Below are 518,776 nucleotides of genomic sequence, written 5' to 3'. Positions count from 1 at the left end.
GAGATCTGTAGATTGACAGAGTGGCTGTGGAATGTGCTGGGTGGACGAGAGGAGATCTCAGGATTGCTATCGGGTAGCGGATGAACATCTGTGGATTAGGCGAAGGAGGGGTTGAGGTCAGGAGGTCAGGTCAGATCCCCTGAAGAGAGTAATAAGGGTTTAGTACCCTCTTCCTGTCGAACCTTAATATGTACGGATTGGAGAGAAGGAGGAGTGTCCAAAGTGGGGTATATATAATTGTGATGGTGAGAACATGTTTTTGTCTGAATACAGCTGTGTTGACCCTTTGGGAAGAATTAAACTTGGTTAACTTCTTATGGCTGCAGGGGCAGTATTGAGTAGCGTGGATGAAAGGTGTCCAGAGTAAGCGGCCTGCTCCTCAGTCCCAGTTACGAATATATGCATATTATTATTAGTATTGGATAGAAAACACTCTAACGTTTCTAAAACTGTTTGAATTATGTCTGTGAGATTAACAGAACTCATATGGCAGGCAAAAACCTGAGAAGTTCCACTTCCTGTTTGGATTTTTTCTGGGGGTGCCATATTTTCAACCAAGCTCTCATTGAAAATACAGAGAGATATGGATGGGTTTTCACTTCCTACGGCTTCCACTAGATGTCAACAGTCAATAGAACTAAGTCTGATGACTCTAATGTGAAGGGGGGTCGAAGGAGACAGAAATTAGTAATCACTGCCATGAGGTGACCATGCATTCAACACGCGCGTTCACGTGAGAGGCAGCTCCGTTCCATCTCTCAATTGAAGTCGATTTAATTCTCCGGTTGGAACGTTATTCAAGATGTATGTTAACAACATTCTAAAGATTGATTCAGTACATCGTTTGACATGTTTCTACTGACTGTAACGGAACGTTTGGACATCTCGTCACGTTATAGTGGTCGCGCTTTGAGACTTTGGTTAGGGTATTTGGTAAGCAATTCGAAAGTAGCTAATTTGACATAAATAACGGACATTAAAGGAACAAATCAAGCATTTATTGTGGACCTGGGATTCCTAGGACTGCATTCTGATGAATTCATCAAAGGTAAGGAAACATTTATCATGTATTTTCTGGTTTCTGTTGAGTCCAACATGGCGGCTAATTTGGCTATTCATCTGAGCTCCGTCTCAGATTATTACATGGTTTATTTTTCTGTAAAGTTTTTTTGAAATCTGACACAGCGGTTGCATTAAGGAGAGGTATATCTATAATTCCATGTGTATAACTTGTATTATCATCTATATTTATGATGAGTATTTCTGTTGAAACGATGTGGCTATGCAAAGTCACTTGATGTTTTTGCACTTAGTGAATCTAACGCCTCAATGTAAACTCAGATTTTTTGATATAAATATGAACTTAATCAAACAAAACATGCATGTATTGTGTAACATGAAGTCCTATGAGTGTCATCTGATGAAAATAATCGAAGGTTAGTGATTAATTTTATCTCTATTCTGGTTTTTGTGAAAGCTATCTTTAGCTGGAAAAAATGGCTGTGGTTATTGTGGTTTTGTGGTGACCTAACATAATCGTTTGTAGTGCTTTCGCCGAAAAGCCTATTTGAAATCAGACACTTTGGTGGGATTAACTTCTTCTGGCTGCAAGCCCGACGTCGGTACACTTATGACAACAGCCAGCTCAAGTGCAGGGCGCGAAATTCAAAATATATATTTTTTAAATATTTAACTTTCACACATTAACAAGTCCAATACAGCATATGAAAGGTACACATCTTGTGAATCCAGCCAACATGTCCGATTTTTAAAATGTCTTACAGCGAAAACACCACGTATATTTATGTTAGCTCACCACCAAATACAAAAAAGGACAGACATTTTTCACAGCACAGGTAGCATGTACAAAGCCAACCTAACTAACCAAGAACCAACCAAACTAACCAACAAACAACTTCATCAGATGACAGTCTTATAACATGTTATTCAATAAATCTATGTTTTGTTCGAAAAATTTGCATATTTCAGGTATAAATCATAGTTTACATTGCAGCTACAATCAGAAATTGCACCGAAAGCAGACAGAATAATTACAGACACCAACGCCAAATATCTAAATACTCATCATAAAACATTTCTGAAAAATACATAGTGTACAGCAAATGAAAGTGTCACACCCTGGCCTTAGTTATCTTTGTTTTCATTATTATTTTAGTTAGGTCAGGGTGTGACATGGGGAAGTTTGTGTGTTTTTGTATTGTCTAGGGTGTTGTATGGTTTAGGGGGTTAAATAGAGTAGATGGGTTAGTGTTCAGTGTAGGTGTCTAGGAAAGTCTATGGTTGCCTGAATTGGTTCTCAATCAGACAGCTGGTTATTGTTGTCTCTGATTGGGAGCCATATTTAAGGCAGCCATAGGCTTTAGCTGTTTGTGGGTAATTGTCTATGTGTAGTGTTTGTGTCAGCACTATCTGTCTTTATAGCTTCACGGTCGTCAGTTTTGTTATTTTGTTAGTTCGTGATTAGTTGTTCGTTTCTTGTTTGTTTTTTCTCTCTTCTTAAAATAAAGAAGATGTATTTTGCACACGCTGCGCCTTGGTCCAATCTCTCACAGCAAGACGATCGTGACAGAATTACCCACCAATCTAGGACCAAGCGGCGTGTCAAGCGGCAACAGGACCCACCTACACAGGATTCATGGACATGGGAGGAGATACTGGATGGTAAGGGACCTTGGGCACAACCGGGAGAATATCGCCTCCCTCGTGAAGAGCTGGAGGCAGCTAAAGCCGAGAGGAGGCGATATGAGGAGGCAGCACGGAAGCAAGGCTGGAAGCCCGTGAGTACAACCCAAAAATTTCTTGGGGGGGGCCTTAAAGGGAGTGTGGCGAAGTCAGGTAGGAGACCTGCGCCTACTCCCTGTACTTACCGTGGAGAGCGAGAGTACGGGCAGACACCGTGTTACGCAGTAGAGCGCATGGTGTCTCCTGTACGCGTGCATAGCCCGGTTCGGTACATTCCAGCTCCACGTATCGGCCGGGCTAGATTGAGCGTTGAGCCGGATGTCATGAAGCCGGCCCAACGCATCTGGCCACCAGTGCGTCTCCTCGGGCCGGCTTACATGGCACCAGCCTTACGCATGGTGTCCCCGGTTCGCCTACATAGCCCGGTGCGGGTTATTCCACCTCCCCGCACTGGTCGGGCGACGGGGAGCATACAACCAGGTAAGGTTGGACAGGCTCAGTGCTCAAGGGAGCCAGTACGCCTGCACGGTCCGGTATTTCCGGCACCACCTCCCCGCTCCAGCCCAGTACCACCAGTGCCTACACCACGCACCAGGCTTCCTGTGCGTCTTCAGCGCCCTGTGCCTCCTCCACGCACTAGCTCTATGGTGCGTGTCTCCAGCCCTTTACCACCAGTGCCTACACCACGCACCAAGCCTCCTGTGTGTCCCCAGAGTCCTGTGCGTCCTGTTGCTGCTCCCCGCACTAGCCCTGAGATGCGTGTCCTCAGCCCGGTACCACCAGTTCCGGCACCACGCACTAGGCCTAATGTGCGTCCCCAGGGTCCAGCATGCCCTGTTCCTTCTCCCCGCACTAGCCCTGAGATGTGTGTCCTCAGCCCGGTACCTCCAGTTCCGGCACCACGCACCAGGCCTACAGTGCGTCTCAGCCGGCCAGAGTCTGCCGTCTGCCCAACGGCGCCTGAACTGCCCGTCTGCCCAACGGCGCCTGAACTGCCCGTCTGCCCAACGGCGCCTGAACTGCCCGTCTGCCCAACGGCGCCTGAACTGCCCGTCTGCCCAACGGTGCCTGAACTGCCCGTCTGCCCAACGCCGTCTGAACTGTCCGTCTGCCAAGCGCCGCATGAACTGCCCGTCTGTACTGAGTATTCAAAGCCGCCCGTCTGTACTGAGCCTGCAAAGCCGCCCGTCTGCCATGAGCCTTCAGAGCCGTCCGCTAGACAGGAGCCGCCAGAGCCTTCCGCCAGACAGGAGCCGCTAGAGCCTTCCGCCAGACAGGAGCAGCCAAAGCCTTCCGCCAGACAGGAGCAGCCAGAGCCTTCCGCCAGACAGGATCAGCCAGAGCCTTCCGCCAGACAGGATCAGCCAGAGCCTTCCGCCAGACAGGATCAGCCAGAGCCTTCCGCCAGACAGGATCAGCCAGAGCCTTCCGCCAGACAGGATCAGCCAGAGCCTTCCGCCAGCCATGAGCAGCCAGATCCGTCAGCCAGCCATGAGCAGCCAGATCCGTCAGCCAGCCATGAGCAGCCAGATCCGTCAGCCAGCCATGAGCAACCAGATCCGTCAGCCAGCCATGAGCAGCCAGATCCGTCAGCCAGCCATGAGCAGCCAGATCCGTCAGCCAGCCATGAGCAGCCAGATCCGTCAGCCAGCCATGAGCAGCCAGATCCATCAGCCAGCCATGAGCAGCCAGATCCGTCAGCCAGCCATGAGCAGCCAGATCCGTCAGCCAGCCATGAGCAGCCAGATCCGTCAGCCAGCCATGAGCAGCCAGATCCGTCAGCCAGCCATGAGCCGTCCAGCCAGGATCCGCCAGAGCCGTCATCCAGCCAGGATCCGCCAGAGCCAGCCAGCCAGGATCCGCCAGCCAGCCAGGATCCGCCAGAGCCAGCCAGCCAGGATCCGCCATCCAGCCAGGATCCGTCCCTCAGTCCGGAGCTGCCGTCCCTCAGTCCGGAGCTGCCCCTTATCCTGGTGCTGCCCCTTATCCTGGTGCTGCCCCTTATCCTGGTGCTGCCCCTTATCCTGGTGCTGCCCCTTAGTCCGGTGCTGCCCCTTAGTCCGGTGCTGCCCCTTAGTCCGGTGCTGCCCCTTAGTCCGGTGCTGCCCCTTAGTCCGGTGCTGCCCCTTAGTCCGGTGCTGCCCCTTAGTCCGGTGCTGCCCCTTAATCCAGTGGGGTTAATGTGGAGGGTGGCCATTTGGAGGAAGCTACGAAAGCGGGTAGTGACTATGGTGGGGTGGGGACCACGACCAGTGCCAGAGCCGCCACCGTGGACAGACGCCCACCCAGACCCTCCCCTAGACTTTATGCTGGTGCGCCCGGAGTTCGCACCTTAAGGGGGGGGTTATGTCACACCCTGGCCTTAGTTATCTTTGTTTTCATTATTATTTTAGTTAGGTCAGGGTGTGACATGGGGAAGTTTGTGTGTTTTTGTATTGTCTAGGGTGTTGTATGATTTAGGGGGTTAAATAGAGTAGATGGGTTAGTGTTCAGTGTAGGTGTCTAGGAAAGTCTATGGTTGCCTGAATTGGTTCTCAATCAGACAGCTGGTTATTGTTGTCTCTGATTGGGAGCCATATTTAAGGCAGCCATAGGCTTTAGCTGTTTGTGGGTAATTGTCTATGTGTAGTGTTTGTGTCAGCACTATCTGTCTTTATAGCTTCACGGTCGTCAGTTTTGTTATTTTGTTAGTTCGTGATTAGTTGTTCGTTTCTTGTTTGTTTTTTCTCTCTTCTTAAAATAAAGAAGATGTATTTTGCACACGCTGCGCCTTGGTCCAATCTCTCACAGCAAGACGATCGTGACAGAAAGACAGGCATCTTGTGATTCCAGACAATATTTCCGATTTATCAAGTGTTTTACAGCGAAAACACAATATAGCGTTATATTAGCTTACCACAATAGCCAAAAACACAAGCCCTTCCCCAGCAGTAAAAGTTAGCGATCGTAACAAACCAGTAAAAGATATATAATTTTTGACTAACCTTGATTTTCTTCATCAGATGACAGTCCTATAACATCAGGTTATACATACACTTATGTTTTGTTCGAAAATGTGCATATTTAGAGCTGAAATCAATGGTTATACATTGTGCTAACTTAGCTACTTTTTCCCACAACGCCCAGATTTTTTTCGGACACTTTTTCTGACACACATATTCTGACCAAATAGCTATTCATAAACATAACTAAAACATACATGTTGTATAGGAAATGATAGATCCATTAGTTCTTAATGAAATCGCAGTGTTAGAATTCTAAAAAATAACTTCATTACGACATCCAGCTTCGGTATAGCTAGAGTACCCAAAAGTTGGGCGCCCACGACTAGTTCACATGTACGACAGATATATGAAATAGCATCATAAAATGTTTCTTACTTTTGCTGATCTTTCATCAGAATGTTGGACAAGGGGTCCTTTGTCAAGAACAATCGTTGTTTGGATTTAGAACGGCCACTTTCCCTCTCGATTTAGCAAGCACACTAGCCAAGTGGCACGAATCTCTCCATCGTCAACAAAGTCAGAGAACGGAACACGGCAAAACTCCCGAAAAAATTTCAATAATCTGATTAAACTATATTGAAAAAACATACTTTACGATGATATGGTCAAATGTATCAAATAAAATCAAAGCCGGAGATAGTAGTCGCCTATAACGGCAGCTAAACAGAAGGCAAATCCAAGTCCCTCTTCGCGCTCTCCAGAAAACCGGAAATGGGGGACACGTCATACAAAGAGCTTGTATTCCACTTCAGACCAAGATAAACACTAAATTTCTTCTCTCACCGCCTCTTGACATCCAGGGGAAGGTCTATGAAGTGCATGTATACTAATACGTATCATGCCCATTTATAGGCAGGACCTAGAAGAGAGCCTCGATTTCAGACTTTCCACTTCCTGGTCAGGATGTTTGTGCCAAATGAGTTCTGTTTGACTCACAGATATAATTCAAACGGTTTTAGAAACTAGAGAGTGTTTTCTATCCAATAGTAATAATAATATGCATATTGTACGAGCAAAAATTGAGTACGAGGCCGTTTGAAATGGGCACCTTTATCCAAGATACTCAATACTGCCCCTGCAGCCAGAAGAAGTTAACAACACGATTACCTTTAAACTGATATAAGACACATGAATGTCTGAGGAATTTTAATTATGAGATTTCTGTTTTTTTAATTTGGCGCCCTGTTTTTTGAATTTGGCGCCCTTCGACTGGCTGTTGTCATATCGATCCCGTTAACGGGACTGCAGCCATAAGAAGTTATTAAGCTTCTCTAGTGTCCGTGAGTTATTTACTCTGAAATTAGAACCTAACAATATTATACTTAAATCTCACCCAATGTCTCTAGCCTTTCTGGCGAGGGTGATCAGGCCTCACCAAAAAGTCAGAACAGAGGTCATTCAACACAAATTGATTAATTAAATATTACCACTACCTTTTTAAAACCATATCTATCTTTATTTCCAAAACACAATTCAATACAATCACAATTGCCTTTTTTATCTTTTGATAATTTTAAGCAGATTTTAAGATGGACATAACACCTAACAAACCCTTTGTAATTTTTTTAACACTTTTAACATAGGCCAGGCCCTGTTTTTAGCTCACATCCCAACGATAATGCCTTGCATTACGCTTGGGAAGAAAACACTTCAATTTTCTCAACTTGCCATTGACTCAACCATTGGCTCAACTTACCCCAAAGCAAACATTTTGACTATATCAACTTCAAGGATGCGCATTCACGCTAGGTTTAGGACCTCACAATGAAGCCTATAGAGACCCCAACTGATGTATAGAACAATCTTGAAATGATCTACTTTGGTTTAGATACAAGCATCATAAAACCTCAAACACGTTGTGGCAGTGTGTAGGAGGGAGATTCCTAGATGTGACAAGTGTGAAGGAAGGCATGAGACAAAGGAATGTGTAGTATCGGTGTGTTAAGTTCTGACAAACAGAGTGAAAATCTAACGGACAACTAGTAAAATCTCAAACCAAGTTTATTTACCCACTGGGTCAAACAGCTGCAAAGACAGAGACATGTTTACACCAGCACAAAACTCCACAAATATTTACTTATAATATTAACTCCACTCTAATTACTCGTGACCCTTCCTCCCTTTCGTCAATTCTATAAAGTTTTTATGAGCTTGCAAGGAATTTTAACTTTTTACCTTTTAGAATCCATTTTAGAATCCATTCCTTTCGCATAGATTATCCAACACCAACATTGGTTCCACACCTGTCGCCATGTAAAATTATCCAGATATTGTTACTGGTCCTATGGTCAGAGACATGGGTATTAGTCGTATCGCTTTTGATTCTGCCTGTTACCCGCTAAATGTAAGACTTTTTCCTGTCACAAATTTAGCCAATTTTGAGCTCCCTTGCTCCGCTGCCCTCAAGAGTGTCTGCTGTTCTTCTTTTGCTAATACGCCAAACAACTACATCACAGCGTTCCCTCCAGAGGGAGCGGTTGCAGTAGGCTTCCCTGCATCCCTACACTCACTTTTCCAATGACCATCGGCCCCACACCTAAAACAGGGCTCTGACGCTCTGCGCCTTGAGACAGATTCACCGCACTTTCCTTCCTGTTCTTTGTCTTACCTTGGCCGTTAAAGCCACTGTTAATAGCTTTCACTGTGGCTGTATTAACCTCTCTTGGGCACGTGAGACGGTAGCGTCCCACCTCTTCAACAGCCAGTGAAACTGCTGGGCGCCAAATTCAAATACAGAAATACTCATTATAAAAATTCAGAAAACAAAACATATTTTACATAGGTTTAAAGATTAACTGCTTGTGAATCCAACCACGGTGTCAGATTTAAAAAATGCTTTACGGCGAAAGCATACCTTACGATTATTTGAGAACATAGCCCACTAGACAAAGCATTACAAACAGTAGCCAGCCAGGTAGAACAGTTACACAATTTAGAAATATAGATAAAATTAATCCCTTACCTTTGATGAACTTCATATGGTTGCACTCAGCAGACTTTCATTTACTCAATAAATGTTCATTTTGTTCGATAGTCTCTTTATACCCAAAAACCTCAGTTTTGTTTGCGCGTTTTCTTCAGTAATCCAGAGACTCAAACGCAGTCAAAACAGGAAGACCAAAAAATCCAAATTGTATCCGTAAAGTTCATAGAAACATGTCAAACTATGTTTATATTCAAACCTCGGGTTGTTTTTAGCCTAAATAATTGATACTATTTCAACCAGACAATAACGTCGTCAATTTAAAAGGTAAACAAGAAACGCACTCTCTCGGTCCACTCATTCAGATTGCTCTTCCTTCTTCATTTTTCAGAATACAAGCCTGAAACAATTTCTGAAGACTGTTGACATCTAGTGGAAGGCATAGAAACTGCAAGTTGAGTCCTAAGTCATGGGATACTGTATTGGCATTGAATAGAAAACTACAAAACCCCAAAAAAACTACTTCCTGAAAGGATTTTTCTCAGGTTTTCGCCTGCCAAATCAGTTCTGTTATACTCACAGACACTATTTTAACAGTTTTGGAAACTTTAGAGTGTTTTCTATCCAAATATACCATTTTTATGCATATCATATATTCTGGGCCCGAGATGCAGGCAGTTTAATTTGGGCATGCATTTCATCCAAAATTCCGAATGCTGCCCCCTACCCTAGAGAAGTTAACCACACACACTGTCATGTCTGCTCCCCCTCTCCCTCCTTGGCGCTTGAGGGCACCACGTTGCCCATCACTACGCACGCCTGTCACCATCATTACGCACATCAGCGCAATATTGGACTCACCTGGACTCCTTCACTTTGTTGCCCCCTCTATATCTGTCTGTCCCTCAGCTTGTTCCCCGTGTCAGCATTGATGTCATTATGTTTTCCCCTGTCCAGACAGAATTAGATTCCACTCTCAAGCTTCCTGCACTATTTCATCCCATTGAAAATATTGGTCACTACCCCCGCAATAGCCGTTTTGATAACAGATTTCAAACCTGCCATCAAAGCAGACGTACATATTCTATCAATGTACTCACGTACCCAGTCTTTTTAATGCTGAGTACAACTACTAATTTTGTTTTTATCAGTTTTGGTTTTCTTTTGATAGAACATTGACATCAAAACGCTGGTGTATTGAGCTTTTGGTTTTTCTTTTATGTCATTGTGCCAACTCACAATAGCATATCTGAATTCTTTATTAGATTGGAATTTTCCATCAGCGGGGAAATGCTGACCAATTTTATCTAGTTTGTTCAATTTTCCCCAATTGGTAGAATGCTCTTGCGCTTCTTTTAGTGCACCCATGTTTTGCTATAGTTTTCCTATTCTATTCCCCCTTTTTCGGGAGTGTCAGAAACCACGGATGCCATTTCAATGGTGGTTATTTATGCGCCTCTCTCGACTGTGTCTAGGGTGTTTAGATTTCCTCACTCACGACTCTAATACACGCCCTGTATTTACAATTTTCCAAGGTAGGGATACCCACTTCCCCTGAGAATATTTATGGTATTTGTGCCTATTAATTGGTCACGTCACCTGATACCTTGTATTAGAACCAATACTGAAGCGTCTGCCAATTTACTACTGGAGAATACGGGAGACCTAATGTCTTATACCAGTGTCACGCTTCAAATATCACTGTTGTTGACAACACACATAACCTAAATTATTTACAGTAATCTTCTTATTTCCACATAATCTGTCAACCTCTCTCCTTATTGCTACTGCAAATACACTTGAATCATGTTCAAACAAGGCTCTCTTCCAGAACTTGTAGGCAACCTTGTAGGCAACCTTTTATCACCATCCACATTACCACTCACTGACAATGTTTCATCGTAAAGCGCAGATATTTTCAGATATCTCCTATTCTCCTTAGTATGCACTTCCTTCCTTTGTCCTTCTATATGGACTACCTCTCTACAACCTTTTGTACTAGTACACAAGCATGACAATTTATCCATACACACACGCTCTACGGCCTCACAGTCACGGCGGCTGGAACTTTCGTCCCACTTACAGAGCTCGCAGGGAAATAACCCCACTAGAGACCTATCCTACACGGAATTTACCCTACACTGTAGTGTCACTCACAGATCTCGCAGAAACTATCGCCACTTGGGACCTAGCCTAACGGAACCCACCCTATACCATGTATTTCTATGGATCTCGCTGAGGAATAATCCCACTCGGGACCCCTCCTTACGGAACCTACTCATAACCATATATTTCCAACCAGTAGTTACACAATGGGCCTGCTAAATAAATCAAATCACATTGTATTTGTCACATGCGCCGAATACAACAAGTGTAGACCTTACAGTGAAATGCTTACTTTCAAGCTCTTAACCAACAATGCACTTTGAAGAAAAATACCAACAACAAAAAAGAAAAAATTTAACAAATAATTAAAGAACAGAAGTAAAATAACAATAGCGAGGCTATATACACGGGGTACCGGTACAGAGTCAATGTACATGGGCACCGATTAGTCGAGTTAATTTAGATAATATATACATGTGGGCAGAATTATTAAAGTGACTTATGCATAGATAATAACAGAGAGTAGCAGCAGCGTAAAAGATGGGGCGGGGGTAATGCAAGTAGTCCCAGTAGCCATTTGATTAGATGTTCAGTAGTCTAATGGCTTGGAGGTAGTAGCTGTTTAGAAGCCTCTTGGACCTAGACTTGGCACCCTGGCTTTCTATGTCCATATCCTATAATTGGTTCAGCCTATGACTCTCATCTCCCCAAGATGTCAGTATGAATGGTAACAGGTGTAGGAACTGTGCCGACCTTGTTTTTGGTGTCGGCTCCTGTTTCACTGATTCTGACTCTCTAGTTCGACTGTAAATCGGGGTGAATCCTGCAGACAGCACCAACTGTTAGGTTCTGACAAACAGAGTGAAAAACTAACGGACAACTAGTAAAAGCTCAAACCAAGTTTATTCACTAACTGGGTCAAACAGCTGCAAAGACAAAGCAATGTTTACACCAGTATTTATACCCTCCTACTAGGCGGAGTCAACTCCTTCCACATCTAGACAGCCAATACATTTCTGTTGCTAGGCAGAAATATAAGGTGTGTTTGTGTAATAGGACTGCTCCTTCTCACTTCATCTAACTTCACCTCGGCCTGAATTCCTCACCCCTCCATAATCCAAGGCTGTCCAACCTTATTAGTGACGCCGAATACAACCTTACCTCGGCCTGAATTCCTCACTCCTCCATAATCCACGGCTATCCAACCTTATTAGTGAGCACAACCAGGTTTTTTTTTTTCATCTTTATTTAACCAGGTAGGCAAGTTGAGAACAAGTTCTCATTTACAATTGCGACCTGGCCAAGATAAAGCAAAGCAGTTCGACACATACAACAACACAGAGTTACACATGGAGTAAAACAAACATACAGTCAATAATACAGTAGAAAATAAGTCTATATACAATGTGAGCAAATGAGGTGAGATAAGAGAGGTAAAGGCAAAAAAAGACCATGGTGGCGAGGTAAATACAATATAGCAAGTAAAACACTGGAATGGTAGATTTGCAGTGGAAGAATGTGCAAAGTAGAAATAGAAATAATGGGGTGCAAAGGAGCAAAATAAATAAATACATAAATACAGCAGGGGAAGAGGTAGTTGTTTGGGCTAAATTATAGATGGGCTATGTACAGGTGCAGTAATCTGTGAGCTGCTCTGACAGCTGGTGCTTAAAGCTAGTGAGGGAGATAAGTGTTTCCAGTTTCAGAGATTTTTGTTGTTCATTCCAGTCATTTGCAGCAGAAAACTGGAAGGAGAGGCGGCCAAAGGAGGAATTGGCTTTGGGGGTGACCAGAGAGATATACCTGCTGGAGCGCGTGCTACAGGTGTGTGCTGCTATGGTGACCAGCGAGCTGAGATAAGGGGGGACTTTACCTAGCAGGGTCTTGTAGATGATCTGGAGCCAGTGGGTTTGGCGACGAGTATGAAGCGAGGGCCAGCCAACGAGAGCGTACAGGTCGCAGTGGTGGGTATTATATGGGGCTTTGGTGACAAAATAGATGGCACTGTGATAGACTGCATCCAATTTATTGAGTAGGTATTGGAGGCTATTTTGTAAATGACATCGCCGAAGTCGAGGATCGTTAGGATGGTCAGTTTTACGAGGGTATCTTTGGCAGCATGAGTGAAGGATGCTTTATTGCGAAATAGGTAGCCAATTCTAGATTTAACTTTGGATTGGAGATGTTTGATGTGAGTCTGGAAAGAGAGTTTACAGTCTAACCAGACACCTAGGTATTTGTAGTTGTCCACATATTCTAAGTCAGAACCGTTCAGAGTAGTGATGCTGGACGGGCGGGCAGGTGCAGGCAGCGATCGGTTGAAGAGCATGCATTTAGTTTTACTAGCATGTAAGAGCAGTTGGAGGCCACGGAAGGAGAGTTGTATGGCATTGAAGCTCGTCTGGAGGGTTGTTAACACAGTGTCCAAAGAAGGGCCAGAAGTATACAGAATGGTGTCGTCTGCGTAGAGGTGGATCACCAGCAGCAAGAGCGACATCATTGATGTATACAGAGAAGAGAGTCGGCCCAAGAATTGAACCCTGTGGCACCCCCATAGAGACTGCCAGAGGCCCGGACAACAGGCCCTCCGATTTGACACAATGTACTCTATCAGAGAAGTAGTTGGTGAACCAGTCGAGGCAATCATTTGAGAAACCAAGGCTATTGAGTCTGCCGATGAGGATATGGTGATTGACAGAGTCGAAAGCCTTGGACAGGTCAATGAATACGGCTGCACAGTATTGTTTCTTATCGATGGCGGTTAAGATATCGTTTAGGACCTTGAGCGTGGCTGAGGTGCACCCATGACCAGCTCTGAAACCAGATTGCATAGCGGAGAAGGTGCGGTGGGATTCGAAATGGTCGTTAATCTGTTTGTTGACTTGGCTTTCGAAGACCTTAGATAGGCAGGGTAGGATAGATATAGGTCTGTAGCAGTTTGGGTCAAGAGTGTCCCCCCCTTTGAAGAGGGGGATGACCGCAGCTGCTTTCCAATCTTTGGGAATCTCAGACGACACGAAAGAGAGGTTGAACAGGCTAGTAATAGGGGTTGCAACAATTTCGGCAGATAATTTTAGAAAGAAAGGGTCCAGATTGGTGATTGACTTTTTCCTCACTCTAACTTTCCGTACCCCTAGTTCTTATCCACCCTCCATTGACCTCACCATATACATTTCTTATACATGTAATCATTAACTTCTAGTATAGTAAGTATATTTCAAGATAGAATCCAACAGTAGGAAAAAGCTGTGTGTGTTAACTGCAGGGGTACCCATGGTGCTGGAGATCAGAAGTGTCCGGTGAGAGAAAGGCAGGTCGAGGTTGCCAGGATCAGTGTAGTACAGAAGGTGTCGTATGATGATGCAGTGAAAAGAGTAGTAGAGGAAGATGGGTCCAGGGCGAGGGATCCTAAGAGGCTCCCTGTAAGTAGGCCATGGCCAATAGAGAGTGATAGGAATAACATGTGTTTCAGGAAGGTTGGCTTAGCTTTCATAGAAGTGGTTATCAACTGTACCGCAGAAATGTAATCACAGAAAATAGAGGTTGTGGTGGCAGCTGCAGAGAAGTACTTGGGTGTACACGATTGTACTGCAGAGGATTTACAAGGTGTGTTGAATGATAGTGTCCCATCCTCCCAGGCTGCTGGCCTGGTCTAAGATCAGATGGGGCCAAGTAGTGGAATAATGGTGAGGTTAAAATAGGTGTAGAGCTTTGTTGATTTTGATTGTTGATCTTCCCTTTTCCCAGTCCTTTTTCCCTTCCCTTTTGTGTCACAAATTGTAATGAATTCACAGCCCAGAACAGTAGGCAGAAACACAGAGCTAAATAAGCTAAATAGATTAATAGGGAGGCCTCACACTCCAGTACAGTAGGTGGCAGTGTATGCACCTTTCAGTTGGTTGCGATCCGCCAAAACAAATTTAAAAATCCCATATAACGCTGCGGTCTATATCATCCAATCACAGAGCAGATACAAGTCACGTGACCACCGGACTCGTAAGAAACATAGCGGTTGTTGGTTGGGTGAGGTGTTAGTTTAACATTTCTTTATTAAAGGGTAAAAAAAAACATAGTATTTAGCAAAATAGTGTTTTTTAGACACAACTGCAAACTTCAAGGAGTAGGGCATTCAAGGACTGGGTTTGATGGGAATCTGTGATGTCATGCCTTGATCAGAGTGAACCAACCAATCATGGGGCTACCAGCCTGTCTGCCTGACGGAATGTCTTCAGCCACTATAGCTCTCATTAGCCTGATGCTTGAGGGTTAGTGTCACAGGCTAGGCTTTGTCTAATTGTCGGCCCACTTCCCTCCGATCGCTCAGCTGTTTGCCATGCTGGCTCAAGTCCAACAGTGTGATCTGACGAAATACACATACTCGCAAAGACTCACACAGCCGGCACATTCACAGTTCACACCCAGCTCCAATCGTATCTCAACGATCACTCTCCGTTCTCATGTGACTTTAGTAAGGAAATGGTATGACCTGAATCAATTGTTTAATTGGTTTTATTACATTTTTATGTGCACTGAGTAAGCAAAATTACCTTGAAAAGATGCGTCTGGAGAGTGATGTCAGGTGCATTTTAGGTGCTGAATGAAATGTGAAAAGACACCTTCTCCAGACATTGAAAGCCTCTTAATATAGGAAAGAGAAACCAGCTGAAGACTGCAACAGAATAGTTATCAGTGCGCCCATGGCACATGCTCCTATGTTAGCTTTTTCAAAAGCTGTAGACCTTTCCTGCTGTAAAATGCACAAATCTACCTATAGCGGCCTCATGAGTGGAATGTTATTTAAAAAAAATTGATTTCAATTAAAAAACATATTTTTTTTTTTAAATAACTCCGAAAATCCAGTGTTTCTATGCCAAATGGTTTTGTTATATTTCATTCTTCTGTGATGTAAACTCAGCAAAAAAACAAATGTCCTCTCACTGTCAACTGCGTTTCTTTTCAGCAAACGTAACATGTGTAGTATTTGTATGACCATAACAAGATTCAACAAATGAGACATAAACTGAACAAGTTCCACAGACATGTGACTAACAGAAATGGAATAATGTGTCCCTGAACAAAGGGGGGGTCAAAATCAAAAGTAACAGTCAGTATCTGGTGTGGTCACCAGCTGCATTAAGTACTGCAGTGCAGCTCCTCCTCATGGACTGCACCAGATTTGCCAATTCTTGCTGTGAGATGTTACCCCACTCTTCCACCAAGGCACCTGCCAGTTCCTGGACATTTCTAGTGGGAATGACTCTAGCCCTCACCCTCCGATCCAACAGGTCCCAGACGTGCTCAATGAGATTGAGATCCGGGCTCTTCGCTGGCCATGGCAGAAAACGGACATTCCTGTCTTGTAGGAAATCACGCACAGAACGAGCAGTATGGCTGGTGGCATTGTTATGCTGGAGGGTCATGTCAGGATGAGCCTGCAGGAAGGGTACCACATGAGGGAGGAGGATGTCTTTCCTGTAACGCACAGCATTGAGATTGCCTGCAATGACGAGAAGCTCAGTCCGATGATGCAGTGACACACCGCCCCAGACCATGACGAACCCTCCACCTCCAAATCGATCCCGCTCCAGAGTACAGGCCTCGGTGTAACGCTCATTCCTTCGACGATAAACACGAATCTGACTATCACCCCTGGTGAGACAAAACCGCGATTCGTCAGTGACGATCAGCACTTTTTGCCAGTCATGTCTGGTCCAGCGACAGTGAGTTTGTGCCCATAGGCGATGTTGTTGCCGGTGATGTCTGGTGAGGACCTGCCTTACAACAGGCCTACAAGCCCTCAGTCGAGCCTCTCTCAGCCTATTGCGGACAGTCTGAGCACTGATGGAGGGATTGTGCGTTCCTGGTGTAACTCGGACAGTTGTTGTTGCCATCCTGTACCTGTCCCGCAGGTGTGATGTTCGGATGTACTGATCCTGTGCAGGTGTTGTTACACGTGGTCTGCCACTGCGAGAACGATCAGCTGTCTGTCCTGTCTCCCTGTAGCGCTGTCTTAAGCGTCTCACATTACGGACATTGCAAATTATTGCCCTGGCCACATCTGCAGTCCTCACGCCTCCTTGCAGCATGCCTAAGGCACGTTCACGCAGATGAGCAGAGACCCTGGGCATTTTTCTTTTGGTGTTTTTCAGAGTCAGTAGAAAGGCCTCTTTAGTATCCTAAGTTTTCATAACTGTGACCTTAATTGCCTACTGTCTGTAAGCTGTTAGTGTCGACCGTTCCACAGGTGCATGTTCATTCATTGTTTATGGTTCATTGAACTAGCATGGGAAACAGTGTTTAAACCCTTTACATTGAAGATCTGGGAAGTTATTTGGATTTTTACGAATTATCTTCATACAAAATTCAAAAGGCACTCGCACATCTGAGCAATCTTATTTGCAGGTGCATGGCAACAATTCAACAGGATGAAGGAAAAAGGAAACCGCACACTGCTCTTGATAGTATCATCGATATTTAATAAGCTTACGTATCGGCCACACGGCCTTCGTTAGAGCTTTTGTGATTTTTTTAAATTTGCACGCCCCACCCACATCCGTTCTACACATCGACGGGGGTTGGAGGCAAAGGAAAAACAAATAAGTGCTACCAAATATAACAATATGCATTTCATAAATATTACAAAAGTGTATAAATAAGGCGTATTGAACACGTCTGTAAAATCTCAATGAGGACATAGTAAGTTTTCATTAGTCACTGGGTACATCGTACGAAAAACGTCAGAATAATCTACAAGAGACACATATTTCATGTTCAAATTCACAACATAACATACATAGGGATTTCATCATTAAGTCCTACGAATTATCTTTGAAAGACAGGGTCCTGAAAAAGGGACGTTTCTCTTTTTGCTGAGTTTAAGACATAATAATGTAATATTGGGATACAAACAAACATTTTATACAGTTCAACTCTATATCTGACATGGCACAGTTGTATTCTTTTTTTAAGCCCATAACCATGTGTGTGAGATGTATACTTTTGTTTCAAAGTAGATTTGTTTCAGACTGTGTAAGAGGTTAAGACTGGCTGTGAAGATGATCACATTAGTCCAACCTCCCAAAAAATAAACCAACAGACCAATTCAACTACGAAAGCTTTCTCAGTAACAGTTATGGAAAAGCAGTCATGCTATGACTGTGATATGTTGTATGTACCTTAATTGATTGCACTGACTGTAAGTCGCTCTGAATAAGAATGTCTGCTGAATGACCAAAATGTTAATGTAAAAATAAACACTTGCAAAGCATGCTGGGTAATAATTCTAATGAGCTCCGTCCCCAAACAAGTACACATTTGGTCGGTGCAGACCAGATCTAAATCTGATCGATTTGGTTGAAAGTAATGAACATGTGGACCAGGGAGCAGTGTGTGGTTTGTCTCTATAACATTCAGAAGCTGAGCTATGACCTTCTAAAGTTGAGGCGTCAAAGAAATGAATCTTATAGTAATCTTACACGATGTGTGACTGTCACCATCAATTGATCTATTGACTTTCTGTAAAAGAGAATTTGTGTAATTAAATTGAGGGTTTTTATAAATGATCATAATAATATATATTTGGTAGCGGAATAACATTTGGGGAAACTATTTTCCTTTATTATTAAATGGCCTATCTAAAACATGTCATGAGTCTTGTTAAACTACGTAGAATTGCAGGAAATTAGCTTCAACACAATTTTCCTAGGTCCCTCAAATTAAACAAAATCAAGCTGCTGGTGTATCTATGAAATCTATGATCCCTTATTAATGTCACTTGTTAAATCCACTTCAATCAGTGTAGATTAAGAGGAGGAGACAGGTTAAAGAAGGATTTCTAAGCCTTGAGACAATTAAGGTACGGATTGTGTATGTGTGTCATTCAGAGGGTGAATGGGCAAGACAAAAGATTTAAGTGCCTTTGAACAGGGTATGGTGGTAGATGCCAGGCGCACCGGTTTGAGTGTGTCAAGAACTGCAACGCTGCTGGGTTTTTCAAGAAGGGTCCACGACCTAAAGGACATCCAGCCAACTTGACACAACTGTGGGAAGCATTGGAGTCAACATGGGCCAGCATTCCTGTGGAACTCTTTCTACACCTTGTAGAGTCCATGCACTGACAAATTGAGGCTAATCTGAGGGCAAAAGGGGGTGCAACTCAATATTAGGAAGGTGTTCCTAATGTTTAGTACACTCAAGGAAGGCTATCTCAAATGTGGAAAAGGGGGCCATGGGGAAAAAAGATTTGGAACTCCTGGAGTAGAGTACAGTAGAGTTCAGTAGAGTACAGTAGAGTACTGTATAGATAAATTCAGTAGAATACAATACAGTATAGTTTAATTCAGTAGAGTACAGTACAGTACAGTAGAGTTTAATTCAGTACAGTACAGTTTAGTTCAGTAGAGTAGAGTACATTAGAATAAAGTACAATACAGTACACTCCACATAACTTTTCTTTACTGTACTCTACTGTGCTCTACTGTAATGTACCGTACTCTGCTGTGCTCTACTGTACTGTGCTGCACTGTGCTGTCCAAACGTGTGGAACATAGATTGATTCAGATTTGATTGGTTCAGATTTTGTCCGGACTGTACCAAAGAAATACGACAAGTCTGGACAGGACCAAAAAAAGACATCGCCGTCGGTAAATGCTTGGTGGGTATTAGATATTGGGGATGTTACAAGAAGAAACCCTCCCCTTACATAATTGTCTCACAGAAAGAAATTGCTTGGTTTCTTTCCTCAGCTGTATCGAAAGTGACTGATTGTTGAGCAAAAAAACGACAAGGTTGTTGTTGTAAAATGTAATGGAGTTTCGAGAGCGTTGCATCTCCTCTTTCTTGTGACGACAAGGGCTACGGCGTCAAACATTGAGTGGGCTGTCATTATGTTGAAGTCAAACATGACACTTTTAGACACATACAGGTTGACAAAATATAAATGAGGTCAGCCTCGTCTGTGAGAAGGATAACGCTGTCATGCAATATTGTGTCATGTAGCCAGAAAAGTTCACTTTGTAATTTCTCACTTTGACTATGAGGAAGTCTTTGTTTCCCATTTTCTCCCTGCAGATAAAGTGTGACATTTGTTCCCTTACAAAAAAAGATTGCAGTTTTGAAACTGCAGTGGACTGGGGTATTTTGGATGCAGTAATTGCAGTTATACTGCACTCTGACTGCATTTTTTTTCTGTAAAGAGAAAGAGAAAGAGAAAGAGAGAGAGAGAGAGAGAGAGAGAGAGAGAGAGAGAGAGAGAGAGAGAGAGAGAGAGAGAGAGAGAGAGAGAGAGAGAGAGAGAGAGAGAGAGAGAGAGAGAGAGAGAGAGAGAGAGAGAGAGAGAGAGAGAGAGAGAGAGAGAGAGAGAGAGAGAGAGAGAGAGAGAGAGAGAGAGAGAGAGAGAGAGAGAGAGAGAGAGAGAGAGAGAGAGAGAGAGAGAGTGACCTGCCCCAGTGAGAGATGATCTCCACTCGTCCCCTGGTCTTCTTCCTGATGTGGGCTGTAGTGGAGTAGCGGAGTGTGAGAGAGGTAAGTCCATCACTTCCAATTAGAGGCTGGACTTCAGAGCTCCATTTGGTGGTGACAGTAATGAACCTGCCAACCAGCGAGCAGTGTGTGGACTGGAGTTCAGCTCAGGTGGCCAGCTTCCTTTGCCAGGTGAGTGGAAGGAGAAGTGTGCGTGTGTCAAATAGACCAACAGTTGTAGACCAACAGGTGTAGACTAACAGTGAAATGCTTTCTTACAGGCCCTTCCCAACAAGACAAAGAGAAAAAATTGAAATAATAGAAAAATAATAACACGATTAATAAATATACAATGAGTAATGATAATTTGGCTATATTCATGGGGTACCAGTACCGAGTCGATGTGCAGAAGTAGGAAGTAATTGAGGTGTGTGTGTGTGTGTGTGTGTGTGTGTGTTATGTGGAAGGTGGTAAAAGTATTGCTAGTTTCACCAATAAGAAAATAACAACTACATTATTGTTTGCAACTGAATGAATTGACCAAGACCACAGCAAATTATAAGTTAATCATTAGGATGTATGTCATACTGCTTTCAGAATCAAATGTGAGAATGTGCTGCAGCTGCTAAAAGAATGAGGATTGATGGACACAGGTTTATGGTAAGTCATTTTTTAATTCACTCTCTCCCTTTGCCATTGTAATACTACCTAAATACTACTACCAATGCTTCCACAAAATACCACCACCAAACACAACAAACCAGCATTGATATAAACAGGTACATTTTCAACTTTTGGCTTTTAGCCATTTTCAGTTTGGTGTTCTAATGATGTCAGAGTGAACAATGGACATACTCTAAATTCCCATGCAATTCCTACAGCAATTATGGCCTTGAAAGAAGTACAATAATTACAATTCCCTAATGCTACTTTTGGCAATTGTTGCTGAAAATAGTTTACATTATGTTCCATTCTCACTAAATCCTTGTTAATTAACTGGTATTGGACAAACAATCCAATCCTTTCCATGCTGCCTGAGTGTGTATAAGATACGAGCAAAGCAAATGTTAACAAAGTCTGGAAAGTTTATAGGAAGTAGCCCATTATTAGTCAAGAAATCCCCACTCTGACTTCCCAGAATTATTTAAATACAGTACATTTGGAAAGTATTCAGACCCCTTGACTTTTTCCACATTTTGTTACCTTACAGCCTTATTCTAAAATGATTCCATTCTTTTTTTCACCTCATCAATCTACACACAATACTCCATAACGACAACGTGAAAACAGGTTTTTAGAAATTGTTGCAAATGTATTAAAAATAAAAAACAGATATACATTATTTACATAATTATTCAGACCCTTTGCTATGAGACTCGAAATTGAGCTCAGGTGCATCCTGTTTCCATTGATCATCCTTGAGATGTTTCTACATCTTGATTGGAGTCCACCTGTGGTAAATTCAATTGATTGGACATGATTTGGAAAGGCACACACCTGTCTATATAAGGTCCCAGAGTTGACAGTGCATGTCAGAGGAAAAAAAACAAGCCATGAGGTCGAAAGAATTGTCCTTAGCGCTCAGAGACAGGATTGTGTCGAGGTACAGATCTGGGGAATGGTACCAAAAAATGTCTGCAGCATTGAAGGTCCCCAAGAACACAGTGGCTTTCATTATTCTTAAATGGAAGAAGTTTGGAACCACCAAGACTCTTCCTAGAGCTGGCCGCCTTGCCAAACTGAGCAATCGGGGGAGAAGGGCCTTTGTCAGGAAGGTGACCAAGAACGTGATGGTCACTCTGACAGAGCACCAGAGTTCCTCTGTGGAGATGGGAGAACCTTCCCGAAGGACAACCATCGCTGCAGCACTCCACCAATCAGGCCTTTATGGTAGCGTGGCCAGACTGAAGCAACTCCTCAGTAAAAGGCACATGACAGCCCGCTTGCAGTTTGCCAAAACACAAATAAAGGACTCTCAGACCATGAGAAACAAGATTCTCTGGTCTGATGAAACCAAGATTGAACTCTTTGGCCTGAATGCCAAGCGTCACGTCCAGTGCTTCATTTGTAAATCGGGAGGTGCCGAAAAGTGAGCGCGAGAGGGGAGTAACCTGGGGTGTTCTGAGGTTTTGAGGTACTTGAACACATGAGAACAAAGTGACACAGAGCAGTGGAGTAGAGGCACTTACAGAAGTTACACACATGGGGAACATTTTTTGTATCCTAGGGTCCCAGACAAATGTGGCCTTTTGTGAACACATTTCATGCAATTATACATCATTTTACATGACACATGACATTGGCATAATCTTTTTTAATGCTGCACAAATAAATGATGAAATTGGCAGGCTACTTTGACACTGACAAACTGAGAATCTGAAATCAATAAAAACAACTTTATCTTGAACCATCGATAGCCTTGGCCTAGGTGTGTGGAGACATATTGTTGGCTACAATATGAGGAGAAAATTATAGTCCTAAAAATGATTTCCAGTTTCACTGACTCACCCAATGACACACAGCTCACTCGCTGGTGATGGCTGATGGGCTCGTGCCAAAAGCCTAACTCTCTTTTGTTTTACTTTGTAAATATTCTGGTAGCCCGGGCATTGTTATTGGGCTACAATCCACAGCTAGGCTATTTAAAAGAGAAGCTATTGATGGTGTAGTAGGCCATTCTGAATTATTTTGTTTTTTTTCTGAACAGACAGCAGTAATTATATAACTTTGCCAAATGTATTTACATTTATCAGAGGTGCTGCAGTTCCTTTTTAACCCTTCACGTGATTTTATAAGAAAATAAATTATGAAGTGCAACGCTGGCGAGATGAGAGTTGCAGGCTCATGTTAATCAGAGCAGAGAGGGAGAGAGATCATATAAAGTGAATCTTATTTTAGTTATGTGAGAGATGCTGGCACGCTTCTCACACAGATACGGCCACACGTTGGTCTCAAACATAGGTTACAATGTTGCGCAAATCAGAAACCCGGGCCGGCCCAACCCAAATCAACTCTTAGAATATTAAGCCCTGGCTGAAAATCGACTTTTTCACATTAAGTTTTTTTGTGAGGGGCAGAATAATTAACAAAGAGGCAACTCAAATGAACTTTGATCGCTTTTGTCAGAGTTTTTACATACCAAAAGTGAAACATATTTTTCATGCCACGAGAGGTACCGGATCCGGCCAAATAGGTTCCGGAACAAAACAGCCCAAAACGGAGGATCCGGCTCAAATTAAGAACTGGTCACATCTCCAGGAAACCTGGCACCATCCCTATGGTGAAGCATGGTGGTGGCAGCATCATGCTGTGGGGATGTTTTTCAGCGGCAGGATCTGGGAGACTAGTCAGGATCGAGGGAAAGATGAACGGAGCAAAATACAGAGAGATCCTTGATGAAAACCTGCTCCAGAGCGTGCACAACCTCAGACTGGGGCAAAGGTTCACCTTCCAAGAGGACAACGACCGTAAGCACACACCCAAGACAACGCAGGAGTGGCTTCGGGACAAATCTCTGAATGTCCTTGAGTGGCCAAGCCAGAGGCCAGACTTGAACCAGATCGAACATCTCTGGAGTCACCTGAAAATAGCTGTGGAGCGACGCTCCCTATCCAACCTGACAGAGCTTGAGAGGATCAGCAGAGAAGAATGGGAGAGACTCCCCAAATACAGGTGTGCCAAGCTTGTAGCGTCATACCCAAGAAGACTCTAGGCTGTAATTGCTGCCAAAGGTGCTTCAACAAAGTACAGTCTGAATACATAAAGTGGGGAGAACAAGTATTTGATACACTGCCGATTTTGCAGGTTTCCTACTTACAAAGCATGTAGAGGTTTGTAATTTTTATCATAGGTACACTTCAACTGTGAGAGACGGAATCTAAAGCAAAAATCCAGATAATCACATTGTATGATTTTTAAGTAATTCATTTGCATTTTATTGCATGACATATGTATTTGATACATCAGAAAAGCAGAACTTAATATTTGGTACAGAAACATTTGTTTGCAATTACAGAGATCATACGTTTCCTGTAGTTCTTGACCAGGTTTGCACACACTGCAGCAGGGATTTTGGCCCACTCCTCCATACAGACGTTCTCCAGATCCTTCAGGTTTCGGGGCTGTCGCTGGGCAATACGGACTTTCAGCTCCCTCCAAAGATTTTCTATTGGGTTCAGGTCTGGTGACTGGCTAGGCCACTCCAGGACCTTGAGATGCTTCTTACGGAGCCACTCCTTAGTTGCCCTGGCTGTGTGTTTCGGGTCGTTGTCATGCTGGAAGACCCAGCCACAACCCATCTTCAATGCTCTTACTGAGGGAAGGAGGTTGTTGGCCAAGATCTCGCGATATATGGCCCCATCCATCCTCCCCTCAATACGGTGCAGTCATCCTGTCCCCTTTGCAGAAAAGCATCCCCAAAGAATGATGTTTCCACCTCCATGCTTCACGGTTGGGATGGTGTTCTTGGGGTTGTACTCATCCTTCTTCTTCCTCCAAACACGGCGAGTGGAGTTTAGACCAAAAAGCTATATTTTTGTCTCATCAGACCTCATCAGACCACAGACCAACCTTCTCCCATTCCTCCTCTGGATCATCCAGATGGTCATTGGCAAACTCCAGACGGGCCTGGACATGCGCTGGCTTGAGCAGGGGGACCTTGTGTGCGCTGCAGGATTTTAATCCATGACGGCGTAGTGTGTTACTAATGGTTTTCTTTGAGACTGTGGTCCCACTACACAGCACAACACAACACTAAACAATACATTAATTGCACTATAAGGGTGACAGACGGGGCTCACAAACTGTTAGGTCCTACATACATTTGTTCCAACAGCAGAGTCCCAACAGCAGTCCCAACACCTTACCACTGCTACACCTGGCTATCAGCGGAGCCTTCTCTGGCAGCGAAACAGTTCATTCAGACTTATTTACTGCCTTTAAAAAAACTATAGCTGATATGGCTGACTTGCTTTAACAAATGCGGTTTCTATTGACAATTGAGATGTACAAACTATGGGATAAGGGGACGACGAGTGGATAAGAGGCAATCCGTAATTTCGATTAAGACATTAATGAGCTAGCTAGGACGGACATAGTAAATATAACTATTTGTTCAGCACTTTTGAAATGTACAGCGACAGAATTCAGAACATGGGCCGTTCTTACAGTATTCTCCCTGTACACCAAGTCAGAACCGTAGGATAAATAAATGGGGCATAAGCAGACAATGAAAACTCTTACAATATTCGATGATTACATTTCTCTAAAACAGGCTTTAGATTACATGTGCAACACCAATGCAGAACAGTAGGCTAAATGATGATGGGAAAATGGACCAAATTATTAGGATGAGGCACATGGGCTACTATCAGCTACTACTTTCTTAGCTACAGTATACATATCTCCCTGGCATATTACATAATTTATGCAGCAGGATACAATACATTTTTGGATTCCCCTTGTTGTGCTGTGCTCACTTGAACACGAAGGTGGCGCGGTGGTCCTTTATGGGCAAATTTTGTCATCAAACTTTGTCATCAAAGTCTGGCATCTCTGGATTTATGGTGCTTTCAAGACAACTGGGAACTCGAATCACGATGACGTCAGTGATCTCAGGACGGATCTCTAGAAAGAGGCCCAAGTTCCCGGGGGGGGGGGGGGGGGGGGGGGGGGGGGGGGGCAGAAGTCATGCTGGATGTTTATCCTTTTAAGCTTGGAAAAGAAACCTTTAGACCCAGACTTGGACCACACACCCACTTCACTGAATAGCAGGCTAGTGATTGCTTTGCAATGTTTGCGGTTAGCCACTGATTCCTTCCAAACCACTCATTGTTGAATTTACGATTTCCAACTTGTTGTGTAATGTTTATGTCCAATCGTCGATGAGCAACGATACATTTTATTTATAATTTCTCTTCATTATTTTTCTTCATATGACAAGGATTGAAAAGGATTTGCCAGTAGATTGTTGACTTTGTTCATGTAGATGACTGCTAGCTTGCTAGCTAAGATTTTGAAAGTATGATGTTGACATAATCAGTCAACATCAAAGCTACTGGAGATATAACTTGATTTGACATCATCTTATTTGTGGACAATGACCTTGAGCCTTCTTGGATACGTACTTCTAATGAAACTCTATGGCAGCACCCAAGGGGCTTGAATTTTTGAGCTCTACCTTTAGATTTTGCGGTGACATTTTGTCCCCATGAGTGACAGAACACTGGGCTAATCACAGCACAACTAGAGAACATTACCAACCCCTACGCTCCGTATTTTTTGCTGGCTGCCCCACCACCACAGAAATCATTGAGATGATCATTGACCTGCATTTTGGAGCTGCCTTACTCAAGAAAGCAAAAAAGAGTTTGTATGCTGCTTTATTAACTCAATGATTTACCCCACCTGCCCTGAATGACGGGTCGCCACTGTATACAGGAGTTATGCTACACACCGAGTTGCTCTGCTAGGTGGGGGGATAGAGAGGGCAGAGAGGACCTGTGCTTGCCGTGCTGCATGGCCTTTGTATTTCAAATAAAATAAAATAAAATGTTATCAGTCACATGCGCCGAATACAACAGGCGAAACTAATTATGGTTTTTTCATGATTTCTCATGGTTTTTTCATGATTTCTCCATGTTCTCTCATGGTTTCTCATGGTTTCTCATGTCTTATTCAGTTTCTTGTTTTTCTTTGTGCCTTTTGTAAATGAGCAACGAGGTGTCACCATTAGATTGAGGTTATTTTTCTAGTCATGTTTTTTACAGTGAAATGCTTACTTACGAGCCCCTAGCAAACAATGCAGGTAAAAATATATATAATTATAAATCAATATGAATAAGAAATAAAAATAACAAGTAATTAAAGAGCAGCAGTAAAAAAAACAATAGCGAGACTATATACAGGGAGGTAGCGGTACAGAGTCAATGTGTGGGGGCACCGGTTAATTGAGGCAATATGTACATGTAGGTAGAGTTATTAAAGTGACTATGCATAGATGATAACAACAAAGAGTAGCAGCGGTGTAAAAGAGGGGGGGCAATGCAAATAGTCTGGGTAGCCATTTGATTAGATGTGCAGAAGTCTTATGGCTTAGGGTAGAAGCTGTTTAGAAGCTTCTTGGACCTAGACTTGGCGCTCTGGTACCACTTGTCGTGCGGTAACAGAGAGAACAGTCTATGACTAGGGTGGCTGGAGTCTTCGACAATTTTTAGTGCCTTCCTCTGACACCGCCTGGTATAGAGGTCCTGGATGGCAGGAAGTTTGGCCCCAGTGATGCACTGGGCCGTTTGCACAACCCTCTGTAGTGCCTTGCGGTCGGAGGATGCTCTTGATGGTGCATTTGGACCCATGCCAAATCTTTTCAGTCTCCTGAGGGGAAATAGGTTTTGTCATGCCCTCTTCACGACTGTCTTAGTGTGCTTGGACCATGTTAGTTTGTTGGTGATGTGGACACCAAGGATCTTGAAGCTCTCAACCTGCTCCACTGCAACCCCGTCTATGAGAATGGGGGAGTGCTCGGTCCTCTTTTTCCTGTAGTCCACAATCATCTCCTTTGTCTTGATCACGTTGAGGGAGAGGTTGTTGCCCTGGCACCATCCGGCCAGGTCTCTGACCTCCTCCCTATAGGCTGTCTCGTCGTTGTCTGTGATCAGGCCTACCACCGTTGTGTCATCTGTAAACTTAATGATGGTGTTGGAGTCGTGCCTGGCCGTGCAGTCATGAGTGAACAGGGAGTACAGGAGGGGACGGGGCACGCACCACTTTCAAAGCAAAGGCTACAGACGTGAATGCTACGGGTCGGTAGTCGTTTATGAAGGTTACCTTAGTGTTCTTGGGCACAGGCAGTATGGTGTTCTGCTTAAAAAAATTGGTATTACAGACTCAGACAGGGAGAGGTTGAAAATGTCAATGAAGACACTTGCAAGTTGATCAGGGCATGCTCGCAGTACACACCCTGGTAATCCATCTGGCCCTGCGGCCTTGTGAATGTTGACCTGTTTAAAGGTCTTACTCACATCGGCTGCGGAAAGCGTGACACACAGTCTTCCGGAACAGCTGGTACATGCATGTTTCAATGTTATTTAGCTCAAAGCGAGCATAGAAGTAGTTTGTTGTCTGGTAGGCTCGTGTCACTGGGCAGCTCTCGGCTGTGCTTCCCTTTGTAGTCTATAATGGTTTGCAAGCCCTGCCACATCTGACGAGCGTCAGAGCCGGTGTAGTACAATTCGATCTTAGTCCTGTGTTGACCCTTTGCCTTTTTGATGGTTCGTCGGAGGGCATAGCGGGATTTTTTATAAGCTTCCGGGTTAGAGTCCCGCTCCTTGAAAGCGGCAGCTTTAGCCTTTAGCTCAGTGCAGGTGTTGCCTGTAATCCATGGCTTCTGGTTGGGGTATGTATATACGGTCACTGTGGGGACGACGTCATCGATGCACTTATTGATGAAGCCAATGACTAATGAGGTGTACTCCTCAATGCCATCGGAGGAATCCCGGAACATATTCCAGTCTGTGCTAGCAAAACAGTCCTGTAGCTTAGCATCTCCTTCATCTGACCACTTTTTTTATTGATCTAGTCACTGGTGCTTCCTGCTTTAATTTTTGCTTGTAAGCAGCAATCAGGAGGATAGAATTATGGTCAGATCTGCCAAATGGAGGGTGAGGGAGAGCTTTGTATGCGTCTCTGTATGTGGAGTAAAGGTGGTCCAGAGTTTTTTCCCTCTGGTTGCACATTTAACATGCTGATAGAAATTTGGTCAAACGGATTTAAGTTTCCTTTCATTAAAGTACCCGGCTACTAGGAGCACCGCCTCTGGGTGAGCGTTTTCTTGTTTGTTTATGGCGGAATACAGCTCATTCAATGCTGTCTCAGCGCCAGCCTCAGTCTGTGGTGGTATGTAAACAGCTACAAAAAATACAGATGACAACGCTCTAGGTAGATAGTGTGGTCTACAGCTTATCATGAGATACTTTACCTCAGGTGAGAAATAGCTCGAGACTTTCAGTGTATAACCAGCCAGCTATATGTTGATAGTGTCGTCGTTCAGCCACGACTCCGTGAAGCATATGATATTACATTTTTGAATGTCTCCGGCGCCATTTTGAATGTCTCCGGCGCCTTTTTACCTCATTTCAGCATGTGTGGGTGCTGAGGGTGCCTTGCATATTTATGTGGTACTTTAACCATATGGTTGGCTGTGCATGCAGCTCTCAGAAAGTGAGCAGATCTTTTCTCTCGTGTTTCCTATATGACATATCATAATTTCTCCAAAGGCACAACAGAGGGCAGTTCAGCGGAGGGGCAGTCTTTCCACACCATCTTTGGCTAGAAGCAAATCCTGGATGTTGTTTGAAAATGTAGCAGTTCAATATTTCTCCCTATACTTTATATGGTGGAGTGCCTTACGTTACTCAGCAGAGGAGTACTATAGTATGTAAGTCATGGAAGATGTGGTTGGACAGAGGGCAAGTGTCTTGTCACAGAGGGAGATAATAACACCATCAAGTCTGAGATCCTCCCTTTTTTTCCTTTTTCCTTGCTTAATGACAATAGTTTAGTTTCTTATGTTGATTTTAGGAGAGAGCATGCCGTGTCAGATTGTGGCTCTACCTCTCTCTCTTTCCTCGAGCTGATTTAGAATTCAAACCAGTCTCTTCAAAGCCAAGTTGGAATATGATTTGTGAGGTACTGCAGAGTGAAGAAGCTCTAGTATCTTCTCCAGTGGGCACCGCTGGTATTCAATATGTAGGAGTGGTTGTAGGGCATAGGCCTGTTCTGTTTCATTCAAACACTGTGAGAAACTTGACATAAATAATTACATCTGAGGCCAGCAGATGAAAAGGTACTCAGGTGATTTAGTGTCAAAAGGATAAGCCTGGTTTTAGGCAGCTACCTTTTTTTCCAGCTGCAAGGGAGTGAATGCTTGCATCGTGTGCGTGGGGGTCTGTTTCTACTGTGACCCCTTTCATATTAAGTCATATTAAGTAATAATAGAAGCAGGTTCATGATTTAATCATCTGTGAATCAGTTTGATAGAGAGAATGCTGGTGGGAGGAGCTATAGGAGGACGGGCTCATTGTAATGGTGGGAATGGAATAAATGGAACAGAGTCAAACATGCGGTTTCCATATGTTTGATTTGTTTGATACCGTTCCATTTATTCCATTCCCGCCATTACAATGAGCCCGTCCTCCTATAGCTCCTCCCACCAGCATTCTCTCTATCAAACTGATTTACAGAAGATTAAATCATGAACCTGCTTACGAAAGTTAATTACGCGAGGAACCTTCTTCAAATAGAATGTTCCCCTCTTGGCACCTCTCCTTATGGTGCATGCTGTGTTACTCATCTAAGAAAATGTAGAAGTACAATATTGTACCTCACAGTTACACCATCACTCTCTAACTGCTTTGGTAACAATGATGTCCTTCATTTGCATTACACAGTAAACACAGATACAGTACATTATTAGTAACTACACTTGACATGTTCACATATGTTATTATAAGTATTAGAAAACTGTGTAGATAAAACGACCTTGTTCCAAATACATGACTGTACAGGTCACTGAATAGCCTACGCGTAGACCAAGATCAAGAAGTCGACAAAAACAATTAGTATTCTATTCATCATCATTTTACAATTGGTATTAAATTTGTTTTTATAATCACTGAAATCCAATTCAACATAACACATGCAAGAGCTAACAAAACACAATATAGCATGAGACCAAATGAGGACCTGAAGCAATCAATTATGAATGAAGAGAGAAATACATAATTTAGCAGGATTTAGAGCATATTTTATGTTAATCATTTTTGGTGTAGTTTTTCTCTGGAATTCAAGGCAACTTCCTTGCTTCAAAGATAACCATGAAAACATATCCAGGGGAAGTGCAGTCAAAAACATGATTCTGTTATTTTGATGATATTTCTGCACTATGATGTCGAAATCAACACTGAAATTGTGAAAATGATGATGATGTCCTTTTTGTGTAAGAGCTGTTTGAAAAAATGCCTGGAATTTTTGCCTGTTCAGGTGGGATGAAATGTTGGTATTTTATTAGGATCCCCATTAGCTGTTGAGAAAGCAGCAGCTACTTTTCCCAGGGTCAACACAAAACATGAAACATGACATATTACAGAACGTTAATTGACAGGAACATCTCAAGGACAGAACTAAATAAATAAAACAAAATATCTAGGTCAAATATGGGAAAGGCGTTGTGCCGTGATGTGTTGCCTTACCTGTTTGTTTTTTTACCAGGTTTGCTATTAATTTGAGCAATATGAGATGGGAGGGAGTTCCATGCAATAATGGCTCTATATAATACTGTACGGGTTTTAAAATTTGTTCCGGATTTGGAGACTGTGAAAAGACCCCTGGTGGCATGTCTGGTGGGGTAAGTGTGTGTGTCAGAGTTGTGTGTAAGATGACTATGCAACACATTAATGTTTCTTATCAAAAGAAGAAGTAATGCAGTCAGTCTCTCCTCAACTCTTAGTCAAGAGAGACTGGCATGCATAGTAGTTATATTAGCCATCTGATTATAATGAAGAGCAAGACGTGCAGCTCTGTTCTGGGCCAGCTGCAGCTTAACTAGGTCTTTCTTTGGAGCACATTACCACATGACTGGACAATAATCAAGATAATGCAAAACTAGAACCTGCATGACTTGCTTTTTGGAGTATGGTGTCAAAAAAGCAGAGAACAGACCTCTCCCCATCTTTACAACCATTTAATCTATATGTTTTGACCATAACAGTTCACAATGTAAGGTAACACCAAGTAATTTAGTCTCCTCAACTTGTTAAACAGCCACGCCATTCATTACCAGATTCAGGTGAGGTCTAGAGCTCAGGGAATGCTCTTAGTTTTAGAGATGTTCAGGACCAGTTTATTACTGGCCACCCATTCCAAAACTGACTGCAACTCCTTTATAAGGGTTTCAGTGACATAATTAGTTGTGGTTGCTGACACGTATATGGTTGAATCATCAGCATAAATAGAAACACAGTTTTTGTTTAATGCCAGTGGCAGGTCATTGGTAAAAATAGAAAAGAGTCGAGGGTGTAGAGAGCTGCGGTGGAAGCTTCTCAAACCACACCCTACATGTTTCATTTGAGAAGCTTCCATTGAAGAAAACCCTCTGAGTTCTATTAGTTAAATAGCTCTGAATCCACGATATGGCAGAGGTTGAAAAGCCATAAAACATTGGGTTCTTGGTCACCTCCCTGACAATGGTCCTTCTCCCCCGATTGCTCAGTCTGGCCAGCTCTAGGAAGAGCATTGGTGGTTCCAAACTTCTTCCATTTAAGAATGATGGCCACTGTGTTCTTGGGGACCTTCAATGCTGCATACATGTTTTGGTACCCTTCCCCAGATCTGTGCCTCGACACAATCCTGTCTCGGAGCTCTACGGACAATTCATTCGACCTCATGGCTTGGTTTTTGCTCTGAAATGCACTGTCAACTGTGGGACCTTATATAGACAGGTCTGTGCCTTTCCAAATCATGTCTAATCAATTGAATTTAACACCGGTGGACTCCAATCAAGTTGTAGAAACATCTCAAGGATGATCAATGAAAACAGGATTGAGCTCAATTTCCATATTATTATTATTATTATTTTCACCTTTATTTAACCAGGTAGGCCAGTTGAGAATAAGTTCTCATTTACATTTGAGACCTGGCCAAGATAAAGCAAAGCAGTGCGACAAAAATAACAACACAGAGTTACACATGGGATAAATAAACGTACAGTCAATAACACAATAGAAAAATCTATATACAGTGTGTGCAAATGCAATAAATAGGCCATAGTGGCGAAATAATTACAATTTAGCATTAACACTGGAGTGATAGATGTGCAGATGATGATGTGCAAGTAGAGATACTGGGGTGCAAAAAGAGCAAAAATAAATAACAATATGGGGATGAGGTAGTTGGGTGTGCTATTTACAGATGGGCTGTGTATAGGTGCTGTGATCGGTAAGCTGCTCTGACAGCTGATGCTTAAAGTTAGTGAGGGAGATATAAGTCTTAAGCTTCAGTGATTTTTGCACTTTGTTCCAGTCATTGGCAGCAGAGAACTGGAAGGAAAGGCGGCCAAAAGAGGAGTTGGCTTTGAGGATGACCAGTGAAATATACCTGCTGGAGCGCGTGCTACGGGTGGGTGTTGCTATGGTGACCAGTGAGCTGAGATAAGGCGGTGCTTTACCTGGCAAAGACTTATAGATGACCTGGAGCCATCTATACGTTTGGCGATGAATATGAAGCGAGGGCCAGCCAATGAGAGCATACAGGTCTCAGTGGTGGGTATTATATGGGGCTTTGGTGACAAAACGGAGAGACTACATCCAGTTTGCTGAGTAGAGTGTTGCAGGCTATTTTGTAAATGACATCGTCGAAGTCAAGGATTGGTAGGATGGTCAGTTTTACGAGGGTATGTTTAGCAGCATGAGTGAAGGAGGCTTTGTTGCGAAATAGGAAGCTGATTCTAGATTTAACTTTGGATTGGAGGTGCTTAATGTGAGTCTGGAAGGAGAGTTTACAGTCTAACCAGACACCTAGGTATTTGTAGTTGTCCACATATTCTAAGTCAGAACCGTCCAGAGTAGTGATGCTAGTCGGGCGGGTGGGTGCTGGCAGCAATCAGTTGAAGAGCATGCGTTTAGTTTTACTAGCATTTAAAAGCAGCTGGAGGCCACGGAAGGAGTGTTGTATGGCATTGAAGCTCGTCTGGAGGTTTGTTAACACAGTGTCCAAAGAAGGGCTAGAAGTATACAGAATGGTGTCATCTGCGTAGAGGTGGATCAGAGAATCACCAGAAGCAAGAGCAACATCATTGATATATACAGAGAAAAGAGTAGGACCGAGAATTGAACCCTGTGGCACCCCCATAGAGACTGCCAGAGGTCCGGACAACAGGCCCTCCGATAGTCATTTGAGAAACCAAGGCTGTTGAGTCTGCCGATAAGAATTCGGTGATTGACAGAGTCGAAAGCCTTGGCCAGGTCAATGAAGAAGGTTGCACAGTACTGTCTTTTATCGATGGTGGTTATGATATCGTTTAGAACCTTGAGCATGGCTGAGGTGCACCCATGACCAGCTCGGAAACCAGATTGCATAGCGGAGAAGGTACGGTGGGATTCGAAATGGTCGGTGATCTGTTTATTAACTTGGCTTTCGAAGATTTTAGAAAGGCAGGGCAGGATGGATATAGGTCTATAACAGTTTGGGTCTAGAGTGTCTCCCCCTTTGAAGAAAGGGATGCTGCTGCGGAGCAGCTTTCCAATCTATACGGATCTCAGACGATACGAAAGAGAGGTTGAACAGGCTAGTAACAGGGGTTGCAACAATTGCGGTGGATAACTTTAGAAAGAGAGGGTCCAGATTGTCTAGCCCAGCTGATTTGTAGGGGTCCAGATTTTGCAGCTCTTTCAGAACATCAGCTATCTGGATTTGGGTGAAGGAGAAGCAGGGGGGGGCTTGGGCAAGTTGCTGCGAGGGGTGCAAAGCTGTTGGCCGGGGTAGGGGTAGCCAGGTGGAAAGCAAGGCCAGCCGTAGAAAAATGCTTATTGAAATTCTCGATTTATCGGTGGTGACAGTGTTTCCTAGCCTCAGTGCAGTGGGCAGCTGGGAGAAGGTGCTCTTACTCTCCATGGACTTACTCTCCATTGGTTCCTAACTTCCCTGAAAAGTTGCATATCGCGGAGGCTATTCGATGCTAATGCAATACGCCACAGGATGTTTTTGTGCTGGTCAAGGGCAGTCAAGTCTGAAGTGAACCAAGGGCTATATCTGTTCTTAGTTCTACATGTTTTGAATGGGGCATGCTTATTTAAGATTGTGAGGAAAGTACATTTAAAGAATAACCAGGCATTCTCTACTGACGGGATGTAGTCACTGTCCTTCAAAGATACCCGGGCCAGGTCGATTAGAAAGGCCTGCTCGCTGAATTGTTTTAGGAAGCATTTGACAGTGATGAGGGTGGTCGTTTGACCGCGGACCCATTACGGATGCAGGCAATGAGGCAGTGATCGCTGAGATCCTGGTTGAAGACAGCAGAGGTGTATTTAGAGTGCAGGTTGGTCAGGAGGATATCTATGAGGGTGCCCGTGTTGACGGATTTGGGGTTGTACCTAGTAGGTTCCTTGATAATTTGTGCGAGATTGAGGGCATCTATCTTAGATTGTAGGACGGCCGGGGTGTTAAGCATATTCCAGTTTAGGTCACCTAACAGTACGAACTCTGAAGATAAATGAGGGGCAATCAATTCAAATATGGAGTCCAGGGCACAACTGGGGGCTGAGGGGGTCTTTAGCAAGCGGCAACAGTGAGAGACTTGTTTCTGGGAAGGTGGATTTTTAGAAGTAGAAGCTCGAACTGTTTGGGCAGAGACCTGCATAGCATGACAGAATTCTGCAGGCTATCTCTGCAGTATATTGTGACCCCGCCCCCCGCCCACTTTGGCAGTTTTATCTTGCCGGAAAATGTTGTAGTTGGGGATGGAAATTTCTGAATTTTTGGTGGCCTTCCTAAGCCAGGATTCAGACACGGCTAGGACATCAGGGTTGGTGGAGTGTGCTAAAGCAGTGAATAAAACAAACTTAGGGAGGAGGCTTCTGATGTTAACATGCATGAAACCAAGGCTTTTACAGTTACAGAAGTCAACAAATGATAGCACCTGGGAAATAGGTGTGGCACTGGGGTCTACAGGGCCTGGGTTAACCTCTACATCACCAGAGGAACAGAGGAGGAGTAGGATAAGGGTACGGCTGAAGGCTATAAGAACTGGTTGTCTAGTGCGTTGGGAACAGAGAATAAAAGGAGCAGATTTCTGGGCATGGTAGAATAGATTCAGGGAATAATGTACAGACAAGGGTATGGTAGGATGTGAGTACAGTGGAGGTAAACCTAGGCATTGAGTGACGATGAGAGAGGTTTTGTCTCTGGTGGGACCAGTTAAGGCAGGTGAGGTCTCCGCATGTGTGGGGGGTGGGACAAAAGAGCTATCTAAGGCCAGGTGACCGGGACTGAAGGCTCTACAGTGAAATAAAACAATAAGGACTAGCCAAGACAGCAGTAGACAAGGCATATTGACATTAGAGAGAGGCATAAAGCAGTCACAGGTGTTGATCGGGAGAGCTAAGACAACAACGGGTAAATGGAGATGAATGGGCAGAGCAGGTCAGTTAGGTACATACAGGACCTAAGTTCGAGGCTGGGGCCAACAGATTAACAAAATGAGGTACCGTGTTATTGAAACAGTCCAGGGGGCATCAGCTGTGTAGCCGAGTGATCATAGGGTCCAAAGAACAACAATAGGTGAGTCAGGGAGCCGTTCAGTAGTCAGTACTGCGCTAGGCGAGTGGGAGACATGGCGCTTAGAAAGCTAGTGGGCCAGGGCAAGAAGATGGGTCTTCTGCGACATTGCAACAGAAAATCCCGTTGAGACCACATTGGGCGACCACGTCGGCAAACCAGTCGTGATGGATCGGCGGGGCTCCGCGTTGACAACAAAGGGTCCAGGCCAATTGGCAAAAGAGGTATTGTAGCCCTAGAATTAGCTGGTATATTGGCCCAGCTCGTGGCTAGCTCAAGACTAACTGATGCTTGCTTCGGGATAGAGGTGTTAGCTAGCGTCAGCTAACAGTAGCCATTCGGTAGCAGTGACAGGAATCCGGTGATGTGGTAGGGGGAAGCAGTCCGATATGCTGTGCAGACTGGCATGTATTGTCCGAGCTAAAGCTGGCGGTGTCCGAGCTGAAAGGTGAAGACCGCTAGCCGTGGCTAACAAAGATTAGTAGCAAGTTAGCTGGCTAGCTCCTGACGGAGGTTCCAGTTATAAGGAATAAAAATAGCAGATCCGTACCACATTAGGTGAGGCGGGTTGCAGGAAAGTATATTTAGTTCGTAGATAGAATGTGAGATTAAAATGTATACAAAAAATGTAAACGTCTATTTACACGGGATAAGACAAAGACAAACAAAGACAAACACAACACACGACCGACTGCTACGCCATCTTGGATTTATCCAAGAGTCTCATAGCAAAGGGTCTGAATACTTATGTACATAAGGTATTTGTTTTTTATGTTTAAAAAAAATGAAAAAAAATCGAATACCTGTTTCCACTTTGTGTTTATGGGGTACTGTGTGTAGATTGCTGAGGATTTTTATTTATTTAATCCATTTTAGAATACGGCTGTAATGTAACAAAATTTGGAAAAAGTCAAGGAGTCTGAATACTTTCCGAAGGCACTCTAGCTACTATATTGTGATCACTGTTCCAATGGGTACGGATACAGCTTTAGAACAAAGTTCTACAGCATTATTTAAAATGGGATCAATACATGTGGATGATCTTGTCCTTGTAGTGCTTGTAAACACCCTGGTAGGTCGAATAATAACCTGAACCAGATTGCAGGTACTGGTTACAGTGAGAAGCTTCCTCTTGAGCAGACAGCTTGATGAAAACCAGTCAATATTCAGGTCCCCAAGAATGTAGACTTCTCTGTTTACATCACATACACTATCAAGCATTTCACACACATTAGTTAGTTACTGACTGTTAGCACTTGGTGGCCTATAGCAACACGCCAAAATAATAAGCTTCAGATGAGGCAGGTTTAACCTGCTACCACAGAACTTCAATAACACTTAACATGAGATCTTCTCTAAGCAATACAGGGAAATGGCTCTGAAAATATACTGTACACTATATGTACAAAAGTATGTGGACACCCCTTCAAATTAGTGGATTCGGCTATTTCAGCCACTCAGCTCATCAGTACGGGCCATTCTACTAACTTTGCAGCACAATAATTGTTCGTCGGGAGGTTCATTAAATGGGTTTCCATGGCCAAGCAGCCGCACACAAGCCTAAGATCACCATGTGCAATGCCAAGCTTCAGCTGGAGTTGTGTAGTCTCGCCGCCATTGGACCCTGGAGCAGTGGGAACGCATTCTCTGGAGTGATTAATCACACTTCACCATCTGGCAGTCCGATGAATCTGGGTTTGGCAGATGCCAGGAGAATGCTACCTGCCCCAATGCATAGTGCCAACTGTACAGTTTGGTGGACGAGGAATAATGGTTTGGGGCTGTTTTCATGGTTCGGGCTAGGCCCCTTAGTTCCAGTGAAGGGAAATCTTAATGCTACAGCATACACTGACATTCTAGACAATTCTGTGTTTCCAACTTTGTGGCAACCGTCTGGGGAAGGCCCTTTCCTGTTTCAGCATGACAATGCCCCCATGCACAAAGCAAGGTCCATAAAGAAATGGTTTGTCGAGATCTGTGTGGAAGAACGTGACTGGCCTGTACACAGCCCTGACCTCAACCCCTTCGAATACCTTTGGGATGAATTGGAGCGCCAACTGCGAGCCTAGCCTAATTGCCCAACATCAGTGCCCGACCTCACTAATGCTCTTGTGGCTGAATGGAAGCAAGTCCCCGCAGCAATGTTCCAACATTTTGTGGAAAGCCTCCCCAGAAGAGTGGAGGCTGTTATAGCAACAAAGGGGGACCAACTCCAAATTAATGCCAATGATTTTGGAATGAGATGTTCGATGAGCAGGTGTCCACATATTTTTGGTCATGTAGTGTATATAGCAATACCTCCCCGTAAGCATTCCTGTCTCTTATATAGATGTTATATCTTTTGTATTGCTACTTCTGTCTCATCAAATGAATTATCTAAGTGAGTCTCAGAAATGGCTAATATCTGAATGTTATCTGATGTTAGCCAGTTATTGATTTTAGGAACCATATTTCTAAGGCTACATAAATATGGGCTATTTTCATCCCTTTCCTGGGTAGCGTCTCATAATATGTAAAAGAACAAACAGAGCAAGATATAAATAAACATTCAGCAGCCCATTAATCAGTTGGTGTGTGTAAGTGTGTGAGCTGCGGGGTTGAAGCTACAAACCCATGGGCTTGGCTCTCTCATCCCTTCCAGGCTTTTAGGAGGGAGGGTGGACAGTGAGCCTGTCATAGAGGATGTAAGCAATGTCCCCACGTGCTCCGGCAGCTTTCATGGCCGGGAATAGTTATTTCATCTTCTGGCGCACAGCTTCAGGATAGTAATTGTTGAGGAAGACAAGTTCTTGGCTCTTTCCAGAACAGCAACCTTGTCATCGAACCTCCGAATCTGATCGGATTATTCTGACCAATGACCAGTCATCTTTTATTTGCGTATGTATCCTCCTACTGTGAAGGAGTAAGCGGGGTAGGCTCTAGACTCTAGACGATCCTATCTGCCGTTGTAAATAAACATTTGTTCAAGAGATTTAAATTAAAGAGACTGCACTGCACAGAGGCTTTAACATTTATTGAGGGATGTGCGTGAGTAGACATTCAGATATGTCATCGGAATTATTTCAAAGGGTAACATGTCACGGGACTGGAATGAAACATTTAGTAAACAAATGATGGACAAAATAAGATTGAATGTAAATCTGCTCCGGATCAACGTGCACAAGTAGGGCCATACAATAACAATCCTTTTCACATTAAAAGCAAGCATATAGCGAAGGCTTTTAGCTGTTTTAGCGCCATGCTGCCATCTAGTGTAAGGTAAGAAGTGATACATTCCATAAGTGGTCTCTACTATTGTATCAGCTACTCCAGTGGTTTTCAACCTTTTTTCGGTTACTGTACCATCAAGTACATTCAGGTCTGCCCAGAATACCCTTGAAGTACCCCTCCATGTGCATTTTACCAGTAAGCCTATGGTCTCATGAGTCTTCTCAAGTACACCCTGTGGATAGGCAAAGTACCAAGTCCTTGTACCCCTAACGGAAAACACTCTGCTATTGCAGTTATATACTACTCAACTTGTATCCACCTTCAATCAGCATATTACTGAATGTTTTGTAAAACAGAATGACAGACTGTTATGTTATTTTACAAAACCCAACATAACAACACATTCAATTACAGTAAAGAACACAGAGATTTGAATTTAAAAAATATAGAATTTGTATCATCTATCTTTCTGCTTCTCTTACAGAATCTGTCTGACAGTGATATGACCAGGTTCAGTCTCATCCATCAACTGTGAGTAACCCTCTCTTCATACTACTCTCTCTGTGTGTCTTTCTCACGCTGTGTGTCTTCCTCTCTTGTGGTTTTCCCTCATGTGAACATAGCAGAGGCCTTTTTTTAACCAGGCAAGTTAGTTAAAAACAAATTCTTATTTACAATGACAGCCTACCAGGGAACTGTGGTTTAACTGCCTTGTTCAGGGGAAGAAAAACAGTTTTTTACACTGTCAGCTCAGGGATTCGATCCAGCAACCTTTCGGTTACTGGCCCAACGTTCTAACCACTAGGCTACCTGCCCCCCCTACCTGCTGCCCCTTTCAAGTACCAAGAGAGCACTACAAAGAGAAAGAGTGTGTGTGTGTGTGTGTGTGTGTGTGTGTGTGTGTGTGTGTGTGTGTGTGTGTGTGTGTGTGTGTGTGTGTGTGTGTGTGTGTGTGTGTGTGTGTGTGTGTGTGTGTGTGTGCGCGTGCGCGTGTGTTTTCTCGTGCGCGTGCCTCTCTCACTTTCCTCCCCGAGGTAAAAATGATCAATCTATATTACTAGGCTGATGCATTTACTGTGAACTCTTTCCTTAAGAGTTCCCGTTTTCGGGTGGTTAATCATAAACTTGTGCAATAAGGAAGTTGAATAAGCAATTGAGGCTCACACCAACGTGTTCATGATTTTCCTGCTTTGTTTCAGTGTTTCTACTGTTGTTCTATTGTTTGGTTTGTTTGATATCTGATGGAGAATCCAAACAGATGGATTATTAGGGAGCCAGAGTTCTAGAGGGAAATGTAAAATGGCCTATCCTCCTGATCAAGATTTGCTAGTGGTGTAATAGTTACTATTCTTATGTTACGCTTCGTGGCTAACTAAACATAGCTCCAGAGAAATCTATACTAAATAAGCAACATGAGTCAACTGTCAATGTATGTGAAACAGAAACCGTACGTGCTTATGAGCTAAAATAATGTACTATTACACTCTTAGAAAAAAGGGTTCCAAAAGGGTTCTGCGGCTCTCTCCATAGCGGAACCCTTTTTGGTTCCAGATAGAACCCTTTTTGGTTACAAGTAGAACTCTTTTGGGTTCCATGTAGAACACTCTGAGGAAAGGTTCTACATGGAACCCAAAAGGGTTCTTCCTGGAACCAAAAGGGGTCCTTCAAATGGTTCTCCTATGGGGACAGCCGAAGAACCCTTTTTGGTTCTAGATAGCACCTTTTTTTCTAAGTGTGTAGTAGTCTATGTCTAATTTCTGCTCATATTGGTAGGCTTGTGGCTAATGGGTAGACGTTCAAAGAGGTCATGACCAGCTTCAAAGTCATGTTGTTAAACATTTCTGTTGTCTTGCCTGTTGGAACACATGACCCCGTAAAAAGAAACAGAATATTGTAACAATTCAGACCCCTAAAAATAGGAATGTGAGCTTTTTGTTGTTGTATCATTGATAAACTAGAGTGCACAGTCAACCCATGTCATTTGCTAATTATACTGTATGTTCCAATGCAAATTGAGCCTAATAGCACTTAAAAACACAGCGTGAATCCTGACTAGAACCCTTATTGAAGAATATTCCTGAATGCCCAACAGATTGAGCCTGTATATTGCACAGCAAAAGCATCAGGGAGTCGTTTCAACAGTGGCTTTGAATGATGTTTTCTTTTGTATTTTAGCAACCTGTGTGTGTTTCCATCTCTTGGACAATTGACAAATGTCATTAAAGGCTCCCCTCTCTGTTTACTGTGCTGGCTGGTCAGAGGATTGTCACAGCAGGGGCAATATGTATCTTTTTAATCTGCCATGTTGTTGTGTGGTGGGAATGTTATTGTGTAAATCCAAATTACACTGCAAACAGAATTGTCTTCATGACTAAACTCAAGAAGTGGAAAGGAGAAGTGATTGCTCTTGCAGAGGTATTATTATTTTCCCCCCACCATGACGACATTTTAGGCAGGCAGCCAGTGCCAGTGAATTTATTCTCAACGCAAGCATTGAGCTGGATAGTAGCTAGACGCAGCAGGTGGCCTCTCGGGTCAATTTACTCATTAAGATATGGATACATTTAACAAGCTCACAGCTCCTGCAAGTGTAAAACTTCGGTAAGAGATACCCATATTGGTATGCAATATTATGTTGGGCAATGTATTTGTAACACTGGGAAATATGTTATATTGTTAACCTTTGTAATCAAAACCAAACTTTTTTACAATTTAAATTCTGGCTATTATTCAATGATGACCTATTTCTATAGAAGACGGAGTGGCAACTGGCAAGTAAAGAAATGCCTACCGTAAATATATAATTGTATACACTAAGTTCCAACAGGTTATAATACTGTACATCTGTTCCATTGTTTTCCGCAATGCTCACAATAATACATTCACCAGACAATTTTTCTCTGTACCTTACCGTAGGCCACAGAAACTATTCCATCCAATGTTGCATCCAGATTAAGTTAAACAGTAAAAAATGTGTTTAAGCAAAAACAGTTTATTTATGACGGCTCTAGCTGGCTGTTACATAAATCAAAATCTAAAGTGAGAGGGAATGCGGTAAGAGAAGACTGACTAGTGTGGATGTTACTGTAATTCCACGTCTCGCACCTGTCTCCCTTATGCTCTCAATCTGTAATTGCATGTAGGCTTCAGTGATTGAGTGCGTTTGAGTGTGTATGGGTGTGAACTTTATACACACCTACGGTTCATCTTCACCTCCAAGTGCTAGCCAACGCGGAATGTTGACTCTGAAAGACTGCAACTATGGTTTTTGCCAGAGCCATATATTTAGACCTTGCCATATATACACACACATATAAGACCCCTTGACATTTTCCACATTTTGTTACATTACAGCCTTATACTAAAATGCATTAAATTGTTCAATCTTCACACAATACCCCATAACGACAAAGCAAAAACAGGATTTTTAAGTTAGAAATAGCGTCATGCTGCCATCTAGTGTAAGGTAAGAAGTGATACATTCCATAAGTGGTCTACTATTGTATCAGCTACTCCAGTGGTTCTCAACCTTTTTTTCGGTTACTGTACCATCAAGTACATTCAGGTCTGCCCAGAATACCCTTGAAGTACCCCTTCATGTGCATTTTACCAGTAAGCCTATGGTCTCATGAGTCTTCTCAAGTACACCCTGTGGACAGGCCAAGTACCCCCGATGGGGGTGTAATAAAAAACGGAAATATGTAATTTACATAATTATTTAGACCCTTTGTTGAAGCAACTTTGGCAGCAATTACAGCCTCAAGTCTTCTTGGGTATGACGCGACAAGCTTGGCACACCTGTATTTGGGGAGTTTCTCCCATTTTTCTCTGCAGATCCTCTCAAATTCTGTCAGGTTGGATGGGGTGCGTTGCTGCACAGCTATTTTCAGGTCTCTCCAGATATGTTCGTGGCTGGGCCACTCAAGGACATTCAGAGACTTATCCCGAAGCCACTCTTGTGTTTTCTTGGCTGTGTGCTTAGGGTCGTTGTCCAGTTGGAAGGTGAACCTTCGCCCCAGTCTGAGGTCCTGAGGTACTTTGCTCCGTCCATCTTTCCCTCGATCCTGACTAGTCTCCCAGTCCCTGCCGCTGAAAAACATCATCACAGGATGATGTTGCCACCACCAAGATTCACCGTAGGGATGGTGCCAGGTTTACTCCAGACGTGAAGCTTGGCATTCAGGCCAAAGAGTTCAATCTTGGTTTCATCAGACCAGAGAATCTTATTTATCATGGTCTGAGACTCCTTTAGGTGCCTTTTGGCAAAATCCAAGTGAGCTGTCACATGCCTTTTACTGAGGAGTGGCTTCCGTCTAGCCACTCTACCATAAAGGCATGATTGGTGGAGTGCTGCAGAGATGGTTGTCCTTCTGGAGCTCTGTCAGAATGACCATCAGGTTCTTGCTAACCTCCCTGACAAAGGCCTTTCTCCTCCGATTGTTCAGTTTGGCCAGGTGGCCAGCACTAGGAAGACTCTTGGTGGTTCCAAACTTATTCAATTTAAGAATTTTATTGTTATTTATTTAACCTTTATTTAACTAGGCAAGTCAGTTAAGAACAAATTCTTATTTACAATGGTGGCCTACCCGTCATTGTATGGAGGGTAGGCCACTTGAGGTTAGGCCACAAGAATGATGGAGGCCACTGTGTTCTTGGGGACCTCCAATGCTGCAGACATTTTTTGGTACCATTCCCCAGGTCTGTGCCTCGACACAATTCTGTCTCGGAGCTCTACGGACAATTCCTTCGACCTCATGGCTTAGTTTTTGCTCTGACATGCACTGCCAACTGTGGGACCTTATATAGACAGGTGTGTACCTTTCCAAACCATGTCCAATAGATTTAATTTACCACAGGTGGACTCCAATCAAGTTGTAGAAACATCTCAAGGATGATCAATGAAAACAGGATGCACCAGAGCTCAATTTCAAGTCTCATAGCAAAGGGTCTGAATAATTGTGTAAATAAGGTATTTCTGTTTTTTAAGCTTAATACATTTGCAAACATATCTAAAAACCTGTTTTCGCTTTGTCATTATGGGGTATTATGTGTAGATTAATGAGGGAAAAAATGTATTTAATCCAATTAAGAAAAAGGCTGTAACGTAACAAAATGTGGAAAAAGGGAAGGGGTCTGAATACTTTCCGAATGCACCGTATGTGTGTGCTGTAACATTTTGTCTAGCACGTGTTATTGTCTCTAAATGGTATTAACAGTTATGTACTGTATTACGTTTATGAACACTGCATGATTTTTGTTGAATATGATACCTTTAATGAGAAACTTTAAACGTGTCTTCCAGCCAGCTTCAGAAGATGGTCCAGGATATCAAGAAGAATGATGGCAGTATCCTAAACAGGCTGAGAAGGTCAGTTGATCAAAATAAATGTTTGACACTCCATAAACAGAGAGCATTGCTTAACACTACTCTCTGTTACCCACAAGTTCGCAAGGACACTAGTTTTCCCCTAGTTCATTATATTGAGTTATACACTACACTAACAAGGTAGAGGTTGGCATGTATCTGAAATGCAGTGTATGAGGGGAATGAGATTCCAGCATCTCTATATGTGGGAACCAGAACAGAGGTATGTATGGCATTGGAAATACAGCTCAGTTCAGCTCAGTTCAGCTGAGAGTGCAGTGCACTCACATGGTATAATTTCTTCAATGTTTTTTTGTGGTGATAAACAAGGTTATTAAAGTTTTTTAACTCGTTTTTATTTCGTTTAGTTTTGGAATTCAGTTTAGTTTCAGTTAGTTTTGAGAGCTGATTTGCTAGTTTTAATTTATTTTTAGTTGTATAAAAACATATGTCATATTTTGGTTTGATATTATTTAGTTTCAGTTTTAGGTTTAGTGTTAGGGACAGAAAGCATGTGGGGGGGGGGGGGGGTAATAGGTTAGGTTAGGTTGAAATTCTAAAGTAAATTTCAATGTGACTTGGATTTAAAGGGAATAGCCCCGAGACAAGAATTTGGTGGAAATGTATCTCGCCCATGTTTAACCCAATCCAATGCTTTTTAACTTTGTAAGAAGAATCAAATTAGCTACAAATAAGATTTTTTTGCAGGTTAACTAGTGATAGCTAGTGATAGTAAATGCACAAGCTATGCCTGTTTGAAACATCGCATTCGCCTGGCCGCATTAACCCGCAAGATAATAGTTTCAGTAAAAAAAAATGTTTATAGGTTTGTTCATTATTTTATTTCAGTTTACAAAATAGTGTTTTCATGATTAGTTTTAGTTTCAGTTTTAGTTTACTACAGTAACCTTGGTGATAAGTGGCTATTCCTCTTTCTTCGATCTGAAAATAGACAAACAGAGAAACATGTACAGACAGGTGGCTTTACTCTCTCTCTTTCCCTCCTTGAAAAGGAGCCGCTGACACACAACTGTATATGTAAACATGCTGTAGAATTAAAGTATTCAGTAATAGATCATGAAGAAATGACATAGGTTTCAGAATGAGCAGGTGATACTACACAGAACTGGGAGGGGTAACATGAATGTCTACAATCACTCTTCAGGCCCAAAGTTGAATGTCTAAAAATAGTTAAGTCCATTCTTGTTTCTAAAACTTTGGCTTTTACTCCTAACTGGTCTGTCTGTACTGTAGATTTCAAAACAAGTCATCTCCAAAACTACCTGTAAGAGACTATCGAGGTAAGACCTATCAAGGTAAGACCTCACAATGTGGCCCTTGAACTAGTGTATATAATAGTGACAAAAGTTTGTTTTTGGGGAGAATGGTCAGCAATATTTTTGCAGCAATATGTTCAGAATATGATTTCAGAAGCTATGATGCATGTCTTCCCAATGCTGTAATTTCCAATTACTTTGCATCTCATACTGTGGGGCCCTTATTTAATATTTATCTTTACAGGTAATGACGTGGAGGAAGAACAGTGGTCTGAAAAAGAGTTTGTGAGTTCAATCCACATGCTATATTGATTCTAAAACACTAAACTATTAGAGAAATGCTTCTAATATAAACTTGCATCTGACAGTGCTCCCACAGACGTTTGACTAATGTCAGCAGCTGTACAGTGTTTACACTTCACATCAACCAAAGCTGTGGGACTGAGCATCTTAACGATATCATGATGTTGCAGGACAGTGACACTTATGAGGTCCCTCAAGAGGAGAAGGATGACAGCTATGAGCCTCCTCCCTGTCAGAGAGTCTTCCCCTCCACTTCGTCTGCCTCCTTTCCCAGGGGGGAATACATAGGTGAGATCGCGTCCACTCTGCCACACACACACACACACACACATGTACGCATCCATGCAGGCATGCACACACGCAGGCACTCACGCACAACCACACAAAACTACTACTTTAAATGCGGAAGACACATTTCAGTTGAATGCATTCAGTTGTACAACTGACTAGATATTCCCCTTTCCCTTTCCTTACTCTCTCTCTAACACTAGAGGCTATTCAAGACTACTCTATCCTCTATCTACATGTATCTATTTAATATAGAAGCTGTGTTTAGCTCATGGTAGGAGGACTACTGTATATAAATCACATATTTGATATGCTTGCATGCATGAAGGAAATGGCTGATAATATTTCTGAGTGACCGCTTGAAATGACGTGGAAACAATGTTGATTCGACCAGTATGTGCCCAGTGGGTTGTCAGTGGACCGGACAGACACAGAGCACCGCAATGACCACGTGTTGTAGCGTTATGGAAATACTGATGTTCTGTTTCTGCTTTTGCTTCTCTTTTCCAGACAGCTGCCGCAGCAGGCCGGACCACTCGCCCAGGAAGCCCATCTGGCCTCCAAAGACCACCAAACCACCCCCGTCACCATCACTGCCCCCTAAACCCAACCAGCAGGACTATGATGAAGTAATGTGAAGTTGTTAGGCAAAACAAGAATGATTCTTGTTGCTTTCTGTTTTCATGACAGTGCGTTATCTGTCATACCTTTATGACAGCATATTGACACCTTATTTGCCCCGTACTTTTTCATGACACATTGTATGATCGCTGTCTTTAGGAAGACTACGTCAACCCAGAAAGTGACGATGAAGACAACTATATAAGCCCCACAGAGGAATCACCTGCTAGTAAGCTATCCCAATAAATTAATCAGACACTGGAAATATGATCCATATTTACAGTATACTATGTTCCTCAATTATATTATCTTCAACATACAGGTGTCATGAAACCATTGTACATTTTTATCTGTTGCCAATCACCGTCAGATAAACGTTACCAAGACACCTTAATGTCAACATACAATCCACATGTAAACTTCCCTTCAGACCGTCCAGTGCATGGAAGAGGCAAACCGATAACGAGCAGTCCTTCAATGTCCAAGACTGTGCCAGGGTGCTCAAATAGCTCAGGTATGTAACTGCATCTCAGCAGCGGCACTGAATATATGGAATTGTTTGGGGGGGATTGATTGAATTTCAACAGATTTCCACACGTTTCATTTATTGTGCTTAATGTGCCCGACTGAGTTAGAATTTTGAGGCTTAGTCTTTTTGTTTTGTTTTTCAGATGTGTATGAAGTCCCTGACATGGAGGTAGGTTTGATAACCAACGGCTAATACATTACAATTAATAGTATAGTTAATGACTGTAGGACTATGCTTGATGTGTCCCATGTTCTCTTTCATCTAAAGGAAAACTCTCCTCCCCCAGTGAGCAGGTCAGTTCTGGTTCAGGGACGGTAGCACTTTTCAGACCGGGTCAAATGGGATCAACATTTCCCATGACAGAAATACAGTATCTAAATATCTATTTATTGGAAAAGACACAAAACTGACAGCTTTTTTAAATTAATTTTTTACAGACCTTCCACACTCCTCAGAGTCCCTATACAGAGTTTGCCCCCTAGAGCCAGCCCAAGGTGCTAACAATGACTACAACCTCTTCTGGAGACCAGGAAACATGGATTTTATGCATGATTGCCATTGAAGGATAAACTATTTAATAAACATGACGTCGTTTTCTTCTGTTTCATTGCCACACTGACATGAATAATTCATATGTTCTCTTCTCTCTCCAGAATGCACATAAAGAATTGTCATCCCATCCCAGTAAGTGCTACTGTACCAAAGAGACTCTGGATTTTGTACCTGACCCCAAATACTTCCTTTGATGAGATAGTAATAGAACAGTAAAGATTGGATATTATCAGCACTGGAATCATTAACCGTTTTTTTGTTATTGTCATCCAGATCCAGGAGCCCATAGATGATGATGAATATGAAGTCTGCAATCCAGACACAAGTATGTATTCATCCATATTACCACCATCAGCCAAATGACTAAACCTTTGAACATTAATGTGGCAATAATACATTCTAAAAGAAAACAGACAACTATTAACAAAGAACATTGTTCCATATCCTCCAAAATATTTGATGTACTATGTTGGTAGTTACTTCAATTGGCTAATTATGCCATCTAGTGGATTGCCCGATGCAAAACAAAAATGGAACATTAGTAAGTTGCATGGACTCACTCTGTGTGCATAATAGTGTTTAACATGGTTTTTGAATGACTACCTCATCTCTGTACCTCACACATACAATTATATGTAAGGTCTCTCAGCCGAGCAGTGAATTTTAAACAAATCGGCTTGAAAATCTATGGCAAGACTTGAAAATGGCTGTCTATCAATGATCAACAACCAACTTGACAACGCTTGAAAAGAATAATGTGCAAATACTGTACAATCCAGGTGTGCAAAGCTCTTATAGAATCACCCATAAAGACTGATGTAATCGCTGCCAAAGGTGATTCTAGCATGTATTGACTCAGGGGGTTGAAAACTTATGTAATCAAGTTATATTTGTGTTTATTTTTCATATTATGTTTTACACATTTTTTTATTTTTCTTCCATTTTGACATTACAGAGTATTTTGTGTAGATCTTTGACAAAAAAATGACAATTTAATCAATTTTAATCCCACCTTGTAACACAACTAAATGTGGAAAAAGTCAAGGTGTGTGAATACTTTCTGAAGGCACTGTACGTGAGACACAACACAATACAACTGTCACGATCATCGTAACTTTGAAGAGAGGACCAAGGCGCAGCGTGATATGAATACATCTTCTTTAATGAAGACAAACAAACAATTACAAACGAACAAAAACAACAAACGATCGTGAAGCTAAACAAACTACGTGCACACATGCAACATAGACATAGACAATTACCCACAAATCCCCAACACAAAACAAGCCACCTATATATGATTCTCAATCAGGGACAAGGATAGACAGCTGCCTCTGATTGAGAACCATATTAGGCTGAACATAGAAACAGACAAACTAGACACACAACATAGAATTCCCACCCAGCTCACGTCCTGACCAACACTAAACAAGCAAAACACACAAGAACTATGGTCAGGACGTGACAGTACACCCCTCCTGAGGTGCGGACTCCGGACGCACCCCTAAAACTCCAGGGGAGGGTCTGGGTGGGCATCTGTCCGGGGTGGCGGCTCCGGCGCAGGACGAGGACACCACTCCACCATTGTCTTTGTCCCCCTCCTTAGCGTCCTTTGAGTGGTGACCCTCGCCCCCGACCCTGGTCTAGGAACCTTCACAAAGGTCCCCCTTAAATAGAGGAGATAGCTCAGGACAGAGAGGTAGCTCAGGACAGAGAGGTAGCTCAGGACAGAGAGGTAGCTCAGGACAGAGGGGCAGCTCAGGACAGAGGGGCAACTCCGGACTGAAGGGCAGCTCCGGACAGAGAGGCAGCTCTGGACTGAATGGCCGCTCCGGACTGAGTGGCGGCTCCGGACTGAGTGGCGGCTCCGGACTGAGTGGCGGCTCCGGACTGAGTGGCGGCTCATGACTGAGTGGCGGCTCATGACTGAGTGGCGGCTCATGACTGAGTGGCGGCTCATGACTGGAGGGCGGCTCATGACTGGAGGGCGGCTCATGACTGGAGGGCGGCTCATGACTGGAGGGCGGCTCATGACTGGAGGGCGGCTCATGACTGGAGGGCGGCTCATGACTGGAGGGCGGCTCATGACTAGCGGGCGGCTCTGGCTGCTCCTGTCTGGCGGGCGGCTCTGGCTGCTCCTGTCTGGCGGGCGGCTCTGGCTGCTCCTGTCTGGCGGGCGGCTCTGGCTGCTCCTGTCTGGCGGGCGGCTCTGGCTGCTCCTGTCTGGCGGACGGCTCTGGCTGCTCCTGTCTGGCGGACGGCTCTGGCTGCTCCTGTCTGGCGGGCGGCTCTGGCTGCTCCTGTCTGGCGGGCGGCTCTGGCTGCTCCTGTCTGGCGGGCGGCTCTGGTTGCTCCTGACTGACGGACGGCTCTGACGGCTCGGGACAGACGGGCGGCTCTGACGGCTCGGGACAGACGGGCGGCTCTGACGGCTCGGGACAGACAGCCGGCTCTGACGGCTCGGGACAGACGGGCGGCTCTGACGGCTCGGGACAGACGGGCGGCTCTGACGGCTCGGGATAGACGGGCGGCTCTGGCGGCTCGGGACAGACGGGCGGCTCTGACGGCTCGGGACAGACGGGCGGCTCTGACGGCTCGGGACAGACGGGCGGCTCTGACGGCTCGGGACAGACGGGCGGCTCTGACGGCTCGGGACAGACGGGCGGCTCTGACGGCTCGGGACAGACGGGCCGTGCAGGCGGCTCGGGACAGACGGGCCGTGCAGGCGGCTCTGGGCAGACGGGCCGTGCAGGCGGCACTGGGCAGACAGCAGACTCTGGCCGGCTGAGGCGCACAGTAGGCCTGGTGCGTGGTACCGGAACTGGAGGTACCGGGCTAAGGACACGCACCTTAAGGCTAGTGCGGGGAGCAGCAACAGGGCGCACAGGACTCTGGAGACGCACAGGAGGCTTTGTGCGTGGTGCCGGAACTGGTGGTACTGGGCTGGAGACACGCACCACAGGGCTAGTGCGTGGAGAAGGAACAGGGCTCTGGAGACGCACAGGAAGCCTGGTGCGTGGTGTTGGCACTGGTGGAACTGGGCTGGGAGGTGGCGCCGGATATATCGGACCGTGCAGGCGTACTGGCTCCCTTGAGCACTGAGCCTGCCCAACCTTACCTGGTTGAATGCTCCCCGTAGCCCGACCAGTGCGGGGAGATGGAATAACCCGCACTGGGCTGTGTTGGCGAACCGGGGACACCATGCGTAAGGCTGGTGCCATGTATGCCGGCCCGAGGAGACGCACTGGAGACCAGACGCGTTGAGCCGGCTTCATGGCACCTGGCTCAATGCCCAATCTAGCCCGGCCGATACGAGGAGCTGGTATGTACCGCACCGGGCTATGCACACGTACAGGAGACACCGTGCACTCTATCGCATAACACGGTGTCTGCCCGTACTCTCGCTCTCCACGGTAAGCACAGGGAGTTGGCGCAGGTCTCCTACCTGACTTCGCCACACTCCGTTGTAGCCCCCCCCAATAATTTTTTGGGGCTGACTCACAGGCTTCCTACCGCGTCGTCGTGCTGCCTCCATTCGCCGGTATCCCTCCTCACACTTCTCCAGAGAATCCCAGGCGGGCTCCGGCATTCTCCCTGGGTCGATCGCCCACCTGTCGATCTCCTCCCACGTAGTATAGTCCAGACTCTGCTCCCATTGCCATAAATCCTGTGTAGGTTGCTCCTGCTGCTGCTTAACACGCTGCTTGGTCCTGGTATGGTGGGTATTTCTGTCACGATCGTCGTAACTTTGAAGAGAGGACCAAGGCGCAGCGTGATATGAATACATCTTCTTTAATGAAGACAAACAAACAATTACAAACGAACAAAAACAACAAACGATCGTGAAGCTAAACAAACTACGTGCACACATGCAACATAGACATAGACAATTACCCACAAATCCCCAACACAAAACAAGCCACCTATATATGATTCTCAATCAGGGACAAGGATAGACAGCTGCCTCTGAGAACCATATTAGGCTGAACATAGAAACAGACAAACTAGACACACAACATAGAATTCCCACCCAGGTCACGTCCTGACCAACACTAAACAAGCAAAACACACAAGAACTATGGTCAGGATGTGACAACAACATACATTACAATGAATGGAAGTTAAAAGATTGTAAAAGAGCATAAAATAACTTAACATTGTGTTACTTAACAGAACTTACTTTATATGTGTGAATTTACTGTATGTCATCTCTGTTCTCCTAGCTGGCAGTACAACGTCTGGGGAAAAGCCCCTGCCTGCACTTCCCAAACCAATGCCCAGAGAGATGTACGTGTCACTCACTAAAATTATATATCATATTTTCTATTCATTGCAGGCTGCTTGTTCACTTAGAAGAGCACCGGAAAAGTCTGGTTTCAGGGATTACCTAACTCACATAATCCTCTCTATTTTAGGAAGCCATTGAAGCCATATTTTAAACCGGTAGGGGAAACTCAAAAATATATTTTGGGGAAAAAACATGTGAAATTCAAAATTCTATGGGAAATGGTGCAGGGTGATCATGTTTGTCTTTTTTCAGAGGCCAGATATTGCATCCGGGGGAAATGAAGGTAGTTACCTATTCCTAAACTGATTTGATTTCATAACCTTTTATGCCTATGAAATGCATTACAGTACATAAAACACACAATTCAATGAATGACATGTCTGTATTGCTGTAAGTTGTTAAATCCAGAAAGTGTTTATGCGGTCATCCACTTGCATAATAGTAGACCACTGTAACACACTCTCTTGCTATATCTGCTTTTCCACAGGCACAGCACTGGCCATGAGGCCCATTAACCAGAAACTCACGGCCACACCCCAGCCCTCTGAATACAAGCGTGCCAAGTAAGAAACATCATGACTTCATAAGAAATCTCTCTATTTTGCGCCATGCAGATCTCTCTTTATAGCCTGGCCCCAGATCTGGGGCAGGGGAAGAGTTAGCAAGACAGCACAAACCGACATGCGTCAAGGCCAATATAAATTATCCCGGAATGTTCTTCTTTTCTCTACTGCAGGATTCCTCTGCCACAGATGTTGACCTCTCACAGTAAGTACAGGTCTGAGAGAGTCATGTTGATTACAAATGATATGCAAACGGCCACAGGCAGATAACCATAACCTCGACCCTGACAGTGACACAACACAGCAAATATTTATTCTGTGAATGGATTCTGCTGTGTCTATACAACACTAAATGAGTACTTTTTAAAATGTATTTTTTTACTGTTTTCTAATTCCCAGAAACTGATAGAGGAACTGTAGCCACAGATGAAAATGGGTTAACAGATGCTGAAGAGGTGATAAAAACTTGACCTAAATGTCACTATTTTATTTATAACATACTACGATGTAGCTCAAAATACTGGTGATGGCATGCACAATGCATGGATGAATACACTATTGAAGTTTGTGAAAACTGCAAAGCATATTAGAGCCACATGGACTTGACTTTAAACACACTTTCTTGTTTCTGTATTTTTGTGGTTGTTGTAGGGGACAGATGTCTTGAAGAAACCCTGGTATGCCAGCATCTGTGACCGTAAGACAGCTGAGGATGCCTTGGTTCGCTCAAATAAGGCGAGTCTCACTCACATGAATACGGACAATTAAACATACTCTTATTATAATCACGGTCTTAAGATCAACTTGCATTTTTTAATAAACTAAATCATGGGTGTTAGGATAAAAATGAGACTGATTGCTCCAGCTGACTGTACTGTGCATCTCCTTTGTTTCAGGATGGGTCCTTCCTAATAAGGAAGAGCTCTGGTCAGGACACACAACAGCCATACACTTTAGTGGTGTTTTACAACAGTAGAGTCTACAACATCCCAGTGCGCTACATCCAAGCATCGCAGCAGTACGCACTTGGAAGGGAGAAGAAAGGAGAGGAGGTAGACAACATCTCATCTTGATGGGCAACAAAACAATGTTCTGATATCCATGAAATATAGATGGCCTAATTCCTAACCTATAGGTCTGACACCTCTTATTGTATTCCCTCAGCGTTTCACCAGTGTTTCCCACATCATTGAGAACCATCAGAGGAACCCCCTGGTACTGATTGACGGCCAGAGTAACACCAAGGACTCTACCAAACTGTGCTATGCTGTGAATCCTTAGGCCTCACTAGACCCTATCTAGTCCTATGGACCATCAGGGATTTAAGGTTCGGACTTGGAGTCACATTCCAAATCAGTGCGTCTAGTGTAAGACCTGTGTGCAAGTCATCAGGCAATTTGATGCTGCTCTCAGTCTGAAATTACTGACCATCTGTTCAGGGTTTGTGACAAACAGTTGGATTAGTCTAGTCACATTCACCAGCCATGGATATCCAAGCAAGACCAGAATAAAATTGACTTACTGTAATGTGTTAGTCTCTCTACACAGACGGGTTGCTTTTGGCAATGTACCAATGCTCCAGCTTAACACGTCTGTACGTAATATAACGTTGGTTGGACATAGAGGAACTACATCACTGCCTTCTCCGCCTGTTGCACACATCCCCAGGCCACAAAATAGAAGCTATCAAGATGAAGATCACAGGTTATTTTTAATGAGTGCATTTGGTAATTGGCTAGTTTACATCAACTACCTTCACTAAAACCACTGCAAAGGTTTTACCTGCAAACTTTGTATCGTTATTTGATGGGCGAGGTGCCTGTCTGAAGAGGACCCTCCTGGAACAATTTTTTCCTCTTTTCGGAATGTACTAAGTCAGTCCGTCATGATTACCAGACCCTAGTCACTGTTGTGGCCTAGGGTCGTGTTTCCGAGATTGGTACTGTGCCAATTCAGTAAAATAGTTCATGTGTGTACATTTTCAAACTTGTGTTGAACATTTTGCATTCTATGGGGTCTTTTCCACCAACTAAACATGGCCCCTCAAATAGTGCCATTATGTATTCTTAAAGAATAAAATATTGTAGAAGTATTATAAATAGAAAGTAACTACAGTAAGCATGAATGGTGTATGATGCTGGTAAGCAACACCAATAGAACAAAGAAATGTCTGCAGCATTGCGTTTTATACCATATTCTTTAGTTGTGTTCATTAACTCAAAATGATTGATATACCTTTCCTTTCTTAATTGTGTTACCTGACTTACATACATATTCAATAATCACACAGATATTGTCAAACTATTTGTATTTATTGATCTGTACAACACATAATGCTACCAGGTGTGTATCAAGATAAATACATATTCGTTGTGTAAAGGTCAGGCACTTGGAGAAAAACAAATATTTCTTAAGTCAAAATTGTACCTCTTTCCTTGACTTCTCAATACTATTCCAAACCAGGTACGTCCTATAATTAATCCATGCCAGAGAAAGAGAGAGAGAGAAAGAGGTGCCTAGAGGGGTTGCTGAACATACGCGCCATAAACGATGATGCACTATGATTGTGATGTGGAGAGACACTTTGAAAATGTTCTGTTTAAATGCAGAAATACATGGTGGGTGACTAATGCTGACGTGTGCAAGCAGAAAGGGTATGGTCCGAAAGATGTGCTATGTGTATTTATGATTTGGGTCCATTTGACCAATGGTCCTGGGCTGACTAACTAAAAGTATCCCTTGCCATGGATACTGTCAGAACATAAGGAAACATACAGTAACATGCATATCAATATTGTCATACGCTTCATAAAGTGAGATAATGGGAAGAAGTATTCACTGTCTGTTCATAATCCTATTAAAAAACATAATTTCAAGTCACAATAGGAATTTCTTTCAGAAAAACAATATTTTGCATGTAAAACCAGCATTGTTAGGCTATATGCAGACATGCCATCAGTCATCCTATAACATACTATGGATTTTGTTAAATTATAAAAAGGTGGATACTTTGGACTACTCCTGCTACTAGTGCAGGACTAACTTAACAAAATGTACTATATTTGAAACATTCATATTTTTGGTACGTACTGTATGCATTCAAACAAAAACAAACACATTCACTATTTTCTATGGCCAATAACAGGGGGGGGGGGAATAAAACACAGTGTACACCTGAAAATCAGAAATAAAACGTCAAATAATATAGCTTTTCAAAAGAAAATTGATAAAGCCTAGTAACATAGGAAACCTGCCATCCCCTCCAAAATCTATAATCATACCACACACACACTATACATACCCGTATAATGTTAAATGTTCATGTTTAGAGCTTTAGGAGTATGGCTCATTCGTGTCCTTATTACAGTGTTCTGTGAAAGAGTCCCTATGACAATGTACTTACATCAACTTATATAGCATTTCATATTGGCTAGACATAACTGAAACAACAAATAGATTGCATCCTATCTAAAACGATGATAGCACTGAAACATAAGTGAGTTTCAAATTAAATACTTAGATATGAGCAAATGAAAAAATAAACATTAAAAAAAGAAATGCAAATTTTACCTGAGTGTTAGAGCCCTGTATTTTCAAAGAACTCATGTTGTTACATAGATTTTGTACACTATTATTTTGTCATCATTATCAACATTATTCTCTAATAAGACAGTGAAATTTATTTCATATTTTCTGTCCATTGCTTTTGTGCAGAAGCACCTTTCTCAACTTTGAATCCAGTGTAGATTACATTATGACTTTTCACATTCCAGCTTATCCCACTCTTTACTAGATTCCATCAGATGGCGCTGGCCATGTCCAATCCAAACCTCCTGATCACTGAAGACTCGGCCACAAAACCAGCAGCTAAATCGTAATGGAGGCTCAGTGCTGTGTGAGATTACTTTCACCACTTTGTACTTCTTTCTGCTCATCTTTTTCAGCTTCAATTTCAAGATGAATCTCTCTTTCACTCTGCTCTCAGGCCACATACATTGATGAGAGATGGAGGTATTTGTTGGGGCATTTGCCCTTAACATATTACAACCCATGCCTGCAAGGGCCTTCAATGTTTTTCGAGACAGCAGAACTTTTTGGACCTCCCCTTTGTACCTGTGGACAGTTTCCATGATATTTGTAACCTCGGGAATGTCTGTGTCTGGGTGATTTAGCACTACAACAGGCTGGTCTCCCCTTGGACGTGTAATGAGTTGAGTGGGACTTAATGGCAATAGCTTCAGGGTCCTCTCCACATCTCTAGGGCCTGGCTCCCAGTGATGCGCCGCTGCTGGTGAAGCCTCTTCTTCTTCCACAACTTTGTTGGAGGGTTTATTGGCTTTTGAGAGGGGCTCAGGAGAGTCCTCTGTGGACAGTTCGCTCTGCCTCTTTCCTCTGACTGTCTGTTTATTTTGCTGTGGTGAGAGGCAAATCCTGTCAAAGACCTCCTGTTTTCCTCCATCTCTTAGTGTGGTATTGGGAGGGAAGTCCTGAGAATAAACATCTGGAGTGTGGACTGGAATCTCTGACCAGTTTGTTATACCTGTTGAAATATTCAAAAAGAGAACAAATCACAATTAGTTCAGTAAAAAGGGAAGTAAACTGCTACAATAATGTCTATCCATACAACATAGAGTGGCATGGACAGAATCATACATGACAGGTAATCAGAAGTAAATAAGGGAAATACATTTAACAAATCAGATTTAATTAATTTCAGCAAGATAGTGTTGATTACCTTGTGGGGAAGTAAGGTAATTGAGTATAGGGGAGGGAGACACCATGATGACCTGAGCTTCTGTAGTTCCAACCCCTTCCAGGTCAGGCTTCTCTTCCGTTATCTTATCATTTCCATCTGATTTGGCTCCATTTGATACATGAGGTAGGCCTACCCTTGGACAATCTTGGCCATCTAGGACATGAGAATCCACGCCATTGTTCATTCCTTCTGTGTTTTCAGAACTGACATTAGTGTTTGGAAGCTCCACATTTTCAAAATGATATTCTAGGTTACTCGTTGTTATGGTGCTTGGAGGGATTTTAGAACTTGGCTGACTTTTCTCGACAACGACTAAACTGTTCTGGCTCATAGTGCAACTTTCAGATGCAGTGTTGTCTTCCTTTGTCTCAACGGAATGCAAGGATGCCTCTGTTTTGTCTGATGGTGTAACCTTAACAACCAAATGCTTTTTGCCGTCCACCATTTTGAAACCCATGGCCTCTGTAGTGCAATTGGGAGGAACTAAAATCGTATTTTTTACCATGAGGGCACTAAGGTTGTTAACTCTGGAGCTGAAATGTCCAAGGTTTGGAATAAAGCCTCCCTCTGACTTTGACGACCTAGTGACCACTTTGGAGTTGGTATGTTTCTTTTTGCCATTTTCCGCTGACAGTGCTCTTTTAAGAAATTGCCTCGTCTCCTCCAAAGTTTTCTGTGGGTGCTCTAGTCTGTGGTAATTGTTCAGCAAACCTCCTCCTAACAGGGGAAGAGGACCTTGTGACATCCACTGCATTTCCTTAACTGGGTTCTTCTTCAGGAGGAGCTTTAATGCTGGTGATGATTTTTTCTCTACAGTTTTAGGGCTGACCACTTTCTTTCTCCCCCTTTTTTTGTCCCCCATATTCTTGGAAGAGCACAGAGCTTCAGGAAAGGATTTTAGCTTTTTCTCACTTTTCTCCATTGTCAACTTCGGCACTTTCATGTCCTCTGCCGTATCTTCACAGTGATTCACATCTTTGGGTTCTGCGTCATGTCTTTGGTGTTCCTGGCCAACCCTTGTTTCCTGGTTCTCTCTATTTTCTTGAGTTTGATCATATTCTACTAACTTTAGGGTTGAAATCGTGCCAACATCATTTTGTGTCAAGAATGATTCTGGACAACTGGGTGGCCTGGTCTTTGGGGGGATAGTTGAATTCGATTGGCATCCGTTTGCATTGGAGTCCCCAGCACTAGTTTGACAAGCAATCTTCTCTGATTCCTGCTCAGTGACACACAATGATGTCTTTGTTGTGTCAGAGGTCTCTTGCTTTGCTGCTGGTGTAACCTTGAGAACCAAATGTTTTTTGCCTTCCACCATTTTGAAACCAATGGCTTCAGTAGTGACATCCGGAGGAACTGAAATCTTGTTTTTGAGCATGAGGACAGTGATGTCTTTGTCTGTGTTTGTGAATCCAGGATTGGATATCATGCAGTTTTCTGAGTTTGAAAAGGAAGTGATGGCTTGGGGCACATTTGAAAGTACAGTCTTAAGAGCTTCGTTCCATGTCTGCCCACCTGTTTCAGCAGCCACAGACTTCTCTAAAAATTGCTTCGTCTCCTCCAAAGCCCTCTCTGGATTTGACAATCTGCAATATTTATCCAGAAATCCTTCCCCCGGCAGAGAAAGACAGCCTTGTGACATCCAGTTATTTTCCCTCACTGTACTCGTCACTGTGTGCTTCAGTCTTGGAGATGAGTTATCTACTGTTTTAGGACCAACATCTTTCATTTTCGGCTTGTTTTTCTGGCTCTTCTCTTCACCATGAATGGTGGCCATGTGCTTTGTGATGATATATTTTCGATGAGATTTATAGTCACAGAACTGGCAACTGAAGCGGAATTGTGCTGTTTTGGCCATGAGATGTCTCATCAAATCCTGGTCAGCAGGACCTGCTTGCGGCGCAATGTTATGTAGATACAGGTGCTCCAAAAATGCTCCTATATCTCTTGTGGAGAACTTGCACTTCTCACAACAGTAGTGGCCATTCAAGCTGTGGTGCATGTTTAAATGTGTGGTGAGCTGCAAGAGGGTGTGCTGGACATTGTCATTGCATATGTTGCAGCTGACAAAAGTGTCTCTGTGGCCTAATTGGTGGACTTCAAGGCGGGAGAATTCATGTGTAATAAAACTGCACATGTCACAAGGAAAAATTGGTTGGCTTCCTGGGTGAGTCTCCTGAAAGTGCCTCAGTAAGTCATTAGGGCTGAATTCTGTGCTTTCCTTGCATTCAGAGCATGTAAACCCAAGTATATTTCTAGAAACCTTTGTCACATGTTGACCCTCTTGTGCTTTAAGGGCTGTCTTCTTCAAATACGTCTGCTCTGTGCTTTTCTCCATGTCCTCTGTTATCTTCTTTGGCCCATGCTTATCTTTACTTTGCATGACTGGGGGCTGAACGGCAGCTTTCCTGAGACGGAGTCGTTTGTTCCAGTTTCTGTCATCATCGACAACTTTTATATTACCTACAGCAGGGACATCTAATTCAGCGCGTGCTGGATCCATATCAATTCAGGCCTCTGTAACAGAGTTAAAAGAAACAATCAACAATTGATTTGCAAGCCAGACATTCATTATAGACATTGAACTTCTGACCTCATTGTAAAAAACATAAACAGTCAACCATATTGATTTAACTTGGTTTGATATTTTTGAGAAAAGATGCGTAAATAGCCCAGCACAAAACATTTTCACCAATTATCCTGATCTGGAATCATTTATACAAGAATGATGCTGTGTTTTATTACCACAGTCAATAAGTGCACATTAGTGCAAACTCTTGTAGTGCAGTAGTCTTCACTATAAGGCTAGTACTCTGCAGCCTACCTGCGTGGTGTATTGCCTGACTAGTGCATGTTCTCACAACATAACCAACAGCATGGGTCAACCTTATCCACCTGTTGCAGATTCAATGTAATTACAATTCAGACTATTTACTATAGTGGAAATGTCTTACTCCATAATCTTTTACTCAAATGATGTGCCATGTAAATTTCTCAATGTGACTGACCAAAGGACTTGCAATAATCCACCAAATCTGACAAAAAATGCATTTGTAATGGATCTCAGTCGAAGAAAAGATTCTATGCTAAAGCACACCTGTTCAGATTATATCCCAATAGGTCTCAGTAGAAGATAATGTTAACGTTATATGCTAAATTGGTTGCTGGCCGCAAAAAAATATTACAGAATGTCAACTTTGCATAAGGTCAAAACTGTCAGCCATTTTTATTGTGCTATTTGACTTGACCAAAACAAAACACACTGAGAAGGTTCATTAACATGTAACAAACAAACGCGTTAATTTATTGTTTTAAAGCAATTCATATTTTTGCTTCGACCATCACTCATCATCACCTTTACCTCACTGCGTTGTAAAACATTTACTCTGAAGTGTGAGCTTTCGAACGGCTGGCTGATTTGCCAATTGATTGATTTGAATTAAATACACATGAAGAGCTTATGTTGTGACAAAGTGCACAGAAAAATTGCTCGACAAAAAGTTAATATCATCAATGTATCTCAACCAAAATGTATTTACCGCTGAGTAAAACTCCGATATAATTGACAACGACGACATAATTCGAGACTTCGGTTGGCTTTTACCTTTGTTTTGTAGGCTTGACAGCTCAGCGAATGGCAGCCATGACAGCTTCATCCGGGGATTACGCGGAGTTGAGCGAGAGCTGTACAACAGAGCGGATGAATAATGGCTCATGCACCGTTTAGCCTACATGACAGACACACGGCTTGAATATACTATCCAAAAGTGTTTTATTATATCGCTAGTCGGTATAATCCTTTTTATTTACTGTTACTTTCAGTACGTGCAGCTCCATAGTTTATAACAGTGTTATAACTGTTCGAGGGACTCATAACAAGATTGCACTTCCTTTGCCCCTCCAAATAGCCTACTGTTCACTGAACCATCTCTTCTTGGTATTTTGTTGTCAGCCTGTCAGTGAGAAGATTATTATGAAAAATAAATACAAAAATGTAGATTGCACCCTTAAAAATAATAATAATACGATGTAAGGTAATTAACTGCTGGGTAAATGTTCACTTGTATGTGATAGGCTATTTGGGTAATATATTTGTTAGCAAAGGAAGGGAATAATCCCCTTTTGACCACTTTGCTAGGGGTGGGATTGTGCCTCAATCAGACCAAAGAAGCCTGCTGATTAAATCACATGAGACTAAAGATTCCGGAGGGAGGAAGCAGGAGGCTACGTGCCCATGTCCTTTGCTGCTTGCGCAATGGAAAAGGTGTTGGACTAACAGATCAAGGATTTGGGTTGAAGACATGCTTGGGATACAGCGCTAATCAGTGGCTTGTATGCATGGATGCCAAGGGCAACCATGCTTCCCCAAAAAATGAAGAAAAAAAACCCTACAAAAATATATATTTCGTCCCTGTGTTTCATAATTTTCCTTCAATTCGCAAGAGGCTGAATGTATCTCACAGGAGAAAGCATCCGAGCAAGCGAAACAGCGCCCCTCTGTCTCTACGTGTAGGCCATCTGTCTGATGCTGTCTGGTCCAAACGAGTATGACATTGTTGCTGTCCGTAGCATTGAAGGCAAGAGAAGCCAGAGAGCATCTGGCCTACCTTGACAAAAAAAGTATAACACATGTGCCAATCAGGTTGAGCTAAAATGAGCCAATCAGGTTGAGCTAAAATGAGCGAGCTCAACTCCGAATGGTCATGGCGCACAAACAAAAAAGTGTGAAGGGAGGATTCTTTGGATTTTGGCGTAACTCCCATCAAATCCAAATGAGAGCATATGTCATTGACAGAAAAACTTAGAATTGTTACATATCGTTGTGTTGTTGTCTTCCGGTGGCCAGCTAGCCAGCAAGCTAAAATGGGCCCTTTCCTAAATTAGCCATGGTGGAGATAGGGATTTGGACTCTTTTTACTTAATTCTCCAATAATTATAACAGCGATTCTGATTCTAACATTAATTAATATATTGTTGTGCCCCTGCCCCGAGGGGTTGGAAGTTCAATATGTAGCTAGATGTAGGCCTAGAAGACAAATTGTAACTAGCTAACGTTGCCCATGAATAGAAGTTAGGCTAGCGACGAAGGATTTTAGCTAGGTAGCCAAGGACATCAAAAAATAAAAGCGTGTACTGTATGACAGAGTGACAGACCGTTTCGTCAAAATGAAAGAGAGGATAGCATTGGCGTTTCTCTACAAGTAGGGTGAGTTGACATGTTTTTCTAATTGGAGCTAATTGTTTTTTATATCTTTTAGTTGTCACTATTAGACTAAGCAGAGGTGATTTGATTATGTTGAAGTTGAGGAAAAAGAAGAAACCCGCACACTGCTCTTTAATAAGCTTTACGTATCGGCCTCACGGCTTTCGTGAGTTTTTTAAATTAGCACCATTATGTAGACATAGCCCCACCCACATCCGTTCCACGCATCGAATGTGGTTGGATGTGAGGGAAAACAGACTGCGCCGGATATGCCACTCCACAGAGGACTATCTACAAAAAGCAGCGAATGTGCGTAATTGGTTTCTAAGAAGAGGCTACTCTTCACAATGTGTGGATGAAGCTCTTAGTTTGGTATTGGGGGAAAACACTAGATGAACTGCTACATAAAATACCCACTGGAGCTAAAGAACACTCTGTAATGTTCACCACCACATATACGTTGTACTCTCGAAAAGTAGGAGATGTTGTCAAGAAACACTGGCATGTTTTATCATCGGACCCAGCTTTGCCAGCTGAATTTAAGAATCCACCACTAATTGTATATTGGAGAGGTCGCAATTTACGCGATAAATGGCTCCATGCCAACTGCCAGCCGCAAAAGCAAATCGACCAGGCTCTTTTACGCCCTCTTCGGAATGGTAGCTATAAATGCAGAGGTTGCGCACAGTGCAACAATATGATGAAGTGTGAATATTTCTGCCACCCACATACAGGAAAACGGTTCCAAATAAATTACATTATTACCTGCTACACCCCCCCCCCCCATGTTATCTACATGATTACATGTCCATGTGGGCTGAGTTATGTAGGTAAAACCTCTCTTTCTCTCAAACATACTTTGTGAAGATAAAAATTCAATCAGGAGAAACGACAGGGATGATCCAGTCGTAAACATTTTAATGACCTGAAACATGACATTTCTAACTTTAGATTTTGTGGCATAGAGAAGGTTAATATATCAGACAGAGGGTGTGATATAAATAATACTCTGAGCAAAATGTGTTTCTGGATTTTCACCCTCCAGACAGAAATGCCTATACGTTATGTTGTAAATGTGAGTATTAATTATGCCCCCATTTCAGATTACTCTGATGTTTTTCTTGCGCTGTACCCAATGATGTATGACAACTTGGTTGGTAGGTCTATGTCCTCATTGTGGTTTTACAGACGTGTTTAATACGTTTTATGTACACACTTTATTTGAATATTTATGAAAAGCACATTGTTATATTTGGTAGCACTTATTTGTTTTCCCTCGACTCCAACCACATCCGATGCGCGCAACGGATGTGGGCGGGGCTATATCGACATAAGGGCGCTAATTAAAAATACTCACAAAAGCTCTGACGAAGGCCATGAGGCCGATACGTAAAGCTTAATAAAGAGCAGTGTTACTATGAAGAGCAGTGTGCGTTTTTTTTTTTTTTTTCTCATTTTATTCAACTGTTACCATGCACCTGCAAAAAAGATAGCTCAGATGTGCGAGTGCCTTTTGAATTTTGAAAGGTGAAATGGTGCTGGAATAATGGAGGCAGCTCCTGTTTTCTTTGTGACTTGCTGTAACTCTCTGGGGTTCAATAGTTGTTTAGTGGTCTGAAAATGTTGGAAACATTAACTTGCTTGACCATGCTGCCGGTCATGTAACTACTGTCTGTTACTGTACATGCAATATGTTTTGTGGACTTCACTGGACAGAGGTTGCTATCCGGTTTTGTGATAAAACAAAGATATGGTTGAATTTATTCTGTCACTGTGTCCTCTTATTGTCTCGGCCTTCAGGCTTATATATCACGGTCGCAAGGCATATGAGTTAACAGGTTATAGAGCAAACAATGGAATTATCACAACACATAGGTTGTAATATGTCTTTTTTGGGGGGGTGGGGGGGTCTTGGCTTCCCCAGTGATTTTAACCGCTACTGGCGCTAATTGGAATCTTTTCAACAGAGCATTTAGTCGTCTTTTGTAATCCGTGATGATATTCATTTAGCTGCTTGAAATTATGGCAATACTTTACCTAAAGCATATGGTAATGATTTATTCTTTGTTACAAGCATGTATGAGTTATAATAGACTTATAATAAGTTGTCTCTATGTATGACATTTTCAACTGACTCAAAATAGTTATTTAGTGAAGATCATTATGAAATCATAATAAGACATAAGGGGTAATACATGCTTAAGACAAGTCTTATAATGCATAATAACAGCATCATAATGCATTACTGGCAAGTGTTACACAAATTACTCCTAATTTTGCAGCAATTTTTCAAGAAGTCTCATAGACTGTGCTGGGTTTTTGGCTGTAACATTGTTGTCCATCTCTTTTTAATTCAGATGACCACCTTGGAGCGAAAAAACTCAATACAGAGGGCCATCAAGACTAGTAAACCCCTATAAACACAGGAAGCTGTGGAGAGCTGTAGAATAGAGTGGATTGAGACATATTTGTGTGAGACTTACTCAATTGGCACAGCAATTGGCACAGCACAGGCTCCAATACATAATAGAACAAATCTTTTTTCAAAAAATATATTGAGTATCAAATTAAAAAAATTATTAACATTTTAAATGTGAATGTATTTGTCTTTTCACCCTTACAATCATTTCCAGATAATGTTTTAAACAGAGGTTGCATGAAAGTACATTAAGGATTACTTGTCCTATACTGTTCAAACGTATTATTAAGTTATGAGTAATGGTTACGAAATCACCAAATTGAACAATTTCTGTGGTACTAACAGTACTTCCATTCATTTCACTTGCAGCGTTGGCCCCCTCTGTCAGACACTGACAAAAAATAGGCCTACACCAAACAATGCATATTGAGCAGCCTATTCGCATTTTTCTTGTTTGTAGTCTTCAGGAGGTCTGGGGGGGCTGATGTATAGTTCTATAACGATGAAAGTTAGTTATTTGCAATCCCTTGTTCGAAAAGAAAACATTGGTACCAAATATGCGGCTGTAAGTGGTGCGGTAGTCCGTGTACATTTCCGTGTGCAGGCATGCATGTGTTTTCTCATGTCTTGCATGACCATAATGGGAACGAGAAAGCATGCGCATGCTAGCACACGGAAGAGTATCGCTCGAGTCCAACAAAATGGAATTGTAACGGTTCTGTAACCACAGACGCTGGGAGACGGGAAGCAAGTACAGGGTGGGGTAAGTTTCTCAAAACCAAGTGAAATCTAATAAAAAACGTGTCTGGACACTTCTATAACATTCAATTTACATTAAAAAAAAGATAGATTTGCTTAAAAAAGTGAACTTTCCTTTAAATTTCACGAGCCAAATTCAATATGGAAGGTTTGTCATTTTTGTGTGTAATACCACTACTATCCACTGGAGGGGAGCAAAGCTGTACTCATTCGAAGCACAGGTTCCAGGTGCTTCCAATGGTACCTGGTTGAAACGGACAGATATAGTTTGATAAAATCGAACAAAAACTGAAATAAAAACAGCTTAGTCCTCGAAATCAGACACCAGTCAGCTCATGGGTTTATTAAAGGCATTTTGTTATCACACTGGATGTTATGAATTCCCTGCCAGTGACTCTAACACAATCTCACAGCCCTCTCTCAGAGACACAAACTTTCAGACTTTCTGACTCTTCAGTAGGCACCCCTCCGCCGGCAGGAGCCTAGCATGCTAGGGGGTCATACACTGGCCCTTCACATCTATGACACTGGCCACTGGTTGGTCGCTAGGGGCTATTCCCAGGGGTCCAGTCATCGGCCCATCGGCCTGGCTCTGCAGGTCACACTCTTCTTGCAGTCTCCTCCAAGCAGAGAGAGAGACCAGCAAGCTCACCTCTGTCCTGGACAGCAACATCTCAATTTTCTCTCTGGACCAATGGTAGGCATGTTTCAAAACCACTACCATTCCCATCATTTCCATACAATGTCTGTTGTATGTCAATAAAGTATCCTTGTGTGTGTAACTCTGTGAGGTTGCCTCATTCCCCTCTTACCGGGGGAGGTGCTAGCGGGTCACAGATCATCCCAAACGGAGTCGTTCTTCAACACTGCACAATGCACACTCAGAGGTGTCTGATACTGACCTAAGCCTAAACTGATTCCTCTTACACTGCTGTGTAAATCCACCAGATCATGACGTAGGACGCTACATAGGCCTATCTACCACCAACCAGCTGAAACAACTCCAGCTTTTTTTGTATTTGAATGGGAGACATGAATTTACAATGACTATGCTAGTATCCATCAAATTAGAAACAGGTCAACCTGATACTGTGTTTTAGGATGGGGTAAATATCATGGTATAGGCTACACAGTACAGTACTTTCCCAGCCATTCATTTCAGACATGACGTTTATTAATTCTGAAATGGACATTTCCTGTTTTGATGTAATAGCTGATATTACTCATGGGGCACCTTTCTTCATTAGAGGCTGTACACCAGCATTCCCCACACACTGCCCTAGTTCACTACCTGAGAGACCAAGATACCAACGAATACCCATCAAACTTTATTCTAGATCAGGCTGAATATGTTTTGACGTTTAACTATTTGTGACCCGTTACAGAAAGCTGGGCATGTGACGCACGTTACTACTTCACAGGAGAGGCATTTGAACGTCTTTTCATCAATATGCGTTTTTTTTGCAGAAATGCCTTCTTGAACATGTGAACTTTCATGTGCCTTAATAAAAACTCTTATGTAATCTATAAATAAAATGTGAAATTACAAAGTTGTTTAGACATGGAGAAAATACAGAATCTTGCCTAGCTATGATTGGTTGAGATAATAAGGGGGCTGGGATATTCACGAGAAAAAGAGTCCATTCCGTCACTCAAGGCTTCTCTGTAAAAGGGCACATCCTGCTCTCTGCTACCGCGGATATTTGAAAGATCCATTAACTAAAATTTTCATCATCGACTACATGTAAAGTGTAGCTACAGCTTTCAATACCAGTGTTGGCCTGAATACAGCTGCTGGTATGTTATCGACACAACTCTGTCTTCCGTGACTAAGTCAGTCGGGACTGGTTGAAGCTGAGTGGGAGGGATTATTTAGAAAGTGTTTCAGTCTGCCGTGAATCATCGTAATCCATACACCGATAAGAGTCTACAGTTAAAATGCCAAGATGGCTACATGTACTGTACATCAGATGATCAGGTGCATCCTGTTTCTACAACTTGATATGTTAACTTAAATTGATTGGACATGATTTGGAAAGGCACACACCTGTCTATATAAGGTCCCACAGTTGACAGTGCATGACAGAGCAAAAACCAAGCCATGAGGTCGAAGGAATTTTCCGTAGAGCTCCGAGACAGGATTGTGTCGAGGCACAGATCTGGGGAAGGGTACCAAAACATTTCTGCAGCATTGAAGGTCCCCAAGAACACAATGGCCTCCATCATTCTTAAATGGAAGAAGTTTGGAACCGCCAAGACTCTTCCTAGAACTGGCCGCCCGGCCAAACTGAGCAATTGGGGGAGAAGGGCCTTGGTCAGGGAAGTGACCAAGAATCCGGTCACTCTGACAGAGCTCCAGAGTTCCTCTGTGGAGATGGGAGAACCTTACAGAAGGACAACCATCTCCGTAGCACTCAACCAATCAGGCCTTAATAGTAGAGTGGCCAGACAGAAGCCACTCCTCAGTAAAAGACACATGACTGCCCACTTGGAGTTTGCCTAAAGGACTCTGAGACCATGAGAGACAAGAAACCAAGATTGAACTCTTTGGCCTGAATGCCAAGTGTCATGTCTGGAGGAAACCTGGCACCATCTCTACGGTGAATCATGGTGGTGGCAGCATCATGCTTGGGGATCTTTTTCAGCGGCAGGGACTGGGAGACTAGTCATAATCGAGGGAAAGATAAATGGAGCAAAGTACTGTACAGAGAGATCCTTGATGAAAACCTGCTCCAGAGCGCTCAGGACCTCAGACTGGGGCGAAGGTTCTCCTTCCAACATTGAAGGTCCCCTAGAACACAGTGGCCTCCCTCATTCTTAAATGGAAGAAGTTTGGAACCACCAAGACTTCCAAGAGCTGGCCGCCCAGCCAAACTGAGCAATGAGGGGAGAAGGGCCTTGATCAGGGAGTTGACCAAGAACCCGATGGTCACTCTGACAGAGCTCCAGAGTTCCTCTGTGGAGATGGGAGAACCTTCCAGAAGGACAACCGTCGCTGCAGCACTCCACACATCAATCAATCAAATGTATTTATAAAGCCCTTTTTACATCAGCCAATGTCACAAAGTGCTATACAGAAACCCAGCCTAAAACTCCAAACAGCAAGCAATGCAAATGTAGAAGCACGGTGGCTAGGAAAAACTCCCTAGAAAGGCAGGAACCTAGGAAGAAACCTAGAGTGGAACCAGGCTCTGAGGGGTGGCCAGTCTTCTTCTGGCTGTGCCGGGTGGAGATTATAATAGTACATGGCCAAGATGTTCAAACGTTCATAGATGACCAGCAGGGTCAAATAATAATAATCACAGTGGTTGTAGAGGGTGCAACAGGTCAGCACCTCAGGAGTAAATGTCAGTTGTTTTTTCATAGCCAATCATTCAGAGTTAGAGACAGCAGGTGCGGTAGAGAGTCAAAAACAGCAGGTCCGGGACAAGGTAGCACGTCCGGTGAATAGGTCAGGGTTCCATAGCCACAGGCAGACCAGTTGAAACTAGAGCAGCAGCACGACCAGGTGAACTGGGGACAGCAAGGAGTCATCAGGCCAGGTAGTCCTGAGGCATTGTCCTAGGGCTCAGGTCCTCTGAGAGAAGAGAGAAAGAGAGAGAGTTAGAGGGAGCATACTTTAATTCACACAGGACACCGAATAAGACAGGATAAATACTCCAGATATAGACTGACTCCAGACTGATCCTAGCCCCCCGACACAAACTATAGCAGCATAAATACTGCAGGATATAACCTGCAGGATATAACCCCATCCACTTTGCCAAAGCACAGCCCCCACACCACTAGAGGGATATATTCAAACCACCAACTTACTATCCTGAGACAAGGCCGAGTATTGCCCACGAAGATCTCCCCCACGGCATGAACCCGAGGCCTTCATAGTAGTGGCCAGACGGAAGCCACTCCTCAGTAAAAGGCATATGACAGCCCGCTTGGAGTTTGCCAAAAGGCACATAAAGCACTCTCAGACCATGAGAAACAAGATTCTCTGGCCTGATTAAACAAAGATTGAACTCTTTGGCCTGAATGCCAAGCATCACATCTGTAAGAAACCTGGCACCAGCCCTACGGTGAAGTATGGTGGTGTCAGCATCATGCTGTGGGGATGTTTTTCAGCAGCAGGGACTGGGAGACTAGTCAGGATCAAGGGAAAGGTGAACAAAGCAAAGTACAGAGAGATCCTTGAGGAAAACCTGCTCCAGGGTGTTCAGGACCTCAGGTTCACCTTCCAACTGGACAACAAACCTAAGCACACAGCCAAGACAACGCAGAAGTGGCTTCGGGACAAGTTTCTGAATGTCCTTGAGTGGCCCAGCCAGAGCCCGGACTTGAACCCGATCGAACATCTCTGGAGAGACCTGAAAATAGCTGTCCAGCGACGCTTCCCATCCAACCTGACAGAGCTTGAGAGGATCTGCAGAAAACAATGGGAGAAACTCCCCAAATACAGGTGTGCTAAGCTTGTAGCGTCATACACAAGAAGACTCAAGGCTGTAATCGATGCCAAAGGTGCTCAACAAAATACTGAGTAAAGGGTTTGATTACCTATGTTAATGGGATATTTCAGTAATTTTTTTTGAAAAAACTGTTTTTGCTTTGTCATTATGAGGTATTCTGTGTACTGTATATTGGTGAGGGGGGAAAACAATTGAATCAATTTTAGAATAAGGCTGTAACGTAACACAAGTTTGGTATGTCAAGGCAATGCTTTCTCAGTCTGCCTTGCAATATGGTCTAGAGTATTAATACACACACATAATTGTGTTATTCAAAAGGCTGTCACATTTCTAGGAAATCAGGGCAGTGACATTATACAAACAATAGCATTACTTGTTGATTCAGACAAGCATCATTTTATTTTTAACTTTATTCTTTAAAAAGTTATCGGTTGATCAGATTAGAGCCAAAGCAAAGTAGCAGTCACTGGAATTACTCAACAGAAATTAAGCATGGGAAACATACAAGACATGAAATGATACATTTTATTTTCATTCACAATAACTGACATAACTGGGCCTCTTGCGATTGCCATATCATAGGAATTTCTTTCAGTGCACCTCATACAAACAAGACAGTAAAAACATTATCACAAAATAAAAAACATCCATAAAAGCATTTGTATTTTATCAATACTCTAGATCTTGAGGGCCTCTGTACATACTGGTGACAAGTGCTAACCAGAATAGTATTGTCCTCTAAAGTGCCAGTCAAAGAAAGCTACTAGACTATTGAGACACAGACGCAGCCACAATGTGTGCCCTCAGGGTGAGGAGGTGTTGAGGGTGCCACCCGGGGTTTGGCAGGAAGCAAAGAAGTCCTTGCGGGCGAACATGATGACCTCGCTCAGTTTTCGTAGTAGCAGGAACTGCAAGAAGTCGACCCATCATGGCTTGGAGCTCTGGATGCTGCCGCTGGTACAAGGCATGCTCCACCTTCAACTCCTGTAACACACATGTCAGGTCATGTTGGAAACTTAGGGGGTTAGTGGTTTGTGTGTGTGTACCTGTGTATGTGTGTACCTGTGTGTACTTGGGGTAGGACCAGTAAGAGCCTCATGTTGACAGAGACCCCACCTGCACTCGGGTGGCCAGGTGCCTAAACAGGAACAGGATATGACGACAAAGAGAGAAATGGAGCACTGGTGTCTTGTATGTAAATTACATTTGCTTGATTTATTGATTGTTTAAGGAGAGTGACCTCTTACCCGTCAGGTAGGAAGTAGCAGTGCCAACACTGCCAAGTGGCTGGGATGTCCTCCAACTGAATCCACTGTCCTCTCCACCCCAAACACCTCCACCACCATCTGCTGTCTGCTGCAGTACTATGCATGCTCCGCCTTCAACTCCTCCTATAACATACACATACACACAAGTCAGGTCATGTTGGAAACTTAGGGGTTAGTGGTTTAAGAGTAAGGGGCTAGGGTGAGAGTAGGGGGTAACGGATGGCTTGGAGGGAAAGACTAATATGTCACCTTCAGGAACTTTGAGGGAATCTGCATGTCCTCCCACACCAGACGCCTCTTCTCAAACACTGGCTTATCATCCCTCACCTGATACCCAACACACAAACATGTAAATAGGGGAACACTCTTAATAGTGTGTGTGTGTGTGTGTATATTTGGGGCGAGAGCAGCAGGAGCTTCATGTTGAGGGGAGAGTCCACCTGCACTCGCTGGCAACGTACCTTAACAGGATATGACATCACAAGTAGAAGTGATGTCCACTTACCCGTCAGGTAGGAAGTAACAATGCCAACACTGTCAAGTGGCTGGCATGTCCTCCACTGAATTCACTGTCCTCTCCAACACCATCTGCACCCCATATCCCTCTGATCATATATAGACCATACATTAACCACACATGGTCAATAATAGACGGTCAAATCAAACACAACTAAGAACACAAACTTCATAGAACAGTGAATGTGTAGCTAGGCAATAACGTTAGCTAGCTAGCTTGTCTAGCCACAAACAGTTGTGGTGATTTGGCCACAAACACAAATTACACTCACTTGAGACTGTGTGGTTAGCTAGCTGCCCTAACGGTAACGTTAGCTTATGTTAACTACACTAGGAACAAAATCAAAACGCACCCTCTCCTTTCCCGCCTACCTTGACAGTGCTTGTTTTCCGATATCTGAAGCGAAAAACGGAAAACAAAAAAGGTAGCTTTCTGTCAATTTCGATCAACTTGAAATAAAAGAAAACGGATAACGAGTGGTGAATCACTATTAGTCATCCTGGTTAATGTAGGATAGCCATTGTCTAGAAGGTACACGGACCCTGCCGGCCTAGTCTAGGATCAGATGGGGCCATTAGTGGAATATTGGTGATATTTTAATGGGTGTAGAGTTAGTTGGTAAGGCAACTCCAGTACCGTAGGTGGTGGTGTATGCACCTTTCAGTGTATGCACCTTTCAATTTAAAGAAGAAGCAGACAAAGATTTTTAGAACTAGACCAACATAGACCACAGCCTGTCGTTTCAAAGGGAAACAAATGAGCCATAGTGGGCAGAACAAGCAAGGAGGTGGGCAGAGCCAAGCACGAGCTAACAAGAGGTTAGCATGCATTTGCATAGTAAAGTGCGCGTGTGCAATTACTCAATTCGCCTTTGCACTCCTTTTTTTTTTAATTGGCAAAGGGTAAAGTCTACAAAACTTTGTCCACTCTGTTCGTAACAGATTGTAGTTTTGGGAACAGAAAACTATTTTGAAATAAAATGTTTCATCGATGAGTAAATTAGCAGAATGTCGGCCAAAATCAACCTCTTCCATCTTCTCCCACTGCCGGTGTTGTGCCAAAAATCTCTCCCCTGCCAGAATTCTCCACCCCTTCTAATTTCCATAATTTCTGGCTAGAGTCAAAGACTTTATGTGGCAAACATCAGAGCCAAATACTTTCTATAGAACAAACTTCACGTCAGGATAGGCAACCGAAATTAATAATACATGTGTGTGTGTTATATTAAACATAAACGTAAAATGTTGGCAAGCAATAAACATTTCAAAACAACTATGGCAAAATTATTATTCTTACACTTTTTTTAAAAAACTAGTCGAATAAGACATAGGAGAGATGACGAATTTTGTCAGAGAGATTTATTTATAGACGAATACAAAATCATCAGCGGATTTAAGTACGGGCGACATGGGCAGACGCTCAGGGCGGCATCTTGCCGGGGGCGTCCCCGGGTGCAGGCGGGGCGGGCGCCATACAAGCTAGAACAGCCACATACACTTGAAACAAAAAGCCAAACCGAAAACTTTCTTTCTGCTACTAAGATCAGTGAAAAGTAGGCTAAACTGACAACAGAGTGAAGAGCTGGGGGGGAATTCTGGCAGGGGGGAGATTTTCGGCACAACACCGGCCACTGGGCTTCCTCTCGCTACCATATACATCTGGTGAAATATCTGTCTCATTGTTCTATCTGTGAAGCAGCTCTTTGGCTGTGCTTTTGCATTAGCACCCATTGCAGCAGCACCGTTAGAAAATTGCAATTTTAAAAGTGCAGTAACTGCAGTCAACTGTTGTATTTTGGACGCAGTAATTGCAGAATAACTGCAGTTGAATTTGGGGATGCACTGTAATCCTGAGTAACAACAAAGAAACAAAAGTCCACTTTTGTTCAAAATTTATCTCACAAGATTATTGCAGGAAGAGAGTAAAGTATGTACCTGTATGCAACTATCTATGAAACTATTTCTGAAACCAAGCCAAAACATTGCAGAATATAGGGATGTACATGTACATTACTATATAGGGATAACTACATGTACATATTACCTCAATTATCTCAACTAACCAGTGCCCCCGCACATTGACTCTATACCAGTATCCCTGTATATAGCCTCGCAACTGTTATTTTATTGTTATTGTTATTTTTTTTCTTATTTTTTTTCTTCAGTTTATTTTAGTAAATACTTCAACACTTTTTTTTCTCCTAAAACTGCATCGTTGGTTAAGGGCGTGTAAGTAAGCATTTCACGGTAAGGTCTACACCTGTTGCATTCGGCGCATGTGACAAAAAACATTTCATTTGATGAAGCCGTCTGGTCCCAGATCTGTTTGTGCTGTATAGCCAAACATTTGCATGACAATGACCATGCTGTAGGAATTGGCAAGACAGCACAAACTAATCTGGAACAAGACTAATAATGAGAAGGGCATTACAGCAAACATGGGTTCAGTGATGTCTCGGTTGTGGAGAGGGATGGGGTTTGAGGGGCTGACATCCACAGCATGAGTGCTCCACAAGTGCAGAAGACCAAAGTGTCTGGACTTCTACAGCTGCTCCTCTGTGGTGAAGTCAAACTCCTCCTCCAGGGCATGCAGGTGGAAGTGACCCGTGGCTCTGTCTCTCTGCTCACAGGCCTGCTATTGGTCAAACAATATGAAATGCTCACTTCAAACGTCCACTTCAAACCAAGTGTTCTGGGCAAGCTTTCATGTTTCAACAATCTAGCTGTTTCCTGATTCGAATCCATAGCAACTACTGAGTGTTTTGTATCAACAACACAGCGTTGGGTTTATTTTGATAGAATACAAGTGTATGTTCTGAGTACAGTGTTACCACTCACCCTAATGAGTTCTGTGAGTTTCGTGTTAGCAGGGTAGTTGGGGTCAAACTGAAGGTCCCTGATCCATTCAAGCCTACTCGCATTGGGACCGCTGGCCATGGGTCTACAGGTAATGTAACATGGTTAGGGTTTCTATTGCAAGTCAGCTTAAAGAAAAGCCTTCAATTCATAAGGTAACAGACCCCCCCCCCCCCCCCCCCCAAGCAAACTGGTTCTAACCAGAGTAGAAAGAGGAGTGGGAGGCTCTTATACACAACAGAGCAAGAGGACAAGTACATTAGAGTGTCTAGTTTGAGAAACAGACGCCTCACAAGTCCTCAACTGGCAGCTTCATTAAAGTACCTGCAAAACACCAGTCTCAACGTCAACAGTGAAGAGACGACTCCGGGATGCTGGCCTTCTAGGAGGCAGAGTTGCAAAGAAAAAGCCATATCTGAGGCTGGCCAATAAAAAGAAAAGTTTAAGATGGGCAAAAGAACACAGACATTGGACAGAGGAAGTTTGGAAAAAAGTCTTATGGACAGATTAATCTAAGTTTGAGTTGTTCGGATCACAAAGAAGAACATTCGTGAGACGCAGAAAAAATGAAAAGACGCTGGAGGAGTGCCTGACTCCATCTGTCAAGCATGTTGGAGGCAATGTGATGGTCTGGGGGTGCTTTGGTGGTGGTAAAGTGGGAGATTTTTACAGGGTATAAGGGATCTTGAAGAAGGAAGGCTATCACTCCATTTTGCAACACCATGCCCTGTGGACGGCGCTTAATTAGAACCAATTTCCTCCTACAACAGGACAATGACCCAAAGCACAGCTCCAAACTATGCATTAACTATTTAGGGAGGAAGCAGTCAGCTGGTATTCTGTCTATAATGAAGTGGCCAGCACAGTCACCGGATCTCAACCCTATTGAGCTGTTGTGGGAGCAGCTTGACCGTATGGTACGTAAGAAGTGCCCATCAAGCCAATCCAACTTGTGGCAGGTGCTTCAGGAAGCATGGGGTGAAATCTCTTTAGATTACCTCAACAAATTGACAACTAGAATGCCAAAGGTCTGCAAGGCTGTAATTGCTGCAAATGGAGGATTCTTTGACGAAAGCAAAGTTTGAATGACAAAATTATTATTTCAATAAAAATCATTATTTATAACCTTGTCCACATCTTGACTATATTTCCTATCCATTTTGCAACTCATTTCATGTATGTTTTCATGGAAAACAAGGACATTTATAAGTGACCCTAAACTTTTGAACGGTAGTGAACATACAGTTGAACTCAGAAGTTTACATACACTTAGGTTGGAGTCATTAAAACCTGTTTTTCAACCACTCCACAAATTTCTTGCTAACAAAATATAATTTTGGCAAGTCGGTTGGGACATCTACTTTCTGCATGACAGAAGTCATTTTTCCAACAATTGTTTACAGACAGATTATTTCACTTATAATTCACTGTATACCAATTCCAGTGGGTCAGAAGTTTACATACACTAATTGACTGTGCCTTTAAACAGCTTGGAAAATTCCAGAAAATTATGTCATGGCTTTAGAAGCTTCTGATAGGCTAATTGACATCATTGGAGTCAATTGGAGGTGTACCTGTGGATGTATTTCATGGCCTACCTTCAAACTCAGTGCCTCTTTGCTTGACATCATGGGAAAATCCAAAGAAATCAGACAAGACCTCAGAAAAAAATTGTAGACCTCCACAAGTCTGGTTCATCCTTGGGAGTAATTTCCAAACGCCTGAAGGTACCACGTTCATCTGTACAAACAGTAGTATGCAAGTATAAACACCATGGGACCACGCAGCCATCATACCGCTCAGGTATCCTCTGTATCCTAGAGATGAATGAACTTTGGTGCGAAAAGTGCAAATCAATCCCAGAACAACAGCAAAGGACCTTGTGAAGATGCAAAAGGAAATAGGTACAAAAGTATCTATATCCACAGGTAAAAAGAGTTCTATATCGACATAACCTGAAAGGCCACTCAGCAAGGAAAAAGGCACTGCTCCAAAACCGCCATAAAAAAGCCAGACTACGGTTTGCAACTGCACATGGGGACAAAGATCGTACTTTTTGGAGAAATTTCCTCTGGTCTGATGAAACAAAAATAAAACTGTTTGGCCATAATGACCATCGTTATGTTTGGAAGAAAAAGGGAGAGGCTTGCAAGCCCGAAGAACTCCATCCCAACCGTGAAGCACAGGGGTGGCAGCATCATGTTGTGGGGGTGCTTTGCTGCAGGAGGGACTGGTGCACTTCACAAAATAGATGGCATCATGAGGGAAGAAAATTATGTGGATATATTGAAGCAACATCTCAAGCCATCAGTCAGGAAGTTAAAGCTTGGTTGCAAATGGGTCTTCCAAATGGACAATGACCCCAAGCATACTTCCAAAGTTGTGGTAAAATGGCTTAAGGACAACACAGTCAAGGTATTGGAGTGGCCATCACAAAGCCCTGACCTCAATCCTATAGAAAATGTGTGGGCAGAACTGAAAAAGCATGTGCGAGCAAGGAGGCCTACAAACCTGACTCAGTTACACCAGCTCTGTCAAGAGGAATGGGCCAAAATTCACCCAACTTATTGTGGGAAGCTTGTGGAAGGCTACCCGAAACGTTTGACCCAAGTTAAACAATATAAAGGCAATGCTACCAAATACTAATTGAGTGTATGTAAACGTCTGACCCACTAGGAATGTGATGAAAGAAATAACATCTGAAATAAATCATTCTCTACTATTATTCTGACATTTCACATTCTTAAAATAAACTGGTGATCCTAACTGACCTAAGACAGGGCATTTTTACTAGGATTAAATGTCAGAAATTGTGAAAAACTGAGTTTAAATGTATTTGGCTAAGGTGAATTTAAACTTCCGACTTCAACTTTAGGTAAAATATAATTTTTAATACATATATGGATGTATAATATCACAGCCATCTTTGTACAATTTCCACCAAATGCATATTCTTCATTATTGTTGGGTTACTTGTTGTGAGAGTGTATCAGTGGTAGGTTCATTCTTCTCCAACTCATCAAATTTATGGCAGAAGAAGAGATAGGCTTCTTCCTTTGAGCATGACTTCAAAGAGAAAAGCAACAAAGGCAGTCCAGATAAGAGAAATGCACTCTCATTTAAGTTAGTCTGTAGCAAATCAATAGTACAACCAAACAATGAAAGCCAGACACAATACGGTGGTCAGTAATGTCTGTAATTTTTTATTGTTTTTATTTAACAAATTCTTATTTACAATGACGGCCTACCCCGGCCAAACCCGGACGACGCTGTGCCAATTGTGCGCCGCCCTATGGGACTCCCAATCATGGCCGGTTGTGATACAGCCTAGATTCGAAGCACTGAAATGCGCTGCCTTAGACCGCTGCGCCACTTGGGAGCCATAATGCAAAAATGACAAGACCTGTATTTTCCCTACCTGCTCATCAGCAATTTGAGGTTCTTTTATTCTCACTTCTTTTGATTTTACATTGAAGAGTTTTTCACTAGATGAGGAAACATAAGAAGAATGACAAGACCAGCCTGTTCACATATCATGATTATAGCGTCTATTGAGGATTGATAGACTGACTCTAACCACAACTAGATATCTCGCCTTGTATTCCTGGAGCATGAGTCTACCTCTTTCTTGACTTCAGATGAGCCTGATATGAGGGTGCTGTGGTATCACTCTCAAATTTGGTCAACAAGTAAACAGACACACAACAACAACAACAACAACAACAATCAAATGCACAATTCGCTACTGAAAATGATTTTTTAAAAGCAGTATGCCAAATGCCAATACCCCATTCTTGGATGTGTACTCCATCTTGAAGTTGAAGCTTTTCCTTATTCTCTTTAGCGATCCTCGAAACAAATGCCAGATGGATGTGTCATCCAGAAGTGTTTCACTAGTGCCAAGCGATAGCCTATTTCTTCAAGAGTCACCTTGAATTTGAGCAAAAATGAGATAGGCATTTCTTAAATTCAGTTAAATACCCACTAACCTCTTCTAGTGAGACCTGGCCGCCAAGTCACCATGGTGGCCAAACTAAAACAAACTAGAACGAACACTTAAACAAACTCTGACAAAATACCAGTAATACAATCATGGTTACATTGTAGGAAAATAAGTAGCTAGCTAGACTCTCAACACAGATGAAAGGGGTTAGTTAGCTAGCTAGTTATCATATTTGTCTCAGTATAGCTAGCTAGTTTGCTAGTTAGGTTCCTGCCAAATGCATAATGCTAGCTAGCTAGAATTTGATAGGCTTTTCTTCAGACAGCTCCCTCACTGTTGCTAGATAGCAGCTGATTCTATACTATACCCAACAAAAGTCTGAGATTTCTTCCCCATAATTCCACTTCGCCATAATTTCACTGCTCCACTGTGTTAGCTAGCTATGGCCATCTATTGCCAGACCAGACAGTGTGCGCTAAATAAACAGTATCCTCTTTGCATGAGCCTGGCACTGAAAGTTTCAGCACTGGTCAGCTCCTGATGCTGAAACTCAGCTATGACAGCTGGTGGCTGCTTGCTGAAATAATAATTTTTGTGAAATGTACAAATTTAGCAGCTGGACACTTCAAAAATGAATACATTTGAGCTAGACCATTTTTTTGAAAGATGCGACTTTGTGACTCACAAGAAAAGTTTTAAAGACTTTATTGGTGATGAAGCTTTGATGGACAGTTACATTAACTGTATTATTTATTTTATCACCATGAGGTTTGAGTTGCAACAGGTTGGTTTCATAGAGTGAGTAACATACTGTACCTTTCCAAATCAAATCAAATGTTATTGGTCACATACACATATTTAGCAGATGTGAGTGCGGGTGTAGCGAATTGCTTGTGTTCCTAGCTCCACCAGTGCAGTAGTATCTAAAAACGATTAACAACAAAACACACAAATCTAAAAGTAAAAGAATGGAATATATAAATATTAGATTGAGCAATGTCGGAGTGGCATTGACAAAAATATAGTAGAATAGAATACAGTATATACATATGAGATGAGTAAAGCAGTATGTAAACATTATTAAAGTGACTAGTGTTCCATTATTAAAGTGGCCAGTGATTCCAAGTCTATGTATATAGGGCGGCAGCCTCTGAGGTACAGGGTTGCCTAACTGGGTGGAAGCCGGCTAGTGATGGCTATTAAACAGTCTGATGGCCTTGAGATAGAAGCTGTTTTTCAGTCTCTCGGTCCCAACTTTGATGCACCTGTACTTACCTCGCCTTCTGGATAACAGTGAACAGGCCGTGGTTCGGGTGGTTGATGTGCTTGAAGATCTTTTTGGCATTCCTGTGACATCGGGTGCTGTAGGTGTCCTGGAAGGCAGGTAGTTTGCCACCGGTGATTTGTTGGGCAGACCACACCACCCTCTGGAGAGCACTGCGGTTGCGGGCATTGCAGTTGCCATACCAGGCGATGATACAGCCCGAAAGGATGCTCTCAACTGTGCATCTAAAAGTTTGTCATGATTTTAGGGGCCAAGACTAATTTCTTCAGCCTCCTGAGGTTGAACAGGCACTGTTGGTAAAGGTTCTCTGTTGAATGACAGGCGCGTGGGAGGGCTTTTGTCAATTAGAAAGGGGAAACAAGTAATTCTTGCGAGGATTTCTTTTCTTTTTTTTGCCGCTTTGTGCACTTCCTCTTTAATGTGCTTTTCGATTGGTCGCTGAAATTACTTGTAACCAATCAGCTGGCGCCTGCTATGGAGGAAGGAATAAATGCAAGATGGCTCCTCATATAAAATCAGCCTCCTGGGTTCCCTTTAGCGAACACAAAAATTACTCTTTAAATCTTATTAGATTAAAGTACTTATCTGGGAGTAGTTCAGAAGGTTAATACCAGGTTTAGGGTGATATAAGTTTAATAAATTACATTTTTCGGAGGAAGAAATTATTGAAGAGACAAGAGGGACCTACTTTGAAGACCTGATTTGATGAACTCATTTCGACAGGTTTCGGGTGGTGAGCTGTGAGAGGAGACGCACTAGCGGCCTCCCTTGCTAGGCTAGCTAGCGCTTTGGATTAGCGTCAAGTAAAGCGGATAACTTTAAATAAATGATCGCTCCTGTTCAATACGGATCACAAAAGAGCACATTTACACATTAAATTAATCGTCATGGCCGTTTCAAGGTGAGATTCCCTAACTATGTATTTACTATATATCCAATATTAACTTAGCCACTACTTATCTAGCTTGTTAGCATGAACAAGCAATGGCATGGTGTTGATGGCTAGCTAGCCTAACACACAACGGCCGGTGGTGGTTCACGATATCGGCCCAACCGCGCTTGGGTTCATGGCATGCGTTTTTCAACTAGGTAACGTTAGTTCTAGCCAAACAAGTTTTAACTACCTAAGTTTTATATAGCAAGTTTAGCCAGCCAGTTTACTACTGAGTTACTAGCTACAAAAACGACAGCAATTCCTAATTAGCTAACGTTAAGTAGATACATTTAGTTAGTTGCCAGCAGACCTGTCACATGCAATTGATCATGATAATATGGTCTTAAAGACATGTTACCTTTTAGCTGTTACTTGATGTGCCATCTGCTTGCGAACGTGCCAATATGTCATCTTGTGAATTTAGATTATCGCTCATTTTTCATCCAGAGATTTATTTTGGTGAGATTACTTTCCCAAACGTATGATTATTGTAGGGTGGTTTGTTTCACGCGTGTCATATCCAGCATGTGTAAATGAGTTTGCTCTAAAACAATGGTTTCTGATCTTAATCTCATGTGGCAGGTAGCCTAGTGGTTAGAGCGTTGGGCCAGTAACCCGAAAGGTTGCTGGATCGAATCCCCGAGCTGAAACGGTAGAAATCTGTCGTTCTGCCCCTGAGCAAGGCAGTTAACCCATTGTTCCCCGGGATGGATGTCGATTAAGGCAGGCCCAACACCTTCAGAGGGGTTGGGTTAAATGCAGAAGACACATTTTAGTTGATGGCATTCAGTTCGGGTTTGCAAGAGGATGCATATTTGAAACCTTCAGCTAATGCATTAGTGGGGGATTTGGCTCTGGTTAGCCCCTGCAGCCTTAATACATGCACGCTATATAGGCCGTACACTCAATTGGCAGTGTCGTCGTCCCCCCCTACAAAACAGCCTGAATTCTTCAGAGACGTTCCAGCCAGAAGAGGACTGGACACTGCTCAGAGCCTGGTTCCTCTCTTGGTTTCTTCCTTGGTTTCGGCCTTTCTAGGGAGTTTTTCCTAGCCATCGTGCTTCTACACATGCATTGCTTGCTATTTGGTGTTTTAGGCTGGGTTTCTGTACAGCACTTTGTGAAATCGGCTGATTTAAAAAGGCCTTTATAAATAAAGTTTGATTGGTCCATGCTGACGCGATGGCATCACGCAGTTGCTGCAGATTGGACACGGTACATTCATGCTGCGCACAGCCAGCTCCATCTCATCCCAAAGATGCTCTATTGGGTTTGAGGTCTCTGGACTGCGATGGCAACTCAAGAAAACAGAACTTGCTGTCATGTTCCAGGCAATATTTTTCCACTCAATTGTCCAGTGTTGGTGATTGCCTGCCCACTGGAGCCCCTTATTGTTTTTAGCTGATAGGAGTGGAACCTGGTGTGGTTGTCTGCTGCAATAGCCCATTTGTGACAAGGATCAACAAGTTGTGTGCTCTGAGATACCGATCTGCACACCACTGTTGTACTACACCGTTATTTATCGGTTTGTGGCCTGCCTGTTAGCTTGCACGATTCTTGCCATTCGCCTTTGACCTCTCTCAACGAGCTGTTTTTGCCCACAGGACTGCCACTGACTGGATGTTTTTTGTTTGTCGCACCATTCTCTGTAAATCATTGACACTGTCCAGGAGGCCAACCATTTCTGAGACACTGGATCTGGCACGCCTGGCACCGACGATCATACCATGCTCAGTTTCTTCGGTCACTCGTTTTGCCCATTCTAACATTCACATGACTCACTGTCTGTAGGATTGATCAATTTTTGTGAACTGGGTGGTGTACCTAATAAACTGTCCGGTGACTGTATCCATAAACGTGACTTGAAGGCTACCTGGATGCAATTATCCATTGACTGTTAGCCAGGCTCCAGACAACTTCTGGATCTTGAATTTCAATGATATGCGCTTTGTATCTGAACATCCGATTTATATTTTGATATCAAATTACCTAGTTGGTAGTACAATAACAAATCAAAACATTTCCACCTGGATCATTTGAATGCTCAAAGGGTAAAATATATATTTTTTTCTAAACTATTCCTAATCCAAACAAGATGTACCTCAATTAGTATTAGTAGTAACTGTATTAATGGGTAGCCAAGAGATGTTGGATTTGTTTTACTGAGTGGCTGGGCATGTTGCCACAGCACAGAATCTTTTTTTTTTATTTATTTTTTTAATGGCCCTCTGTTATATTTTTAGCAGAGTTGTGTTCAATACTCTTATCTCGCGCACGGTATTCTCTAGGATGTTCAAGTTCCCACTTAGGATACTGTCGACAAGACCGGAGTTCTACAATGCTCCATGGAGTTCGTTGTTCTGTTACATTTGGAAGTATAATGTTAAACTAATGCAGCTTCTCAAGTCTCTTCTCTCATATGCAATGGAGCTCAATGCATGCATAGTATATTTTCGTATCTACTTTTTTCTCCCACTCTCGTCTTCCAGGCTTGATCGTCTTTTTATCCTGCTTGACACTGGAACTACTCCGGTGACGAGGAAGGCTGCTGCTCAACAGCTGGGAGATGTAGTCAAACTCCACCCACATGAGCTCAACAACCTGTTGTCGAAGGTAAGTCTCCTCTTCCTCATGAGTGCCACAGTTGGGTCCCTATCTACACCACGGTCGTATTCATTGGGCACCAAAAGGAAGAAAAGACTGAAATAGGGAGGGACTACTTGAACTTGTCAGATTTTTTTTCTTTCATTTTGCTACATTATGTGCTAATGAATATGATCCAGGGAGTCCACACTTGTCAGCTCCCTACCTCATTGCTTGTAGTGTAGCCACAAGGGCATCCATACTTTAACCACCCATACAGATTGTCAAACCCTTCTTTACCTAGTCTGGAAAAAATCTAAATGGAGGCCCATAAAGGTCATAGACTGCTGAATAGCCCGCTGTCTTCGTTTCCTCGGCATGTTGAGGTGATTTATTAAACAAGTGGACTGTTTGATCTGGTGTAGTGCATAAGTTCCCACCATCTGATCTGAGATGTGTTACATCCTACGACTCCTGTGTTTTCTTGCTCACCCATAACCTACAGGTTTTGACATACCTGAGAAGTCCAAACTGGGACACGCGTATCGCTGCGGGTCAAGCAGTGGAGGCCATTGTGAAGAATATCCCAGAGTGGAACCCATCACCCAAGCCCAAAGAAGGTGAACCAACCTTAACCTGCCACGTTATTCACAGCCAAGTGCCTCTGTTTTGTTACACTCCTGACGGTAGGAAACAAACAAAGCCTTAACGTTCCCTTACTCACAGGATTAGCATTTTAAATGGCCTTTGTGGAACCTGTGACATTGCCTCCAGCTTTGTTTTCGCCACCAGGAATCAGTTTGAGTAGGTATGTGTGAACACACTGGCAAATGTTTGCTCTAGGTGTTATACAACTGATGTCAGAGCTGCTCTTAAGTAACCATTGACAATAGGTGATGAGTTGTGTGTATGTGTGAAGGCTTATGTTCTAACATTGAAAAGAAACACTTAAATAAACGGGTGATACCGGCAAGTGCAGTGTGCGGGTTTATCTTTTTCCTGATCTAATATTTCCCACTCAACAGCAAAGTATGGTTCCCATTCTGAATGTAAGATAACTTTCACTTTTGATTGTTGTAACTTACGGTGCTGTGGGGATGCTTGTCTCTTCCAGAGTCATGTGCGGAGGACCCGGAGGACTCCTACTCTGACCGTTTGAGTTTCTACCGTTTTGACATCTCCCGCCTCCTCAAACATGGTGCTTCTCTACTGGGTTCTGCCGGCGCTGAGTTTGAGGTCGAGGATGACAAGTCTGGTATACATCTGTTTTTTTACTTTTAACTCGTCCTACGAACATTTGTGCTCAGTAATAAGAGGCTCCTAATAGGTTGGTTTGTCTGTTATCAAGTTAAAGGAATGTTATGGAAGAATCTAGTATGTGACCACATTGCTAGGCTGTTTTCGTGCTCTTTTGTGAAAAAACCTCACTGGGCATGCCACCATAGCCTCGGAGGACAGGGTTTGGGGGGGTCATAAAATCAAATGAATTCATACATGATATCAAATTGATTAATATAAATGCCATTTTAAATACTATTAACATGGACCGTCAAGCTCTTTCATTCTCGATTTAAGGACACTTGGGGTATCAGACAAATTGTTCTAATCTTTTTATATGGCTTTATAATAGCACAGATGTCAAATCAGGTAATGCCAAATTTTAGTCTGAAGGAAGTATGTTTTGGTGTGACGAAATGTCTTTGGCATTCAACGAGAACTCATTTTCATACTAATTTCTTTCATTGCAAAATACTGCACCAAACCACTTAATGTAAAATTGCACGACTAAGATCTCTTTGGCAAAAACGTCAACTCAAATCTGTCATTCAATTATCTTAGATTAATTCTGACTATTTTGAGGAAGTGTATACTGGCTACGGTGTCTCAAAATAGACAAACGGAACTATTGCTGCTTCTTTTCTAGTTTTTCCAAGTGAAGGTCTTAAGGGAGAATGCGAGGACACTCGTTCGGCTAGCCGAACTTAAGCATGCTGACACCTTATTGTCTTTCACCAGCCATGTAGGCGGGTGGTCAGTTTGCAGGGTTCTGCAGTGCAAGCTTTGCATTTGCAAATAAAAATCAAGGTAAGTCAAGTATGCGCACATGTACGAGTTGTGATTTTATAGCAGAAATGCAGCATTAGCTGTTCAAACTATTTTTGCCATTTGTTTCATAGCTGCTAATCGCACAAGGAAATACATCTATATCCCATCTCGGGGAGCAACACTGCCTGGCCTGGGGCGCTTTGTGCACTGTGCTTATATTCATTTTTCAAAGTGAGACTTTGTCCTTGTGTTTCTTGGCTAGTTATATTTTGTTGAAGGTCTTGTTTTTCAATGTTAGTTTGAGTCTGCTTCAACTGATACCGAATAAATATTGTCTACTACTAGTCAGATCTAAAATCTCAGACTCCACACTTAACATGACTTGAGTGGCCCGTTACCATTAACCTCCCGCCCTTAAAGTGGCAGCTGAACATTTTTGGCTCATCTGATTTTTTTTTGGGGGGGGGGGGGGGTTAAGACTGGTCACAAAAATGAAATGAAATTCACCAATATATTATATAACATTTCTTCTTACAAAATCTAAGTGGCTGGTAGATTTTTCCATTTACCCGCCACAGTGGCTAGTGGACCAAGAAGTTTGTTTGCTCGGGACACCAACTATCTTTGTATGATCTTTTGTAGAGAATACATTTATTATATCATTCTGTTCAGATCTGTCACTCTGCCTTCTAAAGTGTCCTGCACAGCTTGTTATAGATGGAAACATGTCATGTGTTCCAGATTCTTTGCTTTCAGGCATGGGGTCATAGTCGCTGATAGCTCCAACCGTTCAAAAGCTAGAGCCAAATATGTAGGAAAACCATTTCGATACGAGCTAGAAACCACTGTTACCGGTCTGTTTGCTCCAGCCGCTATAGCGGATATCCAATGTTACTTCATAGGACAGTGGTTACATGAGTAAGTGGCGCGTTCAGCTGAGAAACTCATTAATTCAGATTGCCGAGAGCCGCCAATGACGTTACAGAGAGACTCGTCTCTCGAGATGCGCAATGACTATGCCTGCTGTAGGGTGTCAGGATTTATTTGTTGCATCTGCATTCTGAATCTCACTCGCAGTGCCTGGCCCTTGGTGTCAGTGACCACAGTTCAGACCATGGCTGGGTCCCAAATGGCACCATGCACTGTAGTCCCTATAAAGTCACTATTTTTGAACCAGGGCCCATATTATTTTCCTTTAGTCTATTGGATCTGTATTCTCTCGTTTGCTTTTCCATGACAATGTTATGATCCATGTGACAAGTTTGAATACAATTTTAATTCAAATGTCTCCAACCTTTTTTTTGTCCTCTCTCTCAACTTTATAGTGGTGATGTATCTTGGCTGTGTTCCCCCAGCATCCTGTAGTCATCACTCTGACTGTATTTCATCTGGTCAAGATGTTTTGGGACGGCTCATGTTTTAGTGCTCTGCTGTGAATCAACAGCCTGATCTGTAGTTCACTTCCCTACCTGCCAGTATACCTCCCTACTTATTTCCCGTAACCATAGAAATATACAGAATGACGCCTATATTTATACCCTAAGGCAGAGATGGGCAACTGGAGGCAAGCTGCCCCCCTTTTTGAAGGCCCTTTGATCAGTCGTGGTCTCAACTTTCTGTTGAGTTAGAATAGTAGAACACACGAGGTGCAATTTCGAAATGTGGTTGTGCATCAGCAGTTTCTCTAAAGCCAGTCACTGATAGTCAATTAACCCATGTCAGCTAAAAACTATTTGAAATCGCTTAGTTTGTTTAGTGGTCAGCTATCATATTAGAAACTACAAATGTATTTCTGCCCCATGGCAAAATGTGTAGAATTTCAGATTTTGTGGCCCCCATCAAAGTTGGATTGTTTCAGTGATGTGCACATTAGTCCTGTACTAAAAGGCACATTCAATGGAGATTCTGCATTGAGGGAAAAAAACTCCAGGACTAGAGGCTTAGTCTGTGTTCAGGAAACCAGCCATATGTGTCCATGTATTCTCTACATACTTTTTGTTTCTCTGTAGTTGGTGTTTTCTACAAGCTTCATACCCCATCTCTTTGCTCTCTCATGCCAGGTGAAGTGGACCCTAAGGAGCGTCTCACCCGCCAGAGGAAGCTGCTGCAGAGGAAGCTGGGACTGGACATAGGTGCCGCAATCGGCATGGACACGATGGAGCTGTTCAATGATGAGGACCTGGACACCCAGTACATCTCCACGCCCATTGGCCCTAAGGGACAGGGAGGGAAGGGCTCTGGACCCTGCTCCAGCTCCCACAACCACGTGGTGAGTCAGTCACGCTACCTCCATTTCCAACTCTCCTTTACGCTGTTATTGAGTCGGTAATTCCGTTAAATTTTGAACAGCATCCTACGAAGCTTAATACTGAGGGTTGTGTTCATTAGGCCATGCTACGAAAAATCTATAACATTTTACAACAAAAACAAAAGTGTATTTATTATTGGATAAGTCCAGGTAATCCCTCCATTTCAAAGCCTACTGAACTCCACCCAGGTAGCATCAAGTGCAGGCTACTATCCTTTCTAAGTCTGGGTTAATCTGGTCACAACAGTGGCAGACAGGGTGTGAGGCTGGGCTTAGAAGCTTGGCGTTTCTTTCAGTACCTCAAAACTTTGCCAGGTATATTTTGGACCCTTCAGTCAACGTGGCTATGCGTACCTGGACCGAGGAGGCATGCTGTAACTTGTCCAACCATGATTGGGATGTCTGGTAAGAAGACCTTGGAGTAGGTCCTGACATGCTTTGGCTCAGACTGTTTGAAAATGTTACTAGCTGTCAAATCATTGCTTCCGCCGTCCTTGTTTCCTCAATGCCTCTCAAAGCTCATTGGGGGAGAGGCTAAAGGTCCCTCAGAAAATTGAGGAAGGCATTGCGGAAACAAGGACGGAGGAAGCAAGGACGTGACCGCTAGTAACGTTTTCAGACGCGGCTATAGTCTGGGGGGAAAAACATCAGATAAATTGCAGAAAGCAAGCTTTCCATCTGAGTTGGCGTGCAGGAAACCTAGGGGTGGTGTGATGTGTCCATAACTATTTCTGGGTCTATCCTAATGATCAACTAGACCTGATGCAAAGCCAAGATGGCAGAGTTCCTGGTCAACCCCACTTATCTGACCTGCCCCTTTCAGGGTGCATGTGCTGTCTTCACTTTAGGATGTGAAGAAAACACCACATTATGCTCCCTGTCTGAGGAACAGTCTCTGTGGTCAGAGAAATGAATGACTCCCATCTTAAGATGTCTGTAGCTTATTACTTTGTCTGAAAAATATGTTTGCAATTGTTTTGTTCAATCACTAGAGACTAATGTTCAATGGTTATTGTTCCATTTTCAGCCCATGCAGGCGGCAGAGATAATAGACTCAGAGTTTCGACCAGGCATGAGCAACCGACAGAAGAACAAGGCTAAGAGGATGGCCAAGCTAGTGGCCAAGCAGCGATCCAAAGACATGGATCCCAACGAGAGAAGGTATGTCCTATTTCTTCCAAAGCTTTTTAGACAGGGTTGTGTTCATTGGGCACCAAACTGAACAAATATTTTTGAAACTGAGTGGAAGGTGTAAATGAGCATTTCTTATTGGACAAGTACAGATGGCTGTTTGCTCTAATGAACATAACCCAGGTCTTTCTGTCTTTGGTTTCCATCGGCATTGTATAATGTAGGAGATGGGTCTTTCTGAATTGGTTGACCTGAGATTATTTCCATTCTTATTTCTGTAGTAATGACAGTTTTGATGGGGAGCCCGAGGAGAAGCGCAGGAAAACTACCAACGTAGTCATCGATCAACCGGCAATGGAGCATAAAGTCTTAATCGATACTGTTCCAGACAACTCCAGCCTCTTAGACGAGGTAAGAAATGGGTCACCAACGATAAAGCTCTTATAAAGAATACAATCAATGTAAACCGTTTTACGCAGAACTTGAGAATCAATTGACTAGGCGTCTGGAGATAGAGACGGTATAGTTGAACTCCTATGAAATCAGTGTCTTTGTCCAAACGTTGAACAGTTCTGATTCGTCTTGGGCTTTATTTCCAGACCCAGGAGTGGCCCCTGGAGAGCTTCTGTGAAGAGCTCTGTAACGACCTCTTCAACCCCTCATGGGAGGTAATGACCTTCCGAGTCCTAGCAGACCTGTTCACGTCACCTGTAATCCTACAACTCCTTATGTAGTTGTCATTGTATCCATTGTATAACACATAACAGGCAGCATGTAGACTGATCTGTGAAGCTACGAGTGCTCTGATTGTGTGTCCAGATTCGTCACGGTGCAGGCACAGGCCTCAGGGAGATCCTCAAGTCTCAAGGTGCTGGAGGTGGGAAGCTGGTGGAATGCACTGCAGAACAGGTACTGTATCTGACTCCTCTGTGCTAGCCCCCCCCCCGTGCACTTTTTCGAGTTTTACCCTAGCACTACACAGTGGATTGAAATAATCAACTCATTATCAAGCTTTGATTATCTTAATCGGCTGTGTCCGGCGGTGGGGGCAGGACCTAGTTTGGGGAAACCCTGCTCTATGCAACCTCCGAACATGAATAGTTCAGTTTATCTCTAATTGATATGACCACAATAGATGGCTGACCTTTGACCTTTCCCAGATGGCGCGGCAGCACCAGGAGTGGCTGGAGGACGTGGTTATCAGGCTGCTCTGTGTCTTTGCTCTGGACCGTTTTGGAGACTTTGTCTCTGATGAGGTGTGTCTTGTAGCATACCATGCTATTGAGTGGGATGGCTGAATTACATTTAATGTTATTTATGCTCTCTGGGGTAATGTTGAAAAATTCTGACAACTTTCTAAAATGCCAGTTTACAGAATTTTGTAACCCTACTTACAGCAACGCCTGACTCATAAGCACCCGTATGTCTAACATGCAGTCTTTCTCTCCTTTCTGGTCAGGTGGTGGCTCCGGTCAGAGAGACTTGTGCCCAGACACTGGGCGTGGCCTTGCGCCACATGAATGACAGCGGCGTTGCCATGACTGTAGACATCTTGCTGAAGCTGCTGACGGAGGACCAGTGGGAGGTCCGGCACGGAGGTCTTCTGGGCATCAAGTATGCCCTGGCTGTCCGAAAGGTACCAACAACCGCCTGCTCCTGTCCTGTTTGCTTGCATCTGATGCCCACTATGCATGATGTGTGTGATCCACTATAAGTCAGTAAAACAAGTGTTTTCTACATGTGTAGACGGGACTCAATGTCTTTCTATAACTTTTTCTCTCGCTCTTTTCTTTTGCCCCCTCTTTCTCCCACTCAGGACCTGATCTCCGCTATGCTTCCGCGGGTGCTCCCTGCCATCACAGAGGGGCTGCAGGACCTGGATGATGACGTCAGAGCGGTGGCAGCCGCGGCCCTCATCCCTGTGGTGGACGGCTTTGTACAGCTACTCCCCAACAAGGTCAGACGGGAGCATCTCACCTCGGTCCCTCTCCACGTCTGGTCACCTTATCTGCCCTTTAGCCTTTCTCCAACCTCACCCCTCACCTAGTCCTATCCATCTCATGGCTTACCTTCTTGGTGTTGTGTATGTTAGCAGTTGATGTTATTCTTCAATATAACAGACCTCAAAGCAAATCAGGGGGAGGAAAATGGGTTTATTCAAAGAGAACAAATCATACAGAGATGTAGATGTTCATGCTCCCCTGTCCTCAGTGATTCTCTCCACAGAACAAAGATACAGGATGTAGTTTTATAACCATGCCCTAGCCTGTGGTTGACCAATTAAACTGGGCCAATGGCAAGTATCCTATTTCAGAAGACAAATTGCTCATTAATTCCCTAAGACAGAAAAAACACTTTACATTGATCGTTATTACTCTGGACTTTTTGTCCTCTGCGTTGTGTATTTATCTTCAAAATATTTCTACATATACTACTTCATAGTAGGGTTGTGTTCAGTAAGCACCATATGGCTACCTGGGCTTGTCCAGTAAATGCTGATTAGAGAATGCAAAGGAAAACATGAACACAGCCCAGGTAGTTCATTTGCAGAATTATTTTCTATTTTTTTCATTACCACGCTAACTGTAGCATTTTTCTCCGTTTAACTTCTGCCCGCTGTGTCTTTGTTGCTCAGGTCCCGTTCATAGTGAACACCCTGTGGGATGCTCTCCTGGAGCTGGATGACCTGACGGCCTCCACCAACAGCATCATGACCCTACTGTCCTCGCTGCTCACCTACCCCCAGGTCCGACAGTGCAGGTGAGTGTCTCCTCTCCCTTTCTGTACGGATATAACCTCTTCTCCCACTTCATCTCGAAGGGGAATTCCAATGAAGCTCTATAGTTCAAAATGTTACTCTAACAGTAGTTGTTTTAAAGAACAATTGTCTTGGAAAGTCTATGGCGTTTGATATGGCTGTGCAAAGTTCTCACCAGTGATTTTTTTTTAAACATTTTATATTTCTGGGTTCTTTTGTTTAAGAACATGGCAGTGTAGAAAGTTGTACATGTTTTTTGGGGTCATAGTACATGCAAGTCACACTAGATGTTTCAGAGGACAACTTGTGCAAGGGTTATTAACAGGCCCAACAATTTTATATTTTGTCCCTCCAGCATGCAGCAGTCCCTAACGGTCCTTGTCCCTCGGGTCTGGCCATTCCTTAGACACACCATATCATCAGTCAGACGAGCCGCATTAGAGACCCTCTTTACCTTACTATCCAAAGCTGACCAGGTGGGTTTGTAAGGGAAAGATGCCAATAGAGCCTTATGCACTAGTCTAGATCTGAGAGGATTGGATAGGTGTAAGCAATAAGGTAATAGCTCCGCCTTGCCCCCCCCCCCCCCTGATGGACTAGGGGAAAGTTTCACCATATTGCTTATACCAATCAAATCCTCTCAGATTTCAACAAGTAGGAGTCCATTTGAGATTGGGCCAGTGATTTGAAATGCTAAACTATGACTACAACTGTTTATACAATTTGGCTGATTTCATCACTGAAGTCTGTTTTGTGGCGTTGCAGAGCTGCGCGCTATGGCTCAACCAGGTCCTGCAAGACATGCTCCGACACATCTTCCAGTCTTGCATCCTGGAGAGCAATCAGGAGATCCTAGACCTCATCCAAAAGGTTTGTCACACACGCTCTATCCAGGAGGTCATATATCCTGGCTAATGTTTTTAATAAGCGCATGTCTTGTAGGTGTGGACAGAGCTGCTGCGCCAGGCCCCTCAGCAGTACGTGGTGGCAGCCAGCTGTCCCTGGATGGGCGCCTGGCTCTGCCTGATGATGCAAGCCTCTCACATCCCCATAGACATCAACATGCTGCTGGAAGTCAAGGCTCGCTGCAAGGTGAGAGGGTGGTTACTCAGTTAGGACTGACCGTTACATCAGTTACAGGTTGTTGTATTCTCAAGTGTCCTTGTACTAATGTTACACAGGGCTTCTTTATGGGATAGGTTAATGTATTTTCTCTGGTATGATGCAGTGATCCAGTTGTCTAAGGTCAGGTTCATTAGGCCACTTACATTTTTGTTAAATATTTTGCAACGGAAAACAAATGTGTTTCTTATTGGACAACCTCAGATGGTACTAGTCTCTTCCGGACAGTTATTTTCCGTTTCGTGCCTACTGACCACTTCCCAGGCTTTGACGCATGTGTTCTCTGATTTGACAGGAGAAGGCCGGAGGTAAGCCTCGCCAGGGAGCCTTGGTTCAGGTGAAGGAGACTGTTCAGGAGTATATCGCTGGGGCGGAAACTGTGACCGAGGACCCAATTACGCGGGACTATGTGGTGACACGGGCTCGCCTCATGGCTGCAAAGTTAGTCCCTCTCTTTCTATTATTCTGCATCTAATTTTGATCCCTTGCGATATTGACAAAAAACTGAGTTGACGCTATTGTTGGATCCTGAGAGACAAAGATTTAAAAACCCAACGCAGCACTGTATGGTTTCTGCAGCCAGCTGCTACTCTGGTTGGACTGTTCGTTAGTCAAGGCAAGAGCAACTCTGCATCTGGCATCGTTGGTCTCCAGGCTTCTTAAGCCTTGTTCACACTGCAGGCCTTAATGCTCAAATAATTAAAAATAATATATATATTTGAATCGGATATGCAAAAAAATTGGATTTCAGTTACTGCCAATGTGAACAAGGCTTTAGTGCCTGGAGTCCTAGTATGGTGAAAAACATTTAACACATTCCAGCATTGTTCTCATTTAACAAACCAGTATGCAAACTGAAACTTGTGTTCTCTTGACAAAAGACAAGAAAAAAAGAAATGATGGTGGAATTGCGACAAATCCAGTTACAACATTTGCACTAAGTTACTATGAATGCCTAACAATTTATTTTTCTATTCAGACTGTTGGGGGCCTTGTGTCGGTGTATGTGCGACCCGCAGGTCAACTCATCCTCACAGGACATCCGACCGGCTGAGTCGCTGGGCCAGCTGCTCCTCTTCCACCTCAACTCCAAGTCTGCCCTGCAGCGCATCGCTGTGGCCCTGGTCCTCTGTGAGTGGGCTGCTGTGCAGAAGGTAGAACCTGAGTCTGTTTTTGTAATTGTTCTGTTTGGATAGGAGTTCTCCATAATGCTGTCAGGATTTATTTCAGAAAGGTCTTTATGACCGGGATTCAAACAAACTCGTGTTAACTTCCCGTGTAGGCCGATTTAGTCACTTCTGCTTGAGCCGACATCTGAAGGTGTGTATAAAGTTGAAGTCGGAAGTTTACATATGCCTAGGTTGGAGTCAGTAAAACTTGTTTTTCAACCACTCCACACATTTCTTGTTAACAAACTATAGTTTTGGCAAGTTGTTTAGGACATCTACTTTGTGCATGACACAAGTAATTTTTCCAACAATTGTTTGCAGACTATTATTTCACTTATAATTCACTGTATCACAATTCCAGTGGGTCAGAAGTTTACATACTAAGTTGTGATGGCTTTAGAAGCTTCTGATAAGCTAATTGACATCATTTGAGTCAATTGGAGGTGTACCTGAGGATGTATTTCAACGCCTATCTTCAAACTCAGTGCCTCTTAGCTTGACATCATGGGTAAATCAGCCAAGACCTCAGAAAAAAATTGTAGACCTCCACAAGTCTGGTTCATCCTTGGGAGAAATTTCCAAATGCCTGAAGGTACCACGTTCATCTGTACAAACAATAGTACGGAAGTATGAACACCATGGGACCACGCAGCTGTCATACCACTCAGCAAGGAGACGCGTTCTGTCTCCTCAAGATGAACGTACTTTGGTGCGAAAAGTGCAAATCAATCCCAGAACAGCAAAGGACCTTTAAGATGCCGGAGGAAACGGGTACAAAAGTATCTATATCCACAGTAAAAAGAGTCCTATATCGACATAACCTGAAAGGCTGCTCAGCAAGGAAGAAGGCACTGCTCCAAAACCGCCATTAAAAAAGCCAGACTACGGTTTGCAACTGCGTATGGGGACAAAGATTGTACTTTTTGGAGAAATGTCCTCTGGTCTGATGAAACAAAAATAGAACTGTTTGGCTATAATGACCATTGTTATGTTTGGAGGAAAAAGGGGGATGCTTGCAAGCTGAGGAACACCATCCCAACTGAAGCACGGGGGTGGCAGCATCATGTTGTGGGGGTACTTTGCTGCAGGAGAGACTGGTGCACTTCACAAAATAGATGGCATCATGAGGGAAGAAAATGTGGATATATATATTGAAGCAACATCTCAAGACATCCGTCAGGAAGTTAAGGCTTTGTCGCAAATGGGTCTTCCAAATGGACAATGACCCCAAGCATACTTCCAAAGTTGTGGTAAAATGGCTTAAGGACAACAATGTCAAGGTATTGGAGTGGCCATCACAAAGCCCTGACCTCAATCCTATAGAACATTTGTGGGCAGAACTGAAAAAGCGTGTGCGAGCAAGGAGGCGTAAACCTGACTCAGTTACACCAGCAGCATCTGTCAGGAGGAATGGGCCAAAATTCACCCAACTTATTGTGGGTAGCTTGTAGAAGGCTACCTGAAACGTTTGACCCAAGTTAAACAATTTAATGGCAATGCTGCCAAATACTAATTGAGTGTATGTAAACTTTTGACCCACTAGGAATGTGATGAAAGAAATTAAAGCTGAAATAAATCACTCATTTTTCTGACACATCACGTTCTTAAGTGGTTATCCTAACTGACCTAAGACTGGGCATTTTTACTATGATTAAATGTCAGGAATTGTGAAACTGAGTTGAAATGTATTTGGCTAAGGTGTATGTTAACTTCTGACTTCAACTGCATATATCCAGCCGTATATTCGCAAACTGTTTCATTGACTCCTGCCCCCCCCCCCCCACTTCTCGCCTCAGGAGTGTCAGGTGGTGTCAGCCTTGGTCCAGCCTCGCCTCTTAGGCATCCTGTCAGAGCAGCTGTACTACGACGAGATCGCCATTCCCTTCACACGCATGCAGAACGAGTGTAAGCAGCTCATCTCCCTGCTGGCCGACGCTCAGATCGACGTGCGCGACCGCCTCAACTGCAGTGTTTTCACCATCGACCAGGCCAGTGAACTGGTGAGAACACTCTATAAAATAATGGTCCTCTAAAGTGGTCTCTCAGTTGGTAGAGCATGGTGCGGTTGTGAGGCCGGTTGGACGTACTGCCACATTCTCTAAAACAACATTTGAGGCAGGTTATGGTAGAGAAATATTTAATTCTCTGGCAACCGCTCTGGTGGACATTCCTGCAGTCAGCATGCCAGTTGTGCGCTCCCTCAACTGCACACTTTAGTGGCCTTTCATTGTCTCCAGCGCAAGGTGCACCTGTGTGATCATGCTGTTTAATCAGCTTCTTGATAATCCATCCAACTGACAGGTGTGGCATATCTTGGAAAAGTAGAAATGCTGGAATTTGACTGCCTTAATGACTCGTGACTGCCAGTGTGGCAGTAATACGGTCACCGCAACAGCCCTAACCAACACTTTACATTTTGCGTTCATATTTTTATTCTGTGTGGCTAAAAAAACTGACCCCGTGGAGTTTGAAGGTGGCCAGTGGATGGCCCAGAGGTTAGAGGCAGACCTGTAGCCGGAGGGTTGGCGGTTAGAATCCCGCATCGGGCACTATAGAGGTCTGAGCTGGCAGGAGCAGAACTATTGTTGTTCTGAATCAACAATGTCAGTCGAACACTGGATTTGGCTGCCACGTGATCTACTGAACAAAAATATGAAACAAAATGTAAAGTGTTGGTTTCATGATCTGAAATTTAAAGACCCTAGAAATGTTCTATATGCACAAAAAGCTTATTTCTCTCAAACTCTGGGCACATTTGTTTCTGTTAGTTAGCACTTTTACTTTCTTCTCCAACACTTTGTTTTTGCATTACTTAAACCAAATTGAACATGTTTCATTATTTATTTAAGGCTAAATTGATTTTATTGATGTATTAAGTTAAAATAAGTGTTCATTCAGTATTGTTGTAATTGTCATTATTACAAATACATTTTAAAAAATCGACCGATTTTTAATCGGTATCGGCTTTTTTGGCCCTCCAATAATCGGTATCGGCGTTGAAAAATCATAAACAGTCGACCTCTACTGTGTACAGCTCGCTAATCACTGAAATGAAAGGTATGGATGTCCTTTGGGTGGTTGACTATTCTTGAAACACACGGGAAACGTGTGTGTGGGGGGGAACCAAGCAGCAGCGTTGCAGTTCTTGACGCGCCTGGCACTTACTATCATACCTCGTCATACCCCTTCTTTTTTTTTTTTAAGAAGAAGAAGAAGAAAAAAAAGGTATTGCCCATTCACCCTCTGAATGGCACACACATACACAATCCATGTCTCGATGCTTATAAATCCTTTAACTTGTCTCCCCTTCATCTACGCTGATTGAAGGGGATTTAACATGTGACATCAATAAGGGATCATAGCATTCATCTGGTCAGTCTCATGGAAAGAGCAGGTGTTCCTAGTGTGTTGTACACTCAATGTATTGTGTGGCAGGTGCAAACATAAGCTCTGCACATGGACAAATTAGGAATGTCTCAGCACCACAACAGACCGTTCCCTGCTGCATATGTGGCTGGTAGCCTAGGCCATGTCTTCCTCACCGCTCGCCTAATTGAATTCTCAACACCAGGTCCTGGGTTTGTAAAAATGTTTTATCTTGATTTTAAAACGCTTTCCGACCTGCTGTATAGTTGTTCTGAACTGCTGGACGACCCACGGGTGAAAATGTTTTCATATCATCCGCCAGCTGGTTTTTGTGCAAGGGAACCGTGGGTAACCGACCCAATGCAGGACTCTATGGTTCAGTTTAAGCTCGGGGGGGATAACGTATTATATTGGACAGAACTGCGGCACCTTGTGCTCTCTTTTAGCGAAGTTGACGATGACACTATTTAGATTGAGAGGAGCACTCTGTTACTTTTGTGCTTTGTGGGGCGTGTTTGCCAGTCTGGGTAGAAGGCTATGGCCCTGTGCCTGTCTGCCACGGAGTCATAAGGGTGTGACGACATCATGTTAGAGAGACAGATGGCAGTGTGATAATATTGACTCTTGTCTGGTCCTTTCTCACTATCACTGTTCCTGTTCCACTGGTTGGGAGCAAAAACAAACCTAGCCTAGGAGAAGGTTGCTGCTAATACTAAAGCTATGGACAGACCAGTAGGATTGTCGAGTGTCTGGCGTAATTTGCAATCCAAGTACAAACAGATTCTACATGTTGTAACGACTCGCTAGGCGTGGCTGGTAGGATAGCAACAATGACAAGTCCAACATGCGCGAGTATAACCTTTTAGGTATACTTTTATACTAGTTGGTCTGCTTACCAGCTTCACTTGTTGTCCAGTCACTACTTCCTGTGGAACACAATGTCCAGGGCTTCAAACAAATATCTGTAGAGATCAGCCTCTGGCGTCCAGCTAGGAGCTCTCCCGTGCTTAACTCAAGCAGCACCTTAAATTTCCCAGGTGCGTTGCAGCCTAACAAGGCTGAGTGGCCTCCGGTGTGGGCGTAGCCTTGCAGCCTAGCTTGCTGCAGCCTGCAATGCTGGTTGTGGGGTGTGGCTGACGCTCCAAACAGTGGCTTTCCCCACCCACCGGCGGGCGGGTGGTCTCTAACACACCACGTGAACAAATGGCGAACGAATGGCCCCCTACTGTACAGACCGATAATCGATCTGGTGCTTTTTATTAAATTTAGTGAAGCGTACTCCCATGTTTCTACCACATTGGTTACAGTGCATTCGGAAAGTATTCAGACCCCTTCACTCTTTCCACATTTGTTACATTACAGCCTTCTAAAATGTATGTTAAATAAATATTATTTCTCATCAATCTACACACTACCCATAATGACAAAGCAAAAACAGTGCTTTAGAAATGTTTGCAAATATGTAGGCCTGGGCAATTATTTTCCATGGAGGGCGACATTGGAATATATTTTTGCCATCGCGGGCCAGAATCATATTACAGGATTATACATGTGTATGACTGAGTGATTATCTACTGTAAATCACATCCAGATATGCTACTTTTATAACATGCACAGAAATAAACCACATCCATGTTCTCCTTTTGGTAGGTATTTTCATTATTAAAAATGCAATGAACTACACGGAGGGAAAAGTACACTGCATTCAGCACCTCGGATAGAACTCTTAACGGGTATACACACAAACACGAGAGCTCAACATTACATTTATACTACTCAATCAGTGTGAGGAGTGAAGTCTTTGATGGGCATTGACTAGAGCAGTGAAGTCGGGTATAATTTCTGATGTCACTATGCGCAGGATTGCTGAGAGGTGAGTACGTAGAAGATGATCTGTGCCTTGTTGTTTCATCACTGAAAATGTATGTCCATATACATAGGATGACCCAAACAGTACAAACATCTTCTGAGCATGACTCTTTGGAAAGTTTTGTTCATCGAGATGCATAGAACCTCGTCAGTGACATTGTTTTGAATAGTTCTCCAATCACTGAGTCAGACTGAAGATTGATAAACTCAAGTTGCAGGTCAGTGGGAGCGTTATCCACATTGAAGGTGAAGGGAGAGGAAATCAACTGCATGTTATTTTCTAACACTTTGAAATCCTCAATGACGAGAATTCACCGTTCGCTCAAAGCACGCAGCAGCGATTGAATACTTCTCCCGCTGGTCATCTGATAGGGAACAGACTAGTGTCGGAAGGTGGGTGAGATTGTTGGCTTCTACTTGGCGGGTCAGGAGTAATTTTCTCTTGAAGGCTGTACATCCGATGTGCAAAAAGGCCCTTCCCTTGTTTGGAATTCAGTTAATTCATGAGGGCCATGATGTCCACGGTGAAGGCAATCAGCCAACCATTCTTCATCTTGCAGTTGAGTGAAATCCACATTTTCCTTTCATTTGCAAAAACTCACCAATCTCCGACTGCAGGTCCCACACCCTTTTTAAGCACCTTTCCCAAACTCCGCCATCTCACATTTGTGTGGTAGGGGAGATCTGCATAACCCAACTGTCTCGTCCAACTTTAGACTGTATCCACAACATGGCTCATTTTCAGAACACATTTACAGAGCACCTGATGAATAATGCAATGCAGGAAAATACTTTTCTGATCTGGGTTCAGCTCAGCTACTTAATCTTGTATCCTTTTCAAAAGGCCAACGTTTTTTCCTATCAAATTTGGACACCTATCAGTGGTCACACTGGATAACATTTCAAAACTCAGTCCCAGCTTTGCCACACACTTATTAACCACCTCAAATATTTCCCTGTGCAAGCTCATCTATAATTAAGATATCTGGGGTTATGCCTCGCAAGAATATCAACTGCGCAGTGTCACGTGCATCACTGCTTTCATCCAGGGTCAAGGATAAATAGGTGAAATCTGTTAGTCTTTCAACTCTTCCATATTCTTTGCAATGTCCTCAACCCACTGTGTCACTGTTCATCTTGACAGGGGAAACATTTTCAAACAGCTGTTTTCTTGTCGGGGCAGAGTCAAACATTCTTTAATGAATTTGCCCTCAGCGACTGGCTTGCTATGTTTAGCAATTTTGTGGGACAGTACATAGCTAGCTCTCGCAATTCTGTTTGCTGAATGCAGTTTTGTTAAGTCCTTGCTGCTTTTGCAACTCTTTCGATGCACTTGCCCTCTGCTCTGAAGACATTATTGCTATTTTTCTGTATGCTTTGTCTGGAAGTGTCGGGACAAGTTGTAGTCCAAGACATGGATGCTCTCTGCACAGCTTTCACTGATACCTCAAATACATATTTCGATGTCCACTTGGTGGAACACCCTATGTTCATTGGCTATCCTTTTTCTTTGAACTAATTTTTGCTCAATTTCTAGCTAGCTACTATTTGGAACTGTGATGTCTGTCCTCGTGCAGTTATTTATACGTGCCTTCAACCGCATGTGGGACATTTATTTTGGAGTTATCATTACACAAAGGCAAGTATTCATTGGGCTTTTAATTTGAATAACATACGTTTTTCCAAACTTGACTCGCAAATTCTTCATGTGATCTGAGCATGATTCTGCGGGCTGTGTAACTAGCACATTTACATGAGTATTCAGACCCTTTACTCAGTACTTTGACGCAGCGATTCCAGCCTTGAGTCTTCTTGGGTATGACACTACAAGCTTGGCACACCTGTATTTGGGGAGCTTCTCCCATTTCTCTGCAGATCTTCTTAAGCTCTATCCGGTTGGATGGGCAGTGTCGCTGCACAGCTATTTTCAGGTCTCTCCAGAGATGTTCGATCAGGTTCAAGTCCGGGCTCTGGCTGGGCCACTCAAGAACATTCAGAGACTTGTCCCGAAACCACTTCTACGTTGTCTTGGCCTAGTGCTTAGGGACGTTGTCCTGTTGAAAGGTGAACCTTTGCCCCAGTCTGAGGTCCCTGAACCTGCTCCAGACCGCTTTCATCAAGTATCTCTCTGTACTTTGCTCTGTTCATCTTTCCCTCAATCCTGACTAGTCTCCCAGTCCCTGCTGCTGAAAAACCATCCCCACAGCATGATTCTGCCACCACCATGATTCACCATAGGGATGGTGCCAGGTTTCCTCAAGACGTGACACTTGGAATTCAGGCCAAAGAGTTCAATCTTGGTTTAATCAGACCAGAGAATCTTGTTTCTCATGATCTGATTAGTCTTTGGGTGCCTTTTGGCAAACTTCAAGCGGGCTGTCATGTGCCTTTTTTACTGAGGAGTGGCTTCCGTCTGGCCGCTCCACCATAAAGGCCTGATTGGTGGACGGCTGCAGAGATGTCCTTCTGGAAGGTTCTCCCATCTCCAGAGGAACTCTGGTGCTCTGTCAGAGTGACCATTGGGTTCTTGGTCACCTCCCTGACCAAGGCCTTCTCCCCTGATTGCTAAGTTTGACCGTGTGGCCAGCTCTTGGACGGGTCTTGGTGGTTCCTAACTTCTTCCATTTAAGATTGATGGAGGCATATGTGTTCTTGGGGACCTCCAATGCTGTAGAAATGTTTTGGTACCCTTCCCCAGATCTGTCTTGACACAATTCTGTCTCGGAGCTCTACGGACAATTCCTTTGACCGCATGGCTTGGTTTTTGCTCTGACATGCACTGTCAACTGTGGGACCTTTATATAGACAGGTGTACTTTTCCAAATCATGTCCAATCAATTGAATTTACCACAGGTGGACACCCAAGTTGTAGAAACATCTCAAGGATGATCGATGGAAACAGGATGCACCTGAGCTCAATTTTGAGTCTTATAGCAAATGGTCTGAATACTTATGTAAAGGTATTTGTTTTATTTTTAATAGATTTGCACACACAAATAAACCTGTTTTCGCTTTGTTATTGTGTAGATTGAGGGAAAGTAATTTAATCCATTTTGGAAAATGGCTGTAATGTAAGTGGAAAAAGAAAGGTGTTTAAATACTTTCTGAATGCAGTCTATTGATTCACTGGCCACATTCTCAATACAGATTAAATGTAGCATCAAAGTTGGACAATGTAGTCATTACATTCATGTTGTATAAAATTACATTTTCCCATCTATTTTGGTTCTTAAATTGTTTTGTAAGGAGATTCATTTGATTTGCCTCAGTCCGTCCATTCTCTATCAGACTTCGTCAGTTCCATTTCCCTAAACCCCAGGATTCGAAATGGAATAGGACTATAGACCCTATTGAGGTTAAGAGGCTAAACTCCATTTTATAGAACTATGACAAACCCATGAATGTTACTACTCTTCTCCATCCTTTGCTCTTCCCTCGATCTCTATAGGTGACCACCATCTTCACCGAGTCCACCGTGGGTCTGAACATGAAGTCCAAACAGTTTCAGCCACTGGATGGCAAGCGTCAGCAGACCCAGTCCACGGTGGACGAGACCAGTGTGGAGTGGCAGCAGCTGCACCTGCGAGTCCACATGTTCACCGCCTGCGCCGTGGTCAACTTGCAGGTAGGGATGGGTGTGTCGACAATACTGCTGATACCGGCAACATGAGCGATACCGTATGCATTAAACAGATATCAGGGTTTCCGGACATTTGACATTTTTTTAAACATTTTCCGGATCCATATGTAATGGTTGTACAACCTGATTAGGGCTTCCACCCACAGTGCTCAGAATGCCAGAAATCACATTTAGTTTATGGTAATTCATCTTAACAGAACATGCAATGGTGTCATTTTTACCCAATTCTGATGAGAAATTTGAAGATGTTAGAATACGTAGGCATTGAGTCCATAAGACTAGGGGATAAATAAACTCATTCATTCCCAATAGGACACTACAGCAGAAATCATGATTTGGCCACAGGATCGTTAGCTTTTTGTTTTTTAAATCGCATAGTCTACAGTCAGAAGGGCGCACAACGAAAAATACATTAAATTACAGCTCTAAAATCGACTGTCCAGTTGCGACTGTCCTTGCAAAGCAGAGACCCAGCCAAGTGTATATAGCAAGATTTAAAATACAAACACGGCGGAAGTCTGGAAAGCGGAATGGTTTCCACTTTATTTTTTATTTTTTTCACTCAACTTGAGTTAAAAGTACCCTGTCTTATTGAGCCCAGTGAAGAGCATAGGCCATAGACAGCGACTATGCATACTCAACGGGGATACCATTGGGTCTGGCCAATAATTCTCTCCAGGTTAGATGGATATCACTGTATTGATTTGTCTCCTCATTTCGTAGGCTACCCTGTGTTTTTATTTTATTATAATTTTTTGGTATTAAAAGATTCTGGTACTGTCTCCAGTCATATAAAATGTAGTAGAATTGCATGAAATGTGTTAATGAAAGGCCAACATTTTCCTTTGCTATAGACTGCCTACTCTATGCCACTACACAATGCATTGAACAGTTTATTTTATGGCAAACGTTTGTTTTATATTAGCCTAAATTGACTGTCTTACATAAGTCTGCAAATGCGAGGATGCATGGAATGCTTTATTATAATGGTGAAAATAATGGTGAAAATTTGCTGCCCTAAACTTGAAATTCACGTGCTGTTATTATAACAGTCCACATTTACTTTTCCACAGCCAACAAGATGAGTAACACGTAGTAAACTCACTAGCCTAACCCCCATACACAGTTGGCGCCGACTGACATGGAAGCTCTGCTTCTAGCTCCTAAGCAACTTTGCAGTATTTTGTTTTTATTACTTTTTACATTATCCCAGAACATTTTTTTGTTACATACAGCCGGAAAAAAACTTTGTATATCAGAGCGGCGGTAACTCACCCGCATTACAACCAGGAATACAACTTTCCTAAATTTGAATTCTTTGTTCGTACCCCCCAGGGCAATTGAACATATCCCAGAGTCTGCTCTAAGTCGCCATTGGCGGCGAAGAGGTATTCGGAGTGGACTTCAAGTCTGACTCAAGAGGCGGGCACCCCATTCACCACTTCTGAGTATATTACTCGCTAATGTTCAGTCTCTGAACAATAAAGTAGACGAGGTCAGGGCTGGATCTCCTTCCAGAGAGACATCAGGGACTTTAACATACTCTTGTTTCACAGATATACTGTCCCCGTCCATACAGCGAGCTGGGTTCTCAGTTCATCGCGCAGACAGGAATAAAGAACTCTCCGGGAAGAAGGCGGGAGTGTATGATTCATAATTAACTACTCATGGTGTGATTGTGGTAACATACAGAAACTTACGTCCTTTTGTTCACCTGACCTAGAATACCTCACAATCAAATGGCCACCGTATTACCTCTTTCTTCGGTTATAGTCACAGCCGCGTATATTCCCCCTCAAGCCGATACCACGACGGCCCTCAAGGAACTACACTGAACTTTATGCAAACTGTAAACCACATCCTGAGGCCGCATTTATTGTAGCTGGGGATTTTAACAAAGCACATTTGGGGAAAATGCTACCAGAGTTCTATCAACACATTGACTTTAGTACTCGCTGAGGAAAAACACCAGATCCCTGTTACTCACCTTTTCGAGATGCCTACAAGGCCCTCCCTTTGGCAAATCAGATCAACTCTATTTTGCTCCTCCCTTCCTATAGGCAGAAACTCACAGGAGTACCCGTGCTAAGGTCTATTCAACGCTGGTCTGACCTATTGGAATCCATGCTTCAAGATCATTTTGATCACACGGACTGGGATAAGTTTCCCGGGTAACCTCTAAGAATAACATTGACGCTTACACGATGACTGAGTTCATCAGGCAGTGTATAGGGGTTGTTGTTCCCACAGAGATTAAGACCTACACAAACCAGAAACCGTGGATAGAAGGCAGCATTCGCACAAAACAAAACGCGAACCATCGCATTTAACCATGGCAAGGTGACTGGATATATGGTTGAATACGAACAGTGTAGTTATTCCCTCCGTAAGGCAATCATGCAGGCAAAACCTAGTCGCAATTCAACGGCTCAGACACGAGACGTATGTGACAAAGGGAAAACCAGCCACGCCGTGGACACCGTCTTGATCCCAGACAAGCTCTAATCCGACGCGGCCTGCTCCCAAGGACTGTGGGCTCTCGTTCTCCATGGCCGACATGAGTAAGACATTTAAGCGCGTTAACCCTCGCAAGGCTGCCGGCCCAGATGGCATCGCTAGCCGCATCCTCAGAGAATGTGCAGAACAGTTGGCTGGATTGTGTACGGACATATTCAATCTCTCCCTATCCCAGTCGGCTGTCCCCACTTGCTTCAAGATGTCCACCATTGTTCCTGTACCCAAGAAAGCAAAGGTTACTGAATTAAATGACTTGCCCCGTAGCACTCACTTCTGTCATCATGAAGTGCTTTGAGGCTAGTTAAGGATCATATCACCTCTACCTGACACCCTAGACCCACTTACATTTTCTTACAGCCCCAATAAATCCACAGATGCAATCGCCATCGCACTGCACACTGCCCTGTCCCATCTGAGGAATACCTACGTTAGAATGTTGTTCATTGATTATAACTCAGCCTTCAACACCATAGTACCCTCCAAGCTCCTCATTAAGCTCTGGGCCCTGAGTCTAAACCCCGCCCTGTGCAACTGGGCCCTGTACTCCCTATTCACCCATGACTGCATGGCCACGGACGCCTCCAACTCAATCAAGTTGGCAGACGACACAACAGTAGTAGGCCAGATTACCATTAATGACGTCAGCCTACAGGGAGGAGGTAAGGGGCCTGGCAGATTGGAGCAAGGAAAATAACCTCTGTCAACAAAACGAAGGAGCTGATCGAGGAGTTCAGGAAACAGCTGAGGGAGCACGGCCCTATCCACATCGACAGGACCGCAGTGGAGAAGGTGGAAAGCTTCAAGTTCCTCGGTGAACACATCACGGACGATCTGAAATGGTCCACCCATACAGACAGTGTGGTGAAGGCGCAACAGCTGAAGAAATTTGGCTTGGCCCCTAAAACCCTCATACTTTTACACATGCACAATTGAGAGCATCCTGTCGTGCTGTATCATCGCCTGGTAGGGCCTGCAACCACAAGGCTCTTCTGAGTGGTGTCGTCTGCCCAATGCATCACCGGGGGCACTGCCTGCCCTCCAGGACACCTACAGCACCCGATGTCACAGGAAGGCCAAAAAGCTCATCAAGGATTTCAACCACATGAGCCATGGCCTGTTTTTACCCCGCTATCATCTGGAAGGTGAGGTCAGTACAGGTGCATCAATGCTTGGACTGAGAGACTGGAAAAACAGCGTCTATCTCAAGGCCATCCGACTGAAGAGCCGGCTACTCAACCCTGCACCTTAAAAGCTGCTGCCCTACAGTATATACATGGAATCACTGACTACTTTACATACTGCTTTTACATATTACTCATATGTATATACTGTATTCTAGTGTATTTAGTCAATGCCACTCCGACAGTGCTTGGCCCAATATTTGTTTTTCTTAATTTGTGAATAGTTAGATACTACTGCTCTGTTGGAGCTTGGAACAAGCATTTCTCCTTAATTAACATCTGCTAAATATGTGTGACCAATAAAATTTGATTTGATAGTAGGAAAGTTTACAGTCTATTGGTCAGCTTGTCCTTTCTGTGTGAGAAAGAAATGGCATATTCCAAACAGACTCAGGGACATTTGGGATGATAGATCCCAAATTCATACAACCAGTAGGCCTAGGCTACATCCCAAAAACGTGGGGGGGAAAAGCTATGCGGCTCATGCAACAAATCAGAACGGTTTAGCTTAATGTTGCTAAACAGTTTCTTCACATAAGCGCACAAGGCATTAGGCTACGTGCAAATCTTCGTTACGTAATGCAATTAGCGGGGAAAACACAATTTGTGAGGGGTTTCATGTGACAGATGACCATATCAAGATCTAAAGGATCTCTAAATATGCAACAAGTAGCATGGGTTGCTAATATGGCTAGGATTGTGCCTTTGTCTACTGGACAATGAAGGTTGATTTTGAAAACCAATAGAATGAGGGGGGAAAAAAGGCTACTTGTTTCAATGGTATATGGGAGTCTTTATAAAACAATTGCCTGCATTTTTGGTTAGATTTTGGCTAGGCTACTTAGAAGCAAGATAAGACATGCCTCGTGGTAAAACGTTCAGGTTTCAAACAAGTGTAGGTTTCAAAATTCATACTGTCTCCAGCTCATTGCTTGTTTATTTGCCTATGCACCTGAATTGCGAAGGGAAGCGCGCTTAAATTTACCAGTTGAGATTTTTTTTTTAATCTAGCTCTTAATCATAGCCATGTTTCTTTTTTACACACGATTGCCTTTAGACTTGTTGTGCAATGATTGGCCTTAAGGTACGTTTCACTCCAGTAGCAACAAACTGTTTGGGCTGTAGCAGCATCTCCTGTGCAAAATTGACTGGTATTTCAATAAATGAATGGGATGAAATGCATTATTTCACTATGGGATAGTTAGTTATTTAAAAAATTTACCAATTGACCGTCTGGGAATTGTTTAAAAAAAATTCTGACAAAAGCCGACTTACCGGCTAACGGAAACACCGCCGGAAATGTTCTTGGTATCATATGGAAACAGGAATGTACTGCGTTATAAATCTGTCTTATGTTAATTAGGCACCAAATGGACAAACAGACAGGGCTAGTCCAATAACACACTTTTTCTCACATCCCAACTTGCAGGCGCTGCCAGACAAGCTGAACCCGGTGGTGCGTCCTCTGATGGAGGCGGCTAAGCGGGAGGAGAATACCCTGGTGCAGGGCTATGCCGCCTCCTTCATTGCGAAGCTGCTGCAGCAGTGTGCTGGTAGGCAGCCATGTCCCAATTCCAAGATCGTCAAGAACCTGTGTTCATCGGTCTGCGTGGACCCCCTGCTCACGCCCTCCTCGGCCTGTCCGGTGTCCACGACTCAGGAGACTGCTAAAGGTATGGGATGGTAGATCTGGGTGATATAGACAGTCATATTGCGATAAATGTATTAATTTTGCTCGATAACAATACAAATGTGTGGACAGTTGGGCATACTTTCCAGTAGCGGCAGGCAGGGCTCTGAAGTGCGACCAGTTTTTGGTCACGTATGCAAAGAATAATTTTGCTGTGCGACCTGGCGTTTTTAATTTGGAAGCATTGTGCAACATGTTTGTCCTTTCTTTCAAGCCCTGAAATTAAAGATCCCAGAAATGTTGCATACGCACAAAGCTTATTTCTCTTAAATTTTGTGCACAAATTTGTTTACATCCCTGTTAGTGAGCATTTCTCCTTTGCCAAGATAATCCATCCACCTGACAGGTGTGGCATGTCAGGAATCTGATTAAACGGCATGATCATTACACAGGTGCACCTTGTGCTGGGGACAATAAAAGGCTACTCTAAAATGTGCAGTTTTGTCACAACACAATGCCACAGATGTCTGAAGTTGAGGGCGTGCAATTGGCATGTTGACTGCAGGAATGTCCACCAGAGCTGTTGCCAGGGAATTGTATGGTCATTTCTCTACCATATGCTGCCTCCAACATCATTTGATAGAATTTGGCAGTACATAAATTTGCTAAAAATGTCTCATCCAGTTTTTTTGTCATTATGGGGGTATTGTGTGTAGATTGGGGAAACAAAACAATTTAATCCACTTTAGAAATAAGGCTGTAACGAGATGTGGATAAAGTCAAGGTCTGAGTACTTTTCCAAATGCACTATAAATGTACAGTACCAGCCAAAAGTTTGGCCATCTACGCATTCCAGGGTTTTTCTTTATTTTGACTATTTTCTACATTATAGAATAATAGTGAAGACATATGGAATCTTGTAGTAAGAAAGTGTTAAACAAATTTAAATATATTTGAGATTCTTCGAAGTAGCCACCCTTTGCCTTGATGACATATTGTTCTTCTTTGAACAATATCAAATAGATTTTGATTTAACACTGGTTACTACATGATTCCAGGTGTTTCATAGTTTCGACTTCACCATTCTACAATGTGGAACATAATAAAAAATAAAGAAACCCTTGAATGAGTAGGTGTCAACTTTTGACTGATGCTGTATTTGTAATTGTAGTAATGATCAGGTTTCGCTATTTACTCACTCAAATTGTAAAACATTTTTTAGAAGGCTAAAACCATGATTTGTTCAAACGGTAAAGTACATTATCCTTGTGATTCATGTAATGAAAGCGTCTACCTGTAGCTGTTTTCTCTGGGGTCTGCTGTGTCACGCGAGCCTCTCCTTTCCCGGGGGGAAAAAATGCTCCAGGGGAGGAAGAAAAGTGTTCTGATTTTGTATGTTTTTTAAAATCAAATTGACTTAGTTGAAGAGGCGGTTTTCTGTAGGTATAATTTATTTCTGAGCTCTACATTTTGAGCTCAATAGCTACTATTTTACAACCAAGATATTTGATACGGTTTTAAGATGCAGCACATGCGAAATGCGCATTGGTGATTTGCGTGGGCCTCATTGGGCGGGAGGCTACAACTGCAACGTTTTTTGGGACTTTACAGTTACTGTTAGATTAATACATGGCTGCTAGCAGTGGGTATTATGTTTAGAGTTTGCGATTTAGCTGATGTGTTTTGAGTTTACACTTACTCGGGTGATAAATTGGCCTATGATATTTGTACACAAAGATGCAGGCGATCTATATTGGAAAAAAATATGAATAAATCAGACCATTCTGGAGCTCTATTTTAACATTAAAATAAAACACACAGCCCAAATGCCTGATGTTATTCAATAATTTAGTTATTTCATCTCACTAGTATATTACATATTTGAATAAAGCACTTTGACTGCCACACTAGACAATTTGTATTATCTTATACAATGTAAAAAAAAAAACTAAATATAATTGGTGCAAACAAATCATGGGCAGGTGCCACCAAATGGGGAAACGTTAGTCTGGAGTCCTGTAATATTATTCATCACCTGAGGAAGTGTGAACTCTTAACACTTAGCTAGATTGTGAACTCTAAGATCTTGTTGCTCGATAGCCATGTTGGCTAATTGATTAATCAATCAGTAATTGTCATGTGCTAGGCCTAGGCTACTTGATGCTGGCCTAATCAGCGACAATGGCGTGCTCTGCCCGGCGCTGCTCAGTGGGCGCATCAAAACCATACTACATAGCTTACGCCGGTTGTAAAGTGGTACCATGAACTCAATATTGAGAGGTGAGAAATAAAAGCTGCGACTCTCCTCTCAGTAAGTAGAACGAGTAGTTTGAAAATAATTTCCCTTCAATTGCATTTTGAGCAACGGTCATATGCTTGTGCTTATCTGAATGCATCTCCCTCCATTCGCACAGTGGGAGGAGTGAGTGGCTCGCTCACACAGCAGTCTAAACGGAGAAGGGCAGATACTTTCATAGCAGGAATCAACATGATGCATAGGCTATTACTGTTGACCAAATAATGGTTTTAGAACAAACTCTTCTTGTAGTCCCATCCTGTTTCAGTAAATGATGAACACAACCCAGATTTAAACCCTAACGATGTAGAAGCAGCCTGAAAAGGGTTCTCTCTTACATAAAAACCTATTACTCACTTTGCTGTTTTCTCTACCATTCCTAGCTGGAATGTCGGAAAAAGAATGCATGCACCACGTGGTCAATAAGACCAAGGGCATCATCACCCTGTACCGCCACCAGAGGGCAGCATTTGCCATCACCAGCAAAAGGGGCCCCACCCCCAAAACCCCCAAGACACCCACCACTGAACTGCCCCCCGGCAGCACCATCACCACAGACACCGATGAGGTGGGTGACAGAGGGCGTGAACAGTTACCTGAACATTTACCTGTGACTGTTTTTAATTCTTTTTTACTGTTTCAGAATAAAAGAAACAGTCTCGTCCAGAGAAGAGGTGCCGAGTTCTCTCTGATGACGGTTGCCAGGCACTTTGGCCAGGAGCTGACAGGGTCACTGCCCTACCTGTGGGAGTCCATGGTGGGACCTCTGAGGGCTGTGGTGGACAATGAAGGCATAGGTATGCTAATGTTCATATGTTATCCAGAGCGACCTTACAGTTAGATCATATGGGTTATGTTCATTGGGATCACTGTAGGAAAACCTTTCAAAACGCACACTGAAAACGAGCATTTCTTATTGACAAGTACAGGTAGCCCTTCCTGTTTCAGTCCATTTGGTGCATAATGACCCAGATGTATTGCTGTTTGCTACCCGCTGTCCACTTCTAGATTGGCGTCTTCATATAACTCTTGTGTGCATCATCAATGAAGAGATATTGATGTATATTTATCTCTTTGGTGTTGTAGATTGGAAGCTCCAGATGGAGAGGGGGGATGCTGCGGCCCAGGATCTGGTCAACTCACTGCAGGTCCTAGAGGTCACTGCTGGGGCCATGGCCCCCGAGCTCAAACCTCTGGTAATAGAACATGCAGGAGTCTCCCCAGTAGAAACGCCACTTAGCCACCACTATTTACCAAACCACAGTGGAAGATGGACTTATCAAAGTTCTTGTCTTCATTAAAAGGGAAATTACAAAACTTGTTTTCAGACCTCAAAATTAGTCTTTCAAGATGAGTGTACATCCCTTTCCATCTGCTGTGTAGTTCTAACTATATCAAGGCCAAATGAATGGTGAAGAGCACCAGTATCTGGAAATAACGTGGTGGTGTTTTGGATTGTGCCATAGAGATTGATCTACAAAACAGGTGGCCAGCCACTTGGCTTTGTCTCGCAGAAGACTTTGACATGGAAACATCAGAAACTGATATTTTGAATGCATTTACTGTATTGTTTGCGTTTCGCTACACTCGCAATAGCATCTGCTAACCATGTGTATGTGACCCCAAAAAATGTGATTTTAATGGTCATTTCTCCCCCTCTGTGTATTTCAGTTGTTGGAGCACCTGCCCCACCTGTTCACCTGTCTGCAGCATCCGTACACGGCCGTTCGTCACATGGCGGCGCGCTGCGTGGGCGTGCTCAGTAAGATCGCTACCATGGAGACCATGCACCTGTTCCTGGAGCGTGTGCTTCCATGGCTAGGGTGCATCGAGGACAGCACTAAGCAGGAGGGGGCCATTGAGGCCATGGCCTGTATCTTTCATACGCTGTCACGCAATTAGACATGATCCCATACTATATGTATGGGCAACCTACCAATGTGATTTTTTTTATAAACAAGGTTGGAATATTATATGCCATTTAGTAGACGCTTATCTAGGGCCGGGACGATACCAGTATCGCGATTCTGGTTAGTATCGTGGCAAGGAAACAAAACACGAAGCGGAGTTAACTTCTTTAGGAAAAGAGCTCTGTTGGAAACAAACATTGTTATTGAGTCACCCTTATTTTTTAACGGACCAAAGAGTTGGGTTTTGCTTTGTGTATTCATTTTTGCCATGGGAAAAAGTATTGCGACACTGGTATACTTGGCCCTACTTTCATCGAAAGTGACTAACAGTACATTGAGTGCATACACTTTAAGTAAATGTGACCCCAGCGGCAATCGAACCCATGACCACCCAAGACCTGATGTAACTGAAAGTGTTCTGGGTTCACTATGGGTGTAATGACACCAGGGAAGTGGGTGTCATTGTCGTGTGGTTTGTTGTCCTTGACCCCTTGGCCCCCGCAGGTGTGATGGAGCAGTTGGATGTGGACATCGTGCCATACATTGTGCTGCTGGTGGTGCCGGTGCTGGGCCGCATGAGTGACCCCAGTGACAGCGTCCGTTTCATGGCCACGCAGTGCTTTGCCACCCTCATCCGCTTGCTACCCCTGGAGGTAAACACACACAAACCAATGCACAACAGTCGGTATGTTTAAGGAGATTTGTTTGAGCAAGTATTTATTTAGGAGTAGTTATTTGCTTTTTTGGGGATGCTAGGTGATTTGTGATTCTGCACAGTCCGACGCAATGTAGTTAATTTCAAACATTCACTTGATCTGCTGTATACAGTGCATTCGGAAAGTATTCATACCCCTTGACTTTTTCCACATTTTATTACATTAGTCTTATTCTAAAATGGACTACATGTTTTATTTATTTTTGTCATCAATCTATACACAATACCCCATAATGACAATGCATTAAGAACTTTAGAAATGTATGCAAATAAAAAACAGATCACATTTACATACAGTACCAGTCGAAGGTTTGGACACCTAATCAAGGGTTTTTATTTTTTACTATTTTCTAAATGACAGAATAATAGTGAAGATGTATGGAATCATGTCGTAACCAAAATAGTGTTAAACAAATCAAAATATATTTGAGAGTCTTTGAAGTAGCCACCCTTTGCCTTGACAGTTTTGCACACTCTTGACATTCAACCAGCTTCGAGGTAGTCACCTGGAATGCTTTTCCAACTGTCTTTAAGAAGTTCCCACATGCTGAGCACTTGTTGGCTGCTTTTCCTCCACTCTGGGGTCCAACTCATCCCAAACTCAATCGGGTTGAGGTCGGGTGATTGTGGAAGCCAGGTCATCTGATGCAGCACTCATCACTCTACTTATTGGTAAAATATACCTTACAGACTGGAGGTGTATTGGTAAATTTTCCTGTTGAAAAACAAATGATAGTCCCACTAAGTGCAAACCAGATGGGATGGTGTATCGCTGCAGAATGCTATGATATCCATGCTGTTTAAGTGTGCCTTGAATTCTAAATAAATCACTGGCAGTGTGACCAGGAAAGCACCACCTCCATGCGTCACGGTGGGAACCACACATGTGGAGAACATCCATTCACCTACTCTGCGTCATATAAAGACACGGCGGTTGGAACCAAACATTTCTAATTTGCACTCAGACCAAAGGACAGATTTCCACCGGTCTAATGTCCATTGCTTGTGCTTCTTGGCCCAATCAAGTCTCTTCTTATTGGTGTCCTATAGTAGTGGTTTCTTTACAGCAATTCAACCATGAAGGCCTGATTCACACAGTCTCCTCTGAACAGTTGATGTTGAGATCTGTTACTTGAACTCTGAAGCATTTATTTGGGCTACAATCTGAGGTGCAGTTAATTGCTGGTAACTAATGAACTTATCCTCTGCAGCAGAGGTAACGCTGGGTCTTCCTTTCCTGTGGCGGTCCTCATGAACGCCAGTTTCATCATAGTGCTTGATGGTTTTTGCGACTACTTGAAGAAACTTTCAAAGTTCTTGTAATTTTCCAGATTGACTGACCTTAAGTCCATCCTTTAAGACATTATTTGAGCTGTGCTTGGCATAATATGGACTTGGTCTTTTACCAAATAGGGCTATCTTCTTTACCACCCCTACCTTGTCATAAAACAACTAATTGGCTCAAACGCATTAAGGAAAGAAATTCCACAAATGTTTTTTGTTAAAAACAAGGCACACCTGTTTAATTTTAATTATTTCCAGGTGACAATCATGAAGCTGGTTGAGAGAATGCCAAGAGGGTGCAAAGCTGTCAAGGCAAAGGGTGGCTACTTTAAAGAATCTCAAATATATTTAACACCTTTTTTTTTTTTTTTGTGGTTACTACTTGATTGTGTTATTTCATCGTTTTAATGTCTTAACTGTTATTCTACAATGTAGAAAATAGTAAAAATAAAGAAACCCTTTGAGTAGGTGTGTCAACTTTTGACTGGTACTGTAAGTCGGTTGTCATTGTAAATAAGAACAAATTCTTAAACGGGCTTGCCTAGTTAAATAAAAAAACAATTCAGAACCTTTACTCTGTACTTTGTTGAAGCACCTTTTGGCAGCGACTACAGCCTCGAGTCTTCTTGGGTATGACACTACAAGCTTGGCACACCTGTATTTGGGGACTTTTCCCAAAGCCACTCCCGCGTTGTGTCCTTTGGGACGTTGTCCTGTTGGAAGGAACCTTCGCCCCAGTCTGAGTCCTGAGCACTGAGGTCCTGAGCACTGTGGAACAGGTTTTCATAAAAAAAATTCCCTTGATCCTGACCAGTCTCCCAGTCCCTGCTGCTGAAAAACATCCCCACAGCATGATGCTGCCACCACCGTGCTTCATTGTGTGGATGGTGCCAGGTTTCTTCCAGACCAAACACTTGGCATTTAGGTCAAAGAGTTCAATCTTGGTTTCATCAGACCAGAGAATCTTTATTTTCATGGTCTGACAGTCCATGGGTGCCTTTTGGCAAACTCCAAGCGGGCTGTCGTAGCTTTTACTGAGGAGTGGCTTCCGTCTGGCCACTCCACAAATCAGGCCTTTATGCTAGAGTGCTGCAGAGATGGTTGTCCTTCTGGAAGGTTCTCCCATCTCCACAGAGGAACTCCAGAGCTCTGTCAGTGACCATCAGGTTCTTAGTGACTTCCCTGACCAAGGCCCTTCTCCCCTGATTGCTCAGTTTGGCCAGCTCTAGGAGTCTTGGTGGTTCCAAACTTCTTCCATTTTAAGAATGATGGAGGCCACTGTTCTTGGACCTTCGATGCTGCAGAAATCCTGTCTCGGAGCTCTACGGACAATTCCTTCCACCTGATGGCTTGTTTTTTGCTCTGGGATGCACTGTCAACTGTGGGACTTTAAAAAAACAAAAAAACATTATATATATATGACAGTTGTGTGCCTCCTCAAATCATGTCCAGTTGAATTTACCACAGTTGGACTCCCAAGTTGTAGAAACATCTCAAGGATGATCAATGGAAGCAGGATGCACCTGAGCTCAATTTCAAGTATCCTAGCAAAGGGTCTGAATACTTAAGTAAATAAGGTATCTGTTTTATTTTTAATACATTTGCTAAACATTCTAAACCTGTTTGCTTTGTCATTATGGGGTATTGATTGTAGATTTGTGAACTTTTTTTTTTCTTCAGGTTAGAATATGGCTTTAACAAAATTTGGAGAAAGTCGGTCTGAATACTTTCCGAATGCACTGTATAATTTCTTAACCATGGGCAACATCGGCATGGGAGGTTTACAGGGATATTGGTATCCACAGTACTCAACCATTTTTTTTTGCAGTGTTCTCTGCCCTGTGGGAAAATGTGTAATATTACAGGATATTAGTTTTAAAGTTTGCTTGAACACTACAAAATTGTCACTACAATGCCGGTCCCTGACAGTTTGTGAACCCCTGATCTACAGTTGTTTCCTACTGCACCATATCGTCAATTCTATTTTGCCCTGTAGAAGGCAGTATAGCTCATTGTCGTCCTATGCTGAATAGTGGGGCTATATTTTATGTGACTGTCATTTGTGTGGGGTAGAGAGACACATTTGTGTGTTCTCCTTCCGTTTTGATTGCAACTTGGACCTCTGTCAGTTCATTTGTTCAATCAGAGATTAAGTGGGAGTAATGAATCAGGCACACTGCAGAACCGGACAACTCAATGTCATTACTTACATACCAAGATGTACATTGTTGACTCTCATATGTAATATTTAGGAGGCTTGTCTTTTGCACCTGATTTTATTTGTTGAGATCTTACAGCCTTTTCGCACTATCTTGCTGAGCCAATTCGTATTGCGCTCAGATATTTTCTTTTCTCACTGTCCTTTCCAGCAAGGTTCCAGCAGCTATGGTGGATGCTAAACCAGGCCAGCGAAGTACAGTTGGGCTTGGTTTGGCTTAGGGGTGTGAAAGGGGTTTGAGTTTTGAGTCCGATAAATTATTATTATATATATTTTTTTAGGCTGGTATCCCGGACCCTCCCACCATGTCGGATGATCTGATTCGCCAGAAGGCCAGAGAGCGTCACTTTCTGGAGCAGCTGCTTGACGGCAGGAAGCTGGAGAACTACAAGATCCCTGTGCCCATCCAGGCCGAGCTCCGCAAGTATCAGCAGGTGTGTTTGCAAATCTGTTTACACGTCTGTCTTTTTACTTGTCCGTTTATTGATCCATCTCTAACACTCATACACAAACAATCGGTAGAACCGCTGTTAGCCCGTGACTACATGTGCAGAGTGTCAAACTACTGCAAGCTACAACCGGCGCTACTCACACATTGCCTGTCCTTGAGGAACCTGTAGGCTGCATCTTGATTCCTACCCACTCATGCTGCACAAATTTAACACACTTGACTAATGCAGAACTCTTAATTTACTGTTCAGCAAAGTGATGTCCAGACAGGACACAGCGCTTTACAAAGAAAGATACCCGTAGCTTGCTAGTTAGTTTTCTGTGAATGCTGAATGTAATTTTAGCTAGCTAACTTTGCTAGCAAGCGTACAGCCGAAGCTAACGTCAGTACTCTACCCCAGACTTTTATTTGTGATATTGCAAACCATAAGGCAAACAATACACTGATTTCACTGGTGTAAATAACTTATCATTCCCTTGCCGAACTGCCAACATGTCAATCGCCTACAATTGGTGACAGATTTTAATGCTAATATAAAAAATCTGCATAAAAACAATATCAAATCAAACTTTATTTGTCACATGCGCCGAATACAACAAGTGTAGACTTTACCGTGAAATGCTTACTTACAAGCCCTTAACAAACAGTGCAGTTCAAGAAGAGTTAAGAAAATATTTACCAAGTAGACGAAAATAAAAAGTAACACAATAAGAATAACAATATCGAGGCTATATACAGGGGGCACCGGTACGGAATCAGTGTGTGTGGGTACAGGTTAGTTGAGGTAATTTGTACATGTAGGTGGGGGTGAAGTGACTGCATAGTTATTAATAAACAGCGAGTAGCAGCAGTGTACAAAAGGGAGGGGTGAATGTGGCTTTTGGGTAGAAGCTGTTGCGGAGCCTTTTGGTCCTAGACTTGGCGCTTCGGTACCGCTTCCTGTACGGTAGCAGAGTAAAGTTTGACTTGGGTGACTGGAGTATCTGACAATTTTATGGGCTTTCCTCATTCCTCTGCATATTACATAGGTCCTGGATGGCAGGAAGCTTGGCCCCAGTGACTTACTGGGCCGTTCGCACTACCCTCTGTAGCGCCTTACGTTCAGATGCCGAGCAGTTGCCATACCAGGCAGTGATGCTCTCGATGGTGCAGCTGTAGAACCTTTTGAGGATCTGGGGACCCATGCCAAATCTTTTCAGTCTCCTGAGGGGGGGAGTAAGCTTTGTCGTGCCCTCTATATGACTGTCTTGGTATGTTTGGACCGTTCGGTGATGTTGACACCAAGGAACTTAACTCTCGACCCGCTCCACTACAACCCCATCGATGTTAATGGGGGCCTGTTTGGTCCGCCTTATCCTGTAGTCCACGACCAGCTCCTTTGTCTTGCTCACATTGAGGGAGAGGTTGTTGTCCTGGCACCACACTGCCAGTTCTCTGACCACCTCCCTATAGGCAGTCTCATCGCTGTCGGTGATCAGGCCTACCACTGTCATCAGCAAACTTAATGAGATGTTGGAATCGTATTTGGCCACGCAGTCGTGGGTAAACAGGGAATACAGGAGGGGATTAAGTACACACCCCTGAGGGGCCCCAGTGTTGAGGATCAGCGTGGCAGACGTGTTGTTGCCTACTCTTACCACCTGGAAACGCTGTGCGTTACAGGGAAGACATCCTCCTCCCTCATGTGGTACCCTTCCTGCAGGCTCATCCTGACATGACCCTCCAGCATGACAATGCCACCAGCCATACTGCTCGTTCTGTGCGTGATTTCCTGCAAGACAGGAATGTCAGTGTTCTGCCGTGGCCAGCGAAGAGCCCGGATCTCAATCCCATTGAGCACGTCTGGGACCTGTTGGATCGGAGGGTGAGGGCTAGGGCTAGCCCCCCCCCCCCCCCCCCCCCCCCCCAGAAATGTTCGGGAAATTGCAGGTGCCTTGGTGGAAGAGAGGGGCAAGAACTGGCAAATCTGGTGCAGTCCATGAGAAGGAGCTGCACTGCAGTACTTAATGCAGTTGGTGGCCTCACCAGATACAGACTTACTTTTGATTTTGACCCCCTTTGTTCAGAGACACATTATTAAATTTCTGTTAGTCACATGTCTGTGGTCCTTGTTCAGTTTAAGTCTCAGTTGTTGAATCTTGTTGTGTTCATACAAATATTTTCACATGTTAAGTTTGCTGAAAATAAACGCAGTTGACAGTAATAGGATTCATTTTTTTGCTGTTAATATATAGATATGATTTTTTAAATATGTATTCAGACCCTTTACTCAGTACTTTTGTTGATGCACCTTTGGCAGCAATGCCAGCCTTGAGTCTTGTGTATGACGCTACAAGCTTGGCACACCTGTATTTGGGGAGTTTCTCCCATTGTTTTCTGCTGATCCTCTCAAGCTCTGTCAGGTTGGATGGGAAGAGTCACTGGACAGGAGCGGTAGAGATACTCTTAATGATCGGCTATGAAAAGCCAACTGACATTTACTCCTGATTTATTATTTGACCATGCTGGTCATTTATGAACATTTGAACATCTTGGCCATGTTCTGTTATAATCTCCACCCGGCACAGCCAGAAGAGGACTGGCCACCCCTCATAGCCTGGTTCCTCTCTAGGTTTCTTCCTAGGTTTTGGCCTTTCTAGGGAGTTTTTCCTAGCCGCCGTGCTTCTACACCTGCATTGCTTGCTGTTTGGGATTTTAGGCTGGGTTTCTGTACAGCACTTCGAGATATTAGCTGATGTACGAAGGGCTATATAAACTTGATTTTGATTTGACAGCTATTTTCAGGTCTCTCCAGAGATGTTTGATCGGGTTCAAGTCCGGGCTCTGGCTAGGCCACTCAAGGACATTCAGAAACTTGTCCCGAAGCCACTTCTGCGTTGTCTTGGCTGTGTGCTCAGGGTTGTTGTCCAGTTGGAAGGTGAACCTTCGCCCCAGTCTGAGGTCCTGAGAACTCTGGAGCAGGTTTACTTTAAGGATCTCTCTGTACTTCGATTCGTTCACCTTTCCCTTGATCCGTTCACCTTTCCCTTGATCCTGACTAGTCTCCCAGTCCCTGCTGCTGAAAAACATCCCCACAGCATGATACTGCCACCACCATGCTTCACCGTAGGGGTGGTATTGGGCAGGTGATGAGCGGTACCTGGTTTCCTCCAGATGTGACGCTTGCCTTTCAGGCTCGAGTTCAATCTTGGTTTCATCAGACCAGAGAATCCTGTTTATGTTCCGAGAGTCCTAGGTACCTTTTGGCAAACTCCAAGCAGGCTGTCAAGTGCCTTTTATTTTACTGAGAAGTGTCTTCTGTCTCGCCACTTGGAGTGCTGCAGAGGTCATTGTCCTTCTGGAAGGTTCTCCCATCTCCACAGAGGAACTCTGTCAGAGTGACCATCGGGTTCTTGGTCACCTCCCTGACCAAGGCCCTTCTCCCCCCGATTGGTCAGTTTGGCCGGGCAGCCAGCTCTAGGAATAGTCTTGGTGGCTCCAAACTTCTTCCATTTAAGAATGATAAAGGCCACTGTCCTTGGACCTTCAATGCTGCAGAAATGTTTTGGTAACCTTCCCCAGATCTGTGCCTCGACACAATCCTGTCTCGGAGCTCTACAGGCAATTCCTTCGACCTCCTGGGTTTGTTTTTGCTCCGACATGCACTGTCAACTGTGGGACGTTTTTATATAGATGGGTGTGCGCCTTTCCAAATCATGTCCAATCAATTTAATTTACCACAGGTGGACTCCAAGTTGTAGAAACATCTCAAGGATGATCAATGAAAACAGCATGCACCTGAGCTCAGTTTCGAGTCTCATAGCGAAGGGTCTGAATACTTATGATAATCAGGTATTTGTTTTTTTATTTAATATATCTGCTAAACTTTTTCTCGCTATGTCATTATGGAGTATTGTGCGTAGATTACTAAGTATATAAAAAAATCAATTTTAGAATAAGGCTAACATAACAATTTGGAAAAGTCAAGTGGTCTGAATACTTCCCGAAGGCACTAATTATTTTGGATGAACGTGTGAAGGTAACATGGATGTATTTGCAATTCGTTTTGGATTATTTTGTGCACAGTAAAAAATCATGGTAAATGTTATCTATTCAGCACTTTCCACTTCATTTTTAGTGTTATTGTTTTTTTGCAAAGCTCTACAAAAAGGGATTGCTTTTAAATGCTGCAGGGAGGTCGGCTGCTGACAAATTACTTTTGGACAGAACAAATAAAAAATGGTAGAATTGATGGGCTTGTGCACTCTGCTGGTATCCTGCTGAGCCCAACATCCATCTCTCTAGTGTAATGGAACCCTGCAGAGTTTTGGAATAAAACCTGGATAGGACTACGCTCTGCTTTTATACCCCAGCATAAACTCATCTAGACTGGTGTAGAATAAGCATGCCACTGACATTCAGAGTGTTTGATTAGTTGTTTGGGATACAAAGTGATTTGTAGAGCAGTGATTTGTGCAGTCCGACTTCTATGCAGTCCATCTCATACACTCAATATAAGCACGGTAAAGATGTTTGCGTGAATCCTTTGACTCACAAACGCAATGCAACAGCTCATTGCATACCATGGTTGTCTGCTCTGTCATAGCTAGTATGTAAAATGTGATTGACAAGGTTATTACAATGAGTTGTTGATGGACAGTTTCAATAACTTTGATCTCTCCAGGACGGAGTGAACTGGCTGTCCTTCCTGAACAAGTACAAGCTCCACGGTATTCTCTGTGATGACATGGGCCTGGGCAAGACCCTGCAGTCCATCTGCATCCTGGCTGGGGACCACTACCTCAGGTACTGAACTGCATGACCACACACTAGTTACGTTCTAGGCCGACTATATTGCAGTTGTGCTGCATTTATCAACAAATGGTTGCATGTCATCAACTGCGCAGTTCGGCATCAGATTTCTATGTCAATGTGGTACGGTGATATGCTAAATACTAGGGATGTGCATCTTTCCTTTTCAAGACCATGCTTATCTAGATGCATGTGCTCCAATACGATACAGTTTTAGTTTGAAGCGATTCGGTTTGATTTAGAGAACGATACGATTCAATACACAAACATTTGTTGAATAACCACAATTTTCCATTATAAATGAATCTGCTGCTGATATGGCGCTCATGAGTTGGGCCTTGGTGTTTTCGTGTGGGAATTATGCATGTGTATGGACTGTAGGGAGCTGACTCAGATGCCTAGTCTCCCTTATATCAGCCCTCTACCAGATTAGGGGGTCAATGTTGCCTATAGTTTTACTCCCCCACTAAGTAACTTGTAATTTTAGCAAATTAAGTAACACATACAATTTTTTATACTTTTTATTTTATTTAACTAGGCAAGTCGGTTAAGAACAAATTCTTACTTACAATGACGGCCTACCCCGGCCAAACCTTCCTCTGACCCGGACGACGCTGGGCCAATTGTGAGCTGCCCTATGGGACTCCCAATCACTGCTGATTGTGATACTACAGACCCAGGTTCGATCCCGGACTGTGATGCCTCTAGCACTGTGATGCAGTGCCTTACACTGCTGCTCCACTCATCTCTGAATTAAGTGTTTGAGCTAGTAATGTATCAATATTTATCGTTTACAAATTACCTATGAGAGCCAATTGAATATACAGCACAACTTTGGATGACACCCCATCTCAAAATCGAATGGTTTTGACCATTTGAAAGTCTTTGCAGAGTGATCTCTTCTTCTCTGGCTTCGGCCATGCAGTGCGCCTCAAACGTGATTGCTGTCTTCGTTATACAGGGAAAGTTTCTTAATTTCATAGCACAAAATTACCATATACACATGGCAAAAATACCAAAACTATTGCTCATGGTGAATCTGAACAATCAAAATAAAATCTCTTGTAAGACCCGTTCAGCAGGTATAGCCAGATGAAGCCCCATTTTCAACAGCACATGCCTTAAGAAAGAATTCACACCCCTTGACTTTTTCCACATTTTGTTACAGCCTGAATTTAAAATTGATAAAGTTTAGATTGTCACTGGCCTATACACAATACCGCAGTCTTATTGCTTGGTGGTAGAAGCTGTAAAGGAGCCTTTTGGTCCTAGACTTTGCACTCCGGTACCTCCTTGCTGTGCGGTAGCAGAGAGAACAGTCTATGACTTGGGTGACTGGAGCCTCTGACAATTTTATGGGCTTTCCTCATTCCTCTGCCTATTATATGGATGGCAGGAAGCTTGGCCATACGCACTACCCTCTAGCGCCGTACGGTCAGATACTGAGCAGTCTACATACCAGGCGGTGATGCAACCGGTCAGGATGCTCTCGACGGTGCAGCTGTAGAACTTCTTGAGGATCCAGGGACCCACGCCAAATCTTTTCAGTCTCCTGAGGGGGGAAAGTTTTTGTAGTGCCCTCTTCACGACTGTTTTGGTGTGTTTGGACCATGATAGATCGTTGGTGATGTGGACACCAAGGAACTTGACACTCGACCCGCTCCACTACAGCACCGTCAATGTTACGGTGCTGTAACATGTTCGGCCCTTGTCCTTAGTCTTGCTCACATTGAGGGAGAGGTTGTTGGCCTGGCACCACACTGCCAGTTCTCTGACCTCCTCCCTATAGGCCGTCTCATCGCTGTCGGTGATCAGGCCCACCACTGTCGTCAGCAAACTTAATGATGGTGTTTGCATCGTGTTTGGCCACGCAGTCGTGGGTGAACAGGGAGTACAGGAGGGGACTCGCTACACACCCCTGAGGGGCCCCAGTGTTGAGGATCAGCGTGGCAGACATGTTGTTGCCTACCCTTACCACCTGGGGGTAGCCCGTCAGGAAGTCCAGGATCCAGTTGCAGAGGGGAGGTGTTTTAGTCCCAGGGTCCTTAGCTTAGTGATGAACTTCGTGGGCACCATGGTGTTGAATGCTGAGCTGTAGTCCAATGAACAGTATTCTCACATAGGTATTCCTTTTTGTCCAGGTGGAGAAGGGGAGTGTGATTGCGTCATCTGTAGAGCTGTTGGAGCGGTATGCAAATTGGAGTAGGTCTAGGGTATCCGGAAGGATGCTGTTGTGAGCCATTACCAACCTTTCAAAGCACTTCGTGAGTGCTAAGGGGCGGTGATCATTTTGGCAGGTTACCTTTGCTTCATTGGGCACAGGGACTATGGTGGTCTGCTTGAAACATGTAGATATTACAGACTCGGTCAGGGAGAGGTTGGAAATGTCAGTGTAGACACTTGCCAGTTGGTCAGCGCATGCTTTGAGTACGCGTTCTGGTAATCCGTCTGGCCCTGCGCCTTTGAATGTTGACCGGTTTAAAGGTCTTGCTCACGTCGGCTACCAACTTATCACAGTCATCCAGAACAGCTAGTGCTTCAGTGTTGCTTGCCTCGAAGTGAGCATGTAAGGCATTTGGCTCATCTGGTAGGCACACGTCACTGGGCAGCTCGCGGCTGGGTTTCCCTTTGTAGCTCTTAATAGTTTTCAACCTCTGCCAAATCCAATGAGTGGCAGTGTAGTAGGATTCAGTCTTAATCCTGTATTGACGCTTTGCCTGTTTGATGGTTCGTCACATAGCGGGACTTCTTATAAGCGTCCGGTTTAGTGTCTTGCTCCTTGAACGCGGCAGCTCTAGCATTTCGCTCGATGCGGATGTTGCCTGTAATCCATGGCTTCTGGTTGGGAGATGTGCTTACTGTCACTGTTGGGACGATGTCGTCAATGCACTTATTGATGAAACTTATAACTGAGGTGGTATACTCCTCAATGCCATTGGATGAATCGCGGAACATATTCCAGTCTGTACTAGCAAAACAGTCCTGTAGCATCCGCGTCATCTGACCACTTCCGTATTGAAGCTCGGTTGGTTAGGAGCATGTAAAATGTCAGCCATCCTCTTCGGTGCCATCAACCCCTTTAAGGCAAGCCTAAATATTTTCCTAGCAAGTCACAAGTTGCATGAACTCGCTCTGTGTGCAATAATGGTGATAATTGAATGACTACATCTCTGTACCCCACACACACAATTATCTGTTAGGTCAGTCGACCAGTGAATTTCATACCGTTTCAACCACACAGACAGGGAGATTTTCCAACATCTTGCAAAGGGTACCTGTTGGTAGATGGGTAAATAAAAAAGCTGACATTGAATATCCCTTTGAGCATTGCGCAATTATTAATTACTCTTTGGATGGTGTATCAATACACCCAGTCACTACAAAGATACAGGCATCTTTTTGAACTTGGTTGCCGGAGAGGAAGGAAACCGCTCATCGATTTCTCCATTAGGCCAATGGTGACTAATGGCTGGGATAGGAGAACTGATGGATCAACAACATTGTAGTTACGCTACAATACTAACCTCATTGACAAAGTGGAAGCAAGCCTGTACAGAAATTGTCTTCCTGCATCCTGTTTGCAACAGGGCACTAAAGTAAAACAAATGTGGCAAAGCATTAACTTTTTGTCCTGAATAGAAATTATGTTTGGGTTAAATCCAATACAACAGTACCACTCTCCATATTTTCAAGCATAGTGCTGGCTGCATCATGTTATGGGTATCCTTGTAATTGTTAAAGGCTGGGGAGTTAGCACAGGTAAAATCCTAGAGGGAAACCCTGGTTGTCTGCTTTCAACCAGACACTGAGATTAATTCTTCTTTCAGCAGGACAATTACCTAAAACACGAGGCCAACTCTACACTGGAGTTGCTCACCAAGAAGATGGTGAATGTTCTTAAGTGTCAGAATTGACTTAAATCTGCTTGAAAATCTATGGCAAGACCTGAAAATGGTTGTCTAACAGTGATCAACCAATTTGACAGAGCTTGAAGAATTTTCAAAAGAATAATGGGTTAATGTTGCACAATCTAGGTGTGGAAAGCTCTTGTAGACTTACCCAGAAAGACTCACAGCTGTAATCACTTCAAACATGTATTGACTTGGGGTTGAATACTTACCGACTCAAGATATTGTTTTTATTCTTCATACATTTTTTTTTTTTTTTTTTACAAATGTTAGCATTTTTCTTCCACTGACGGAGTATTTTGTGTAGATTGTAACAACGAAATGTCAAGTATAGGGTTGTGAATACTTTCTGAAAGCATTGTAAACAACCTAGTAAATTATGTAGGTTGACCGTTATACCGCCACACCGTTTAGTCATGGTAACTAAGCGCTGATTGTTCTGACGGTCAGTAGCCTACTGCCTGGTACTCAGCACGCTAATGTCCCTCTACATTTGCATTGATGTCAGAGTGATTAATCAGACACTTCATGAGAGCCCATGAGCTCATGTTGCGCAACATTTCTAAAGGCTATGCAATTTTGTGAGAACAGAGTTTTGATCGCCTCTATTAAAAGCAGGATCCCATCAGCTTTCTATAGGCTAGGCCTACTATATTTATCAACTTTCCTAATATTAAGCACATGTTACAAAGCAAAGCAATGAGTATAGCTTACCTGGCATGAAAATGAACCAAAGAAAAAGCATCCTCCCTCCGCTATTTAAGTGCATAGATTATTTTTTTTTTCTCTGTTCCGAGACAGGTGCATGTTACTGGTCCATTCTAAATCAAAACTAATTTCACACACATTTAGTATATATCAAGAATAGCCTGATGGGTGACTATTAGCATATCACTTGTGACTATATCACTTGTGACTATATCACTTGTGAATGATGCCCAGCTTGTGTGTAGTAAGGCAAACACCGCATGCCATTTTGCGACCTTTCAAATCCTATTCACACACCTCATGTAGCCTAGCCCATAGGCCTATAGTTATGATACAAGCCTTATCAAAACATAAAGTGGCCAAATAACTTAATTTAAGCACATTACACCGGTTGTAAAGTGGATTAGACTGGCATACATAGGTGGCGCGTGAGTCAAGTTTGGGGAAGAATTATCACCATAAAAATGCACCTTTTTTATAATAAAGCATTACATGCATAGTCGATTTTGCTGTCACTTTTGAGAATGGTGTTTTGCCTACTGCTGTGTGAGCATGGCTGCGCTTATCAACAAATGTTCTGCGCTGTTGCATCAGCCTCATTGCTTTTAAAGGTCTTTGACGCTAGTGGTTGGTAACTTGGCATCTATCGCATCCCACAACGGTCCCAGACTGTTTTGGAATATTTATTTCTCGCACGGTAGGACAAGTTGCCCAATAGAATGGGTTAACTTTTGTACTATGGGGATAGTAGATTGACAGGCTAGTGCTGTCACTGTTCGTTAGGCCTCCTCATCTTGTTGGCTGACAAAGTAAATCTGGACAGTTCTTCCAACATCTTCAATATGCGCCTCATAATTCGATAATGACGCGCGCAGTTGCATCCCCGACATGTCTGTCTTAATTTGTAGCATGTGAGAAGGACCCGACTACATGCCGGGCATTAGCTAATAAGACTTGAGATATGTGCGAGGAGCACGCAGCCAGGAGAAGGGAATTATAATTAATTATTCAGCACAGCGGCCACTGGCCGCAAAAGGGATTTAAAAAAAATAATTTTAAGGGGGCATTACAGCCATACAAAGGGGATTCCGCCTGAAAATTCGAGGCATTATAAAGTGCTTGTCATATTGTGAATGAGAGGCTGAAGTTTGTGCAAAAAACAAAAACAAAGGCTCATGCCTTTTCATGTGACACAGGATTTGGAAAAAAGTTGCATCATGCAGACTTAATGTAATCAAATCATACAGCCCAACGTTTGTATCACAAAAGTTGCATAAACTCCCAAATTAAGCATATGGGAGAACCTGTTTCTTTGTTAACCGCTCAACACAGAATAGCCGCATGTGTGCGCTCCTTCAAATCGTTTGCAGAAAATATCCTGTATTTTATTCAGCTGTGTTCAATTGTATGCTTCACATTGTAAAGTAATGCCACGGAATTGTGAGCAAATCTTATCTGCTAAATGAACTAGTGTAGCCCACAGCCATATGGCATAGCCAGATCAGGGCCTAACAAAGGTCTACTTAGATATGCTAGTCTGTTCTTCTGAAATAGACAACATTTTCTAAATGTCATGTTTCTTTAGACCGGTGTAAAATTGATTTATTGTGATGGTGTAGGCTGTTAAGTGTTCCAGTGGCTTGTAGGCTATGCGTGGAAGCCTGTAGATGCTAAATGTGTTTTAATGGTCAATTAGCGTGAGACCGGTAGTTATTTGCTGGACAAGCACCGGCTGACAATTTCATGACCACCACAGCCCTAGTTTTCACTCAACTAATGAGGCTGAATATCACAAGCCATATTTGCATTTGAATGCTGTAGGTGCCGCGCACATGTGCAAGATCAGGATCAGGCTGCCTACCTTGCTTTGGTCAGCATGTAAAGCTGGGCCCAGCGAGCAGTTTGACTAGGCTACTGATATTGCCTTGGGTTGTTCGGCATGCAAAATGACTGGTATATTTAATGATTGTCAACACAATTATATGCAGGGCTCTAAAGTGCGACGAATTTGGTTGCATATGCAATAAAATACTTAGCAGTTTCATTTTTGGCGCACTGTTACTATGAGAAATCTCCTAGATAATGATGTTAAGGGGTTTATAATCGAGGCTTACCCTGTACCATTTGTTTCCGAGTACCCTAGAGAAACATGTGAGTGCAGATCTGTTAGCGTCATAGTTGCACCATTGCTACAGCGTAAACGGCATGAGTCTAGCCCAACCAGATCAAAAGATCTGCTCCATATTACCTGCACAACATTTTTCTTCCTATAGCGGATCACCGGGACTGCCTTTTACATTCATAAACCATGTCGTGGGCCGTTGTAAAACTACTCGCTCGTCAACGTCGTTAACCTCTCTAGGGTATGTGGGACGGTAGCGTCCCACCTCGTCAACAACCAGTGAAACTGCAGGGCGCCAAATTCAAAACAACAGAAATCCCATAATTTTAAATTCCTCAAGTATTTTACACCATTTTAAAGCTATACTTGTTGTAAATCCAGCCAGTGTCCGATTTTCAAAAAGGTTTTACGACGAAAGCACACCAAACGATTATGTTAGGTATGAGCCAAGTCGCAGAAAAAGACAGCCATTTTTCCAGTTAAAGAGAGCAGTAACAAATAGCAGAAATAGAGATATAATTAATCACTAACCTTTGATAATCTTCATCAGATGACACTCATAGGACTTCATGTTACACAATGCATGTATTTTTTTGTTCGGTAAAGTTCATATTTATATCCCAAAATCTGAGTTTAGGCAAGACGCTACTGTATCACTTGGCAAAAAGCCTGAGAAAATGCAGAGCGCCAAATTAATATTAATTACTATAAAATCAAACTTATATTAAATCACACATGAAAGATACCAAATTAAAGCTACACTGGTTGTGAATCCAGCCAACATGTCAGAATTCAAATAGGCTTTTCGTCGAAAGCATACGATGCTATTATTTGAGTATAGCACAATAGTAAACAAAGAAGCATATTTCAAGCCTGCATATATATGTATATGTGTGTGTGTGTGTGTTTAAGATATGCATCGGTCCCCGACGCCATTGTATCACTAAATTGTTACATCCCTACTAAATACATATCCAGGCATTGTGAAATCTGGCAGGCAACTGCAATGTAGTTGTCCTGGACCGCGCCCACAGTTTGAATTTCAAATGTACACCGTCAGCACATTGGAGAGGCTCCTCTGTTGTAAAAGGAGTTGTCATATTAATTTACATTGTGTACAGGGCACAGGAGTATGCCAAAACCAAGGCGGCAGACCGCACCCCCCTGCCCTCTCTGGTGGTGTGTCCCCCCACCCTGACAGGTCACTGGGTGGACGAGGTGGGCAAGTTCTGCACCAAAGAGTACCTGAACCCACTGCACTACACGGGACCCCCTACAGAGCGAGCACGGTAAGACCCCTGTACCGACCCTGACACACCCAAACATACACACGATTCCGCCACAGAGATTGAGTAGAACACAGCGTCATTTGTTTCAATTATTCACGTTAAAATAATCAATCAATTATTGTTTTTTGTATTGCAGTTTACAGCATCAAGTGAAAAAGCACAACCTGGTAGTAGCCTCTTACGATGTTGTACGGAACGACATTGACTTTTTTAGGTGATTTATTTATATATAATTCTCTTATTTGGAAGGCTGGATAAGTGATTTTAGAAATAACTTATGTTTAATTTGTTTTAGGAATGTAAAATTCAATTATTGTATCCTCGACGAGGGCCATGTGATCAAGAACGGGAAGACCAAGCTCTCAAAAGCCATAAAGCAGTTGGCCGCCAACTTCCGAGTTATCCTATCAGGAACGCCCATCCAGGTGGGGGCATGAAACGTTTTACATTTTAGTCAGTGAAGAATGAGCAAAGGCTTCTGCAGTGGAAATGCATCTGATTTTAAGTTGCTAACACACTTGCAGTGTGTTTGTTTTGGTACTAATCTTTAAACCATGATCCTCACTGCATTAGATTAATGTTGCCTAATAATTTCTCTATTCTGGCCTAATGATTCCAGTTCCTCCACTCTGTGGGGTGGTTGGATGTATTAGTTTTACATTGACAGGTGTATTAGTGGATGAAATGAAGTAAGGACTTTATGCCAAGCCTGTGACATTAATGGTAATGTAGGCTAGAGTGTGCTTATTGTCTACTCTGCTGCAGACTTATTTTAGATTAGTTAAACCCAAGCATTGAGTACTTGTAAATCTTAGTGTTTATTTCAGTTTAATAGAACTCGCTCTCTTTCTCCTTCTCCCACCTCTCCTCAGAATAATGTTCTGGAGCTGTGGTCACTCTTTGACTTCCTCATGCCCGGCTTCCTGGGCACAGAACGACAGTTTGCTGCCCGCTACGGCAAACCCATCCTGGCCAGCCGTGATGCCAAGAGCTCATCGCGTGAGCAGGAGGCCGGTAAGATCTGATTTTGGTGTGGTCATCAGCCCGGAGTGCCTAACAATGAGTGCACGGAAGCTGGATCTTGTTCATTTGGCACTTGAAATAGTTTGTCAGAAAATTGCAATACTCTATTTTCCATGGCAAAAATTAAACTGACGCGGATGAATCTTTGCTCCTTTGACCTGTTAAACTCTTAATTTGAAAGGTACAGCCCTGGGCCTAGATTCACAAAACCTTAAGAAGAAATTTCTTAACTGCCATTTAAAAAAATTAACAATAGACTTAAAGGTAAGCAAGTTGCTATTCCTCAATGGTTCTTGAAAAATGTCTTGCGCTATTTCTTATGTTTCTCCTTAAGCAAAAAGTCGAGAACAAATTTTGTTTCTTAAAATTCTACCGACCCCCCCCCCCCCCCCCCCCCCCCCCCCAATCCGGGATCATCCTCATCAAACGCTGACTAGCATAGCCTAGCCTAGCGCCACAGGGATATCATATAATATAATTTCATGAAATCACAAGTCCAATACAGCAAATGAAAGATAAATATCTTGTGAATCCAGCCAACATGTCCGATTTTTAAAATGTTTTACAGCGAAAACACAACATATATATTTATGTTAGCTCACCACAATAGCCCAAAACACAACGCCATTTTCTCACCACAAAGATAGCTTTCACAAAACCCACAAATAGAGATAAAATTAATCACTAACCTTTGAACAACTTCATCAGATGAGTCTAATGACATCATGTTATACAATACATATGTTTTGTTCGAAAATGTGCATATTTATAGCTATAAATCATGGTTCTACATTGCAGCCATGGTCACAAATGGCACCAAAATGTCCGGAGAAATTTTAGACAGCCACGTAATCTAACAAACTCATAAACTTTGCTGAAAAATACATGTTGCATATATAATTAAAGATACACTGGTTCTTAATGCAAAGGCTGTGTTAGATTAAAAAAAATAACTTTAGTACAAAGCACAGCATGCAATAATCTGAGACAGCTCTCCGCCATGTTGGAGTCCAAAGAGTCCACAAAAATACGAAATAACATCATAAATATTCCCTTACCTTTGATGATCTTTCATCAGAATGCAGTGCCAGGAATCCTAGTTCCACAATAAATCGTTGTTTTGTTTTAGAATTTCTTCTGTCGAATTAGCAACTTTGGCTAGCATGGTGTTGCTCACGTGTCCCTGAAGATTTTACGCATTAACGAAAAATTCAAAAAGTCATAGTTGAATAAACTGGTCAAACTCAGTTGATAATCCATCTTTAGGATGTTTTTCACAAATATATCCAATAACGTCCCAGACAGAGCATTTCTTCGCGTCTACCTACCGCATTGCAGACAATGATATGACAAACCGAAGTGCGTAGCCAAGTTCTACCAATATGGCTGACCTCTCACTCAACGAGTCCCATCCGGTCCCAGAAAAGGCTAGAGACTTCATTCCATGTTCTACTGCCTGTTGACATCTAGTGGAAGGCGTATGAAGTGCATACAGATCCATAAATAAATAAAAGACAATTGAATAGGCAATGCCTTTCACAGAAACCCATTTCAGAATTTTCACTTCCTGTTTGGAAGTTTGCCTGCCAAGTGAGTTCTGTTTTACTCACAGATATAATTCAAACAGTTTTAGAAACTTCAGAGTGTTTTCTATCCAATAGTACTCAAATCTTGTTGGCAATGTCATAAGAATCCCCCCACTGCCATAGATCATGCACTATGGTCGTATTTTAAAGTACGCAATGTAGGTCAAGTTGCCAAAAGTGCAAACATATTTAGTGTGCATGGAAAGGGTACGTCCTGATGGTCATTGTAACGCAATTCATTTCCTTCTCCATCCACATTACCTTGTATGCCTCCTCCACATGTGCTGTTGCTCTAGTAGTGTTTAGAACGACACCATTAGGTAAAGTATCTTACTTCCCCCCCCCCTTCATTAAAATATTTTTCTAACAGTAATTGGTGTCATGTCAAACAAACCTAGACTTTCAATCTGCTTAGTTTTTGTTTCCTTGCCACAATATTTCAGTGTATTGCGATACTGGTATTGTCACAGCCCTATTTAGTACCTCGCCGTTTCTTCAGTTTAGTGCTATCTGTACTAAAGAAACCCTTGTTGGTTTCCGTAGCATACGTTGTGCCCTAATAAACATGACCCTGAAGAAACTGTCTTGACACTCTCACACTGACAGTGGTGTTAGTAGCTTTTAATGACTGTTCCCCTTCAGGGGTGCTGGCCATGGAGGCGCTGCATCGCCAAGTTCTGCCCTTCCTCTTGAGGAGGATGAAAAAGGACGTGCTGCAGGACCTGCCCCCCAAGATCATCCAGGACTACTACTGCAACCTCAGCCCTCTACAGGTACACCACATGGAGGGGCCCACCTTGAAACACTAACAACGCCACGTACAGTACCTGTCAAAAGTTTGGACAGACCTACTCATTCAAGGGTTTTTCTTTGACTATTTTCTGCATTATAGAATAATAGTGAAGATGACATAACTATGAAATAACACATATGGAATCATGTAGTAACCAAAAAAGTGTTAAACAAATCAAAATATATTTGAGATTCTTCAAAGTAGCTACCCTTTGCCTTGACTGCTTTGCACACTTGGCATTCTCTCAACCAGCTTCACCTGGAATGCTTTTCCGACAGTCTTGAAGGAGTTCCCACATATGTGAAGTACTTGTTGGCTGCTTTTCCTTCAATCTGTGGTCCAACTCATCAACCCAATTGCGATGGTTTGGGATGTCGAGTGATTGTGGAGGCCAGGTCATCTGATGCAGCACTCCATCACTCTCCATCTTGGTCAAATAGCCCTTACACAGCCTGGAGTTGTGTTTTGGGTCATTGGCCTGTTGAAAAACAAATGATAGTCCCACTAAGCGCAAACCAGATGTGATGGCGTATCGCTGCAGAATGCTGTGGTAGCCATTCTGGTTAAGTGTGCCTTGAATTCTAAATAAATCACTGACAGTGTCACCAGCAAAGCACCATCACACCACCTCCATGCTTCACGGTGGGAAATACACATGCGGAGATCATCCGTTCACCCACACTGCGTCTCATAAAGACACGGCGGTTGGAACCAAAAATATTCAATTTGGATTCATCAGACCAAAGGACAGATTTTCACCGGTCTAATGTCCATTGCTCGTGTTTCTTGGCCCAAGAAAGTCTCTTCTTATTGGTGTCCTTTAGTAGTGGTTTCTTTGCAGCAATTTGACCATGAAGGCCTGACTCATACTGTCTCCTCTGAACAGTTGATGTTGAGATGTCTGTTACTGGAACTCTGAAGCATTTATTTGGGCTGCAATCTGAGGTGCAATCAACTGCCGATTTTTCTGAGACTGGCATCTCTGATGAACTTATCCTCTGCAACAGAGGTAACGGGCTTAATTTCCTGTGGTGGTCCTCATGAGAGCCAGTTTCATCATAGTGCTTGATGGTTTTTGCGACTGCACTTGAAGAAACTTTCAAAGTACTGGACATTTTCTAGATTGACTGACCTTCATGTCTTAAATTAATGATGGGCTGTTGTTTCTCTTTGCTTATTTGAGCTGTTCTTGCCATAATATGGATTTAGCCATATTTGGTGAAAGACCATCTTCTGTATACCAACCCTACCTTGTCACAACACAACTGATTGGCTCAAACGCATTAAGAAGGAAAGAAATTGCACAAATTAACAAGGCACACCTGTTAATTAAAAGGCATTCCAGGTGACTACCTCATGAAACTGGTTGAGAGAATGCCAAGAGTGCAAAGCTGTCAAGGCGAAGGGTGGCAACTTTGAAGAATCTGAAATATAAAATATATTTTGATTTGTTTTAACACTTTTTTGGGGGGGGTTACTCCATATGTTATTTCATAGTTTTGATGTCTTCACTATTCTACAATGTAGAAAAGTCAAAATAAAGAAACCCTTGAATGAGTGTCAACTTTTGACTGGTACTATAGATACTGTCTTCATTTGGAGAGAACATTCACTTGTGTATTTTCCACTTTCTAGTCACCATAGAAGCTGAGGCTGCTACAAATCTTAATGTTTCAATCCAATAAATGAAAGCCTCGTATGTAGCTTGTTGTATACATACAATCTGTGTGCGTGTTTGATATTGACTACATTGCAGACGGACTGTGTAGAATCACTGATCTACAAATCACAGTTAATCCCAAATAACTACTCATGTGATTTTTAGATTAGCAATTCTGTGCCTGCCATTGCTCAAACTGATACCCTCAAACATTCTGTCCCTGTGTCTGTCTCTGTCTGCAGGTTCAGCTGTATGAGGACTTTGCCAAGTCCCGGGCCAAGGTCGGTGTGGAGGACACCATCTCTACAGCCTCCACCCAGGAGGAGGAGAAACCCAAGCTGAAGGCCACGGGCCATGTGTTCCAGGTACACACATTGTGACTGCCTTTGTAGTTTTTGGATTGTCCCTGACCATGAAAGTGTCCTTTTTCTCCACTGTGCTTCTCACACATGTGAATATGACCTGCATTGAAATGTTAAGTCTGTGTATACCATACTTGCTATTTGTTATTAATGTCCTCTTCCCTCCAGGCTCTGCAGTACTTGAGGAAGCTGTGTAACCACCCAGGCCTGGTACTGCTGCCACAGCACCCTGAGTACAAGCGCATCACAGACCAGCTGGCAGCACAACACTCTAGCCTTCGAGACATCCAGCATTCGCCTAAACTCTCAGCCCTCAAACAGGTACCACTAATTCCGCATTCCTTACCCCAGTGTTTCTTAATCCTGGTCCTGGCATCCAAAGGGGTGCACAGTTCAGTTTTTTCCTCAGCACTACGCACCTGATTCAAAGCTTGAGTTGATCAATTTGAATCAGCTGTGTAGTACTAGGGAAAAAATCAAAACCTTGGGGTTCCAAGGACCAGGATTAAGAAACACTAAAGGCGTCTGCATGCGTCCCAGCTGGAACAGTTTGTGTGTATATTATGACGTTTTGGTCTTCAAGGTTTTTTGGGGGTTTGTGCCAAAAATATTTTCTCTGCAACCTGAAGTCTACGCCCCTTTGTGATTGGTCAACATTAGAGATTTTTCAATGGCGAATAAGATTTGAGTTTGCTTAATTCTGACTCTTCTGAGGAATAGTGTACTGTCTACGGTGTCTCAAAATGAACAAACGGTACTATTGCTGCTTTTTTTTCTCGTTTTTAAGCGACTGGAGTATGTGAGCACACTTGTTTTTTTGCCTAGCCGTGTTCTGCTTGCTAAGGCGCGAGTCGAACTGAAGCATGCTGCCACAATTAACCCAAGCTAACCCCGCACCATCCCTACCCCCCTCAGCCTTCAGGTACCATTCTATCCCCCCCATCTCCTCTGCTTCAGAAGTGGCAGTGATGGGGATAGTGTGGTGAGGTGCAGATATCGGTCGATCGCCTACACTCTGAACTCCATACTAAACACCTACAGATCAAAACACTAAATTGTAATCCTGCGCTTCCCCCCCCCCCCCTCTTCCCTCCTCCAGTTGTTGTTGGACTGTGGTCTGGGCAGCAGCGGCTCAGCGGAGGGCACAGAGGCGGTGGTTGCCCAACACAGAGTGTTGATCTTCTGTCAGCTGAAAAGCATGCTGGACATCGTGGAGCACGACCTGCTCAAACCCCAGCTGCCCACCGTCACCTACCTGCGACTTGACGGCAGCGTGCAGGCGAGCCTGCGCCACGCCATCGTCTCCAGGTAATAAAGGAGGAGCATGTTCTTTGGGCGGGGCAAATAAATGGTGTTGGTGTCACAGGGAATAATGGAATACTCTGATTAGTTGTCGCCAGCATATAAAAATATTTATTTTCAACTCCCATCTCCTCCTTCCATGTGATTGTTTTTATGACCGGACACCTTAGAAGTAGTTTGAGACCGGTATTGGGCACAGATAGTAGGCAGAGCCGAGGCTCGAACACACGTCGCCAGGGGTGTCCGTAGTCAGGAGCTTAGATTGCTACACCAGACTCCGGCACAGTCCGTGCTTTTGCTGTAACATCACCCATTGTCTAACTCGACAAATTTGATCTGAATTTAAAGGCACTCTCCTTCTCTCAGCCTCCATCTCACGTGCTCTTGCCCTCGTCCCCTCATTCTCCCTCTCGACATCTGCTGTGCTCTGTCACGCTCGCTTTCAGGTTCAACAATGACCCCTCCATTGACGTGCTGCTGCTCACCACGCACGTGGGTGGTCTGGGTCTGAACCTGACTGGTGCTGACACGGTGGTGTTTGTGGAACACGACTGGAACCCCATGAGAGACCTACAGGCCATGGACCGCGCCCACAGGATAGGACAGGTACACTACAGCCTCCATGGACACACACACCCCTTTTCACACTACTGAGCCAAGGCAAGCTGTACTTGGCTGGCCTAGTTAATCACCCACCGTAGTTGCTGGAACCGTGCTAGAAAGGACGAAGACGAGGTCCAGGCCCAACACAGTGCGGTTTGGGTCAGCCCTATAGTGTGAATTAGGCAATGGTGTGTTTGAGCAAGCCGAGGCGCAGAATCACTCATCTTGGTTCTGTGCATGCCGACTGCAATGCAGTTGATCTCAAACATGCGCACCGGCTTGGCAGTCGATGTAGTGAAAAGTGACATTTGTAATGGTGTCTTTTTTTTGTTGCAGAAACGCGTGGTGAATGTGTATCGTCTGATCACTCGGGGCACTCTGGAAGAGAAGATCATGGGCCTGCAGAAGTTCAAGATGAACATCGCCAACGCGGTCATCAGCCAGGAGAACGCCAGCCTGCAGAGTATGGGCACCGACCAGCTCCTCAACCTCTTCACCCTGGACAAGGTCAGTAGCTCTCCCTTGGGTACACGCACTTCGGCATGTGCACTCTTTTCGTCTCTCTCGCCTCGTCTTCTTGGTCATGCTGCTCTTTCACGCACACATCCATTTAACCAGTATTGCCCGTCTGACGTGTGTGTTTCCGTCTCTCTAACTTGTCTCTCTGTCTAGGATGGGAAGGATGATAAGGGCGAGTCGTCTTCCGGAGGGAAAGCCTCCATTAAGAACGTGCTGGACGGTCTGGGGGACCTGTGGGATCAGCAGCAGTATGACACAGAGTACAACCTGGACAGCTTCATGCACACGCTCCACTAGCCTCTTGCCCAGCCAGACTAAACGATGCTCATCCACCTCCAGCCTAGCAGGGTCATTCTACACAGCCCTCAGGATGCTAATCTCAGAATGGGATCCCCCCCCTCACACGCACAAGTTTAGCCACATTGACATTCGCCCAAGCCCCAAGGATTCGGTTTTCAACCCCCACAACATCCAGGGTTCAGCGCTATTTGCCAGTCTGAACCTGGTTATCCCTATGGCTCCCTCGGTAGTCTCCCACCGGAGGCCTACTGACTTGACCACCTAAAGGCCTTCCCACCTTCAGTCCTGTCTGCCATGTGCCCTCTTTTCCCAGGGGGACAGAGGGCCCTCTAGTCTGTCCTTGGGACTGCCTGTGGTGATTCTCCTTATAATTGGCAGGCTTAAAGCACTCTGTCACCCTCTTGGAGGACTACCACTGCTCTATTGACATATGGTCAAAAACCAGGTGTGATCGCTAGAAAGAGGAGGAAGGGGTTGTTGTGAGCTGACCTATAGGAACACACCCATGTGCTGGCTCTTTATAGCGGGCTACTGGATTGTGCTGCAGCTGCTGGGGGGGTAGTTTTGGGTTGTAGACCTGTGACCTATAGATGACTCCCATCCCAAGGTGGCGCTAGTCTCCCCACGGATGTCCTGTGTAAGCACATTCATTTCACCTTTCTCACCGCAGAACTCTTATCAGTCGACTGACCTGGCAGATGATTGGAAAAGCTATGGTCATGGCCAGTGCTGCTCCTCCCCAACCTTGTAAAATGTTACTCTGAATGGCACTACAGGGACAAACTGAAATGCCCCCCCCCCCCCGCCCCGCCCAAGAGGACTTGTCAGAATTTTAAGAAGAGAATGCAGACCTGTAAATATTTCTGTAATTTCTGCTTTTTGTTTAAACTAATAGAATTATAATAAATTCTACAGACCTTTCAGTGTGTGTCTTGTGCGTGCTCTGTCTTGTCCCCATAGTCTGCATTCCCATGTTGATTTGAAGAACACTGTATATAACTTTGAACATGGCCAGTAGAGGGTGTGTTCTTGCATTTAGGAATGATGGCACAGATTAAAATTGTTCATTCAGAGCTAGAGGTGCATGATGTTGAAAAGCAAGAGAAAGTAAATGTTGCTTTAAAGTGAAGATGACTACACCTATTCAGTGATACTAGAGCTTTAGTTTGATCAGGTGACGGGTTAACTAGTCGTTTTACTGCTGCACATGTAAGCCCTATACTACGAGTCAGGTTTGAAGCGTTACCAAGCTAACCTGGGTCAACTGTATACAATTTTTTAAATACTGATCACATTACACTACTATGCATTTGAAACGTCATTCACAAACTTTCGTTTGAGCATTTTTATCGATTAGGAGTGGGTTAAAAGTTGCTTGTGCACACCAGACTGCATTAACGATACGTAATTAAAGTGTGGCACTGACTCGCCCATGTAATGTTGATTCCGCATGGTTTCAATGAGTTTGGCGTTGGACTAGCCACGTGGGACATGCACGTGCAGTTCCAAGCAGGCAGACGCGCAAGAGCCACGGTAATAAAACAGATGAAGCCTGAGCTGGAATCTGAAGCTGCCTAGCTTTCGAAAACCCTGAGTAGATCTCTCTTCTTTCATAGTCTACCCAGGGCCGGCTCTCAATTTACTTTTAAGAGTTAGAATAGACTATACAATGTGCGCCAGCAGTTTTGTCAGTCAATTAGTCTAGCCAGTTATCTAAATTTGTAGTAATCCTGGTCGAATACCAACCGGGCTTACAGGGCACGTGCCTGACCGCCACGGTGCACCCGTTGGTTTTGGTAGTCACACTGATGTCTTTCTTCCACTAAAGAAAATTGCTTAGGACCCACAAAAGGCTAGCCAGCCCAGAGTATACCCCTCTGGTAGGAAGAACACAAACATATAAATGCAACATGTCAAGTGTTGGTCCCATGTTTCATGAGCTGAAATTAAAGGTTTGCCCAAAAAATCCATAAACATCTTTTCATGTTTTTTATGCACACATTTTGTTTACATCCCTGTAAATGAGCGTTTCTCCTTTGCCAAAATAATCCATCCACCTGACTAGTGGCATATCAAGAAGCTGATTAAACCGCATAATCATTACAGGTACACCTTGTGCTGGTTCTAACATGCCTCCTTTGTCCTGGTCTTGTACACATTCAAATTGTGCCCACTTTTTTTTGACAGGTGTAGACGATTAAGACTAATTGTAATCAGATTTTTCTGCCCACCTCCAGAGGCAGTCAAGCACACATTGTCTGGATATCTTACAAGTGTTGACAGACCTGGACAGTGAAGCCATAATTATCCTGCCGTTAAAATCATTGACAGGTGGCACCTTTGACTTATGTCATCAATATGAGTCTTTAAATATATTGAAAGAAGAGGTCAAATTTGCATACAGGAAAGATGTTCACAATCGACGCAGTGGACAGGTTAGAGATGCATTTCTGAAAATGTTGGCACAATCAAATTCCAAACTTTCCCTTAGTGCCAGGTATAAACAAGACTAGAGAGATAGATTGACTATGTATAGCGAAGATGTTGGTGTATAAAGTGACGCGGATAAACCTACATTGCTTCAGTAACCTGTAATGTAACACAGGTCTTAAATGGATTTCAGTTCTTTTGAGATTTATTTTCACACTTCACATTTTTCCATTCCAGTCACACACCAGTCAAGCACCTTACTCCAGGCAGAACATCAAGGGATAAGAAAGAGGTGGAAAAGGAGGCCATGCAAAAGATGACAATATTTCACAGCGTCATACAACTATATTTAATAAGACTTGCTTGTTATTAGTACAGAAAAGGGAAAAGGTGGGAACTACAAACTTGAAGCAGTAGTAGTAAGCATTAGCAGCATAGAGCTCCATGTTTTTTTACAGTTATACTGCAAATTCAGACAAGCATAGGTCCAAGTCAACAATTTCAAAGCCTCAAGATAGAACCAGTAATCAAACAAGTGTTACTTTGAAAAATTAATGAACAAACACTTTTAAAAAGTTGTGATTTTGTCAGAAAAAAAACTTGAGCAAGTTTATCTTTTTTTTTTAGATCACAAAATGAAGGGCCTACTGAGAGAACATTCATGATGCATAAGTGAATATACTATCCAAATCTAGTGTTATATGAAAGTTATATTTCGATAGGATTATATGAAATTTCCTCCACAGCCAAACTGTTCCTTTCAGTTGCACATAGTAGTTTAATATTGTCAGGGTATAGTGTTTGCTTAACAAATAAATCAAATGTAATAAATACTAGACAAATACTTGGTGGTATGACTAATACTGACCCTTGGGAGAAAGCACTGGGTTAGTACGAGATGAAGTTAATTAGTAGAACACCACCTGTACAAACTGGTAGAAAAGGCAAGCTAGAAATAACATTCTCAGACCAGCATTTGCATTGGTGTTTTTTTCCGCTTATTGATGACAATACTATAGTACAGGAAGTGGTGATGTCACAACACTTCATATGGAGCAATAGTCTATGGATATGAGGGCAAAAATCCAGTTAATGCCATCCCCGAAGAACACACCACATAATATTATCTTGGCTCAAATTGTATCTTGGCTCAAATTTCAATCTAAAGGCCAGTTTGTACACACTAAACTGTGACTAAAGAAATCTAGGTTTGGGGATAAAGAAAACAAGTCACACCCTCCACTTAATTATACAGTTCATCTTAACATTTACATTCATTCTTAAATACAATCTCACTGGAGCGCATAGCCACTTTTCAGGTTCCTACAGGGGTTTGTTTACCCACCATCTGAAACTAAAGGGAGGGTCATGTAACATGATTAACATTTTATAGGTATTAATGTGATGTTTCACATCAGTGGAAGTGTTGTGACATCTTGGCCATACAATGTTATTGACAGTAATGTTATTGACTAGGTGGGGTTATACCGTAGTAGCAGAAGCAGTAGGAGTGGTAAGTAGCATTGTCCAGCTTCCACAACATCACAACATTCTGCCTTTTTATTTTATTGCCTGTTCATTTGTTTTACATTGCCAATCACTTAACAATACCAAACGTCATAGTTTTTTTTGTTTTTTCCCCCTCTCCTTAAATCATCGTCACACTAATGTAAGCAACATCAGCGAGTTAACACATTAAGCTTTGCATTTAAAAAATCTACACACTTAAGTAACAATATTACAAAGGTTTTTCAGCTTCCAAAAATAAAATAAAGTGAACAAATGAAAAAAGTAACTTTTTTTTAAAGAATTAGCATCATAAAATGAATTTATTCCAAGTAAAAATATAAAATAATATTAATGACATTGACCAGATATGAAAGTCTCCCCCAGAAATAACTATTAATGGTTGAGAAATAAGTCTGTAAAGAAAATAAGAAATAAAAATACGTAAATGTTTAAATAATTTTCTTTTTTAGCAAAAATCTCTAAAAATAATGAAAAATTTCTCAGTACAAAGGCTACATTACTACTGGAAGGTACTAGCATGTAGAGTAGGTAAATACACAGTAGAAAATGATTTTAGTGAATCACAATGCTTGCAATGAAAATAAATCTGCAATAAAGATTTGACTCTTTTTCTTTTTTCTTATTTTTTTTTTTTACAAACAGTACAAACAGTATTGCACATTACAACAAAGAATCGAGGTTCTTAGCCTTAAAAAAATGGGACTAATTCAAGTCTTGCGTGAATAGAAGGCTACCAGTCAATTGATACACCTTGGGGGCTTTCGAACAAGTTACAGTTGAAACACTTGTATCTCTTAATAATAATTTTAAAAAACATTCCTATCTCTCCACCTCATCTGCTTAAAGTCTATTTTTTTTTTAAACAATCTCAGGCTAACAAAATTAGGGTGTTGCTTTTACAAAACAAAATGAAACACATACTTTTAGGAAACATAAAAAAGTTCTTAAAAAATAACATGAACAGAAGATCTCTTTCACAATTCTGGTCAGCATAGTAAATGACTGATTATAAATATACAAAATAAGGGAAGTATCTTCAGTTCACCTGATAGACTTTTATTTATATAGAACAACAATTTTTTTTAGGACTAATGTTTTCCTTGGAACACTACCACTCATGTTACGTTTGTCTTGGTGACACCGTGCTTCCACGGGTATAAGACCAGTGGGAAACTCACTCTAACCTCCTCTGTAATAAGGTAGACTCTGTACTTCAGCTAACTACGACATTATATTAAAGTTATAAAGCTCTAGCTCCTTCAGTTGTTTTTTTTCAAAAAATAAAATTTAAAATAAAAGCAAATAAGCATGACAAAAAATAAAATCAACCACCTGTTAAATCATCTCTGGCAGAATTAAATTAATATATATTTTTTAATTTGAATAAACTTACTTAGAAAATATCAATTTCTCTCCTAATATATTTCAAAATTGAGGTATTGCAAAAGATCATGTCAGTCAGAAAGCACACTTTTTGTTTTTCTCCCAACAAAAACAATTGCTGACTGTTAAACTGTCCAGATACAAAGAGTAGTGCATAACACGTCTATTATAGAGAAGGAACAAACATAGAAAACCCTTCTGGGCGGGGAAAGACATCTCACAAAAACACCCAGAATTCACTTAAATAGGGAGACTTATTATTACTCATGGTTAGCCTCTTTTTTTTTTGTAGACTTTTCTATCAATAAAAAAGTATCTTCGGTTTAGATTAGTTTACTTTTACAAGAAACAAACAAAATGGTTTGTCCTAAAGCAAACCGTTTTGCGACTAAAACCGAGAGAGGACGGCGGGGTGCCAGCACGGGACAAATCGCAACACACAGAAAAGGAGACGACACATCAACTCGCAATGTTGTAGGATCCAGACTGGATTGTCCACAAAACTGCTAAAAACCAGTGTAACTTAGCCCCAAACTCCACCGCTCAAACCCAAACCAACCCCAGCAGCCAATACTTTGTTTATTTGTCCTGCATTTATAACTACCCAATACCTCCCACCCCACCCCCTCCCACCCCATTCAACTGCACCCCATACCATAGCCTTTTGATTTAAAACAAAATGTCCACCATTTTAGCAGGTCATTATTCTACTTCAAGCTTTGCAGGAAAATCTGGATAAATATGGTAAATCCCAGCAAGCACACAATGTTCTGGCAATGTTATTACAACCCCGTAGCCAGAGAACTTTATGTGCAGGCTGAGAAGGAGCTCAGTTTACTAAACCACAAGTCTCCAGTAGCTTCAATGTTCTGTCTATCTTCTCATCACTGTCTCGTATGCCTTGTCACCACAACAGTAGAAATGTTTCTAACTTGCACCTTTAAACCCACAGGCATAGCGCTTGATGCTTCGCACAGTATCATCTGTGGTCTCCGTATGTGTTGGTGGTTTAAGTTGAACATATGTGAGCTCTTTGGTTTTTTTGGGGACACGACCCTGTCAACAGTACAGACAGCAGTTCTGTGTTTCTCAGATTCAAGCTCACTTTAGTCTGCGTGTCATATGCTCTGTGTATTTGGGTCAAACTTTGTGTGCGTCCTAGGTCTGTATATGTACATGTTTGTATGTATGTTTAAGAGAACGAGAACCATCTGTCTAATGTGTGTGTGTGTGTATGAGAGAACGTATATACGTGTGCATACATTAGTTCATGAAGTTTCACAGGACTTCTATGTCGGACGTTAACAACACTTAAAGCGAAATCACAGTTCTATAGGCATACTCAGACCCAACTACGTACGGTATAAAAAAAAAAATGTGCACAATTATATTAACAATCACGGCAAAAAAAAAAAAAAGTACTTCACCTATCGTAGACAGTTTTAAATGATATATCCTACATCTACTTGGATTCAGGATTAATATGAAGGTTTCGTCATCTGGTTATGTTAGCCACCTTGTGCAGAAGCAGTCTGCTCATACTGCCCCTGTGGCTGTTAACTTCTCACTGGAGGTGTTGGATTCTTTTACCAGTCTGTCTTCCCTGTTGAGTCCAGTTTCATGCTAGTTGTACGTACATCTATATTGGTGTTGTGCAAACATGGGCAGAATTGAATAGTAGACATGAGACTGAAATTCTACTGCATGCAGCAACCTGATTGAAAAGAACATGCAGTTAGGGGCGACCCCCCTCCCCCACCCCACATCATACTAGGCATCATAAGGTACGCCCCTCTCCCTATGATAGCCTGTCATCATCCTTAACACCAGGTGACATCATAGTTGTTATAACACCCTAGCCTGAATAAAGTACTATTCAGCAGCAAAAGCTATTGCAGCATTACATCAACATAACACTAGAAAATAAAGTCCTAAAAAAAATATTTAAAAAATAAAGACCTACAAATCAAAAGCAAAACAAAATCTGATTGCGTCTTATGAGGTATTAATTTTACTATTTTCAGAGTCAAAATGGAGAGCAAATATAGCCATGTTTTCAAAAAAATTTTTTTTATCTGGGCTTCTATTGCCCAGACTACTGGATAATTGTTTAGTCTTGCTACATCTTATGCCACCTATTTAGTTTTTCTGAACGCATGGATTTCACTTTTGCCTTTGGTAATATAAGGGGCGATATCCTAAAACATTTTTTAAATAAGTGCATGCTCCTTTCCCATAGAATTTAATTATCTTTATATGTTAGATAGATATATTTAAAACAAAAATATATATATATACTTTTTAAATATATATGTACTGTAACTGTATAATCAGGAGACCCTGACCCACCAAGTCATGGAACAGGGGACTTGACCACAATATGTTTTTTGCTAACATCCCATGTGTGTTTAGTGAGTTTTGAGCCAAAGTGCAAATTCTAAGCAGATAGACTTTTGCGATTCATTTTTTTCTCTTCACCCTATTGTCATCATAAGGGTACACTGGACAATGAGTTCGTAATCAAGCGGTGTAATTTGAAAAAGAAAGACCCATGTATTTGTAGTTATCCTCTTCACTGATGTTGAGGTGCTGGGGAGGGGGTGCAGAGCAGGGGGGGGTGTAGCGCTGTCCCGGTTAAGGGGGTTGAGGGGGTGTTGGGGGTGGGGCCGCGGGGCAGGGCTTATCTCGACCCCCTCAGCTCCAGCGGAAGGACACATGTCGAGGGCGGTCGCCCCCCTCCTTCACCAGTGGCTTGTGGAACTCTCGGCCCGCCCGGGAGTGGATACTGGCCCAGCAGTACTCACAGTAGTACTGCAGGCAGGTGACGTTGGCACAGAAGAAGGGGGCAAACTTCCCCCCACAGCGCGCCCCCTGGCACTCGTCACACATCTGATCGTCCAAGACGTACGGCTTCACCTCCACCTGAAGGAAGGTCAGAGAAAGGAGACACTGGCTTATTATCTTCTTGGCATGAGGTGTAGATTGAACTCAAACTTGAATCTCTATTGTCGGGATGTAAACAGAGTCTATATGCTTTATGCTAAATGTTTGACCAAGTGCAAGACATTGCTGTTAGCTCCCGAGTTCTGAAATGTATATTTCTGTTCATGTTTTATTTGCCCGTTTAATGTCAACTGTGACATCCTAAAGGCTAAAAATATCAACTTCTCAAATACGTTTCTGTCTCTAGTTGTTCCAATTTTCCTCTCTATGGGTAAGGAAGGCACTGCAAAAGCAGATGTGGTGAATATTTTAAGAGCCAAAGTGACTCATGTGTCCAAGTGTTGCACAACATTCTCAGGCCACTGCCTGGTACTCTTTATGCACGGAAGCAGGTATACGTCTACACACACACACGAGAATTTGGAGTTTGTTGACCGTTGCTGAGGGACAGACTATCCAATCTGTGTCTCCATGGAGATGACACAGTGTGTGAGCAGGCCCTGGTTACATACAGCGATCCCTCCACTACAGCCTGACAGTGTAATGAAGGGTTCTCTTTAAACCCCCAGCCCTGGTAAGACGACGACTAGCAATGGCCAAAGCCAGAAACAGACTGGCAACCAGGCTCATTTTCATTTGGCACCAAACGGTAGGAAACGGACAGAAAAAGGGTACCCGAGCGTGTCCAACAGCGCTTGTTTTTGGTTTCCGTTGCAAAATGTTTTGCTATGGTGTGCCCTAATGAATATGGCCAATAAATACCCGTATCACCTCAGTGAGTACAACAATGAAGCTGTTCTGAGGCACAGTAATTGAACCATTCTGACATACCATTAAGACAATACCAAGAGGCCATTGACAGTTAACGGAATGATTGTGTTGCCAGACGGAACAGAAATAAAATGTGCAAACAAACGTGTTGTGGATGGACACCAGTGAACTAGGCTTTAGGCCTCAACCACAAGAACGAACGTTAACTAACCCTGAGAGAACTTGGGTGTGACGAGGTGGTGGTTGACCAAACCTTCTTGGAAGGGAAGGCAGAGAGGCTTCTCTGGGTAGAGCCTCCAACGATGTACCCCCCCCCCCCCCCCCAGCCATGTACCCCCCCCCCAGCCCTTTCCCTGGCCTCAGCCAAATATAGGGATCTGTAGAAGAGATTTCTCTCATACCAAATCTCTATGGCTGATAATGAGGGTTTGCAGTGCAGCGATGTCATCTATAGGCCATTACGTGCCTCGTTAGTGGCAGCTAGGCCTAGTGGTCTAGTGATCTGGGCCCATATTCAAAAAGCGCCTCCGAGTTAGGGGTGCTAAGTAATAATGGCTATGGAGAGAGGGGGGGGACCTGATCCTAGATCAGCACTCCTACTGTTGGACACTGTGAATACGGCCCTGGGTCAGACAGTAGAGCCAACCCAGGGCAGTAGTCTGAATGAAGACACTGCCTGCTCAACCAGCTACTGGGGTTGGATATTGGATTATGGCAGCATAGAGGGAGTGTGGAACAAGCAGCCCCCACTGAGACTAGCCTCTCTGGGCTGGCAGACGACCAGTCTTGGTTGGTCACGATAGGCCATGCTCTATAGGGCTAGCTCGCTCAAAATAACCTGGCCACGGCTAAAGTGAATATTCATGTATAAGGAAGTCCTATAATTAAACCTTCCCCACGTCTGGGACTTCAAATATCGGTCAGCCCTCCAGCAGCCAAAGGCCAGGGTGATTACACAGCCAACTCTATTCCACAGAACTAACCGGGGCTCCCTGTATTGTAGGCTGCGCCGAACTGTCGGTTGGACACCAGCATATAATGACAGCTCTTATGTATAGGGTCTTAAGGAGAGTTAAAGAGTTCAGATCCACAGCAGCACACCATTGGGCTCCCGAATGGCGCAGCGGTCTAAGGCACCGCATCTCAGTGCAAGAGGCGTCACTGCAGTCCCTGGTTTGAATCCAGGCTGTGTCACATCCGGCCGTGATTGGGAGTCCCATAGGACGGCACACAATTGGCCCAGCGTCGTCCGGGTTTGGCCGGGGTAGGCCGTCATTGTAAATAAGAATTGGTTCCTAACTGACTTGCCTATTTAAATAAAAGGTTAAATAAAAAAATAAGAACGCCTACACTAGGCCATACTGGGAGGTTACACTAGGGTCGTGTTCATTCGGCACCAAACGGAAGAAAACTGACAAACAGGGAGGGACTACCTGGACTTGTCCAATGAGAAACACTCCTTTTTGTTCCCTGTTGCAAAACCTTTTCTGCTGTGTGCCCTAATGGACACAACCCAGTCATTCTTCATCTGCTAAAGATATCTCCCTGTTATCCAACTTCTAGGGCAACTCCTGAAGCACTATTGCTATGGAGACAGACATCCTGAACACAGTGTTTGGTCTCACTCACCCGTTTGTCAATGTCGTTGTGCTGCAACTGAACAAATCGGGCGCTGATGGCGGCGATGTAGCTCTGCTGATTGGAGAAGGCCACACGGCCCGCCCCCTTGGGGTACTTGAGCTCCGGGTCAGTGTCAATGCCGGCGTAGCACACACCCCCATACAGCCTGTCCATGATCATAGCTAGTTCCACTAGAGGACGAGAGGACGAGAGAGATAGAGAATGTTTTGACTGCATGCCTCTAGTTTGTCTCATGAAAATTGAGGAAAAAAGTGGAGATTCATATTTTTTACCAGACAAGCAGAATGATGCGACTTGAATAACATTGTCCTGAGAGTGTGCATTACAGTAGTCGTCTTTGACTGTTGATATAACTAGCATAGGTCACATAGCAGACAGCCAGTCAGTGATGTTGGTCCCAAGCACAGAAATACTGAACCACCTAAAGGGCCTTGCATGAACACTTTACATGACCAGCAGTTAGCGAACCGCCTGGAAACAACGTGGATCGCTTTCTCACTGGCAAAACTGTATTTTTGATTACAGCCTGTAGAGACTACGGTCTACGCCAGTCGATCTTACACAGAGAATCCACCAACCTATCCCACTGATCTACATCCGTTTTGACCAATCCCCTACCTGCGCGTAGAGGCCGGGGCACACCCCCCACAAATATAGTCTTGCGGGGGTCCAGCGGTTGGGAGCCATCCATCACAAAGTCACTGTCACTCAGGTTCCAGGGGCGGATTTGGACCTGGAAAAAAGAAATGCATCATTAATGAAGTAATGTGTCTGACGAGAAATCCACACTTACACCCTTATACCCAACCGGAACCGAACTGCCTTGGTCATTTCCCTTCCAAGCCCAGTTAGAGCAACTATGGTGAATGTAGAACCAGACTGGCACAGTACAGGTCGGCTTGTCTCGGTTTAGCTCAGCTTAGTAGTGTGAAAACGGTATTACAGTACAATACTGTAGCGTTCACTGACTGGTTTGTCCTTGATAGTGGGGCTGGAGACACAAAGGTAAAGCTTCCCGTCCTCCTCGATGCAGGCGTCAATCAGGGCCTGGACAGAGGTCTCCTCTTGGAACAGCAAGAAGGCATAGCCTGGAAGAAGAGAGAGAAGAGTTTTTAAGACTAGAGAAAAAATATATTATATCCTGTTCACAGTAAGTACACTGTGTACTGTCTAAACCTGAACGACAGAAGACAGTACCTTTCAGCCCAAAAGCTCAAATCAAGTCTGCTCAGTTTCAGTAAGGAAAAAAAGTCCCTGTGCAAAATGTATCAACCTAATACTCTCCAAATCATTTTGGAAAGTTACGTGCTCAAAGATTTGCTCCTGTGGGATGAGGAGGTCTGGCTTTGCAGCAGAGAGAGATACAGAGAGAAAGGGAGGAGAGGGCTCGTCAGTGTGCATTGTTAAATCATCTATTACTGAAAGGGAGGAGAGGCGAGAGTTGGTCTAGGGTCAAGGCCATTCTGTCAGTTAGGGAGAGTTGGGAAGTTTATCTAGGGTCATGCTTATTCCGTAACAGAGTATGGGAGTCAGCTAGCTTCACTCGAGTAGCAGTCGCATAGCTGTGTCCAATGGCCCTAATATCACACTACTCTTCTGGTATTAGCATTTGATATGGAAACAATACAGTATCAATTGTGTGAACAGAGTGGACAAAAGATCATGAGAAAACACAACGGAACAAGAAAATGATGACACATATATAGTAGGCAAGGCAAAGTATCACAGGGGTATTCCATTCAGTGGAATAGAGTACATTTGCAGCAAGTAATAGGCCAGCACCGACCAGAGCCATACAAGTAGCATACATCTCCACCTCTGATGCACATGATTTGACATATCCTTAACTAGAGGGCCGTGATCATGTGAGCAAAACTGTGGAGCCACCAGGGACGTGAAGTGGGAACCTGAGCCGCAAAGCAGAGCAGGCAGCAGAGTGGTGGGATGGAGGGAGGAAGGGATGGAGGGAGGGAGGCCGGGCCCACACGCAGACAGGACGTACATTTATGGTGCAGAAGGCTGTCAGAGGCGCCGCCTGCCACCGCGTGCGATTTCTGGTGTCAGCTGACTGTGAAGGGGCTACTGCTTTTTAGGCGTATATGCGGGACACAGAGAGCGCCTGGCCGAGGAACGGAGTGGCAATTAGGGGAACAGAGAAATGTGCAACTGTCACGTTTTACTCTCAGACATTCCTCAAAGGGACTGCTGCAGCGGGTGAAGAGGGGGAAAGATGAAAGAAAAATACACTGACTCAGTACATCGTGAAAGTGTGTGTGTGTGTGTATGTATGTGTGAGAGAAAGTCTGTGCAAATGAAGGTGTGTGTGTGTGTCTATCAAAGAACGTATACACGAACGACAGTATATATATGTCACCACGAGGGCTACATCAAGCATTTCCACTCCCCAGTCCTCTAGCCTTTCTCACTGAGCCCCGGCAGTGCTTAGTCATCATCATCACACACACACACCTGAGTGGAGCGTGTGTGTCTAGGGTCCTTCAGTGAGGTCACAACCAGCACTCGCTGTCCACCTCTCCAGCACAACCAGGCCCTTCAAAAGGGGACTTAGTGCCTCTGAGGTCTCACACACGTCAGTGACAACATGTTCCTCCCAGGGTAGTACCCCCTTCTCTGTCCCTGGCCCCGTCTGCCTGCGTCACAACAGATGAGTCCGTGTGCATCACACTCGCCACGAGCAAAACAGGAGGCCCCAGAATTCAATGCTGCTATATGTCAGCACAAGGCCGTTTTCAGTACATCAGGAGGACTAAAAACAAGTCAACAGTAAACATGTCGTCCCCCACGAGTGATGCAGCGCCCCCGCTTGGGCCAATTGAGATATCCCGTGTAACTAATAAGTTTCCGTTATCGTGTGTGACCCATTAAATTGACCAGATACTCAAGTGGCCACTAAATATTCAAATAAATGTCTTCCAAAATGGAAGGCAGTTAGCCTGGGTACCAATCTCTAACTAATCCACTTCCTGTACTCCCTGTCATGGGCCAAAAGACTCTTTGGAAGTGGCAAGGAGTGGAATGTTAGCTAAAGAGACTGATTCTCAGACTGGAAGGCAGTCGGAAGGAGGCAAGATCAGGTGAGACCATTCTAGCCAATGAGAAGGCAGATACGAGTGTGAACAACAGGCACAACTCTGATATAAAGTGTTTTTTTCTCAGAGTTGCCGGGATGTCACGTCTTACTTATCAGTACACTAGTAACAAAATAAGCACTACGAAACTTATATTCTATGAAATAAGCCACACGTAGCAAATAAGCCATTTCATTATTTGTTAACCAAACTCGACACTCTCTCATTGACATCTGTACAAAAAAAATCCCGAAAAACGCCACCTACAGATTTTGTGCCCAGTTATCACTCTCGCTTTGCCTCTTCCTCCCTAGTGTGACTCACACATTTCAGTTAATTACTACAGCTCCCGCCTTGGGCCAATCAGTGTCATTTTGTAAATGCCGGATCTTTATGACACCATTCACCCAAGTTTTGTCAAAATCGGGCCGGTGCTGTCTTGAGATATCGTGTGACTAACGTATGAACGGACGGAAACCGATCCACAGTCCCCTAACCGATTTCATCGCAGGGGACAGAAACACAGGAGGTGGAACTTCAGGCATCACAAGACGTGTCAATACATTGTGAAACATTATTTGAAGACAGACATCTAAGGAAAAGGATTGCAAACAAGACACAAGGCCTATGATTCTCCGTTAAGTGGGCATTTCAAAGTACACACACCACCAGGTGGAATGGTTCATTTGCAGACTGGCAGTAGTCCAGCCTGGTTGCACACTTAACACTCACTTAGTAAATCATCCTGACTAATGAACCACATTTCCCAGGCCACAACCATAACACAACCACTGAATGACTAGTCCATCTGTGTGTCTCTGCTATTGGTTAACTAAGACCCGACTCCTCCTGGGCCCAACATGGGGAAAACCTAAGACAATCAGGATAATGGAAACAGGCTGGTGTGCCCAATGTGCCTCGTCATAACCTCAGAATAGAAAAAAAAACCACATTAAATAAAGAGGGTGTCATCGGGTCAGGGAATCATGTGGTTAAGCACAGAGAGAGAGAGAGAGAGACTGCGTGCTGCAGTCGTCAGAAACGGCAGCGACAGCCAGAGGCCACAGTCAGGGAAAGGAACAGCGTGTTCTGTCCCGGAGCAAGAGTGTGCAAAAGAGAGTGAGAGAGAGAGAGCGACAGACAAAGAGCGACACAGAGAGAGACAGAGAGAGATAGAGATAGCGAGAATGGTGTGTGTATGGAGGAGAAAAATAGGGGAAGAGACGTTGGGGAAGGAAAATAGTGGGTTGGACGGTCGACTGGCAGAGTTCGGGGTTACACAGTTGAGGGAAGGGGCTAGCCTAGCCGAGCCGCTAAATGAAGGAGGCAGTTCTTGGCTTTCACAGTGAGTACACAGTGTTCACTTCCTTGTTAGAGTCAAAGCACCGTATAGGATTAACTTCTGTCACCTTTCAGCAAAACTGTTAGGATCACATTCAACAGGCGGAATAGGCACACACACACACACTTCGCTATTAGGATGGGTGCCGTCATGTGCACTCGTACTGTCACACACACCCCGTGGTGGATTTAAAAGCACAGGATTGGTGTAAACATTAGGTGGGAGGGAAGTACCACCATTCTTAATAAATCCATGAGAGAGAGTATGCAAGTGCACAGTTGAGAAGGGGGAATCGGGCCAGACAGGCAGGCGAGCCTTCCGCAGTGCAGGGGCTTAGTAAACCAGAGGAGGAGGAGAGGAGAGCACAGATCTGCAGTGGCTCGTGCCTGAGATTTATAAAGCTTTACTGCAGAGCTCCCGACTGCGCCAAGGGAGTAAAGGAAAACATACGGCCAGGCAGAGTTTTGGACTGTAAATAATTCTGTTTACAGATAAACGACAGGTCTGGTTACCTCATGGTCCTACGGCCAACAAAATGACCTCAGACGCGAACAACTCTTTCCCTCACCGACGGCCAACACTGTGTCAAACAGCTACACACGACCTCACAAACAAGCCACTCCAATTTCACACCTTGACTCAAAATTCCAAAACTCCGCTGTACAAATGACGACCAATTTACCTAACAAACAGTGAGGTGCACAGCGCATCCACTATGGCACTCCAACTAAACTTCAGCCTAAAACTTCCCTCACAAATCAATAGCCACCAACATTTCAGTTTCCGACAATCAAAGTTTAAATGATGACAAAGTTTCAAGCGGTGAGACTCATTTCAAAGTATGGTTGAAGTTTATGCGTCTGTTGATTTAATAGGCTAACAATTTATCAAGGCTAATGTTTCCCGATTCAGGAACTTGTTTCTTTCCAGATTTACAGCGCCAAGAGAGGGGTGCGGACCTCGACCCTGCAGACTGGTCTGGCCCGTATTCATAAAGCATCTCAGAGTAAGAGTTCTGATCTAGGAGCAGGTCCCCACGGTCTTATTTAGTACGCTCTGAAAGGCAAAACAGATCCTAGAGCAGGACCTACTCTGAGAACCTTGATGGATATGGGCCCAGGACTAGTAGAGAATAAAATCAGTGAAGGGTGGCGAGCAGACTCTGGCAAAGCTCCCTCACAGCTCGTCATCAAAATCCTCACATAGAAAGCAGTCCCTTCCCAGTCTGGAAGCGGTCTCAATTGTCTCAACTGACCATGTCTGAAACATACAGCCAAGCTGCGCTGCTGTACAGTATATCCTAAAAACAGAAAGGAGGAAAGAAGGGGGAAGGACATGGAGAAGAGAAGCCAAGCTGCCCTAACGCTGCCTAGTGAAAGTCTACACAACCCTTGCGATCTTCACAGTTGCCTTAAAAATTCTACCTAAAAAAGGGACTAAATTAGATTTTTCCCTACCAATCTACACAACCTATTCCACGTTTTGAAAGTGAAAGAAAAGTTGAACTGTTTCTTCTTGAAAAACATGTTGAATAACATCAAAAAAAGTGCACCTTCTCAGTTGGGGAGGCAGGTAGCCTAGTGGTTAGAGCGTTGGACTAGTAACCGAAAGGTTGCAAGATCGAATCCCCGAGCTGACAAGGTAAAAAAACGTCAGTCTGCCCCTGAACAAGGCAGTGAACCCACTGTTCCTAGGCCGTCATTGAAAATAAGAATTTGTTCTGAACTGACTTGCCTAGTTAAATAAAGGGTAAAAAAATATAAGTGATCATATTTTATGTAAAATTAAGATATTAATGTGCTGATACAGTGCCTTCAGAAAGTATTCACACCCCTTTTCCCCCCAAATTTTTGTTGTGTTACAGCCTGAATTTAAAATTGATTAAAATGCCCAAAAAATTGTCACTCGCCTACACACAATATCCCATAATGTCAAAGTGGAGTTATGTTTTTAGAAAAATTACAAATGAATTAAAAATGAAAAGCTGAAATGTCTTAAGTCAATATGTATTCATCCCTTCGTTATGGCAATCCTAAATAAGTTCATGAGTAAACATTTGCTTAACAAGTCACATAATAAGTTGTTTAACATTTTTTAATGACCCCACTCATCTCTGTACCCCACACATACAATTAACTGTAAGGTCCCTCAGTCGAGCAGTAAACATAGATTCAACCAGGGAGGTTTTCCAATACCTTGCAAAGAAGGGCATCTATTGGTCAATGGGTAAAAATAAAAAAAGCAGACATTGAACATCTCTTTGAGCATGGTGAAGTTATTAATTACGCTTTGGATGGTGTATGGTATATCAACACACCCAGTCACTACAAAGATACAGGCGTCCTTCCTAACTCAGTTGCCGGTGAAGGGATTTCACCGCAAGGCCAATGGTGACTTTAAAACAGTTATGGAGTTTAATGGCTGTGACAGGAGAAAACAGAGGATGGATCAACAACATTGTAGCTACTCCCCTATACAAACCTAATTGACAGAGTGAAAAGGAAGCCCGTACAGAATAAAAAATATTCAAAAACATGCATCCTGTTTGCAAACAAGGGACTAAAGTAATATTGCAAAAAATATGGCAAAGTAAATAACTTTTTGTCCTGACTACAAAGTGTTAAGTTTGGGGCAAATCCAACACCACACATTACTGAGTACCACTCTCCATATTTTCAAGCACAGTGGTGGCTGCATCATGTTATGGGTATGCTTGTAATTGTTAAGGTCTGGGGAGTTTTTCCAGGATAAAAAAAATAACAGAATGGAGCTAAGCACAGGCAAAATTCTAGAGGAAAACCTGGTTTAGTCTGCTTTCCACCAGATACTTGGAGATGAATTCACCTTTCAGCAGGACAATAACCTAAAACACAAGGCCAAATCTACACTGGAGCTGCTTACCAAGAAGACTGTGAATGTTTTGACTTAAATCTACTTGAAAATCTATGGCAAGACCTGAAAATAGTTGTCTAGCAATGATCAACAACCAATTTGACTGAGCTTAAAGAATTTTGAAAATAATCAAAAATGGGCAAATGTTGCACAATCCAGTTGTGGAAAGCTCTAAAAGAATTACCCAGAAAGACTTACAGCTGTAATCGCTGACAAAGGTGATTCTAACATGTATTTCAGGGGTGTGAATACTTCTGTAAATCAAATATTTATGCATTTCATTTTCAATAATAACATTTTATTTAAATCTACACACGTTTTCATTTTGTCATTATGGGGTATTGTGTGTAGATGGAGGGGGAAAATCTATTTAATCCATATTGAATTCAGGCTGGAACACAACAACATGTGGAATAAAGTCAAAGAGTATGAATACTTTCTGAAGGCACTGTATAAGCACACGCTAGCAGTCATGCCTGCATGTCAAAGTCACACAGTGGCAACATAACTTGGTGAACTAGAACAAGAGATTTCAGGGATTCACAGCATACATTTTTTAAATGCATACTGTTAAATGAACCTTGCATTTGTATACATAGATGCCATTTTAGAAAAATTCAATTTTTCCTCAGCTGGGCTTAACCCTTTACACTTAGGTGGGAACTGGCCTATATGGAGAGAGCTAAAGTTAAATGTTTATTTTGTGAAAATAATAGGCATAATCATGGTAGAAATTGAAAGGGTACAGTTTTGAGGTTATGAGAAAATTATTAGACCAAAAGGTGAGGTCATAACAGTTCACCTGACAAGACTGAATCCAAACATTACACTGTTGATTTTATGTGAATTTTACATTTTGTGTACTTTTAGCCACATTTGTTGATAATTAAATCTGAAAATACTCTGGACACATCCAGTAACACAATAAGAATATTCCTGGAAAAAGTGGGACAGGTGCAACAAGACAAAAAAATTACAAGGTTTTGAGTGAGAGGACTAACAGGTCTCTCCAAGTGGCCACACACCTCTCCAAAATGTGCACAATCCTAAGTAATTTCAATGCACTTTAATGACTCAAAGAGTCATCAACTATAAGGTGCTTTGTTGAGCTCTCCTCGCGATGCCGTTGAGGAACTAGAGCAAGCACACTTGTAGTTATGTTTGGAACACAACCCTGCATCCTCACCCTCACACAATGACTTGTTTACGCAATCCAAAAACGGCCCAGTATAAACCACAATCCGAGTCAGGTGGGCATCATTTGAAAGCCCGTTCAGTCGACATGACCAGCTAAGTTATAAAAGATGATATTACAGTGTTAAGCTTCCATAATATGCAATATAGGGAAACGGATCATAACTTTGGCGACACATAGAAAGGAGTCCTGAGTGCATTCGGGTGCGTGTCCCGGGGTACATTTTCTTCACAATAGACAAACAGGCTCATCTTGTTCAGAAAAACCCCAACGCCGTGTCATCTTGTAACTGTACATCAAAACAAAGCGATCATAAACGTTGACACGGTACATTACATACGTTTTATGCACAATTGGACTCACAGGTGTTTGGCTTGCTTGTATGACATCAAAGCGGCATTGATTATTAATTCTCAACGACTCAGCATTCAAACTACATAGAAGTCCTCTTCATTTGCAGCATTTCCCTCACTCAGACAAAACATTTCCAAAAGATGCCCAAATTAGTGGGAAGGATGGGGGCAACTTCTTGTTGTGTGCGGTGCTCAAGAACGGCTGTCAGCCGAAACCCATACGGCGCTGTGAAGCGAGGAGCCAGAGCTCTGACGTCATGTATAGCATGTTACTGTACAGCCACTGTGTTCCAATTTAGATGTTTAGCAGTGCCCAAATCGGCCATTTTCAACCTGTATACAGGTACGAGGGTTAAAGGGTATAGTAGCACAAAAACCACAATCTATACAGAATATGGCAATAAATAAATATTATTACATTTGATCAAAACTAACTTTGCATAATATCGTAGTCTACACAGTGTACAAAACATTAAGAACACTTTCCTAATATTGAGTTGCACTCCCCCCTTTTCCGTCAGAACAGCCTCATTTCATCAGGGCATGGACTCTACAAAGTGTTGAAAGCGTTCCACAGGGATGCTGGCCCATGTTCCAATGCTTCCCACAGTTGTGTCAAGTTGGCTGGATGTCCTTTGGTTGGCGGACCATTCTTGATACACACAGGAAACTGTTGAGCGTGAAAAACCCAGCAGCATTGCAGACACAAACTGGTGCGCCTGGCACCTTCTACCATACCCTGTTCAAAGGCACTTAAATCTTTTGTCTCGCCCATTCACCCTCTGAATGGCACACAAACACAATCCATGTCTCAATTGTCTCAAGGCTTAAAAATCCTTCTTTAAACCTGTCTCCTCCCCTTCATCTACACTGATAGAAGTGGATTTAACAAGTAAAATCAATAGCTTTCACCTGAAATCACCTGGTCAGTCTCATCTCATGGAATGAGAAGGTGCTCATAATGTTTTGTACACTCAAGTGTATATTTACACCCCAAACCATTGGTTTCCAAATATTTTATGGAGTAGGCTTTCCTATTCTGTCTTTTTTTTAAACTATAAAATCACTGTTGTTCCAATTAAGCCCAGTTTGCAATGAAACACATGGGGATGGTGTGTTGATATCCCAATATTCAATGAACATGAGCATAAGTATGTCTTTTGTTCAGATTTAAGTTGATTAAAAAAATTAAAACAACGTATACATCTAGCCATCTAGCCATTGTGCCCATACCAAGACTGGAAACTATTAATAACATTTAGAAACCTCAAGTCCTTTGGAGTGGACAGGTAGTCGTTGATGCAGAGACGGAAGAATAATATCAGGGGTGATGGATGTCAGGGTGATGATTGTACGGACCACAGCTGGCTCCCTGTGAACTCCAATCCCAATGTTCTTGTTTATCCCTGACGCTCTGTCGAAACGCAAATGCGCCACACTTGCGATACGGTTTTGGATATCTTTCAAACTTTACTTTTATATAGGCGAGAAATAATATTTCTCATACAATTGGGTAAACAAATATGCCAACAAATGAGGGGCAAGAGGATGACTATTGGGCTACTTCTCATGCACTTTTTTTTGGGGGGGGGGGGGTTGTCATATTGTTGTCATTCATTCATCAAGGTGATTCAGTTTTTTTGTCCACCACTTGTACCTTCGTAATACAGTAGAGAGGGAGATTTGAAATGGTCTTCAGATAGGCTTTAGGAAGACGAGTTTAAATAATTAACAAGAATAGCAGTACAGCAAATGTGAATCACCTTTCAGATAATCAATTGAAAGTTGTGTGTGTTACAGTCTGTGTGCATAGCTTCTTATCCAGAGGGCTGGTGTTGGTGCAGGGTTTTGTTCTAACCAAGCAGTAACACACCTGATTAAGGTCTTGATTAAAGTCTATGATTAGTTGAATCAGGCGTGTACTGGTTGTCAAAGAACAGAAGCCTAAGTCCACATAGATCTTGTTATGTTATGAGTGCTACTTTCATGATGAATAGTAATGATCAGTTTAACTTCAGGGGTGATTCATATAATACAATTTTACATAAGAAATGTCAGTTTGTAGGTTTTGGACATTTGGAAATGAATAAAAATGTATTATTTAAGAGGGGGACTTATTTGGAACACCTATGGGCTTAAAGGGTACATTAAGTACATTCAGTACTTTTCACGTTTGATCAAATATTTATTTGTTATAAAAAATATATATTTTTGAAATGTGGTCAAAACGTCACGAGTGAATAATCTATGATTTTATATGTTAGAAATGTCTAAACTTAGATTTGGGGGGGCTTAATAAGTACACTTACCCTAATCCATTTTTAGATAAAAATTTTAAGGCAGCAAAATGTAAAGAAATGTACAAGGGGTATATAGACTGTCACCACCCCATTTACGAAAATGGTTAGCTCCTACAGACCGTGAGTCACGTGGCCGTGGCTCGCTCTATAAAGCAGGCAGACATCGAGGCATTCAGTTACTGTTCGATTGAATGTTAGAATGGGTAAAACTAATGACGTAAGTGACAGTGTGGTATGATCGTCGGTGCCAGGCACGCCGGTTCCAATATCTCAGAAAGGCCGGCCTCCTGGGCTTTTCACGCACGACAGTTTCTAGGGTTTACAGAGAATGGTGCGACAAACAAAAAACATCCAGTCAGTGGCAGTCCTGTGGGTTGAAAACAGCTCGATGAGAGGTCGAAGGAGAATAGCAAGAATCGCGCAAACTAACAGGCAGGCCACAACCAGGCAAATAACGGCGCAGTACAACAGTGGTGTTCAGAACGGCATCTCGGGAACACACAACTCGCCAGTCCTTGTCACGGATAGGCTATTGCAGCAGACCACACTGGGTTGCAAACCAATCAGCAGAAAAGCAAGAAGAAGCAGCTCTAGTGGGCACGTGATCACCAACACTGGACAACTGAGGAGTGAAAAAAACATTGATTGGTCCGACGAATCCCGGTTCCTGTTGCGTCAGGATCTGGTGTAAGCAGCATGAGTCCATGGCACCATCCTGCCTGGTGTCAACGGTACAGGCTGGTGGCGGTGGTGTACCGAATAAACTGGCCACTGAGTCTATATCCTAAATCAAATCAAATGTATTGGTCACATACACGTGTTTCGCATATGTTATTGTGGGTGTTGTTGTGGGTGTAGCGAAATGCTTGAGCTTCTAGCTTCGACAGTGCAGTAATACCTAACAAGTAATATCTAACAGTTTCACAACATATACCCAAAATACAAGTAAATCTAAGTAAGGAATGGATTAAGAATACATATGTCAGAGCGGCATTGGACTAAGATACAGTGGCATAGTATAGAATACAGTATATACATATGAGATGGGTGATGCAATATTTACACACAATTAAAGTGACTAAGATAGCGTAGAATAGTATAGAGTACAGTTTATTAAAGTGGCTATGATCATTTCCTTAGAGTGGCCAGTGATTCCTAATCTATGTCTATAGGCAGCAGCCTCTGATGTGCTGGAGATGGCTGTTTAACAGTCAGTGGTGAAGCATAGAATACAATACAGTATATACATACAAAACGGGTGATGCAATATGAACACAATTTAAAAGTGACTAAGATACCGTAGAATAGTGTGGAGTGCAGTTTATACATATGAGATGAGTAATGCTAGAAACAGAAACATTATTAAAGTGTCTAGTGATCCATTTCTAAAAGTGGCCAGTGATTTCTATTCTTTTTTATTTCTTTTATTTTACCCCCTTTTCTCCCCAATTTTCGTGGTATCCAATCGCTAGTAATTACTATCTTGTCTCATCGCTACATCTCCCGTACGGGCTCGGGAGAGACGAAGGTCGAAAGCCATGCGTCCTCCGAAGCACAACCCAACCAAGCCGCACTGCTTCTTAACACAGCGCGCCTCCAACCCGGAAGCCAGCCGCACCAATGTGTCGGAGGAAACACCGTGCACCTGGCCCCCTCGGTTAGCGCGCACTGCGCCCGGCCCGCCACAGGAGTCGCTGGAGCGCGATGAGACAAGGATATCCCTACCGGCCAAACCCTCCCTAACCCGGACGACGCTAGGCCAATTGTGCGTCGCCCCACGGACCTCCCGGTCGCGGCCGGCTGCGACAGAGCCTGGGCGCGAACCCAGAGACTCTGGTGGCGCAGCTAGCGTTGCGATGCAGTGCCCTAGACCACTGCGCCACCCGGGAGGCCCAGTGATTCCTATTCTATGTCTATAGGCAGCTGCCTCTGATGTGCTCATGATGGCTGTTTAACAGTCTGATGGCCTTGAGATAGAAGCTGTTTTTCAGTCTCTCGGTCCCAGCTTTGATGCACCTGTACTGACCTCGCCTTCTGGATGATAGCGGGGTGAACAGGCAGTAGCTCGGGGGGGTTGATGTCCTTGATGATCGTTTTGGCCTTCCTGTGACATCGGATGCTGTAGGTGTCCAATAGGGCGGGAAGTTTGCCCTTGGTAATCCGTTGGGGAGACTGCACCACCCTCTGGAGAGCGTTGCGGTTGTGGGGGGTGCCGTAGCAGGCGATGATACAGCCCGACAGGATGCTCTCAAACCCTCAACTTTTACAGATGCACAATTTCGGTGTTAAGCCAAATTTCTTCAGCCTCCTGAGGTTGAAGAGGCGCTGTTGCGCCTTTTTCACCACACCGTCTGTGTGGGTGCACCATTTCAGTTTGCCAGCGATGTGTACGCCCGAAGAACTTGAAGCTTTCCACATTCTCCACTGCGGTCCCATCAATGTGGATGGGGGGTGCACCATCTGCTGTTTCCTGAAGTCCACGATCAGATCCTTGGTTTTGTTGACGTTGAGTGAGAGGTTATTTTCCTGGCACCACACTCCCAGAGCCCTCACCTCCTCCCTGTAGGCTGTCTCATCGTTGTTGGTAATCAAGCCTACTACTGTTGTGTCGACTGCAAACTTGATGATTGAGTTGGAGGCGTGCATGGCCACGCAGTCATGGGTGAACATGGGAGTACAGGAGGGGGCTGAGCACGCACCCTTATGGGGCCCCAGTGTTGAGGATCAGCAAAGAGGTGTTGTTTCCTACCTTCACCACCTGGGGGCAACCCGTCAAGAAGTCCAGGACCCAGTCGCACAGGGCGGGGTTCAGACCCAGGGCCTCGAGCTCGATGATGAGCTTGGAGGGTACTATGGTGTTGAATGCTGAGCTATAGTCAATGAACAGCATTCTTAAACCTTTCATTGCTACCCATCCCGGATCCGGGAGCATCCTCATCAAAAAAGCTGACTAGCATAGCCTAGCGGGACAGGGATATCATATAATATAATTTTCATTAAATCACAAGTCCAATACAGCAAATGAAAGATAAACATCTTGTGAATCCAGCCATCATTTCCGATTTTTAAAATGTTTTACAGCGAAAACACAATATGTATTTCTATTAGCTAACCACAATAGCAAAAGAGTCAACCGCATATTTTCACAATTTTTCTACCGCATAGGTAGCTATCACAAAACCGACCAAATAGAGATATAATTAGTCACTAACCAAGAAACAACTTCATCAGATGACAGTCTTATAACATGTTATACAATAAATGTATGTTTTGTTCGAAAATGTGCATATTTGAGGTATAAATCATAGTTTTACATTGGTGATATTTTTGATGGTAGCTGCAAAGCAGCCAGAATAATTACAGAGAGCAACGTGAAATACCTAAATACTCATCATAAAACATTTATGAAAAATACATGGTGTACAGCAAATGAAAGATAAACATCTTGTGAATCCAGCCAATATTTCCGATTTTTTAAGTGTTTAACAGCGAAAACACAATATAGCATTATATTAGCTTATCACAATAGCCAAACACACAAATGCATTTATTAGCAGCAAAAGGTAGCGATTGCAAAAACCAGCAAAAGATATAAAATTAATCACTAACCTTGACCAACTTCATCAGATGACAGTCTTATAACATCAGGCTATACAATACACTTATGTTTTGTTCGAAAATGTGCATATTTAGAGCTGCAAACCGTGGTTATACATTGTGAATATGTAGCATCGATTCACCAAATTGTCCGGAGCTATTTTGGACACTCACCTAATCTGACCAAAGAACTCATCATAAACTTTACTAAAAAATACATGTTGGACAGCAAATGAAAGATACACTAGTTATTAATGCAACCGCCGTGTTAGATTTTTAAAAATAACTTTACCATAACAAACAGCTTACGTTATAGCGAGACAGCGCCCGCAAAAAGGGCGGATAATAGGACTAAACATTTTCCACAGAAATACGAAATAACATCATAAATTGTTCTTACTTTTGCTGAGCTTCCATCAGAATCTTGTACAAGGAGTCCTAGGTCCAGAATAAATCGTTGTTTGGTTTTAGAATGTCCTTCTCTCCTGTCGAATTCGCTCCACAAGGCTAGCCAATGTTGATGACGTTCCCAATTTCTCTCGACGCAGAGAACGGAAAACTCCAAAAGTCCCATTAAACGTTGAATAAACTGATGAAACTCGGTTGAAAAAACCTACTTTATGATGTTTTTCTAATATGTATCAAATAAAAACAAAGCCGGAGATATTAGCCGTGTATACCGAACGCTTATCATAAGACAATAGGGAGGTGCTTCCCGCGCCTAGGTAGAGAAAGGAAATTCTGGACACGTCATTCCAAGAGCTCTTGTTCGACCTCAGATCAAGCTAGACACCCCATTCCACCTTCCACTGCCTGTTGACATCTAGTGGAAGGCGTATGCAGTGCATGCATATCCATAAATATAAGGCAATTCAATAGGCAGGCCCTGGAACAGAGCATCGTTTTCAGATTTTTCACTTCCAGAAGTTTGCTGCAAAATGAGTTCTGTTTTACTCACAGATATAATTCAAACAGTTTTAGAAACTTGAGTGTTTTCTATCCAATAGTAATAATAATATGCATATTGTACGATCTAGAATAGAGTACGAGGCAGTTTAATTTGGGCGCAATTTTTTCCAAAGTGGAAACAGCGCCCCCATATTGACAAGAAGTTAAATAGATATGCTTCTTGTCCAGAAGGGATAGGGCAGTGTGGTGGCGATTGCATCGTCTGTGGACCTATTGGGGCGGCAAGCAAATTGGAGTGGATCTAGGGTAACAAGTAGGGTGGAGGTGATTTCCTTTTATATTCCGTGATTGTCTGTAGACCCTGCCACATACGTCTCGTGTCTGAGCCGTTGAACTGGGACTCAACTTTGTCCCTATACTGACGTTTAACCTGCTTAATTGCGGTGGGAATAACTACACTGTTTGTATTCTTACATATTCCCAGTCTTCTTGCCCTGGTTAAATGCGGTGGTTCGCATTTTCAGTTTTGCGCCAATGCTCCCATCTATCCACGGTTTCTGGTTGGGGTAGGTTTTAATAGTCACCGTGGGTACAACATCTCCTATGCACTTCCTGATAAACTCATTCACCATATCGGTATATGTGTTATTTTCTGATGCTACTCTGAACATATCCCAGTCCGCGTGATCAAAATAATCTCGAAGCGTGGATTTCCGATTGGTCAGACCAATGATAGAAAGAAGGAGGGGAAGAGATATGGAGGAGAAGATGGGTGAAGAAGAGAGAGAAACCAGACCAACCACTAAGAGCTGGAACTCTGCCACTGAAAGTAAATAAAATGCAATGCTGAGAGAGAGAGAGAGAGAGAGAGACAGAGAGAGACAGAGAGAGACATAGAGAGACATAGAGAGACAGAGAGAGACAGAGACAGAGACAGAGAGAGAGAGAGAGAGAAATATCTGCTTTCCTAAAACAAATAGGCATGGGAGCGTGACGAGAGCACAGGCAGCTGAGACCAGAGGAGGTGAAACGAAGCTTCACTAATCATCTCAATTTGTGAAGAGTCACTCGATGCGTCCTCGATCATCTCCCCACACATCTTCTCTGTACCATGAGTAAAGAGAGTTAAACCCACCTTAGGGACGAGGGCACTGCCAATGGGGCTCCGGTGGCATCATTAGAGTGGCCTGTGTCTGTCAGACCCCTCTCCTCCTAAGCCAGCCTATGCGCACCTCGCCCCCCCGTAACATGGATAAGCTCCCAGCATCCAGGCTCTGACACCGACACATTATCCTAAAAGCAGCCACTCTAAACCCCAAAGGAGCCCCCTCCCCTTCCTGGCTCATCTACCTCCGTGCGGAGCAGACAGAAATAACTTCAGTAGTGTTTGGAGCTCGTCGCCAACAGTGACGCCTGGGACTGCAGGGCTCAATGAGCAGGTGTGAGCAGCACCGCCGCCATGGCAACCGCATCGGTCAGTGACATCATCCGGCCGACAGACAGACAGACAGGCAGGCTGAGAGAATGGGACTAAGCCCGACATGGGACACATGTACTAGAAAGTATAGGAACAGTGCAGTGGCCCGTGAATGGACCTCAGGCCTGTCCATCAGGGATAACTACCTATCTGGCCCCGGGCTTGCAACTGATCCCAGTTCAGCCCGTAGATAGACACTGCCATGGCCTGGGAGGCACAACATGAGTTATCCTCATCTCCCAAACCAAAAAGAAGAGTTTCATAATTGTACAGAGACACATAACTGCTCTTTTTAAATCTGGCACAAGACGGAACAAAGTGACTAGCATCTTCCATTAGGTCAGCTTGGAACCACTTTTAATACGGGGAGAGATTGATGACCACTTGATGGGAATAGCACATCTGCGAAGCACCCGTTACAGCGCATGAAAGGATAGGATACACACACAGACACACACAAAGAATCACACGTGCAGACACTCACACATCTCCTGCTAAGAACTTTGCCACTAACTCTTTCAACCACTACAACGTGCAGAGTTCAAACCGCATAATTAGGAAGACAGTGTAAACAAGGGATTTCAGCCATTCTCACATGGCATCCATGTTTTCAAAACGTACGTGGCCCAATGCTACATTACAACATCAATACACATGGGTGAGTACAACACGAGGTGGGGGTTTCCTTGTGGCTAACCAAGTTTTCCCTCCCTCCCTTACAAGGAATCCTACGGCCCTCAAGCGTAACTCATTCCCCTAAAAGGATGCTGCATTTTTTCCCCTCCTGAGCTTTGGAATAGAGAGCCGAGGACTATTGAAAATAAAAGTCGATCATCCCAAAAAAACTGGGAAATTGAAAATGCGAGAGGGAAGAAATTGGCAGTTTTCACAGCTGCAGCATATTACCATCGGCCTGAGGAATGTCAGCTATTTCTGCTTTAATAGTTTCCCTAATATGACACAGAGAAGTGTCTGTGTGTGTGATGGGCCAGCGGAGTGATGTGATACATTTACATTTACATTTAAGTCATTTAGCAGACGCTCTTATCCAGAGCGACTTACAAATTGGAAAGTTCATACATATTCATCCTGGTCCCCCCGTGGGGAATGAACCCACAACCCTGGCGCTGCAAGCGCCATGCTCTACCAACTGAGCCACACGGGACCGTGATACACGGGATACAGGCACAGGGCCTGAAAGGAAGGGCCTTCTCCGCTATGGTCACCTGTCCAAATGAAACCGAAGAGGGTGGGGGGCCAGGAGAAAGCCTTTGCACTCTCCAGGTATTAAACAGAAAAACACTGTGCTCTTGGCCCTTCAGGAGCCTGTGGTTCGAGACCAGAGTGGGGCTGTGTGTGTGTGTGTGTGTGTGTGTGTGTGTGTGTGTGTGTGTGTGTGTGTGTGTGTGTGTGTGTGTGTGTGTGTTTCTATCCCTGAGATAGCAGTAGGGCGCCATATTAATAAACAGATGCCTCGAGACACCCTGGAATTCTGGGTAACGTAACCCTTCGCAAGCAACCTTTGCCTTAGCAGCGCAGCATGATCTCCCTGAGACAGTGACTGAACAATAACACCTGTGACTGTGGACTGAGGTCTGTTATTCTACAGACTGGTGTGACGAAACTGGTCTTACCTTTAGGTGGAAAGTAGGACTTGCTCTCGGCTTTGTGGGGCCAATCCACCACCAGGTGTCCATAGCGACGGAAGCTGTTGGTGATCTCATCTACAGAAAAAAGATGAATGAAAACGCAGTCATAAAGCACTTTGCCATGGAAACCGCTTGTCTACAAGCAAGCCGCCAACAACAACAAAAAGGTGTCTACTCTCACTGTATGCTATCAACAAAACCCAGGAAAATAACGTATTTTTGCTTGTTTTCCAAAATGCTGTCCACTAGTCTACTGCATTAAACACGTGTTCACACTCCGGGCCAGACAGTTTCTGTTCTCACTAGGGTCATTGTACTGTGGAAACGCATAAATATTCCAAGAGGTCATGGGCACGCACTGTTCACCAACTCTGTGTGTGTGTTGTGTTCTGTGTGTGTACTAGTATGTGTCTGTATGCGTGTGTGTATACTAGTCTGTGTTTTGTGCAAGTTTTGTGTTCTGTGTGTGTTTGCGCGAGCGCGTGTGTGTGCGTGCGTGTCTCATGAAAGCCACATTGAGGAGTGTCACCATTCCAGATTCCCATAGTCCTAACTACGCAGTCAGGCCCTCTTCACACTTTGTGGGATAACACACTCTCACATCTGCTGCCAGACTGACTGCCAGCTCACTGCCTCAAACCCACAGAACATAAGCAGTCAGTCCACAGTCCCAGAGAACCAGCTTCATGACAGATAGAGGCCTCCTACAGACACAGAACCAGCCCTTTAGCCCACTGAGCCAGAAGGGCTACCAGCATCTGCAGACCCACATCTGGCTGTAGACCCACATCTGGCTGTAGACCCACATCTACATGTGGTCATACACACCCCCTCCCAAAATGGCTGCTGTGCCATTTTTTCCCCTTGCATTACTTGACATAGATCCAGAAAAACTAGCCAGTGCAAAACCCCTACATGCACTAATCTGAGTAACGTGCCATGCAGCTGATGGACGTTCTATGAGGATATATAGTGATTGCACAGTAAAGTGAAGATCTGTTCGTGCGGTCTAGCCAACTTCCATGGTCATTGACATGACAAACACTGACCACAGGGGCAACCCAAAACAGATCTGGGACACAGGCTAGTGCCACTGCCACCCGTCCGCACCTTCATCTATGTCAGGGGGGAGGCCTCCGACGAACACCTTCCTGGAGTAGCGCTCCATCCTCTCTCCGTTTTGACAGCGCGTGGGCGAGTTCAACCCCGGGGTCAGAGAGGGGTCACCGTGCCCGTCGTCCAGGAAACCATCCTCGAACGGAAAGAGTGAAGAGCGACCTGGAAAGAGAGAGGTGGGAGGGGGGAGAAGAGAGAGAGAGAGAGAGAGAGGACAAGCAAGAGTAACAGGCAGAAGAAAGAGGGAAAATAGAAGGGCACAGAACGGAAGAGGAGAAGACAGGGAGGACATGGAGAGAAAGGGAGAGAAACGTGTTATTAAAACCGGTAACAATAGCCTCCTTAGAGAGGAAGGTCAAAGCACCATCATGCTTCTTCATGAGTTCTAAATCTTCAAACCATTGTGGGCCCGCCCCCCTCCTCCACCCTCGAGCCCATCCAGTTCAGTCCAATTACAAACCAACACAGGGCCTTCGTAACCTTCTTACACCAGATGGACCCTGGAGGGTGCAGGAGGGATGCAGGGCATTTGCCACAGCAGTTGATTACCTATTACAAATGTGAGCACATAGAGGACTGTGTACCGACCATAGAGATCATATTATTTTGCTATTTGTTTCTGTTCTAATTCCATGGTACTGACTGAGTGGTGCTGCAGGCAATGTCTAAAGCCTCGGATATGCGTTGGCTACTTTAAATAGAGTTGTATTTACCATGCTAACAGGTACAAGCCTATAGTCTCTTTCTATGTAAGTGCACAATAGTGGTATGTGGCGATGGAGGACTCCCCCTTTATTAGCTGTACTGACTTGAAGATGATAACCGCCCGATTTGCGGATCGCCGAGTCATAAGCTCCGTCTACATGTGGACGAATGTACTGCCAACAGCCAGACTTAAAAAAGTACTACAATTCTTATACACACACACAAAAAATACAAGCATTGCAACACCGTTGCATATGTTACCGGGGTTTCTCGCCGAGTAAAGGTATGAATTAGTTGAACACTCCAAAAATCTGAGAAGAGTATGTCCGCAGTATCCATTTCAGCCATTCAGGACATAAACAGTTTGAGTCACTGTACTTTCTCAATATTTTTATGGTCTAGACTAAAACATTTTGGCCCAAATCCAAATGGACTTGCTCCGGAACTGTCCATAATATATGGAGGGTCTATACTTGAGAATTCATGAATAATCCACAAGCAGCAGCCAATACAGTTGCCTATAGCGATATACAGGAGTAGCACAATGACTCAGAATATTAAAGAGAAAACAAAGTTGCATTAAAGCAAAATGGAGAAAAAAAAAAGTTCACGGTACTAAATGATCCGCCTCTCCTCGACTTAATTAAATGTAATGACGTTAAAACAAAAACACAAAAACAAAAAAAGTGTACAAATGAATAGGATTTCATCCAATCACGGCACAGATGGAGGCAGATTATGTGACATTCCACTAGAACCCGGTAGCCTTGGCGAGAGAGACGCCCGTACGGAGAGAGAGCCAAGCAATTGCGCTCGTGCCTCCCGTTCATTTCGGCAAGCAGAAACAGAGTAGAACTCCACACGTTACCTCTTCTGCGGCCATAGCTCCTGGCTGCTTGTGAACAGCGGAAGAGGGAGGGGGGGAGAAAGAGACAGAGGGGTATGGAAAGGAGAGGGAGAGAGACAGAGACATGGGTTTCGTGGGAAGACAACCAGGCAGAACATCACCAAGACAACAGTGACACCACAGACGCAGACAGCCACACCTAAATCATCAGCGATGGAGGTAGACAAGGAGTCATTATGGGTTGGCTGGCAGTATCCCACAAGAAACCTGCTGCACCTACTGTACCTGAGCCGGGCTAGACTAGACTAGAGGATGATGGGCGAGGTTATAATAGGCCTAACTACTCTGAAATAGTCACCTGCAATAACAAGACCCTATAACCCAGGTTAAAATCTCAGGCAATAAACACGGACTACTACCTAGCTCACGTTTTGCTCTAATTTCTCCCCAGCGTGAATATTCATGAATGTGACCGATATAGCGGCACGCAGAGACATTAGACAGGTGTCGTTAGTCATTACCATGAACTAGTGAAAGATTAGTCTTTATCCAGTGGGGAAATTTCCACTCACAGCTGCCCTGGATGGAACCATGGAGGTGACAGCCTGAGTCTCAGAGTCCAGACAGGAAAAGAGCGAGAGGAGGACTGCCCTACCATGTGATAGGGTTGGCTGGGAGATCACAATCTAGTGAACAGGCCCAAAGGTACAGCAGGCAGCGATAAGACGTTGTGCCCTTTCTCTCCATTTCATTAGTTAGCGTGTGCGTGAGCTCTCACAATAAACCTATGGAGTATTAGCTAGAGCTCAGGAAATACGGTAGCAAAGCACTAACATGAAAAAACTAAACAAATGTGTTGTTTGGTGTGTATGTGTGTGTGTGTGTTTTCACATGTGACATTTCGTAACCTTCTTTAAAAATGCACCCAACAAGCCTGAATAGGAGCCTTGTTGTGCCTGAGAAAAAAAGCCAACGGAAGGCAAACAAGGCAGACGGAGGTATTAAGAGTCTATAACGTTAATGCCAGTAGACAGTGTGGGTGTGTGTGTGTGTGTGTGTGTGTGTGTGGGGGGGGGGGGGGGGGGGGGGTGAGTAATGCATCCCTAAACAGACTTTCTCACAGTCAAATGTCACGGAGAACAAAGTCTTCTCCTAAAAAAAAATATGGGGGTGTCCATTGTGACGGTGCCATTGTGTGACCCCCCCCCCCCCGACCCCCCTCCCTTGCTCTTGACAGAAACACTGCATCCAGACCTCTTCTCTCACTGGGTTTTCATTAAGACTCGGTCTCTTCTCGCCACAGAGCAGAGTTGATCCGACCGATGTTCTCCGCATTATTCTTCCACTGTGTACGGGCCTTGGGAGAGACAAAGGCGCCTAGCAACAAGGGGAAGAAGGTGGAAGAGTGGAACCCACTGATCTAGTGTAGACTAGTAAGTGGTGTTGGGGAACTGTGTCTGTGTCCGTCACCCTGGTGAGGGAGAACAAGACGAGGAGGAGGACGAGAGGGAGGGAATGGCAGGGGTAGGCACAGACTCAAAAATAAGAGTCTCAGAGAGGAGACTTAGAAGGAGGGACGGGGAATATCTCCTGGGGAGGAGCGGTACCGGAAAACGCCTGCTAGCTCCCTGAACTATTCACAGACCTGCCCTCCTTTATCCATAAATCCATGTTGGGTGTCTTACTTCTCATCCTTCATCCTAAGCCAGGAAAGCAGTGGGTAGATGTAGAAATCGTTTGGAGACCCAGTCTCTGTAGTCCGGGCAAAACAATGGCGAGAAATGAAGAGAAGATGAACGTTAACCCGCTTTCTTCACATCTAAAGCCTTGCTGTCTAAACACGGCAGACTACAGCAGCGGGCGCCAACTCTGACAGATGCCAGAGCTCCGTGCAGATCTGAGACTAAGTTAAACCCTCCAGAAGAGCAGTTTAACATTGATTTGAAACGTATTCCCCAAAGGACTGATGATGAAAAGAACAAGTTGTTTTCTCTTCAAGACGGCACAGTGTTGTCAAGCTGTGACAGCAGTAAAACGAGTTACTATGAGCCTTGTTGGATATCTTCTCCCTTTCCATTCATCCTCTTCTCCGCTCTTTTCTTACCGCTTCCCCGCTGGCATCCCCAACCAGGCAAGTTAGGAGAGCCAGGGTTGTGTTCATAAGGCCACACAACACGAAAATGTTTTGTAATGGAAAAGCGTTTAGTTTTTGCCTTAGCCCTACACCTGATTCAAATCACACTGGGTTAGAGGTAGTCCCCTCCCTGTTTCAGTCTGTTTTCTCTCGATTGGTGCCCAATGAACATGACCCAGGAGTCGACTAACACTCCCAGATGTCTTGAGCTGAGCTCCACCAGTCACCATGGACACCCCAGTCCTCTCTCCTGTCAATTAAATTGGCAAGGCTGAAAGAAAGAGCCCTTTGACAACTCACTGTCTAAAAACTGGACAGAGGGAGAAAAATTGATTTTCTGACATTTCTGAAATATGAGGATTTTGTCTCTCTCTCGGAGACGGAAAATTGAAAAACTCTTGCTGACGGCCTCACCTCGAGCCTGTGTGGACCAAACCCTGTGACCTCTTCCACATGGTACGACCCGGACAGGTCGTGTGAGCTGTTCGCCATCTGCTAGGGGGAACGGGGGTGGGGGGTCTAGGCTTACAGACGGTATTTGACAGTGGTTCCTCCCTGCTCTGTGCTGAGAGAGAGGTCCACGCTGGGTTTATGGTGTCAGGGGGTAACACTTGGCAAGGGGTGCGAGGTGGGATTAGCATGGGTGTGGGCATGGGCTCTGTGGTGATCCCCGACCCAACCCTAGCAGCTAGGGCATATCCCGAGTCATCCTGCGTAGGTGCGTTAAGATGACACAACTTCTGAATAGGTCTCTGCCGTACGTTTCCATAAAATAGAGAAGCAACACAATGGCACCACTTAAAAGTGGCCACAATTAAAGCAAAAACACACACACACACCCACAATAACATAGTAACATGTAGGGATACGGATTGTATATGTTTCGAAACGCTACTCACTGTTCAATGGCATGATGTGATCTGCTCCGGGGTGGTGAAAGTTCAGACCCATGCGCCCTGTAGAGAAACAAGAGAATACAGGTTATAACCCGCGTGTGTCGGCCTACATAACGGTGTCTCATACGCAACAAAACACTCACCGCGTTCCGTACCAACACGAAACATGGAAACGCTGACACGAAACCTAGAACTTAGGTGAATGTTCTGAGGGGGACAACATACGTAGCGTACAACGTTACATGCTAAGTACACGCTATGCTGTCGACACAACCTGGTATAAAGACGCCCGCGGGAAATAACGGTAGTACCGTTGAGAGAACAAACCAGGGCAAGCGTGTGCGATAAACAGCATAAAGATTTAGGCTGGGCTACGGGAAACAGTCGTTCAATTATCTCGCTCTCCTGTGTCGCATCTCACACACACACACACACACACACACACACACACACACACACAAACAATGGACACTCCAACGCAAAGAACGTGACAGAGGATGCATTCTGCTCTGGTGACAAGAGTGTGGTGTGGACATGCCCAGACATCCTCCACACCAACCAGGGAAAGGACTTCCTGGTACAAACTGTAGTACGTCTCCCTCCTTCTGGCTCTTTCATACACACACACACACACACACACGGCCAAGCTCATCTCGAGCAGCAAATAGGGAAGGACTGAAGGAAACACAAAAACGTGTCACTCTAGATATTCTGCACTGATTATTATTGGTGTTTGTGGTACACTGACTGTCAAATAAGAAGCCTACACTAGATCCTCAAATTGGGACAGTGATCATGACGACGCTACTTCTGAATATGTTTCCATTTGTTCATTTCCACGAAACAAGAGAAGGAACAAAATGGCACCTGTCAAGGCCACAATAAAAGCACACAGTGCAGGCTGTTTCATAGTGAACCGTTGAGTTATGAGTCACTGTAGCCAAAGACAAATGAGCATCCATTTTACAAGTGACACTTTCGATTCCACAGTCCTTCCTTTCAACGACACTAAACTACTGGCTGGTTTGCAAACACATGAGGAGCAAAACGCTGCCGTGGACAAACGAGAAACAGGGTTCGGGAGTTCATATATTGAAAGAAATGGTCCAGCAAGTCAACCTTGCCTCTAAATTGCAGATATTTCTACATCCATTACCCAACAGAAAACGTGCAACTGACGTGTTGGCACCAACAGGGCAACATGTCTCAACACAGCGCTAGACATCTGCACTTAGTCTCTACAGTATGCCTACAAAGCAAGGGTAATGGCAGGGGCAGACTTCTTGGTTTACCGAGTGGATGTCTATATATAGAGAGAAACCTGAGAGAGACTGGGCAGCCGCGTCGCAAGCTGGAACGGCGCAAACAACATGTCAAAAAGTTTCAAAACTAAGCCGCAAGCAGACAGATAAAAGCATTTCAATAGTTTAGACCAGGGTCGTACACATTAGGGCAGAAAACAGCAAAATGCTTAGAAACGGAAAGCGAAAATGTGCATTTCTTATTGGACAAGAGGTATAGGTTGAGGTATAGTCCCTTTCGGTTTCAGTCCGTATTCTTCCGTTTGGTGCTTAATGAATATGGCCCAGTCCTCCTCCTAGGCTGGAAACCACAGTGAAACTTGTAGTGATCTCTGGGTGAAAACAAGAGGAGGGGGAGGAGCCAGTGCAGCCACCCCATCCAACAGATCAGAGCAGATGTGGATTTCCTCACAGTTCTCAACGAGTCATAATCCAGCATGAGAACAGAGGGGCTTATATGGCAATCCTTTGCATCGTCAATCCTGTAAAAGAGCGAGTGTGTGCACGCACACACACACACACACACACACACAGTCAATTTTCACCCCTCTCTCTCCCCTAATACTATTTCTAACTGAATGAGGGCATGGTTCAGCTATCTTGAGTGAAGAAATCTTATTGGGTGTGCCAGCATCCCCCGTATTGTGACACGTCTGAGCGAGCATGTCGTGCTACTTGTCAAAAAGGATGTCAAAATAATATTCTAATCGATATAGTCAGACTCAGTAGGCCAGAGGACATGGCCACATTCTTTTCTCCAAAACGGTAAACCATGTCAGATGGAAGATAGCGACTTGGTATAATAACATCCCTGACTCGTACTCTAGAATAAAAATGTGTGGTTTGAACTGTGGCGAGACACTCAATAGGAACCCCAACGTGCTGTGTCTTCAGGTACAACATTATGGATTTGCAAACCTTTTTACAATGTACAGTACAACTCACAAATGTTCACAGCATTGCTGGAGTGTTCGGTCGATGCCAACACGGAATATATCCAGCCCCCTAGCTCTAGGTGCACTGGGAGGAGAGCGATGTGATGCCTCTATTTTGCCTCTTAAATAGCTGGGGTCCATGGTGGTCCTACCTAAACCAGGGTTGTATTCATTAGGGAACACTGTAGCAAAATGTTTCGTAACGGCAGGAGAAAATGACAGTTTCTTATTGGACACGTTCAGGTACTCCATCCCCGTTTGTTATCTTCCGTTTGGTGCCTAATAAATACTTCCCAGGCATTCTAGTGGTGACAAAATGGACAGTTGCTCCCAAAAGCCCTAAAATAGCTCTGGGCCTGTGCCATCTGCTTCCCCAGTTCAGTAGCATGGCCTCAGGGCGCTGGGCTGGTGACATTTCCTCACCGAGGGCTTGGGCGGGGGGGGGGGGGGGGGGGGGGGGGGTTTGTGATCAGTCAGTGGGCGGGGGGGTTCTGGAAATGCATGTCATTCACTTCCTTCAGAACAAAGCCAGTAAGTCCCCAGTCCCGGTACTTCTGATGAACAATGACCTTATTGGGTTACGACTACATAACATTGGGCTGAGGAGTACTGGTTAGAGCAGCGTTTCTTAATCCTGGTCCTGGGGAACCAAAGGCGGTGCATGTTTAGTGTTTGCCATGGCACGACACAGCCAATTCAAATGATCAACTCATCATCAAGCTTGGACGATTTGAATCAGGTTTAGCACGAAGGCAATGACTAAAATGTGCAACCCTTTGGGTCCCCAGGATCAGGATTAAGAAACACTGTGTTGGAGCACTGGACTGGAGAAATATAGTACAGCTGCTGTACACTACTGGTGAACTGGACAGAGTAATAGACTAGCGTATTCATCTCTCCAAACCAGCTCTGATGTTTATGCAGAAACTTCCCCAGACTAGCTCTTAGGAAAGGCGTGTTTGGTTGAGCCTAAATGGACTGGTTTTCATTGGGCTGCATTTAGAGAAGCATTGCACAGCATATTAGGCTCCTAAAGGGTTAACCCTCCTCTAGATTCCACGAGGTGCTCGTCAGCCATTGCTTCACACCTGGAATTCTCTCCGACTCTGCCTCACGCCACGTTTTTCAACCTCTGTTCCACATTAAAGAACATATGAAAGCTCCCCAATAACTGCCGTTGGAAAAAGCCAGAGCAGCAGTTACGGGGAGGACTGGCAAGTCAACGGGGAGGTGTGGAAATGTGAACCCGGCCGGCAAAAACACCTCGAGACTAGAGGATGAGGTCTCACACTCGGGCTACTGGCGATGAGAAGCGACTCCCCTACTGTCTGAACACCGCAAAGGACAAAAGTCAGTTTTATTTACCCGAGACGTTGCGGAAATGAAAGAGACATCTTTCTCTACAAAACCTAATCAAGAATACACTCAAAAGATAGGCCAACAGAATAAGACTATAAGACTGTTTTTCATCAAAGCTCATCTCATCAACTACTGCTGGTAGAGGCTGGATGGACAAAAGCTTAACTAAGCTAATGGCGCTAGCTGGTGTGTGTGTGTGTGTCTAACCTTTACTACCGCCAACAAAGCTTAGAAAGTACTCTTACCTCATCTCCCGACAATGACTGTTTAAAGTGCAGAATCGCCTTGGTGTCGGCAAATGTTTTATTTTATTTAACTAGAAAAGTCAGTTCAGAACAAATTCTAATTTACAATGACAGCACCTTCAAATGATTGACGGTGCACATTTGAGTTAGCCCAGAAAAATGACGGCTAAGTCAAGCTCAGGTTATCGGTCAGCCTGGCCAAAAGGGCCTGATTGTCTGGGTGACCTTTCAACGTCCTTTTTACCTCAAGGTCAGGCTGCTGTGACATCTCTCTGACCCAAATGAAACAGCCCTCACTGCCCTTTCCCCCTTTCATTATCTTACCCCATCTGTTAACTCTGAAGTTGTAGCTTCCCTCCTGATAAAACCTTACTCTCGACTCCCATATTGACCTATAAAAATACACAAACACCATTTTGCTCAGTGGAGCTGTACTCAACCGCTCTGTTATTGGTTTGGTGATGTCACCAGGCAGGCCAAAACTCAATCCAACAAAAACAGGCTGAAATATACACTAAAAATGGCATTATCATCATTTCAAAGTATCATTCCAACCTCCGTGTAGAAATATATATACATATATATAAGAAATATAAAACACAGGAAAATCACGTTCTTGACGGCACTGGGCCTTTGAACCAGTCGAGATGAGTATTTACAGTTAGAAGTCTAGTGGAAAGCCTTCCCAGAAGAGTGGAGGCTGTTTAAGCAGTAAAGGGGGGACCAACTCCATTAATACCCATGATTCTGGAATGAGACGTTCGACGAGCAGGTGTCCACCTACTTTTGGTCGTGTAGTGTATGTTTAAGCATACATGACTGTTGGGAGTGTTGTTGCCGTACCTTTCGCAGCAGACGTCTTGACCACACTCTGGCTGTTGTCCAGACAGCGGTAGCGCTGGAAGATAAAGAACGATCGATATTGATCTTTTTAGGGCCGATGCCGATACCGATTTTTGGGGGTCAAGGAGGCGGATGGCCGATATTTTAGGCCATTGCTCAATATCAATACATTTGCAAATTTGGATGAGAAGATGTCCTAGAGACAGACATGCTTACATCCATTTTAAAATCAAACTATAAAATGTGACTTTGTCTTTACCAATCTAACCACATAACAGAATGGTAATACTTTATTTGAATGGTAAATCTCTTGATGAACTGGGTAAATTAAGACGGCTTAGGCCTATTCAGGTGAATGTACATTCAATAGGAGTGTGGGCATGCATTGATTATTTTTAGCTTGTTTTGGCTAAATCAGTGGAGTCCACAGATGACAAACAAACCGTTTGCGGACTTCTAGTAGCCTACTGATCAACAACATTTGCATAGAAGCAGAGGCCGCATGTTTCTACACACGGACGAAATTCACGTTTATTCAAAACATCGCTAAACAAAAATGCTAAAACGCACAACAGCCCATTTCGAAAAGCTCAAGTGCAAAAACAAAGCGACAATGGAATCTGTTTGTAGCTGAGGCATACAGTCACATTAGTAAGATCATGTGAGGCAGACCAGCTGAGCTGTGTGTGTGTGTGTGTGTGTGTGTGTGTGTGTGTGTGTGTGTGTGTGTGTGTGTGTGTGTGTGTGTGTGTGTGTGTGTGTGTGTGTTCAGCGTACTGACATGAGTGCTTTGAATAGTGCCTGATTTGCATGTGGCAGTACACACACACACGTCTACGGAGAAGTTCATCCCATGTCAGAGTGACCAGAATATGTGGTTGTGTGTGAGAAGGACTGTGTGCGCCATAGCCACAGCTTGGTGGCTTGCAGTGGTGTCTGTTGTCAGGCTCAGACTGCTGGTGTTTTTCCAGGCCGACGGGAGGAACTGTGGCGCAGGGGAAAGCCTAACTCTTGCCTCTCCACACGTGCGCTAAGCTGACCCAATTTCGGGCCTCACTTCATGCGCACCAGTGTGGAGCAAAAATTAAAAAGGACCCGTTTGATCGCGATATCCCAGCCCGCCTCCCCTCCCTTTGAAAGCAGAGTGTAAATTCCCCATGCATGCCATTCCGATCTGATTAATCAGCATTCGGGAGTTAAAGAGGATCACAAGAATGGAGTGGCAGTCAGTCCCCCCCCCCCCATTCCCTCTCTCTGGGCCGACTCCTCTTCAAGACACTCAGAGTCAATGCTATAGAGCAGGGGTCGGGAACCTATGGCTCCCGAGCCAGGTGTGGCTCTTTTGATGATTGCATCTGGCTCGCAGATAAAACAAAATATTCTCAATTTAAATTTTTTTTTTTTTTTTCCCCCTTTTCTCCCCAATTTTCGTGGTATCCAATCGCTAGTAATTACTATCTTGTCTCATCGCTACAACTCCCGTACGGGCTCGGGAGAGACGAAGGTCGAAAGCCATGCGTCCTCCGAAGCACAACCCAACCAAGCCGCACTGCTTCTTAACACAGCGCGCCTCCAACCCGGAAGCCAGCCGCACCAATGTGTCGGAGGAAACACCGTGCACCCGCCACACTCGGTTAGCGCGCACTGCGCCCGGCCCGCCACAGGAGTCGCTGGAGCGCGATGAGACAAGGATATCCCTACCGGCCAAACCCTCCCTAACCCGGACGACGCTAAGCCAATTGTGCGTCGCCCCACGGACCTCCCGGTCGCGGCCGGCTGCGACAGAGCCTGGGCGCGAACCCAGAGACTCTGGTGGCGCAGCTAGCACTGCGATGCAGTGCTCTAGACCACTGTGCCACCCGGGAGGCCTATTCTCACTTGTTTTAATCCATCCATCGATTTTTCACTGCTCATGTCCTGTTCAGGGCTGCAGGAGCAATTGTCCATTATTTTAATTAAATGATACTGGCCTACGTTGGCCGTTGCTAGGTAAAACAGGTAAACGCCTCCTTTTGAATCAGTCTGCTCGGTCATTAGCTCAAAGCTAACCCTTCGACGAAGAAGATGGCGAAAAGAAAAAAAGATGACGAGTATCGTACATTTCAGGACGAATGGACCGAAGAATTCGCCTTTGTGGAGAGAGCAGGTTCTGCGGTGTGTCTAATTTGCAATGACAAAATTACATCGATGAAACGGTCGAATGTAAAGCGGCACTTCGACACGCGCCATGCTACCTTTGCATCAAAATACCCTGCGGGAGACAGCAGAAAGAAAGCGTGCCAAGAGCTACTGAGCAGGGTGCAAGCTAGCCAGCAGCAACTCCGCGTATGGACCCGGCAAGGTGACTATAATTCCGCTAGCTTTGCTGGATCTTTAGCAATAGTGAGGAACGGAAAACCATTCACAGATGGCGAGTATGCTAAAACGTTCATGCTGGATGTAGCCAATGAACTTTTTGATGATCTTCCGAACAAAGACAAGATAATTAAACGGATACAAGACATGCCTCTGTCGGCAAGAACTGTTCATGATCGTACCATCGTGATGGCAAACAAAGTGGAGGAAACGCAAGTGAAGGACATAAATGCAGCGCCGTTCTTTTCCCTGGCTTTGGATGAGTCAACAGACGTGAGCCATTTGTCGCAGTTCAGCGTGATTGCAAGATATGCTGTTGGTGACACACTGCGCGAAGAAAGTCTTGCAGTTCTGCCATTAAAAGGGTCCACAAGAGGTGAGGATTTATTTAAGTCTTTCATGGAGTTTGCTCAAGAAAAAAATCTACCTATGGATAAACTTCTCTCTGTGTGTACTGATGGTGCTCCGTGTATGGTGGGGAATAAAAAAGGATTTGTGGCGCTTCTCCGTGAACATGAAAATAGACCCATCCTAAGTTTCCATTGCATTCTACACCAGGAGGCACTTTGTGCTCAGATGTGTGACAGGCAGTTTGGGGAAGTGATGTCGCTGGTCATTCGTGTGATCAACTTTATTGTTGCTCGAGCCTTAAATGATCGCCAGTTTAAAACACTGCTGGATGAAGTTGGAAATAACTATCCTGGTCTGCTTTTGCACAGCAATGTGCGTTGGTTGTCAAGAAGGAAGGTGCTTAGCCGTTTTGCGGCTTGCCTGAAAGAAATCCGGACTTTCCTTGAAATGAAAGGCATCGAGCATCCTGAGCTAGCCGAAACTGAGTGGCTCCTCAAGTTTTACTATCTCGTAGATATGACTGAACATCTGAACCAGCTCAACGTGAAAATGCAAGGCATTGGAAATACAGTGTTATCCTTTCAACAAGCTGTGTTTGCTTTTGAAAACAAGCTAGAACTTTTCATCATGGATCTTGAAACAGGTCGTTTACTACATTTTGAAAAACTGAGCCAATTTAAAGATGCATGCACAGCAAGTGAGCCTATTCAAAACTTTGATCTCCACCAGCTAGCTCGCTGCACATCCAGTCTCCTACAGTCCTTCAAAGCACGCTTTGGAGAATTTCGTGAGCACACTCGTCTTTTTAAGTTCATCACCCTTCCAAACGAGTGTTCACTGAACACAGCCGACCTGAGTTACATTCCTGGTGTCTCCGTCAGAGATTTTGAAGCAGAAGTGGCTGACCTGAAGGCCTCAGACATGTGGGTGAATAAGTTCAAGTCACTGAATGAAGATTTGGAAAGAATCACACGACAGAAAGCGGAGTTGGCGAGCAAGCACATGTGGACAGAAATGAAAAAACTTCAACCCGAAGACCAGCTGATTCTCAAAACTTGGAACGCGCTTCCTGTCACATACCACACACTGCAGCGTGTGAGTATTGCTGTATTGACCATGTTTGGATCTACGTATGCATGTGAGCAGTCATTCTCACATCTTAAAAACATCAAGTCCAACCTACGATCACGTTTAACGGATGAAAGCCTCAACGCTTGCATGAAGCTTAACCTCACCAAGTACCAACCAGACTACAAAGACATCAGCAAATCCATGCAGCACCAGAAGTCGCATTAATGGTGAGTATTATAACAACATTATTTAAGAATAAATTCAGAGGCTTATTATACTGACATTTAGTTGAATTCACTTTTAAAATATATTATATGGCTCTCACTGAAATAAATTTCAAATTTTTTTGCTTTCATGGCTCTCTTAGTCAAAAAGGTTCCCGACCCCTGCTATAGAGTCTCGCCCTTCTCACCATCATAGTCAGGGAGAGAGGGGTTCACATTCACACCCTCTGTGCAACCCCCCCCCCCCCCCCCTCCCATTCTCATAATCACCCAGCCTCCTCTCTCATTCTCACACATGATTGGAATCCCAAACACTCTCGGGGTACAAAATGCTAGGTATGAGATAAAAGTCTTTGAAAGCACACTATTATCGCCGGCATGATAGTTTAGATTGGGGGGGTGAGTTTATTTACATTGTCAACGAGAATAGCACAATTCTTCCTCACTTTGAAATAACAACAAAGGGAAAGGATACGTGCAAGTGACAGACGTCGGTGGCTGTCCTTCAGCCTGGTCCCAGATCAGTTTGTGCCATCTTGCTAACTTCTCTGATCAGTGTCAATGACCGTTGGCAAGACAGCATAAAAAGATCGGGGACCAAGCTAGCTGTCCTGTGCCTTGCTGTATTAGACTAGCGCTATGGGCAGCCTCAGCCAATGGAGCCAAAGGAGGGGGACACCAACAGGGAAGACCTGCTCTGTGACAGGGCTAGCTGCAGCACGCCTCTCTGAAGGCAGGCCCACGCTGTTGACACGAGGACTGGGAGTAAACAGTGATGGGGCATGAATGTTGAACTATCTGGCTGGGACTCAGCCTTCCACTCGCTCTCTCTCTCTCTCCAGTCTCCCTCTTTCTCTTTCTCTCCAGTCTCCCTCTCTCCAGTCTTCCTCTCTCCAGTCTCACTCTCTCTCTCTCTCTCGCTCCAGTCTCACTCTCTCTCTCTCTCTCGCTCCAGTCTCTCTCGCTCCAGTCTCACTCACTCTCTCCCTCGCTCCAGTCTCCCTCGCTCTCTCGCTCCAGTCTCCCTCGCTCTCTCGCTCCAGTCTCCCTCGCTCTCTCGCTCCAGTCTCCCTCGCTCTCTCGCTCCAGTCTCCCTCGCTCTAGTCTCCCTCGCTCTCTCGCTCCAGTCTCCCTCGCTCTAGTCTCCCTCGCTCTCTCGCTCCAGTCTCCCTCGCTCTAGTCTCCCTCGCTCTAGTCTCCCTCGCTCTCTCGCTCCAGTCTCCCTCTCCAGTCTCCCTCGTCTCCCTCTCCAGTCTCCCTCTCTCCAGTCTCCCTCTCTCCAGTCTCCCTCTCTCCAGTCTCCCTCGTGTCCCTCTCTCCAGTTTCTCTCAAGTCTACCTCCCTCCCTCTCTCTCTCAAGTCTACCTCCCTCCCTCTCTCTCTCAAGTCTACCTCCCTCCCTCTCAAGTCTACCTCCCTCCCTCTCAAGTCTACCTCCCTCCCTCTCTCTCTCAAGTCTACCTCCCTCCCTCTCTCTCTCAAGTCTACCTCCCTCCCTCTCTCTCTCAAGTCTACCTCCCTCCCTCTCTCTCTCAAGTCTACCTCCCTCCCTCTCTCTCTCAAGTCTACCTCCCTCCCTCTCTCTCTCAAGTCTACCTCCCTCCCTCTCTCTCTCAAGTCTACCTCCCTCCCTCTCTCTCTCAAGTCTACCTCCCTCCCTCTCTCTCTCAAGTCTACCTCCCTCCCTCTCTCTCTCAAGTCTACCTCCCTCCCTCTCTCCAGTCTACCTCCCTCCCTCTCTCTCTCAAGTCTACCTCCCTCCCTCTCTCTCTCAAGTCTACCTCCCTCCCTCTCTCTCTCAAGTCTACCTCCCTCCCTCTCTCTCTCTCCAGTCTACCTCCCTCCCTCTCTCTCTCTCCAGTCTACCTCCCTCCCTCTCTCTCTCTCCACTCTCCCTCCCTCCCTCTCTCTCTCTCCAGTCTACCTCCCTCCCTCTCTCTCTCTCCAGTCTACCTCCCTCCCTCTCTCTCTCTCCAGTCTACCTCCCTCCCTCTCTCTCTCTCCAGTCTACCTCCCTCCCTCTCTCTCTCTCCAGTCTACCTCCCTCCCTCTCTCTCTCTCCAGTCTACCTCCCTCCCTCTCTCTCTCCAGTCTACCTCCCTCCCTCTCTCTCTCCAGTCTACCTCCCTCCCTCTCTCTCTCCAGTCTACCTCCCTCCCTCTCTCTCTCCAGTCTACCTCCCTCCCTCTCTCCAGTCTACCTCCCTCCCTCTCTCCAGTCTACCTCCCTCCCTCTCTCCAGTCTCCCTCCCTCCCTCTCTCCAGTCTACCTCCCTCCCTCTCTCCAGTCTACCTCCCTCCCTCTCTCCAGTCTACCTCCCTCCCTCTCTCCAGTCTACCTCCCTCCCTCTCCAGTCTACCTCCCTCCCTCTCTCCAGTCTACCTCTCTCTCTCCAGTCTACCTCTCTCTCTCCAGTCTACCTCTCTCTCTCCAGTCTCCCCCTCTCTCCAGTCTCCCCCTCGCTCCCCCTCTCTCCAGTCTCCCCCTCGCTCCCCCTCTCTCCAGTCTCCCCCTCGCTCCCCCTCTCCAGTCTCCCCCTCGCTCCCCCTCTCCAGTCTCCCCCTCTCCAGTCTCCCCCTCTCCAGTCTCCCCCTCGCTCCCTCTCTCCAGTCTGTCCAGTCTCTCCCTCGCTCCCTCTCTCCAGTCTGTCCAGTCTCCCCCTCGCTCCCTCTCTCCAGTCTGTCCAGTCTCTCCCTCCAGTCTGTCCCTCCAGTCTCTCCCTCCAGTCTCTCCCTCCAGTCTCTCCCTCCAGTCTCCCCCGCGCTCTCTCCAGTCTCCCCCGCGCTCTCTCCAGTCTCCCCCGCGCTCTCTCCAGTCTCCCTGTGTCCCCAAGCTGATTTACAACAACAAGGGAACATTTGCAGGAGATTCTGGTCTCCCCGTCCCCTTCTCTAGTTCCAGTGAAGTCGGGCCGGGAACGAGATGACCTTTGAGGCGATGAAACAATGCTCTCTCGACACAATATTGAAAAAACAGAATCTATGCATGAGAACGCAGCAGGCAGCTACTCATAATACAACCCCCCCCCCCCCCCCCACACACACACACACACCTCCCGAACATTTCCACTGTCAGGCAGGCTAAGAAAACAACACTGAACATGAGTCAGTTTTCATAATAGGCAGGTGACCTACCCTGACAAAATGATCTCAAGGACATACATGTGGTGCTGAAAGAATTTGGGGGAGAGTATCCACTCCAAAACAACATGTTGCTTTTGACAGTAAACTCTCTTTCCTCCTTGGACAACGATAGACCAAGGGCTACCTTCATATTTCCCTGAAATAAGTCATTTGAGCCATTTGCTTTGATTTTCTGTTACTTTGTATCAAATAATCACTCACGCCTTTGGAGTGGCATTTTTCGCTCATGTTCCCAGCAATCCAACAGACACATTTCAACCCATTTGTTTGATGCGACGGGGTCCATACTTGCTTACTCTTGCTCAAACCTAAAACATTCTCTCTAAAATGCTACATATTAGCTTTTCCCGTGAGATAACCTGGCACACTTAGCCCTATAGCACCATGACCTGCGCATGACCATCTCCTAGTGTTGTCACGATACCAACATTTTTACTAATGATACCATACCAGGCCAAGTATCAACATAACGAGTAGGGCCGCGATACCACAGGTCGGTATTGCGTTAACACCCCCCCCCCCCCCCCCCCGAAGCCTGTACCCGTTTTCTAAACGTTATGCGCACGTGCTGGACAAAAAACAACAACCTTGAACTGATATTCACACTTCTACACAACGGAAGACATACTGAATTTAACTTCACACTGTTCACTATAATAGAACACTGCATAGAATGCCTGATCTTCTCATATTCGCAAAGGCCTACCTGTAATTTGGCTGGAGGAATTGGCGGGAAGGAACGCATAATGATCTGAATGTCATTGTGGCAGTAAGGGGGAAACACCACATGAAAGGCACCAAACAGAATTTAAGGAACACCAGAAAGAGATATATAATATATATATATATATATATATATATGATATAGTTTAGGCTTACATTAGGCCTATATGTATCCTACCTTTGAAGCACATCTCATGATTAGCAGACATTTTAACCTTTCTTCCAGTGCCAATCAAATTTGCCTAGACCTATGGTCACGTCACCAGGTTGTTAGTTAGCTAGGTAACACGACTGAACAAAGTTGTTTGTTATCAAACCAAAAATGATCTTCCCGGCCCGCGGGATGAAAAAAAGGTAACTCTGGTTGTATGGGTCATATTTCTTTGAACCGTTTGAGCTAGAGAAGAGCCGTTTTCTTTGCTGTAAAGCTGCATGCATGCCTGCTGCTGTCACGTGACAGCAAACTAGCAAAGCCTATTCAGATTGGCCTGTGCACTGTTATACCAGGGATGAAACGATATACGGTGCATTCGGAAAGTATTAAGACCCCTGGACTTTTTCAACATTTTGTTACGTTACAGCCTTATTCTAAAATTGATTTTAAAAGTTTTTATCCCCTAAATCTACACACAATACCCCATAATTTCCAGAAGAATTCAGACCCTTCTCTATGAGACTCGAAATTGAGCTCAGGTGCATCCTGTTTCCATTGATCATCCTTCAGATGTTTCTACAACTTGATTGGAGTCCACCTGTGGTAAATTCAATTGATTGGACATGATTTAGAAAAGGCCCACACCTGTCTGTATAAGGTCCCACAGTTGACAGTGCATGTCAGAGCAAAAACCATGCCATGAGGTCGAAGGAATTGTCCGTAGAGCTCCGAGAAAGGATTGTGTCGAGGCACAGATCTGGAGAAGGGTACCAAAAAATGTCTGCAGCATTGAAGGTCCAAGAACACAGTGGCCTCCATTTTTGTATGCAAGAAGTTTGGAACCACCAATACTCTTCTGAGAGCTGGCCGCCCGACCAAACGAGGGAGGTGTCTTGGTCAGGGAGGTGACCAAGAATCTGATGGTCACTGACAGAGCTCTAGAGGTTCCTCTGTGGAGATAGGAGAATCTTCCAAAACGACAACCATCTCTGCAGCACTCCACCAATCAGGCCTTTATGGTAGCGTGGCCAGATGGAAGCCACTCCTCAGTAAAAGGCACATGAGTTGGCCAAAAGCCACCTAAATACTCTGACCATGAGAAACAAAATTCTCTAGTCTGATGAACCCAAGATTGAACTCTTTGGCCTGAATGCCAAGCGTCACGTCTGGAGGAAACTTGGCACCATCCCTTTGGTGAAGCATGGTGGTGGCAGCATTATACTGTGGGGATGTTTTTTAGCAAGAGAGACTGGGTGACTAGTCATGATCGAGGGACAAATGAACAGAGCAAAGTACAGAGAGATCCTTGATGAAAACCTGCTCCAGAGCGCTCAGGACCTCAGACTGGGGCGAAGGTTCACCTTCCAACAGGACAACAACCCTAAGCACACAGCCAAGACAACGCAGAAGTGGCTTTGGGACAAGTCTCTGAATGTCCTTGAGTGGCCCAGCCAGACCCCGGACTTAAACCTGATCGAATATCTCTGGAGAGACCTGAAAATAGCTGTGCAGTGACACTCCCCATCTAACCTGACAGAGCTTGAGAGGATCTGCAGAGAAGAATTAGAGAAACTCCCCAAATACAGGTGTGCCAAGCTTGTAGCGTCATACCCAAGAAGAGTCGAGGCTGTAATCGCTGCCAAAGATGCTTCAACAAAGTACTGAGTAAAGGGTCTGAATATTTATGTAAATGTGATAATTCCTTTTTTTATATAGAAATGTGCAACAAAACACCCCAAAAAATCTTGTTTTTGCTTTGTCATTATGGGGTATTGTGTGTAGATTGATGAGGGGGAAAAAAACGATGTAATCCATTTTAGAATAAGGCTGTAATGTAACAAAATGTGGAAAAGGTCATTATAACTTGGCTACAAATGTTAGACAAAATTAAAGTCTTTGCTGATCTGTTTCACAAATAGCAATGTGCTCTTATGGAAAAAAATAGATATATGTTGAATAAACCTATGTTTACACTGCGTAAAAAACATTAAGAACACTGTCCTAATATCGAGTTCCAAACACTTTCCCCCTCAGAACAGCCTCAATTTGCTGGGGCATGGACTACAAGGTGTCGAAAGTGTTTCACAGGGATGCTGGCTCACTCATACATTTCTTTTTTAAATCAGAGAGGCTTGTTGAATAGCAGTAATGTACCGTAATTTGTAATCGTTGCCAGGTGGCATCCTAAGTCAAAAAAGCTTACCAGCAGCACTTGACGAGACTGGTACTCGGCAGGTGCTTTTTCAAAGCCTATGGGAAATGCTAAAATGTAGCATTTTTTTCAAGAAAAACCTAAGTTTAGATTTAAGCAAGCGTTTGTAAGTATGGCCCCATCGAGTTTTGAATCAATGTTTTTGTCATCCCGCAGCAGGGGCGTAACCTATAAAGGGGTAACTTTAGATCGGTTTCATACCAATTTCACATTCTCTTGTATCCTTCCTTCCCTCCCCCCACTAACAAAAAAAAAACAGAGGCACAAAAATCTGCCCACATTAACCTTCACTGTGCCATAAAAGTCCGTCAAAGAATATGGTTGCAATATGGGCACACGCCTACGAAGAGGCACACAAAGGACCCCGCGCACATACATGTGAGCAATCGAATCACACGCTGTCACTCAAAACAACATCAGATAGCCACAAAACACGGCAGTACGCCATCTTGTCAACATTCATATTTACATGTGACCGCAATATTTACCCGGGAAAAAGAAGCAGAAATGTCATCCCGAGTACTTGATTAAAGTCAGAAGACAACGCTGAGAAGCAGCTCGTAAGGAAGATCGAGAAAAAAAAGCGGACACTACACACAGATTACAAGAACAATGTGTAAGATTGGGCAGGTAAGGCCAGGGGTTCATTGACCGTACTCAATTTATGACTGCAAAAATAACTCGACTAGATTGTATTGGTGGTAGAGAAGGCAAATAGCGCAAATATGAAGCCATGAAGCCACACAAAAAAACTGATAAGCGTGGATGTATGAATACTCCTAACCTGCAAAATGATTCCTCCATATAATATCAGCGATAGTCATTGGTGGGCCACCAGCTGGGTGTGGTTTACCTTTGTCATGGTCAGTCCTTATCATATCCATTAAGGAATTCTCCAAAGAGTGCAAGCTAAATGCATCAAAGGGCCGATTCCGGTCCTGCAAGAGAAGAGAGGGGTCAGAGGTTAGTCATCTCATCTCAGCTGGTTATCAAAGTAGAACACAACAACACCACTACTCGACACCATCTTGCTTAAGACTAGCTTGAGATAATAGCTGGGTCATAGCTTGATGAGTTTTCCTTATTCTCTCACAAGTCATCATCCACACAGACGCACAAAACATAAACACATCCATTTGTTGAAAGTTGAGCAGTGACCCCCCGATAAGGGGAGAGCAGGGTTTCAACTGAATGAGGGCCTCTTACAACTCTCGTGCCCAAATCAAAGAAGACGTTCATAGACCATACTGCCTAACATCACACGGGCAGAAACTATGGGAAACTTGCATGTGTTTGCAATTTGCGTCGCTGTTCAAATTCTGGTTGGTTCCCTTTGTTTAAAGGGCAGAACGGTACGGAGTCGAAGCCAGATGTTTTCACGTAGCAACACACCGCCCTGGTATTGTTGGAGCATCAAAGCAGGCCAAGACCAGCTGATCTTGTAATCTCAGCAAATATCAGAAAGTCAAGATCATACATTAGCCAACAGAAACTGAGAGAGAGTGAGTATTTGACTTTGGCAGCTGGGACTGCACAGTGTGCACATTTCGGTTGGTCTGATCGGAAAAGGTGTACGCACACTGCACATATAGTTGTAACGATGAAATGATAAATGTATGTCACTTGGCAAGTAAAAAGCGAAGGATTTCAACAGTAGGGACACACATTCCAATCAAGGGTAGATAGTGCCAAGTATGGCGTGCTTTGAGAGAGTGCTCTTTCCTCAAACACTCAAGATGTTTCCATATGGTGTGTATGACCATCCCTGGGCTAGTGTCACATAATAGCCATTCCTTTAAAATCATCAAGTTTACACTTCTGAACATATCACCTGTGACATACACTCTAGCCAGTTTATTAGGTACACCACCCCACTAACAGAAATGGTTCACTCCTACAGAGTGAGTCACGTGGCCGAGGCTCGCTGTACAAAGCAGGCGGACAAGTCGCTGAATGCCTTGATGCCTATCAAATGAATGTTAGAATTGGCAAAAAAGAGTGACTTAAGTGACTTTGAGCGTGGTATGATCATCGGTGCCAAGCGCGCTGGTTCCATCCAGTATCACAGAAACGTCCGGCCTCCTGGGCTTTTCACGTGCGACAGAGTCTAGTGTTTACAGAGAGTGGTGTGACAAACAAAACACATCCAGTCATCAGCAGTCTTGTGGGCAAAAACAGCTCGTTGACGGGAGGTCGAAGGAGAACGCCAAGAAGCGTGCAAGCTAACGGGCGGGCCACAAACAGGAAAAGAACAGCACACTACAACAGCGGTGTGCAAAACGGCATCTCGGAAAGCACAACTCATCCGTCCTTGTCACAGATGGGTTATTGCAGCTGATGACCACACCGGGTCCACTCATATAAGCTAAAAAGAAGAAGAAGCGGCTGCAGTGGGCACCAGATCACAAATACTGGACAATCTAGGAGTGGAAAAACATTGCCTGGTCTAATGAATCCCAGTTCCCGTTGTGTCATGCTAATGGCAGTCAGGATTTGGCGTAAAAGCATATGTCCATGGCCCCATCCTGCCTGGTGTCAACGGTACAGGCTGTTGGCAGTGGTGTAATGGTGTGGGGAATGTTTTCCTGCAACACATTATGTCCCTTTATATAAATTGAGCAACGGTTCCATGACCCGGATAATTCAGGCTGTTCTGGAGGCAACGGGGGGTCCGACCCGGTACTAGGCGGGTGTACCTAATAAACTGGCCACTGAGTGTACGTACGGGGACAAATAAGAATATGGTAGGGAAGAACGCGCCTGAAATACATTGAAGCTTATCACCAAACCTGCCTGACCTTCAGCCAAAGATTAAGCACCCCCTCTGTGTGTGTGGCAGTCCTTCTGGCCAGCTGACCTGCTACGTCGCCACCCGCTGAACCCACCTTTTGAACACATTCACCTGCTGGGCTGCCTGGGACTCGTTTCTAAATAAAATACCAATTGGGCAGTGGAATCAATCATATTCTACTCAATAGCCTACATTCATCTGATCTGAATCATCAACGTTCACAGCGAGAGGGAGGAGGGTATGGCATTGGGCGATTCGTTCTGCATGAAGTTCAGCCTATAAAGTGTAGGGCCAGTTGGTATATATTTGGGCCCAGACTACAGAGTTGATTCAGTGAGATTATTTTGGCACACTTCCTGGTTCATTGAGGGAGAGACTGATCCAATATGGAGCCTGTGTTGATACTAGTGACCTGAGACGCAGACACATTCTAGTAGATCGTGTCATAAAATATTTTTTATTGTAGGCGAGTAAGTCAGCGAGTAAGTGAATGAGCTTAAGAGGGTGTAGGCAAGTGACAGAGTGTGCCTGGTGAATTCGGGTTAAGCCGAGCCCTTGGCAGCTGTGTCCTGTGAGTCCACTGCCCTAGCCTTAGGGCCACATTGTTTGCCACCAGTGCTATTGTCGTGCATTCAAAAGCGTTATTCCCTCCTCTCTGGATCCACAGCACTGCCGCGGGCAGATAAAAATCTGCCCACTTGGTACAAACGGTAAACACTTAAAATGTTGAGTTTTTCATTCACCTCCCCTCTTTTTCCACCACCATGCACTCTCCTGAACCTGAACAAAGAGAGTGAAGGGCATCATTCACAGTCAGTGGCTCAAATACCTGGGCTGTGTTCATTAGACACGAAATGGAAGATAACAGGGAGGGACTACCTGAACTTGTCCTATAAGAAACGCTTGTTTTCATTTCCCGTCGCAAAACGTTTTGTAACGTTCTGCCCTAATGAATAGGACTCTGAGGAGATACCCGTTATATACTGCATCTATCAGACTACTCCACCACTGCTTTGATTGTGTTAATACACCAGCATGTGGGATACAGACCATGTTAACATTTCTCCCTATTCTTAAAATTGTCTCCACATCTGGGGTCGGTTGCACCAGTTGGACAAAAAATAATAATAAGTGGTCTTAAATGCTAGTTCGGGCCTGGCTACGTCCTGTCGCACCAACCGAAAAATAACACTAGTCGTAGCCAAGTCCAGCGTAAGTGACGGCTGCTCGGCCGTGCTCGTTTCTTGTTACAGTATCCAAAAGTAAATAACGAGATAGCTAGCATATTTTCAGATTCAGAAATAAGGAAAACCATAAAGCTGTATAGCAAACGTCGAGAGATTGACAGTTAATTAAGGTCAATAGCACTGCAACAAACAGAAGAAAGAAATTGAATCTGGAAGCTTTTTAACTACATTGAACCAAATTATAAATCGCAATTATTTCAGTTCATATAAGGAAATCAATTGATTGAAATAAATTAAATTAGTCCCTAATATATGGATTTCACATGACTGGAATACAGATATGCATCTGTTGGTCACAGATACCTTAAAAAAAAAGGTATGGGCATGGATCAGAAAACCAGTCAGTATCTGGTGTAACCACCATTTGCCTCATGCATCGTGACATCTCTTTCAGGCTTTTGATTGTGGCCTGTGGATTGTTGTCCTGCACCTCTTCAACGGCTGTGCGGAGTTGCTGGATATTGGCAGGAACTGGAACACGTTGATCCAGAGCATCCCAAACATAATCAATGGGTGACATATCTGGTGAGTATGCAGGCCATGGAGGAACTAGGTCATTTTCAGCGTCCAGGAATTGTGTACAGATCCTTGTGACATGGGGCTGTGCATTATCATGCTGAAACATGAGGTGATGGTGGCAAATGAATGGCAGGGCAATGGGCCTCAGGATCTCGCCACGGTATCTGTGCACACAAATTGCCATTGGTAAAATGCAATAGTGTTCGTTGTCCGTAGCTTATGCCTGCCTATACCATAACCCCACCGCCACCATGGGGAACTCTGTTCACATCAGCGAACCGCTCGCCCACACAACACCCTGCAGTCTGCCATCTGCCCGGGATTCATCTGTGAAGAGCACACTACTCCATTGTGCCAGTGGCCATCGAAGGTGAGCATTTGTCCACTGAAGTCAGTTACGACGCCGAACTGCAGTCAGGTCAAGACCCTGGTGAGGACGACGAGCACGCAGAGGAGCTTCCCTGAGACGTTTCTGACAGTTTGTTCAGGTATTCTTCTGTTGTGCCAACCCAGTTTCATCAGTTGTCCAGGTGGCTGGTCTCACACCATCCCACAGGTGAAGAAGCCGGATGTGGAGGTCCTGGGATTGAGTGATTACACGTGGTGTGCGGTTGTGAAGCCAGCTGCCAAATTCTCTAAAATGATGTTGGAGGTGGCTTATGGTAGAGAAACTAACATTCAATCTCTGGCAACAGTTCTGGTGGACATTCCTGAAGTCAGCATGCCAATTGCACGCTCCCTCAAAACTTGAGACATCTGTGGCATTGTGTTGTGTGACAAAACTGCACATTTAAGAGTGGCCTTTTATTGTCCCCCAGCACAAGGTGCACCTGTGTAATGATCATGCCGTTTAATCAGCTTCGATATATACCACACCTGTCAGGTGACTGGATTATCTTGGCAAAGGAGAAATGCTCACTAACAGGGATGTAATCAAATTTCTGCACAACATTTGAGAGAAATAAGCTTTTTGTGCGTATGGAAAATGTCTGGGATCTTTAATTTCAGCTTATGAAACATGGGACCAACACTTGACATGTTGCGGTTATATTTTTGTTCAGTATAATAAAGTAAATGATGAGAATGGGGAGTTTGGCTGCATATCAGTAGAGAAGGTGCGAAAGAAAGGGAAAGATCTCATGACAAGAGCAAGAAAATATGCAGGTGCCCTGAAAAACCCACCTACGGGAGGAGGTCCTGCTCCTAAAATATTGCCTTCCAGCAACATAGCTTATATATTTGGCACAGATTCCCCTGCCTTCATGGGAATGGATGGTGCGGACAGCACGGCATCACCCAACAGAAGATGACAAAAAAAAGCTCAAGATCCACATCCACTAACAGCAGCCGAGTAGTGGAGATCAATAGCAACAGTACAAACTAAAACCATTCATTTATCATTATCTAACTGCCAGGTGTAGGCTATATGTGCGGGATATTTCAAGACACCACTGTTGTCTTTGCTCTCGTTAGGTCTTTCTATTTCTTGTGACCACTGTCTGCATGCAGCAAGCTGCCCACTCTCCTATTAAGGCTACTTGTTATAATTTCAATGTTTGTTATCTCTTTGAGACACTGACTCGAGCTGCCCGGACACATCGTTTACAGCCAGAAGGCAGAGCCAGAGCAGGGTGCGTCGGGACAAGACCAGCTAAATGAGATGCAGTTGACGTTCATGTGAGCTTGAGAAATTAGGTTCCTTGAGCAGCAACATCAACAGACTATTGCAGAGTGAAAGGGAGTAACATACACGACACTGTAGCCAACAATAATAAATAGTACACCGAATATGCCTATTAGCCTTTAAATTCTTAATAAATAAATACACACATTTTACAATCATTTTAAGTGTGGTCTTTGCATTTGTAAATACTACCAATAAGACTTTCAAAATGTAGAAGGAAAGAAAGGAAGATACGGCTTTAATCATTACAACATATTTCTTTATAGGTTGGTTGTAGAAGTTTCAGTCTCTCATTTAGCCTAGACCTATAGACCCATTTCTGTGTTTGAAAACGCGCAAGTTGCTGGCAGAACAAGGGGGAGTTCTTATTGAACACCTGCAAAAAAAAAGCCTCTATTTACAAATAAAATTTTATTTGTCACATACACATGGTTAGCAGATGTTAATGCGAATGTAGTGAAATGGTTGTGCTTCTAGTTCCGATAGATTACTTGTTAGATATTACTGCACTAACAATCCCCAACAACTACCTAATACACCCAAATCTAAAGGGGTGAATGAGAATATGTACATGCAAGTATATGGAGGAGCGATTCTAGTATAAATACAGTATATACACGTGATATGAATAATGTAAGATATGTAAACATTACTAAGGTGGCATTATTTAAAGTGACATTGTATAAAGTGACTAGTTTATTAAAGTGGCCACCTTCTTGGGTACAGAAACAACAGTAGCCATCTTGAAGCATGTGGGGACAACAGACTGGGATAGGGAGCGATTGAATATGTTCGTAAACACACCAGCCAGCTGATCTGCACATGCTCTGAGGACACGGCTAGGGATGCCGTCTGGGCCAGCAGCCTAGCGAGGGTTAACACGCTTAAATGTTTTACTCACATCAGCCACGGAAAAGGAGGGGGGGGGGGGGGGGGGGGGGGGCGCGCAGTCCTTGTTAGTGGGCTGCGACGGTGGGACTGTATTATCCTCCAAGCAGGCAAAAAAGGTGTTTAGTTTGGCTGGAAGCGTGACGTCGGTGTCCGTGACGTGGCTGGTTTTCTTTTTGTAGTGTGTGATTGTCTGTAGACCCTGCCACATATGTATTGTGTCTGAGCCATTGAATTGAGACTCCACTTTGTCCCTATACTGACATTTCACTTGTTTGATTGCCTTGCGGAGGGAATAACTACACTGTTTATATTAAGTCATATTCCCAGACCTCTTTCCATGGTTAAATGCGGTGGATCGCACTCTGTTTTTTGCGAATGCCACCATCCATCCACGGTTTCTGGTTAGGGTAGGTTTTAATAGTCACAGTGGGTACAACATCTCCAATGCACTTCTTTATAAAACGCACTCACCGAGTCAGCGTATAGGCCGATGTTGTTCTCTGAGGCTCGGAACATATTCCAGTCCGCGTGATCAAAACAATCTTGAAGCGTGGATTCCGATTGGTGGGACCAGCGTTGAATGGTTCTCGTCACTGGAATATCCTGTTTGAGTTTCTGGCTATAAGACGGTATGACCAAGATGGCGTTGTGGTTGGATTTGCCGAAGGGAGGGCGGTGGAGGGCTTTGTATGCACCGCAGAAGTTAGAGTAGCAGTGGTCGATGGTACTGCCCATGTGCGTAGCGCAATCAATATGCTGGTAGAATTTAGGTAGCCTTGTTCTGAAATTTGTTTTGTTAAAATCCCCAGCTACAATAAATGCATCCTCAGGATATTCAGTGCCTTGCAAAAGTATTCATCCCCCTTGGCATTTTCCCTATTTTGTTGCATTAAAACTGTAATTTAAATGGATTTTTATTTGGATTTCATGTAATGGACATAGACAAAATAGTCCAAATTGGTGAAGTGAAATGAAAAAAAAATAGAAAATCTTATTAAAATGGAAAAGTGGTGCGTGCATATGTATTCACCCCTTTGCTATGAAGCCCCTAAATAAGATCTGGTGCAACAAATTACCTCCAGAAGTCACATAATTAGTTAAATAAAGTCCACCTGTGTGCAATCTGTGTGTCACATGATCTCAGTATATATACACACCTGTTCTGAAAGGCTCCAGAGTCTGCAACACCACTAACCAAGGGGCACCACCAAGCAAGCTACACCATGAAGACTAAGGAGCTCTCCAAACAGGTCAGGGACAAAGTTGTGGAGAAGTACAGTTCAGGGTTGGGTTATAAAAAAATATCAGAAACTTTGAACATCCCACGGATCACCGTTAAATCCATCATTAAAAAATGGAAAAAATATGGCACCACAACAAACCTGCCAAGAGAGGGCCGCCCACCAAAACTCACGGACCAGGCAAGGAGGGCATTAATCAGAGAGGCAACAAAGACACCAAAGATAACCCTGAAGGATCTGCAAAGCTCCACAGCGGAGATTGGAGTATCTGTCCATAGAACCCCTTTAAGCCGTACACTCCACAGAGCTGGGCTTTATGGAAGAGTGGCCATAAAAAAGCCATTGCTTAAAGAAAAAACTAAGCAAACACATTTGGTGTTCGCCAAAAGGCATATGGGAGACTCCCCAAACATATGGAAGAAGGTACTCTGGTCAGATGAGACTAAAATTGAGCTTTTTGGACATCAAGGAAAATGCTATGTCTGGCACAAACCCAACACCTCTCATCACCCCGAGAACACCATCCCAACAGTGAAGCATGGTGGTGGCAGCATCATGCGGTGGGGATGTTTTTCCATCGGCAGGGACTGGGAAACTGGTCAGAATTGAAGGAATGATGGATGGCGCTAAATACAGGGAAATTCTTGAGGGAAACCTGTTTCAGTCTTCCAGAGATTTGAGACTGGGATGGAAGTTCACTTTCCAGCAGGACAATGACCCTAAGCATACTGCGAAAGCAACACTCGAGTGGTTTAAGGGTAAACATTTAAATGCCTTGGAATGGCCTAGTCAAAGCCCAGACCTCAATCCAATTGAGAATCTGTGGGGCGACGTAAAGATTGCTGTACACCAGCAGAACCCATCCAAGTTGAAGGAGCTGGAGCAGTTTTGCCTTGAAGAATGGGCAAAAATCCCAATGGCTAGATGTGCCAAGTTCATAGAGACATACCCCAAGAGACTTGCAGCTGTAATTGCTGAAAAAGGTGGCTCTACAAAGTATTGACTTTGGGGGGGTGAATAGTTATGCACGCCCAAGTTTTCCGTTTTTGTCTTATTTCTTGTTTGTTTCACAAGGAAAAATATTTTGCATCTTCAAAGTGGTAGACATGTTGTGTAAATCAAATGATACAAACTCGCCAAAAAACTATTTTAATTCCAGGTTGTAAGGCAACAAAATAGGAAAAATGCCAAGGGGGTGAATACTTTTGCAAGCCACTGTATGGTTTCCGGTTTGCATATAGGCTAGTTAAGTTACTTGATGGCCGTCTTGATGTCTGCTTGAGGGGGAACGTACACAGCTGTGACTATAACTGATGATAATTCTCTTGGTAGGTAAAATGGCCGTCATTTGATTGTAAGGAATTCTAGGTCGGGTGAGCAGAAGGACTTGAGTCCCTGTATGTTGTTATGATTACACCATGAGTCTTTAATCATAAAGCATACACCCCCGCCCTTCCTCTTCCCAGAGAGGTGTTTATCTCTGTTGGCGCGATGCACTGAGAAGCCCGGTGGCTGAACCGATTCCGACAACATATCCCGAGAGAGCCATGTTTCCGTGAAACAGTTTCTCTCACTCTCTCCCCATGTTGCTTTTGAGTGCATTTCACACAACTTTTGGATTATAATTTGATTTTAAGGCTTGTATGAATGTCCTGCTTAATATAATATTTGTGTCATCGCAAATCAACCGCATTACACTTAAACCAGTAAAATGGCTCTTTGGCTAGCTTTTGCTACAGCCTACAGTATATTATCCAGCGTTAGCATTCTAGCTAAGAACCGCTGCATCCAAAATTGTTATTTTGCAAAGATCACAAACATATATAATCTTAGCAACTGTTCAAGCAAGAATAAAAACAGAATTGTAAGCATATTAGAACCCAAAAATGTTTTGAAGAAATAAAAACGTAAAGCTAGGCTATGTTGGATGGGCGCAGATGGCGATGGCTATCTTACTGCCTCGCGCATCTGTGCGTGACGTCAGTGTGTAGTGTACTGGAAAGGGGTCTATAGGCTACATTTGATTGATGTGATTCCGGGCCAGTTGACCTCCAATGTCATCTGGACCAGCAGGTTCCCTATGGTTTTCCTTAACTCTGCACCCTTGCTCAGTCATTGGATGGGGCAACCTCTTCTCCACGCAGATATACACTGTGACAGCGACAACGATGCATGTCCTCTTCGGTGCCATTCTTATCTTTCCAGGTAGGCAGTGGAACCTAGTGGGAGCACAACACAATAAGACCGTGTGGTAACGCAACACAGTGACCTATTATTTCATTATCATGTTATTTGCTGCTGCTGAAAAACTAGGCTACGAACCTGCGCTTCAGCATCCCGATGCAGCAGCAGCGTCGCTCAATAAGGCATCTCGCCTCAACATGAGCATTTTTGTACTCCCGCTCCTGGTCTGTCCTAGGTGCCAAAAGACTGGTGTCATCAGCCACCTTTTTAGTGGGTAGCCACTGTTCCCCAGCAGGATGCCACCACATCCACCCTCTTCAAAACACCCGCTGGAGTGTGCGCTCCAGGAGGATCCCTGCGTCGTGGGTGGACCCAGGCCACCTTGTCACCACGTCTATAATCTTCATCTCCTCGTTGCAGGCGAGCTGTACGTTGATGGAATTAAACCCCTTTCTGTTGACATACAGATACGCTACTCATGGTCAGAAGAGGCCTGTATCCTGCCATGAGTACAATCAACACTGGTTCTCTTTGGTTAGGTAGGCAGACGTGGTAACGAAGTCGGTTCTTTATGGCGAGTGACACACGTCGGATTGCCCTGCAGGCTGTAGCTCTGCTGACATCTATCATGTCCGCCACCGTGTTTTGAAATGCACCATTATTTCTCACTGACACATGAACCATCTGTGGCCAGATCTCATCGATTAAAACAGATCACGCCTGCTAAAGCAGAACCTCTCAATACACTCCCGTCTGTACACATATCCAGAGGGTTGCGGCGATCTCTTAATATTAAATGTAGGTTCTGAACGAAAGGTGAAAAGGTATTTTCCGTACGTTTAAAATATATATTCCCAGAACGTTGAAAATACATATTTTCTGTACGGAAATAAATAAATAAATTCAGGTTAATTTCCAGTTTTGAATGAAAGTTGAGATTATGTATTTTCCGGATGTTGGGCTCCCGAGTGGCGCAGCGGTCTAAGGCACCGCATCTCAGTGCAAGAGGCGTCACTACAATCCCTGGTTCGATTCCAGACTGTATCACATCCGGGCGTGATTGTCGCATAGGGAGGCGCACAATTGGCCCAGCGTCGGTGAAACAGGGGTAGGTAGTCATTGTAAATAAAAATGTGTTCTTAACTGTCTTGCCTAGTTAAATAAAGGTTACATAAAAAAGAAAGTTAAAAAAAAAATGTATTATGTATTTTCCAGATGTTGAAATCAGGCACATTTTTGCTTCTGAAAGTTGAAAATAAGTACATTTATAGACGTTTATGTTTGGGCGAAATCAAGGCTGGTCCAGACCGGACAAAATATGACATCTATGATTGGTTCAGATTTGGGCGGGACCAAAAACTCACGTACGTGGATGTCGAAATCAAGGCCGGTCCGGAACTGCACCAATAAAAGACGTCCAAAAGACGTCAGCGTCGGTCCGTACATACTGAGGTATAGCCTACAGTGTTTCTGGAAATTTTATTTTATGAATGCCCATCTATGTGGTAAGTCTACTGTTCGTAAAACACCAAAAAACAACATCCGGACAGGACCAATAAAAGATAACCCAACTTTATCAGGAGTTGTCGCGAGCCCATTTGCAGTGTGTTTACACAGCGACAAATGCAGAAGTATTTTATTTTTCACTATGATCAGCTTGTCAAAAATGTACAGATACAAACTCCTGGTCAACAGATTGTACATTCTATATTGTCCATTTTAGTTTGACCTGTCCTGTTTGCAGGATATGTTGTTTGTTAATATGACAGCGCATTTTATATTTGATTGAGCGCCATTTAGGTCAGGCTATTTGATCGGAGAAACCTGCATTATGTAAAAAGTGTCTATCTCTTTACATTGTCATACATTTTATATCTAGCCTGTAGGCTACAGAAAAGGTCACATACTATTTCTACCATATACTATATCTGCTACATGATTTATGTTCGATTATTTGTTTGGCGGAACTTTGGGTGAGGCGCGCTGGGAATGGACAAGCAAAACATTTTGGGCCCCTGCTTTTGACAAATGGGGCACTGCTTATCAAAGGGCGGCATCAGCGCTCAGATGCCACTGTTTGAGAGAAATTGACATCGACGAGCTAAACTGACCAAAAACAATCTGCCGCCTAATCCTGTCTAATGAGACGGGACGTGCCCTTATTGATGTCACTTGTTAAATCCACTTCAATCAGTGAAAGTGAAGGGGAAGAGACATGTTAAAGGATTTTTAAGCCTTGAGACAATTGAGACATGGATTGTGTATGTGTGCCATTCATGGCCAAGACGGAAGATTGAAGTGTCTTTGAAGGCGCACCGGTTTGTGGCAAACTGCAACACTGCTGGGTTTGTCACGCTCAACAGTTTCCCATCTGTATCAAGAATAGTCCACCACCCAAAGGACATCCAGCCAACTTGACACAACTATGGGAAGCATTGGTGTCTACATGGGCCAGCACCTTGTAAAGTCCATGCCCGGCGAATTAAGGCTGTTCTGAGGGCAGGGGGGTGCATGAATATACAGCACTGTATAAAGTTTTTTTTTTTTTTTTTTACAAAAGGTGACCATATGTCTGCTCAACTAGGTGAGCTAGCCCTAAGTGTTAAATGCCCACTGCAGTCCAAAATTCTGTTTTTCCTGTGTTTTATATAGTATTGTACAACTGCTGATGAAACTAACACTGTAAAAAAATGTTTAGTTGCTGGTTGAAAATTCAATCTACACAGGACCTTCTAATCAGCAGGTTTGCATGAGCGGGAGTTGCGGAGAATCTACAGTAAGGTAATTAAATTTATGCCGAGACATTATTTTATATTGATATAAAACAGCATCATTGGGCCTTTAACAGGTTTGTGAGACAGACATTGATTTTTGTCAACTGTTAGATTCCGACTGAGGGACTGAGGCTCTGTCTTTGAAACACTGTCCAAAAAGGATCTGGTTTGTCTGTACAGTGCAGAGAGAGATCTAAGAGTCTTCGAGAGATCTAAGAGTCAATTGAAGCACCCCTGCGTCAATCTATGTAACATAATACAAAAATCCCAATCAAAATCCTTCAGTTTAAGCTAGAGATATCGTCGTAATCCACCGCATCCGCCTATGTCAGCCTTCCGCACCTGCGGTGGAAGGTGGCTGAGCTACAGCGGTGTGTCAGACCATGAGACATCCCGAAAATCCTTCTTCTCACAAAAACGTCTGTAGTGTCTGAACGGTTTGGCCTACAAAACTATGACCACTTTCTGGAAAGGGGAGACTCATGAGCACGATGTTGTTCTCCGTTTTTCTCTACGATCCCCAAAAGTGTCACGGGACTCGTCTGAAGTCGATAACGCTGATATGCCAACTTCTGTCTACCTCCAAACCGTTTAAGCTACAAACGAATATGACCCCACTATAGAAAGGGGATACTTTCACGACTGTCTTTTTTTTATATTTATGAATTTGTTATTCAATGCGTTTCTATGGGCTATAGTAGTAAAGGCCAAATTCTATATTTTATCAACCTTTTATTTTTATACCTAAGGGGTCCTAAAATTCAAAATAGATAAATGATCCATGATATGACAATCTTAAAACAATTCCATAGGTTAACTCAGAACCCAATGTCAAGTCGACTCATTTCAAACGAAGGTGTCTTCTGAGATGCTCATGTGACTTTGTTTTTTAACTTAACATGGACATGTTAAGTTGAATTCCACACATTCCTGACCTTTTATCCAGCAGCCAACAACAGTTGGGTATGAGCACATGCCAGCACAACCTGGACTCACCCTGCATTCATGTCACATACTGTATATGGGAAAGAGATTAAGAATAGCAGGTGGACTTGATCTGGCACACAGCATCAAATAAAATAAATAAAATATTCATCACATGCTTTGTAAACAACAGGTGTGGACTAACAGTGAAACGCTTGCTTACGGCCCCTTCCCAACAACGCAAAGAAAAATATCTAAGAAATAAACGAGTAATAAATACACAACGAGTAACAATAACTTGGCTATATACACGGGCTACCAGTAATGAGTCGATGTGCAGGGGTATGAGATAATCGAGGTAAATATGTACAGTTGAAGTCGGAAGTTGCCATACGTCTTCGCCAAACACATTTAAACTCAGTTTTTCACAATTCCTGACATTTAATCCTAGTAAAAATTCCCTGTTTTAGGTCAGTTAGAATCACCACTTTATTTTAAGACTGTGAAATGTCAGAATAATAGTAGAGAGAATTATTAATTTCAGCTTTTATTTCTTTCATCACCTTCCCAGTGGGTCAGACGTTTACATACACTCAATTAGTATTTGGTAGCATTGCCTTTAAATTGTTTAACTTGGGTCAAACGTTTTGGGTAGCCTTCCACAAGCTTTCCACAGTAATTTGGGTGAATTTTGGCCCATTCCTCCTGACAGAGCTGGTGTAACTGAGTCAGGTTTGTAGGCCTCCTTGCTCGCACACGCTTTTTCAGTTCTGTCCACACATTTTCCATAGGATTGAGGTCAGGGCTTTGTGATGGCCACTCCAATACCGTGACATTGTTGTCCTTAAGCCATTTTGCCACAACTTTGGAAGTATGCTTGGGGTCATTGTCCATTTGGAAGCAGGTCTGCTGTTTTCAACTCTCTAGAGACTGCAGGAGCGGTAGAGATACTCTTAATGACCGGCTATGAAAAGCCAACTGACATTTACTCCTGAGGTGCTGACTTGCTGCACCCTCGACAACTACTGTGATTATTATTATTTGACCATGCTGGTAATTTATGAACATTTGAACATCTTGGCCATGTTCTGTTATAATCTCCACCCGGCACAGCCAGAAGAGGACTGGCCACCCCTCATAGCCTGGTTCCTCTCTAGGTTTCTTCCTAGGTTTTGGCCTTTCTAGGGAGTTTTTCCTAGCCACCGTGCTTCTACACCTGCATTGCTTGCTGTTTGCGGTTTTAGGCTGGGTTTCTGTACAGCACTTTGAGATATCAGCTGATGTAAGAAGGGCTATATAAATAAATTTGAACGGGATGAACCAGATTTGTGGTCTACAATTTTGTTTCTGAGGTCTTGGCTGATTTCGTTTGATTTTCCCATGATGTCAAGCAAAGAGGCACTGAGTTTGAAGGTAGGCCTTGAAATACATGCACAGGTACACCTCCAATTGACTCAAATGATGTCAATTAGCCAATCAGAAGCTTCTAAAGCCATGACATCATTTTCTGGAATTTTCCAAGCTGTTTAAAGGCACAGTCAATTAGTATATGTAAACTTCTGACCCACTGGAATTGTGATACAGCAAATTATAAGTGAAATAATCTGTCTGTAAACAATTGGTGGAAAAATTACTTGTGTCATGCACAAAGTAGATGTCTTAACCGCCTTGCCAAAACTATAGCTTGTTAACAAGAAATTTGTGGAGTGGTGGAATAACGAGTTAATGACTCCAACCTAAGTGCATGTAAAGTTCCGACTTCAACTGTACATGTAGGGATAAAGTGACTAGGCGACACGATAAATAATAAAACAGTAGCAGCAGCGTATAAGATGAGTCAGAAGAGTTGGTGCAAAGAGGGTCAATGCAGATAGTCCGGGGTAGCTATTTGGTTCACTATTTAGTGAGTAAATTAACTCAGTGAGTAGATTCACCTATTTCTGAGGTTGGAGGATGTTCAAAGCAGCCTGTACAATACACATTTACTATATCCGACACAATATTTGAGAACAAACTAGTAATGAGAGAAGACTCCATTGTGTGATCGCATCTGCTAGTAATTGTGAATATTCTTCTGACACTGAATCTGTAAATGAGAGGGCCTAGGCCCTAGGCTGTCACAACTTCACATGTTTTCACTGAAAAATACTTTCCAATAACTGGCTGTCTGTGAGTCCTATTTTGGACATTGAGTAGTTGCAATGCTTGAGTCACTATCTGTTCAGGGTGTTGGAGACAAAGGGGCTTCACAGAACACAAAGTACTATATGGGAAAACTGTGCTGCAATGAGTTTAAAAGAAATGAAGTCTGCATTGTTAGCAGTGACAGCAATGCTGCGTTGCTTGTAAGTTTTCATTCTAAGTCTTGTGCTAACGTAAGTCCCCACTCAAAAAACCATCAGTCACAATAAGCAGTTACAAAAATGGTATAGGTGTAAAGTACTACAAGGCCTATATCTCTCCATTAAACAATGCCTTTGTCTCTGCTTTTGAACAAGGAGATATATCGGACCCAAGTGATAGCTTAAAAAGAATGGGAAGATGGAATAGCATTTAATTGATTTGTGTCTGAGGTAGCTGTAGACATCTGATAAGGCTGCGCCGAGACAGCACCAATCACTGACTAACAGCACACATGACTCCTAGGTTATCTCCACCGCAGTGCTAGCAAACTAGGCATGGAAAATGTGAGACTTACAATCTGTAGTAAAATACTTGCTTGAAATAATTCAGTTAATGCCACAAAAAGGCACCTTACCCTTTCAGCTTTGGCCTAGCTAAAATACCCTACAATTATTATTATTTACTTTTTTTACATAGGTTGCCTACAATTCTTTTTTATTTTTCTGTTATTTTACCAGGTAAGTTGACTGAGAACATGTTCTCATTTACATCAACGACCTGGGGAATAGTTACAGGGGAGAGGAGGGGGATGAATGAGCCAATTGTAAAATGGGGATTATTAGGTGACCATGATGGTTTGAGGGCCAGATTGGGAATTTAGCCAGGACACCGGGGTTAACACACCTACTTTTACGATAAGTGCCATGGGATCTTTAATGACCTCAGAGAGTTAGGACTAGCGTTTAACTTCCCATCCGAAAGACGGCACCCTACACAGGGCAGTGTCCCCATTCACTGCCCTGGGGAATTGGGATATTTTTTAGACCAGAGGAAAGAGTGCCTCCAACTGGCCCTCCAACACCACTTCGAGCAGCATCTGGTCTCCCATCCAGGGACTGACCAGGACCAACCCTGCTTAGCTTCAGAAGCAAGCCAGCAGTGGTATGCAGGGTGGTATGCTGCTGGCATTTATTATTCTATAAAAAAATGTAATATTCTATAGAGTCACAATTTACTGAACAGACACGGTTCATTACTTGGTTGTCAAGCGACTGAAGCCTATTGCAATTCTTTCAGTTCTGTCTATAGGCTTTCAAAAATAACAAGGACTGGAAAAAATGAACTACTTGTCCAAATATTATGATTGAAGTCATATGATAGTGTCTACGGCACATTAGGCTATAGTGACATCAAAGTAAAGAGTTTACACGGAACATAATTAATTTATAAACCAGTAAAACAGGAGAGGGTGAACTGATATAGGAGAGTTGCAACAACGTTTCAAATGTCACTTTGTTACGACATAATTATGACTAATAATGTATAGCGAAGCGGATACTTTCATAATAATTTGGTTACAAAGTACTCCATCATCATGTGACAGCAGCACGCAGCTCAGCAGTGTGTCGAAGACCCACCACACACTGGAATAAAAATAGCCAATCACATACGAGCAGTGTGCCCTTTAAGAGCCATTACAAAATACGTACATTCATTTTCCTCAATAATTGCAACGATTTTCACAAGGATAGTGTAGGATGTGACCTCCAGAGCCGTTTTTCAATGTAGTCAGTCCACCAATGGAAAATAAGAAATGATGCATAGCCTGCATCACAACCTTACTAGGTCATAATAGCATAATCAATATTATGACTTCATAATTGCTTAATCACATAGGCCTACTCAACAATCCATTGTGACACTTCTTAAACATTGTCATAATTAAGAGTTACGCTGTTTTAAAGATCTGAACAGGTGCCCGTGTGGGTTGCAGGAGACTAAAATCAAAGTATTTCCTCTCTTTTTCTTCAACCATTTACATGAAGAATATTCAACATAACCTAATATTCATCACAGCCCGTTAATATTATTTGGTAGAATGCTTGAAACCGTAGGCTATAGACCTAGTTTGTTGACAGCGATGGAGAACTCAGTCTATAGCTATGGTTATTGCAACAAATGGTTACATTTCTTGCATATTATGCCAGCTCACTCTGGGAGTGGTTAAATGCAACCTATGAGTAGACTATACATATGGCTATAGGCTACTTCTGCAGTGTAAGATGCTCTCTCTCATGATGTGGACATGAAGACATTACCATAATCATCTTCTAACACACTTGCGTTTAATTGACATGAATTGACATGTTTATTATGAAAATGTTTCAAATTGGATTAAAAAGGTTAGGCTACTTATTATACATCCAAACATACCTGAAAAGGCAACATATTGTTGCTGTTGTCCATCCTAAAGGCGTTGTCCTCCATCCAAGATTTCGGGGTGAGGGGACCAGCTCTCGGGAATTTTGGGGGTGCTATAACATTGCTGGAATATGGCTTTTTCATCGGGGAGATGGGGTTCATGGAAGACGGCACCCCTACACCGACCCCCACGCCAACCCCGACTCCCACAGCTCTCCGCGGGTCCCTGCCTGCCTGGAGACCGCTCCAAGGATTGGAGGCTGTGCTCCAAGCGGCATTTTGGTGATTATTCCAACCCGAAGATGAGGCAGGTGAAGAAGCCTTGCTATTCATGACAGACTGGTGACTGTATGTGTTTCTCTGTGGAAAAGGACCTTGGTTGGGGCTAACAGGGGATCTCCGTTGCTGCGGCGGTGGCTGCTGCTGTTGCTGGGCTTGCTGCTGAGACTGTGCCAAGCCAAGCTGAGGTGAGAAATTGCCTCCAAATACCGGATTGACGTGATGGGGGAAGTTCTGGAAAAGCATTGTTCCGTTCACCGAAGGTATTCCTTGAAAAAAATTGTCGTCCACGGTGTTTGTGGTTCCAGTGGACCAAGTGCTACCAAATGAGGGGGACAGGGTGCCACCGGTTTCCTGCGGCTGATGAAAATTTAAACCCGGCAGGATCGGAGACTCCATCAGCACTTTCTCTTTGTTGAGAGCTGAAGATGCTTGGTTGCTCACACTCGATGGGCTCTCCTCTGATGTAGGGGGTTCCGAGGGGGTCGGAGTGGAGGGAGGTTCTACGGTTGGATCTTGCTGCTGATGAGGTTGGGCTTTGTTTTTGTCCATCAGTAAATCATCCTGCATGGTTTGCTGAGCTGAAACGGGGAAAACAGAGACGAGTTATTATTGAGAATGTCATAGACTAGGCTCGCAGGGTTGTTATGATATGTTAGAGAACTCAGAGTGTATTTTTTCTCTGCTGCAAGCCAATTGCAATGCGAATTCGTGATCACCAATTCAGCAAACAAAATCGAAGACTACCGATGTGACACAAGAAAGTGCACTAAAGCAAAAGATTCAATGGTTTCACCCTTTCGGACGCCAGCGCTCCACTCAGATGTAGGCTATGCGGGAAATACACGTGGAGGACACCGACATTCACCAATATTCGCCACGTATCGTTTTCCTTTCCTTCACCCAGCAACTCCGAACTACAATGTGAAACTGATTCTTGTTCCTGTTTTTTTCTCACGAGAACCACCCCTGAATTAATTTGCATACGTCAATAAATACAGCTGCTGCGTCCTTCAAAAAAGGTTAAAGAGACACGCCACCTTGACCAACCCACTTCTTAGAAAAATGGATAGAGATAGCTATTTCGTATGGAATGAGCAAGGCACTTTTCCTTAAGTTTCTGCGTCAATGATTGCTGCAGTAGCTATAGATATGACGCACTTATAGGCGACTATTTTTGTATGACATCAGCCTAGTAGGCTGGACATGTTCTTCATTTTAGGTGACTTGACAGATCGGCTTGCTACATAGGTAGGCTAATAGCTTCACCCTGAAAACATGAATGTTATAAAGATTACGATTAGCGGCAGATTCAATTATTGCATTAAACTTGGTCAATTTGCCTGTCTCCTTTTTATATGCTCATTTTGTGAGTAGGGTGCAAATGGGTGCTATAACAGAGGCCACGCCTATCTGCATATCTACGTTTGGAAAAGCCTAAGACCCTTTTCATACTATGACAGATTCTCTTGAGGTTTCGAGAGAATACCCTTGGCTATGTATTTCGCCTCTTCTTTCATGCATGTCTGCATTTATGTGCCGTCTGCATTGATAAAACAAATATATTTATAACGTATAGCCTGCTATATTACATTTGGTTTTCCTAATATTGTATAGTCTATCATACACTATACGTTTATTTTGGGCGTCCCGTCCCCGTTAGCATTATTATAAACATAATTAGGCCTTTTGCTGATCATGTGAGAACAGTATCAATTTACTCATATCAAAACCATTCTGACTGCCGTGCACAGTCACACTTGAATGAGAGCTATGAGACTGCATGGTTTTGTCCATTTTAATTATGAATCAATAGAGATAACTGTGGCCTATAATAAAGCCACATATGGTGGTATTTAGAAGGTATTCGGAATAGGCTAAAACGACTCACACACGCAGTAGGCTGTGTCAAATTTAGGTTGAGCACATTATTTTAATTCTCAAACTTCCTGAATATTTCTAAGAGGTGTGCGGTAGACTTATCGCAGCAAAATATATGCAATATATTGCACAGCATTCTGGACACCCAGTTAGTCCTTGTTTTCTCCTCGACGCATAAACGTTGCCAATTCAAGGTCATCAAGTAGCCTAATCAATAAAGGTGCAGTTTACCAGCCTTAAAAAACAATACACAATTTTTGACAATCTAAAAGTCGTATTTTTCCTACGCGTTGGTTATACAAGATATTCAATACATTCACAAGCGGGCTATTAATACATTCGTATCCAACAGACCCTAATCTACAACTGTACAGATACCACCAAACAAACACAGCAACAACCGCATGCACACCCGTGTCGGTTTTCTGTTTCACATGACATTAAATTTACCTTAATCGTTCACCTTTTGGGACTGTAAATATGGCTATTTCTGTTTGCCTCGTCTGGGTTTAGATATGACAAATGAGCTACCCTTGCGCGGAGGTAGTCAGTAGTTGCTTCAACAGCTGATTGACTGAAGCGCATGGATGATGCAGAGGCTTCAGGGAAATGTAGTTTCATAGTTTTAGTGTACTCCTCCAGAATGCAAAGTTTGGTCGAAAATAAAACAATCGTTTTGTTAAGCTTTTATTTTAAATGTAGACCTATGCATTTTTTTGCATAAAAGTAGTCTAGTATTTTACGAGGACATCTATTTAATGACAATTAATGGTTGGGTTTCAAAATGTAAATTTTTCTGCAACAATATATAGTCTGATTGGATCATCATTAGACGAGGCTGCTTTTCTTCACCAAACCAGACCCAAGTAATTATGAAAAATTGTACCCAGACGACACTTGCCCAATATCTTACATGACTGCAAAGCCCTTGTTGCAACATTTTGCAGTCAATTTAACAGAGAAAATGTTAATAAATAAATGCGAAACGCTACTGACAGCTATGTATAATATATGCAGCCTACCGCAATATGAAGTATTCTGTAGCCATATGTGTATCTTCATGATGCTAGTCTGCCCAAGTAGTCGTAGTGCCTCTTAGGTCCGTTATACAAGTTAGAGCATTAATTTGATAATTCTTTGGCCACATGAAGGAGGAAAATGTGATCGGACTACATATCCCAGGCATTTTGTAAATGTATGATTTCGCAGCCTCTGACGGGCTTGTTATTGTTGGTGACGCATAGCGCATCACCTCAGAGACAAGCAGTCAATGGAGTCAAGTTGTCACAGCGATGCATTAATGATAAACAAAGTATTACTTGTTTTTAGCAAACTATTAACGTGAAACCGCAGGCGAAGCGTCGAGTAGTAATGCATTATTTATAATGACCGCAAAGGAATTGGCTTATAGTTGAAGTTACTTTATTTCGGCTAACCAACAAGCTAGCCAGCCAGCTAAACTATTCGAAGGCCTCGCCGCTTTCAACAAGGCCAAGCTAGCTAACTACCCTGCATCGTTAAACACTCAAAACGTTTGTAGTGTTGTTTTACATTTATTGGCTATATGTCGGAAGAGATCGCATTGGTAATGCAACAAAATTTGGACAGGTGAGTTGAGTTTAACGTTAGGTAGCTACCTAACCTACTAGCGAAGCTAGCTTGCTAACGCTTCACAGCTGGGGGGGACCAGGTGACTGCAAGGGCGCCATGGTTAATAACTATACTAATTCTTACCTTGCGAGTATTAAAGTATTATAATGTTGCTAGTCATATATGCAAACTATACTAAGTTCATGCGACATTGTCGTTACCATGGGGCAGGATCAGTGGGACCAAGATATTGTAACGACCCTGGGTTTATAAGCGCGGAAATCGACTCTCCCGCACGAGCATGCCTTTGCGGCACAGTCGATAGCGCGCCGGACCTCGGACTACAAGGTCGAGGGTTCGAGACCTGCTCCCTGCCTGTTTCATTACAATATGTTAACTAATGGGGGTGTGTCACGCGATGCACTTCCGACCTGGCTCAAATCAAAATGTATTTGTAACGTGCGCCGAATACAACAGGTGTATGTAGACCTTACAGTGAAATGCTTACTTACAGGCTCTAACCAACAGTGCAAAAAAAGGTATTAGGTGAACAATAGGTAAGTAAAGAAATAGAAACAACAGTAAAAAGACAGTGAAAAATAACAGTAGCGAGGCTATATACAGTAGCGAGGCTATATACAGACACCAGTTAGTCGGGCTGATTGAGGTAGTATGTACATGTAGATATGGTTAAAGTGACTGATAAACAGAGAGTAGCAGCAGTGGACAATGGACAAAATCCGGGTAGCCATTTGATTACCTGTTCAGGAGTCTTATGGCTTGGGGGTAAAAACTGTTGAGAAGCCTTTTTGTCCTAGACTTGGCACTCTGGTACCGCTTGCCATGCGGTAGTAGAGAGAACAGTCTATGGCTGGGGTCTTTGACAATTTTTAGGGCCTTCCTGGATGACTGTCTTGGTGTGTTTGGACCATTCTAGTTTGTTTGTGATGTGGACACCAAGGAATTTGAAGCTCTCAACCTGCTCCACTACAGCCCCGTCGATTAGAATGGGGACGTGCTCCTTTTCCTGTAGTCCACAATCATCTCCTTAGTCTTGGTTACGTTGAGGGATAGGTTGTTATTCTTGAACCACCCGGCCAGGTCTCTGACCTCCTCCCTATAGGCTGTCTCGTCGTTGTAGGTGATCAGGCCTACCACTGTTGTGTCGTCTGCAAACTTAATGATGGTGTTGGAGTCGTGCCTGGCCATGCAGTCGTGGGTGAACAGGGAGTACAGGAGGGGACTGAGCACGCACCCCTGAGGGGCTCCAGTGTTGAGGATCAGCGTGGCAGATGTGTTGATACCTACCCTCACCACCTGGGGGCGGCCCGTCAGGAAGTCCAGGATCCAGTTGCAGAGGGAGGTGTTTAGTCCCAGGATCCTTAGTTTAGTGATGAGCTTTGAGGGTAATATGGTGTTAAACACTGAGCTGTAGTCAATGAATAGCATTTTCACGTAGGTGTTCCTTTTGTCCAGGTAGGAAAGGGCAGTGTAGAGTGCAATAGAGATTGCATTATCTGTGGATCTGTTTGGGCGGTATGCAAATTGGAGTGGGTCTAGGGTTTCTGGGATAATGGTGTTGTGAGCCATTACCAGCTTTTCAAAGCGCTTCATGGCTACGGATGTGGCTGACAAGGTTTCCACTAGATAACACAACCACAAAGTCAATTGTGTTCTTTGGGCTTAATTTAAGTTAGGCATAAGGTTAGTAGTGTGGTTAAGGTTTAAAAACAGATTTTAAGATATATTGTAGAAATGTTTATGACTTTGTGGCTGTGTTAACTAGTGACGATCGGCTGATTGCAATCGGTCCTGGACCTCTCTGGTCAGATCGTCCATTTTGTTAGTTGAGTTCATCAGTATTTGGACAACGCTCTTGAAGCTATTTTGCTGTTGTTGTAACAACTGCTTATAGAACCCTTTTTGTTCATTTAAAAGATCCTTCACTTGTAAATGAGAAACACTGTCCTCTTCATGACTCCCACCTTTGGCTTTGGAGCCGTGGTGGCAATGTAGGCTAACGCTGGTACTCCACACATTTCCAGACAAGGCAGGGCAGATTTAAACAGCAACAAACAGCAGGGATTTAGACAGCCACAAGCTCGGGAAAATCCGTGGTCCCAGCCACAAGGGATAACCACGTCACAGGCTGTGTTCAAGCTGTTAAGGAAATCTTGCTAGCTGATGGCTAGTTAGTAGCTAGGCTAGCTGCTACGCCAAGTAGCTCTTCTAACTTTTGGTTGGCAGGATCCCTGGACGATATAGTGGTCCCAGCAACTGAGGCAAACCGTGTCGTGGGATCCAAATTTAAGAAGGTAGCAACTAACTGATATTTTTTCAATAGACCACTTTTTCATTCTTTCAAAACAACAAACCAAGCTCTCCCTCATATCTACCCTCGTATCTGGCTCAGTACCGAGTCGATGTGCAGGGGTACGAAGTAATTGAGTTAGATAGTTTTGTATATATAGTTAAATTAGTGGATTAGGCTATTTCAGCCACACACTTGCTGACAGGAGTATAAAATCGAGCACACAGCCATGCAATCGCTATAGACAAACATTGGCAGTAGAATGGCCTTACTGAAGAGCTCAGTGATTTAACATGGCAACGTCATAGGATGCCACCTTTCCAACAAGTCAGTTAGTCAAATTCTTGCCCTGCTAGAGCTGCCCCGGTCTACTGTAAGTGCTGTTATTGTGAAGTGGAAACGTCTAAGAGCAACAACGGCTCAGCTGCGAAGTGGTAAGCCACACAAGCTCACAGAACGGGACCGTGAGTGCTGAATCGCGTTACGCTTAAAAATCGTCTGTCTTTTGTTGCAACACTACCGAGTTCCAAACTGCTTCTGGAAGCAACATCAGCACAAGAACTGTTAGTCGGGAGCTTCATAAAATGTGTTTCCATTGTTGAGCAGCCGCACATAAGCCTAAGATAACCATGCGCAATGCCAAGCGTCGGCTGGAGTGGTGTAAAGCTCGCCGCCATTGAACTCCGGAGAAGTGGAAACGCATTCTCTGGAGTGATTTTATTTATTTAACCTTTATTTAACCAGGAAAAGCCCATTGAAACACTGAGTGTCTTTTTCAAGGGAGACCTGGCCAAGAAGGCAGCAACAATCAATACATTACATAATTAAAACATACAACAACATGATCCAGCCTAAAAAATATTTACAGTCCCCTGTAACAGTCTCCCATTAATATTTTAAATTAATTCAGTGGCACTAACAAATCTAGATGAAGCATGGATTGTAGATTATTCCATGTGTCTGGTGCACAAGAAGAGAAGGCAGTTTTGCCTAATACTGTGAATGTCCTGGGGACTTTAAGTAGCAACCACCTAGCAGACCGGGCATAGTAACTGCTGGTGGTGAAGGAGACCAGACTACAGAGGTAAAGAGGGAGTTTACCCAAAAGGGCTTTGTAGATGAACACATGCAAATGTATCTTTCTGCGCATATAAAGTGAGGTGCAATGGTGGGTGAGTGACTTGGCATTTGTAATAAAGCACAAGGATGCATGATAAACAGGGTCACGCTTCACCATCTGCAAGTCCAACGGACAAATCTGGGTTTTGGTGAATGCTACATGCCCCAATGCATAGTGCCAACTGTAAAGTTTGGAGGAGGAATAATGTTTCTGTGGCTGTTTTTCATGGTTCGGGCTAGGTCCCTTAGTTCCAGTGAAGGGAAATAATGCTACAGCATACAATGACATTCTAGACGATTAAGGGCTTCCAACTTTGTGGCAACAGTTTGGTGAAGGCCCTTTCCTGTTTCAGCATGACAGTGCCCCGTGCACAAACCGAGGTCCATACAGAAATGGTTTGTCTATATCGGTGTGGAAGAACTTGACTTGCCTACACAGAGCCCTGACCTCAACCCCATCGAACACCTTTGGGATGAATTGGAACGACAACTGCGAGCCAGGCCTAATCGCCCAACATCAGTGCCCAACCTCACGAATGCTCTTGTGGCTGAATGAAAGCAAGTCCCCGCCGTAATGGTCCAACATTAGTGGAAAGCCTTACCAGAAGAGTGGAGGCTGTTATAGCAGCAAAGGGGGACCAACTCCATATTAATTCCCATTATTTTGGAATGAGATGTTCGAAGAAGTGTCCACATACTTTTGCTCATGTAGTGTATTTAAAAAAAAAAGGTAGGGATAAAATAATGACTTAGTAACAGGATGAATAATAAACAGTAGCAGCAGCGTATGTGTTGAGTCAAGAGTTAATTGCAAATGGGGTCAATGCAGATTGTCCGGGTAGCTATTGGTTAACTATTTAGCAGTCGTATGGCTTGGGGGTAGGAGCGGTTCAGGGTCCTGTTGGTTCCAGACTTGGTGCATTGGTACCGCTTGCCGTGCGGTAGCAGTTGGAACGGTCTGAGTTGGGTGGTCTTCCTCTGACATCGTCTGATATAGAGGTCGTGAATGGCAGGGACCTTGACGCCTTGCCATACCAAGCAGTGATGCAGCCAGTCAAGATGCTCTCAATGGTTTAGCTGTAGAACTTTTTGAGGATCTGAGTGCCCATTCAGCCTCCTTAGGGGGAAGAGGTGTTGTCGTGCCTTCAAGACTGCGTTGGTGTTTGTGGACCATGGTAATTGTAAGATCTTGCATGTGTCAGCAACGCCTGGGCAGAGGAATGCACCCAATATCTTCATGTGATCTCCCTTTTTGTGGGTTTAAGGACTATATACTTTGTCACGGTGGTGGAAAACACCAAAAAGAATTGCCTGTTTAAATATAGGAATTTCATTAAGGTGTGGTAGAACTGTCCTACTAAACTCAGCAAAAAAAGAAACGTCCTCTCACTGTCAACTGCGTTTATTTTCAGCGGACTTAACATGTGTAAATATTTGTATTACCATCAGATTCAACAACTGAGACATAAAGTGAACAAGTTCCACAGACACGGGACTAAAATAAATGGAATAATATGTCCCTGAACAAAGGGGTGGGGGAGTCACAAGTAATAGTCAGTATCTGGTGTGGCCACCAGCTGCATTAAGTACTGCAGTGCATCTCCTCCTCGTGGACTGCACCAGATTTGCCAGTTCTTGCTGTGTGATGTTACCCTACTCTTCCACCAAGGCACCTGCAAGTTTCCAGACATTTTTGGGGGAAATGGCCCTAGCCCTCACCCTCCGATCCAACAGGTCCCAGACGTGCTCAATGGGATTGAGATCCGGGCTCTTCGCTGGCCATGGCAGAACACTGACATTCCTGTCTTGCAGGAAATCACGCACAGAACGAGCAGTATGGCTGGTGGCATTGTCATGCTGGAGGGTCATGTCAGGATGAGCCTGCAGGAAGGGTACCACGTGAGGGAGGAGGATGTCTTCCCTGTAACGCACAGCGTTGAGATTGCCTGCAATGACAACAAGCTCAGTCCGATGATGCTGTGACACATCGCCCCAGACCATGATGGACCCTCCACCTCCAAATAGATCCCGCTCCAGAGTACAGGCCTCGGTGTAACGCTCATTCCTTCGATGATATACGCAAATCCGACCATCACCCCATGTAAGACAAAACCGGTTTGTGCCCATAGGCGACGATTTTGCCAGTGATGTCTGGTGAGGACCTGCCTTACAACAGGCCTACAAGCCCTCAGTCCAGCCTCTCTCAGCCTATTGCGGATAGTCTGAGCACTGATGGAGGGAGTGTGTGTTCTTGGTGTAACTCTGGCAGTTGTTGTTGCCATCCTGTACCTGTCCCGCAGGTGTGACGTTCGGATGTACCGATCCTGTGCAGGTGTTGTTACACGTGGTCTGCCACTGCGAGAACAATCAGCTGTCCGTCCTGTCTCCCTGTAGCGCTGTCTTACGGACATTGCAATTTATTGTATGGACATTGCAATTTATTGCCCTGACCACATCTGCAGTCCTCATGCCTCCTTGCAGCATGCCTAAGGCATGTTCACACAGATGAGCAGGGACCCTGGGCATCTTTCTTTTGGTGTTTTTCGGAGTCAGTAGAAAGGCCAATTTAGTGTCCCAAGTTTTCATAACTGTGACCTTAATTGCCTACCGTCTGTAAGCTGTTAGTGTCTTAACGACTGTTCCACAGGTGCATGTTAATTAATTGTTTATGGTTCATTGAACAAGCATGGGAAACAGTTTTCAAACCTTTTACAATGAAGATCTGTGAAGTTATTTGGATTTTACGAATTATCTTTGAAAGACAGGGTCCTGAAAAAGGGATGTTTCTTTTTTTGCTGAGTTTACTTTGCCCTTCACACTAGTCAGGGATTGCCAGGGTCACCCTAGCCCTGACCAGGGTATGCTCCTATCCTGATTCTGATAACAGATTCACATTTATTTCCCATGTGGTATGTATACATAGGAAATCTTACTCTCCCCAGCTCTCACAATAAAACACAACCTGGGAAAGAGCCTACCTAACGCCGCGGTAAACCAGTTAATAATCTGAGGTTTGCCAACAACCGGATATTGAGGTTCTGAGCTAGCAATGCTGGCCTAAACGCAGGACTAAAGAGAGACCGTTTTAGGTCATCATTGAAAATCCTAAAGAGGGCATGGACGTGGAATTTATTTCCCGAAATTGAGACTGAGTGGTACTTTACGCTATAATTTTAACACACATTTTAACACAACATTTCCAAACATTTTTGATCTGGTATGCCACTCAAACTCGTATTCTAATAGGTCTATGTAGGCTTAGGTCAAGTAAGTCGCTTTCGTTTTGCAATAATGGTCACTGTTTGTCAATGCTTTCCATGGTCACAAGCTTGCTTGACCTTCAGAGAGAATCTGGCATTCAGTCTGGGTTAGTTGGTCATCATGGTGACATATGAAGGTTGAAATAGATAGACCAATCTGTAGCAGCCAGCTACTCTTCATTCCTAAAGATGTTGCTTTTCTGTCCTCTTTGTGCATCTCAAGCTAACTATACCCAAATTGTTATTTGGGTTATGTCATTCATTCATGTCATCAAAGACGAGACATGTTCTGATGTTCTGATAATCCTCAGATCTACAATTGTTAGTGCTACCGCTGTTTATTTTAGGCAAGCACCTTATATACCCTTTTGAGCCTTAGCCTATATCCTGTCCTTGTGTAATCAATGTTTTCACCTTTACTGGAAAACAAACTTAGTGCCAAGGTTGTTGAATGACTTTAGGCCTACATGCCAATCAATACTTTATGTTGTTGTTTTTGATATTGGATCAAAGTTCCTTCAGTTGGAAAAAAAAAGAATGACGTAGATCAGTTTTCATAGAGGTTTTAGGCTAAACCTTGCAATCTCGTCTAAAATTGAGAGATCTGTGATGAATGCCGTGACTGTGGATTGTGGTGGTGATCCAGCAGCGAGTTATCGATTTGCTCCTGTTGTAGAGCAGGCTTGTTGTCGGTCCTGATCTTGCCAGTGTTTTATTTTCCACTGTGGGCCGTATTTGCCAGAATGTCACAGCTCGCATCTTAGTGCCATAATACAAATGAGAACTGCTTTGGGCACAACAAGTGAACTTGATGAGGGGGGGAAACTATTTCATCCATTTTAGAATAAGGCTGTGACGTAGCAAAATGTGGATAAAGTGAATGGGTCTGAATACTTTCCGAATGCACTGTATGAAGGCTATTTTTACATATTGGCAAAGCAATAGAAGTTACTTTTAGATTTGTATCATTTTCATTTAGATAGACTTTTGATTAACCACATGACATCGATTTTTTTGTTTTGTTGATATGATGACTTGATTATAAATGAAATCGAAATGTTCCACAAATGTCCATATGAAAATCATAACTGGCACGCAGATTAGTAGAAATGGTACGATAACTTGTTTTCCTTGGGGGGAAAAAGGCATTGGCATGACAAACAACTGGCTTGTTCAGGCCACAGTGCCCATAAGTAGGCCTGTACTAAAGCGTGTGATGCTGCACTTTTCATAATTGGATCTCTGGACTGTGAAAACATATTTTTTTTAGATGATAAGCCTAACTGTTGTGCAGTGAAAAGGGTGGAAGGAAACCTGTGCGATTGCTCAATGTGCAACAGCTCTGCATTCCCGCTGCCATGCAGCAGCAGGGCTCAGTGCAAAGGCACGAAACATGAGTCTGTTTGAAGAAACCGATAGCAGAAGGATGTATGTCATGTTCTCCTCTTTTAGGCGGTTGTGTACCCGGCTCTATCAGCGACAAACACACAACTCCACAGGCTCTTATCTGGGCCTGCCACTAGCAGCTGGTTCCCACTGCAATGCAGTGTCTCACGAATGGAGGAGGGAGAAACACTTTAATCCTGCCTGACCTTTAGCTGGCTCACACACACACACACACACACACACACTCTACTCTTTTACTTTGGCCGGGCATTAGTCATACATTAGCCATTTTAATATCTTGTATCCTGTTTTTTCTCTATGTCGTAATCTTCCTATCTTGTAGACACCCCGGAAAGTGTTTTGATATTCTAAAGTCGGTGCTGTTGGTTGCCGTGACTTGTGTTTTGAGGTGGGTGCGATGGGTATAGGGGGAAGTCACATTTGCACATTCACGTGAAATATGAGCCGCGGCAAGTCTTGTAACTTTCCCTGGGGGAGAGAGTTGAAGGGATAGGTTTGGGTTAACTGGCTCTGGCTCCCGAGCCAGACAGTCAAATATAGACTCCAGCAGACTCAGTGTAATTGGGCCAGTGTGACTTAATTCACAGCCTGACTTTTTTCCTGCTGTGCGATGCAGGTGGTAACAATTAGGGCTGACCCCATTTAGTCGACTGGTCGGTCGATTGTTTGGTCGATAGGCTGTTGGTCGACCAAGATTTTTTTAGTCGAGTAGTGGCACATTATATATATATATATATATATATATATAAACTAATGTATTGCACATGAGACACCTGTCTGATTCACTCCTGTCTCATTGGACTAATCCATTGCGGAAGCCGCAGGGATGGCACACCAGTATCACCAGTAGTACGTTTACCGTTAATTCCCATAATTTCTAATCTATAATGTTTATTTGGTTACAGTAATTTCTGTTAATGCATTCAATATGTTATTAGTATTGTCATTGTAGGAGTGGACATGTTGTTTGTTCCTCACATAGCCTATTTGAAAAATCTTTCCATGTTCTGATCCTGTGGAAACGTCATAAAATAGGCCTACCTGATTACTTCTTCCCTTGCGCAAATACTCTACAGCTGTGTCTGTCTGTCCGGAGCTTGCTGGGGCAAGAAACTTGGAGGGTTTGGTCTGATGAAACCTGGCCTGAATGCCAAGTGTCACGTCTAGATGAAACCTGGCACCATCCCTAAAGTGAAGCGTGGTGGCAGCATCCTGCTGTGGGGATGTTTTTCAGCGGCAGAGACTAGGACACCAGTCAGGATCGTGGGGATTATGAACGGAGAAAAGTACAGAGGGATCCTTGAAAACCTGCTCCAGAGTGCTCAGGACATCAGACTGGGGCAAAGGTTCATCTTCCAACAGGACAATGTCCCTCAGCACACAGCCAAGACAGCGCAGGAGTGGCTTCGGGACAAGTCTCTTAATGTCCTTGAGTGCTCCAGCCAGAGCCCGGACTTGAACCCGATCGAACATCTCTGGAGAGAGTGACACTGCCCATCCAACCTGACAGAGCTTGAGAGGATCTACAGAGAAGAATGGGAGAAACTCCCCATATACAGGTGTGCCAAGCTTGTAGCGTCATAACCAAGAAGAGTTGAGGCTGTAATCGCTGCCAAAGTACTGAGTAAAGGGTCTGAATACTTATGTAAATGTGATTTCAGTTTTTTGCCAAATGTAAAAAAAAAAGAAGACTGTTTTGGCTTTGTCATTATGGGGTATTGTGTGTAGATTGATGGGGGGGGGACTATTTCATACATTTTAGAATAAGGCTGAAACGTAGAAAAATGTGGACAAAGTGAATGGGTCTGAATACTTTCCGAATGCACTGTATGAAGGCTATTTTTACATATTGGCAAGGCAATAGAAGTTACTTTTAGATTTGTATCATTTTCATTTAGATAGAATTTTGATTAACCACATGACGTTGATTTTTATTTTTTAGATATGATGACTTGATTATAAATGAAATCGAAATGTTCTACGAAAATGTGCATATGAAAATCAGAACTGGCACGCAGATTAGTAGAAATGGTACGATAACTTGGTACTCCAAATGGAAAAAGTTGCAGACCCCTGGTGTAGCCTATTACCGGCAACTTTAGGAGCGTAATGGAAGAATCTGCAAAGACCAGCGGCAGTGAGAGGAGGAGGGTCGGCAACATTTTATTTTTATATTTTTTCTGGTTAGGCTATATTCATCTCTGGCTCCCTCTAGTAATTTCTTTATTTATTTTTAATCACAACATCAGACAAGCTCAGTTTCCAACATATATATACACTGCTCAAAAAAATAAAGGGAACACTTAAACAACACAATGTAACTCCAAGTCAATCACACTTCTGTGAAATCAAACCGTCCACTTAGGAAGCAACACTGATTGACAATACATTTCACATGCTGTTGTGCAAATGGAATAGACAAAAGGTGGAAATTATAGGCAATTAGCAAGACACCCCCAAAAAAGGAGTGAATCTGCAGGTGGTGACCACAGACCACTTCTCAGTTCCTATGCTTCCTGGCTGATGTTTTGGTCACTTTTGAATGCTGGCGGTGCTCTCACTCTAGTGGTAGCATGAGACGGAGTCTACAACCCACACAAGTGGCTCAGGTAGTGCAGTTCATCCAGGATGGCACATCAATGCGAGCTGTGGCAAAAAGGTTTGCTGTGTCTGTCAGCGTAGTGTCCAGAACATGGAGGCGCTACCAGGAGACAGGCCAGTACATCAGGAGACGTGGAGGAGGCCGTAGGAGGGCAACAACCCAGCAGCAGGACCGCTACCTCCGCCTTTGTGCAAGGAGGTGCACTGCCAGCGCCCTGCAAAATGACCTCCAGCAGGCCACAAATGTGCATGTGTCTGCTCAAACGGTCAGAAACAGACTCCATGAGGGTGGTATGAGGGCCCGACGTCCACAGGTGGGGGTTGTGCTTACAGCCCAACACCGTGCAGGACGTTTGGCATTTGCCAGAGAACACCAAGATTGGCAAATTCGCCACTGGCGCCCTGTGCTCTTCACAGATGAAAGCAGGTTCACACTGAGCACATGAGCACATGTGACAGACGTGACAGAGTCTGGAGACGCTATGGAGAACGTTCTGCTGCCTGCAACATCCTCCAGCATGACCGGTTTGGCGATGGGTCAGTCATGGTGTGGGGTGGCATTTCTTTGTGGGGCCGCACAGCCCTCCATGTGCTCGCCAGAGGTAGCCTGACTGCCATTAGGTACCCAGATGAGATCCTCAGACCCCTTGTGAGACCATATGCTGACACATGCACATTTGTGGCCTGCTGGAGGTCATTTTGCAGGGCGCTGGCAGTGCACCTCCTTGCACAAAGGCGGAGGTAGCGGTCCTGCTGCTGGGTTGTTGCCCTCCTACGGCCTCCTCCACGTCTCCTGATGTACTGGCCTGTCTCCTGGTAGCGCCTCCATGTTCTGGACACTACGCTGACAGACACAGCAAACCTTTTTGCCACAGCTCGCATTGATGTGCCATCCTGGATGAACTGCACTACCTGAGCCACTTGTGTGGGTTGTAGACTCCGTCTCATGCTACCACTAGAGTGAGAGCACCGCCAGCATTCAAAAGTGACCAAAACATCAGCCAGGAAGCATAGGAACTGAGAAGTGGTCTGTGGTCACCACCTGCAGATTCACTCCTTTTTTGGGGGTGTCTTGCTAATTGCCTATAATTTCCACCTTTTGTCTATTCCATTTGCACAACAGCATGTGAAATGTATTGTCAATCAGTGTTGCTTCCTAAGTGGACGGTTTGATTTCACAGAAGTGTGATTGACTTGGAGTTACATTGTGTTGTTTAAGTGTTCCCTTTATTTTTTTGAGCAGTGTATATATATATATATATATATATATATAGTTGATTTTATTCAAACATAGGGTGTGTCGATATGGAAAAATACAGTTGACGTCGGAAATGTACATACACCTTAGCCAAATACATTTAAACTCAGTTTTTCACATTCCTAACATTTAATCCTAGTAAAAAGTCCCTGTCTTAGGTCAGTTAGGATCACCACTTTATTTTAAGAATGTGAAATGTCAGAATAATAGTAGAGTGATTTATTTAAGCTTTTATTTCTTTCATCACATTCCCAGTGGGTCAGAGGTTTACATACACTCAATTAGTATTTGGTAGCATTGCCTTTAAATTGTTTAACTTGGGTCAAATGTTTCAGGTAGCCTTCCACAAGCTTCCCGCAATAAGTTGGGTGAATTTTGGCCCATTCCTCCTGACAGAGCTGGTGTAACTGAGTGAGGTTTAGGCCTCCTTGCTCGCACACGCTTTTTCAGTTCTGCCCACAAATTTTCTATAGGATTGAGGTCAGGGCTTTGTGATGGCCACTCCAATACCTTGACATTGTTGTCCTTAAGACATTTTGCCACAACTTTGGAAGCATGCTTGGGGTCATTGTCCATTTGGAAGACCCATTTGCGACCAAGCTTTAACTTCCTGACTGATGTCTTGAGATGTTGCTTCAATATATCCACATAATTTTCTTTCATCATGATGCCATCTATTTTGTGAAGTGCACCAGTCCCTCCTGCAGCAAGGCACCCCCACAACATGATGCTGCTACCCCCGTGCTTCACAGTTGGGATGGTCTTAAAATCTTCCCCTTTTTCCTCCAAACATAACGATGGTCATTATGGCCAAACAGTTTTATTTTTGTTTCATCAGACCAGAGGAAATTTCTCCAAAAACTACGATCTTTGTCCCCATGTGCAGTTGCAAACCGTAGTCTGGCTTTTTTATGGTGGTTTTGGAGCTAATGGCTTCTTCCTTGCTGAGCGGCCTTTCAGGTTATGTCGATATAGGACTCGTTTTACTGTGGATATAGATACTTTTGTACCTGTTTCCTCCAGCATCTTCACAAGGTCCTTTGCTGTTGTTCGGGGATTGATTTGCACTTTTCGCACCAAGGTACGTTCAATCTCTAGCAGACAGAACGCGTCTCCTTCCTGAGCGGTATGATGGCTGCGTGGTCCCATGTTTATGCTTGCGTACTATTGTTTGTACAGATGAACGTGGTACCTTAAGGCGTTTGGAAATTGCTCCCAGGGATGAACCAGACTTGTGGAGGTCTACAATTCTTTTCTGAGGTCTTGGCTAATTTCCCATGATGTCAAGCAAAGAGGCACTGAGTTTGAAGGTAGGCCTTTAAATGGTACACCTCCAATTGACTCAAATTATGTCAATTAGCCGATCAGAAGCTTCTAAAGCCATGACATAATTTTCTGGAATTTTCCAAGCTGTTTAAAGGCACAGTCAACTTAGTGTATGTTAACTTCTGACCCACTGGAATTGTGATACAGTGAAATAATCTGTCTGTAAACAATTGTTGGAAAAATTACTTGTCATGCACAAAGTAGATGTCCTAACCGACTTGCCAAAACTATAGCTTGTTAACAAGACATTTGTGGAGTAGTTCAAAAACAAGTTTTAATGACTCCAACCTAAGTGTATGTAAACGTCCGACTTCAACTGTACACGTTTAAAAATGTTGACCAATCGATTGGTCGGAAGAACAGACTGCTCTCGGTCGACTAAGATTTTAGTTGGGCACAGCCCTAGTAACAATACACGAGGGTCATGGAGTATGAGCTTGATTGAGTAGAGGTAGGTTACACAATGTTATGGAGTAGGCTAGTAGTAGAAGACACGTGTTGCGTTAGACCGCTGTGCCACTTGGGAGGCCTACTAAGGCACTGTGTCTCAGTGCTTGAGGCGTCACTACAGACACCCTGGTTCGAATCCAGGCTGTATCACAACCGGCCGTGATTGGAAGTCCCATAGGACCCATCGTCCCGGTAGGCCGTCATTGTAAATAAGAATTTGTTCTTAACTGACTTGCCTAGTTAAATAAAGGTTAAATAAATACAAACTAAAGGCCCAACTAAGGATTTGTTGGCAGTTGAGGTAGGCCTAAGGTAGATATCACTTGTTTATTGTGGTGTAGATGCAGCCCAGGATTGTTTGTTGTGTAGACAGTCTGCCTGTACTATCTGTTATGGAGTGGAGGCACTAACGCTGACGTGCGGAATCCCCCAAGCCTTAATCTTAATTGAAAACCTTTGTGGGGCAACATCCGATCGCCTGCCTTAGCACTGCGGAACCTCCAGTTTTCCCAAAGTCAGGTGATTGCCGCTGAGTGAAAGGAGCCTTTGTGAAGTGGCTCAGGCCCTTCTTAAAACAACAAAGCCTGACTTTGAGACGATGAGGAAAACTAGCTGTAACGTCGCCCTCATCTTTGTACCAGACAGCGAATCACTCCGTCGTGCACAATCAAGTGTGCCCTTTTTACCCTATTTCCAGATATGATGCAGAAAAATAGTTGTAGGTTAACTTAAATCATGGGAGTTGTTGCTGCATTCTTGCTCTTTTCCAGAACCAGGTATTCTTCCAGCTGGTTGGACTCGTATACAAACACAATTGTCCAATAGTGCTTAGGTTCCTGTGCCACAGTAGCAACGTTCTTTCAGCCCTGGCAAGGAGTGTTGGGCTTGGAGAGCGTTCAAAATCGACCTGCTAAGGTTTATTATTGCACATCAAAAAGGATGATGAATAAATGTCCTGCCTGCCCTTTCCATGTAAAAGGAACCATGAGCACCAACGTGAGGTTCATAGGAGCATGTCAAATTGGGTGTCAAATGAAAGCTAAGAATATTACTGATATTACTGAGAAATTAAGGAATATATATACCATACCAGTCAAAATTTTGGACCCTTACTCATTCAATTTTTTTTTTTTTTTTTTACTATTTTCTACATTGTAGAATAATAGTAAAGACATCAAAACTATGAAATTACACATGGAATCATGTAGTAACCAAAAAAAGTGTTAAATATATCAAAATATATTTTATATTTGAGATTCTTCATAGTAGGCACCCTTTGCCTTGATGACAGCTTTGCACACCCTTGGCATTCTCTTAACCAGCTTCACCTGGAATGCTTTTACAACAGTCTTGAAGGAGTGACTGGTACTTTTGACTGGTATTGTACATTTTTCAACCATTTTCCATCTCAAAAATTAGGAATAAGCAAAGGCTTTGATTTCTGGTCAAACAGATGGAAAAGGGGTGTTAGACAACATCTACAAGAATAAGTCTTAAAAGGTATTAGAAATATGTCAAAGCACAATGTTGAAGTAGACTCCTGCCAACTAATGTTTGCCTTCTGTTCGTTTAAGAAACATTGCCTTGTGCCTTGCAATTTCGTTACCAAAAACCCACATATCTTTAAGACATTTTGATTTTCTCTCCCTCATAAAGGAGAATAGGCCTAATGAAAGTTCACAGAAATACAAGTAAATGTAGACCTACCAATTTAGTTAGTTTTACTTCTCAAGTTTGATGAATTGATTTAAAACTCCTTATTCTGTTACCAAATCATTAACGGAAATCTGCAATTGCATTGGCTACAATGGAAAATCATTGTAGTCACAAACCACAGTTGGGTCATCTGCTACTGTCCTCCCTTCCACTGGCATACTGTTATGTTCAAGTCATAACTTTTAGTTCTTTTTTCTGTCGTCTGGTGGTCAAAGCAAGACTGTGAAAAACAGTCTGGACAACCTCGCACTCACACTTTGCCTCTCGCTTCTCTCTAGTTAATGTCACCTCTCCCGGCTCTTACTGACACCTACCATGTCACCTACCCTCTTTCCATTTACTGTAACAAGCATCCTCACCCACTGAGCACAGCTATTTGGTCAGTCCACCCTGGCCAGACCAAATCTGAAGTGATCATAGACATCTGTTTCACAAGTTTGGACAGCACAGTAGAGTAAAGTATAGTAAAGAAAAGTAGCATTCACTACAGTAGAGCACAGAGTACAGTATAATATACTGTACTGAAGATGACTACTTTACTGTGCTTTAGTTATAAAACATACATAGGCATCTATGATTGGTTCAGAATTAGTCTGGTCCAGATCAACCAAATGTGGTCTTATTTGGGGGCGGAGCTCTTTAAAATAATAGTCAGTGTGTAGAATAATACCAAAATATTGCGTATTTCTACCTTTTTGTACCTATTCAGGATAGATCACCATGAAGAGTGATATAATTTGTATCGTACAGATCAGAGACCCATGTAATTCTGTTACTGTAAATCTGTTACCGGATGTAAATTCACTTACTGTAGTTAAATAACCAAAATAATAACCAGTTAAATAACCAAAAAAGTCAAGGGGTCATGTCATAGCAGACACCCCATTCTTTCTGCAGACATCTTTGAAGCTTAATGTACAGTATGACTGCCAAAAACGATAAAACATTGAAATGTGTATCAAATCTTAGTTGTGCTTAAATACTATCATAACTGTTAAAGAAGTGGCAGAATTGTCCTTTTAAGAGGTCCTGTTTAAAATGCACAATATCAATTGACCTCTGAGTACAGTATACTGAACAAAAATATAAATGCAACATGTAAAGTGTTGGTCCCCTGTTTCATGAGCCTGAATTAAAGACCCCAGAAATGTTCCATACACACAAGAAGCTTATTAATCTCAAAATGTGTGCACAAATTAGTTTTTTTCCCCTGTTAGTGAGCATTTCTCCTTTGCCATGATAATCCATCCACCTGACAGGTGTGGCATATCAAGAAGCTGATGAAACAGCATGATCCGTACACAGGTGCACCTTGTGCTGGGGACAATAAAAGGCCACTCTAAAATGTGCAGTTTTGTCACACGACACTAAAGAACAAGTGTAACTGTCAGAAACCATCTCAGGGAAGCTGCATGCTCGTCGTCCTCACCAGGGTCTTGACTTGACTTCAGTTCGGCGTCATAACCGACTTCAGTGGACAAATGCTCACCTTCGATGGCCACTGGCACGATGGAGAAGTGTGCTCTTCATGGATGAATACTGGTTTCAACTGTACCGGGCAGATGGCAGACAGTGTGTATGGGGTTGTGTGGGCGAACGGTTTGTTGATATCAACATTGTGAACAGAGTGCCCCATGTTTCCGGTGGAGTTATGGTATGGGCAGGCATAAGCTACGGACATTGAACACTATTGCATTTTATCAACGACAATTTGAATGCACAGAGACCCATTGTCATGCAATTCATCCACCCGCCATCACTTCATGTTTCAGGATGATAATGCATGGCCCCTTGTCGCAAAGACTTGTACAGAATTCCTGGCAGCTGAAAATGTCCCAGTTCTTCCATGGCCTGCATACTCACTAGACATGTCACCCATTGAGCATGTTTGGGATGCTCTGGATTGACGTGTACGACAGCGTGTTGCAGTTCCCGCCGATATCCAGCAACTTCGTACAGCCATTGAAGAGGCGTGGGGCAACGTTCCACAGGCCACAATCAACAGCCTGATAAACTGTATGCGAAAGAGATGTCATGCTGCATGAGGCAAATAGTGGTCACACGAGATATTGACAGATTTTGTGATCCACTCCCCTACCTTTTTTTGGAAGGTGTCTGTGACCAACAGATGCATATCTGTGCTCCCAGTCATGTGAAATCCATAGATTAGGGCCTAATTCCTGTGTCAATTGACTTATTTCCTTTATCTGAACTGTCAGTGAAATCGTTGAAGTTGTTACATTTATTTTTGTTCAGGGTATATTAGCCTAAGTAGAACACCACTGATAAATAGGCTATTAGTTTGTCGTTAATCTCTAAGCCAACCTACTTGCCTAGCTTTAAAAAAAATGTATACAAAAATTTATTGACAGGACTTGATCATTTGCTTAAAGGGATATTTTGGAAATGTATCTACTTCCCCGGAGTCAAACTCCTGGACACCATTTTTATGTCTCTGCATCCAGTATGTAGGAAGTTAGAGCTAATTTTGCGAGCCAGTGCTGAAAAGCGTTGGCACAATGACCCGACGTCTATGATAACAACGAGCATGCTGTTACCATAGATGTATAGGCATTGTGCTAATGCTAGTTAGCAATTGCGCTAATGTTAGTTAGCGACTTCCTTTAAAATTGCACTCAGAAACATAAAAATGGTATTCATGAGTTCATCTGATTCTGGGGAACTATTTCCATGATTCTGCATGTCTGTCTTTCCAAGACTGATGCCATGTTTAAGCTACATTTTTGACAAGTGTGGTCTAATTCAAACCAGTCTGTTTCAAGCCTTTATTGGTTGGCAGACTAGACTCAAGCTTTTTGTGAGCCAGGGGTTAGGGTTTCTTGGAGAGGATAGCGTTTCGCAAGTTGTATTGCAGCCTGTCATATGTAGGGGCAAGGTTACGGGTACAGGAGCCGATGAATCTGGGAGAGCGCCCACATTCACCTTTGTTCCCTCGGCCGTGCTCCTGTGGAGATGACTGTCCACCATTCCAATCAGCGTCCCGTCCTTCTGTTTCATCCCTCTCGCTCGCTCTGCTGCCTCTCAGCTCCGGTTTTACTGATCTCTTTCTTCTGGGCCTTTGTTAACCTCGGCCGGGCTCACAGTCACAATGATATGCTCATGTAGTCAGAAGCTACAGTGCCAGTCAAAAGTTTGGACACACAGACTCATTCAAGGGTTTTTCTTTATTTTGACTATTTCTACATTGTAGAATAATAGTGAAGACATTTAAACTATGAAATAACACATATGGAATCATGTAGTAACCAAAAAAAGTTAAACGTATCAAAATATATTTGAGATTTGAGATTCTTCAAAGTAGCCACCCTTTGCTTTGAAGACAGCTTTGCACACTATTGGCATTCTCTCAACCAGCTTCACCTGGAATGCATTTCAATTAACAGGTGTCTTGTTAATTTGTGGAATTTCTTAATGCGTTTGAGCCAATCAGTTGTGTTTTGACAAGGTAGGGTTGGTATAGAGAAGATAGCCCTATTTGGTAAAAGACCAAGTCCATATTATGGCAAGAACAGCTCAAATAAGCAAAGAGAAATGACAGTCCATCATTACTTTAAGACATGAAGGTCAGAAATTGCCGCCCAAATAAATGCTTGCCAGAGTTCCAGTAACAGACACATCTCAACATCAACTGTTCAGAGGAGACTACGTGAATCAGGCCTTCATGTTTGAATTGCTGCAAAGCAACCACTACTAAAGGACACCAATAATAAGAAGAAACATGTTTGGGCCAAGAAACACGAGCAATGGGCATTAGACCGGTGGAAATCTGTCCTTTGGTATGATGAGGCCAAATTTGAGATTTCTGGTTCCAACCGCTGTGTCTTTGTGAGACACAGAGTAGGTGAACAGATGATCTCCATGTGTGGTTCCCACCATAATGCATGGATGAGGAGTGGGGGTGCTTTGCTGGTGACACTGTCAGTGATTTATTTAGAATTCAAGGTGAACTTAACCAGCATGGCTACCACAGCATTCTGCAGCGATACGCCATCCCATCTGGTTTGCGCTTAGTGGGACTATCATTTTGTTTTTCAACAGGACAATGACCCAACACACCCCCAGGCTTTGTAAGGGCTATTTGACCAAGAAGGAGAGTGATGGAGTGCTGCATCAGATGACCTCACCTCCACAATCACCTGACCTCAACCCAATTGAGATGGTTTGGGCTGAGTTGGACCGCAGTGTGAAAGAAAGGCTGAGCACTTGTTGGCTGCTTATGTGGGAACTCCTTCAAGACTGTTGTAAAGGCATTCCAGGTGAAGCTGGTTGAGAGAATGCCGAGTGTGCAATGCTGTCATCAAGGCAAAGGGTGGCTACTTTGAAGATTATGAAATATATTTTGATATGTTTAACACTTTTTTGGTTACTACATGATTCCATGTGTGTTATTTCATAGTTTAGTTTATTCTACAATGTATAAAATAGTAAAAATAAAGAAAAACCCTTGAATGAGTAGGTGTGTCCAAACCTTTGACTGGAACAGTAGGTATACACTGAGTGCACAAGACATTAGGAACAACTTCCTGATATTGAGTTGCACCCCCTTTTGCCCTCAGAACAGTCTCAATTCATCAGGGCATGGACTCTACAAGGTGGCGAAAGAGTTCCACATGGATGCTGGCGCATGTTGACTCCAATGCTTCCCACAGTTGTGTCAAGTTGGCTGGATGTCCTTTTGGGTGGTGGACTGTTCTTGATACACACGAGAAACTGTTGAGTGTGAAAAACCTAGCAGTGTTGCAGTTCTTGTCACAAACCAGTGTGCCATTCAAAGACACATCTTTTGTCTTGCCCATTCACCCTCTGAATGGCACACATACACAATCCATGTCTCAATTGTCTGAAGGCTTAAACATCCTTAATTAATATTGTCTCCTTCCTTTCGTCTACACTGATTTAAAGTGGATTTAACAGGTGACGTCAATAAGGGATAATAACTTTCACCTGGATTTACATGGTCAGTCTGTCATTTGGAACAACTGCTCTTTCCATGTTTTGTACACTACAAATGGCTGCTCTGTGACTGCATGCTCTGGATCTGGACAAGGAAATATCCTCTCTGTTCTGGACTATTTTCCAACCTCCCCTAATTTTGGAGTAGAACGCTAGGTAGCCTTCTTGGCTCAAAGCCAAATGAGCATTTGACCCATCATCTCCACTGTAGCTAACTGTAGTGTAACCATAGCCACAGGTAATGCAAGAGGACGTACAGTATTGTGTAGCAGGTTGTGGACATCCCAGCAGGGTGTATTCACATTGAGGAGACAAGAGGACAGAGTCATAGTGGAAGGATGGAGGAGGTTAATATGAGGAGAGTAGAGGAAGGAGGGTTAATGTTTCTATCACAGACTCAGTTTTGCCACGTTGCGCCTGGTTGTCCACAGGCCCACGTTACCTGAGCACCCCGACCCCTAGGCTCCAGTGAGCTCTCCCACAGCCTCATGTTTTATTCACCCCTGGAGGATGGAAAATCAACCAGGTATACCTAGCTTCCTGAGCACACGGCTGAGCCAGGGAGGGCCCCTATCCCGCCCCCCTGCGGCCCGGGTAACAGAGCACACCCTGGGCTGGAGGGTGATGACCGAGATGGCCAGAGATTTGTCATCCATTATTCAGGCCTGGGAGCAGGCAGGTTTAATTATACATGGTGGTATTATGGGATTCGGTGCAGCCACGTTGGACCCATCCCACCCCCACACACAGCCGGCTGGGGCTCGGGATGATGAAACCGCAGCTTAACGTGGGTGGAGCAGGTTGAGGAAGCACAAGCATACTAAGAAATCAAAACAAAGTGACTAGCTATTGATTCTTACCTTGAAGTAGTCCTAGGCATTTTTTGGTGCTGTGTATGGAGTTGGTATAACGGCTCTCTTTTTCGGTCAAGGACAGCGGGGAACTGGAGAACTAGTTTATCTTAAGTGGACACTAGTCATATCCTAGGTATTCTTTAGTACTGGACAACTGACCATGAAAATCCCTGCAGATCATGTCCTTTATTCATTGAAAAGAAACTTCTGCTTCATCATAAATGCTGGATGTGATCTGGGCCATTTCCTGCTTCCAAGGGAAAGCGAAAGAGCCTCAGAGCCCATTCTCAGTAGACTAGCTAGGCCTAGATAGGCCTTTTTTGGTCAAATAAGCAGTGAGAGGGTTTTTCCTATTCTTAGACAGTATGTCCTCAGACTTGGCTTGTGTTGGAGACGACTCGGTGTCAAACTGTAGGATAGTTTTATGACAGGCCAGGAATGTAGGATAGGCTAGTCTTTGGAACAGTGTCGATGTATGTTGATTTCACCATACAATATAACCATAAAGAGAAGACTAAAGATATTAGGCTCCTTTCTTTTATGATAATGTGATAACATCATTGTTATACTGTGTGTTGGCTTATAGGGATTGGGTAAAGGTATGCCATATTAACATTATAGACTGGCCTGATAACTATATCCAAAACTCAGCAGTGTATCACCAGAAAAAAAAACATCTCCAGGCATCAACTGTCTCTTCTTACTGGATTTATGTCATTATTTTATGGGAGGTGGAGATTAATCATTATTTCATTCACCCATTGAAATGCCAACTGTTGAAGGTTCAGTGTAATTATGGAAACAAGCATGTAAATGTCACATGGACGGATTGGAAATAGGTCTCAACACTCCTCTTACTATCAAATCACCTAGCAACAGGGACATGGTGATTGAACATGAACAAGAGCTAACCATCAATGGAACTGTAGTTAGTGACTTGGTTTTAGTCGTAGGTCTCCTGCTGTTTTTCCATTAGCTTCATTGTTTGTCAAAAATTGGCCTGAATTAGGCATACCTTTTTATTTATTTTTTACCTGACATTCAGTACCTTTGGCTTAGGGTTTCCGTTAACCGGCAGTTGTCGGCTTTTTGCTAAAAATGTATAAATGAAAAGCCCACAAACAAAACTGTTGCCAGCCAAAATGACCTGGAGAAAAAACGTCCCATTGCCAAATAATGCTTTTTATTAATTGATGGAAATACCAGTCAATGGAAATACATTTGACTCTCATGCTTATTGGTCTGTGGGTTAATTTGCATAATGTATTTTCGTCAGTCATCATGTAGCCTCTTTATTTTTTTGTATTTTTATATCCAACACAACTATCACACGCGTACAGCATCTAGAGCTTATTTTGAGCGGGATTTGTCATGGAGCTCTTCATGCTGGTTGCTGCTGGAGTAAAACATGCTTTTATAAGCCCATTCATTGCACTATAATTCTAAATGCAAACGTGTGTTAAACAGGTTTGGTGCATGGTTAAAAAGAGCTAGGCCTATTTGTATTTTTCAACTGGTAATACAAGTGCAGGTAACAGGCTATCAGTGCGTCACCACCACTTTACAATGTGAGTTGGAGGCAGTATGCATTTTAATAACAGGCTTATTTAATTGTTTGAAACCTGAATGTTTTCCTTTATATTATGAGGCTTGTCTTACATAGCTTTAAAGTTGCCTATATGCAAATCCGACAATGAAAGGCAATTATTTTATAAAGACTAAATATGTTGTGCGTGAGTTTCAAGTTTGGGGAATCTTACAATTTATTCTACCATTTCTACCAATCTGCATGCCAGTTATGATTTTCATATGCATTTTTGTGGAACAGTTCCATTTCAAGAATAACATTTTTGTTTATCAAAATCATTGTCACATGGTTGATCATAAAAATCTGCATGAGCACCAGCCTCTGCCATATGGACACATTGATATGCCGGCGGCTAAAGAAATGTGAGCATGGAACTCATAGCCTATAGGCCAATACAGCAGTAGGACTTTAACTTCTATTGTCAACTAACAGGCTGACCACCGCTCGCGTCGCAAAATACATTTAGAAATCTATATTATTAAATTATTGCACCCACACTGCTTGCGAGCGCCAATGAGCGTCTGCATTGCCAAGGGCTAAAATAGAAGTCAGTTCTATTTGTGACGCAGATTGCGCTGCAAGTCCTAACTCTCCCATCTTCTCATTGACTTTTAGAAGCATATGCCCACGTGCCATCTCCTCATTGGTTATACCCACGTGGGTAACTGAAAGACGAGCGAGGTCAATGGTGGTAATGCACCTAATTTATGAAAGTTGCCAATCGCAATATAAAGTCAAGAGAAGAAAAAGCCTAGAAGGAGGAGAAATGACTAGAAACGATTCGGTTGACCGTTTTATGTGTGGATTAATTGTCGGAGTAGAGGACCTTGTGCATTTCAGGTAAAATAACAACTCAATGTTTATATCCCAGGACAAGTTAGCTAGCAACAGCAAGCTAGCTAAATAGGACAAATTAGCTAGCAAGTGCAAGCTAGCTAGCTAAATTGCCATAAATGTTTAATGCTTTTCGACCTGTCCCCAAATGAATGTAATTGGTTCAGAGTTTTGGTATTTTAACCTGCGTGTCGTGATCGCGTTTGGTGTGGGGGGACAAAATAAATGTATGCACGATGGTGCACGTGCGCAGCCGGTTTGGGTTCAGTGTAAGTCAAAATACATAAAGCTGACAAATAAAAACAGTTGAAAATATGATATGTTCTTTCATTTGCATACATCTCTCTACTCAACCTGTCTGCCTCCCTTTCTAGATGTCTTGAGCTTCTCTTTTTATCAATTCCCTATTACATATGTTTACTAGGCCTACTGATGGCATATGTAATGGGGAATTGATAAAAAATGTATTATCAAAGGGCCAACAAGTCACACAACGAAACAATGAATGCACAAGAATTGGTGGGAGCCATTCTGGAGAGACTCGCCTATATCTTCGCCACACACCCCTCCCTTTCTTGTTTCAACATTTAACATTATACTCGATACACATGATATTCACACACATTTAAATGCTTTTCACTGACAGCCGCAACTAAATAATCAGCTAGGCTTTTTGACACGCGCTCTACCCAAATGGCTGGCAACCCAAATAGGCATAGGCCTACAGCTTGTGATTTGAAACAATCCACAGCTATTTTTTTTAAGAAGCTAATGATCCTTGACTCCTCTGTGGCTAAGTCATGCTTTCTACTGTATAGACGGGAGTAATTATATAATTTTGGCAAATTTATTTCAATTTACTTCCCTAGACTGTCAGACGCGCTGCCTATGAAAGACTTCCTCAAATGCAATTTCTCTCCTGTTCTATAAATGTTCATATAAGATTGTTGTTGTCCAGCAGGCAAAGGCACAATCATAGTCATATGGTTCCGGTAAATTTCTCAAATGGCTGGGGAATTTAAATCTTCCCGGTCACGATGTCCGGCACCACATTTTCGGAAACCCTGCTTTGGATGTATAGTCCTAGACCTGATTATGACGTCCTTTGTAGATGGCTGAGCATCAGTGGGAATACTAGCATGGTTTTGGATTGGTCTGCATTATTCAGACCAAACTACACCACACACATTAATACATGCAGTAAAGAAACATATCTCTCCTATGCAACTGATTTAATGATGTAACGGCCAGATGATTAGCTGTTTCTTGTCTTATGCCGACAAAGTCAAGGTGTTTTGATATCTAATCTCTCCCCAGATGTTTCACTGAGACTGATGTTACTTGAATTATTCCTCGTCGACGCTCATTGCTGCAAACCAAACCAATTATTAATGTGGTAAAGTGCATCGCCATGCAGGAAGCATGATTAACTTGAGTTTATTCAGTGTAAAATGCTTGCAGGTCAAGTGTTTACCTGAATGGCTTCATTCAAGGGGAATAGAGGCTCAAGTTTAGTCTTTTTTGAGCCCCCTGGTAAGTGCAGGGTTGGACCATTACTCCCTATGCAAAGGGAGTGTCATGAGGAGGGTCTTTGTGTGGGAGGAGAGAAGAGGAAGAAGGGAGGATAGGATAAATGAGTTTTGGAAGAGGCTCACTGGTTGATCAATGTCCTGTTATGGCCTAATACCTGGCTGGGCTGAGAGCAAGGAGTAATTATATTCAATTATGGCTTGGCTCCGGATCAGAACACCACATCTGTCTGAATGTCACGGAGATGGAGGGAGATGATGATGCTCAGTCACCCTCTCTGCTCCTGCTGACAAGAACACAGTTGTTTAGAGTATTGCTCTACTAGAGTGGTTCCCAAACTTTTTATAGTCCCGTACCCCTACAAACATTCAACCTCCAACTAGCACCAGGGTCAGTGCACTTTCAAATGTTGTTTTTTGCCATCATTGTAAGCCTGCCACACACACACACTATACGATACATTTATTAAACATAAGAATGAGTGTGAACCCGGCTCGTGGGAAGTGACAGAGCTTTTGTAGGACCAGGGCACAAATAATAATATAATAATCAATAATTTTTCTCTTTTATTTAACCATCTTAAATTAAAACTTTATTTGTTCATCGAAAATTGTGAATAACTCACCACAGGTTAATGAGAAGGGTGTGCTTGAAAGGATGCACAAAACTCTGCAATGTTGTATTGGAGAGAGTCTGTCTTAAATCATTTTCCACACACAGTCTGTGCCTGTTTAGTTCTCTAGCTGGGCTAACAACAAATGTAGAATTACTGATGCTAGCATTGGATGTACTCGTTGAAGCAGAACAACTTGTGTCGTCGACAGGTGTAGGTGTAGTACTGCTGGTAGTAGCAGTACTACCAGTAGAGCTGGTATGTCTCTATGGACGCGGGCCTTACTACTTTTTAACCATTTATCAATTTTCGCGCAAACAGAATGAGCAGCAGCTACGTTTGGCTACATACGGACCGTTAGTGGAATTCCCGTGAGAGAATAACGGTTAATGTGATTTGGATGTTAATTATTTGACTAGGCTACCTGTATTTGACATTGTGTTATTTTGCTGAATAGTAGATGGTTTAATTTTATTTTTGGCAGTGAAACGGGGCTACTCAGGCGAGGAAATAAACCTCACCTAGCCCCATTGGAAAATATAAATGGGCTGTTTGAAAATGTTTTTATATATATATATATATATATATATATATATATATATATATATATATTAGTATTTATTTATTAAATGTAAATCACATTTTTATTTGGCATACCCCAGTTTGTGAATACCTGATCTACTACATACTAAGGCAGATGGCCTCTGGCATATATGTGGAATGTCTTACCAAGGCACACACACTGTATGTGCATGGAGATAATCTAGTAGGCTATAGAAGACAGACCAGTTTGTTATCCAATCGCTATAAACATCAACCAGGCTTATCTCAGTGCTACTATTCATCACATTTGTCCTTCCTGCATTGAACAAATAATCATTATGGACATTGTTTTCCATTAGTATTTGCCTGTGGCATGTTTGAGAAGGACTTTCAGGTAGACTCTCTTGCCTGTGCATATGGTCCTAGACATCCTGAAGCTGTGTCCACATGGCAGGAAATTGTAGGCCCTATTGATTTAGTAGGCTGCCTACACTTTGACGCTGCTGGCATACACCGCTTTTCAGTTCATTTTCCTCACTTAGCAGATTCTTTGCGTTATTGATCTTGATTGAGTTGTGCACCGTCACTGTGTTCCAGGACACATCTATTCAGTCAACTGTCTGAGAGGATTCTTTGATCACTACACAACACTGTTGTCGGTTCTAAGAGCTAGGCCTGACCTAAGAAAATGTCCTCCAACCACCTTTATCCAAAATGTAACCCCAAGTATAAAAGCCTGTGCCAAGCCTTGGCCTCCAGTGTATTAGAGGTGACTGTTCTGCTGACTGCCCACTTTCGGAGTGCTGTTCCCCTGAGGCCACGGGTTGAGATTGCATTTCAAGCGTTCTTCTCTTGGCCCGGTGCTTTGGACAGCGCACTCCCTCAGAAGTAGGGGGATTTCAGTTTGATCCAGATCAGACTTCTTCAGCTGCAGTGTGTGTAACAGTGTACACACAAACACACACACACACACAATCCTATGACCTTCACAGAATGATGATTGTATTACTCAATAGTTTGGGATTTTGTAGGCTTCTACCTTATTTCTTTTTAAGCCTGCATTCCATGGTGAATGCAAGGTCTCATGTAGTCTGTCTTGTCTTGGGTACCTGTTTGTTCTGTCTTCCTGTCCCAGAGGCGCACTCTCGCTCTCCCTACCTGTCAATCAGTGCCCAGGGGGCAGGGCTTCAGTTGTGTTTCCTCGTACCAGAGGTGAGGATGTGTATTGCCATGGAAGGCCTACATTTGAAGAACTGCCTTGGCTCTTGTCAAGTTTGCTTTGCCCTTAAACATGCTGTTAATCAGCCAGTGTGTTCGGTAGCTCTGAGGTTTACAGGGTGGAAGGTCACATGATCTAAATGAATGCAAACCCTGCCCCTGACACACAACCATTGTCAAATGCACTGAGAATACTTAATTTACTGGTATACAGACATTGATACAAAAACTAACAACCCCAGTGTTTCAGCCAGTGTGTGTGTGTGTGTGTGTGTGTGTGTGTGTGTGTGTGTGTGTGTGTGTGTGTGTGTGTGTGTGTGTGTGTTTTATGTGCCTGTGTAACAACCTCTCTCCTATGTTTGTTTGTTTCAGGAGCTGCTGGGTATGCTTCGCCACTGTTGAGGATGACCGCACGGCGGAGTGGGTGCGTCCGTGTCGCTGCCGAGGCTCCACCAAGTGGGTGCACCAGGCGTGTCTGCAGCGCTGGGTGGACGAGAAGCAGAGGGGCAACAGCACGGCCCGCGTGTCTTGTCCGCAGTGCAACGCCGAGTACCTCATCGTCTTTCCCAAGCTGGGTAATGATATGACAGGGCTGAGGTGGGGGCCTGGGGGATATGGGCTGGACTGGAGTTTCTTGGAGATAGTCAAAGAGGTGGGAGTTTTCCTGGAATATTAGCTTGGAGGTAGTTAGCGCTACGGCGATGGATGTTTTTCCTGAATTTATGATGTCACGCTGTTTGTAGGCTACATCATCGAATTGGTGTCACACTGTCCAAGCTAACGTCTTTCCTGATTTTCACCTGTATGCTTATCACACATCAGGAGTGAGGAGTAGAGAGATTAACATGAATGAACTGCTTATGTGATGATTTCAGTCAGTTATGATTCAGGTCCATGTCATTTGAGTGTTTTGTAATTCTGTTCCAGCTTACCTTCTATATTGAGACAGCTTTGCTGCGTGTGTCAGCACAGTCACGTAATAACAGCTGAATCATGGCCGAATCTGAAGTACAGTAGTCTTTCACTTTACTTAATAACGGATGCAGCACAGGGGCAGTGAGTCAGTGCTGTGAATTAGGAGGGGGACCTGAGAGCTCTAAAAAGCACTCAGCCTGTCTCAACTCACTGCATGTTTGTTTACTCCCAAAGCCGGGGTAGGTTATGTGTGGCGAGTCTGGTAAATATACAGTTTGAGGGAGAAGTTACACAAGGAATAGGAGTGGACAGGGCACCCGCCAGATGCTCATTACCAGACCTGGGTTCAAATGGTATGAGACATATTTCTAATAGTTTGCTTTAGCCTGCCTGGTGTGCCAAATGTGTGGGCTTTGGACTTGTTACTATTGTGTTAAAATTCTATTGGTTCCATTGCACCAGGCAAAGCTCAATCAAGCCCAGGAAAATCATTTCAAATGCATTTCAAATCCTTTTTGAACCCAGGTCTGCTATTGGCTCATTACCGGCCAGCTTCAGCCTCACTGGCAATTTGGAGAGGGGGTGAAGAGAGGAGCGGTCCCCACTAATTAACCTCAGCACGTCAGAGTGACGGAGGCACTGATTATTCCCAAACACTGGCACTTAGTCATCAAGTCAACACGGCCAACCCTCTCCAAAAAGTGTTGCGTTGCAACTGTCACTTTCCTTAAGCGTTTGTTCCTCAGCTCAGCATCGTTCGCTCAGCGATGACTGAACTTTCAGCTCTCGTCAGTCACCGTGAGGGAGGAAAGTTTTATGTAAGCAGAAACCCTGGAAACTGCTTTGGGGAATAACACTTGTTGTATATTTTCTAGCATATGGGGAAGCTATTAAATCACTCTGCATAGACGTCTAATTAGTTTGTAGTTGGCATTTTGGGCTACTGCGGCTACCAGAACAAGTGGGTCATTAACCATTAAATATTGACTAAATAGTGACCACATTGAGACTAGGTGCAAACTGAGAGGTAGGGCCTGGACTTAATACAATGTATGCGGGCGGGCGGGGAAGCTCTGCTGGTAAGCAGGGCCACGTTGTATTTTTAGATGCAGGCCTGGCTGTGCTGTCAGTCACCTCTGTGTGACTATAAGCAGCAGGCTCAGCTAAACCAGCTGGACTGGAGCATGGAGACGAGGGCACTTCATTCTACCTCGTCTCTGGAGCGTTCGGGTAATTCGGAACACTGGGATACAGGTCCTAGTCGTATATGGCAAGTATGGTATACCACTAATGATGTCGTTGATAAAGTCATGGCACATGACAAACAGGGTGGGAAATGAACTTTTTGGTCCACCAGCCACTGTGGCAGGTAGATAAAATAAAAAATAAATAAAAAATCAGGGTCCGTTGTTTTTGGCCGGCGTCTTCACCAGATGAGCCACCCATGAGATGTGGCCTCAATGTTTATTATCATGTTCATCAGTTCCCCTACACACACATCCTCCACAAGTTTGTTTGTGTTCCTTTTTCTTTTGAGTACCCTGGTGGTTTGGTCTGGCAGTAACAAAGTGATAGATGAGATCATGAGGCAGTGTTTTATTTGGACGGGTCCTCCTCTAAATGTGCCCTAATCTATTGAAAGCTAACATCCCTTGGCGAATCGTGTAGTAGGCTTAGTCCTCGATCACTCATCGTTTGAGTCGTGTACACCAGCTCACAGGGGCTTATGTTACCTTTGATTTAACAGCGAATGAAAAACCTCCGGAAGCCTTCTGAGACTTTTCCGACACACGGAGAGAGTGGGAGCTGATGCGTGGGAAGACCTGTGTACCCATACTAATGCTAACTTCCTGCAGGAGGCACACAGATGGGCATTCTTTTTTACGCTATCCCCTAAGGCCCAAACCAATCTTCTGGTCGTCACCCAGGTGTTAGGAGGAGAGAGGGATGGGGGAGGGGAAGAGACATCCTCTGGTGTCTGGAGAAACAGACTGATGTAGACATCCACAGGGTAAAAGATGAGGTAAGGGAGGGATGGTTGGGAGATGGGTAAGGATGAGAGGGATGGAGAGAGAAGGCTCTGTGATGTGGCAGACATTGAAGTGCACTAGTCTCTCTGCTCCCCCGAGCAAGCTTTCTTTGCATCCCCCTATGTACAGACAGAGGTGTATAGTGATTGCGAGGGATGAAGGGAGGGAGAGAGAGAGGAAATTAGGCCACGGCATGACGAGAGCAGCTCATCAACCAGCGGCAGAGAGGAGACGGGGGCTGCCTGCCACTGCTGCTGATATATCACTTAAAAACCCAGGCCCCAAAAATAGCTGACTGCTCGGACAGCACCAGAGCACCTGACAAATCAGCAGCACACTGATGCTGCCAGCCTTCCAACTGGATCAGCAATCTTCCCGGTGACTCCCCGTTCTCCTCTAATACCCTGCCTGCTCTGGGGACTGGAAACGGACTGAACTAACGCTTCCCTATGACATTTATCTAATTTCACCGCGCCATCATTATACGTCTGCAGCCAAATTATGACGTCCTTAGATTCCAGAGGTTGTGATGTGTCACGCTGTGTCTGACGTGTGATTTTTCTAGCTGAACTCAACACATTATTCTGCTCAGGCAGCCAGGCAGACTGAATGCCCAAAGGATAGTGCGGTGGTAGTATTGCATCAGTGTGTCTCTCAGGGGTTGTCAGTAGTGTTTTAAAGGGCGACTGCACTTTCATCAAGAGCTCATGCTAGCAGCCATGACTGAAGGCAAATTAGATTTGTCCTGGGGGCGTCGTTTGATGTGGGGGTTTCTTGGGTGTGTCTGCCATTCAATCACAACAAACGAATGCATTAGTGAGTACAGCGAGGTAAGCTGAGCTAGCTTTTGCTATGGAGTGAACAAAGTTTTGAAGTGGAGGACTTCTCCCTTTGTGACTGACTCGACACATGAAGATGGTCAGGTAATTCAGTTCTATGTGTAGGCTAAAGCCTGCGCTGACCTTGTTTAGCCAAGTTCGCAGCTAGCTAGCTAGCATACCTTGGTGATAGCTACAGCTGGCTATCCTGTCTCGCTGATCATTCTCTGTCTAATCAGTTATGGCAAGAGCCAGTGTCTGGAATGTGTTTCGCAACACACTCGTTCTACAACAACTTAGTTTCAATGTTTCATCACGTCATTTAAATGCATGTTATAGTGGAATAGTGGAAAATCGATATCAAGTCCGCTCCGCTGTCCTAAACACAATAATTCTATAACTGGCTAGTTTTGTCTTGTCTCTCCTTATGTCCGCTGTTAGATCTTTCGCGGGAGAAAAATCTCAGAACTAATATCCCTACAGGTGTAGGCATTGTACAAACATCGACCAGCTTGAGTGTAGATGCATCAACAACAACAACAAAAAATCGCTGGATGTGTTTGTTACAAAGACAAAACATAGACTGCTATTTTGGTCCGCTCATACAGGAGTAATACAGGCCCAGTGCACTACGTTTGTGAAAAATATATTTTTCTAAAAATAATTAGTAGGGGTGCAGTAGCACCCCTACTTCCTGCGGCTATGCGTCCTCTCACATTACACATTCAGGGAGAGACTATGTATTTAGCTAGTTACATCACGGTATCATAGCCTAGGCCCTAGTACCATAGCGACATAGCCTATCAAATCATTGTATTTATGTATCTAGCTAGCTTACCTAGCAAAACAAAACTTAGCTACTTACCAACTATTTTTATTTTTTTATTTCACCTTTATTTAACCAGGTAGGCTAGTTCTCATTATTATTAACTCGTTATCAAGTTCTCATTTACATCTTCGACCTGGCCAAGATAAAGCAAAGCAGTGCGACACAAAAAACAACACATGGAATAAACAAACATGCAGTCAATAATACAATAGAAAAGGTCTACATACAGTGTGTGCAAATGAGGTAGGATAAGGGAGGTAAGGCAATAAATAGGCCATAGTGGCGAGATAATTACAATATAGCAATTAAACACTGGAGTGATAGATGTGCAGAAGATGAGTGTGCAAGTAGAGATACTGGGGTGCAAAGGAGCAAAATAAATAACAGAATGGGGGATGAGGTAGTTGGATGGGCTATTTACAGATGGGCTATGTACAGGTGCAGTGATCTGTGAGCTGCTCTGACAGCTGGTGCTTAAAGTTAGTGAGGGAGATATGAGTCTCCAGCTTCAGTGATTTTTGCAGTTCGTTCCAGTCATTGGCAGCAGAGAACTGGAAGGAAAGGCAGCCAAAGGAGGAATTGGGGTGACCAGTGAGATATACCTGCTGGAGCACGTGCTACGGGTGGGTGCTGCTATGGTGACCAGTGAGCTGAGATAAGGCGGGGCTTTACCTAGCAAAGACTTATAGATGACCTGGAGCCAGTGGGTTTGGCGACGAATATGAAGCGAGGGCCAGCCAACGAGAGCATACAGGTCGCAGTGGTGGGTAGTATATGGGGCTTTGGTGACAAAACAGATAGACTACATCCAATTTTCTGAGTAGAGTGTTGGAGGCTATTTTGTAAATGACATCGCCGAAGTCAAGGATCGGTAGGATAGTCAGTTTTACGAGGGTATGTTTGGCAGCATGAGTGAAGGAGGCTTTGTTGCGAAATAGGAAGCTGATTCTAGATTTAATTTTGGATTGGAGATGCTTAATGTGAGTCTGGAAGGAGAGTTTACAGTCTAACCAGACACCTAGGTATTTGTAGTTGTCCACATATTCTAAGTCAGTTCTTAGTTCTACATTTTTGAATGGGGCATGCTTATTTAAGATGGTGAGGAAAGCACTTTTAAATAGCGACCAGGCATCCTCTACTGACGGGATGAGGTCAATATCCTTCCAGGATACCCGGGCCAGGTCGATAAGAAAGGTCTGCTCTCTGAAGTGTTTTAGGGGGTGTTTGACAGTGATGAGGGGTGGTCGTTTGACAGCGGACCCATTACGGATGCAGGCAATGAGGCTGAGATCCTGGTTGAAGACAGCAGAGGTGTATTTAGAGGGCAAGTTGATCAGGATAATATCTATGAGGGTGCCCATGGTTTCTGATTTAGGGTTGAACCTCAAATCAAATGTATTTATATAGCCCTTCTTACATCAGCTGATATCTCAAAGTGCTGTACAGAAACCCAGCCTAAAACCCCAAACAGCAAGTAATGCAGGTGTAGAAGCACGGTGGCTAGGAAAAAACCCCTAGAAAGGCCAAAACCTAGGAAGAAACCTAGAGAGGAACCAGGCTATGAGGGGTGGCCAGTCCTCTTCTGGCTGTGCCGGGTGGAGATTATAACAGAACATGGCCAAGAGGTTCAAATGTTCATAAATGACCAGCATGGTCAAATAATAATAATCACAGTAGTTGTCGAGGGTGCAACAAGTCAGCACCTCAGGATTAAATGTCAGTTGGCTTTTCATAGCCGATCATTAAGAGTATCTCTACCGCTCCTGCTGTCTCTAGAGAGTTGAAAACAGCAGGCCTGGGACAGGTAGCACGTCCGGTGAACAGGTCAGGGTTCAATAGCCGCAGGCAGAACAGTTGAAACTGGAGCAGCAGCACGGTCAGGTGGACTGGGGACAGCAAGGAGTCATCATGCCAGGTAGTCCTGAGGCATGGTCCTAGGGCTTAGGTCCTCCGAGACATAGAAAGAAAGAAAGAGAGAATTAGAGAGAGCATACTTAAATTCACACAGGACACCGGATAAGACAGGAGAAATACTCCAGATATAACAGACTGACCCTAGCCCCCCAACACATAAACTACTGCAGCATAAATACTGGAGGCTGAGACAGGAGGGGTCAGGAGACACTGTGGCCCCATCCGATGATATCCCCGGACAGGGCCAAACAGGCAGGATATATCCCCACCCACTTTGCCAAAGCACAGCCCCCACACTACTAGAGGGATATCTTCAACCACCAACTTACCATCCTGAGACAAGGCCGAGTATAGCCCACAAAGATCTCCGCCACGGCACAACCTAAAGGGGGGTGCCAACCCAGACAGGAAGATCACAACAGTGACTCAACCCACTCAAGTGACGCACCCCTCCTAGGGACGGCATGGAAGAGCACCAGTAAGCCAGTGACTCAGCCCCTGTAATAGGGTTAGAGGCAGAGAATCCCAGTGGAGAGAGGGGAACCGGCCAGGCAGAGACAGCAAGGGCTGTTCGTTGCTCCAGAGCCTTTCCGTTCACCTTCACACCCCTGGGCCAGACTACACTCAATCATATGACCTACTGAAGAGATGAGTCTTCAGTAAAGACTTAAAAGTTGAGACCGAGTCTGCGTCTCTCACATGGGTAGGCAGACCATTCCATAAAAATTGAGCTCTATAGCTCTATACCATTCCATAAAAATTGAGCTCTATAGGAGAAAGCCCTGCCTCCAGCTGTTTGCTTAGAAATTCTAGGGACAATTAGGAGGCCTGCGTCTTGTGACCGTAGCGAACGTGTAGGTATGTATGGCAGGACCAACTCGGAAAGATGGGTAGGAGCAAGCCCATGTAATGCTTTGTAGGTTAGCAGTAAAACCTTGAAATCAGCTCTTGCCTTAACAGGAAGCCAGTGTAGGGAGGCTAGCACTGGAGTAATATGATAAAATTCTTTGGTTCTAGTCAGGATTCTAGCAGCCGTATTTAGCACTAACTGAAGTTTATTTAGTGCTTTATCCGGGTAGCCGGAAAGTAGATAATTGCAGTAGTCTAACCTAGAAGTGACAAAAGCATGGATACATTTTTCTGCATCAGTTTTGGACAGAAAGTTTCTGATTTTTGCAATGTTACGTAGATGGAAAAAAGCTGTCCTTGAAACAGTGTTGATATGTTCGTCAAAAGAGAGATCAGGGTCCAGAGTAACGCCGAGGTCCTTCAGTTTTATTTGACACGACTGTACAACCATCAAGATTAATTGTCAGATTCAACAGAAGAGCTCTTTGTTTCTTGGGACCTAGTACAAGCATCTCTGTTTTGTAGAAAGTTTGCAGCCATCCACTTCCTTATGTCTGAAACACAGGCTCCCAGGGAGGGCAATTTTGGGGCTTCACCATGTTTCATTGAAATGTACAGCTGTGTGTCATCCGCATAGCAGTGAAAGTTAACATTATGTTTTCGAATGACATCCAAGAGGTAAAATATATAGTGAAAACAATAGTGGTCCTAAAACGGAACCTTGAGGAACACCGAAATTTACAGTTGATTTGTCAGAGGACAAACCATTCACAGAGACAAACTGATATCTTTCCGAGAGATAAGATCTAAACCAGGCCAGAACTTGTCTGTGTAGACCAATTTGGGTTTCCAATCTCTCCAAAAGAATGTGGTGATCGATGGTATCAAAAGTAGCACTAAGGTCTGGGAGCATGAGGACAGATGCAGAGCCTCGGTCTAACGCCATTAAAAGGTCATTTACCACCTTCACAAGTGCAGTCTCAGTGCTATGATGGGGTCCAAAACCAGACTGAAGCATTTCGTATACATTGTTTGTCTTCAGGAAGGCAGTGAGTTGCTGCACAACAGCTTTTTCTAAAAAATTTGAGAGGAATGGAAGATTTGATATAGGTCATTTACATTTACATTTAAGTCATTTAGCAGACGCTCTTATCCAGAGCAACTTACAAATTGGTGCATTCACCTTATGATATCCAGTGGAACAACCACTTTACAATAGTGCATCTAAATCTTTTAAGGGGGGGGTTAGAAGGATTACTTTATCCTATCCTAGGTATTCCTTAAAGAGGTGGGGTTTCAGGTGTCTCCGGAAGGTGGTGATTGACTCCGCTGACCTGGCGTCGTGAGGGAGTTTGTTCCACCATTGGGGTGCCAGAGCAGCGAACAGTTTTGACTGGACTGAGCGGGAACTGTACTTCCTCAGAGGTAGGGAGGCGAGCAGGCCAGAGGTGGATGAACGCAGTGCCCTTGTTTGGGTGTAGGGCCTGATCAGAGCCTGAAGGTACGGAGGTGCCGTTCCCCTCACAGCTCCGTAGGCAAGCACCATGGTCTTGTAGCGGATGCGAGCTTCAACTGGAAGCCAGTGGAGAGAGAGGAGGAGCGGGGTGACGTGAGAGAACTTGGGAAGGTTGAACACCAGACGGGCTGCGGCGTTCTGGATGAGTTGTAGGGGTTTAATGGCACAGGCAGGGAGCCCAGCCAACAGCGAGTTGCAGTAATCCAGACGGGAGATGACAAGTGCCTGGATTAGGACCTGCGCCGCTTCCTGTGTGAGGCAGGGTCGTACTCTGCGAATGTTGTAGAGCATGAACCTACAGGAACGGGTCACCGCCTTGATGTTAGTTGAGAACGACAGGGTGTTGTCCAGGATCACGCCAAGGTTCTTAGCACTCTGGGAGGAGGACACAATGGAGTTGTCAACCGTGATGGCGAGATCATGGAACGGGCAGTCCTTCCCCGGGAGGAAGAGCAGCTCCGTCTTGCCGAGGTTCAGCTTGAGGTGGTGATCCGTCATCCACACTGATATGTCTGCCAGACATGCAGAGATGCGATTCGCCACCTCGTTATCAGAAGGGGGAAAGGAGAAGATTAATTGTGTGTCGTCTGCATAGCAATGATGGGAGAGACCATGTGAGGATATGACAGAGCCAAGTGACTTGGTGTAAAGCGAGAATAGGAGAGGGCCTAGAACAGAGCCCTGGGGGACACCAGTGGTGAGAGCACGTGGTGCGGAGACAGATTCTCGCCACGCCACCTGGTAGGAGCGACCTGTCAGGTAGGACGCAATCCAAGCGTGGGCCGCGCCGGAGATGCCCAACTCGGAGAGGGTGGAGAGGAGGATCTGATGGTTCACAGTATCAAAGGCAGCCGATAGGTCTAGAAGGATGAGAGCAGAGGAGAGAGAGTTAGCTTTAGCAGTGCGGAGCGCCTCCGTGACACAGAGAAGAGCAGTCTCAGTTGAATGACTAGTCTTGAAACCTGACTGATTTGGATCAAGAAGGTCATTCTGAGAGAGATAGCAGGAGAGCTGGCCAAGGACGGCACGTTCAAGAGTTTTGGAGAGAAAAGAAAGAAGGGATACTGGTCTGTAGTTGTTGACATCGGAGGGATCGAGTGTAGGTTTTTTCAGAAGGGGTGCAACTCTCGCTCTCTTGAAGACAGAAGGGACGTAGCCAGCGGTCAAGGATGAGTTGATGAGCGAGGTGAGGTAAGGGAGAAGGTCTCCGGAAATGGTCTGGAGAAGAGAGGAGGGGATAGGGTCAAGCGGGCAGGTTGTTGGGCGGCCGGCCGTCACAAGACGCGAGATTTCATCTGGAGAGAGAGGGGAGAAAGAGGTCAAAGCACAGGGTAGGGCAGTGTGAGCAGAACCAGCGGTGTCATTTGACTTAGCAAACGAGGATCGGATGTCGTCGACCTTCTTTTCAAAATGGTTGACGAAGTCATCCGCAGAGAGGGAGGAGGGGGAGGAGGATTCAGGAGGGAGGAGAAGGTGGCAAAGAGCTTCCTAGGGTTAGAGGCAGATGCTTGGAATTTAGAGTGGTAGAAAGTGGCTTTAGCAGCAGAGACAGAAGAGGAAAATGTAGAGAGGAGGGAGTGAAAGGATGCCAGGTCCGCAGGGAGGCGAGTTTTCCTCCATTTCCGCTCGGCTGCCCGGAGCCCTGTTCTGTGAGCTCGCAATGAGTCGTCGAGCCACGGAGCAGGAGGGGAGGACCGAGCCGGCCTGGAGGATAGGGGACATAGAGAGTCAAAGGATGCAGAAAGGGAGGAGAGGAGGGTTGAGGAGGCAGAATCAGGAGATAGGTTGGAGAAGGTTTGTGCAGAGGGAAGAGATGATAGGATGGAAGAGGAGAGAGTAGCGGGGGAGAGAGAGCGAAGGTTGGGACGGCGCGATACCATCCGAGTAGGGGCAGAGTGGGAAGTGTTGGATGAGAGCGAGAGGGAAAAGGATACAAGGTAGTGGTCGGAGACTTGGAGGGGAGTTGCAATGAGATTAGTGGAAGAACAGCATCTAGTAAAGATGAGGTCAAGCGTATTGCCTGCCTTGTGAGTAGGGGGGGAAGGTGAGAGGGTGAGGTCAAAGGAGTGGAAAGAAGGAGGCAGAGAGGAATGAGTCAAAGGTAGACGTGGGGAGGTTAAAGTCACCCAGAACTGTGAGAGGTGAGCCATCCTCAGGAAAGGAACTTATCAAGGCGTCAAGCTCATTGATGAACTCTCCAAGGGAACCTGGAGGGCGATAAATGATAAGGATGTTAAGCTTGAAAGGGCTGGTAACTGTGACAGCATGGAATTCAAAGGAGGCGATAGACAGATGGGTCAGGGGAGAAAGAGAGAATGTCCACTTCGGAGAGATGAGGATCCCAGTGCCACCACCCCGCTGACCAGAAGCTCTCGGGGTGTGCGAGAACACGTGGGCAGACGAGGAGAGAGCAGTAGGAGTAGCAGTGTTATCTGTGGTAATCCATGTTTCCGTCAGTGCCAAGAAGTCGAGGGACTGGAGGGAAGCATAGGCTGAGATGAACTCTGCCTTGTTGGCCGCAGATCGGCAGTTCCAGAGGCTGCCGGAGACCTGGAACTACACGTGGGTCGTGCGCGCTGGGACCACCAGGTTAGAGTGGCAGCGGCCACGCGGTGTGAAGCGTTTGTATGGTCTGTGCAGAGAGGAGAGAACAAGGATAGACAGACACATAGTTGACAGGCTACAGAAGAGGCTACGCTAATGCAAAGGAGATTGGAATGACATGTGGACTACACGTCTCGAATGTTCAGAAAGTTAAGCTTACGTTGCAAAAATCTTATTGACTAAAATGATTAAAATGATACAGTACTGCTGGCTGGTGAAGTAGGCTAGCTAGCAGTGGCTGCGTTGTTGACTTTGTTTGAAAGTGTAGCTGGCTAGGTAACCTCGATAACAGGCTAGGTAACCTCGATAACCTCGATAATTACTCTAATTACTCTAAACTACACAATTATCTTAGATACAAAGACAGCAAAGACAACTATGTATCTAGCTAACACTACACTAATCAAATCGTTTTGTTGTAATGTATTATTAGTTTCTACAGTGCTGCTAGTCGGTAGAAGTTGACTAGCTAGCTAGCAGTTGTTGACTAGGTAGGAGAACGGTGGCGCGGCGACGAAAATAGCTGGCTAGCTAACCTCGATAATTACTCTAAACTACACAATTATCTTAGGTCGATAGTTTTTTATATTTTCTGGGTCACGGTTTGGCTTTTTCAAGAGAGGCTTTATTGCTGCCACTTTTTTAGTGAGTTTGGTACACATCCGGTGGATATTATGTTCAACATAGGAGGGCCAAGCACAGGAAGCAGCTCTTTCAGTAGTTTAGTTGGAATAGGGTCCAGTATGCAGCTTGAAGGTTTAAGAGGCCATGATCATTTTCATCATTGTGTCAAGAGATATAGTACTAAAACACTTGAGTGTCTCCCTTGATCCTAGGTCCTGGCAGAGTTGTGCAGACTCAGGACAACTGAGCTTTGGAGGAATACTCAGATTTAAAGAGGAGTCCGTAATTTGCTTTCTAATGATCATGATCTTTTCCTCAAAGAAGTTCATGAATTTATTACTGCTGAAGTGAAAGACATCCTCTCTTGGGGAATGCTGCTTTTTAGTTAGCTTTGCGACAGTATCAAAAATACATTTCGGATTGTTCTTATTTTCCTCAATGAAGTTGGAAAAATAGGATGATCGAGCAGCAGTGAGGGCTCTTCGGTACTGTCTTTCCAAGCTAGTCGGAAGACTTCCAGTTTGGTGTGGCGCCATTTCCGTTCCAATTTTCTGGAAGCTTGCTTCAGAGCTTGGGTATTTTCTGTATACCAGGGAGCTAGTTTCTTATGACAAATGTTTTTAGTTTTTAGGGGTGCAACTGCATCTAGGGTATTGCGCAAGGTTAAATTGAGTTCCTCAGTTAGGTGGTTAACTGATTTTTGTCCTCTGACGTCCTTGGGTAGGCAGAGGGAGTCTGGAAGGGCGTCAAGGAATCTTTGGGTTGTCTGAGAATTTATAGCACGATTTTCGATGCTCCTTGGTTGGGGTCTGAGCAGATTATTTGTTGCGATTGCAAACGTAATAAAATAGTGGTCCGATAGTCCAGGATTATGAGGAAAAACATTAAGATCTACAACATTTATTCCATGGGACAAAACTAGGTCCAGAGTGTGACTGTGACAGTGAGTAGGTCCAGAGACATGTTGGACAAAACCCACTGAGTCGATGATGGCTCTGAAATCCTTTTGGAGTGGGTCTGTGGACTGTTCCATGTAAATATTAAAATCACCAAAAATGTGAATATTATCTGCTATGACAACAAGGTCCGATAGGAATTCAGGGAACTCAGTGAGGAATGCTGTATATGGCCCAGGAGGCCTGTAAACAGTAGCTATAAAAAAGTGATTGAGTAGGCTGCATAGATTTCATGACTAGAAGCTCAAAAGACGAAAATTGTAAATTGAAATTTGCTATCGTAAATGTTAGCAACACCTCCGCCTTTGCGGGATGCACGGGGGATATGGTCAGGTTCCTTGATAATTTGTGTGAGATTGAGGGCATCTAGCAGAGATTGTAGGACGGCCGGGGTGTTAAGCATATCCCAGTTTAGGTCACCTAACAGTATGAACTCTGAAGATAGATGGGGGGCAATCAATTCGCATATGGTGTCCAGGGCACAGCTGGTGGCTGAGGGGGGGTCTCTAACGAGCGTCAACGGTGAGAGACTTGTTTCTGGAAAGGTGGATTTTTAAAAGTAGAAGCTTGAATTGTTTGGGCATAGACCTGGATAGTATGACAGAACTCTGCAGGCTGTTTCTGCAGTAGATTGCAAGTCCGCCCCCTTTGGCAGTTCTATCTTGTCGGAAAATGTTGTAGTTGGGGATGGAAATTTGGAGTGGAGGTAAACCTAGGCATTGAGTGATGATGAGAGCGGTTGCATCTCTGGAGGCACCATTTAAGCCAGGTGAGGTCTCCGCATGTGTGGAGGGTGTGACAAAAGAGCTATCTAAGGCATTTAGGGCAGGGCTGGGGGCTCCATTGTGAAATAATACAATAATATAATAATAATAACTAACCTTAACTTCACTAGGGTATGTGGGACACTAGCGTCCCACCTCGTCAACAGCCAGTGAAACTGCAGGGCGCCAAATTCAAAACAGAAATCCCAAAATTAAAATTCCTCAATCATACAAGTATTCTACACCATTTTAAAGATACACTTGTTGTAAATCCAGCCACAGTGTCCGATTTCAAAAAGGCTTTACGACGAAAGTACCCCAAACGATTATGTTAGGTCAGAGCCAAGTCACAGAAAAACACAGCCATTTTTCCAGCCAAAGAGAGGAGTCACAAAAAGCAGAAATAGAGATCAAATTAATCACTAACCTTTGATGATCTTCATCAGATGACACTCATAGGACTTCATGTTACACAATACATGTATGTTTTGTTCGGTAAAGTTCATATTTATATCAAAAGATCTGAGTTTACATTGCCGCGTTATGTTCAGTATTTCCAAAACATCCGGTGATTTTGCAGAGAGCCACATCAATTTACAGAAATACTCATAATAAACATTGCTAAAAGATACAACTTATGCATGGAATTTTAGATCCACTTCTCCTTAATGCATCCGCTGTGTCAGATTTCAAAAAAACTTTACGGAAAAAGCACACCATGCAATAATCTGAGTACAGCGCTCAGAGACCAAAACAACCCAAACAGATATCCGCCATATTGTGTAGTCAAAAGAAGTCAGAAATAGCATTATAAATATTCACTTACCTTTGATGATCTTCATCAGAATGCACTCCCAGGAATCCCAGTTCCACAATAAATGTTTGATTTGTTCGATAAAGTCCATCATTTATATCCAAATAGCTCCTTTTTGTTCACGCGTTTAGCCCAGTAATCAAAATTCATGAGGCGTGATCACTAGGTACAGACAAAGTCAAAAAGTTCCGTTACAGTCCGTAGAAACATTTCAAACGATGTATAGAATCAATCTTTAGGATGTTTTTAACATAAATCTTCAATAATGTTCCAACCGGAGAATTCCTTTGTGTTTAGAATTGCAATGGAACGCAAGCTACCCGTACACGTTAATGCGGGTGGTCAGCTCGTGGCACTCTGGGAGAGACCTTACACAATCCCCTCTCATTCGCCCCTACTTCACAGTAGAAGCCTCAAACAAGGTTCTAAAGACTGTTGACATCTAGTGGAAGCCTTAGGAAGTGCAATATGACCCCATAGACACTGTATATTCGATAGGCAATGAGTTGAAAAACTACAAACCTCAGATTTCCCACTTCCTGGTTGGATTTTTTCTGTTATACTCACAGACATCATTCAAACAGTTTTAGAAACTTCAGAGTGTTTTCTATCCAAATCTACCAATTATATGCATATTCTAGCTTTTATGGCTGAGTAGCAGGCAGTTTAACTTCTTGCGACTACAGGGGGTGCTGTTCCGAATTAGCATTTTGTCGTCTCCAAATTAAACTGCCTAGTACTCAATTCTTGCTCGTACAATATGCATATTATTAATTCTATTGGATAGAAAACACTTTCTAGTTTCATACAACGTTGGAATTATGTCTGTGGGTGACCCAGAACTCTTTCTACAGCGAAATCCATGACAGACAGTGAAAGGTCTGAGAGCGAAGCTCTGGTTTCAGATCAGTTTTTAAGGTCTCTGTGTATCCTATGGAACGACACGAACTGCACCCGCCTTCCCCTGGATGTCAGTAACCAATGAGAAGTGGAATGGGCCTTCTACGTAGCTCTCAGAGGTTATAAAAGACCAAGGAGTGAGAGTAGCCCCCCTTTCGACGCTCGCCCTTACGCAGGAAGGGACCTCCGGATGCCATTTTCAAAGGCTCGGTTATCAACGTGAAATGTATCCGTCTGTAATTTAATTCGATATAGGAGTTAGAAACATCATAAGGTAGTTAATTTAAACCGTTTTATAGCAATTTATATCCGTTTAGTGCGATTTTGATGCATTTCTATGTGAAGCACCGGGCACGTTTCGGGGTCCCGGTCGAACGTTAGCGGGCATTTCGACGGACAAAGGACATCTTTCGACCAAAAGAAGATTAGACCCAAGAAAGAATACATTGCCCAAGAATCTGATGGAAAATCACCTCATAGTAAGTAATATTTAATATGATAAATCGTTGTTCTGTCGAAATATTTTAAACGCATATTTCGCCATCTTGTTTTCTATCCCTTCGCTTGGCGAACCCTGTATTGCACAGTAAGGATAATTTTAGAAATGTAAATCAGCGATTGCATTAAGAACTAATTTGTCTTTCGATTCCTGTCAACCCTGTATTTTTTAGTCAAGTAAATGATTAGCTATTGATTAAACTAGATCACTCTGAAAGATGGCGACCGACTTTTCCATGCTGGTTTTGCTACCATCTTCATTGTATAACCACGGTTTTTTATGGCTAAATATGCACATTTTCGAACAAACAATATATGTATGTTGTAATATGATGTTACAGGAGTGTCAACGGAAGAATTCTGAGAAGGTTAGTGAAAAAATTAATATCTTTTGGCGATGATTACGTTATCGCTCTTTGGCTTGAATTGATGCTCTGGTATTGTTTGCACATGTGGTATGCTAACTTATCGATTTATTGTGTTTTCGCTGTAAAACGCTTAGAAAATCTGAAATATTGTCTGAAATCACAAGATCTGTGTCTTTCCATTGCTATGCTTTGTCTATTTTTATGAAATGTTTTATGATGAGTAAATTGGTCATACACGTTGCTCTCTCTAGTAATTCTAGTCCAGTTGTGACTGTGGGTGCAATTGTAAACTGTGATTTCTACCTGAAATATGCACATTTTTCTAACAAAACCTATCCTATACCATAAATATGTTATCAGACTGTCATCTGAGGAGGTTTTTTCTTGGTTAGTGGCTATCAATATCTTAGTTTAGCCGAATTGGTGATAGCTACTGGTGGAGAGAGAAAATGGTGGACAAAGGAAAAATGGTGTATTTTGCTAACGTGGTTAGCTAATAGATTTACATATTGTGTCTTCCCTGTAAAACATTTTAAAAAACAGAAATGATGGGGTTATTCACAAGATCTGTATCTTTCATCTGGTGTCTTGGACTTGTGATTTAATGATATTTAGATGCTACTATTTAATTGTGACGCTATGCTAGCGATGCTAATCAGTGTGGGGGGGGTGGGGGGTGATCCCGGATCCGGGATTGATACTCGTGAAAGGTTAATTTGGGCACGCTTTTCATCCAAAATGTCCAATGCTGCCCCCTACCCTAGAGAAGTTAACAGCAGTAGACAAGGCATATTGACAGTAGCTGTTGATGAGTAGCCGAGTGATCATAGGGTCCAATGAGCAGCAATAGGTGAGTCGGCGCTGTTCGGTAGTCGCTACTACGCTAGGCGAGCTGGAGACAAGGCGTTCAGAAAGCTAGCGGGCCGTGCCCAGCAGATGGATCTTTGGCGACGTCGCAACGGAAAAGCCTGTTGAAACCACCTCGGACGATTACGTCGGCAGACCCGGCGTGATGGATCGGCGGGGCTCCGTATCGGCAAGAAAGGGTCCAGGCGAATTGGCAAATAGGTATTGTAGCCCAAGAATTAGCTGATGGACCTCTTCGGCTAGCCAGGAGATGGGCCTAGCTCAAGGCTAACTGGTGCTTGCTTCGGGACAGAGACGTTAGCCAGGAGTAGCCACTCAGATTGCAGCTAGCTAGCTGTGATGATCCGGTGTAAAGGTCCAGAGCTTGCGGTAGGAATCTGGAGATGTGGTAGAGAAAAAGCAGTCCGATATGCTCTGGGTTGATATCACGCTGTGCAGACTGGCAGGTATAGACCGAGTTGAGGCTGGCTGGTGTCCCGAGTTAACGGTGAAGACCGCTAGCAGTGGCTAACTGACTTCTGGTTGGGGTTCCGGTTCTAAAGTATAAAAATAGCAGATCCGTACCACATTGGGTGAGGCGGGTTGCAGGAGAGTATATTCAGTCCGTGGATGGAAAGTGAGATTAAAATATATACGAAATATATTTGGGGAAAAACGGGGGAAACTATTATTTACACGGGACAAGACAAAACACACGTCTGACTGCTACGCCATTTTGGGATTAAGTGTGTTCTTGGCTTGATTACTGTGGCCTACAGACAGACACGAGACTAAACAGATTCTGTGTCTAGATTTATATTCACCCATCTGACTGGGCTGCTAAGAAGTAAACTTAGGAAGAAAATTAAAGTTGTCTCCCACAGTTGGCAATGGCTTTAAGATGTTTAATTGACTTTAATCAGCCCTGGAAACTGCACACAAACATGTAGGACAGCTTTAAATGTGTGTAATAAAGGCAGAGCTAGAGTATGGGTGCTGGGTGGTGTTAATTAATAATAAAAAAATATTTTATTTAACCTTTATTTAACTAGGCAAGTCAGTTAAGAACAAATTCTTATTTACAATGACGTCCTACCCCAGCCAAAACCTAACCCGGACGACGCTGGGCCAATTGTGGTCCGCCCTATGAGACTCCCAATTACAGCCGGTTGTGATACAGCCTGGAATCGAACCAGGATCTGTAGTGACGCCTCTAGCACTGAGATGCAGTGCCTTAGACCGCTGCGCCATTCGCGAGCCCTCCCGAGTGCTGACAGGCTGAACCCAGCTCATTTGTTAGCCTGACGGGCATTAGGCCTACTCATGTACCTACTCTCAGGGCCGGGCCTCTGGTTGGTGCAGCATCACAATAGTGGATTTACACCGTGGTGTATGTGTTTGGATGTAGCTCACCACTCATGTCATGTTTTTCCTCTGCTAGTTGTGAGCAGTAAGCTCTGTGATTTCTAGTAGGAGAGGAGAGTGCAGTTAGCTGTAGCACTGGTATGCTAAGCTAGCTGTTTTTACATCAGCAACTGATCATTTCGACCCATCCTATCATGCGGATTTGGCCGGTGGTGTAAAATGAGGGATAGTGTGTCCTTGCTGGTTCTTCTGGGAGAGGGTACACAAGTGGGTTGGAACAGTGTGCCAACCTGCCTGCCCGCCAATTAAGAAGTGGGATGCAGTTCTCTCTCTATCCCATCTCCCTTCTTTTAATAATCTTTATTATGGAATCTGCTGCCAAGCGCTAAAATGAATTGCTCAGCTTTCCGTTTTGCCAATAGACATTAAGTGTGACCCAGTTCCCTCTAGCCGGGGTTGGCGTAATTTTTAGGCATGGAGAAAGCGTAAGGGATTCCGACGCTGTCATCAAAATATGCCCAGATTAATGTGCTCAAGCGGGATCAATCTGGTTAGCAAACAAAGGCACAATCCTGGAAAGTGGCAGAACTGTCAGGACGCAGGAAACCAATATATTCATAACTACTTTAGGAAATTAAAAGTTTTTGTTCCTCGTTTAGCCTTTGGTAGCTTTGAGGTGACAAATGTCACCCTTCCATTGTTCGTTCGGGTCTCTGTAGCCAGCTGAAAAGTCCACTGCAGTCCTATGACTGCCTTGCACGCTAAGTAGAGAGCAAGAAAGCCGCCATCTTGGACTGAAACACCAGTGTTCTTACATTTCAGACCTAATGTCATTCCTTTCTCCAAAAATAGCATCAGCACCGTCATTACAGGCATTCAGTGAAAATCATTGATGGAAATACCAGTCGATGGAAATACATTTGACTGTCATGTGTATCGGTCTATAGGTACATTTGCATAATTTAGTGGAAATAAAATTGGCGTGTGTGTATTTTCGTTAGTTGTCGTATAGCCTATCTTATTTATCCAGCACAGCTATCACACACCTGCACAGCATATTTTGAGCGGGATTTCTGCTGCAGCTCCTCAGCTCATTACTGCTGGAGTGAAACGTGCTTTAATAAGCCCAGTCACTGTGCAACAATTCTAAATTCAATCGTGTATTAAAGGGCGACTGCACTTCCTGTTTTTCAACAATGCTCATTAAAAAATGCTTGCGGCCATGATTGAAGGAAAATTTGAGTTATCTTGGGGGTGTGGTTTGATGTGGGTGCGTCTTTGCCATGCAATCACAACAAACAAGTGCAGTAGTGAGTACAGGGAGGTCAGCCAAGATAGCTTTTGCTATGGAGAGAATGACATTTTCAAGTTGAGGACTTCTCCCTTCCTGTCTCGCCATCAAGATGGTCAGCTAATTCAGTTCTATGTGTAGGCTAAAGCCTGCTCTGACCTTGTGTTAATACAGCGGGCTATCCTATCTAGCTCTGTAAAATTGATGATGGCTAAAGCCAGGGTCTGGAATGTGTTTCATAGGACACTCGTTCTACAACACCCTGCTACAACAGTAGCTTGCAACTTAGTTTCAACGTTTCTTCACATCATGTAAATGCATGTTACCGTGGAAACAGTATCAACTGTGAGTTGAATGCCCGGTCACGAGTCAGCTCAGCTGTCCTTCAACACAATATTCTATTCTAACTGGCTTGTTTTGTCTCGCGTCATCTCTCCTTATGTCCGTTGTTACATCTTTCCCTCGGTACAAATCCCAGAACTACTAATATCGGCTAATGTACATGTGGACATTGCAAAACATCGTACAGAGTGTAGATACAGAGTGTGTTCTTGTTTACAAAGACAACACATTTTATGCTGTAAATATCAGATTGATAGGACAGTATTGATAAAGACATCATGCCTAGCAAATAAAAACAAGTTGTGTGAAGAGTACATCAGCTGTCTAATCAGAACTAGAATGCCATTCTATTCGTCTATTTGGCCAAATCTAAGGATTTGGCTGTCAAACCACACACTGACATGCACAGCTCTCCGGGTGAGGTTCTATCCTCAAATCTCCCATAGTATTGTTCACATATATACATATTTTGCAGATGTTATCGCGGGTGTAGTGAAATAGTTATGTTCCTAGTGCAGTAATACCCAACAATACAATACAAAACAATACACGCAAGTCCCGAAAATGTAAAGAAAGGAATTAAGAAATATAAATATGAGAACGAGCATTATCAGAGTCTGGAATATAAATCCACTATATATACAAAAGTATGTGGACAGCCCTTAAAATGAGTGGATTCGTCTATTTCAGTCACACCCGTTGCTGCCAGGTGTGTAAAAATCGAGCACACAGCCATGCAATCACCATAGACAAGAATTGGCAGTAGAATGGTCTTACTGAAGAGCTCAGTGACTTTCAACGTGGCACCGTCATAGGATACCACCTTTCCAACAAGTCAGTTGGTCAAATTTCTACCCTGCTAGAGCTGCCCCAGTCAACTGTAAGTGCTGCTGTTGTGAAATGGAAACGTCCAGGAGCAAAAACGGCTCAGCCGCGAAGTGGTAGGACACACAAGCTCACAGAACAGGACCGTGAGTGCTGAAGCGTGTAGCATGTAAAAATTGTTTGTCCTCAGTTGGCAACACTCACTACCGACTTCCAAACTGCCTCTGGAAGCAACATCAGCACAATAACTGTTTGTTGGGAGCTTCATGAAATGAGTTTCCATGGCCGAGCAGCCGCACAAAAGCCTAACATCACCATGTACAATGGCAAGCGTCAGCTGGAGTGGTGTACAGCTCTCCAACATTGGACTCTGGTGTATGAGGAATAATGGTCTGGGGCAGTTTTTTATGGTTCGGGCTAGGCCCCTTTGTTCCAGTGAAGAGAGATCTTAATGCTACAGGACACAATGACATTCTATACGATTCTGTGCTTCAACTTGTGGCAACAGTTTGGGGAATGGCCTTTCCTTTTTTATCATTACAAAGCCCCCATGCACAAAGCGAGGTCCATACAGAAATAGTTTGTCTAGATCGGTGTGGAAGAACTTGACTTGCCTAGACAGAGCCCTGACCTCAACTCCATCAAACACCTTTGGGATGAATTGGAACTCCAACTGCGAGCCAGGCCTCATCACCCAACATCAGGGCCCGAACACGAATGCTCTTATGGCTGAATGGAAGCAAGTCCCCGTAGCAATGTTCCAACATCTAGTGGAAAGCCTTCCCAGAAGCCTTGACTAGAATACAGTATATACATATGACGTGGGTAAAACAGTATGTCAACATTATTAAAGGGACCAGTGTTCAATGACTATGTACATAGGGCAGCAGTCTAAGGTGCAGGGTTGAGTACCGGGTGGTAGCCGGCTAATAACAGTGACTAAAGTTCAGGGCAGGGCGCTGGGTGGAGGCCAGCTAGTGGTAACTATTTAACAGTCTGATGGACTGGAGATAGAAGCTGTATTTTCAGTCTCTTGGTCCCAGCTTTGACGCACCTGGGCAGTCTCCGCCTTCTAGATGGTAGGAAAATTCCAGAAAATTATGTCATGTCTTTAGAAGCTTCTGATAGGCTAATTGACATCATTTGAGTAAATTGGAGGTGTACCAGTGGATGCATTTCAAGGCCTACCTTCAAACTCAGTGCCTCTTTGTTTGACATCATGGAAAAATCTAAAGAAATCAGCCAAGACCTCATAAAAAAAATTTGACCTCCACAAGTCTGGTTCATCCTTGGGAGCAATTTCCAAACGCCTGAAGGTACCACGTTCATCTGTACAAACAATAGTATGCAAGTATAAACACCATGGGACCACGTAGCCATCATACCACTGAGGAAGGAGACGCATTCTGTCTCCTAGAGATGAATGTACTTTGATGTGAAAGTGCAAATCAATCCCAGAACAACAGCAAAGGACCTTGTGAAGATGCTGGAGGAAACAGGTACAAAAGTATCGATATCCAAGGTACAACGAGTCCTATATCGACATAACCTGAAAGGCCGCTCAACAAGGCAGAAGCCACTGCTCCAAAACCGCCATAAAAAAGCCAGACTACTGTTTGGAACTGCACATGGGGACAAATATCGTACTTTTTGGAGAAATGTCCTCTGGTCTGATGAAACAAAAATAGAACTGTTTGGCCATAATGACCATCGTTATGTTTGGAGGAAAAAGGGGATGCTTGCAAGCCAAAGAACACCATCCCAACCATGAAGCACGGGGGTGGCAGCATCATGTTGTGGGGGTGCTTTGCTGCAGGAGGGACTGGTGCACTTCACAAAATAGATGGCATCATGAGGTAGGAAAATTATGTGGATATATTGAAGCAACATCTCAAGACATCAGTCAGGAAGTTAAAGCTTGGTCGCAAATGGGTCTTCCAAATGGACAATGATCCTAAGCATACTTCCAAAGTTGTGGCAAAATAGCTTAAGGACAACAAAGTCAAGGTATTGGAGTGATCATCACAAAGCCCTGACCTCAATCCTATAGAAAATATGTGGGCAGAACTGAAAAAGCGTGTGAGAGCAAGGAGGCCGACAAACCTGACTCAGTTACACCAGCTCTGTCAGGAGGAATAGGCCAAAATTCACCCAACTTATTGTGGGGAGCTTGTGGAAGGCTACCCGAAACGTGATCCTGATCCTAACTGACCTAAAACAGGGAATTTTTACTAGGATTAAATGTCAGGAATTGTGAAAAACTGAGTTTAAATGTATTTGGCTAAGGTGTATGTAAACTTCTGACTTCAACTTATGTAGCTATTCTAAACTACGTATAACAGTTCCATGTAGAATAAACCATACTTCACATAATACTGTAGAAGCTGTGTTCTGCTAATATAACAATGTAATAAAACAAATACACCTTCCTGTATAATGTCCTGTATAAGACGGGAGTTCCCTAAAATGTTTGAGGAATACACTGGGTACCCCCCTTATTGATCGTACCATTCAATTAAATAGTAGCAAAATACTATAAAAAGTCATGTGTGTCTTGTATAATTTTAATGCTAAGTGCAAGGTCTCTCCCAATTCAGACATCAGTATCAACCTGTATTTCAGTCAGAGGACTCCATTTCAAAGCATCTGTTCTGCCCATCTGTAGAAAATCGAGGAAGAGTTGATGCGTGACATAGGTATTGAAGGGGTGATATTACTAAATACTTGTCATGCACTGTCTTATTGGTAATCACCCCTTCTGAGGTGTTTGTCAATGCCTGCTGGGCATGGCGGCGTAGATCGGCGCCAGGCGCCTCTCGTCACAGATACTGGTCATGAAGGAGCCGGACTTCAGCTCCTATATGTGACCCTGCTCCTATATCACAGAGGGAGAGAGAAAGACTGTCACCATACGGTCATGGAAGCCAACAGTAAATACACAGTTCAACAGCCAATTAGAGATCCTGATTCACAAGGGACATGTGCCAGCATGGCACTGACTGGTTGGCATTACTCACTTTGACCCAGGACTAGTTCATTGGCACAGTGGAAGGGGGCACCTCCTTACAACATAAAAGACAAACGTATACACACACAGCACTGGTTACATTGTCAGTGGTGGTTAGGGGAATTCCAGGACAGATAGTATTTTGATCATTGACCTGATCAAATGTGACCAACCTTATTCAAGTATCCTCCATTACTCTGAAGCTTGACTGGTGTCTGGCCACAGCCTTCTGTAACAGCTTCTGATATAGTACGGGGGTTCCCACGATGCTGCTGAACAACATATCTACCAAGTTTTGTACAATATCACAATAAACATATAGCGAGAAAAGAAACTTTCTCGAGTTTGGAAGTAATTTATATGTTAGAGGAGTGGTCAGTGTACTGAGTTGGTCTCTGTCTGAAATCCCAGATCTAGGGCAAAAGCACTGGAACATTGTTAATGGGGGCGGAGGGGGTTAACAGTGGACTGTAGTGCCACGATGACAAGTGCCACGTAATCAGCTCATTGGCCTAGTTGAGGATCACTAAAACATTCCACATTCAATGTCAAACTGATGCTGTTGCCTCGGCCGACCCAATATAGTAGAAAATAATCATTTTAAACCTCTACTTGAGGTTTTCAATTCATGACACGGCCCTGAATTAAGTTGCAATAGAAATGAACACAGCCCTGCTCAAAAAAATGACGCAGCATTAATGTTGTCCAAGAAATCCTAGCCTAGTTTTTTTTAAACCGAGAGCTCAGCTTTAGCCCCTGATAAGGACAATCCTTTACATCACATCAGAGAACTGATGTCCCCTCTCTCCCTTTAGTGTTCTCCACTGGTCTCCTGCTGCTGGTATTAATAGTATCTGGATGGGCCCGTGTGGGCAGAGGAGGTTGTCTCACGTCCCCGTAAATATTGCATGGTTTCCCCCGAGTGCTCTGGAATGCGAGAGAGGAATGAGGAAGAAAAAAAGGGAAGATGGAGGTCATGGCTGTAACTTGACAGTGTGTCTGACAAGTGGACATATGTGACGATATTTGTTAATTTGTATAGGTAGTTGTAGTTTTTATTATTTAGTAGTTTTATGCTGTTAATCGAAGTTTTAGTTGTGTTATTATTAATATTATTAGACAGTTGACATAGTTGTTACTAAGTATTGTTTTTTTACATTTGGATACAAACAAGATATATAAATATGGGTTACTAGCCTATATATAACAGAGGGTGGCTGCCTGATCTGGTCTTTGACACAGGTCTGTTATTAGGGTAGAGCGATTTATTTATATCTCTCTCGCGTTGTGAAGGTGTTCCACAGCCATAGTAAAATTGGTAGCGTTCATCTAAAAACTAGTTTTGGTCCTTCAGGACATTTTGAGAATCCATTCCTCTCCTCTCCGTCTGAGCCTCTGTCGCCACACATTCCAGTGTCAATGTTTCCCAGTCAAACCCAATACCTCGCATGCTTTTGCTCTGAGCACAACAGGAATGCTAAAGGAAGCTCATTCTTTTCATAATTTCCTCATGGCTGAACTTCAGTCACCTTGCTCATTGTACTTTAAGAATGTCTCAGGAGGGTGTATTTGTTGTTCTTTGTTTATTCTGTGTGCTTTTCTTTACTGCTGAAGTTACCTTTCTCGTTGAATATCTCACGAGTGTGTATGTAGGCCTATGTGTCTGCCATGCGTTTTCACTTTGCGTATGTTTTTCCTCATTGTACTTCAAGTAGGGCTACTTTCGTTGTAGGTGAATTACACGGGGTAGGGTCAGATAGAGAGAAGGGTGGATGGTGCACACTGTACACTGAGCATTTTACCACCAGGACAGCAGCAACCATCTTATGACCCCTGCTGGAGAGCGAGACATTCCCAAACTGCAGAGGTGTTGTCTGTTTTAGTATTCTGTGTTTTTTACTGGTGCTCTTCTCCGCCTCTGCATGAGCTATTTGTAGCATTCTAGTATTTAAAGTAAGTGAGAGAGAAAAATGCTCAAATGAAATGAGTTCACACGAAAAGGCCTGTGATTGAAAACCAACAGTTAAACAGGGTTTTCTGTAGCAAAACTGTTTTCTACGGTGTGCCCCTCCAACCTTTTCTAGCATGAGAAAAATGAAACGTTGCACGCTACTCAGTTTTTATAGCGTTCAAATAGGCACATTCTTCTCCACCTCTACCCTGCACTCTTTCCCAGGTCCTTGGTATACAAGAGATGTGTTTTCTGTCAATATACCTGGTAATTAACTAAGGGGGTCCCATTAAATTATATTTAGTGTTTTCCTGTATTCTGTTTTCTCTATTTTATTTTTCCTGATTTGGGATCCCCCCCCCCCCCAGTTTTTACTCTCAATATTACAATTATTTAGAGAGAAACAACAAACATGGATGTTCTGAATCCATGGCAACGCTTAAGTCACATCAGAAGACCACTTTTGGTCGAAACACAAAGTGTAATTCCCCTTTTCAATTACACATCTAGCAAGAGAGGAATGTGTCGGTCTCGTGACTTTTCTGCTGTTACTTCTGCAGCACACGTCATGGCAGAGTTTGCTAAACAATCGCCGCCAAATTTGAGGAAATTATCTAGAAGTAGTAGATATTGTTCTGTCAGGTAAGCCTTCTTTGCAGTTAACATTTAATTGAGAAGGTTTTGGGGGGAAAACCTGTCTACCCATAAGATGGTTATCACTAGCATCGCTAACTGGCTACATACGGAGTGATAGACAAACACGTGCATCAAACAGACAGACGGGAACAATATTGTTGGACATTTTATTGGCAGATATTGTGTAACGTTTGGCTTTTTAAGCCAATAGTGGCTAACCAGGGGTGAGAGAACATCAATGTGGCTTTGATTGGATAGTAGCCGGGCGTTTTGTTAATGACAGTTTGCGGTTTTGATTGACCAGCTACTCATAAGTGGGCTGAGAGCTACTGGTAGCTCGCGATCTACCCTAAAGAATATGACCCAGGCCATAGAGGGGGGAAAACAGCCTGTACGACCCTGTTTTACAATTTGGAACAAATGCCGTATAGCCTTTTTCACACACAAAGTGGTGTGTGCAATCTATTTTCAACTCTTATGTCCCTGTCTCCCTCCAGGGCCAGTGGTGTATGTACTAGACCTGTTTGACCGGCTCATCTCCAAGGCCTGTCCCTTTGCCGCCGCCGGCATCATGGTGGGCTCCATCTACTGGACCGCCGTCACGTACGGGGCTGTCACCGTCATGCAGGTGAGACCACCACACACACACACACACTAGGGTTTCCGTTAGGTAACAACGTGACCGGGAAGATTTTAATTTACCGGCCATTTGAGAAGTTTACCGGGACCCATATGTATTGGATGCGTAACCCGTAAGGGCGTCCACCAATGGTACTCAAAATGACAGAAATCACATTTAAAGATTATGGTAACTCATCTTAACAGAACATGCAACTCCTGTTATGAAGCAGCCAATAAAACATCATTTTCAAACATTTGCCGAAGTGCAATTGTAAACAGCGCATCTGATGCGAGCAGTTCCATATTAGAAACTTAGAAAGCGGGGGAATCTAAAGATGCAACAACTAGAATGGGTTGCTAATAAACTCAACAAGTCTTCTCACTCAACTGTGTTTATTTTCAGCGAACTTAACATGTGTAAATATTTGTTTGAACATAACAATATTCAACAACTGAAACATAAACTGAACAAGGTCCACAGACATGTGACTAACAGAAATGGAATAATGTGTGTCTGAACAAAGAGGTGGGTGGGGGTCAAAATCAAAAGTAACAGTCAGTATCTGGTGTGGTCACCAGCTGCATTAAGTACTGCAGTGCATCTCCTCCTCATGGACTGCACCAGATTTGCCAGTTCTTGCTGTGAGATGATACCCCACTCTTCCACCAAGGCACCTGCAAATTCCCAGACATTTCTGGGGGAAATGGCCCTAGGCCTCACCCTCAGATCCAACAGGTCCCACACGTTCTCAATGGGATTGAGATCTGGGCTCTTCGCTGGTCATGGCAGAACACTAACATTCCTGTCTTGCAGGAAATCACGCACAGGACGAGCAGTATGGCTGGTGGCATTGTCATGCTGGAGGGTCATGTCAGGATGAGCCTGCAGAAAGGGTACCACATGAGGGAGGAGGATTTCTTCCCTGTAACGCACAGTGTTGAGATTGGCTGCAATGACAACAAGCTCAGTCCGATGATGCTGTGACACACCGCCCCAGACCATGACGGACCCTCCACCTGCAAATCAATCCCGCTCCAGGGTACAGGCCTCGGTGTAACGCTTATTCCTTTGACGATATACGCAAATCCGACCATCACCCCTGGTGAGACAAAACCGCGACTCGTCAGTGAAGAGCACTTTTTGCCAGTCCTGTCTGGTCCAGCGACGGTGGGTTTGTGCCCATAGGCGACATTGTTGCTGGGGATGTCTGGTGAGGACCTGCCTTACAACAGGCCTACAAGCCCTCAGTCCAGCCTCTCTCAGCCTATTGCGGACAGTCTGAGCACTGGTGGAGGGATTGTGCATTCCTGGTGTAACTCGGGCAGTTGTTGTTGCCATCCTGTACCTGTCCTGCAGGTGTTGTTACACGTGGTCTGCCACTGCGAGGACGATCAGCTGTCCGTCCTGTCTACCGTCTGTAAGCTGTTAGTGTATTAACGACCGTTCCACAGGTGCATATTCATTAATTGTTTATCGGTCAATGAACAAGCATGGGAAACAGTGTTTAAACCCTTTACAATGAAGATCTGTGAAGTTATTTGGATTTTTACGATTTATCTTTGAAAGACAGGGTCCGGAAAAAGGAGAGTTTGACTAGGATTGTGCCTTTGGTTTCTGTGCAACAAAAGAAAGTTGATATGAAAACCAATAGAAAAGGAGAGAAATACTGGTTTCAATGGCATATGAGGAAGTCTTTATGAAAGAAATTGCCTCCACTTTTCTATGATCAGATTTTTACCTAGGCTACTTTGAAGCAAGGTAAGACATGGCTCATAATATGAAGTAATACATTGAGGTTTTAAACAATGAAAGGGTGTCTGCACTTCCTGATTTAGCCTCGTTTTAGATTTGGTTAATTAAGAAACGCTACCGGCCATGACTGAATTCAAATGTGAGTTTGTTTCGTTGTGTGGTTTGATGTGGATGTCTGTGGGAAGGGTAAGCCAAATTATTTCGCCAGTTAGCTTCAGCCGGGTGGTGTGCGACTGTGGCAAAGTTAGTTTGACTTTGGATAGCCTATCTCTAGGGATAGTTAGGGAGCAGGGATTAACATGGGTAATCCGGGATCCTGTCACATTTCCCAAAAAAATAAAATGACAAGACCCGGAAAATTACAACATTTTCCCCCAAAGTCGAACTAACGCAATTCCACAAAATATGTTACATGCGCAGCAGCAGATTACCCAAAAAATGTATAGCACATTATGCAAGCAGGTTGTCGCGTTGAAGCGTTTAGCCTAGCGTATTTACTTCGTACAAGGTCACCATAAATTCAAAACACATGCGTTATTGACATTGCCGGACTGCACACGTGACCCGAATGCAGTTAGTAAACCCCTATGGTATAGCCTATAAAATGTTGCTTGCTTCCTTGAGCTGTCAATGTGACTCTTCAGATAGTCACAAATTTGATAGGCCTATGCACAATTCACTACATAGGTATCTCTGTCACAGACATGAATTCTGTAACAATTCAGAGGCAGGAGGGAAATATCCTGTCCTAGAGTCTAGGCCAGTGTTCCCCAACTGGTTTTATTTGGGCCCCCAAGTTCTCTGAGCCCCAAAAAATTGTTGGACATAAAAAACTGTAAAAACACCAGGAAATCAGCTCCAAATCCCTCTTATCTCAGAATCCTGGCATATGACCATATCTTGGTTTTACGCACACCTTAAATTATATTATTTAAGCTACTCCCTTAAATGCTATCATGGGCAGAAAACCCAGTTCATCTCCATCGTTCATTTAAGTTCATGGGTCATTTATAACAAAACGTTTCAATATTGCCAATAATTTCCATGACTATTTCACTAGTGAAGTGGAAAAGCTCAGAAGTGAAATGACATTGAACAGTGAACCATCATATTTTTGTATAAAAAATAATAATAATGAAAGAACGATTTGCTGTTTTGAATTTGGTCAAGTTAGTGTGGGAGAGGTGGACAAAATCCATAATGATAAGCCACCAGGTATAGACAACCTTTATGGGAAACTATTGAGAATGGTAGCTGACCGTATTGCCACCCCTGTTTGATATATATTTAACCAAAGCTTAAAGGAGTGTTTCCACAGGTGTGTAAGGAAGCTAAAGTAATTCCACTGCCTAAAAATAGTAAAGCACCCTTTACTGGCTCTAACAGTCGCCCAATCAGTTTGCTGCCTGTTCTTAGTAAACTGATAGAGAGAATTGTTTGACCAAATACAATGCTATTTTTCAGAGAACAAGTTAACTACTGACTTTCAGCATGGATATAGAAAAGGTCACTCAACTTGTACTGCACTGACTCAGATGACAGATGATTGGTTAAAATAAATTAATAATAAGATGATAGTTGGAGCTTTATTGTTAAGATTTCAGTGCAGCCTGTGATGTTATTGATCATAAATTGTTATTGCTATGGCTTTACATCACCTGCCATCACATGGTTGGAGTTATTTATCCATTAGAACCCAGAGAGTGTTCTTCAATGGAAGCTTCTCTAACATCAGATATGTAAAGTACAGTGTCCCGCAGGGCAGTTGCCTTGGGCAGTTACTCTTCTCTATTTTTCCAAATAATTTGCCACTGGTCTTACACAAAGCTAGAATGAATTACTATGCAGATTATTCCACACTACATGTCAGCACCCAAAGCCAGTGAGCTCACTGACATTCTAAATAAGCAGTTACAGTCAGTATCAGAATGGGAGATTAATAATAAACGGATCTTAAATCAAACTAAAATCATTGTATTTGGTTCAAAACATTCTTGAAGACCTAAAACCTCAAGTGGAGTTTTCCATAAAGTTCGAGACCATTGATCAAGTTGAGGAAGCTCAATTCCTAGGTATACCATTTGGATGTTCAATTATCATGGTCAAGTCATATTGGCAAAGTTGTTGTGAAGATGGGGAGGTGTATGTCTGTTATAAAAATATGTATTTATTTTACAAGGTAAAGGTTAAATAAATAAAATGGACATACCCCTGTTTATAAGAATATGTTCTGTGTTTTTTACACACAAATCAACTGTAGTAGCTGTCCCTGACTAAAAAAAATATTGGTCGACCAAGGCATGTATTTTTCCATATATAGAGACACCCTATGTGTTTTAATAAAAATCAACTATATGTACTGAGCTTGTCTTAAGCACGCTTTTTAATTAAATAATTAAGACCCAATGACTCAAGAGGGAGCCAGATGGCCTAACCAGAAGAAAAAAGCCTGTTCCCAGCCCTCCTCCTCCCGCTGCCGTTGGCCTTCGCAGATTCTGCCGTTATACTCCTGAAGTTGCCGGGAATAGGCTACACCAGGGGTTGGCACCCTTTTCCATTTAGAGTGTCAATTTATCCTACCATTTCTACTGATCTGCATGCCAGTTGTCATTTTCATATGTTCATTTTTGTGGAACAGTTTAATTTATAATAGTCTATCTCAAAGTCATTGTCTGTGGTTAATCTACATTCTATCTAAATTATAAAAATCTTAAAGTAACTTCTGTTGCCATTGCCAACTATGTAAAAGTAGCCTACATAAAGCCAACAAATAAAAACATTGCACCCTGCAGGTAGAAAATATCCTGATAAAAGTAAATATCCTATAAATCCCATTACTGGACACGTATCAACTGTCGGCCCGAAGCTCACGCAAACAAACATGCGACATTGTATAAAATATTCTGGGCCATTAGAGTTTCCCGCGCCAGTGAGCTCGGGACAGACACAGCTAAAGGCTATTTGTTCAAGGGATAATAAATAAATCAGGTATTTTATGATGTTTCCACTGGATCAGAGCATTACATTTTTCCCTTCTATGCCGAGTGGTTATCAAAAGGGAGAGAGTTGGGAATATTTTTCAAATACATTGAGGAACTATTGTCATTCTCAATGGATTCTTAACAGGCTTTGTTTACTTGCTGTTTGAGGTGAAGACAAAATACTTTGAGAAGCTTCACAATACTAGTCAAATACTATGACATCTGAAACTGTGCGCGACCTTACTCAACATTGACAGGAGTGCTCCAAACAAAAGACAATGAATGAATTGCCAAAACTCGTAAATGTAATTAAATAAACCAAAACTTGTGAGAAACAAGTGTAGCATATGTTGTGATATCTGCAAACGTGTCCACTCTGACAATGAGAATGTTAAACGAATGCAATAATAATATATTGAATGCATTAACAGAAATTACCGTAACCAAAGAAACATTGTAGATTAGAACAAACATTGTAGATCTTGTCCCATCTTGATTACTGTCTGGTAATATGGTCAAGTGCAGCGAGGAAAGCCCTAGCAAAGCTGCAGCTGGTTCAGAACAGAGCAGCACGCCCTTAACTGCACATACAGAACTAACATCAACAACATGCATACCAGTCTTTCCTGGTTGAGGATCGACGAGAGATTAACTGCTTCTCTTCTAGTTTTTATGAGAAATATAACTGTGAATAAAATTCCAGATTGTCTGCATAATCAAATAACATTCAGCTCAGACACCCGTACATATCACGCCACCAGGGGTCTCTTCACAGTCACCAAGTCCAAAACAAATTCACGGACACGCACCGTATTATACAGAGGCATGATCGCATGGAACTCCCTTCCATCTCCAATTACTCAAGCAAACAGCAAAATAACCTTTAAAAAACGGATTAAACAACGGATTAAACAACATCTTTTGGAACGACGGTGACTGTGGGGACACACACAAACGCAGATACACACACTCCTCGCTATTTTTCTTGTATTATTTGCATAGTTTTTTTGTTGTATTATTTGTATCATTGTATTTTAAATTTGTGTGACAGTGTCAGTGTTTTGTTACTTGCCTTTTTGTTCCGCTTTTTGTTATTGTTGTGGACCCCAGGAAGAGTAGCTGATGCTTCTGCAAAAGTGAATGGGGATCCAACTAAACAAAGCAAAACAAATGGGCACATCTGATTTTTGCAGTACTTCCTGGGACTCTAGGGATACATTTTTATTATTCTCGGTATTGAAACTTGGTAGATTTTCGGGAAAATATTAATCCCTGTTAGGGACATCAATAAATTGCACAATGTAACTAGCCCCATGGGGATATTGAATGTCAAACCAAATTGATGGGTCGAATGGAGCTGTGCTCCGAATTGATGATTACTTGGGTGCTTCCAGCTGTGGGCAGCATTAAACCCAACCCATGGAAAACTGTTACGATACCCTTCATTCCAATTTCTTCCTATCTCGCAAATATATCTGTTTTGGACGAGACTGACTTCATGACCAAACTATTTACACTTTTTTGAAAATGTTGACATTAGAATAAATGCTTCTGGCTCATATCAATGCCACATAGGCCAATTTGTAAATGACAAGTTGCATTTTAGGGGCAGTCGCTATTTAAGTATATGTTTTCAAAATGCATACTGCCTCCAGCTCACATTGCAAAGTGGTAGGTGACACGCTGGTAGCCTGCATACCGTTGCCTATGCACTTGAATGGCGAATGAGAGGCACGCTTCAATTACCAGTTGAGAAATAAAACAACTGTTTTAAACACGTGATTGCATTTAAAATTATTGCGCAATGACTGGACTTATAAAAACACTCCAGCAGCAACAAGCTGAGGAGCTGCAACAGCAGCTCTAGTGCCGTCTGACAAGTGATATTCCGCTCAAAATAGGCTCTGTACGCTGTGCGAGTGTGATAAATAAGATGCACGATGACCTTGCTTACATTTATTTGTATATGATCACGTATTTTTATTATGCGTGGGAATACTTGGGAACAGATTTCAAAAATGTAAATCACGTGGAGCTGATTTCCTGGTGTTTTTACAGTATTTTATATCCAACAATTATAAAATAAATACAAATTTGCTCAGAAAACCTGGGGGAGGGGGAGGCTAATAAAGCCACCCACGGGCCAAATTTGTCCCATGCCGCCAGTTGGGGAACCCTGCTATAGACCGATAAGCATAAATGTCAAATGTATTTACATCGCCTGATTTTTCCATCTATGAATAAAAAATAACGGTAGGGTTTTTCTCCCAGTCAATTTGGCCGGCAACAGTTTTGTTTATCGGCCAAACGCTGGCAATTACCGGGATGACTGAAACCCTCACACACACACACACACACTGAGGGTTAAATCCACCATATTTATTCTTAACGTTATTGTCTTCTGATGGCTTTCGTCGACTTCCCAGTGTGGCCGTGTTGATCGATAGACTATGGCTGCGTTTTGAAATGGCAGTGCACGACATAGGTAACAGGGTGCCATTTCAGACGCACTTTATCGTCAAGCTATCCATCTTCACCACGGTGTCCGCTCTTTCCCTGTGCCCAGGTGGTGGGCCATAAGGAGGGCCTGGATGTGATGGAGCGGGCAGACCCCTTGTTCCTGCTCATCGGCCTGCCCACCATCCCCGTCATGCTGATCCTGGGGAAGATGATCCGCTGGGAAGACTACGTGCTGCGCCTCTGGAGGAAGTACTCCAACAAGCTGCAGATCCTCAACAGCATCTTCCCAGGTCAGAATGGACACATTGGTAGGAATGCAAACCGTTCTGCAACACTACGTTCTTCTACTACAATGGGTGGAATTCTGTGAATTCGTTGTGTGTGTCTGTACAATGAAGTGTGGGTGATAAGGCTGTTATTATGTGCTTGGAGGATGCTACCTGTGTTAAAGGTTGTTCTAATGTTGTGTGATCATTGTGTGTGTGTGTGTGTGTGTGTGTGTGTGTGTGTGTGTGTGTGTGTGTGTGTGTGTGTGTGTGTGTGGATATAAGAATGCGGAGAGGTAGCCCTGTCCATTGGGGCTTGTGGAGGTCCAGTAGCAGTGGGTTTTTCCACTGAGCTCATCATCAAGGACAGTGATTGATGTGGGGAGAAACCGGACCCCAGGGCTCAGCTGGAACCTTCAACCTTTTCTCCCTGCAGTCTCAGCTTGCTGGGCAAGAGCAGGCGTACATCTTTACCCCCCCACTCGGCTGCCCAAAATAAAGATACTGGCACAGACTGGTGCAGATATTACTCAGTGGCTGGCACACCTTTTTTCTCTCATCACTTGATGAATGTGTCTTTGTGTGTTTTTGTGTGTCTAGCAAAACAACACCCACAACGCACCTCACACATTCTGACCTTGCCCCCTCTGTCTCTCTCAGGGATTGGGTGTCCGGTGCCTCGTATCCCGGCGGAGGCCAGCCCCCTGGCAGACCACGTGTCAGCCACCAGGATCCTGTGTGGTGCCCTGGTATTCCCTACCATCGCCACCATCGTGGGCAAACTCATGTTCAGCAGTGTCAACTCCAACCTGCAGAGGACCATTCTGGTGGGTAACACAAACTGTCAGGCATACACACAGAGAGTGGGCATGGGACCTTGGCCATTGTAGTTATCTTGACCACATATTCTTCCTATATTAGTGATTGCAGGTTTTTTTGCCATGGCAATACCTGTACTAGCTCTTTACTGGCCCATTCTGAGGTAACTGTGCATTAGTTGGCGGTAAGTTAATTAGAAGTTTTTCCTCATGAATTTAGGATGTAGGAATGTACCCTGCAAGGCAGGCTGTAGTCAACGTGACAACTGGATGTAGTCTATCACAGTGCCATCCGTTTTATCACCAAAGCCCCATATACTACCCACCACTGCGACCTGTATGCTCTCGTTGGCTGGCCCTCACTACATATTCGTCGCCAAACCCACTGGCTCCAGGTCATCTATAAGTCTTTGCTCGGTAAAGCCCCGCCTTACCTCAGCTCACTGGTCACCATAGCAACACCCACCCGTAGCATGCCCTCCAGCAGGTGTATTTCACTGGTCATCCCCAAAGCCAACACTTACTTTGGCCGCCTTTCCTTCCAGTTCTCTGCTGCCAGTGACTGGAACGAATTGCTAAAATCTCTGAAGCCTTATATCTCCCTCTCTAACTTTAAGCATCAGCTGTCAGAGCAGCTTACCGATCACTGTACCTGTAAACAGCCAATCTGTAAATAGCACACCCAATCAGTAAATAGCACACCCAACTACCTCATCCCCATATTGTTATTTATCCTCTTGTTCTTTTGCACCCCAGTATCTCTACTTGCACATCATCATCTGCACATTTATCACTCCAGTGTTAATGGTAAATTGTAATTATTTCACCTCTAGGGCCTATTTATTGCCTTACCTCTCTACTCTTGTACATTTGCACACACTGTACATAGATTGTTCTATTGTGTTATTGACTGTACGTTTGTTTATGTGTAACTCTGTTTGTGTCGTACTGCTTTGCTTTATCTTGGCCAGGTCGCAGTTGTAAATGAGAACTTATTCTCGGCTGGCCTACCTGGTTAAATAAAAATAAATAAAACCAGGGTTTTATGCCTCCTTGTGACCCGTCACACCTGAGAGTGCGCTGACAGCCAGGTAACCAGAGTGGCAGGGCTCGTCTGTCATATGACCCGCGCTGCCCCCTCTGGACATTGCAGCCCCACGCAAACACTCACACTCAAGTTCCCTTTAACCTCACTTAGCATTAGAGCAACAAAACCACCTGATCTCATGGTTCTATTAGTAAATTACTCAATGGAGGCTTTGTTGGCACTGATATGCAGAGGGGTACATGTATTGTCCTATGGCAGGTTATAGTGGACTGTTTTAAGGATATTCTGTTTGTTCCCTGGCTGCTACAGTATTAGAGAACAATACATTAAGAACATCAATTCATTGGGCCATGGACTCTACAAAGTGTCGAAAGTAGACTTAGTTGTGTCAAGTTGGCTGGATGTCCTTTGGGTGGTGGACCATTCTTTATACACACGGTAAACTGTTGAGCGTGAAAAACCCAGAGGGGTTGCAGTTCTTGACACATTCAAACCGGTGCGCCTGAAACCTACTACCGTACCCCGTTCAAAGGCACTTAAAATATTTTGTCTTGCCCATTTACCCTCTGAATGGCACACATACAATCCATGTCTCAAGGCTTACAAATCCTTCTTTAACCCGTCTCCTCCCTTATCATCTACACTGATTTGAGGTGGATTTAACAGGTGACGTCAATAAGGGATCGTAGCTTTCACCTGGCCCGTCTGTTATGGAAAGAGCAGCTGTTCCTAATGTTTTGTACAATCAGTGTATCTTGTAGCAAATAGAAAAACCAGACAGAGCAGCAAGATAAATGATTTGATGCATGCGAGCTGAGTGTTGGTGACCCCTCCTTGGCACTGTGCTTACCCTTAGTTATTTTTGTCCTGTCTGCAGGGTGGGATTGCGTTTGTGGCCGTCAAGGGAGCGTTCAAGGTGTACTTCAAACAGCAGCAGTACCAGAGGCAAGCCCACCGCAAGATCCTCAACTTTACCGAGACAGAGGAGGCCTGAGAAGGGCCATGGACAGACAGACATATTGATACACAGGGGGAGTGGACGGAGCATGACAGTGAACTCTGAGCAGGAACACTGTCGGACATAGGGATCATTGGCGCCCCCTAACTCTTACACCCCTCTAAGTAGCCTCGCCTCACCTCGTTCTGTTTCTGCTCTTTAGGGAGTCATCGTCGTATGCGGCTGACATTCGTGCTGTGTGATTATCACCGTGTTCTATTTTGTTTTTAAAACATTCAAAGGAGAAGAGACGAGACAAGAACACTGATACAGACGTGTGCTAACACACACACTGAGTGTGCTCATGCATATTCCACACAGGAGCTCTTTTTTTTTTGTGAAATGTGACTTGTAACTGCTATGTTGCTGTAGCAATTTTTGTTTGTTTTAATCAAGTAACCAGTGCTTGTTGTACTTTAACAAGATACATCTGGGGCACGTGTAATTATTAGACAGGAAAGTTTTATAAATAATTGTCTTACTGTTAATTTTGCAGTTTTGAAATTCTGTTTGCCAATGAGGAATATTGTTTTCCTGTATTGAATGTGTTTTAAGAGAAATTAGATATTTTATCACTAAAGGGTGATTATTTGAATGAGGAAGAACCTTTTACCTGCTCCCCTAAGACATTGCTGCCACGTTTCCATTGGTAAATATCCCCAGACCTATAATACATACTCTCCATTATTTAGAAGCACAGTACAAACATAAGTGTGATTGTCTGTACATACAGTAATTGCACAATATGTATCGGATAAAACATTCAAGGGTATTTCTTTTGTCAAATGCCTAGAAGTGTTGTCATTAGTTCTGTTTGTAGCTGATTTTGTGTAATTGTCTTCTACTCATGAGATGACAGAGAATGTGATGTGCAAGCCTGCAATGGGGAGGTGGGTGGATGGATGATATAGATCTGACACGTGCCGCATCACCTTCTAAATGAGAGCATAAAATGACATGTCCACTGAATAAAGGCGAGATTGATGTCTCTTTTAACCCAAAATCGCATATTCCGCCACATATTTCCTTGCTAACGCCACCACTTGCTTTGTTTTTTAGTATATATATATTATATATATGCTCAAGGCAGTCACATAATAACCCATTCTGTAACTACTCTTTATTCTAAAAGTGCGGTATAACCAGTATACAGTACATTACGTGTGTGAAAAAGGCATGCCATAAACCAATCATTTGAATATTTAATATTATTGTGCACATCTCTTTTAGCTGTGCCTGGTATACAGATATGCTCCAATAATCTGCTGTGGTCAGCTCAGCTTTTACATTAACTCTAAAGAAAATATATTATGCCAAAAGTGACATTTGAAGTTATTAATTGTATTGTACAGACATTGTTTCTCAATTTATAGTTTCATGGTGGATTGTGAATAAATGTATTTTTTCAAACCTTGAAGTGGATATGTTCATGCTAAGATCCAGGGGCCTCATTTATAAAACGGATTTACGATCAATTTTGATCTTAAGTATGATTTATGCAGAAAACCATGTGTAAGTAATTATTTAGAAAACCTTACTTTGCCGTGGAAATGATCTTCTCTAGGCAAAGTCTAGACTTGACATAGGTCATTTACCTGCTGGTTATGTAGGGGTGTTGCCGTTTGGGACCCATAAGCGTCCAAGCCTGTGGTGAACTTTGCATTAGCTTTATGAACAATTTGTTAGGAATGATCAATTAAAAGTGTGAGGAATTAATTGCCAGACGCAAGGTGTTTTGAATTATCAACAGGATGCGATGTTCTATAAATAGTGTGTCAAATTAGAAAAAAGTAACCATGGCTGTTCTTGCGTTATTGGAAAACATTGAAAACTGTGCTTTTAGAAGGGAGAGTTTTCAGAGACCGGAATGACTTTTTTGCGCATGATGATCCATGGCTTATAAATCGTTATCGTCTCCCAATAAATGTTCCGTTAGATTTGTGCGTGGATTTAGCCCCTAATCTGGAAAGGAAGACACTGTAATCATGCTATACCCATATCTGTCCAAGTGTAACAGTATAACTTCAGTACGTCCCCTCGCCCATACCCGGGCTCGAACCAGGGACCTTCTGCACACATCAACAACGGTCGCCCACGAAGCATCGTTACCCATCGCGCCACAAAGGCCGCGGCTTTTGCAGAGCAAGGTGCAACACTACTTCTAGGTTTCAGAGCAAGTGACGTAACTGATTGAAACGCTAGTAGCGCGTACCCGCTAACTAGCTAGCCATTTCACATCCGTTACACAAGTACTATCCACTCTGGGATTCCTCACTCCTGGGACATTCCAGGGGGAAATGAGTGACAGGTCGGGTATATCACAGCTATCATTCAGCCACATCCTGCCACAAGTGATCTCATCTTCCAAAAAGTTTGCTTTTCTCTTTTGGTCCATTCCTGACTAAACCCTCATTTGTGCTAGCATTCTATAAGGGGAAATCGCTGATTGTAAATTAGAGATTTATAGATCACCGGTGCGTAAATAACAAATGGGCTTCTTACAACCTGCTTAAGGTTTTTTATGCTCAGTATCTTTTATGAATCGAACGTAAGCACACGTATAAATCTAATAACATTTTTATGAGGCCCCAGATGTATATTGTAGGACTGATTCAATCCAAATTTAATAAACATGAATAAGGGGCTAATATGGCTCAAAAACAGCTTGAATGAATCACTATTTCATAGTATACGGGTGAACGATAACGGTCTATATTACTTTAGCATAGTGTGTTCTGAGGAAGTCATATTTGGGATACACATCCTGCATTGACTGGCGAGTCGATATCTTTAACTATTTGTTCCAGTAGTCATTTATTAAACACACAGGATATAAAAACTAAACATTTCCGCATTACTGAGCCATGAACATGTCTGCACCAACCAATCACAATCAGCCAATTGACAGCAGTTTCAAATCGAATTTTATTTGTCACGGGTGAAGACCTATGGTGAACCGCTTACCTACAACTGACAGTCTCGCCAAAACTCCTTCCATTAGGACAGTTTCATTTGATCAGGCTGGTATTCATTAGGGCACACCATTTGAAAACAAGCGTTTATCTGACAAGTTCAGGTAGTCCCTTCTGGTTTCAGTAATTTCAGTCAAATGAATAGTACCCAGTTTCTCAAAGTGAACCCACATCTAGTTATTCCCATGTTCGAGTCTGTACTGATTACTTATCATCCCTCCTTTAAAACAATGCAGCATTAAGTTAACATTACAAGTTGATTGATAGGCCTGAGGACGTATGGGAGATCACATAAATTTGATATTTGCTGTATTATAGTGGTTGGCTCCAGCTTGACATAGCAAGGCTTGTTAACACCTGAGACACCAGGCTATGCTTTACACAGACATGGCAATGACATGACTCCAATCCACACAGAAAACAGCCAGTTCCGCTTTTCAATGTCAATGTGTCCGTTTTTAGGCTGGATGAGAGCAAGGACCCGAGAACGCAGTGCAGTGTGTCCCCCCTCTACATAACAGTACAGAGACCATTTATGTTTAAATCCACACTGCTCTCCAATTCACAAGAGTTTATTGCTTAGTGAGAAGTGCATATTGAGAAACAGGCCTGACTACAACTTCACCCTCCATGGGCCTCTTTTGAACCCCTACATCCAAAACATGATTATTTAAAGGGTGTTCTGAGAAAATACTAGACTGAAAATCAGTTTACCCCACCAGACATTCTAAAACAGTCCTATATAATGTTTTTCTGAAGGACAGCATCCCCACTGAGCACAGATGTCAATTCCAGGTTGGTTCAATGTAATTTTCATTGAAATGACATAGAAACAAAGTTGATCCAACCAGTGTGTGCCCAGTGGGTCTTTAAGTGTGCCGCCAAAATCCTGTTCCAAGTCTGACCCACAGAGACAAAGTGCAGTTGGCTGACTGTCAAACTCCACACACACACTGCTGTACTGTGTATCCAGCTGACTGCACCAGCTATAGAGTTAAATCTCTATTGCTCCAGCTTTGTAAGAGACCTTCACTGCCAGAGAATGACCAATCACCACCCCCCTTTCAAAGTCACAAGCTAAGTCTCAAAATGGAGAAAGATGGGGGGGGGGGGGGGGCTATGCAAGAAATCAGTAGTCAAACACTTGATTAAAATAACAATATAAATAATAAAAGCTATAAAACTAATTTATGACCCGAAAAAATTAAATAGACATTTAAAATATGTTTATTTTTCTTCAATCTCAAATAAAAGCAAAAAGCAAAAGATTGAGGTACCCTGAGATGATGCTCAGATAATACAACCCTGTAGAAAGCACTAGTTAAAAAGAAAAGCTTCATGAACACGCCTCTCCACCAAATAAGCAGTTTTAAAACAACTCCTCAAAGGGCCCCGACATTTTACTAGTTTAAATAAAAAGAAAAGTCAGATCTCAAAACGTGTACATTATGGATTAAAATAGAAACATTTCCATAAGGCTGATAATTGTTTTTGTCATAAAACAGAAATAGTCTAAAATCATGTGTTGCACAGTCATTATTTAAACACAAAGTGTCTTCGTGATAACAATTCGGCCAGTTGTCACCGTGCCGACGCGTCGCACGAGTACATAAGAGAAATGTATGTGTCCAGCGTGTTTGAAATGAAATGTGCACCCTTGCAGAGCTAACCACCTACTTCAACAGCTTCACAACACCATAATCATTAACTAACTGTTTATTCTCACCACAGCAGCATGTCCTTGTGGCTAAGCTGAATAAAAACACTTCCATCATGAAGTATCAAGGGGTACTTGTGATGGTTTACATGGTTCTGGCCTTGAGGTTCTGTAAGTCAGTACTATCCCTCTACAAACAGTCTATACAATGTCGGGAATGTGTGTTGGTGGGGTTTTCGATGAGACTAAAACAAAAATGAGTTTTTGTGTGATCTCTACTATCACACTGAGCTATGATGAGAACCACAGCTAAGTTGTATGAATCACACGCATTTCCAAGCACCTCTAGTGGCCTCTCCAGTTTACACACACGTCAGATGAGTGTGTTCCAGACTCCAGTTGCCACAGGAGGGTCATAGAGGGACAGAGCAGGGTCCCCCAGCAACCTCATGCTGCTTGGTGCTCACAGTTTGGCAGCCATGAAGTTGATGTGAGTGAATGGCTTGGCCAGGGGAAAGAGGGGCAGGCTCCTCTTGAACTCAGTCATGTCCTGCACCAACGTAGGCTGCAGAGAGAGATGGACAGGTCAGTATGTTACACACCAACACTGCTGTGCTAATGGAACACACAGAGTAAGGTGAATACAAATTACCTGTGGCAGGGATGGGGCAGGGGCCAGGTTGACATCATTCTGGGCAGGGAACTCTCCCACGACGGGGCCTAAACAAAAGACAGAGACATTTCAATATAACTGTTAAAAACAGTCAAATCAAAATATTCACACTAACAAACCAATGTAAATGTATATCCTCCAACCCAAAAACTCTCCATCACTAGTACAATACTCACAGGAGTCCATCTCCCTAGACAGGACGTGCACAGACACCTTGTGCCTCTTTGGTGCGTCCACCGCCAACAGATCCTACAAAGGACAGGATTTGGATGGACAGATAGAAGAGACAGACCATTTAACAGAAGCCTTTATTTAGTTCACTGTCCTAGAAAAATGTAGTACAGTGTTTCCCTATATTAATTCAGCAGCGGCACCCCACTGCTGCTAAATAGTTGCTGCTACTCTCAAAAATATATATTTTTAAACATCTAATGGTTATTTTTAACAAATATTTCTGTCGAGAAGCGCTTTTAAAGGGATAGTGCGAGATTGAGAGATACCCAAAGTCAGATGAACTCATCTAAATCTCCCAAGATCTCTTTAAGATCAGAATTTGTAGCAAACAGAGTGAGCAGTGGCATGAATGAGAGCCACGAGCGATTGTGACTCATCTCCCTACAGTGCATCAGTTATATTTCACAGTTACACACTCAGAACCCCCAATTAGAAATGTATTACACAATGAAAATATTCGGCATGGGGCCTGTGCTGCTTCTGCTGACGTAGAAATATGGGAAGTCTTTCATTGCCTCTGTATCCTTGGCCCCCTTATCCTCTTGAAACACACACCACCCTGGCAGTGACGCAACCCCTCATTATGGCTGTTATTATTCCGCGAACACAGCGCACCATGTCAGTGTCACCGCCACAGCTATGAATAGAACCAGGATGTAGGATCAAGGGAGACAATCAAGTTTTTTAGTACTATATCTCTTGACACATTGATGAAAAATAATCATGGCCTCTAAACCATCAAGCTGCATACTGGACCCTATTCCAACTAAACTACTGAAAGAGCTGCTTCCTGTGCTTGGCCCTCCTATGTTGAACATAATAAACGGCTCTCTATCCACCGGATGTGTACCAAACTCACTAAAAGTGGCAGTAATAAAGCCTATTGAAAAAGCCAAACCTTTACCCAGAATTATTATTATTATTATTATTTTTTTAAGCTGTTAACGCAGCAACTCACTGCCTTTATGAAGACAATGTATACGAAATGCTTCAGTCTGATTTTAGACGCCATCATAGCACTGAGACTGCACTTGTGAAGGTGGTAAATTACCTTTTAATGGCGTCAGACCGGGGCTCTGCATCTGTCCTCGTGCTCTTAGACCTTAATGCTACTTTTGATACCATTGATCACCACATGCTTTTGGAGAGATTGGAAACCCAAATTGGTCTACACAGACAAGTTCTGACCTGGTTTAGATCTTATCTGTCGGAAAGATATCAGTTTGTCTTTGTGGATGGTTTGTCCTCTGACAAATCAACTGTAAATTTCCGTGTTCCTCAAGGCTCCGTTTTAGGACCACTATTGTTTTCACTACATATTTTCCCTCTTGGTGATGTCATTCGGAAACATAATGTTAACTTTCACTGCTATGCGGATGACACACAGCTGTACATTTCAATTAAACATGGTGAAGCCCCAAAATTGCCCTCGCTGGAAGCCTGTGTTTCAGACATAAGGAAGTGGATGGCTGCAAATGTTCTACTTTTAAACTCGGCCAAAACAGAGATGCTTGTACTAGGTCCCAAGAAACAAATAGATCTTCTGTTGAATCTGACAATTAATCTTGATGTTTGTACAGTCGTCTCAAATAAAACTGATGGACCTCGGCGTTACTCTGGACCCTGATCTCTCTTTTGATGAACATATCAAGACTGTTTCAAGGACAGCTTTTTTCCATCTACGTAACATTGCAAAAATCAGAAACTTTCTGTCCAAAATTATGCAGAAAAATTAAGCCATGCTTTTGTCACTTCTAGGTTAGATTACTGCAATGCTCTACTTTCCGGCTAAAGCACTAAATAAACTTCAGTTAGTGCTAAACACGGCTGCCAGAATTTTGACTAGAAAATGTTATCATATTACTCCAGTGCTAGCCTCTCTACACTGGCTTCATGTTAAGGCAAGGGCTGATTAAGGTTTTACTGCTAACCTACAAAGCATTACATGGGCTTGCTCCTACCCATCTTTCCGAGTTGGTCCTGCCGTTACATACCTACACATACACTACGGTCACAAGATGCAGGCCTCCTTACTGTCCCTAGAATGTATAAGCAGACAGCTGGAGGCAGGGCTTTCTCCTATAGAGCTCCATTTTTATGGAATGGTCTGCCTACCCATGTGAAAGACGCAGACTCGGTCTCAACCTTTAAGTCTTTATTGAAGAATCATCTCTTCAGTAGGTCCTATGATTGAGTGTAGTCTGAAGGTGAACGGAAATGCACTGGAGCAACGAACCGCCCTTGCTGTCTCTGCCTGGCCGGTTCCCCTCTCTACACTGGGATTCTCTGCCGCTAACCCTATTACAGGGGCTGAGTCACTGGCACTCTTCCATGCCGTCCCTAGAAGGGGTGCGTCACAGACGTGATCTTCCTGTCCGGGTTGGCGCCCCCCCTTGGGTTGTGCCGTGGCAGAGATCTTTGTGGGCTATAATCGGCCTTGTCTCAGGTTGGTAAGTTGGTGGTTGAAGATATCCCTCTAGTGGTGTGGGGGCTGTGCTTTGGCAAAGTGGGTGGGGTTATATCCTGCAAGTTTGTTTGGTTTGCACTCACTCACTCAAAGCCAACTGACATTTACTCTTGAGGTGCTGACCTGTTGCACCCTCGACAACCACTGTGATTATTATTATTTGACCCTGCTGGTCATCTATGAACATCTTGGCCATGTTCTGTTATAATATCCACCCGGCACAGCCAGAAGAGGACTGGCCACCCCTCAGCCTGGTTCCTCTCTAGGTTCTGGCCTTTCTAGTGAGTTTTTCCTAGCCACCGTGCTTCTACACCTGCATTGCTTGCTGTTTGGGGTTTTAGGCTGGGTTTCTGTTCAGCACTTTGACATCAGCTGATGTAAGAAGGGCTTTATAAATACATTTGATTACTTGAAGAGTGGTGGAGGGGAATAAATAAAACAGGGTGCCATCTTTCAGTTGCACGCACATTGAGTCCTATGGTAAAGAGTAAGAAAACAGCAGGCATCTCGTATGCGTCTCCACGGCAACCGCTTGTGTGAGAAAGTATGACTATCTGAAATGTAAGTGGTATGCAATGCAAAGGGAGAGAGCGCCACTCACCCGGTAGAACTGCATGACGTTTTCTTTAGTCAACGTCTTCAGGTAGGACACCTCAATGTTATCTAGAAAACAACAGAAAACACTTAGGACTAACAGGGGATGATTTGAGATATCACTACAGATTAGACCTAAACAGGGGGGCCTGTTTTGTATGTATGCATGAACGTAGAACAGAACTAGAGGCAAAGTTCCTGCATACTCATCACCAGAAGGATACCATGTAATAAATAGTTGAACTCTTAAATAAGAATTCCTCTTAGCCTCTTATCTATATAAAAAGCTTCCGTAAAGAGCAACACAATAGCTCTACAGCATCACCAGCCACACTGACCTGGCTGTACAATGTTCCACTATTGACTAGCCTCCACTTCCTATCATTACCTTGGTGTGCAGACTGTTGCGCCTCAGTCTCCTATCCCTCCAACAATAAAAACATGGTTATCCTCACCCTCTACTTGGAACGCACAGGGGTTTACGGCAAATTCCCAGCAAATCAGCCCATAACAGCACTCAGGTGTGCTCGGGGTGCTGATTATTCTGGGGCCTAATCAATGCTAATTGGTGCAGCAGGTAGCTCCGAGGCGGCGACAACCTTCACCTCGAAGATCCTCCAGAATTTCAATATTCTGATAACTTAATCTCACGCAAAACACCTTCTCATATAACAAGGCCTCCTAGCAGTTATAATACGAGGAGGGTCAGGAGGAATATCCATTTAGTTGACAGTAACTCAAACTCCCCACAGCTTTCACTTGGAAAACAAGTCTTAGGCCTCCAGCTCAGGTAAAGGTGTGCGTGTTGCTCAATGAGTGTCTACGCATGCTCACCTCTGTCGAAGTTGTACTGCTGGGAGATGATCTCCCCCCAGTACTTGGCGCACTCGGCAGCCAGCTTCTTGGGCTTGTCCAGGCGGCGGATGGCCAGGGCCTGGATGTGTTTCTGGAAGGCCTCGTCGTTCATTTCCTCCACAGACTTCTCTGCGGCTTTTAGGAAAGCCTCTACCCGGCTCTCCAGGTAGTGGGGGGCCTTCTCCGACTGGATGATGAAGCGCAGGCCCTGGACCCCGTTAGCACGCCGCGGACCGCTAAACACTATGTACCCTGAGGAGTGAGCAAAGTAAGTCAGGAAAAATGCACTGTGAATTCTGGAACATGGCTTTATAGGTGTTTAACTGCATGTACAGGTAAAGGAAACACTTGAGTATATGAGGGATACAAAGTATATTGAAAGCAGGTGGTTCCTGAGTTAATTTAGCAATTAACATCCCATCATGTATAAAATGCCAAGTTTCCCATTATTTTGGCTTCCATGGCTAGAAGAGATCTCAGTGACTTGGAAAGAGGGGTCTCAAACGAGCAAAAGGAGTTTAAAGGGTGTGTGTGTGAGAGTCACCAGTTCTCAATCCAATTGAACACTATTCTGGAGCAGCGCCTGAGAGAGCATTTTCCACCACCACTAACACCATTTCTCGTGGAAGAATGGTGTCGCATCCCTCCAACAAAGTTGGCGCATTGAATATGTTCTGGCGGATCGTGGTGGCCCAACGCCCTATTAAGACACTTTGTTGTGTCTTGGTGTTTCCTTTATTTTGGCAGTTACCTATATGTATAGTGCATTCGGAAAGTATTCCGACCCTTTGACATTTTGTTACATTACAGCCTTATTCTAAAACTGATTAAATTGATTTTTCCCTCACCAATCTACACAGAATACCGCATAATGACAAAGCAAAAACATGTTTTTAGAAATCTTTGCAATTTTTTTATACAAAACTGAAATATTACATTTACATAAGTATTCAGACCCTTCACTCAGTACTTTGTTGAAGAACCTTTGGCAGCAATTACAGTTTAGAGTCTTCTTGGGTATTACGCTATAAGTTTGGCACAACTGTATTTGGGGAGTTTCTCCCATTCTTCTCTGCAGATCTTCTCAAGCTCTGTCAGGTTGGATGGGGAGCATCGCTGCACAGCTATTTTCAGGTCTCGATCTGGTTCAAGTCTTGGCTCTGGCTGGGCCACACAGAGACTTGTCCCGAAGCCACTTCTGCGATGTCTTGGCTGTGTGCTTAGGGTCGTTATCCTGTTGGAAGGTAAACCTTCGGCCCAGTCTGAGGTCCTGTATGCTCTGGTGCAGGTTTTCATCAAGGATCTCTCTGTACTTTGCTCTGTTCATCAAGTCTCAGAGTCCCTGCCACTGAAAAACATTCCCACAGAATGATGCTGCCACCACCACCACCGTAGGGATGGTATTGGCCAGGTGATGAGCTCGACGCTTGGCTTTCAGGCCAAGGAGTTCAATCTTGGTTTCATCAGAACAGAGAATCTTGTTTCTCATCATTGGAGAGTCCTTTAGGTGCCTTTTGGCAAACTTCAAGCGGGCTGTCATGTGCCTGTTACTGAGGAGTGGCTTCCTTCTGGCCACTCTACCATAAAGGCCTGATTGGTGGAGTGCTGCAGAGACAGTTGTCCTGGAAGGTTCTCCCATCTCCGCAAAGGAACTCTGGAGCTCTGCCAGAGTGACCATCAGGTTCTTGGTCAGGGACCAAGAACCTTCTCCCCCGATTGCTCATTTTGGCAGGCCGGCCAGCTCTCGGGAAGAGTCTTGGTGGCGCCAAACTTCTTCCATTTAAGAATGATGGAGGCCACTGTCTTCTTGGGAACCTTCAATGCGGCAGCCATTTTTTGGTACTCTTCGCCAGATCTGTGCCTCGACACAATCCTGTCTCGGAGCTCTATAGACAATTCCTTCAACCTCATGGCTTGGTTTTTGCTCTGACATGCACTGTCAACTGTGGGACCTTATATAGACATATACCAAAACCTGCGGGCTCTCCTTCACTGCAGCCAAGGTGAGTAAAACATTTAAACGTGTTAACCCTCGCAAGGCTGCAGGCCCAGACGGCATTCCCAGCCGCGTCCTCAGAGCATGCGCAGACCAGCTGGCTGGTGTGTTTACGGACATATTCAATCAATCCTTATCCCAGTCTGCTGTTCCCACATGCTTAAAGAGGGCCACCATTGTTCCTGTTCCCAAGAAAGCTAAGGTAACTGAGCTAAACGACTACCGCCCCGTAGCACTCACTTCCATCATCATGAAGTGCTTTGAGAGACTAGTCAAGGACCATATCACCTCCACCCTACCTGACACCCTAGACCCACTCCAATTTGCTTACCGACCTAATAGGTCCACAGACGACGCAATCGCAACCACACTGCCCTAACCCATCTGGACAAGAGGAATACCTATGTGAGAATGCTGTTCATCGACTACAGCTCAGCATTTAACACCATAGTACCCTCCAAACTCGTCATCAAGCTCGAGACCCTGGGTCTCGACCCCGCCCTGTGCAACTGGGTACTGGACTTCCTGACGGGCCGCCTCCAGGTGGTGAGGGTAAGTAACAACATCTCCACCACGCTGATCCTCAACACTGGGGCCCCACAAGGGTGCGTTCTGAGCCCTCTCCTGTACTCCCTGTTCACCCACGACTGCGTGGCCATGCACGCCTCCAACTCAATCATCAAGTTTGCGGATGACACTACAGTGGTAGGCTTGATTACCAACACGGCCTACAGGGAGGAGGTGAGGGCCCTCGGAGTGTGGTGTCAGGAAAATAACCTCACACTCAACGTCAACTGGTACGGCAACTGCTCCGCCCACAACCGTAAGGCTCTCCAGAGGGTAGTGAGGTCTGCACAACGCATCACCGGGGGCAAACTACCTGCCCTCCAGGACACCTACACCACCCGATGTCACAGGAAGGCCATAAAGATCATCAAGGACAACAACCACCCGAGCCACTGCCTGTTCACCCCGCTATCATCCAGAAGGCGAGGTCAGTACAGGTGCATCAAAGCAGGGACCGAGAGACTGAAAAACAGCTTCTCTCTCAAGGCCATCAGACTGTTAAACAGCCACCACTAACATTTAGTGGCTGCTGCCAACATACTGACTCAACTCCAGCCACTTTAATAATGGGAATTGATGGAAATGTATGTAAAAATTTATCACTAGCCACTTTAAACAATGCCACTTAATATAATGTTTACATACCCTACATTACTCATCTCATATGTATATACTGTACTCTATATCATCTACTGCATCTTGCCATATTTATGTAATACATGTATCACTAGCCACTTTAAACAATGCCACTTAATATAATGTTTACATACCCTACATTACTCATCTCATATGTATATACTGTACTCTATACCATCTACTGCATCTGCCTATGCCGTTCTGTACCATCACTCATTCATATATCTTTATGTACATATTCTTTATCCCTTTACACTTGTGTGTATAAGGTAGTAGTTGTGGAATTGTTAGGTTAGATTACTCGTTGGTTATTACTGCATGGTCGGAACTAGAAGCACAAGCATTTCGCTACACTCGCATTCAGATCTGCTAACCATGTGTATGTGACAAATAAAATTTGATAGGTGTGTGCCTTTCCAAATCATGTTCAATCAATTCACCACAGTTGGACTTCCAAGTTTGAATACTTATGGGGTTTGAATACTTATGTAAATAAGGTATGCTTTTAATAAGGCTGTGACATAAAATGTGGGAAAAGCCACGGGGTCTGAATACTTTCCGAATGCACTGTATACTGTTCCTTTTTCACAGCAGGGTTTTGAGTTTGAGTGTGTTTAAGTACTTTACGATGGACATTTCCAAGGGAGGTCCGTTCCCCCCTGCCTTCCTGGACCGGTCTCCACTGGTGTGAGAGAGAGCGAGAGAGCGAGAGCATGCGTGGTCGTACCCAACTGTTCCTTGGTGCGCAGTGTGTTGAAGCAGGGCTCAGAGATGATCTGACAGAAGAGCTCCAGCAGCATGTTGTCGTGGGTTGTCTGCATGTCTGTCTGGTAGTAGATCTCTATGCCACAGTTGTTGTGCACCTCGTTCCTCTGCTGGTACACATACCAGCCACCTGGAAGGCACAGACAGCATCTTATTCATTAAGGCACAATGGGAAATGTTTTGCAACGGAAAAGGAAAACAAGTGTTTGTTATTGGACAAGTTGTCCCAGGTAGTCGCTCCCAGTTTCAGTCACTTTGGTGCTTAATAAATATATGACCCAGGGCTTACACGTAATGTAGTTGCAGCATCACAATCTTAAAAAAAAAAATTTCACCAAACATGCAATACAGAAGTCATGGGCCTCAAACAGCTAGCCCTAATGCAAAGTGTAAAACGCTGCATGCATGACTTGGCAACCATTGAGGCTTAAAAAAAAAAATGCATTTAGGAATAAGCAACGACCTCTGAACGACCTAGCCGGTTGATGAATCACTGGCTTAACTGTAAATATGCAATTACCAAAGAACACATTTGGACAGAGAGATTTTAAAAGGCATCGTACAGGAAAGTTATATATAGAGTTCAACTAGAGGACATTGATGACACGCCAGTCTCCAGACAGGAGCGACTGAGCCAAAATCACACTCTTTTGCTGAGTAAAAGCTTTTCACTGGCACTCAAAATCCCAAAAGATGAGTGGAAGCAAGCAAGCAGTAGAAGTATTTGTCTGAAAGTTCTAAACTTGTTCAAAACATTTCTGTTGGGAAGCTATAAATTGTGATTCTGTCCCCGACTGGCGTCCGGATGGATCCAGGCCCGAAACAAATCCCTCAGCAGGACACAGGATGTTTCCAGGTGGCCCAGACAGCCCTGCTTTCTTCTTCCCTATGATCAAGTTACCTAATGTCATCAGGAAAAGTGTGGCACAGGTGTGTTGTTGTGCGGTGTCTTGTGTAGGGTGTGTAAAAGGTTAAGGGGAGGAAAAAAAGTGTGTGTATTGTATTTCCCAGTGATGTCCATTTCCCCTTGTTAAGTGAGCCTTTCCCCCTAGGACATTGGAGGGTCATTGACACCGAGGTGTTACACAAGCACAGGTCCTGATGTAGGCTAGACTGTTGGGTAAGAAACCTTCAGCAGGGTCACCATGGGGACGGGCATGACTGGCAGGTACAGGAGGGTGAAGGGAGTGATGGACAGGGCACTTGACCTACCATCTGGCACCTGCACCTCCCTGTAGCGAATCAACTGGCTTGGTAAGAGGGGCTTGGTGTGGGCTTGATTCATAAGCGTGTCCTCGACCATCTGCATCATGCCTAGAGCAGACTGGAGAAAGAGAAAAAATAAACGTGAGAGGGGTGCAAATGATATAAATCAGTGTATTAATCCATCTTTAAAATGTGTTACGATTCCTCTTATCATCCGCATCGCTCGTTTCCCACATCTTCTAGGGTAAATAGCAGATGCCCATCTATAGGGCCTACCACTGAATCGTAAACAACACTGCTACAATATTCTGTCCACGCAGTACAAGCTCCATCTAAGGTAATAGGAGCCCTGCAGAGCAGGGTGAGTCTTTATAGTGATGAAGTGGACCATTGCCCCCACTGGTGCATCCAATTCCCTCTCCACTAGACTGTGACACCTCTCCACTGGGCATCATTACCAGAGATAAGGGAGACTGTTCATGGACAGCTGGTATCTTATATAAAGTATGTGATTTGATCTGAGGATCTTATCAGGGTTTGACGGTGTGTGACGGTTCTGTGACAGATAAGGATTCCACTTAAAACCTATACGGGAGTGAAGAGGCTGACTTTATAAGCAGTTATAGAACAAATCCACATTCTACACATAGAATATCTGTGTGTGTGCGCGCGCGCGCGTGCGCGCGTCTGTCTTTGTCTGACTGCCTGTAACAAACAAAAGAACACAACAGTCTGTCCACACGGAGGTAGCAACATCAAACAAACCTCCTTGGTGATGTTGCCATGGAGAAGGGTCTCGATGTGTAACCGTGACAATAGTTGAGGTATAAAGGCCTTGAGGCGGGGGAGAGTGACATCTGGAAGACACATTCAGATGGAAGCAATCAAATCACAGAGCCATCATAATCAGGCTAGAACAGAATCAAAAGCATTGCAGTCATGTGAACTCTGCCTGCCACCAAATAGGGCAGACATGTACACACACACACCCTAGAAACATTCACACGAGCTTGGAGACCTGCAGAAAACACACTTCCTCTCTGCGTAGGTTGGTCCATCTGAATTCACACATTGTCTGACCCAGATTCATTCAGTTAGTGATGAGAGGTGATGGATGAGCAGCCAGGGTAACTGGGAAAGGAAGGGAGGACAGTAGGGAAGGGGGGGGGGTTGGGGGGCACAGCAGTAGCCTGTCTAAAAAACAGGCACAGGGTACTGAGAATGGAGACCCAGAGAAGAGGAACAGGGGCACCAAATCAACACATAGGCACTAGGGTAGGTGAAATAGGGACACATTTATTTGAGGCAATAATGAGAACAGGTTGCATTGCACTCAGACAGAAAGTGAACTGAGCCTCAAGTGATACACAGGACATCTGTCGAGGCGCCATCGAGAAAACATAATATACTGAACCTACAGACAGTACATCTGCTCCCCTTCCTCCGGTGAGACTTTCACTGCGGAGAAATGACTGCAGCTCAGGGAGGAGCTCAAAAACTGGCTCAGCATTCAAATGAGGGGCAGAGAGATAGGAAGGGAGTGTGTGTGCACGCTTGCGTGTGTTTGTGTGAGAGAATGGCTCACCGTCCAGGGCCTCCTTGAGCTCGTCTTTGGTCCAGGCCACCTCTGTCATCAGCAGACGCAGGTAGTACATGGCATGCTGATGGGGTTGCTCTGCCCGGAAGTTGTTCAGTGACCTCATATACTGGAGGAAGGGTCAAGGGCAAAGGGGTCAAAGTTCAGTCATATGAAGAGTCAAACACAATATTACTTTAATTTGGTGAGTGCTTATATTTGTCCCATTTCACACACGTACAAGTCTGTATTATTAGGCATGTGTGAATTGTTTTTTGCATATCCCATTCTCCCTGAGACTGCTAGGCTAACTGCCGCCCATATGAAGGTAGCTCTGGTGTGCCATGGGGTCAAACACAATATCACAAAATAAAAAAACATTTGATCTGATATAATGGGTAATATCATAGCCCGAGTACAGTTCTAAACTGTGGGGGGGGGGGGGGGCGCATGCTCAGCTTACCGCTTCCTTGATGATGTCAAAGCGTTTCTCGTCAATCTCAAAGTTGGCCATCTTCTCAATGATCTTCTTCAGCAGGATGTGCTGCTTGTCATTGTAGCCCTTCACTGAGAGCTGTGGGAAGGAGACGAAAGGAAAAGGGCGAGAGTGAAAAGGTGGGCATAATGTGAGTGGCAAAGCACCTGTAGGAAACAGTGAAATGAGTGTGTGGATGAGTAAGCTAAAGTGAAACTAAAAGACAGCAATGTGTCAGACCACCCTCCCAAACCTCCAGTCCTGCCCTGGCCAATCCTGTCTAAGACACATGTCAACCTCATTCCACAGAGGGCCGAGTGTCTGCGAGTTTTTGCTCCTCCCTTGTACTTGATTAATCAAGGTCACTAATTAGTAAGGAACTACCCTCACCTGCTTGTCTAGGATGCACCTGAGCTCAATTTAGAGTCTCATAGCAACAGGTCTGAATACTTATGTAAATAAGGTATTTCAGATTTTCTTCCTAGGTTTTGGCCTTTCTAGGGAGTTTTTCCTAGCCACCGTGCTTCTACACCTGCATTGCTTGCTGTTTGGGGTTTTAGGCTGGGTTTCTGTACAGCACTTTGATATATCAGTTGATTTAAGGACTATATTTCATATTTAATAAATTAGCAAAAAAATTATAATATTCTGCTTTTTCATTATGGGTTATTGTGTGTAGATTGTCTAAAATGGATAAAAATATATTTTTTCCCTCATCAAAGGCTGTAACTTAACAAAATGTGGGAAAAGTATGAACACTTTCCAGAATGCACTGTATATTAGTAGGCTATATGTAAAGACCAGATTCAATTGAGAATAGTCTGATGGGTGAGAATATTATCAAGTGCTTGTCAAATTTGTGAACGAGAGTTATGAAGTGTGTGCAGGCTGCGCAAGAAACAGCAGCGGGCTTGCCTTTCACGCAACTTTTTTCACAATCATCATTAGAGTCGCATCATGCAGCCTTAGACATAGCGCGGGAGTACGGGTGATGAAGCACCCCCTGAACCCAACCCCCCAAAAAATCATAATAATAAAAATAAAAACTCAAAAGAATTGTACTGGGCCTTTACTAGTCCTGTATTAGCGGACCGATATAGACGTCTGTAGCGCGGGCAGCACCCCCAAACATCTTCCCACGGCTATGGCCTTAGAATGTATTAGAAATCAAAACATATGGCCTAACGTTTGTATCAGAACTAAAGTTGCTTAAATAACTCAAATTGGGCATATAGGAGGACCTGTTCTCTTGGTTAATCGCTCAACACAGAACAGCCGCATTGTTTGGGAAAAAATATCCTTTCTATTTTATTCAACTACGTTCAACTGTATTGTCCTCGCTATAAAATCATCCCACGGGAATTATAAGCAGATCTCGGGCTGCTAAATGAACTACTGTAGCCCACAGCCATAGCAGGGCCTACATTAAGGACGACTCAGACAGAGTATTATATCTATTCTGTTCTTCTGAAATAGGCTACATTTTCTTCATATCGTGTTTCTTTAGACCTGCCTGAAATAAATAATGGTTTTATTGTGACGTGTAGGCTATTTTAAATAGATTTATTAGACTTTAAAATGTAAAATGCTCAAAAAAAAAGGTCCACATCAGTGGCTTGTGTGTGGAAGCCAGAGATGCTAAACAGGTTAATGTTAATTAACAGTCAATTACCGTAAATCCGTCAGATATTTGCATGACAATCACCAGCTGACAAAATGTAATGACCGCCACATCCTTATGGGTCTGTAGTTAACTACTCAACTCTTCCCTCAAGGTCTACACAGCATGCTTTGTGCATTACAATCTACTGCAAATGCATTTCCCCTTATTCATCTAGCTCAGTGACAAGCTACCAATAAGTGATGCAAGTGAGTGGTTGTGTGTATGCATGTGACTGTGGTGTGTCAAACTGTGCGTGATCGGAGCCCGGTCAAGGTTACATGAAACTCGGCTTTGCATCCTCCAAACCTTCTGGCCCCTTCATGAACCCGCAATACCCTCAGGCTACGGTGTTCTGCTCTTGCAAATCACCTTCTCCCTCCCCTTCTCGTTCTCCCTGACACACACATACTGACACCAGTTAACTCTAATCTCTTCCAACATCATTACCCTTGACGAGCCCGCAGCCAGTTTGTGCTGACTCATCTATTACTCCTGAAGCTTGGAAAAGCCAATATAGGAGGAGAAACACCCCATCCATACAGTTAGCAAGGTATGTGTGATTGGCCTGAATGTAAAATTAAAAACATAATTTCCTAAGTATGTAGCATCAACCCATGAGTGATTAGCCTATATAACATGTATAATCCTATTCTTAAGTAGTCTTTTTTTATGACCTTGACATCATATAACAGTAGTGAATAAGTTCTAATAAGCAAGGGGAAAAAAATATTCTCGTAACTAAGACCGCTTTATTCTGCACACAAGCTATTATTTCACAGATGTGGGCCTAGTTTGGATGTTAGGCAAACGTCAGTCGTGAAATTAGTTGGTTGCTTAAGTTAAGAGGGAAACCAAAGCACCGCAATCCAAAGCGACAGATGAGCAGTGAAAGACAAGCACATTGGGCATCTTGATTTGCAATTTTAGACACATACCAAAACCTCATTCCAATACTAACCTCTGAAAATAGTGTTTAGAGGGCAAATTTAAAAAAATAAAAAGCTTGTGAACGTTATTAGCTATGCGTACAATGCCAGCTCCAGTCTAACTTGCTTTTGGAATCATGAGTCAGCAGAATTTACAGTCAATGTTTGGCTTTATTCCTTTATGACTTGTGAAGGAGACACTGTTCTACTATCTGGCTGATACTGACAGCAAATGAGTTTAACTGGCTGCTAACAATGCATTAAAATAAAATAAAAGAAATGTGAAAGAACGTATGAAGTTCTATCTGGGTGTATTAGTTGTGGTGTGTTTTTGGGAGTGATTCGGTGAAAACAACAAAGCCAAACATGTGTCTTTCAAGACAGGCAGTCTGCTGATAAGGTCTGGATTCAAATATGAACTATCAGTTGAATTTAATCCATGTTACCAGAGAAGTATTTGATGAATGGAAAGTTAATATTCAACTTCGTATCAGTTAAACGGCATGCCTTGAGGACTAGATTTGGCTATCCTTGCAGTGAAACCACAAGTGGGCACATAGACAGGACATAGGAAGTAGTGATGTGCAGTCGACAAAATATTATTTATTTTTGAACAACGTTTTACTGACTCAAGACTCGTTCATTTTAGTTGTTAGTTTGACCTGCTGGCGGCTCCGGAGACGTGCTCCAACCACCACCAACTGTCTATCATACATACGCGCAGGAAAACAGGTCATGCTGCAGGCAACATAGAAGGAAATGTCATGTTTAGAACTGATAATTGATCGCATGGTGCAAGAATGAATGCAAATGAATTGATTATAGAATTTTATCGATGGACACAGCTTTGTAGAACCAAAACATACACAGCCTGCCTCTGCTCAACAAACTCCTTCGGAGTTTATATCGTGAACGATATTGTGCTGCTCTCTCGCAGTAGTCAAGCAATTGCATTCCGCCAAGAGTGGTTGACAATCTAGTCCGGTTGCGGTCACAACTAGACCTTTTCAAAAAGGTATTTCAAAAATGTGTATGCCTAGCAATCAACAAAATGTACATTTTTAGAAGTACACTTGTATAAAAGTCTCAGTCACCAATGAAAGCTCCAAGAAGCCCCCTATGGTGAACAAGTGGCTTGTAGAATCATGAATCTTTACTTAATCTTTCAACAGTAGGGGGAACCGCATGCTCTGGGCATTACTGAATCAAATTATAAAGATTTGTTCTTTTCACTGAATGAGTTGAAAAGACCAGAGTCAGTAAAAAGAGTTGAACTTCCCACCACTAATAGGAAGGGGAGGGAGGCTCTAGTACCTCCCCATCTTCCTACAGACAGACTAACATACAAACACACACACAGAAAGAGGACGTAGATAGAGGGGAACGATAAAGCCAGTCCTGCACACTCAAAGCTTCAAGCTGGCGCCCTCCCTCGTCCCCCTAGCCATTAGGGGGGCAGACAGACGGACGCTGTACTTACGAGGATGGCATTCATCCCTGAGGCTATGCCATAGACCAGCCCGGCAAGGCGGGCTGCATATGTATACTCTTTTAAATCATCCTTCAATAACCTGAGAAGCAGGTAGGTCATGTTGCAGTGCAGGGGGTCTGAGTATAGGTAGCGACTAACAAAAAAAAATAAAAAAAGACAAACAAAAAGAAGACATGAGTGTTGGGTGGGGGAGGTGGGATGAGGTCGTCAAAAAAGGACAGAGAGCAGGGTGAGGAAACTGATAAAGAAGAGTATGTATATGCAGCCTCGCGACCGGCCTTTCTGTCCACCAAGGAGGGACGGAGTACTTTGTCGCTAAAGGCCACTACTTCTAGTGTGGACGCATCTTGAGGTGTCCATTTCCCATTCCTTTGTATAAGAGTTTTGATAGAAAAAAAACTGTTCCTCTTTCTGACAGGGAACTACTTTACCAAATGACAATTTACGTTCAAATCCAAAACAGTGCCAGTACGAATGGGAAACCGACAACTCTAGCGTTTCCGACGAGGTGATTTTGAGAGGGAGGGGGAAAGAAAAGATGATGTTTCAGCCAGGGCTGACACGAAGGCCCAGGTTGAGGGAGGAACGGGTGGGTTTGGGGTCGCGGCGACGTGAGGGCGATGGGAAATTAGGATACTTACATACATCCCATAGATGGTATTTTGGAGGTCATAGTTCAAGCCTGCTAGCTCGGCTGCATATGCATACTCGTTGAGGGAGTCCTTGAGGAGCTCCAGGTACAAATAGGCCATGTTACAATGTATGGGGTCCACATACGCAAACGGGCTGTAGAGAAAATGGCAGTGGTGAATGACACAGTAGCTACAACGCCACAGTTAGAACTCTCCCTCCAATTTGCTCTCCTTGAAAAACAAACAGTTAGTGTTGCCTTCATTCAAAATTAGGGATCAGCAGGACAAGTGGGGTTCCATGGGGTTCTTCGTAATATGATTTCAAACTGCAGTATTTGAGTACTATAACTACAATAGGTCGTATGAGGAAAACAAGACAAAAGTTTAATCACATTACATATCACCTCATCATCTCATACACTTCAACGGCTGTGGTTTATCTACCAACCTGAAGAACTCAAAGTTCAGGCATGCCTTTGGTAGGAAAAACTTGTCATCCTGCTTGAACCACACCTTGCTCATTGCAGTGTCCTAGAAAAAAAAAACATGGTAAGATGAGCATTAGCAGCAGGTGCCATTGATAAGAAAGGGCTTGAAAAAGGTTTGGCAGTCTGATATCATCATATACTTGCTTTGAAAAAAGATCGATCAAACCTCTACTACTGTCTTTGTACTTTATTGGGGTGAACAGCAGCCCAAATTAAATACCGAAGCTTAGCTCAAAGAGTTGTTCAACAAGAGACTCCAAATCGGTCAGCAGTAGTTACCACCACGTACGTCCTCTAATCCGAACACCTTAACGACAGTGGGCCTACTAAATACTGAACATCTCATTTCAGTCACCATTTCCTCAATACCATATGACAGCTTATGAACAAATTGACACTTGAAACATGCAGCTACGCGTTCAGGTCTGTCAGCTTCTTGGCGAATGAAGTGACAACACTTTGATAATGCAACATCCTGCCATTTTACATTTAAGTAATTTAGCAGATACTCTTATCCAGAGCGAGGCTTACCTTGATTAGAGTTGGGGCGGAAGGAGAGTCTTTCTCCAGAGGGTAGATATCAAAGTTGGTAGGAATGAACTCGTTCTTCATGGGTAGCTTGAACTTGCCATTGAAATCGGCGTTTCCCCATTTCTGAAACACACAGACGAGTTAGTGAGTTCTCCTTGCTCAGTCAAGGGTTAGGTATGACATTTATTGATAGGTGACTAAAGGCTTCTGCACACCTATCCAACTATAGCCAATGAACTATAGATGATGCAATGGGTAGTTTTTCTCCAGACCAACTGTCCATGGCAGATGCTACATGACACAGGACCAACTATGTCCAGTGACGACCAAAGGGACTACACACGAGGCTTCGACAGTATACCGTGTATACGAAGGTATTTTGAAATACCGTAAAATTTAAATTAAAACGCAGTCTCAAATGGTCGCCTGTTCCTTTTAAATAGTCAGGCAACAGTACACAGTTCAGCAAATAAACGCCAGGTCTAAATGAAATGGTTAAAATGTTTGATTTGTTAAATTAAATAATTCAGTAATGACTGAAATTGCAATCATCCGTTTAGCGTCAGTAAGAAAACTGCTAGTAGCTGTGAACTGCTAACTCACAAGCACAACAACAAAAAAAACAACAGTAAACAACTTCGGTAGTACAGACCCACAGAAAATTGGCCGATTGCCCTCTAGTGGCAAAATAAAGAACCGCAGGAAATGTAGTCAATGAGAAGAATTATTCTGTCAAGGAAGTTTTTTTTACCCCGAAATAGAGGCATATTTAGACAAAAGAAACATGACAGTAACCATGTTTCCCTCCAACCATTTCATGCGGCTGAATTATCTGACGCATGAAAAGTCACTACTGGGCTGATGGAAACAGGAAACACCGGTACAATTTTATAATAACCAACAGACAATGTTCGTTCGACGATGTGATCATTGTGTCGGTAAAATAATTAGGCGAGAAATGGAAACAGATAAAATAAATGAACTTCACAGGGTGGTGAATGTGCAAGGTGATGAGCTTGGTGAGGGTCTTATTCTGGTGACATGGTGATCGATGCTTGGCTCCCGTTTGACAAACAAAAATGATATTAATTGTATAATATAGGTAGCCTAGCACCAGGCGCACGTGCCAAGACCAGAGTGGGCACATTTGCTATAACGCCAGTTCGTGACAAAACCATCAGTAGAGTTGAAAATGCGATTGAAATCCATTTAATTTTTCCATTTCGGTACATGGGAAATTAACCACAAAAGTTATTTTTATGTGCACTACGTCATCACAGCCTTTTATCTGCAATAATTGAGTTTGATGGAAACATCTTTGGTGGGAAAATGTGGTTTATGCATATTTTTGAATATTTGCATGAAAATCTGTTGGATGGAAACCTAGCTAATGTTAAAAATGACAATGAAATGTATTAAAATGCTGGAAGTGAATGATGGAATTAAACAAGTAACTATGCAAATGAGCAAAAGCTGTGGGCATTAAGGAAATAGATCGCTGGCTCAAATAGAATTCGGTCTCTAATAATAGGCACCTGTTGTTTTCAGTGACTTAAGCAAATGAATGCCCGAGCTATTAATTTAAGTTTTACAGCACACATGGTATAATTTTCTATGCCGTCAAGCTTCTTTAAGTAAATATCTATAGGTTACGAGATAACTGATCGCGTTCTTAATTACAACAGTCACATTGTTCATTATGACGCCAACCGTAGTTCACCAGAACAGTTGAGCCAGTCACGTATTGTTTTGTTTACAAAGAGAGCTAGCTTCATGAGTCTGCACAAGTTGATCAATTTCCAATAGATATCTTATAAATATTAAAGGTTAACCGCCGTCTAAGTTGTACTGAATACTCTCCAGCTGTGTATTTGGTTCAAATTAGCAAAGTGGCTAACTTGTAAGGTCAACAGATTCTCAACAGCAGAAACAACTCTCCGTCCTGGATCAATATCCCTGCTGTCTAATATTTGTTTTGTGCGTGCAGCAAACGGAGTAGACTTTTGAAATACAGTGCACTCGGAAAGTTTACAGCCTCGAGTCTTCTTGGGTATGACGCTACAAGCTTGGCACACCTGTATTTGGGGAGTTTATCCCATTCTTCTATGCAAATCCTCTCAAGCTTTGTCAGTGGATAAGGAGCATCGCTGCACAGCTATCTTCAGGCCTCTCCAGGCTTATGTAAATAATGTATTTCTATTTTGTTTTTTTATACATCCGCAATGTCTAAAAACATGTTTTCGCTTTGTCATTATGGGGTATTGTGTGTAGATTGAGGACTTTTTTTTCTCTTATCCATTTTAGAATAAGGCTGTAACCTAACAAAATGTGGAAAAAGTCAAGGGGTCTGAATACTTTCCGATAGCAGTGTACTTGTAAAACTTTGAGCTGGATTGTCTGCCTTTGTAAATATACTGAACAAAAACATAAATGCAACAATTTTATTAACTATAGATAGAAATCAGTCAACTGAAATAAATTAGGCCCTAATCTATGAATTTCACCACTGGGCAGGTGCGCAGCCATGGGTGGGTCTAGCGCCCAAGTGAGTGGGCCTCTGCCCTCCTAGGCACACCCATGGCTGCAGCCACTGCAGAGCCAGGCCCAGTCAATCAGAATTAGTTTTCCCCACAGTCAGTAATACTCCTCCGTTTCATCAGCTGTCTGGGTGGCTGGTCTCAGATGATCCCACCGGTGAAAAAGACAGATGTGGAGGTCCTGGGCTTGTGTGGTTAAATGTGGTCTGCGGTTGAGGCCGGTTAAAAGTACTGCCAAATTCTCTAAAATGATGTTGGAGGCAGCTTATGGTAGAGAAATGAACATCAAATTCGCTGGCAACAGCTCTGGTGAACATTTCTGGGACCTTTTATTTCAGCTCATGATACATGGGACCAACACTTTACTTGTTACGTTTATATTTTTGTTCAGTGTAGGTTCGCTTGAGGTCATTAGAATTTAGCTAGCATCCGCTATGGGAATTCTCTAGTACTTTGTTAGCATTCTGGTAATAGACATTTGGGGGTTTTTTGAGTTTGAAAACAAAAAGCGCCACCTTGTGACCTACGCCGTATACCCTGGTATGGCACAAGGACAGTATAAAAAGGTGTGAAAATCTGGATTCTGCTCAATCCTAAAACACACCAGGCAGATTCCTTAAAAAACATCCATAGACTGTTGGGTTGGCTGTGGTTAGATAGTTGTGTGGAAACCTTTAGGAGAAAGACACCACTAAAAGGTCATGAAATGTACAGCGTTGGCTTTGGGAGTATTAAAGCCTTCCACAAAAGCCTTTTCTGCTTTTGGAACCTCATAAGCTCAGGGGAGTTTGTGGCCCTGAGAATTGTTTCAGAAAGGTGAATTGAGAACATTCACAGTGCTAGTGTCAGTCTGCAAATGGATTTTTCCAAAACATCTTACATTTCCATCCTAACGCTGCTTTTACACTGAATAGAAAAAAGTCGGCAAACTCTTGAGCAAACATCCACGGCTTTAAACATCATTCACCACTGGGGTGTTGACTGTGGATCAACAGCACCTTACCCATAAGCCATTTGTTTTCTTACTCATGGTATGATAAACCTTAGATTATGTTGGAATGTGTGACAGCAAGTGGATGGATTGAAGATTCCTTCAAGCATTGCCAGTGGGCGATTTACAAAGATGCCCAGTCAGGGTAAATCTTAGATCTGGCCTATTTCATTGTGTCCCCATTTCCTTTCCTGCACCGAAGGTCTGAGGGGAGGAACATCTGATCTCCTACAACACATATTGAGGATGAGGAGAGGACGTGTGAAATCAAGGAAAGGCCTTTAGCATCACCCACAGGGTGATGAGTATATGGAAAAGCTGTCGAGTTTGAATGTGTGTCTCACCTTGAGGAGCTCTTCAGATATGGGCTCCTGTTTGTAGTGAGTCCCGTACCATTCCTCCGTCTTGTCCGTCTGCCCTTCGAACGACTTTGAGACGACTGCGACTCTGCAGATGGGAGGACCAACAGAGACGGGTTTCATTATTATCAGCATTTATAAACCCTCGTCAGACCGGTTAGGAGTTATACACACTCCATTTTCCCTGAGCAGCTGGCGCTAAATTTTTAGCTGCCCTTACGACTCAACTGTATAATAACACTGGGGATAGGATGTTCGGGAGGCTCCAGTCAATTACAATTTGTAGGGTCAATGTGATTAAAACAGATAAGTGGTGCAGATAGCCAGCCAAAGTGATAACTAGAAAAGTTACATTTACCAAAGAAAATGTGTGCTTGCTTCAACTGTCTAAAAGCATTTGAAATGGTAGTGGAAGAAGTTGTAGTAGTTTTTACTGCAGTAGCAGTAGTGGTGGTGACTGTAGCAACGGTAGCATTGATTCTAGTAGTATCAGTAGAAGTAATAGAAGTAGGGACTGTAGTATTAGTAGTGACTGAAGTGGAGAAGCAGCGATTGTGGTGGTAGTAATACTGCAGAATGTGTTATTGAACTCCCCCAGTGTTTTAGTTAGAAAACGTTCAGGAACTGTTCTGGCAGTTAATTCAACAGTGGAAGGTTTAGGTGAATGTTGAGGTAAATCTGCCATGACAATGACTGTAAACGGAGTGTGTAATGAGAAATGTAAGATCACATTTAGATTTACCCTACATGATTTGAAGGTTAACGACATGACTTAATGGCTCCAATACTAGCCTAATGATTGTATAACAACATGTATGACCTTGGTTGTTATTCAAGTCTACTCAGTTGATGTTCAGTGTCAGCAAGACACACTTGTTGACGCTTATTTATAAAACCCTTAGGCCTCACCCACCCCCCTATCTGAGATATCTACTGCAGCCCTCATCCTCCACCCCGATCTGCCAGTCACATTCTGTTAAAGGTCCCCAAAGCACACACATCCCTGGGTTGCTCCTCTTTTCGGTTCGCTGCAGCTTGCGACTGGAACGAGCTGCAACAAACACGCGATAAAACTCACCAGTTTTCTCAATCTCTTCATTCAAAGACTGGACACTTTTACTGACAGTTGTGGCTGCTTTGTGTGACGTATTGTTTTCTCTACCTTCATGCCCTTTGTGCTGTTGTCTGTGCCCAATAATGTTACTACCCTGTTTTGTGCTGCTACCATGTGGTGTTGTCACCATGTTGTGTTGTCATGTGTTGCTGCCTTGCTATGTTGTCGTTTTAGGTCTCTATGTAGTGTTGTCTCGCTTGTTGTGATTGTATTTATTTTTAATCCCAGGCCCTCGTCCCCGCAGGAAGCCTTTTGGTAGGCCGTCATTGTAAATGAGAATTTGTTATTAACGGACTTGCCTAGTTAAATAAAGGTTAAATAAAATGTTTAAAAACAGTGTCAATTTATCTGAATGTTTGTAACCATGGACTGCAACATCTGCTCAAACACTGAGTCACCCATATACTTATTGCAAGCATCACAGCAAGTTACTGGCAATTTCAAAGCTAATTCCCCCCCAAAAAAGTGTATCCTTAACTCAAAAGGAGAAAGAGTCCTCTAAAAGAAGGGCAACATAGGAAAGGAGAATGAATCAAAGAAAAAAGTATTTCTCTGTGCCTTTCATTGAGATCAGTAATGCGTCTGGGTATATATAGATAGTTGATGAATGTACTATTTTTCAAGGAAGTTAAACATGTTTATCAAAAGGCTCTTCAAAACAGAGGCGTCGTAAGTGTTTTATCAGGTACCCTTGTCACACTACTGAGCAAAACTGACCCAGCAGAGACAATCTTCACAGCGCGGGTCTGATTCTGCATCCAACACAGTTGCTGAAACCATGCTGGAATGAAGAATGTAAAAAAATATCTAAGCCAGCTGTGTGGTTCATCCTGATGGGCATAATAGTGTGAAAATGGTATAGGAGAGCAGAGTAAACAGGGTTAGTGACCTAGTGAAGAGCTGCAACTGACCTGACGTATTCTGGCCTGAGCTTGTCCAGGACCATCTCTATCAGGTCTGGCCTGAAGTCTTCCAGCAGGTACTCTGCTGCTAGGATCTCCTCCAGAGGGTAGTACTACAAAACAAAGGACAAAAAAAAACTGGTCTAGGTGCTAACAATGGGGAGGCCTTTGACTAACACATGCAGGGGAACACTTTACTGGAGCACAGGAATACAGAACTGGTGCTTATTTTCACACACAAAAAAGATGCACACAAGAATGAATCCCAACAGACAAAAATACACTGGACATCCTACCCCGGTCCGACTGCCTTAATACCATAATATTTTGACACTAGCAGGAATGTCAGTTTAATTTAGATTAGGGCTGAATCGATAAATCTTTATACACAAAATAAGTGACTGGCAGACAAGGCACTCTGATGACAACATCGTCATCAAACGGCGCCACGGAAGTGCAGTGCATCATTGTGGAGACGACCTTAAGAAATGGAGAGCGCCACCTACGTGAAGTAATCCAGCCACTTTGGAGGTGTAGCCACGGGGCCGCTCCTTGTCCTTGAACCTGAAGGCCACTGTGTTTAAGTCCTGTGGAGGAGAAGCGAGACAAGTCACATGTCAATCGCATGAAAATACAGTACTATTACATACAATGGAGAATTGAGCAACACAGGACAATTAATTCTCGTGTACTGTTACAAACACCAGAAGTTTAACTAAGGATAACAAAAGGCCTATTTGAGTAAGTTTCTCAGTCTTGGTTCTGATTTTATTTTGTTTGTAAAAAGGGCTATACATAAAATGTTAATGACGGATTGTTTTCTGACAACACATACGCTGGCCTCTAAGACAGCTTCAGTGCATTTGGAAAGTATTCAGACCCCTTGATTTTTCCCCACATTTTATTTTACGTTACAGCCTTATTCTAAAATTGATTAAATTATTTCCTCAATCTACACACAAAACCCCATAAAGACAAAGCAAAAAACGTTTTAGAAATTTTTGCAAATGTATTAAAATAAAAACCTAAATACCTTATTTACATAAGTATACAGACCCTTTGGTATGAGACTAAATTGAGCTCAGGTGCATCCTGTTTCCATTGAACATCCTTGAGATGTTTCTACAAGTTGGAGTCCACCTGTGGTAAATTCTATTGATTGGACATGATTTGGAAAGGCACACCTGTCTATATAAGGTCCCACCGATGACAATGCATGTCAGAGCAAAAGCCAAGCCATGAGGTCAAAGGAATTGTCTTTAGAGCTCAGAGACAGGATTGTGTCAAGGCACAGATCTGAGGAAGGGTACCAAAACATTTCTGCAGCATTGAAGGTCCCCAAGAACACAGTGGCCTCCATTATTCTTAACTGGAAGAAGTTTGGAACGACCAAAAGCTGGCTACCTGGCCAAACTGAGCAATCGGGGGAGAAGGGCCTTAGGGAGGTGAACAAGAAACCAATGGCCGCTGACAGAGCTCCAGAGTTCCTCTGTGGAGATGAGAAATTTCCAGAAGGACAACCATCTCTGCAGCACTCAACCAATCAGGCCTTTATGGTAGAGTGGCCAGACAGAAGCCACTCAGTAAAAGGCACATGACAGCCCGCTTGGAGTTTGCCAAAAGGTACCTAAAGGACTCTCAGACCATGAGAAACAAGATTCTCTAGTCTGATAAAACCTATATTGAACTCTTTGGCCTTAAAGCCAAGCGTCACATCTGGAGAAAACCTGGCACCACCCCTATGGTGAAGCATGGCGGTGGCAGCATCATGCTGTGGGTATGTTTTTCAGTGGCAGGAACTGGGAGACTAGTCAGGATCAAGGGAAAGATGAAAGGAGCAAAGTACAAAGAGATCCTTGATGAAAACCTGCTCCAGAATGCTCAGGATTTCAGTCTGGGGCAAAGGTTCACCTTCCAACAGAACAACAACACTAAGCACACAGCTAAGACAACGCAGAAGTGGCTTCGGTCTCTGAATGTCCTTGAGTGGCCCAGCCAGAGCTGTTTTTGCTTTGTCATTATGCGGTAGTGTGTGTAGATTGATAAGGGGAAAAAACAAATGTATCCATTTTAGAATAAGAATGTAACATACCAAAATGTGGAAAAAGTAAAGGGGTCTGAATACTTTCTGAATGCACTGTATAGTGAGTGGACTGAGCTCAGACAGATTAGAAGTGAGTGGTACTACAGCGTAGTATTCACCTTGCACTCCTGGAAGACCCACTCCTGAGGCCCCTCAGTGCGCAGCTTCTGGATGTACTGGAACATGTGGAAGATGATGTCATCCACATGCACTACAGAAACAAAATGACACTTCAGCTCACAGGGTTGAAACAGAAACCACCACACACACATGAACAAAATAGACAAAACTAAACAATCCCCGAGATCCTAATGCTTACGGAGTCCCTCCTCTGTCAGGTCTACATTGATGATGAAGAACATGAAGCCTTTCCCTCCCTCTTTCTGGCCGCCGACCAGTGTGTTCACCCAGCCTGCACAAGAATAAAGAGCATAGCCACCACTGTCAATTCAAATAAACAATTCTACACATATACAGAATGTATTGTCAGTATAAACTCTGAATTTATTACAGTCACAAATATTTCTAACATTCCATCAAGCCCTAAATCTTAACTAAGATTCAAATCACAGCCCTCTGGCCTACCTTTGGATTTGAGCTCAGACAGCAGGCTCCCTGGGCCCTCGTGGCCTATCAGGTGGCCCAGGTAGTGGCCTGGGTTGGACTTGTAGTACTTCTGCAGGTCTGGGATGGGGAACGTCACATACAAGTTCCTAATGTCCTTGATAGGCACCACTTTGTAGAATTGCTGTGTGTGTGTGTGGGGGGGGGTTGGGAAAGAGATATTTGAGTTGAGACTATGAATAGGATCTCAGTTGCACAACTCAGTTGCATTCGGAGCCTTTGAAATTTTCCACTTTATTACATTAGTCTTATTCTCAAAATGGATTGTTTTTTCCCCCCCTCATCAACCTGCACACAATAACCCATAATGACAAAGCAAAAAAAGTTTAGAAATGATTGCAAAATAAATAATAAAATAAAGTTGTAGAAACATCTCAAGGATGATCAATGGAAACAGGATGCACCGGAGCTCAATTTCGAGTCTCATAGCAAAGGGTCTGAATACATATGTAAATAAGGTATCTGACTTTTATTTGTAATACAATTGCAAATATTTCTACAAACCTGTTTTCACTTTGTCATTATGGGTTATTGTGTGTAGATTGATGAGGGGAAAAACTATTTAATCGATTTTAGAATAAGGCTGTAGCGTAACAAAATGTGGAAAAAGTCAAGGGGTCTGAATATGTTCCGAATGCACTGTATGTATGTATATATATATATATATATTTGTGTGTGTGTGTGTGTGTGTGTGTGTGTGCGCGTGTCAGGGTTTCCATTAGGAAAATGTGGTGCCGGACAATGTGACGGGGAAGATTTACAGGCCACTTAAGAAATTTACCATACCCATATGCATTTGGGGTGTCCACCCACCGTGGACAGAAATCACATTTAGATTACGGTAATGCTGCCTAACAGAACATGCCACTCATGTAATGAAGCAGCCAACAAAACCAAATATTCTAATATTTGCCAAAATGCAATTTGCTGGAAAACACCATTCTAAACAGCGCACCTGAAAGCGGTTCCATATATGACAGAGATGAAAATCTCTGTTCGAAAGAGGGGGAAATCAAAGTTCCAAAAAATTGGATTTGGTTGCTAATGTGACTAGGATTGTGCCTTTGCCTTCTGGACAACGAAAGAAAGTTATGAAAGCCATAACGGTGGTTCCAGTAAATGGAAATACCTTTGCCAAAACTATATAATTACTCCAGTCTACACAGAAATAAATAAAATCATAAAAAATTCTTCACCAGAAAGCATGAATTAGACAGAGGAATCAATGATCATTAGCTCCTTTAAAAACAAAATAATGTTTGAATGTTTAGAATCAAAAGCTCCTAAAGTGGTGGGTGACGCGCTTCAATTTTACCAGTTGAGAAATAAAAATAGTAGCTATTTTTAATCATGGACCGAAACTCTTAACACGTGATTGCATTAAGGATTGTTACGCACTGAATGGGCTTATCAAAGCATGTTTTACTGCAGCAGCAACCAATTGAGGAATTGGAGAAATCCCGCTCAAAATCGGCGCTGCGCACAAGTGACAGGTGTTGAAAAAAGATAAAATGATGACTAACGCAAATAACACAGGCCAATTTAATTCCACAAAATTATGCAAATGAACCTATAGCCCGATAAGCATCATGGTCAAACGTATACACATCGATTGGCATTTCCATCAATTAATTAAAAACATTCTGTAATGGAAATGTTTTTCTCCAGATCATTTTGGACAACAACAGTTTTCTTTATCGGCTTTACATTTGATGTATTTTTTGGCCAAAAGCCGGCTAACGGAAACTCTGAAGTGTGTGGGTGCGCACAAACTAAGGATCTCACCCTGAGGTGCTCCTCCTGGAAGGGGTGCTCAGGGAACTCTGGGATAGGTACATTCTTGTTCTCCACCTCTCCAAAAAGCTTGACCACCATAGTGGTGAGCTCATCTAACGACTCTATAAACGAGAAAAAGGGGACAGATTAGTTTAATTTATTAAAATACACAATCTTCCTGGGTTCAAACTCAAACCATTCAAATTGCAAAACACTTAAAAGCACAAATGTGTTCGCTCTAACATTCTTGATACACTTCCTTTACTGTAGTTGTAATTTAGCATGTAATTACATGTAGATGAGGATGGACTGTTATCATCCTGTAAGTTAGTTCTGAATAATGTACAGCAACAGGGGAGGTCAATATTGCTTAGCAAAATGTGCTACAAACCAGACACTCAACTGTGTTGCTGTGAAAACCATTAATTATAAAGGTCAGACCATCATAAACCTGGCTGCCAAGTGCAGCTTATTTCATTTCACTGTAGAGTACATGGTATCAGAAAATACTAAATGTAAACTGGTAATGAACACAGCAGTGACACAGCCTACTGTATCCCCAGTGGCTTATTGGATCATGGCTCATCTGTGGACAGAAGTGGAAAGTTGAACACCAGGGTTATTGAGGAATCATTTACTGGGGCAGGTGGGGAGTATTTAAGGGGAAATAATATAAAATGTGCATCTTTCCCTTTCAAGACGATTCGGTACGTACCTAAACTCAGCAAAAAAGAAATGTCCCTTTCTTTCAAAGATAATTCATAAAAATCCCCAAAACTTCACAGATCTTCATTGTAAAGGGTTTAAACACTGTTTCCCATACTTGTTCAATGAATCATAAACAATTAATGAACATGCACCTGTGGAACAGTCGTTAAGACACTAACAGCTTACAGACAATAGGCAATTAAGGTCACAGTTATGAAAACTTAGGACACTAAAGAGGCCTTTCTACTGACTTTGAAAAACACCAAAAGAAAGATGCCCAGGGTCCCTGCTCATCTGTGTGAACATGCCTTAGGCATGCTGCAAGGAGGCACGAGGACTGCAGATGTGGCAAGAACACGTGTAACAACACCTGCACAGAATCGGTATATCCAAACATTACACCTGCGGGACAGGTACAGGATGGCAACAACAACTGCCCGAGTTACACCAGGAACGCACAATCCCTCCATCAGTGCTCAGACTGTCCGCAATAGGCTGAGAGAGGCTGGACTGAGGGCTAGAGGTCGACCGATTAATCGGAATGGCCGATTAATTATGGCCGATTTCAAGTTTTCATAACCGGAAATCGGCAATTTTGGACGCCGATTTTGCCATTTCTTTTTTACAACTTTATTTAACTAGGCAAGTCAGTTAAGAACACATTCTTATTTTCAATGACGGCCTAGGAACGGTGGGTTAACTGCCTTGTTCAGGGGCAGAACGACAGATTTTTACCTTGTCAGCTCAGGGATTCAATCTTGCAACCTTACGGTTAACTAGTCCAACGCTCTAACCACCTGCCTCACGAGGAGCCCGCCTGTTACGCGAATGCAGTAAGAAGCCAAGGTAAGTTGCTAGCTAGCAATAAACTTATAATATAAAAAACAATCAATCATAAATCACTAGTTATAACTACACATGGTTGATGATATTACTAGTTTATCTAGCGTGCCCTGCGTTGCATATAATCGATGCGGTGCGTATCGTTGCTCCAATGTGTACCTAACCATAAACATCAATGCCTTTCTTAAAATCAATACACAGAAGTATATATTTTTAAACCTGCATATTTAGCTAAAGGAAATCCAGGTTAGCAGGCAATATTAACCAGGTGAAATTGTGTCACTTCTCTTGCGTTCATTGCACGCAGAGTCAGGGTATATGCAACAGTTTGGGCCGCCTGGCTCATTGCGAACTAATTTGCCAGAATTTTACGTAATTATGACATAACATTGAAGGTTGTGCAATGTAACAGGAATATTTAGACTGATGGATGCCACCCGTTAGATAAAATTCGGAACGGTTCTGTATTTCACTGAAATAATTAATGTTTTGTTTTCGAGATGATAGTTTCCGGATTCGACCATATTAATGACCTAAGGCTCGTATTTCTGTGTGTTATGTTATAATTAAGTCTATGATTTGATAGAGCAGTCTGACTGAGTGATGGTGGGCACCAGCAGGCTCGTAAGCATTCATTCAAACAGCACTTTCGTGCGTTTTGCCAGCAGCTCTGCTGTTTATGAATTCAAGCCCATCAACTCCCGAGATTAGGCTGGTGTAACCGATGTGAAATGGCTAGCTAGTTAGCGGGGTGCGCGTTAATAGCGTTTCAAATGTTACTCGTGGAGTAGTTGTTCGAGGGTGCCTGTTGTTGATGTGTTCCTGGTTCGAGCCCAGGTAGGAGCGAGGAGAGGGACGGAAGCTATACTGTTACACTGGCAATACTAAAGTGCCTATAAGAACATCCAATAGTCAAAGGTATATGAAATACAAATGGTAGAGAGAGAAATAGTCCTATAATTCCTATAATAACTACAACCTAAAACTTCTTACCTGGGAATATTTAAGAATCATGTTAAAAGGAACCACCATCTTTCATATGTTCTCATGTTCTGAGCAAGGAACTTAAACGTCAGCTTTCTTACATGGCACATATTGCACTTTTACTTTCTTCTCCAACACTTTGTTTTTGCATTACTTAAACCAAATTGAACATGTTTATTTATTTGAGGCTAAATTGATTTTATTGATGTATTATATTAAGTTAAAATAAGTGTTCATTCAGTATTGTTGTAATTGTCATTATTACAAATACATTTTAAAAATCGTCCGATTAATCAGTATCGGCTTTTTTTGTCCTCTGATAATCGGTATCGTGTTGAAATATCATAATCGGTCGACCTCTAGTGGAAATCTGTCCTTTGGTCTGATGAGGCCAATTTCTTTTATTTTTTGTTCCAACCACCGTGTCTTTGTGAGACGCAGAGTAGGTGAACGGATGACCTCCGCATGCGTGGTTCCCACAGTGAAGCATGGAGGAGGTGTGATGGTGTTTTGCTGGTGACACCGTCTGTGATTTATTTAGTATTCAAGGCACACTTAACCAGCATGGCTACCACTCGGTTTGCAGAAGGTTGGAAACTTTCTGGGAAATTTACCCAGAATTTCAACCCTCTGCATGCACAGTGCATTATTCCATCACGTGCAATGCACTCTTCCATCACATGTACAGCTGATTCTCAAGATCTTACACACTAATGAGATGCTATTGAGCCCACACTACTACACTGTCTGAGCCAAGGACTACATGCTTTCTGGTAAGTTTTGATTACAATACTGGGTGGGGTGAATATATTTGTATGACATACATGGTGTTTTGTTAACTAGTAAATAGTAGCCTACAGCAAAGTGTGTTTAAATAATTTCTAACTTAACAATTTCTGATCGTTTTTGCTACCATGTGGGTTTTCGCTTGCTTGAGCCTGCTAACTGAGGAGTGTTAATTCACCTGTTTCCATACATTTATCTTACAAAGGAGTTGTTTAATCTAACTGCTTAACTATTTATCTGTACATGGAATTGTCTTTGTTTTTTTAGCAATTATTTTCCTAATCTTTACAGGAAAATGCCACGGGCACTATCTGATGTGTGGAGACATTTCACTGGAGCTAATGTAGAAGGAAAAGCTGTGTACATTTGCAAATACTGTGCCCAATCATATGTGAAGAATGCAACAAAGACACAGAATCATCTGCATAAAGTTCTCCCAGCACTCACAACAAGCAAACTCTGACAAAAGTTCCTCTACTTCTATTCAATTAAATTATGAATCAGACACCTTACCGATAGCAACAGCTCATGGTCCTCCTGGAATCAGATTTTGTTTATTACTCAATGGAGGAAAGTAGTCAGAAATGTTGATGCATGTCTTGCTGGAGCTGTTATATGCAACTGCTTCACCTCTGATGCTCACAGGCAATGTGTATTGGAAGATATTTCTGAATGTTCTTTGCCCAGCATACACCCCTCCAACCAGGCATGCTTTATCTACTCATTGGCTGGATGCAGAGGTCAAGTGAAGGTCAAGCAAATCATAGAGAAAGCAGACTATTGCAATCATCTCTGATGGGTGGCCGAATGTTTGTGGACAAGGAATAATTAACTACATCATTGCCACCCCTCAACCAGTATTCTACAAGAGCACAGACACAAGGGACAACAGACACACCAGTCTCTACATTGCAGATGAGCTGAAGGCAGTTAATGACCTTGGACCACAGAAGGTATTTGCACTGGTGACAGACAATTCTGCGAACATGAAGCTTGCTTGGTCTGAAGTGGAGGAGTCCTACCCTCACGTCACACCCATTGGCTGTGCTGCTCATGCATTGAATCTGCTCCTCAAGGACGTCATGGCACTGAAAACAATGCATACACTCTACAAGAGAGCCAATGAAATGGTTACGTATGTGAAGGGTCATCAAGTTATAGCAATCTGCCTCACCAAGCAAAGTGAGAAGAATAAGAGCACCACTGTGAATTTGGCTATTTAAGCTCAATATCAACTACAAAACTTTATCAGGAGTTATCCTGAGCCTATATGCAGTGTGTTTAAACAGCGGAAAATGCATAAATTTTTATTTTTGCTATGATCAGCTCATCAACAATTGATGGATACAAACTTGAAACCACTGATCATGACAATTTAACCCACAAGGTGAAACTCCTGGACAGCAGTATTGAGTAGCCTGATTATCCATTCCATATTGTCCATTTTACTTTTTAAGTTTGTTAACATGTTAGCATAATTTTTATTTGATTGGGCACCATTTAAGTTGGGCTATTTAATTGGAGAAACTTGCATGATGTAAAAAGTGTCTCATCACATTGTCATACATTTTATATCTAACCTGTAGGCTACAGAAAGGGTCACATACCCTTTCTACCATATCTGCTACATTATTTATGTTAGATAATTTTTGGGATGGAACGTTGGAGAGGTGCGCTGGAAATGGACCAGCAAAATATTTTGCTTCCCTGCACTGCTTATCAGAGGGCGGCATCAGCGCTCACCTAAAAAGCCCATATGCCACTGGTTGACAGGAATTTTGTATTGTTTTTGGGCAGAATTATGTGAGGTTTGATGTGTTGTTGGGGGTGCTGTATTGGTCAGATTAGCTCAGAAAATGTTTCCTTCTTCAATCTGCCACCATAGGCAGCCGCCTAATACTGCCCAATGAGCAGGCCGGCCTTGCCTGATTTAGCGGACCAATAGTTTTCTGCAGCAGCTCTGAAAAAAAAAAGAAAATCTCACAAAATGTGTGCACTGGGCCTTTACTACTCCTGTATTAGTAGACTGATACAGCCATTTGCAGCGCAGGGTGAAATGTCCCATCCCCCCACCCGGACCAGAATTCCCAGCACCCCCACCCCTAAACATCTTCCCGCGGCTATGGCGCAAGCCAATTAACAAACATTTGAATCCTGAAGGTGACAATGCAGATGTGCCAGATCAGGAATGGGCCTACCTCTCGTTTGTCAGTGTGCCTGGGGTTGTTAGGCATACAAAATAACTTGTAGATCAATGACTTTCAACATAATTACATGCCTAGTTCGATACTGAGTGAGAGGATGCCGTTGTCACATAATATAAAAAGGTAATATTTGAGCAACAATAAAGTTAACTGCCGATTCCTAACGTTTTAAATCGATTTACTGACCAATGCATGCTACATTTGGATCGGTTTGGGGTCCCACAGACCAGTGTGTATTCGTGAATCGTTACATCCCTAGGAAATAACTGCAACTTTAAAAGACTATTCCAGTCTAGGAGATGGGGGGGGGGGGGGGGGCCTGCACAAACAGATGACTGCAGGACTTGAGTGTTGTGGGCTCAGTTACAGATTGTTACAGAAGAGGAGTGTTCAGAAAAAGCACTTCCTACTTGATCTTAGATCTGTACAGCTGACGGGTTATTTCATCTGCCTCTTAACCAGTCTAAGATCACTGATCAAAGGAGCAACGCTCTTACAGATGTGGACGTTGGCACATACGACACTCACTTACCTCTCCCCAGCACACACAGTCCCATGAGGTTGGAGGAGTAGTAGGTGGAGTGGAATTTCAAGAGTTCCTGGCGGATGTCGATCCCATCCTTTGATGGCCTAGTCTCCAGAGTCAACTTGTTACCTGAAAACCAGATATAATACTTAACCAGCTAGTCAACAAAATGTACATCAGCAAGGAATGTTTTTGTAATATACAGTGCAGTGAGTGCTTGACCTTATTGGACAAACATAATCTGTATCACACGATGCGTTGGAGGAAAAACAACTCCCTGTCACAGATCCAAAATAGTCACCATCAAAGACTTCATGAAACAGTATACAGCGGGAGGGAGAATACATCCACATATAAAAGGGCAACAAGCTTGTTCCAAGAACACCAATGTGTGAACAAAATGAATCCCCACAGTGATGCGATTACAATTCTGATTAAGGCCACCAGTGACAGACTGACCACTTTTGTCCTCTATGGGCTAGCGCTCTGCTAATTAGCCTACACAACCAGAGCCTAAACCAAGCCCTTTCTCTGTGGCAGGCTAGCTGGTGGGCATTTCCCTCTCCTAAAACAAATAACAGAGACACACCACATTTAGAACATCTGGAGAGATGTAAATAGTTCAAGTTCAACACTTTATAACCGAATTATTAATTATCGCCAGCCCCATAATGTCTACATCTGAATATTAATGTGTGGTTAAGTGTCCCTTTAAGCATTTCTAAGAATGTTATGTTTTTGTGAAGGATGTCTCCAACACTCGTTCATTAATGAGTGTTCCGGCCGAGCTGATCCGGTTTCTATTATTAGACGAAAATAAAGCTTATATAACTAAACGCTGCCTCCAGCTGGCTCTCCTGGGCTGGGAGTCCAATCGTAAGAGAACACAATTAAGGAGGAGAGAATGAGTCAGCACATTCCAAAACAAAAGGCTGAGAAGGATTTAGGGGTTTTATACACGATGTTCATAACGGCACACTGTAGCAAAATGTTTTGCAACAGAAAAGGAAACTGAAGTCCGGGTAGTTCCTCCTGTTTCAGTCCATTGTCTTCCGCAGGGCTCTACGCGGCCCTTTTTTTTTCTCTTCTTTTTTTACAAGGAGCGCGTACGCGCCCAAATCAAAAAATGTATGCGCACAAAAATACATTTAGGAGCACAATGAAAAATATTTGGGTAATAAAGCTAGAATCATGCATTTTTCTGGGCATACTTGTGCTCCCAAATTAAAATTCCAGGTCGCACAGCAAAATATTAAGCTCATACGCGAGTAAAATGGTCGCACTGTAGAGGCCCGTTCTGTTTGGTGCCTAATGAACATGACTGTGGATACATGCTGGGTTATGTTGAATCCGTCTATAGTACGCAAGGTGGCATGGGGTTTTTACCGGTCCCAAATTTGCTGAATGGGTGGTTGGGGTTGCCAGTGGCCTTCTCCAGCTGGAACAGTCTCCAGGCATCATTCATCAGGTTCTTCTCGTGCTCAGAGTCCACAGCATTCACCTCACGGTCCTTACAGCTCTCGTCAAACAACGGGCACAAGAAGAACTGAGAAAACCTAGACACACAAAGGACAAGACCTTAATTTAACAAGTTAACGTACATAAGCAAAAACAGCAGATTAGGCTACCTAGATTTAAAAAACAAGGGCTGTTGGATGATTTTTGTTTTTAAATTAACTTGAGTGTCCTGGTGAAGGCCTACAGGAACATCAGTGAGGATTAAGCAAATGGTGGGTTAGGGGTGTGTGATATTTATTTTTCCAGGCCAGTGGTTAATAACTGCAATAACATGTGGAAAAATCCACGTTCTGAATTCAGAGGTGTACTTTTCTCAACTTTAGGCTGTTCGTCAGCAGACAATAGACAGCAGTGACATTTCACAGACCTGTATGCAAAGCTATTTGAATGGCCCTAAGGACGAGCAACTGCCATGCAAAACAAAACGACCGCAATTAAGTGAATTGGCCAAAGTAAATGCCCTCTGCAGCTAGGCATCTACAGACTGTCAACATAGCTGGAAGATACAGAAATCTGAGATGTCATAAGCAAGCTCTATATTCAAGTGGCCCTGGCCTATACACCTGTAATTACTATTCAGGTAGCCCTATACACCCATTATCAACCACCCTCCTTCGACTGGAAATCTATTTAACTAGACAAGTCAGTTAAGAACAAATGATTATTTACAATAACGGCCAAACCCGGACGCTGGGCCAATTGGGCGCCGCCCTATGGGACCCCCAATCACGGCCGGTTGTGATACAGCCGGGAATTGAACCAAGGTGTCTGTAGTGACACCTCTAGCACTGAGATGCAGTGCCTTAGACCGCTGCGTCACTCGGGAGCCCCAAAATTGTATGAAGGTTGATGATATGGATTTGAAAATGGCTTCCAAAAACCAGGTCACAGATTACAGTGTAACGTTACTTTTTTGTTCATGAGTGTTTGAAAAGCTTATCAATAGTTAAAATATTGATCTGCATTGGTGTCCAGATGGTTTTCACACGCCTAATCGAATCACAGTGGCACACCCAAAGCCGTCAAGTAAAATGTGAGAATTTCTACCATGACATAACTTGGGTCATATTCAAAAAGCAACAAACAGAAGAAAATAAACTGAAACAGGGAGGGACTACCTGAACTTGTCCAATAAGAAACACTTGTTTTGCAAAAAAGTTATACCATGTGCCTTATTGAACATGACACTGTTGGTTCACCCACCTGTCCAATGCTCCCTCCAGGTGTTCGTGGGATACGTCAAAGTAGTAGTTGGTGTGCTCTCCGCTAGTGAAAGCATTGGAGCTGCCAGCATGCTCACTGAGAAACTGGCTGTACTCATTCTCCTTGGGGTACTTCTCTGTGCCCAAGAACAGCATGTGTTCGCAGAAGTGGGCAATGCCTGATATGTTCCCTGGGTCTGACAAAGAACCTGGTAGACATAAGAGTCGAACACAGTTAATCTACACGTTGCTTCGCTTTCACACAATTCTGCACTTAAAGTAAAACAAAGTAAATTATGTTTAGATGCTGCCAGCCATAACATTAGAGGTGGTTCAAACCCTGACACAATAAGGGATAAAAACAGAAGAAAGAGTGTGATAAAGGATCCTCTTCAATGTAGTCCCATGGGAGATAAACTAGGGAGTGAAAAAGAGAAATGGCAGCATCATTTACAGGAATAGTGGAGAAAGTGAATGGGGGGTTTGAAACAAAGAAATAAAAGACACAGATAAAGATGCTACAGGATGAGGAGATAAGTGGAGACACCTGTAGAAAAATTATGAGAGGGGGAGACCGGGGGGGGGTCTCTGTATTGAGAATGGGTCTTGGAGGCCGCCTCGGGCCTAGATAAGTGGAGTGGGTGAATACTGTACCTATGTTGACATCCAGCCCTGCTGAGGACTTGTCTGTGGTGGGATCACTGATGAGCACAGCCTTCAGGCCATTGTTAAACTCCAGGCCCCTGTAGACCCGCTTGTCTTCTGGAGAGCGGACGATCTCACTGACCACCCTCTTCACAGCCGGGTCTGTCATTCTGAGGGGCAGAGACAACACAAGCCTGTAGAGCACAGGAAAGAATGTTATTTATGCACTATATTATTCTCAATTGATTGGACAAGCAATTTACAGATTAATGGTCATTACAATGATTGATTTTAACATGTAGGGGGAATGTAGTGGATAGAATTTTGAATGACGCAGGGTAGACGGACTACTCAAACTGAAGTACCATATTTAGAGCCCGAGCAGACGCCAGCATTCTGTCAGCAGAACGACAGCGGACCAATACTATGCTAACAAGCATATGCAATTGATTTTTGCAAATAAATACATACATTCAACAGGCACATACAGTGCCTTTGGAAAGTATTCAGACGCCTTGACTTTTCCCACAGCCTTATTCTAAAATTGAGTAAAAAAAAATTATGTAAAACTCAATCTACACACAATACCCCATAATGAAAAATGAAAAACAAGTTTGAAGAAAGTTTTGCTAATTTATACATTTAAAAACAAAAACTGGAAATATCACATAAGTATTCAGATCCTTTACTCAGTACTTTGTTGAAGCACCTTAGGCAGCGATTACAGCATTGAGTCTTCTTGAAAATGACGCTACAAGCTAAGCACACCAGTATTTTGGGAGTTTCTCCCATTCTTCTTTGCAGATCCTCTCAAGCTCTGTCAGCTTTCCAAATACACCACCGTTCAAAAGTTTGTGGTCACTTAGAAATGTCCTTGTTTTTGAAAGAAAGGCACATTTTTGTCCATTTAAACATCAACATACAGTGGACATTGTTAATGTTGTAAATGACTATTGTAGCTGGAAACACCAGTCTCAACGTCAAAAGTGAAGAGGCGACTCCGGGATGCTGGCCTACTAGGCAAAGTTGCAAAGAAAAAGCCATCTCAGATTGGAAAATAGAAAGAAAAGATTAAGATGGGCAAAAGAACACAGACAGTGGACAGAGGAACTCTGCCTAGAAGGCCAGCATCCCGGAGTCGCCTCTTCACTGTTGACGTGGAGACTGGTGTTTTGCAGGTATTATTTAATGAAGCTGCCATTTGAGGACTTGTGAGGCATCTGTTTCTCAAACTAGACACTAATGTACTTGTCCTCTTGCTCAGTTGTGCCCCGGGGCCTCCCACTTTCTATTCTGGTTAGAGCCGTTTGCGCTGTTCTGTGAAGGGAGAAGTACACAGCGTTGTACGAGATCTTCAGATTCTTGGCAATTTCTCTAATTGAATAGCCTTCATTTCTCCGAACAAGAATAGACTGACGAGTTTCAGAAGAAAGTTCTTTGTTTCTGGCCATTTTGAGCCTATAATCGAACCCACATGACGGTGCTCCAGATACTCAACTTGTCTAAAGAAAGCCAGTTTAATTGCTTCTTTAATCAGAACAGTTTTCAACTGTGCTAAGATAATTGCAAAAGGGTTTTCTAATGATCAACTAGCTTTTTAAAGTGATAGACTTGGATTAGCTAACAACGTGCCATTGGAACACAGGAGTGATGGTTGCTGATAATGGGCCTCTGTACGCCTACGTAGATATTCCATTTAAAAACCTGCCTTTTCCAGCTACAATAGTCATTTACAACATTAACAATGTCTACACTATTTCTGATCAATTTAATGTTATTTTAAATGGGAAAAAATTATTCCAAAAACAAGGAGATTTCTAAGTGACCACAAACTTTTGAACGGTAGTGTATTTATTTCTATTTTACCTTTATTTAACTAGGCAAGTCAGTTAAGAACAAATTCTTATTTACAATGACAGCCTTCTGGAAGATTCTCCCATCTCCACAAAGGAACTCTAGAGCTCTGTCAGAGTGACCATTGAGTTCTTGTTCAGTTGCATACTATTGCCGTGGACCAGCTCGTACATAAAGCATCCTCCATTCAGGCTGCAAAGGCATCCTTTTCCTCCTTAACTAGCTTTAATGGCGTACCGAATGTAGGATGCTATATCCCACGGGGGACACGAGTGTTTTACCGGCTGGGCACTCAATCTTAGACGAAAGTGCAGATCTAGCGCCCACTATCGGCTGCCGGCTACAGCTGGAACAGTAATACTAGTCTGTCTAGGGTTAGGCGATGTTTTGCATTGATAGCTACATGTTTCCTACTAGCTAAGCTGGCTAGCTACAAAACGATATATTTTTTCTTCTCCGAATTACGTTATACCCTTTAAAACGACAGCGTATTTTTACTAGGCTGGTTTAGATTTGCAAGTTAAAACTAGCCGCACTGTGATAGCCGGAAACCGCCATAGATTAGCTGGCTAACCTCATTAACGTTAGCTGGCTAGTCTGCCCTGTGTCCTAGCTAGCTAAATTAGCTATATTTAGCGTGTAGTTAAATATAGTGGATAAGTGCATAACTATACGTGTCCTTGGTTTTCTAGTTAGCTATCAAAGTTGATATTCTACTTGTATACGTAGCTAGCTGTGAATGCTTTTCTGCTAATGCTTAAGTTAGTTAGTCAGCCCTTTAGCTAACTAACTAGGGTCATTCTGTAACGTTTCAGCTACCGTATCTGGTAAATTTGTTCATTACATGCGGGTTTTTGAAGTGGATAGTATCTGACATTTAACACTCACCTAACACTTTGATAAAAGTACAAACTATTCCCCGCAATCAGACGGTGTCTCGTAAACTGGGCCAGTCGGCTAAAACATTGCAGCATACTTCGGATAGACAACAGTCAGAGAAACCTTCGATCTTTACGGCGCCATGTTGTAATAGACAAATGCAATCGACGCCAGAGAGTCACGTAATCGATCATGAATTATGTGATTTATTTGAAGTCAGGGGTATTTACTAAAATAAAATACAATTAATTTTAAACTAACAACATATACAACATGAGGACAAGTATGGTTTTGATTGATGTGTCATGTTTAGATCAGAAAGTCGATTAATCAGCCTGTTTTGATCAAGCCACTCCTTTCCTAACTGCTGCCGAGTCCCCAGCCATGTTCGAGAGGCTCAAAACCGTAATGTATCATGGGTAATTGTGACTGACTGATCTACAAATAATAATCAGTAGTTAATGTATAATGCAAGGTTCTTTGTAGATCAGTCAGTCTGCAGGCTCATGAACTGTCGAACAAGCCCCCTAACAACTGAATGTTCCAGTTGAAGGGGACTATGCCTAGACCTATAGAGAAATACTTTTTCACGAGTATAAAACACCTCCGTCCCGCCAGCAAGAACAAGTAAGACCTACACTATATACAAAAGTATGTGGACACCCCTTCAAATGAATGGATTCAGCCATTTCAGACACACAGGTGTATAAAATCAAGCACACAGCCATGAAGAGCTCAGTGACTCAACGTGGCACTGTCATAGGATGCCACATTTCCAACAAGTCAGTTAGTCAAATGTCTGTCCTGGTCAACAAAATGCTGTTATTGTGAAGTGGAAACATCTAAGAGCAACAATGGTTTAGACATGAAGCGGTAGGCCACACAAGCTCACAGAACGGGATTGCCGAAGTGCGTAAAAATCGTCTGTCCTCAGTTGCAACAATCCATACTGAGTTCCAAACTCCCTCTAGAAGCAACGTCAGCACAAGAACTGTTCGTCAGGATCTTCATGAAATGGGTTTCCATGGCCGAACAGCCGCACACAAGCCTAAGATCACCATGTGCAATGCCAAGCGTCGGCTGGAGTGGTGTAAAGTTTGCTGCCATTGGACTCTAGAGCAGTGGAAACTCGTTCTCTGGAGTGATATCACGCTTCATCATCTGGCAGTCCAACGGACAAAACCGGGTTTTGACGGATGCCAGGAGAACGCTACCTGCCCCAATGCATAGTGCCAACTGTAAAGTTTGGTTGAGGAGGAATAATGGTCTGGGACTGTTTTTCATGGTTCGGGCTAGGTCCCTTAATTCCAGTGAAGGAAAATCTTAACGCTACAGCATAAAATGACATTCTAGACAATCCTGTGCATCCAACTTTGTGACAACAGTTTGGGGAAGGCCTTTTTCTGTTATAGCATGACAATTGCCCTGTACACAAAGCAAGGTCCATACAGAAATGGTTTGTCAAGATTGGTGTGGAAGAACTTGACTGGCCTGCAGAGAGCCCTGACCTCAAGCCCATCGAACAGCTTTGGGGTATATTGGAATGCCGGCTCCAAGCCAGGCCTAATCGCCCAACATCAGTGCCCGACCTCACTAATGCTCTTGTGGCTGAATGGAGTCCCCGCAGCAATGGTCCAACATCTAGTTACAGCAGCAAAGGGGGGACCAGCTCCATATTAATGCCCATGATTTTGGAATGAGATGTTTGACAAGCACATACTTTTAGTAATGTATAACAGTTCAGAACCACAGCAAGTAGCAGAAGAGTATGATCTTAATTCAATAATAATTCTGCAAAAAAACAAAATTTGAAACAACAAACTTCAAATGAAAATATATATTTTTTTACTGTTACATGATGGCTCAAAGTTCTACAGCAAAGGGGGACCAACTTCATTAATGCCCATGATTTTGGAATGAGATGTTCGACGAGGAGGTGTCCACATATGTTTGGTCATTTAGTGTAGCAAGAATAACAGATGATTAGCGACGCTCCTCTCGGTGTAAACTCTGTGGTGTAAACTCTGTGGATTTGGAAAGCTGAAGTTCTCCTGAGTAGAAAATACTCCCTTTTTACAGCGACACAACGTGCAGATAATTTTCTATGGTACAATATGCAATATGAAAAAAACTATTGGATTTAAGTTGATGAGTCACTCTATAAGGGTCGCCAAATGAGCAGCGACACTGGGTGTAAACTCTGGATTTGGAAACTAGAACTACTCCTGAGCAGTAGCGGTGCATGGGTAAAAAAAATCACTGAGGAAGCTAAGCAAAGCCAGTAAAAAAGCCTTATTACAAACTATGTTGTCATAATTGCGTTGTTTGCTCTATAACTTATCGGTTCATACCCCACTGTGATATACAATAAGGCCGTGACAACAAAAAGACAGTCACACAGTGGTCGAATAAATGCAACTACACATACGTTTGTTTCATCACAAAACCGGTGAAGTCCACAAAGCATATATTACATACAAACAGTTATCACCTGCAGCATGGTCAAGCAAGTTAATGTTTTTGACAGTTTACTGAACAAGTACTGATTTAAAACCACAGAGTTACCGCAAGTCAGCACAAAGACAACGGGAGCACTGCTATTCCAGCACCATTTCAATTTAAACATCATCAAATAAACAAGGATAAATATGCTTAGTTTAATACAGTGAAAACAAACTTTAAGATGGCAACAAAAAATGTTGTCCAATCAATGTTGCTAAATATGTGGCTATCCATTCTGATGGCAAAAAAGGGGGGGTTATCACAAGATAACACTGTTGAAGGTAATATATTTCTTAAACGCTGTTGAATATGCCGATAATACGGGTGCTACGCTACTAGGCTACATCTAGGCTACATATTGAACTTTAGTGTCTCAGGCCAGTGGCAAAACATATTAATCTATGATTAAATTAGAATCGCCGTCATACTCCTTGGCCTGTACAGAGAACTAAGTCAAAACGACAAGTCCTAATCTCCATCTCCATCCATGGCTTAGGAAAGGGCCAATTTAACAAGCTAGTTACTGCTGGACATCAACTTAAGCAGACCAGAAACAGACTCTCTGAAAATGACTGTTTGCAAAGAAAGTGATTTGATTGGTCTGAAGCCAAATCCAAACTGGCCTCCCTTGGGGAGCGTTTTGCTGCAGCAGGACAAGCTCAACGCTGATTGGCTAATTGTTTTATTTATTTATCTTTCAAGGGAGGCTAAATAATCCTTTCTGGCATCAATCAATCAAATGGTACTACATGTTATAATATTTAGGTCCAGACAGCGTCAGATACATGGGCTACACATACTGAGACAGAGGGGCGTTGTTTCCCTTGTTCGCTTTTACTGCTGCGACACAACGTACATATCATTTTGTACAGTGCAATAAATGATTGGGAGTACACACACAAAAAACATTGTTGACCATTTAGTCTTGAAAAAATAAACAAATTAATGACAATATCTGATAATTAATGACAATATTTTTAATTACTCTTTGGATTTTAACTAGTATACAATATATCGATAATTGTGCAAATTTTCCATCATTTCCGCCCTAATAATTCATTTACAAAGTATACAGGACGGAACTTTTATTCTGAAAGATGGCAAAAATTTGTGACACGGAAGTACTTGCCTGCTTCACAGCGGTCAGAAAAGGTGATGAATTTAGTCTGCAATGACCATGAAAATAAAATAATAGGAAATAGATGCTTATTTCTAATTATTTTAGAATGCAAAGATAAAATAAATGGATTTTCGTTCTTCTCATTAACGCCAAATGATTGCATCTTGTTTGCACCCCCCTTTTTTGTCATCAGAATAGACTCAATTCGTAGGCTACAAGGTGTCGAAATCGTTCTACAGGGATGCTGGCCCATGTTGACGTCAATGCTTATCACAGTTGTGTCAATTTGGCTGGATGTCCTCTGGGTGGTGGACCATTCTTGATACTCACAGAACTGTTGAGCGTGAAAAACGCATTAGCATTACAGTTCTTGACACACTCAAACCGGTGCGCCTGGCACCACATACTACCGTACCCCGTTCAAAAGCACTTCAATCGTTTGTCTTGCCCATACACCCTCTGGCAATTGTATCAAGGCTTAAAAATCCTTCTTTAACCTGTCTCCTCCCCTTCATCTACACTGATTGGCGTGGATTTTACATCAAAGGGATCATAGCTGGTCAGTCTATGTCCGTTTTTTTATACACTCAGTGTACATTCCTCATTTGCACAAGGTTACTACAAGCCACTTTTTCCTTCTTGCAACGCAATACTTAAACCACTAGAAACTGCATACGCATGGTCTGAAGTTTGCAGGAGGATAAGCACATTCTCACGTCAATTTCACTTTTTATAAATGCCAACTTTTGCATGAACTGGCGCACGCATGTTCTGGGGAATTTTTGTGTGCATTCAGGACGTTGAAAAATCAGGTGAGCTAATTAAGGGCTACAACAAAATTGTGAAACCTCTGGGGTCAACGAGGAGAGGTTTCATAATCACTGGCCTATTGAAACAGTATCCTTTATAAAATCTAAAGTCAAATAGTTTGAGAAATGTTTTAACCCATACGAATCGAAAAATAATTGTTCCTATCCCTGAAATGTTTGTGTGTGCTTTATGCTTACATGACCAGTAGAGGGAACAACAGACTCATATTTATCGATCCCAGCGATGGGCGAATGCGCAGCAGTTGAATGTAGGCCTAGTCTCTGTGGATCTTTTTTCTTTTGTCTCTGAAAAGTTCATCATAATACAGCATGAGCAATTTAAATTAAACCAGCAGCCAATGGTTGAATTTCAGAGTAAATGTGTAACTTCTCCTAATGTCAGTATAGGCATCATTAGGGATCTATGCTCTTTTGTTTCACAAGATTGATTAGCGAAAAACTACTAACTCTGGACCACAGACATTTTTTAATTGAAGTGATGATTTTTTTTACTACGACACAATCAACTATCAGATCATTCACACAGCAGTTCCTAGTAAAAGGTGTGTAAATCCAGCGGCTCTTGTAATCTTTCAGTTTCTCTGCGCGCTGTGTGCGCTTCAGCTGCTCATTGGAAATTCCTCAACTCTGAACTATCTCTCTGTTTTGTTTGCATTGTGAGGAAAAGCGAACCAACCACTACGAGGATGACATTTATGAGATCCGGGTCGCGCCTCCCTCAAAACCCTGAGTGTCACAGTAAAAACGTTTTAATTTCATCGGCTCAGGTAGTAATTTATTTCAGTGTCCAAGATCACTGAAAGGCAAAACGGACCCTGCAAGACTCCAGTATAACGACATAAACTACAATGGATTATTCAACCAATGACAGCAAATCAACCAGCAAGAAAAAAGTGGTGGCTGTGGTGGGAGGTGGTTTGGTAAGAAGTCAAAATGGAAGTGTGAATAATGTATAAACAGGCTGCTGATATTTGCTGTTATGAAACATTTTTCATGTTGTGACAAGGTTATCTAATCTGTGTAATCTATTTAAGTGTAATCGGAGCCTTATTTTCTTGAGGTTATAGGACCATTTTTGGCTTTGCCAATTTGCTAAACTGCAGATGGCCCCATTGACTCAAAATGGTTGATAGTGAAAAAGGCAGGTCTGAGCTAACAGTATTTTGGTTGTAAACAAACAGTATCATTTGTTATACTTTTCCTTGTAGGCCTCTTAAAGCAACATCATGTAAGGAAGAGTAAAGCCTAACAGTAATTGACACCTTAAACTACTCGGTCCCTGTTGTAGCATACCATTGACAAAGCAAAGTGCCCTAAGGTCAACATGACTGTTTTGATCTCTTCCTTTGATATTGCTATGCAGCAACCATGTACATTTTTAAAAATCCATTTCCATTTTTATCACAAGTGATAAAAATGAAAATAGATGCTGCCTGCACCATAAACTAATGCAAAAACATGCAAGCCTTTAACAGACTCAATCAACCCTCTCTCAGGTCGGCGCCTTGAATGCCTGCTACTTTGCAAAAAGAGGTTTTCAAGTAGAGGTCTTTGAATCTCGAGAAGGTAAACACTTGATTACACAACATATAAAGTGCTTCCTCTTATTTTGAACAGCTACAAAGTAGTCTGCATCTATTTTTGGAAGTATGCACTGCATGCAGTCATTAGTCATTACAATATTCCTAACAACAAAGCACAATCCCCACTAGCAATGAGGAATTGGCCCAGAAGCGGCACTCTTCTGGTGGGCCGGAACTGATTGAATCGGCCCGGAATCAAAATGAATGACTGCCCAGAATCGGCCGACTTTGCCGGCATCCCCCCAGAAGCGGCCCGATGCAAATTTAAATGTATACAAAATTAGCCGATTTTAGAAATTTGAAATATTACTATTCTAAATTTTATACATACAAATTATACCCATCCACAAAAAAAACATTTTGTTTTCGGAGGAAACACCATACACCTGGTGACCGTGTCAGCGTGCATGCGCCTGGCCCGCCACAGGAGTCGCTATAGCGCGATGGGACAAGGAAATCCCGGCCGGCCAAACCCTCCCCTAACTCGGACGACTCTGGGCCAATTGTGCGTCGCCTCATGGGTCTCCCGGTCGCGGCCGGTACGGTTCTCGTACCAGCATCTGTATCAATGCAGTTTGCACTGCGATGCAGTGTCTTAGACCGCTGAGCCACTCAGGAGGCTCCATCCACAAAGTTTTTAATGCTTATCAATTGCCTTGCACAATGTATCAAAATACTAAAATACTACAAAGGACTCTTTAAGAATTTCATTTAAATGATCATTAAATTTTTTGGTCACAGAAACAATGAGAGAATAAGGAAAAATAAATAATGAAATGTTAATTACATAATGCATCCAGTGTAATCATATGCCAGAGAGTAGCCCCAATCGGCCCGAGCCCCAAGTAATACATTTGGGCCAGATAACTCACACCGGATTCGGCCCCGGACTCAATCCCCACATCCTAGCCATAAGTAATACTGCCGAAGGCGGCCCATACTTGGGCCACATGACGTCGGCCGAGTCTGACTCTCAGCCGAGTGCCCCGACGCTCAGCCAGAATCGTCCCAGATCCACTGTGCTAGCTAGGATGGCTTCTGTCCTGGTAGCAATCAAACAGCAATCTAAACATGTATTTCAATATAAGTTATGATTGGCATATGACACTGGTTTCACAAGCATTCATCAGATGCAGTGAAATTACATTTGGATTGACTAGTAGCTTGTGTATGTTAGACTTGAGTATCATCATACCTGAATGTTTGATCTCTCCATCTCTGATCCTGACCAGATATCCGCCAAGCCAAAATAGTCAAGGGAAGAAGCATCAATCTAGCTCTATCTCACAGGGGTCGCCAGGCATTGAAACAAGTGGGAATGGAAGACACGGTATGTTGTCCTGTTTTGTCCTTCTTGGCTACAACTGTGGGAAATTGAATTCCTAGTCTCAACAGCACGTAAGCAATGAAAACGGAACCAGGCAGTTGCTCTTTGTTGTTATTTTACTGTATTCATAATGATGAAATATTCAAAGTGGGGCCTGGGCTTCGCCAGCTTTTCAAGTAAACCTTCAAGGGCAGTTATGATGAGGACAGAATGAACTTAGGTAGCCCATATTTAGAGCCAAGAATATCCACTTTCCTGAACTATGGCTGAACGAATAGATGTGCTTTAAATATTTTGCCAATTGTTGTTGCTAGAGAACTATAATGGCGCCGGAGGAGATGGCTAATGTTTGACGGGCTCCTAACCAACTGTGCTATTTTGTTTGTTTTTTCACGTTGTTTGTAACTTATTTTGTAACTTATTTTGTACATAATGTTGCTGCTACCATCTCTTATGACCAAAAATAACTTCTGAACATCAGAACAGCAATTACTCACCTCAAACTGGACAAATGTTTTTTCTTTAATGAGTCTGATGTAAAGGATATACTGCTTTATCGGGAACGGGCCCAAATCCCCGTTATTTGGTGAAGAAAAGACGGAGAAAAAGGGGGCGGAGGTTGGGCTGCCTTCTGAGAATTTGTAGGCGAGTGAATGAACCTCCACTACCATCTTTTCTATTGGCCAACATGCAATCATTGGAAAACAAAATGAATGATATACGATTAAGACCATCCTACCAACGAGACATTAAAAACTGTAATATCTTATGTTTCACCGAGTCGTGGCTGAACGACGACACGGATAATATAGACCTGGTGGGATTTTCCATGCATCGGCAGGACAGAGAAGCTACGTTTAGTAAGACGAGGGGTGTGGGTCTATTTGTCAATAACAGCTGGTGCGCAATGTCTAATATTAAAGAAGTCTCAAGGTATTACTCGCCAGAGGTAGAGTACCCTTTGATAAGCTGTAGACCACACTATCTACCAAGAGAGTTCTCATCTATATTATTCATAGCCGTCTATTTATCATCACAAACAAATGCTGGCACTAAGACCGCACTCAACGAGCTGTATAAGACAATAAGCAAACAAGAAAATGCTCATCCAGAAGCGGCGCTCCTAGTGGCCGGGCACTTTAATGCAGTCAAACTTAAATCCATTTTACCTCATTTCTACCAGCATGTCACATGTGCAACCAGAGGAAAAAAACTCTAGACCACCTTTACTCCACACACAGAGATGCATACAAAGGTCTCCCTCGGCCTCCATTTGGCAAATCTGAACATAATTCTATCCTCCTGATTCCTGCTTACAAGCAAAAACTAAAGCACGAAGTACCAGTGACTCGCTCAATATGGAAGTGGTCAGATGACGCGGATGCTACGCTACAGGACTGTTTTGCTAGCACAGACTGGAATATGTTCCGGGATTCATCCAATGGCATTGAGGAGTATACCACCTCAGTCATCGGCTTCATCAATAAGTGCATCGACGATGTCGTCCCCACAGTGACCGTATGTACATATCCCAACCAGAAGCCATGGATTACAGGCAACACCTGCATCGAGCTAAAGGCTAGAGCTGCCGCTTTCAAGGAGCGGGACACTAATCCGGACGCTTATAAGAAATCCCTCCATGCCCTCAGACGAACCATCAAACAAGCAAAGCGTCAATGCAGGATTAAGACTGAATCCTACTACACCGGCTCTGACGCTCATCGGATGTGGCAGGGCTTGAAAACTATTACGAACTACAAAGGGAAACCCAGACGTGAGGTGCCTAGTGACGCAAGCTTATCAGACGAGCTAAATGCCTTTTTATGCTCGCTTCGAGGCAAGCAACACTGAAGCATGCATGAGAGCACCAGCTGTTCCGGACGACTGTGTGATAACGCTCTCGGTAGCCGATGTGAGCAAGACCTTTAAACGGGTCAACATTCACAAAGCCGCGGGGCCAGACGGATTACCAGGGCGTGTACTCAAAGCATGCGCGGACCAACTGGCAAGTGTCTTCACTAACCTATTCAACCTCTCCCTGACCGAGTCTGTAACACCTACATGTTTCAAGCAGACCAGCATAGTCCCTGTACCCAAGGAAGCGAAGGTAACCTGCCGAAATGATTACCGCCCTGTAGCACTCACGTTGGTAGCCATGAAGTTCTTTGAAAGGCTGGTCATGGCTCACATCAACAGCATCATCCCGGATATCCTAGACCCACTCCAATTCGCATACCGCCCCAACAAATCTGCAGTCTCAATCGCACTCCACACTGGGGCCAAGATTCCTGCCATCCAGGACCTAAATACTAGGTTATGTCAATGGAAAGTCCCCCAAAAATTGTCAAAGACTCCAGTCACCCATAGACTGTTCTCTCTGCTACCGTACGGCAAGCTGTACCAAGCGCCAAGTTTAGGACTAACAGGCTCCTTAACAGCTTCTACCCCCAAGCCATAAGACTGCTGAACAATTAATCAAATGGCCACCTGGACTATTTACATTGACCCCCCCCAAACACAATCGCTGTTTATTATCTACAGTATGCCGTCACTTTACCCCTACCTACAAATTACCTCAACTAACCTGTATCCCTGCAAATTGACTCGGTACCGGTACCCCCTGTGTATATAGCCTCGTTAATGTTATTTTATTATTTCTTTTTATGATTTTTTACTTTAGTTTATTTGGTAAATATTTTCTTAACTCTTTCTTGAACTGCATTGTTGGTTAAGGGCTTGTATAAGTAAGCATTTTGGCGCATGTGACAAAGTTTGATTTGATTTAGTGCTGGATTCCTTTTTCAATATGTTTGTCTTCATCGTGTTATTGTCGATACACTGACAATGTAATTCCATGAGCAAATCTGACCCGTTTGATTTCTTCTCTAGATTGTCTCCAAAGGAATCCCCATGCATTCCAGAATGATCCACTCTTTGAATGGGACACAGTCCCCCATTCCTTATGGCAAGAAAGGCCAGGTAACTCTGCTGCTGCTGCAACGCCTACACACACCACACTGTAACTCCCATTCGATAGATTAAGAATTAATTCTACAAGCAAGACAAAGTATGACCATTATCTTGTAGCACAGTAGTCTGTCAGCCTTTTGTATTATTTATGTATAATTACAGTTTCTTAAATACATCATTGAGTACGGTTACATGCACAAAATGATACGATTATTATGAATAGTCAGATTAATATAATAGTTTGATTTAAACGTTTACATGCTTTGCAAGAAGAACGATTCCCCTAATAATCCTATTTACATGGACACATCTGAAATCGGACTACCTGATGGGACTTTGATAAATGTAGAAAATCAGCAATCAAAACACACGTTCTAACACAGCGACCATGTTAATTTTGTGAAAACTATTTGATTCTGAGTTCGGACATATCAAGTTTGTATGTGAAAACTATTTCTAAGATGCATGCTTTCAGTTTTTCCGAACTCATTTCACTTGCGCAAAATACGGAAGCTTGCGTTTCTCGTGCTTGCACATGTGCAGATCAAATACACCGCTCTCGTAGATATCTGTAGCATAATGGTCGTTCTTGAATTGTAATTCATTTGGGCATGGAACTTTTTCTAGATGTCTTTTCTTTCTATGCAACATATTAAATACTTTTTTTGTTTACTTTCTAACATTGAAAATAATAGATTTATATCTCTAAATCTCCAAAATATGTCACTTTTTAACGCCACGCATCACTACTGGGACAAACCAATTTTCTTGCCCTAAGTACTTCAAGCAATGCATACAAAATGTGCTGTATAAAGGACTTGCATTATGTTTAATCATTGATAAACAGTTCAATACATAAACAGTTAAAGAGTGCCAAAGTGGTGGAATCTGTGCTGAGTGCTGTTATAATAACAGTTGATTATGGGTCATTCTTGAATTGAAGTGGCATTTGCGTCCCTTGCCTTTGCAACCATAAAAAACATGGTTGCAAAGGCAAGAGATGCAAATGTCACTTCACCACTTTGGCAGTCTTTCATCATAGAAAGTGCATTGAGACACAAACAACGGTCAATGGCCTCAGATTTACTGAATCAACAGGACCTCTTCCATCCCGAAGGGACTCTGTTAATCATTACACTTCTTTGCAACAAGGAGCAAAGGGAATCAGGTTTGTGTGATTCATCATCTCAAAAATCCCCTAAACAAAGCAGGCCTTTATTTAAATCCCAGAATACTTGATTTCAGTTCATTTCAAATTAACACCTGTTTTACAGTACCAGTCAAAAGTTTTGACACACCTTCTCATTCCAGGGTTTTTCTATATTGTTACTATTTTCTACATTGTAGAATAATAGTGAAGACATCAACTATGAAATAACACATATGGAATCATGTAGTAACCTAAAAAGTGTTATATTATATTATAAATATATTTTAGATTTTAGATTCTTCAAATTGCCACCCTTTGCCTTGATGACAGCTTTGCACACTCTTGGAATTCTCTTAACCAGCTTCATGAGGTAGTCACCTGGAATGCATTTCAATTAACAGGTGTGCCTTGTTAAAAGTTAATTTGTGGAATTTCTTTCCTTCTTAATGTGTTTGAGCCAATCAGTTGTGTTGTGACAAGGTAGGGGTGGTATACAGAAGATAGCCCTATTTGGTAAAAGATCAAGTCCATATTATGGCAAGAAAAGCTCAAATAATTTGTATTTATTTTTATTTAACCTTTATTTAACTAGTCATTACTTTAAGACATAAAGGTCCGTCAAGTTTCTTCAAGTGCAGTCGCAAAAACCCTCAAGCGCTATGTTGAAACTGGCTCTCACGAGAGCCGCCACAGGAAAGGAAGGATAAGTTCATTAGAGTTACAAGCCTCAGAAATTGCAGCCCAAATAAATGCTTCACAGAGTTCAAGTAACAGACGCATCTAAACATCAACTGTTCAGAAGAGACTGCGTGAATCAGAACTTCATGGACAAATTGCTGCAAAGAAACCACGACTAAAGGACACCAATAAGAAGAAGAGACTTGCTTGGGCCAAGAAACACGAGCAATGGACATTAGACTGGTGGAAATCTGTCCTTTGGTCTGATGAGTCCAAATGTTTGATTTTTGGTTCCAACCCCCGTGTCTTTGTGAGATGCAGAGTAGGTAAACAGATCTCCGCATGTGTGGTTCCCACTGTGAAGCATGGAGGAGGAAGTGTGGGGGTGTTTTGCTGGTGAAACTGTCAGATTTATTTAGAATTCAAGGCACACCAGCATGGCTACCACAGCATTCTGCAGCGATACACCATCCCATCTGGTTTGCGCTTAGTGGGACAATCATTTGTTTTTCAACAGGACAATGACCCAACACACCTTTAGGCTGTGTAAGGGCTATTTCACCAAGAATGAGAGTGATGGAGTGCTGCATCAGATGACCTGGCCTCCACAATCACCCGACCTCAACCCAATTGAGATGGTTTGGGCTGAGTTGGACCGCAGAGTGAAGGAAAAGCAGCCAACAAGTGCTCAGTATATGTGAGAGCTCCTTCAAGACTGCTGGAAACGCATTCCAGGTGAAGCTGGTTAAGAGAATGCCAAGAGTTTGCAAATCTGTCAAGGCAAAAGGTGGCTACTTTGAAGAATCTAAAATACGTTTTGATTTGTTTAACACTGTTTTGGTTACTACATGATTACGACATGTATGTTATTTCATAGTTTTGATGTCTTCACTATTATTCTACAATGTAGAAAAAATAATAAAGAAAAACCCTTGAATGAGTAGGTGTGTCCAAACTTTTGACTGGTACTGTAGGTTCTCACAGTGTGAATAGTCAGTTAAAGCTGGAATCTTTAATGGTGAAACTGCCACGTCCGTTTGCGATATTACAATAACATCGTTTTTTCTCTCGCTCTGACGTCATTGCACGTGTGATAGAACAGCAGCATATGTACTGCACTTTCTTACAACAATGCGGGATGCTCCCCAGCTCTGCTTCATCAAACAATAACAACAGCCATGGGGCAGCAGTGGCGCTTTTCCCCTTACTGCGCATTACATCTTTAAACCAATAATTGTTAATTCTGTTAATAGGTGTTAATTTCAGATGTAACCAGACCTGTGGTCAAATACTATCATTTCAAATACTTCAGCTGTGTTTGATTGAGCTTGCTTTGTGAAATGGAACCAATAGAAAAATTGCCAAAGTGCAAAACCTGCCTACTTGGCACTCCATGCAGACTAAAGCAAATGCTTAAAGTATTTGAAAGAGTACAACTAGTATTTGAACTCATGTCTGTGCTGGTCACAGTTGGCTGCTGAGGTCAAGGAGGGTCATAATACAGACCTGAAACAAAGCACAATGTACCTGTCACCCCACAGGTAAGTGTTATTTATTTTAGCTTGAGAGGAAGCTTTTTCGTCTATTACAAACTTTATGACTTCAGACAACACTAAAATGTACACCAGCCCACCGTGACCATTGCAGACATTAGTTCAAATAGAATTTGCACTTTTTCAGATGCTTTAAGCGTTTGACTCAGACTGCCTGGAGTGCCAGGTGGGCGACGTTTGCATTTCTGAATGTTTTATTGGTAACATTTCAACAAGCAAGCTAAATCAAGCACAGCTAAAGTTTTTAAATTACAATATTTGAACACCTGTCTTGTCCTGTGTGATGTAAACTTCCCAACATTGTCACATGTTTCTGTTTGGTTCTGTACCTATGATAGATGACATGAGCTGTAATTCCACCCCATATTAAAGGTGATGCTCAGCTCAGGACAGGTACCATGCAATATGATGATTGAGGGGAGCCCTATTGTCTACACAGAGCTGTTTGGGAGTCGTGTTTTTGAAAGGCGTTTAACCTCTGTTCTATTCTGTCTTTAAAGAGGAACTATATTTAGGCAATATCTTCATAGTAGCCCACTAAACTCAGTAATCCCTCTGTCATTAAGAGAAGTGGGAAGACAGGATGTTAGGGAAAAAATGTAGATGAGGAGAAAGTGAATAACAAGAGAGAAGACACGATCAGACATATAAAAAAAGTTATGGAATATAATTAGGGGAGGTCGGCTAGGCAGAGAGTGGTGATGGATAGAGGGGTGGAGGGAGAAGACATGGTAGCTAATTCGAGAAGTATTTATTTCTTCCGTGGGAAAGAGGGATTTTATTCTACCCAATTGTTCAAGTAGAAAGGACAAGATAAAAAAGGGCCGGTCCGATGGATGTTCCGCTAAATCAATTATCCCATCCACTCAACACTTCAAAAGATGATTTGAACCAAAGCTTACTCTAGCTATCAACTCAGTAATTCTTACTAGACAATAGACAGACTCCCCGATCCCACTCACATTTCAGTCACTGAATGTTTTAAGACTCCCGAGCATTGCTTCTCAATGTATTTGAAATGTATTCATTGTTGACATTTTCATACCAAAAAAGTGGTAGTGTCAGTGTTACAGCGTCACATTATTCTGTGTAGTTGAGAGGTACTGTAACAGCCTGTTCTCTTTTCAGTACATCCTGTCTGTCGACAGAGCCAACCTCAACAAAGAACTGTTGTCAGGTAGGAGAATAAATCCTTATTCCCATAACGCCTGAGGGGTATACTTCTATTGAAGAAAGATCTACTCTGGGTTTTCTAAAGCTAGCCAGCTTCAGTTAGATTTACATTCCAGTTTAGGTGTCATTCATACTACAACAGTGGCTATTGCTTGTCCGCCTGACGCTAACTCTAGCAGGCTTGGAACTGCGCCTGGATGTCGCACATACCTAGTCGAACGCCAGACTCTTCATTGAGGCAATGCTGAAACATCAATCTATGGGCGAGTCAGTGCCACATTTGTAATTTGTGCCGAAATCAAAATGAAAGAAAAGTTAGCTTCCAAATTCAGCAGGCTATGGTTTTAAATAGGCTTGTTGAAGTGCGTCTTTATTGTATTACTTATTGTTAACGCCGTCTTTGATGTGCTTATGAATGCACAAGCACCTTTTTTCCCCACTCCTATCGATAAAATAATGATATTAAGTTATTCACAAGTTTTATGTGCGTGAAGTTTCAAATGCATTATGTCATTACTAAATGTGTAATGTGAAATATATTTTTAACATTATAATTTTTTAACACACAACAAAACGTGATTAATAAAATATTTTATCAGTCATCGTCTTCAAATGAAGGGGATGATGACGCAATCTTTGCGAGACGGAGGAATCTGATTTCATTGGTCTAAGTTAGCATGTTGGTGCTGAAGGATTCGTTGCCATAGAAATTTACCTGGCTAAAAGGTGAGCCATTTTCGTGGTACCGGTTATCCAGAGTTGAACTCAGTTAACCGAAAGTTACCTCGCTAACTAAGTATAGGGCTCTGGAGAGCACATCAGATTCTCAATATTGTATGTGCTTATTGAAATGCAGTATGCTTATCCACTCATCTTGAATGGCAAATAGGTTAATCTTGTATTATCTACCTGATGTCAATCTGCCATTTCTACAATAAAATAATATGGATTATTAAGATGATATGAATAGTTTCTCTCGCCTGATTACCGACAACGATGAGATGGCCTATAGGGAGGAGGTCAGAGAACTGGCAGTGTGGTGCCAGGACAACAACCTCTCCCTCAATGTGAGCAAGACAAAGGAGCTGAGAGTGGAATACAGGAAAAGGCGGGCCAAACAGTCCCCCATTAACATCGACGGGGCTGTAGTGGAGCGGGTCGAGAGTTTCAAGTTCCTTGGTGTCCACATCACCAACGAACTATCATGGTCCAAACATACCAAGACAGTCGTGAAGAGGGCATGACAAAACCTTTTTTCCCCCTCAGGAGACTGAAACGTTTTGGCATGGGGCCCCAGATCCTCAAAAGGTTCTACAGCTGCACCATCGAAAGCATCCTGACCGGTGGCATCACCGCCTGGTATGGCAACTGATCGTAAAGCACTACAGAGGGTAGTGCGTACGGCCCAGTACATCACTGAGGCCAAGCTTCCTGCCATCCAGGACCTATATAATAGGCGGTGTCAGAGGAAAACCCCAGTCACCCAATTTTTAGACTGTTTTCTCTGCTACCACACGGTAACCGGAGCGCCAAGTCTAGGATCAAAAGGCTCCTCAACAGCTTCTACCCCCAATTCATAAAAACTGCTACCGGACAATTTACATTGACCCCCCCCCCACCTTCATGTACAGATGACCTCAACTAGCCTGTACCCCTGCACACTGACTCGGTACAGGTGCCCCCTATATATAGCCTCGTTATTGTTATTCTTATTGTGTTACTTTTTATTATTACTTTTTCATTTTAGTCTACTTGGTAAATAATTTCTTCTTCTTGAACTGCACTGTTGGTTAAATAAGTAATCATTTCACGGTAAAGTATACACTTGTATTTGGCGCATGTGGCAAATAAAGTTTGATTTGATGTGCTTGTTAAAAGTACTGTCTTAAAACCATCTGTAAAGTTTAAGGTTAAATAGAGACGTGTCTCTTTCTTTCCACTTAACCACTGACATTTAAAAAATAATTTTAATACAATCTATAATATATAGATTTCCCCTGGGTTTAACATATTTTCATGGTTCACATTAAAGTGCATGAAGACTTAGACATTAAATGCTGTACAATTTAAATACTTTCCTCCAATCCCTCCTTTCCCCCAAAAACATGTAAATATTGGACTATAAATTGTGCCTTCCTGTGCTAAAATGTTTATTCTATTCTACTGAGCCATTTACTTTGTTTGTATTCTTATATTGGAATATTTCTTATTGGAATATTTCTTATTGTTGTTGCATTGTCGAGAACGAACAGGCAAGTAAGAATTTAGTTCAAATTTTATTTGTCACATACACATGGTAACAGATGTTAATGCAAGTGTAGCGAAAGGCTTGTGCTTCTAGTTCCGACCATGCAGTAATATCTAACAAGTAATCTAACCTAACAATTTCACAACAACTACCTTATACACATACATTTTTCATTATTAAAGTGGCTAGAGATTAGACAGTATGTTGGCAGCAGCCACTCAATGTTAGTGATGGCTGTTTAACAGTCTGATGGCCTTGAGATAGAAGCTGTTTTTCAGTCTCTCGGTCCCCGCTTTGATGCACCTGTACTGACCTCGCCTTCTGGATGATAGCGGGGTGAACAGGCAGTGGCTCGGGTGGTTGTTGCCCTTGATGATCTTTTTGGCCTTTCTGTGACATCGGGTGGTGTAGGTGTCCTGGAGGGCAGGTAGTTTGCCCCCAGTGAAGCGTTGTGCAGACCTCACTACCCTCTGGAGAGCCTTACGGTTATGGGCGGAACGGTTGCCGTACCAGGCGGTGATACAGCCCGACAGGATGCTCTCGATTGTGCATCTGTAATTGTTTGTGAGTGATTTTGGTGACAAGCCAAATTTTCAGCCTCCTGAGGTTGAACAGGCGCTGCTGCACCTTCTTCACCACGCTGTCTGTGTGGGTGGACCATTTCAGCTTGTCCATGATGTGTACGCCGAGGAACTTAAAACTTTCCACCTTCTCCACTACTGTCCCGTCGATGTGGATAGGGGGCTGCTCCCTCTGCTGTTTCCTGAAGTCCACGATCATCTCCTTTTGTTTTGTTGACGTTGAGTGTGAGGTTATTTTCCTGACACCACACTCCGAGGGCCCTCACCTCCTCCCTGTAGGCCGTCTCGTCGTTGTTGGTAATCAAGCCTATCACTGTAGTGTCGTCTGCAAACTTGATGATTGAGTTGGAGGCGTGCATGGCCACGCAGTCATGGGTGAAAAGGGAGTACAGGAGAGGGCTGAGAACGCACCCTTGTGGGGCCCCAGTGTTGAGGATCAGCGGGGTGGAGATGTTGTTACCTACCCTCACCACCTGAGGGGCGGCCCGTCAGGAAGTCCAGGACCCAGTTGCACAGGGCGGGGTCGAGACCCAGGGTTATTGACGAGTTTGGAGGGTACTATGGTGTTAAATGCTGAGCTGTAGTCGATGAACAGCATTCTTACATAGGTTTTCCTCTTGTCCAGATGGGTTAGGGCAGTGTGCAGTGTGATTGCGATTGCGTCGTCTGTGGACCTATTGGGTCGGTAAGCAAATTGGAGTCGGTCTAGGGTGTCAGGTAGGGTGGAGGTGATATGGGCCTTGACTAGTCTCTCAAAGCACTTCATGATGACGGAAGTTAGTGCTACGGGGCGGTAGTCATTTAGCTCAGTTACCTTCGCTTTCTTGGGAACAGGAACAATGGTGGCCCTCTTGAAGCATGTGGGAACAGCAGTCTGGGATAAGGATTGATTGAATATGTCCGTAAACACACCAGCCAGCTGGTCTGCGCATGCTCTGAGGACACGGCTGGGGATACCGTCTGGGCCGGCAGCCTTGCGAGGGTTAACATGTTTAAATGTTTTACTCATGTTGGCTGCAGTGAAGGAGAGTCCGCAGATTTTGGTAGCGGGCCGTGTCAGTGGCACTGTGTTGTCCTCAAAGCGAGCAAAGAAGTTGTTTAATTTGTCTGGGAGCAAGACATCGTCGTCCGCGATGGGGCTGGATTTCCTTTTGTAGTCCGTGATTGACTGTAGACTCTGCCACATACCTCTCATGTCTGAGCCGTTGAATTGCGACTCTACTTTGTCTCTATACTGATGCTTAGCCTGGTTGATTGCCTTATGGAGGGAATAGCTACACTGTTTGTATTCGGTCATGTTTCCGGTCACCTTGCCCTGATTAAAAGCAGTGGTTCGCGCTTTCAGTTTTGCGCGAATGCTGCCATCAATCCACGGTGTTGGACGGTGCATACCACGTGTATCCTGTACATACAACCAATAAAACTTGAAATGTAAGGTATTTTCTGGGGCCTAAAAACATGTTAAATGAAGCTCCACAGCCTTGGGGTAGAGAAAATAGGTTAGTGAGAGCATGATTTGTCTGACTAATGAGACACATAGGGGTTTCTCTTATGGGTTTTCTAATAGTCCATATCAGGGATGGGCAACTGGCAGCATCCCTCCTTTTGAAGGCCCTCTGATCAGTCTGGGTCTGAACTTACTGTTGCCAGTTGGAATAGTAGAATACACAAGGTGCAATTTAGAAATTTGGTTGTGAATCAGCAGTTTTTCTCTTGTTATGTCAGTCACTGATAGTCGGTCAATTAGCCCATGTCGGCATACATTTTTTAGATAGCTGGTCGCTAAACTAATTTAGCAATCTAAACTTGTTATCGTAGTCGATGGCGGCCCCAGTAGATTTTTTTGGTCAGTCTCACTCAAATATCATATTAAAAACTGCAAACATTTCTCTCCACACTATTGCAAAATGTGTAGAATTGCATGAAATCTGTTATAAAATTGTGAAATCTTCTCTCCGCCCCGTTGCAAAATGTGTAGAATTGCACGGAATTAACAAAAAATGGTCCCCCAACCCCCCTAAGAACAGCCCTTAGCCATAGTATATTGGCCATATACCACATCCCCTCGTGCCTTGTTGCTTAAATGTAGTCGATCCTTGCCCCCCCCCCTTTTTTGTAAGGTTTTGCCCAATGTTTACTGTGTCATGTAAGTCTTTTTTTGTAATGCGTTGTTCTGTAACTGCAGCGGCAGAGACGTATTCAACCTTAAAGCTGAACTTCGCCCACAAACTACTCAACTGGAGCACTGAAACAGGGGCGATGACCTTTCTCAGGTAAATAGTTAGTAATCACACGGACGGACACACACACACTCACTCACATTCTCTCTATATATATATATCTCTCTCTCTCTTTATAAAGTGCTCTCTAAAGTTGCCTTGTTCTTGTTTTATTGTTTTTGGTTGGACTCTGTGTGTTCCTGCATTTAATTGCATGTGGCCTAGTGTGTGTGTCCAACACCATATGTGTCATAGGGTCATAATATACGTGTTTCTTTTAAGCCTCCATGCATTACTTTTTTATTGGTCTGTAATTGGGTGGCCTTGAGGTAATTGTGTCATACAATTTACAACCAAATTAGCAGTAAAACCTCCCTACCGCTGTGAGAATTAGCACTGTCACACAGTGAATTATTAATTTAGGGCTTATTCACAAACATTCTAGCTATTTAAAATGAATCATAAACGGACAACTTTATTGACATTGAAGTTTTTAAATTATCACATTTAATTCAATGATGTTGATGTTGTGTCTTAGGGCTGATGGTGCAAAGGAGGAGATCCTGGCAGACTTGATTGTGGGGTGTGATGGAGCATTCTCTGCCATTCGGAAACAGTTCCTCCGTCAGAGCCGTTTCAACTTCAGTCAGACCTACATCCCCCATGGGTACCTGGAGCTCACCATGCCCCCCATCAATGGAGAGGTTGGTCCTCTGATGCTCAGAACATGGCACAGGATCAGATCAGGGGCCATATTCAAAGACAGTCTTGGAGTAGCAGTGCTAGGATCAGTTTCGCCTTTTAGATAATAATGAATAAAATTATATGGACAGAGGGGACCTGATCCTCGATCAGAATTCCTACTCTAAGACATTTTTTGAATGCAGCCCATGTTTCAAATAGTTTTAAATGTTCTTTCAAATACTTAAGCTACGCTTCAATGAGCTTTCCTGGTGCAATGGAACCAATGCTATATTCCCATCCGCCACACCAGTCAGGCTCAATCAAACACGGCAAGTATTTGAAATAAAATACTATTTGAACCTAAATCTGAACTGATACGTTTTTATAGTTCATTGTATCAACAGGAAAAATTCTCTGCACACTACCAGTCAGATGTACATTTATTTTAATAACTTATCTTATCTGTCAGTCAACCTTCATCAGAGAATGTTCATTGTATCAGCATAGTATTGCATAGGGTATCAGGTGTCATCTCGTTTGTTGATCAACTTTTGGTCAATGCAATGCTACTGTGTCTGTTGTATATAATGTGTTTACCTTCTTTATACTGTTATAATGCCGTCATTTCTTTTACTTTGCTCCCAGTTTGCCATGAAGCCTAATTATCTGCACATATGGCCACGCAACACATTCATGATGATTGCTCTGCCCAACCTGGTGAGTATAAATAGAACACTGTGTTTGTTTACCCTCGTCTAATATCTATCCTCTCAGCTTCATTATCATGTGCTGAACTTGATAATAGAAGGTAGGTAAGTTTAAACATGTTGGAGAGGTGCTTTTGTGAAGTGAATACAGTATAAGAAAATGGCTCTAAAGAGATATAGTGCTTTTTATTAGTCTTGCCCCATCGCTGCAACTCCCCTACGGACTCGGGAGAGGCGAAGGTCGAGAGCAATGCGTCTTCCCGAAACACGACACTGCTTCTTGACACACTGCTCGCTTAACCCAGAATCCAGCCGCACAGAAGTCGCTAGAGTGCGATGACACAAGGACACCCCGGCCGAACCTAACCCGGACGACGCTGGGCTAATTGTACGTCGCCTCGTGGGTCTCCCGGTTGCGGCCGGCTGCGACACAGCCCGGGATCGAACCCGGATCTGTAGTGACGCCTTAGACCGCTGCGCCACTCGGGAGGCCTCATGCGGCTTTTTATTTAACCCCCTTACAAACAGGCCCATTTTAACAACATTCTTGCCTGCATGTGCCGTGCGCATTATACCGTGCGCATGCCAGCATACCGGTGACGAGTGGTAATACTGGTGTGCAGATGTGGGTGGGCGTATATTTTAATAAATCCATTGAATATAAATCCATTATTTCATTTAAGCCTTTCAAAGTCCTAACATCACTGAGCCTCTCACCTTAAACAACCTTCTTTCCTGTATTTTATTGTTTTACTTGCCATTGTAGTGGTGCGCGCACTAAACAGTGGTACAGACGGTGCGTCACACACTACAAGATTCTTCACTTGGACATGAGGATTCTCGATACCACGCTGTCTCAAGGAAACAATGATGTGATTATATTTAACGTAGCTACAATGAGCTGTGGCTCAAAGCAGCCTCTTAAATGTTTTCAGTCAGACATTCACGCTTGCCATACAAGAGTTAAAATATAGCCACCATTTTGAATTGAATAACGTTGCTTGTGAACTTCAGAGCTGTAATGATTTAACACTATGTCTTTGGCTTTGGTTAAAGGCAAGTATGGCTCCTGCTCGAGATTCTACACATTCTGGGTGATGTGAAACAACGTCATCTCACTGGCTTCTTCCTGGCGAGCTCTCATTGGCTATTGCTGATAACCATTCTCAAAACTTGTTGTTGCACATCTCACACTACAAGAGCATTGCAGATTTTGTGCAGATTTGGAGCATTGCAGACATGTTTGAAAATATCGGGACGTCTGCGACTGCTCAAAGATTAGCTCGCCAGCCCTCAGATTGCATCTCTGACCCGCTCACATTAAATGAGCGTCTGTGACGGCCGGGTACTCCGAGTAGGCAACGACATGGGAATTTTTTTCTACGATCTCAAAAGCTTGTCTGGGACAGCAAAATCGAGGCCAAAATCATTGTGTACACCCGGCTTTTGGCAGGTCCTAATAAACATTATAAGACTAATAAAATGTATTTTCAGAACAGTAGAATTGTATATTGTTAGTTTAATTATGTTACGTCCAAATGAATGGACGTAACACTATTTTGTTCATTAAACAGACAAGACACACCTACCCGATCGTAGTCAACACACATATATTTTGTGGTGAGAATATCATGAAATATAACAGAATAAAATAGAAATCATATTTTTTCCCACACAACTTGTGTCATGGAAATGTGTGGAAGCGCTGTGTCATGGAAATGTGTGGAAGCGCTGTGTCATGGAAATGTGTGGAAGCGCTGTGTCATGGAAATGTGTGGAACCGAGTCCAAGCCTCATCTCTTTCTAACCCACTCCTGTTTGTTAGGGAGCAGGTGTAGGGTCTTACATTGAGAGTGTCTTCGTCATGATTCCAAAAGAAAATAACAGCAATCCTATTTTCAAAAGCATGTGGATCTTGTGTTCATTTTTCACAACCTCTTTTGAGCCTGAGGTTGTGAAAAATGAACACAAGATCCACATAAACTCCACATAACTCCAAAGAGTTGCCTATATGCAATCAAGCAAAATAAGAGGCCTACACTTGATTTGGGCTACATTATGGAATGCTAAATGTTTCTGATCAGTGACAGATGAGCAAATGAATAGATGAGCTATACCACCTCCACTTATTTGACCAGTCGGAAACCAGTTAACCAAATAGCCTATGCAGACGGAGGTTCAGTGAATCAAAATCACATTGATTTGAGACAAGTCAGTGAAGTCACAGGCTTTTTTTTTTGTGGTCGGGAGTAGGCCTAGGCTACGAAGCGTTGTGAAGAGCAAAACTTGACAAGATGATCATGAGCAGCACTCACCTCAACTTAGCTAACATGTCCACAGCCTAATTCAAATCAAACCAGCATAGCCTAACCAATGTCCAAATGGGGATTCAGTGAAATCTGACATTCATTGATTTATCAAGACGAGTCCCCACGCTTGTTGCAAAGCAGCATGATGGCGCTGTCCCAATCAAAACAGTGCTGAAATGTTCATCTAGTTGACCAGGCTATTGCTTAAAATCTATTCCAATAATTGGATGACTTTGGTAGTTTCAGTAAGTTACAATTTAATTTGTGCCTTCAATTGCATTAGCCTACTCTATTCCAATATTTGAATCACTCAGTAATATTTATTCCCACAGTAATTCTTTATGGATCCAGTTGTGGTTAAGAAAACAGTGCATACTTAGTGGTGGGCTATGCAAAGAGATGGGAGAAGTGACATGCCTCGCAAAGTTTAGAACTGACAGGAGGATGGTTAACTGGCCTGCCTAGCAACCATCAAGAGTTTAAGAGTGTAGTGGTGCCAATGACGCCTTAGCATTCTGGCTCCATTTACCAAAATTATTACAAGGTCATTAGGCGGAGATACGGCTTTGATACCGGCAATACCTTTCAGATATAAGGAAAAGGACGAAAAAGTTAGCGGTATGGTGAAGTTGAATGGAAAATGCCCTAGTATGAAAGGGATAATATAGATCTAATGTAAAGGACAATATGGACTCATTAGAAAATGTCAAAATAGTGTAATTTAAACATTGCGGTTAAATGTCACCTGAGCTGCTATATTCGTTATACAGTATGTCACTTTAATTACATATTTATATGTCACATTGCAAAACTCGCTAATCACCTGCAGGAGGTCACAGTGTAAACAGGGATATTTGACCTTTGACCTCTGAACATAGTTCTCCTGGTCCAGATCTAGACATTCACTTTATCTAAAATAAACTTTTTAGCCACTAAACTTTTTCACCAACATCTTCACTTCTCAAATACCCTGGGTCCCACAGGTCGAGCCCTACTTTTTAACAGAGGTGAACGCTCCCACAAAATGTCAGCAAAGCATTTATAGCAGATAGGCAGTTATCCCACCTCTCAGCCTCCACCACTGCTACTATTAATACCATTATTAAAGTTCTGGCCTATTCAGCGAAAGTGGAACAGCTGTTCTGTTTGAGTGTGGCCAGGTTAATGCACCTAATTCAAGGGTACATTAGCACTGTCACTCAGTACAGCTCAAGGGTACATTCACACTGTCACTCAGTACAGCTCAAGGGTGCATTGGGAGGATGGTGAAAAATGCATTGCATTGCAAAACTGGCCAAGGTAGCGACACTCCTAGGCCTCCTAGGATAGGCTGGCCTGCTAACACACCCACCATCCCCATCTCGCTGCGCCACATCCATCAGTGCATGTCAAGCATCCATTTGTTAGGCTTACTGCGTTAATCTCCATACTGTTTGTTCTCAGGACAAGACTTTCACCTGCACACTCTTCATGCCGTTTGACGAGTTTGAAAATGTCACCACGGGCGACCAGGTCACTGAGTTCTTCCAGAAATACTTTCCCGACGCCATCCCACTAATAGGAGCGTAAGTGACTTCCCCTCCCCGTATCCCTCCATCTATCCTTCCTTCCATCCCTTTATCCCTCCGGCCCACTTACATTTTTTTATTGCATCAGGGCAGGTCAAACCCACATCCATCATCTCGAGGGTGAAGTTACTGACCCACCATTACATAGCCTGGAGAGCTGAGTTTTTTTATTGAGCTGAACAGCATGTTGCAGCTGAGGTGTGTAACTCGTATAGGTCTTTTCAGGGTTGACTTGACTTGAAAGGCAGCAGGAGAAACAGCTTAATTGCTGTTTGGTTTTAGATCCCCCCCCCCCCCCCCCCCCCACCCACTGTCTAAATCCACAGTTAAATGATGTAATTTCTTTTGAAATAAAGAATGTAACACCTACAATATAACACAACTAGCTGATGTGTTTGTTTATTAATCCTAGCTGCCCTCCTCTGCCAATGCAAGGCCCGGAGAGTATGACCATATTCTTCTCTCATTAGATACAATGGTTGAAAAGAGAGAATGGATAAGGTCCTGCTGTGTAGCTGTATAAGAAATCAGCATGTAGCATACACTATGCATATCAATGTCATAGCGGTCATTGTGTGTCTCTCTGCGACCCTCTTTCACAGGGATGCTCTTAAGAGGGATTATTTCCGTCTACCAGCCCAGGCCATGGTGTCCGTGAAGTGCTCTCCATATCACCTTAGTGATAAGTGTGTCCTTATGGGGGATGCAGCCCACGCTGTGGTGCCTTTCTATGGACAGGGGATGAACGCAGTAAGTCGAAGTATTTGTAGTATATACAGAGGGGAACAGCAAGAGGGGCAGGAGGATGGAAGATATGAGACCTGTGCGGTCCTGTGTGGCTCAGTTACGAGCATGGCGCTAGCAAGGTCATAGGGCCAAGGTCATAGGGCCAAGGTCATAGTTTCACTGTGTCTCTTCTTACATACAGTTCCTTCAGAAAGTAAAAACAGAAAGTATTCACACCCCTTTGCTTTTTTCAAAATGTTTGTGTTATAGCCTAAATTTAAAATTAATTTGCCTCCCGGGTGGCGCAGTGGTCTAAGGCACTGCATCGCAGTGCTAGCTGTGCCACCAGAGACTCTGGGTTCGAGCCCAGGCTCTATCGCAGCCGGCCGCGACCGGGAGGTCCATGGGGCGACGCACAATTGGCCTAGCGTCATCCGGGTTAGGGAGGGTTTGGCCGGTAGGGATATCCTTGTCTCATCGTGCACTAGCGACTCCTGTGGCGGGCTGGGCGCAGTGTGCGCTGACCAGGTCGCTAGGTGTACGGTGTTTCCTCCGACACATTGGTGTGGCTGGCTTCCGTGTTGGATGCGCGCTGTGTTAAGAAGCAGTGCGGCTTGGTTGGGTTGTGTTTCGGAGGACGCATGGCTCTCGACCTTCGTCTCTCCCGCGCCCGTACAGGAGTTGTAGCGATGAGACAAGACAGTAACTACTAACAATTGGATACCACGAAATTGGGGAGAAAAAGGGGGCTAAAAATGTTTTATAATTAAAAATTTTTTTTAATTCAATTCTTTCTTTTTTGTCACTGGCTTACACACAATACCCCATAATGTCAAACTGGAAGTATGTTTTTATTTATCTATTAAAAATGAAAAGCTGAAATGTCTTGAGTCAATAAGTATTCAACTCCTTTGTTATGGCAACCCTAAATAAGTTCAGGAGTAAAAATCTGCTTAACAAGTCACATAATAAGTTGCACTCTGTGTGCAATAATATTGTTTAACATGATTTTTTAATGACTGCCTCATCTCTGTACCCCACACATGCAATTATCTGTAAGGTCCCTCAGCTGAGCAGTGAATTTCAAACCAATATTCAACCACATAAATTGCAAAGAAGGGAACCTATTGGTAGATGGGTAAAAAAGCAGACATTCAATGTCCCTTTGGGCATGGTGAAGTTATTAATGACACTTTGGATGGTGTATCAATACACCCAGTCACTATAAAGATACAGGCGTCCTTCCTGGCTCAGTTGCCGGAGAGGAAGGAAACCACTCAGGGATATATATGTAAATGAGATATGTCTGTATTTAATTTTCAATACTTTTGCAAAAATTTCTAAAAACATATGTTATTATGGGGTATTGTGTGTAGATGGGTGAGAAAAAGAATCGATTTTGAATTCAGGCTGTAACAGAATGAAATGTGGAAAAAGTCATGGATACTTTTTGAATGCACTGTACATACACTATAAATGTATTGCACTCACTGTACTGTAAGTTCCTCTGGATAAAAGTCTCTGCTAAGTGGTATAAGTAAGTAGCCTTGCTTGAGCCTTGGCTTGTGCGAGGCGGAATGGCTGATAGGAGCATGGGGTGCCTGTTTCTGTAGCGAGTACACCCCCTGGACAGGACACACATTATTATTCTTATTATAAAATATGACACCTTGATTTAATGTCATTTCCAAAATATTGTTGATTCAATGTCATTTGAAACAAATAGTTAACTAAGCTTATTTCCAGGGCTTTGAAGACTGCCTTGTTTTCAACGAAATCATGGACCAGCTCAACGAAGACTTCAGTGAGTGAACACACTGCACATTACAGACGGCACAGCAAATGTACTTTGACAGCCAGAGGACCAAAGCATTCAAATCCATTTCCCCTGACGTCAAAGTACTTCTACAACAACCAGCTAAATGAGTGTGTTTTGTTGGTGGAGCTGAATATACATGTTTCATTTCATGTACCTGCGTGTGTCTGTGGATGTTGGGAAAATATATAATCTACTTTATATATTCTATTCTATTCATTCTGGTTCTTACAGGTGCTGTTCTGCCTGAGTACACTAGAGTCCGAGTCCCAGACGACCATGCCATCGCAGACCTGGCCATGTACAACTACGTCGAAGTAATTGAGTACCCATTTAGCTTAGTACAAGATCCATTACCAGAGTCTTATTCATCAGGGCATGCAACGGAAAACGTTTTCAAACATTTTGCAACAGAAACGGAAATGATCATTTCTTATTGGGCAAGTCCAAGTAGTTACTCCCTGTTTCAGTATGTTTTCTACGGTTTGGTGCCTAATGAATACAACCCAGTTTTGCCAGGCACAGTACAACTACAGTGATCAAACTATACAAATCAAATGTTATTTGCCACATGCGCCGAATACAACAGGTGTAGGTAGACCTTACTGTGAAATGCTTACTTACAAGCCCTTAACCAACAATGCCGTTTTAATGAGGCTATGTACAGGGGGTACCAGTACTGAGCCAATGTGTTGGGGTGCAGGTTAGTCAAGGTAATTTGTACATGTAGGTAGGGGTAATGTGACTATGCATAGATAGTAAACAGCGAGTAGCATCAGTGTATAAACAAAGGGGGGTTGTCAATGCAAATAGTCCGGGTGGCCATTTGATTAATTGTTCAGCAGTCTTATGGCTTGGGGTAGAAGCTGTTAAGGAGCCTTTTGGACCTAGACTTGGTGCTCCGGTACCGCTTGCCGTGCGGTAGCAGAGATAACCGTCTATGACTTGGGTGACTGGAGTCTTTGACTATTTTTTGGGGTCTTCCTCTGACACCGCCTAGTATATAGGTCCTGGATGGCAGGAAACTTGGCCCCTGTGATGTACTGGACCGTACGCACTACCCTCTGTAGCATACAAGGTGGTGATGCAACCTGTCAGGATACTCTCGATGGTGCAGCTGTAGAACTTGTTGAGGATCTTTGGAGCCATGTCAAATCTTTTCCCTCCTGGGGGGGAAAAGGCGTTGTCGCGACCTGTTCACGACTTTCTTGGTGTGTTTGGACCATGATAGTTTGTTGGTGATGTGGACACCAAAACTCTCAACCCGCTCCACTACAGCCCCGTCGATGTGAATAGGGGCGTGTTCGGCCCTCCTTTTCCTGTAGTCCACGATCATCTCCTTTGTCTTGCTCACGTTGAGGGAGAGGTTGTTTTCCTGGCACCACATAGCCTATAGGGAGGAAGTCAGAGAACTGGCAATCTCATTGTTGTCGGTGATCAGGCCTACCACCGTTGTGTCGTCAGCAAACTTAATGATGGTGTTGGAGTCGTGCTTGGCCAAGCAGTCGTGGGTGAACAGGGAGTACAGGAGGGGACTAAGCATGCACCCCTGAGCACGCACGCCTGATTTCAGCGAACACTGGATCTGGAGAACTATATGATGAAAAAGCTCCCTTTAGATAATGTAGCCATGGTGTCAACCATTTTAATCAATGAAAGAGATAATGTGAGCTGAACATCATATCTGTGTAACGTAATAGGTTATCTACTTAGCTTGGCCTCTGTCTGCATCAATCAATAGCTTAACGGCCATTCTCATCGATTCAACATCACTTCTCAATGACGGCTTTTACAGTGTTTGATTTAATAGATGGATTCATCTGTATAATCTCCAACGTTTAGTGATGCCACACTGAATGAATTAGTGTCACCAAGAAGACAAGATAACACTAAGACCGAAACCAAAGGTTCTCTGAATCCCATGTTTTGCAGCCTCAATTGGTGCCAATTATCGCCGTCTAATTAGCATCAAGGATTACCGTCATTTAATTTTTCATAGCTCCTGTCTTCCAAGATGTTCAGAGAGACTATCCACAGGCACGGCAGAGGGGTGTACAAACATTTCCCTCTGCTTGGGCAGAGGTTGGGGAGATTGAGTTGATTGAGTCCGGAGTAATTGACAGCAGGCAAGCTGCCAAATGTTCCATCACATGCTGACAGGAAGCAGGCTCTCACTAAATGTCCATCCTTTAATTCATCCCTCTGTGCACAAAGACGGTAATTGGTCTTAAGTGTTACCCTCCCCTTGTATACTGCCACATTAGCCGTGTAGCCATTCTTCCCCGAGATTGCATGTGACACACACAGCCGCAGCACCTTGGCAAGACTCCATTAGAATCATAAGAACACCTGATTACAGAGCTAAATTTAGCCTTCGCTCTATAGATTTACTTGAGAAAATTGGCACCCAATGCCCTTTTAATGAGCTTGTTTGTTCATGGCGTTTGTGGAGGTGAAGTGTTAAAAAGGGCAGGTAATGCATGTCAAAGTGGTGGGTATATGGTCATTTGGAAAATGACATGTATTACAGGAGAAATAATGGGTTTTTCAGTATGATGAGTACATGTAATGAATTGGATTCATCTCGAGCACAGATGGATCCATTTGCTGACAGATGTATTTTGTATCTTTTTAGATGCGGTCACATGTCAATTCCAAATGGTTCCTGTTCCGAAAATACGTAGACAATTTCCTCCACATTATCATGCCAAGGACAATAATCCCCTTATATACCATGGCAAGTTTTTTCGTAATTCATTTCACTCCAATTGATAGTACATTTTTAATACGATTTTAAGTTTGCATTACTGTGAAGGATTCTTAAAGTCTATTTCTGTGTGTTTCTGTATTTGTTTCTATTAATGTCTCGGTGTTTCACCATTCCCTTTTCCCAGGTTACATTTACTAGGACAAGGTACCACGAGGCAGTAAAACGCTGGCACTGGCAAGACAAAGTAAGACATGACATTGTACATTCTTCATTGTACAAGGGTCTTTGAGTGCATGCATTTAGAGATTTCTTTGTGTGCCCTTTCTGACATTTTGAAACTGCATGCAATTCATTAACCTACAGTACTACTGCTTTTTCAAAAATCCTTTCAAAAGCAAGGTCAGAAAAGGGGAATTGATTCTAACCAGAGTGACACAGCGTTTTTCTTGTTGCAACCAAAAAGAAGATGTAGTTCCCTGTCTGACAAAGAGATGTTGGTATGGTGGGTGGCCATGATGATTTGTAGGGGTTGAGGTTACTCGTCGAGCCTGTTGGCCCTGGCACTGCCTCAAATTGTCTGACCTGGCGTCTTTGATGACGTGTCATTTCTTTAATAAAGAGAATAACAAATGGATGTGAGGGGGGATGTCAAGGTTTCGTCAAAACATGACTCAAGTACAGACTGAAAGGCATGTGTCAGTGAATGGAGAGAGGCAAAGAAAGAGAAAATGGTGGCTATAGCCAACAGTCTTTGAGAATATCATGCACAGCACATCAATGTAACTTGCAAAAGGATGGAGGGATTTTTCAATGAATAGTGAAATCTATCTATTTTTTATTTCATATTGGCTTTTAGACAATAGCCATAGACAAAAGGTTTGGAGATTGTTTGGAAATGACATAGCCTAATATAGACAGAAGCATGTCTGTTCTGCGAAATATATTCCCAAGTAAATGTATCCTCAAATATTTTATTTAGTCTGTTACGCTGTGTGCACTGAACTGACATGCATGATTGTTGCTGACACTCCGATGTTCAGATGAAGGGAATTACGTAATCTATAATGTGCACCACCACAGTGCTCAACTCAAGACAGCGGTGTGTAGCCTACTGTAGCTGCTGGCAAAGTAACTTAAAGCCTATACTTTATCACTCAGGATGTAACTTTCCAGTGCCACTTTTTTTGCCATGTAATGTTATTATTATAACTAAATCATACAACCCCATAATAGAATAGTTTACCTATTTACCTAGATGGCTTGTTGTTGTGAGTTCTATGCGAGAGTAATATTCCTCTCAAGGAAGTTGGGAGGGCCATTTGAGGGAAGCATGTATTCTGACCAATGATGTACACTGAGTATACAAAACATTAAGAACACCTTCTCTTTACATGACATAGACTCACCAAGTGAATCCAGGTGATAGCTATGATCCTTTATTGATGTCACTTGTTAAATTCACGTTAAATAATAATTCACGTGTAGATAAAGCTGAGGAGACAGGTTAAAGAATAATTTTTAAGCCTTGTGCCATTCAGAGGGTGAATAGGCAAGACAAAAGATTTAAGTGCCTTTGAACATCGCACCGGGTTGTGTCAAGAACTGCAACGCTGCTGGGTTTTTCACGCTCAACAGTTTCCTGTGTGTATCAAGAATGGTCCACCACCCAAAGGACATCCAGCCAACTTGACACAACCGTGAGAAGCATTGGACTCAACATGGGCCAGCATCCCTGTGGAACACTTTTGACACGTTTAGAGTCCATACCCCGACTAATTGAGGCTGTTCTGAGGGCAAAAGAGCGGGGGTGCAACTCAATATTAGGAAGTTGTTCCTAATGTTTGGTATACTCAATGTATATAAACCATGGATTGTTGATGGTATGTATTGGCCATTGAGAGGCTTTCTACAGTATTTCAATTTCAATTAAAAGGACAAAATTACGTGTTTAAGTATTATATTGTTTTTGTAGTGACAGGGACAGTAACGTTAGTAATCTCATTATACTTTAAGGAAAATGTTTTAATATTTTTCATATATATATTTTTTTTTAGCTCACATAATATAGTTGAAACATATGCATTAAGGTGTGTCTAATATAATACATGTTGTAAAAACGAATGTAGACATTAATAAATGCATTTCTATAGCTTCCAAAATATATTTTACAACGGTGGGGGAGTGCCAAGATGGAGGCAAGGTGGCTTCAACACAGTGCCCCTATACTAGTCATCTAGTGTATATATAAATCATTGATTCTGACAGGCAGTCAATGCACAACAATTCTTAATACAATAACAGCAAAACACTCTTAATGCAAAAGCAGTTTTGGCAAATGTATTTTGAAAGCAGTTTTGACCTTAGTTTAAAAAGAGAGGGGGATCCCAGTTTTCCATTGCTACCACATTTATTTCTCTACTCCTTTTAATTGCGTGCCTGGCATTGTTTTTCAAATGCAGTTTTACATCCATTTTCAAGCATGGTTTACCTGCAGCTGCGCAACAGAGCTCTTAAAGGGGCAATGGCGTCTTAAAAGGGCAATGACAGCCTACTTTGTAATAGAAACCCATTTTTCCCACCAGTGAATAATAATTCATAATAATTTATATATTCACATTTTAAAATAATAATGATTAATAATAACAATCAGGATGTTGACTCCAATAGGGTAAATGCAGATGGACAAACCTCATGATTCAGCCTGTACATTTTATAGCCACTATGCTGCCTCAGTTGGGCTACATGTGATAATGCTTATTGCTAATAGTGTAACGGATGTGAAATGGCTAGCTAGTTAGCGGGTACGCGCTAGTAGCATTTCAATCAGTTACGTCACTTGCTCTGAAACCTAGAAGTAGGGTTGCACCTTGCTCTGCAAGGGCCGTGGCCTTTGTGGAGCGATGGGTAACGATGCTTCGTGGGCGACCGTTGTTGATGTGTGCAGAGGGTCCCTGGTTCGCGCCCGTGTCGGGGCGAGGGGACGACGTAAAGTTTTACTGTTACATTGATGCTGTTGACCCGGATCACTGGTTGCTGCGGAAAAGGAGGAGGTTGAAAGGGGGGTGAGTGTAACGGATGTGAAATGGCTAGCTAGTTAGCGGGTACGCGCTAGTAGCATTTCAATCAGTTACGTCACTTGCTCTGAAACCTAGAAGTAGGGTTGCAAGGGCCGCGGCTTTTGTGGAGCGATGGGTAACAACGCTTCGTGGGTGTCAGTTGTTGATGTATGCAGAGGGTCCCTGGTTCGCGCCCGAGGTCGGGGCGAGGGGACGTACTAAAGTTATACTGTTACAATAGCACATCTGATAATATAGACCATGCATAGGCTATATACAGTTGAAGTCTGAAGTTTACATACACTTAGGTTGGAGTCATTAAAACTTGTTTTTCAACCACTCCACAATTTCTTGTTAACAAACTATAGTTTTGGCAAGTCGTTTAGGACATCTACTTTGTGCATGACACAAGTCATTTTTCCAACAATTGTTTACAGACAGATTATTTCACTGATAATTCACTGTATCACAATTCCAGTGGGTCAGAAGTTTACATACACTAAGTTGACTGTGCCTTTAAACAGCTTGGAAAATTCCAGAAAATGATGTCATGGCTTTAGAAGTTTCTGATAGGCGAGTTGACATCATTTGAGTCAATTGGAGGTGTACCTGTGGATGTATTTCGAGGCCTACCTTCAAACTCAGTGCCTCTTTGCTTGACATCATGGGAAAATCAAAAGAAATCAGCCAAGACCTCAGAAAAAAATTGTAGACCTCCACAAGTCTGGTTCATCCTTGGGAGCAATTTCCAAACGCCTGACGGTACCACATTCATCTGTACAAACAATAGTACGCAAGTATAAACACCATGGGACCACGCAGCCCACATACCGCTCAGGAAGGAGACGCATTCTGTATCCTAGAGATGAATGTACTTTGGTGCGAAAAGTGCAAATCAATCCCAGAACAACAGCAAAGGACCTTGTGAAGATGCTGGAGAAAACAGGTACAAAAGTATCTATATCCACAGTAAAACGAGTACTATATTCACATAACCTGAAAGCCTGCTCAGGAAGGAAGAAGCCACTGCTCCAAAACCGCCATAAAAAAGTCAGACTACGGTTTGCAACTGCACATGGGGAGAAAGATCGTACTTTTTGGAAAAATGTCCTCTGGTTTGATGAAACAAAAATAGAACTGTTTGGCCATAATGACCATCGTTATGTTTGGAGGAAAAAGGCGGAGGCTTGCAAGCTGAAGAACACCATCCCAACCATGAAGCACGGCAGCATCATGTTGTGGGGGTGCTTTGCTGCAGTAGGGGCTGGTGCACTTCACAAAATAGATGGCATCATGAGGGAAGAAAATGATGTGGATATATTGAAGCAACATCTCAAGACATCAGTCAGGAAGTTAAAGCTTGGTCGCAAATGGGTCTTCCAAATGGACAATGACCCCACGTATACTTCCAAAGTTGTGGCAAAATGGCTTAAACACAACAAAGTCAAGGTATTGGAGTGGCCATCACAGAGCCCTGACCTCAATCCTATAGAAAATTTGTGGGCAGAACTGAAAAAGCGTGTGAGAGCAAGGAGGCCTACAAACCTTACTCAGTTACACCAGCTCTGTCAGGAGGAATGGGCCAAAATTCACCCAACTTATTGTGGGAAGCTTGTGGAAGGCTACCCGAAACATTTGTCCCAAGTTAAACAATTTAAAGGTAATGCTACCAAATACTCATTGAGTGTATGTAAACTTCTGACCCACTGGGAATGTGATGAAAGAAATAAAAGCTGAAATTAATCATTCTCTCTACTATTATTCTGACATTTCACATTCTTAAAATAAAGTGGTGATCCTAACTGACCTAAAACAGGGAATTTTTACTAGGATTAAATGTCAGGAATTGTGAAAAACTGAGTTCAAATGTATTTGGCCAAGGTGTATGTAAACTTCCGACTTCAACTGTATATGGTCCAATATGTTATTTGGCCCATTTCTGGAGGTGGACATTTTATTTTAGATGGTGTCAGCATAATTACATTTTCATACATTTTGCAATAGAATGTCCTCTTCAAAAGTCACCGAAACTGAGTTTCTCAGTCCTTCTACAGTCGTAGCCAAAAGTTTTGAGAATGACACAAATATACATTTTCACAAAGTCTGCTGCCTCAGCTTATATGAGGGCAATTTGCATATACTCCAGAATGTTATGAAGAGTTATCAGATGAATTTCAATTATTTGCAAAGTCCCTCTTTGCCATGCAAATGAACTGAATCCCCCAAAAACATTTCCACTGCATTTCAGCCCTGCCACAAAAGGACCAGCTGACATCATGTCATTGATTCTCTCGTTAACACAGTGTTTACGAGGACAAGGCTGGAGATCACTCTGTCATGCTGATTGAGTTCGAATAACAGACTGGAAGCTTCAAAAGGAGGGTGGTGCTTGGAATCATTGTTCTTCCTCAGTCAACCATGGCTACCTGCAAGGAAACACACGCTGTCATCATTGCTTTGCACAAAAAGGGTTTCACAGGCAAGGACATTGCCGCCAGTAAGATTACACCTAAATCAACCATTTATCGGATCATCAAGAACTTCAAGGAGAGCGGAAAGCTTGTTGTGAAGAAGGCTTCAGGGCGCCCAAGAAAGTCCAGCAAGCGCCAGGACCGTCTCCTAAAGTTGATTCAGCTGCGGGATCGGGACACCACCAGTACAGAGCTTGCTGAGGAATCGCAGCAGGCAGGTGTGAGTGCATCTGCACGCACAGTGAGGCGAAGACTTTTGGAGGATGGCCTGGTGTCAAGAAGGGCAGCAAAGAAGCCACTTCTCTCCAGGAAAAACATCAGGGACAGACTGATATTCTGCAAAGGGTACAGGGATTGGACTGCTGAGGACTGGGGTAAAGTCATTTTGTCTGATGAATCCCCTTTCCGATTGTTTGGGGCATCCGGGAAAAAGCTTGTCCGGAGAAGACAAGGTGAGCACTACCATCAGTCCTGTGTCATGCCAACAGTAAAGCATCCTGAGACCATTCATGTGTGGGGTTGTTTCTCTGCCAAGGGAGTGGGCTCATTCACAATTTTGCCTAAGAACACAGCCATGAATAAAGAATAGTACCAACACATCCTCCAAGAGCATCTTCTCCCAACCATCCAGGAACAGTTTGGTGACGAACAATGCCTTTTCCAGCATGTTGGAGCACCTTGCCATAAGGCAAAAGTGATAACTAAGTGGCTCGGGGAACAAAACATCGATATTTTGGGTCCATGGCCAGGAAACTCCCCAGACCTTAATCCCATTTAGAACTTGTGGTCAATCCTCAAGAGGCGGGTGGACAAACAAAAACCCACAAATTCTGACAAACTCCAAGCATTGATTATGCAAGAATGGGCTGCTATCAGTCAGGATGTGGCCCAGAAGTTAATTGACAGCATGCTAGGGCGGATTGCAGAGGTCTTGAAAAAGAAGGGTCAACACTGCAAAGATTGACTCTTTGCATCAACTTCATGTAATTGTCAATAAAAGCCTTTGACACTTATGAAATGCTTGTAATTATTCTTCAGTATTCCATAGTAACTTCTGACAAAAATATCTAAAGACACTGAAGCAGTAAACTTTGTGGAAATTAATATTTGTGTCATTCTCAAAACGTTTGGCCACGACTGTACTCAAGGGACTGGCATTGGTCAATCTCGCATTTTAATATATGTACAAAATTATCCTCTTTCCAAAAAAGCATGATTGTCATTAGGGGAGGTTAACTTGGCTATAGACAATCGATCTGAGACTTAAGTTTCAGTCATCAGATTTTTTTGTTGTTACTTCAACACATTTCTTGTTTATTCTCATAACATTTCGTTTCACTTTTCATTTCCTTTCACCTTGTGCTCATTTCTAGTGCTTTTAAAACTCAAATTATGCTATTTTGTTTTTCTGTAGCCCACATTTTCAATATTTAAATAGTCTTAACGATGGAGGATCATTCAATTTCCAATTTTTAAGAAACTTAATTTTTTTGTTCCCCTCAGGTGATCAACCAAGGCCTGTTATGTGTGGCAGCATCTGTTGTGGGGGGCTCCTACCTTCTCGTCAGATACCCCCCTAACATGCCAAACATCTCCATCGAGCAGCTGTGGACCAGGCTGCAGGCCCTCAAGAGTCCCTTCTGAGGTTTTGTGGGCTAATACCACTTCGTCCCAGATAGAGGGGAGAAAAGTGAGCTACAAACAACAGAGCTCAAACCCAACTGACCTCAAAACAGATGGAAAAATACAGTGTTCGTTCTGTGACCCAATTACCAATGTAATTGTTTCATAATGTACTTAATAAACATTTTATTGACTGTAATTGAAGGCCTGTGGGGCACATTTTGTGTTAATGTACAGGTAACTGGCAAAATAAAGGAAACACCAACATAGTGTTTTAACAGGGCGTTAGGCCACCGCGAGCCTCCAGAACAGCATCAATATGCCTTGGCATAATCTACAAGTGTCTGGAACACTATTGGAGGGATGCGACACCATTCTTCGACAAGAAATTGCATAATTTTGTGTTTTGTTGATGGTGGTGAAAAAACATTGTCTCCCAGAATCAATTGTTCAATTGGGTTGAGATCTAGTGACTAAAACACAAACACACACACTTTAAACCCCCTATGCTACTTTGATACCCCTCTTTCAAAGTTAATGAGATCTCTTCTTCTAACCATGGTAACCAAAATAATGGGCAACTGGGCATTTTTATACATAACCCTAAGCATAATGAGCTGTTAATTTTTTTATTAACTCAGTAACCACACCTGTGTGGAAGCACCTATTTTAAAAAATACTTTGTGTCCCTCATTTACTCAAGTGTTATTAATCATTATTAACCAACATCCAACTCGTGTCAGTCATGTTGCAGTAATTAAACATTCCAAATCATTTGTGGCATATTATTGTCCCAGTTCCATGTGAGGTCAACATGCCAGAAAATAACTTAAGGGGCTTTTTTTGAGGGTGTGTTGAATCAAACATAAATACAGTAAATAACGTTCTAATCTTCGAGGCCAGTACGTTAAAACCACAATATTTTTTTTTTGATTGAGGTTGCACCTGCAAGGATATGAGCAAAAATAAGTTACTCTGGTCTTAATGCTGTGCCATGATCACAATGTTACTGCTCAACAATGCAACTGTAGTAGTCATAGCTGCATGACCTGTGTTGACAACTAATGATTTATCATTAAAGTTATAAACATTGTTAACACAATTTGCCTTGATGTGGGTGTTATTGAATTAATGAATTTGCAGTTGCTTGTGGCGGAGTTATCGCTTGCGAAACCTGTATAATGAATGAATGAATTTGAGCTCTTTCACACTTGCTCACTTCTTAATCAAGGAGTCCTTCACACAGCATAACATGTTTTGAGTGAAAAAGGACACATCTAAGGCGCATACATTTATATGAAAAACGTTTTCTGTGGGAAAAACCAGACCTATAAATCTACTGTAAATGTCAAGCTCAAAGTGGTAGCTAATAGCTAGGCTGATGATTGGCTTGTTCTTACGACAGTCTCAGGTCACCACAGATGTACACATATGATGACATGGTGCCTATATAGAGCTGAATACGATCTTCTCCTCATCAACTCTACTCATAGGGGACGACTCAGGAGGCTTGTGAAGGGAGCTCCGTCTGCAACCTGGAGCCGCTGGAGTGTATTATCCCTGTAGCCCGTGGAACCAGTCTGATCTTGACCACAATCTCTTCCCTCTTTAATTACATTCATATTATTCTACGGGAATAATTCCACGAAATGTAATTTCACAGTGATTGCCCTTATCACGCTAGCGAGTGTGGTGACAATTAAATGAGGAAGATTTTTTTTTTTTAAACATCTCATCCGTGGCTTTCTTAAAATATGATCTCTTTATTGTAACTGGATGTGACAAAGGCTGAGAGAGTTTTGTGCAGAATGTGCTGCTGCAATATTGTAAGGCTTTCCCCGTCAGTCATTCAGCACTATTGTGCTGCCAACCAGGGAAATAATAATGATCAACATCACTTCCTCAGCCAATCACTGATCCATTAGCACTGCTAGCTTCCGGCATCACACAGGAGGTCCTGTTCAAAAACACTCAACTCAGCATGAGACTATGTCGAAGGCTGGCTGACACGATTACATAGGTGCTGTTGAAAATAACAGGGTACAAGTTAAGAGAAATACGTCACAAATTCACAGCTACATATTTTGTTTACCATAACTGATGGTAGAAAAAGCGTTTCCCGGCATTCATGGCGAGACAGTCTGAGAACAGGATATTAAACACTTCCAGTAGTCTTGGGTCAGAAAGGTGTTTTGGCTTTTGAGAGGAAACACCTCCGGGTTTACTGTATCATGAGAGGAAGTCCTGAGGTATACAGAGGAACAGGTGTTAGATGGAGGTGATTAGTCAGTTCCCATGGTGACCTGGGTGTAGCATGATGTACTGCAGTACCCATAATGCTCTGTCACAGCGGCCGCACCTGGATGACCTCTGACAACATACGGCCGCTCTTGGAGGTGGTGTCCAGGTGGTGCATGTCGTTGTTGGCGATGATGAAGATGATGGAGGAGGAGCTGAAGGTCACCCTCTTCTTTGGTCGTTCCCCGTCCCCTCTGTGGGACATGAAAATTGGGCGGATGGGCCGCTCGATGCTCCGGGCCAGCGGGCGGTCCTTGACACTGTGCTGAATCCATGAGAGCCGGGAGCACAACAGCTGCAGCAAGCAGCGCCGGAACTGCCAGAGGAACAGGAGGAGGAGGAGAATAAAGAGAGAGGGAAGAGCGGTGTTACTCAAATGGAAGTATTTGTTCACTTTTCCAAAAATAAAAGACACCATGGTAATACTTTAACATTAAGGCTCGAGTCAATTCGTTCAAAGCGTTGAAGGGCGATTGACATTTTAAGGTAGTTTCAGATTGAGACGACATATGCAGTGTTTACCATGAATTTCCTGTTGCTGCAGGATTATTTTCCTGCTGTAGCAAACTGGCTCAAATTGAGATCCTACAAGATCATAAACTTTTACAGATGAACCATTGAGAGCATCCTGTCGTGCTGTATGATATTTGATCAAATAGGGCTATCTTCTGTATACCACCCCTACTTTGTCACAACACAACTGATTGGCTCAAACGTATTAAGAAGGAAAGAAATTCCACAAATTAACTTTTAACAAGGCACACCTGTTAATTGAAATGCATTCCAGGTGACTACCTCATGAAGCTGGTTGAGAGAATGCCAAGAGTGTGCAAAGCTGTCATCAAGGCAAAGGGTGGCTACTTTGAAGAATCTCAAAAATAAAATATTTATTGATTTGTTTAACACTTTTTTGGTTACAACATTTAAGTCATTTAGCAGACGCTCTTATCCAGAGCGACTTACATTTTTAACCTTTATTTAACTAGGCAAGTCAGTTAAGAACAAACTCTTATTTTCAATGACGGCCTAGGAACAGTGGGTTAACTGCCTTGTTCAGGGGCAGAACGACAGATTTGTACCTTGTCAGCTCGGGGATTTGAACTTGCAACCTTTCGGTTGCTAGCCCAACGCTCTAACCACTAGGCTACCCTGCCGCCCCAGGGTGACAACACAACATGACTCCTATGTGTTATTTCATAGTTGATGTCTTCATTATTACTCTACAATGTAGAAAATAGTACAAATGAGTATGTGTTTACAAACTTTTCACTGGTACTGTATATAGAGCTATACTCCAGACATTGCTCGTCCTAACATTTATATATTTCTTAATTACATTATTTTACTTTTAGATCTGTGTGTATTGTTGTAAATTGTTAGATATTACTGTACTGCTGGAGCTAGGAACACAAGCATTTCGCTACACCCGCAATAACATCCGCTAAATATGTTAATGCGACCAATGAAATTTGATTTGATTTGATATTCAAGCCATACTGCAAGACTAAGTTAACAACAATATTGTGAACGTTTACAGAGATGTCATTTTGTTGTTGAAGTTAATCAGTGTAGTATGTTGAAGGGACATTATACTCCAAAGTTTGTCAGATGTTTTTAGCCAAAAGTGGTATTTTGCTGAGATACTGTAAGTCCATATCATCTGTTTTGTATATTCAGCTATTATGCTGCATTGAGGTCTGAAAACATCAGATAAACTTTGATTTTGAAGTGTGTTTCCCTTTAAATTTGGAAAAAGGCTTGTTTCAAAGACTTTCTGCTATCAGCATTCGTGTGTCAGGTCAGAGGTCCCATCACCTTTCTGCTCATGAAGATGTAGATGAGAGGGTTATAGGCCGTGCTGGACTTGGCGAAGAAGGAGGGGATGATGGCGACGGCAGGGGTGACCATGCTCTTCCTGCCAAAGGCTTCCATCATGGACACCACGGCGTAGGGCGTCCAGCACACCAGGAAACAGGAGATCATCAAGAGGAACATGACGGCCACCTTCTTCTCGTAGCGCAGGATCTTAATAATCTGCACTGTCTGAAGGTCCTGGATGGAGCGGAGCTGTTGGGAACGACAATAGGAAAGAATCTCATCACTCACTAAAATGGTCTAATTAGAATATGTAAAAAACAACAAAAAACATTCCAGTTATACACTGAGTATACAAAACATTAAGAACACCTGCTCTTTCCATGACATAGACTGACCAGGTGAAAGCTACTGTATGATCACTTATTGATGTCACTTGTGAAATCCACTTCAATCAGTGTAGATGAAGGGGAGGAGACAGGTTAAAGAAGGATTTTTAAGCCTTGAGACAATTGAGACATGGATTGTGTATGTATGTCACTCAGAGGGTGAATAGGCAAGACAAAATATTTAAGTGCCTTTGAACGGGGTATGGTAGTAGGTGCCAGGCACACCGGTTTGTGTCAAGTACTGTAATGCTGCTGGGTTTTTCCACGCTCAACAGTTTCCCGTGTGTATCAAGAATGGTCCACCGCCCAAAGGACATCCAGACAATTTTACACAACTGTGGGAAGCACTGGTGTCAAAATGGGCCAGCATCACTGTGGAACATTGAACACCTTGTAGTGTCCATGCCCTGAGGAAATGAGGGGTGGGTTATATGTCACTTGTACTGACATTATGCACTCCCCACAAAAAATAAGATTTTCTCTGCATGTGAATGTCAGCTAACTTCTTTCGGACCTTTACATTAGATAAAGAGAGGGTCTTTAATGAAAGATGATATGCTTGATCCTGTGGTTGTTAATGTAGGAGAGAAGATAAACATCTCCACCTTTATTTTGCTTAAAAAGATGAGGCCACAGAGGACGCAATGACATTGTCCCATGACATCCCTATGTAGTCTACGTATCCATTTGCATGAGATAGTGGGTTTACTGATACACCTGTTAGCGTAGCGGAGCCACACCTGGGGCGTTGTCCATTCAGTGGTGCTTAATGTTGGCATCGGCCTCAGATCCCCAAGCGCATGCACTAGAATTGAATTTGTAGGCTACTACCTCATTTTGCCATTGTTTGGTCGAGTTCGCTTTGTTTGTCTTGCATCCTTGATGAATGTAAGTACGAGCCTACCTTTGATTTATGCATTTTATTTAAAGGCCCAGTGCAGTCAAAAACGTGATTTTTCTGTGTTTTATATATATTTATACACTATGAGGTTGGAATAATACTGTGAAAATGATGATAAATGCCCTTTTAGTGTAAGAGTTGTTTGAAAATGAGAGTCTGAAGGTTCTGCCTGTTTTGGTGAGATGGAGTTTTGGCCTGCCTGGTGACATTTTTTTTTTTTTTTTACCATTTTAATTTTAAACAATCACAGTAAGGTACTTACATGAACTGTTACTCAGAAATTATTTCATATTGAGATAAAAATGGCTGCATTAGACCTTTAAATTAATTATGTAGATGTATCTGTTGATTTGTTCACTTTCCCAAAAAGAGAAGACACCATGGTAATACTTTAACATTAAGAGCTCGATTCAATTCGTAGCGCTGAAGGATCAGCGTTGTAGCGCGTTTGTCACGACTCCGACCGAGGCAGGCTCTCCTTCCCGTTCGGGTGGCGTTCGGCGGTCGTCGTCACCGGCCTATTAGCTGCCATTGATCTTTTTCCTCCCCCTCCTTATGTGTTCATTGGTTACACCTGTTTTGTGTTTGTTCGTAATTAGTTGGGCTTTATCTGTCAGCCGGCCCGCCCGTTTCTTTGTGCGGGATTGTTTTATTGTAAGCTTGGTGTTTGTTAGTCTGACGTTTGTGTTAGTGTGCATTTTTCTGAACTGTTTTCGTTCCCCGTGTCTGGGGCAGTTTATTGGGAGCACCCAGTGTCAAGTGGGGTGGCCGTTGTTTGTCAGTGGTTCATTAAATGAACGTGATCATTGTATCCTCTGTCTTCCTGCGCCTGACTTCGCACTCCGACACCCAGTCATTACAGCGTTTGAAATGTAAAGGTAATTTCCGATTGAGCCGACATATGCAGTGTTTACCGAGAATACAGTGATTTACCGAGAATACAGGTTCCGCGATCACGGGAACATTGCCTCTAAATTGAAATCACGCTATATCGCGGATCTTCATTGCTACGGATTGAATCCAGCCCTAAATTGCTCTTATACATGCCAACACATGTCATATGCTACAGATGTAAGATTTTAATTTGATCCTTTTGTTTCACAGCAGGAAAAGCAAACTTGTAGTGTATTCAAGGTTTAAAAAGGCTTTTAAAGTTTGTAATTTCCACTTTAAAATGTCAGACTTGATTTTTCCTAATGAAAAACATATCAACCCCTATCAAAATGTTTCATTACATTTAATCCACATAATAATTCACATTTCCCGCAGCTGCAGGATGATTTTTCTGCTGTAGCAAATTGGCTCAAATTAAGATCCTACATCTGTATACGCTATAGCCATACTATAAGTGACAAAATGACATTATTGTGAATGTTTACAGAGAGTTTATTTGACTGTTTTAGTTCATCACTGCAGTATGTTGAAGGGATATTACATTCCAAAATCAAAGTTTGACAGATGTTTTCAGCCCTCGAAAGTGGTCCTCTGCTGAGATAAGTCCATGTCCCAGGTCATCTGTTTTGTATATTCAGCTATTATGCTACAATGACAGTCCACCACATCATACCCAAAAGTTTCCTGATTAGCAATAGGTAGTTCGTGTTTAATTTAATTGTGTATTAGAAACACAGTGTGAGATCATTGCGAGGGGATTTTGCCAGTGGTTGAATGGAGAATTAAGCTTCCCGGGAAAATGTTGTCCTAGGTTGCAACAGTAACCAAGGGTGGCGGGGACGGGCTTAGCGAAGGGTCACCACACTGATATAAACATGAAGCAAATGAAGAAAATGGGAGGAAGCGACAGCAAGACTGCCATGTCCTTGTTCTTACCATTTGCACTGTGTAAAGAATGTTCCCGTAGCAGTAGATCATAATGCCCACTGGTACGAAGAAGCAGGCCAGGAGAAAGAAGAGAACGAAGGAGGAATCGTTAGGGTCCTTGGAAGTCCAGTCCAGAGAGCAGCCTAACTGGTGGATCTCCAGAGTGTAGCGGTTCCACCCCAGGAGAGGAGCCCCTGTCCAGACCAGGGAGTAGAGCCAGATGTAAGTGATGCACCTCCAGGCCCAGGGGAAGTCCACCACCTTAGCATGGACCACCCGGATGTAGCGCTCATAGGCCAAGGCAGAGAGACTCATGATGGACACAATGCCTGGAAAGGAGGGAGATGGGTTGTGATGCGGAGTAATGACTAGCGAATCTGGGTTATGAAATATATATAGGTAGGCCCTGATTATTACTGTCTATTGGTTATTACACTGGTGTTCTCTACACGGTAGCCCCGAGGTTAGAGAAGCTGGCCAGCAACCGGAAGGTTTCCTGTTTGAATCACAGTGCCGACAGAGAAAAGAAATCTGGCGGGAGTGAGCCGGGAACAGGGAGGGTTGCTGGCATCAATATCTGAACTTAACCCCCTAAACTGCTCATTGGGCGCTGCACAGCGGCTGCCGATGTGCCCTTGAGCATGACACTTAACATTAATTGCTCCAGGGTCACAGTAAAACCTCAGAGGGTGTCTCAGGGAGATTTGGATATGCAAAAAACGAATTTCCAATTCACATGATTATAATACACACTTGTACATGTGTGAAATAGGACAAATGTAAGCACCCACCTGATGATGATTTTATTACAGTTATTACTCGGTCCTCAATCAAATATTTTCTCAATATACTGTATATTCAATATCATAAATATCCTATTGCAGGGGTCTCCAACCTTTTCTAGCATAGAAAATGTAACTTGTCACAAGCTACAATTTTTTTGATAGCCATTAAAATAGGTACATTCTTCTCTCCTCCTCCACCCCGAAACACCTCCCCAGGTCCTTGGTGTACAAGAGATGTGTTTTCTGTCAATATACCTGGCTAAACAACTCTAAGGGGGCCCCGTAAAATTATATTTTGTATTTTCTGTTTTCTCTGTTTTATTTGTCCTGGTTTAGGATTTTTTTTATTCTGTGTTCTACTATTAATATTACAATTATTCATAGAGAAACAACGCAAATGGATGGTCTGAGTCTATGTCAATGCTTAAATCTCATCAGAAGGCCATCCATAAGGTCTGGGAGAAAAAAAGGAACGCCTTATTTTTCTTGTGTAAATCCCCTTGAATTACATTCAGACTCTCCATTGTACTCATCCCATATGTATATACTGTACGCTATACCATCTACTGCATCTTGCCATCTTGATGTAATTAGATGTACCACTAGCCACTTTGAACAATGCCACTTTATATAATGTTCTCATACCCTACATTACTCATCTCATATGTATATACTGTACTCTATACCATCTACTGCATCTTGATGTAATTAGATGTACCACTAGCCACTTTGAACAATGCCACTTTATATAATGTTCTCATACCCTACATTACTCATCTCATATGTATATACTGTACGCTATACCATCTACTTCATCTTGATGTAATGTATCACTAGCCACTTTAAACAATGCCACTTCATATAATGTTTTCATACCCTACATTACTCATCTCATATGTATATACTGTACTCTATAACATCTACTGCATCTTGCCATCTTGATGTAATACATGTATCACTAGCCACTTTAAACAATGCCGCTTTATATGTTCTCATACCCTACATTACTCATCTCATATGTATATACTGTACGCTATACCATCTACTTCATCTTGATGTAATGTATCACTAGCCACTTTAAACAATGCCACTTCATATAATGTTTTCATACACTACATTACTCATCTCATATGTATATACTGTACTCTTACCATCTACTGCATCTTGCCTATGCCGTTCGGCCATCACTCATTTATATATTTTTATGTACATATTCGTATTCATTCCTTTACACTTGTGTGTATAAGGTAGTTGTTGTGGAATTGTTAGGTTATATTACTTGTTAGATATTACTGCATGGTCGGAACTAGAAGCACAAGCATTTCGCTACACTCGCATTAACATCTGCTAACCATGTGTATGTGACAAATACATTTGATTTGATTCGATTTGAAGTGTTGCAGCACAGCTGCGTTGCATTATAGAGGGAGCTGTTTGAGCACAGTGTTACTGGACACTATAACACAACTAATACATAACATGTCAGTACAGGTCAAACTGCCAGGACCACGCTGCATGAGTGCAATAGGTGTAACAGGTGCAGGATGTCCTTAGATAGTCATCGAAATTTAGAGTTGAATGTGTGAGTGGTTTCACATGCTGTAGTAAATTAATATGGTATCAATAATCTCTACCATTCAACTATTTTTCTGAGGGGATTTAAAGTGCCTGTAGGCTAATTATAATTAATTATTATATTAACCAGCATCTTTTTCAGTGTCTCTGCATTGGTGCAGGCTGTTCTTCTGTAGGGCACACTGGTATTGAATGATATTTTGGGCTGTTTTGGCTATTCTTGTGCACTTAAAAAAATCCTTCACATTTTATTGATCTGTTCAAAAGCAAATTTGGATCATAGTAATAATAGTAATAATGATAATAATATTCTTTACATAAAACATAAAGCGCTATTCTTTACATAAAACATCTCAAAGCGCTTTAAGGCAACAAAAAATACAAGCAATTTAGAAAAAACAATCCAGGACACTCAATTTAGTATGATATGTTACGTTTCGTATGATATGTATTAATTTGTGGATGTCCATCATCCATTTCACATGATATGTTATGAATTGCAATTCGTACAATATGTTACGAATTTGCAAAATCACAATATGTTACAAACTTGAAAAACGCATGATAGGTTACGGAATCCAATTTATTGTTGCTAACGTTAGCTAGGTGGCTAAAACTAATGTTAGGTAGCTGGCTAACATTAGCTAGGCTAGGGGTTAGGGTTAAGGTTAGCTAACATGCTAAGTAGTTGCAAAGTAGCTAAAATGTAGTAAGTAGTTGCAAAGTTGCTAATATGCTAAAGTTGTCCATGATGAGATTCGAAAACACAACCTTTGGGTTGCTAGAATTTTGCGTTATACGCTTACCCATCCACCCGGGCCAACCACCCTACTTTCGTTTTAGCCTTAAGTAACTCTTTGTCTTATGTAACTGTACAAAATGTAATATATTATACTATACCAAACAAAAATATAAACGCAACGACAATTTCAAAGATTTTACTGAATTACAGTTCATATGAGGAAATCAGTCAATTGAAATACATTCATTAGGCCCTAATCTAAGGATTTCACATGACTGGGAATACGATATTCATCTGTTGGTCACAGATACTGTACCTTAAAAATATGGGCTTCACATTGGGCCTCAAGATCTCGTCACGGTATTTATGTGCATTCAAATTGCCATCAATAAAATGCAATTGTGTTCGTTGTCCGTAGCTTATGCCTGCCCATACCATAACCCCACCGCCACCATGGGGCACTCAGTTTACAACGTTGACATCAGCAAACCGCTCGCCCACACTACGCCATACACGTGGTCTATGGTTGTGAGGCCAGTTGGACATGCTGCCAAATTCTCTAAAATGACGGCTTATGGTAGAGAAATGAGCATTCAATTATATGTCAACATCTCTGGTTGACATTTTAACAATTTCACTGAGTTACAGTTCATATAAGGAAATCAGTCATTTGAAATAAATTCATTTGGCCCTAATCTATGGATTTCCCCACTGGCCATGGGTGGATCCAGCTCCCAAGTGGGTGGGCCTATGCCCTCCCAGGCACACCCGTGTCTGCACCCACAGCCACTGTAGAGCCAGGCCCAGTCAATCAGAATGAGTTTTTCCCCACAAAAGGGCTTTATTACAGACAGAAATACTCTTCAGTTTCATCAGCTGTCGGGTGACCTGCATTTGAAGCCGGTTGGATGTACTGTCAAATTCTCTAAAACAACATTGGAGGGGGCTTATGGTGGAGAAATTAACATTAAATTATTTGGCAACAGCTCTGGTGGACATTCCTGCAGTCAGCATGCCAACTGCACGCTCCTTCAAAACTTGAGACATCTGTGGCATTGTGTTGTGCTATGCCAGCAAAGCCACTACACAACACGGCACTAAACAATACATTCATTGCACTATAACGGTGCCCACAAACTGTTAGGGCTTTCATAAAACTGTCCCAACAGCAGAGCTTTCTTTTCAGCACCATGGGAGTGAATCCTTACCACTGCTACACCTGGCTATCAGTGGAACCTTGTCTGGCAGTGAAACAGTTCCTTCAGCCTCATTTACTGCCGTTTAAAACAACAAAGCTGATATGGCTGACTTAATGCTTAAACAAACGTGGTTTTCTACTGACAATTGATAAGCAAGCAGTTCGCTACACCCGCAATAACACCTGCAATAACATCTGTTAAACACGTGTATGTGACCAATAAAATGTTATTTGATTTTATTTATATGTACAAACTGTGGCATAAGGGGACATCAAGAAGATAAAAGGCATTCCATCATTTTGATTAAGACATTAATGAGCCAGCTAGGACGGACGTAGTCAATCTAACTATTTGTTCAGCACCTTTGAAATGTACAGCGACAGAATTCAGAATATGGGCCATTCTTACAGTATTCTCCCTGTACACCAAGTCAGAACCTTAGCATAAATAAAGGGAGCATATAAGCAGACAATGAAAGCTCTTACAATATTTGATGATTACATTTCTCTAAAACAGGCTATAGGCACCACCAAGTCAGAACAGTAGGCTAAATTATGAGGGGGAAAAGGACCAAATTATTAGGTTGAGGCACATGGGCTACTAACAGCTTACTACACAACATACACTTAGTATTACTATCTTAGCTACAGTATACATATATCCCTGGCATATTACATATAATACATTTATATGTAAGACATTTATATGTATGCAGTAGCATACAAGACATTTTTGGACTCACCTTGTTGTGCTGTGCTCACTTGAACAGGAAGGTGGCCCGGCGGTCCTTGTGGGCAAATTTTGTCATTAACCTTTGTCATCAAAGTCTGGCATTCTCTGGATTTATGGTGCTTTCAAGACAACTGGGAACTCAGAAAAAAAACAAAGTCGAATCATGACGTCAGTGATCTTCAGGTCAGAGCTCCAGAAAGAGGCCTGAATTTCAGACTTGGAATTCCGAGTTGGATGACTGTTCAAAACATATTTTCACAGTCAGAGCTCGTTTTTCCCCCAGTTGTTCTTAAACAAGTTCCCAGTTGTCTTAAACTCACTGGAGTCCAGTGGTGGAAAAAGTAACCAACTGTCATACTTGAGTAAAAGTAAAGAAACCTTAATAGAAAATGACTCAAGTAAAAGCACTGGTGTAAATACTTAAGTAAAAATACTTTAAAGTAGTTTTTGGGGGTATCTGTACTTTTCTTTACTATTTACATTTTTGACAACTTTTATTTTTACTTCACTATATTCCTAAAGAACATTATGTACTTTTTACTCCATACATTTTCTCTAACACCCAAATGTACTCATTAGATTTTGAATGGCTAGCAGGACAGGAAAATTGTCAAAATCATGCACTTATCAAGAGAACATCCCTGGTGATCCCTATTGCATCTGATCTGGAGGACTCACTAAACACATATGCATCGTTTATAAATTATGTCTGAGTGTTTGAGTGTGTCCCTGGCTATCCGTAAATTTAAAAAACTAGAAAATGTGTCCGTTTGGTTTGCTTAATACAGGGAATTTAAATGATTTATACTTTTACTTTTACTTTCAATACTTAAGTATATTTTAGCAATTACATTTACTTTTGATACTTGAGTATATTTAAAACCAAATACTTTTAGACTTTTACTCAAGTAGTATTTTAGTGGGTGACTTTCACTTTTACTTGAGTAATTTTCTATTAAGTTATCTTTACTTTTGTTCAAGTATGACAATTGGGTACTTTTCCCACTTTTCCGTGTCAGGGAAAATGTATGGAGTAGAAAGTACATCATTTTCTTTCAGGATTTAGTGAAGTAAAAGTAAAAGTTGTAAAAATTATAAATAGTAAAGTACAGATACCCAAAAAAACTACTTAAGTAGTACGATCAAGTATTTTTACTTAAGTACTTTACACCACTGCTAAAGTTTGAGATTTTCCCGTTCCGAGTTTCCAGTGGTTTTGAACGCGGCAGAAGTCATGCTGGATTGACAGCATGGCCAGTGCCCATGGTGTTGAATGTTTATCCTTTTAAACTTGGAAAAGAGACCCTTAAACCCAGACTTGGACCACACACCCACTCCACTGAATAGCAGGCTAGTGATTGCTTTGCAACACTTGCAGTTTGCCACTGATTCCTTCCATTGTTGAATTTGGGATTTCTAACTTCTTGTGTAATGTTTTTGTCCAATGGCCGATTAGCACCGATACATTTGATCAATAATTTCTCTTCAGAATATCTCTTCATATGACGAGGATTAAAAATATTTGCCAGTAGATTGTCAACTTGATTCATGATGATGACTGCTAGCTTGCTAGCTAAGATTTTGAATGTATGATGTTGACATGATCAGTCCAATCAAAGCTACGGTAGATATAACGTGATTTGATGTAATTGTATCAGTGACCAATGACCTTGAGCCTTCTTGGATGGGCACTTCTAATGTTACTCTATGGCAGCACCCAAGGGGCTTTAATTTCCGAGCTCTACCCATAGATTTTGCGGTGACGTAGTGTCTCCATGAGTGACAGAACACTGAGCCAATCACAGGTCAACTAGAGAAGATTATATATATATTTTTACATTTCTTGCAAACTGGTATGTGACAAGTATTAATTTCAAAATAACATGCAAAACAGGCAACAACAAAAAAACGTTTAGCTAAACAGGTGGGGCTCAAAACAGAATGACTAGTCACTACTGGTGTTGTGTGACAAAACTGCACATTTTAGAGTGGCCTTTTATTGTCCTCAGCACAAGGTGCACCTGTGTATTGATCATGCTGTTTAATCAGCTCCTTCATAAGCCACACCTGTCAGGTGGATGGATTATCTTGGCAAAGGAGAAATGCTCACTGACAGGGATGTAAACAAATTTGTTTTGAGAAATAAGCTTTTTGAGAAATAACATTTTAGAGAAATAAGCTTTTTGTGCGTATGGAACATTTCTGGGGTCTTTTATTTCAGCTCATGAAACATGGGACCAACACTTTTACATGTTGCGTTTATATTTTTGTTCAGTGTAAATTGAGTGTCCTGGATTTACATTTGCTATGTTACCTCTAGTCTATGAGACCAGGCTGGAAAAAACAACATCACAACATCATGAGGTGGACAGTCATTAGAACGTTCATGGCTTGAGTGGTCATCTGAGGGAGGTGGTGAAGTGGGGCGAGAAAGTCCGGGGGTTAGACAAGCAGACAGCACTGTCTTATCAAGGTGTCTCGCCTTAGTGAGGTGCAATTGGGACATCAAAGTGAAACTACCATGTTGTTTTATCCACTACAGTAACAGTATGCACTACAGTAACAGTATGCACTACAGTAACAGTATGCACTACAGTAACAGTATGTACTACAGTAACAGTATGCACTACAGTAACAGTATGCACTACAGTAACAGTATGTACTACAGTAACAGTATGCACTACAGTAACAGTATGTACTACAGTAACAGTATGTACTACAGTAACAGTATGCACTACAGTAACAGTATGTACTACAGTAACAGTATGCACTACAGTAACAGTATGTACTACAGTAACAGTATGCACTACAGTAACAGTATCCACTACAGTAACAGTATGTACTACAGTAACAGTATGCACTACAGTAACAGTATGTACTACAGTAACAGTATGCACTACAGTAACAGTATGTACTACAGTAACAGTATGCACTACAGTAACAGTATGTACTACAGTAACAGTATGCACTACAGTAACAGTATGCACTACAGTAACAGTATGTACTACAGTAACAGTATGTACTACAGTAACAGTATGCACTACAGTAACAGTATGCACTACAGTAACAGTATGTACTACAGTAACAGTATGCACTACAGTAACAGTATGTACTACAGTAACAGTATGTACTACAGTAACAGTATGCACTACAGTAACAGTATGTACTACAGTAACAGTATGTACTACAGTAACACCCATCCATCCTTCCATCAATAATTAACCATTTGTTTTTGGAGTTCAGAAATATCATGATGTTTTACATGTAAGAAGTTTACAATATATTAATATATTGTAAAGATGAGAAAAGTCACCCATATAATAAATACAGTAGGTCAACCTTGTGGTTAGCCAACAGTAGGTTGCGTGTGCCTGAGAGAGAGATGAGGGTAATAGAGAGTGAGTGAGTGAGTGAGTGAGTGAGTGAGTGAGTGAGTGAGTGAGAGAGAGAGAGAGAGAGAGAGAGAGAGAGAGAGAGAGAGAGAGAGAGAGAGAGAGTGAGAGAGAGAGAGAGAGAGAGAGAGAGAGAGAGAGAGAGAGAGAGAGAGAGAGAGAGAGAGAGAGAGAGAGAGAGAGAGAGAGAGAGAGAGAGCATGAAGGTGGCACTAACTAGCTTCAAGTTTTCATCCACATAGTGATCTGCATAGTGGCAATGGCATTCATAAACATCAACAACTATGTAAAGACTGGTTTCATAAATCATTAGGGAGAAAGTGGGCTAAACAGTTCTCCCTTAGAATAAGATGGATGGGAATTGTCCCCTGCAATAGACTTTAATTGGATCACTTATGAGAATGCAATAGCCCAAAATACTAAACTTCTTTATCTGAGTAGTTTTAACACATAAAAACATGAAATACAAATTAAATGGAAAGGATGCCACTAAAAATTACTTGGATTACTTCAAATATATAAAAACATATTTTGAATGAACTCTTAAAGGGATAATATGCCATTTCTACATCCATTTATTTAAATTATATATAGGCTACTCATTGATTCTTGTAGAATATATAATCAGCTTTGTTATTGTTTGATCTTTAGATTGCGCCTTTAATATGTGTGAATCTCCACTCGACACCCAGAAAGGACTGAAGTACTACTAACCAAATAAACTGTTGCTGAATCCGTCCCAAATGCATGTTGCCGGGTTCCAGACCCACCCGCCTTTGATGCACGAAACAAACGTAAAGTTAATTCCAATGACAGACACCAACACGTCACTTATACTAATGTTTACTATTAACAAATTTGTGGGCGTCCGGAGTCTCTTGAATCTGTAGTACAGCACGATGACAATAATATTGTTGCAAAATCCGAAGACTCCGATTGTTCCGATGGCAAAAGCAAGGAGTTTGTAAGTACCAACCGCAAATATATATTCTTCTGTATTTTTTTCAGTGCTAGCTAAATCCGCAGGATTTATTGCTTGAATAACTTCGCTCCCAAACATTGTGTGCGATGACCTGTCTAGCGTGGCTAAGAGGGAAGATCTTCTGCGCTGCAGTTGAATTACTGAAGCTGCTCTAAACCAGTTAAACGTGCAAACGCTCCTTTGAGAAATCAGGGCAATTTTCCTGATGATGGAAGACTCAAATGTACAGTATTTCTCGAGGAGTTACATCTCCAGCAGTCTCCATCCGTCACTATAATTAGTTGGCATCCACTGTACTGTACCTCCAGGCGGGTAAAGTTGTGTTCGGGACATATCTACATTTTCACACGACCCTCCCCTTGTATTTTAAAATAAACTGAACTCCCTCCCCCTCAGTATAATTAACTGAAGAAAAAAATTAATTCTGGATTCGCAGATCACCACAGAGGAGCTCATTGTCCCTTCCTGTTTTATTACTTCATCATTAGAGCTGGTATCAGACAATGATCAGCTAGGGGAAAATACAATTTTCCGCCAACAGATTTCTGTGCCAATGCACCACACAATCAATAAACAAAACATACCGACATGGTTTGCGTTTTTAACTCCACAATAAATAGACTATGTCACTCTCGACAAACAGAAAACACACCCCTCCCTACCTTGTAAGCTTCCCCATATCGAAGGCTTGGTTTGACAATCTCTGAATGTCATTAAATGTTTTTGGTGTTTTGTAACAGATGTCTCTTTCCATTCGTCAAATTGCCTGCACAGTTTGGATTGATTGATAGATTTTATTTGTCAGTAAAAAAAAAAACATAAATTCAGCAACAAAAAAAAAACGTCCTAACACTGTCAACTGCGTTTATTTTCAGCAAATTCAACAACTGAGACATAAACTGAACAAGTTCCACAGACTAACAGAAATGGAATAATGTGTCCCTGAACAAAGTGTGTAAAACCATGGCATTTGATAATAACGCCAGACAAAGCCTTTTTAAACCACAGAGCTGCTTTTCATCATTAAAATCCCCCGAATGAGAGTCAACAAAGAGTAATACAACAATTAAATATCTGTAAAAATCTAAAGTAACAGTCAGTATCTGGTGTGGCCACCAGCTGCATTAAGTACTGCAGTGCATCTCCTCCTCGTGGACTGCACCAGATTTGCCAGTTCTTGCTGTGAGATGTTACCCCACTCTTCCACCAAGACACCTGCAAGTTCCTGGACATTTCTGAGGGGGAATGGCCCTAGCCCTCACCCTCCGATCCAACAGGTCCCAGACGTGCTCAATGGGATTGAGATCTGGGCTCTTCGCTGGCCATGGCAGAAAACTGACATTCCTGTCTTGCAGGAAATCACACACAGAACGAGCAGTATGGCTGGTCATGTCAGGATGAGCCTGCAGAAAGGGTACCACATGAGGGAGGAGGATTTCTTCCCTGTAACGCACAGTGTTGAGATTGGCTGCAATGACAACAAGCTCAGTCCGATGATGCTGTGACACATCGCCCCAGACCATGACGGACCCTTCACCTCCAAATCGATCCCGCTCCAGAGTACAGACCTCGGTGTAACGCTCATTCCTTCGACGATAAACGTAAATCCGACCATCACCCATCAAAAAGTGAAGAGCACTTTTTGCCAGTCCTGTCTGGTCTAGCGACGGTGGGTTTGTGCCCATAGGCGACTTTGTTGCCGGTTATGTCAGATGAGCACCTGCCTTACAACAGGCCTACAAGCCCTCAGTCCAGCCTCTCTCAGCCTATTGCGGACAGACTGAGCACTGATGGAGGGATTGTGCGTTCCTGGTGTAACTCGGGCAGTTGTTGTTGCCATCCTGTACCTGTCCCGCAGTTGTGATGTTCGGATGTACCGATCCTGTGCAGGTGTTGTTACACATGGTCTGCCACTGCGAGGACGATCAGCTGTCCGTCCTGTCTCCCTGTCTCCCTGTCTTAGGCGTCTCACAGTACGGACATCGCAATGTATTGCCCTGGCCACATCTGCAGTCCTCATGCCTCCTTGCAGCATGCCTAAGGCATGTTCACACAGATGAGCAGGGACCCTGGGCATCTTTCTTTTGATGTTTTTCAGAGTCAGTATAAAGGCCTCTTTAGTGTCCTAAGTTTTCATAACTGTGACCTTAATTCCCGACCATCTGTAAGCTGTTAGTATCTTAATAACCGTTCCACAGGTGCATGTTCATTAATTGTTCATGGTTTATTGAACAAGCATGGGAAACAATGTTTAAACCCTTTACAATGAAGATCTGTGAAGTTATTTGGATTTTTACGAATTATCTTTGAAAGACAGGGTCCTGAAAAAGGGACGTTTGTTTTTTTTGCTGAGTTTATATACACAAATAATTGTAAAGGTGACCGGGATTGCACAATAAAATCGGGGTCCCTACTTTTGCTGCAGCATATGCTACTGAAAGCACTTCTAATTTACAGATCTCCATCTCGCTTTTGGAGGTCACGTATTTTTTTTTTTTTAACATAGCTACATCTATGGGCTGTTATGTTTTTTTGTGGTGCGTAATGTGCAGTAGCCTATATCAGCCTTTCTTAAAGTATGGGTCGGGAGGATCTGTTAATGGTGACTCTGCTCAAATTGGCATCTGCGCGAGTGGGTGGAAGATGCCCGTGTGCTTCACGGTTTATCGGATTTTTTTCCCGGCAGTTTTCTTTAAGATCACTCCGCGACCCACACGCTGCAAAGTGCTGTTGTTCATCAACAGATTATGCGCTGTCAGCCACTGGTTTGTCATTCCCATTCGTGACATTCGTCATCACTCACCGCTGTCATCGAATGGACTCAAACTAGCAACAAGTGCTGACTGAGCTCAATTGTCATGAAACTCAAATACAGCGATGAGTTTCTCTGTCGTGGTTTAATACACACTTTGATAAATAACGAGGAGCGCCAGCAATGTGTTTTGTGCAGGGAATTGCTTAGTAAGGAGTCTCTCAAAACGAACAAATGAAATAGGTTACAGCCTTTTTCTAAAATTGATTAAATTGTCTTTTTCCCATCAATCTACACACAATAACCAATAATGACAAAGCAAAAACAGGTTCAGAATTTGTTGCTAATTTATAAAAAATAAAAATTGAAATATCACATTTACATAAGTATTCAGACCCTTTACTCAGTACTTTGTTGAAGCAGCTTTGGCAGTGATTACAGCCTCGAGTCTTATTGAGTACTACGCTACAAGCTTGCCACACCTGTATTTGGGGAATTTCTCCCATTCTTCTCTGCAAATCCTCTCAAGCTCTGTCAGGTTGGATGGGGAGTGTTGCTGCACAGCAATTTTCAGGTATCTCCAAAGATGTTACATTGGGTTCAAGTCCGGGTTCTGGCTGGGTTACTCAAGGACATTCAGAGACTTGTCCCAAAGCCACTCCTGTGTTGTCTTGGCTGTGTGCTTATGGTCGTTGTCCTGTTGGACAGTGGCGGTTCTAGACCCTTTCAACTGGGGGGGCCAAGCTGGGGTCAGTTGTACTGTTAGAGGGGCCAGTTACATTAGACGTTATTGTTGTCATATCGTTTTCTTCACTGCATTGCAGGCATTAGCAGGCAAAGACCATGTTCCGCGTTGCCACTGTCTAATAACGGATGTAAAAAAAGAACGATAACAAATTTTTGCTATGTAAAAATGATTTCATACTCCAGATTTAGGGGGGCCACAAGGGGGTCCAAAATTGTTGTCACAGGGGCACTGCCCCCCCCCCCCCCCTGGCCTCCCCCAGAACCGCTAGTGCTGTTGGAAGGTGAGCCTTCGCCCCCAGTTGAGGTTGATAAATTATAAAAAATAAAAATGGAAATAACATAAGGTTCTTGGTTATCTCCCTGACCAAGGCCGTTCTCCCCTGTTTGGCCGGGCGGCCAGCTCTAGGAAGAGTCTTGGTGGTTCCAAACTTCTTCCATTTAAGAATGATGGAGGCCATTGTGTTCTTGGGGACCTTCAATGCTGCAGACATCTTTTGATACCCTTCTCCAGATCTGTGCCTTGACACAATCCTGTCTCTGAGCTCTACGGACAATTCCTTTGACCTCATGGCTTGGTTTTTGTGCTGACATGCACTGTCAACTGTCGGGCCTTATATAGACAGGTGTGTGCCTTTCCAAATCATGTCCAATCAATTGAATTTACCACAAGTAGACTCCAATCAAGTTGTAGAAACATCTGAAGGATGATCAATGGAAACAGGATGCACCTGAGCTCAATTTCGAGTCTCATAGGGTCTGAATACTTATGTAAATAAGGTATTTCTGTTTTTTAGTTTTAATAAATTAGCAAAAACTTCAAAAACATATTTTTCCGATTTGTCATTAGACGGTATTGTGTGTAGATTGCTGAGGATTTGTATTTATTTATTTAATTTTAGAATGAGTCTGTTTCGTAAGAAAATGTGGAAAAAGTCAAGGGGTCTGAGTACTTTCCGAAAGCATACTTAAGAAACAAATAAAGAAACAGACTCAATGCTGAGCATGACCTCAGGGTTGCACTTTCACAAACTGAGCCCAGAATAGACCTGCTTGTTGAAAACTTCAACCAGTCATACACCTCTCATTAGGACTGTGTGTGTGTGTGTGTGTGTGTGTGTGTGTGTGTGTGTGTGTGTGTGTGTGTGTGTGTGTGTGTGTGTATTTTCTGGTCTACATCTGTGTGATGTGATCAATCAGTTTATTCCAGTTCAGAATAAAAATTATTTATTGTATTTTAACAACAGTTCCAACCTAGACTTTTTTTCAACAATAATGTCTACAGTAAGATGTACAATATGCCTGATCATTTTTCATCTGTACTGTTACTTCAAATCAAATTTATTTGTCACATACACATGGTTAGCAGATGTTAATGCGATTGTAGCGAAATGCTTGTGCTTCTAGTTCCGACAATGCAGTAATAACCAACAAGTAATCTAACCTAACAATTCCACAACTACTACCTTATACACACAAGTGTAAAGGGATAAAGAATATGTACATAAAGATATATGAATGAGTGATGGTACACAACGGCATAGGCAAGATGCAGTAGATGGTATAGAGTACAGTCTATACATATGAGATGAGTAATGTAGGGTATGTAAACATAAAGTGGCATAGTTTAAAGTGGCTAGTGATACATGTATTACATAAAGATGGCAAGATGCAGTAGATGATATAGAGTACAGTATATACATATGAGATGAGTAATGTAGGGTATATAAACATAAAGTGGCATAGTTTAAAGTGGCTAGTGATACATGTATTACTGTAACGGCATTCCTCCTCCTCTTCATACGAAGAGGAGGAGTAGTGATTCGACCAAAATGCAGCGGGTTGTGAATACATAATGATTTATTAAAGCAAACGACGAAACACGAAAACAAACACTTGGAAGGATTACAAAATAACAAAAACGAATGTAGACTGACCTAAACCATGAGAACTTACATATAACACGAAGCACGTAGGAACAGGTACAGACTATAACAAACGAACGAACAAACGCTACAGTCCCGTGTGGTGCGCAGACACAGACACGGACGACAATCACCCACAAACAAACAGTGAGAACAACCTACCTTAATATGACTCTCAATCAGAGGAAACGTCAAACACCTGCCTCTAATTGAGAGCCATACCAGGCAACCCAAAACCAACATAGAAACAGAAAACATAGACTGCCCACCCAAAACTCACGCCCTGACCAATAAACACATACCAAACAACAGAAAACAGGTCAGGAACGTGACAGAACCCCCCCCTCAAGGTGCGAACTCCGGGCGCACCCCTACAACTCAAGGGGAGGGTCTGGGTGGGCATCTGTCCGCGGTGGCGGCTCCGGCGGTGGACGAGGACACCACTCCACCACTGTCTTTGTCCCCCTCCTTAGCGTCCTTTGAGTGGCGACCCTCGCCCCCGACCATGGTCCAGGAACCTTCACTAAGGCCCCTCCTACATAGAGGAGACAGCTCAGGACAGAGAGGTAGCTCAGGACAGAGAGGTAGCTCAGGACAGAGAGGTAGCTCAGGACAGAGAGGTAGCTCAGGACAGAGAGGTAGCTCCGGACAGAGAGGTAGCTCCGGACAGAGAGGTAGCTTAGGACAGAGGGACAACTCTGTACTAATGGCAGCTCCGGACTGAGTGGCAGCTCCGGACTGGGTGGCAGCTCCGGACTGGGTGGCAGCTCCGGACTGAGTGGCAGCTCCGGACTGAGTGGCAGCTCTGGACTGAGTGGCAGCTCTGGACTGAGTGGCAGCTCCGGACTGAGTGGCGGCTCTGGCAGCTCCTGACTGGCTGGCGGCTCTGGCAGCTCCTGACTGGCTGGCGGCTCTGGCAGCTCCTGACTGGCTGGCGGCTCTGGCAGCTCCTGACTGGCTGGCGGCTCTGGCAGCTCCTGACTGGCTGGCGGCTCTGGCAGCTCCTGACTGGCTGGCGGCTCTGGCAGCTCCTGACTGACGGACGGCTCTAGCGGCTCCTGACTGACGGACGGCTCTAATGGCTCGGGCCAGACGGGCGGCTCTAATGGCTCGGGGCAGACGGATGGCTCAGAAGGCGCTGGGCAGACGGATGGCTCAGACGGCGTTGGGCAGACGGATGGCTCAGACGGCGTTGGGCAGACGGATGGCTCAGACGGCGCTGGGCAGACAGATGGCTCAGACGGCGCTGGACAGACGGATGGCTCAGACGGCGCTGGGCAGACAGATGGCTCAGACGGTGCTGGGCAGACAGATGGCTCCGACGGCGCTGGGCAGACAGATGGCTCCGACGGCGCTGGGCAGACAGATGGCTCCGACGGTGCTGGGCAGACGAGCAGTGCATGCGGCGTTGGGCAGACAGCCGACTCTGACCTGCTGAGGCGCACAGTAGGCCTGGTGCGTGGCACCGGAACTGGAGGCACCGGGCTGAGGGCACGCACCTCAGGGCGAGTGCGGGGAGAAGGAACAGTGCGTACAGGGCTCTGGAGACGCACAGGAGGCTTGATGCGTGGTGCCGAAATTGGAGGCACTGAGCTTGAGACACGCACCACAGGGAGAGTGCGTGGAGGAGGAACAGGGCTCTGGAGACGCACTGGAAGCCTGGTGCGTGATGTAGGCACTGGTGGTACTGAACTGGGGCGGGAAGGTGGCGCCGGATATACCGGACCGTGTAGGCGTACTGGCTCCCTTGAGCACTGAACCTGCCCAACCTTACCTGGTTGTATGCTCCCCGTCGCCTGACCAGTGCGGGGAGGTGGAATAACCCGCACCGGGCTATGTAGGCGAACCGGGGACACCATGCGTAAGGCTGGTGCCATGTAAGCCGGCCCAAGGAGACGTACTGGAGGCCAGATATGTTGAGCCGGCTTCATGGCACTTGGCTCAATGCTCACTCTAGCCCGGCTAGTGCGGGGAGGTGGAATAACCCGCACCGGGCTATGAACACGTACAGGAGACACCATGCGCTCTACTGCGTAACACGGTGTCTGCCCGTACTCTCGCTCTCCACGGTAAGCCCGGGAAGTTGGCGCAGGTCTCCTACCTGACTTCGCCACACTACCCTTTAGCCCCCCCCCCCCCCAAGAAATTTTTGGGTTGTACTTGCGGGCTTCCAGCCTTTCTTCCGTGCTGCCTCCTCATATCGTCGCCTCTCCGCTTTAGATGCCTCCAGCTCCGCCTTGGGACGGCGACACTCCTCTGGCTCTGCCCAGGGTCCTTCTCCGTCCAGAATCTCTTCCCATGTCCAATCCTCCTTGACCCACTGCTGCTGTCGTTGCTGTCCGTTAACCCGCTGCTTGATCTGGGTTTGGTGGGTGATTCTGTAACGGCATTCCTCCTCCTCTTCATACGAAGAGGAGGAGTAGTGATTCGACCAAAATGCAGCGGGTTGTGAATACATAATGATTTATTAAAGCAAACGACGAAACACGAAAACAAACACTTGGAAGGATTACAAAATAACAAAAACGAATGTAGACTGACCTAAACCATGAGAACTTACATATAACACGAAGCACGTAGGAACAGGTACAGACTATAACAAACGAACGAACAAACGCTACAGTCCCGTGTGGTGCGCAGACACAGACACGGACGACAATCACCCACAAACAAACAGTGAGAACAACCTACCTTAATATGACTCTCAATCAGAGGAAACGTCAAACACCTGCCTCTAATTGAGAGCCATACCAGGCAACCCAAAACCAACATAGAAACAGAAAACATAGACTGCCCACCCAAAACTCACGCCCTGACCAATAAACACATACCAAACAACAGAAAACAGGTCAGGAACGTGACAATTACATAAAGATGGCAAGATGCAGTAGATGATATAGAGTACAGTATATACATATAAGATGAGTAATATAGGGTATGTAAACATTATATTAAGTGGCATTGTTTAAAGTGGCTAGTGATACATTTTTACATAATTTCCATCAATTCCCATTATTAAAGTGGCTGAAGTTGAGTCAGTATGTTGGCAGCGGCCACTAAATGTTAGTGGTGGCTGTTTAACAGTCTGATGGCCTTGAGATAGAAGCTGTTTTTCAGTCTCTCGGTCCCTGCTTTGATGCACCTGTACTGACCTCGCCTTCTGGATGATAGCGGGGTGAACAGGCAGTGGCTCGGGTGGTTGTTGTCTTTGATGATCTTTATGGCCTTCCTGTGACATCGGGTGGTGTAGGTGTCCTGGAGGGCAGGTAGTTTGCCCCCGGTGATGCGTTGTGCAGACCTCACTACCCTCTGGAGAGCCTTACGGTTGTGGGCGGAGCAGTTGCCATACCAGGCGGTGATACAGCCCGACAGGATGCTCTCGATTGTGCATCTGTAGAAGTTTGTGAGTGCTTTTGGTGACAAGCCGAATTTCTTCAGCCTCCTGAGGTTGAAGAGGCGCTGCTGCGCCTTCTTCACAACGCTGTCTGTGTGGGTGGACCAATTCAGCTTGTCCGTGATGTGTACACCGAGGAACTTAAAACTTTCCACCTTCTCCACTACTGTCCCGTCGATGTGGATAGGGGGGTGCTCCCTCTGCTGTTTCCTGAAGTCCACAATCATCTCCTTTGTTTTGTTGACGTTGAGTGTGAGGTTATTTTCCTGACACCACACTCCGAGGGCCCTCACCTCCTCCCTGTAGGCCGTCTCGTCGTTGTTGGTAATCAAGCCTACCACTGTAGTGTCGTCCGCAAACTTGATGATTGAGTTGGAGGCGTGCATGGCCACGCAGTCGTGGGGAACAGGGAGTACAGGAGAGGGCTCAGAACGCACCCTTGTGGGGCCCCAGTGTTGAGGATCAGCGGGGTGGAGATGTTGTTACCTACCCTCACCACCTGGGGGTGGCCCGTCAGGAAGTCCAGGACCCAGTTGCACAGGGCGGGGTCGAGACCCAGGGTCTCGAGCTTGATGACGAGTTTGGAGGGTACTATGGTGTTAAAAGCTGAGCTGTAGTCGATGAACAGCATTCTCAAATAGGTATTCCTCTTGTCCAGATGGGTTAGGGCAGTGTGCAGTGTGGTTGCGATTGCGTCGTCTGTGGACCTATTGGGTCGGTAAGCAAATTGGAGTGGGTCTAGGGTGTCAGGTAGGGTGGAGGTGATATGGTCCTTGACTAGTCTCTCAAAGCACTTCATGATGACGGAAGTGAGTGCTACGGGGCGGTAGTCGTTTAGCTCAGTTACCTTAGCTTTCTTGAGAACAGGAACAATGGTGGCCCTCTTGAAGCATGTGGGAACAGCAGACTGGGATAAGGATTGATTGAATATGTCCTTAAACACACCAGCCAGCTGGTCTGCGCATGCTCTGAGGACGCGGCTGGGAATGCCGTCTGGGCCTGCAGCCTTGCGAGGGTTAACACGTTTAAATGTTTTACTCACCTCGGCTGCAGTGAAGGAGAGCCCGCAGGTTTTGGTAGCGGGCCGTGTCAGTGGCACTGTATTGTCCTCAAAGCGAGCAAAAAAGTTATTTAGTCTGTCTGGGAGCAAGACATCCTGGTCCGCGACGGGGCTGGTTTTCTTTTTGTAATCCGTGATTGACTGTAGACCCTGCCACATACCTCTTGTGTCTGAGCTGTTGAATTGCGACTCTACTTTGTCTCTATACTGGCACTTAGCTTGTTTGATTGCCTTGCGGAGGGAATAGCTACACTGTTTGTATTCGGTCATGTTTCCGGTCACCTTGCCCTGGTTAAAAGCAGTGGTTCGCGCTTTCAGTTTCACGCGAATGCTGCCATCAATCCATGGTTTCTGGTTTGGGAATGTTTTAATCGTTGCTGTGGGTACGACATCGTCAATGCACTTTCTAATGAACTCGCTCACCGAATCAGCGTATTCGTCAATGTTGTTGTTGGACGCAATGCGGAACATATCCCAATCCACGTGATCGAAGCAGTCTTGAAGCGTGGAATCAGATTGGTCGGACCAGCGTTGAACAGACCTGAGCGCGGGAGCTTGCTGTTTTAGTTTCTGTTTGTAGGCTGGAAGCAACAAAATGGAGTCGTGGTCAGCTTTTCCGAAAGGAGGGCGGGGGAGGGCCTTATATGCGTCGCGGAAGTTAGTATAACAATGGTCCAAGGTTTTACCAGCCCTGGTAGCACAATCGATATGCTGATAGAATTTAGGGAGTTTTGTTTTCAGATTAGCCTTGTTAAAATCCCCAGCTACGATGAATGCAGCCTCAGGGTGTGTGGTTTCCAGTTTACATAAAGTCAGATAAAGTTCGTTCAGGGCCATCGATGTGTCTGCTTGGGGGGGAATATATACGGCTGTGATTATAATCGAAGAGAATTCCCTTGGTAGATAATGCGGTCGACATTTGATTGTGAGGAATTCTAAATCAGGTGAACAGAATGACTTGAGGTCCTGTATGTTGTTATGATCACACCACGTCTCGTTAATCATAAGGCATACACCCCCGCCCCTCTTCTTACCAGAAAGATGTTTGTTTCTGTCGGCGCGATGCGTGAAGAAACCAGCTGGCTGCACCGACTCCGTTAGCGTCTCTCGAGTGAGCCATGTTTCCGTGAAGCAAAGAACGTTACAATCTCTGATGTCTCTCTCTAGAATGTTACCCTTGCTCGGATTTCATCAACCTTGTTGTCAAGAGACTGGACATTGGCGAGTAGTATGCTAGGGAGTGGAGCGCGATGTGCCCGTCTCCGAAGCCTGACCAGAAGACCGCTTCGTTTGCCCCTTTTACGGCGTCGTTGTTTAGGGTCGCCGGCTGGGATCAGATCCATTGTACTGGGTGGAAGGCAAAACACAGGATCCGCTTCGGGAGAGTCATATTCCTGGTTGTAACGATGGTGAGTTGATGTTGCTCTTATATTCAGTAGTTCCTCCCGACTGTATGTGATGAAACCTAAGATTACCTGGGGTACCAATGTAAGAAATAACACATAAAAAAAGAAAATACTGCATAGTTTCCTAGGAACGCGAAGCGCCATCTCTGTCGGCGCCGGAAGTAGAAGTCAGAATGGGGTTGTATTTAGGGTTGTATTATCAAAAACTGAGCCTGTGGGTGTGTGTGTGTGTTCTGTTATACATCTGTGTGATGTGATCAATCAGTTCAGCATTATATAGTTAGATTATAGGAGTAAATCTGGTAGGCCTGAAACATTCTTCCTCATCTCAAGTTCAACTGTTGGAGTGCCGGTGCACACTGCCTTCATATCATAGGTTTGCAGTAGCTAAAGCTTAATAATAGCCAGACCAAACTTTCACAACATTTTTAAAATTGTGTTAGGGTAATATCATGAGTAAGTCAAGCCATTGTTTATACACAGCATTACAGTAAGCCAAGCCTTTGGCAAACACATCATTACAGTTTGAACTTAATTTGGTCAAAGAAAATGTAGAGTACAGTATATACATATAAGATGAGTAATATAGGGTATGTAAACATTATATTAAGTGGCATTGTTTAAAGTGGCTAGTGATACATTTTTACATAATTTCCATCAATTCCCATTATTAAAGTGGCTGAAGTTGAGTCAGTATGTTGGCAGCGGCCACTAAATGTTAGTGGTGGCTGTTTAACAGTCTGATGGCCTTGAGATAGAAGCTGTTTTTCAGTCTCTCGGTCCCTGCTTTGATGCACCTGTACTGACCTCGCCTTCTGGATGATAGCGGGGTGAACAGGCAGTGGCTCGGGTGGTTGTTGTCTTTGATGATCTTTATGGCCTTCCTGTGACATCGGGTGGTGTAGGTGTCCTGGAGGGCAGGTAGTTTGCCCCCGGTGATGCGTTGTGCAGACCTCACTACCCTCTGGAGAGCCTTACGGTTGTGGGCGGAGCAGTTGCCATACCAGGCGGTGATACAGCCCGACAGGATGCTCTCGATTGTGCATCTGTAGAAGTTTGTGAGTGCTTTTGGTGACAAGCCGAATTTCTTCAGCCTCCTGAGGTTGAAGAGGCGCTGCTGCGCCTTCTTCACAACGCTGTCTGTGTGGGTGGACCAATTCAGCTTGTCCGTGATGTGTACACCGAGGAACTTAAAACTTTCCACCTTCTCCACTACTGTCCCGTCGATGTGGATAGGGGGGTGCTCCCTCTGCTGTTTCCTGAAGTCCACAATCATCTCCTTTGTTTTGTTGACGTTGAGTGTGAGGTTATTTTCCTGACACCACACTCCGAGGGCCCTCACCTCCTCCCTGTAGGCCGTCTCGTCGTTGTTGGTAATCAAGCCTACCACTGTAGTGTCGTCCGCAAACTTGATGATTGAGTTGGAGGCGTGCATGGCCACGCAGTCGTGGGGAACAGGGAGTACAGGAGAGGGCTCAGAACGCACCCTTGTGGGGCCCCAGTGTTGAGGATCAGCGGGGTGGAGATGTTGTTACCTACCCTCACCACCTGGGGGTGGCCCGTCAGGAAGTCCAGGACCCAGTTGCACAGGGCGGGGTCGAGACCCAGGGTCTCGAGCTTGATGACGAGTTTGGAGGGTACTATGGTGTTAAAAGCTGAGCTGTAGTCGATGAACAGCATTCTCAAATAGGTATTCCTCTTGTCCAGATGGGTTAGGGCAGTGTGCAGTGTGGTTGCGATTGCGTCGTCTGTGGACCTATTGGGTCGGTAAGCAAATTGGAGTGGGTCTAGGGTGTCAGGTAGGGTGGAGGTGATATGGTCCTTGACTAGTCTCTCAAAGCACTTCATGATGACGGAAGTGAGTGCTACGGGTGCACCTTGCACCTTGAGTGCACCTTGCCCTGGTTAAAAGCAGTGGTTCGCGCTTTCAGTTTCACGCGAATGCTGCCATCAATCCATGGTTTCTGGTTTGGGAATGTTTTAATCGTTGCTGTGGGTACGACATCGTCAATGCACTTTCTAATGAACTCGCTCACCGAATCAGCGTATTCGTCAATGTTGTTGTTGGACGCAATGCGGAACATATCCCAATCCACGTGATCGAAGCAGTCTTGAAGCGTGGAATCAGATTGGTCGGACCAGCGTTGAACAGACCTGAGCGCGGGAGCTTGCTGTTTTAGTTTCTGTTTGTAGGCTGGAAGCAACAAAATGGAGTCGTGGTCAGCTTTTCCGAAAGGAGGGCGGGGGAGGGCCTTATATGCGTCGCGGAAGTTAGTATAACAATGGTCCAAGGTTTTACCAGCCCTGGTAGCACAATCGATATGCTGATAGAATTTAGGGAGTTTTGTTTTCAGATTAGCCTTGTTAAAATCCCCAGCTACGATGAATGCAGCCTCAGGGTGTGTGGTTTCCAGTTTACATAAAGTCAGATAAAGTTCGTTCAGGGCCATCGATGTGTCTGCTTGGGGGGGAATATATACGGCTGTGATTATAATCGAAGAGAATTCCCTTGGTAGATAATGCGGTCGACATTTGATTGTGAGGAATTCTAAATCAGGTGAACAGAATGACTTGAGGTCCTGTATGTTGTTATGATCACACCACGTCTCGTTAATCATAAGGCATACACCCCCGCCCCTCTTCTTACCAGAAAGATGTTTGTTTCTGTCGGCGCGATGCGTGAAGAAACCAGCTGGCTGCACCGACTCCGTTAGCGTCTCTCGAGTGAGCCATGTTTCCGTGAAGCAAAGAACGTTACAATCTCTGATGTCTCTCTCTAGAATGTTACCCTTGCTCGGATTTCATCAACCTTGTTGTCAAGAGACTGGACATTGGCGAGTAGTATGCTAGGGAGTGGAGCGCGATGTGCCCGTCTCCGAAGCCTGACCAGAAGACCGCTTCGTTTGCCCCTTTTACGGCGTCGTTGTTTAGGGTCGCCGGCTGGGATCAGATCCATTGTACTGGGTGGAAGGCAAAACACAGGATCCGCTTCGGGAGAGTCATATTCCTGGTTGTAACGATGGTGAGTTGATGTTGCTCTTATATTCAGTAGTTCCTCCCGACTGTATGTGATGAAACCTAAGATTACCTGGGGTACCAATGTAAGAAATAACACATAAAAAAAGAAAATACTGCATAGTTTCCTAGGAACGCGAAGCGCCATCTCTGTCGGCGCCGGAAGTAGAAGTCAGAATGGGGTTGTATTTAGGGTTGTATTATCAAAAACTGAGCCTGTGGGTGTGTGTGTGTGTTCTGTTATACATCTGTGTGATGTGATCAATCAGTTCAGCATTATATAGTTAGATTATAGGAGTAAATCTGGTAGGCCTGAAACATTCTTCCTCATCTCAAGTTCAACTGTTGGAGTGCCGGTGCACACTGCCTTCATATCATAGGTTTGCAGTAGCTAAAGCTTAATAATAGCCAGACCAAACTTTCACAACATTTTTAAAATTGTGTTAGGGTAATATCATGAGTAAGTCAAGCCATTGTTTATACACAGCATTACAGTAAGCCAAGCCTTTGGCAAACACATCATTACAGTTTGAACTTAATTTGGTCAAAGAAAATGGCTCAACAGAATGAAACAATACACTTGCGAACTGGTTTAAACCTGCACAAAAGTTTTGAACAGGCTATATTGCAGCAATTACCAACAAAGGCAAGTGCCTATAATACCCAACAAATTACATAAATAGGCTAATGATATTTATTTTACAACAGACCTACTTATATCCTATCTTAAACTAAATACGGAGCACACAATTAAAAAGACAGATTGAATTTAATTTATTTGATGAAAATGTCTCAACAGAATTAAACAAAACAAGTTTTGCAAATTTAAAGAACTGGTTTTGATTAATAAATAGGTTTACAATAATAACAATGATATACAATGATAATAATATTGATAAAACAAATTATTATAAATATATTTTAGTTCCAAAATGTCATCCTGCTTAAATAGGATCTTAGTCCACTACAATATTACAATTTATATTAAAATCCCCTTGTAGGCTTTTCACTATAGGCATGCTCTTTTTCCTCTAACATTTGTTTTACTGCAATGAAAAAGGCCCCCATCTTCACATTAAACAGTGGCCTAGGCCAAGGCTCCTTTTACTGCTCTCGCTCTCCTCCGCAGCAGGCACATTTGTGTGCAAGGCATGGGAGAATGATACTGAAGCACGAGTCCGGGGTGTAGGCTATTATAGACAGCCTCTCCTGGACAATTTGGCCTGCTACAATTTTATTGAATTGGCTTTTAATTTCTTTATCGGCCAAATGCCGGCAATTACCAGCCAAGGGAAACCCTGGAGCATTTTCCCATCAGAGCTGTGTTTCCATCAAATTGACTTGTTTCGGATAAAAGTCTGTGTGTAAATACGTAGTGCACAAAAAAATACATTTTGAGGTTAAATGTACTGAATAAAAAATCAAAGTTTTAAAATTAAATTAGAATTAAATCGCATTTTCAACTCTAGGCATACTAATGGTTTTGTCACAAAAATGTTGACGTAGGTATAGCGAATGTGCCCACTCTGGTATTGGCACATGCCATCTAACTAACAGCTTGCAGATAGAGTGCAGGTATGGCCTACTATATGATGAGATTATTATGGGAAAAAGTGTGAGGTTATTTTTATTTGTCAAAGGGCAACCAAGCATCGATCATCATGTGACCAGAATAAGATAATAGATATTAGTTGAAAGGAGCATCAACCTCATCACTGCGCAATTTCACCACCCTGTGAAGTTCATCATAACTTATTTCATCTGTAGCCTAATATAACTACATGCTTTCCCATGATGTGGTGACATTTTTTTATCAGACATGCAAGCTACTTTAGTTAATGCCAAGCCATTTTGAGGACGCTGGAATTATATTTTGGATGAACATGTGCACGCCTACAGGAGATTTTTGAAGTAGCCTAATCAGATGAAATCATTGTGACTGGTTGTGTATGCCACATATAAAAGGTAATACATTTAAAAAGGTAAATTATACATATTTAGGCTATATTGAAGAGTTAGGTTATAGGTGCGCAAGGAATAGCAGCTCGGATTGGAGAGGAGGCAGAGCTTGTATTAAACTTTCCCGAATAACTGGGCCTGCCTGGAGAATATGTGGCCACATTATTATAGGATGACTTGGGAGAATGATCTTCAAATGACAGCGCATTCAGTATCAGAAGTAAAAATACAGCCATACTGGCCTGCTACTGTGCCTTTCAAGACCTTATAAACTGTTGAGTAGACCCACAACTGATCCAAATCAATTGAAACATTCAAATCACAGGGCTTTTGCGCCGTTATTCAAATGTCATTTTCAATGCAGTCTAGAATAGGCCAGGATGTTGTACTCCAATGCAATTATTCATTGCATTGTGGTGTTGTGGGCTAGTCTAGGTAGGATAATTGTATTGTCCCTAAACAAGATTTTTTAGCTGTGGGGCTCCCGAGTGGCGCAGCGGTCTAAGGCACAGACCCTGGTTCGATTCCAGGCTGTATCACAACAAGCCGTGATTGGGAGTCCCATAGGGCGGTGCACAATTGGCCCAGCGTCGTCCGGGTTTGGTCGGGGTAGGCTGTCATTGTAAATATGAATTTGTTCTTAACTGACTTGCCTAGTTAAATAAAGGTAAAAATAAAACATGTCTTCACTGTTCTTTCATATGCAATGTTGCACTTGGCCTCTCCGCTGCCTATCAGCTATTCCTATTTGTTCTTGTAGATTCATTAAAAAAAATTGATGCAGCTTTGAATGTTTTTATGGGTGATGATTGCTCAGCCTGTTCTCATAGACTAGACATAACATAGTAAATGTAAGTCTGGGACACGGAAATTAATACCATATCAAATCACATGCGCCGAATACAACAAGTGTAGACTTTACCGTGAAATGCTTACTTACAAGCCCTTAACCAACAGTGCAGTTCAAGAAGATGAAAATATTTACCAAGTAGACTAAAATAAAAAGTAATAATAAAAAGTAACACAACAAGAATAACAATAACGAGGCTGTATACAGGGGGCACCGGTATCGAGTCAGTGTGCAGGGTACAGGCTAGTTGAGGTAATCTGTACAAGTAGGTGGGGGCGAAGTGACTATGCATAGGTAACAAACAAACAGCGAGTAGCAGCAGTGTACAAGGGGGGGGGGGGGGGGGTTGTCCGGTTGCAATTTTTATGAATTGTTCAGCAGTCTAATGGCTTGGGGGTAGAAGCTGTTGAGGAGCCTTTTGGTCCTAGACTTGGTGCTCTGGTAAAGCTTGCCGTGCTGTAGCAGAGAAAACACTCTATAACTTGGGTGACTGGAGTCTCTGACAATTTTATGGGCTTTCCTCTGACACCGTCAATTACGTATATAGGTCCAGGATGGCAGGAAGCTTGGCCCCAGTGATGTACTGGGCCGTTCGCACTACCCTCTGTAGCGCCTTACGGTCAGATGCCGAGCAGTTGCCATACCAGGCGGTGATGCAACCGATCAGGATGCTCTCAATGGTGCAGCTGTAGAACCTTTTGAGGATCTGGGGCCCCATACCCAAATCTTTTCAGTCTCCTGAGGGGGAAAAGGTTTTGTCGTGCCCTCTTCACGTATAACGCGAACGTCTAGCAACCCAAAAGATTGCGAGTTCAAATCTCGTCACGGATAACTTCAGCATTTTAGCAACTTTTCAACTACTTACTACATTTTAGCTACTTTGCAACTACTTAGCATGTAAGATAACACTTCTCCTAACCCTAACCTTAACCCTTTTAGCTAACCCTAACCCTTTTAGCTAGCCTTTGCCTTTGCCTTTGCCCTAACCTTAACCCCTAACCCTAACCCCTTGGCTAGCTAACGTTAGCCAGCTAGCAAACATTAGCCACCTATTGTGTCGTGGAATTATTGTAATCAAAAGGAGAGACTTTTAAATTTCTTCAAAACGAGTCAACTTTATTATTTAATTACTGCAGTAATGGAGCTTGTCAACGAGCCCCCCGTAGGTGATTCGTTGAGAGCCCAACCAGCAGGACTAAGCCACAGCATTTTATAGCAAAATCCATCCTGGATATTCATGACAAATCACAGATGAAAGAATTTATACAAAGGCACATTCTGCTCTCATGCAACAGACTTCAAGATTTAAATGGCGCCAAATATCTGTTACTAGTTCATTTGCTGCTTGCTTGTACAAAAATACTAATGCAACCTAGAATACTAAATCTTTTCTTTAAAGAAACTGGAGATTGGTTCTCCCTGTTACTGACAGACAGGCACACAGACACTAATCATGGAATTGAATGTTGTATTATCACCAATCCATTGTAAATTCACTGTCAGTGTTAAATCTCCCAGAGGCCCACTTTCAGTCCACACACACAGATGAGAGTGTTCTAAAAAAAACTATTCTGTTGCATAAAACAACCATTTTATGCAATAACAGTATTATAACATAGTCTTGTAATTTCTGTTCTGACACTAGCCACCTAGCAAGAATTCGGAACATATACATGTTGTAAATTTGTAACATATTGTACATTTTGCAAATTCGTAACATATAATACAAATTGTAATTCGTAATATACAGTATCATACGAAATGGGTTTTGGACATCCACAAATTAATACATACGATACTAAATGTAACATATCATACTAAATGGAGTGATTTGGATTACGTACAGAATAATAGGAAATGCTCTGAGACCAGGTTGGATTGCTAGTTAGCCAATTGCAGAGCTGGACAAATCTACCTACCACTATTGTCCCTGTGAATGGGGGATAGAGACCTGTTGTACAGTAAAAGCTAGCACACAGAAAAGCGTAGTGCATAAGAGAAGTACCAAAACACCTTGATATAGGGGGATGAGGAAATTTGGCTCGGATGCAAGAAATTATGTCGTAAAACCTGCAAAAGCGCACTACCCTCTCCCGTTTCCAATAAAAAAAAACACATAACCCTCCCCAAAGAAAAAGAAAATGTTTGACAACCCTCAGTTACACCCTGATCTGTTTCACCTGTCCTTGTGATTGTCTCCACCCTCTCCAGGTGTAGCTTATTTTCCCCAGTGTATTTATCCCTGTGTTTCCTGTCTCTCTGTGCCAGTTCGTCTTGTATGTTTCCAAGTCAACCACCGTTTTTCCCGTTCTCCTGCTTTTTGCATTCTCCTTTTGCTAGTCCTCCCGGTTTTGACCCTTACCCGTTTCTGGACTTTGTAGCCGCCTGCCTGACCATTCTGCCTGCCTTGACCACGAGCCTGTCTGCCACTCTGTACCTCCTGGACTCTGATCTGGTTTTGACCTTTTCGCGACTTTTTTTCCTGTCCACGACCATTCTCTTGCCTACCCCTTTGGATTAATAAACGTAAGACTCCAACCATCAGCCTCCTGTGTTTGCATTTGGGTCTCGCCTTGTGCCTTGATAGATGCATAAAATTGTTCCTTCCTACTCCTTTATGCATTCCAATTTATTGTGATATAGCCGAGTACTCAAAATCTAATATTAAGATTTCCAATGAAGGTCAATGACTGATAACCAGAGAGTAAAATACCAGACAATTTATTTATGTCATTGGGTATTGTTTATACCATTAGATTTAACCCAGTTATTCCCTTGTTATGCCATATCAGGCACAGCCAGTGTATGCACAAGCCAGTGATTTGAGGATAAAGGGGGGACATTTTGTGGAGGTCGAAGTCTCCTCATGTAAGGACAGAATCAGTGGTCCATGGTGGATTCAGGGCTCTTGGATTTCATCTATTGAATGTCTGAGTGTGTTTGCCATGTTTACCACAAGAGTTATTTAAACATAACCACCAGCCAATAGATATACAGTGCCTTTGGAAAGTATTCAGACCCCTTGACTTTTTCCACATTTTGTTAGTTTACAGCCTTATTCTAAAATAGATTTAAAAATAAATCCCCTCATCAATCTACACACAATACCCCATAATGACAAAGCAAAAATAGGTTTTAGACATTTTTGCTAATTTATAAAAAAAAAAAAAAAATGAAATATTACATTTACATAAGTATTCCGACCCTTTACTCAGTACTTTGTTTACGCACCTTTGGCAGCGATTACAGCATCAAGTTCTTCTTGGGTTTGACGCTAAAAGCTTGGCACACCTGTATTTGGGGAGTTTCTCCCATTCTTCTTTGCAGATCCTCTCAAGCTCTGTCAGCTTTCCAAATACACCACAGTTCAAACGTTTGTGGTCACTTAGAAATGTCCTTGTTTTTGAAAGAAAAGCACATTTTGTCAGTTTTAAGAAAAATAAGTGTTAAGTAAAAAATAGATAAGTAAAAAAAGTAAAGAGCAGCAGTAAAATAACAATAGCGAAGCTATATACAGGGGGTACCGTTACAGAGTGAAAGTGTGGGGGCACCGGTTAGTCGGGGTAATTGAGGCAATATGTACATGTAGGTAGAGTTAAAGTTCTGAGCGCTCTGGAGCAGGTTTTCATCAAGGATCTCTCTGTACTTTGCTCTGTTCATCTCTGCCTCGATCCTGACTAGTCTCCCAGTTCCTGCTGCTGAAAAACATCCCCAGAGCATGATGCTGCAATCATCATGCTTCACCATAGGGATGGTGCCAGGTTTCCTCCAGACGCTTGGCATTCAGGCCAAAGAGTTCAATCTTGGTTTCATCAGACCAGAGAATCTTGTTTCTCGTGGTCTGAGAGTTTTTAGGTACCTTTTGGCAAACTCCAAGCGGGCTGTCATGTGCCTTTTACTGAGAAGTGGCTTCTGTCTGGCCATTCTACAATAAAAAATGTTGGTACCCTTCCCCAGATCTGTGCCTCAACACAATCCTGTCTCGGAGCTCTACGGACAATTCCTTCGACCTCATGGCTTGGTTTTTGCTCTGACATACACTGTCAACTGTGAGAACTTATATAAACAGATGTGTGCCTTTCCAAATCATGTCCAATCAAATTAATTTACCACAGGTGGACTCCAATCAAGTTGTAGAAACATCTCAAGGATGGTAACAGGATGCTGTCACGTATACTCCCTCTCCTGCGCTCGAGGTCACCAGACTGCTCATTATTACGCACACCTGTAACCATCGTTACGTGCACCAGCGCCTCATCAGACTCACCTGGACTCCATCACCTGCCTGATTACCTTCCCTGTATATGTCACTCCCGTTGGTTCTTTCCATAGGTGTTTCTTGTTGCTGTTCCACTGTTCATGTCAGTACGCTACCCGTGTTTCTTGTTTTGTTTTATGTTAATTTAATTATTTTAAGTGACTCCCTGTACTTGCTTCCTGACTCCCAGCGTACACGTTACAGATGCACCTGAGCTCAATTTCAAATCTCGTAGCAAAGGGTCTGAATACTTATGTAAATAAGGTATCTTTTTTATTTTTAATACATTTGCAAAAATGTCTAAAAACCTGTTTTCGCTTTGTCATTATGGGGTATTGTGTGTAGATTGCTGAGGATTTATTTTATTTGATCCATTTTAGAATAATGTAGAAAAAGTCAAGAGATCTGAATACTTTCCTTAAGCACTGTATAGTCTAATGTAGGGTGGTGAACCTGCCTACCTTAATGGAAAAAGCAGACTCATCTCATTGTGATCTTCTCAGATGGATTTAGAGGTCTCAACATGAAAAAATACTAAATAATTTAGTAGAACTTAAACAAGACCACTTTCTCTTGGTCCCAACGGGACGAAATCACCGTTTGCTGTAAGCGGAAGTTGCATTGAGTCAGCAAGCATTTGAATGGCATCTCTGCATAGCTCAGAGGACGCTGGGCAGAAAATCCAGTCAGTCCAGCTGTGATACAAGTCAGTATTCGACGTCAATCCTTGTCTGACGTCGGGAGATTACCTGGAAAATGGCTACTAGGGGCAACCGTGAGCTCTGTTACCTTCAAGTAGGTTTCGGTTTTGCTTGGGGGTTGTGGACGGGGTGGCGGATGGTGCCAAAGGTTGCATGTTCGAATCCAGCGATAGAAAGTTGTTGAGATTTTTGTTTTAAGCCTACCCCAAACCTTAACCCTTACCTTAACCACTCGGAGTTAATACCTAACCTAAAAAATGTGCAGTTAATGCCTCAATTTAACCTTAAACACTTAGAAATTTGACATTTGGAACAACTTGTGTGATGTTTGATGAAATGTGAAATGTGATGTTTAAGAAACGTAGATGAACGTCTAATCCTGACGTGAGACTATGAGAGTTAGTTGAAAAAAATCATACATGATTTTTCATATTTTGTCATATTTTTACTGTGTACTTGAGCTTGTGTCCTCAAACAAGACTACATCTCAGCAATTTTGTAATCTTTCTGGCTGTTCAAGCATTAATAGGTATTGTTTATGGCCCTCTCAAAATAAATAATTACTTTTGGGTATGTCTATATAGGCCAAATCTACATTTTGACATGACATTTAACATGTTTTGAGAGTGGGAGGGAGGAGGGGAGGAGAGGAGAGTGAGAATGAGGATAGTGTAACGATTACAGTTAGGCAGCTTAACACATTCTCACAATGGCAGAAATGTCAGAGTCTGACTGTGAAGAAAGCAACTTCCTTGACATTTTGAGAAGCATTTTTGTTTGTCTTGAGGGAAATGTCACTGTTTTTGTACAGAGATAAAACAATTTGTGCCTGAACTAATTATTGCTTCAAAATATCAGATGTCTCTTGAATAATGTATAACAGACAAAAAGTATGTTCAGCTGTAACTCTAAACATGTCAGATAAAGGGGTCTACGGTTTGGTTGTCCATTAAATCAGGGCATTATTTAAACATTTATAGTTTTGAGAATAATTTTTGCCATTTTGTGTCACTTTGAAGGATTGGGCCATGCTTAAATAAGTTTAATGGCATGTTGTAGACTAAATGCAAACACGGAGTGACAGTGTGACATGAATTTGTACTACAAATCTTATAGGGAAATTGTGCAATTTGTTTAATTGTCTTTGAATGGTAGTTGTGCTTTGTATATTCTCTCATTATGTGTCTATCTAATACTTTCTGCATTCACTAAATTGTTATCAAAGTAGGCTACCGTTTCAACATTTTGTTTCAGGCTTGGTCTGTGCTACATACTACATTTTGAATAGTTGTTTGCATTTTTACTGAAGTAAGAATCGTTGTCAATCAAATAGGCTACTTTGTGTGGATTTTGAAATACTTTCTGAATATTGTAATCGCGTCACATTTTGGATTATTGTTTAAATATTTATAAGTATAATATAGTGAGTAATTTGGTCAAATTTACTACATTCTAAATTTGTTGTTGGGCTGAGTGTTAATTGTTTTTTGATAGTGAGTATCTTTACACAATGGATGTCACGCTGGCACAGAGGATTTTGGAGACAGGCGCAGGAACACACAATATGGGTTTTTAATACACCCAAAACAAACACGTATACAAAAACACTGGGCTGTACCCAAACAAAAGTGCGAGGGTAAACCTCATTGAACGACACCCATAATACACAATATATATAGCACGCAGCATAACAGCTGCACCAACACATAGGTGCTGCACCAACACATAGGTACTCACACCACCAACGGACATGGGAACAATAACCGACAAAGACAGAGGGAACAGAGGGCACATATATAACATACTAATCAGGGGAAATGGGAACCAGGTGTGTGTAATCAGACAAGACAGTCCGGGGTTGATGATAATGAATCCCGTTCAGTGAAGCCTAGAAAGCCGGTGACGTAGACCTCCGGAACTGGTGAACAGAATGAGCATCAGTACCGGGGTATCCGTGACAATGGAAGACAAAATAAGTGTTATTCCTATTGACATGACTGTGGCGTCATGTCAAAGAAGAGGTTGTGCTCTTTAAATCCAAGTTAACTTGTAATTGTCATTTGTTCTTTGTTTTTGAGCTATGTCTGTTTGTTTGAAATGTGTGAGAAAATGAGCTTATCTTGAAAATGCTCAGTAATCTACTGCAGCGTTCTCGAATTCCATTGGGGTCTAAAGGGTTCATTTGTATAAATGTCTAAAAACATAATTCCACTGATATTATTGGGTATTGTGGGTAGGCCACTGACATAAAATCTCAATTTAATCCCTTTTAAATTCAGGCTGTAACACAACAAAATGTGGAAAAAGTAAAGTTGTGTGAATACTTTCTGAAGGCACTATAAGTATGGGATGCTGATTACAAACCATGGCCTGCTGAGTGTGTGTTGCGAGATAAAGGTACTAGCATATTCTTTGCAGACACGAATGTGCTCTTTGATTGGTTCCACATCAACTTTTCATCACAGGATGTCATGACAGCGCCGTCACCGCCGTGTTGAATGGGTTTGTGGGGCCTGATGTCAATTTTTTATTCATTTGCAATCACATGGCCAAGGAAGCGTGAACAATGCTGGCTTCTCAAGATACTGAAGTGAAGGCCAGGCATTTGAATGCCTATGAAAGGTTTCAATGGAATAAATTACATAGTGTTAGAAAAAGGATACAGAATTACACATCTCATCCTCTCAAGCCCTCCTGTCCCCCAATGTACATGATATAGTATAATATTTTTTGATAAAAAATGAAAAGCTGAATTGTCTTGAGTCAGTAAGTATTCAACTGCTTTGTTATGGCAAGCCTAAATAAGTTCTGGAGTAAAAATGTCCGAAACATCACATAATAAGCTGCTTGGACTTACTCTGTGGGCAATAATAGTGTTTAACTTGATTTTTGAATGATAACCTAATCTCTGTACCCCACACATACAATTATCTGTATGGTCTTTCAGTCGAGTGGTGAATTACAAACACAGATTCAACAATAGAGGCCAGGGAGGTTTTCCAATGCCTCGCAAAGAAGGGCACCTTATTAGTATGGTAAAACAAATGATATCTCTTTGTGCATGGTGAAGTTTAAATTAAACTTTGGATGGTGTATCAGTACACTCATGTATATATCGTTTTTCTTTGTATATATTTTGTGTATATTTTTTATCTCAATTTCCATCTACGGACTGAACATACTCTCCTGCAACCCACCTAACGCAGTGTGGTATGGATCTGCTATTTTTTTATACTTTAGAACCGGAACCACCTTCAGAAGCTAGCCAGCTAACTAGCGAGTAGTCAGTTAGCCACTGCTAGCGGTCATCACCGTTAACTCAGACATCTGCCAGCCTCAGCCCGGTCAATTCCTGCCAGTATGCACAGCGCGATGTCAACCCAGAGCATGTTGGACTGCTTTTTCTCTACCACATCTCCGGATTCCTACCACAAGCTCTGAACCTTACTCTGGATCGTCCGAGTGGCTACTCCTGGCTAACGTCTCTGTCCCGAAGCAAGCACTAGTTACCCTGGATCTAGCCTCAAGCTAGACCCATCTCCCGGCTAGCCAAAGAGATCCATCAGACAATTCCTGGGCTTCAATACCTCTTTTTCCAATTGGCCTGGACCCTTTGCTGCCGACACAGAGCTCAGCCGATCCATCACGACTGGTCTGCCGACGTAACCGTCCGAGGGGGTTTCAACAGGCTCTCCCGTTGCGACGTCCCCCTGAGGCCCATCAGCTAGCCTGCTAGCCCCAGCCTGCTAGCTGTCTGAATCGCCGTGCCTCCAGCTCGCCTAGCTACTCACTGGACCCTATGATCACTCGGCTACACATGCCTCTCCCTAATGTCAATATGCCTTGTCTATTGCTGTTTTGGTTAGTGATTTTTGTCTTATTTCCCTGTAGAGCCTCCAGCCCTGCTCAATATGCCTTAGCTAGCCCTTTTGTTCCACCCCCCACACATGTGGTGACCTCACATGGCTTAAATGGTGCCTATAGAGACAAAACCTCTCTCATCATCTCTCAATGCCTAGGCTTACCTCCACTGTACTCACATCCTACCTTGTCTGTACATTATGCCTTCAATCTATTCTTCCACGCCCAGAAATATTCTCCTTTTACTCTCTGTTCCGAACACACTAGACGACCAGTTCTTTTAGCCTTTAGCCGTACTCTTATCCTACTCCTCTGTTCCTCTGGGACATTCCCCAGGCGCTCTCATTTGTTGACTTCTGTAACCGTAAAAGCATTGGTTTCATGCATGTTAACATTAGAAGCCCCCTCCCTAAATTTGTTTTATTCGCGGCTTTATTCACTCCGCCAACCCAGATGTCCTAGCCGTGTCTGAATCCTGGCTTAGGAAGGCCACCAAAAATCCTGAAATTTCCATACCTAACTATAAAATTTTCCGACAAGATAGAACTGACAAAGGGGGCGGAGTTGCAATCTACTGCAAAGATAGCCTGCAGAGTTCTGTCATACAATCCAGGTCTGTGCCCAAACAATTCGAGCTTCTACTTTTAAAAATCCACCTTTCCAGAAACAAGTCTCTCACCATTGCCGCTTGTTATAGCCCCCAGCTATGCCTTGGACACCATTTGTGAATTGATCGCCCCCCATCTATCTTCAGAGTTCGTCCTGCTAGGTGACCTAAACTTGGACATGCTTAACACCCCGGCTGTCCTACAATGTAAGCTAGATGCCCTCAATCTCACACAAATTATCAAGGAACCTACCAGGTACAACCTTAAATCCGTAACCATGGGCACCCTCTTAGATATCACCCTGACCAACTTGCCTTCTAAATACACCTCTACTGTCTTCAACCAGGATCTCAGCGATCACTGCGTCATTGCCTGGGTGTGTAATGGGTCCGCTGTCAAACGACCATCCTTCATCACTGTTAAACGCTCCCGAAAACACTTCAGCAAGCAGGCCTTTCTAATCAACCTGGCCCGGGTATCCTGGAAGGATATTGACCTCATCCCATCAGTAGAGGATGCCTGATTGCTCTTCAAAAGTGCTTTCCTCTCCATCTTAAATAAGCATGCCCCATTCAAAAAATGTAGAACTAAGAACGGATATAGACCTTGGTTCACCCCAGACTTGACTGACCTGAACAGAAATTTGCTTCCTGTAGCACTAATTCCAAAAAGTTTTGGGACACTGTAAAGTCCATGGAGAATAAGAGCACCTCCTCCCAGCTGCCCACTGCACTGAGGATAGGAAACACTGTCACCACCAATAAATCTATGACAATTGATCATTTCAATAAGCATTTTTCTACGGCTGGCCATGCTTTCCACCTGGCTACCCCTACCCCGACCAACATCTCAGCACCCCCAGCAGCAACTTGCCCAAAATCTGGATCCCTACAAATCAGCTGGGCTAGACAAATCTGGACCATCTCTTTCTAAAATTATCCACCAAAATTGTTGTAACCCCTATTACTAGCCTATTCAACCTCTCTTTCATATCGTCTGAGATCCTCAAAGATTGGAAAGCTGCCACGGTCATCCCTCTCTTCAAAGGGGGAGACACTCTAGACCCAAACTGTAAAAGACCTAGAGTATATCCATCCTGCCCTGCCTTTCTAGAATCTTCGAAAGCCAAGTTAATAAACAGATTACTGACCATGTTGATTACCACCGTACCTTCTCCACAATGCAATCTGGTTTCCGAGCTGGTCATGGGTGCACCTCAGCCACGCTCAAGGTCCTAAATGATATCATAACCGGCATCGATAAAAGACAGTACTGTGCAGCCGTCTTCATCGACCTGGCCAAGGCTTTCGACTCTGTGAATTACCGCATTCTTATCGGCAGACTCAACAGCCTTGGCTTCTCAAAAGACTGCTTCTCAGATTAAGTTCAGTGTTTCAAATCGGAGGGCCTGTTGTCCGGACCTCTGGCAGTTTCTATGGGGGTGCCACAAGGTTCAATTCTCGGGCCGACTCTTTTCTCTGTATACATCAATGATGTCACTCTTGCTGCTGGTGATTCTCTGATCCACCTCTACGCAGACGACACCATTCTGTATACATCTTGCCCTTCTTTGGACACTGTGCTAACAATCCTCCAAACGAGCTTCAATGCCATACAACACTCCTTCCGTGGCCTCCAACTGCTTTTAAATGCTAGTACAACTAAGTACATTCTCTTCAACCGATTGCTGCCAGCACCCTCCCGCCCAACTAGCATCACTACTCTGGACGGTTCTGACCTAGAATATGTGGACAACTACAAATTCCTAGGTGTCTGGTTAGACTGTAAACTCTCCATCCAGACTCACGTTAAGCATCTCCAATCCAAAATGTAATCTAGAATCGGCTTCCTATTTCGCAACAAAACCTCCTTCACTCATGCTGCCAAACATACCCTCGTAAAACTGACTATCCTACCAATCCTCGACTTTGGCGATGTAATTTACAACATAGCCTATAACACTCTACTCAGCAAACTGGATGTAGCCTATCACAGTGCCATCCGTTTTGTCACCAAAGCCCCATATACTACCCACCACTGCGACCTGTACGCTCTCGTTGGCTGGCCCTCACTACATATCCGTCGCCAAACCCACTGGCTCTAGGTCATCTATAAGTCTTTGCTAGGTAAAGCCCCACCTTATCTCAGCTCACTGGTCACCATAGTAACACCCACCTGTAGCACGCGCTCCACCCGTAGCACTGGTCATCCCCAAAGCTAACACTTCCTTTGGCTGCCTTTCCTTCCAGTTCTCTGCTGCCAATGACTGGAACGAATTGCAAAAATCTCTGAAGCTGGAGTCTTATATCTCCCTCTCTAACTTCAAGCATCAGCTGTCAGAGCAGCTTACACAGCCAATCTGTAAATAGCACACCCAACTACCTCATCCACATATTATTACTTACCCTCTTGCTCTTTTGCACCCCAGTATCTCTACTTGCACATCATCATCTGCATATATATCACTCCAGTATTAATGCTAAATTTGTATTATTTTGCCTCTATGGCCTATTTATTGCCTTACCTCCCTACTCTTCTACATTTGCACACACTGTACATAGATTTTTCTATTTTTCTTTTCTATTATGTTATTGACTGTACATTTGTTTATGTGTAACTCTGTGTTGTTGTTTTTGTCACACTGCTTTTCTTTATCTTGGCCAGGTCGCATTTATAAATGAGAACTTGTTCTCAACTGGCCTACCTGGTTAAATAAAGGTGAAATAAAATAAATAAAATAAAATATACAGATGTTGTTGTTTTCTGTGTGTAACATTAGCTTCTAGTAAGCAGGCAACTTGTCCAAACCTGGTAACTAGATGGCTAGCAGAGGAAAACAACTTTCATATTGCAATGATTACAGGTTGACATCAGTGGAGGCTGCTAAGGGGAGGAAGGCTCATAATAATGACTGGAAAGGACCAAATGGAATGGCATCAAACACACTGATACCGCTCCAGCCATTATTATGAGCCCGTCCTCCCAAAATTAAGGTGCCACCGACCTCCTGTGGTTGACATGTAGGCTAGGCTTATGCCAGACAATTACCGAGCTAGCTAGTACACTTTTTGATAACCTCTTAGCCCCAGCTCAGCGTATGGCAAGCTATGGAACTATCATCGGCATTGGGTAATTAAATATTTATGTGCTGATGTAGCTACCCAACCATCTTATTAATTGAAAATGAGGGTTGTCTTTGCTTGCTAACGTTACATGACTGACATCTGCATTCATCCACGCATGTTGGCAAGTTAGCGATCCCTGCCTTGCCATTGCATTGGCTAACTTGCTACCGCACCCATTGGCAAGGCAGCTTGTGGTCATTAGGTGTTCAAACAAGATAGTTGAAAAATAACAAGACAGTAACTGGAACTCAGCTAGCTAACTAGCTAGGTAGTTGGGGGCAACTGATGAGCTAGATAATATTAGTTAGCTGCCGTTTTTGCAAACATGCATGCTGTGCAATGTCGGTGAGTGAAGTTAAAAATCATCAACAAATTGGATTGTAGATTGCTTGTATAGAACTCCCTGTGGTAATTCCAGAAATGAAAGAGAGCGGCATCACAACAGCGAAGCACATGATGCACCTTCACATTCTCTTCAGTTAAGGGAAATTTAAGGTCTGTGGGGTCCAGTGGCGGCTCCTCAGAGGAGGAAGGGGAGGACTATCCTCCTCAGTGAATTTCATAAAAATGAAAAATAGTGAAACATTAAAAAAGTTATCCCTTTTAATTAAAACTATAATAAATGTATTCACGTCACCAAATAATTGATTACACCACACTGTTTTGCAATGAAGGTCTACAGTAGCCTCAACAGATTAGGGTCTGTTGGGTATATATGGGTATATGTAGGGTATATGTAGGGTATCACCCTGGTGTAGCCTGAGGACAGCTAGCTTTTGTCCTCCTCTTGGTACATTGACTTCAATACAAAACCTAGGCTCTTGGTTCTCACCCCCTTCCATAGACTTACACAGTAATTAGGAACAACTTCTGGAGGACGTCCTCCAACCTATCAGAGCTCTTGCAGCATGAACTGACATGCTGTCCACCCAATCAAAGAATCCGTGAATGAATCGAGTATTGAAAGCATAAGCTACAGCTAGCTAGCACTGCAGTGCATAAAATGTGGTGAGTAGTTCACTCAAAGAGCGAGAAAGACAATAGTTGAACAGTTTTCAACAAATACATTTCTTCAAAAATGAAGGAGAAGCAAGACAGAGTCATTTTTTTTTTTAAACTTTCAGTTTCACTTACTTAGCTAGCAAATGCAGCTGGCTAGTTTAGTAACTCAAACACCCGGCTCCAACAGAGGGATGCTATGGTAGCTAGCTGGCTATGACTATCCAACACAACACTGGAACTCTCCCAAGTCAAGGTAAGCTTTTGGTTTTATTAATTTATTGCCACTGGGGCCTGCCGATGTAACTGATTACTGACTATACACTGTAACGTTACTGCACAATTGTAGCGGGTTTTCTAAAACATTAGTTCTATTAGCTATGTTGACTAGGATGTTACTTTAGATAATATCGGGACAACAATGTAGGCTGTGTGTAGCAGTTATGACATGGTTTGGCTTGGAAAGGTTTTTTCGCCTGGTCACATACAGCTGATGTGTTGTTCATTGAAGTCCACAAACGAAGAGAAAAGATGAGAGGAGGAGAGTGCATAGAGGAGAACGAATACAACATGGCTGCTATGAAAGTGAATTGTATTTGTGCGTCACCAGGGGTGTATTCATTCTGCCGATTCTGTTGAAAAACATTTGTTAAATGGAAGCAAAAGAAACACCAATGAAATTACCTGAATGTGTCCAATAGAAACTATCGTTTGCAACTGTTGGACTACTGGTTAAACCCTAGATAAGGTAGATGCAGGCAAGAGTTTGCAAGGCGCTATTAAATGTGTCACTGTTTGTCCATGTGTCACTGTCTGTCATCTCAAAATTTTCTGTCGACCTGTGTGCAACTACGTTGTAAACTTTCATTTAAAGGCTAGGTTGTAGCAAACTCATGATGGGCATAAGGAATATTTGAGTATCATGTAGTGGCCTAAACCTATCAATGAACTTGGTGAATGGAATATGAATTATAGTCATCCAACATGATGTAATAGAAATAAGGCCATGCACATTAAAACATATATTTACCTCCCTCATCATAAACGGCACTGGCCGCCACTGGTGGGGTCATAGTCAGTTGATATCTTACTGAACGCAACCTCTCACGAGAAGTTATCAATAGTACTTATTTTTTTCACATCTGTTGGGTTGAAGCCAGTCCATTCATGTTATTAGGCTAGAAGCTTGAAGGTGGATTCATTTCAGTCTTGCTGTGCTTTCAGACACGTTGAAGTCTTTCTCAGCCTTGTGACTCACAGTTCTTTTCTGAAAGAGCTAGGTGTTCTAAAGATTCTGTTACGGCGCCAGCTTTTGTGTACGCATGTCCATTTCCTATCTTTTCTCTCTTAATCCCTGCTGATCACTCTCTCTCTCACACACACACACACACACACACACACACACACACACACACACACACACACACACACACACACACACACACACACACACACACACACACACACACACACACACACACACACACAGACAGACAGACAGACAGACAGACAGACAGACAGACAGACAGACAGACAGACAGACAGACAGACAGACAGACAGACAGACAGACAGACAGACAGACACCCCTCACTCTAAAATGATTGACATCATAGAGTTTCAGTGCTTTCCCAAACAACTTGACTCCACAAAAACGTATTTGTACCCCCCTTCCTACCCTCCCCACACACACCCTCCAAGCAGCAGGCTCCTCTTTTGTCATTTGTATCCTAGCAGATGCAGGCCTTCGTGGGATTATTATAATGCAACACTCTCCCCTTTCGCCCGTGGACACGGAAAGCCTTTATCACACCCGGGCCCCTCCTCAACTGTCCACTTCTCTGCTCCACTAGCCATCACTAGTATGTCCCCATGTACCTCTTGCTACACAAGTACAAACAAACAAACATTTAGGAGAGGGAAATGTGCATTATATTAGACATAATTTCTGAGTCGTATAAGAGAGCTTGCTTTCTTCTCCTTTTCCTGCTCCTGGTCCCTGGGGCTGCAGTGACTCTGGCAGTGTGACAGATAGGATTAGCGTGTCCTCAGAGTCAGATGAGGCTGTTGGGAGGAGCTACATTATGGAAGGACGGGCTCATTGTAATGGCTGAAATTAAATAAATGGAACAATATCAAACATAAGAAACCAAGCGTGACTACGTCCCATTTTTTCCACTGCTCAGAGGTGATGTGACACATTTGCAACAGTTAATCACCCGTAACACGATATGCCATTTCACTTATCAATCACTGCATCAATCAGGGAAGTAAGAGTCCTTAGGCCCCTAAGCCAGAGGAGCCTGTCCTCTGGCTTTGGGGCCTAAGGACTCTTACTTCCCTGATTGATGCATGCATCTTCCAGAATCCTAAGGCCTTTGTTACTTTCCCCCCCATTCCACCTTCCTCAATAATCTACCTCCCACTGTTGACAGATGTCAGTTCAATGTCTATTCCACGTTGGTTCAATGTAATTTCATTTAAATGACGTGATTCGTTATAAATGACGTTGATTCAACCAGTGTGTGCCCAGTGGGCTTTTACCGTTTAAGACATTTCTTTCTCTTGCCACTGTTCAAAACAGCCAACCTCTATGAGGTGTTGATTTGAACTTTAATAGAGCAACACTTCTTTCTCAACCATCTCAATATGAACTTTGAGTAAAAGAGACTGAAGCAAATCCACTCATGAATAGGTCTGGGAATCTCTGTGTTCCCAGTCTAGAATTCTCAGCAAAAAGGTGATTTCCTAGAAGATGACAAGTAGAAGCGTGTGTAGATGCAAAATGGCAAAAGGTTTATCCTGTAATCTCTCAAGGGATGTCTCAGTGCATGTATCAAACTCAAGCATTGAATGTGAGAATACAGTTTTTTCCCACGCAGAGATCCGGTTCTATAGGGATATTAGAGCAAACGAGGAGACAGTCAAATGAAAACAGCACAAAGACATGCAGAGTGTCGAGATTTGAAAAGTCAGGTAAATGTCACATAACTAATAGGAAAAGATATGGATGGAAATGAGAAGTGTACATGTTATCATCTCACCATTGATATTCATACCGGGTTAGAGGCTCCCTCTAGAGATTGGAGACCCAATCAATACACATTTTCCCTCACAAATATCAGATATGTAGTAGGTCTACACAGGGGCACAACTTTCATTAGGGACAGGGGTCATGTTTCCCCCACATTCTGAAATTGCACTTTTGTCCCCCCCCAGTTTTGTAATTGCAATTTGATACAAAAAGCACCAACGGTGTGCTTTAGGACCATGCGGGCGCCTCAGAGAGGTCGGGTAGACTGTTTGGAGTTTTCAGCCGGCTGGATTTAGGACCGAGTACAGAGAGTTTGCCTTTCACAGGCTGTGTGAAAGGCAAAGCTTCTGGAAGGCTGGCTGGACCAGCACAAGATGTTGAACAGAGGCAGCTGCTGTCAGTGTGTTGTGCTCATTCTCCAAGTTGTAAAAGCAAGCAGAGCAGAAACTCGCTACTCTTTAGTTGACTGATCTAGCTGGCAAGGTAACTGCTGTGTAACTTAACAGAAAAAAACTGACATGTAACGATAGCTAACGTTTCATCCCCTCGACTGAGGAGAATAAATTAGCTAGCTAGTAGCTAACTTACAACAGCTGTTGTTTGTATGGAAATGTTTTGTAGCCTTTGTTTTGTCCCGTTTCAACAGAAGTAAATGAACTTGGCTAGCTTTCACCAGTTGATGTACCATTAGAGAGCTGGCCAAAAGTTGGCTAACGTTAGCTATTATTATGGACTCAGTCACTAGACCTGAATCAAATGTTGAAATTGTGGCCAAACTATTGAAGAACGATATTGACATTTTTTTCAGTGCAATGTGTTTTTATTAGTCAGTATAGCAATGTAACGTTATTGATCTGTCAGTTTCCCTAGCTAATTCCCTACTTTTCACACAAACACAGTATTAAACAGCTCTACAGGCTTGACTTTCATGGTGAGTACACAACACTATGCTCACCATGTCTTAACAGGATCAGATGGTGACAGGTGTCCCAGCAGGGTCAGACAGCCAGGGAAGACCAGTTTATGGAGCTCAGATTACCTTTGCTGTACAGTATATTAACAATATTAGTGAATGATAGAAAGTTCCATTTTGAGTTGATGGGTACAGTAGCTACAGGACAGTAGCTTAAGCTTAAAGCTACAGTCTGAGATCTGGGAATAATGGTCATTTCAAATATAGAACCATTGATTCTATTCTTGTATAGTGTAATGTATAAATATACAGCAAGGTCATTTTTTGTCATGCCTCATCAGATGTTGACAGGGGTCTCAGGGTGGGTCAGGCAGCCAGGGAAGACCAGTCTGTGACGGAGGTGAGGTGAATTTTGGCAGATACAAAATTTTATTCTCTCTTTGCAGCAAACACTGGACAAGCCAGATGCTTCAAAGATGGAAACTATTTTAAGACAGTCTGACAAACCTCCAAAGTTGATTTCCAAACTGTATCAAGGGTTGATAGAGGCTTTTCCCGATGACACAAAACATGTAAAACTAAAATGTGTGTAAGACCTGGTAGAAGCTATAAATGATGATGAATGGACACAGACATGTTTGAATGTCTAGTCATGTTCATATAATCTCAAACATAAATCACTGCAGTTTAAGACCATCCATAGAACGTATTACTGTTAATGCCAGTGAAACTGAATTACATGCACTCAGAAATGCAATTCCTCTGCTGGAGCTGTAAAACACGAAAGAGGACATATTTCAATATGTTATGGTCTTGTGAAGGCTGGCTGAATTCTGGCAAAGAGTATGTTATTTTATCTCAGCATGTCTACACGTTCTTTCTTCTCGCTGTTTTTGTTTGCTTGGAAATGTTGATACTGGAGACTGTTATAAGAAGAAATTATGTAACCAAGCATTTATAGTGGCTAAGAAATGCATTGGCATTCATTTGAAGGTTGGTCATAACACAATGTCACAATGGATGGTAGAAATGGCAAGTTAGGTATCATTATATTTGATTTATTACAAGATTAAGCCTAAACTGTGCAACTTTCATAAGGTCTGGATGCCTTATATGGAATACAGTATGACAAAAGGAGTCTGTATTTAGGCAATCCCTAGCGACTGGGCTGCTCCGAACTATCAGGTATGAAGGTAAGACCGAGATGCAGACCGTGTCGAAGTAACAATGTTTATTACAGCAACAGGGGCAAAGGTACAGGACAGCAGGCAGGCTCAGGTCAGGCAGAGGTCGGTAATTTGGAGGTTGGGCAAAGGTACAGGATGGCAGGCAGGGTCAGGGGCAGGCAGAGTGGTCAGGTGGGTTGGCTCAGGGTCAGGACAGGCAAGGGTCAAAACCAGGAGGACGAGAAAAAAGAGACTGGGGGAAAGCAGGAGGTGATACTAAAATGCTGGTTGACTTGACAAACATCATGAACTGGCAACAGACAAAAAGAGAACACAAGAGTGGGGGCTGATACTCCAGGGAACATTCAAAGGGAGATAGGCTCGTGGCAGAGCAGGGAAGGGTGTTGCGTGCATATTCCACCCACACCAGCTGCTGGCTCCAGGTGGTGGGGTTGGCGGAGACCAGGCAGTGCAGAGTTGTCTCAAGGTCCTGGTTGGCTCGCTCCGACTGGCCATTGGACTGAGGGTGGAACCCAGAAGACAGACCGACGACCCAATGAGGGTGCAGAACGCCTTCCAGAACTGGGACGAGAACTGAGGGCCACGGTCGGAGACCATGTTCACGGGCAGTCCATGGATCTGCAAGACGTGCTGCACTATGAGCTGGGCCGTCTCCTTGGCTGAGGGTAGTTTGGGGAGAGGAATGAAGTAGGCGGCCTTGGAAAACCGGTCGACCACTGTCAGGATGGCAGTGTTGCCCTCAGACGGGGGGAGACCTGTGACGAAATCCAGGGATATGTGGGACCAAGAACGCTGAGGTATAGGCAGCGGTTGCAGAAGGTCAGCCGGAGCTTGCCGAGGAGTCTTGTTCTGAGCAAACACTGTGCAAGTGGCGACGAATGCGGCGACGTCAGGAACCATGGTGGGCTACCAAAAGCATCCTCGCACGAACGCCAGGGTCCGGTGGGAACCCAGGTGGCAGGCCAGTCTGGTGTAGAGGCTGGAACATGGATGTTCCCGCCTCTACAAATAATTTAACACTTCACAAATCACTGAACCGATTATATTGGTGGCGCAACTGTGACAGTTTGGTTAAAAAATAATAGGGGCCTCTACCAGGCTGCAGTCATAAGTATATTCCTAATATTGATTATGACATTTATTATCCAGGCATGCATCTGGATTACAATGTGTGTCTATTTCTTTTGTATATTGGCTTTTCTTATGCTATACAGGTGCGGTTACAGGTTCTTTTAAAGCTTTTAATGATTCTGTTTCATTACATTATTATTTCACAATATGCTACTGCTCATCTGACAGACATGCCTGTTCCACTGCTTGTTTGATGTAGAAATCAGCATCAGGTTTGCTTTTGCTCTCCAATGTAAGAGGGGGGGGGGGGGGGGGGGTACGGCAGTAATCACTGTGATAGCCGGGTTCTCCAAACGGCTGAGACGGTTTAGCCCCAGGGGAGTTGTTGGGAACAGGATTTTGAAGTGGTGCTTCCAGTCCTTCTCAAACTGAGTCCCGAGACACACCAGATCATCTACATCCTGCATATGTTCCCTAAGTTGACTGGCAAGGCAGGAACCATGTTCTTAAGAATGAGTTTGACCATCTCCTGTTCAGTAATGTCAGCCTTCCATTTCCTACATAGAACTCGATAGAAGGCAAAGTCCCATATTGGCTCTGCTTCACCCTGGACTCTGATACAAACCTGTTCCGCCAGTTCATCCTCATAGTCCTCTGAGAGGAAGGCCCAAGTTAACACATGTTCATGGGCTATCTCCCACCAGTCTCTTGCTGTACCATGGAGAACACTGCGGAGGGTGGCAAGAACCTCCAAGTCAGTAAGGGGCTGGATAGAAAGGAAATCATTACACTTAGATAGGAAAAACAGTGGATCAACATCATCTTCTGGGCTGCCAAAAGCGGAGAAAAGTAGCTTGTTAGGTAGGGAGCTCTCTAGAGGAGGCATGACAGTGGCAAGGGGTCTTGGGGAAACAGGAGTTCTGTTGTTTAACAGTATCTTCAGAGGGGTTTTTCTAGTGCTACCTGTTACTATTCCCTTAACAGCAGAGCCAGTGGGCAGAGGGAAACCCTGAGGGAGGTGCAGAGGATTTGTCCAGAAGGGGAAAGCACTGCATTACCTCCTGGTATGTGAATACAATGGCACCGGAGGGAATGGCTGCCGTTTTACGGGCACCTAACCAACTGTAATATTTTGTGTATTTCTTTTTGCCATTGTTTGTAACTTATTTTGTACATTATGTTGCTGCTACCGTCTCTTATGACCGAAAAAAAGCTTCTGGATATCAGAACAATGATTACAGAACAGCGATTACCGCGAACTGGACTGACTTTTTTTCTTTAATCAGTCCCCACGCAAAGGATATTCTGGTTCTCCGAGACCAGATCCGAATACCCTTCATTCGCATGAAGAAAAGATGGAAATACAAGGGGCGGAGATCAGGGTGCCTTGTTAGAATACGTCGGCGAGGGGGTAACCCGCTTCTACCATCCGTTCTATTGGCCAATGTGCAATCACTGGAAAATAAACTGGATGATCTCCGTTTGAGACAATCCTACCAACGGGACATTAAAAACTGTAATATCTTATGTATCACGAGTCGTGGCTGAGCGACGACACAGATAATATACATTTGGCTGGGTTTAACATATCGGCAGGACAGAAGAGCTACGTCTGGTAAGACGAGGGGTGGGGGTGTCTAATTGTCAATAACAGCTGGTGTAAACTGTCTTATATTAAGGAAGTCTAGAGGTATTACCAACCTGAGTTGTAGTAACTCATGATAACTGTAGACCACACTATCTATCAAGAGAGTTTTCTATATTTTTCATAGCCGTCTATTTACCACCACAAACCGATGCTGGCACTAAGACCGCACTCAACGAGCTGTATAAGGCCATAAGCAAACAAGAAAATGCTCATCCAGAAGCGGCAGTCTTAGTGGCCGGGGACTTTAATGCAGGCAAACTTATATCCGTTTTACCTCATTTCTACCAGCATGTCACATGTGCAACCAGAGGGGAAAAAACTCTAGACCAACTTTACTCCACAAACAGAGAAGCATACAAAGCTCTCCCTCAACCTCCTTTTGGCAAATCTTACCATAATTCTATCCTCCTGATTCCTGCTTACAAGCAAAAACGAAAGCAGGAAGCACCAGTGACTGGCTCAATACGGAAGGGGTCAGATGACACGGATGCTATTCTACAGGACTGTTTTGCTAGAACAGACTGAAATATGTTCCAGGATTCATCCATTGGCATTGAGTAGTATACCACCTCAGTCACCGGCTTCATCAGTAAGTGCATCGATGATGTCGTCCCCACAGTGACCATACGTACATATCCCAACCAGAAGTCATGAATTACAGGCAACATCCGCACCAAGGTAAAGGCTAGAGCTGCCACTTTCAAGGAGTGGGACACTAATCCGGACGCTTATAAGACATCCCGCTATGCCTTCAGACGAACCATCAAACAGGCAAAGCGTCAATACAGGACCTAGATTCTACACCGGCTCTGACGCTCGTTGGATATGGCAGGGCGTGAAAACTATTACAGAATACAAAGGGAAACCCAGTCGCGAGCTGCCCAGTGACACGAGCCTACCAGACGAGCATTCATGAGAGCACCAGCTGTGCCAATGTCAACAAGACAGGTCATCATTAACAAGGCCGAGGGGGCAGACGGATTACCGGGACGTAAACTCAGAGCATACGGGGACCAACTGGCAAGTGTCTTCGCTGACATTTTTAACCTCTCCCTGACCGAATCTGTAATACCTACATGTTTCAAGCAGACCACCATAGTCCCTGTGCCCAAGAAAGTGAAGGTAACCTGCCTAAATGACTACTGCCCCGTAGCATTCACGTTGGTAGCCATGAAGAGCTTTGAAAGGCTGGTCCTGGCTCACATCTACATCATCAACACCATCAAACCCTGGATCCAATCCAGTTCTATTCCACCCCAACAGATCCACAGATGACAGAATCTCAATCGCACTCCACACTGCGCTTTCCCACCTGGACAAAAGGAATACCTACAGTATGTGAGAAGCACGGCTCCAACACCATCATTACGTTTGCTCACGACACAACAGTGGCAGGCCTGATCACAATGATAAGACAGCTGATAGGGAGGAGGTCAGAGACCTGGCAGTGTGGTGCCAGGACAACAACCTCTCCCTCAATGTGAGCAAGACAAAGGAGCTGATCGTGGACTACAGGAAAATAAATGCCTAACACGCCCCCATTCACATCGACTGGGCTGTAGTGGAGCGGCTCAAGAGTCTAAAGTTCCTTGGTGTCCACATCACCAACAAACTATCATGGTCCAAACACACCAAGATAGTCGTGAAAAGGGCACGACAACACCCTTTCCCCCCTCAGGAGACTTAAAAGATTTGGCATAGATCCCCAGATCCTCAAAAGGTTATACAGCTACACCATCGAGAGCATCTTGACCGATTGCATCACCGCCTGGTATGGCAACTGCTCGGCATCCAACCGTAAGGCGCTACAGAGGGTAAAGCGCACGGCCCAGTACATCACTGGGGCCAAGCTTCCTGCCAAAAGATATAAATGAGCTCTCCACAATTAATTTCAATAGAAAACTTGTAAAAATAGACAAGATCATGCAACCATGGAGAGGTCTATTTATGGAAAAAAAATGCCCTGATTTAACTCTGTGCAGTCTGCTTTCAACCAGACACTGGGAGATGAATTCACCTTTCAGCAGGACAATAACCTAAAACACAAGGCCAAATATACACTGGAGTTGCTTACCAAGACGACATTGCATGTTCCTGAATGGCCTAGTTACAGTTTTGACTTAAATTGTCTTGAAAATCTATGGCAAGACTTGAAAATAGCTTTCTAGCAATGATCAACAACCAACTTGACAGAGCTTGAAACATTTCTAAAAGAATACTGTGCAAATATTCTACAATCCAGGTGTGCAAAGCTCTTAGAGACATACCCAGCAAGACTCACAGCTGCAATAGCTTCCGAAGGTGATTCTAACATGCATTGACTGAAGGGTGTGAATACTTATGTAAATGAGCTATTTCTGTATTTCATTTTCAATAAATGTGTAAGAAAAAATTATGTTTTTACTTTCATTATGGGTGTGCAGATGGGTGAGGGAAAAACATATATTTAATCCATTTTGAATTCAGACTGTAACACAATTTGTGGGGGAATAAGTCAAGGGGTATGAATATTTTCTGATGGCACTCCTTTTGTCCAGGTGGGTGAGGGCACATCTGTGGATCTGAAGGGGGCGGTATGTGAACTGGAGTGGGTCCAGCTTGTCTGGGATGATGGCCATGACCAGTCTTTCAAAGCATTTCATGGCTACAAATGTTTTTTATTTATTTAACCTTTATTTTAACAGGGAAGACATATTGAGACTAAGTCCCAGTGTGTAGATTTATTTGTATTATACAGGGAAAGAGACCTATGTTGGTCTGCTTGTGAGTGCTAAGGGCCGATAGTCATTTAGGCAGGTTGCCTTGGCGTTCTTGGGCACCGGGACTATGGTGGTCTGCTTGAAACAAGTTAGTGTTACAGACCGAGTCAGGGATAGGTGTCAATGAAGTCACTTGCCAGCTGGTCAGCACATGCTCTGAGTACGCGTTCAGGTATTCCATCTGGCACCGCGGCCTTGCGAATGTTAACCTGTTTAAAGGTCTTAGCTCATTTTGGCTATGGAGAGCGAGATCACACAGTTGTCCGCGACAGCTGGTGCTCTCATGCGTAGCCTCGAAGCAAGCATAGAAGGTATTTAGAACGTCTGGTGGGCTCAAATCATTGGAAGCTTGTGGCTGGGTTTCTTTTTGTAATCTGTGATAGTTTGCAAACTCTGCCACATCTGTCGAGTGTCTGAGCTGGCGTAGTAGGATTCGATCTTAGTCCTGTATTGAAGCTTTGCCTGTTTTATGGCTCGTCATTACTTGTTAGATATTACTGCACGGTCGGAACTAGAAGCACAAGCATTTCACTACACTCGCATTAACATCTGCTAACCATGTGTATGTGACCAATAAAATGTGATTTGATTAGCAAGATTTGTTAGAAGCATCTGGATTAGTGTCCCGACTGTCAGAGCTGCTAGGAGTACTGGGTGGAGGAGTCAAGCGCAGAGAGTAGGGTTTCAAGAAAGTGGATTTATTCTCCAGTTGACAGGGAAAACGATCATGCCCTAAACACACGGGCGCATGAAAAGACGAGTCCAAAAACACCGGACTAAACTGTCCCGAGAAAATAATAAAATCCACATAACAATCCAACACCAAATAACAGATAAACAAGCCCGCACAAAAGCCAGCGGGCTACCTGCCCTTAAATAGCCTACCCACCAAACTAAACTCAAAACAGGTGCACCCAATCAGCCCAAACTAACAGAAACAAAAAGAAAGAATCGATGGCAGCTAGTAGGCCGGTGACGACGACCGCCGAGCGCCGCCCGAACAGGAAGAGGCACCATCTTCGGCGGGATTTGTGACAGTACCCCCCCTCTGACGCGCGGCTCCTGCAGCGCGCCGACCCCGGCCTCGAGGACGACCCGGAGGGCGAGGCGCAGGACAATCCGGGTGGCGACGGTGGAAATCAACCAAGAGGGAAGGATCTAAAATGTCTCTCCCCGGTACCCAGCACCTCTCCTCTGGACCGTACCCCTCCCAGTCAACGAGGTACTGCAGGCCCCTCACCCGGCGTCTCGAGTCCAGAATAGCTCGTACTGTGTACGCCGGGGACCCCTCGATATTCAGAGGGGGCGGAGGGACCTCCGGTACCTCACCTTCCTGAAGGGGACCAGCTACCACCGGCCTGAGGAGAGACACATGAAACGAGGGGTTAATGCGATAGTAAGAAGGGAGTTGCAATCTATAACACACCTCGTTTATCCTCCTCAGGACTTTAAATGGCCCCACACACTGCGGCCCCAGCTTCCGGCAGGGCAGGCGGAGGGGCAGGTTTCGGGTCGAGAGCCAGACCCTGTCCCCTGGTGCGAACACAGGGGCCTCACTGCGGTGGCGGTCAGCGCTCCTCTTCTGCCGTTCACTGGCCTGCCTGAGAGAGTCCTGGACTGCCCGCCAGGTCTCTCTAGAGCGCTGTACCTACTCCTCCACCGCAGGAGCTTCGGTCTGGCTCTGATGCCACGGAGCCAGGACCGGCTTGTACCCCAATACGCATTCAAATGGCGACATGTTAGTTGAGGAGTGGCGGAGTGAGTTCTGGGCCAACTCTGCCCACGGGACGTACCTCGCCCATTCTCCTGGCCGGTCCTGGCAATACGACCTCAGAAACCTACCCACTTCCTGGTTCACTCTTTCCACCTGCCCATTACTTTCGGGGTGATACCCAGAGGTAAGGCTGACCGAGACCCCCAGACGCTCCATAAACGCCCTCCACACCCGGGACGTGAACTGGGGACCTCGATCAGATACGATGTCCTCCGGCACCCCGTAGTGCCGGAAGACGTGGGTAAATAGAGCCTCCGCAGTCTGTAGGGCCGTAGGGAGACCAGGCAATGGAAGGAGACGACAGGACTTAGAAAACCGATCCACAACGACCAGAACGGTAGTGTTCCCCTGAGACGGGGGAAGATCAGTCAGGAAATCTACCGATAAATGAGACCATGGCCGTTGTGGAACCGGGAGGGGTTGTAACTTCCCTCTCGGCAGGTGCCTAGGAGCCTTACTCTGTGCGCATACCGAGCAGGAAGAGACATAGAGTCTCACGTCCTTAGCCAAGGTGGGCCACCAGTATTTCCCCCTAAGACCCCGCACTGTCCTCTCAATTCCCGGATGACCCGAAGAAGGTAGTGTATGAGCCCACCGAATCAATCGATCACGAACACCAAGCGGTACGTACCTAAGGCCAGTCGGACACTGGGACGGCACAGGTTCTACCCTCAACGCCCGCTCGATGTCCGCGTCCACCTCCCATACCACCGGGGCCACCAGACAAGAAGCTGGAAGGATGGGAGTCGGATCGATGGGCCGGTCATCCGTGTCATAGAGACGAGACAGCGCGTCGGCCTTAGTGTTGAGGGAACCTGGTCGGTAAGAGATCGTAAATCTAAAACGAGTAAAGAACATGGCCCACCTAGCTTGACGCGGATTCAGTCTCTTCGCCTCTCGGATATACTCCAGATTGCGGTGGTCAGTCCAGATGAGAAAAGGGTATTTAGCCCCCTCAAGCCAGTGTCTCCACACCTTCAGGGCTTTTACCATAGCTAGTAACTCCCGGTCCCCCACATCATAGTTCCGCTCCGCCGGCTCCAGCTTCTTAGAAAAGAAAGCACAGGGACGGAGCTTCGGTGGCGTGCCCGACCGCTGTGATAGCACGGCTCCAACACCAGCCTCGGACGCATCCACCTCCACTATGAACGCTAACGAAGGGTCCGGATGCGCCAACACGGGAGCCTCAGTAAACCTTGCCTTCAACTGGTTGAAGGCTCCATCTGCCTCGGCCGACCACCGTAGACGCACCGGCCCCCCCTTCAGCAGTGAGGTAATGGGCGCCGCCACTTGGCCAAAACCCCGGATAAACCTCCGGTAGTAATTGGCAAACCCTAAAAACCGCTGCACCTCCTTTACCGTGGTCGGAGTCGGCCAATTACGCACGGCGTTAACGCGGTCACACTCCATCATCACCCCCGAGGTGGAAATGCGATAACCCAGGAAGGAAATGGCTGGTTTGGAGAACACACATTTCTCAGCCTTGACGTATAGGTCATGCTCCAGCAGTCGCCTAAGCACCCTGCGCACCAGGGAGACATGCGCGGCGCGTGTGGCAGAATAGATCAAGATGTCATCAATATATACTACCACACCCTGCCCCTGCAAGTCCCTGAGAATCTCATCTACAAAGGATTGGAAGACGGCTGGAGCATTCTTCAACCCATACGGCATGACGAGGTACTCATAGTGGCCTGATGTGGTACTAAACGCTGTTTTCCACTCGTCTCCTCCCCGAATACGCACCAGATTATACGCGCTCCTGAGGTCCAGTTTTGTGAAAAAACGCGCTCCGTGGAATGATTCCATCGCCGTAGCGATGAGAGGTAGTGGATAACTAAATCCCACTGTGATTGAATTTAGACCTCGATAATCAATGCACGGACGCAGTCCTCCCTCCTTTTTTCTCACAAAAAAGAAACTCGAGGAGGCGGGTGACATGGAGGGCCGAATGAACCCTTGTCCCAGAGCTTCCGTGACATATGTCTCCATAGCCAACGTCTCCTCCTGTGACAATGGGTACACGTGACTCCTGGGAAGTGCAGCGTTCTCCTGGAGGTTTATCACGCAATCCCACCGTCGATGAGGTGGTAATTTGGTCGCTTCTTTCTTACTAAAAGCGATAGCCAAATCGGCATATTCTGGGGGAATGCGCACAGTGGAAACCTGGTCTGGACTCTCCACCGAGGTGGCACCGATGGAAACTCCCACACACCTACCTGAACACTCATCTGACCACCCCTGAAGAGCTCCCTGTCTCCAGGAAATGAGGGGATTGTGAATGGCTAGCCAGGGAACCCCCAACACCACTGGAAACCCAGGTGAATCAATAAGGTAAAAACTGATCTGCTCCCTATGATCCCCCTGGGTTACCATGTCCAGCGGAATCGTGGCCTCCCTGACCAGCCCTGACCCTAACGGTCGGCTATCTAGGGAGTGCACGGGAAAAGGTGGGTCTATCTGCACCAGCGGAATACTCAACTTACGGGCGAGTCCGCGATCCATAAAACTCCCAGCTGCGCCTGAGTCGACTAGCGCCTTATGCTGAAGAGAGGGGAAAAACGCTGGGGGAAAAAATAACCAAAAACATGTGACCAACAGGGAGCTCTGGGTGAGTCTTGTGCCTACTCACCTGGGGTGGCCGAGGAGTATTCCTCCTGCCATCCCGACTCCCACATGGACTCCTCCAGCACCGGTCCGAAGTGTGTCCTCTCCGGCCACAGTAGGTGCAAGAGGAGCCACCTCCTCCGGTCCCCCTAGATGCAGCTCCTCCCAACTCCATCGGAGTTGGAGCGGGAGGGCTGGGAGGTGGAATGGACAGGACCCCCTCTGAACGCCCGCGGGCAGCTAGCAGGTTATCTAGTCGGATCGACATGTCTATCAGTTCATCGAGGGAGAGTGTGGTGTCCCGACAAGCTGGCTCCCGGCGGACGTCCTCCCGGAGGCTGCAACGGTAATGGTCTATTAAGGCCCTGTCATTCCACCCCGCACCAGCAGCCAAGGTCCGGAACTCTAAAGCGAAATCCTGGGCGCTCCTCGTCTCCTGTCTGAGGTGGAACAGACGCTCACCCGCCGCTCGGCCCTCTGGTGGGTGGTCGAACACCGCTCGAAACCGGCGGGTGAACTCCGCGTAGTGGTCCCGAGCCGAGTCTGGGCTGTTCCAGACTGCGTTGGCCCAGTCCAGGGCCCTCCCCGACAAACAGGAGACAAGGAGGCTTACACTCTCCTCACCCGAGGGAGTCGGACGCACGGTAGCCAGGTAAAGCTCAAGCTGGAGCAGAAATCCCTGGCAACCAGCCGCTGCTCCATCGTACTCCCTCGGGGGGGTGAGACGCAATGTGCTGGTCCCAGCCGATGACACTGTAGGAGTGGGTTGTGTCGTCTGCAGGGGAGCTGAAGGGGGCGTCGGGAGACCACTCCTCTCCCATCGTTCCATCCTCTCCATCATCTGGTCCATCGTTGACCCGATACGATGAAGGACAGCTGTATGATGATGGACACGCTCCTCCATAGTTGGGAGAGGGGTGGTCGCTGCTTCTGCTGACTCCATAGGTTGGTGCGGGCTTCTGTCAGAGCTGCTAGGAGTACTGGGTGGAGGAGTCAAGCGCAGAGAGCAGGGTTTCAAGAAAGTGGATTTATTCTCCAGTTGACAGGGAAAACGATCATGCCCTAAACACACGGGCGCATGAAAAGACGAGTCCAAAAACACCGGACTAAACTGTCCCGAGAAAATAATAAAATCCACATAACAATCCAACACCAAATAACAGATAAACAAGCCCGCACAAAAGCCAGCGGGCTACCTGCCCTTAAATAGCCTACCCACCAAACTAAACTCAAAACAGGTGCACCCAATCAGCCCAAACTAACAGAAACAAAAAGAAAGAATCGATGGCAGCTAGTAGGCCGGTGACGACGACCGCCGAGCGCCGCCCGAACAGGAAGAGGCACCATCTTCGGCGGGATTCGTGACACCGACCTCCTTGAAAGTGCAGATGTTGCCTGTAATCCATGGCTTCTGGTTGGGGTATGTACGTACGGTCACTGTGGGGACAACGTCATCGATGCACTTATTAATAATGTATGTCAATGAGCAATCAAAATCAAGTGGGCTTCCTGTCAGGAATACATAGAAGTGATTTGTGAGTGTGACCGATAATTGTTGTGGTAGCTCAGTGATTGACCAATTAACTTAAACCTGTCAACACTGTTACATTCATGCTAGGTCTTGTTGATCATCATTGTCTTTTTTTACAGACACAGTACCCAACATGTTTTTGGTTTATCTTTGCAGAGAATCCACTGTAGGCCTAACTTGACCTTTTTGATTGGTGCGCCAAGCCTCAACTCGCTCTAGGCCAGGTATAGCAGTTGCATTGCATGCAATGCATTTTTAATCTGTTCTAGTTTATTTTACTATCATAATTGTCTCTGACTTCATACCTAAGCTCCCTTGGCCTTGTGCTCTCAGATGTCTGAGTTTCCAATAGCATCCAAACGCACCATAAATGAAGTCTATCTGGATGACATGCGTGCTCATGTTTGTCACTGGAGACAAGAGTGTGCATTGTTTATCGGCAAAAAAACCAACAGATCTAAAAAAAAAAATGTTGCGTATGGAAGCGAACTTTAAGGCTGATGTGCATTTAAGTAACTTCCTTAGAAATGACTTGAGACACAATTTTCATAACTTTGTCCAACATTTTATTTGAGTCCGTGTGGCACATGTGGTGTTTTTTATATAACCCCTCCTCAATGTTTTCCAGTAAAGATTAAATTAACTGTCATTGTAAAGCATTTCAGAGGCTGGTGATTGCCTCAGTCATCGCCTCAGCCTGCAACTCAGTCGTCATCTCTCGCCTTCTGTTCCTCAGCCTTCTGTAGTTCAGACAGACACACAGGACAGATATATCTGTGTATGTTCCTGCCTATGCATTACTTATGTTTTTGTTGACCTGCTATGCCACCACCTTTTATGTTATTTATTATTGAGGAGAAATGAAATGCTCTCTCAACAAATAAATAAATACTCCGTCTGTGGGGAGTTTGGTTTCCACACATTTGAAGGAGCCCTTTTCCCCTTCGTCCCTACTCACTCATTGAAGGTCTGGGTACTCCGGTGCTAAATTGTGGTTTGAAAGTCTGTTGAGCCATTAATGCCCAATTAGATATGCATTGTGGAAGTTGCCATGAACTCCGTCCAATACTCCACTCACTGACTCACTGACTCACTCACTCACTGACTCACTCACTCACTGACTCACTCACTCACTGACTCACTCACTCACTGACTCACTCACTCACTCACTCACTCACTGACTCACTCACTCACTGACTCACTCACTCACTCACTCACTCACTCACTCACTCACTCACTCACTCACTCACTCACTCACTCACTCACTCACTCACTCACTCACTCACTCACTCACTCACTCACTCACTCACTCACTCACTCACTCACGCATTGCCTTCCCTTTCTCCCGGGCTGGTTATATTTGCGGTCAAAATCAATCTAATGGGAAAAGATGTGGTCTTTCAACAAATGGCCAATAGGTCACATTTTGATTGATACAGTTATTACTTGTTAATGTTGGCAGGGTTGTTGTTGCTCTTTAGATTCAATTAAACTGTTTTTGCCCGAAAGCTGTATTCCGTGACTGGCAGATGAATCAATAGTCAATAGTGGAATACATATCACATTCACTATGTGAGGTTTAACCACCGGAATAAGTAGATGCTCAAAGGTGACAGATGACACGGGCAAATTAATTATGATTAGACTGAACAGCCTGGAACAGAGAAACTCAAGGTCCTCAGGGTGGAATAGAATGGTGCTCGCCCGCTCACTGCTCTTCAAACAGTTTTAAATGTGCTTATTGAAGTAGGGACAGCGCTGAGGCACTGAGGGCATCAGCTACTGTTCTTGACAAACACAAACTGGCATTTGGTTCCACGACCAGCATCCCTCAGTATCTCCTTCCATTTTTTTCTCTCTTTCGGGTCACTCTTTCTCTCTCCTCACTCTCAAGCTTGTGTACACACACACACACACACACACACACACACACACACACACACACACACACACACACACACACACACACACACACACACACACACACACACACACACACACACACACACGCTGCAATCTCAGAATTACCCAATTAGAAATGGCTTGCCACTATCCAGGTTGTCTCTATGTGTTTGGCAAGTTCCCCTGACAGTTTCTCCTAGCCACTGTGCTTCTGCATCTGCATTGCTTGCTCTTTGGGGTTTTAGGCTGGGTATCTGTAAAGCACTCTGTGATTGATTGATTGATTGATTGATAGAAAAATACAGTAATACAGAGATAGTCAGGAAGAGATGGACAATCCCCACAATCACTGTGTTACAACAGTAGAATACATTGGTATCAGATATTACATTCCCCCTTGTCACACCCTGACCTTAGATATCTCTGATTTATATTATATTTTGGTTAGGTCAGGGCGTGACTAGGGTGGGTACGCTAGTTTGTGTATTGTCTAGGGTTTTTGTATGTCTAGGGCTTTTGTAGGTCTAGGTATTTGTATGTCTATGGTGGCCTGATATGGTTCCCAATCAGAGGCAGCTGTTTATCGTTGTCTCTGATTGGGGATCAAATTTAGGTAGCCATTGCCATTTGGTGTTTGTGGGATCTTGTCTATGTGTAGTTGCCTGTCAGCACTCGTTTGTATAGCTTCACGTTTTGTTATTTTGTTAGTTTGTTCAGTGTTCATTCTTTAAATAAATAAGAATGTACGGATACCACGCTGTGCCTTGGTCCGATCCTTATAACGAACGTGACACCCCTGCCCATTATTACTATTACCATCCTCACACAACATTAATTGTATAGTTAGTAACACGAGGGTTATGCTATAGCTTGGGAACCTCATACTGTTTTCTTAGTTTGTGTGGGGTGATACATTATAAAATAATATGTATTATGTCTGTGAGAAAGGTGCCCACTTCGTGTTAGCTGTTGTTCCAACGCATTCACAGATGCTCCCATTCCATCGCTTCTTTTGTAGGCAGACCTTGAACAGGAATGGAGACAAAACAGCTCAGAATTCCATCAAGAGAGGAGCACAATAATGCCTGAGCGCCATTGGTAAACACATTTTAATATATAATAATATGCCATTTAGCAGATGCTTTTATCAAAAGCGACTTATAGTCTGTCATGCGTGCATACATTTTACGTAAAGGCGGTCCCGGGAATCAAAGTCGCTATCATGGCGTTGCAAGTGCCATGCTATACCAACTGAGCTACAGAGGACCTTATAAGAGGAATGTAAAGGGTTATTAGTTACGTTTATTTACTTCGTGGATCTGAACGCCATTGATGTAACAAACCTTGTGTTACTTGTGTTTGCAATGGAGTATACTTTACCCTTAGATGTTGTTCCATAGAAACAACATGCGTGCCTATGGCACTCTCTTGACAGACTTGCTGATTGTACAGCTTTTGTGAAGTTGTGTATCAGGTTCCAGGATGTTGTCTATCAGGCTGTGGATTATTTCATGCACACGTCTGAAATCTGGAGGATAACATTTAAAATTCTCTGAATGCAGGCACCTTGGTAGGGGTCCTCGCATCAAAGGTGCAGGAACCCTATTCTTTTTGTTAGTGTTATTTTTTTTACTTCTTCTCCTTCCTTTTGATCAATATGTCAACAAGTGATCCGTAAAAAGTTGTACAATTTGACAGGATGGTAGAAACCTTCAAGAGTAACTATGGTGCCAAACGTGGCACTTATTGGCCCCTAGATGGGGCCACAGTTAATGAAAAACCGTGCACACATAAAAAAAACATGATCCCCAGCGTCTCGTTTGTCCAAGAGTCACCAAATGTGGTACTTGGGTGCCTCTCCCCATAAGGAACAAATGTGACTCTTATCAGCACGAATGTACTGGCCATAACTCATTACCTTTTTGAGGTAGAATCTTGAGAAACATGAAACACATTTCATTGCAATGGTGTCCAACAGGTGACTAAGTAGGACTGTTTCCCTTGTCTTCTCTGAAGTTTCAGTAGTCCTCTATGATAGAAAACAGTTTTATCTCGCAGAGCTCATTGATACACCTTTGTGGTTGAATATATATGGATCTATTCTAGGTCCTAGGATACAACAAGGAATAATGTGGAACAAATAAATACCTTCAAAGGATACCTTACAACTTACAATAGTGAACACCTTAGGAAACAGCTGTGAAAGCCAACCTGGCAATTTTTAAGATTTTAATACATAACATATTTGTTGGTACAGTTGTGTCATAAATTTTTTTCACAGATTATTTTTGTACACTCACATGGCAATCAGACTGAAAGACTTAATTTTGGTGTGTGGAATAAAGAGGTGGGTGCTGTGTGGTTGGGAGATTCTGCCTGTCACTTGTTCTCAACAGGCAGTCTCGGAAGGGGGACTTGAAGAGGGAGACTGCGAAGTCCAGGCACTGCTGCTCTCTTTGTTCTGAGAGTTTGCAGTGCTAGTGGTTTTTAGTTCATCTGTGTATCTCACATATTATATGCCCAGTGTGATACGGCTAGCTGATATTAGCAGATAATGACAACATAACAATAACAGTAGCATTAGATTATGTAATGAGATGGAGGAGGGGATGGGATGAGTGGGGAGGTTGTTGGGCAATCAGAAGTCACTAGATGCAGAATTTAATCTGGAGGGAGAGGAGAGAAAGAGTTAAAGGATGAGGAGAGAGGAAAGAGGCTGAATCAAGAGATGCTTGACCCGGTGCTGCGGGTAGTTCATCCTGTCACTTGCCTACCTCAAGCTGGTCCCCCTCCGACTCAGAGCACGGAGAATCAGACTGATCCGTACTCACTGGCTCTGGTGGATGGGATACTTCCTGGGTGGCTCGGACAGTTGCCGGTCCTAAAGTCATTTGGAGAGGTAAATGGAAGAGGTACATTTTTATGAGCTCAGCATAACTACCATTTCTTGCTTTCTCAAATGTCAAACAAAGCTTAACATACTTTGTCTCATGGGCTTCACCGAAGTGTAAGGCGTCAGGGCTTTCAGTGGATTGACCGTCCAACTGCTCCAACTGGAGAAGATTGGTGGCTTCCAACGAGGTAACTCTTAATGATCGGCTATGAAAAGCCAACTGACATTTATTCCTGATTATTATTTGACCATGCTTGTCACTTATGAACATTTTGAACATCTTGGCCATGTTCTGTTATAATCTCCACCCGGCACAGCCAGAAGAGGACTGGCCACCCCTCATAGCCTGGTTCCTCTCTAGGTTTCTTCCTAGGTTTTGGCCTTTCTAGGGAGTTTTTCCTAGCCACCGTGCTTCTACACCTGCATTGCTTGCTGTTTGGGGTTTTAGGCTGGGTTTCTGTACAGCACTTCGAGATATTAGCTGATGTACGAAGGGCTATATAAAATAAACTTGATTTGATTTGATTTATGAAGACATAAAGAGGAAAATGTCAGTGTTAGGCAAACAAAAACTAGCTTCAGGTTATTTTCCGTGCAAATTCAAATATTTATTATCTGAGATTTACCTTAATGGATGATGACCCCAGCTAGGAGCGAAAGAGCAGTGAGGTTTCTCAGGTCTCGCCTTCCTTTTGTCCTCCTTCCAAACCAAGTCACTCGCCTCTGGTAGCTCACCTTCTGTTTCTCCTGCGCCTTGTTGATGTTCGGTCTCACCTTGATTGATAACAGAAATAAATGCGAATATATTTCATATTATTACATCTCTTAGATATCTATTGGAGGGCCAGAAAATAAATTAACAGCAGACAATAATTTTTACCTGGTCAAAAAACCTCCACGTCCTTCTCAGCCAGTGCCTGAACGTGGTCCTCGAAGGCGTTCTGATCTGGTTCGATAACTTCCACCACATCAGGTGGAGTTTCAGTGGTCTGAAAGTATGTCATTCAAAAATAGCAATAGACAAACAACAACACATTAAGTCAATCACAAATGTAATATAATTGTATATACAATTGCATTGTTCACCTCAGTCAACAGCTGCGGCTCCCGTCCATACAGCAGGTTGTAGCGCGAGTACTTGGTGTAGGCCTGGACACTGCTGTTGTGTGCAAAGAGAATTACCTTCAGGTGGTCCTCCCACAGTTCCTGGTCATCCAAACCTGGAGGAGGGGGTAGGAAAGGGATATATATTGACGATATAAGATATTGAAATCTGTCTGATTATGTACCATGGAAAACAATTTAAAAAAACTAAAACAAATCGTTGGTCTGTGGATGATATGCAGCGGAGACCCGGTGCTTCACCCCCCATTCCTCGAACAAGGCTTTGTTGGTCTAAAGAAAATCGCACATCAGTAAATAAACTTTGTTATTTTTACAGTTGGTGACAGTATATAGCCTATAATGTTATTACCTTGTTCCGGAGTTCACAATCTTGATCACTCAAGATTACCTCAGGAGCACCGTGAGTGTTAAAGATGTCCATCATCGCTTTGGAGGTGTCCATCATCGCCTTGGAGATGTCCATCATCGCCTTGGAGGTGTCCATCATCGCCTTAAAGATGTCCATCATCGCCTTGAAGATGTCCATCATCGCCTTGGAGATGTCCATCATCGCCTTGGAGATGTCCATCATCGCCTTGGAGGTGTCCATCATCGCCTTGAAGATGTCCATCATCGCCTTAAAGATGTCCATCATCGCCTTAAAGATGTCCATCATCACCTTGGAGGTGGCCTCGCCAGTCTTGTCCTTGATGGGTATCATACAACATGAAAATCGCTTTACTGACCTTAACCTTTACTGACCTTAATGGGTATTGCCTCCACCCACGTCAGACACTGTGTGCACTCTGATATGACATTCATCAAAATCATAATCATTTCTGATATAATAGCGATTGATAAACAAAAGGTTATTTCAATTGCCCAGCTGTCCACATCTTTGACAATTCCACGCCAGAAGAAGCGTAGGATGATTTTGGCAATCAATCGCTTCACTCCGAAATGTCCAGCATGCATCTCTGTCAGCACGGTCTCCTTTTCCTTCTTAGTGTGTCTGACCATCCTTCCCCCGCAGGCACATGTGATTGCCTAACAAGTTGGAAGACAAGAGTTGTTGAAATACTAAAGTCTAAGTCAATATGCACTGACGTATTTCTCTTGCTGTCTCTCTCACTCTTCATCTCTATCTCTGTCTTTCACTCTTTTCCCACCTGTCACTTTATTTCTCACTCTCTTCCTCTCTCTTTCTGTATGGGTCTCTCTCTGTCTAACGAAGACACCTAGTTAAGGGCAGTTGGAGTTACCATAATTGTTTACACCTATCCATTTGATTGATCAGGGTTAACTTATACAGTAGCAAGATACCTCAGTGTGACAGACATATAACTAAATGTATAGCTAGCAACATGTAGATGACCAATTTACGTTAGCTAGATCTTTTTTTTTTGTTAAATGGTTGTACATTAATCCTTCCAGTTAAACTAACAGTAACAGTAATAGAAATTAACTGCTTAACGTTACCCTGAATTGTGAATTTCTCTGCCCCCCTATTAAAGTTGCACCTCTTGTCGAGATCAGTGGTGCCTTCATAAGAGAGCAATGTCACCATAAAATACATCTAAAAACAGCTTAAAGGTAACCAAGCAACCAGCATTGCAACGGACACGTTGGTTCATTACGTAATCCGGTCAGAATGTTGCAAGTTCTAGCAACAGTCCTAGCAACAGAAGCTAGAACTCATCGAATCCCATTGTGATGTGGAGGGGGACACCATTTGGCCGGGGGACACTATTTGGCATGACAGGCCCTTTGTCCTAATATCAAAGACACTTAGGCTGATGCTGATTCACAGGTCTGCTGGCTGCAGCTACTGTACTCATCAAGTGTGTGATGTGCTGTGTGTTTGTGCTGTGCCTGTGTTGGCAAATAAGATTACGTTAAGCCTGCTTGAGAATAATCAATTTTGTCACGTACTATTTCATCAACCTTGCTCACTCTCCCTCTCTCTCTCCTCATCTCTCCCTCTCCCTAACCCTCCCTCTCGCTCTGTTGCTCTCTGTCTGTCTCTGACCTTGTCAGCTCTGTCATTCCCCTCTGCTGAAGCATTTCTAAAATAGTACCTGGAGAACTGCTGCTTGAAACACTAATTACATTTGGCTTCAAGCATGAATGTGGGACTAATTTGGAAAACCAAATACTTGTCTGTCAGTTGAAATCTCCAGGGTTGTCAGTTTTTACACTTTTGAGATCGAGCCCTCTCTCTCTCTCTCTCTCTCTCTCTCTCTCATTTAACTAGACAAGTCAGTTAAGAACAAATTCTTATTTACAATGACAGCCTACCCACAGGGTCAGCCCCTGGAGAAAATTAGGGTTAAGTGCCTTGCTCAAGTACAGGTTTTTCACCTTGGCGGCTCCGGTATTCAAACCAGCGACCTTTCAGTTACTGGCCCAAAGCTCTAACCGCTAGGCTACCTGCCGCCCTCTCTCTTTCTATCTTAATTAGAAAAGTATTATCAAGACACAAGGCGAGACCCAGATGCAGACACAGGAGGTAGATGGTTGGAGTCTTACAATGTTTATTCATCCAAAAAGGGGTAGGCAAGAGAATGGTCGTGAACAGGCAAAAGGTCAAAACAAGATCAGAGTCCAATAGGTACCGAAGGGCAGGCAGATTCAAGTTCAGGGCAGGCAGATTCAAGGTCAGGGCAGGCAGGATGATTTTTTAAATTTATTTCACCTTTTTTTAACCAGGTAGGCCAGTTGAGAACAAGTTCTCCTTTACAACTGCAACCTGGGCAAGAATCAGGCAGGCGGGAAAGTAGTCCAGAGTCAGGCAGTGGTCAAAACCGGGAGGACTAGCAAAAGAGAATAGAAAAGGAGTATGGTGGAAAATACACTGGTTGACTTGACTAAACATACAAGACGAACTGGCACAGAGAGACAGGAAACACAGGGATAAATACACTGGGGAAAATAAGCGACACCTGGAGGGGGTGGAGACAATCACAGGGACAGGTGAAACAGATCAGGGCTTGACAGACATAACGTCTAATCATTTCATGGAAAGGCCTGGAGTTTTTCCTGAAACATGGTCAGGTAAAACTCTGCGTCCTATTCGTAGGCTATAACAAAATATTATTATTATTATAGATAGCTCCCCTTTTCATCTGTGCTATGACTATAGGCCTGGGGTTTTTCTTGTCGGGTCATGTGAATTGGAAATACTACTGGCTTAAGGTGAATCAAACCCTTTCAAACTAGCACAAACCTTGTGATTATTCGTTCTGAATCTGGTATGTTTTATGTGTAATTCAATAAACCACTAACCATGTGTGGTTGTCCTGGGCTCCATCTGGCCTACCAGAGGTTGGCTCCCTGGCGCTCACTGTAGGAACTGATTGCCTGTAAAATTCATAAATTCAATAAATAAATCAACTACTTTCAAAATTGTCATTGAAAATAATATCCCACTTTTCATGAGGTAGATTTGATTGACTGTCACTCATTCTATTGCACTCTATTCCCTCGAGGAAGGCACAGTGATGCCGAAACGTTGGTAAATACCCATTAAATTGCAGGGAGTTTATACATGGAGTGTGCGACTTTCTTTATTTTGATAGTTTATAGTTTATTCGCCGTTAGTCAGCAACTCCACACAAACTATTTTTTCTGGGTGTGCGCCAGCTCATGTTTTTTAAACTCTATTCTAACCAAACATACATTACCAATTCATACAGTATAAGTAGGTGTCACTTTGCAGTATCTAGTCGGGAAAAAACTGACGCCGTGATGGCTGCCTGTCTATGTATTTCTGTAAGCTACGGTGGTGCTAGAATCCATCAATACTCTTTTTCTGCATTAGCCATTCATCTGTTATGGTTGGACAAATGTGTTCAAATTGTCTATGAAGACCTGCTCTGACAGTGAAATTTGTGCCACAAACATTTGTGAATAATCAGCAGTGGAAATAAAATAATATACCAACATTACTGGACTAACAAACGGGAAGACTAACATTTTCAGGAACTTCGATGACGCTTGGCCTTGGCAGCCGCAGATCATTTCATCCACTTTGTCCTGTGCCAATCACATTTATTCAGTGAGTCTAAATTATTATCATTACTGTAGCTGCTGGCTACATGGTGGCTCTAACCTAGCTAGCGTGTTAGCTAGCTAGCTAGCTAGGCTACTAAAGCTATCATTAGTAGTTTTGTTAGCTAGGTATTGATTGGATCATTCTAGCTAGTTTTAGAGGAAACGTTAATTGCTTTTATTAACTGCTTTTATGAACACATTCTTTGTTTTCCACAAAAATGTGTATTCGCTATGAGCATGGCAGCATGGCTCAGTATGGGATTCAATGTAAGGTGCCTTACAGGGCAGCGCTGCTCTATAACGCACATTGGATTCATACCGGATGTAGTGAATAGTTTCTCTGTTATTCAACGAGAGGTGGTTGCTGAATTTACAACCTGTCTTAGCCAAGCTATCCCCACCCAACTACTCTCTTTGTTTGCTTCCAAACAAACAGCAAATTGACCCAAGGTCCTCAGACTACACTCTTAGAACCATAAAGAGTTCTTTGGCTGTCCCCATAGGATAAACCTTTGAAGAACCCTTTTTGATGGCAGGTAAAACCCTTTTGGGTTCCATGTATAATCCTTTCTACAGAGGGTTCTACATGGAACCAAAAAGGGTCCTCCTATGGGTCCAGCCAAATAACCTTTTTTTCTAAGAGTGTACTCAATTCAAAACACTTAATAACAAGCATCTAAATCCCCCTTATAATGAATCATTGATACCTCCCAGATCCACTGAGATGAGCCATTACCATTTCAAACCTTTACTCACATTTGATCTAAAATCCTGCCTTTTAATTTTCATTTTTAATCCTGTGAATACCTCCCATCTGTCTGATCTGAGTCGAAACAGAAGGTTGTGCAGTACACAGGGAGACAGTTGTTTGATTAAAAGCTTCAGTTGTTTTAGTTCTCTGGTGATGCTGTTTCCCTGTAAAGCTTTTAGTGGAAAATATTTGTGCCTGACTTTCCCATCCTTGCTTCCTATATGTGAAATTCTTATCCACAAGCATGTCACATTCTGGTTATCTACATTTACATCTGGTCTGGATTCTTGTAGCATTGCCTTCTGAAAATCCGGTCTGCCTTGCTCGCTCTCTGTGTCTAGACCAGTGGCGGTCGGTGCCTTTTTAGATGAGGGAGGATGATTTTTTTCCCTTCTCATGAGCATGGCCTTATTTCTATTATAGCATATTGGATGACTGTCATTCATATTCCATTCACCCAGTTCAATGTAACAGCAATAGGTTTAGGCTACTACATGATACTCACATTTTCCCTATACCCATCATGAGGTTGCTACAACCTAGCCGATGAATGAAAGTTTACAACGTAGGTACACACAGGTCGAGAGAAAATTTTACCTGACAGACAGTGCCACATTTAATACCGCCTTCCACATTCTTGCCTGTCTCTAGCTGATCTAGGGTGTAATGTTTAGTCCAACCGTTGCAAATTAGAGTTTCTATTGGACAAATGTAGGTACAATGGCAAAAAGTATGTGAACCCTTTGGAATTACATGGATTTCTGCATAAATTGGTCATCAAATTTGATCTGAACTTCATCTAAGTGACAACAATAGATAAACATAGTGTGCTTAAACTAATAACACACAAATTAATGTTTTTTCTTGTTTATATTGAATACATCATTTAAACATTCACAGTGTAGGTGTTACGGATACAGGTATCCTGTGTGTGTATTTCTTTTCTCTCCTTCTCCCCTCACAGGTGACAATCATCATTCCCCAATCAGTCACCAATCAGTCGCTAATCAGAAGACACCTGCTCCTTTTCCCTTACCCAATCACATTCCCTTTCCATTGGTTTAAAAACCCTGTCAGTAGTTTTCTCTAGAGCTCAATCTCTCTGTCAATGCCATCTGTCTGTAGATCTTGTGTTTGGTTTTTGCAACTACTACTTTGTCCCCACCTGTGCCTATTGGTTTTGTTATGGTGTTTGTTTGACGGTGGGAAAAGGGGGTACCAAGACAGGTCGCCCATGGGCATACACTACCCGCAGGTAAACTTTGTTAAATACACTAGTTAGAACTGGGCGGACCACCCACTGTATTTTTGGTTAGTTAGCTGTTGTTGAAGTAGTCTAGTTTAGGGGTGTTTTGGGTATTTGTTTCTTTCCTTGGGTCCAGCTCAGCCCCTTTTCCTGCCCCCCCCCCCCCCCCCCCCCCATTACCGTGTGTTTACTAATAAACCCTGAGAGTTTGACGATAGATTTAAGTTGTTGTGATTATTTGTTCTCACTGTTACGTTTTCACTATTATAATTTGCGTGAGGTATGTTACGGGTCTCGTTACCATCCCCCCTAGACTGTTGGGCCAAAGGGATTCGTAACAGTAGGTTGGGAAAAGTATGTGAACCCCTAGGCTAATGACTGATGTTGGTTAGAGCTGCCTTGCCCTATAAAAACACTCACAAAATTTGAGTTTGCTATTCACAAGAAGCATTGCCTGATGTGAACCATGCCTCGAACAGAATACTTAAGATTAAGAATTGTTGACTTGCATAAAGCTGAAAATCGTTACAAAAGTATCTCTAAAAGCCTTGATGTTCATCAGTCTACAGTAAGACAAATTGTCTATAAATGGAGAAAGTTCAGCACTTGTCACGTTCCTGACCTTATTTCCCTTGTTTTGTATTTATTTAGTATGGTCAGGGCGTGAGTTGGGGTGGGCAGTCTATGTTATTTATTTCTATGTTTTGGTTTGTTCGTTTGGCCTAATATGGTTCTCAATCAGAGACAGGTGTTTGTCATTGTCTCTGATTGGGAGCCATATTAAGGTAGTCTGTTTTCACTGGTTGTTGGTGGGTGATTGTTGCTGTGTCTGTGTTTGTTCGCCACACAGTACTGTTTCGTTCGGTCGTGTGTTCCCTCCTGTTCGTGCGTTCATGTTTTATGTTCTCAAGTTCAGGTCTGTTCATGGTCGTTTATTGTTTTGTAGTTTGTTCAAGTGTTTTTTCGTCTTTGTTTAATAAACGATAGTATGTATTCAAACCACGCTGCACTTTGGTCCGATCCTTGCTCCTCCTCAGACGAGGAGGAAGACGAACGTTACAGCACTGTTGCTACTCTCCCTAGGAGTGGCCGTCCTGCAAAGATGACTGCAAGAGCACAGCGCAGAATGCTCAATGAGGTTAAGAAGAATCCTAGAGTGTCAGCTAAAGACCTACAGAAATCTCTGGAACATGCTAACATCTCTGACGAGTCTACGATACTTAAAACACTAAACAAGAATGGTGGTCATGGGAGGACACCACGGGAAGAAGCCACTGCTGTCCAAAAAAAACATTGCTACACGTCTGAAGTTTGCAAGTGCACCTGGATGTTCCACAGCGCCACTGGCAAAATATTATGTGGACAGATGAAACTACAGTTGAGTTGTTTGGAAGAACACACAACACTATGTGTGGAGAAAAAAAGGCATAGCACACCAACATCAAAACTTAATCCCAACTGTAAAGTATGTTGGAGGGACATCATGGTTTGGGGTTGCTTTGCTGCCTCAGGGCCTGGATAGGCCTCAGGGCCTGGACAGCTTGAATTCCCAAGTTATATTCACTCCCCTTACTTTTTTTCACATTTTGTTGTGTTACAGCCTGAATAAAAAATTTATTAAATTGACTTTTTTTCTCACCCATCTACACACAATACCCCATAATGACAAAGTGAAAACATGTTTTAGAAATTGTTGCAAATTTATTGAAAATGAAATACAGAAATTCCCCATTTACATATGTATTGACTCAAGTATTCACACACCTGAGTCAAACATTTTTCAGGTCATGCCATAGATTTTCAAGCAGATTTAAGTAAAAACTGTATCTTGGCCACTCAGGAACATTCACGTCTTCTTGGTAAGCAACTCCAGTGTAGATTTGGCCTTGTGTTTAAGGTTATTGTCCTGCTGAAAGGTGAATTCATATCCCAGTGTCTGGTGGTAAGTAGACTGAACCAGGTGTTCCTCTAGGATTTTGCCTCTGCTTAGCTCCATTCCGTTTCGTTTGAAATGTACAGTATAAGTACAGTAGTATCAACATGTTTTTTCCCCCTCACGTACCATGACCAGTGCCAGTCTGGAAGTTTTAAAGTAGTTTTTGGTGTTGGTAGCTTTTACTGTTTTGCCATTACAGGTAGCGGAGTAAAGCAAATAATAAAAAGGCTTTTAGCAAGCACACTAATTAGAAGAAGTAGGTAGGTAAACATTTTCCATAGATCATACAAATCCCCATTTTTATGAAATTACATTTTTTCCTGAACATCTCTACAACTTGTATTTGGTACAAATCATTCCTTAAGTTCTAGACCTCAGCTGAATCTGGTAATGAATGGTGTGGCTGTTGAATAAATTGAGGAGACCATATTACTTGGCGTTACTTTAGATTGTAAACTGTCATGGTCAAAACATATAGATTCAATGGTTGTGTCGTGTCTTTGCTATCATTAAATTGAAGACTTATAGTTTATATCAAAGATTCCTGTAATTAGGGATTACGCGATCAACTGAGTAATAACGTAACTAATTAACTATGAATTCGAGGGCACCAGGGAAAGTAGTCAGATTACAAAGTTATAATTTCCCAATATAACCTTTCAGATATTTTCATATCTGATCAATAGTCTTCTGATTAATGATTTATTTATTTTACCTCACGTTAGTCTCATTCCAAACGTCGTAAATTGTTGGTTATCTACACGAACCCAGTCTTCACTATGAGTCATCCATACATCAATTGTCTTAAATCATTTATTTATTACTAACTAAGTAATTCACAGAAATGCATAAACAAACAAACAAACTTAAAAATGGTTACATGAAATGATGGGAGAAATATGCCCTAGTGGGCTGAACCGGCATGGCGGCTTGTTAGACAGAGGGAAAATTGTGGTTCGACTAAGAAGTCACTACAGAGTTCATAATTATAACAATTGACATGCTAATCCTTTACACATGAACGCTCACTCATTCGGGAACAATTGCAATCAATATATATATATTTACGCTCATTGTGTCGTCTTGATCGCTGGAGGAAAGTTAGTTTCTGTTGGAGATTCGTCGGTCTCTGTCTTGGCTATTGTGGATAGTTCAGAGTGACATTCGTTATAGAATGGATGTTTCGGCGGTTGTCTTTCTTCGCGTTCAATGATACCGAATTCCTAGCTGCAGACTAGTAGTCAATATCAAGGACTTGTTCTTATTCGTCTAAGAGTTTAACCACGTGGTATGGTTAAAGATTCAGCAATGGTACTTAACCTCTAATTCCTCCCAAACCCGGATCCGGGAGCACCCCCATCAGTAAAAAAGCTGACTAGCATAGCCTAGCATAGCGTCACAAGTAAATACTAGCATCTAAATATCATTAAATCACAAGTCCAAGACACCAGATGAAAGATACACATCTTGTGAATCCAGCCATCATTTCTGATTTTTAAAATGTTTTACAGGGAAGACACAATATGTAAATCTATTAGCTAACCACGTTAGCAAAAGACACCACTTTTTTTACTCCACCAGTTTTTTACTCCATCAGTAGCTATCACAAATTCGACCAAATAAAGATATAAATAGCCACTAACCAAGAAACAACTTCATCAGATGACAGTCTGATAACATATTTATTGTATAGCATATGTTTTGTTAGAAAAATGTGCATATTTCAGGTATAAATCATAGTTTACCATTGCAGCCACCATCACAACTCTCACCAAAGCGACTAGAATAACTACAGAGAGCAACGTGTATTACCTAATTACTCATCATAAAACATTTCTTAAAAATACACAGCGTACAGCAATTGAAAGACACAGATCTTGTGAATCCAGACAATATTTCAGATTTTCTAAGTGTTTTACAGCGAAAACACAATATAGCGTTATATTAGCTTACCACAATAGCAAACATCACAACAGCATTGATTCAAGCCAAACATAGCAATAACGTATAAACCACCAAAATATATTAATTTTTTCACTAACCTTCTCAGAATTCTTCAGATGACAGTCCTATAACATCATATTACACAATGCATATAGAGTTTGTTCGAAAATGTGCATATTTAGCGGCACAAATCGTGGTTATACAATGAGAAAAGTAGCCAAGCTGCAAAGAAAATGTCAGGAGAAATCTTGGGAAAGGCACCTATTCTAATCGAAAACTATTCATAAACTTGACTAAAAAATACAAGTTGGACAGCAAATGAAAGATAAATTAGTTCTTAATGCAATCGCTGTGTTAGATTTTTAAAATTAACGTTACTGCGCAATACAGCGTGCGCTAAAGCGAGACCGCCCCATAATTCATGGCGGAATTATTATTTGACATTTGTCAACATAAGTACGAATTAACAGCATAAAGACTGCTTACTATTAGCTGAGCTTCCATCAGAATCTTGGGCAAGGTGTCCTTTCTCCAGAACAATCGTCTTTGGGTTGAAAGATGTCCTCTTCTCCTGTCGAAATAGCAGCTAACGATAGCCACCCACTGGAGAGGTGTCCAACTCGTGAAATTGCATGACAAAGAAATCCCAGAAAATCGCAATAAACTGCTATAAACTGCTATAAGTCGGTTTAAATTAACTACCTTATGATGTCTTTAACACCTATAATGAATAAAAACATGACCGGAGATATAGAACTACTAAAACGAAAGCGTTTGCAGGACGCCATTGTGATGTCTTCTTGCGCCAGGCGCACCGTTGAAAAGGACGGTACTTCCGTTCCACGGTCTATATATAGGGTCCCAGATTGCGCAATCCACTCCATTCAAATTCTCCCCGCTTACTGACATCTAGAGGAAGACGTATGCAGTGCATGTAGCCCGATGGCTTACATGGGGACTTATAAACTGACCTCAGAACAGGGACCTCGATTTCTGAAATCTCACTCCCTGACAGGAAATGTGCTGCAGAATGAGTTCTGTTTCACTCAGAGAAATAATTCAAACGGTTTTAGAAACTAGAGAGTGTTTTCTATCCAATAGTAATAATAATATGCATATTGTACGAGCAAGAATTGAGTACGAGGCAGTTTAATTTGGGAACTCATTTTTACAAAGTCGAAATGGCGCCCCCATAGGCTCAAGAGGTTTTAACCTTCGTTCTCCTCCTATGGAGAAAAACATGGTCTACTGATAATTTCTCAGAGTTGGGTCTTATTCGGAATTGCAGAAAGGGGCTGTCCCAGGATGTCTGACCCAACTGGGCTCAGGGGCGGTCCTTGGATTTAGTTCAAATCAAAAGGGATTTGTATTTTTCTTCATTAAACAGTCCAAAATCATATTACACAATTATACAAACAGTATCATACTCACTCATTCATTTTATACAACAAACAGATGTAAACCTCATATCTGAGGTTATTATACAAACAGCGGTATGGTAATGTAGCCACACAGTCTCTCATGAGTTTCCCACATTGGGACAAACGGACATGTTAATAGCTGGGATCTTCACCGATCTTTTATACTTTTGCAGTAACATGAAATCTGTTCGTACCTCAAGTTCTGTGAGGTGGAAGAAACTTCCTTTGTCCTGAAAGTTTACCCTCTCTCTAATACTGTTTGGCCATGAGGAGATTCTCAGGAATTTACGACGTCTCTCTGTGACCACAGCATGGGTTGTAGGGGGCAGGGAGAGGCAGGGAGAGGGGGATGGGGCTTGCTATACCCAAGCAGGCAACGTCATGACAGTTGTAAAGATGGGGAGAGGTCTGACCGTACTCCACCACACTTTAGTACTTGCTTCCTTGGTTCCTAGTAAGTATGTTTAAGACTAAATGGTTACTACGAATTTCGTTTTAGTTACTATGTCTTTACCTAGTAATTGCATACTAATTAACGGGCTGTAAAATGAAGGGTTACCCAATTTTGATACCATGTGTAGACGCATTTCTGAAAATGTGGGCACAATCAGAATGTGGACAAGATCGAGAAAAGGACGCATGTTAGCACCAGGTATAAACAAAACGTATGAATTTAGTTACATTTCTCCAGGCCAATTCCTCAGCAAAAATAAAATAAAACATTTAACAGTGGCAGTGTGATTTGTTGTTGTTGTTTCAACTGCAGATGAAATGGCTGCATGGCCTGTATAAGGCCAGTTTTTATTTTAATCAACATTAGTCATCTGAGGTATACTGACGTCTTCTTGGAACATCTAATGCTCTCTATAAAGGGGCAATCCGCAGTTGAAACAACAACAACGTTCACTCGCCACCACTGTTTCAGAAAAAAGCTAAGGGACGGGCGGGAGAAATGTAACCACTCTAAAATGTATACACAGAGCTATGGATGCAAGGTGCTGGCCATCCATGGTATCAACATTATACTTTTAACCATGTTTTGAGGCTACAGTATACAGTGTTTGTTTGTACATTAACTTTGTTTACAAACATTGGAGTTAAAACAAGCTTATATTTTGGGTTCTAATGGGGGTATGACAGTTGAACTAAGCTCATGATACTAAGCATTTATAAGTTATATTCTTCAAGAATCAGTGGGTACATATCTTTCATTTATAAGTCCAAAAATGGATGTAGCAACTGCAGATTGGATGAAGATCCAGAGTGTGTTACTGCTGTTCACTTTTGTGAGTTTCTTGTTAGCAAGCCCGCTCAATTACGATAACTCTTAAGGAAGGTACTGTGTGTGTGTGTGTGTCTGTGCGTGTGTGTGTGTACACACCTGTTTGTCTTACTAGTCAGTGTAAATGAGCAATGTCTGCAGATGTGTTGGTTCCTCGGGCCACATGTTGTACGCTTTGATGATATGATGCACTCTATCGCACGCACGCACGCACGCACGCACGCACGCACACAGACACACACACACAAACAGAGAGAGAGACACACACACACACACACACACACACACACACACACACACACACAGAGAGAGAGACACACACACACACACACCATACGCATGAATAAACACAACATACACACGTGCACAAGCATATATTAATACATAAAAAACATACTGTACTACACAAGACTGTCATATACTGTATAGGGTTTCTGTTCATGTTCAAAACAGTTGGCCACCCATGTCTCAGAGTGTTCTATTTCTGTCTGAGTAGAACACGGTCTTTCCTGCTGGGCTATGTGAATCCACGTTCTCAATATGTTCCTTCAGCGCCATTGTTATCATAGCAGCTTCTGTATTCCGGTACCATTAATGTCAGAGACACCCATTATCCAACATAAACCATATCTCTGTTCGCAATCTGTATGCCGCTGTGTGGGTGATCATACCCATTCAGTCCATTATAGATGCATGTAACATGTCCTTTGTATTCGAATCAATCGTACTGTCGTTCTGGATCTGTCACTTATCTCCCCCATGAGATATGAGCTGTTGATAAAAATATATACACTACCGGTCAAAAGTTTTAGAACACCTACACATTCAAGGGTTTTTCTTTATTTTTTACTATTTTATACATTGTTGAGTAATAGGGAAGACATCAAAACTATGAAATAACACATATGGAATCACGTAGTAACCAAAAAAGTGTTAAACAAATCTAAATATATTTTATATTTGAGATTCTTCAAATAGCCACCCTTTGCCTTGATGACAGCTTTGCACACTCTTGGCATTCTCTCAACCAGCTCCATGAGGTAGTGGAATGAATTTCAACTAACAGGTGTGCCTTCCTAAAAGTTTATTTGTGGAATTTCTTTCCTTCTTAATGCATTTGAGCCAATCAGTTGTGTTGTGACAAGGTAAGGGTGGTATAGAGAAGATAACATAGACTTGGTCTTTTACCAAATAGGGCTAAGGCAAGAAGAGAGAAATGACAGTCGATCATTACTTTAAGACATGAAGGTCAGTCAATACAGAAAATGTCAAGAACTTTGAAAGTTTCTTCAAGTGCAGTCGCAAAAACCATCAAGCACTATGATGAAACTGGCTCTCATGAGGACCGCCACAGGAATGGAAGACCCAGAGTTACCTCTGCTGCAGAGGATAAGTTCATTAGAGTTACCAGCCTCAGAAATTGCAGCCCAAATAAATGCTTCACAGAGTTCAAGTAACAGACACATCTCAACATCAACTTTTCAGAGGAGACTGTGTGAATCAGGCCTTCATGGTTGAATTGCTACAAAGAAACCACTACTAAAGGACACAAATACGAAGAAGAGACTTGCTTGGGCCAAGAAACACGAGCAATGGACATTAAACCGATGGAAATTTGTCCTTTGGTCTGGAGTCCAAATTTGAGATTGTTGGTTCCAACCGCCGTGTCTTTGTGAGACGCGGAGTGGGTAAATGGATGATCTCCGCATGTGTATTACCCACCCTAAAGCATGGAGGAGGTGTTATGGTGTGGGGATGCTTTGCTGGGAGACGAGAAGCAAGTACAGGGAGTGAACATTTAATGGATGACAGACAAGAAACAAACAGGGACAGCTTCTGGACAGGGGAAAACATAACGACATCAATGCTGACGGGGAACAAACTGAGGAGTAGACAGATATAGAGGGGCAGTCAACAAAGTAATGGAGTCCAGGTGCGTCCAATATTGAGCAGATGCGTGTAACGATGGTGACATGTGTGCGTAATGATGTGCCTGACGCCCTCAAGAGTCGGAGAAGGGGAGCGGGAGCAGGCGTGACAGATTTATTTAGAATTCAAGGCACACTTAACCAGCATAATTCTGCAGCGACTAATATTTGTTTTTCAACAGGACAATGACCTAACACACCTCCAGGCTGTGTAAGGGCTATTTTAACAAGAAGGACAGTGATGGAGTGCTGCATCAGATGACCTGGCCTCCACAATCCCCCAACCTCAACCAAATTGAGATGGTTTGGGATGAGTCGGACCACAGAGTGAAGGAAAGTCAGCCAACAAGTGCTCAGCATATGTGGGAACTCCTTCAAGACTGTTGGAAAAGCATTCCAGGTGAAGCTGGTTGAGAGAATGCCAAGATTGTGCAAAGCTGTCATCAAGGCAAAGGGTGGCTAGTTGAAGAATCTCAAATGGGGGGGGGGGGGGGGGGGACACACAATGCAAATAGTCCGGGTAGCCATTTGATTACCTGTTCAGGAGTCTTATGGCTTGGGGGTAAAAGCTATTGAGAATCCTTTTGGCCCTAGACTTGGCGCTCCGGTACCACTTGCCATGCGGTAGCAGAGAGAACAGTCTATGACTGGGGTGGCTGGGGTCTTTGACAATTTTTAGGGCCTTCCTCTGACACCGCCTGGTATAGAGGTCCTGGATGGCAGGCAGCGTAACCCCAGTGATGTACTTGGCCGTATGCACTACCCTCTGTAGTGCCTTGCGGTCGGAGGTTTAGCAGTTGCCATACCAGGCAGTGATGCAACCAGTCAGGATGCTCTCGATGTTGCAGCTGTAGAACCTTTGAGGATCTGAGGACCCATGCCAAATCTTTTCAGTCTCTTGAGGGGGAATAGGTTTTTCCGTGCCCTCTTCACAACTGTCTTGGTGTGTTTGGACCGTTCTAGTTTGTTGGTGATGTGGACACCAAGGAACTTGAAGCTCTCAACCTGCTCCACTACAGCTCCGTCGATTAGAATGGGGGAGTGCTCGGTCCTCCTTTTCCTGTAGTCCACAATCAACTCCTTTGTCTTGATTATGTTGAGGGATAGGTTGTTATTCTGTGTCACGTTCTGACCTTAGTTCTTTTGTATTTTCTTTGTTTTAGTATGGTCAGGGCGTGAGTTGGGTGGGTTATCTATGTTTTGTGTTTCTATGTTGGGTTTTTGGTTTGGCCTGATATGGTTCTCAATCAGAGGCAGGTGTTAGTCATTGTCTCTGATTGGGAACCATATTTAGGTAGCCTGTTTTCCGTTGTGTTTTGTAGGTGGTTGTCTTCCGTGTTTGTGTGTTCCACACGGAACTGTTTCGGGTTTTCTTATCTATTCACTTTGTTATTTTTATATTGTTGTCATGTTCAGTATTATTAAATATAATGGACACTTACCACGCTGCGCATTGGTCCGACCTTTCTTACTCCTCATCAGATGAGGAGGACGAATTCCGTTACATTCTGGCACCACCCGGCCAGGTCTCTGACCTCCTCCCTATAGGCTGTCTCGCCGTTGTGTTATTTCATAGTTGTGATGCCTTCACTATTATTCTACAATGTAGAAAATATTACAAAAATTAAGAAAAACCCTTGAATGAGTAGGTTTTCGAAAACTTTTGTCCGGTAGTGTGTGTATGAACTTGTGATCAAATAAATGACATTTCAAGAAGAAAAAAAGAACCGAGACATGTCTTCTTCTCCAAAAAAAATATAATTCCCAAAATGAAATACTTCAAATAGTATTTGAACCAGGTTTGCATGTCTGACACCCAAGCACAAAAACCAAATCTCTACTCTGTGTGTAGCTGTGAACTCGATGCTTACGGGAGGCGCAGAACACGAAACTACGGTGCCTCATCTCTCCGCTATACCCTGACTGATTGGTTAACATGCAGGCAAATGAGCTAGATCCTACGTTGACATTCATTTCTAACTCTTTCTGTTCTGTTTGTCTGCTAGAGATGAGCTGGAATGAGACATTCAGACAGAGGCACCAACACAGATATGAGGAGACATATGTTTACCATACAAAAAGCCTTGACCTTTCGGTCGGCAGTTTAATTGGGTATGAATAACTTGTACAGAATACAGTAGGTCTTCTACAATATGAATTAGCTTGCTTTTGGCTTTAAAAAAAAGAATCAGTTAGATAACATCAAAAAGTTTGAACTTTGGATAAAGTAAGAGGAACTTCTTCCATTAACAAGCGTTTCATGTCGAAATGAGGGTCTGTCTGCCAAAGATTCAAGCGGACTTTTTTTGTTGTTGTGTGCAGTGAAAATGTTTCATAACTCATCCGAACAGCACCTCATTATCTCTTCACATTTGCCCCTCTCTCTGTCTATGTGCTGAACAGAAGATGAAAAGAAGCTGCCTGCCAAGCCCTGGTGCTCTGCACACATGGACACTTTTTGATGACTGTCTCCTGGGAGAGTGCAGGAACTGTAGATGTGTCTGAGAAGTAGTGCTGCAGGGAGATGGCGTTGAGCTGTCACTAACACAGGCACCACCCACGTTGTCACACTGTCTAGTCTTCTGATTGTTGCGTGAGGTCGCGGGGTGCTGGAACACAGCTTGTTGGGCCCAGTTTGCATGATAAATAGAAACAATGCCAGCTAAACTTCCTCAAAGCTGCATCAAGGCAAAACATTCTTCAAGTGACGAATGTATTAAAGGCCCAGTTTACAGCCATATCAAATAATTTCTGGGAAACAATTCAGTCATTTATGTTAATAGTTTTCAGTTCAAATGATTAAAGAAAGTGTTTTTGCCAACCACAATTTAAGGCACAAAAAGCAAGCATTTTGCCAGGTCTGAGTAGCTGTCCACAATACATAAGACGTACATAATGGCCAATAACACCATACTCTACATTGGAAGTTTGATGATCTGGTCAGAAATGGTCAGAGAATTATACCTGGAATAGAAAAGAATGTGACCTTTTAGCCTGGTCTGCAGCAATAACTCCTCAGTGCTCATGTTGCCGAGGACAAATAAACGAAAGACATTGGAGTTGGGAGGTTCATTGTGACCTTTCCTGATTCATCATGACTACCTTTTAAACACCATTATAGGTATTTAGCCAATTAATGAATGCCACTCTCCCACCCCACAGCGAAATGGCAACCATTATTACCAACAATGTACTCTGAAGGTGCTGACAGGGTCTTCGAACCATAGCCCATGGATGACATGCAACACGTCACGTCGAAAAAGACTGCCGCTGGCCCATCAAATGCGCGACGCTGGCACCGAGCACACCGGCCTGTGAATGCTCCGCCTCGACAGCGTGAGCATCACCCCATAGCACGGGGCCTGACCAGTCCCATGCTCGCCATGGTAAGCACGGAGAGCTGGCTCAGGTCTCCAACCTGACTCTGCCACATCCCCCGTGTGCCTCCCCCACAAAAAAATGTTTTGGAGCTGCCTCTCGGGCTTCAGTGACCGGGTCTTGTCCTCTACCATTCTCTCCTCCCCGGTCCAACTCTTCCTCCAGGTTGGCGCACGCTGCGGTGGTGGGTAATTCTGTCACGCTCGCTATCCTCAAACTCCCTGTCATAGATCGACCAAGGCGCAGCGTGCATGTAGTTTCACATCTTTTAATAAAGTGAAACCGAAACAATCAAAAAACAAACAGGTAAACAGCAAAGAACGTGAAGCAACCGAGGTGCACACAAACACATACGGAAAATAATTACCCACAAAACACAGGTGGGAAAAGGCTACCTAAGTATGGTTCTCAATCAGAGACGATAGACAGCTGCCACTGATTGAGAACCACACCCGGCCAAACACATAGAAATAGAAAATCATAGAACATAGACTGCCCACACAAATCACACCGTGACACCGTCCTGCACCGTCCGGCGTGACACCGTCCTGCAAAGATGACTGCAAGAGCACAGTGCAGAATGCTCAATGAGGTTAAGAAGAATCCTAGAGTGTCAGCTAAAGACATACAGAAATCTCTGGAACATGCTAACATCGCTGTTGACGAGTCTACGATACGTAAAAGACTAAACAAGAATGGTGTTCATGGAAGGACACCACGGAAGAAGCCACTGCTGTCCAAAAAAAACATTGCTGCACGTCTGAGGTACGCTAAAGAGCACCCGGATGTTCCACAGCGCTCCTGGCAAAATATTCTGTGGACAGATGAAACTACAGTTGAGTTGTTTGGAAGGAACACACAACACTATGTGTGGAGGAAAAAAAGGCACAGCACACCAACATCAAAACCTCATCCCAACTGTAAAGTATGGTGGAGGGAGCATCATGCTATCATTGACCGAAAATGAATTCCCAAGTTTATCAAGACATTTTGCAGGAGAATATAAGGCTATCTGTCCTCCAATTGAAGCTCAACAGATGTTGGGTGTGCAACAGGACAACGACAAAAAACACAGAAGTAAATCAACAACAGAAGAAAATAGGCCTTCTGGAGTGACCCAGTCAGTCCTGACCTCAACCTGATTGAGATGCTGTGGCACGACCTCAAGAGAGTGGCTCACACCAGACATCCCAAGAATATTGCTGAACTGATACAGTTTTGTAAAGAGGAATGGTCCAAAATTCCTCCTGACCGTTGTGCAGGTCTGATCCGCAACTACAGAAAATGTTTGGTTGAGGTTATTGCTGCCAAGGGAGGGTCAAGCTGTTATTAAATCCAAGGGTTCACATACTTTTCCCACCCTGCACTGTGAATGTTTACACGGTGTGTTCAATAAAGACATGACAATGTATAGTTGTTTGTGTGTTATTAGTTTAAGGTGACTGTTTGTCTATTGTTGTGACTTTGATGAAGATCAGATCAAATTTTATGACAAATCTATGCAGAAATCCAGGTATTTCCAAAGGGTTTACAAACTTTTTCTTGCCACTGTATATGCACTGAGTATACAATACATTAAGAACACCTGCTCTTTTGATGACATAGACTGACCAGGTGAATCAGTTGTTAAATCAGTGTAGATTAATTTAACTGGGCAAGTCAGTTGAGAACAAATTCTTATTTACAATGACGGCCTACCCCAGCCAAACTCGGACGGCGCTGGGCCAATTGTGCACCGCCTTATGGGACTCCCAATCTCAGCCAGATGTGATACAGCCTCAATTTGAACCAGGGACTGTGGTGACGCCTCTTGCACTGAGATGCAGTGCCTTAGACCACTGCACCACTCAGGAGCCCTGAAGGGGAGGAGACCGTTTAAAGAAGGATTTTTACAACTTGAGACAATTGAGACATGGATTGTGTATGTTTGCCATTTAGAGGGTGAAGATTTAAGTGTCTTTGAATGGGGTATGGTAGTAGGTGCCAGGTGCACCGGTTGGTGTCAAGAACTGAAACGCTGCTGGATTTTTCACGCTCAACAGTTTCCTGTGTGTCAAGAATGGTGCAGCACCTAAATGACATCCAGCCACCTTGACACAACTATGTGAAATATTGGAGTCAACAAGGCCAGCATCCTTGTGGAGTGCTTTCGACACCTGGTAGAGCCCATGCCCCAACGGATTGAGGCTGTTCTGAGCGCAATTGCAACCAAGATTGGCCACCGATTTACTTCTCCCTGAAGGCATGCAAATATATAGGTACTCTTTGCTCCTAACAGAACTCAGTTGAGCGAAGCGACCGTCGGCTAGCATCCGGCTCAGCTGAGTTACATCCAGCATCCGGCTCAGTTACATCCAGCATCCAACATCCGGCTAAGAGTTAGATTCAGCATCCGGCTCTGAGTTACATCAAGCATCTAGCTCAGAGTTACATCCAGCATCCAGCATCTGGCTCAGAGTTACATCCAGTATCCGACTCAGAGTTACATCTAGCCTCCAGCACCCAGCTCAGAGTTATATCCAGAGTTATCCAGAGTTATATCCAGTTCAGAGTTACATCCAGCATCCAGCATCTGGCTCAGAGTTACATCCAGTATCCGACTCAGAGCTTTATCCGGCTCAGAGTTACATCCAGTATCCGACTCAGAGCTATATCCGGCTCAGAGTTACATCGAGCATCTAGCTCAGAGTTACATTCAGCCTCCAGCATCTGACTCAGTTATATCAAGCTCAGAGTTATGTCGGGGAAATTCTTACACAGGGACAGTCGAAGTCAATATTAAATAAATAATTGTTTCTTGTCAGCGCGCTGAACTCAATGCACCATAGTAAACATGTCAATCAGGAGCTCTTTCTGGGCAGACCCAGTAGTTGTCTTATATACTGCTATACACAGATAAGTTATATTTGCATAATTTAGCATAATGAATTAATCATCACCGTTTTGTTTCATTCATGTGACCGAACAATACTGTTTCATAACATGTGACAGACCAACACCTCACGAGGCTTCTCCTCCCTAAGCTGAAACCTTGAAACTGAGATATATTTTGTTTGTTCTCAAAACAAGGTCTGGGTTTACTGCGAAATTGCAGATACTGATAGGTGAGGATTTGTACAGTCAGCCACTTGCATGAACACAGATGTTGGTTTATAGAACATCACATGAATAGAATACAGAAATTAGTTATAAGAAAAGCACAAACATTAAAATTCCCATTACAGTTACATCCAGCATCCGGCTCAGAGTTACATCCAATACCCAGCATTTGGCACAGTTACATCCAGCAACCAGCTCAGAGTAGATGGGTGTAACACACTTCAAAATAAGAGTCCCTCGATTTGTCATGCCAAAATATATTAGCTAAATGTAGCTACAAACTCCAAATAGCACTTATACTGAACAAAAATGTAAACGCAACATGCAACAATTTAAAAGATTTTGCTGAGTTACAATTCATATAAGGAAATCAGTCAATTTAAATAAATAAATTAGGCCTTAATCTATAGATTTCACATGACTGGGCAGGGACGCAGCCATGGGTGGGCCAGGGAGGGCATAGGCCCACTCATTGGGAACCAGTGGGGTGCCAGGCCCAGGGAAACAGAATGAGTTTTCCCCCCACAAAAAGGGCTTTAATACAGACAGAAATACTCCTCATTGTTGAGTCTGGACAATATTGCAAGACATGTTGATACTCTCAGTATCAGTCTAGGTCTTATATGTGTTGACTCATACTGTTTTCTTTACATTTCTTTGCATGGGTGAGCTAGATGGACGCAGCACAGCACTAACTCAAGCTGAACTGGAAGAGGTTGCTGCAGTTATAGTCCATGTTGTTGTCTATAACCGTCTCCACACTGACAGGAAAAAACACGCACTGCTGTGAAGGATTGTGCCCGACACAAATGCTTCAAATAGCACAATTACCGAAGAGGCTTGCACAAACGCTTGTAGCTGAATGCTAATATCGCCCACATAAACATCTGTGTGTGCTACTGTACGTTGTGATATTTGTTTTCCTGTGTTGACAGTTGCAATGATCAGAATAACAAGCATTATGAATGTATTTATACATTTTCTTTCTTTTATTTTGGTGTAGATGCCAGTTCCCACATCATAAATTGTTTACTCTGCAGGGTTTTCTACCTATGTAATGTTATGTGTTGATGAAAAGGAAATCATATGATGCAATATATACTGAACAAAAATCTAAACACAACATGCAACAATTTACAATATTTTGCTGAACTACTATAACATCTGCTAACCATGTGTATGTGATCAATAAAATTTGATTTGATTTGAAATGTTTTTGCACATGCTTTTTTGAAAGTATACTTAAATATATTTTGTGGACATATAAGTTGAATATACCTCTTTGAAAGTATACCTAAGTACATTTCTTGAGATATGAAAAGGTATTCTCCCAGGAAGCATGTTACTCAGCTGTGCATGTTCCCTGTGTAGAATAAACAATCATTATCATTGTCAACTTTCTCTGCACTCTTCTGAACGGGAATTCAGAAGGTACTTCAAAACACATTATTGGGACTGAAACTATACTTATAGTGTACTTGATTACTCACAAACAAAAACAATCAATGCTTCAACTTAAAAACAACTTCAACTGTGTTTTGAATGAATATACTAAATTACAATTAAAGCTTATGAAATTGAAGTACACTTTTAATACTATGTGTTTAAAGTACAGTTTTAATAAGTGTATTGAAGTGAAATTATTATGTATAGTATACTATACATGTATAGTATATGTATAGTATACTAAAATACTGGGAAAAGTATTAATTTAAAGTACACTTTTAATGCATTGAAGTGTGATGATAGTACATTTATAGAACACTAAAAGACTGAAAAAAATATTTATGGTACACATTTAATAAGTGTGTTGAAGTGTAATGATAGTACATTTATAGTACACTTAAGATATACTCGAAAAGTATATCTCATATTTGAAGTATATCATTTGAATTTGCAGTATATTTAAGTATACTTTTGCATACTTGTAATATATTAAAATAAAAATGTTTTCACTGATCTATAAACATAAGCAGATCTGCAAATCTGTGTACTTGACCAATAAGCCTTGATTTGATCTGCTGGTATATCCTTGTTGGTTTTATTTGCGATCAAGCATAGTTTAGCACGCATGGGGCATGGAATCTCGAGGTAGTAGCATTTTAAGAAATCCAACAGTAATGCTTAGCATTCGGCCCATTGGTTGCAATTGGCTCAGATCATTCAATTAGATAAGCATATCAAGTCAAAATATTGTTTGTATGATAGGCCACTTTACTAATTTGAACACTAGATGGCAGGTGAAGTCAATAATCAACCGGTCACCAAAATGCCCCCTTGTTTTCTATGTAGTAAATTCAAACAAAATGCCTTATTCAAAAGTTGTTCATGAAATATTTTACACTCTGTCACACTACTATTATTCTGCAGTCTTCTTGAAAAGGTGGTCACCCATGATGATGGGCATCTTCAATTGACTTTAATCAATGATTTTCACACGTATTAATGATTAACTCTATTCCTCAGCCGGGCAGATACACATGAATGAAAGACATAACAAATAAGGATAATTATTTTGTACATCCCTTGACAATTACTAGCATCATGCTGGAGGTTTGCCCTGTTGTTGCTTGAAAGTCTCTCACTGCAAAAGGTAAGGAGTGTAAGAACAGGTTTCCATGATCTTTCCTGAAGTCCTGAGTTTAAGAAGCACTTACATGCATTTCCCTTGCAGGCACACAGTGAAGGCATCACAGTTTGTTTAGCAAACATGTACAGATAATACAGCACCTATAATTATTGACACGCACCCACAAGTAGCCGGAGTGCTGCGCCTATGTCAGATGTTGTGTTATGGCGCCTTAAAAGAGGAGTCGTGCTGAGGGTCTGAGGGTTGGCTTTATTGACAAAAGGAAAGGGGACATCAGGGCTGGATGTGGTACAGGCTATATATTTGCTGTGCCTCCCCATGTTCAGATGGAAACAACTCTGTTAACATACATTCTCAAAGTATCATATAATAAATCACAATAGGATATAACATTACAATATAAAAAGAGGCTTTAAGATCAATAGCTAATAGAATAAGGAACCAATCTTGAAATATGAATAGACAAAATAGATGAATGAATAGGAATTAGTGATATAAAATGACTTTCAATTTGAATAAAACACTTCTTAATATAATAGAATATAGAATAGGGCAAATAGTGTCCCAATAACAAAGCTCCTCAATAAAATTTTAATCCCCCACAATATGATTAAAAAGAGTTATGAAATCACCGATACAAATATGAACCACATTCTCAAATAGTACGATCAATAGAATATCAAAATCCTATGTTAAAAAGGATGTTCAATGAAAAAACCTTGTAACCTAGGCTCAATGAATGAGCCAATTGAATCGTTTACACAGTATGTGACCAATATTGTTAAATTCAACCAAAAACAAGTGAGGAAAAATTGGTCATATGGTGAATATTCATCACATTCCTGTTGCACACACACACACACACACACACACACACACACACACACACACACACACACACACACACACACACACACACACACACACACACACACACACACACACACACACACACACGCACACACACACACACACACACACACACACACACGAGTCAGCGCAAATTATATTTTAAAAATTGTTTAGTTAGAAATGTTTTTAGGTTTTCAACAGGTTTGCGCTTGAAAATTTATATTAAAGCAGTGGATTAATTACAGTAATCTTAGAGAATTGTGACCACATAAAACCAAACAAAAACATCCCACATGTCAAGACTATAGCAGTGAAGACAGTTTGATACACATTTCAATGATAACATATTATGAAAATTCATTACAGCTATTGAAAATATTTGCATATTTTTCTTACAATCAAAGTTTCACTCAACCTTTTAGTGTGAAGAACAAAATAATCACCTTTAGCGTGTTTTACAATATTTCAAAACATTTATTTGAAAATCCAAAGTTCGTCATCAATTTAAATGACAACACTAACAATTGTGAATTTAGAAAACATGAATACTAAACGGAACAAGGTGTGCGTGTGTGATGTTTACTTAAGCTGAATTACATGCTGACCATACCGCTCGCGGTAAATTTACTCATACATGTTATTCAATCACTGCACCCACACTGCTCGCGCGAGCCAACGAGTGTCTGTGTTGCCAGGCGCTAAAATAGAAGTTGCTTCTATTTGTGGCGCAGAACGCGCTGCAAGTCCTGCCTCTCCCATCTCCTCATTGGCTTTTAGAAGCATATGCCCACGTGCCATCTCCTCATTGGTTATACCCACGTGTGTGATTGAAAGACGAACGGAGGTCGGTTGTGGTAATACACCTTATGAAAGTTAGTTGCTAATCGCCATATAAAGTCCAAAGAAGAAAAAGCCTGGAAGAAAGAGAGATGACTAGAAACGATTCGGTTGACCGTTTTATGTGTGAATTAATTGTCGGAGTAGAGGACCTTGTGCATTTCAGGTAAAATAACAACTCAATGTGTATATCCCAGGACAAATTAGCTAGCAACAGCAAGCTAAATTGCAATAAATGTTTAATGCTTTTCGATCTGTCCCCAAATTAATATAATTGGTTCAGAGTTTGTTTTGATATTTCAACCTGTGTGTCATGATCGAGTTTGGTGTGGGGGGACAAAATCTATTTGCGCACAACTGGCGCCCGTGGATGCACGGGCGCGTCGGGTTTGGGCATGGTGTTAGTCCATGCATTTGTTACAAACCACAAGCATGTGACTGTGCTCTTTGCAGACGGGTGTGTTGCACTGAGAACACCAGCAGCTGACTTTTCTATCCTTTGCACTTGGGCAGAGCGGGTACCTCTTCCTCTTCTGGCCCTGGCTGCTCGGAGTGGTGGTGGCATGGCTCTCTTTCATCACCCAACATCTTTCCATTGCCTCAGTTCTTCTGTGGAGATGGGAGAACCTTCCAGAAGGACTACCATCTCTGCAGCACTCCAACAATCAGGCCTTTATGGTAGAATTGCCAGACGGAAGCCACTCCTCAGTAAAAGGCACATGACAGCCCGCTTGGAGTTTGCCAAAAGGCACCCAAAGGACTCAGACCAGGAGAAACAAGAGTCTCTGGTCTGATGAAACCAAGATTGAACTCTTTGGCCTGAATGCCAAGTGTCACGTCTGGAGGAAGCTGCTCATCCACTGTGACGCAGTCGCTGGGGATGAACCTTCCTCTACAGTTTGTTAGGAAAAGGTCTCACACATACCGGAAGTCTGCCAGGTGGTTCGTTGCCTCTCTGAACACTCTGGTCCTCTTGTCATCAAGCCTCAGGTAGCGACGGATATCCTCATATCGTCCAACCGACATGGTGGCCGTATACATTGGATTCTGTAGTGGATCCAAAAATAGCTCCCTTGTGGAGACATCCCACCTTTTATCCATGCCAATAAAGGCCTTTAGTTCCTCTTTGTTGACCTCTCTCCACTCTGTCCCTTTTGCTGTCGTTATTCTCCATCCTTCTAAATTTGTACACTTTAGGACCTCCTCAATGATGTTGTCACTAATGAACAGCTCCCAGGCAACTTTTGTTGACACAACTGTTGACCCCGGCACAGGCCCTGGGCAGCTCCTCAGGATGTTAAGGCTTCTGGTCCTGCCTTTAGTGGGGGGGTACACTCTAGTAAGACCCTTTTTACTCAGTCTATTTGACTGGTTTTCATCTGTAGAGTCATCTAAGACAGCTGGACTATCAGGTGCATCCACAACTCCAACTTGACCAACAGGCACATAGTCTGTGTCATCTGAATTGGATACCTCAGATTCTGAGTCAGAGGCACCAATGGCTTCCTCATCCAGCATCTGTAAAACCATTTTGGTTGTATATCTGGCAACATTCTTATGAGCCTCCTTATGAAACTGTCACACCCTGATCTGTTTCTGTTATTGTCTCCACCCCCTCCAGGTGTCGCTTATTTCCCCAGTGTATTTATCCCTGTGTTTCCTGTCTCTCTGTGCCAGTTGGTCTTGTATGTTAGTCAAGTCAACCAGCGTGTTTTTCTCGTACTCCTTTTGCTATTCTCTTTTTGATAGTCTTCCCGGTTTTGACCCCTGCCTGACTCTGGACTACTTTCCCGCCTGCCTGATCATCCTGCCTGCCCTGACCCTGATTCTGCCTGCCCTTCGGTACCTTTTGGACTCGGAACTGGTTTTGACCCTTTTGCCTGTTGGCAACCATTCTCTTGCCTTACCCTATTGGATTAATACATATTGTACGACTCCAACCATCTGCCTCCTGTGTCTGCATCTGGGTCTCGCCTTGTGTCATGATAAACTCCTTTTACATAGTGAGTTAAAAAGGAGAAATGGAAACGGTGATTAATGAAAGTTAAAAACAAGTTACATAATACATATTTTATGAATTACTTAGATTTTATTGTTGTAGCAAAAAGGAAGGTCAGTTTGACGAGTACAATGCAGTGAATTCCATAGGAAATACATACGGGTCATATTTGACCCACATATGAAAACTTGGGGTAGTGACGCAAAAAATATTTTACTTAAATAAGAAATTAAAAAACAAAACTAGGATGTTAGAACATTAAAGACAAAAATTCCTGGAATATTAGATCACATTTTTGGGGGGAAATCAATACAGCAACAAAAAAAACATTAGGCCGGGTCATTTTGGGTTAAAGTGGTTGGTGTTCACCAGATCAGTATATTTAATTCAGTGATAGACTGTATTTAATGTAGATGTATTTTAAATACATTCTTCAAATACTACAATGGTAACCGATCATGGACAGAATGTGTCACACCTCTAAGGTACAAGTACTTGTTTTTCCAAAAGGTAATTCTGTTTTCCCGTGAAAATATTATTGTAGATTATTGCCGTAACACATATAGTGTAAAAGTAACTAGATTTTGGACCTGGATTACCTTATTTGAGGTTGGTCAAAAGTTTTCTTGTATCTCCAGCTACTTTCCCCAGAGCATCAGGGGGCATGTCTCAGAGAATTTTCTTGGACAAGTGGATTGGGTTTTTAGGACCATCTGAGTGCATGGTCAAGACCTCCAGATTACAGATTTCATCTAGTCCTGGACTAAAAAGCATTTTCAATGGAGATCCAAAACAGTAATCCCAGTATGCGCATATCCATCTTTCATCTCACTGGACAACTGAAGATGAAGAAGCACAGCTACAGTGCCACATATAACAAATAAAAACTGGACCAAATGTGAAACATTAATCATACACAGGAAAGATGAACTTTTCTCTAGTCTCAACAACAATTTTATCCTCACCTCTCTTCACTTCTCTGGAACCAAGGTACCTGAATATTTATTGGCTTAATTTTATTCCTCTCTTCCTGCATGTGTATCAATAAGAGGCTTTTCACATTCCGTTTTAATTGGATAGCCTCCCAAAAGTAGAACAAATGTGTTTGTAATTCTACCCCAAGTCCCTCTGATCAGCTTTACATCAGAGAGGACTTCGTGTTCACACAGCTGTCCAAGCAAGCACCAAACCCCCTTCTTTCCCTCCCTGTCTCCCTTTGTACAGCAGCTCCATGAACCAGTAATCTCAAACAGTAGTACTTGTTTCTCTTTCCACCCACTGCTCCTTGTATTTGTCACTGCTAATTAGAGTTTCTCCCAGAGGAGCTTGGCTCACAGTGGCACGTGTTCTACCCCACCGCATGTCATGCACAACCGCGACCGTCGCCCCCTGAATTAGGGTGACGCAGGCATTTTACATATTTGGTTACGGGTTCATTTCTATCGGTGCAATGGAACTCTTCTAATGTTAAGCTGGCATGCAAACGGGTCGTGCACCAGCCGAACGAATTAGCAGGTTGCAAGCGAAGGACTTGGGGTTGAGCCAAATCGTGGAATGGTTGGGTCATTTTTTACTTTCTTTCTCTCTCTCTCACTCTCTCTTTCTCTCTCTATAACTCTCTCTCCCTCTCCCTCTCCCTCTCCCTCTCTCTCTCTCTCTCTCTCTAACTCTCTCTTTCTCTAACTCTCTCTTTCTCTCTTTCTAACTCTCTCCCCCCCCTCTCTCTCTCTCTTTCTCTCTCTCTCTCTTTCTCTCTCTCTAACTCTCTCTCCCCCCCCCCCCCCCCTCTCTCTCTTGCTTTAAGAATAAGAGAAAAATCCCTTTATTATCTATTTGATTCCCAGAAGCGCTAACCTTCCCAATTGACCTGCTGGAACCCCAGACCCCAACAATTTGGGATGGAGCAGCTGTTAGGGCCTAATTGTATTTGACATTCATAAGTGTGGAATGTTCTGGTTAAGTGCTGAGATGAATCTGGGTGGTCTGGGGATCACCTGGGTGCTAGAGGTGAAGCAGGTCAATAATCCTCTTACTCTGAGTCTAATTGTTAGGGGCATTAATATTTGCTGACTGGGGTCGACTTAGGGTTTCTGTTCATGTCCAGGGATTTATATGTGCTTGATAGTTTGGCTAATACTTTTAGTCAGGTTACTGACAGTTTCCATTTTAATGCAGCAGAGGGTGCTGGCTGCTCACCAGTTACAAGATCTGTGAAGCATCTGTCGAGAGATCAGTGGTGATATTTATTTCACATAATTTCAACATTCACATTTACGTTTATTTACATCCACCAGCACAAACCATTAACCCTTTTTTTCTACTCGAAATGCAAATTTGATGTGTACATGAAACCGATATGATCGTACTTCGTAACTCTCTTGCATTGTGTTTTTAAAGAAAGGAATGCCCAGCCAGCAGTCCCAGTTGATTGGTGTTTATTATGACAGTAGACACAAGAAAGCACATTACATGTGTAGGACAATAGTATGTTGATGGCAGTAGATTAGTGATTCGTCGCTTGCATGTCAACATCAGACTGGGCATTTTGTAATCAAATATAACAATGACAAAAATAGTACAAAATACATTAAATGTAAGTACCAGGACAACAGTACGTTGACGGCTGTAGACTCGTGATTCGTATGTTAGCATGGAAATAACTGTGAAATAGCAGGGAGCTAATGCGATCATTACAATTAGAGCACGCTAGCTAACTCTCTCTTACAGCAATAGCATACAAAAGCACATCCCAGGAAGCACCCAATATCTAACAGTTATATATATATATATACTGGACAAAAATATGCACGCAACATGCAACAGTTTCAAAAATGTTGCTGAGTTACAGTTCATATGAGGAAATCACTCAATTGAAATAAATAAATTAGGCCCTAATCTATGGATTTCACATGACTGGGCAGGGGCGCAGCCATGGGTGGGTCTGGGAGGGCATAGGTCCACTGGGAAGCCAGGCCTAGCCAATCAGAATGGGCTTTATTACTGACAGAAATGCTCCTCCGCACCCCACCCAAAGGTGAAGAAGTCGGATGTAGAGGTCCTGGGCTGGGGTAGCTACACATGGTCTGCGGTTGTGAGGCTGGTTGAACGTACTGCCAAATTCTTTAAAACGGCTTATGGTAGAGAAATTAACATTTAATTCTCTGGCAACAGCTCTGGTGGACATTCCTGCAGTCAGGATGCCAATTGCACGCTACCTCAAAACTTGAGACATCTGTGGCATTGTGTTGTGTGAAAAAACTGCACATTTTAGAGTGACCTTTTATTGTCCCAAAGCACAAGGTGCACCTGTGTAATGATCATGCTGTTTACTCTGCTTCTTGACATGCCACAGCTGTCAGGTGGATGGATTATCTTGACAAAGGATAACATGCTCACTAACAGGGATGTAAACTAATCTGTGCACAACATTTTTGAGAAATACGCTTTTAGTGCTTATGGAACATTTCTGGGATCTTTTATTTCAGCCCATGAAACATGGGACCAGCAATTTAAATGTTGTTTATATTTTTGTTCAGTATGTGTATATATATACAGTGGGGCAAAAAAGTATTTAGTCAGCCACCAATTGTGCAAGTTCTCCCACTTAAAAAGATGAGAGAGGCCTGTAATTTTCATCATAGGTACACTTCAACTATGACAGACAAAATGAGAAAAAAAATCCAGAAAATCACATTGTAGGATTTTTAATGAATTTATTTGCAAATTATGGTGGAAAATAAGTATTTGGTCACCTACAAACAAGCAAGATTTCTGGCTCTCACAGACCTGTAACTTCTTCTTTAAGAGGCGCCTCTGTCCTCCACTCGTTACCTGTATTAATGGCACCTGTTTGAACTTGTTATCAGTACAAAAGACACCTGTGCACAACCTCAAACAGTCACACTCCAAACTCCACTATGGCCAAGACCAAAGAGCTGTCAAAGGACACCAGAAACAAAATTGTAGACCTGCACCAGGCTGGGAAGACTGAATCTGCAATAGGTAAGCAGCTTGGTTTGAAGAAATCAACTGTGGGAGCAATTATTAGGAAATGGAAGACATACAAGACCACTGATAATCTCCCTCGATCTGAGGCTCCTCGCAAGATCTCGCCCCGTGAGGTCAAAATGATCACAAGAACGGTGAGCAAAAATCCCAGAACCACACGGGGGGACCTAGTGAATGACCTGCAGAGAGCTGGGACCAAAGTAACAAAGCCTACCATCAGTAACACACTACGCCGCCAGGGACTCAAATCCTGCAGTGCCAGACGTGTCCCCCTGCTTAAGCCAGTACATATCCAGGCCCGTCTGAAGTTTGCTAGAGAGCATTTGGATGATCCAGAAGAAGATTGGGAGAATGTCATATGGTCAGATGAAACCAAAATAGAACTTTTTGGTAAAAACTCAACTCGTTGTGTTTGGAGGACAAAGAATGCTGAGTTGCATCCAAAGAACACCATACCTACTGTGAAGCATGGGGGTGGAAACATCATGCTTTGGGGCTGTTTTTCTGCAAAGGGACCAGGACGACTGATCCGTGTAAAGGAAAGAATGAATGGGGCCATGTATCGTGAGATTTTGAGTGAAAACCTCCCTCCATCAGCAAGGGCATTGAAGATGAAACGTGGCTGGGTCTTTCAGCATGACAATGATCCCAAACACACCGCCCGGGCAACGAAGGAGTGGCTTCGTAAGAAGCATTTCAAGGTCCTGGAGTGGCCTAGCCAGTCTCCAGATCTCAACCCCATAGAAAATCTTTGGAGGGAGTTGAAAGTCCGTGTTGCCCAGCAACAGCCCCAAAACATCACTGCTCTAGAGGAGATCTGCATGAAGGAATGGGCCAAAATACCAGCAACAGTGTGTGAAAACCTTGTGAAGACTTACAGAAAACGTTTGACCTCTGTCATTGCCAACAAAAGGTATATAACAAAGTATTGAGATAAACTTTTGTTATTGACCAAATACTTATTTTCCACCATAATTTGCAAATAAATTCATTAAAAATCCTACAATGTGATTTTCTGGATTTTTTTTTCTCATTTTGTCTGTCATAGTTGAAGTGTACCTATGATGAAAATTACAGGCCTCTCTCATCTTTTTAAGTGGGAGAACTTGCACAATTGGTGGCTGACTAAATACTTTTTTGCCCCACTGTATATATATATATATAGTACCAGTCAAAAGTTTGGACACACCTACTCATTCAAGGGTTTTTCTTTATTTTTTAAAAATGTTCTACATTGTAGAATAATAGTAACTAACTATCATAACTATGAAATAACAGATATGGAATCATATAGTAACCAAAAAAGTGTTAAACAAATCAAAATATATGTTATATTTGAGATTCTTCAAAGTAGCCACCCTTTGCCTTGATGAGAGCTTTGCACATTCTCTCAATCAGCTTCACGAGGAATGCTTTTCCAAAAGTCTTGATGGAGTTCCCACATATGCTTCACACCTTTTTGGGTACTACATGACTCCATATGGATTATTTCATAGTTTTGATTTCTTCCCTATTATTGTACAATGTATAACATTGTAAAAAAAATAAAGAAAAAACCTTGAATGAGTAGGTGTGTAAAAACTTTTGACTGGTACTGTACTGTTGAAGTCAGAAGTATACATACACTTAGGTTGGAGTCATTATAACTCGTTTTTCAACCACCAAATTTCTTGTGAACAAATTTTTTTGGCAAGTCGGTTAGGACATCTACTAAGTAATTTTCCAACAATTGTTTACAGACAGATTATTTCACTTATAATTCACTGTATCACAATTCCAGTGGGTCAGAAGTTTACATACACTAAGTTGACTGTGCCTTTAAACAGCTTGGAAAATTCCAGAAAATTATGTCATGGCTTTAGAAGCTTCTGATAGGCTAATTGACATCATTTGAGTCAATTGGAGGTGTACCTGTGGATGTATTTCAAGGCCTACCTTCAAACTTAGTGCCTCTTTGCTTGACATCATGGGAAAATCAAAAGAAATCATCCAAGACCTCAGAAAAATATTGTTGACCTCCACAAGTCTGGTTCATCCTTGGGAGCAACTTCCAAACGCCTGAAGGTACCACGTTCATCTGTACAAACAATAGTGCGCAAGTATAAACACCATGGGACCACGCAGTTGTCATACCTCTCAGGAAGGAGACGCATTCTGTCTCCTAGAGACGAACGTACTTTGGTGCGAAAAGTGCAAATCAATCCCAGAACAACAGCAAAGGACCTTGTGAAGATGTTGGAGGAAACGGGTACAAAAGTATCTATATCCACAGTAAAACGAGTCCTATATCGACATAACCTGAAAGGCCGTTCAGCAAGGAAGAAGCAAGAAATTCACCCAACTTATTGTGGGAAGCTTGTGGAAGGCTACCCGAAACGTTTGACCCAAGTTAAACAATTTAATGGCAATGCTACCAAATACTAATTGAGTGTATGTAAACTTCTGACCCACTGGGAATGTGATGAAAGAAATAAAAGCTGAAATAAATAATTCTCTCTGCTATTATTCTGACATTTCACTTTCTTAAAATAAAGTGGTGATCCTAACTGACCTAAGACAGGGAATTTTTACTAGGATTAAATGTCAGGAATTGTGAAAAACTGAGTTTAAATGTATTTGGCTAAGGTGTATGTAAACTTCCGACTTCAACTGTATATGTATATATCAGGAAATGTACATAGTGAACTTGTACACATTGTAAACATGAAAATAGAATACGATATTTCAGAAATTGAACTACCTCTTGCATAGAATTATCGGACTCCCCCTTTCTGACCAATGGCATAACACCTTATTGATATGTATGTTCAACCAACCAAAAGGAATACATAAACATTGAATAAATATTTCTACAGTGGCAAGTGGAACCACAACCATCCCTGTTACATACACATGTCAACACTGTTATTGTACCTCATATGAAAATACAATCTAGTATTCATGAGTATTCTAATATTTCCTGAATATTTTGTAGTAGGAATTCAAGATTTATTGCAACTACGCAAGTTAAGTTTTGATTTGAAATCCCACTTTTGAGTAAAATTATGTTGAGCGATCCTGATAACGTCAACATCACCCCAGACAAGTCATTTCCCCACTGATGACTGGGAGGGAGGACCATCGACTCTAAGAACCAGATATGAAGAACCATGTTGGAGGTCAAAAATGTTTACTTCTGTTTAGTATTCACTGATCATTCAACTTGACATTGGTGATGTACTATCTTTGGGTGAGGTCATGTTCCTCACAGTGGTGTAAAGTACTTAAGTAAAAATACTTTAAAGTACCACTTAAGTAGTTTACATGGGTATCTGTAGTTTACTATACAGAAACTCGGATGAGTTGCAGAAAAAACAGATGTGGAGACTCAAAATCCAAAGCAAGGTAGTTGGGTGGTGAGATGTGGAACAGGAGCCAGAGACAGAGCGGTAACTGTAATGAGAGGATAAACGGTGTCAGGCAGGGAAACAGGCACAGCAGAGCAACAGGATCTTGACTAATCATAAAATGGCTAGAATCATGAACTGACTGAGCAGAGATTATAATCTGGCAGAGTGGAAGTGGCAGGACTGAGTATTTGTAGAGGTCTTGATTATGGAATGAGTTGCAGCTGGTAGGGATCTACCAGGTTGGAGACAGCACATCTGTCTCCAACCACACAATCACACAGAGAGGGAGAGGGAGAGAGAGAGAGTTTACAGGGGGAGTAACTGCAGGTCAAGAAGATACCGGATGAACACCAGAGGGCGTAGCAGGAGCAGATGTAACAATTTTAGCAATTACGTTTACTTTTAAAATTTAAAACCAAATACTTTTAGACTTTTACTCAAGTAGGATTTTACTGGGTGACTTTCACTTCAGTCATTTTCTATTAAGGTATCTTTACTTTTACTCAAGTATGACAATTGGGTACAAAACAACAAAAATACTTAGACCTGAGAAACTTCATCCCGCTATTGACTGAAAACCTTTTGACTTTTGATATTTTGGAAAAATGTGTTTAAATAAGAGTTTTACATCTGCCTTATGGATGTCAGTGTGTGTACACAAGAGGAACTGGGCAATATGTAAAAAGAGTCACACAACCGGCAAAAATACATTTACAGATGCAAGGTAATAAGACAAAACAGACTAACATGATTTTTTGAGACATATAGCATGGCTTACATTGCATCTCACACAATCTGATTCGTCACACTTTTTTAATAGAAGACTCTGGACTCTGGTCAGACTCTGGTCAGACTCTGGTCAGATAACCCAACAAGATAGAACATCTGGTTGTCCATTGGAGGAACAGTTTCTCTACTTGGCAGATTAACAATATACAGCACAGTTTCAAACCTATGCTGACACCTTCTGAAAATATTACCCATAACGTTGTTGGTGTCGGCTTCTGACTTACACTTATACGGACTCTGTCAAATTCAATCTGGTCCACTATCAGGAAGTAGCTCTTATTTTTGAAATGGTCTAATGCTCAATCAGATAGTGATTGAGGTCCGAGTAGAAATGTCACGTGGATCCTGGCTCAGGGCGTCCTGTGGGTTTGTCACAGATTTATCCCATGCTGACTGGGATTGACAGTCCACAGGGAAAAGGTTCAAACAGACAAAATGTGAAGTGAATAGTGCCCAGCTACTGCCTGACTATAGAGGAACCTGTTGGAGATGTCTTGCAGATGTGATCACATGACAGCTCCAATGACAACAACAACAACAACAAAAGTTTTTTTTAGGCGATGAAAGAGAATCTGGGTCACTGATAGAGCTCCTTGGAAATGGAGTGATCAAGAGGAGGATAGGGAAAACAGAGAGTAGGGTCTTACCTTAAAAGGGCAGAATCCGAGGGCGGCTGGGCTATAACGGAAGGAATGTAAACCGTTGACCTGTGAACACTCCTCCATTTAAAAATGGGGGGAAAATCCATCTGTGTGTGTGAGTTTGTTTGTAAGTGTGTGGTACATTAGGTTAAACTTGGTTAATGCAGGAAGTTAATGTTAGAGGTAGATAAAAGCAATATTGCTTTCTTTGTCACTGGCTAGAATGTACAAAAATGTTTCATGCATTTCTAATACTTTTCAAATTCACTATAGAAACTCATAATATATCTATATTGTAGTGTTATGATATTGGTTAGGGAGTTTAGGTCTTAGGAGCATAAGTAGACACTACCACTTCCACACTCCATCCCCAGGGGGCAGCAGCAACCGGGTCAGAGGCTCTCCCAGAAAGCCTTGTGAAGCCTTGATAATCACACAGGTGTGGGCAATTATGGATGATTGTCAATCCGTGAGAGAGAGGTGGTCAGAAGCCTCTTATCGCCAGCCTTTGTTTTTGTGTTATCTATTTAGTTTGGGCATTCATTTTGAACTAATAATCTGCTTGGACTGTCTGACCCTTGGGATTCAAGACGGTGGTGGCCCTGGACCTCGGGAAGTTTACTGTCTCCTGGGCACATGCATACACCACAGCCTGCATACTCTGACTTCTCACATAAATGCACACAACAAATCAGGGTATAGACCATGTAGCTAGGCCTAGGACCCCTAGACACAGCGAGGGCAACAATATCAGTAGGCTAGCTAGCTGGTTTCGTAACAGTGGGCCTACTGTACTCCTAACAGTAACTGTCCATGCATGCTCACTGAGTACACTACGTACAGTAAGTACACTAAGTGCAATGCCCACTTTAGGATTCTGAAAGGTGACACTGTGAACTTCTGAACAGTAGTGCCATGACACTGACAGACGTGTCCTAGAGCTGTATGATAAGGACAGAGAGAGAGAGAGAGAGGGATGAGAGAAAAAGGGGCAAATGATGTCACCCCGGCTGGATTTACCCCATATCTATAAGAGGAAATGTCCTCCCAGTCTACGCACCCCCCCCCCCCCCCCCCCCCCGACATCGAAGGAATTCTCATAGGGTTGTTTTGAGGAAACACTGCAAAGAGCAAATATATAACTATCACATACGTAAATTCCACATACAGTATGTGTGGATATAGACAGTTGAGTGGGACACCCTATTGGAGATACTCTTAATGTGCACTTGTTGCCGTAGAGATGAGTAGGGCCGATCAAAACACAGCCGAACGTAGCAGAGGAGACGCCACTGGAAAGAGATCCTTTGATCTCATCCCCTCCTACTTACACTGCCTTTTGAGGACAGTTCAGCGTCTCATAAAGCGTCTCAGTAGGAGTACTGATATAGATTCCCTCTCTTATTCATTCTGATTTAACCCTCTAGAGTCTCAGCTGGGGTGGGGGTGAGGGTGGGGGGGGCTTCTGCTAAGCTAACGTATGGAATTGTTTTAAGATGGTCATACCAGGGATCATTTAGCTATTTGATTTTTAATTTAAGGTATAAAGGTATAAAAAAGGTATAAGGTATAAAAAAATATATACAGTTTATAAAATAATTATTTGAGAATTTGGCCTTACTGCTATTAGCCCATAGAAACGCATTGAATAACAGCTTCATATGTGGATAAACAGATAGTAAAAAAATGTATGGAAGTTTGTTCTGAGGTGTCTGTCCTACATCGGAGAGATATAAGAAAGATCAGGAAACTATTTTAAACCCTTATTTTATGCACTAAACTATCTCCACATTTACTCCATTCATCCAGAAGGCGAGGTCAGTACAGGTGCATCAAAGCTGGGACCGAGAGACGGAAAAACAGCTTCTATCTCAAAGCAATCAGACTGCTAAATAGCAATTACTAACTCAGAGAGGCTGCTGCCTACATTGAGACCCAATCACTGGCCACTTTAATAAATTGATCACTAGTCACTTTATACAATGCCACTCTAAATAATGCCACTTTAATCATCTTTACATATCTTACATTACTCATATCACATGTATATACTGTATTTTATACCATCTATTGCACCTTGCCTATGCCGCTCTGCCATCTATATACTTACATGTACATATTCTCATTCACCCCTTTAGATTTGTGTGTATTAGGTAGTTGTTCCGGAATTGTTAGATTACTTGTTAGATATTACTGCATCTACTAACCATGTGTATGTAACAAATGCAATTTGATTTGATTTGAAACTGGTACCGGCTACCTTCAGACTAGTCTTGTGAGGCTTGTCGACATCCTAGAGCAAAACAACCGACATGTACATGTTCATGAGAGAATCACCTTTACATATGTAGTGATTAGTCCAAACCTTTCAGACGATACAGACAGAAGTTGGGAGATCAAGGCAAAACTGATCCTAGATCAGAGCTCCTACTGTGAGACGCTTAATGAATATGAGTCCTGTGCGTACATTTTATATGGCAAGATTCTGTCACTATTGCATGCATTCTGTCGGGAGTGGGATGACTGAATAATTCATGATGTTGTCAGTGTGAGGCATGTCATAAATTAAGGAGATTAACTGGCAAGCTCTGCAGACTTTTGGGTTTGGGCCCCTGCATGTGTCCTGTCTCATGAAGGCTTTTCTGTATTAATCACTAAGCTGACAGTACAGCAGAATACTGTACAGTACTGTGTCTGTCTGTCTCTGAATGCAGTCTGAACTCTGGGGCATAGAAACATGTATCTGAAGCCAATAAAGTACCAGTCACTCCTCTTAACTGTACATGAATGTACATCATGCCTCTTTTACTGTACTGTACATTAATGTATTACTCTACATTACCTACGATTTATGTTGTCCACTAAGTTCAAACTTCACAAATGCAGTGGTAACACGTTAATTAACAAACTCTCCCTCTCAAAATAAGACACCAACACAGACCTTTAGGGTTAACCACATGCAAGCTAACAGTTATAAACGTCTTTACGGGTTGTGAGGACTGAGGGCTGAACACACAGTGAGGTACTACAGTCTCGTCTTGTTCCCATCATTCTCCCAACGATCTGACACTGTCCTGCGCTTCAATCCTTGACCTTTGCCCTCTGCCTCCTCCTCAGCTTCAGTCTCCACGTGCTGCAGACACGAACCTCCCTCGCCATGGAAACGGTAGCAAACAACCGTTAACACGGCAGACCTGAAGTATGCAGGCCCAGGGGACCAAACTGCGTGTGAGCCTGCTTGTAGTCTGCTCTGCGTCACTCTCTCCTACCGTACAGTTTGTGCCCCTCAGGCAAAGTAAGTACTCCACGGTCTCGCATTTGTTCCCCCTTCTGTCTAAGGTGAGCTGTGTTCCATTCCAAGCGGCAGATTCAGCAGGTTTGGGGAGAACACTTGATCCCTGCCTCTGTGCACAGCATCCCAAAATAAATGTTCCCATAAAGCTCCACTTATTGCTGGGGGGCTTAATCCAGGCATCAAACCTGGTATTCCCTTCACTTTTTCCCTCAACAAGAAATCATATCTCCTTCTTATGCAACAACAATAAGACTCATATTTATTTTTATGATAAGCCTTGCAGGACATTTACTTTTGCCCTCCTTTCTGGGTGGACGGAAAGCGGTCATGTTTTGCTCGATGTTGTGGGAGAGCAGTGAGGGGAAGACAAGAATACCTTTATCCTCCTGACCGCGCCTCTGCTTTCTCCTCGGCGGGCCAGAGAGCAGGGAAATGTCCCTCTATTTGCCTAGTGCGAATACCACTACGAGGGGCTCCATAAGTAACACGTCTATGTGAAAGACACTGCATACATTATTCCGAACTCTGTCTGAGCGGGGGTGGAAAACTTTGCCTGGGTTTGAGTTCTGCTTTCTTTGGCACTCCTGGCCCACGGGCCAAAGCTTATTCATCCTGAAACCTGACAGCTTCACCTTAGTCCAGGAAACAGAAACATGTGAGAGCTGGACTCCCATGATCTCAAATGTTCTGTTGGGGTAGTTGAAGCGAGAGACAGTTTCTTGAGAAACACCTGAACGATTTATCAACTCTCGTGATGAACGAGAACATTCTTTGCGAAAACAAGCTCAGTAGTATATTTATAGTTTAGCCACTTCAACTTAGGGTGGAATGTTTACGGTACCTTACTGATCCATGATCTTGGCTAATACCTCCCCGGAGGGAGTGTGTAATATTTTCGAAAATATGGCTATGAACTACTTTATTTGTTTGTGTTTCCATGCTTCTACACCTGCATTGCTTGCTGTTTGCTTGCTGTTTGGGGTTTTAGGCTGGGTTTCTGTACAGCACTTTGAGATATCAGCTGATGTACGAAGGGCTATATAAATCAATTTGATTTGATTTGATTTGATGCTTAGTCTAGTAGAATTCCATGTAACAGGAAAGTGAATAAACATATTTTTTCCCCAGTTAAGGTCCTCCCTTTTCGTCAGGCACCAAAGTGCCAACCCCCGGCACCAACCCACGGCACCAAAGTCAAAGAAAATAGAATTGAGTAATTAAGTATTTGCTGATTTTGTCAAGCGACTGACCAACACACCAACGGAGGGGAAATTACAGGGCACAAGGAAGTGCAGAGTCTGCCGACGCCCGCGTCACCTCTCTCTCCTTCTAGAGTGTCACTTATAAGGCTAAACCAATTAGAACCGTCCCTTTTTCCCAGCACTAATGACTGTGAAAACATGGAAAATAACAAAGTTTGGGCCAAACCTTTGTAGTAATTGAATTTCAAAGGCATTGAGTCTGAGCTGGAAAACAGGCAGTGAATTCAAGATGGAGCCAGAGAAGCAAGTGAGAAATAAGTAGGAATGTTGTTATATTTTGTAATATGTCTGTGGGTGTATCACATGCTAAATGTTTCCATTTGGTGCGTGATAGAAGCCTGACATACATAGGCGTTGAGGAATAGCAGCTGTAGCCGTAGAGAATTGAACCCTGGGTTGATCCAGGTCAACAGGAACTGACCTTGGCCCTGGACCCCCCTGGTCATAAAACACAGTCCAACAAGGCTATTTTCCATCTTCTATACAAAGAAGTACAATCCCTTGCATTCTCTATTCGTATTGTATGATTTTTGGGTAGACCAGCACAGAGAGTTGGCAATTTGGGGATTGAGACAGGCAGTACAGGTTATCTGAGGCTTGTAGTTGAGATGAAAAATCTTACAATGTAGTGAATAAGATTTTATGATTTTATAATGTGCCATTCAGAGGGTGAATGGGCAAGACAAAAGCTTTAAGTGCCTTTGAACGGGGTATGGTAGTAGATGCCAGGCGCACCGGTTTGACTGTGTCAAGAACCACAACGCCCTGGGTTTTTTCATGCTCAAAAGTGTCCTGTGTGTATCAAGAATGGTCCACCACCCAAAGGACATTCAGCCAACTTGACACAACTGTGGGAAGCATTGGCATCAACATGGGCCAGCATCCCTACGGAACGCTTTTGACACCTTGTAGAGTCCATGCCCCAATGAGTTGAGGCTGTTCTGAGGGCAAAAGGGGGTGCAACTCAATATGGAAGGAAGGTGATCCTAATGTTGTGTACATGCAGTGTGTTACACAACATACTACAGCCACACATGTATGGTTACACAACTGTCCTCTGAAGACTGTCATCAACTCAATGATGTACCATTACAGGTATGAACACAGTCATGACCTCTTCCTCAGCAGCACGATTTCCGTTACTAGTCAGTGCTCAGAAGTTGTGCTCGAAACTACAGAAGTGACATATGCAAAACTCTTTCAAATTCATCCAAGGAATTTCCACTGGTCAGGGCATCTGCTAGCTACCACCTTCATTTTGCATGACGGGCGGCGGGATTTGTTCCTCCTCGCACCTGGTTCAGCCAAGCACGAGATGCCCGCCCCAGGCCAGGTTTTACATTGTTGTTCACGGACATATTGAGGTCTCCCAACCATTTGGTGGAGGTTTATCACCTCTAGTTATTCCTCTACAAAAATGGAAGCAAACCGAACTCAGAACTCGCATGCGAAATGAACTTTCTAAAACAAACACAATCATTTGGGAACGGGATGTAGCTTGTGAAAAATGTTCCGCAGGGGTATTATTGTGGCTGGCCTTATCTGTGTTTTCTGAAGGGGTCCTATGCCGGTTAAAGTGGCCCCATAGCTGGTTCTTAAGACATCTAATGGGACACGGTGGGGGGCACACTTAGCCTGCATGTGACCACTCAGAGACCATAAGAGGAGATGGAGGATGGGGATGAGGATTGTATATAAGGGGGAGAGGGCGGTGGTTAAGAGGGTACAGGTGTTGGTAATTACAGCTGCCTTACCCTTTCAGACTTACCCTTGTTGCCTCAACACTGCTACGCCAACACCTCCTTTATTGTAGCTAGACAGAGGTGAGTGGCCATCCATCTCTTTGTACTGAACATAGTTTGCCTGTGGGTAGGCGGAGAGATTTTTACAATCCCAACGCCACTATACACTGATTGATGGGTGGGTTTAAAGCCCCTTCAACTCTAAACAGCTGATATATGCCCGCTCCTAGATGCATGTGCTCCATTGGTGGAATGTAGGGAATTTTAAAGACCCCTCCTCTGCTTGTGCCATCCGCACGCAAACAAAAGGAGCAGGCGCCTGGTTGAGCAGATCAAGGAGTGCCCTCCCACAAGTGCTCCCACCGCAGGGCAGTGAAGGAGAATGTAAAGAATGCCAGAAGGCGAGAGAAAAAAGCCATTCTGTCCTTCTTCTCTCTTTTCCACTGTCTCGGTCTGTTTCAGTTTGGCATCTCTCTCCTCACGCCTTCTTGCTTTTTACCTGTACTGAAGTATACTGTACTGTGCAGGCCTGTCGTCCTTTACGCTCTATCTCAAACCTCTGTCTTTTCCTCTGAAAGTTCTCATACCACCAAGGATACAACTCTGCTGAATCACAAATGATTTCACTCTTTTGAAAAAACTTAGGGGGAAAAAGGACACATTTTATTTATTAACGCTATATAACAAAAACACAAGCACTGTATAGTATGCATAGGATCTTTGTAGTTTTGTTAATAAAATGGTCATGTGACAAACAAAATAGTGCTTTGATAAACACATTAAAAGTCACCAAGATGCATTATATTTAGATATTGAGGAACAGAGCTTTAGATTGTGTATCAACGCAATAACTACTTCAGAACACATATCTTTTTATATCTACAGCTTAAACCGGGATAAGAACATTAAAAAAAAAACACTAAAATAGATTGCAAAATAGGCTGGGGTTTAGTTGTAATTCAACAGCGCATGCATCTCTCATGCCTGTAGCACAACGCACAAACAGAAAAAGCATTGAAACCCTAAGGACGCTAAGACAGAAATGTATTTCAGAAAATAAGGACAAAATCATCGCTGCATACTGAAGTTAATTTCCATCACAATAATATCCACATGCCATGGACAATATTTTGACAGGTTTGTGAGTCTTTTCTCCTAGTTCTCTCTTAAGTTCTATATTTCCCCTTTCAACTCACTAGCCTTAGCATTGCTCAAGGTCTGCTCTTTACCTTGGGGTCACCCATGATGTTGAGTACATCATCAAGAATGGATGGGCCCAAATCGAGTTCAAGTGACAAAAGGGAACCAGTGATGTAGGAGATGGAATCCTGTGACACCCTCTTGTCATTGCAGAACTCAAAGTCAATGTCGCAAATGCGCCCCTCGTCCACCCCGCTGTCCCTGTCCACCCAGTCTCCATTGCAGTCAGAGAGCGCTTTCTCATAGCAGAGGGTAATGTCATTGTTAAAGCTTCCAAAGCCATTGCAGTTGCCATTGCCGTTGAAGCCTTCGTTACCATTGCAGGTCCCATTGCTGTTGCCGTTAATGTAATAGGTTGGTGTAGGCTTTTCATAACCGTTTTCAATATTATAATTCTCATAATTGCTTTTGAAGACTTTCTTTGTCTTTGGCTTCTCTGGTTTCTCTATCAGATCCAGCAGGACGTCTGGTTTGGATGTGACCCCTGTAGGAGGTTTGGTGTGGTTGCTGCTTAAGACCTCAAGGGAACACAACAGGGTTTCCATCTCCAGAATCTCCAGTTTATCAGTCCCATCTGGGCCCCCTAGGGGAGGGGTAGGAACCCGCCCTCCCATGCTATCCAGTGGTTCCTTAACGGGCATAGAGAACACATTGGTGGAGAGGAGGGGCAAGGTGAGGGCCTGGCACCCCCCGATAGAAGGGAGCGAGATGGCGTTCTTCAGAACCGGAGAGGGCGTCTCGGTGAACTGGGCATCAGATGCGCTGTTGGCCCGCAGGAACTCATTGTGGACGCCGTATTGCGGACGGAACACCTCACCTTTCCCAGGCAGGAGCTCAAACTTCCCCTGGAGGAAGGACATGTCCCCGAAGGCGTCCCTCTCGCCGCCCTTACCGATGTGAATGGTGTGGCGGAAGTCCCCCAGCGGTGGACTGATCATGTCTGGGGACAGGATGTCCCTCAGACGACACTTCTTGCCTTTCTTGCTGTTGGTGGACTTCAGGTAGATGGGTGCTTTGGCAGGCATGGTGGTCACTGTCGAATAGAGCTCAGAGATAAAGGACAAAGGGAGGAGAACACTCCTAGAACGTTAGGATTACTGAAGAACTTCACACTGAACACAAGGTCTCCCTGCGGAGATGGTGGAATTACATTTTCAATGAAACGGCTGTGTTGTCTTTGCCTGCTCCGAAGATAGGTTCGATCTTTGTGTCATTAATCAGGAAATCCAAGTTGAGCAGGAGTCCAAGTTCTCACCAGTGTTGTCTATGAGGTTGCAGAGTGGTCAACAGGCCACTTTTCTGAAGATAGAAAGAGAACAAAAGGAGATCAGATATTTTATACAGTTTTCCCCAAAAAACACAGTTTATTAGTCTATTAGTAAAATATGGGGTATTTTTTATGCCAAGATGCTTGAGTCAATGTTACATTTTACATAACAAACTGAGTCGCATTGTTGACACATTTATACATTTCTCCAACTTCTTCCTAGAATCCTTACTGATCTGTCAATAATGATCTACACTTCATGTCAATCCCTATTCTGATTACAATATAAAGTTACCATCACAAGACCCAAAAGAAATTGTGGACAAGCACGGAACGTCCTCATCCCCAGTTCCCCTCAACCCCCTGTATCTGATTCGAGGGTTAGACCTGCTGAACTGAAGCCCGGGCTCAGGCCCCTCAACTCAGATCCTCTCAAAGCCCCTTCTACCCTTCTACACGTGCTAATATGGAACAGCTGGACTGCAGATTGGTTAAAGTGATGTGAAGGGGCTTTAATAGGATCAGGGCAGGGCAGGCGATGGAGGAGAGAGCTACTGCCCAGACACGCACCAAGATAGAAGGTGGGGGGGAGGGGGGGGGGGGGGTTGAAGTGATGCTCAGAAAGAGGGAAAGTAGGAGTTAGGAGAGCAAATTGACGGAGGAGAGATAGATGTGTTTTGTTTTTACTTTGATACGCTGGATGTTCTGCTTCAATTGTAATATTAGCCAAAATGCCAGGCATCCCACTGGGCACAGACGTAAGTCAGTTCAACGTCTAGTTTTGATTTACATTTGGTTGAGTTAACTAACGTGAAATTAACATTAAATCAACAACATATATATATATATATATATATATATATATATATATATATATATATATATATATATATATATATATACTACCGTTCAAAAGTTTGGTGTCACTTAGAAATGTCGTTGTTTTTGAAAGATAAGCACATTTTTTGTCCATTAAAATAACATCAAATTGATCAGAAATACAGTGTAGACATTGTTAATGTTGTAAATGACGGTTGTAGCTGGAAATGGCAGATTTTTTTATGGAATATCTACATAGGCATGCAGAGGCCCATTATCAGCAACCATCACTCCTGTGCTCCAATGGCACGTTGTGTTAGCTAATCCAAGTTTATAATTTTAAAAGGCAAATTGATCATTAGAAAACCCTTTTGCAATTATGTTAGCACAGCTGAAAACTGTTGTTCTGATTAAAGAAGCAATAAAACTAGCCTTCATTAGACTAGTTGAGTATCTGGAGCATCAGCATTTGTGGGTTCAATTACAGGCTCAATATGGCCAGAAACAAAGAACTTTGTTCTGAAACTCTTCAGTCTATTCTTGTTCTGAGAAGTGAAGGCAATTCCATGTGAGAAATTGCCAAGAAACTGAAGATATCGTACAAAGCGGTGTACTACTCCCTTCACAGAACAGCGCAAACTGTCCCTAACCAGAATAGAAAGAGGAGTGGGAGGCCCCGATGCACAACTGAGCAAGAGGACAAGTACATTAGAGTGTCTGGTTTGAGAAACAGACGCCTCACAAGTCCTCAACTGGCAGCTTCATTAAATAGTACCCACAAAACACCAGTCTCAACGTCAACAGTGAAGAGGCGACTCTGGGATGCTGGCCTTCTAAAACCACCACCGACCCAATTGTCCAACAACAAACAAAAATAACAAGATAGGAAAAAAAGATAAAAACAAAGGAAAGCAACAACAGAAAACAACGATGCAAAAACAAAAGACATCAAGGACAACAAAAATCAAAACAGCAAGGTTTACTGTATGCATTTGTGTGTCTGTCTGGCACTATTTACATGTGTGTAAGTGTCTGTGTGTTCGTTTGAATGCGAGTGTGTGTATGCATGTGTACGTGGACACACTGTTGATTCAGCCAGCTTGTGCCCGGTGCGATAAGCCTACAAAGCATCAGGATAATCATAATTGTCAAGAGGTATTACTGTAGATTGTTTTTCAGTTGTTTGCTTAGAAGTTTAATGTGTTGCAATGTTCGCACATGATTTTGCTATACTTGCAGTAACACATGTTGAGGAGGAATTGATCAAGGGGGAAAATTTTGTGGCACTTGACAGAATCTAGCGCACACAAAGAAAGTGAAAAATACACTGAGGAGGGGGAGGTTGAGGAGGGGAAGCGGCTAAGATGAAGGGGGTAGGGAGAAGAGGGAGCAATACAGAGTAGAGAGTAGATAGAGTGAGAGAGTGCTTGCCCATTTATAGACATATTTACTTGTGAGAGGTCTGTCGGCAGTGACCCTCACTGACAGAGTGCACCGCTACACAAATGTGCCTGGGCGGCCAAGTCCACCCAAAAAATGTTTGACTGAGAAAGCATCCACATTCCATCTGCGTGCAGCAGACCCCAATGGGAACACACTGCATCCAACAGAAAGGCACAATCCTTATCAGAGGCTCACCAAGTAAGCTAGCTACATTTATCCATTGTACATGTTTAGTGGGGACAGCCATGGACACCTGGCATGGTGTTTGAGTCTGGATTGCAGACCAGATGCCAGTATAACATTGAAGACAACAGATACAACAGTCTCTTTCAACAGCAGCCACTTGGTGCACGAGACTAAATAAATGAGGATCCCACCATTTTTTGTACTAAATACAGTTTTACTTCCCGTTACGTCTAATACAACAATGGCCATGCATTACTTACTCAAACAACACAAAAGGGCCCAAAAACTGAACATACAGTATGGTAGGCTATGTGAAGTGGTTCAGAGAATGTTCTCACTGGGGGGGGGGGGGGGGCGGTGGGCATTGCAACACAAATAAACTTGCCACTTGACAAGCACTGTGGCTCTATATTTAGACATGACAAGCAGGGTGGAAGGATGCAGAATATCTGTGAGTGGGTCTGTACGGCAGCATTGCTGTCTTAAGAGCCGTGTGCAAGTGAGTGTTGGAGTGAGTGCCAGTGTTTGCTCGACTAGGCTCAGGGGAGATAGCAAGCAGATTTGAAAAAGCTCCATGTGCGAGAAGGAGAGTGTGTTTGTTTACTGCGTGTCGACTGGGAGCGAGTGAGAAAGAAAGACGGAGAAAGATGAATAGCAGACCATCAGAAAAACACTCCTGCAGTGTTTCTTTGAAGGAACAGAAAAGAAAACACAAAGATCCCCTGCCTCGCATAGCATCTGACTACCTTTCCCTCCCTCCTTTTCTCTCCATCTCTCCATACTGCTCGTTTCCATTTGACCTTGAAAGCTCACTGCAGCTGGGAATTGGGTTCCAATAGGAAGTCAGAGAAAAGCACAGGCAAACCTCCAAATCCTAAACCCTTCCTCTCATGGGTTCGGTCCAATGTATGTGCTCTGTGCTGTGATTGCAGCTACAGCCACGTTATCTGCCTTAAATTAGAGTCCCACACTGCAGAATAAGGTCACGGGCTAAGGCAACTACGGTCTGCCATACTTATTGATCATTGGACTGCCCAAAGCCAGACCACCTGCTGGGTCTGTGCAGATGGAATACAGATCTGCTTTTCTCAAGTGTCATGGGAAATGCATTGCTGATGTTTTATGATGGATGATCATGTTGTTTTGGAATCAGTAGTATAACTCTGTAGAAATCCTCCGCAAAGCCACATTTCTCATTGCTGGCCAAGAGGGAATTTGTCTTGGCAGTCTATTTCTACAGAGTTAGACTATTGATAGTATAGATAGAGAGACATCCGATAGCATAGAGAGACATCCGCTATGCATGTAAATCAAGGTTGCCAGCCGTGGCCCATGAGGTGTCAGCTGGTATAGGGAAAGCGGAGGACCTTCCAACTGATCATCCTCGCGGTGGAGTGGAGTTTGGCTGCATTTGGCAGTCATTATTGGAATGTCAGAGGTCACTAGTAAATTAAAAAGGAAGTGGTATTCAGCTCAGTCAGTTAACTCTGTTTTTCCAGAGAGGATAACCAATAGCGGACTCAAGCTGTATTAAAGCAAAAATATCTGATATAAATATTTAAACTAAACTTTCACTGGTTGTGAAATTGTCCTAAATTACAACATGGCTGGTACAAACAAACTTAAGGATATGACAACTTCACAGGAGGGAAATAAATCTGTAACGCTCTCCTAAATGTGCCAAACCTCTGCAATTCCATTTGTCAATCAAGCTTTTCAATCAAGCAAATGAGAACACATTCTCTTGCTTAACTCACAGTTTCCCCGTGATTAGCCACAGTAGGCTGATATCCGGCGGCAGTTAAAGAGGGAATCAGATTACAATGCCAATGAGCAACCCCTTGGCCTGCTGACCCCATGAATAAATCTTTGTCTCTGGCGGGTGTTAGAAGTTGAGCAGGTGCATACTGGTCTAACTCCTACCCAAGGGCCAGATTCACAGTCTACTTTTGGAACAGGGCCCAAAAGGAGCAATGAGCGCGGCACGTGTACGTTGCCAGCCTCGGGGCCCGCCGCGACGCCACTGCAGAATGCGGTCATGGGTTTTCATTTACAACTCAGGGGAAGGAGGGAGGGGGGGATCTGCTGGCGACTTCCTCACAAGTGGTCGCTGAGCACCGGTCCAATCATCGAGAGTGGCAAATAAAGCTTCGGTGTCATTGGGTCAGCTGTCTGTAGCTGTGTAGGCAGGATGGGGAGCTGGAGCCGCTCCAGCCTATTAGAACTGGTTTGGGTTCATTACAGACATGATGGGGAATGCAATGTAAGGCCCAGTTTAGCGGTGTTAGCTATTGTAAGCAGAGAAGGCTGTAGTAGACTCGGGAAGCGCCGAGGGTTCGGGGTAATGGACAGATGATTTTGGAGGGTGAGAGCCGTGGGGTCCTGTTATGGACCACATCTCTCGTCTCCTCACGACAGTCTGTTTCGGAGATGTAGACCGCCAATGAATTCATGTGACTATCTGGGTCATCTTATTATTAGAGCTTGTGTAAACGTGCTGTAGTCTAGACCAGGCCTGGGCAATTCCAATCCTCGGGGGCCTGATTGGTGTCACACTTTTCCCCCCATCCCTAGCAAACACACCCGATTTAAACTAATTGCATTTTTAACTGAAGATCATGATTAGTTGATAATTGTAGTCAGGTGTGTTAGCTGGGGCTGGGGCAAAAGTGTGACACCAATCAGACTCCCGAGGACTGGAGTTGCCCAAGCCTGGTCTAGACAAGTGCCTATCATGACACTTTGCAGTTTGGTCTCACTGTACACAGAAATGCATCACATGGGTGGCGGAGCTAGAGAGGCCTACGGTTAAGCATTGAGGCTGCTCACACTTCGGCTCACATTTTGACCTATTTAAGCCACTGCCCTTCTTTTAAAAAATGAAACCATCACCTTCCATCCTTCAAGCAAATGTTTGCCTAATACTAGCATTACTGGGATTTCAGGGTTACAGGGATGTCGCTTCTTCTTCTTCACTGAACATGGAGTTTTGAAAAAATGAGTTATACATTTTGATATACAGTATGTATGTTGGACTGTTTTTTAAATTCTAACCTTTAACCCCTTAAATTCTGACATGACCATGAATAGACAAACAACCATCTCTTTTGGGCCGCGATTAAAAAAAGAACCAGGGCATACAACAGCAGATGGTAATGGCATCCCTTAGAAGACACTCGGAGAGAATTGGTTGGAACTGTTCTGTTACATATAGAAACCTCAATTATAGGCAGTTGTTCTTCTTGGGGCATGGTGTGGCTGTGGTGGGAGTGTAGTAGAATGCAAAGTAGTGTTTGTTCTGTCTGATTCTCCCCTCCTCTGTTCCTCTCCACACCAGCCCTCAGCGATTACCCCGTGCCATTCGCTAGCATGTGTTCTGCTCTCTGCTCAGTTGTACTTGGCAGGGCCTGGCAGGAAACCATATCAAAGCAGAAAAGACATGAAGGGAATGTCAACACAACCACTCACTGGCAATGTGATGAATGCAGTCTTTTTTGGGCTCGATATTCTGAAATCCCTCCAAAAACCCGGCGGAAACCTCTCCAAATCTGTTCACTCGTGAGATTAACGCAAAGCAAAGCTCTACATATCAGTAGAGCATGTCAGAAGTGTGTTGCCTGGCTTAAAATGTCCCCTCCAGGAACAAAAGAGATGGTGTCAGGTTGCCCCTAACTGTTCACCCCTTGTTGTGTAGTGCAATAACATTTTCTGGACATAACTTACCCCTGCACTCTTTATATCCGTAACTGTACACCAATCATCACAGTTCAAACATTTAGTAGAACCTGACCACTAACCCATCAACTACAAACTCAATGATACATATTCATTTCCATTTTAGTCATTTAGCAGATGCTCTTATCCAGACAGACTTACAGAAGCAATTAGGGTTAAGTGCCTTACTCAATGGCACATCGACAGATTTTTCGACCTAGTGGTCTCGGGGATTCAAACCAGCAATCTTTCGGTTACTGGCTCAACGTTCTTAACTGCTAAACTGAAGCAAGACATCCAACACTGAAGGTGAACCAAGTTAACAGCAACATTGTCCCTCTGAATACTTAGTCCCATTGAAGGTTTTACCAGAATGTACCAAATCACTGTACATGATACAATGCCAGAGATATCCTACACATTACAAACTAAAAGGTCTAAAACCCAGTTTTCCCTCACCTTTTGTAATTCCTGTGATGAGCTCCTGGTTCGTGTCAGAAGGAGGTGTCCACTGTCCTCCTGAAGGTCTTCAGTCCTAGTGCTGACTGCTGAAGAGGTGTGTGTAGCGTGTGGTTCCCGGACTCACTGGTGCTGGCTGAAGCTCGAGCTAGCTATTCCTCTCTGGAACTGTAGTCTCCTCCTACCCTATGACTGCCGTCTGCAGCACCTGTGCCTGTCTGTCTATCTGTCTGTCTGCTTTCCTAGCCACAGTTCGAGACGTTTTTAGTGCAGGCTGCAGTGGGATGGGACGAGTGGGATCCTCTCCTTCTGCTCCCTGGTGTTTCTCCTCCTCTCCACTCTCTCTCTGCATTGATCTGATAAAAGCTGCTCTGTAAATCTAGTGGGCATACAGCAGACACATGGCTTACTGTATTCAGGGGGTTGGTCTCTCTCTCTCGCTCTCTTACACTAACTATCCCTGTCTATTTTATTAGCACACACATTAAGACACTCATTCTCCCACTATTTCTCTTAACTATATTCATGCCGGTATATTCATTCACATTCTCGCTGTTTCATACTGCATCATTTTAATTTAATTTTTTATCTTATCTGTAACTCTGCATTGTTGGAAATGGACCCACTCGTAAGTAAGCATTTCACTGTTAGTCTACACCTGTTGTCTAGGTAGCATGTGATAAATACAATTTGATTTGATTTTGTACAGTATCTCTTTATGTTCCTCCACACATTTCTCTATTTCCTATAGGGTTGAGTGGAGTGCACTGCAGTGCTCCAGAGGAAAGCTTTTAATTGGCTAATAGTCAACACATGACATACTGCTATTACAGTTTTTTTTCAATCGCTTTGGGGCAATTTTCACAAGTATGCCGTACATTTTCATAACTCTATGCACAAAAATGTAAACAGATCATCAAAATGGCTCATGTTTCAAAACTCGAACGGCATTTTCTATTGACTGAGTACAACAAACAAATTCACAAAGTCACTTGTTCACTGCACCAAATCACTCTTTCATTTTGGATACATATTCAATCTAAGTATCTGCTTTTCAAAATGCAACATTCAGTTTACTTTTGATATGATTTTTTTGTCATTTGTTATCAATACAATTAACCATCACTTAATCAAACTGCTAAAAACTGCTAACTGCTGAAACAAAATAATGTAGTGCCTAGTTAACTTATATAGTTTGATAAAGGGCTGAACACTGTACATGTTTGTATTTTTACCTCATAAATGTATACATTTGACATCAATTTATGTTGGAAGGTACAAACCAAATCATATATGAATGTGGCTGTAAATACTACATCATCAGCCAGTGTGCTTCAATAGGACAAGGTGGAAAGAGTCACTCTATGTTCTACCATTTGGAATGATAGTGTAGTGTACTATGCACTGCTGAAATACCTATTAGGAATCAAGGTAAGACACAGATACAGACACGTCGAATTGACAATGGTTTAACGTTCCAAAAGGGGCAGGCAATAGAAAGGTCAAGGCAAGCAGTGGTAGGTAAACCAGAGGTGGGGCAATGGTACCGGACGGCAGGCACGCTCAGGATCAGGGTAGGCAGAGGTTAACAATCCAGAGGTGGGAACAGGAGACAAAGGGCTGTGAGACATAGGCCTCTCGCCCGGAGAACAGGGCATCAAAAAAATTCCTCACTTCTCCCACAAACTCCTCCAGACTAGCGTATATGGCCAGCTGTTGTTCCCACACATCAGTTGCCCAGGTGAGAGCCCCCCCCCCGGACAGCAGCATGATGAGGTAGGCTATCTTGGAGCAATCCGAGGGGAAGGAGGAGGGCTGAAGCTCGAAGACGAGGGCACACTGAGCTAGGAACGCCCAACAGGTGCTCGGCTCTCCATTTAAGCATTCCGGAGGAGGTACGCGGGGCTCCCGAGAAGGTGGAATGACCGATGAGACGGCGCTGCTAGCAGCTGAGGAGCTGTGGGGTTACCACCGTGGTAGGCGGCCTCCCAGACAACCCGTGGAATTGCTCCAGCAAACTGTCCAACGCCCGGTCATGGCGTTCAGCTGTCCTCGTGCCTACCGATGGTGGCTCCCTGGGTGGAGATGGCGTTGCTCAGCTGGCCCAGGGCTGCTAGGTCAGTCATGGCCAGTTCGTACTATCAGAAATCAAGGTAAGACCCAGATGCAGACACGTCAATTTGACAATGGTTTAATGTTCCAACAGTGGCAGGAAATAGACAGGTCAAGGCAGGCAGGGGTCAGTAAACCAGAGGTGGGGCAACGGTACCGGACGGCAGGCAGGCTCAGGGTCAGGGTAGGCAGAGGTTAACAATCCAGAGGTGGGGCAAAGGTACAGGTCGGCAGGCAGGCTCAGGGTCAGGGGCAGGCAGAGTGGTCAGGCAGGCGGGCTCAGAGTCAGGACAGGCAAGGGTCAAAACCAGGAGGGTGAGAAAAGAGAGACTGGGAAAAGCAGGAGCTGAGAACAAAAACGCTGGTTGACATGACAAACAAGACAAACTGGCAACAGACATACAGAGAACACAGGTATAAATACACAGGGGATAATGGGGAAGATGGGCGACACCTGGATGGGGGTGGAGACAATCACAAGGACAGGTGAAGCAGATCAGGGTGTGACAATACCTGGGTTGTATATAACAATATATTCCAGTCATTATATTAGAGTTTCATTGATACACTGTAAGCTGATGAACTGTGTTGCTATTTTTGCACAAAAAAACCTGTCACCTTGGTAACCACTGCTGCTTGATCGTGAGTCAGAGAGGGGAGGTGGGGTGTAGAGAGCATAGATTGTATATATAAAGGTAGAGAGAGAGAACGAGGAGAAGGAAGAGAGGGGGAATAGAGAGGAGGTGAAAGCCTTCTCCAGCAAATGCGTTTCCCCATGTGTGTTTTTGCTTTGGGGGAATGGAGTGAAGGCGTGTCCTCGCACGTCCTAATTGTACGCTAAAAGTAGTCCTGTCATGTTGGATGTAGGACAGAGCACAACATTCCCACTCCTCCGCTCAAGTAGATTTGACATAGATAACTCACTCTCCCTAATCCATTTGAAGCATACAATGATGTCTTATGTGATAGATTGGGCCAGTAATAACCAGCTGTTGACGATACATTATACATGCTCTGTTACTGAAATGATTGCAGGGGTAGATTCTGTTGTAGACAGCTTACAGTTGTTGAGCCAACCTCTATTTAAGTTGAAAAGACATCATTTGACACTGTTTAAACAGCACTTGTGAATAGATTGGTGGTGTGGCTTAGCCTGAATACTATAGCTACGAATCCAAGAGCGGAAGACTCCTCTCTGGACTCTAACATGTAGGCTCACTTTTTGTGAACAGTCCCATCACAAGTCAGACTGTTGAATAAACTTAATTTGAAGGAACTTTACTTGTTGTCTGCTGATTTTGTCCATATATAGGAGGTAAATTGAGACAAAATATCCACAGAGTAGTGGTATAGTACAGTACACTTCCTATCATCAAAAGGACCAAGAGCGCGGACAACCGGTAGAGCACTTTTAAAAAACATTGTATTCAACATTCTGGCTTGTCGAGACACTCGCGTCTTTTTTACAGCACCTCTTTCAGACTGATATCCATGGAGTATCCTAACCATGGTAACCATGGTATCCTAACCACAGCCTGATGTTTAGACAACCTGCATACCAGTCTCTTTAGCTAACATTCCACTCCTTGCCACTCCTTGACAATGCCAAAGAGAGTGGCCTTTCGGCAATCTTCAAATATGAACACTCTATCATTAATGAACTTGAGGAGATTAGAGGATTTGATTCTCACAGCTATCCTCCAATCACAATGTTTATGCAAATTAGACCAATTGGAAAAAGTTCTAACTTAAATCATAAATTTGATTGTAAACATTCTAGCATCGGGCATTCTGACATAATACATTTAATTATAAACATAGACATTGGGCGCGGGGAGAACAAGAGGATTTCCGTTTATTACATTTTTACCACCAGCCGATGTGATTACATCACAACAGAGAAGCTATCGCCATTCAAACTCCCAGCCAGTTCATTATGAATGTTTTAGCCTGTTTTATATCCATCATGCAAGAGCAAGGTGCTTCTTTCCTGAATATATAGCCTATTAAAAAAAAATCATTGCTCAAAATATATTGCTACTTCTGGGACACGCATTGGGCTAGGCTACAGGTTCAAGAGCTATGAGAGGAATAGAGAAAGGATGGAAGAGAGAGAGAGAGAAGCCAGTGGAGATGCCAGTGGAGCAGTGGAGGGTCCTCAGAGGCGGCAGGGGAGGACCATCCTCCTCAGTGAATTTCATAAAAATAAAAATGGTATAACATTGAAAAAGCTATCATTTTTAGATACAACTATACTAAATATATTTGCATGTCACCAAATAATTGATTAAAACACACTGTTTTGCAATGAAGGTCTACAGTAGCCTCAACAGAACTCTGTAGGGTAGCACCATGGTGTAGTCGGAGGACAGCTAGCGTCCGTCCTCCTCTTGGGACATTGACTTCAATACAAAACCTAGGAGGCTCTTGGTTCTCACCCGCTTCCATAGACTGCATAGAGTGTATATCTTGTTCAATAGGCTATTAGGAGGCTAAAGACAATAAATCGAAGTAAGCGTCCAACAAGCTTTTGTTGTCTGGCTTTCTTGGGACTCCACAAGATTTAAGAGGAATAGCCGTTAAAGAGGAGAAGCCAGGTGCGTAATTGCGCAACAGAATAAAGACCGACAGGCGTGAGATTTAGTCTATAGCATAAGATAGAAACATATGCTTGTTAGCCCATAATTCATAAACTCAGTGTTAGGCTTAACACTGCAGTGAAGATATCCAGTCAATTTACACAGCGAAATAAAAACAAGTTTATCAGATAACGAAATCATAGGTATCCTACAGTACACTATATGACCAAAAGTATTTGAACACCTGCTCGTCGAACATCTCATTCGAAAATCATTATTATCGAGTTGGTCCCCCCTTTGCAGCAATAACAGCCTCCACTCTTCTGGGAAGGCTTTCACTAGATGCTGGAACATTGCTGCGGGGAATTGCTTCCATTCAGCCACAAGAGCATTAGTGATGTTTGGCGATTGGGCCTGGCTCGCAGTCTGCATTCCAATTCATCTCAAAGGTGTTCGATGGGGTTAAGGTCAGGGCTCTGTGCAGGCCAGTCAATTTCTTCCACACTGGTCTCAACAAACCATTTCTGTATGGACCTCGCTTTGTGCACAGGGGCATTGTCATGCTGAAACTGGAAAGGGCCTTCCCCAAACTCTTGCCACAAAGTTGGAAGCACAGAATCGTCTAGAATGTCATTGTATGCTGTAGCTTTAAGATTTACCTTCACTGGGACTAAGGGGCCTAGCCCATACCATAAAAAACAGCCCCAGACCATTATTCCTCCTCCACCAAACTTTACAGTTGGCACTATGCATTTGGGCAGGTAGCGTTCTCCTGGCATCCGCCAAACCCAGATTCGTCCGTCGGACTGCCAGATGGTGAAGCGTGATTCATCACTCCAGAGAACGCGTTTCCACTGCTCCAGAGTCCAATGGTGGCAAGCTTAATACCACTCCAGGCCTACGCTTGGCATTTCACATGGTGATCTTAGACTTGTGTGCGGCTGCTTGGCCATGGAAACCCACTCGGCAGTCCCATTCTGAGAGCTTGTGTGGCCTACTACTTCACGGCTGAGCCGTTGTTGGTCCTAGAAGTTTCCACTTCACAATAACAGCATTTACAGTTGACCAGGGCAGCTCTAGCAGGGCAGAAATGTGACCAAATGACTTGTCGGAAAGGTGGCATCCTATGACGGTGCAACGTTGAAAGTCACTGAGCTCTTAAGTAAGGCCATTCTACTGACAGTGTTTGTCTATGGAGATTCCATGGCTGTGTGCTCAATTTTATACACCTGTCAGCAACGGGTGTGGTTGAAATAGCCGAATTTGAAGGGGTGTCCACATACTTTTGTATATATAGTGTACATGTGCGCTCCCTCCCAGTTCCCGAGTACTAGCTCGAAAAGCTACCCTTTTGTTTCAGTTTTTTAGGGACAAGAATTGTATCCTACTGAGGCTACAACAACACAATGTAATGAAGAATGTTACTGCTGTTTTCAAGTACAAAACTGTAGTCTAGGCTGTGATATGCAGTGAATAGCCTATATCATTTGAATGACCGCTTAAAAGCCTGGCCTTTTGAATGCATATTCGTTTCAAAATAACTGCATCTAGCCTGCCTGATTGGGCTACCATTTGGATGAGTTATGGATTTTTTTCTCGGCAGTTTAGCCTACAAGGTCCAGGCACATCAGCAGGCCAGTAATATGGTATATTTTTTCAGGGTGTATCGGCTAACAAAAACATGCTAATGAATTATGATAATGCGCGGGCGTGGAGTAAGTTGTATCCATAGTTCCCAAGTTTGGCTTCCGTGTCTTAAAAGCTTTCGAAAATGAGGTGGATTGAATGTTGAGGTTGCCAAAAACACAAGTCTCTTTGGCATATGACAGGATTGGCAAGGAGTGGCATGTTAGCTAAAAAGACTGGTACCCAGACTAGCTCAGAGTGATGTCACTGAGGCGTACATGTGGGCAGCACATGATCTGAGGAGGAAGAGAACACACCACTGTCACTTTTTCTTAAAGGGGTCCATTAAATGGTGGAAACGACAGAGCTGTAGTGCTTGGTGCTGCTGCGCCAACCAACTAAAAATACCTTTTCCCAGAAGATACACAATCAGTGCAGACTACAGTGATGAACTCTTCTGCACTCGTGTAATTACAAATGACATTTAGATAAATTAATCTACTGAGGAGGCTAATCTCAAACTGAAATGTGGCATGTGTCCTGACTTGCCAGATTCATGTCTTTTATAGCTTTTAGGGAAATATGGGAAAATGTTATTCTGTTAGTCCCAAGTGTTCGTACTTGACGGTTCATATAAATGACCAAATTCTAAAAACATGTTTGTTTGGGAAGTAAAATGTGGAGGAAAAGCAGTTTGGTCGCAGTGTGTGAAGTGATTTGCAGTGTCCTGGCTGACGTTATGTTACAGTAAGGCAGTGTTTTGAAAGGAGGGTTGGGATTTTCCCACTGCCATTCTCTCTGCTACTCTACCGTTGAATCTCAGTAGGAGTAACAGCAACAACATTCAAATCCAAAAAGCCAGGCGAATTCCAATTCCATTGAAAACATTTGAAGTATTTGCCAGGAATATACTTCCATCATATGTTCTGTTTTGTGTTTTGGGAGGAATGACTCCAATTCAGTCATTAGGATGCATTTACTTTGGCACATGTTTGCTTCTTTAACAAGAAGGACCTATGCAGTAAGTAGTCCTATGTGTGGTTTCTCTCTCCCCAGACAACATTGTGTGTCCTGACTGAATAGCTCAACTGAGGTCACTTTCCACCTCACAAACTGTACCCTGGGCTGGTATAAACATAACCTTTTTACTTCAGCTGAAATGCCCAATATTGTTTTCATCGTGCAAAACATTACCTGCCTCCGTTTTGATAATGCTCTAACAATTTCTCTATTTCCCTGTTCTTTCCCAAGCGCCAGTGTTTGTTTCCCTTTTCTATTTCTCCTGCAGTTTGTTGCTATATACAAATAGGGAATAGCATTAGTTAGCCAATATCCTGATGGTGACATCATCCAAATTTTGATCAAGCTTTCTGGCACCCTCTCATAGAATCAATTAATTAACACGTCCCTGCCACTCTCCCACCTTCCCCCTCCGGATGCTGTCACACCTTTTACACCTGCACGAGTGTTAGCACATAGTATCACACTGTGCTAAAGATGGAAAAGATGGAAAGCAAGGCATTAAAAACAATACCAAAGAGCCTGAGCCTGTATTAAAAAAGCATCTCAGAGTACAGTAGGAGGGTTGATCTAGAATCAGGTCCAACTGGCATTGTAATCATATTATCTTAAATTCAAAACTGAACCTACATCAGAATTTATAGCATGATACTTTGAATGGGCCCCAGTTAAAAGTGCCAGGTTTTGTGGATAGATCTTCTTATACGAGAGCAACTTTAAATAATGCAGAAACGTCACGAGATTAAGCCTTATAAAGCATTCCACCACAATCTCTACTCTCTGGGGGTTCCGGTAGGAGTAACAGCAAATATGCTTTCAAGAAGATATACTTTCCCTCATACTAAGAATTATGATGACATCCTGAATAAGTTAAGATTCATTTTAAATCTGCAATGTGTCCTCTCTGTACAGACTGTACATGTATATAGGCTTGAGGCCAGATGTTGAGAGGCCAGTTAATAATGACTCCATTAGCACTCTTATCGGTAATCAGCTCTGCTCCCGGCCTACTTTACTCTAGGTCCTAATGCGCCCATTTATTCTCAGGCTGACAGTAAACATTTCACAATGTTTTTCAATGTACTTAGGGAGGGACTAGCGCACTGTGGGTATTGGTTAATTCTCTAAAAGTGAGCACGGAGGAGCAAAGTGTTGTAAGTGTGTGTGGAGAAAGAGAGGCATTGTGGGAAGTATAAACACCATATTGCATTGAGGTCGTATCCCAAAATGATTTGCATGGTGATCTGGCATCTTACAGATGACAGGCCAATAGACTACACATCGTGACCTATATCTGTCTACTACTGTTCTAGCTACTGTACAATAGAAGAGTTCCCAGCGCAGTACTACTGTAGTTACAGTTTTGATATACTGTGATCATAGCTGTCAGTGGCAGCTGGTGACTTAAAGTTGAGAAGGAAAACATTTTTCTCAGCTTTCTGACTCATGTCATTCACTATGCTAAATGCTACTAAGGTAAGACGGCATAGTGATGTCTGGCACATATCCCTGGCACATATCCACAAAAGAAAATTGAAGACTGTACGGTATTGATTTGTGAAACGAAGGAGTGAGCCATCCCATAGGAATTCCACGAGGCTCACCCCAGGCCGTTGTCTTGTAATCAGACTGTAGTGGTCCGGTGGTACCAGCCTTTTACTGCTATTTTGCCATGATAATTGTCAGGATACTCTTGTATGGTAGAGTGGTGACAGTACAGTAGGCTGAGTGAGACTTCAAGCTAGTGTCACAGTAAGGCTAATCCATGGCCCTGTGAAACCAAATTTGGGCTCCATCGGAACGTCACCTAACGTTGTAGGAATCTTTACTGTTTGCTGGGGTATTGCATTGGCCAATGTTGAGTATCAGAGTAAAATGCAAATGTCAAGTATAAAATGATGTATTTTTAAAACACATGATTTACTTATCTATATTGTAAAAACAACCTTAGCTTAGGGTCCTAGTGTTCATGCTATTACCATATCATCTTAGTAACAGCTATGCTATTGGCATTAGTGTTTGTTTACATCTGATTAAGGACGGACACACTGAGTCCTTTTGTCTCTTCCCAAATGATCTTGTGTTGAACCGCGGAGATGATCTAGACATTCTTAAGAGAGTTAAGGTGTATTCGGTGGGTCCTGACTTACTACCCTAAACTCATGGCCCCAAGCAGAGTCTGGTTCTCATTAGATACATTGTCACCTTCTGACCTTTATTTCCTTTGTTTTGTCTTTATTTAGTATGGTCAGGGCGTGAGTTGGTGTGGGCAGTCTATGTTTGTATTTCTATGTTTTCCTATTTCTGTGTTTGGCCTGATATGGTTCTCAATCAGAGGCAGGTGTTTTGTGTTGTCTCTGATTGGGAACCACATTTAGGTAGCCTGTTTTGTGTTGGGTTTTGTGGGTGGTTGTCTTCAGTCTTCGTGTGTCTGCACCAGACAGAACTGTTTCGGTTTTTCACATTTTGTTGTTTTTGTATTTTGAGTGTTCACTTTTATTAAACAAAGATGAACAATTACCACGCTGCACATTGGTCCTCCGTTCCTTCTAACTTCTCCTCCTCAGACGAGGAGGAAGACGAAAGCCGTTACATACATGTTAAAGTCTCAGGGAACAAACTCTTTTAACACGCTTAAGCTGAGGAATTCTAAGTATGTACACAGAAGTATTCTAAGTATGTACTGTGAGTCTTCTTGGGTAAGTGTCTATGAGCTTTGCACACCTGGATTGTACCATATTTGCCCATTATTCTTTAAATAATTCTTCAAGCTCTGTCAAGTTGATTGTCGATCATTGCTAGAGGGCCATTTTCAAGCATTGCCATAGATTCTCAAGCCAATTTCAGTCAAAACTGTAAGTAGGCCACTCAGGAACATTTAATGTCTTGGTAAGCATTTTGTTACGTGACAACCTTATTCTACAATTGATTAAATCCTTTTCCCCTCATCAATCTATACACAATACCTGACAATGACAAAGCAAAAACCGGGTTTTATAAATGTTTACATATTTCTTATATTAAAAAAGAAGAAATATTACATTTACATAAGTATTCAGACCCTTTACTCAGTACTTTGTTGAAGCACCTTTGGCAGCAATTACCACCTCAAGTCTTCTTGGGTATAACGCCACAAGCTTGGCACGCCTGTATTTGGGGGATTTCCTTGGCTCATCGCGCTCTAGCAACTCCTTGTGACGGGCCAGGCGCCTGCAAGCTGACCTCAGTCGTCAGTTGAACAGTGTTTCCTCTGACACATTGGTGGCTTCCAGGTTAAGTAAGCAGCGTTTTAAGAAGCAGTGTGGCTTGGCAGGTTGTGTTTCGGAGAATGCATGACTTGACCTTCAACTCCCCGAGCCCGTTGGGGAGTTGCAGCGATGAGACAAGATCTTTTTTACCCATATTTAACCTCTTTCTTTTGGCATTAAACTACTTCCATATACACTGAGTGTAAAAAACATTAGGAACAACTTCCTAATATTCAGTTGCATCCTCTTTTGCCACCAGAACAGCCTAAATTCGTTGGGAATGGACTCTACAAGGTGTTGAAAGCGTTCAAAGGGGATGGTGGCCCATGTGACTCGAACACTTCCCACGATTGTCAAGTTGGCTGGATGTCCTTTGGGTTGTGGACCATTCTTGATACACATGGGAAACTGTGAAAAACTCAGCAGCGTTGCAGTTCTTGACACACTCAAACCTGTGCGCTTGCCACCTACTACCATACCCCATTCAAAGGCACTTAAATCTTTTGTCTTGTCCATTCACCCTCTGAATGGCACACATACACAATCCATGTCTCAAGGTTTAAAAATCCTTCTTTAACCTGTCTCCCCCCCATCTACACTGATTGAAGCGGATCTAACATCAATAAGGAATCATATCTTTCAACTGGATTCACCTGGTCAGTCTATGTCATGGAAAGAACAGGTGTTCATAATGTTTTATACACTCAGTGTATACTTCCATACATTTTTTAAAACTCATACCGGGCTAGAACAATTGTAGGCCAAACCGTTCGGACTCTACAGTCATTTTTGTGAGATGACCCATTTTCGGGATGTCTCATAGTCTGACAAACACCCGTAGCTCGGCCCTCTTCCATCACTGATATCGTTAGCTTAAAGGGAAATTTCACCCTGGCTCTGCCACGGGACATAGTCATTACCATATTAACAACACTACGTTTTACCACAAGCTAGAACTAGCACATTTTCATTTCACTGCTAGAATCGGGATGTTTCAACTCCCTGTATATTGGTCTGCTCATAGTGAACCACAAAGTCCGGCATTCATAGCGAATGCTGATAGGGGGCATACCCACAAAGTTGAATAATGGCACAGTAATCTCATAACTTCTCTGGGGATTTTGGGGGGGGATTTTTCTTTTATTGTGTATTTTGTTGCAGGTGGCACAATCTGATTCCACCAACATGTGCTTCCAACCCCTAGTTCTGCAAGGTAAGTTGGCCAAAATATTTACAAGCTGACAGCTAAGATAGCTCAATTTACAGTAAGCATGGTATTAACATGAATTGGGTAGTATTTGTATGGTTTGTGTTATGGGGTTACAGGTGGTTAGAGGTAGCCTCAGGACCACAGAGTACCTTCTAGACCATGTAATCAATTTAATATTTTTGTAAAACTCAGGTAATCTGGAGTCATTCCACAGTGCCCTGCTGAAAAATACCCCAGAGCGGGGGCATTTTGGGTATAAAGCATGAGGGAGCAGACACACATTGCGGTTATGAAGCACAACAAGATTGTGGGACAGAAACCAGCAAGGGACACAAAGGTATAAAATCAAGACTACAACAGTAATTACACAACCACCTCGTTATTCTCTCTGCAGGTTCTCAAAACACAATACAAAGACATCTACAAAATTCCCCTGCAAAGGACTACTATTGACAATAATGATCTGTCAAAGTCAATGGTCTGGGGGAAGTTTTCAGACAGTACTTTGAGAGGAGGAAGGGGTTTTTGGTTGTGCAGGGTTGTGCTTAGAAAGTAAATGTATTGTTGTGTATAAGAGCGATTGAGGTGCCATTTCTCCTCAATCTCCCATACACAACAATTCATACTGTGTAAGAACTGCCTTCCTAAGACTTTTCATACCCTCTTTAGCCCCCCAGCCCATTCCTTTTGCTGACCCTTTCCTCTCAAAATCAACTCCCAATATCCCCTCATTGTCCCTAAATAATACGCTAGCCGGTTCCATTCGGTTGATACCTTTACCAACAAAGGCGTGTTGCTGTACAATATGTCGCTTCCACAAAAAGTGTAAAATGCTAAGACCACAACCATGTCTTTCCAGGAGACATGCAGTACCAGCAAATCTTCTGCAAGAGACCAAACAGTTGGTGGTTAAGAAGCCCTACACCACTTTTGGCAGTCTTATCCACCTGGCCGTCCGCCGCAGACAGGACAAGCCCATCGCCATAAGCACAAAGAGTCTCAGCTTCCCCAGCCCACAATTGCCAGTGTACCGAAGTCGGATAAAGGACTATGGCTGCGTTTACACAGGCAGCCCAATTCTGATATTGTTTTTCACTAATTGGTCTTTTGACGAATTTTTTACCTTTATTTAACCAGGTAGGCTAGTTGAGAACAAGTTCTCATTTACAACTGCGACCTGGCCAAGATAAAGCATAGCAGTGTGAACAGACAACAACACAGAGTTACACATGGAGGAGATGGAGATCAGTTCTGAAAAATATCTGATGTGATTAGACCAATAAATGGAAAAAATATCAGAATTGGGCTGCCTGTATAAACGCAGCTAATTATTAGAATCAGGTGTGCTAGATTAGGGTTGGAGTGACAACCTACTGGACGGTAACTCTCCAGGAACAGGGTTGGAGAGCCCTGATGTAGAACCACCATAAAATAAATATGAATCTTTAAAAATATATATATATACTTTTTCCCCTTTTTCGTGATATCCAATTGGTAGTTACAGTCTTGTCCCATCGCTGCAACTCCCGTACGGACTCGGGAGAGGCGAAGGTCGAGAGCGATGTGTCCTCCGAAACACGACCCTGCCAAGTCGGACTGCTTCTTTACACACTGCTCGCTTAACCCGGAAGCAAGCCGCACCAATGTGTCGGAGGAAACTTACAGGTGCCCGGCTAGAGCGCAACGGGACAAGGAAATCCTGCCTCCCTAACCTGGATGACGCTGGGCCAATTGTGCGCCTCCCGGGTATGTCATGCTGTGACACAGCCTGGGATTTAACCCAGGTCTGTAGTGACACCTCAAACACTGTGATGCAGTGCCTTAGATTGCTGTGCCACTAGGGATGCCTAATATGGATATTTTCTATCAACATTCAACATTTGTATACCCTTATGGATTCACAGAAGATATTTATAAGCTGTACAGAGCTCTGTAGCATCAAACATATGCTAGACATTCAGATGCTTCAGATATTTGTCAAAATCTAAAATACAGGAGAGTGTACACTATTTAATGCTAACTCAAGAGAAATGGTTATTCAACAATAATGCTATATGTTAAAAGTCACATACATAAAAAAAAATTGTATGAACAGTGTAGTACAGTTCAGCGTGTCCGAGTGTGTCTCAGGTGTAGAGAGACACAAGTGCAGAGAACTGTAGGTGACAAATTGTTACACAAGATAATGTGATTTACACAAAGATTTCTGTTGACATCTTGCCTATTTCAAGTCTTCTCTCATTGGGGTGGACACCCACCTGTCTCGATCAAAGTGCTGTACGTCATGATGACGGAGACCTGTCTCCTTCGATGAGTGAGAAGACTTAAGATGGAGCCGCACATACTGTTGGATTACTTGATGGAGCAAAAAAGTATTTATTATAATAACGGAGCATTTTCTAAACTCAAACTGCCTCCCTGTAACTGGACACAGACATTTTATGAGACTCCAGTTTTTCCTTAATCGAGGTCGAAGATGACATGGCTAAGGTTGGTCAACAATTCTCTGTGCTACCCCAAACAGTACCTATCCTGTAACTCTCAGTAATGGAAACCAAAAATATTTGGTTGAATCACATTATCTGGTGTAACAATCTGTAGCTAAGAGAACTGGTGATCAGCAGATGATGGGAGAGGTGGTCATGAGGAAATTGCCATTCCAAAGAAACATACATTAAGTTCAGGGAATACTTGTAAAGCTGTGTCATCTGCTTGAAATCCAGCATAATGTCTAATCCCTCGAGAGGGATAGAGTTCACAGGATACAGTTCTGCTACAATGACACACGCAGGCAAAGTGTTATGTTTCTGTATCTAGAATCCACTCCTGGAAGAAGCCTAGGCTCTACACGGTATTGTCTGTAAGACAAAAAAAATCTAAAAAAGATACTTCATTGTACAGTTTGAACAACAGTTGAACCGTGCCAGCATACAGTAACATCAACATTAGGGTAGCCTAGTTGAACTTGCGTACATGTGCACAGGGACCGAGATTACATTTACAACAATATCTAGCCTAATAGAAAGAAATATGGCATAACCCTCAAACTTGGCACAGTGACTAGAAAGTACAAATGAGCCTAGATAGGTAGGCAGACAGTGTCTACCTACAGCCATGTCTATCAGGCATGCTTAGGCAAATATTTGTATAGTAAAACCAGCTTCAGTTTAAGAGATTTACAATTTTGCTAGTTATCTAGCTACCTACCTAGCTAGCTACCTACCTACCTAGCAAACCTACCTAGCAGTGTGTCAGCCAGCAATACACAACAGCTCACTTAGCTACAGTAGACATTGTATTTGTCATCTGCTCTCTTGGTGCTGGCATTGGCTGTTTATTTATTTTATTTTTTTCACCTTTATTTAACCAGGTAGGTTAGTTGAGAACAAGTTCTCATTTGCAACTGCGACCTGGCCAAGATAAAGCAAAGCAGTTCGACACATACAACAACACAGAGTTACACATGGAATAAACAAACATACAATCAATAATACAGTAGAAAAAGTCTATATACAGCATGTGCAAATGAGGTAGGATAAGGGAGGTAAGGCAATAAAATCTAATCAAATCAAATCAAAGTTTATTTGCCACGTGCGCCGAATACAACAAGTGTAGACCTTACAGGGAAGTGCTTACTTACAGGCTCTAACCAATAGTGCGAAAAAAGGTGTGTGTATGTGTGTGTAGGTAAGTAAAGAAATAAAACAACAGTAAAAAGACATTTGAAAATAACAGTAGAAAGGCTATATACAGACACCGGTTAGTCAGGCTTATTGAGGTAGTATGTACATGTAGGTATGGTTAAAGTGACTATGCATATATGATGAACAGAGAGTAGCAGTAGTGTAAAAAGAGGGGTTGTGGGTGGTGGGACACAATGCAGATAGCCCGGTTAGCCAATGTGCGGGAGCACTGGTTGGTTGGGCCAATTGAGGTAGTATATACATGAATGTATAGTTAAAGTGACTATGCATATAAGATAAACAGAGAGTAGCAGCAGCGTAAAAGAGGGGTTGGGGGGGCACACAATGCAAATAGTCCGGGTAACCATTTGGTTACCTGTTCAGGAGTCTTATGGCTTGGGGGTAAAAACTGTTGAGAAGCCTTTTTGTCCTAGACTTGGCACTCCGGTACCGTTTGCCATGCAGTAGTAGAGAGAACAGTCTATGACTGGGATGGCTGGGGTCTTTGTCAATTTTTAGGGCCTTCCTCTGACACCGCCTGGTGTAGAGGTCCTGGATGGCAGGCAGCTTTGCCCCAGTGATGTACTGGGCCGTACGCACTACCCTCTGAAGTGCCTTGCGGTCGGAGGCTGAGCAATTGCCGTACCAGGCAGTGATGCAACCGGTCAGGATGCTCTCAATGTTGCAGCTGTAGAACCTTTTGAGGATCTCAGGACCCATGCCAAATCTTTTTAGTTTCCTGAGGGGGAATAGGCTTTGTCGTGCCAACTTCACAACTGTCTTGGTGTGTTTGGACCATTCTAGTTTGTTGTTGATGTGGACACCAAGGAACTTGAAGCTCTCAACCTGCTCCACTACAGCCCCGTCGATGAGAATGGGGGCGTGCTCGGTGCTCCTTTTCCTGTAGTCCACAATCATCTCCTTAGTCTTGGTTACGTTGAGGGATAGGTTGTTATTCTTGCACCACCCGGCCAGGTCTCTGACCTCCTCCCTATAGGCTGTCTCGTCATTGTCAGTGATCAGGCCATGGTGGCGAAGTAATTACAATATAGCAATTGAACACTGGAATGGTAGAATGTGCAGAAGATGAATGTGCAAGTAGAGATACTGGGGTGCAAAGGAGCAAGATAAATAAATAAATACAGTATGGAGATTGGATGGACTATTTACAGATGGGCTATGTACAGGTGCAGTGATCTGTGAGCTGCTCTGACAGCTGGTGCTTAAAACTAGTGAGGGAGATATGAGTCTCCAGCTTTAGTGATTTTTGCAGTTCGTTCCAGTCATTGGTAGCAGAGAAGGCGGCCAAAGGAAGAATTGGCTTTGGGGGTGACAAGTGAGATATACCTGCTGGAGCGTGTGCTACGGGTGGGTGCTGCTCTGGTGACCAGTGAGCTGAGATAAGGCGGGGCTTTACCTAGCAGAGACTTGTAGATGACCTGGCACCAGTGGGTTGGCGACAAGTATGAAGCGAGGGCCAGCCAACGAGAGCATATAGGTCGCAGTGGTGGGTAGTATATGGGGCTTTGGTGACAAAACGGATGGCACTGTGATAGACTGCATCCAATTTGGAGGCTATTTTGTAAATGACATCGCCGAAGTCGAGGATCGGTAGGATGGTCAGTTTTACGAGGGTATGTTTGGCAGCATGGGTGAAGGATGCTTTGTTGCGAAATAGGAAGCCGATTCTAGATTTAACTTTGGATTGGAGATGTTTAATGTGAGTCTGGAAGGAGAGTTTACAGTCTAACCAGACACCTAGGTATTTGTAGTTGTCAACATATTCTAAGTCAGAACCGTCCAGAGTAGTGATGCTGGACGGGCGGGCAGGTGCGGGCAGCGATCGGTTGAAGAGCATGCATTTAGTTTTACTTACATTTAAGAGCAGTTAGAGGCCACGGAAGGAGAGTTGTATGGCATTGAAGCTCGTCTGGAGGTTAGTTAACACAGTGTCCAAAGAAGGGCCCGAGGTATACAGAATGGTGTCGTCTGCATAGAGGTGGATCAGAGAATCACCAGCAGCAAGAGCGACATCATTGATGTATACAGAGAAGAGAGTCGGCCCGAGAATTGAACCCTGTGGCACCTCCATAGAGACTGCCAGAGGTCCGGACAACAGGCCCTCCGATTTGACACACTGAACTCTATCAGAGAAGTAGTTGGTTAACCAGGGGAGGCAATCATTTGAGAAACCAAGGCTGTTGAGTCTGCCGATGAGAATGTTGTGATTGACAGAGTCGAAAGCCTTAGCCATGTCGATGAAAACGGCTGCACAGTAATGTCTCGTATTGATGGCGGTTATGAGATCTGTAACGATTGTTCTCCTCGTCTGAGGAGGAGCATGGATCGGACCAAAACGCAGCTTTTGTGGAATACATTTTACATTTAAGTCATTTAGCAGACGCTCTTATCCAGAGCGACTTACAAATTGGAAATTTCATACATATTCATCCTGGTCCCCCCGTGGGAATTGAACTCTGGTCCCCCCGTGGGAATTGAACCCACAACCCTGGCGTTGCAAGCGCCATGCTCTACCAACTGAGCCACACGGGACCACATAATGAATTTATTAAACAAGACGAACACGAAGCACACTTGATAAATTACAAAATAACAAAAACGACGTAGACCGACCTGGACATGAGAACTTACATAACACGAAGAACGCACGAACAGGAACAGACTAAACAAACGAAACAGTCCCGTGTGGTACAGACACGGAAGACAATCACCCACAAACAAACGGTGTGAACAGCCTACCTTAATATGGTTCTCAATCAGAGGAAACGTCAAACACCTGCCCCTGATTGAGAACCATATAAGGCTAATTAACAATGAAACTAAACATAGAAACAAACAACATAGACTGCCCACCCAGCTCACGTCCTGACCAACTAAACACAGCTAAACAAAGGAAAATAAGGTCAGGAACGTGACAAGATCGTATAAGACCTTGAGCGTTCCTGCGGTGCACCCATGACCAGCTCTGAAACCAGATTGCATAGCGGAGAAAGTACGGTGGGATTCGAAATGGTCGGTGATCTGTTTGTTAACTTGGTCTTCGAAGACCTTTGAAAGGCAAAGTAGGATAGATATAGGTCTGTAGCAGTTTGGGTCTAGAGTGTCTCCCCCTTTGAAGAGGGGGATGACCGCAGCAGCTTTCCAATCTATGGGAATCTCAGACGATACGAAAGAGAGATTGAACAGGCTAGTAATAGGGGTTGCAACAATTTTGGCAGATCATTTTAGAATGAGAGGGTCCAGATTGTTTAACCCGGCTGATTTGTAGGGGTCCAGATTTTGCAGCTCTTTCAGAACATCAGCTATCTGGAGGTGGGTGAAGGAGAAATGGGGGAGGCTTGGGCGAGTTGTTGTGGGGGGGGAGGGCTGTTGATCGGGGTAGGGGTAGCCAGGTGGAAAGCATGGCCAGCCGTAGAAAAATGCTTATTGAAATTCTCAATTATAGTGGATTTATCGGTTGTGACAGTGTTTCCTAGCCTCAGTGCAGTGGGCAGCTGGGAGAAGGTGCTCTTATTCTCCATGGACTTTACAGTGTCCCAGAACTTTTTGAGTTTGTGCTACAGGATGCAAATTTCTGCTTGAAAAAGCTAGCCTTAGCTCTCCTAACTGCCTGTGTATATTTGTTCCTAACTTCCCTGAAAAGTTGCATATCACGGGGGCTATTCGATGCTAATGCAGAACGCCACAGGATGTTTTTGTGCTGGTCAAGGGCCGTCAGATCTGGAGAGAACCAAGGGCTATATATGTTCCTGATTCAACATGTTTTGAATGGGGCATGCTTATTTAAGATGGTGAGGAAGGCACTTTTAAAGAATAACCAGGCATCCTCTAATGACGGGATGAGGTCAATATCCTTCCAGGAAACCCGGGCCAGGTTAATTTGAAAGGTCTGCTCGCTGAAGTGTTGTAGGGAGCTTTTGACAGTGATGAGTGGTGGTCATTTGACCGCAGACCCATTACGGATGCAGGCAATGAGGCAGTGATCGCTGAGATCTTGGTTGAAAAGAGCAGAGGTGTATTTGGAGGGCAAGTTGGTTAGAATGAGGGTGCCCGTGTTTACGGATTTGGGGTTGTCTGTAGCTGAGCTTCTAACGTAAGATAAATCCACCTCTTTGTTTTGAATCCTCTTCGCTATATTCCGGTTGAAACATGTATGGTTGAATGTCACCATGTAGCTAATAGATGCTCCATCGTCAAAATTGTGTTGATGAGAGGAATCACTTGAAGCCTTCGCGTCTGGAGAGTTATTTAAGTTTTTCCCAAAGGATTGTTGTTAGTGTCCGCCTCCTTTTCAAAACAGCCCAAATTGTGGGGACGGGGACGAAGGCCAGAGCACGAAGCACCACCTAACACAAGTTGTAGTCTTCACCCATCAATACCCCGGAAGCCATCATAGGGTGTATCATTCAGTGTGCGATGCCCTGACCTCCCCTCCTCCTGGGAAATGATGTGTGAAACACTTTTCACTGTCTTAGAAATGCCTCAGACATGATGAAAACAAGCCCTGACTCGTCATGGGTGATATTCCCCTTTAAACAGACGGATTTTAATGGGGATTTTTGTGTTATGCTAATTCGATTTCCGGGCGGGGGCACGGACATTGACTCTAGGGGGTTATACTAAGTATAACTCAGCATGCAGCTGCCCATTACGGACAGTGCATCCTATCTACTATATTAATCTCTAGCAGGCTACTGTGAGACGCTGGTTGTTCATTTCCCAGGGCTGGTAATCTACCATATAGATCATGGATGGGCAATTTTTATGGGGTGGGGGGAACAAGAAATCTGAACTTGCGGGTCTGTGTATACACATCCATACCCACACATGCAGTCAGAGCTAGCCCTAGCCTTTTGGTAGGCCCTAAAATAAATGATACCTCACGCCATGGGGCGTCGAGAAAAAGTAGCAGATTTAAAGCAAGGTTGTTGCAATTCTACACATTTTGCCATGGGGTGGAGAGAAGATTTTGCAAGTTTATAACTCATTTAATGAAATTCGAATTATTTTGCTATGGGGTGGAGAGAAAAAAATTGCAGTTTTCCAGCTAATGTCCTGCAATTTTACACATTTTGCAATAGGGTGGAAAGAAATGTTTGCAGTTTTTAATATGATATCTGAGTGAGTGACTAATAAAATCAATTGGGCCCATCAATTGTTGTACCTGTCCTAACTAGTACAAAAAACAGAGTGAGATATTTTGGTTGGGGGAGGGGTAATGTTGTACCTGTCTTAACTTGCACAGTACACTCAAGAAGACAAGAGAACCTATAGAACTGCTATTACCTACAGTAAATACACAAAATAGACACTTTCAATTTGCTGCAGTAGTGGTGTTAATTTTGTCCCGTCCTGGACATGAAGAGACAGATACGGTCTTTCAGATTTATTATAAGTCAATAGGCTGTCACGCTCTGACCATAGAGAGCCTGTTATTCTCTATGTTGGTTAGGTCGGGGTGTGACTAGGGTGGGTCATCTAGGTAATTATATATCTATGTTGGCCTGGTATGATTCCCAATCAGAGGCAGCTGTTTATCGTTGTCTCTGATTGGGGATCATATTTAGGCAGCCATTTCCCCTTTGTGCTTTGTGGGATCTTGTCTAGGTATAGTTGCCTGTGAGCACTACTCTGAGCTTCACGTTTCGTTTGTTTGCTTTATTGTTTTTGTTATTTGAGTATTCTCTTCCTATTAAAAAGGATGGAAACATACCAACGCTGCATTTTGGTCCACTCCTTATGACGATCGTGACATAGGCATAGATACAAGAACTACTGTCATTTATCAATGATCTTAACTTAATCATAAAGTATGTAATTTCTACCCAATACAGACTAGGACAGAAGCAGAAGTATTTTACTCAGCAACTTCAATGTCTGTCAGGGGCAATCTGAGCTGCTGAGTGGGGGCTACCAGGCACATGCCAAAGATACTTTAGCCTTTATTGTATTCAGAGCCAGTGAGCGTGTGCAGAAGAACAGAGACACTGAGCGCGTGCGGTGAAACTGAGCGTGTGCAAAGGACAGGGGTACTGAGAGGGTATACAAAGGAACTGATCATGCACAAGGAAGGGCATTTGATAGGTAGAGGCATTAACGTATGTCATCAATGCGGGGCATGAAAGAAGGCATTGATAGCAAGTCTGTCTAATAATCGAGAGACAAATACATTATCTTCACTATCTAAATGATTTAATTAGACCCGTTCATTGAGTTCTATTATTAGAATATAGATTATTTGATTATGATTCATGATTAACAGTGTGTGTAGGACTACATAGTGTACGAATGGCCAGAGAGAGATTGATGGCTGTTTTTGGAAAGGTCATATTTGAAAGGTTTTGTGGTACAGTATGTGCAAGGTCTAAAATGGACTTGTTTACAGAGAAGTAATTTAAGCATTTCAATAGTAACCGATAGGACTAAGAGAAGAGAAAGAAACTAGACATTGTTTCAATGTATTCTTTGGTAAATTGTTCCTTGACCTATGCAGGAATTGATTTATTTTAAAAAGTGTTCACACACCCATGTGGTTGAAGTTAATACTTTGTAAGTCAGTCAGCTGCTATCTGAATACTTTGTTTATCAGGAATCAAGGTAAGACCCAAGTACAGACCGTGTGAAGTAACGATGTTTATTGTAACCACAGGGGCAGGCAAACGACAGGTCAAGGCAGGTAGGTGTCGATAATCCAGATTAAGAGCTAAGGTACAGGACAGCAGGCAGGCTCAGGGTCAGGGACAGGCAGAGTTCAGTAATCCAGAGGTGGAGCAAAGGTACAGGATGGCAGGCAGGCTCAGGGACGGGTAGAGTGGTCGGGGGGTACAGGGTCAGGACAGGCAAGGGTCAAAAACCAGGATGACGAGAAAAAGAGAGGCTGGGAAAAGACAGGCGCTGACAGGACAAATGATGGTAAGCTTGACAAATAAGATGAACTGGCACAGACAGACAGAAAACACAGGTATAAATACCCAGAGGATAAGTGGGGAACATGGGCGACACCTGGATGGGGTGGAGACAAGCACAAGGACAGGTGAAACAGATCAGGGCGTGACATTGTTAGTCATTCAGCTACAAGTCCATGTGCAGAGGTGCCGTTTACAATGGCCGGTCATTCATGACTCATTTTCCATCTGTTTTATTATAAGCAGATCATTTCTGTTAGTCCCATTTATGGGTTCGTTACAGTGTAAGCTATCACAACCTCATAACCTAACTGTTCGTATTGTAGAATGTGCCACTGCCAGGGCAGTGAGAGAACCCCTAAACGGGATATCCTGATTCTCCTACAGGACAGATCGAAAGGACATCTACACAACTCCCATGCGGTTAGGATTTGTCCTGGGCTGGGGGTTGGGGGTTGGGGGGTGGTGTGGTGGCGCTACGGGTGCCGGTCTGGTCCCTTCGCTCTGTCCTGTCCCAGGTATTGGAGTAAATCAGTGGTGCAGAAACATCCAACCAGCTCCATCTGGGCCTGGTTATCTGAAACTCCGGAGCTAAGAGAAGCTTGTCAGTCAACCACCACTGACACAAAGAAAGGGATCTCTGTAAATACATTTTATACAGAGAGGGCATAGACTGGAACATACACACACAGTCTTACTCCCCTTAACAAAGACATTGGCACAACGTGTGTACATACTATAGATGCATACCTGTATATCTTGTGTGCCTGTGTGTGTGCGTCATTGGATGTCTGGAGTTTATCTGGGTGTACACAAAGCAGAAACATTCACCCAAACGTTCTCTCCGTTCTTTTAGGGAACCATACAACACATTTAACTCACACAGGAATGCTATACAATGTTATGCAAATGCTTCCTAGGTTCCTCTTCTAACAAAACTGCTCTGTGCAGAGTTCAAGAACTTAGCAATCTTCTCTCTTTGCCGGATTGTGAATTTATATGTTCCATTTGGTTGAATTCAATGAGCCACTTCCACGTATAAACAAACTCTGAAGTGATGTGGCACTCTACTCTGTTCTTCCTGAAGACTTATTAGCCAGAGGACTATTCTTACTTTATACGATTGTGCTATCAGGAATATTAACATCCATGGAATGTCTTTGTCATATGTTTAATGAATTCCTCTCTAATGATTTTGCCGTTTAAGGATGAACACTGTTAAGAAATGTTCATGTCACGAAGACACAACATTTCACATTTTCCATGATCCTCTCATTACTCTTTGTGTTCTCTCTCTCTTCCTCTCCTCTCCTCCCCCTCTTCTCTCGCTCTCTTCCTCTCTCTCTCTCTCTCTCTCTCTCTCTCTTCCCAGTTCTTTATCTGTGTGGAGTGAGTGCAGCTGGACTTGGAGGGAGAGGGAGAGACAGAAATAGCTGAGGGCGTGCAGGCCGGGCCCTGACCACTGGCATGTATAAGGAAGCAGCAGCCTCCATTCCGCTGGACGGGGTATGGTTGAGAAAAACTAAAGAGCACCTAGACAGCGGCACACATGCAAGTATACAGCCCTTCCCCACCATCTGCTATTCCGGGCCTCGCTGCCACGGTGGTAGTTCTACTCAGCAACCACATAAATAGAGAGTGTTGTAAATGTTGTAATGTTGTAAAACATTAAGAGGAGAGAGGGTTGTAGAACTGTACTGTATTTATTGCTCGTGTTTATAATCTTCTTCTCAGTGAAAGAAGTAGTCGTAACAGCACGAATTTCCCGAAATAACATTATTTTCACAATTCACATTAAATACACAGGCAGGTATTGGTGCACTTTTAGCTGGTGACACTTCATGCTGAAAAACAGTTATTTGGAGGATGCTTTGTCATAGACAATTAGCTAAACACAATTCATCTTTTTTTTCTTTTTTTTTACTTCACAACGCCATGTGGAGCAGTTTAGGTCGCGGGTAGACATGACTTCACCTCAGATGTCAGGTGTTCCACAGAGGTTAATGAGTTATGCTGATGCAAAGCTGCCCAAAGTGTTTATGACAGCCCCGTCTCCTCCCTTCAGCCAAGGCCTTGTCTGGGTCGTATTCATCAAGGCACACCATCAAAACATTGTGCAACAGAAAATGTGCATTTGTAATTGGACAGGTGCAGATAGTCCCTCCCGGTTTCAGTTCAGTTTCTTCTGTTTGTTGCCAGATGAATATGACCCTGGTGTTTTGTAATGTCTAATTAAATCCTAGCTACCTGATAAGTGGAGACATAACAACCCTGTGAGATGACTCAGGCCTTCTTAACCCACACAGACATACAGACATTGCTCATTTTGTACCAAAATGAGACACAATACTGAGATGCCAAGAACGATGGGCAACTCGTTAGGTACAGTCAGCATATCTGCCTTGTGTGTAATATCAGATTACTATAATTGTTGTCTTACCTTGCACCCAGACAATGGTGCAATAATGTCAAATAAGGGGCTGATCTGAGAAATGGTGACCACAAAATGGTGATCTTTTGAAAGACATTCACATTACAAAATATATATATATATTTGCAACATCCCTCATTTAAATAGTTTACTCCTCTAATGTGTCCTGCACTAGTGGTCCCATAGTCACAACAGGTGAGCTGTCTAAAGTAAGTTCTTTAGGCGCCACCTGGTGGGAAAGTTTGGACTACAATGAAAAGCACCTTTTGTCAACTTGACTTGTCTTCGGTCTCCAGTTTATGTTTCGTGAGTAGCTTGAAAAACTTTGGCTGAAATAATCTTGAATATGACTATTTCTGAGGAACTGTGAGAAGATCATTCCAACCGAAATTCTTCTACAAATCAGCTAAGACAAAAAATGAAATTAGCAGTCAACTAGGAAAACATTCAAGGATCCTTATAAGATTGGTTTATAAGATTCTACAATTTAAAGAAGATTCTTTAGCAAAATGCTGGAAAGTGTTCTGGGGCTAAAGTCCATATTAATTTGGAAATTAATGATAGAGCCTTCTCTAGATGGTCCAAAGAGCCAGTCAAAATGGTTATATGGTTGCGCAAATTGCTGTGGCTAAGAGCAAAGTTCTAGACTAGGAAGGTTTTAGCATGGAAGATTATATTAAAGAAAATCTCTAATAATTATGTTTAAATCTCAACAGCAACAAAAAATATGCAAACCTGATGATGAGATTTCCTGAGGTAAATTTTGAACATTTGTTGGCAGGCAGTGTGAGAGGAGTAGATAGTGTATACCTCTCCCTCTCTGTCAGCCTCGCCATCTGCATGATAACAAATTAGCCTTTTCCTTTTCGTTGCATCTCCGCCTGCCACATGGGTTAACAGGAAATGTCTGGCAAGAGAAAGCAGGAGACTGGCACTGGCAGTAATTTAAGGTAGTGTTAAAATAAAGCTTTGTGTGTGTGTGTGTGTGTGTGTGTGTGTGTGTGTGTGTGTGTGTGTGTGTGTGTGTGTGTGTGTGTGTGTGTGTGTGTGTGTGTGTGTGTGTGTGTGTGAGTGAGTGAGAGAGAGGGCGAGCGAGAGACATATATGCAATACCACCTGCAGCCATAAAGACAGAGGGGCAGTGTTGTCTTAGTTCACAGTTTTGAATCTGCTTTCTCCAGACATCCCAGTTATCATCAAACACTTGTCAGGAGCTGTCAGAAGATTTTACTTCCGAACTTGCTATTTCTGCCTTATCATGTTGGACCTAAGTTACTGACACAGCATGATGGTCTATAGTTTGATTGACATGTAGTTCTTGACAATAGACATGTAGTCCTTGATAATAGAAGCTAACAGTGTTCCAGAAGTTGATACTTGAGTAAAACAACATGCAGCCCTGTGACACTCGGGGGCTGCAAAAGTCTGACAAAGCACAGCCTGTGCTGCACAGGACAAAATAACACAGGCAGGGGTGATCTCCCATGCCAAGCTATGCAGTGGGCGAGAGGGCCGGGATTACACACGTGATGTGTCCCGGTAATGAAGAGATAGCTAATGAACGTAGTATTAATTTGGTCATGTGACACACAGAGACAGGGCCCCTGATGTATGCAGTCATCTCTCAACCAATGGGTGTACATCTTGGGATGTATTTATATGTCAACCTACCTTTGTTTCTCAGCAACAATTTTTGACAACCATCCAACACCCGCACCAGCACCAGCTATAATAACGGGGGGGGGGGGGGGGGGGGGCTACCTGCCACCACATCATCTGGCTCCGAGATGAGGCCTTGAAAGGCAGTTAAAGCAAGAGCACATAGACATTGGACCCGCTGTGCTCTGTGTGAACTTCTAAATCCATGTGAATAAAGTTGATGGTATGTCCAAGAAAACCATGATCTAACAATCAAAGAAACTACAGTTTCATGTGTATCTTGGTCATGATTAACAATTAGAACTAACTGGTTGAGGGCCCATGGCTGGACTGGCATTTGGCAGGATTGGAAGTTACAGAGACAGTAACATAGTAACCTACTGTGCCCATGGATATTTTTTTTGACATAACAGAGGAGTGCTTCATTCCTTTTTACGTTCATAATTATGTTCAATCATGTTTTTGGTGCACTTAAAAGGAGTGTGTAATTTCAAAGATCCATCCTTTGATAGACTATCAAATGTAAAAGTAATGCTAAAACGGTCACCTCCTCTGCTTTGGAAATGCTTCTGCTGCTTGGGTACATCTAAAACATATACAAGCAAGGGGTTTTGCTGGTTCATGTTTTGGTAATGTTTTCTCAAGCAACTGTGCCCAACAGAATATTGAAAGTAAGGCTAAGGTCATTGAGATTGAGATTGACATCACTGGAATGAGTGTGAGCATGATTTCCACCCGAACACTGAGAGAGGGAAATGTAAATAATAAAATGCCTCTAGTTATACATCACCTTGCTGGCAAATCCTTGTCTAAACGGATACCTCCATTACATGACAGGCAAGTGATACTGAAGGTTAAGATCACTTTATTTATCAGTTGTACACAAGGTTTATCCCAACCCCTCCGAAAGACACACATATATACCAGAGGCAGCCGTTTAAAATTAGGGAGGATGATTTTTTCCCTTCTCATGAGCATGGCCTTATTTCTATTACAGCATATTGGATGACTGTCATTCATATTCCATTCACCCAGGTCAATGTAACATTGATAGGTTTAGGCGACTACATGATAATCAAACGTTTAACGTAGGTGCACAGGCAGAGAGGAAAAACAAGTAATCAGGGTAACAGACAGTGACTCATACAACACGGCCTTGCACACTTCAATGCACCCAGCTGATCTAGGGTGTAATCATTAGACTGACTTTACATTTTGCAACTAAAACAATAGTTTCTATTGGACAAACCTAGAGGTCGACCGATTATGATTTTTCAACGCAGATACCGTTCCTGATTATTGGAGGACCAAAAAAAGCCGATACCGATTAAATTACCAATTTTTATATATATATATATATATTTGTAATAATGACAATTTCAACAATACTGAATGAACAATGAACACTTATTTTAACTTAATATAATACATAAATAAAATCAATTTAGTCTCAAATAAATAATGAAACATGCTCAATTTGGTTTAAATAATGCAAAAAAACTGTGTTGGAGAAGAAAGTAAAAGTGCAATACGTGCCATGTAAAAAAGCTACTGTTAAGTTCCTTGCTCAGAACATATGGAAGCTGGTGGTTCAATATTCCCAGTTCTTCAATATTCACGGTTAAGAAGTTTTAGGTTATAGTTGTTAAAGGAATTATGACGCGTCGACTATTTCTCTCTATACCATTTGGATTTCATATACCTTTGACTATTGGATGTTCTAATAGGCACTTCAGTATTGCCAGCCTAATCTCAGGAGTTCATAGGTTGATAGGCATAAACAGCGCTGTGTCTCAAGCATTGCTAAGAGCTGCTGGCAAACACAGTAAAGTTTGAATGAATGCTTACGAGCCTGCTGCTGCCTACCACTGCTCAGTCAGACTGCTCTATCAAATATCAAATAATAGACTTAATTATAGTATAATAAACACAGAAATACGAGCCTTTGGTCATTAATATGGTCAAATCCGGAAACTATCATTTCGAAAACAAAACGTTTATTCTTTCAGTGAAATACGGAACCGGCCCCGGTACACAACTGAGGACAAGTACATTAGAGTGTCTAGTTTGAGTCCTCAACTGGCAGCTTCATTAAATAGTACCTGCAAAACACCAGTCTCAACGTCAACTGTGAAGAGGCGACTCCGGGATGCTGACCTTCTAGACAGAGTTGCAAAGAAAAATACATATCTCAGACTGGCCTATAAAAAGAAAAGATTAAGATGGGCAAAAGAACACAGAACACAGACACTTGCTTCGAAGCAAGCAACACTGAAGCATGCATGAGAGCGTCAGCTGTTCCGGACGACTGTGTGATCACTCTCCGTAGCCGATGTGAGTAAGACCTTTAAACAGGTCAACATTCACAAGGCCGCAGGGCCAGACGGATTACCAGGACATGTTCTCCAAGCATGCGGTGACCAACTGGCAGGTGTCTTCACTGACATTTTCAACCTCTCCTTGACTGAGTCTGTAATACCAACATGTTTCAAGCAGACCACCATAGTCCCTGTGCCCAAGAACACTAAGGTAACCTGCCTAAATGACTACCGACCTGTAGCACTGACGTCTGTAGCCATGACGTGCTTTAAAAGGCTGGTCATGGCTCACATCATCACCATTATCCCAGAAACCCTAGTCCCACTCCAATTTGTATACCACCCCAACAGATCCACAGATGATGCAGCTCTATTGTACTCCACACTGCACTTTCCCACCTGGACAAAAGGGAACGTGGGATACCTAGTCAGTTGAATGCATCACTGCCTGGTATGGCAAATGCTCGGCCTCCGACCGCAAGGCACTACAGAGGGTAGTGCGTACGGCCCAGTACATCACTGGGGCCAAGCTTCCTGCCATTCAGGACCTCTATACCAGTCAGTGTCAGAGGAAGGCCCTAAAAATTGTCAAAGACTCCAGCCACCCAAGTCATAGACTGTTCTCTCTGCTATCGCACGGCAAGCGGTACCGGAGCGCCAAGTCTATGTCCAAAAGGCTTCTTAATAATCAAATGGCTACCAAGACTATTTGCATTGTCCCTCACCACTCTTTTACGCTGCTGCTACTCTCTGTTTATTATATATGCATAGTCACTTTAACTCTACCTACATGTATATATTACCTCAATTACCTCGACTAACCTGTGCCCCCCGCACATTGACTCTGTACCGGTACCCCCTGTATATAGCCTCACTATTGTTATTTTACTGCGGCTCTTTAATTATTTGTTATTTTAATTACATTTTTTACTTATCTATTTTTACTTAACACTTTTTTTTAAACTGCATTGTTGGTTAAGTTAAGGGCTTGTAAGTAAGCATTTCACTGTTGTATTCGGCGCATGTGAATTTTTTTTGTTGATTTGATTATATATACACATACAGTGACTTCAGAAAGTATTTGTTCCACTTGACTCCAAATTGTGTTGTGTTACATCCTGAATTCAAAATCAATTAAGTGTATTTTTTTCTCTCACCATGTCACGACTTCCGCCGAAGTTGACTCCCCTGCCTGTTCGGGCGGTGCTCGGCGGTCGTCGTCACCGTCCTACTAGCTGCCACCGATCCCTTTTTCGTTTGTCTGTTTGTTTTGTCTTATTAGTTGCACCTGTTTTTTGTTTCGTAATTAGCTTCCCTATAATTAGGAGTTTGACCCGCCCTTGTTTTGTGCGGGATTGTTTTTGTTACGTGTGTGTATTTTTGGGTTTTGGCAAGTGTTCTCTCTGCGCCCTGTATGTTCAAGCTTATTCAGTTTTTGTTAAGAAAAAATATAAGGAATATTTTTTCCAAGCGGCTCTCTCTCTCTGCGTCTGGTTCTTTCGCCAACCTAGTCCCGCGTGACAGAATCCCGCACCAAACAAAATGGAACCAGCAGGAGCAGCCGCGTCTCCTCTCCCATCGATGGAGGAAAGGGTCCTCCATCACACCAGTGTTCTCCACAGAATTGGGTCGGCTATGGACCAAATGATGGAGAGGATGGATCGATGGGAGAGGAGTGGCCTTCCCACCTCATCTCCAGCACCCCCTCCTCCAACACCTCCTGTTCCTGTTTCAGCATCCGGCTCCGGGGCTCTTCGGCTGGCGCTCCCACGGGAGTATGATGGAACGGCGGCCGGGTGTCAGGGGTTTCTTCTCCAGCTGGAGCTTTACCTGGCGACCGTTCGTCCTACTCCCTCCGGAGAGGAGAGCGTGAGCGCCCTCGTCTCCTGTTTGACTGGACGAGCTCTTGAATGGGCCAACGCAGTGTGGAATGGCCCAGACTCGGCGAGGGATCATTACCCTGAGTTCACCCGCCGATTCCGAGCTGTGTTTGACCACCCACCAGAGGGTCGTGCGGCGGGTGAACGGCTGTTCCACCTGCGTCAGGAGACGAGGAGCGTACAGGACTTTGCCCTGGAGTTCAGGACCTTGGCTGCAGGAGCAGGGTGGAACGACAGGGCCTTAATAGACCATTTCCGATGTAGCCTTAGGGAGGACGTCCGCAGGGAGTTAGCGTGTCGGGACACCACACTCACGCTGGACGAACTTATTGACATGGCCATCCGTCTCGACAACCTGCTGGCTGCCCGCGGACGTTCGGAACAGGTCCTGTCGTTTCCACCTCCCAGCCCTCCTGCTCCTATCCCTATGGAGTTAGGGGGGGCAGCGTCAAGGGGGACCGGAGGAGGAGTGTCCTCCTGCACCAGTTGTGGTCGGCGAGGGCACACGGCCGACCGGTGCTGGAGGAACTCTTCTGGGAGTCGGGAGGGCAGGCGGAACACTACTCGATCACCCCAGGTGAGTCAGCACCAGACTCACCCAGAGCTTCCTGTTAGTCATATGTATGTGTTAACCTATTTCCCCGGGTTTTCTCCCTCTCTACAGCATAAGGCGCTAGTCGATTCAGGTGCAGCTGGGAATTTCATTGATCGGGGGCTCGCATTAAGGCTAGGGATTCCCCTTGTGTCGTTAGACCTACCTTTCCCCGTGCACTCCTTAGATAGCCGACCATTAGGGTCAGGAATGGTCAGGGAGGCCACGGTACCACTGGACATGGTAACGCAGGGTAGTCATAAGGAGCAGATTAGTCTGTTCCTTATCGACTCACCTGCGTTTCCAGTGGTATTGGGAATTCCCTGGCTAGCTCAGCACAACCCGGTGATTTCCTGGAAACAGGGGGCTCTTAAGGGGTGGTCAGAGGAGTGTTCAGGCAGGTGTCTAGGAGTTGCCGTTGGTGCGACTACGGTGGAGAGTCCAGACCAGGTTTCCACCGTGCGCATTCCCTCTGAATATGCCGATTTGGCTATCGCCTTCAGTAAAAAGAAGGCGACTCAATTACCACCCCATCGACGAGGGGACTGCGCGATAAACCTCCTGGAGAACGCTGCACTTCCTAGGAGTCACGTGTATCCTTTGTCCCAGGAGGAGACAGCGGCTATGGAGACATATGTTACTGAATCACTGGGACAGGGATACATTCGGCCCTCCGCATCACCTGTCTCCTCGATCTTCTTTTTTGTGAAGAAGAAGGATGGCGGTTTACGCCCGTGCATTGATTATCGAGGTCTAAATTCCATCACAGTGGGGTTTAGTTACCCACTACCTCTCATCGCTACGGCGGTGGAATCATTTCACGGGGCACGCTTCTTCACAAAATTGGACCTGAGGAGTGCGTATAATCTGGTGCGTATCCGGGGAGGAGATGAGTGGAAAACCGCATTTAGTACTACATCTGGCCATTATGAGTACCGCGTCATGCCATATGGGTTGAAAAATGCTCCAGCTGTCTTTCAATCCTTCGTAGATGAGATTCTCCGAGACCTGCTCGGGCAGGGAGTGGTAGTGTACATTGATGACATCTTGATCTACTCTGCCACCCGCGCGGCGCATGTGTCTCTGGTGCGTAAGGTACTTGGGCGACTGCTGGAGCATGACCTGTATTGCAAGGCGGAGAAATGTGAGTTCTTCAAACAGGCCGTTTCATTCCTGGGTTATCGTATTTCCACCTACGGGGTGGTGATGGAGGATGACCGCGTTACAGCCGTGCGTAATTGGCCGACTCCGACCACGGTGAAAGAGGTGCAGCGGTTTTTAGGGTTTGCCAATTACTACCGGAGGTTTATCCGGGGTTTTGGTCAGGTGGCTGCTCCCATTACCTCACTGCTGAAGGGAGGACCGGTGCGCTTGCGTTGGTCAGCAGAGGCGGACAGAGCTTTCAGTCGTCTGAAGGAGCTGTTTACCGATGCGCCCGTGTTGGCGCATCCGGACCCCTCTTTAGCGTTCATAGTGGAGGTGGACGCGTCCGAGGCGGGGGTCGGGGCCGTGCTGTCCCAGCGCTCGGGCGAACCACCCAAGCTCCGCCCTTGTGCCTTCTTTTCGAGGAAGCTCGGTCCGGCGGAGCGAAACTATGATGTGGGGGACCGGGAGTTGTTAGCTGTAGTCAAGGCGCTGAAAGTGTGGAGACATTGGCTTGAGGGGGCGAAACACCCTTTTCTCATCTGGACTGACCATCGTAATCTCGAGTACATCCGGGAAGCGAGGAGACTAAATCCGCGTCAGGCTAGATGGGCCATGTTTTTCACCCGGTTTCAGTTCACCATCTCGTACCGACCAGGCTCCCAAAACACCAAGGCCGACGCGCTGTCCCGTCTCTATGATACCGAGGAGAGGTCCGTTGAGCCAACTCCCATCATTCCACCCTCATGTCTCGTGGCACCGGTGGTATGGGAGGTGGACGCGGAGATAGAGAGAGCCTCACGGTTAGAGCAGACCCCTCCTAACTGTCCAGCGGGGGTTCAGTACGTGCCGGGAGGGGTCCGGGATAAGCTAATCCGTTGGGCTCATACTCTCCCCTCCTCGGGTCATCCTGGCATCGAGAGGACAGTGCGGAGTCTTAGAGGGAGATACTGGTGGCCCACGTTGGCTAAGGACGTGAGATTTTATGTCTCCTCCTGCTCGGTGTGCGCTCAGAGCAAGGCTCCTCGGCACTTGCCTAGAGGGAAGTTACAGCCCCTCCCCGTTCCACAACGGCCGTGGACACACTTATCGGTGGACTTTCTTACCGATCTTCCCCCGTCCCAGGGAAGTACTACGATTTTGGTCGTTGTGGATCGGTTTTCCAAGTCCTGCCGTCTCATCCCGTTGCCCGGTCTCCCTACGGCCCTGCAGACTGTGGAAGCCTTGTTTACCCATGTCTTCCGGCACTATGGGGTGCCTGAGGACATCGTTTCTGATCGGGGTCCCCAATTCACGTCCAGAGTTTGGAGGGCGTTTATGGAAAGACTGGGGGTCTCGGTCAGCTTGACCTCGGGTTTTCACCCCGAGAGTAATGGGCAGGTGGAGCGCGTAAACCAGGATGTGGGCAGGTTTCTGCGGTCATATTGCCGGGACCGGCCTGGTGAGTGGGCGAGGTATGTTCCTTGGGCTGAGCTCGCTCAGAACTCCCTCCGCCACTCCTCAACGAACATGTCCCCATTTGAGTGTGTGTTAGGGTACCAGCCGGTCCTGGCCCCATGGCACCAGAGTCAGACCGAGGCTCCTGCGGTAGAGGAATGGGTACAGCGCTCCAAGGACACCTGGAAAGCCGTCCAGGAATCGCTAAAGTTAGCAGGACAACGGCAGAAGAGGAGCGCTGACCAGCACCGCAGTGAGGCCCCCGTGTTCACACCGGGGGACAGGGTCCGGCTCTCGACCCGAAACCTGCCTCTCCGCCTGCCCTGTCGGAAGCTGGGGCCGCAGTGTGTGGGGCCGTTTAAAGTCCTGAGGAGAATAAACGAGGTGTGTTATAGGTTACAACTCCCTAGGTATTACCGTATTAACCCCTCGTTTCATGTGTCTCTCCTCAGGCCGGTGGTGGCTGGTCCCCTGCAAGAAGGTGAGGTGCCTGAGGTCCCTCCACCCCCCCTGGAGATCGAGGGGTCCCCGGCGTACACAGTACGTGACATTCTGGACTCGAGACGCCGGGTGAGGGGCCTACAGTACCTCGTGGACTGGGAGGGGTACGGTCCGGAGGAGAGATGCTGGGTTCCGGTGGGGGACATTTTAGATCCTACTCTACTGAGAGACTTCCACCGCCTCCACCCGGATCGCCCGGCACCTCGCCCTCCGGGTCGTCCTCGAGACTGTCACGACTTCCGCCGAAGTTGACTCCCCTGCCTGTTCGGGCGGTGCTCGGCGGTCGTCGTCACCGTCCTACTAGCCGCCACCGATCCCTTTTTCGTTTGTCTGTTTGTTTTGTCTTATTAGTTGCACCTGTTTTTTGTTTCGTAATTAGCTTCCTTATAATTAGGAGTTTGACCCGCCCTTGTTTTGTGCGGGATTGTTTTTGTTACGTGTGTGTATTTTTGGGTTTTGGCAAGTGTTCTCTCTGCGCCCTGTATGTTCGGGCTTATTCAGTTTTTGTTACGAAAAAATATAAGGAATATTTTTTCCAAGCGGCTCTCTCTCTCTGCGTCTGGTTCTTTCGCCAACCTAGTCCCGCGTGACACACCATTCTAAACACAATACTCCATAATAACAAATAGAAAAGAAAAAAAAACATTTATTGAAAAGTAAATACAGAAATATCTCATTTACCTAAGTATTCACACCCCTGAATCAATACTTTGTAGATGCACCTTTGGCAGATATTTCAGCTGTGAGTATTTCTGGGTACGACTCTAAGAGTTTTCAACACCTGGATTTGTATAATGTTTGCCCATTGTTCTTTTCAAAATTCTTCAAGCTCGGTCAAAGTGGTTGTTGATCATTGCTAGTAGATTTGAGTCAAAAGTGTAACTAGGCCACTCAGGAGCATTCAATGCCATCTTAGTAAACAACTTCAGTGTATATTTGGCCTTGTGTTTTAGGTTATTGTCCTGCTGAAAGGTGAATTTGTCTCCCAGTATCTGTTGGAAAGAGACTGAACCACGTTTGCCTGTGCTTAGCTCCATTCCATGTTTTCTTTCTCAGAAAAAAAACTCCCTAGTCCTTGCCGACGACAAGCCTACCCATAAGATGATGCAGCCACCACCATGCTTGAAAATATGAAGAGTGGTACTCAGTGATGTGCAACATTTTTGCAGTTTTACTTTAGTGCCTTATTGCACACAGGATGCATGTTTTTGAATATTTGTATTCTGTTCAGGCTTCCTTCTTTTCACTCTGTCATTTAGGTTAGTATTGTGGAGTAACTACAATGACGTTGATCCAACCTCAGTTTTCTCCTATCACAGCCATTAAAGGGGTGTTTTCCTGGTTGATCAATAACATAAAACATGCATGGCCTAAGCGTGACAGTTTTTCTTGATTATAGAAGTTCAGCTATCGGCTTCATTGAATCTATATTTTGAATGAACGTAATCCTGTAAAAATGCTATGCTCATTAAGATAATTACACTGATTTGTCAATGCATTCTGAGACTGATCTCATTGACTGTTCTCAGGGTGAGCTCTGGTATTCAACCTAGCCGGTTAACACAGAGGTACACAGGGGTTGTTCATCATTGTAAGTTCAAACACCACATGGCCCCTTGTATGCCCTACTATTGTAGCCTATGAGAAAATAGTTATTTGAGATATCTGGGGTTAACAATATCCAGCAAATGCAAAGAGCAGACAGCAAAATCTAAAATCATTCAAATATCAGAGAGACTCCCAATGTTGACCTAGCCCAAAGACTGGGAGACGGCGATATTAAGTCGTTTAATCTTACCGTCCAAAGGGAACGTATGCAGCCGGCTATACACTTGTATCCTCTGTGGACCAAAGAAAGTATGCATATTTTCCACATTTCTTTGGACTTCTCACCATTAAGTCGATTTAAGTAGGAAATCGACACCTTTGCAGCCTGAATGGAAAATGTCTTGCGTATGAATCGGTCCACGGGGGATAGGAGTGTCGGCTGCATACATTCCCTTTGGACATTCAAATGAAATGACTCAATATCGCTATCTGTTGGCCTTAGGGCAGATCAATGACATTTGTTCAGTTAGTAGGGTTTTCAGTTAGTTATTCTGTTCCACTGCAAATGCCATAATCATCCTGTACTGACTTCTTTACCATTTTAATATAGCCACTGCCCAAGCCTGAAGCAGGGTTGTTTCTGACGCATACAGTCGATATTAAAAGTTCCCAGGATATGGTGCAACAAAAATTTGATTTATTTTCCTTTAGATCTAACAAAAAAAGTAAAGCATACTGTATGTTTTTTTGTGTTCTACTGTATACAATATGGCTAACCGGCTATAACACATCCAAAGCAGGGATGGGCAACCTTGTGCCTGTTCAGCACTCATTTGTATAGCTTCACGGTTCGTTTTGTTATTTTGTTCGTTTTGTTCAGTGTTCATTCTTAGAATAAAGAAGAATGTACGCACACCACGCTGCGCCTTGGTCTCCTTCTTTTGACTGCCATGACAGAAGAACCCCCCACAAATGGACCAAGCAGCGTGAAAAGGAGGAGCAGCGTTTTATGGAGAAATGGACCTGGGAGGAGATACTGGATGGAGCAGGACCCTGGACGCAGGCGGGGGAGTATCGGCGTCGGAAAGAAGAAATAGAGGCAGCAAAAGCGGAACGGCATTATTATGAGGAGAAATACAAACAAGGCAAGCACGAGAGGCAGCCCCAAGACATTTTTTGGGGGGGGGGCACACGAGGAGATTGGCTGAGTCAGGTTGGAGACATGAGCCAACTCCTCGTGCTTACCGTGGGGAGCGTGTGACTGGTCAGGCACCGTGTTTTGCAGAAATGCGCATGGTGTCTCCAGTTCGCATTCATAGCCCGGTGCGCTCTATTCCAGCTCCTCGCATTTGCCGGGCTAGAATGGGCATCCAGCCAGGACGCATTGAGCCAGCTCTTACGTTCCAGATCTCCAATGCGTCTCTACAGCCCAGTGTATCCTGTGCCTCCTCCCCGCACTTACCCTGAGGTGCATGTCCCCAGCCCGGTACCACCAGCACCGGCACCACGCACCAGGCCTCCAGTGCGCCTCCAGAGTCCAGTACGTCCTGTTCCTGCTCCTCGCACTCGCCCTGAGGTGCGTGCCCTCAGCCCGGTACAACCAGTTCCGGCACCACGCATCAGGCCTCCAGTGCGCTTCCACAGTCCAGTACGGCCTGTGCCTCTTCCCCGCACTCGCCCTGAGGTGCGTGTCCTCAGCCCGGTACCACCAGTTCCGGCACCACGCATCAGGCCTCCAGTGCGCTTCCACAGTCCAGTACGGCCTGTGCCTCTTCCCCGCACTCGCCCTGAGGTGCGTGTCCTCAGCCCGGTACAACCAGTTCCGGCACCACGCATCAGGCCTCCAGTGCGCTTCCACAGTCCAGTACGGCCTGTGCCACTTCCCCGCACTCGCCCTGAGGTGCGTGTCCTCAGCCCGGTACCACCAGTTCCGGCACCACGCATCAGGCCTCCAGTGCGCTTCCACAGTCCAGTACGGCCTGTGCCTCTTCCCCGCACTCGCCCTGAGGTGCGTGTCCTCAGCCCGGTACCACCAGTTCTGGCACCACGCATCAGGCCTCCAGTGCGCTTCCACAGTCCAGTATGGCCTGTGCCTCTTCCCCGCACTCGCCCTGAGGTGCGTGTCCTCAG

General features: G+C 43.4%; 9 protein-coding genes across 14 annotated transcripts; 4 read left to right on the top strand and 5 right to left on the bottom strand.

Moving 5' to 3' along the window:
• Positions 1–42,242: 42,242 nt before the first annotated feature.
• Positions 42,243–55,805, top strand: LOC120046487 (B-cell linker protein-like). Its single transcript, XM_038991765.1, has 22 exons — positions 42,243–42,333; positions 45,035–45,100; positions 46,352–46,398; positions 46,619–46,659; positions 46,848–46,965; positions 47,476–47,594; positions 47,746–47,815; positions 48,017–48,100; positions 48,258–48,283; positions 48,383–48,408; positions 48,553–48,609; positions 48,769–48,799; positions 48,941–48,992; positions 52,891–52,954; positions 53,083–53,110; positions 53,208–53,238; positions 53,443–53,518; positions 53,692–53,723; positions 53,918–53,973; positions 54,170–54,253; positions 54,415–54,570; positions 54,683–55,805. The coding sequence occupies exons 1-22, from the start codon at positions 42,287–42,289 to the stop codon at positions 54,797–54,799; spliced, it is 1,428 nt and encodes a 475-aa protein (XP_038847693.1). The 5' UTR covers positions 42,243–42,286; the 3' UTR covers positions 54,800–55,805.
• Positions 55,806–55,811: 6 nt separating this feature from the next.
• Positions 55,812–61,992, bottom strand: LOC120046486 (zinc finger protein 518A-like). The gene is made up of 3 exons (XM_038991764.1): positions 61,879–61,992; positions 58,254–60,791; positions 55,812–58,058 (listed from the first exon to the last, which is right to left on the bottom strand). The coding sequence occupies exons 2-3, from the start codon at positions 60,775–60,777 to the stop codon at positions 57,271–57,273; spliced, it is 3,312 nt and encodes a 1,103-aa protein (XP_038847692.1). The 5' UTR covers positions 60,778–60,791; positions 61,879–61,992; the 3' UTR covers positions 55,812–57,270.
• Positions 61,993–81,496: 19,504 nt separating this feature from the next.
• Positions 81,497–140,101, top strand: btaf1 (BTAF1 RNA polymerase II, B-TFIID transcription factor-associated). The gene is made up of 39 exons (XM_038991763.1): positions 81,497–81,884; positions 84,407–84,530; positions 85,006–85,120; positions 85,615–85,755; positions 88,607–88,815; positions 89,882–90,015; positions 90,267–90,396; positions 90,585–90,653; positions 90,805–90,894; positions 91,146–91,241; positions 91,445–91,621; positions 91,802–91,942; positions 92,621–92,745; positions 93,099–93,219; positions 93,509–93,613; positions 93,686–93,835; positions 94,161–94,306; positions 94,845–95,019; positions 96,831–97,034; positions 103,718–103,894; positions 109,037–109,280; positions 111,917–112,101; positions 112,177–112,330; positions 112,620–112,729; positions 113,205–113,406; positions 113,948–114,096; positions 117,942–118,094; positions 122,775–122,896; positions 130,762–130,929; positions 131,066–131,143; positions 131,225–131,354; positions 131,802–131,943; positions 134,181–134,311; positions 136,234–136,356; positions 136,522–136,674; positions 137,453–137,661; positions 138,102–138,261; positions 138,595–138,765; positions 138,931–140,101. Exons 1-39 carry the CDS (start codon positions 81,871–81,873, stop codon positions 139,072–139,074), a joined length of 5,571 nt encoding a protein of 1,856 aa, XP_038847691.1. The 5' UTR covers positions 81,497–81,870; the 3' UTR covers positions 139,075–140,101.
• Positions 140,102–141,842: 1,741 nt separating this feature from the next.
• cpeb3 (cytoplasmic polyadenylation element binding protein 3) lies at positions 141,843–210,709 on the bottom strand. 4 transcript variants are annotated; one of them, XM_038991758.1, is made up of 10 exons: positions 210,603–210,709; positions 208,005–208,852; positions 189,977–190,130; positions 174,280–174,336; positions 169,689–169,856; positions 168,564–168,653; positions 150,745–150,863; positions 150,394–150,508; positions 149,764–149,945; positions 141,843–147,342 (listed from the first exon to the last, which is right to left on the bottom strand). In XM_038991758.1, exons 2-10 carry the CDS (start codon positions 208,839–208,841, stop codon positions 147,115–147,117), a joined length of 1,950 nt encoding a protein of 649 aa, XP_038847686.1. In that variant the 5' UTR covers positions 208,842–208,852; positions 210,603–210,709; the 3' UTR covers positions 141,843–147,114. The 4 variants fall into 4 exon arrangements, with proteins under 4 accessions (XP_038847686.1, XP_038847690.1, XP_038847688.1 ...); XM_038991762.1 differs by having other exon boundaries at positions 190,046–190,130; XM_038991760.1 differs by having other exon boundaries at positions 210,616–210,703.
• A 686-nt stretch (positions 210,710–211,395) lies between these two features.
• On the top strand, positions 211,396–278,367 carry march5 (membrane-associated ring finger (C3HC4) 5). Of its 2 annotated transcripts, none has more exons than XM_038991757.1 (6): positions 211,396–211,760; positions 239,717–239,919; positions 266,504–266,634; positions 273,928–274,111; positions 274,748–274,914; positions 276,831–278,367. In XM_038991757.1, exons 1-6 carry the CDS (start codon positions 211,717–211,719, stop codon positions 276,945–276,947), a joined length of 846 nt encoding a protein of 281 aa, XP_038847685.1. In that variant the 5' UTR covers positions 211,396–211,716; the 3' UTR covers positions 276,948–278,367. The 2 variants fall into 2 exon arrangements, with proteins under 2 accessions (XP_038847685.1, XP_038847684.1); XM_038991756.1 differs by having other exon boundaries at positions 273,928–274,129.
• Positions 278,368–281,131: 2,764 nt separating this feature from the next.
• On the bottom strand, positions 281,132–322,025 carry LOC120046482 (insulin-degrading enzyme-like). The gene is made up of 25 exons (XM_038991755.1): positions 321,900–322,025; positions 319,167–319,351; positions 318,514–318,721; positions 317,179–317,348; positions 315,799–315,921; positions 309,751–309,863; positions 307,927–308,089; positions 307,661–307,753; positions 307,461–307,552; positions 305,765–305,845; positions 305,268–305,371; positions 303,228–303,330; positions 299,356–299,478; positions 298,785–298,867; positions 298,346–298,490; positions 293,612–293,722; positions 293,158–293,278; positions 292,338–292,429; positions 291,579–291,690; positions 290,329–290,496; positions 286,382–286,654; positions 285,555–285,616; positions 282,429–282,501; positions 282,232–282,299; positions 281,132–282,144 (listed from the first exon to the last, which is right to left on the bottom strand). Exons 1-25 carry the CDS (start codon positions 321,983–321,985, stop codon positions 282,043–282,045), a joined length of 3,054 nt encoding a protein of 1,017 aa, XP_038847683.1. The 5' UTR covers positions 321,986–322,025; the 3' UTR covers positions 281,132–282,042.
• A 4,976-nt stretch (positions 322,026–327,001) lies between these two features.
• Positions 327,002–360,596, top strand: LOC120046481 (kynurenine 3-monooxygenase-like). Of its 2 annotated transcripts, XM_038991753.1 has the most exons (15): positions 327,002–327,262; positions 327,839–327,908; positions 329,158–329,255; positions 332,142–332,231; positions 336,732–336,780; positions 341,791–341,878; positions 342,363–342,528; positions 343,154–343,225; positions 346,968–347,089; positions 347,695–347,842; positions 349,565–349,622; positions 349,869–349,951; positions 352,270–352,371; positions 352,529–352,588; positions 359,375–360,596. In XM_038991753.1, exons 1-15 carry the CDS (start codon positions 327,191–327,193, stop codon positions 359,513–359,515), a joined length of 1,419 nt encoding a protein of 472 aa, XP_038847681.1. In that variant the 5' UTR covers positions 327,002–327,190; the 3' UTR covers positions 359,516–360,596. The 2 variants fall into 2 exon arrangements, with proteins under 2 accessions (XP_038847681.1, XP_038847682.1); XM_038991754.1 differs by lacking the exon at positions 327,839–327,908 and having other exon boundaries at positions 327,003–327,262.
• A 1,242-nt stretch (positions 360,597–361,838) lies between these two features.
• Positions 361,839–376,203, bottom strand: opn3 (opsin 3). Its single transcript, XM_038990781.1, has 4 exons — positions 375,858–376,203; positions 366,728–367,047; positions 363,608–363,859; positions 361,839–362,108 (listed from the first exon to the last, which is right to left on the bottom strand). The coding sequence occupies exons 1-4, from the start codon at positions 376,201–376,203 to the stop codon at positions 361,839–361,841; spliced, it is 1,188 nt and encodes a 395-aa protein (XP_038846709.1).
• A 96,146-nt stretch (positions 376,204–472,349) lies between these two features.
• On the bottom strand, positions 472,350–474,135 carry LOC120045593 (cdc42 effector protein 3-like). Its single transcript, XM_038990494.1, has one exon. It carries the CDS (start codon positions 473,868–473,870, stop codon positions 472,857–472,859), a length of 1,014 nt encoding a protein of 337 aa, XP_038846422.1. The 5' UTR covers positions 473,871–474,135; the 3' UTR covers positions 472,350–472,856.
• Between the last annotated feature and the right edge of the window lie 44,641 nt (positions 474,136–518,776).

The sequence above is a fragment of the Salvelinus namaycush genome, chromosome 4 (genome assembly GCF_016432855.1).
Source record: "Salvelinus namaycush isolate Seneca chromosome 4, SaNama_1.0, whole genome shotgun sequence".
Classification (NCBI taxonomy): Eukaryota; Metazoa; Chordata; class Actinopteri; order Salmoniformes; family Salmonidae; genus Salvelinus; species Salvelinus namaycush.
Note: the sequence above shows the minus strand (reverse complement) of the source record. Positions and strands in the feature narration are given on the sequence as shown.

Excerpts from the sequence above, each read along its gene's own strand:
- opn3 (XM_038990781.1), bottom strand. The coding sequence starts at position 376,203 with ATGTTTGGGAGCGAAGTTATTCAAGCAATAAATCCTGCGGATTTAGCT. Across the intron at positions 367,048-375,857 it reads ATTCAGCAACAGTTTATTTG|GCATTGTGTCCATCATGAGT; the intron begins GTTAGTAGTACT and ends CCTCCTTTCCAG. Across the intron at positions 363,860-366,727 it reads TTCTTTACACAGTGCAAATG|CTCCGCTCCATCCAGGACCT; the intron begins GTAAGAACAAGG and ends CGTTCCCAACAG.
- LOC120046482 (XM_038991755.1), bottom strand. The coding sequence starts at position 321,985 with ATGCTGCAATGTTTTAGCCGACTGGCCCAGTTTACGAGACACCGTCTG. Across the intron at positions 319,352-321,899 it reads TACTTTTATCAAAGTGTTAG|GCTTGTGTTGTCTCTGCCCC; the intron begins GTGAGTGTTAAA and ends TGTGCTCTACAG. Across the intron at positions 317,349-318,513 it reads CTGGAGGGAGCATTGGACAG|GTTTTCTCAGTTCTTCTTGT; the intron begins GTGGGTGAACCA and ends TTGTGTGTCTAG.
- btaf1 (XM_038991763.1), top strand. Across the intron at positions 93,614-93,685 it reads TCCTAGACCTCATCCAAAAG|GTGTGGACAGAGCTGCTGCG; the intron begins GTTTGTCACACA and ends CATGTCTTGTAG. Across the intron at positions 112,730-113,204 it reads CCCCCGAGCTCAAACCTCTG|TTGTTGGAGCACCTGCCCCA; the intron begins GTAATAGAACAT and ends TGTGTATTTCAG.
- LOC120046486 (XM_038991764.1), bottom strand. The coding sequence starts at position 60,777 with ATGGATCCAGCACGCGCTGAATTAGATGTCCCTGCTGTAGGTAATATA. Across the intron at positions 58,059-58,253 it reads TTACCTTACTTCCCCACAAG|GTATAACAAACTGGTCAGAG; the intron begins GTAATCAACACT and ends ATATTTCAACAG.
- LOC120045593 (XM_038990494.1), bottom strand. The coding sequence starts at position 473,870 with ATGCCTGCCAAAGCACCCATCTACCTGAAGTCCACCAACAGCAAGAAA.
- LOC120046481 (XM_038991753.1), top strand. The coding sequence starts at position 327,191 with ATGGATTATTCAACCAATGACAGCAAATCAACCAGCAAGAAAAAAGTG. Across the intron at positions 342,529-343,153 it reads TGCCCCCCATCAATGGAGAG|TTTGCCATGAAGCCTAATTA; the intron begins GTTGGTCCTCTG and ends CTTTGCTCCCAG. Across the intron at positions 347,090-347,694 it reads GCCATCCCACTAATAGGAGC|GGATGCTCTTAAGAGGGATT; the intron begins GTAAGTGACTTC and ends CCTCTTTCACAG.
- cpeb3 (XM_038991758.1), bottom strand. The coding sequence starts at position 208,841 with ATGCAGGATGATTTACTGATGGACAAAAACAAAGCCCAACCTCATCAG. Across the intron at positions 190,131-208,004 it reads ACAATATGTTGCCTTTTCAG|GACCGGAATCGGCCCTTTGA; the intron begins GTATGTTTGGAT and ends CTTCTCTTGCAG. Across the intron at positions 169,857-174,279 it reads TCACATCATGCCATTGAACA|GTCGCTCTTCACTCTTTCCG; the intron begins GTGAGTAGCGTT and ends CTCTCTTTCCAG.
- march5 (XM_038991756.1), top strand. The coding sequence starts at position 211,717 with ATGTCGGAAGAGATCGCATTGGTAATGCAACAAAATTTGGACAG. Across the intron at positions 211,761-239,716 it reads ATGCAACAAAATTTGGACAG|GAGCTGCTGGGTATGCTTCG; the intron begins GTGAGTTGAGTT and ends TGTTTGTTTCAG. Across the intron at positions 274,915-276,830 it reads ACCTGCAGAGGACCATTCTG|GGTGGGATTGCGTTTGTGGC; the intron begins GTGGGTAACACA and ends TCCTGTCTGCAG.
- LOC120046487 (XM_038991765.1), top strand. The coding sequence starts at position 42,287 with ATGGATACATTTAACAAGCTCACAGCTCCTGCAAGTGTAAAACTTCG. Across the intron at positions 42,334-45,034 it reads CCTGCAAGTGTAAAACTTCG|CCAGCTTCAGAAGATGGTCC; the intron begins GTAAGAGATACC and ends CGTGTCTTCCAG. Across the intron at positions 52,955-53,082 it reads AAACCAATGCCCAGAGAGAT|GAAGCCATTGAAGCCATATT; the intron begins GTACGTGTCACT and ends TCTCTATTTTAG.